Below are 576,716 nucleotides of genomic sequence, written 5' to 3'. Positions count from 1 at the left end.
TACCACCCATTTATTAATTATTGACTTCATAATCAAGCACTAACAAACAAGGCATTAAATAAACTGAGCAGCAGTACCAAGGCATTTGATAAACTAGAAATACCACATCAAAGGTACAGTCTCATGGTAATACAAGTTCTAGTTAAAGGCCTCCCCACGCATATACGCCTTGATCTGTTAAGGTTATTAAACTGGCAAGCACAGCTGTATTTTTAATAAAATAATTAGCTCCTCCAGTCTGTTTTGAGTGATGTTCCTCATTTTAGATTCAATTTAAGCTCCATCCCATCCAAAGCAGCGTATGATTGCAAATTATCTATATCACAAATGAAAGTTACAGTGGTATTTAAAAACTAATTATTAACCCAACATTGTAATGGCTTGAGCCTGTAAGGCTCAGAGTCCTTGAAGCCTATTGTAATTCACAGACATCAAGGTGTCACACAGCCTCCTACAGAAAGCCGTGAGCTACAACCTTGCGCCCTGCTGCAGAAATGTCCCCAGAAAGCCTGTGTCCAAACATATTTGACGTTCCCTATAGACGTCAGGCAGCCTCCACGTAGCACAAGTGGCTCTTGGTGAGCTTCTCTACAGCAGGGTTAGTTTAAGTAATAATAATATTTATATTCTAAAGAGCACTGTTTAAATACACCTCCCACACAATGAAATTTCCTATTTTTAGAAGGAAGATGCCTGCACATCAGAAAAGGCGAGTAGCAAAGATCAGAACAGGGAGTTTGAAGTCACAACTCCATTTGTAAGATTTTACTGGGTCTGTGGGTGTTTGGTTTCTGCTCATTGGGGTTTTGGGTTTTTTTTTAGTAATTCCCCATTTGCTTAGCACCTTTCCCATGTAAGTCAGCAGAAATCACGAAATCCCAAGCAAACTTGGCGAGTTCTGCCATGAGCACTCACTACTGTGGGTGTGGACTAAATACGCAGAACACCGTGTACTGAAAATGATCCCATCTGTACAACACACACAGTGCTCTGCCTGACAGAAAGGGACCAAATTTAAGTTCCTCCGTGCCAGAGAGCACCTGATGAGCATCACTGCTTGCTGCTCCATAAACATCAGTGTGGAGCTGCCCCAGTCCACACAGGGTTAGCAGGGCCTGGGGACTTTACCACTTAGAGGTAGCCTCTGGGCTCCTCCAGCTCCACGATCCCACCTCCAGCACAATCATGCTCCGTTCCCTCACCCTGGTATTGAATCAATCACCTCGCACAGTGGTGGGGGACCACAGTGCTTCAAGTAAGCACGAAGAACTTAGAATCACAGAATCATTAAGGTTAGAATAAACCTCCAAGATCATCTAGATCAGCCAGCTATATTACTTGCTAAACCATGTCTCTAAAAACCTCATCCAACCTATCCTTAAACACTCTGAGGGATGGTGACTCCACCACCTCCCTGGGCCCCGTTCCAATGCCCAACCATGCTTTCTGAGAAGAAATGTCTCCCAAGCTCTAACCTGAACCTCCCCTGGTGCAACTTGCAGCCATTGCCTCTTGTCCTATTGATATGTATCTGCAAGAAGAGGCTGACCCCCAGCTCACCACAACCTCCTTCCACGTAGTTGTAGAGAGCAATAAGGTCTTGCAGCACTGCCCTAGAGAAGCACTGGCTAGAGACACCTTCCCAGCTTGGGTAAGCATGCCACACCAGTCCCCATCCTCCCTGTAACTGGAAATATCGTTTCTCACTCCTAGCACCGCGCCCTGCTTCAGGGCTGCCTCCCCGCCTGCAAAGGCTGGGCTTTGTGCTGGGAGGAAGAGAAAGTGCACTTTGGAAATCCCACTCAACCCACTTTCTGAATCTGGGACAAGTCATTAATTATTTTACGATAATAACGCCTGAGAGTCAACGATGACTGAGCAGGCTGCTGAAATTAGAGGGTTTTATCACAGCAGCAAAATGGAGGGGTATTTAGGGTCTAATTGAAGTTTGATGGTCTTTGCTGCTGTTCCCCCTGATGGAGTTTCTTCCTGGCTTGTAGTGCACTGACCTTTCCTTGCTCCTTGTGGGGATGTGCAGCTCTCATGTCTGTAATAAAACCCTGCACCCAGAGCCTTAAACAAAAATAAACTTTGCCCATTGAGCAGAGCCAGTAATCGGTGCTGTTTGAGTACTTCTCACAATTGGCAATTTTTGCACTTTGGCAATTTTATTCCCTGAGTCCAGAGGTAAGTAATATCTTGCCCTGGATAATATCTTGAGAAAGGTAAGGTGATTATAGAAATTGCTAGAACGGAAAAGGTGGTAGGTAATGGCATCAACATGAAGAAGGCACAAATTCCCTGCAGACAGGGTATAACTGAAGAAAGGAAAATAGAGACTTTGCAATGGATGTAAGCAATGAAGGAGATAAAGGCAGAAGAAAAGCTAATGCTCTCAACACAAAATCAGAGCTGGACTTCCAGAATTTATTGAGATACTGTTTATATATATACATACATCATCTTATTTCACCTCAAAGTGCTCTATACGGTAAGCAGCCTGCCAAGAATTAATAAAGAGAATATACGTATATTTCTCTGTATTTACTCTTTTCTGCCAGTATTTCACGTAAACAGACCAGAGGAAGGGGGGTCGGGGGGGGGGGAAACACACACACACACGCAAATGAAATGGTTGAATGCTGCGCAATCCTTTAAAGTTTTTGGCTCCAAGAATTTTTGTTGCTGCCAAAAAAAAAAAAAGCAAAATGTTTTCACTCAAGCAATCAAACAGCACTCACATCCTATTTAAACTCTAGCGACCGACTGCCAGTGATGCTCCGTGCTAACACCAAAGGAGAGAAGATGCATACAGACCTAAAAAGCCACTGATTAGCGTTTTCTCTTATCTGCTTATTCCTCTCAGGATCCTATGCACCAACAGAGGTTATATTGCTCCTATGTGCTAGCTGTGGTAAACTTTTACAGCTTCCTGCACCCATGAAAACGCGTGCTAGCATTCAGCCACTTCCCTGTCAGTTACCCCGAGCAAGCCTGCACTGGAACGGATTTATTCCAGCCCCTTTTACGCTGTTTCCCTGCAGACAGGCTGCAGGCAGCCGTGCTGAGAGCTCCCATTTTTCTCTCCACAACAGGTCATCAAAACAGCTTCTCAGTTTGTCAGCAGGCACCATGCATGTATCATAACAGATGGACTAGACCTGTCACGTAAGGGAAAATGCTGAAAAGATCAGTTTTCCCACTATAATATAACCCTGTCATATAAAACTGTTCCACTGATTATCCCAGAGGCTTCATACCATGACACATGAGTTCTCCCCTGTATTTTACCACCAGCATCTCCCTGAGGTTATTCTTTCCATATCTCAACAAATGTAAATCCTCAGGAATGGAAAACGCTTAGAGATTCATCCCTCCTGAGTTCATGCATCTTTCAAAAATCAAAAGGCAATCCTGGCGCACAACTTCATCAGAAAAACACACGCTTTCCTTTTGAAGGTTTCTGCAGAGAACATGTTACCAGAAGTACGTTGAGGTGGGCAGGAAACATCGCTTCTGTGATGTGAGACTTCAAAACAGAGAAAAATGTATTCTATTTTCTGAAGTCCTGCTTTTTGGGGTTGTTTGTTTTTTGTTGTTTTTTTTTTTTTCCCCTTCTTTTTTTGGTCTTTTATTTCCCTGCCTGCAAAGCTGCTGCAGTTAGAGCTATCAGCTTTGTTTCATTCATGGGCCCTGGCCCAGCTCCAGAGGACGGGGCTCTCTCAGATAATGCTGGATACTTTTTTTAGGAGAGGTTTAAAAGCTCCACCAGGAACACAGTGGTCTGAAAGTTTGCCAAGAATCTGACTGACTTTATAAGCTCTATTAGTGGTCAGCCTCACTAGCAGAGTTCATAACCATTGCCAAGCTGCTCTGGCTATAGTAAGGCACGCTGTTCTGGCTGCAGATGATTCAGGCTAAGAGTTGTCTCCTCCCCCCCCCCACCAGCTCTCCCCTACCTTGTCACCACCTTCCTGCCAAAATTTACCACCCCCTTATATCTGACAGTGCAGCTTCACACGTAATCTCCCTCTCCGCCAGCTGTGTTCATAGAAGCCGGGTTGAAAAACACTGTGATTAGAAACGCTTCAGCTAACCGAGGTCATACGGCCAGGCGCGGGACAAGGGTGACTGTGAGGCAGGCAGGCCGGGAAGGCCGCAAGCTGCAGCGGGCTGGACTACCAGGCAAGGTTTGAAGGCAGCAAGAAGCTCACTGGTGGGTGCGGTTTCAGGAAGACCTGAGAGGGCTCTGCTCCAGGAGGTTTCCAGCAGCTCCATCCAACGGAGCAAGGCTTTGACCACTGCAGAAGGCCGTTGCTCCTCTGTTTCCAACACAATGCTCGATAATACACAGCCAAAACAATTCACACACAAAGACAAAACGTCTTGTTATCTCCAGGCAACTCTGCACACCAGGAATCTTGCATGTATTTCTATTAATAGCAGTAACAGATTATCTAAAAGGAATGAGAGGCAGCTAATACTAAACTTGGTGTATGGGTTACTCTATAGATAAAGCATGTTGCCTGCTTTGTTGTACTCTAGCATAAACAGGAGATATTTAAAGTTTGTTCTTTAACAGTGCATTTGGGTGGGGCTTTCCTCCCTCTCACCCTACAAACATAAATTGCAGTCCTGCTCTTTCCTAAGATACATATTTCAGTAGGAGGACTGGGGCTGTATACCACTCCATCAGTGTAGCCCCACACAGCGTAACAGCCCCACACATAACAGCCCTGCATTCTGACTACAGAATATGCTACAGCAACCAAAGATGTCCAAAGGTCCCCAGGGACATATATCTACCACTGAGCAATCCCTTCCAAACCCCTTCTCCTGTGCAGATCCACAGAACTAGCTGTCAGCCTTTATGGTAACACACTATTTTAATTAAAACACACAAAGCAGACAGATGATTCATAAGGAAACCTCCTCAACAATAACAAATATCCAACAGACATTGCTTGGACTGGCCGTCTATCTCAACTATTAAATCATAAAAAAAAAATTTTACAAAAGAGAGCTGAGATGCAGGCAGCCTTCAAGAGCACTTTTATAACTCACCTTCTCCCACAGCCTACCATAACACCACTGTGGGCTTGCTGTACTTTTGACTAGTGCTTGGACTACTCTTTCTATATCTAGCATAAGTTTTCACCAGGACACTTCACACTGCCCTCCTCCCCACTGAGAAACTGAAAAAGAATAAAAATCCAGCTATCTCTGTCACCATGGCTAACCATGTAACACTGTGTGACAGACCCATGCTCATGAGAGAAGGCCCTCACACCCCAGAAGGAAGAGCGATGCCTTGTCATCGTTGAAAAAAGCCAAGCATATTATACAGTAAATTAAGGTGACTGCTACATGGAGAAGCTCTTCCGTTACAAGATCCCAATGGAACCTCACACTGCAGTGATGTTCAGCCCCTTTCTATGGGACTTCATCTCACAGTAGAGCAGCAACAGAAGATGCCATTTGGCCAAATGTCCCTCCCCCAAGGGTAGAGCACACTACCAAACAACTCAGTCCCTTTCCCACTTCCAGGATCAGCAGACTTCCTTGACAGCCTTCCCTCCTACAGGACAGCTCAGCATTGAGCTGATCACTTCTCCCCACAGGCAGGTCAGTCAGCCATGAGCCCTCAATCAGAACAAGGACAATACCTTCCTGGTACACAGGAGAAAGGAGAGAGACATGATTTAAGGGTATGAAACCATGCCAGTATTGCGCACTGTGGGTACTGGAATTCCCACAAATTTGTGGTTCTAGTGGTAACGATGGTGCCTAGTGTTGGTATGGTATCAGCAAATCCAGCTGCTGTAGACGCACTCAGAAACCAAACCCCTGTGAACTATGAACCGCTGCCGTCCTCTCAAGATGATTCACTCAGATGCTACAACTTTAAACGTCACTATTGTTAACTCACTGCTTGGCAAAGCATTCAAGAAAGCCTGGGGAAGGATGGGTTAGGAAAGTCTGCACGATTCGTGGGAGTCACAGCTCATTGTGGCAACACCAGTGAATAAGCTGTGCGCCCACCACTTTTTCTTCGCCTCCAAGAAGCTGAACCCCAAAGCAAGCCATATGAGCCCATCTACAAAGGGCTTAGGCTTCAAAGTGAAGCCAAACCAAAGGAACCAAGCAGTGCTCATGGGCGCATTCCAAGCCCACAGAAGGAGAGCTCAAAGGGTCTCAAAACATTTGCACAAGGCAGTTTATCGTAAGAGAAACATATGATTTTCCAGCTGTAGCCCTCTTCACAGAGGCTTGAGGAACTCTCATTCACAAAGCTGACACTACCAAAGGCTGAATTTCTGCTCCTCTCTGAGTCAGATACTTTTAACGTCCCTGCCTTGGATGAGCAGAGCGGGAGCTTTCTCAGTACAGTTACCAAAGTCTTTCTCCAGTCTCTCTTCACCCAGCTTTGCATCTTACACCAGAGATGAAGGCACAAGCTCAATAGCAACAATGCTGTATGGAAGCAGAGTTTGCTGAGTTGACATTGTGCCAAACAGGCATGGTTTTGCTGAGGAGCACACAACACGGCGGCTGTTGCTTCCTATGGCGTGTGGGTGAAAAAGCAGAGTGGAATCTCTACCAAATACAATGGAAGTAGAGATTCTGTGGTAATAAACCAGGAAGTTCTTGCTCCAGGCCAGAGAGTAAAAATTCATACCCACCAATTGATGCAGAGCAGAGAGTATGGACAGAAGAAAATAATTTATGCTAAGTGCAAGATGTGCCATAGAGAAGGGTGCCATAGAGAAAAAGCCCTTCATTCTTTTTCAATTCTAAGGCTACTGTGACAACAATACAACTTTATTTAACACCATAGCTGTATTACCAAAGGGACTGAGGACTTGGAAAACTTGGAAACAGCACAGCACTCCAATTCTTGCATTTTGAAAGAGTCTTGCCCATGGCTATAGGAGGTTGTCAGTAAATAAATTGGATATGGTATCACTAGCCATGTTAAGGATGTAAAAAAATGGGATAGAAGACAAATGCAAAACTACAGTAATACTCTGGTTCTGGATCTAGGTTATCGAGGCTACCAAGCTGAAAAGAGAGGAGCTTTACAACATCCTTACCATCACTCCATTAGGTAAGTGCCACAGCACTGTTGTTGGAAGTGCTGTACTAAAGGCATTGCATTTAAAGATCATATTTTTACAAGTCCAGAGGCAAATCAATCTCACATACCTGATGCTTCATTATAATTTGATCGTTCCGCAATTAAAGGAGCAACAGTTTGGTTGTTAAGATAGAAGTTAGCTGGTCAATACTTCAGTTGAGGTTTCAAAAGGAGGAACTGCCAGGGTGGAGTCAACAGGTCTCTCATGTCAACCTACAGCCTTGTTTTTGTTACTATTGTAGAAAAATCTGGAGATGGCTTCTTTGACCTTTTTTTTATTATTTTTAACCCAAAACAGCACTGCATGCTTTTCCTCAGGACCACATTCCCAGTGATCCCCTGTATTCCTTGCACTTCGCACCCTTCTCTCACACTCAAACATAAGCACACATCCATTCTGATGGGCTGGAGACTCCTGAACTTCTGGTCGCCTACTTAAAAACTAGTATCCTATGGCATGGGCAATCTGTCTGTTTAATCTGGCCTACATTAACTGCTACTTACTGTCCTGGTTTCAGCTGGTAAGAGTTAATTTTCTTCTTAGCTAGCATAGGGGTTTGGTTTTGGATTTGTGTTGAAGACAGCATTGATAACAGAGATGTTTTTGTTACATAAAGATGTTTTTGGTATTACTTATACGGTCAAGGTCTTTACTGCTTCTAACACCACCCCACCAGCAAGTTAGGAGGGGACACAGCTGGTCCCAACTGACCAAAGGGATATTCTGTACCATATGGAGTTGTGTTGTGCATATAAAGCTGGGGAAAAAGGAGGAAATGGGGGACACTCAGAGGAATGCCCTTTGTCTTCCCAAGGCACCGTTTCACATGATGGAGCCCTGCTTTCCTGGATATAGCCGAACACCTGCCTGCCCAGGGAGAGTGGGGAATGGATTCCTTGTCTTGCTTTATTTGTGCGGCTTTTACTTTACCTGTTAAGCTCCCTTCCTCTCAACCCACGAGATTTCCACTTTCACTCTTTTTATTCTCTCCCCATCTCACTGGGGTGAGGGGGGAGCAAGCGAGAAGCTGCGTGGGGCGTAGCTGCCAGCTGGGGTTAAACGATGACACCTCTCTTCAGCAAGCTCTGCTGCCCACCACTCCAGGCAGATTGCGCCTGGCCTGCGCTGCTGGAGCATTTAACATAATGGGCAGATGTATTCTTCTTGAAGGATTTAAACCAAACCCTCTTATACATTATCATGACTCTGATGCTCAACATGGCTTCATTTGGTCTCATTTTTTAAGTACGTAACTCCAAAAAGATACTTCATGTATTTAAATAATAGATAAATCAAAACATCCACTCATAGATTCCTCCAAAGCCTTTCTGTGTCACTGAAGCACCGTGCTCAGCATTACCCTTTGCTTTTTGATAAACTGTGAAGAAAGAAAATGAACCAAGAACATCTTAGACTTGTTTCTGGCACAAAAATCATGCAATCACCGTTGATCTCTATTGCAGATGTGAGAGTGATGTTTGGATACAGGCTCCAGTCAGAACAGCTCTTTTCAGTTTCCCACAGCACCACAGTCATTTACCCTGGCACAGACAATCAGCATTTCCCCAATTCCCAAGCATCAAAGAACCTTTCACAGTGCTGAACAATCCTTCTGACAAGACAGCTTAGGGAGAGGGGATTTCCCAAAATCCAACATGAATTTTGGGGGCTGCCCAGTCTTTCTGTGTACCTGTCATTAATTCCTTTTCCTCTCTAGGACAGCGTGAACCACCATTGTGCCAGAGAGTTGCATTACCACACTCTGCAAAGGTCTGGCTTGTTTTCTGCTATCCTGAGGATCAGTATGAGAGCGCCCTTGAGCAGGTGCAGACCAGTGTCTCTTGTAAAAAAGTTGTCGCACATCCCCCCCAGCATCTCCAAAGTAAACGCAGACAATAAGGAACTGCTATGCATTGGTAGGGGGTGGAGAAAGGCAGGACATTTATTCCATGTTAAGTCCTATAAAGGCGTTGGTTAGGTTTATCAGCAATGGATGGATTTAGGGTTAGAATCATCAGGATCAGGGGATTTAAAGGGTCCCTTATTTCCAGTGTTCTTCCCCTTTTTCTGGTGCCTTTTTTTTTTTAGCACAAGTAAATTAAAATTGTTGCTGCAGTATTGCTGACCCCTTTCACACAGGGCATCAAATCTCCAAAGAGTCCCTTAAAGCCCTGTCCTTTCCCAGTGCTGTATCCTATTAGTGCACTGACCCTTTGTGCATCCAGCAGAGCAGCTAACCAAAAAATGCCTTTGGAATCTGAAAGCTGCGGCACAAAGGCAGCCCTTGGGCTTGAATAGGGCAGAGTGGAGGGTTTATTCCTCCTTGGAGCAAGCTCTTCTCTCTGGCACAGGGGTTACGGCAGAGCAGGCAAGGAGAGAGTTTGGGCCCTTCAGCAGAAATAATTCTCCTATTAAAGAGGAAATAAATTGGAGTCTATACCATAGATTTCCCAAAACAGTGCTCTCATCAGCTGCCTTCGGTTGTGTAGGCAGCCTCAGATGTAGCCAACTTCCCAAGCCTAGTAGTTCATTGTGGGGGAAAAGCTCTGGGAAAAGAACACGGGTTTGAATTTGGATCAGAAAAACAGCAGTCCAGTTGTGTACCACAGAAGGGCATCCCATTCAGAATGAAATAAAGGGAGCACTTAAAAAACAAAGCGTCTTTCAGGTATTAGAGTTACAAAAGCTTTCTTGAAACATTCCTTCAACTGAAAAGATGGGAGCAGAGTGACTAGCAGCTCTTTCAAGCTAACTTTTAAATCAGCCAGTGTGAGTTGGTTCAGAAAGCAGCTTCTTCCTTTGCATCTTCAAAAGTTTTGAGGAGTGGGAGATATCAACATGCAGAGAGTGAATGGGCGTCCTAGATTATCTGGGACAACCTCAAAATACAGTGACTGTTCTGATAAGCATAGCTGCCCTTCAGGAAGAAAAGCCCAAGATGAAACGGCTTCCCAGAATAAGGAATTCTCTCTTCCAGTGCACCACAAGTCAAGCGCCCTGAGCTCACAACTTCCAGTATCACAGTAGAAGACTCTTAAGACAGGTACTGAACTACATGGCGTCTTCCCACAGCCCCAGTGCTTGCTTCCCTTTCCCTTCACCCATCCCACTAATGCTTTTTTTATGCAAGACATTTTCTCAGTAAGAGATTCTGGGGAAAAAGAGGAAGGCTGAACTTTGGAAGGTTACTATCCTATCAGAATTAGATCCTGTAGACACAGCTGTGTTTAGCATTTCACCCAAAAGTTTTCGTATATTCAATTTCATCTGCAATTACGTTTCTCCTACCATCCCCACTGACAAAACTTTGTTCGTAGGTCACTCAAGGCTTTAGTTTCTCTTACCCTTTAATTCACGTGTTTAAGATGGGAAATACAGAGTTAAAGATTGCATGTCTACACCTATTACAATACTTCCCATGATCTGACTTTCACATTGTCATTACCACCTTCCTTCACCAGGTAACTTAGGAAGCTCTGTCAATACTTCAGACAACAGGAGTCTTACAATAATACTTCTTTCACTCTACTACTGGAGATAAAACAGAAGTCTGGTTTTCTTCTTTTTTCCACCTCAACATATATTATATATGTATTTAACTACATACGCAGTTGACTATGTCTTCCTGCAGAAAACAGATTCTGGCATCTGGTCCATTCCCGTGATGAAGCCCAGAGGAATTTGCCCTCATGCAAATCCCTGGATAACCTTGGCTGCAGAGCAAGGATGGGACAAATCCCATGGAGCTAACACTGAGAATGCAGCACTCAAAAGCATTTGTTACAGAGGCTTTGGATTTTCTGTAAGAGATTTTTAAAATACAGCCAAATAAAAAGATCTTTTAATCAACTTTGGTAACAGTACCTCATCTTCAAAATAAAAACTGAACATGAATGTTTTGTGTATATTTGCAGCTATTATTTGCTCTTGTAGCTGCAGAGAAAATAAAAAGATATATACTGTTGCCCCTGTGTGGTCTAAAAAAATATACCTCGTACTGGGAGGTTAACCCCTTTAAGTGGAGTCAGAACATACATGGATAGAATAAGAATATTGAGAGTAATATAGTGAAAACAATTGACTCTTTATCCTCTATTGTGGTAATAGAAGTATTTGGAGGGAACTTAGAAACAGTCTGAGGGAGAGCTAGATATGTTACTACTCTCAAGTTTATTATCTGCACAAAAAAAGTCTTTCCATAGTGATTACTTGTTTGTCCTAGCAGCAGAACTTCTACTGCTACAGGAAGTCCTGCCTTTTTCACAGCTCTGCACTCCCATAAGCCTTCTTATACAAAGATGGGTTCTGCTCCCCCAACTATTCTGTGATACTTCAGATCTCAAAGAGAACAGGTTTGGACAGTAAAAGGAAGCAGCAGATTTTTCTCTCTCCCTTTCTTTTTGTTTTTTTACCACCTACATTAGTCAGCTGTGCCCATACAGCATGTAACATTTGCATCATTAATAAACTAGCCTGCAAACATCCTCAGAGGCAGGAAAATTAACCCGAAGCATTGATTTCAAGCTTCGGTTGGAACAGGCACCCAACAGCAACTGCACAAAATGAAAGTTGAAGGCCAAGGCCTTTGGCAACATCCACACACCAGTGTCTCTAGCAGAGAGCTAGAGTTATGTTGGTTGTCCCAGAACCACAAGATACCACATATCTCTGTCGCACCAGCTTCACGACACTAGTTCAACAAAATCAGTACTGTTTCCATAGCTGACTTGGCTTATGGACCACCAACACAGGTCTACCCCCTTTCCCCTTCCAGCCTTCCCACTGCAATCACAGCTTCAGTTAAGAACTACTGCTAACAAAATCAAGGTGTTTCACCCAGGACTGATATAAGCAGAATATAGTTCTTAGGAGTAATTTTCATTTCCATCTGTCTCCTTACTAGGCACTTAATTGCTGACCCAAATGAGCAAGGTAGAGAGCAAACCCACCTCAAAATACACCCACTCCTGCACTCTCTATCTAGTAAATCTCCTGTTACAGTTAAGTACTTCCTTCATTGCTAGAAAACAGGTGTACAAATTTCTGTTATCTCAGGGTAAATACCACACTAGTGTTACCCTGATCTGAGCACACAAAGCCGAAAGGTAAACCCAGGCCTTCGCCAACATCTACATACCACTGACTCTAGCAGAGGCCTCTCACCCAGCTGCATTTGTTATGCCAGAACCCCAGGACTCGTTTTGCATCGTTTTCCATGCGGTCAGTTTATTGAGGTCAGCAGCAGACAGGCAGCACTGACCTCGGCATAAAACCAGAGAGCTCTGTTGTCTCCATGTCACAGGACAGGTCATAGGCACCAGTTACTTAACTTGGGGTTAAAAAAACCCCACAAACAAACAAGCAAACAACATCCTGTGTGTCTTGGTTAAAAGCAAAGTGCCTCCTGCCTCAGAGCAGTTCCTCCTTCCTAGTGTATGGCAAAATAGAGGAAGGGGCAAAAGCACAGGCCAGCGGACTAGTACGACTGACAGAAGAGCACCTCTGTGATCAATGCAACTGAAAAGGATGAGGCAGTTTTCATCACTTTATCTCAGAGCTGGCTGCTGCAATCAGAAATATGCCGTTCAGGCCTCACTCTGCAAGAGGCCTCATCTTTGACCCTCTTCTTGGTAATTATCCCCTCATCAGCTCACATCAAATGAGACTTATCAGGAGCTCCAGCTGCACTCAGTCACCATCTTGGTGTACACATCTTACAACTCCTTCTGAGGACAAGCAGGCAGAAGCCAAAAATAGCATTCTCGCATTCTCGTCTTATTTACACAACAATCATGAACACTGTAATAAACAAATAAGCTCTGATGAAGCTGCTTTATAAAATTACTTCAGATTTAAATATTTTATCTTCCACCAAGAAGGCTAAGCAGAAGTGCTAGCATTATCTTTAAAAGAACAACCAAAGAGAAAAATCATAGGTGCTTAATTATTTATTTCTAATGTGTGTGTGTGAATATTGAAGATAATCAGAAGTGTGGAAAAAGAATTCTTTTCATGGGGTTTTTTCCCCCTTCACTTCTTACAAAAAAGTCCCCATCAGTTTAATTCTTGCCCTAGTTGGTACAAGACATGCTTAAGTTCCACTGATCTTAATGAAACTTAGGCAAGCACTTAATTTATCTTTTAATAGAAGTGTTTCCACAAATCAGAGTGCATAACCAAAAACAAAATTGAAGTCCAAAAAAGGTAATCTGCAACAGAAGTGTGATCCTTAGAGTGAAGGAGTTGGCTCTTGGGAGGACTTGCTCTCTGCTTTATCCAGGCAGCCAAATCAGTAATTTAAATGACTACAGGGGAGACAGTCTTTATGATCCCATTGTATACTGGGAAGCTTCAATTCAGGTTTTTGTTTCATACAACTTTTATCAAGCTTCCATTTCAATCAGCTGATGGGTTTTAAGACCAAGACTTTTAGAAACAAGGGAGGAAAGCTCACAGCCACTCATCCGTTCTCACAGATACCTTTGCATCCAGGTCAATGAACATACACAGAAAAAGGTGACTGGCATTACCTTATTGGCTAAAACTCTTGCAATGTTGATCTGTTTGGTATCAGGATTGAAGTGAGCAAGCTGCTACAGAAGGTGTTGTCACTCCTGCAGCTGGAGAAACCTCATGCTGCAGACCCAGTGGGGAAAAAAAAAATACCACACCAGCTTGGAAAAAGTATCAACACCTGATTGTTTCACAAAATGTGAGCAATCATTAAAACAATACAACCTCCAAAAGTAGCAGAGGAACTTGTGGGAAGGTCCTAATTTTAATCATTGGTGGCACTGTGAATGTCCTGATAAGCCATGACTGCATTTATGGCAGCCATGAGCTTTATATGCCAGTGAGCAGTCGCTGAGTACTCCTTCTGGTGGAGCTAACAGAGACATCTGCGACAAGGACCAGGCCCTAACAGAGGAATCAGGACCCCAAATCTCAGAGTCATTCATTTCCACTTAAAGTACTTCCTAAAATGTGAAAGGCTCAGAAAACTGAGCATTGCATTTGCACGTTTCTGTGCCAGCACAACATAACATATGCTTGACACATCTAGAAACATTATGGTGCTGCTTCCATTTCCTGCCAACCACTACAACTCTTTCTTTTCCTTCCTGATTTTCAGTTTTGTGAATTGTTTCAGTGCAGAAAGAGGCAGAGTAGAAGAGGACTTCAGTACCTGGGAAAAGAAAGTCTTTAGAAGAAAGAGGCAAAGCATGTGTTCTCAGGATCAGTTGGCAAGGGAGGCAGAAAATACCACAGAGCGTGACACAAACTGAGAAAAGATTTTGTACTTGCTTTTCATTTGTTCCCACAACAGATGTGTGGTGGCCTAGCTCAAATGCTCCATGAGGTAGCAGCCATTGCATATGCTTCCAGATCCATGACAGCCTAGCTGAAGGCAAATGCGCTGCTAGTCAAACATAAGTTGAAGAATCAGTGTAGTGGCTACAAACAGGATGGCTGCACATCCTCAAAGTCCCATCACAGCCTACAGAGAATAAGGGTTCTCTTCACTCCCTTCAAGGCTAAAATTGCTTTGGGTCGCCTCTGCCTCAAGCAGCACTGGATTCAGGGTACATAGCAGTCTTGATAGACTTGGCATCCAATTTTAGGAAGACCACAAATGGAGTATCCACCCTTCAAACAGGTTCAGATTTGGTAGACAGTCAAACATCTGAACGATTTGATCCTTATCTAAATGATTCAAACCATCTGAGCACCCCACAAGTCTGCACAAATGGACTGAACTCTCTAGAGAAAGCCCTTTCTCATGAAACTTTGCGTATTTTCAAGCCTGTCTTGGCAAGAAGTAACATGAGAGCAGACTCCCTCGTGGTATTTTGGTATTTCTGATTCTAAACACAGACAGAACAAGATGATGGATTTCACTACATTATCTGAATTTATTAGACATATACATTTTAACCTTTTTTTGCCCAATTACAAACCAAATATTTTTGCACACAGACCTGTTAAGTTTGATGTGATGGCTCAATTTTACTACATGCTTTAAAGCCTTACATTTAGGCATTGAATTTTTGCTTGTTTCAAAAGTGGTTTTTGCGTCACATTGCAAAGCTGTCTCTTTTCTCTGTCCAAAAAGGTCACCCAGACAATGGCATACCACTGCTCAATAGAAAAATAACGGTAAAACTCTGCTGACATTTCTACGACAAGACATCCTCTGCCTGTTAACACTATTGGCAAAGGAGCTCTAGCAGGGGTTGATGGGAACCCAGGTACTCTCAAAGGTCAAAGAGGGACTGGCACCTATAAACCTTAGGGCCAGTTTAAACAAAGTAATACCAGGCATAGTCAGGCCTACCTGGGAAGCTAAACCAGTGTGATATTTAAAAAGCCCAAACAAACAACAATCTAACAAGAGGTGCAACCAAAACTAAAGATTAATACACTCCTCTTGACTGGCTCTAAGGGGAAAGCCACATTCTAGAAAAGAATGAGAGGTTGTATAGTTATATCCAGCAGCTACAGGAACAAAAAAAACAGTATTTTACCCAGAGTCTGATTCCTGAAGAGGCCCACAGTGGCAAAAATAGGATAATTGTAAAATAATAGCTCATGGTGTTCTCACACTTTTTTTTTCCGTGCTGCTAAAAGCAATCTACTCAATCAGCAGTTGGCTATCACTGAAATTCTCTCCTTCATCTCTGTATTCCTCTTAGGGAGTAGCAAATATAGGGCGCACAGCTCATAACTTTTGTTTTTTTCAAGCAAGAAAATTCTTATAAAAATGAAATAAGCCTCTGGTTTAATGGACATCAACTGAACACAACAGCTATGCTGGGAACAAGAGATCTTGAAAAAATTCCCTCCATGACTATAGGAGTGATTCTCTCATATTAAATGACTGTGGCGTGATTCCAGATGCAGAAAAGCCAACTCCTTCAGGATGGTTTTTTCTTGATTTTAGCTAATCCTCCCAGACTATAGACTATTCTATAATAAACTAATCAGCAAGGGGGCTCCTAGGGTGCAACACCTCGCCCCTCAAAACTTGGATCCGCACCCAGTCACGCAAGCGATTCTCATCCTACACAAAGGCACACGTTTGTGCACCCACTCCTAATTACCAGAAAGCCTTTACCACGGGCCTTCTGGGAAAGCAGTTATCTTCCATCTGCAGTTTCTTTTTTCAGCTGGTCTTCATAATCAGTTGGCTTCTCCGTACCCCTGTTGATCACAGTCAATATTTCTGTAGCACGGTCTATAAGGCTGCTTTAACCCGGCATGAGTCTGGACGTTTTTGACTTTTTCCACAGCCTCTTTGACAAAAGGTCATTCTTCCCTGAATATACCAGGGTGATGCAGCCTCAAAATAATTCAGGACCCAACCTTCTCATTAAAAAAAAAAACCAAAACAAAACAACAAGATTGGTTAAAATTGGAAAGAAAACTAGTTATATCTTGCATTTATTTTGTTTTAAACACATCCAGCAGACATCTCTGCTAAAATGATGTGGTTCAGTTTGGGTTTATACAGCAAAAGAGTTCCTGCAATTGCAAAAACTAGGTCCTGTATAGCAGTCATCATCTGTGCTTCTGTCTTCAGGCACCCTGTCAGAAGGGCAGTTTCTCCTTTCTGGAGCATTATTCTGTCTCATTGAAATAGCTGTAATTCTGCCATACCCTCTCACAGTTTCCATGGACCAGATATTCCTCCGCTCCTCTCAAGCCGCTCTGTGACATTATTATGCACAATCACTGTGTTGTGCTCCATCCTGAAGGCAGCTAAGGTCTTTGAGGATTAAGAAAAGGTGCAAGGTAAATGTTAGATTTGTTATTACTTTAATTAGGTGTCCATCTACTAACAGCCTCTCACTGAAAGCATGAAATTAAAACTGGGTTGGTAAAACCAACTTCCTGCTCCAAACTGCCCATCGCCTGCCAGATGCATCAGGAAATTAACTGGACTCTGGGGACATGAAAGACAAGGGAGGACTCTTTGACTGTATAGCAAAACATTAATGCAGAGAAGAAAGGGCTCCTTTCAGAACCAGCATCCTGGTTTTGTGGATCCCAAGTGTTTCATCCCTCAATCTACCACCTCATTCTTCAGAAGCCCAAACATCTGAAACATGTCTAGAACAAGGGAGGGATGGAGTCAATCCTCCTTCCACCAACAGCTCCAAATACTGCCAGCACAATATGCCAGAGCTGTGAGCATTCTGCCTTCCCTTCCCCAGTCCCTCCATGACAACCCACCAAAATGAGAAGTATTTCTGGGAAGCCACTGTAAAATATAGTGACAATGGAGCAAAAGCCACAACTGGAGCACCGGCCAACAGTCCCACCTGACCAAGCTGACAAGAATTTCTCTTGAGCTAGCTACATTTACCCATAATTTGCAAACATTCTCAATTCATAAACCAGTAACGATTCAGAAGTGATTATTGCCACATTACATCATTTTCTAAGAACAGCATCACAATGCAGCTGCTTGCTACATCTGTGAGTATTTTATGGATACTATCCACAAGTCAAGGAAAAATATTTTCTGCCAGGACCCACCAATTATTAACATGCTGAGAGAGTAAAGGTAAGCTAAACTGGGGACTGATTTACCCTTCGCCTCTTATGAGTTACACTTCTACCTGTTTAAAGCTCCAAGTGAAAGAGCCTGGAACACTATTTGAAACACTTAATTTTAGTTTCCATCCCCAGATCCATCCTTTCCAATTTGGCATGGTGAGAAGATTCTCTGTAGAGGTGCAATACGAGTTGCTGCAAATCAGGGCTCAGGTGCTTGGCAGGTATCTGCATCCAAAGTTCAGACAACACCTGGCTCTATTGTCCTGCCTGTAGCTAACATGATGATTTTCTACCTACCATAAGTTCAAGGGAATCAAAAACGTAGACACCTAGCTAACATGCATACAGGAGATTTACAGAAGCCACTGGGTCTTGAAACCTTGTAGAAAGCACAGAAGCAACCGAGTCTCAGAGTGCGGCGTGGTGATAAGCTAATTTGGCTTGCACTAGCTCCCCTCTCTTGCTCTTAGATAACCTTGTTTTCCTATCAACGATTTTAATAGTTTTGTGCTGAATAAAACATACCAGGTTTTCATGATTTTTCTTTAAACTGTCATGTGATTTCTGTGTCTTTTTTGAGGGTTAGCTAAGTAATCCCCCCCGGCAACTTTTTCTATCAGAAATTCTAATACTTTGGGAGACAGTATCAAAATTATGCATGTATTTCTGATTACGTAGAAAGCTGGCATTATTCAACTGCATTTCTTAGCCAAGAGAAGAATGGAAACTCCCTAAACCAAAGATGATTTAAAAAAAAAAATAATTCCTTTCCATCATACAAGGTGTGGTGCATCTCAGGCTGCCCTTTTTCCACCTGGTCCTTCTGCTTTATGTCCATTCCCTGTGGACTGTCACACATGGGCCACTGCTCAGTCCTTGTACCTCTGCCCATATGTTTAGGCTGCCATTAACATCACGTAAGAGACTAGCTGGAAGAGATGCACTCCAAGGAAAGCAGAGCCAGAACATCCCCCTTCTCTGCAGCCAAGTGCACTGTGCTGCCAGCACATCTGCTCTCCAACAAGCCAACAAGCCTCAAGGTTATTTTGGGACCTGCATCTACACTAAATGGCGGCATGGAGGTCCAGCAGTGTGAAACACAGTAAGGACCATGTAGCTGAAACCTGCAATTCAAAGACCAACCAGCACAAGAGCAACTAACCCCTGCAGAAACAGAAGGCAGACATGTTTTCAAGGACACCAGACCCTGCAAGGTACTACCTCCTGACACACTGAAGTAGAACAAGCAGGTACAAAAGACACCCAAAAGGGGCACTTAGGGGAGACTCTCCAAGGCCCTCCCTGCAATTTTGGCTGGGAAAAGCTTCCACTAAGAAAGCGTGGCATGTAGTGACTTCAGGCTGTTGAACACCAGACATGGAGGGCATCAGAGCTGCTGGCCTTTGTCCCTCTCCCAGTTGGAGAGGCAGCTGTCACCTTGCAGAGCTGCCTTATCCTTCGGGGAACAGATGAGGCCTGCTCCCCAGAGTTCAGCCAACCCACTGTGCAGGGACATTTTGGCCTCTAGCTGCACAGGGAGCCATTTACATCCTCTGGCAAGGAGAAGCTGCCTGTCTGGGTACCTGTGGCCCGTGGGGCAGCAAGTTGCTTCACCCTGGGCTTGAGCGCACCTTCACAGCACTCTGAACTCACCCACCTGAGCACAGAGGGCTTTAGGGGGAGTAGTTTGCCCTGGTGTGTTCAAGTGCCCCAGCCTTGATGTACCCAGCAGATGCATTCAGAGAAGAGTAAAATATGGCTTTGGAGGTGGGGAGACACGTCAGAAAGCCATGGCTGACAATATTTAACCACCTCTTTGAACAGAAAAATGAGAATTGTGATAGCTGAAGGTGCAGGAGGCATCACCCACTCCTCCCAGAGATGGGCTGCAGCATTGCTGTCTATTCAGTGCTTGAGAGAAGTGCCCCTGAGCTCCAGAGCACTCCTGACCATCTACAGAGCTACATGGCTGGCTCCTGCAGGAACACAGCACTCCCTCTTTCCTCATTTATGGTCTTACATCCATCCCAGCAACAACACTATTACTGCTAGAATTGTTTACTCAATTGTGAAATCAGTAAAGACTATTAAAAAAGTGAGCAAGTCTTGCTGATCACCCCTTGGCACTCTAGTCGACAATCAGCTCACGGATGAGAATCAAGGGAACAAAGTAATGAAAATCCTGAAACACGAGTACCTTAAACTCTAGGAAAGTTCAAGTCTCTGGCCCTTCTGCAGACTTTCACCAGCACATCAAGACATAACACCACCAAGAAAATAGAGAAGGTACCTAAGGAATAAAAATGCTCCTTTACTCTCTCATCCCTTGAATTTCCCCAAGGGCTACAACGCCCAGACAAGATCCTCTCTGCTGCGGTATGCTGGATTGCACAGCAGAGGCATTGCTGGCCAGGACCCAGACCCTGGAGAAGATCTTGGATGTGCTGAGCTCCAGCCACAGTTACCCCCGCAGCCCTGCTCCCTCAGCAAAAGCTCTGCTTTGCAGGAAGGTGATATTTTCACAGCCCATTGAAACTGTATGCAGAAGGCAAGTGTTTCACACTGTCACACTGAAAATACAGGCAGTCCACCCCACCAAAAAATAAAATTAAACAATAAAATTGCTGTAGCCATCATGTGAAACAAAAAAAACCCTAGGGCTCTCCACAAAGCCATGAACTGGGATGTAAACAGTATAAAATTTTAGTTTACATAAGTAGATGATGTTATTGGAGCCATGCTGTACATCAAGATCTGACCAGAGTATAGTTACTGTCTGCTGCTAGGTAGCCTACGATTTACACGCTACTTTTCATGGGCACGTAAAAATAAATAGTAAGACTTTACTCAAATAAGCTTTGGCTTCTAGATATTTAAAATTTAGATGCCAAGTTAAATAAAATGTAATTCTATCACAAATTTATACCCAGGCTATTGTCTGAATGACCTTTCTGCTCATCACCTGAACAGAAATATGCCTTCCATTTGTTTTGAGTCATATTCCAAAAACATGCATGTCTCAGTTCTACCGTTGCATCTTGGACCATAACAGTGTAGAAGTCAAAAATAGTTTCCATTTGTTTTCACTGGAGAAAGCATCCTTTCTTCTTTTTTTTTTTTTTGCCAGTCTTTACACTCATATATCAAATGGATTATAAAAGCATTACAGCTGCTGATTGACGAAGAATTATGCGCAACTCTTTTCCTAAAATATCCTGTGTTTTTGACACTTCTCATTTCTACTCAGTTGTCTGTCACACCGACTTACATTTGAGGCAAGGAGCACCTTTTAATATACACATGGAACCACGACAAGCAGAGGCTCTAGGTAGTGGGATTCACTAAGCCCTAGTGCAATACGAACAGCTAACGGCATAAGCCTCTACCAGTTTTTGCTTACAAAAAAATAGATGTGCCACACTCACAGGTATCAATCAGGGTCATCATCCAGGGAAGCATTGTGAGGATTTTCACTTATTTATCAAAACCCCAGCTATTTTATCTAAGAAGTAACCAAAAGAGAAACTTTGGAGGATAGTGTTAAATAATTCTTACAGAACAAGCAGCCTGTAACAGAAAGTCAGTTACACCCTGGAAGGTCTCCTAGCAAGGACTAAGGAGTACAGCAAAACCACCGCACTTGACATGACAGGAAAACAAGCAGACAAAACTACTAAGACGTCTCCTGCATCCAGCTCTGATGAACTGTCACAGGGGAGGTCAGGTCATCCTGTAGCCAACAGTGTGCCAATAATTCCTATTAAATTCTGGTTAAAAAAAATCAACATCCAGGGGGGAAGAAGGGGGAGATCTTCCTTCAGCTATTGTTTCCTCTCCAAAGATCACATTTTCAGCTAAAAGGATGGGGAAGAGGAAAGAAAGAAAGAGACCGGGTGAATAATGCTCCGTGACTAATAGCCGTGGTCTGACCAGTCTGAAACAGCTTCAAGTACCCATGACCTTTTGGAGAGCCACAAGTTAGACACTAACAAAAACACATAACACAAACTCTCACACCCCCTTCCTTTTATCAAATGGGCGTTAGGATGAATAAGCTGACAAAAACAACATGGAAGTAATCTGCTGAGTAATTCCTCTAATATTCCACCGTGGGTTGGCTCTGAGAGTCTGAGGCACACAGCTACGAAGGCGCTGCACTGACTTTACTTCAGATGACAAATTCTCATTAATCACACACAAATACTACACGTTGTTCCACAGCTTACACAAATGTTCTCCTGGAGCAGCACTCAAGTCATTAACAAATCTCTGAGCCCTCCAATATATCTCATTACACAACTTCTCCAAGACTACGTGAAAGCTCTCACCCAACTCCTCCGCACACCCCACTCCCTCTCACCATCCTACGGGACTTCAGTCAGCACACACGTTCCTCACGGCATTTAAAGGCCTTTGGGATAAATCCTGCTTTCAGGAGGCAGCACACCAGTTAACTGTTGCAGGGTTCTTTCTTGTACCTCTCCTGTTGATTAACACAAATCCACCCCAGGCTGTGGCATCGTTAGATCAATGTTGGCAGATAACAGTAACAGTAACATCCAACTCTAACACGGTATTTTAGTCCTTTTCATCAGGAGATCTTAAAGAAAGTCACTAACACTGTAGAGAGGGGTACAATATTTTTCTGTGGATCTTCCCTTCAGACCTTCACCTGCAAATAAAGTGCTTGGCATCTTTCATACTGCTAGACCATGGAGAGACATCTTCCTCTAAGGAAATGCATAGCAGTCCTGCATAAATGGACATGTAGTAATTCCTATGAAAATAATTTTTAAGTCACCAATACACAAAATTCCATCACACAATTATGGTTGAAAAGGGAATAATTTGCAGGACACAGGTTACTTAAGTCTTTTTCATCTCACATAATATATGTCATAGTCATTATTCCCAGATTTAGTTTAGCATTTGAAATTTCATATGCTTTTACTCCAGAAATCATGCATTTTTTTGCTCACACATTGAGCTTGACCCATATCTAGACTACGTGGCTAGAATTGCATTGAATGCTGCTTTATTTCTTGAGTAGACAAGCACACAATTCTGGTTCAAAGACTGAAATTCACTGAAACATTTCTTGAAACAGCAGATGTCAGAAAGCAATATGATCTATTATATAGAGAAGGGAAAAATACTATGCTGGGTACATTTTGAAAACATGCTGCCCAATTCTCACTCAATTGCATGATCACAAAAAAAAAGTGCACCATTAACTAGAACTAGCTAGCAAAGGTAACTTGGTGAAGTTAAGTGCTCAAAACTCCCAACTAGCTGTAGAAATAAAATCACATTTAGATGCCTAAGTATTATTTAAGGAGCACTCAAGTTGAGAACATTATTCTACCTTGGGGGGAAAGCAGCTTAGGCTGAAGCAAGAACTCTGATGTGATTTCTACCCAAACCTTTGGGAAAAGTCTGGCAATGCATCCAGAGCCCACATCAAGCACACACTTATTTAAGGCAAAATCCTAAAATCCGGATGCAACAAATAAAACATAATGACAGCCTGAAATTTGAATTTTCCTTCTCTAGAAAGGAAGCTGGTTTAAAATTGTAAGCAGAACTCAGGATCAGTGAAAACACACTATGTGGACTTCACGGAGCTACAGAACCAACTACTGAAAAAGGAAGTAGAACTCTGAGGTACAGCCCAAGTGGTGAACACCAGAGGCCAAGACCACTCCCGTCCTGGGGAAAGCTTAGGCAACAAGCATAGCTAAAATAACACAGCAGCAGCACAACAGACTGTGGGGACCCTGGCAACCGCGGACTCGTGAACAGGAGCAAGAAGCCACGGATGAGAACAAAAGAGGGATGGGGAAATGGATGTCTTGGAGAGGCTCTGACAATTCTGAAAATGAGAGGTGACAGGAAAGATTTTGAAGAGAGAAGTAAACAGACTGGAAGTCACAAACAGGAGAGCTGTCAGCCAGAAACTGTTTGGATTTTAAATGAGCTCAGTGGACAGAGAAGGGGAAAGATCATTGAACTGTTACCCATGAATGACAAGGATGGAAGTGGAGCACGGTAAGAAAGAAGACATCCAGCATATTTGGCAGCAATAGCTTTAGGAGGGTTTTGAACAGGGAACACTGGCAACTGATCCTGCTTAGTCTTTGACATGTATCAAAGAAGAGGGAGATGGGGATAAGTGGAAAAGCATCCAACCTAGGAGGAGAGATGAAGAAGAAAGAAGCACCAGAAAATTCAGCAAAGACAAGAGAGGAAAAACCCTTGGGCATGTGCAGAATTGCTGATGAAGTGTTTACTGATGAGTGGTGAAAGAATCTCATCATGTCAGCTCAGCGAGCTGGGAAAAGCACCTCAAGACTGCAAAAGGGCAGAAGCAGTCCCTAGAATAAAGGCAGCAAAAAACGGAGAGGGAGCTCGATACAATCTTTAGAGAGCATTGGTAGTACAGTATGGTAAAGCTGAGAGGGAACACTGCAGCAGACACCATTGGGAATACAGAACCAATTCCTTCTCTCCTGATCTGCAAAAGATGCGCTTCTTCTCCTACCCACCCCAAAGAACAAGATCACCTTTCAATTTTCAAATTAAGCCTCTAAATATCTGGTAAGCACATCCGGTATCTAAGGGATAAAAGGACCTAAGAAAACTTGTGTGCTGTGGCTAAAACCCTTTCTAACTCCACTGGAGGGGTCTTAGCAAACATCAGCTAACAAAAGACCAGTGATGGCCAGAAATGTATGCAGTGCTCCTGTTGACCCACCATCCCATTTGCTGAAGTAACACTTAGATCTCTCAAAAGACATTTGCCAACAGGTTTCATACAAACTGTCCTCTCGGAGTAATTTCAAAGTGACCCTCAAAAGATGGATCTCAAATAGAAGGGCTGGGACCACCAGTCACAGTTTACACCACAGGCACTCTAGCACACTTGGCAGAGGAAAAGCCAGGAGAAGCCCTTCAGTTGCCATCAGGCTATTAGCTCCAGCATGACAACTCCAACCCCTTGTTGCTTTTGAAGTGTATAAAGACTCCCCTGCTTTGTAGCTGTGGTGCTGCTGGGCCTGTTCCTATTCGATAGAGGATTCTGCTACTACTGGGATTCAGTAATTCTGAGCCTTGCTTATTTAGGGCAGGGCAGGAAGTTTTAAGCACAGTCAGTCAGGATGAGCAAAGTTCTGGTCTCACACAAGAATGCCTAAGTGTTAGCTGCTACATCTGAAAAATGGGCTCATACTACTCCACTATGGGCAGTAAAGCATTTATAAACTCAACCATACTAAAACAGCCAGGCTGGTGCACCTGAACATGCCACACAAGCTGCACTCAGCTGTCAATTAACGAAAGCATCTTCTCTCCTGATGAGTCAAGCCATCCCTCATGGCATCCAGTGCTCATCATTGGGCAGAAGCCACCTCCATCCTGATCCAGCAGACCCCAACTTCTGAGCAGCCACTGTGACACAAGGTACTCTGTCCTCCTCCCCACCGCTGATGAGCCACACTGCACTAAGCTAGGGAGAGCAGGCACCTTGTCCCTGCATAATGGAGCCTCTCAGCCCTATACCGATTAAGCACCCTGCAAGAGGAGCACTGGAAAATGCAAGGTGGTATTGTATTAGTGTCACTTAATGGTAACTGTCAATGATCGTGATGGAATAAATATGGAAAAGGAAATTACTGTAATTGATTGACAGTCTGGAAGCTTCCACATACAGTCTAATGAGAGAGACCTGTGAGAAGCTGCTGCGGTAGAGGCTATTAATGCAAATCATATGCACCATGCCTGCTCTCTGAATTATGCAATGCCATGTGAATGTCTAATCTGTTTCACCAGGCTTGTCTCTATCCAGAAAGAGCATTCTGCTGACATGCTGATTAGTATATTAGGGCAGTTTTAGAAGTTCAGTGCTAGAGCGGGTGCCATCGCAGCGTTATTAATTTAGTTCAGAACAAAACAAACAGGTCTGTACAGCCATCAAAATCACTACATAAGTCTACAAGATAAGTTTGTCATGGCTGATGGGAATTTGCAGGAATGCCTTGTGATACGTGGTAGGAGTTAACAAATAGATAAGGAGGGTATCACTTTTCTAGGGAACTACTGTTGAGGACTGAGGAATTGAAAACAAGGCAAGAGTCTTGATATCCATGGTATTTGGCATGGATTTTCAGAAAGAACATGGTGATAACAGAAACCGATGGGAAATTTAGAGGAGGTAGCTGGCATATTCATATTGCAGCAGAGCTACAGAAACACAAGGTAGCATACAAACATGTTGTAAGATGGTGTCTGTCACAAGGTTTCTGAGCTAATACCATTCATTGTATTTTGCCTCTAAAACTACACATATATAGATCAAATGCCATTTAGATCAACGACAAATTATTTTGATGGGGTAATCACGGTCCTGGGAAACACTTGCCCTTTGTGCAAAGCCATAACACAATTAGCACCACAGTGTCTGTTAAAGGGAAGCACAGGTCTGGACCACAGGAGACCTCACACAGTTTCAGATTAAGCTGGGGAAGTGAAGAAAGCTTGCATAAAGCCTCCTGTGCCTGCGCCAGCTCTCTCCCTCATTTCCAGCAAAGTTAAGTGACTTGACTTCAACAAGAAATCGAGAGAAGGCGCTACAGCGTATGCAGAATTTCTCACTACTTTCTAAAAATTGCCATGATACAAATCTGAAACCTAAATAATAAAGCTAAAAGTTATCCCTGTATTGTTCACTCTATATAAAATGAATACTTAGAGCAGCTATTTTGCCTCGATACCACTTGCCTCAAAGGATCACTGGCTAGCTATGTCTAAAAAGAGGCAGAGCGCCCACAAACCCAGTGACAAAAGTGAGAAATGGCTGACAAACAGCTGTCTCTCAAGGTAATTGTTGATCTCCTCTTATTATGCTAACAAAGTCCCACAGCTCATCCTTTTATACCTGCCCAGCACCTGTCAGGAGATGGAAAGACTTCTTCATGCAGGGCAACGGCATGGTCACCCAGAACAAAGCTGGGCCTTCCAGGTGAACCAATATTGAAGGCACTTGCCTTGCCTCACATAGGGTAAAGAAAAGCATGTTTCTTGCTCCTCCTGGCCATGAGAAGCCTTGAGGCACCCCCATACCTCTTATGTAGAAAATGGGATAGACAGCATGTGATAGATCATCAGGATCCTCTCCAGCAATCCATACTAGATTTGTTTTCTACCAGCTTGTCTGCAAAGTGCAAGAACAATAAACCTTCATTTTTCTGCAGGTACTAAGATTTCAGAGAGTTATTACTCACACAGCAACAATACAAAGCAGCCTTGTTACAGTCTAGGGTTTATGGCACCTGGATATACCTAGGGACAGGATCTTGAAAAATAAGAACAAGGAATGAGGCAGGGTTCATATTTGGCAAGTCAGCACCAGGGAAGCAGGGATGCACATGGCATTGTAACATTACATACCCTTATAGGGAAAAGGTGCTGGAAGTCCTCCTGGGATTCAGGCACTGTTTCTTTATTGGTGTTATGTGTAGTACCACAGCACAGCCTCCAGCCATAGCAGCCGTGCAAACACAGCATAGGAAAATGGAACACTTGCCCCAAAAGACCAACAGCCCCTCAAGCAGAGGACATTAGCTTTCTGAGCTGGAGTCAGTGATCAGCTCTGAGATTTCATTAGGGCATTACTTCTGCAAGCACACAAAAGGCTACCCTCACCCACACAGGGAGACCACGGGGCAGGAGTCAGCTCCAAGCCGGACTCTGGACAGCCAGGCTCAGCAGGGCCCTGGGCACAGGACCTGCCTTCTCATGATCTGTACCTCAACAGCACAATGGGTGGACCACAAGTTACTTCTTTGCAGGGAAATCTCAAATATCTTTCCTTAGCATAAACACATTTGGAAGGCAGCAGTTTAAAGTCCCTTCACAGTGATTTCAGAGAAGATGTAAATGTATGTTTGTAAGCTCTGAAGAAGTCACAACAACTTCCTTACAGCTACACAACTCCCAAGGAAGTTGTGAGTACCTTGGGACCTTGGGACCTGCAGAACTCCAGCTAAGGACAGAAGTACCTACCCTGGCACAACATGTTTTCCTGCTTTGTTTGGTTTTATTTTTATGCATCTCAGAGGCTGCTTTGGGAAGATAAGGTTTAGGGATGTTTTGATCAGACTGGCCTTGTTAACAGAAACTATAAACTCTGTGACACTTTGATGTTTTGAATTCACACCACAGAAATTTGTTTCCGGGGGGGGGGGGGGGGGGTGGAGGGGGGGGGGTGGGGGGTGGTGGGGGGGTGGGAAGGTTGAATTTACCTGGGATAGATGCAGGGGTGGGGGAGGAAAGGGGCTTTGCAGGAAAGAAAAGGCTTCTCTAGACTTGGAGGAATCATTTGCCATCCACAAGCCAACACTTTCAGATTTCTGCAGAGATTAATGTTTTCAACATATAGAAACACTCTGAGGGAAAGAAGTGTACATGTTGCTGTATTCAGCATCCAAGACTTCTCTCTTTTACTCGCAGAACAGACTGACTCTCTCTGTGCTCACTCAACAGGAAGCTCACTTTTGGGCAGAATAGGCCAGAACAGCAAAGTCTAGGTATAGATTTCAATTGCTCCCAGAAGTACAGGCACACAAGGACTCAGACAGATGTGCAGCTAGTAGCCAGCTGTGAATTAACACTTCTCCGACATTGGGGCAGGCTAAGTTTCCACAGGAAAGCTGATCCTATACCTTAAACCACGTGGCACACTGCTCCACAGAGCCCAGTAATGAAGGAGGACGGTATTAACATTCCAATCAAAACATCCAGAAGGAGGAAAAGTACAACTGGTACTTCCAGTGTCAACTCCAATTAGGAGGAAATAGAAGCCACAGATGAGAAATAGGAAGCATCTGTATGTGAAAGCATATTTAGCTTTGAAGCTGGTGTGGGAATATTGGCTTAGTCCTTACTTTCCCCAAGTGTTATGTCATCTCATGTGTAATGTTGACACTTACAAGGATTACTTATTAAATAATTCCTTTACAAACAACAGGGAATAATTCTGGCCTTTGATATAGACAGATTATGATCTCAGATGCTACTATAAAGATCTTATATTCATCTTAACAGGCTAAGCACATTAAAAACCAGGGAAGAAAATACATGAATGCAAAATACGGGAAGTAAACCAAAGAATGGGAAAATCAGAAAAGCCATGCTGAGCCACAGGTTTTAGTACGTGAGAAAAGGAAATTAAGAGATTAAATCAGTCCACACCATTCTTCAATTAAGTAAAAATTGTGTTCTATGCCAGTCTGGGCAAGAGACCTTTAACTACTTGTTTTTTTTTTTTTTTTAAACAGTTCCCCATTTTGGGACTGCAAAGTAAAAAAAGGCTTTAAGAATAGTCTGCAGATGTCTAATTAACCTGACACTGCCCTCCGGTCAGGCAGAGCGAGCTCCCAATTACCTGCAGGTGCTTTATCCAGGTTATGGATGAAGCCTGGCATCATGCAGACACTCCCAGGCCAGCTCTGTATGGGTGCAGTGCTGCACATACACTGCTCTCCCACTCCTCCTAGTCCTGGAGCAGGTTGGCCTGTTTCAAGGAGCACAGAGCCCAAGTTAATAAGCTTTGCCAGGCCTGAACTGGTTCTCTGAGGAGCTGGCCTGGATACCGCTGCTCTTCTGGAGAGCCAGAAGCATCAGGGGAGCACAGCACACAGGCACCCATCACCAAATGCTGTGAGCAGACTGGGGGTACTGAAGCAGCCGCTTTCCCAGGGCTGTTTGTCTCAGGAGAGCTCATTACTCAGGCACAGGGATAGAGGAGCACAAGCCCACCAAGCTCAGACACTTGCACCCTACCCAGGGTGCTGTTATTATCTGCATGTTGCAGAGCGCCCAGTAACTTCCTCACTATCTGGGGTGTCCAGAACAGAAAAGAAATAGCTACTGTACCCTGACTGGTTTGTGATGCAGTCTTTATTATAGCAGAGGGGCAGAAGTCGGATGTGTGCTGAGAGTCCAAATTCACTGCTCAAATCAGGCCTGAAACAGAGCTGTAGAGCCTGAAGAACCTGGACCCAGCACAGCAGTGAACACAGGCTCAGCTTCCAGGAGAGGCAGCAAGATTCCTGTAACATCTTCCAGCAAACTTTGAGATCTCCCTGCCCAGAGTCTTGAATGGGCAGACGCAAGGGGTCAGATTATCCCAGTTTCAGCATACCTAGGCTTCAGGGAAGTTGTACACAGGGTCACTTTGGCACCAACTTTTTTTTTTCCACCCCCCACGATGACTTTTTCCAGGCTGTCCCCATCTGAGCATCTGCTCTAACATGGATGTGGGGGAATGACTCCTTGAGAAACAAGCTGAACCAAAAAGAAACAGCACTAATTTAATTTGTTTTCTCGAACTGCAAATCCCGTACGAGCTTGAAGCAAATGAGGCATTAAAGCTGAGAAAATGCACTGAGGCCCTTCAGCAGCACTTCCTTCAGAGTAAGGAGAATGGGAAAGGCCCTTTTCATACTGTCCCATTGTCCCAGCTAGGTGTTCGGCCCTGGAGCTCCAACTAGCAGCACAGTATGGGGTTACCCAGGGCAATGAGTGACAAACAATTTAAAACTTTTCCATAAATCTGAAAAACAAAGAGGCTTTTTATCTCTGCACTGAAAAGAGTAAATGAGCAGAGCCTCTATCCCCAGAGCCCACTGCACCAGCGTGATCAGAGCAATCAAGCTGATGGCCTGACAGCAGACCTGCAGCAGGCAGCCCTGCTCTTACAGCAAAGAGAAATCACTCAACAAATCCTTCCCAGTTGCCTGTTACAAAAGGGGAGGCCCTTCCCCCTGAACCCCGGTATCCTTCCTGCTAGCAAAAGCATGCTGCCACTTCTCCTGCTAGTCATGTCATCAAGAGGCATGGCTTCCTCAAACCCTAAGGGCCACAGCAACACGACAAAGGCAGAATTGGGCCCGCTATTAGCCTCTTCCTGAGCTCGAAGGAGAACCTCATGCTCTTTTATTACAGAGAAACAAGCCAGGAACACTTCTTTTTAACGCAGCAAGTGGAAGAGGGAAGCAAGAACAACTTTTCTTCCAACCTAGAGTGGCACAGAAGAGAGAATAAAGACTGAAATGACTGAAAGCCTGCAGAACATTTTATAAAACAGTTATTTTTCCCCCCAACAATGGTACTCTGTCCCTGACATGAATCAAAAATGTCACAAGGCAGTTTGGTGAGGCCGCATGTGAATGCTGGGTATTGAGCTGCAGCAGCTGCAGGCAGACTTTGTGGTTAACCCTGTGAGACTTTCACTGCTACAGCTGGCTTCGATTCTGTCGCTGCGTCCAAGCAGCCGCTCCTTCCCACTGCGCTGCTGCTAAATATAATCACAGCCTTATCAGCATCTCTGTTTCAGTCCCCCACAAACATCACAGGACCAGTTCAATGGTAAAGACATCAAATTAAGAGATATATATTGCATATGAGCCTTCTTTCTTTTAAGGCCCTAAGTTTATGGCTTAATATACTTAACAGCCTAACAGCCCAAAGTGACCTGAACTCAGACCTGTGCTTATTCAGGAAGCATCAGTTCACTTAGCAAAATCTTGAAGAGGAGAATAAATCATCTTTGCCTTCAGAACATCTCTCCCCATGTCGCTCTGAAGCCTTCTCTAGGACACCAGTCCTAGGAGGTGCGTTGCCATTCCTTTACAACACAGAGCTCTAAGACAGGCTACCCACCTGCATTTTTACCTCCACGGAATCCAGCTCTACCAGAGGACACTCGTCCTAAAACTTTTGGCATAAACTATACTCTCCTTTTCTGCACTACCATCAGTAAAGTCCAACAAGGCAGTAAAGTTAGATTAGTGAAAAGCAAACACGTGTCAAGTGTCATGAAAACTTCGGCAGTTCTTCAGGCGGCTGTTAGAAGCCTGTTACTTCCAGCTCGCCTCTTGCACAGTTCTCTTCCTTGCAACATGTCTTCCCCACAGAAAAACATTAAGGAAAAGAGACCTAGGAGGAGCTAAGAAACACAAGCCTGGTTTTGCATGAGATGTTTCAGTTTTTAAAAAAAACACACCACCTTTAAAAGTTACACTTTTTCACAATCTGTATAAGCTTCAAGCGCCGCATCTTTCCTAAGCCAGCATTTTGAACAGAGGTCTGGACTAGCATCTTAAAATAGGTTCAGAATTTCTCTAGTGACTCTGAAGTAAACCCCTCATGGAAAAAAATATGGAATTGGTTTTAAAGGCGAATCAAAACAACTGAGCTTAGCACAGCAAGTTGCATGCACTGCTATGTACCAGCACAAGTCCTTGCATGCTGATGAGTTTCATTACAGAGGCAGTATATTGGACCACAGCACAATCGGACTCAATTCCTGTGAGGGGAAAATTAGAAAACAAACCCAAAAATACTGCATTTCACCAATGGTTTTATATACACACACAGATTTACTTACTAGGTCAAACTCTATGCACTTGCATCAGCATAAGCCTGCCGCCAGGTTAAAATACAAGATCCAATTGCTACTACAGAAGCAAGTTAAAACAAGGGCCTTATCATTCACTACCTGTGATGACTGCAGGAAATTCTGCTGGGCTTCTACTTTCTGATTGTGTAATTATTTCCCCACCCCTCCTTACAGGAGAGCTTTGGCCTTCCATAGAAGGCAGGCTGCAGTCCTAACATTCTGTGGCTTTTTGCCACTGGATGCATCATCATCTCAAAACTCTGTCCCACTGCTGACACCTTCCCACCACCAGACTCCACCAAAGGTCATCCCACTTGCCTGCAAGCCTGCCCTTTGGCCAATATTAACTTTCCAGCACAAATATGCGATGGATTTTTTTATTTAAGAGCAAGGCATTAGGAGATACACTTCACCATAAAACAGAAAGCCATTTGGATGTGTCCTCCCAAAACACCAAGGCACATGAATGCACAGCCACCCCCACTTTGTTCCCTGAGTTTTTAATAGCAGAGGCAAGGAAAAAACCAAAAAGGCAAATTCCAATGCAGTCAAATTACTTGTGAGCATACACTGTGTGTGCAGGGTGACAGGGCAGCTGAGAAAGCTCCTGCTTCTCTCCATCACCCCAGCCCTCTCTCTGACAGCATTTTAGCCTGGAGCGTACCTAAGGGCTGCAGCACAGACTGCCCACGAGGAGCACAGCAACATGAAAAGCTTCGTTGCATCATTAGGCCACAATTTGTGCTAATCCCCCAAATTCTGTGGTGGAGTGTAAGCACCTAGGAAACAACCCGGCTCTGAAGGGAACTCATGGCTGGATTTAGACTGCCTGTCATCCTTTCCCTTTACTTAATCCCTACCCCACCCCTCAGCCCTGTTTTCTTTACACTAGGAAAAAAATTTAAAAGCCCTCCTTCCCTATTTCTAATGCAAGCCTCCTGAGCAGCATTGTTTTAATAAGCCTTGGCAAAGCATGCCCATTTTTAATCAAACCCCTGGAAAAATTAATTAAAAAATAGACCTTGAGAAAGAACAAGAGAAAAGGGGACTCTGGGCTACACACAAGTGATCAAAAGTGGAACATGGTGCTAGTGTAAACTGGGGATCTGCTTGTGCCAAAACCAGCCCATGATGCCCATCACAAAGCTCCAGCCTGGGGTCTGCAAACAAAATCAAGGAGAGGGACAGACAGGAGAAGGAAACTCTTCTTGTAGTGACACAGCAGAGCTCAGGAAGGAGGTCCCCTGCAGGCACTGTCTCCCCCAGACCTTCACCTCTCCATCACCAGGGCACCAGGCTATGCAAAGCTTGGAGGTCAAGCAGTAAGCACTACCAGAGGATCTGTGGTAGATGTAGGTGGTCCCTTCTCTTTCTTTCTCCTCCCCTTCCCGATTTTGGCTTAGTGAACAATGCTTTGACATCCAGGAGCGGGTTTTTGTGCTGTGAGGGCTCCTACCATTCACAGGGCAGGCAGAGCTGATAGCCTGACTTTCTGCAGGCTGGAAACTTCCCGCAGCACCTGCTAGAGAAGAGGAAGGATGTAACCCAGGCAAAATCGCTTTGATTGTACCTGGCAGCCTAAGCACTCTTGCCTCCACCACTGTGGGCAGATCTCTTCTCCATGCCTTTACCAGCAGATGCTACCCACCACCCCACTTAGCCTGGGGGACAGAGGTGGTCAGCATCAGCATCACCTCAGGTGAAAGAAGAGAGGTGCAATTGCCCAGCAGCTTTGGGGCTATCCTTGAAGTTATCAATGCACCAAAGAGTAGATCAAGGTACCTGGAAGGATCCCAGGAATGAAAGACAAACAGGTGACAGCTGAGCAGAACTGTCCCAACCAGGTGTCAGCATCAATCCACACTGCCTCCCAGAAAAGAAAAAGCTTTCCTTAGAAAGCCTAAGAACATGTTCCAATCACACATCTTCAGAAGCCTTCTACACGCCTTGCAAGACCCTCAAGGGCCAGGAGGCTGCTTGGCTCTGTGGGTTTGGAGCTTGACACCAAAAAGCTCTGGCTTTTTTCATAACGCAATGAGGCCGAAAAATGTCTTTTTAGTCATAAAAACGGTTTATATGTCACTTGACTACACGAGCAGTTTTGTGTTACTGATATTCTCTAAGCTTAGCCTACTCTGTGGCAGCGAGCTTCCTCTCTTGGAAGCGTACCATACTTACTTTGCTATTCCATCAGCCTAACTTACACCTGGATTTACAGGCAAGCCCAGCATTAATGTCAACACCCAAAAACCTGTTGAAATAAAATTATCATCATTTCCTCTGATGTCCCATTTCCTCAGACCCCATCTCAAAGACTTCTGCTTGTGTATAATTTTTTAACATTGACTTGCCCTGTGAAGTCCACAGGGCAACTCACACAAGTCAAGGCAAAGCGCCTACAGTTCTGGAAATGTCAGCTGTGCAGCATCAGTGCATGAACTCAAGACAAGCCCCATCACTTGCAGAAGCATGCTTTAGGTTCACACCTTCCACAAGGACAGGAGATACATATTGCACTATATGACCAAACTACCTTAGTACCTACACACACACTTATGGGCTCCATACAAACTTCTACAACTTTGTATATTTTAAAAAGATTATGGAACAGATGTTTCCAAGTTTAAAATGTTTGGATAATTATTTATCAGATTGCATAGATGTGTGTCTGATTTAAAAAAAAAAAGAAATTATCGGTTTTCTGCGGCAACATAACACTTTAAAAGAGCACAAGCCTCATCATACAAGCTTCTCAAAAACTACATTGGTCAACTACCCATAACAAAAGCTACATTTCTCTGTAGTGTTTCCTACAATAGGAGCAGTAAAGAAAGGGTTAGCACATAACAGAGCTGTGTCAAATCTCTGACAATTTCTGCATTCCAGATTTTGCTTTTATAAAGAAAAAAATTTTTCAAACAAGGTTCTAGTTTCCACAATGTTTTAACCCTGTTTGACATGGTAGCTGAGGAACAGTCCAACTTTATTCTAATCTGTTCAGAGGCTTCCCACATTTTGTATGCTCCACACATGAACAAGTTATGGGACTCTGAAACAATCTAGGCAAATCATGTTAGAAAGGTTTCCTGCTACAAGTTTCAGGGAGAATATATTGGCTAATCACATGCAAGGACTATGCCTGAGAAGCAAGAAGTTCATCAATAGTCATAAAAAGGGAAGAATGCAGTCGTAGCTGCAGGCTTTTGGGGAGGATAGTTCATGTCTTTGTCCTGCATGGCAACAGGAAGTTCTGCATGGTAGTTAAGCCTTCTAGACATCACTGCAAGAGATTAAGAGCAATTAAGAAAGGCCAAAATCCCACTGAAATCAAGTTTTGCTATTGAAACAAAGCAACAAAATGCAAAGTCGACAGATACCTGTTTCAGTGGATTTGGGATTTCACAGGAAATATTTCCCTGATGCTTCCTACATTATTTCTCTTTTACTGAAGCCTACCAAATTCTAGGGACAGCACATCCAAGAAAAATACCTACATACAATGAAAGTCAACAAGGAAAAGTTTCCTTGCTTCAGTGAAGCTTAAAAGGCAGTTGAGGACAACTGAACTCTTTGTTTCTTACACCTTGAGATCAGACCGGGCGTACATTCGCTCTGCCAACAGTCACACCTTTTTTGGACCACGTTACCATCATCAAGGGAAACCCCAATCTCTGCTCTGTTTCCTAGAGCATCGCTCACTTCAGTGACTGGGAAGAAAACAAGGAAATAATTTTAAAAAGGCTTATTTCTCTGCAGGGTTCCCACCCCATGCCTCAGGCCTGCACCGTGGTTGGTACCTTACCCACCCAAAAAGGTCTTCCCCACAGCCAGCTTTTTACAGCAGAGCGACCACGCTAGCGAAGATACTCCTAAAGGACCATACCTGCTCCTGCAACTCCAGTTTAGCGACCCACACTTAATAGCAGCAAATTTTGCCGTCATTAGCCTGCAATTTAACAAGCAAGAGAGAGGGAGATCTCAGGTGGGCTGCCACAAGCCTCCGCCCTCCTGGCCACCGCAGTCCGCTGCTCATTAGGACAAGCACATCCCACCAGCCATGCTCCAACCCGCACTGCCCGGCGCAGGGCTGGTTTAACCGGGGAGATGAGCTCTGCCCAGCCTGGAATCCCAGTGCCGCTCAGCTCCAGGCTGCCCGGCCACAGCTTACCAGCCCCTTGCCCGAAGGCCACCGCGTTTATGGCGGTGGCCCCACCGCCCTCCGCACGCTCCCCATTCATTGTCCCGGTTCTCCGCCTGCAGAAGGGCCACGACAGCACTTTTCATCCCTGAAACGCGCCGCGCGAATGGGGAGCACAAGTCAAACAAAAGCTGCAGCCGCTCTGTTTGCTGGGGAGAAAGATCAATGGGCCGCAGTGAAAGGACAGGAAGCTGATGCTCGCACTGTAACTTGTCGCTAAAACGGTGAATGGTGCTATCCAGGCTGACAAAGGCCTCCCCTCCAGCCCCCACCCTCCCCCCCCTTGCCCTTTCTTAATGAAGATTCCAGTGGAGGGGGTTATCGGTGGTTATCGACGTGCCACGAATTGGGGAACATCAGCAAGTTTATTCAACTCTTTTGTTTGCTCTTAGGGAGTTAAAGCAGTGCCCAGGGCAGTGGGGGCAGGGCAGGGCAGGCCTGCGGGGTCCTGGGGGGTGGGGGGGTGGGACGGGACACCAAGAAAAAATAAATAATCATATAAGCAAAAAGACAAAGTGTTAAGATAAATAAAACAAAACCGAGGAGTACGGATCTGAAGAGTTTACAACCATGTTTGTTCAAGCACCTTTCCTGCGTTCCGGGTGCATAGAGCATCCCAAGGGATGGGCAAGGAAGAGTGTGGCCAACCTATGTAAACAGCTAACATCTTTATATCCCTGCAAGGCCACCGCTGTGATGAGCCAGCCCTTAGGGCCCTATTAGAAGGGCCACACATAGCGTTTACACGATTAGACTCTTCTCCAGGTAGATCTGGAGCTTTTCAGGATGCTCTAGCCTAGTCACCATCTACACATCGGTGTTTACTGGGTACCATAAGAAGGGAGCCGTGCTCTGGTGGAAATAGCACTGGACTCAAGTCTACTCATAATCAAAAGTGCATTGTTCTTCTACAGGTATGGTCCCCCTTCTCTTACCAAGGTTACACACACATCACATAGTGAAACACCTCTCATGGAAGTGTTCTCAAACCTCCAGATGTTTTAAAAACATGGTGATACAACTGACATGAGAAAGGATGCTGCTGTGAAGAGAGGAAAACGTGTATAAATATCCTATTCCCCAACACCTTCATACTACATGAATCTGTCATACAGTGTACATGTATGCATTTGGCTCGAGCATCAAAAATAAGGCACCCTAATATTTAGGGATAGTCCACGCATCCACACAGCATGCATCACAGATGTGTGATCTGCAATGGTGGTAAAGAATTTAAACACTATCGTGCAAGTAATGCCTAGTGTTTTGCAAACCTGAGAAGTGAAAATCTTTTTGCTCTCCCAGGACTTCTTCACAATGCCCTATATATAAAGTTTCAGACTCCAAATTCAAAGTGAAGCTTAGCACAGGGGAAATTGTGATTTTCCTTGAAGGCTCAAAGGAAAATTCAGGATTATATGAAAGACATGAGGTTAGTTATTAGTTACTTTATTCTTCAAAGGACTATAGAAACTGAGAGGACTGATGTCATGGGAAAGCCAAGTAATTGGTGAAAATGTTTTTAAAGGTTAACCCTTTCTTGTACTGCTTTTCAAGGACTGTAAAGAGACTTGATAATATTTCCTTCCTGCTCGCTCTGTGCCAGAAGTACAATTCCTTAGGTTTATTGTTTGCAATGAGCCCATTTTCCTACTTGTCAGCCCCATTTTATACCTTGATACAAAGCTGGTACCTGCAGCAGTCTAAACACAGCAACAGGCCAGCAAGAGCAGAGTCATCCTCCCCACTGAGCCCACATTGTTTATTGCAAAGCCACCAAGAGCCTTCCAGTTCACACTAACCTCCGAGGGGTCCCTAACAGCCAGGGTTGCAGACACCCGGGCTGCAGTCCCTCTTGTTCATTCTGCATAAGCGCTGCTTGCCCAAGCCACCATCACAAAGGTGAATTAAACCAGAAGCATGTGGCTATTACAGCGTTTGGCACCAAAATGAGCATGCTTGAAAAGCAAACAAGTCATGCCTTGGCAACTGCCCCCCAACCCAGTTACCCTCTGATGTTGTGTGCAGCCCACTCATCTTGCAGAAGGTGAGCACAGAGGGAGGGATACAAAGGCAGGTTTGAAGTAATTTCGTCCACGTTCAGCTTTGCCCACCTCTGCTTCCTGCATCAGACCTGGAGAGAGCCAAAAGTAAGGTAAAAGCATGCTGTTCCCTGAGGATCTGCAGCATATGTCCATGTGCATGGGCAGCCAGAACTCAGTCCTCTTCCTATTCCTTCTTTTAATGAGAATTGACAGGCCAGGGCCTCTATTAGGGTTGCTTGCACCAGGCATAGAGAATGCATAACAGTGACTCACTCCAAATAAAATGCACAGAGTCCTTTCATTTTACTTCATATATGAAGCGCTGCTTGTGCAAGGCATTAACTTCAAATTCTATAAATTCCTTGGTGCAGTCCCAGCTATACATCACTTCGGGTTTTTCAATAATTACCCAAATCAAAGTTATTATCTTCAAGATATAGTCAAGATGCATTTCATATCTCTATACACACGGTGTCAAAAATAGCTAACCCTTAACATCTCTGAAATGGGTGCTCCTTCCAGAATAAGAGTTTACTCAACAACGTGTTCAGCAACCCTTTATTACACTTCAAGTATATATCCTGCCTCGATCCAACAGAACCTTCAGCTTTCTTTTGGAAGCAAAAGAGTTGAATTGATCTTTTATACAGGGGGACAAATTTAATTTTCCGGCTCTGATTATGAAAAGAATGCCTATTCAAGACAGCACTTAAGCCTCAAGGAAGTCAATGGGACCTAAACACATGTTTACAATTAACCATGTGCTTAAGCGGTGGTCTGAGCTGGGTGAATAAACGTGAAGTCCGTAGGTCTGCTTGCATAAGAAAGAATTACCAGTCTGGGAGAGAATTACAGAATTTGGCTATAAGAGGCTGGAGGATTAGTAACAAATGTGTCATTCCTGTAAGTAATTTACTTAAACCAAAGCCATGGCAGAGCTGTTTAGAGTATGCACTCAGATTAATTTGAAGGACAGACTTAGAACATAATTATCAACCAAGGACAACTGTAAATTTGTAATAATATCTCAGAATCACCAACTGACTTTCAAATGAGATCTACAGAACCAAACATCCTGCTCAGATTTAATGAGTTCCAGCCTGTTTCAGAGCCAGGTTGTGACTTCACGCAGAACACCAAGTAAGTAGCAACGCAGGCCAGAGAAGTAATTGTAGCTCAAAAAAAATGAAACCAAAGAGCATGTGTAGGAGCCTCCAAACCCTTCCAAAATTATTTTTGCGGTAGCAGTTTATGAAACAAAAATATGAGAAGCCATCAACAGAGTTTAAGGGGTTTAAGTTCCCAACTCTCATTGACTGATAAGGGTCCTGTAGACCACCACACATTTCTCAGGATACTCTTAAGATAACAGTGAGGATAAATCCCAGTATTTGTCATATTTAAAGACATGCATTACGATTTCCAGGCAAGCTTATCATGTACATCACCTACCTTCCTTCTTCCCAAGCTTGTTCAGTATTACTGACACATGAAGAGCTGATACATCCACACTTGATGAAGTTTCCTCCTTTGCTGATGTAACATAGGAGTATACAAAGGGAATCATCTGCAGATGCTGCTCCAGCTGTGCAAGATCAATGAGAAGTTTAATAATTAGGATGACTTGGACCAAAAGACCCTTAGATTATTTTTTTCATGTATCCGTACTCCTATTGCAGTTCTAATGCATTACAGTCATACCTGGCTATGGAGGGTGACCCTCCAAGCTGGGCTGACACCACAAGCTAAAATCAACACTAATAGGAACTTGAAGAGCGTACAAGTGACCACACCTCTCCAAGGCAATGCACAGCTTCAGTATCTCCAGCCCAGCTCACCCCAGAGCAGTTGCATCCCACTGTACCCATACCAGATCACTGCCAGTCCTTGCAGGACCCTGGGGCAGCAGTAGGAGCCAGACCCTCCAGATATCTCCCCTGCTCTTCACCTTCTTCCCCAAGAGCAGTAGAAACAACAGGCTGGGCATCTGTTCTGGCTTCCCCTCTTTGCAACAGATAACACTGCTGTCCTTGTACTCAGAGCTGTATGTGACTATTCTAAGGCTTTTACAGGTAATAATCCAGCTCTGGAGGCTGTGACAGCTCTGGAAGTTACTAATTAATTCACCACAGCTGCTCTGCCCTCTCCACAGTAACTAAATCTGGTAAACATGTGGGTTGTCAGGGTAAGGAATGCAGGGCCCTGAGGTATGAGGAGGGATATACTATTTCCTCAAATTTTCCTCTACTGAACTGAAGGTACACCTCTCCAGAGAGTCAACATGCTTTAAAAAAAAGCATTCATTCAGCTGCCAAGGGCCTGTGCACACAAGGCACAGCATGCACACAAGCCGGGACAGCATTACTGCCCCCAAAGTGACCTACACACACCAAAGCCCTGGCAAGGCCACTACCTTAAACCTACCTGTATGGCCTCAGCTTCCCAGAGTAAGCTCCAGTATGACATCCTTCCTGCAACCCTCTCAAACATGCCCAAGGGGGAAGCCCTCTGTCTGCAGGCCCAGCTGCCCTAGGTTCCCAGGACTCCAGTCACTTAAACAGACTTTCCCCAAGAATTTAGGCATTACACACAGAGAACAGGTTACAGCTTGTCTCAGAAACACAGGAAAATTGAAGCAGGTAATACTCCTGACTCCCAGCAAGTCAAGCAATGTACCTTCTAAAAAGCAACAAAACACCAATACCTATTTACCTGCTGCTGTTCCTTCAAGACTGAGACATTTCAGAAGCTGACATCAATCTTCCACAGCACTAGAAAGCTTTTCCTCAGGACACAGCTCTACCCTTCCTGCTAAATTCCCCCAACACAACCCCAACCACCACCTCCTTTCCTGAACTCCTGAGGACCCTCTTTTTAAACATGGCAGCCCATTTCAGCTGACACACCTGATTAGCATCAGCAGATGACCGAACTCCCCGGCATATCCCCTGTTGCTTAATTATCTCCACCTCAGGCTTAAAAAACAGATTAGGAGGCTTTCTCTTTTGCCTAAGCATGCTCTAAGACAAGGTGTGATCATCCAAACTTTGTTGCCATTGCTTTGGGCTCTTAGGTGCAGACATTTCTCCTGCTGTTTGCTATGGGGTTTAGATCAGCACAGAGGCAAAGAGAGAAGGCAAAGAAATCTTATCCTTAACCCACAATTTGTAGTCTGGCATGGATACACCCAGTTCAACATCAAACTCCCCAGAGCAATTCACCAATTTGTCACACTGCATTTGCACAGACCAGAAACCTCCTGATGAAGGTCTAGATACACTCTCCCATTTTAAGGAGTCTTTGCTGTGCCAGGGGTGGACAGAGAGTGGCATAAACCCTTGAGTTTCAAGGCTGATTGCTGCATGGTTGTGAGGGGCCAACAGTTTTCTCACTGGACATGGGATGGGATGTGAGATGTGAAGGGCATACTAAGTCTCTGCCCTGCCCCTGCACTGCCAGCCTGACTCACATGCTGCGATCAGTGCAGGGCAGCCCTCACAGAGGAGCATACATCACAGCTTCTGGCGAGCTTTGGATGCACCAGATGCAGCTGGTCAGCAGGCTGATCAGCAGTATTTGGCACACAGGCTCCCAAAGCCAGAGAGAAACCACAGTGCAGTGCTGGGAATATATGAGTTGTCAGCACCGCAGCGGGAGAGCAAGAGACGGGGATGAATGGAGGCCACTGAGCTGGTTAAATCTGCGCTTGCACACACAACGCCTGCCAGAGGACAGACCTACGTGGGCAGGGGGGCTGGGGCATGAGGGCTCTGGCAGCTTGGCCAAGGACATGTGACGAGTCAGTGGCAGTCGGGTACCTGAAGAAGAGCACAGGATTATCACAGCAGAAGGGACACAAATCCCCTGGTTTCAAGTCCCCTCTCCTTGCCCCTACACAAAACAGCACAGAGAGCCATAGCGTACCTTTCCCCAGCTTGCTTCCTCTCATCCTTATTGTAAGAAAGAGCCCTGGCTTCCAAAATGCAGTATCTCTGCTCAGCGGGCCCTGTGCCCTTGTTCGGCTGCTCTCTCACAGAACCCCTCTGTGCCAGAAGGCCAGGCACGTCGCGTCCCGCTGCTGCAGAAGCTGCTGCCGTCAGCGCTGCCTGTCATTCAGCACAAGTAGCAAGCAGCAGCGGGCTTGCAGCAAGCCTGAAGGGAAGCAAAGCGGGGCTGGAGTGGCAGAGCAAGGCCCCCTGGGAAGCAGACCCCTTCTTTCACTGGGATGCAACATGTGGTGCTGGCTGCAGCATGGGTTGGGAGCAGCAAAAAGCATGCCTACCTCAAAGGGGCACTCATTGGCCCAAAGCATCTTCTTGCAACCATTATTCTCATTATCCTTTCTCTTTTTTTTCTTTATTTTTCTGATTTTTTTCCTTTTTTGAGAAGCAGACTGCATGATACGTTGTACAGAGTGTTTGCCCAACTCAGGTACCTCCCAGCCAGCAAACCTGAGGTGCTCACCCGTTAGCGCTAACAAACTGCCTCCCATCAGCCTACTTGTATTGCACATGGTCCCCACATCATCCACGACTCATCAGACCAAGTACTTGTTCCTCCCTGATCCTGTGCACTCATGCACACACATGCACACCCCCTTTGCAGAATTACATGATATGCTGCATCTGGGCATGATGCAGGAAAAAAAGCTCTTTGCTCTTTCACATGACTCCTAAATCTCACAGAGAGGGGCCGTTTGCGCGGTGCTGCTGGGGGTGGTGGGACTGGCGCGAGCGCCACGTGCCCCCATGGCTCCCTGCAGAAGGTTCCTGGGTGGTGAGAAAAGGACCAGGGCACAGGTGCAGGTGGCAGACAGGGAAACCAAGCCAATGCAGCATTCCGGCTGGGACAGAGACCCAAATAACACTCACCATGCACAGCTGCAAGCTGGAAGGACTGTCCAGGCCCTTGCAAAAGCACACGAGAAGATGTTGGGGCCCTCAGGACAGCCAGGATGGCTGAGGAGTGACTGTGGTCTGCAGCCTGGCAGCAGGAGGCGGCAGGGTACACACCAGCTTCTCTCCGGCACCTGCCATAAGTGCGGGATGTTTGCAGGAAGGAGGTCTGGGCAGAGCAGCCCGGTGGTTGTGCTCACTGGGGACATGTTAGACCCACAGAAGCACAGGGAGGGTACTTTTACTGTGTTTAAAGTGAGCAGCCTGTTCTGTTTCTGGTCTGAATACACTTACCCAGGGTGGACACCCAAAGGAGATGCTGCAGATACCCTCCGAGGGCTATCACTCCAGCAGGCCAGTCAGGAGTCAAGTCACTTTGCAACATGAGCTGACACCTCTCAAAGCTCTCCTAACTGAGAGGTGCCTTCACATCTTCTGAACAGAAATGCATCCTGTGGACTGTTCCACTTTGTGCTTGCACTGTTATGCACAATAGTCTGTTTTTAATTGTGCTACGGAGCTCTTCTGTACCTAAAATCTACCTGCGAGTTCTCCTGCAGGTGCACGATGGTGGGCTGTTGTGTTTGGCATCAGCTGAGGAGGGGGACTCTTGGAAAGGAGACTTCTGGCTCCTCTGTAACATCATTTTTGGTCCTTCTCTGCAGAGGATGCACGTGGCAGTACCGCATGTTGGGCAGTACAGAGCACACAGATCATCCATTAATGTCGATGCAGGCGAGCTCCTTGTCACAGGATGCTGTGGGCGCCAGGGGTTGGCACGGGTTCAGAAGGCAACCAGGGAGATTCATCGCAAAGCCAGGCAAGGAGGGCTAATAGCTACAACGACTTTTATCCTAGGTCAGTGCCTGAGCCACAAATCTCTGGGGACTGGACAAAAGCAGTGCACGAGTGACATGATCTGCTTACGAGGTCCCATCTGTGCCAGCCATGCAGAGACCCAACACAGAGCTAGGTAGACTGCTGCTCTCAGTGAGGAACAAGGGAGTGGGGCCAGCATTTTCCCAGTCTCTCCTTGTTCCAGACAGGTGTCTCATCCCCTGGGGGCTCTGGAAAGCAGGGTAGCTTTTTAGTCTTGCCAGGGATCTGGTCCTGCCAGCAGGAGAAGGGGGAAAGCATGCCCCTGCACATGCATTCCCACTGCACCGCCGTGCTGCTGGCTTCCCTGGGGAAGGCAGGGATGCGGCTCCAGGGACCCCGCTGCCTGCTGGCAGGGGGATAATGTGGATGCGTAACACTAATGACTGGCTGGGGCAATTTACTGAAGCTCTTTTGTGGCAGCTCATGCCCTGTGAAGACAAAAGAGAGACTCGACACATTAGATCACCAAATTTAGGCCCTGACCTGAACTTTGAAATAAAGCTTCATCCAAGAGGGAAAAGCAAGGGAATGACGCAAGCCTGTGTGCGCACACACGCGTGTGTGATCCAGATAACCTTCCTTTGCCGCAAACCACCGTCTCTCAGAAGGCAGCATCTCACAGGCCAGCAGGATTAGGCATGTTCAGAGGCCCCAGGAGTCCCATCAGCCCCTGGGATGTTTTACGAAGCAGAGTAAGCCCAATCCAAGACACGGCCCTGGGCTGCCAGCGCATTTCCCCCCATCCCGCTGACACGGGGGCTGGCAGGCTGACCAGAGAGGCCAGGGATGGAAAGGACCATGGAGAATAGACTCATTCCTCCCTGCCAGATCGCTTTGCCGCAAGTCGCTGCCAAGCGCTTTTAACACCGCGGCATTTGGAAAGAGCCCATGTGGCACATATAGGCTACACCAGGGACGTATAGAGCAGTTTTCTGACCTGGCAGCAGGCACAGTGCCAGTGCTTTTATATACATTTTTTATTTTAATTTTTCTAAGTTTGGCTACTTATTTATTTGCCTGTCCCCCTTCTGAACAGGATCTTCTGACTAGTCGTTTGTAATCACCCTGAAAGGCAGGAAACGGCGTGTTCCCACACTGGAGACTAACCATGACATCACAACAACAACTGATAGGAAACATTCCCCCGCAGCTGCCCCAACAGCTCCACCCCACCAGCACACACAAACCAGCCCACCCAGCATTCGTCAGGACAACAAGGAGCCTCCCTGGTCACACACTTGCCAAACACTGGACCGAAGGGAACTGGCAGCATTTCGCACAGATGTGCATTTCCTATGAAGCAGACAAAAGGCTGGACCGCCCGGGAACATTGGCAGTATGAGCAAAGGCTCCCCCCCTTGCTTCTCCTCCTGCCCCCAAGGGAAGGAGGTACCAAACATCATTTATCTGACAACTTGTGCTGAAAGGTCCCGTGTCCTCACTGTGTGCAGAAGGGCAGGAACAGAAGCAGCACAGGGCGAGTCAGGAAGAAGGTCTACAGGAGAGGGGGCGATGGAAATAGCCTGGACATCTCTCATTGTGTGGTTATTGTTCTTAATCTCGCCCAGTTGATGGACCTTATCAAGCATTGTTACTACACAGCACCTATTTCATGGCCATGAGTTGATCATTAAGCTTTTTAGGTAGCAGCTGTTCACATCATTAAAAATACCACTGGCAAACTCTGGCCGTCTTAGCAGAGACACTGAGGATTTAATTGGAAAGGACACCATAAATATTCCCCTTTTGTCAGTCTAGATGATCTGCCCTGGCCAGGCCCAAGGCGTATTGATGGAAAAGCTGCTGCCACCCTGTTCCTCACCTAGTGACGTTAGTCACCAGAGTAGTGAAAGCAACGCATCAGTGACCGGTCTCAGGGAAATATTTCTTTAAATGATAAAGAATCCCCAGAAAACAATTAGCTAACATCTGCTGAACTGCCTACAGCCTGATTTATATCACTATTTAGAAAACTTTACGTTTAAGAAAATATATCAAATGAGAGCTGGTATGTGGAAATGCGCAAATTGAGGTCTTTGAGCAGCAGGTTCTTGCTACAGAGGACAGCTAGTGTGGGGTTTTTTCATAATCAAACAAGCCAGATTTTCTGCAGCCCCTCCCTGAGAGATATGAGAAGGCTACTCCTCAAAGAAGCTTTGCTCTGGTAACAGAGGGACTTAATAGGTTTTCTCACTAGAGATGCAAGTGAAGCAAGGTTCAGACTCAAATCACCTTATCTTCTGTGATGTCCCCCCGTCCAGATTTCTATCAGATATTTCAGCTCTGGGTGAAACCATCACCTTTTGAAAATAAACTGAAAATAAAGAATGGGGGGGTTGGTTATATAAAGAATTTCCAAGGTTTTCATCTCCCCTTGTCCCTCCACCCACCAAACAGAAATTACATTAACCCTAAAACAGCCAATCACCCCCGAGTCCTGGGAAAGTCCCTGTAGCAAGGAAGTAGCCAGAATATCAGAGAATCAATCTATAGATTAATAAAATCTGCATACTTTATAGTACTCAGTGCTTGTTACTGTTTGAGTTCAGCAGTCAGAATCTGCCCATAAGTATCACATTCATACCAGAAATTTTGCTTTACCAGAAGCTCTTTTTCTTTCCCCAAAGTTTTAGAACAACAGCAGCCCTGCAGTCCTGCCTCACTTAGACTTAGCTACGCATCCATTACTTTTTTCCCCATACAAATATATTGCAATCACATATATATTATAATGAAGGCTATGTTTCTAGTCTATCTATATTAAACCACATACGTATTTACTGTCTATATTCACACACTATACATAAATGTTGGTTTGTTTAGAAATGTAACATATAAATATACCACACTGCTTTGCTGCTTTAGTCGTAGATGAGTATGGTGAACTGCAGCTGTGAAAATAAGAGGAATAAAAGTCCATTTTATGATGTGTCATCACTTATTTTTTCCTGTTTATCCAGTAACTCACAGTGTTACTGGATAAGCTGCAAAGCATCCTTAGCTGTTGGTGTGAATTCACAAAGTACCTGCAAAGTTCCAGGGACTTTCCCAAGGCTTGCTCTTGCCTTGGATGCTCAGGAATTTGGTGGTCAAGGATATGAACAAGAGGGCTGGGATTTTTTCACTCTATAAAAGTAGTCCACAGCACCCAGGATACTGGCTGAGCCCAGAGTATGGCTTAGGAAAAAAAGTGGAAACATTGCAAGATGAGCACATCCTCACCTGAGATGCCCCATCTGTTGGCGTGGCTTCTCCAGCCACCTTGGCCCCACCCCAGTCACCCACCTCCTTCACCATCATCCCTCACCCCATGACCTTCCACTGCTCCCTGCTTGTACCAGGCTGCAGAACACCTCCTGGGGCACCAATGCTACTGAAATCACCCCTCCACATGCCCAAAACTTGAGCAGGGACTAGGCAGCAGCACTCGTATCACACAGCATGGGCTAAGGGCCATTCTGGGTGTCACGTGCAGGCTAGGGCCATGGGGGAAAGCTTCTCCCTCTGGAAAATTTGCACCTGTAGCCTAAGGCACAACCTGCATCCCATATGCTTCATGGCTGTTCTGCATGCCGACGGCGGAAAAGGATGTCTGTGGATATTGTTTCTGACTTAGACGAATCACTCCAGCTACAGAGGCGTTTTAGGGCTGCATTTGCCTACATGTGATGTGCACATGGAAACAAGCTGAGCCTAGCTAAAGGCTCTGAATGTGTTCCTATGCTACAGGGACAAGTCCGAAGTCACGTTTAGAGAGCATCAGTCCCTGATATTGAGTTGAGGCTGGTTATTAACTCTCAGGCTCAATCTTAGTGGTATGTTCTACTGCAGGGCAGTTGGGCACAATGCATCCTAAGGCAAGAAAAAAGCAAATAAAGGTTTTAGTCTTACAGCCCAGCAGCATTCATGTGGAGAATAGATAGGGTTCTGGGCAGCATCAGTCACCAGGGAGGTAAAGGAGCTGCAATGGGGTGGTAGAGCCCCACAGCTCAGAGCAAATCCCCTTAAGAAAGGGCAGAGGCATCACGTCCCAGGTGGAGAGCTCTCCCCAAGGCTTATCGTCCGTAAAACATAAAAAGAATAAAAACAAGGACAGTGATTTGCACATTCAGCTGTTTGTTCTCACCAGCGATACCGCAGGGCAGTGAATGGCAACCCTGGCTGTAAAATATGAGCTGACCCAAAAGGGAACTTTTTTCCTTTCTGCTTTTTTTTCTCAGCTGAGCCACCTACACAGAGCAATTGCTTATCACCCCTGCTCCTGCTGCTCCAGCAAGTGACAGAGCTGGCAGTTCTGGAGGCATTAAGGTCCTGATCTTGCTCCCAGCAAAGTCAAAGGCAAAATTCCCCTTGTATGAAGGATCACAACTAATTTCCTGCAAACTTGATGAAGTTGTTCGAGCCAGCTTCCCAAAGCAAGCCAATGAATTTTTAAAACCACAGCTGGGGGTCTACTGTATTATAACGTGACCCGAGAGGGTAAAAATTGCTGCGGAGGTGAGTCCTCCTAGCTATTGTTTTAGGCTGCTGACTCAGGAAGACAGGGCTGCCTTGTTTCACATGTGAAAGGGCTTTTTTATTTATTTTGGGACCACACAGGCTAGAAGCAGCTTGGAGTTGTTGGTTTGGGCTTGGGGGGGGGATTTGTCCATCAATGCAAACTTTGAGGAAACTCAGGGTTCTCCAGAAGCTGCTTTCCGGTGCCCTGGAACAGTGGGAGGCTGGTGGGCCTCTTGCCAGGGCTCCCCATGCTGTTGCTTGAAACCGCGATGCCAGGACTGCAGGTGCAGCTGGTAGAGCGTCCCTGGGGCAGCCGGGCAATGGGAGTGACCTGGAGAAGACGAGAACCAGATTAGAGGGCACCGTGCAGGAAAATATGGGGGACAGACAAACTCAAAGAGGAAGCCAGAGCTGCAGTAGGCGTTGTGCAGTTCCGGTGAACTACTAATCAATGCCAAAGAGGAAGGGAGTTGAGCCAGGATGCTGATCTGGCTAAAGGTCCCCTGCTCCACCGAGGATGGAGGAGGGCCTCCAATGATGCACCACTGGTCTGCGCAGGTCTAGAAAGCCAGCAGCTGCTGAAAGTCGAAGCCATGGTGTACCGCTGTCATAGCCAGCTCCATGCCCTCTCCAGGTCCTCTCAGCCCACAGACCCCCAGCAATTCCTATCGAAACAGAGACGATCAGTCTACCCTGGGTCTGACTGTGAATGCTGCTGATGGGGGCTGTTGCCCGAGTCTGTCTGATCGGTCCTGACTTAGTCCCCACTTAAACACATGCAGGAATAAAATGAGCCTATCGCTTTCCTATCAGCAATTTATGGAACATTAGAGTCTGGATTGGCAAAAGTCCCACTTTGCTGAGAGCAAGATCAGGCTCTGGCGCAGCACTTCACGTACAATTACTTTTAATTCAGCTCAGTTACCAGTGAACTATAATATCTGCAAGAATTTTTAAATGGATCATTTTGTCAAGGTTTTTTTTTTTTTTTTCCTTACACTTGCTCTGCCTTAGACACTTGTCACCAATTTTATTTAATTAGCACCACAATTGTATTAACACCACATTTTTTTAAATTTAATTATGCTTCTGCAGTACCCCAGCTTGTTTCGTGCAATTAGCGCTCTACTTTCATACAAATGAATCTCCCTGGAGAACCGCATCGAAAATAGAGAAAAAGAGGAGACCTCATTTAATGGAAATAACAACATCAACTGACTCTCTCTATATATACAGCCCTCATATGTTGCCAAACATGCAATTTGAGGTTTGCGCCTCCCATACACGCAGAATGATCAAGCACTTTTCTCAGGAGTGAATTTGGTAATTCTATTTCATCGTGGCCTTTCTATCCTGGACGCAGCGCAAACAGTTAACTCTGTCTTCTGCTCTATCAGGCAATTTAATCTAGAGGACAGGAGGAAGACTGGTTCCTGTATCTGGTAAACATTTGCTTTATCAGGGAGAGTAACAGTGCCTCTAACAGCCCCTGTCTAGCTTCCACTGCCACGAATCTGAGGTGGATTTAGGGTGTTTAAAGCCACTGGCTGCTCAGTTCCTGTGATGCTCTTTCCCTGCCGAGGTTTTCTTTAGTGTTTTGACTGCCCTCTGCATAAGCGGCGATGAACCCGAACCACTAAACTACTCTCCAGCTTGCTTACGGGGCGAACAGCAACGCGCAGCTAATTCCCGCCACGGGAGAAGCTGAGCAGGCGGCTTTACCCATTACCCTCCTTTGTGCCGTGGTGTCAGAAGCACGCCCCAGGAAGAAGTGTTTTGCCCAATTATTTGCTTCAAACCTCTTCATGCCATCTTTTGTATTACTTTACCATCGCCTGCACCGAAGAGGAGTGCATGTGGAAAGCCTGTGTGAGAGCAGAGGGAAGGACCGAAGGGGTGTGGACACCCCAAGACAGTCAAGTGGGTGGGGTGGAGTCCTGTGATTCATCTGGAGCATCAGAGCTGATGGACACTGCGGAGTACGCGGAGGGCAGTCAGCAATGCCAATGTAATGAAAAGATAGCGAGCGTGATGGCATGGTGACCAGCCAGTTAGTACCCATTAGGCACAAGCCACAAGCTACTTCTGAGTATTATGAAAAATTAGATAAATGGGACACAAGGAAGACACTGTAGACCATCACCAAAATCACCAGTAAAATGAGGTCTTGTTGCATTTTTGCGTGTTTCCATTAGGTGGCTTTCACAGGAGCTGATGCCTTTGATACTTCCCTTGGAGACTGTTGAGCACAGCAGCAAAACTCTCCACTCACCCCAAATCTGGCAGGGTGGCACAGTCACATTGCCTTCAGGTGCCTCTCTTAGAGGCACTTGCTCCGGGGACAACTGCAGTTTATTGCGCCAGCAGTTGATCTGAGCAATCTAAGCAGACTTGGCTAAAAGCTGCGTGATGAAAAAGAGGCAGAGGAATTTGTGCCCTTGGTCTGGCCCTAAGACACAGTGTTTTTCTGACAGCCTTCAGAGGGATGTATTTGAGGAATCCAATCTATAGTAACTGCACGAGGCTTCTCCTGCAAAATGTTGTCCATATCACAGAGGAGCTGGAAATAAATGCAGAGGAGAGTTTGGGCAGTGTGGATGTTATCCCAGATCCTTTTTGTCGCTCAGAATGACATGAGAAAATTTGCTCTAATACAATCCACAACATTTACCGTTTGATCAGAAATACTGTAAGCTACAGCTTCTCTTACTGCTACGGCTTCCTCCACTTGCTCAAACTGTGGTGGAGAGCAGACACATGGAGAGGAGAGACGCCAATGGAAAGCCAGTAAAAAAGCAGGGAAGAGTCAATCAGCTACACAGACCTGAAAACAGATCAAAGACCCTATCAATGATTAACAGGAGTACATCGGGGGGTTTAGTTATTCAAAGCTTACTCTGAGCCAGTTGAAAGTGAAATGCGATGTGCTGCAACCTTCTGGTGTGTTTTAGAGCAAAAGAAAGTCCTGTTTGCATACATCAGCAAACTACAGCCCCAGTATTTCTTTTTACAACTGATTTCTTGAAACTTTACCCTTTAGCTGGTCAGTTTTCAGCATCTGACAGCCTTGCCCTAGCCAAGTCAAATTAATGGTCAAAGAAATTATCTCATTGGCATCACAGAGATGTTGCAGGATGGCTCCTGTGACTGGGGTGTTGGAATGGAAGGATACAGCCATTTTAGGAAGGACAGGGAGAGGGGATATCACCTTCTATGTCAATGACCAGGTGGAGTGCATAGAGATCCTGGGGATAAATGAGGCGCCAACCAAGAGCCTATAGGTTATGCTTATAGAGCTTTACAGAATTAAAGGGAGGGCAGTGACAGGGGACACTACAGTGGGGGTCTGCTACAGACCACTCAACCAGGAAGACTGAGCAGATGAGGCCCCCCATAGACAGATAGAAACAGCCTCCTGTTCAGAAGTCCTGGTCCTCGTGGGGTACTTCAGTCACCCCAATATCTATTGGAGAGGCAGGGCCTAAGAAATCCAGGCGGTTCCTGGAATGTGTCAATGATAAATTTCTTCCTCAAGTGATAGAGGAGCCAACAAGGAGAGGTGCCATGCTAGACCTTGTTCTTACCAACAAGGAGGGGCTGGCGAGGAATGTGGAGCTCAAGAGCAGCCTTGGCTGCAGTGACCATGAAATAGTGGAGTTCAAGATCCTTCAGGCAGTGAGGAGGGTGTACAGCAAGCTCAATACCCTGCACTTCAGGAGAGCAGACTTTGGCCTCTTTGGGGATCTGCTTGATAGAGCATCAAGCATATCCTGGGCTGCATCAAAAGAGCCGTGAAGGGAGGAGATTCTCCCCCTCAAATTTGTTCTCATGAGACCCCATCTGGAATGCTGCATCCAGCTCCGAGAAAAATATGGAGCTGTTGAAGCGAGTCCAGAGGAGGACCACCAAGATGATCAGAAGGCTGGAGCACCTCTCCTATGAAGACAGGCTGAGAGAGTTGGGCTTGTTCAGCCTAGAGAAGAGAAGGCTCTGGGGAGACCTTAGAGCAGCCTTCCAGTACCTAAAGGGGGCCTGTAGAAAAGACGGAGAGGGACTGGTTACAAGGGCATGGAGTGATAAGACAAGGGTAATGGCTTTAAACTGAATCAGGGTAGATTTAGATTAAATATTAAGAAGAAATTCTTCCCTGCAAGGGTGGTGAGGCCCTGGCACAGGCTGCCCAGAGAAGCTGTGGCTGCCGCCTCCCTGGCAGTGTCCTAGGCCAGGCTGGATGGGGCTTTGGGCAACCTGGTCTAGTGGAGGGTGTCCCTACCCATGGTAGAGGGGCTGGAGCTAGGTGATTTTTAAGAACCCTTCCAACACAAACCATTCTATGATTCTTTCCTGTGAAATAAAAGCCCAAGACTTGCTGTGATGTTGTCTGTGTTCCAGGGTAGCTGAACATAAAAACAGTGTGAGAGTGACACACTTGGCCTTGTTGTGTTCCACCAGGCTTTATTTTGCTGGTTTGGCACCTTTCCATTTTAGCGTTTAAGACCAGTCCACGGTCACTTCCAGAATCCCTAGGTGATTGGGGTTTCCTGTTTGAGCACAATGTGTGGTCCATGCGACCCACTTGCTCCACGTAGCAGCAGTTGCATGCTGTATACAGGGGACCCTCCCTTTGAACATTCAGCCCACCACCAGCAGTTGGGGTGCCAGGAGGAGCTGGGCTTCAATACCAACGATCTCCAGAGTGGCTCAAACCCCTTCATATGCTGCCAGTATGTCTTTTTCAGGAACATAACGGGCCTCTGTATCCTTGACTCCAAAACCGTAGGGGTTGATCTCGAGTCTCCCCTGGTGCTTTCTGCCAAGAGACTCCAGGTAGGGCCATTCTCCCCGACTGTGATGCAAAGCACGTTTTTTCACATTTTAAAATGCACATTTTAAAACTCGACATCCCCCCAGTTTACTTAGTGACAGAGAAGCTTGGTAAGGTGGAGAGATTCGTGTTGTTGTGGAAAAGCATCCAGGAGTTCAGAAAGAGATGTCTTCCCCACCATCCCTGAATACTTTCAGGAGAACACGGGGGTTGTGAGCAGCTTGGAAAGAACAATGTGCCAGCGGTACCAGTGCAGTCCTTGGTGTGGCCAACCTGCCAGCCCCACCAGCACAGTCCTTTTGTGGGAGTTGCCTTTTGTGGGTGGCGGGGGCAGAGGGGCTGTTTGCTGCCTGCCCTGGGCAGACACTTGCATTTCTGAGATGTTCCAGTGGGCTGCAGAAGCAGGACACACCTTCATGTGGGAAATCAGGAAAGCTTTAAAGCCACTTGTGCCTTTGTGCTTCTTGCAAGCTATGCTACAGTTTGACCTGAAATTGGTCACCAGTCCTTCTTCCCCTGTGATCAGCCAAGTCAGCTAACACAGGCAGCTTATCTCTCTGTCTTCCAGTCCTCTCTCAGCCTGCAGCAGGATTGCCAGCGTGCATTAGAAAGGATTGTGCAGGGGCTTTTCTGCTCTGGGCCAAAGTATAGACAAAGGCCACGTTTTCTGTAGTCAGTGTGAAACGATTCCCTTATTTGTCATCTTTCTAAAGCTTGTTCACTGACATGTTTGAGTGCATGTGAGTGGTCCAGTGAAGGGCAAAATGCCTACATGACATCTCGGGTAGGCTCAAGCCAGCTTCCCTAGGACAACATGTCACCTTCAGATGTCCTCTGGGCAGTGACTTTCCATCTCGCCCTACCTCTGGGCCAGCACTCTCAAGGATGGCTGAGGCCAGCATCACCCTCCCTCGGGGTGCCCAGCGGAGGGGAGGTAACATTTCATCCCTCTTCTCTGCTTGCCAAGCCAAGGAGGAGCACGTTACCCCCGTGCCCGGGGCAGCTGTGCTTCCCAGGCATTCCCACAGGCACCAGGAGAACAAAAGGCTGCGGCTCAGTGTCACGGTTTAGCGGTAATTATTCCCAGGAGACAATCCGTAAGGGCCTCGTCTATCCCAGGCATCCGCTTTGGTGGAAGCCAGCAATGATCTCACCAGCGGCAGAGGTCTTTAAGCGCAGACAGACGACGCAGTCACGCCAAAACACCACTCGCGCCTCCATGATCTGTCCGTCAGGCACCTCCGCGGTCTGTCCGTCAGGCATCTCCATGGTCTGTCCGTCAGGCACAAGCCGTGGGGTGAAAGCTGCGCTGGGCCATCCTGCGCTCAGGGTCCAGTGTGACACGGGTGAAGGCCTCAGCATGGCCAGTGCTGGTGCCTGCATACTGCATCCCCTTCCTCCCACCCTGGCAGGTGTCGGCTCTTCTGACTGCTCAGATGCAAAGCACTGGGGTTGAGGTTTTTTGATCAAAACCCACCGCGACCAGGGGGGCTTCTGCCAGCCCCACAGGACGGGCATTCCAAGGCTCAGCCCCACGTCTGGATGCTACCTCCAGCTAAAGGGTTTCTCGTTAGCACATTAAAGTACTGCCAGCTAAAAAACCCTTGTTAGCACTTGCTGCACCGAGCAGTTGATTGCTTCGACAGCAGACCAGGCTACTTTAGAGATTAATGACACAATCGTTCAGCTTTGTCCTTTCTATTTGTTAACTAGTTCGTTCTGCAAATAATAAATACGGCGGGGGGGGGGGGGGTAACCCACAACCCTGTTCTCCTGTGAGGAGACAGGATTAGAATGACATCAAGTGGCTTTCAGCGTGACTTTGTGCAGTGTCAGGGTAGACATTCATACTGCAACACAATTATTCAGTCAATCCCACTCTCTGTGAAGTCAATGGATACTGTGCCAGGGACTTCAAAGGAAGAAGGATCATGCCCTCCTGTGCATTTTAGGGCTCTGACGGAGGTTGCTAAAAGCGGTTTTTAAACAAAGTAATCCCATTTATTTTTCAGAGAAGCATGCAGAAACACTAGACTTGCTAGCTGCTGAGGGAATTCCATTTTTTTTCCCAGTTAATTGTGTTCCGAAGCAGAACAAGGATGAAAACCAAGATCCTTTTTTAATCTTCTGCAAAATGAAAATTCTGAAACCCACAAAGCTCAGTTTGGATCAATGAAAACCTTGTTTTCCAGTCACATCAAAACATGTTTTTTTGGTTTGGATATCTGCTTCATAAAAGACTATGCTTTGTCATAAAGCATGCAAAGTAAATATTTCAGTGATGTTTTAGTTAAATGAGACACCAGAATGGTCCAGCCTGGCAAAGTCTGTAAGGAATGTCTGGACCACACTGCAAACTTTTCACTCTGGGCTTTTGTTTTTGTAACTGAGATCCAGAATGGCTTGATTTTTCATTCCTTGATAGGGAAACAATGAAGTTTTTTGAGTAGTTCTAGCCATCACCTACTAGCTCACAACTTGAATTAAGGGAACATTTACAAAGAGTTAACAAATGACTAACAGATACTGCAGACTTCCTACAGACATGAATTGTATAACCATACAAGGGTTACAGAAATCGAGGGAAGACCGTTGACCTCCTGTCCTCTATAGTGATCAATTAACTATATACTAAACCATCTACTTATCCTGTATTAATTAACCATGGGTCCAGCTTAGCCTACCCCTCACATAAAGCACAACCATTTCTGCGAGAGCTACTTTGCACCAGCACCTGGGGGTGACATTTCAGAAGTGAAGCCCAGCCTCCAAAAAGGCTTTCCCCCCATCTGGGGCAAAGTGCCCTGAACAAGACACTGAGTGCGATACCAGGAGGTTTGTATACCCCCTGCTCACATTGGGCAGGGCAACGCACTGGAGGAGACGACAAGATGCAAACGGGGTGAGAGCAGGGGGAGAGATTTATGCCCCACCAGGTCACAAGGCTGGTAGTTCTCACATTATCCAACTTAATGTACTGTTTAAAGGCCACAGCAGCAAAAGCAAATAATCTGTCAAGAATTATTTTTTTTTAATAAACTGTAGAGCCCTGAGCAAAACTGTTCCCTGTCGGCGGTCCCCTGAGTTCCCCCGTCCCATGCTGGCCCCTGTTTTCGCAGCACAGGTGCTCTTCATGTGCATCAGGCAATGAAGTGGTGCCAGGGGTGCTGCTCAGCACCATGAGGGGTGGCTGTCAGCAATCCTATCCTCCACTGCAGAGGCCTCTGCTTTACATTCATCTGTGAGATGCAGAGCTCTGGCCACAACCTGGGATGTAGCAATCTATGTACTTCTAATATGAAGAGCCAGCTCCTTGCAATGACCCGTTTGGATGCCCCTCTCACAAAAAATGGGAACAAAAGATGGTCTCAAGCCTCGGGGGGCAGTCAGGGCTCGGCCCTTCAGAACAGCAATTTCCTACTCAGTGATAAAATGAGACCCAGAGAGGGAGAGATGGGGAGATAACCCACCTCACAATTTACTGCCCCAAAACAGCCTCCTCAACTACAGGCACAACCGTAACCATTGGTGAGAAAAAACACTCCCTGCTTACGTGTGAGAGTGATTTACAGTGTGGCTCCCTTCCCAGCACCAGGGCTCTGAGCAGCCAGGAACACCGGGCACATTGGCTCAGAGCTGCAGCTCATGGGACCGCATGTGGGTCAGAGGGGTGTCTCATGGGAAGAAGGGTGCTTTCTCCTCCACTACCCTGTCACTGTGCAGCCGCTACATTTTGAAATGCAACCCGTTGAAACACAAATCGCAATTATGATAATGGCAATGAAGACCAGTGCACTGAAACAGTCTCAGTGCTTGAGATATCCCAGTTAATGTTTCTGGTTTGCAGAAATCGGAAGAGGCTTATTAAATTAGCCCTGTTTCTTTGGTTAAGGAAAATCAGCTTGAAATCACTCTTTTTCGAGAGAGGGAAATGGAAGGTACAGGTGGCATGTATTAGAAGAACTCAGGTTTTACCAAACTCAGTTTAAATCAACGCTGAAATTTTCAGCACAAATATTTGCTAAGTCATTTAAAAGGGGACACACATAATTTTAAATTGCTCTCTCGTGGAGGTTTGCTTCAGCTGTTGTTACACAATAAACTACTTAAATAGACTGCCATCTCTTCTAATGATTGCTAACATTATCGTTACTTCTGAACAGGATGTGCCAGGCTTGGGGTTCAACAGGAGAGGTCTAAAGTCATCTTTCAAATTTAAATACCAAAGGCATAATAGCGGGTATCTTTAGGAGGGTTTACAACACATGCAAAGTTTAAAAAAGGAGTGGAGGAAGAAAGGTCTGAGCTGTGAAGAAACACTCCTACAGTCTTATAAAGGCGGTGGATAAATTCAGCATCAATGCTCCTGTGTGCAAGCCTGTATGTTTCCACAGAGCTGTGATGGCTTATACCATGTCTGAATTCAGAGCTACAAAATGGCACCAATGCCATCACAGTTATTGTATAGTCTCCTCTTCCTATACCCTACCTTCTGGCACCCTAGGAGAAGCTACCTTCTGCCTCACCACGTCCCTGTGTGCCTTTTCTGGGGCCTTATGCTACCTCTGGACCTACATAAGCACACCCCTAAGTGCTGGGTCTGCGGCAGCATAGGTGTCTCCCTGTGCCCCTCCAGCTGCAGGACCAGGTCTCCAGGTGGCAAGTTCCTCGGGCCAGTTTCCATGGGCCAGGTTGTAAAGGTCTGACCCTCCCAAACATAGGGGACAGATCTCCTCACCACACTGTCTGCCAGAACAGCTCCTATTATATCTCAGCCTTAAGTAAAACATTCCAGCCTCTTCCAGGGCACGAGTTTGCCTAGCTCTGAATGACCATTCCTTTGCTGATGAGACCCTTGGAAGCCAAGTGCAACTTGCATACCACTGTGCTAAAATGACTGGCGTGAAACTATGCCCCTCCAACTGCAGGATCAGGTCTCCAGGTAGCAAGTTCCTGGGCAGGTTCCAGCACAAGATAATTCCCAGGAGCTATATCCCCTCACTCAAAGGTCAGGACTGGGTGGATTTGTACAGTCCAAATACATCTACTATCCCTGAAATACTTTGTTTGCTTGCAAGTGTTTGGAAGCAGCACATGCATGGGACAAATAATACCTGTACAGGATTTTAACGATAAAACTAATCAGCTTATATGCTTCCTGTGGTGTAATAGAGCATCACGGTACCACGGGCCGACTGTCAGAGTTCTACATTACACTTGACAGGCAGGTATCACTGCTTTTTGCAAAGTCAGCGTGGCTCAAGTCAGTAAAACTAAAGTCACTACTCATACCAGTGACAGCTTCATTTAACAGCACCGTTAACAGTGAGGAAAAACTCCAACAGAACAAAACAGGAACGGAAGGACAAGGTGGGGCTCCATTTCCCACTTCTCAGTAGTCCATATATCATTCTCTATATATGTTCCCCCACAACAGGCCTGTTATATGCCAGTTAACCCGTACTCTGGCTAATTCTCTAATTCTTTTTTTGCTACAAAATCATTCCCATTTTATTACAGAAGGGGAAACAGAGGTTTGGAAAGACAAAGAAAGGGAAAAAGAGCCTTGCCCAACCTCTAAGATGGCACCGCAAAGAACAGATGGAACATTTCCAGTCCGAGCAGACACAATACTCATAAAAAGTATCTATATGAAGTATTGCAGAACTTTTAATGACTGGCTGCTATTGCAATCATTATTATGGAAACTTTTCTGCTGCCACAGGTAAGTAACCGCAGTGTCCCCAAGTGCGGCATCAAGGGGCAGCAAGACAAATTTGGTAAGAGTGTGCAATGACTAGAGCCACATCTCCAAATCAGACCAGGGATTCTGATCCAGTATTTCACCTTTGTTGTCTTTCTCTGGATATTTCCTGCATAAATACAAACACGTGTCATTCACCCTAGAGGTACTTTTCTTCTATCGATCGATTTATCATTTGTCTTTCTTCAGACAAATATCAGGTGGTTGGGTAATTTGCAGTTACTTTTAGAAACAGGTAATCATCCTGTCAATAGAGCAGAGGTGGCTCGATAAAAGATGCTGCAAAACGAATTAATTGGGTCCTGAATGAGTGAATTAATGGTTTACTAGATCTTAATAAATCATCTGCTACTTCCTCATGTATGTCATGGGAAAAGCTTCAAAGATGCCTAGAGAGCCAGATTTCCCCATCAGTGGCAAAGACCTCAAAGAAAACAACTTACAGTTGAAGATCTGCGAAGTAGGGGAGGAATTGGTAAGGTTGGGCTACTGCCAATGGCCAGCTGTGTTCAAAACTCAGGAGACCACAGGTGAGGGGGGTGCCTGCTGTGTGGGTGCTCCAGGCTGTTGGGAGGAGGTGAAGGTGGCAGGGAAGACACTTGTATGGTGTGATCCAGGCTCCATGAAGATCCTGGTGCCCTCTTGCACTGTTGGGAAACACCACAGGAATCCAGGAGCCAAACAGTGCCAAAACAAGCGAGTGTTGGCTAGAAGTTAATCACAGCCATCAAAGATGAGTGGTTACATGGACATGCCCATTTAAAATCAAGGAGGCGATTGTTAGCTTCTATAGCTCTTTAGAGAAGAGATTGTGGGTGGAAAAGGCCAGAAGCTCCTATAAAAGGCAAAACCAATAAAAACATTGTTTTGTCTTCTAAATGGCATGAGTAAAGCAAGCAAGAATAGATATCAGCCTCAGAACAACAAGAAACTTCACTGAAGTTCTCAATGGACACAAGAAGAAAGTGCTGACCAGAGCCCTCTGACATATAAGTGTGTGTAAGTCAAGACACCCAGATTGTTCCTCTTTTACAGAACATGCAGTATTTCTTAGGACCCTCCAAAGAGGAAAATAGGAAACAAACAACAAAAACAAATACCCAACAGACAAAACCCCTACTGTCATGGGTCCTTAAAATACAGCCCTTGTTTGATGTGAGCTAACTGTGATGTCCATGGTAGCAGTTGGACGTCATCATAACCACACTGATGGTAACTCAGACTTCTTGGTGCTGCTCACGAAAAGAACAGGACCTCTTCTTTGTCCTTGCCAATACATTGAACCCTGCGGTTGGAGAGGCAGCGGGTGACTTGCGCGTGAACCAGCCGCTCTGCTCAATCCCGCCGCATTGCGTGGGAGAACGGTGCTCATGTGTTTGTACAAGTGAAAGCTTCACTGCCTCAGACTGCTGCCGAAAATGAGAAAGGTATTTCCATGCAACCTTTTAGACTAGCTTTCTTTTAATGTTTTTATTCTGTTCAATGACCTAAATCCAGCCTGTGATTTCATGTTCCTGGAAGTACTGTGAAAGTATAGAATAAAAAGTCTGTAAACTCCCTGAGTTTACAGTCTAAAAGAGAGCAGATGAACATGCAAAGTGGGGAGCAGGGCTGAGATTAACCAGGGATAAGATACAGAGGAGGAAGAGGTGGGGATAAAAGACTTAGCCAGATGAAACCCATACAAAAGCTAGAGGGAGATAAGAAGGTCCTCCAAAGGAGGTGTTGAAGGAGATTAAAGAGGCAGGAAATGATAGCACCATAGAAGCCAAAGCAGAAGAAGGTTTCCAGAGAAGCAGCACAGGGGGCTGGTGGGCTGAGAGGAGAACATAGCAAGAAAGATTTGACTATGTCCCTACTGCCCTTTTCAATGTTTTTCGGTGAAAGTTCAGGGGTATCCATTGCTGCAAACCAGCGGGGGGAAAAGGGTTGTTGGTTTTGGGGTTTGGTTTTGTTTTTCTTTAACAGGGATAGGGCTTGAGAGATTCCCTAGAGCGTACTCTCTTTATAATCCTTTTGGGATTAAATAACTCCAGACACATTTCCCCCAGGGCTGGATCCCCTTTCAGTTTGGCAGGCTAGATAGGCAGCTGCAACCTCTCCCTGCAGAGGGGGAGGATGTTAACTATCTCCTTGCCACAGATTGCACACCATGCCTGACATCCTTTTTAGCCCAGGATTGACCCAATTTTTACCCTTCTAGGCAGGCTACAACACACAGAGTGGCAGAGGGGTGCACTGCCATCATTTGAGAAGGACGAAACTCCAGAGGACTTTGGTGTACCCAGACACGTGGCAGGGGAAGCAAATGGGAGACTGAGCCTGGTTTCCAAATGTCAAGCTGAATGCTACAGCCATGGCTGCACAGCAGAGGGTTGAGGAGGGACGAGTGGTGCAGGCTAAAAGAGGAAGCAAAAAGCATTTTGTGTAGGTGAACACTTTTCCTTCTGTAATAAATGCATTCATATATGCAGGACACTACTATACTAAACCACTGGAGAATGAGGCTTACTTTCCTGGTGAGTGGAAGAAAAGAGAGGAATTTCCTCTCCTGCCCCAGTAAAACAAAGCACTCATGAGAAGGTGAAGCCGTATCATCTCATCAGATAATGGAAGCTTAGCCCAAATTGTAAGGGTCGCGTTCAGGAAGCTCAACTGCATGGCATGAGTGCAGTCTGTTTCCATGGACTTCCCAGCGTAACTCATGGTGGGTCAGTCTATAGGGTGTGACTTGAAACCTGAACTTCCCTGGTTCAGAGATCACCAGATTTATTTCCTGACTAAAAAAACCCCTACGACTTGACTCAGTGAGAAGAAAACCAGCCTAACCCAAGTAAAAACCTCCTCCCTGTTATTTTAGTCTTTCTATTAGCGGCTTTGTTTTACCCCTCCTTTCAAGAAGATCCATGTTACAACATGCCCACTTACTTGGTTTCGGTGTTAGGTCTGCAGCTAACAATGAACTTGTCCAATATCTGCTGGGAGAAGGCAAACGTGACAAACCTGCAGTGGCGATACATTTCATTTTGCAGGGATGTGATGGGTAGTGGAGCAAGAAATCGCCTTCCGAGACAAGAAGAGAGAACTGGAAACCGCTCCTTGTTCTCCCTGACAGTGCTACTGCGATGGGAGTAGCTGGTGTAATCATTTACCCAAGTCACTAAACTTCATTAGTGAAAGATCAAGCAAACATTGTTAGAACCTGACCAGCCCCTGCTCTTTGCTGGCTTCATTTGGCGCTAGGAAACAATCCAGCAGCAGGTACATTTTTTTCTCATCTGAACTGGAACGTCCCCACCATGGGGACACACATCCTTCTTCTTGCTTAGGCCGAGCTCCCGTGCAGCACATGTGGGAACACAGCTATCACTGCTTCCCCTTTGCTGCTGAGCCGGGGGGAAGGAGCATCTGCAAATTTATAAAACGATTAAATTAAGGAGTTTAATGTTTCAGAGATACCAGCCATGCTGCGTGCGGTGTCACATATGTGTGGCCCAGCACATCAATCATTTACCTGGTGCTCCCCTCAGCATGGAGAGTCAGCATGACCCCCCGCATATCTGCAGCCACAGGGGCTGTAGCTTCCTGCTGGCCCACCTGTGGTGGCCACAGAGATCCTTCCTGGAGGAAGGTTTTAGCCAGATTTTTCTTGACGTGCATTCAGGGAGTCAGCACGTTGAGCCGAGAGGGTGGACACCTCTGGACAGGAGGAAGGATGGGCAGCGCAGGGCGGTGCAGGTGGGCAGTGTAGCCCCCGCAGCACCAGGAGAGGACAGATGCCCACGGCACCTGCAATCTCATTTTTGTGTTTGAAGAAGCGAGCACTTGATGACAGCAAGGGCTCATGTGCCTCCTTCCTACAACAGGGTCCGCTTCGGCCCTGCTTTGCGCTGCAGATTCTCTGCAAATAGCACGATCTTTATGTAAATGGCAGGTATATGTGTTTATTCTCTGTGGGCACTGAGTAAATCTAATTAAATCAGAAGGCTTCCAAAGTGCCATTAAGGCAAATCTGTGAAACATATTAAATTACACTCCCTCCATTTTCCTGTGGTTTTGGCCTCCCCATCTGAGGGGATGGGAGTTCAGAGCAGATAAACTGATGGAAAGTTCCCCAATCTCCAAGGGAAGATGGGAGAATGAGTGGTCTGTTCGCATTTTCCCATAAGTATCACAGTAGCAGTCTGTGAGGGAAGGGTTTATTTTAGGAAGAGCTATTTTGAAAGCTAAAGTGTCACATCCTGGCTGGCTCTTTTCATGGTGTTACTATAATCATCCGGTTATGACAAGCTTAATGCAGAAAAAGCAACCTTTTTTTTCCCCCTTCCTTTTTTTAGGAAAAGAAACAATGTAACTGGCATATTTTTGGACAAAGGCTGTCATTTTATCTCTTTTTCAGCATTCTTTTTACTTTTCCCCGTCATCTAACCCTATTTATAAAGTGCCAGACATTAGATCTAGGAACTGCCTGTCCTTTTTGATGCACAAGTCCGTGCTGGCAGCTCTGCCTAGCCCCGCACGCTTGGGAGGGTTTTCCGAGTCTAGCACAGCAAGCGCCTTTCTGGCTCTCCCGAGTCACCCTGCTCTCATCCAGCTGTGGCCAGAGGCAGGAAACTATGGGCAGGCCCTGGCTGATGTGAACTCATCACCTCTGCTATCCAAGCTAGCCACTCTCCAAAGCTGGACAATGCATCCAAAGGTCAGATCACCCTGCAGGTACCTGTTGCCAGGTTAGGAGCAAGCCTGCTTTCCCGGGGTGATGCAATTAGGTGGGCAGCTGTCTCACTGCTGGGTCTGAGCTAGAGTCGCAGTTTAGCAGGCATGAGAGCAGGGGTGGGCAACCAGGCGGCTCATCCCACTGGTACCAGGCACAGCAGCAGTCAGGTCCTACACCTCCCTCCTCTGCTCTGCAGGCTGGACTCCAGCTGAAGGCCAAGGTAGCTCAGAGCTGGACTAAAAGACTGGGTGCTTTCATGACATAGAATGATTTTTGTAGCAGGAGTCGAAGCACAATAGCTCATTCTGACTTAAACTGCATTTTTGGTGGACCAGACAGACAAACAAGACAAACACAGACTGCATCTTCCCTTGCGCTTAAGTATCTCCTGCTTTGAATTCAAAGGGCATAAGTAGGAAATTGATATACTTTCTAATTTATTGGAGGGAAGATAACTCTTGGAAAACCAAGGAGACTGCTCTCAATTTATGGGAAGCGGGTGCCTTTAAACAGTGAGTGAGCGAATGTTGAAAGAGTCCTGCCTATAGAGCTACATGCATTTAATATTCAGAGGACTCACAGGAGATGCTAAAGTGCCCTCAGCTCAGAAAATTAATAAAATATTATCTCATGAGTGAACTTCAAAAGCTTTGGCAGTTCCATTCATTCCACTTCAGATAAGCAGCCAAAATATTGCAATATCCTGCTAACCTGATGTGAAACATCCAGCTTTCTTTGGCCAGTAACATTAAGCTGGAAATGTGTGAACAATCTTTATTATTACATATTTAGCCATTTCATCTGCTCTGTTGTGCCTCCCTATGTCTGGATCCAGTAATTCCTGCTTCTCAAGACGGATCTGGGCCCAGATAGCTAGCAGGGCTTTCATGCAACAGCAAGTGTCTGAAGACGCAGGATTTAAAGATGGCTTTCAGGAAACCTTGCTGCTCTGTATTTAAGGGGCAAACTGTGCGGAGATCTCTCTTTCTGGGGTAGAAAGACCCTCAATTTGGCTAGTGAGTGAAATGACCAAGTCTTGCAAGAGGACACCATCTGAGGAGAAGATGTTTTGGAGAGACCTTGGACTTCACTGGCTTTGCGCTCACCTTGTCCCCCAGCAGCCCATCTGCCGCTGGCTGGCTCGGGAGCAGTTCAGGCAGCCTTGGGTCTGAGCTCTCAGTTATTTATCTCTCCCTTCGCAGCTTTTTGTTGCATGGGGTCTTTTTCTTTCATTTTCCTCAGACGACTCTTGCCATAACGAATTACTGGCGATACTGGTATGTAAGCTTCCCATTTGCCCCTTCCCCAGGAACCCCCAGCGAATGGCTACCTCTCTCTTTCTGCTTGAAGAGAAGGCAATCTTAAGCAGTGGTGAATACATTCCCATAAATTCCCCTGTCCGTGACTGGATGCTGCTGGGAGATAGGACAGAGATCTATTTCTTGGCCATCAGTTCAACAAGAGGAAAAACCAGCCAATAGCCAGCATCATCTCAGGCTTGTCTGATTATCCAGATGGCATCAGTTGTCTCTGTTAGCCCAGATATTCCCTTCACCCCAGCCCAAACTGACACTCTCATCAGTGTAGTCTACAGACAGAACAAAAATTAAATCCCTGCGGCATCCGATTCTCCTCTCATCCCGGCTGCCAGTCCCTCCTCATGAGAAAGGGAGCCCAGGGGAAGCTTTATTAGTCTGTCGATGAACATAAAATGATAGTGCTTGCAGGACTGTCAATCCAGCACAAGTAATGAGTTAAATATATATATATATTTATATTTAATTTCCAATTCATCAGTTATTCCCGACAGATGGAATCCTTGCATTTCAGGTCAACTTGACATCGCCAGCGCTCAAAGGTCCAAGTGAGCATTGCCAAATTTAATGAGCTGCAGTAACAATGTCTCCACATTATTGGACTAATTACTAGCTTCTGAAAAGAAAAGAAAAAAAGGAGGGGGGGGAAGAAGAAAAAAGAAAATCCTCTAAACAGATGAAACTTTAATTAACAGCACTTTGAGACGTTACTTATTATGGAACAAATGCCACTTCAAAGTGAAAATAGCCCCTAGGTGGATAATAGATCTGGTGAAAGGTACAGTAGTCAATTTAGCACTAACTTGCTTCACATGTACAGCTCTAAGCCTTCAGACTAACCAGACTTTGTGGCAGCAGCCAGTGCATGCCCCTGCTCGTGGTGCAGAGTTTCCACTTCCACGGAGCGAAGATGGTCCCAGAAGGGTTTGGCACCAGGGCAGCCTGCTGCAGGCAGATCCCATCCATTGAAGCAAACACTGGACGCTTCAGCTGGTGGTGGCCAGTGACAGGGCGGGCCTGGCCACTGGAGTGGCTTCCATTGAATTGCCCATGCAAGGGTTTGGTTGGGTTTTTTTTTTTACATTAAAAAAAAAAATTGTTTTAATTAAAAATAATGGCTACAGGCTTGGACTTCCAGGAGGAAAGTACATGTTTCATTGAGGCCAGTGGAAATGTTGCACAGGAAACTTGTGGAACTAACAACAGAATTCAACCCCAAATGAATGAAGCAAATCCAAGGCTAATTTCTTCAAATTAACCTTCAGCAACTTGTGTTTCTCTCCCTCTCATACACACACACACACACACACACACACACACACACACACACACACACACACACACATTCATTCCCTTATCTAAACAGGAGCAGAGAAAAAATCCCAGCCTTCAAACTAGTCAAAATATTTTTCTTGTGAACTGAGAAGAAAAGAAAAGGAAGAGGTTTGTTGCTATTTCTACTTTCAAATACTGAGCACGGCTCAGATCTGCCAGGATGAGGGGCCTCGTCAGATCGACTAGATCAGGTAACAAGCAGGCTGCAAAAAACCCTGCCCTTACCCTGAGGAGAACCTCCTCGAATCGGTTCATTCCTTGCCCACCTTGCACACCGGTGTAACCACCTTTACAAACCCCACTGACTGAATTGCAGCCTCACCAACCCAGAGCAGGCTGGCACCTCCCTGCAACAAATTGGGATGATCCGGGAAGTGCAAATCATGGGCGGCCTTGGCTGGGAGCACTTGGCTAATACAGCGATGTTTGCCTGCATTTAGGTGCATTCCTCGGACCTGGGGAGCCAAACTCAGCGCTCACTGACATCCCGTGCCACCTTGCAGGATTCACCAGCCAACTGCTGCCCCCCAGGCAGGAGGCAGGGAGGGAGAAAACTTGGCATCATCTGGCTGTGCAGAACGTGCGCTTGCTGTGAATTGAGCTTGCATATTGCTTGGAGGCTGAGGCAGGGGGGGTGGGGGGGTGGGGAGGGAGGGTAGGGAAGAGGGAGACATCAGATTTATTTAGGCATATGGACATATCTCAATTTTCTCCTTGGTTTTGTTCCCACTCCTGCCCCGGTAGGCCCATTATTTCCCACTTCAGAATTAGCACTTTTGCCAGCAGAATATAAAGGCGACAGCTAAGGAAAGCTGCAGCCCCTGCCCTAGGAGCATTTTCTGCCCTGATATGGGACCTTAATTAAAGCCATTTGCCTTGGGAATGAAACAGCAAGTGCTCGGCTGCCAGTATATGGAAACACAGGGGACACCGTGAATCCACATTTCCCAGGATGCTGCCAAGGCACAGCCTGGTGGGGGGAGGGAGGTGGCGGGGTTGAGAGGGAAGGGCTGGGATGGAAGCGATCTCCACATCCCCAGCCCCAGCAGCGACCCTGCAGAGCTCTCCTGTTCACCTTCAGCACTACTTTAGGTAACACTGCTTAGGCTGCCTTAGGTAGCTCTAGCCATGCATCACAGCTTGGGGTTTTGTTCCTCTCCTAGGTCTCTACCCTGCCAATCCAGCACATATTACATCCCAGCAAAAACAGATCAGCAGAATTTTTACGCTTTGGTGGAGACCCAAGACCACACCTACAGCCGGGCCAGTCAGAATCCAGGAATTTAGTAGTTTAATATGGAGAGTTCACTTTAACATCACCTCTCCTATCTCCTCCCTCAAAGTAAAACACTTACAAAAAGAGGCGGCAGCTAAGAGGCTGGTGGCTACGTTTAGCTGGAACAGGATTTGAGATTTTTGAGGGAAAACCCCTGGCTGCAAAGCACCTGGCTGATGCAATTTGAGGAAGAAATAGGCTTCTCCCTATCAGAAGAGCGATCCTGATGTCAGTGGGTATGTGGCTGTTCAGTTAACGAGAAGGAGGGGAATCACAGGACCTTCAAACCAAGGTATACGACAGGAGAATATACTGCAAAGCGTGTCTGTGTCACAGGGGAGTGCTTTGTTGGTGGCTTCCATGCTGCCAAGCTGTGCTCAGCTCATAGCCGTACAGTGGCTCTCATGGCCATCTCCCTGCATGAGCCCCCAAAGTAATTCTTGGACTGGTTCTAGCCCACTTAAGCTACAAATTTCACCATAACAACAAAGAGATGGTGGCCACCACTTAGACACATGCAACTAACTCCTCCTGTGTTCTCACATCCAGCCCAAGCTGCTCATCCAAGTCATTTCAACCCAGGTTTGACATATGAACCCAACGTTTCCTTAGTCATCTGGCCTGTGGCCTTTTGTGAAACTTCATGCCAGTGCTCTTGTGTAGGTGGGCGCTGGTTCCTCTTCCAGCCATTGCAGTTTCTTCCAATGCCCTCAAGTTTACTTTTGCCCATGACTTTTAGACACCCTGACCACTGGAGTGGAAGCCTGCAAGGCAGTCTGTGGGCTCCAAGAAGCTGGCAGGTTTCCAGGCTTGTGGTTGCCAGCTTTTGGTACTGGAAATACCCCAACCAGTTTCTAAAGCACTGCACTAACCTGCCAGTCATCCACCTTATCCCACTTCTGCTGGCTTCTTCAAGGCTTTTGTTTTTAAAAAACCCCCCACCAGTTGCAGACTGCAAATGCTTTTCCTAACACAGTGCTGCTTCCTCTGCTCACAGCTGAATACAGTCTCTGAAGACACTGCACAAGTGGTGGGCTTGGCTGGAGAGCAGGTCGCAGGGCTGGTATCTCCTATGTCTGTTCGACCAGGCCAAGCAGGTGTATCTACACCGGCAATTCCTCTTCCCTGACCAAGGCCTGGGGCTGGCAGGAGGGTGGGGAGAGATATGAGGAGTCCTGGAGGTCCCTCAAATCACCCACTCGGGACCTGTGCTTCTGAGGCACCTTCTCTGCAAAGAGAGGAGGTCAACACTCACCTGGGAGGAGCGCTTAGCCAAACAGGTGGGTGTGTGTCATAGCAGGTATAAGCAGAGGCGCTGCCAAATAACCAAAGTTTAAGCCCTAGGACAAAGAGGACTCCTGTAGTACAGATATCCAAACTTACAACCTTCCTGTACTTTTCTCCACTCAGTACAAACGGACTTCTCGCAGCAGAGACGGATGACGTGTGACCAGCCTCCTCCTCCTCTCACTCTTGATGCTTAAAAACCATTTATAAATTAGTCTCCCCCACCAAAGGACAAGAGAGAGATTCCTGGCACAAAGTGCCTCTCCCAACCCTCTGGTTTCCGTGAGGCACAGCTCCACAACCTGGCTGTGATCTTCAGCAGCTGTTTGCAAAATCTGCCCCTGAAATGCTTGCATTTCGGGCTGGGGGTCTGAGACACACGTTTGATTCTTGCCTACGTAGCTCTTACCCCCTGACTTGCTATGTAGAGAGGTAGAGAGAAGAAATGGATCAAACACATGACATTGACAAAGGAGGTGCCTGCAACTTGATTTACTTCAAGTCCTTGAAAGCCTGTTACTGAATGTAAAAGAGGGATGAAAAACAAAAACAGTAATAAAAACCAACTAATGCATCCAATTTTTATGGCCAAAAATAAAGACACTGGAAGGCAGGCTTTTTAATGGCTATCATTTCTCCTGTGTTATTTGAAGATCCCCTTGTAAACGGGAATCCTGGGTCTGTTTTGCCATCTGTTCCCTCCACTCCTGCCTAGGAATCCTGAAAGGGTATTTATTGTATATGCAGGTTCAGTGAGGCCCACTTACTATAAACAAATACTGCATGAAATATGGTGGGGCCAGCTCTTTCTACAGTGCCTGTATTTATGGGGAAACTGTATAAAAACAAATATGTAATCTGGAAATAAACCTGTTAAATGAATAAAAAGTCCTACGGAGCAAAACATAATGATTAGCAGAGCCATTCAGTGAAAGACCCTGTTAAGGGAACACATCTGCTGTCATCCACTTTGCATCAGTGCTTCCCCCCTGATAAAAATCCATCTAAAAGCAGCCATCAGAAAATCATGGGGGGGAGGAGGGGAGCTGGGAGAAGGAGAAGATGATACAGCCTAAGAGCTATGAGGCCAACCACAGCACTTTTGCAGGTTCTTGAAAAGCAAGCCTCTTGAATCCTGCACCCTGCTGTCCACCAAATATAATCTATGTTATTTACGGCGTGTGCTAGGTACAGATTACAGTCACTCAGCTGAAGGGAGAGAAGGGAAGAAAAATAAAAAAAGGGAGCAAGAATTTAAAAAAAAAAGAAAAAGAAGGAAGATCAGCAAAGCAACCGAGGGCCAGCACGGCACGCTGAACAAGGATTCAAATGAAGAACTTGAGGAGCAACATGTTTGTGCACATATGCATAGCAAATCCTCTTTTGCTTCGGAGCAGTTGCAGAGCCTGAGCAGGGGTTCCAGAGACGAGCAGCACAAGGCGGGTCTGCTATGGAAACACGGCTCAGTGACGATGTCCGACTGCCAGCCTCACTTGTGTGCAACGTGCACACGCAGGAAGTGCTATTCTAGCAACCTGTTCCTATTAACTCTATATTTACGGGCCCCGAGTAAAATCACAACCAGCTCCACACCCACTCCACCCCTCCCACACGGGCAGAGCCAGCTACAGGCGGCAGGGCACCCGCACTTGTCACCCCCTCAGCCCACGATTTACATTTGCTCCAAGGTGTTCTGGGTATTTCCTATCTCGGTGTCTGCTTTCCGCCGTGGGCTGCCTGACTTTCCCCATGGAGCCGGTTATTAATACGCCCGTCTCTACCGATAACGCAAACGAAGTAGGTACGAGCTGATGCAACTCTGGAAAGCGCCGTACCAAACACTGATGCAACCCCCCTGAGAGCCACCATTACTCCCCCGGAACACGTGGGATGAGGATGCCCTGCTTGTTTTCAGCTTGACTCTTGCTTTCACCTTTGCCTGCCAGCACAAAAAAACCTGACAAAACCCACGTCTTCCAAGTCAGGGGCTCGGAAAGGATCTAGCTTTACCCTCCCACTAACTGCTCCCGGGCAGAAGCATTACGCAGACAACGTGCTTCTCCTTCGTCACGCGCGTGACTTCACGGTCAAACTGAAGTGCATCGCCCCAGTTGTGTTTTTACCATGGGGATCGTTCCTGCTCCTTGCCAATCAATCAAAGTAAAGCAATAAAACCTTCACCTCCGTCGCAAGGGACACAACGCCTGAGCGTCGACCGGAGAGTCGAGTAGCAGATGACAGGCCTCTGGCTCCCTTTCCCACCCAGAGCATGGAGTAAGGCATCGCACAGCATAATCTGAGTACTAACTGCCTGAACGTGCACTCTGATGCTGGCGTACTGATTGCAAACTGTTAACCAGCGCAGACTCGCTGCCTTCAGTGTATGAGAGATATACATAAAGGTTTAATGGATTTATATCATTACAGTTACTACTGCTGCTCACTGACACACTTGAGTATTTTTATTGCTTTTTCATAGCTGACATGATTCTGACGGCACGTAATTAAATATTTTACAAAGATAGGGTCTGATCCGACAACCTTCATGCACATGAATAATCCCATTATGTTCAGTGCCTCTACTCACGTACCCAAAGCAGACAAGGCTGGGTTCCTACCGCTACAAAAGTAAATTTTTATTCCCCTTCTCTATTCCCCTTTTGGGATTTTGATGGATTAATACTGGGGGGAGGGGAGGTAAAAGCCCTAAAACTCCTTCGCATTTATTTTGCGCATCGAAACCTTCACCTAGGACTCGAGGAAACTACAAGAGCACCGCTGTGGCAGGTATGTTTGGCTGGGGATGGAAAGAAGTAAGAGTTTGTGTTTTGTCACGGACTGAAAGACGTATTGCTTTTTCTGCCAGCCTGCGTCTCGGTGTGGTTTCCTGAGGCTGATTAAGGACCAGGAGGGGGGATTTTTTTTTTTTTTTCAAGAATTCATGACTCACTTTAAAAAGCAGTGCATTTCAGGCATGAGGGGGATTGCCCGAATGGTTTCTTTTAAATATTGTCTGCAAAATATGTCACAGTCATATGCTTCCTTCAAATTGATGTAAAATGCTGACGCACCAGTGTGCTTCAGGCTGCGACATCCTGTTCCCCACTGCCCCAACACATCTACACGTTCACAGGGATGTTTTGCTGGGCTCCAGAAAGAGGTGAGCCTGACCCAAAGCTGAAGATCTTTGTTACAAAACATGGCTGGGGATGACCTGTCGTACAACCAGCTTTTCAAGTTCTGATTCAGATCTGAGCCCACGGGCAGGCTTGTCCCAGGTGTGTTTTCCATCCTGGTGCTGGCATCCAGTGAAACCCATCTCTGTTCATTCCAGAATATCCCAAAACAACCAAGCAGGAGGGAAAAGGCACAGGTAGACCTTTGAATCTGAAGTTCAGATTTGGATTCATTTGAAAGAAGTATTTCTAAACCATTGCAACCATCCTTTTTCCAGAACTACAGCACAGACAAAGAGAGAGGTCACCTGGGCCACTGTGAACCCTGAAACAAAGCCTTGTGTCACTTTGCAATGCCTCTGCAGCCGAATGGTGGTGTTCTAGAAACCAAATACGGGTTTCTGGAGACAAACAGGCCTTTTAAATGGAAGCCTACTGAGTTATTAGCTTAGTATGAAAATGAAGATACTGCATAGCTGCACCTAATCTGCACCTGGGAAGCATTAAACCTGATGACAGCACTGCCTGAGCAGGAGGATGGCAATGGCCATCGGGCTTTCCAGGAGTTCCGCTGGATTCGTAACTGTGGACAGCACTAACCCATAAGCCATGACACGAGGTGAAGCCCTTTCAGCACACAAAATGCAGAGGAGCTTTGGTGCCAGGGCAGGGATACAAAGCCTTCTCCCGGTCCTGTTTACTCAGCAGGGGTCACACCACAGGCTAATCCCATTACCTCTCAGCTGCTGCACCCTTTGCTGGGAGGTACTGTTGTACCTCAGAGGGGTGCTTTGAAAACAAGCCCAACCCAAATCTGAACTCCGCTCACGACAGCAATCACGAGTCTGTTTGGAGACCCAAACTGAAAGGAAAAGAACAAAAAAGTCACTTATAAATTATCTGACCCTGCAGTCCTGACCTGCTGGAGGTACAGTAAGGGGAGCATTACCCTGTCCCAGCCACTAAGTCCAGAAAGGGGATGCTGCTTATTTTGAGATTCATCAACTGGGCTCTCTTCCCTCCCAACCAAAACCTCCTGTTTTTGCAGAATCTGTTCAGAAAAACCCAAACAAGTCTACCAGCCACCACTTCGTTTGCTCATCTTTATATTTTGGTCAGTGTGGGGAAACAGGCCATCAGACCTGTACCTCCTCTCCTTTCCTCCCCAGTGCAGAGGGAGACTCTCAAATTTGGGCTTCAGACCTGCTTCCCTTGGCCTGCCACGCTGCCACCAATTTGCCATCAGGGACAAAATCACAAGCGCTGAAACGGCAGGAGAAAGCTGATCCCACATGACACGCCAGGGAAAGACAACACACACCCAGGCCTCTGGAAAACAGACTCTCTCCTGACTTCCCAGCCATGTGCAAGTTTATGGGCTTTGAATGAAATACAGCTAAAGCTTCCAGGCAAACGACTGCTTATCCGAAGTGAATTAAATCACCGGACTTTTGTCTGTTCGAGAGCCACCTGACCACGCTCCACGCTGCCTAGATTCAGTCCTGTCAGTATCCAAAGCACCTCAAGCAACATTAACCCTTCTGTTGGTGCTGCAAGGCAGGACGGACTTTGAGAAACTGTGACAGAAACACACAGATCAAGACCCTGCGGTGACCCCGGCACATGGATGTGTTACGGGCCTTTGATGAGCCAAGGGCAGTGCTCAAGGGAAGTGGAAGTGGGTAGTTAAGTGAGACATAAGGTTTACGTGCCCATACGCACCTATGAATATGAACATATGGGTTTCTTTACATCCTGACCCCAGAGAACGGGCATAAAACTTGAAAGTTGCCACCTGGTTTCTGCGGTTACTTTTCCATTTAGGGATTAAACGACATCTAAACCCACGTGCACATGTTTTTCTGTTGCAAACAGGCAGCGCAGACAATTCCAAAGCCAGAAGATGGGTGTGAGAAAAAGGATTTCTAGTGACCCAGGGGGGAAAAAATAAATAATAAAAAAATAAAGGGATGAGTCTGGGCCTGCCAAACAGCTGGTTAAACTTCAGAGCTCAGACTAACGCTGTTCTGAGGCTCATCTGCCGACAGCAGAAAAAGAACCTTTGCCTTTGCCTGCCTTTGTTTTTGCATGGCTCCCCCAACATAGACACAGCAGAGGGGGGTGCTCCTTGCAGCCAGATCAAGGCTTGTCTCAGCACCACACTTTTAAACACTGTTTTCCCAGAGAGGTATGGGGCTTCTGGTCAGAGGAGCGCTCAAATGCGTTTAATGTGTTACCACTCCTTCCTTCAGCTGTTGGTGGCTACTCCCATCCCCCTGGGCCTCGGCAGCCTGTACACGCTGCTAACCTACCCATGCTGCTAACCTACCCATGCTGCTAACCTACCCATGCCACTAACCAACCCATGCTGCTAAGCAATCTACGGCAGGGCAACCTGTGGCAAGGGTGTTGAGCCCACTTCGGCACGGTGCCAAGCCAGCACCGCCTTTGTCTTGGCTGAGGTCCCAAGAAGATGCTGCAAGACCTATTAATCATAAACCCTGTTGATTAAATACATCTAGCTGTTGTGCTCAGCTACAACCAGGGGTGAAGGCTGTCCTGCAAACTGCTCTTGTCCTGCGATCCAGCTGCCAAAGCCAAGGAAAGAGCTCTTCTCCCTTGAGATTGCTGCAGGACCTGGGTTTTCTACCTGCACAAAGCCAAGGTCTGATGTTGCCACGTGTGAGGTTTTTTGGGACTGGGGGACATGCTGAAAGCTTCTGCTGGGCCTTGAAGGAACATGCTAAATCCTTCACTGATCATTTGCAGGGACAAGGAAAGAAAGATGGACCCTGTTCCAGTGCTGGGGGCTCCCTGCTTTGTGCCCTTGGAAAAGGGTATGTGGGGATCTCAAGCTCAGGTCCAGAGCTGTTCAAAAAATGAAAAACAAAAGGTCCTTCGAACATTTCTTTGTTTCTATTCATAAACACAATTTCATTTGCATTGATGTTTCCTGGCCAGTTCTCTCCTCAAAATAATTGATGAGGAAAAGATCAAGAGATGCAATTAAAAGAGAAACAAACAGAAAACAAAGGGAAGAGGGTAAATGGGCATGCGACTTTGGGTCAGAGAAGGAAGAGGAGCAGGTGGTGGAACTGATGAGGGAGATTTAATGAACTGCGATTGACTTCGAATAACAAAGGAGGAGGAACCTAATCCTACCGTTGGATCTGTACACATATGGACTTACCATAACAAATGGTAATCAATCCATCAACCTTAAATTAAAGATAAGGTGGGCAGGAAGGAAAGGACAGAGTTTATTCCCTCCTCTCCCCCTCCTCCCCATCAAGCTAAATCTGTTTGCATGTGCCCGTGTCTGTGTTGTCAGCTTGCGTCTGCCATCTCCCCTGCTCAACCAAAACGCTCGCCTCCCCGCGCCGCACCGTGCCACCGCGGGCAGGTCTCTTTGGAGGCTGCCCCGGAAATTTAGGGTCCCAGTTGGCCTGATTCTGCAGCATGTTTCACTCCACAGTTATCAAGGCTCAGCGGCTTCAGGAGTACGCTCGTAGGGCTGCGTGTAAATGCTCGCCGAGCTTTAATCAGATGCACATCGCAGATACTCCTGCACGACAGAAAGCAGACCCGCCGACCCGCCGGCCTGCCAAGAATCGCCTCATCTGCGGGACAAGCATTTTTCCTCTTCTCTATCATCCTGGCCCTCACTTTCTCGTTCTAGGACGAGCTGCAGAAGCGTTCTGGGGTTTATATAGTATCTCCTTGTTTCAAGCCGAAGGCAAGTTCGCTCACTAAATATAAACCCAGGTTTTATGAATCCTCAAGTTTTCTGGGATAAAGTTTCTGTTTTAAGGACGGGATCCTCTGCAGGGAGCTTACGTGGCTGGACACTCCTTTCCCGTACGCTCGGCCAAGCGTGGCTGCACATGTGGGTTTCTCTGCAGGGTTTACCCTAGTGTTTAGGCATGGCAGGCAATTTCTCCCTGAAAAAAAATGCTTCTAATCCGGTGTCTCCAGGGCTGGTAACAAATATTCATTTCTCCTTCACCAGCAGGGAGCAACTCATGACAATCACTAGTGATATCCATTCAAATGAGTGAAAGCTCGTGAGTTAGAGGGTAGCACCAGGAGCTGGGAGATCTGTTTTCCTCTTTCTGCTCTAACCTTTGCTTGCCATTTCCCATTTCAGTATGTTCCAGTTATTCCAGAAATATCCTGCCAGCCAAGCTGGGCGATGGCAGAAGTGTTCAGACATGTGGGGTGCGAGGTATAAGGAGCTGTGGTTTGGGACAGAGGCTGGGTAACTGGGAGAGGCTGGGTCTGGCAGAGGGGGCACAAGGAGGGCTTCCCATCCAGAGGCATTTCCACCAGAGCTACTATTTGAACAAAGCATTTGCCAGTCAAAATAATTCAACCAGACCTCCTGTCAGGTTGGCTGAAGGGCAGGGCAGACACAGATGGACAAGGACATGATGTTGAGCCCTGCCATATCAAATCATCAAATTGGGAAAGGGGGAAGGGTTGTGAAAACAGAAACTTGTGAAATAGCCACCAAAGGTGAATTCTTCTCTCTATTTATAACTCTGCAAGAGAAGCAGGAGGGGGACAACCCAGGCACCAACTTAAACATGACGGTTCCTTTTTCCCTGCTTGCTCAGGTCCTCTTAACCTGTGCACTGACATCCGGGTGTTCGAGCTTCACAGCAGCTGCGGATCCCCCACCAGAAACACTGCAGGGGTTGCCAGGGCAGAGAAGAACATCCCTCACCCTTGGCACAGGGCACACCAGCCAGTGGATGTTGTCCCACACGCACACACAGTCAGAGGGGCCCTCCCAGTCTGAGCAGGTCTGAGCTATTCCTGCATGGCCATCAGGAGAAGGACTCAGCGTATTGGATGGGAATTGTAGGAATTTGGAACGCTGTAAGCATACACCCAGGAAGTACGGTCAACAACTTAGCAAGTGCTAACCCACGATGCTGTGGCATCAGGCCTCTGACTGATTCTCCTAACTTCGACATCCTAAATGGCATCGTACCTGTAGCGTGAATATGCACCACATGGGCGGTTTTGGTGCTTTTTGGGTACTAGGCAGGCTGACCAAGGGTGGCCTGCCCTCCTGCTAGACTAGCAGGGGCTGAGCCCAGCCCCACAGCCGCAGCCTGCTGCACCCAGATCTCATTACTCCTCCTCCAAAGAGGGCAATTCCCTCCAGCTTGCTGAAACATGACCACATAGCATCACGAGAGGTATCATTTATCAACAGCAGCTTTTGAGAAGACAGGCGTTTTCTAGCGGGAGCATGGCACAGTATCACTCACCTGCTCCTGTAGAAGCAAAAGCCAGGCTTTCTGGAGGAGCAGTCAGACATGCCTCGCCACGTGCGCATTAGTAAGTCGCTGCCTCACAGCCCTCCGCTCCCTCCTGCTAGCAACTTCAATTTTACTCAGGCTTTTTTGCTAAAGGGGTTCTTCCCTTACTCCTTGCTCATCAGGGGCCTGAAGCGAAGGACATCAACACCAAAGGAGGAGGGAGAAGGTCAAAGTGGAGATCAGCAGCACGCAGTATCTCTCTCGGCCTTGCAGTTTTGGGACCTCTCCCCTCTTCTTTTCACCTATGAAAACCTGGCTGCACGCCACATCATAATATAGCAATGGGGGAAAGAGAGGAAGAAGGCTTAACTTTTATTTATTTTAGTGCGATCATTAGGATTATGTCAGGGGGAAAAAGCATTAATACATAATCTTTTCCCTGTGCTATACAACACTGGCTGCTTTTAATTTAGAATTAAATTGAAACACTCACTCAGAGCGGCTTTGAACAGCAGCCAAGGCCTTCTCTTGCATTGTACGAGCAGCTGGGTAGCCTTTCCACTCTCTCTTTTCTTTTTTTTTTTTTTTGTCCACAGTGCCTTTTTTCAGACCTGTACTGAGGGTCAGTCACCAAAGGTACTTGTTAGCCTTCCACAAGTGCTCAGGGTACCTTTGGCTTGGAGCTGGTAAAGGGGGAACCCCCCCACTGAAGCACATCACTGCAGTCCTCAATGAAGCAAACTCCACAGCTATAAGTATTTTGAAAGCTAAGTGAGAGAAGGGACATATTAAAAACCACACCAAAATGTAAATTAAAAAAAAAAAAACCAAACTAGATAGCAGGGATTTATTTTGTTCCTCAATGGTGTACATTATTTTGCATACACTGTCATGCATGATGATGCAGCAAGTTCACACAAGGAGAACACGGTTTGGAGGTATAAACAGGACAGACAAGACTGGGTGGGGTAAAGCCAAATTTAGTGAAGTGAACTGGTCATCTTGTTTTGTTCAGGCAACCAGCCTGCTCCAGACGGTTCTCACCAGGCTGATGAGAAAGGTGCCTCCATCTCTCCCTGTTCATTTTAATCTATATAAATACTCGGTTTTGTCAGGCTAAAGAATCCACTGCAGACTCAAGCCTTTTCCTTAATTATTGGTATTCAGTGAAAGAAAGGGTAAGTTTAAATGGGGAGGGAGGGATTGCCACCCTTTCAGCGCTGCTGTGAAGGGAGCTGTGCTTATCACAACAGGTGCAAAGGCCACTCACAAAAACAGCAGCAGTTCAGCACTGAAAGGCTAAGAAATTACTTATTCTCTTTGTCAGCTGCTCACATAAGAAGGGTAAAGGCTACTTGGAAGGAAGGAGAGAGGGTAAAAAGAAGGGTTAAAGTTTGTTGCGGCAAAAGATAGGAAGAAAAAGAAAGAAAAAATAAAAAGATGAAGCGCACGCAAACCTGCAGGTTCACTGGAGATACTGGGAGATATGTTGGCCTTAAAAAAACAATAAAATAAATAAAATAAAATAAAAACGGGCGGGGGGGGGGGGGAAGGAGAAAAGAAGCAGAAACAAAACTACGTCCCCACATAGTGCAGGAATGAGCAGCACCAGCAGGCTGGGGACTGGGGGAAATTTTAACAGTCTACCACTCCAGTTGAATGGGGAGGGGAACAATGCCCGCTGAAAGCGCAGCATTCCTGCCCCTGCGCCCCCAGAAAGGGGCTGCGCAGGTCTTTCTGACAGTTCCCTTTAATTACGCTTTCTTGTGTATGGCAATTCACAGCCAGCTCTAAGAATGTACTCATTCCCTGTTGGAGGGGTGATTTGTATACCACACCTATGGAGTCAACATACTGGGGGGGAAAAAAGGTATTAAAAATTTAGAAACAAGTAAGCAAGCTCCTCTGATGAGCAGCCCACCGTTTGCAGGGCTTTGTTTTCCCTTGGATCCTTAGCTGGGTTTTCCCGTGGATCCTTAGCTGGGTTTTCTTTCCTCCCCCTTTTAAGATAAGGTGTCAGAAGTAACTGAAACTAGAATTTCATTTCATAACACCCCTCCATTAATCCCTAGATCTTTCTCAAGTGCTGCATAAATTTCACCCTCTCTTCGCAGAGCTGAAGGTTTTTTTACATCTGGTGGATCTTATTTTCTAAGGGTTATGGTTCTGTTTATTTTAAGCAGGCCTGGAATGATGTGCAAACCAGCCATGCCTCTTAGATGCTGATTGTTCCCAGAACCAGATGGTCAAACCTTCCTCTTTCAAGACAGCTGACTCAAAGCCATAAAAGAAAACACCAAAAATGAAAACAATCATCAACAACAACATCAAAAAACACCCTGTGGTGGGAAAAAAAACATTTCAATGTTGGCACTGGGAGAGAGAAAAAAAAAACCTCAGAGAAAAGAGTGTGTTTGGTTTCCAGACCCTGGAGGTCCATCGCGCAAAGGGGGAATTCGCTCATCGGGAAGTTTCCACCAGCGACAAGCTAACTGAAGAAATTCCCCAGCTTTAAATATGACAGATGTTCATACCTCTGCTACCCAGAAGCAGTAAAACCCACCTGTGGTTGTTCTGGCTGCCCTGCTAAATGAATGGCGAGTTAGAGTCCCACTGAACCTCAGGGATGTGAGCCTCCAACAGCCACTGCTGCCTTCACCATTTACAGACAAACTCAAAGGGCTTCAACTTCATTTTTGCACTGTCAATAGTCTCTTGCCATTCTTGTCCTTCCCAGTCCTTTTCTACTCACAACATGTCCTAGCTTAACTGGGCCGCTTTGCCCCAGGCCCATGAAGGGCCACGGTTAGGCACAGCCTAAGGAGAATCACCACACCTTTTACAAGACCAAACGAAGTTTCCTGTGGCAGGCCTAAGGCAACACAAGAGCTGCAGTAGCTTTACCAGCTACTAAGCCTGAGAAATCCTACAGAAGGTTTAATCAGTCCAACATTAGATTGCAAGAGATCCTATGTGTACAGCCAACCGTAAACTGAAAGGCCATGGTTAAGCACTGAAAGGCCACAGTTAGGCACTGAAAAGCCACAGTTGGGCATGGCCTAAGGAGAATCACGCACCTTTTACAAGACCAAACGAAGTTTCCTATGGCAGGTGTAAGGCAACACAAGAGCTGGAGTAGCTTTACCAGCTCAACTAAGCCTGAGAAATCCTACAGCGAAGTTTTAATTGGTCCAACATTAGATTGCAAGCAATCCTGTGTGTACAGCCAACTGGTTGGTTCTGGTTTAGCAGAACCAGTTCCTCCTCCCCACCTTGACCAAAATTAACACACATTTTCACACCACTGTAACTAAAATGAAAAATAAATTAAAAAAAATTAAAATAATAAAAATAATAAATCACAGTCAGCTTATGGACAGAAACAAACAAGATACCACAAAGCAGCTTGCGAATTTTCCATGCAAAGGTGTGAAGTTAGAGCATATCAGCTGCTCTGCGGTGGCGGCTGGCACACAGGTTCCCACCCTGGCAGATGTAAGGTAGTTTTTCCATCTTTCACCTCTGTAGGGGAAAACAGACACACAGGCTGCCCAAAGACTTTGAAAAAGCCTATCACTTTCTCTTTAACCACGATAAGAAATAGGGCATCCAGGCTTCTCTTGTTGGTGTGTGGCTCTTTGTCAACTACTTCTCCTTGACATTTCATAATATTCTGGAAGAAGTACGTGAACCCAGCACAAAAAGACTGAGACCGTTGCAAGAAAGACAGTGAGCTCCTTTCAAACACTACAGGGGAAGGGCTTCAGACACTTTCAGAGTTTCTAATTCAATTTTCTATGGCTCTCAAAAATGGCAAAGTCACAGTTAAAGCATATATGCTCTGTGTCTGGACCACGACAAACTTAAGCTAAATGAAAGACTAGATTTAACAGAAAAGGTCACCTACGAGGCTCAACACTTGTTGAGCTATATTCAGATTCTGAACGAATTTACATTGCAAATATCTGATACACAGTCAAGGCCTCAGTGCTAGTGTTTCATGAGAACCCTCTGGTACTAGGTTGTAGGAGTCTTTGTATTCAGATTAAAGAGTTTTGAAGGCTGTTAGGACATACTTTTGCTCACAGTTAGGGCACAACAGGTAGAAAACTCTACTTGAGCACCTCCTTCTGCACATAAAAGCATTCACCGACAGTATTAGCAGAAAGAATCGCGTACCCTCTAAAAGTATCTCAAAGTGTATTGTCATTTACAAAACACACCCTAATACACATCAAGAAAATAACAACACAAAAAATTAAGTAGAGGATGCTGATGAAGATATCAGTGCCATACAAACAACTGAAGGTACTAAGTAAATGCCTGCTCTGGACTGGGGACGTCATCTATACCAGCAAAGTCCCCTGGACAAGAGGACTCTAAGCTTCTTGCCACCTCTAGACCCTGGCACAATGTAGGTGTTTAATAACGAGCACCACATGTGGGGTGCACACAGCACTTGCTCTTCAATGTCCCCATATGTGAAAAATATTTTCTATGCTAATTGGCAAGGACGGCTGTTAATCCACCATACCATGGCTCCCTCACAAACCTCGGTGAAATCCACTTAACTTTGATTCAGGCATACTTCAGAAAGTATTTGTCCTCTTTGCATTGGGATTGGGAGAGACAGAGAGACAGAGAGACAGAAAGACAGAGAGACAGAGAGAGAGGGAGAAGGGGCAAGACAGAAATTCCTGAAATGTAGTGGGGCTTTAGTAAAACTTTGGAAGTCCCAGGAGAATGGTTAAGAGTCTGTGCTGAGGACAGCAACCGGTAATTAAAGTCTTGATACAGCAACTCATTTCAGTTTATTTAAACACACTTAAAGATAAACACGAAGCATTTTGCTCAAACATTTTGAGAAATATGATCCTTAAGCAAGATTAACAAGTCTTTAATAACACTTGTGTTATGAAACGTCATTATAATCAAGCAGTAAATCAATAGTGCAGTAGCACATGCCGCAGAGTGCAAGGACTGTGCTTTGAGGAACAAAAGAAAGGCTAACGTCTTCGTCTTTTACGACAGTGATACATGTTATATGCCTACACCTACTTATGCCTGCACCTTTCACACAATGACATTTTTGGGACCGTTAGTCACCCCCGAGGCCACCTGTCTACGTGGTAAGGGGTATATGGAAAAGGATAGTGATTTTCCACCACCCCCCCCTCTATTCTTTGCAACATTCAGAGCAGGTTAAAGGCAAGACTCATTGCCTCTGACTGGCTGCCCACCCCAGTGCACCATCTTGGTTTGTTTTACAGCTCCCCGACCTCCTCCCCTTGCAACAGCAGCAGCAGTCAGACCCACGTGAGGCTACTCGGAGCACTCAGGAGACAGATGAGCCCCTGCAAAACCCACTGATGCTCACCCAGTTTAGAGCCAGGAGGGGCTGCCCGTACCACAGCACCACGGGTTGGGGAAGGGGAGGAGCGGGGGGAATGTACAGACACACATGGATGCCCAGCCAAGGCCAGCGGATGGGGATAAGGGCAGAAATACAGCAACAGAGATTGAGCCAGAAGCGAAGCTGTCAGAGCTGTGAGATAATGCATGCATTCCCCTGCCTGGCCTAGGCTGAATTAGCACATCTGGGGCCCACATTTACCATTGCTTCGGAGCACTTTTGCCATTAACACTAAAAACACATCCTGGAGGAAACTGGGACTAGAGATGAAGGAGGCGAGAGGGGAAATAAGACACCTTGTCTCCCCTCTCACCTTGTTCCTCCCTCCTCTCATACAGCTCCGAAACACTTGGCGACTTGAATGCTGTCAGTCTTCTTATGGGAGAAATATATTTATAGAAACCTCATCTCTGTGGCTGAACGCTTTCATGATACCAGATGTCGGAGGACACGAAGTTGATAAAATAAAGCATCGTGCAGGAAAGAGGGTCAAAATTATCTGCTGCCAGCAGGGAGAATTACAGCTTCAATGACTTCCATGGAGCAGCGCCAGCTCACCCTGGTGAGAACTGGGGCCAGCAAGCAGGTACGGACGTGAATCATCAATCCCAGTGTGCCATTTAGACAAGAAGACATTTGTCCTTCACAGAGGAAATTTTGCTAGGAAGGGTTAATGCCTTCTCTTTTGAAAAACAGCATGACAGCTGCAGATGACATCAGATTTTCTGCCATACTGTTTTATATCAACGCACACGAAGCATCCAGAGACGACCAAGCACTGCTTGGTACTAATGAGAGCGATGGTCAGAGGTATCACAATAAATGATATCATTTAGAGATTTCTTGAGCATATTGTTGTGTTTAAGGGCAGGGACATCTTCAAAATACCAGGGTACATGCCAGGTGGAGCAAAAGCAGCAAGTGTTTGGGCACCTTTCTGGTAATCAACCCAGAAGAAATACGTGAATCTCTGGTACACATGAGAAACTCACCTGCTTTCAACTAAAGCCAGCAGCCCAGAAAGATGCCAGGGTACATAACTGAAGGATCCACATCACTGTATTTTAGCATTATGCAGCAAAGCCAAGGAGAAGTAGGTTAATTAAAACTCGTATGTCATTTCCATTCCCTCTGCATGTCTACAAGATTGTTGATTCTCACCATCTGAAAGAGATTCTCACCATCTGAAAGAGAGATTAATTGCTGCTCTTGGTTGGTGAGAATAAACACTACAAGAGATCAAGCTCCCTAGTGAAGCCTTCCCAGTTTTGCTTTTAAAGCCCAGTGGAACAGCTTGAAAGGGCTGCTTTTATCTGCACAGCCTTAAGATGCGAGCCTAGGGTGAAGTCCATTACCACTTGTCCACTGAAATTTTGCTGATGAACATTTGTTGCCCGTTTCCATCAGCCACTGCTCAACACAGTAAGATTTTAGCCATAGATTAGGTTTAGGTGGTTTGCTTCAAGTAATCCCCTTTCATCATCACTTGCGCCAGTGTTGCGGCTGCTGAAGTGATCCTGAAACAGGACCTGGAGAGACACCGTATGGAGATGATCCACATGTTTGCTCGTTGGGATTTCAACATTGATGCGATATCGACACTGAGATGAGGTCTAACAAAGGCTGTGCAGCTGCACTGCTCATGGGGCAGCCTGGAGATTGCCACCAAACTGCATTCTGTATGCAAGGCGGAGAGGAGCAATTTCTTCCCCTGCACTGGGGGTGGCAGACACGTGTGTGGGTAGTTGGCTGGCTATGACTGGCTTGAATTTTACGTCACTTCCATTGAGGTTTGCCTTAGTTCTGGCCAGGCCAAAGGTAACATCCCCAAGCAGCTAGCACAGGTGAGCTGAGCCAGCCTGGGCTGTTTTCCACACCACCTGGCATCACTTCCTCATAAGAGGGGCTGGCTGAGGAAGGGCAGGGGCTTGGTGCCTTCAGGACAGTTTGAGTGTGGCTGGGGTGTTGGGTTGTTGGTCTTGTGTCATGTAATATTCTATAATTGTTGGGTCTGTAAGGCACTCTGCATTATCACCGGGTGTGAGTGTAATTGGCTATTGTTCTACGTTCACAGTGGTTTTGTCAGCAAACTGTCATCCCAACCCATGGAGGCTCTGTCTGTTTCTGCTCCAGGAGTGAGCAAGCAGTGAGTGGTGCTCAGCCACTGCTTGGGGCTGAACCACCACATGGTTGTAGATGTGTTTTTAATTGCTAGGCACTTAGATTTGTAGAACCTAACAGGGACTGTAATGTACACACTTCCCATTTACCAACTTCACTGCTTTCCTGCCCTTCAGTGCAACTACAGCTAAAAACCAGCAATGTGTTCCAGCTGGATTGATAGCAGTGGCTCCTTCATCTCCAGAAACACGAGGCCAACAGAACTGAATGGCATCTGAAGTGAGATGCAATCTGCCTACTGCCAGACCCCAGCCCACCTTACAGTGACACTGCGATATGTGCTGTTCGTTCATCAAGCCCTGGGTGGGAACAGAACAGTTAGGATGCGCATAATGCACCTGCAGATTCCCCTGAGTCCTGGCAGAGGGCTGGTCCACAGCTCTGTGACCCACCCCAGCAAAAAAAAAAGATAATAGGGAAAAATAATGTCTGTGGCAAAGTGAGACACTGCAAAATGAAATGCACCTCTGGAAGGCTTTGACCAACTCAGAGAGGTAATTTGTGCATGATACTGTACTATCCAACAGATGACAGGAGAGAGGCTATTTACAACAGGCCAAAAAAGTCAGGCATCCACTGCCTAGCCTGCTGCCATTTCATGGCTGAAAACAGCTCACAAGGACCTTTTAGGAGGATAAAGTATTTATTGTATGAAATACAATGACCATTGTATTTCACAGAGATTTGAAAACGAACACCCCTATTACTAAACACCTACCAGCAGCTGATGAAAGAGATTGGCCAGCCCTTCAGCAACAGAGGAAAGGTTAGCGAGACAAAAGAAATGGAGCTATGCTGCTTGTGCAGTAGGGTGAGGAAGCTCCAGCCAGCGTGCATCTTCAGCAGGTTTTTCAGCTCCTGGAAGAGCCACGTAATACTAAGAGGTTTGCCAGGGCTGTAGATCAGGCTCATTCTATTTTCAAAAATTAAATGTACAATACAGAAATGTTGGAAGAAGAGTATTAAAAAAAAAAAAAAAACAAACCACAAAAAAAACCCCAACCCCACAACCAAACAAAATCTGTTTTCAAAATTTGGCTGACACTTGTCTATAAATATAAAAAATTCAGAAGTTGGCTGTGCAACATTTGTTAGTCACTTGAGTTACACATGGTGTGGATGAAATGGATTTCCACTATGCACAAAGAAAATTAATTACTGTGGTATACTTTCAGTAAAAAAAAAATCTAGAAAAGGGACAGAGATTACAAGCAATGAATTTCTAAGAAGAGATAGTCTGAGGATACTTCTCAGTTAACACTATTTCTTTTGTCTCTCAACCAGTTGTTTACCAGAACGCTTTAGTTCTCAAGAGATCTGGAGTGATGCAAAAAGCCTACCTCTCTTGCAGCATCTGTTTATGAAAGCTGTACCTGCTGCAGAGCCATCGCAACAAAACATATTTGGCTTCAGTGCCAGCGTGCTCACCCTAAGAGTCACTTGAGGCAAAAGCTAGACCTGGAGTAAGTGGCAATCTCCATAAACATACCCAAGCTTAAATGCCTCAGTAACACCAAGGCTGCTAAACCTATTGCGAAAACATGCAGAAGTTAAAGCAGTATCATCTCCTGGGCATTTCTGGGCAGGTCAAGGTATATGCAGGACTTTCCCTCTTCCAATTCTTTGGGGAATGTAACCCCCATTACATTCATTTTGTGTACAGCCCAAATGCCAGACTGGTACATTAGGGCCCACACCAATCTGTTTGCATATACCACCTTTCTACTACTGCAAAAATAATAGGCTGACTCAGTGGGGCAGGGAACTCAAGTTTTGTGCCCGATTCTGGCCCACAAGAGGTCAACAGGAATTTTGCCTATGACTTAAAGACAGCAAAAACACTACTCCTACTGTAAAGTAAAGGGAGGCTGTTTGTTATCTTTGAGTGCTTGTCGCTCTCTTACACTGCCATCATCATTTGCTGCAATTCTCTTGGGTCCGTTTCTAATGCAAACACATAAGCCAGCTCTGTCAAATTCAAATAATGGCAACTTTTAAAAAAAAATAATAAATCCTTAGGCTTCTGAGTAAAGGAGAGCACATTAGTGACTTGCTAATCAATGCATGGAGCACAGACCCCTTTGCAAAGTGCTACGGTCTCTGTGGGAACACATCACGTACCATGAATTCCCCTCAGAAAGTTTTGGCTGTGAAATGACGCACTGAGAATATGTAATTTATTTATCCCTACATCTTCCCAACAGTGCAACTGCCAGTATTGGCAGGGCAGGAACCAGGTCCTAAATCCTATCCATCACTTTGAAAATGTCATTCTTTAATACCAGCCCGACAGCTCCAACACGCAGCCTCCCTGGAGATACTGTAGCCCTTGTACAAACAGACATGTCAAACATCCACTTCTGAAACGTCTTCTTCACCTCAAGGGTAAACTTGGGCTGGTTTAAGATCTACAGAGTAACACAGGTATAAATTTTAATTTATTTATTTTTTAGGTATAATGCCTTTGTCTCCCAGGGACAAATCACACTCAGAGCTATCCCAGTCCACAGAGAAGGTGGTCCTCACCTGGAGGCCAAAAAAGAAGTGGCATTGTCCAGATTCCCTCCCCATAGAGCTCCCAATTGATGACCACAGTTACTCGCATGACTTTCAAGAAAGACACACTGCAGCAAAACACATCTTTCCCCCTTGACCAGTGAAACATCTGGGATTGTCCCCAGGTGTCTGCAGACAGCAGCACTACACCCATCAGAGCAGTATTGCACACATGGCAAAACTCCAGCAAAGAGCACCAGGAGCAAGGTTAAATATCAGCCAGGGAGGTGCAACGCCAAATAAAAGGTGAGATCCAGGGGGAGGAGAAAGACGACAGCCATGCAGGATCCTGGGGTGCTCCTACTGCAGACACACACCCCCGAGAGCTCCTCTGTGCTTTTGGTTTTAATTAACATTTGTTAACATATGGAGATATTTACCCAGAAGGAAGGTTGGTAGAGAGGTTACCAGAAACAGGCTCTCTCCCTTTCCCCATCCCCTTCCCACTGGGTCACAGGGGCCAGCTCTCCAGCTGGTATAAATCTGCAGCACTCCACTGATTTACACCAGCTGAGCATCTGGCTTCAAGACATTTCCGATCGTATATAAAAAGAGCAGTAAGGTGGTGCACTACTTACAAACCTCTCTCCTGAGCCAAAACTAGGGTCCTCACCTGTGCTGTGCTTGGCCATGTTGCCCCAATGGCATGGCATCAGAGGAAGACATCCAGGCTCGCTCCTGGCCACTGTGACCTGCAGAGGATAGGTGTAGGATCCCATCTCCTCTTACAAAATGGAGGTGGGAGAGAGAAGGAGAAGGGCCTACTTGCTTCTTTCCCCAATGGTGTGGTGAGGGTTAGTGAGCTCTGAAGGGGTCAGGTGTGGGAATGATTGGTGTTGGCTTCCAACATCACATTTAGCAGCTGAACGAGCGTTGCTTTTAATTTCTCCTAATAACAGAGCAAATGGCACCCAAATGGCACCCACCACCCAGTCTTTGGCTTGCAAGGGCAAAGTTGCCATCCCCTACTGTGCAAGACACATTGCCTGGTCCTTGCATGGGTGCTGGGAGGAGTCAATGCAGCGCCGGCTGCCCCCTTGCAGCTTCCAGCAGAGAACACTCACTTCCAGCCCATCCCTGCTGCCCCCCAGCTCATCCCCAGCCCAAGCACCCTGCTTGGTCAGCTTTCCAGCTGCTTATTTTAATGGAGGGGGATGTCTTCTCCCCTGAGTCTGGTAGGGTTGGTGTGTGCAGGGGAAGGAGCAGTCAGGCTTGCTCCTTCAGGTCCTTGCCACCTCCCAGGGCTCAAATCACATACCCACCACAGACATTTTCAGTTCAACTTGTGCCCACAGCTCTTGCCAGCATTTCCAGCAAGCAGAAAGAAGGTGGCCTGTCCCCTTTGTTTTCCTGCAGACCAGATTTGTGCCTTTGCACCAATGTTTTTGTCAATCTTTCCCTTGTTTTTTTTCTGAAGAAAAAGTGATTCCCTTTATAGCAGTAAAGAAACTTCCATACAGCAGCACCTGCTGCCTCTGGAGAGAAGCATGGAAGAAGAGGAAAGGTCTCTGGTGAGAGCAACAGAAGAACAATTTGCTTGGCCATGATGGAAATGGTCAGGCTGGCTGGTGTCACAGCCAACCATGGGGCCAGGAGATGGGCCCAGTTGTGGTGGGTTGCAGATCCTGCCATGGGTAAAGCTGGGAAAGGATGAGAACCTGAATCGGCAGCCAACCCATCTTCTTCAAGGCCACCAGAGCAACTTTGCACAGTTATCCTGTGGCCAAGGAGAAGGTGGGATCACAGTGCTCACTGCATTGCTGTATCCATCTTGTTTCCTCACAGAGGTAACAAGCCATTTGGTTTTAAGGCAGGCAGGGGTGCAGCCTCAGCCCTGTGCTTCCCGAGGTCCCTGGGAGTTTTGCCACTGGCTTTACAGCCGGGCAGTCGGGGTCACTGTGCGGTGCTTAAGCAGCCCCTCTGGAATCACAGCCCTAGACTGCAATTAGTGCTGATTTATTCTGGGTGACCACAGTTCAACACAGACCAGTACTGGTCTGGCTGCCACAATTCATCCTTGAGATTTGCCAGTAAAGGCAGCAATTCTTTTGATCTTCCTAATAGAGAAAATTGGAGAGCGTACAATTAGCCTTTTTTTTTTTTCCCCTGCTGCCATTTGGATATAACTGCAAGTAGCTGGAGAGGGAGCTGTGCTGGGAGCAGGCTGCTCCCTCCCTCCTGTTGGCCACGTTAACATGGAAGGATTCGAACGCTCCCGACTCCCTTCCCAAACATGTCAAACACGTGTAGGGGGAAAGAGCTTGAAATAAGAGCGAGGACACTGCCTGGGGCAGAAAGGATGGAGCGATAGAGGAACACCTCGTACCATTTGACTGGAAAGCAGCTTGCTTTCTGCAGCTCACACAGCTTGGCCTGGCAGGGATCAAGGCATGACCCAGATTACTGGCTATGAACACCAGGTTCACAGCAGGATGAGAGAAGAGCTCGAAAGAGCTGTCCTTCCAGCTCCTTTGACTAGGAGAGATGCTTGTTCACTCCCCCTCGGAGTGGGGCAGCTCGGAGGAGGGCAGCGGTTGAGCTGTACGGTACCAGCTCAGGACACACAGCAGCAAGCGGTCAGCAGGATGTAAAGAAGCAGCAGGGGGTGGGGGGAAAGAACATTTCTTTTGGGTACAGGAAATGAAAGATATCCAGGACATGCATCCTCCCGTACAAAGGATCTGCAGAGACAGTTGTCATTTCTTCACACTCTCTGCATCGCCCTTGTCCTTGGAGGTGCTTTCTGCCTGTCATTCAGCGTTGGGTCGATCTGCAGGCAAGATGTGACTACATGCAGTAAGTGCTCTAATGACAGTTCTCCTGGGCAGAGAGGAGCGAGGAGCGATCACAAGCCCTGTCTGAAGGGGGACAGATGGAAACAGAAGTCACCAGCCCGAGCAGTGGGTTAGGCAGCGAGGCTTGAACAGAAGCTGAGGCATGGGAGCGGGCTGGGGGCTCCTCCAGCAAACTCCCAGCAAATTAGTCCTGTGCTCCCGCCCCCCAATATGGTCGTGATTATTTAAAAGCAGGGGAATACCAACCGTTACATCTGTACAAACACACCACAGGAAACCAAATTGTAAAGACATCAGCAATCAAGACCAGACTCTTGGTTTGTTTGTTCGGATATCAACATCCACTGAAGACAGACCCGATCAGGGCTGTAATTGGCACAGCAGTGAATGTTCCTGGGGCGATGTGGAAGGTGAATAGGGCAAGATGGGCAGAGAGAAAAGCTTGCCTCTCTGGGATCCCCTACTGCTTCAAGAATATCTTGCAAACTGTTGTGGAGCAGGGCAAAACTAAATTAGTCTGGGGAAGAGAAGGGTAACACAGACTCGTCCCGGTCAGTGTCATTTGCTCTGGCATTTCACTTGACATTCATCCTGAAGTTCAAGCCAGGATGCTGCCAGAGAAGCCATTCAGCTGCAAGCTCCTCTCTCCCCTTCTGAAAACATCAAATAAACATTACAGTATTACTTGCAACCAGAACTGTGCTTGCTGCTCCTCGTGAGTCTTGCAACGTGTACGGCATACTTTTCCCACCAACAATGATAAAAGGTTGGTTGGTTTGTTTGTTTGTCTGTTTGCTTTAATGATTAAACATTTATCCTATAGGGGATTTCTTCTTTGGAGGTTAAAATAATGAAAGAGACCAGAATTTTTTGAACAATTCACCTAATTTGGCCCAAATGTTCACATATCATCTCTGTTCTCGAATCTTGGGCACCAGTTAAACACCATACCTACCATAAGACACCCAGTTATAATGCAGGCATTAGCATTTAGCACACATTTACTGAGAAGAAACAAGCCCATGCAAACCATATCTCAACTTCAAAAAAAAAATCCAGGAGACTCTCTTTTAAAAACCTCCAGGAGTAGACTTCCTTTAATGCTCTGAGTGCCTCCAAGTTATTCACAAATTAACAAGCACAGAGTATTAATAAACTGAGTAGCTTAAGATGTGCATGTGGTCTTACTCTTGTGGGGGCAGGGGAAGGTAGAACCATGCCTTTCTGCGTTAGAAGACCATACCAAACCCATAAGGCTGCAGGAAATTCAGCAGCATGCTTTCCTCCAGTGGTCTCCCACTGTCACAGCCACCCTAAAAATAAGGGGGAAATTCTGTTTTATCTTTTGTTATCCACACAGAAGGAAATCCATCTCTCCTGCGTGCTGTATGCCTCTGCCGTGCATCAAGCATTAGCACGCACAGGCATGAAATGCAGTGATAAGATTAATAGTAACAATATGTATTTCTCGCTACGAATGCATTCTTTTGCATCAAGACCTCAAGTAAATATTTAAGAAGGTGCTGAAGCCAACGGGACTTAGGTGCTTTCCCTCACTGAGCCCTCAGTACACAAATATGAGCATCTATTTGATCAGCTCCCAAAATCCAGAAAATAGTAAGTGAATGCAGAACTCAACCGATTTCGCCGGATCCCACAACGCTAGAAACAGGGATGATCCTTCAAACTGGTAACAGTCTAAAATAGATAAGAAAAATTACCTTTTCTTACACAGCAGGTAATGAATTCTGGCAATCTGTCCCTGCCCTGTCTCCCTTCCTGCCCCTCAGGGGGTGGAAGCAATGCTGCTGCATCCCTTCACCTTTCCCAAACCTCAGTTATCATTATTCCCCAAACTAGGGAAACTCGCACAGTAGAGGGGACATCTGTGTGACTAGAGAGAAATAGGAAAAGTTGAATCACTTTAAGAACTAGAAAAGATACCAAAAAATAGATATCATGATATTTCTCTCCTGCTTGGGGGGTGGGGTGGTGGTGGTGGTGAGGAAGGGGGAGAACCTAAAAATAACAACAACAACAAATCCTAAACCAGTTTGCTCTAGTTATGATAATCCGGGCATAACATTTATATGAGAACATAAAATACAGCACACAGCTGTAAGTAAAACAATATGTGTGTTCCCAAATAATGGGAAAATAGCTTGCCAATAAGGATATATTTTGAGCAAATGAAAGATGACCTGGAATTGACTCTGGAGTAACAACTTGATTACTTATAAAAATAGGAGGTAGGGGAAAAGAAAAAGGCAGAGGAAGCAGTGGTTGGGAAGAGCTTGTGTTATGTGGTATTTGATGTATTTACTTTGAAAAGTTTCCTTTTGATGAATAATAAAAACAATGCCGTAACAGCCACCTTCAAGCCAAAAAATAAGATTGGCTAAGGATTTTACAACTAACGTGGCTCTACTCACCCAGATTCTCCATGTCAGAAGGCCACGGTTAAGCTCAGATGGTGAAACCGGAGCAAAAGGGGCTGAATAAAGAATGACTGTCGAGGCAAAAGGAGGGAAGAGCATGTGGCACAGCTCCTTGAGAGAGTGCTTACCAGCTCTCCTGCCTGCAAATTGTTTCCATGCTGGTGTGCAGAGCAACACGCTGTTGTGCCTTGGAAGGGACCCAACGCGCTTACCAGCTAATGCGTTTCTTTCTTTTAATATCCAAGGTGAGCTCAGTGTTCATAAAAGTACAAGACTGCCAGGCTTGCTGGCTGAAGCAATCCACCACCGCTGGTGAGACGTTTCCCCTCCAGGCTCTAGGTCCTCCAGAGGCATAAGGCAGAGTCGCCAGGTATGTGGCACAGGAAAGAGAGGGAACACCACAATCCCACACCGGGTTACTGCTGGGAATTCTTTACACTTGCAAAATACTTGGGAGGAGCACTGTGATACAAGGCCCCGGAAAAAAATCCACGGGTGGATGCTAGCACAGCCCCCTGAATCTGCCCAAACGATAAATGCTCAAACTACACCTACCCTCCTAGAGACCACCCCTAGCCCTCACCCCTCAATACTAATGTAAAGCAAGCAGTGCTATAAAGCAAGAAAAAGAAGGAGAAACAACTCATTTTATACCCGTTTCAAACTTCTCTACAATTAAAAAAAAACTTTAGTGGGTTTCTTTTAACCCGGCTCTGATTTCACCCCTTTGAAATGAATCTCATCCTTGTCCCTCTTCTCCTTTCCCACATGTGTAATGGAACTTTTCCCTTTGGTGGTTCTCTCCACTTCAGGAATTTTGCCCCTCTCTCTTTCTCTCTCTCCTTCTGAGCCATGTCCTTATTTTTAAATATCAGCCTAAAAGCCTTCCTCTCTAATCTCTATAGAATGCAGTACCATGATCGACTGCAATGCTTTTCTGCCTAGCTCAAAAGCTGAGGGGCTTCCTTGAAAATACCTCAGACAATTGTTTTTATAGCAGTGAGGGAGCAAAGTTCAGGCCTTGTCCCGATTTCCAGCTAATCTGAGCTTACATGAAAGCTCCCCATGATACACAAAGAAATATTTACTATATGAATTTAGGCAACGTTTCCTGCTTTGTAAAAACAAAGTGAGTATTTGAGTTAGGTTTTCTGTCCAGTGGGTTTCTGATATATGGTGCTTGTTATGGCATCCTGACAGGTTTCTTCTTCACTTTCTCAGTTGGACCTGTTCACAGGAAAGAGGAGGACCGAGATTTATGAACTTAAAGCAGCATTTTGGTGCTTTACATGACTAATTCAACAAAGGTCAAGCGGCATAAAGCAAGGAATGGAGGAACAAGTACTGAGGCAACACTGAGAAGTGAAGCCGATTAATTTTTCCCTTGGAAATACTAGAGAGGGGTTTGCTTTCCTTGGAGAACATGAGTTTGTAACGGAGATGTCGCCGTCATTACTGGGATGGCTAAAATGTGGAGCACAACTACTTCATCTTTCATGCAGCTCTGTGTCCACAGAGGTTAAAGCCTTTAGAAAGCAATAAGCTAGCAGGACATCACAGTTATTAGACTGGGGTATTTTATCTCTTTCCTCTGGATACATCTATTAGCTGTGCATATGACTCTTCAAACAAAACCCTTTCCTACATCTTCTTTTTACGTCCCCCTCCTTTGTTCTTTTATTGGTTTAAGCTGTAATTTACCAGGTCAAGAAAATCATTCCCATTTTTATTACAACTCTCTATAAGTACTAAGTCATACATATGTTAGGAGTAAGAACTAGGAGTAATTATTTGCCAAGGGCTGTCTTTCCTAGCAAAAATAAAAAAGTAGCCATCATTTGTGCAGGGTTTTTTTATAAAGTGGATATCACCACGTGCACTGAGCAGAGAAAGGCCTCACCAGAAAGAAAATAAATGGGAAGGAACCTTTTGACACCTTGGCTTCAGTGAAACCATATTTCAGAGGCCTTTTCACCTGTCATTACCAGAGTAGGGGGAGAGAGGCTCCAAGTCACACTCATTCTCAAATCACTGATGATCCCTCATCACTCGACATTGGGCTCTGCACTCCCCTTGTTAGGGGGTGGTTGATGAGAAAAATACCCCTTCACTCAGCTACACTGAACTGCAGCATCCACAGCCCTAAAAAAGCAATTCAACTTGTATTAGAACCTGGATTTTCCTTCCCTGCATACACCAGTACCTCTCACAGGGAAGATCCAGGTACCAACAAGTATTCAGATGACGACTGGCCCTGGGGGAAGCACACATCCGTCAGGGCAGGCTCTCCCCAGTGGAGCCTGCTCTCCTCACTGATATCCCCTTTGCTTTATTCCCCCCAGTAACAACGGAAGTTGTTACTCAAGTTGGAGCACAGGAAGTTCCACACCAACATGCAGAAGAACTTTTTCACAGTGAGGGTGACAGAGCCCTGGCACAGGCTGCCCAGGGGGGTTGTGTAGTCTCCTTCTCTGGAGATATTCAAGACTCGTCTGGACGCCTACGTGTGCGATCTGTCCTAGGGAACCTGCTTTGGCAGGGGGGTTGGACTCGATGATCTCTGGAGGTCCCTTCCAGCCCCTACAGTTCTGTGATTCTGTGGAAGAGGAACCACCCAGTTCTATGCACTGCTTCAGTCTTCAAGGTCTCCACCAGCACTCTTCTCTTCCCGAGTCTGCACCTATTCAAAGCAGACGCTTTAATGAGCTTTGCCATTTAGCCTATGAGCCCTTCTCTTTATTCCGCCCATCGGCCGCCGCCAGGGGCGGGGGATGAGGCACAATGGCAACTGCAGATACGTCCAAGTAGATCTTTGTCTTTGCTCCCCAACCCGCTGCTGTGCATCACATTTCCTGCTTCCAAGGACCGCGCAGGTAAGCGGGTTTCTGTGCAGAAACACCCAGCGTGTTGCTTCAGCACCGCTCCGTTGCCTTTTTATTTGGGATTTTTTGTTAAATACACCATTTCATGACACGTGCATTGTTGCTACGTGGTGACAAGCTTTTAACTAGTAAGGAAGAAGCTTTTACAATTGCATTTCTGAAAAGGCTCCAATTTATTCCTCATAAAGATCCTTGGGATAAAAAGCAGATTAGCGTTCAGAAGTAAGTTAAATGAAAAATTGAGGCTGCTCAGAGGGAGATGTTAAAGGCTGACTAGCACAAAAGGGTACTTTCTGGCAAACTTCTTGAAGCACTAAAAGAAAAGGGTCAAGAGTCATCTGCTTAAGTAATGATCTCCAAGGCAAAAATATTGGCTGGCCAATCCCATAACTACAATGGACTATTATATGTATGTTCTATAGGCTGAATGCATCAATTATACTCATCATGTGGCTTCTTGAACATGCTTAACTTGCTATTTCCTTTTATTCAATGTGATAGCACATAAATTAATGCAAAGGCATACATTAGAAGATTTTATACCTTCTCTGTTTTAAATTTTGAGGATCAGTGGTTTCACTATGAATAATTTAGAAGGAAAAACTTTCAAGGCGGGGGGGTGGTGGTAGGGCACGTCTGTGTCTGCAAGAGTTCTGTCCACTAACCACACTTATGCAGGATGGGAAACAGCTTTGCCAATCAATAGAGCATCATAATTCCTCTCCTAACAGGAAATGAGGACTCAGTGCAATACTGCAGTTTTAATTTTAATGCAATTTAAAAGAAAAAAATACCCAACGCCAGATGCTCATCAGAAGACCATTAAATGTTATTGCTATATGGTATTTCCCTTAGGAACTCTCATGGTTAAAAATCAACAATAAGAAGCAGCCTATACCCTTTTATAGTGAATCTCTTCAGCTGCAGTTCAGTTGAGGTCTGACAGGTCACAAGACTCATCACAAGTTTGATTATTTCTCAATAGGCAAGCTGAGATGAGGATAATTGCCATGTTTTTACAGACCTCCTCACCACAGAGCCCCTTATGCTCCTTCCTTCAGCCTGATGAAACGTGGCTCAAAACCAGCTCTGTCTCCTTTCCATTTTCCCACCATCTTTTCCCAGATACACAGATGTGCTGTTTCATTTCTCCTGAAGGACTGAGCACTGGCCCATTCACATGCACGTGAACTACACCTACAGCCAGCGGGTGAGCGGATGGATGGGTGGGTGGGACAGACACACCTCTGAGCAGAGCTTCTGCACCAGCAGCCCTGCTCAACTGCCACCACTCTCCTCCTTCCCCATTCGACCACAGCAGGAGCTCTCCCTTCCAGCACACACCCCTCAGCTCACCTGGCGTGGAGTCAGTGATGGAAAACTGGTGGTGGCAATGCTCCAAGATTCAGTACAGCAACATCCTCTGTGGGTTTTATGCACTGGTAGTCTGATACCTTTCTGGGAGAAGGAACCAAGGAGATCAGTCAGGCTGCAAAGCTGCTGCAAATTGAAATCAAGGGAAAAATCATTGCCGGTTCCTTAGAGGGTTGAGTCAATGGTTTAGCAAAAGGGAGAAACTCCAGAAATGAGGAAGGGTGGTCAGGACACACAGCAGTCAGAGCCTCTGAAGGCTCAGGTGGCTTTTTCTGCTCTACTGCAGCTGCTTAGTGACCATCACTCAACAGCAGCGGTCTTAGGGACTAACAATGTTATGTGAAATCGGGACTATGGTACCTCTCCATGTCACAGGGACGTGAGGATGGATAAACTAAACATTGTCTGGCGTTCCAAACAGTGATCCCATAAAAGCCTTAAATTGACATTAAAATAGTTGGGGGAGGGTGAAGTATTTTAAGCTCCATGTACTCCAAAAAGGGCGAGATGGAGTACCAACACCTCAACTCTGAATTTGAAGAGTCCTTTAATTCAGAAATACGGATCTGCTCAGGCCTCTATAAGGTTTGGGGGACTTTTGCAGAAATCATGCTTTACTGTTCACACTTCTTTCCCTCAGCCTTCAAATAAACATGGAACACACTGACCCAAAGTCAGCTGTACCTTTCCTCCCAGAATCCCTGGGAAATGGAAGTGGAGATGTACTGCAGGAAAAAGGAACGCTGAAACCTTTCCAGATTCAACAAAGAGCCAGGACTCTTAGCACTCCTCCTAAGCAGAAGAGCACAGACAGACAGACACAGACTCTTCTTAGGAACTGGCAACAACGCAGTACATTCAACTCACAACTTGGATAGAAAGAAGTGGCTTGTGTTATCAAAGAAGCATGCAACGCTGCTTTCTGTGAGGAAGCTGGTGTTCAAATAGTACCAGTTTCATTTTCACAGCAGACATCTTTAAGCAGTCAGCTAAGTAACCCCAGTGCTGCAGTGACAGTGCTGGGAATCTGCTAGGAAATTAAGCCAAACAGCTACAGCACCTCATTGCTAAGGAATAATTGAACACTTTGATATGATAACTGATTATCGCGCATTGATTAAAGCTAGCACAAGAGCATACACTCTCCAGATGACTTTCAGATTACAAAGCCACAAACTTCAAAGCTTATTTGGATGCAGACAACAAAATACATTTTGTTATTTACAGTGTAAAAAATGGTATCCTCATAAATGAGGCAAGAATTTTAAAACAGTGAATGGTGAAATGGCACAACATGAAATAAGGAACTAATCAATGCTATCAAAATGGCTTCAATCTGTCCTGAGGACGCTAATCATTTCCAGATGATAACATGGGACTGATTGGATGTCTCTGGCAGCAATTCTTATCAAGGCCTGATTATAACAACTACAATAGGAAGAAGAAAAATTGGTTGTAGAGGGTGGTTAAGAAGACCTGAAGAAATGTGCAAACAGTTGCTCGGTTCAGTGTAAGTCTACCTGATCTGGTGGCTGCAAGTGAAGGCACCTAATTGCTGTTGGCCATTTCCAGCCGTGCTGAGATGCTTTTCATAAATTCAGCCAACACAGGCTGGAGAATAGTTTTACTTCATGGTAAAAGCAAGCCAATTTGCAAACACTTGCAATTTCTACAAACTAGCAAACCATCAGCAAAGCATCTTGACTTGCTTCCTGGTTTTAAAAGCCCTTTCAAGCTCTCCTTAATTGCACATTATTTTAATTGCCATGATTCTACCTCTAGAGCTGTAAGGGAAATGTGCAGTTCTTACTATTTATTTGTATTATTACTCCAGACAGGAATCAAGGCCACATTTTCCTTGCCATCATGAGAAACTTTACAAAGATATGACCCTGCTCAAAGAGCTTTATCTAAATCTGCATGACCAGAGGCACCAGAGGCAACAGGTGGGCTATGGGAGAGCAACAGGCAGCAGAAAGATTTTACAGAGCTCCAAGGAAAGCAGCAGGCTCAGTACAAAGTTAGGTCTTCACCCCTAGCACTGCTGCAGCGCCACATTTCTGGGCTGAAACCCAATACCAGAGCATGCAGCTCACATCATTCAAAATTTGGAGATTACCCAGCTTCTCTGAAGCTTCTTTAAGGTTAACCAGATTTCCTTGGGCAGGCCCTGCATTGCTCAGTTGTTTCACATCCTGCCAGAAGTATTCCCTGCAACATGGCTTCCATGCAGCCAGGTGAAATCAGGTGCCTAGAGCGGGGCTGCCATTCGATTATACTGGGAAATCAAAACAAAGCTGAAGGGAGACCAAGTCATGCAAAGTGAGTACACAAAATTGCACTTTTTAATGAAAACTTACTTTCAGGATGAGCACGGACAAGACCAGTCACAAGCCATGTAATGCTACTCCGTGAAGGTGCAAAATAACCACATAAGAAGTGCTGGGGGCACAGGCGACTGGATCCAACCCAGGAAGCTGTCTAAGGGGGATGCAAGCACTTCTCTCTCCTGCAGGGAGAAAGGGCAGGTATTTTGCAATATGTTTACACCGACTGTAGGAGCTTCAACTTCTTCACCACAAGGTATGCTGCTTCTAAGCTAGAGGGTAGGTTAAGAGTTTGTTTTGGGACAAGAGATGGGACAAGGAGAAGAAGAAAGCATTTCAGAAAAGGAAAGAACATTCCACTCAACCCCCTGGTTACAAGCATTACCTTGTCTTAATAGGAGATTACTGCTGTTGGTCTGTCCTGTCCCCACCTGGTTACTTCTTTGTTTCAGAGGTTTGGTCCAGGGGGTGCCACTCCTCAGACAAGGACATGGGGACCTCCACAATGTCTGATAAGCCAGAGAATTTTGGCCATGAGAAGAAGCTTATTCAAGATTAAAGAGGAGGCTGAAGCTCCTAAACACAGAAAACAATAAAAAATTTTAATGCTTCCTCCCTTTGCCATCTGAAGTTCAACTCACATGTGAGAGAAAAACACCAGAACTTCATTTAAATTCACATTTCTGGCTTGATGGCTACATTCACTGGAACTTTTATAAAAGTACCTTCTGCAGATGTCATTGCAGAGAAAGACAACAGAGTCAGTGTCACCACTGTATCAGCATGGGGCAGTCCTGGTAGCTGAAATAGCATGACATGAAACAACCACAGGATCACGGAAGCTAACAACATCAGGTGGTATTCTCCACCAGGACCCAGTTACACACTGGTTTGTAATAGGAAGGTGAATCCACGCTGCAACAACTCGCCCTTTTCAACCACAAAATGGACATCCCTTGCAATGAGAACCTACTTTTAATTAATCCTTTCTCCCTTCATTCTTGTTTCAGTCACACCTTGTGCAACCCAGACTGAAATATTGTCAGCAAAAGTCTGCATATCAACAAAATACCCGTGACGCAGCCAGTCTGTTCATCAGCCACCCCTCTTGCCTGGTCTCAGGGAAAGCATTGGTCCCTCCTCTGATAGGCACACAAGGCTTTACTTTTCACAGTTATTGGCAGATTTTTAATCAAAAGCTTGAGGCTTACTGCAGTAATTAAATGCATAAGTCATGTATTCACTCATTTGATAGCTTCCTACTTTGTCTTATTGCACACCAAGACCATAAAAGGAGCCTTGCAAGGAGGAAGTCAGATGCCATGGAACAGATTTGTAACCCAGGCCTGTTACAAATACACCCGAATTCCTCCTGTGGCATCACTCAGGCTCAGACCCCTCTCTTCCTTCCCCTCATCTTCCTCATCATCATCTAAAGCAACTGCCAGATTCCCACGGGTGATGCTGCTGCTGTGCATCCTCCTCCCTGGAAGTCCCAGCAGGATGGCACAGGAGGCTGCTTGCCTCTTCCCACCCACTGGGAACTCACCAGTTTTTGCTTTTACAGCCCCATCCCACTGTGGGTGGACCTACAGAGCAGTAAATGCACGGCCTGCCCACCCTCAGTGCCTGGAGAGCTTGTTTCGTAGTTGAGAGGAGAGGCAGAAGTGCTTCTCTCCTGCCCTGTGCCTCCCTATGATGAAAACCCATTATGGTTATGAGGTTGTAAGTGTGTACTGCTATGAAGGCTGAAGAGAAATTAATGCAGCGGGATTTGGAAGGACAAAGAAAACTGGTGTTGTACTATGATCGATGGTCATTGATCTGATGCTAATTAGTTAAAAAAAAAAAACTTTTAAAATACTGGAATTACATATAATAGCTTGATTATTCATTCTACCCTAGTACTTGTTCCTTAATGCATTTGACTCCAACTTTTAGCAAATACTTCTTATTAAACAATATTAAGTATATTTATAACACAATGAAAGGTGAGCAACTGAGCAAAATTGCTACCTCCTTTTCCCCTTTGTTCAGCTGAGCACTGCACTTTGCATGAGGAGATGCTTTGCAGGAGCTTTGGGATTTGGATCCCTAATGTCACTTCATCTAATGTAAACATCTAAAAACCTCTAATCTTTTCTTTAATAAAGCTTCTTACAGACCTCTCAGAGCTGATTGTGTCTTGTGAAAATGAGTCGGCTTCCTGTGTGAAAGGAAAGTTTCTTTAACAGATCACCATGCCCTGTTTTCTATTCTCTGGAAGTTTATGATGATGGTTTCTGCAAGTCCTTAGAATGAGTCTTCAGAACGCCTCCTTAGCCTGTGGCCTGTGGTGCCCTTTCATATGCCTCTGTTGCCTCTTTCCTACCTGCTTCCCTTATAACCAGACACAAACTTTACAATTCTTCATTGAAAGGGACATCATGTGGAAATGCTACACCTCAGGGCAGTGTGCACAGTGGCATTCAGAACCCTCTCATAGGGAGGCCAATGATTAGAGCTTCATGTAGTGCCTGTCTTGGACAAATATGTGAATGATCATGGTGTTCCTGTCACCATCACAAAACCATTTTTTCCTCCAATCTCTCGTAGCCCCACCCCAAAAACCTCAGAACCTAAAAATGCAAGAACATGATAGGGAAAGGGGTGAAACCAGCAATGAGGAGGACCCAATAACTGGACTTGCACCCATTTTCCACACCCAACTCGGCTAAAAGAGGCTCTGCAAGCTCTGCACTATGGGTCTGTTCTCACTAACAAGGGCCTGTGAAAGGTGTTGATCCCATGCAGAAGAGAAGTTTGTATGCTGGGCATCAACTAATTAGTTAGAGAGATGGGAATGGTCAAAGCACCGTAGCTGTAAGAACCTGCAGAAGCAGACAAGGAGAGTAGTGAAAATGAAATCCTCAAAAGTGGCACGTTTTAAACAGACTAAATTTTGCGCAGGGTGTAACACTGCAGAAGGTTGGAAAGGGCAGTTCACCAAAGTTGTAAATTCCAGATGTTAGTGAAAGACAAGAACTAAAACAAAACCCCAAAACCTTTCCTTCGAGCCGGAATTGAACCAGCGACCTAAGGATTACTCTCTAGAGACAGCCTACAGTCCTCCGCTCTACCAGCTGAGCTATCGAAGGAAGATGAGGAAGGAGTGCCAAGAATGAGTCAAGACCATATCAACAATAGCCTTAGGCTCTAATGGGCCTCCATATGTATTGCTTTGCAAAACAGCATCCAAACCCAAAAAGCACAAAACTTAACTTTCCTGCAAAACTGGATTTTGGTTACAAAACTGCCAGCTTTCTGCCAGTTAGTTCACAGCTCCTCGACGGCTGTTGGTGGTGGTAGCAATAAGGTTGAAGTTCCTGTCAATGACCCATATGAAATCTGTCTGCGGCTTGACACAGAGATTTGCCCACTCTTTGGTGACCTTGCCACACTTCCTAAGCTGAGCTAGGAGAAGAGGGAGAACTCCCCTCCGCACAATTCCCCACAACACTGCTCCAGCCAAGTCCAATAACAAAACAGCAAACAAGCCAGTTAACACCCTCCCCGACAGCTTCCATAGCAAATGCAGTGGAACAGATGAGAACGATGGAATGAAACAACCCTTGAGGTTTTAATTCAAATCCCACCAACTCGCACACTGCGTCTAACACCCCTCTCACACAGATGAGGTTGCAAGGTCTGATATTGCAACCACTGGCCTCCACAAGCCCTGGGCCTGGGAGGTTGGACCCTTTGTGAATCATCCACGCAGCTCACAGCTGTGGCAACTGAAAGCAATCTGCATGCTTTTTGAATGACAGTGATTCACGAGCATCTCGGCTGTCTGAGAAACAGGGTGGGGCAAAAAGCTGTGAGCAGACACCTTGTTTGCCAAAACCATGCCTGACTACTTGCAATGGGAGTGTGTGCAGCAGTGTTACCTCAGTGCCCTACAGCATCCTTAGCCCATGCTTACCTCCATGTCCTCCTTGTGACTCAACCCAAATCACTGGGCTGCTTCAGCAAGTGCGTAGCCAGCAGACTGAGGGAGGCAATTATTACTCCATATTTAGTGAGCTTGCATTGGGAGTGCCGTGTCCTGCCTTGGGTCCCTGGTACAAGACCGATGAGGACATGCTGGAGGCAAGCCCAGTGGAGGGCCACCAAGTTGGCCATGGGGCTGGAGCACATGATTTAGGGAAAGCTGAAGGAACTGGGCTTGATCAGCTGTAAGAAGAGATGGGTAAATGGGGATTATACTCCTGTCTGCAACTACCAACCGGGGGAGCATGGGAGAGGCAGGGCCAGGCTCTGCTTGGAAGCATATAGGAAAGGACTGAAGGCAAAAAATTGTTATTAATATAAGGGGAGAATAATATCATGACAGTAAAAATCTTCACAAGTGCAAAGGTTGGCCAGAGGGTGGAATTTCCAGCTGCAGAGATACTCAAAGTTTGACTGAACACAGCCCTGACCTAACTTTGAAGTCTATCCTGCCTTGAATTTCCACTGGTTCCTCAGACACCTAATCTGGAGTCTGTGACATACACACCAATGACTACCAAGTCAGCAGATGCTCTGAAGGAAAACATACAACTATACAACAGAGACAAACAGAACTGCTGTCAGGGCAGTATCAGTGTTCCCTGGAGTCAGAGGGGCTTGGTGCAAGGGGGTCCTTGAGATACCCACATGTGAGAATGTGTAGTTAATCTTGTGCTGGAGAAAGAATGGCATAAGAGATAACACGGGTCCATAGATCAACAAGCTCCTAAATCAGACCCAAGACTCTCATCTTTTCCAGTCTGCAGACCCCTGCAGCATTTTCCAGGGGCGGGGCTCTTCAGGCTCCTTTCAAGCAAATTTAAGCCTCTTGTCATGAATGTTCCTTATCTGAGTTACCTTCACAGACCGCTTAAAACTAATTCACTAGTCCAGCCTATGCATTCAAGGACCTCAGAACTGAAAATCACTGCTCTATCCAGTTTAACTTATTGGTACTGTCATCTAATCCAGTGGTGAGGTACCACAGACTGACTTTAGGGGAAGTATCACCATCTCTTTGCTGTCAAAATATGTTACTGGTGAAGATAACCCTAAACAACTTGTATTTTCCTGTAAGAAATCAGTGGCAGTTAAGTCAAGATAAAAATTCAAATGGAATCAGATAAAAACTGGATGCTGTTACTATCTATGCATGACCAAATGGGATGCAGAAAACAGTGTTGCCTTGACAATAAAAAGCATTGGAGTTCTCATTTTGTGGAACTTGCTAGCAGTGATGTATGGGTGATTTGTGAGAGATATGCTCCTAAACTAGAAATGTACCCCCAGGGCAGCTTTCCAAAGCAGATATTCCTAGGAAACATTAATTAATTTTTTTCTTATTCTTTTTTTTTTTTTTTTTTTTTTTTGAACTTGGTAAGCTTTGAATGCTTAACAGAATTAAATTTTGGCATGGAGTTCATGAAAGATCTCTGATTATTTCGATTCTTTTAACCGATTAAATGAAGATACCAAGCTTTGAGAGCCATGTGACTGGAGCCCTGAGCTATATAAAGGGAACAGCTCACCTGTTTCATGTGGTGTAGAATAAGATGAAAGGAAAGGATGTAGCTTGAAAGCAGGATGGAGAACAGCCAGAGGTAAAGCTGCTAATAGCTGGACTGTATAATTACACTTGGTAATGCTATGTGTTTTGTTAAGCTCAGATTAGCATATGATGGTCTCCAGTGTTTTGTATACTTACAGGCTGACTTTCTAACACGGCTTTAAATGGTTTAAAGGGTCTTTTTTTCCAGTGAAAAGCTTTAAAAAATCTGGTTGATTCTGAGGGACTTGGGGGGGGTTGTTTTCTTTTCTTTTGAGGTGGAAATACGCGCATGCTCTGAATACCAGCCTCAGACTGGACTCGAAATGAATTTATAAAATATTTGTGTTGGCTTTAATTGTACCCGGCCTGTGCCGCACGCCACTGTTTGGCTGCTGTAGTTTCTGCACCACCAGCTAGTGATGAACTTCGGATATCTCAATTGGGCAGCCTTGTGCCACGCCTCTGCAACAGAGGAGTTTTTCCTACAGCAACTTGAATGGAGAGTCTGAAGCATCAGCGAAACAATCATCTCCCTCCGTCTACCTGTTAAAATTCAAGATAGAAATCTCTTTGGGACGGACTATCTCGGTACTTAAAGGCTGAATAGCAGCTGGTACAACAGACCCCCTCAGCCCCGTCTGATGCCCCCAGGCTCTATTGTGATGTAAATAATATGTACGACTCCTTCGGCCACCTTCAGAGACAACTTCAATAAATGTCCGGGTCAATGAATGCCAAGGGGCAGGAAGGTGGGGATGCGGAAGGAGAAGCACTGGGAGCGTACATTCATTCATATAAAGGAACTTTGATTGCATCGCTGCAGTGTGGGCTGCATTTCAGGAAATACGGCGTCTGTAGGCCATTACTTACAGCTATCAGGTTTTGTTGTGCTCAGGGAAGCCGCTTAACACTTCTGATGCTGCACCATTATCAGTAATAGCCATCCAGAGGAAAGTCTGCTTTGGGTATTCAAATCCTAAACTGTATATGCTTATCCATTGGTATACCTAGCCTAATTTTGCTACACAACAACCTTAGAAGTCTGGGGTGGCTTTTAATACAAAAATATTTTCTTTACAACTAAGTTATTCTAATTCCGTTTCCTTCCTGTGTGTGACCAGTTCTGTTAGCAAGACACAGGAGACCCCAAGTCAGTGCTCAGACATCGGATTCAGACTGTGCAGCTCTCTTCAAGCATGCAGTTTAGCACCAGCAGTGAACATACAGGTGCCCGAGAGCTCACATGGAAAGGAACAGCCTCCATGTAATTGTCAGACTGTTTTTCAACTGAGATAAATGTTCAGCCAGGTAAATCAAGCTGCAAAATGCAGCCAGTAGCATTCCTGTCTTCTCTTCCACAAAGGGTTCTGTGTTTTGCCCTTCTTCTGGTGAAAGACAAAATTAGTAATTTCTGAGTTCTGAGATGATGATCAGCCCAGAAGGTTTTGGTAATTGGGTGCCAATTAACCACAGTCAGGACATGAGATTATTTAGATACAGTGGAGTAGCTCCTAGCTGTGGTGAATCATAAGTCACCGGAGGCCTGACCCCTGCCTAGTTTAGCTTAGTTTCCCTCCAACAGGTACCACACTAGACTTTTGTTGTTTAAGCTCAGCTAATCACCCACAGGCTCTCTATGTCCTCATCTCATCTCATCCAGTCAGCAAAGGAGGGTATTTCTGATGGAGAGCTTCCCCTTTCCAGCCCTGCTTCTCTTCCCCCACCCCCTGTAAGTAAATACTGCTTTGCGATCACAGTGGTAAAGGCCGTGGTCTCACTCTTTGCTTTGGTGTCACCAAAACCCTGCATCATCAGGGGAAGGGCAAAAGGACAGAAGTGCAGAGGACAAAAGCAGCACTATTTGGGACACTGGAGAGCCCACCGCCTCCCACAGCCCCTTCACTTCAGGAGGCAGCCCTTCCACCCAGCCACTTCCCTTTCACTTGCTCACCAGGCCTCTCAAACTGTACAAGCCCTAATAAAACGAAACATGTGTGTCATACATAACTAGGAGAGACTCAACTGCTGGAGAGAAAAGTGTGAAGTTACAGTATCAGTGTGAGAGGGAGACACACCAGCCCTCATTCCCCCGGAGGGAATTTGAAAGTGCGTAATTCTTTCTATTCACAAGTGGTGTTTAAGGGGCAGTTTTTGAAAGCTGAGAGGAAGATCCAGAAGAAAAACAATAAAAATGGAACAAGTATTTCTGCCCTAAATATTTAGGACCCTTTTTTGATACACCAGCCTGGTCTGACATAGGGAGATGTACATGTACAGCCCTGATGAACAGGTATGGTTGCTAATGTGTTCTTCAGCCCACAGCTAATGCTTTATCTAGACCTTCGGAAAGCCAAACAGTAAACAGTTTAGGGCTCACCAAAAAACAACAACAACAAAGTAAAATTAAAAAAGGGTCAGGTATGACTTTTTGCCTGGCTTTCCTCTTCATGGGAGAATTTAGCAGTCCTGGGCAAGGAGGAAACTTGCCTGTGTCAGGACTGGATGTGGTATGGGAGTCTCATTCACTCATGAGAATCTAATTTATTTTTAAAGAGCACTTTAAAATAGCATAACAATATTACCACACATCTTGCTCAAGCAAAGAATTTTTCCAATCTATATTCAGTGCCAGATAGAGTGACTATAAAATGAGTTACTGTGCCTTAAATTTCTGCCTTGGCTATAGTGACAGGAAGCTAATTAGACAAACTCTGAACCTGTCTTCTGGACCCAAATCCACATTTCTTGGACGCATAAGAATTACCAGCTGCATGAGAGCTCACGCTTCTGGAGAGAGTTGGATGAAATAACAGGTAAAGGAACAGAGAATGATGGCCACTGTGGGGCCCAAACCAGTAAAGCAGCAGTGTTTAAACTCTTTTCCAGCTAAACTTTTAACACCTCACAGTGTGGCCAAAGTATGTTAGAAGCCTGTCTCAGGCATGAATTCTGGGCTCAGACCACGTGTAAAACTAAGATCTAAACACAGTTTGACTTCTCCAGATTATTCTTAAATTCTAAAGACCAGCATATTGGAGACAACTGCACATGCTAATCCTGATGGAGCAGACCATATATTTTGTAGCCCATGAAGGTACTGACCTTCTTGACTCCTGAAAGCTTTGCTGAACGGTGATAGACCTGGACCTACCACGACTCGGCAGGCCAGGGAACAACAGTTTCAAACCTGACCTTCACTTAGGCCAACAGAAGCAAAAACCTTGCATCAGGAAGGAGTGTTTTGCTCTTCTTGAAGCATCTGTGTTTCTCAGAAATGACTACCGTCTTCTTAGAAGAAAATCATCTGTCCTGTTCCCACTTCCTTATCAGAAGTTGGGCTCCAAACTATGCCCAGATATATATAGTCCTCTTTTCCAGTAATCCCTCCTCTACATAGTCAGATCCAAACATTTCAGATATCACTAAGTACAAAACAAGAAGGGCAGGGTTAATCTAGTGGATATGGTAGTGTTGGGTTGTCAGTTGGACTTGAAGATCAGAGAGGTCTTTTCCAACCTTTCTTTTCCAACCTTTAAGATTTTATGATTCTATGAATGTCAAATTTAGTCACAGGTTGAAATATCCTTTATGAAAGGGACAAACTTCAGAAAGTAGGAACAAATACGCAAAATAATTTCTGCGTTCCTGCAAGCCACACAGTCATTTTTCTTAGGTTAGGTTCTGCTAAAATATAGCAGTACAGCACCCAGAGGGGAGGTGGACCAAAGGGTCTTATTGCTACTATTTTATGTGTATTATTTATATTACTATAGAACTCAGGGCCCTCAAATGGGGATTAGTGTCCCATTGAACTAGGCACTATAAAAACAAACACCACAAAGACAGTTTCATGCTCCTGAGAGCTGATCTTTGCCCATTTCTCTGCAGCATCTGGCTAGAATAGGGCATAAGGAAGTGTATTAGGATGTACGGAATGTCATCTTATTTCTATACCCCTTGTCCTTCCTTAACCTACTGCTCCACTTCTGTTTGTGAACCTAACTCATCACCTCCGTCTAAATTTAGTTTGTGAGCTTCTTGGACAGAAGCCTTTGTGTCTTTTAATTTGTTCTGTTTTGGCTTTTTTCATTTTGCATGGGTTTGAGCCACAAAAAAAGAATATAAATTATTGAAAACATGAAACAAAGGAACTTCCTTCCCTCTCTATGAAAAAATGGATATGATCTATTTGAATGTGTATCTTAAAGTGCTATGATTTTGTACCTCTATAGACCCTAATGTAATCCTGTGGATCAATGAGCATCACAACCAGTATGATGATATAAATAAAAAAGTCTGGTCAACATGTATACATGCACCAAGCACTTCTCCAGATGATAGGCAGACAAAGGAGATTTATCTGCAAATTCGTCCTGGATAAATACAAAAAGAGCTGCTTGTATACTGCATTATGATTGATAAATTGGATTTGCAGGTCCCTGTAAAGATACAGGAATGTGACAAAGTCAGGGCAATACAGTCTCCGCATCTCCAGGACCTGGAAAGAAAGTGGGCAACCTACAGTCATTCCTTCCAGGCCAGCCTCATGTCTGCAGCATCCTCTTTCCCTGCCTGCAGCCACAACAGCTTCAGTTGCATCAAGGGACCATTTCTTGGCAAAGGAGGGTGTTAGAGCACTGTGGGATTCTAACCTTTCCTAGGGAAAAGGGACTACCTGAACAGAAAAGTCTGTAAGTCGATAGAGTAGTGCAGTAGGGTCCAACAGCTCTGCCACCACTCATCCATCCCGAATCTTATGTAACCAATTTGTGCTCTAGAAGCATGGGGGGAGGAAGAAAAGAGGTATTTGTTTAAAAGACTGTACTGAAGAACTATAAACAATACGGGATGTTAGTTTACACAGAGTAGTGAGGGTACAGACAGTGTACTAGTGCAATTCACTTCTGTTCTCTCTCCAGGTCACGAGGATCTGGCCAGCTGTCAGCTTTACATACAGCAACTCTTTCTGCAGGCTTGCAAGCCACAAACTTATTCTGCCTAAGACAATGGCCTGCATGAATAAATCTCCAAAGAAACGAAGGACTCTCTTAAATATCACTCTGCTGCTTTTAAAGAGCAGCAGAGAGAGGTGGGATCAAAGCTTTTAAAGGAATACCTACAAGCAAGTGGAAAGCATGCAGACTTTGTGAGGGTGCTGCCTTCCCTGGCCCAGAGCGCCCCACTCCTGGGGAGAAATGGGGTGAGGGGAGCCCCTTCACAGTTCTGCAGTCAAGGCTGAGAGCTATTTGGATTAGATGAGGAATTTCAAGTGGAAACAATCTGAATGTGTATTGGAGCCTGTGTGAAGTTGAACTGTGTTTAAACAAATGGCTTCTTATAGTGCCTCCACAAGGTTCAATTTTAAAAGGGGGAGTAAGTAAGCCTCATTTTTCCTGCCATTGCAAACTTAAATGGGAACCTGTGGGATTTTTTTCCTGTTCTGAAAGCAAGGAATCAGAAAAAAAACCATGACAGCGACAGTATGATATGCTGTAAATAGCTTTGATGCTAAAGAAAAATAAACAAAAAAATCATATTGCAGCCATTTTAAGATTTCAGCTTCATTCTTCACCTCTGCCACGAAGCAGACTTCTTCAACATGTGAAAAGAAGAATTCGTGCTTGCCAAGCGATTTCTGACCCAAATCCTAGAGGTACCCTCCATCTGCAGCAACAGACACCTCGCTGTGGTCTGTCGTTACCTTCTGCTTGGTTTTCAACACCAGCTACCCTAGTTAATGAAAGAAGATGCAACCACCGAAGAAAATTAACGGATAATGTTTGTAGCATTTCTGGGAAGCTCTGAGGAAGACTTCTCTAATATTGAATAAGTCAGAACACAGACCAGTAATGACTGAGGCATGCATCTACAAGCCCATTGCTTTAGCAAACTAGGTAAGCTCAGCTATCAGGAAAACAGGCTGTATAGGCCCAGTGGAGAGGGTGTAAGGACAAGAGATGAAGGGCAGAGCTAACTGTTCGGTATCTGTCACAGCACCACATCTACCTACTCAGCCTCTATCTGTGTGAAATAAATTTCATGGCCTGAAAGAGCTAGGCAGTCAGAAATATTTTTCCTGTAGGACTAAGACTCAGCTCCACATCTGTAATGTTCTTCTATGTAAATGTTTGCATGCGGCCCTTCACATCTAAGGTTTCCAGCAATTCATGGTATTTAGCCAAATGCCATTCCCCTAAAGGGCAGCATATTTTTGTTCTTATAATCTTGCATGGAAATTGAAATGGACATATTTTAACATGGGAAAAGTAAACACGTTTTCCCTCAGCTAGGCGCTGCTGCATCACTGTGCTGGTGATGACGGCGGCCTGAGATTTTTCTCTCCGCATTCCTGACTGAGATTCAGAAACCACCAAGGAAGAAAATTCCCCACAGAAAATTAAACCCCTCAATTTGACCTAGATGCTAGGCTGGGGGGATTGAATCTACTAAGCCAGACAATATAGGCAGCACTGGTCTTATCAGCAAAGTTCCATCGTTTTCTTCTTCATCAAGGCTCCCTATTTGATGTACTAAACTCCCATGTACCTATCACGTAAACATGCTGTACTTAAAATGCTTTTCTTTCTGAATAAACCATTCTCCCCTTTGAGGATCCACTTGGCCCAACATGAATGAAGCCTAAAAAGCTACTTAAAGTTTTGGGAGAATTCTTTGGATTTCCAGCCTCACATTTCAGTCACTGCAATGTTTGCATTAAGATGCTTGTCTGAGTTCTGCCCTGCAGGATTCAAAAAAAGAAAAATGTTCCTTTTGTACTGAATGCAACCAGTAGGTATTTAGCTCTTTCTTGTGTATTATGACAGTACCATCTGGCATTCATCTGCTGGGTACCTCAAGAGAATGTCCCCTTCCTACTTGCCTGTACGATGCCGGCCAAAATGATAGAGTACACCGAAAGTTAACTTCCTGTAATATGGTCTCTTGGCTTATCTTGAGTAAGACAATAGTTCCTTTATATTCTTGACTTTACATTTCACATGTTCATCCGCCTGCCTGGAAAACAGGGTCATAGGAGATTCTTGTGGGTCAGACATCTCCTAATGCGAAGCCAGGGATAATGCTAGCAAACTTAATATCAACAATCTATAAGGCCAGTTGGCGATGCACATACAGAAGGAAACATGAAAAAGAAATGGAAATTTGCCCAGTTAGATCTGTTCTGTTCCACTGAAATGCTTTGTACAGTGGAAGCGTAAACAAACCACTGCTCTTAGAAGTCATGGTTCACCTGCTGACTCAAAAACTCAAAATGTCTGTCAGCCAGCGTGAGAGAGGCCAAGGGGACTGTCTGTTTGGGTTTCTCTTTTGGTCTCAGCCTAATTTATCTTGTCAGTTCCAAGATCTCCATTCCTTTCTTGAAAGGACGATAAAGGAAGTTTGGCTTAGCCATGCCCTCCAATTCTTTGATTATTTTTAAGCAAACAAACAAGAACTTCACATGGACCGGTTCAGATGGCCTAGTTCAGCTGCTGGGTAAAATCTTAAAGCTACTATCAATCTCAGGCCCCCTCCTCAAACGGCAGTTCCTTCATCCCTTTCAGGATATATACTTTAATACTCCCAACCTGCTTCTTGCAAACAGCCTTTTCAAGAGAAACAAGCCAGTCTTGAGCAATTAAGACCTATAGATCTCCCTTCACTTCCTTCAAAGCCATTGTGGAGGTGCAGCTGAAACCCATTAAATTCAATTGAGCCCAAATGGCCCATAAGTCATATGGAAACTTCCTCTGGGCTTTTAACAAAGAGCCTTGCTTTAAATTCCAAATTACAAACAAATTCAGTCTGTTCAGCTTTCACATAAAACATAAAAATTAAAGAAAACATACAGAGGAAAAGTTGCATCAAATCACAGGAGCATTATAAGAAAGTACAACCAGTTACTCTTGTTCTGAAGTTACATTCTTCAGTTAAAAACGTCACATTAAGTCACGGCAATATTTTCTTTAGTCTGGACTGGAAGCATGCTTTATTCAGGGTACCACAAAGTAAAACTGGTGGCATTGACCACTCCATTATCTTCTCTGACTTTTCCCCACAATGGATAAAAATAACATATATTTACATACATATACATAATATGAAGTGTATATATAATATGTGCATTTGTATAATTATATCACACACAGCTAGCAGAATAATCTCCGGTTCATATGCAAGAAGTACATAATAAACATTCACATACTAGTTAACATTAAGTATTGCTTTACTGTGGGTCAGGTTTTTATCAAGTTGGCAAAATTATTAATGTGGCTTTATATTGGAACTCTCAATCTGTCCCAGATTAGGGATTAATGTATGTTCTGCAAGATCGTAAATCATCTGAACACTGAAAAGATACAGGCAGGTACTGAACTTGAAAATTATATTGTGAAATTGTTCTGTAATACATCTTTATTCAGACTCCCCCATGGGACTGACATGCTGTAGAAGCCAAAAAAAAGCCTCTATTTGGGGTTAATTTCACCCTAAGGACTCTGAGGCCCACATCTCTTGTGACTTTGTATCAATTAATGTTTTATACATTATTTTTAATAAGAACTTGATAAAAAATATCCTGCTCTACCTATTCTATTTGGCACCCGAGTACCAAGTCAATATTTTCTAAAGATAATGGGTCTGAGAGGCAGACACAGGCGCGTTATGGAAGCACCTGAAATTGAAACAAAAAGTAGCCTTCATGGCTAATTGGGACCAGGCCGAGCACCGCTCTGGGCTGCAGGGGCTCCACAGCAGACTTCTGTGCAGATGCAATGGCTTTGCCATGGTGGGGCAACACCCCCCAGATGCAGAGGGAGGAGGGTACCACTGCCTGCTGCCAGACTTTGCACCACTGCTGTAGGTCCATCAGGGCACTGGGACACCCGGCTATCAAACTACCATGACCGAGGCAAGGACTTTACCTCCTTCTCATGCCCCTCTGGCAAGTACAGCAAATCCTTTCAGCTGCCTTTGTACAAACCCACTGGGGAGGACACAGCTTTGGATGTTGCAACGAAACAAGAAGCTGTTTTTCCCGTTGCTGCTCCTTCAACAACCCCCAGCCCCTTCTCCTAAAGATGTGCTCTTACTGCTCCCTCCATACCAGCCCAGAGCTGCTTCAAGTCACCCAACAGGCAAAAGAGCAACTCAGCAAAAGCAAACACTTTGGCAACAAGCATGAAGACGGGCAGCGCAAAGGAAACAGGACTGCAAAGGCAGGCACAGAAAAAGCAGGGCTGATTTATGGCAACAAAGAACAAACCACTCCATGGACCCACATACTGGAAGATATCAAGTTTGTTAAATCAGCAAAAGGGAAGGACAGCTGAAATGTGTTAGCCTGCATCTATGCCAACCCACTCCTTTCTCAACATCTTCAGAGAAACTCATTGGCATTTAAACCTCACTCCCAGGACAGCGATAACAGGAACTACAGAGCTTCTAAGACTGTAACTGAGGTCTGGGAGTATTAAACAGACAACTAATTTCACAACAGTTAATGAAATAATACCAGTTGGGAAAGTTTTTTAGGGGTGGAACCTAGAAGAAAAAAAAGATGCTGAAATACCTGTTTGGAAGAAGTGTGTTCTCTGGTTGGTTTGCTTAATTGTCTGGAATTGCAGCCACCACAGGAACACCACAAATCTGGAGAAGGGCAGGCAGAACACGTTGAATTTCAAGTAAGAGGGAGAAGGAGAGGAGAATCACTCACTCTCCTCTGATTCCCCACTGTGAGGCAAGGGCAAATTAAGACTGCCTGAGAAACCAAGCATGCTGAAATCACCCCTTCTGGTGGATAAAAGTTATCTGAGGACAAATGCATCCCCATAGCTGTAATACGGTTACCCTAAGCTTCACAACCCTGAAAATGGTAAGAATTAAAGTAATGATAAAACCCCTTAAAAACACAGGCTGGTATTCTAGCCCAGTGATAAGGAATACTCCACTATAACTCAGTCAATATCATTTAAGGGGAGAGGTGAGGAATCTCGGGGTGAGCCTGTAGCAGTCAACACACCGATGGCACCAAACACAGGAATGGCTATGGAGCCAGCACATCCCTGCCTGAAGCCAGGCTCTGACTCAATTTGTCTTGGGTGGACCAAAACAGAAAAACACTGGCACAAGTCACTGCCAGGATCCTTTTGTTTACAAGCTAACTCAGTAATACTTTCTGAAGTAGTATTTCTACCTTTTTGTTTGTTTTTTTGTCTTTTCCAGAGAAAAACCCATGACTTCTAATTTGAAAGGGGATTTAAAAGTGATTGTGATTCATGGGGATTTACGGACATTTCCTAGGGAGTTTCTAAAGCCTGGAGTGTCTTCCCACAACTCCCAGGTAATGCAGTTAACAGTCTCTCATAGGTTGTTACTTCAGCATGTTCAGACCGGTGGTGGTGCAGACAGTCATACAGAAGCCTCCATCCCAGCACTTGGGAGGAGCAGGAACCCCTACAGATACTATCCAAAACTGTGCCTGAAATTTGGGAACTTGTGTAAAAACCATTCTGAAATGTAGACGCAACCAGCGTTAACTGGAACAACAGTTACATCCTATTTCCTTTTCTGTAGGTTGCTAATTTATAGACAAACAGCATAGCACTGGAGGCCAATGGAACAAACTGGGGTCGGAGGGGGTGCTCCCTCAAGGAAATGAACATTAGGACATTTTTTAAGCCAAAAGCACACCAAGGACACCATTATCCTTAACCGAAGAATTGTTTTGCATTAATCCCAGTTTAGCCACTGAGATTTTCAGCTCCAACTAGTTACAGCAAGTAACACACTGGAAAGCCCTGAGTGAGGCTTTCTCCCTCAGGTAGGACTCACTTCCAAGAGCTCTTTAAAGGTCAATCCTTGAGCAATGCGTTTAATGCACAAGAGCCGGGTGCCTTGCAGAAGTGAAGGGAAACCTTCCACTTTCTGCTTTCCAGCTGCTTTTACTGTCTATTCACCCTGAACGTTGCCTTCAGTGATAAAGCTAAAAAAACCCCACCCTTGCTCGTTATCCTGATGATATTTAATTCTGACAGCGCACACGGTATACTTCATGAAATATGCAACCCTGTGACTAATGAGGTATTTGCACATAAGGGCAATATACAGTAAATTGCAGGGCAATAAAAGTAAAGGAAAACCATGAACTGATCAGCCAGCTGTTAAAATGATGCAAAGTGTGGTTTTAAATATATTGCGTTATACCCAGATGCTGACTGGAATTCAATCCTGGCTCTTTCAGTAACGATTCACCTTAAAAAACAACCCTGACTATAGGTTTCCCTTTCTGTTACTACACATCAGCTTTTTACTTTTCAAATACTGATGAAAAGTTCACCTCTCTAGTACCTCCCTGCTTCCCACTCATCATGTAAGGAGAGCACTATTTTGATTTTATGCGTGTGATTGCGTCCGCTCCAGTGCTAAGCATCCTATCAGCATATGACCAAATAGCAAAGCTGACATTTTTGCCGTGATTACCCACAAAATGTGTTTCCTACCTCTGATTTACAAGAGCCCTATTCATGAGAAATGATTAATAGCTCACTAGCGCTGCCAAAAAGCACATAAATCTAGACATCCTCTATGCTCCTGACACGCGGCTCATCTCGTAGATATGTTCAGATCTCTCTTTCCCTTTCTCCCCCTTATCGGTGTCTGATCCCCAGTGGGCATACGCTGGTGCTGATTAGGCAACACGGTTGCTGACTGGGACAATCTTATGCTGATATTACTGATGGCACCCAATTAGAGGTTGCAGAAAGCAGTGTCCTTCCCCTGGCTTGTACTAGACAAGCATGATTAAGTGTTAAATGCCTTCTAAATTAACGGGCAACATTACCCACATGTGTCTGTTACAACTTATCAGGCTAAGAAACCAGCTCCATTGCCAAGTTCTCTCTGTTTGCAGTTAGTCTCCCTGGTTGTAGACTAATAGAGCCGAGAAGAGGGCAAGCTGCATTCAAGCACACACCTGACTCAGCTGATGCTTAACTTATTCAACAAGGTTTCATACACTTGGTATTAAACATTCCTTCAAGTGCCCCACTCAGATGTGATAGATTTAAACAAGCACTGTCTGAACTGGGGCCCATGATATCCCTCTCCATGTCCTCAACACCACACTCCCCCCACCCTGGTCTAATAAAAACTGTTTCACAGTTCTCAAGCATCATTCTTCTGAAGATCCTAGAGCGTTTTGCAATTATTAAAGCACAGATCATACCATGCCTACCCATTTTATTCCATAATTTCAATGGGTCTGCTAGCACAGCAAGACACCCACTCAAAAAAAGTAGCTCATTGTGCCGAGTATGTGAAGAGAATATCAAGGTTGCAGTGCTATCCCTACATGTATCCACTATGACACAAGCCTTTAATTGTAAGATCATGTTCTACATTACAAATAATACAGGGTACAACATGCCTTTTCCTTGTTGACTTTGATGCAGACAGGTTATAGCTTGCAGTCGTTTTTCATTCCTGCATTCACGATGCTTCCTGTTGTTACAATACAGAGCATTTTTCATGTAAGATACTACCACCAGACCTCAGAATCACACCCAGCTCCCACTGACTTCTCTGGAAACCCCAGATATTACCACAGCTGTAATAATTTTTTTTTTAAATTTAAAATCAATATTATTAATAATAAAATAATTACAAAAGAGCACTGTTTTCTCTAGGTGTGTTCTGATAGTATTCTTGGCACTCATATTCTGCTTGGGGTTTTTTCCTTTTTAACTTCCTCATGATTAATTACTGGCCAAAGCTTACAAATAGCTACCAAGTGTGCACACACCCTGAATTTTGCCGGCTCACACATTTTCAACAGATCCTGTTTGTAGCTGAATTACTAGGCTTTATTACAGCACACACTACATCTCAGGTAAATACTTATAAAGAATTGCACCAATCTGAAACGATATCACGTCGAGTTGGGCAATCCTTAGAAGTGTAAATAACTGCTTCATTCTCCAGGTACCCCATCTGCAAGCTGTCTGTTACTTTTGCAAAGTAACACGTATTCATTCTTTCTTTAAAGCAGTGCTCAACTGTTTCTTCAAAGAGTGAAGAGTGGCCTATATGATTTTCCTATCTGTGCCAAGGATAAGAAAGTTATTAATGTTGCTTCTCTGGCTGTTGTTATCACAGATTCTTTCAGAAGCAGAGTATTTCATTACTGCTTCTTGCCATGACCTGAAGCCCAGCGATGTATCCTGCACAGCTGCATGTGCAGCACTAGCTATAGGCTACATCCAGGAGAAAGAAGCAACTCCTGACACAAACAGGTGTTCACTGCAGTTTTATTTTGTGCAACAATGTTTGCAAGCTACATAATCACACACACACACACAAAAAAAAAACCCACAACAAAAAAATCCAACAGACCCTTTCCTTGCTCAGCATGCCCCAGCCTCCCTGGCCAGTGACTCACAAGCTCCAAAGAGCCCCAACTCTCCACTTAACTCCTAAACCCGGTTTACTCCTAAACCCCGCTCACAGTTTCTTACCTGACTTATTCCTTCTGCTGCTTAAAGAACCAGTCTCTCAGGCTGCATAGCCTAATTCCGCTCAGCCTTTGCTTTGCTTGATTACTGCCTTCCTACGAGCAGCCAAAACCCTGTTTAAATATTCCTATCATTTAGCCCGGAGGAAAGCTGTTTAGCACATTTAACATCTTTACCCAGATCTGAGACTTTCTGCAGATGTAAGAACTATCTGATGGCAGCCGCTAACACCTTCCTTGTATAAAATATATATTTCTACAAGAGCAGCTACATGCAAAGTAAATAGAGAATCTTTCCATAAAACAACACAACTTGCTGCCCCAAGTGCAAACATGGTAAGATACAGATAATAAGTAGTATTTTTCCCCCCTCATTTTTGTGATGAGTGTGAAGCAGAGCAGTTAGGTGTTAATTTTATCATCTTCCAAATGGCAGAACCAAACCAAATGGAAACTGCGATGACACCCCTATCTACTGGGTATCTACCCACCTATCACCTTTCCAGGTAATACCAAACCTTTGTTTACTTCACGACTGTGCTGAACAACATGGAACTGGATAGATCACACACAAAAAGGCCCACCCCAAAAACCCTTTCCATGTATTTTTACCAGTCTCTATCTTTTCTTGGCCACTTCACAACACACCAGCTTCTCTGATGTAACATCCCTTAGTGGCGCGCGTAGGAAACGTTATCTATCAGGGTTGGCTGCACTATCTAATTAGAGATCTCCCAACAGCACATCTTCACTGTTTCATAATTACTTGACTCCAAGCATCAGCGATCCTCACTCAGCAGTTCCATGGGAGCTTTCTCAGTAGACCTTTATCGTACTTCTTTTACTTTAATTCTTATTGCATCATCAGACCAGTTTTCAGATACCCTTTTTTTCCACAAGAGATGCTGCTTGTTGCTTTGGAGAATCATACTGAAAGAAGCACAGAGAGGAGTAAATGACATTTGGACTATTTTATTACAGCTATGACCTCAAAGGTAAGAGGAAAAGAGAGACATTTAAAATAACATTCATTCCTCTTGTCCACAAAAACATATTGTCAAATTACCTATTTGTGTTCCAGTGGTAGATTTATATTTACAAGAGCTCTTCTGCCTGTCTCTTTTCGTATAACAAAGTCAAGGTTTGGGCTGTCTCAAAGATTGGTCAACACTGGTTTATTCTATGGCTAACAAATGCAAGATTTAACCAAGGAATCCCCAGATCAAGGAGGTGTAGGAATCAACACTCAACTTGACCTTATACTCCTTTGACAGGTGCTGCACTTTCACAGACACGAATACGACAAGAACTCTTGGAGAGGGGGAGGATTGAAATTCTTTTCATGGATCATTTGCTCTAGCTTTACAACCTTTGTTCCTATTTACTTATGAAAATGAGTGCAAACCAATATCTGAATTCAAATTACTGATATAGAAAACCTTGATACACTGAATTTTCATATGGTACTGTGCATATTTTGGTACTGTGCATTTTATTCTTAAATCAAAAGAGCAGTTTGTCTACCTGAACTTCATGATGCCATTTTGGCAGTAAAGAAACTAATGGATACCAGTACCCCATAAGCCTTGAAATGTAAGAAGCGACTTTCTCTATAACTGTTTATTTTACAAGAGCATGTGTTTAAATCTCAAACACTTAATGAGAGCAGTGTATTCTCCCATCTGCTTGGCATATCTAAATGATACCAAATAAATCTTGACATGCTTTGGGATAATTTTATCATTAAATATTTTGCACACATCATCTCGACCCTTATGCAGCTTGATGAAAAAAAAAACCCAAAACAACTCAGAACAAACCTCCCCTCCCAATAAATGAGTAACATAAAAGTTTTTTCCTTAGTGAAAAGCGCCTTAATGACCTAAGCTCGATTTTCTTAAAACAAACAAGCAAACAAACTAAAAACCCAAACCTTGAGCTTTCTGAATAAATGAATCCTAATTAAGTAAGGAAAGTAAAAGTTGGGTGGTTCTGGAATCAGCAGAATCAAAGCACATTCCATTATTTAGCTAATACAACCAATTTTGTTAAACAAACTATACCTTTGTTCTGTAAATTTTGGAAGTTAGGCTTTGGACAGATGTTCCCTGCTGGATGCAGACATGCCAGGGGAAGGTTATAGCCCCAGCTGTTGATCATCACTCCTTTGCAGGGGTTACTGCTCCCTCACATTTGCTGGCAGAGCTTGCTTACAAAAACACTCCCAAAGCCACTTGAAGTTAAAGTGAGTGGCGTTGCTGTTTAGACAGCTCAAGCTACCCAGCTCAGCTGCGGGAGGAGTTCCTGCCTGTCTGCACCTTTAAACTTCCACCGCTCACAAGGCCGCGAGTTTTCACAACTTCTTGTCAGGGCAGAAGCTTTTCTCACCTTTTTCGGTAGCACCAGAGATCAAATCCCAGATGCCACCTCTGAATATTTAGCCTTAAGTGCCTCCTAATTAAACACTGACAACCCTGTTAAACGTGCTAGCGACTACAGTCCTGTTGCAACCCTAGCTTTCTGCTTCGGTTAGCCTTCAAATCCCTTTTCCACCGAGCTCATGGTCCTTGGAACAACAATCAGACTCTGTGTTATTTCACCGTACACAGGCATCCAAGCAGACCTGGATGCTACGGTGGCAACACGCGCAGAATGCGGCCCGGACGCAGCGGTGATGGGCGGCACCACGCTTCGGGCAGACTATATAGTACTTGAGACCTGCTGTGATGCTCTAGACAAGCTCCTCACCTTTCTCTGCTCTTTTCCCACCTCCAAAATAGTGAAAATCTCGCAGAGTTCTTTGAAAACTGAGTGGAAAACACTACGTGCTTGTGAATAATGATTGTCGTGAATACACATCCACTGCTCCTTGGCGACATCACACAAATTATCCTCAACAGATAATTAGTATTGGTATGTCAATGGCTATGACTTTAGAGTAACACAAGGTCTATTTTTGCATTCTTTTATAAGTAATATGATCTATGAGTAAATTCCAATATATCTCAAATTAAGGGATGCATTGAATTTACAACTGTTTTTTGAGGGATTTTTTTTGTTGTTGTTTCTTCTCCTGGCAGGATATTGATTGGGCTGCCTAAAATGTCATTCACAGCAGGCTATTTATGTGATGACGTTTCTATCCAAGCGAAATTGCTATGTCTAACACCTTTTTCCTCTCCAAGGAAAAATATTATTCTGCAGACAAAACAGGAAGTGATCCAAGGGTTTAAGAAAAGAATTTACTGTTTCTTTCCTTCAGTGCAGAGCTACTTTCTTTTCATGCATTCATCTGCCTCCTCTACTGCTTGAGCTACAGATAATACCAAGTAGCATATTATATGCCAAAAATCATATTAAAAGAACATTACAGATACAAAGTCAATCACTCAAAACTTACAACCTTCCAAGATTTCCCAGACAATTGCATTTCAGGCCCCTTGGCGTACACATTGCACACAGGACTATGGATGACATTACTACTTTTTCCTAAAGCCATTTCCTCATTCAGTGGACAGACGAGATGCTAATTATTACACACATGAATGTTCAACGTTTTTTTAATTCTTACTACTCTCCAGGAGGCACTGACCTGTACTCAAGACATGTTATGAAGACAGGATTATGAATGTCTGTTGACTTTCCTGTCGTGTCATCCTTGTACTATTCAAGTGCTTTGCAAGCAAGAAATCACACACGTGGGTTTGTGAATGGGATGAGCTTCCCGTCATTTCCACACAGGAAGAGATCATATAATGATAACCTGGAAAACAGTAGTTATCAAATGGCTTCACTTGAACTTCCACAATTAATTTTACTTTCCGCCACACCTCTTTTATGTTTTAACAGCTCTGGTATATGTGCTTGGACATTTGTAAAACCTGGACTTCTGCAACATTGGGACACACTGCTGCTACTTTCCAGTCACTGAGTTATTTCCCCAAATCATCAGAGGTTTTCAACAAAATGGATAGACACATTTATTTTTCAGACAAGTGGAAAAGCAACACATTTCTCTTAAACTTGTTCTCAGAAAAAAAAACCCAACAAACCCATTTTTTCTGAAGCTTTGGATATTCAGCCAGATGCAGTCCCCCAGTCTGTATATTTTCAGTCCAAATAATATACATTTGACAAATTTATAACCAGCTGCAAACAGGGTCTTGTGATGAAAAATGTCAAGCAAGCTTAACTATAGGTGGCATTTGGAGTCTTGCCTATAATTAATTTCTCCTATGAGGAGTCTGCTGGTAATCCAGGTGAGGGAGGCAGCACAACGACTCTCTGCATACCTACATAAAAGAAAGGGGCTGCATTAAGAGGTCTCATTCATTCCTCTGATGATTTGGAACAAACTGGCATCAAATGATTTATACCATGTAATCAGCGTTCGCAACCTCAGCAGAGTACCTGAATACAGTGCAGAAACAAAATGAGCACCTGAACCTCCTTCTCCACATTCCTACATACGAACCACCAAGTCGATGAATTATTACCGGGCAAGAAAGAAGGAAAAGGAGAACTTAACTTGCAAGCAAACCACTTCTAGCTAGCTAGCTTGGGAGAAATACGTGACTTTGACCCAGCTAGTTTTTGCCCTGGTGAGTCACAGCCAGATCTGCCCTGATACAGCCAACAGTAATAACCAGACTCTGTTTGACTCATGGTTGACTCTGTTCCACAAAGGAAAACACAAGAAAGGAAAAGGCCTTGTCCCTCATAAACTTGGCTCCGTTGTCATTGTAAAGAGCACCTTAAAACATGACTGTCATTCACATTCCCCTTTGTCTTACTCTGCTAATGTTTCTAAAGCCAGCTTTTCTCCAGCTTGGTTCTTAGGTCCGTGTCTACAGACTACATGAGTAAATCATTGCTCTAACACAGCTCGTTTACTCAACATGCTACAATGTATTGTAGTACCATAAAGGGCTAAGAAATCCTTGATGATGTGAACTCCATAATATAGTATCACACTTATCAGAATCACTAAGTAATGGTAGAATACAATCTGTCTTTAACTGAATAATTATTTATTTCCGCCATGGAAGAAGAAGCATATAAACATGGAAATGAGGACCAACACATTCAGCTAGCTAGGGGGTGGTTAAATTAAAAAATTCTTTAAAAAAAACCCCAATTTTTTAGCACTTATTTATGTTTTCAAGACTGTCCTGACATCTGTTCTTAAAAAGCACAATGAAAGGCATACTTTTAACTACAAACATTGATAAAATATGGCAACACTCTGTTTTTCCCTGCTGCAGAACTGCCAAGTAATAAGGATTTGCATGACTAAGCTTCTATTACGCTGACATATACAAAACTGAGGAACAATCATTCTTTCTCTTTTGACAACACTTAGAAGGGAAACACTCCTTTTACTCTCCTCTAGGACACGTTGGGCCTCAGACAAGATGAACAGTATCGTTCAACCAAATCAATTTTTGAATGGATGTTTAAATGCTGAGTTCTCTTAAGCAGAGGCACTTGGATGGTGACTTTATTACATGAGCTAAAGGTCACTAGGGGTTTGACCAACACTTGCAAACATACGGTATTTCATTTGACATCTCTACACAGAAACCACCATGTGATTTGAAATCCGCTTCTTTGAACCTTTGCAAAAACTTCCCTCTGGGAGTCGTGTCCGTGTGTCCAACCGACTTGAAGTGACTGGCAGGTGCTCAGCTACCCAGGAGAGTATGATTTATCGGCCTGATCTTAGGCACTGATTTTAAAAAGTTGCCCTATTTCAGAATTAAATTTCTACTTCTTTACTCGGTATCTTCCATTGTACTTCACAGTATATCGCAACTTAGATTTCAACATAGATCACACCAAAACGTGAAGAAAATGTAATTCTGGGCTAAGGTTCTCAAGGGTAACAAGGCACCATTCCCTTTCTAGACACCTAACCCATATCACAATTTACAGCATACATCTACTTGAATGGCCATAAATTCAAATGTGTGTATCTTGACCTGTCCAGAGCATCTTAGATACCACAATACAAAACAAGACATATCCTTAAAATTTCCAATTAAAAGATATATTTTTAAAGATAAAACCATCAATTGCAAAATATTTGGAAACTGGCTATCAGAGTACAACTGCTATGTCATCTCTTCTTATAACCTTATGTATTCTCCCAGATAGCCTGTGGAAGCCAGTATGAAAGAAGCATTTCCAGAGGAAGCATGCGATGCCCACATTGTAAAGATGTAGGAAAAGTGTTGGTTTTCAACACACATCAATCTCCACCTCTCATCAGGAATTAAATGGACTTCGGATGTCAAACCCAGCTTGGCCAGTGATTACCACTGCTGACAAGAAGATCCGTTCAGAAAGTTCCTGGGATTGTAATTAAAGTGTGGGGGTGAGGTGCCACGCAGCAGCACAGCCCAAATGCATTGCCGGTGCAATCGAACCTTTGATATCTCATTGCAGCATTCTGGATAAACATTCATTAATGGTAATCACTGGCTGCCGTTTTCAGCTTAGTTTTGTACGTAATGAGGCTTAAATGATTGTGCTATCTGCCTCTTTCCATCTGTTTACCTCTTGCCACTGCTCCCTCCCTCTCTCCCCCAACCTCCCTCTCGGAAAACTTTCTGAGCTGTTGGCCAACCCAAATTAGGGGTTGTCTCTGAGGGAAAAAGCAGGCAGAGCTCAGCTGCTGCATTTGGCAGCGACCAGTTGCCCAGCTAGTACCGGGCATGCACAGTGCTGGGCTCGGCAACGTGCTCACTGCTCCTTACACAATGGCATGTTGTAAAAGAACTGGAGAAAGGTCAACGTAGCACACCATGAAGAGGAAGGGACAAAGGACACCAAGCCAATGAAATGAAACCACATTTTATTATCCCCACTGCCCAGGGAATGATTTCTTTCAGTGGTGATTCTCCCCTATACGGTCTGTTTGCATTAGGTTTGTGTCATACCCCTTGACTGTCAGAGCAGCACAGGGGAAAAATGCACTGATGAGATGACAGGTTTGCTTTGCCATCAGTGGGCTATCAGTGGGCACCTGGAACACCCAAAAGATGGAAATTACATGAGAAATAGAAAACATATTAATAATTCCAAAGCAAGGAAGTAAGCCTCTGTGCAAATCTTTCAACTATGCTTCTACATTACAAAAAAAAAAAAAAAATCAGGATACTTTTTTGCTTACTGTTTTCTCAGCAGCTCACCGAGTGTTATCTTAATGCCAAGAATAATAATTTCCCTCAAAACTTATTAATAGAGAGCAAGTGTCCAGAAGAGGAGACACATTTCCTTCCTCTCTCTTCGTTCCCCTACAGGACCACTCTCCTCAAGCAGAGTCTCATTTGTACTGGGATTTAGGCCGAGAAACCCACACTCACAATCACAAGAAAATCAGATAAATAAGGATAGAATTAACCCATGAATTAATTATTTAGTAATACTGTCTTCCAGACTAATGTCTTCTTTGGATTATCTGATGAATGCTGCAGTTAACTAACTTTCTTTTGATCCTCCTACTGGGAAAATAGAAAGGATGAGATGGCGGGGGTGGAAAGATAATTATGCTCAAGAAGATGACAGTATCTTATCCGTACTAGGAAGGTTAAACCCAAGTAGTTCCTTCTCAAGACTCCTACTACCAAGTGGAGATGCCATTGCAAAGCTGTTCAGCCAGTTTCAAATTGGTACTTGTTCTCATGCTCTTGTGACACCTGGCATATGGTGAATACATTGAGACTTGTAAAAAAACAGTGATTCATTGTTAATCATTCAGGAAAGAGCCAGAGATTCATGGTAACCCTGTATTTCTGGAAAAGTATACCTACACCCCAGTTTTCATCTGTTTTATGAGACAGAAACTGCAGGTGAGGTTGAGAACAGCATCTGGATCCTGATCTACTCTACAAAATTTTGGGGAGTGTCACTGAAAGCCACAGTTAAGCTGTATGGTGAGCTGTGGAGATACAAGCAGTGATTCTACAGTTAGGAAGACCTTCTGGCATGAAATGAGCACTTTTCAATGGTGAGCTCAGCCTTACACAAGTAGCTTCATCCATGGGCTGAACTGGATGCCTTTTCTTTTTTGCATTGCTGTGTTCTGACCTCCTGGTTTGATGACACAATTACTTTTCACAGAACAATTACATGTCATGTGCACCTATTCCAGAAAAATATGGATTTGTATTTGCAGAATGAACATTTTAAGTAACTTTTTTATTGAAAACTTGCCACTTCACTCTCCCACCTGTGAATTTTCATCTCAGGGTCTGAATTACATACTTTCATATCCCCGACAGGCTATTTTATCATGAAAAAAAAAAAAGGCATGCTAATTACTTGTCTTGTTTAAAATAACTTCAATGCTGCTCCAAGCTTAGCAGAAGAGATGTTCAGATTTAGCAGTCCGCTGCTTTCTCTCTTCTTGTCTCATCAACTCTGCTTAGCACCAGGAGTGGGGAAATCAAGAAGACAAGCCAGGCAAAGTGAGGCTGAGACTGTGGAAGAAGATGAGCTCATAAAAGACACAGAAGGGACAGCCTCAGCATGTAGAAGACAGAGGGACTGTGGAGAGGGTTGAGTAGGTCTTTGATACATTGGGGGACAGCTGTGAGGGAGCATGTAGCAGGTAGGATGGGGAGAAGACCTAGGAAGTGAAAGCATGCAGAGCTGTGTAAGGGAAGGCCAAAGCAAAAGGATAATCCAAAATGTCAATTCTTAAAGCACTGAAGTGGAGAACCTGCCCTCTGCTAAGCCTTGATTGACGCAGACCAGTCCTCCAGGCCTGCAGCTATTGCAAGAGCACAGCGTTTCTGCACCGAGTTACCAGCACACAGAAGGCTCACAACGGAGCACTGAAGGTTCACAACGGAGCATCATTCAAAGGCATGGAAGCTGCCCTCAGGAGCCAGTGCAAAAGCACCAGGGACTCTCTTTGTCAGGTACTAGCCCTGTGCTGGGAGAAAATTAAGTCCTAAGAGGCTGCACGTCCACATACTGCAGGTACAAAATGTAGAGCTAAGCATTATAAAGTCTTGGATGAAGCTGGGTAAGACCTCGTGAGTTTTGGGCAAGCTATGGATTTGAAACAGTACTTCACTGGGCCCAGGCTCAGTGCTGCTGTAAATCAGCACTCAGGAAACATCACCAACAGGTAAACAACGTTGTAAATTCTGCGTCTTGGCATCTCTCTTCACTCCAGCACTTCGCATGTGGCACCAAAGACACTGAATTAAAATGCACCAAAAATTTAATAAACTTTAAAATTGTTCTACTCCTTCCAGTTCATCAATTATATTAATAACACCATCAGTATGCTAGAAGACAGACCCTTCTCTAAGGAAATGAGATCTAAGCTTGTTTTCAACAAATTAAAACATGCCAATAAATTAAGGTATCGTATACATTACAGGTATAAACTTCATCAGGCCAGCAAAAGTGCAAGTAACTGTGACTAAATTCAGCCTCTGTATGCAGAGCACTGCCTGTATTTTTTAGTATTTTGTTAACAATGCAAAATATTGATGTATTGTTTAAACACGTCTTCCAAAGAATACAGGAACAGTTGGAAAATCAAGAGATAGATGATGTGATAGGGAAGAAGTTTACATTTACATCAGTCACACTGCACCTCCCGGTTCTCTGGAAAATGTAAAAAGCAGGCAAGAGAGTTACATGGGGCAAGACTGCAAGGAGCACATAAGGCTGGTTTGTTCAAAAGTGCTTCTACAAAAGAAACAGCCATAGAGCTATCCAATCCAACCACACATCTGCTTCCAATTTTATAGTCTTCAGTGTCTTTGATGAAAATCCAATTTTTTTTCCCAAAAGGAATTGTAGCAGTTGAATAAAGAAAGGTCTATTGATAAATCTAATGCATCTTTTACAGAATGTGATGCTTCAGGGGTTTGGCGGTGGGGAGAGAAGGGGGTTGTCTCATAATGTTGTGCTGCATCTCTAAAGCTCCCTTCATTTGTCACCACTTTCTAACCTACGAGGTGGTCTATTTAGAGCAAGACTGAACCAGAGGCTCCAATCTAGCTCTTTCCCCCACCCCCCACCCCCAGAGTCCCCAGGCATCTTAGACTCTCCTCCAGCTAACCAGAGTCTGAGGTTTTTTTCCCTTTCTGCGCACACTTTAAAGCAACGTGAGGTAGCAGACACACAAGTCCACTTGACACCAGCCTGTCCTTTTGACACCCTCTCCAAAGACAGCAGCAAACAAGTAACACTTCAACAATAAACAGCGCCGATTTCAGTATGTTTGTTTCATAGACACCCAAGAAAATTCTTTACACTCCAGTAAGCACTGCTCAGAGAGTTCTTACAGTAGTGCTAGCCCTACCTATGGGCTAGCTCTCATTCCAGCTGTATTAAACCCTTGGCCCTTTCAAAGTTAAGGGAAATCAACCGGGAGAAGACACACTGCTCCTGTTTCAAGGCACACAAAAACTTTGGACTCTCGTCTGTCATCAGCTCACTATTTTCTGCTCTGCAGCCTTGTTGCCAGAAACAGTCCCCAGGCTACACAGGACACACAGCTTTTCAGGGGGACTTGAAAGGTACTATAAATTGCCATCCCACACAATTGAGCCAGAAATCTGACTGGTGCAAGGATGCAAAATTCCACTGAAGTCAGGGGGCCTGCGCTCATTAATGTCAAGGCTTCATTACACTCATTAAAAAGTGAACTGTCAGCTAAGCTATGCTCTGTGAACTCTTGTGGGATTTCCTGCCTTCTTAAGTTACGCATTTCCAGTTTACCTACAAGCCCAATCTAAATGTATGAATTTAAAATAAAATGCATTTCCAGAGACAGGAGACTGACTGTCCTCATCCCATGCTGCTCCCACGGTTAAAAACACCCAGAAATATAATTTTTTAGTATAAAAGCACACCTATCCTCCTAACCAACCTGAGTGGAGGAATGGCAGAGCAGCACTCTTTGATGAGATAGGAAGGTCAGGTCAACCCTAGGACAAAGCCCTGGGTGGTGCAGATCTTGCTTTTTTTGTAATGTAAAATCGACAGGGTTGTACGAGTTAACCTGCTGTTTAAGAGGGACGGAAAATAACCCAAACAGCCCAATAACTTTTTTTATCTTTTCTGCAGCCAAGACAAAGGCACGAACGTTGCGGTACAAGTGCTAATTTACTTAACATCATTTCTTATTTGAGCACCTGTCTGTGGGTCTGTGGAAGCGCTGGGACTGGATAATCCGCCGAATGATCTTTAATCAGACAGTAATATTAGGTGCTAATAGCTCTGATAAAGGGGGCTGTTTAACCCAACTGTTAACACAACGGCGTGCCTGCCACAACGACTATTTCAACAATGCATTTGCCAGTCCTATTAATTAAAACTAATTCCTTGCAGGCCACAGAAAGCAGAGAGTAAACCCACACGGAAAATGTCTAGGTTCTACCATGACAAATCACATTAAAGAAAAAAAAATTAAAATTATCCTAAGGCAATGAAATTTGTCTCAGAAAATATACTCTCATGGAAATTCTCAAACTGTAAATTCACAGCAAAGCTAAAAAGGCCCTTAATAGAGTCTTCCGAACGTGGAACTATATATCTGTGTCTCTATCCTGTGACTTCATACAATTCATTAAAAGCTCCCAATAAGTAAAATACAAAGCATTGAGCCTTGCTAAAGGTCCTGAGGTGACAGTTATTTACATGTCATTTAGGTGATTGTCCAAGACCAGAGTGGGTTAAGTGAAGCAGCACAATTAAGTCTCACAGATAGTTTAGCGTTATTTTCTTTTTCACTTTCTATCTCTAGAGATTTTAAATAAGTTGTAAGTATACATTTGTCAGGCCAGAAAGGGTTAAATTCTTAACACACACACACACACACACACACACACACACACACACACACACACACACACACACACACACACAGATTTCAGGCATAAATCTTCTAACTAATTCAGCTGGAAAGTCTTAGTGAAGATGATACTCACAAATGTTGGTTTATTCCTTGGAAGTGATCAGTTTTCAGAAAAGCATTTGGCTCTCCAAAGGTCCTAACACACTACAAGGAATACAGGAGAAAGATACAATCTAAAGCACTTCAGTACGCAAATGAATCCCCAAGGGTATTTTGGCTAAGAGGTAAAATGCACCCAGGTTAACCCACACCCTTCCTTTTCTCTTGGAGTCTGTGTAAGTGTGGTGGGTTGACCCTGGCTGGAGGCCTGACACACATGAAAAGCTGCTCTATCGCTCCACTCCTCAGCTGGAGAAAATACAACAAAAAGCTTGTTGAGTCCAGATAAGGACACAGAGAGATCACTCACCAGTTACCATCACAGGCAAAACAGTCTCAACTCAGGAAATTTAATTTCATTTATTACCAATCAAATTAGAGTAGGGTAATGAGAAATAAAATATAAATCTTAAAACACCTCCCCCCATCCCTCCTTTCTCCCCTGGCTCAATTTCAGTGTGTATTTCACTACCTCCTCCCCTTCAGCTGCACAGGGGGATGAGGAATGGAAGTTGTGGTCAGTTCATCACGTTATTTCTGCCTCCTCAGTGGGAGGACTCCTCACACTCTGCTCTAGTATAAGGTCCCTCCCACGGAAGACAGTCCTCTCTGACATGAATCCCTCACAGAGGCTGCAGCTCTGTATGAACTGCTTCAGCATGGGTCCTTTCCATAGGGTGCAGACCTTCAGGAACAGACTGCTCCAGTGTGGGTCCCCCACAGGTCACAAGTCCCCCCAGCAAACCTGCTCCATCACAGGCTTCTTTCTCCACAGGGCCACAGGTCCCACCAGGAGCCTGCTCCACCCTGGGTTTCCCACAGGGTCACAGCCTCCTTTGAGTCCATCTACCTGTACTGTGTGGGATCCTCCATGGGCTGCAGGTGGATATCTGCTCCACCATCAACCTCCACGGGCTGCAGGAGGACAGCCTGCCTCACTGTGGTCTTCTCCATAGGCTTCAGAGGAAACTCCGTTCAGATGCCTGGAGCTCCCCCTCCTTCACTGACCTTGGTGTCTGCAGATACTCACCCCTCTCTTAGGCTGCAGTTGATCTTGTCCAGTTTTATTTTTCACTTCCTAAATAGGGTATCCTGGAGGCACTGCCACCATGAATGATGGGGCTTGGCCTTGGCCAGCAGCGGGTCCATCTTGGAATCAGCCAGCACTGGCTCTATCGGAGATGGCGAAGCTTCTAGCAGCTTCTCACAGAAGGTACCCCTGCAGCCTCCCCCTACTACAAACCTTGTTATGCAAACCCAAGACAGAACGGAGAGACAGTTAGCAAAATGTGAAGTTATTAACAGTTACTAAATGGGAATATAGACCCCAAAGCTGTACTCAGATGTGACAATGCAGACGCTTCTGCCAAGATGTGTACAGGTAAGAGCATGGGAAGTCAAAAAAGTGTTATGAAAAGGTATTTTCCAGAAATCTCTGCAATGCTCAAACACTCTTCCAGTAAACGGGAGCGGTCAATACAAGCTTCAGAGATTGGTATGTTAAAGTTTTCTTGCCAGAATGTCAGTGCCAGTTATGTGTAACTATCTCCAGGGTAAAAAAGATTAAAAGCCACCTGGGCAGAGTCCTGGGCTACTTACCCTATGTAACCCTAATTGAACAGGTGGTTTAGACAAGTGGACTATTAGAGATCACTTCCAACTCCAATCTTCCAACCCTGAAAAGAAAAAAAAATATCAATGAGGTGATATCCTAACTATTAACACCTACTCACCTGCCTCACCGGGAAGTTAAGACAGGAAATAAGTGTGTAAGAAGATGAGGCAGCAATCTTTCAAGAGCTGCATTCACTTTCACCAAATTAAACCTGACTCCCAAGTAGTTTGGAATATTGGCAAGCTTTCCTTTACAGGATTTTTTCAATCCTTGAAGTATTATCTTAATGCAGTTTTGTTAAGTGAATTATTTATTAACTTCATACTCTCATTGATCAACACAGAGAACTCCCACCAAAGCAGTCAACTGGACTTCTGAGTGCAAATCAACTGCAAGCATTTAAAGAGATAGCCTTCCTTTGAAGCACACAGGAAACTCCCGTTAATTATCTCGCTAAAAATCCTGCAAAATAAAAACACCTTTTTGCTACACGTGTTTTGGTGTGGGTTTCAGTTTTGACCTGATTTACACTACACATTGCTGAAGTTAGCATGAACTCGGGTTATGCTTTTTCACAAGGTATAATCTGTTGTGACTGGCATTACCAAGTTCTTCACCATACAGGCTTCTAGTTTCTTTGATAACGCACTACCTCTGGAATCACTGCTCACTTCGTAAACCAGAGTAACTGTTACAGGACTTCAACAAAATCTTTACTCTCAAGTAAAGCATCTGCATTTAGATGCATTTAGACTCTTCTCTAAAGGAGTTTGTCTCATAATAGCTGTGTCAGTTACTTTCTTTCCCCATTTAGGTACGTTTTAAGCTTAGCTGGGCAGAATTTTAAACTCTCATTAGCAGAAAGCCAGGCTTTATTGTTTTATTAAGGTTTACAAGCCAATCACTTGCTGGTTCTTAGTAAATTTACAGCCCAGCATTCAACAGACTGTAAATTGCTATATAGAATTATGTTAGCCAGGCCCTGGTTCGAGCTATTTTGTTGTTTGGGAGGCAAATTAATTTCATCCTGGAGTTGCTATTTTTTTTCTCCAATGAAAATGCATTTAAGCCACTGGCACTGAGAATTAACAGAATCCTTGTATTTGTCAATAAGGCCACGCAAGTGTTGATGCCTTCTGGAAGTAAACTTCTGTTAGAAATGCTGTTGGCATTCACTAAAAGGAAACCGTATCTTAGAAACATAAAACAAGGATCCAAATTTCGCAGAGTACTTTCATTCAAGAATAGTCAAAGCACCTTGCGCTTTTTCTTGACACCAACGCAATGCTGGCAAATCGTGTGGCCACAAACAATTATTGATCATTCATTTGGACAGAAACATTTCAAATAGCAAAGAACAGACAACCGCCAATCACCGTGGTGGAAGGAACCAGACATAGGGCATTTCATTGATAATTGTGTCAAGTATGGCTTTTCAACTGGTGGCCATTTTCTTGGTCTCTTTATCCTCAGACTTGAACAACATTCCAGATCCTGCCTGCATTCTGTAATGGAGCCCAGCAGTAGCTAGATCAAAGGTATTAAATGAAAATCAGCTTAATGTGACAAGATTTGCTTTATGCTCAGGCTTTGCATTCAGTCATTTATTTACACTCTGCGTATAAAACTCTTTTAGAACAAGAATCTTGTCCACATATATCTCTGGTATCTCCTCACCTTCCAAACTGTTATTGAATGTATTGCCATCCTCACAGAGGCACTGGCATGAGTAAATCTGATCACAGATTAACTTTTTCCAGAAATGCAAGGATGTCCAGGCCAATGAAGATGCAGCTACAAAAAAACCCACCCACCCAACCTACAAAAAAATCCCCCAAAAAACAAAACCACAGAAAACCAAACCAACCAACCAACCAACCAAAAAAAAAACCCAACAAACCCAACTTGGCTTAAGAGCATATTCACATACATTGGAATGACCAATGAACTACCCTCCTCACTTTAGTCTGCCTCAACACACTCTCCATTTTTCCTTCCTCTGTTGTAGCACAGAACAGGCTGCTATCTTGGACCTTGTAGAGAATTTGATTGAACTTTGGCTACTAAAGAAACTTAGTCATGCCCTGACCTTCCTTGTTGCCTTCCTGTAGCACATTATGCTTATGCTATGTACTATTGATCCTAAGGTTTCTAAAACATTCTCAGAAATGTCTTTTGCCTACTACAGAGGACATCTCATGGAGGACATTTTCTCTGCACCCTTCTGGAATCAACAACATATTTATTTATGGCCAATAGCTTGCAGGAACTAAACTGAAGGACTTTGTTTTCAATCTCACCTATGTCAATCTATGTCAATACATTTTCAGGAGATATCAACCATGTCTCTTGTTTCAATGACATGTTTAAGTGTTGTAGTGGATGGAGAATTCCTCTTTGACAACCGTAAGTTATTTAGTTAAGAAAGAATCATATTTGTGTTCGTACTACAAAGAAAAGCCAGTGGCTTATGACAGTGAATCCTCATTTTAACTTAATGGATGTTCTCTTTCAAGGATTATTGACCTGGTAGAAATTTCTAGATGCATAGATAGTAAAGAAGGCAGAGACCATAATGTGGGAAGATGGAAACAACATGCTGGAGAATTCCTGTGTCAGTTTGCACTGGACAGCAAAACGTCTACTAACACTGCTCAGCAAAAAGCAGATGCTTTGTAACATGAGACTCTGCATATTTGTTTCAGATTACAAACATAAGAAGTTATTAAGGAAAAGAAAAAGCTTATTTGTAAATCTGATCAAAAGTTATAGGAATTTCTTTTGCTAATTTCTTACGCTTTCTATATCCTTGTGCATAACATAACATGGAATTACACCCCAGAAACTGATTAGAAGCAGGGAAAGAGGTTACACATCTTTTCAGAAGCAGGTATGTCCATGAAAAGAAGAATGAAAATTTTCTGGAAAGTAGTTGAATGTTATTTTATTTATTAAGAGAAAACTACTTTGTTTAGAATTGCTGGATGACACATCTGCTTGCCATCTAATTCTCAAATTTTACCCATCAAAACCCAACATTCAGAGAGGTCCTGTACATTAATCATCCTTGTCCTGCAAAGACAACTTGACTGGTCAGCTTGCAGTCCTGTTCTGAAGCACCAGTAGATATTTTCTAACAGAATGATTTCCCATCAACAAACTCCAGCCAAAGACTAGGGATGTGAGGCTTCCTGGTTCTTCTGGCTTCATGTCATCTTGCAGGTGGGCAACCGGAGGCTGTATTTCATTTATTAAAACTATATGGCATGCTGGCAACAGGCATGTATTTAGCAGGTACAGTGTTACAGAATATACAATACACAAAGATACTATTGCATAGTGTGTTTTTCCTTGACTGAAAATGAAAGCCCTCCGCAAAATCAAGCTTTTCCTTTTTCTTACTCAGTTATAGTATACACCAATGCATAGCCTTCCTGAAAGAAAAGCTTCATTGACTGCAACAACTGGAATTTACACAAATACTATTTTATATTACAGCCTACACAAAGCTCCCTCTCTCTCTGTAAAATTCTTTGATGGCTACCTGGTATTGAACTTCTTCAGATACACGGAACATATTCCTGAACCTTGTTCCCTCTCCAATCCTGCCAAATTCAATTGGTTTTGTGAGTTCCCGGGATTCCATCCCTCCAGCTAAGGGAGCTCAGCAGGAGACAAATGCAAGGTGATCATGGCTGTGCCGGCTGTCATCGTGTTAACAATTCTCAGGTGACAAATGAATGCCTTCTCTTAAGTCATCCTCTCCTATGCATATATTTTCTTATGTTTTTGGAGGGGGGGTGGCCACTATAGATGGCTTCTCTCCCAGGAGGCCTCAATCAAATTAAATCAACGTATTCCTAGAAATAATCTAGGTCATAACAAAATCTAGGGCGACATAAGGCATTCCTACATCATTCCCACACTTCAGTAGATGCTGCTGCTTCCTGTAGTCAAAACCCAGACTCCTACAGTATAAAAATGATAATGGAGGTGGTGGGCTCATGATCGACGCACACCCATGCCCCTGGGAACTACCGGCGAAGCAGCAAGGAAAGAAAACCACTCAAGATCACAGAGGTAAAAACCCTGTGGTTTACAGTTTACTGCGTGCTTTGGCTATGATTTTAATAGTACTGATTGTGCCTGCCCCCCTTTGATTTCTATTATTTGATTCCATCCACCCCCTTTGACTTCTAGGATGTGATTTTCATAGCTCTGTACACAAATGTGTGTGCAAAATGGTATAACAAATACAGAAATTGCGCTGAAAACTCTCAAAGTGTTTACACTTTTTCACATCCGAGGAAAAAACAACCACCATACATATACATGGGAAAGCACTGAGGAATCTTAGCAAAATTCACTCTGTCATTCTTTCATTACTTGTTTCAATGAAAGATAAATTAAGTGACCCACGAACGTAAAATGATACTGTGTGGTATCACAGTATCACTCAAGCTTTCAATTTTGATTCTGAAGTTCTCAGTTCTTTCCTACCATGGGATATTCCTGCCAAAACCTGTATCTGAGCTGTGGCAGCAGCTCTGAATTTTTAGTGACGCGTTAATGAAAAAAAAAAGTCTTTTTCTGGCCTAACATTGTATCCCTACCAATGACAGTAGAGACATCCTCCAAAATATACCGATAATAATGACAACATTGCTTAAATCATTGGAATAGAAATGCAAAGCAAATGTGCTGATAGTTTACACGTAAGTTATCCCTGAACCAAGGTGATTCTGGAAAGAGTCCAGAGAAGGGCTATGAAGATGATTAAGGGCCTGGAGCATCTCCCTTGTGAGGAAAGGCTGAGTGATCTGTGACTCTTCAGCCTAGAGAAGACTAAGAGGGGACCTTATTAATGTTTATAAATACCTTAAGTATGGGATGCAGGGGGAATTGGCCAGCCCCTTTTCAGTGGTCTGTGGAGACAGGACAAGGGGCAAAGGCCTCAAGCTGGAGCACAGGAAGTTCCGCACCAACATGCGGAAGAACTTTTTCACAGTGAGGGTGACAGAGCCCTGGGACAGGCTGCCCAGGGGGGTTGTGGAGTCTCCATCTCTGGAGACATTCAAGACCCATCTGGACACCTGCCTGTGCGATCTGTCCTAGGGAAACTGCTTTGGCAGGGGGGTTGGACTCAATGATCTCTCGAGGTCCCTTCCAACCCCTAGGATTCTATTATTTTTATTTTAGCATTTTTCTATCTGAGATCCTGGCTTTTTGTAGGACTCTGCAGTATCAGTGGTTTTGCCCTGCCTCTCCCTTTGCTTTTACTGTGCAACTGCCTTATATAAAGTGATATTTGTATGCCAGCAGGTAATATATTTATGAAGTAGTCACCCAGACCTGACAAGTACTGTAGTGTATTTCCTCTGAAAATTGCCCAAGGTGGGGTTATTTTGTCTGCTTTGACAAACTGTATATGCACTATCCACATTATGCTGTCACATCTACCTTAGGTTCATCAGTATCTTATTACAGATGCTGTTGTTTTCAAATCTAAATATAGTATGGAGAAAGCTAGCAAGCACACAAACCAACCTATCTTAGCAATAATTTTAAAACCAAAGCCTGAAACAGTGGCACTGTGCAATAGTCTTGAGTGATTTTTTTTTTAAATATATATAGCTGTGCTCTAATTCTTTAGAGAACAGAGGGAAACTTTGAAAAGGTGCTAATAGACCATGAATTTGTAGCCGTGTAGCTTGCAGCTGAACAGCTCCCACTTCAAGCTCTGGCAGGAAAAAAAAAAATGAGGGCACCACAGAAGTGAATTAAACGCCATGCAAACAGTCCCAGCAACAACCAGGGCAGTAGCAGCTTATAAGATCAGCTTCATTTGGCAGGGTGCCCATCATACCCTGACCTAAGAGAGCCGGGGCAGGAGGATATCTTATGGCTTGCAAAAAGAGGATGGGACTGTCTGCCAGAGGGAGGGATGGAAGCAAAGGAAACATCATTTAAGCCTATGTTGAATTTACCTCTTTTACAAAACAGTCACAGCAAACTTTTAGGTCTTTTAAATTTGTTCAGAGACAGAGTTCTTCTATAATTTATTTTAGATTTTTCACAAATATTCTCTCTGGGTCAGCTGTACTACTGGGAGAGATTACTATTGCTATGCCCCTCCTCCTGCCTGGGGGTATTGTCCCCTCAAATCTCTCAGAGATGCTCATGTGCGTTCTCCAAATGAGACTGTGGTTCCATGACAGTCTAATCCCATCTTAACTGGGGCTGCCACAGTCCCTCTATCCCCAGCTGCTGCCTTTTTCTGTGCCAGCAAGGGTGCTTGACTGGCCCCACGCCGAACTGGCTCAGAAAAGACAGAACTAACTTGAAAAATCCTAACAATTCCCTGCCAGTTCGTCTCCCTGTGGAGTCAAACAAGCACCAGTGCTGGTGCAAGAGATGGGGTGGGGATACACACGATGTGAAGCCAGGCTGCAGCAGCTTGGGTTTGGATCAGCTTAAACCATCTTGGAACCGCACTCCAGGCTGGACTAGCCAACGCCTGCTATTTAAAAGGCTTGTGCTGATCTAGCTCTTTCTGCCTGGCTCATGTTTGGGAGTGGTCCTAAATAGAGCTTCCTCATCAGATCAGAAGGGGTGGTCAGCCTCCCCGCCCTACTGGTAGCCCTTTCCTCAGATACACTTCAAGGCAGGGTTTGGGGAAGTGGCCTCATGTAATCCAGAAACCATACAAGGAGTTTCTGCTTTTTTCAGCAGGGTGGGCATTGCTGAGCTGGGGCAAGCTCTATCTCAGTGCCAAAGCCAAGCACCTAAGCATCCCATAACAGCCAGGGCACCCTGAGAAGCTGTGATGAACTACCAGGATCCAAGTCCAATGTGACACATGATTTGAATGTAGAGAGATGTCAAGGAAAGGAAGAGACACATCAGAGTCTATCTAGACTGGAAATTGAAAGAATTTCTCTCCCTTTCTGAATTTTTCCAGGTTTTCCATCGGATCCTGAGTAGTAAGGCAGTAAGCAAAGTTGTTTGGTACTTGCTGACTTGTTTGTACACACAATCACATCTGATGTGCATGCTGGCAAGGAGAAGGGAAAGAATGCACAATATCAAACAGCAGACATATAATTAAGACAGTTTTACTACCTCAAAAGGTGACCTGCTTCTTTCTAGTAGTAGCTGTGGAATAGTTTAGAGCCAAAACTCTGGAGGGCAAAATCAAGGATACCCAGATTAGACACAGAGAGGGAGAATATCCCACAGGTTATATCTTGAGTCTTTACTTGAAATGTGGGTTTAATTGCCAGCTCTTACAGTCTTCCCTTACCACCTTGGTTTCACAAGTATTTAATTCTGTAGACCTACATATGTCTGTGAAGAGCACAGTATCATGATGGTAGGCACATTAGGAACTGGAGATGCTCAGGCAGCAGTGATGAGAACTATATAAAGCAATCAGGAGAGAAAAAAAAAATCCTCAGTTCAAGGAATGAGAGAGGAAAGACTGGATTCACTGGGAAAAGCACTTGAGCTTCTGAGGAAACAAAGAGAGAAACCAGTTAAGTTAGAAGAAAACCCTGAAGCCACCTTTTAGATGTCAGTCTTGGTACTGGGAGGCAAGTCTATACCTACAAGCTCCCAGCCTGTGATGTTTCACTTACAGCAGCACATCTGAATGGTTGAGTGATGTGGCTTGGGAAAGGAGAGGGAGTAACATTGCTCAGATTTCAAATTGTGTGAGGCAGGAAAATATCTTAATAGCTTGGAACTAATGCAACATTTCTGGCAGGGAGGGGAGAAAATAAAAAACATTTATACTGAGAAGGGAAGGAGGAAGAAAGAAAGGTATAGTCAGAGCTAAGCTTAGTAAAGCAAAAAGTCTAACCTATATGCTTGCAGAACTGCTTACTGGAGTGAAGGCACTAGAACTAAAATTACTTTTAAAAGTTCTTCTTAATAAATAAAACTCTTCTGTGACAGCCAGTCGCTTATTGCCAATTGCTTTATTGTCAAATACCAATTCATACCTTAAATGTCTTTGGGTTGGGACCACTGTCCAGTTCAGAGAGTGACCAGCACAGTCACTCTTCATTCGTAACATAATGGAGATCTGCATAAGGAAAACGCTCCAAACTCTACTAACACTCAAGCCAAAAATGTTATCTATCCCCCTGGGCCCTAACCCCCGAAAACAAAACAACTGAGTTCTGCTTTTTCACTGTAGCTCAGGAAACATATAAAGATCTTCTCTGCCAGTTGCAGATGTGTTCTATTTTTCCCTACATCTGAGCCTCTGAATCACTCTTAATAATAGGCAAAGGCTATTCATACCAAATGGGGAAGTTCTCACACACTATGATGATAAAGCATTTCATCCATTTGAATAAAAAAAAGAAAAAGAAAATGCTACCCACAGAAGTGCAACATCACATCATCCACACTTTGCTGAATGTTCACAGAACAACACTGGAAGTCATTGAAGTGTCAGATAGTGATTTCATCGTGTGTCAGGCCTCCCACTAATAAATGATTCATCTTTCTCAGTTCTGACATCTCAAAGAATTAAGGAGGAGAAGAAAGAAATTCATAAACTTTAAAGTGAGAAGTACTCTTCTGATATTATACTTCCCAAGTAAACAGAAGCTTATGCACACACTAAGAATGGGTGTAGAATTTAACCTTCCATTTATCTGAAGTGTACTTATGAGTTTTAAAAGCGAACCTATTACAGAAAAAAAAAGGTATCATGGAAATCCATATGTGTTTATCACCATAATACATAGAGACAAATCGCTTAATTTACAAATACGAGATTTCACACACCCCACCCCTCCAGCTTTGTGAACTGAAACTGGAATTGGGAAGAAATCTTTTCTGGTTTACACAGCAGTGATTAACAGTATGTTGGTTATGTTGGTGACAAGCTTGCCCCAACCTCTCAGTACTGATTACAGTTGTAAAAGCAAATGTAGCTCCTCTTGCAGGTGATGAGCGAATTACAGTTGACTCTAATGGAAATGAGACTGGAAGGAAATGTGTCATTTTAATAGGAATTCACAATAATGTTCTCTGATGCTTCATAAAGCCATCAGAACATCTTCCATGATAACAGTAGCTCTCTTGGATGAACAGGACTAGCTAGTAATCCAATTTACTTCTCCCAGAAGGTAACAACTTTATGAACTTAAATACAGATCCAAACCAGGTAAGATATTACCATTTTTGGTTTACTAGGACGCTGACGATCTTAGGGGAAAGTTCTTTACAGAGAGAGTGGTGAGGTGCTGGAACAGGCTGCCCAGAGAGGTGGTGGATGCCCCATTCCTGGAGGTGTTCAAGACTAGGTTGGATGGGGCCCTGGGCAACCTTATGTAGATCCAGGCCTGGAGGTTGGTGGCCCTGCCTGTGGCAGGGGGATTGGAACTGTATGATCCTTGGGGTCCCTTCCAACCCATGCCATTCTATGATTCTATGAGTTTCCAGTTCTTTTTTATTTCAACAAAATGCAGTAGAGATACAGAGGTCTCAATTTCCTGCATTCTTTGTAAAAAATAAATAGCTAGGAGAAGAAAGAGATTCTAAAAAAGTGTCCTAACTGAAAAAGCTGTAACATGAATTTAAACCTTATGAAGCATCAAAGAATCTACATGGGAGAGAGACCTAACAAATGACCCCACTGTAGGAAAAAAGAGACAATTATAATTCACTATGAAACATTCAGACACCAACCTATGGAAAACCAGGCTTTGCTGGTTCTGCCACTAATGGCAGCTCCTTTGGCTGTAGGAGGTTTTTTTTCCCCCTCATCAAAACAGCATCTATTCTAAACAAAACACTTCTATCAGTAGACTCAAAGCTGGAGGAGCATATGGATACAGAATTTATCCCACTTGGTTCCTCTCCTAGAGCAAAGAAAAGAATTAGATGAAGATGATAAAGTTCGGATTTGGACTCAGAGACTCATTCTCAGTAGAAATAATTAGCCTGTTAGGAAAACTGCTGGGGACAGAAAAGAGTCACAAGCCCCTGAGGTCTCACATCCTAAACAGGTACTTATTTCTTTGGCTCACCCTGAATATGCATGGCAGAGATACCGACATGATGAACGCAGTGCGTGAAAGCAGTGATATACAAAAGCAAATTATTATTCTTTGCTGTCCCCCACCCCCCCTCTTGTTTTGGTAGAATTAATTTGGGCATCCTGGGTAAAGATGATGTCCAGTTTCTCCATCAGTTCATTTTAGCATGGCCTCTTCACTGTCAGCAGAGGAATGTAGAAGACGGCAATGAACATTTCTATGTAGGAAAATTTACATGGCTGAGGGGCAGGATGCCTGGATGATCAAAAAGAAAAGAAAATATTAAATACTTAAAACACTTTACCATGAAAATGCCTTCTCCCCCTTCCCCCACTCTCTCCCCCATGTTAAATCAGGTAGAAAAGTGTGATAATATTAAGGCTTAATCCAATTTAAATAAATTATTTCCTTGTAAATGTTAAAACAATCATTACATGCATCATTTCCCCCCTCCTCTGCCCATAGTCTTAAATTATGCTCCATTATATCCAGATGGAAAAAATATGCAGAAATGTTTCTTAAACATCAGAATTTTTGTTTTTGATTATATTCAGAGGTAAAAGTCATTAAGGAGTCCTAGCAAAAAAATTAAAAATCTTAGAAAGCATTGTGGGATTTTCTGTAGCATACTTAATTAAGAAATTTCTTTGCTAGGTTACCAACAATATTCTATTACAAGCTTAAGGTATAAGATCATTATGGCTCTCTGTCGTGCTTGGCAGCAAAGAAAGAACACATGCAAAGAACAATCTTGCTCTTACAACTAATTACAAATGTACAAATGAGTGATGTATCAGACCCTGTCTACACTGCATAGTCATGCATTTATAACCATTTCACCAAACACAGTTATTAAGAAGCATGCTTTGCATCTACAGTAGCTTGATACCACATCACAGCCACAGGTAGTGATGTTTATTCATGCGGAGCGACCACCAGCCGGAACTCTATGTATGTGTCAGGGCATTTTAGCAAAATCTGCATCAAATAACCAGTAGTGCAGGTCTCTTCAGCTAGTTTTGGGGTTATTTTTTGGGGGTGTTTTTTTATAGAGCACATAGACTGGAAGTATGCTGGGAGAAGGCAAGCCAGAAATGCATGGGTGGCAAGTCTTTAGCCTCCCGCCATTCTGGGTCAACTGGTGTGGTGACAATCACCCAACACGGAACTGAATTGCATAGCAACCCATCCTGTTTATCCTGCACAGCCTCACTGTTCCAAAACACCTGTGCCACAGGTGGTGTCAGGAATTCTCTTCCCACTGGTGACGTAAGTAGCAGAGGGAGAAACACCTGAACCCTGGGCACTGCAAATTCCCTGGCTGCTGGTGGGCCCCACAGTTGGTGGGAGAACCCTACTTGCAGATTGCCAGTGGAAGAGCCCTGCAAGAACATGCCTAAAGCATAGCAACCTGCAGCACAAGGGGCAATGAGCAACGTTGACACTGATGAATTCTCCCGTGTAGAGAAGTCCACCCTAAATCCTCAGAAATCTGAGTTCATCCAGCTGGGCTACTGGAACACAACAAGGTGCCAAGTCTAGCTCTCCAGGGTGGAATACAGATAGCTACGGAAGACAGAACAGTTCAGAGGGTGTCCACTTCAAGACTGAAACAAGCACAAAGCAACCAAACATACCTGCTATGGCTACAAGGACACTGGCACCTGCAAACGCTTATCCCTATAGCCATGGGATGTGCCACTCATTGCTCAGTTCATCTTCCCTGATTTGTAGGATGAGCCATCTCATGGTGTAGATAGGAAAGATGATGTATTACAGTTTATGTTATGATTACATAAGTTATCAGGCACATGCTTAGTAGAAAGGGCGACTAGGGCTGTTGCCCACACTTTTCATGACAGCTGCAGGCGTCACGTCCTCTTGTCAACTGATGGGAGAATGGCATAGGAACTCAATATGACAAGCATATTTTTAATTTACAGGCAACACTGAAAGCTTGTTAGTTAATGAGCACAACTGACTGGGTACATGTATGCTGCAAAGCTAGCTAAACTGCCTTGGGTACTAGAGGCAGGCTTGGCTTTCTGCGCTAATTTACCAATGCAGAGAAGTTATCTGGGGGCAAACAATCATACTTTTCAGTGGGATAAATGAACACCCTCAGACCCCTCTAGTTCACCAGCTAGACTGCCAGAGGTATTCAAATTGGCTTGTTCAAACCTAGCTTTGGTGCCCCTGCAATCTGTAATATAGACCTAACCTTTGTTTTTTGGAAATGACACAGGCAGAATGACTGCTGCCTCATCATCCGGCCTGGAGAGCCACAGGGAACCAGGGCTACAGCAGATCCGGCAGGACTCAGCTGGAAGAGGGAAGAGAGGAGACACTGGGACGCTGCCCACAGGGCTTGTAGAGCTGCATGTGAACTTCTGATCCTGGGGATGCGATAACCTTATCAGTGCTCTACCCCACCCTCTTGGCAACACACAGGCTTCACAAAACATGTTTCTATTGTGACTAGATATTCGCTTTAATAAACAAACTTTAATAAAACAAACAATTAAAAAAAGAGGCAGATCATCTCACAGCACAGTTACAGAGAACCACTCTGGTGGGCCAATGAACAATCCCTTTCCAGGCCTGTGGAGCCTGCCACAGCTGCTGGGAAGGAAGGGCTGGGCCCACTGGGGCTCTGAAGTAAAACAGCTTGTTTTGCACACAGCTATTTCTTTGTAGACTGGTCAGCGGGAGGCATCGTGGAAGCTAGCCTGCGACCTGAGCAAGCCCACGGCCTTCTTGGGTGTGTTGTGTCTCCGTCAGTGAAGAAGGCAAATCTTAAACCGTACCCAAATCCCTTAAAAATTACAATGACATTATGGACAATTGGTTGGGCCATTCTTTCTCTGTTGGTGTTATTCCTGATATTTTAAACCTAATTCAGCTTTTGCCACGACTCGCTCATGCCCAATATCCCTAATCTACAAACACTCAAGGATGACAATTCAGCTTTATTATCCATATTCCCTGAGCTCACATTTCATAAACACTCAAAAAAGAATGACTCCTAAAAATAGCCAGGCATACATACTTCCACCCTCTCTTCTGGAAAGCAGTTCAAAACCATAGGTCCTGCAGGTCCTTGTAATGCTTAGACTTGCTAACCTTGATAGCAGCGGGCGGTATCTTCAGGAACAGCTGGGGTTTTATCTTAGCCTCTCATACCAAGCAACTATATACCATCAACCGTGTTTACATAGGCACTGCAGAGGACATAACATGAACCAAAGAGAGCACAAATTCCAGCTCACATTGGCAGAAGACTTTGAAACTGCACATCCAAAGCCAGCACATATTACAAATTCAATAAAAACAGAGACCACCGCTGGAGTTATTGTAACCCACTATCACCATCAAGAAATAAACATACCTAGGTTTGGGGCAGCAAAAGCTGTTACTAAGAACAAGCAAGTTGTTCTTGTACTTTATTTCTTACACTCTGCTCTCTGCTAAATGATTTTAGGGTCTCAACTGTGTGCTGGAGTACCTCAAGAACCAATCAAAAGGAACTGAGAACATCCAGCACCCTTCAGGATCAGGCCCATTTCTATGCTGTTTCTAGACACTGAATTGTCTTATAACCCTCATTACGACTACAGTAGTAATTTGCTAGTTTTGTCCTTTGAGTAGAAGCCCATCTATGCCTGAGTGACTCGATTATTTATAAACATGGCCTTTTATTAAAAACACAGCCTCTACTGTGTTCAAAATGAATTCTACTTGGCTGTAATACAGATGACGTTTCAAATGTGTGAAATTCATGGTTGGTTACAAGGCAAAGCGATGGCTAAACTCTGGCTAGGAAACTGAATGCCAATAGCACTGACCCTGCTAGTGCCGGAGCCAAGCTCAAGGCCTGATTCACCTCTTCTCCACGCTACTCATCAGCTGGAACCAGCTCTGGGAAACTGAGCTGTGGGGATTTTTTTTCCCAACAAGAAAACCAAGTGTGTCCTATGCTTGAGAGGAACATCATTACTGCCTATAAAGATGGGCTCCAACATGCTACATCTCATCTCAGAGCTGTATGTACTCTCTCTTTGCAAATTAAGCCACCTCAAATAAGACAACCTAGAAAGGTCTCCATGTTGCCTGCTGCTAAGGCAAACGGCCCTGAAAGAGCGGCTCTGCCCAGGCAGCTGATGTACAGACAAGAAAGGCAGACATGCAAATCGCAGGTTTGTGGGGTGACACTGGCTCAGCAAGGAGTCTCCAGAGCCTCCAGTCTACCCTGGAGCACAAAAACCTGTGCTGCCTCTTCCCTTCCTCCCCCAAAATCACCCCACTCAAATTCTACAATAAAGCTAGGTCCTGCCTCTTCCCAGCCACCTACTCCCTGACCATTTCCTCAGTCCTTTGCCCTTCTCACAACCTACCTGGCTCTCTGCACGCTTTCCAGTCCCACCCTCCACCTTCCTCTCTCAATTGTCCTCCATTTCCCATGCCACTTGCCAACACTGAAAAACTGGTAAGGCAATAATCTTTTCCTTCCCTGCTCCAGCACTGCCCCATGGCTCTTTTGACCATGTTGGGCTTCCCTGGCTGCTACTTACTGGCCGATTACACACGCACTGAACCGTTCCTAGCCAGCGTGGGTGGGCCTACCCTTGCCATAAAGGAAAAGGCCAAATCGGCCACGAAAATCTCCTCCCTTGCCCATACTAGCCTCTGATCACAACCTAGACTGTGCTGGTCCCACAAGCCTGATCTTCCCTGTGACTCAAAGCAAGTGTTACCCTCTTCTTAAGACTGAGGGAAGGATGGAAGAAACACAGAGATGGTAGAAGAGGATGCAGAAAGAGAGGATCAAGTATTTCTTTCAACTCCCTCTCCCACCCACTGAGACACTCCTGTTCCCCTCTTCCACATAGAGCTCTTACTTCAGTGTAAAAGCACCTTATTTCAACCTCATAAACTGGTTAAAATTACTATCTCAACTAAGATATGCAAAATAACAGTTTGTACAGCAACCTGAACTGCAACATAAAACAGCAGTTCATACCATTTTGATCTTTTTTGTTCAAACTCGTGTGCTTTTGAGGATTTCATTCAAGCTTGTGTACCTCAAGGGTTACTGTCCCACAGCCCGATTTCTCAACAGATGCAGGGCAACTTAGTAAACGGCAGTAAAGGCTGAACTATGTGGCAAGGACAAGCAACCTTACATTGCCAGCTGTAAAAACCAGTGAGTGAAATAAAATGTGAAGAGAAGAAAGCCTGGCATAGTACTAAATTCAGCAGAGAAAAGGCAGGCAAAGATCCAAATGAAGAGATACTGCTTTTCCTGCAGTGCTCACACCAAGAACTTCATGACTGTCCACAAGTGCTGTGTTTTCATCAGTTCTGTGAGCTCAAGGAATATTAACCCAGTTTTACAGATCGTAAACTGATGCAGTCAGAAATTAAGATCTGAAGAGTCTCAAAGTACCTAAAACCCAATTCCTGCTAGTACTAAGCACTGCATCATCTTTCAGTGTTCAAAGGAAACAGCTTCCAGCAGGCTCTGGTGCAGATACACATGTGCAGTCCTATGAGAACCCGTAAAATGAGGAACTCAATGCAAGAGCTACAACAGGAACACTTAAGCAACCACAGACATTCTTATTTCCCCATCTCCTCTTCTACATTTTCAAGTGGGGGCACAAAGTATCCTGCAAACTAGGAGACTTGGATCAAAGAACTATGATAGTCACAAGTCACAACTCATCACCCACCTGACAACTGTAGCTATTTACGTACAAATTAGTAGTGCTGACCTGGCCACTATTAAAAGATTGATGTAAATGGCTTATGCAGCATCACACTCCTTGGCAGAGAATCAACCTCTCCAAAGCAACATTCAGCTGCCTTAACAATGAGATTATGTCTTGCCTTCTTGCATTCATAGGAACACAGGAGGGTAAGAGTTCAACACACACCACTCTCCTCCAGCATGCACTCTAATTCATCCCCAGAGCAGACCCGTTTAATACACTGAGTAAAAACCAATCATCCCATGGCAGGGGAGGGGGAGAAGGTATGCAATCTATTTTAAGATTATTACAAAGCAATATGTAGATGCATGGATGGAATTAAGATTGCATAAGCATTTCCTAATTCTGGCATTTTGTAACTTTTGAGTGCTTAACTTAGCCACTTTAATATCCTTTCACTCCGACCATCTGTGATGTGTCTGTCTGCACGTGTACGTAAGGCTGCCTCCAGGATCCCGGAGATGCTCGGCACCACGTCTCAACGGCGCAGAGGACTTTAAATCACAGGCATAAATCTGTGGCGCACGAATCCAGCCTCTTTGTGCACGTGGTACAGAATCTGCTGCACCTGTAGATCTTAACAGTGTGATGGCAGCTGCCTGTTGGGAAACCCTTAAGGCCAGACGCAGAGGCACCACCTTGCATGTACACCAGCTTCCCAGGTTGCATGGTCTTTATGTTTGCATATATGTATATATTTAACTAACATGCGTACATTTACCTATGTATTTACCAAGTAAAAAAGGCTGTGGGGAAGCAGACAAACTGACTGCTAGCAACTGATTACTCATGTAAAAAGAAGTTCTGCTTCCCTCTTCTGCAAGGGGTTCATTCACAGCAGCAGCTGGTTTTCACTTAGATATGTACTGTAACTCTAACTTTAATATTCTACTCTGATATTACAGTAATGTGCTATGGGACTTTTAAGAGCAATGCAAAACAATATGGTAGAATATGAATACAGGAAAGATAGGATGTAAAACATGACAGAAAGAGGAGGGGAAGTCAAATTAGGGGGATGTGTAAACCATAATGTCTGGTCTAGAGGTCAACTCAAGTCAGTTGCACGGTATCTACAGGCTGAGGCCCTTCTCTGATGCTCTCCACACCGTTCTTACCTGCTACAAGAGTCTATGATAAAGTTCTGTCTAAAACTTGAAACAAAACATACTATATCTAAATGGTGTTGACATTTGTGGCACAAAAATCTTCTCTGCAGGAATGTGTCTGGATTTTACTTGGAGGGTCTACTTATACAGTCTCTTTTCCTCCTATATCAAGCTTCCAGGAAGCCATTCAGGAAATGTGTTCCCCATGCATTACCACATCTCCACACATTCTAGAGCTTGAAGCAAGTTCTGTATCATACAGCAAGCTGCAGGTCCTCTCCAACCTCATCTGTCTTGGTTTACAGAGCATTTTGCCTTTATCCACACAACAGATTAGAAGTCAGAATTCAAAGCTGCATCTTTTTCAGACGCAGCGAGCCCACTAAACGCTAGACAACTTAATCTTGTCTTTTCTGAGGCAGGAATAATTCAGGTAAATACCTTTTCCTCAACTGTAGTGTATCCAGAAGTTATTTTTATGAACTGGTAAGCAGCCATCTGTCCACAAACAATCACAGCCTGCCCCCAAGACAAGGCTCCTTTATGGCTGAACTTGTCTGGCATCATGCCCTTTGTTTGCTGACTGGTGAATTATGGCTCACCAATTCACCCCATGTTCTTTCTGCCTTCCCAGTACTGCTTGTGCCTATTGTTTTATCTGTTTGACATAAAAGAAGAAACAAACAAAAAAAATTAATAAAATGGTTGTGCTTTGGTTTATAGTAGATCCCAATTTTCCTTATGAAGTAAGGAAAATTGGTGTTTTTATTTATTTGCCAGGTCCTTCCCCATGAGATTACTGAAAATCTTGCTCTCAGACCAACCAACCAAACAAACCCTCAACACCAAAGCTCTTTGAACGGTAGTATCATCTGTCAGACCACTGAGCCTGTTCTGGCCTTTTTGAGAAGTTTGACCCTGGATAGCGATAAAAACTAATTGTAGAAAGAAATCTAGTTTTGGAGCTTCTTTATACATACTTGTAAAAGGATTACATACAGTGAAGAAATGCATGAGGAAACAAGGGAACTCTACTGTGCTCACGTTAGCCACTCCTCAGACATTTTCATGGCACAGTATAGTTGGAAGTGGCCAGGATGAAACGCTTAGAGAAAAATCAAATGTAATAGCAAACACTGACATCAGTAGCAGTTATTGCAGCACTAACTGCTATTGTATCGGCATTTAATTAATTTTGTAAACCAGTTTAGCTTCAGTATTTAAAAGGTCAGTCTCCAAAACGCATGCAAGCTAAAACGGAAAGAAAAGATCACCGCAGATACACGATACTCAACATCTACATAATACGATGCTCTGTATAACAGGACACAAATGTAAATAGAGCCACGGATCTATGGAAAAGGTTTCTGCCACCCAGCCTTGAGCAGAAAATTCATTAGTTTGCACTGACAGTAAGCTCTTGTTCAACACATGGCACAAAAGCCAGTAGCAAACACAGCAACACCAAGACTTAAGCACACTCGGGAAGTAATCTCCGAAGTGAGGGGGGAGGGGGAAGCAGTTAGTCTTGCTACCTTGTGTTATTTGAGAAAAGCCAGGTAGGTTTGCTACAAGAACCTTTTGTTCAATTGTTAACTTGGAGATACATTAATGACTATCTTTGTTGCTTCTGACTTTTCAAAACTTCTCTTGGAGAGTGAGCACCACAGGCTGATCATTATTAATTGAAGAAAACCTGAGACAAAAGTGGTTTTTTCCAAGTATGTCCTAGACCGTCGCACTACACAAATACCTTAATAAAAATTAAGTGAGGGTAGAAAGCTAAACAGTCCTAAACCAAATGTGCATTATTCCAACTTAAAGGAACAATCTCGTCACACTTGCACTTAGAAATAATGCGTTTTCCTACAGGAGGCCTAAACAAAAGGCTTCAAACGATTAATTTGATGACAAGCAGTTTGATGTTCGATGAGGCCAAGCACAGGCAGTTTTTATCAGTTTAACTCGTCACTAAATAAGTCGGGGGGAGGGGGGAAGCTCTAAAACAGTAGTAAGAATGAAGAAGTGGAAGGAAAATTAAAAAGTGATTATGTAACTTGTCTTTTTTTCAATTTAGTGTCTTAAACACGATTTGTGTCCTATTTCTAGGGCAAAGAGAGAACACCAGGCTGACTTATGGATGTGAGGAAGGATGGCCTCATGGTTAAGACTGAAGACTTAGAACCAGTCGCAGGGGTTCTGGGGAAGCCCTGGGTCTCCTGACTTGAAGTACAGCCACTGAACTGCTTTACCCACGTTTCTGCCCCTAAGGAGCAGATAAAACTCTCCGGAAAGGATGTCGCCATAAACTGCATCTAGAAGGGAGGGTAAAGTCCCTCAAGGGTCACGTAAATGTTGTAACTGTCACAGAGGCACGTCACCTCATAGCTCGCAGGGAGCTGCCCAGAACCGCACAGGCATCCACCTCGCCAGGGAAACCATCAGTTACCCTGCTTCCTCCCTACCCCGGGAAAAGACGGGAATCCACCATTACAGAACTGCTGCTACTTTCCCTGGAGGAGCATCTTCCGCTCGGCACCCAGTCCCGAGCACCTACACTTCAGGGTTTTGCCCCGACATGGGATCTCCACGTCCCAGGAGCGCCCAGCTAAGTTCAGCCGGCCCGGCGGCGGCGCGGCCGGGCGGCGCTGCCCCGGCTCCGGCACCCCGCGGCGCTTCAGCCACTCGGGGAGAACGCCCGCTCCTCCCGGGAAACTGCTGGGCTCTCGGCGGCGCGCCTCAGCTCCGGCACGACCGGGGGTTAACGCACGAACAGGTCATTCTCCGGCGCGCCGGCCGGACCACCGGCCCGGCCCCGCCGCCGCCGCTCGGGTCCCAGGGGGCAGCCCTGCGCGGCGGCTGAGGCGTCTCGGAGGGAGGCAGGCGCGACCTCAGGATACCTTTGAGACACACCGAGCGAGCCTCGCTCAGCGCAGCCCGGCAGCCTGTCCTGAGCTGACACCGCCCGCTCGGCGGGCGGGCGGTCCCAACGTCCGAGCCGGCCGCCTCCCCGGCGGCGCAGCCCGCAGACACGGAGTTTCGTGCCGCCGCTTCCCAGCCCAACCCAGACATATTAATCCCCGCGCTCTTCCCGGCTGCCTCCCGCGGCGCCGGCCTGCCTCCCCGCTCCCTGACAGCGATTCCCAATAAACTTCCTCTTCTCTCCTCCTCCTCCTCCTCCTCCCCCGCCGCCCCGGACTGTCGTGTCGTGCCGTGCCGTCCCCCTCCACCTCCGCACCGGCACCCCGCAAGGTCCCTTCACGCACTCCCCCCCCCCCCCCCCCCCCCGCGGGCGACGGGTGGTAGGGGCGGGGAGACGACATAGCAGGGGAGGGGGAAACCAATGGAGAGAAGTGGCGGGGGGGAGGGGGGGCGGGGGGGAGGGAGGAGGAGGAAAGAACGGACGAGCGTCGCGAAGGGGGTTCCTCGCGTAGCAGCCAATCGGCGGCGGGCACGAGCGGGCGCGCTGGGAGCTGTAGTCCCCCGCCGTCGCCATTTTGTGGTGAGGGAACTACAACTTTCCCGCGAGCGAGGACAATTCTCGGGCCGGCCAGGCCAGGTGCTGCCAGCGCGGCGGGCCCCGGTGCATGCCCCAGCCGGGGGAAGCGCGGCGGGCGCAGGGAGAGAGCAGAAGGAGAACCCTTGGCAGACGGGAGGAGAGAGGCTGCTACGGGGCGGGGAACGGGGGAGGGTGGGGGGGCGGCGCAGGGCAGGGCGACTGAGTGCGCCGCGCGGTGAGGGACCGTCGCCAAACTCCCCGCTCGGGTTGTGGCGCAGGGACAGCAGCGACCTTGGCTGCCGGGTGGCCGCGCTTAAATACCACTCCCCCCCCCCCATACACACACACCAGAAAAAGAAAATTAAAAAAAATGAAAAAAACACGAGGAGGAGAGGTGGGGTGCAGAAAGGACGCGTGCGACGCGCACCCCACACGACGGGTGCAGCGAGGCCTGTTGCATGCGTTGAGCGCAGCGGGGGGGGGGGCTGGGCGTTGCGGCTCGCGTCCCGGTTGGGAGTTAAAAGGCAGGCCCTAAGCCGTGTATGTATGTATGTGTGTGTGCGTGTGCCCGTGTCCCTCTATATGTGTGTGTGTCTGTGTGTATATATATATATACACACGCGCACGCGCGCGGGCACACGCCGACATATATTAAAAAAAAAAAAGAGGGAAGGAGGAAAGGAGAAGAGAGAGAGAGAGAGAAAAAAAAAGAACCAGGTCCATTTAAAGTTGCTGCCGGAGAGCTGTTCTCATTGGTTAGGGGGGAGCTGGAGGAGCGGAGACACACACACGGTTCGTGCAGCCCTCGCTGCCGCCGCCGCCGCTGCCGCCGCCGCTGCTGCTGCCGGAGCCGCCGCCGCTGCTGGAGTTGTCTTCTTCTGCCGCTTCCCCTGCTGCAGCGGCACAAACGTGACTTCCAGCCTTCCGATTATTTATCTTCTCCTCTCGGCCCCTTTCCTCCTCCAAGATGTAACTACAGCTCTGACACTAAAAGGACCTGCAGATCGCTTAGGTGGCTTGAGAAAGAGAAAAAGGGGATATCAAGGGCGTCGGTTTTTTGTATTTTATTTTTTTTTTTGTGTGTGTTTAGGGGGAAATTTGCCATTACAATGTTTCACTAAAGTGATTTTTATTTTTTTGTTGTTGCTTCCTTCGCATTCGTCTGTTTTGGTGGTTTTTTTTTTTTTTCTTCCCCCTTTTATTTTTTCGTCCCCCATTTCTCGGATTTATTGCTAGGAGAATCACATTGTGAGGAAAGAAAAGTCGGATTACAAGATACCACTACAAACAACCCCCTCCCCCCCACCCCGAGGATTTTTTTCGGGTTTTTTTTTTTTTTTTTAAATAATTGTCGCGGCTTTAATTCATGAAGCAATTGTCCCCTTTTGCAATCAGAATTTGGATACCAGAATGAGCAAAGAAAGACCCAAGAGGAATATAATTCAAAAGAAATACGTAAGTGGTCATAACGTGTATATCATTTGACTCCCAGCTTTAGGAAATGGCAGTGAATGTCAAGTTTATAGCTAATCCTGCAGCTATAAGGCTTTCGAAACAAACGCGATGCCGAATTTCATTTTTGTGCGGTGTGGTGGGGGAGTTCCAGAGGGCCCCTTTTTAACGGGGAAGCCGTCCATCCAGTTCGGTTATAAAACCAGATTTGTGTAGCGATTCCTCCAGTGAATAAATGTATTGACCTCAAATGACACAATCATAATCTAGTTTTAGATGAAAGGCGGGGAGGCTGGGGGGGGGGGGCTGCCGCGGTAATGCCACGAAACTGCATTTCCGAGCGTTTTTATTAATGCTGTGCTTTTGCATGCGAAAGGAGGCGGCTTCCGTTTATTCTCTTTCGTTTATTATTGTTATTCTTGGTATCGTTGTTATTATTTTTTTTTAAAATGCGATCCGCGTGTGCGTGTGCCCGTGTGGTGAAGCGGCGGCGGCGGCTGTGGAAAGCCCTTTAAGTTGAAGCCGAGTGTCTGGTTATGGCGAGCTCGTTGCCTCTCTCGCTACCACATCCCATCTCTCCTGGACGCGATCGTTCGCTTCTCTGCCTTGCGATAGACACCGAAACCAAGCCGGGGATCGCCTGACGGCGAACGCGTTCCTCGGGGTTGACTTTAATAATGAGGGGGGGGGGGTAAGAAGGGGGGAAGTGTGTGTGTGTGTGTGTGGGGGGGGGGGGTGTTGGATATGGCTCGGTACAGTTTAAAAATAATTCATTAGGATGCCTCGAAAATTTGGGCTAATCCAGAGCAGCCCGGGCTGTATGCCTGCTTCGCTTTTATTCGACCGCTTAACCAATCCCTTGTAATTGTCTAATCCTTTAAACATATAAATGCGGACGGATAGTTGGATTTTTGTTCGTGCTCCAGTTACGTTTTGATTGGCGTGGGGGGAGTTTTTCTTTTACGTTCGGGGGGAAAAAAAAAAAAACACCCACCCTACAACTGAGGGGATTCGCCAAATATGCAGTAGAGCGGATAGTGATTTTTATCTGCGCGTTTAAAGAAATAATTCTTCATTTCGGGGTGGGGGGGTGTATGTGTGTGTGAACACAAACCCAAATGGCTTTTTGGGTGTGTTGGATGCGAAGCTTTAAAAGTTGTAGTTCATGTCGCGCCTGTCGACTGTGCCGATATGCTTTTTCCCTTCCGGCGGGGGGGGTGGGGGTGTTGTTGGTGGTGTGTGTTTCTTGTCAGGGAGGGTGACCTTCGGGACACTTTCCCTCGCTATTATATAGATTTGGTAAAAACTGCCAGTTGACTCCAGCTGACTGCCGCTATGGATTGCCCGCCCCGCTGAAACGCAGCCGCGGGGGGGGGGTGGTGGTGGTGGTGATGGGGGGGGGGGGGGGGAGCGAGGTGGGGGGGGTGTTGGAGCTGGAGCTGAGTGCTATTTCGGAGCTGGGCCCCCTCCTTCTCTCTCTCCCCCCCCTCCCCAACCCCCCCGAAATTTCCGAATTAAAATACATCCGCATTGCAGAGGAGCGGGGAGCCCGGGGCCGGCGAGTTTAAAGTGTTGCATCGAAACGGGAACGGCGGGTGGAAAGTCTGGCGAAACACGCGAGGCGTCCACGTTTCCCAGGCAGGCAGACAAAAGCGGGGCGGGGGGTGTGTGTGTGGGGGGGGGGGAGGAGGAGGAGGAGGAAACCGCGGTGTTAATAATTAAGGGGGTGGGGGGGGTTGTGTGGGAAGAGGGGGCGTGTGTGGGGAGATCGCCCCAAACCACCGTCTCCGCGGGTTGGCGGGGGCGAACAATGCAGCGCCGCTCCCGCACCGCCGGGCAGGGGCTGAGCACGGCTCCCGCCGGCCCCGCGCCCCGGGGGAAGGTAGGAGGGACGGGGGGCCGAGCGCGGCGGGGCGGGCAGCGTGCCGCGCGCTCCCCCGTCGCAACTTCGCGGCGCCGCTTCTCTTATTTATTTTTCTAATAACCTTCCCCCTTTCCTTTCCCTCCCCCCCCCCCCCCCCCCCCCCGTGCCTTTTCCCACCCCGTGTTCATTTTTAGCAGGGGGCGGGGGCGCAGGCGGTGGTGCCGGCGGGGCGCGCTGGCGGCAGCAGCAACAGGTTGCGCCGGGGCTGTGACGGGAGCCCGCGGGCCGCCGGCCACGCCGCCGCCCGGCCAGGTTCGCCCTGCTCCCGTGACGTCACAAAGGGAAGGGCCTGCGCGCCGTGGAATCTTCGTCGCCTCGGCGCTCCGGCCCCCCCCCCCCCCTTCCCGTTTCGCGGCCCCCCCCTCCGCCCCTGGCGTGACGTCAGAGCCGAGGCGGGCCGGCGGGGGCGGGGGGAGGCCCCGGGGCAGCGCTCGGCGGCGCTGCGGGGGAGGGGGCGGCCCGGCCCGGCCCCCGGCCAGGTGAGCAGGTGCGGGGCCGCCCGGCCCTGCCCTGCCGGTTTCGGGGTGGGAGGTTGGCAACCGCCGCATCGCGTAGTGGGGAAGCGCCGGTCACGTCTCTCCGCGGGGGCGACGGCGTGGAGACGCGGCGTGGCGACACGGGTGACACGTTTCCTCCTGCCCGTGACCTTTGGGCGCTGTGGCAGCCCGGCGGAGCACGCCGGGTCGCGGCGGCCGCCTCCTCCTCCTCCTCCTGCTGCTGCTGCTGCTGCTCGCCGGTGCCAGCCGGGCCTTTTGTTGTCCGTCTGCGCGAGTGCAGGTGTGACCGCCCGTCCCAGTCCCCGCGGAGACCGGTCGTCCCGCGTCGGGGGCTGTGAAAACACCGCCCCAGCACCCTCTTTTCCTCGGCGTCCGGCCACGCTCGGCCCCACCGGTGACGCCCTGCGCCCTTGGGCCGGGCGGGCCCCCGGCCGGGCGCTCGGGCACCGCCGCAGGTGACCCTGGAGAAGCGTCGCGGGAAGCTGGCAGCGGCCGAGGCAGGCCTCACCTCGCCGCCGCACAGGCTGGGCCGGCCTCGCTGCCGGGCCGGCGCCGAACAATAGTCCGCCGAGCGTCGGGCGCGGGGGGCCCCTGGTGCTCCCAGCCCTGAGGTGAGGGGCTGCGCCGGGGGTGATGACGCCCCGCCGTGAGGAGCCTGGGGTCCAGGCGAGTTGCCACCCCGGCCCCCTCACACTCCCCAGCCCGCTGCACAAGCACCGAGCGCCGCTTCGGTGGCCCCGCTCCCCGCGTCGCTGCGGGTTGTCATCGGGAGCCGAGCCTGTTCAGGCTGCTGCTTTTCGGCATTTGCGAAATGGGTTCTGAAAACAAAAAGGTGGTGAGAACAATGGAGTAAAGGCTGCGCGTTGCGGGCTGCCGTCGCGGGGCTTGGCTCCCCGCTTCCTCAGTGGCTGCAATTAAAAGTTCTCTTAAACTTCCAGAACGTTATCTTTTGCGGCCGATAACCCGGGAATGAGGAAATCCGTCTGTGTGTCTCTCCTTCTGTGCTTTAAAAATGCTATCGCTTAATTTTTTGAAGAACTATGGCTGACTCATGCAAATCTTTCTTTTCGCTTTACCCTCCTCCTTCTCAAACATCTTTACATATCAAATCTTGCCTTTTGGCTCAGGCCTCAGAAAACTGACAGCTTTGTAAAGCATCAGCCGAGAAGCCAGACTGCGTTCACTATGCGCTTGGAATTAATAGTTCTTAAGTGAAAAGCTTTGAAGTCTTAAGGGTAATTTCACAGGTGCATTTTTCTGCCTGATTTTGTGATGCCGAATAGTAAATCTTCTGTTCTTCCCGGCTTAGGTCTCGGAGCATCAGACCTGGATTACTGTCTTAAATACCTGCACAGTTCTGCCACGGTAGCAGATGGCAAAATATAATTAAGGAGTAATGTCAGTGCCATCGCCTCGTGTGATTTGTTTCCTCGTCCTTGCAGAGGTAAAAGTGCTGTAGTCTGCCATGAGGTGACACGCTTCACCTACGGACAGTCTCCTAAGCCCTTCAGACAGAGCTGGCAAGGCCTGCCCAGGATTAGCATGTCAGGCATCCAAGGAGAGCTCCTGTGAGTGCTGCAGCCTTTGAAACAATACTCCGGCATGCTTCAAGGGGCTCGGGCAGCTTTTTGGTTTTGGGAGTGGGTGATGACTGCAGAGCACCACCTCCTTCTGAGTAAGGGGTGTTCATGTGTAGAGGTCCAGTCTTGGGCACCCCAGGGTTTCATCCTGACACTGCTTTTTTCTTTTTTTTCCCGTGCCGGAGTTTCCTCATTTCCTTCCCCCAGCCCCACAACTGACAGCATGCATTAAGTTTGACCACTTCCTACAAGGAATAATGTAAATACACTGGTGGCAGCAGAGGTAGTATTTAGTGTACATTGCATCTTATTTCAAATAGCCTTCTGGAGCTTTACTGTGCTGGGTCTTTTTCAGGCTTGCAGTAATGATTCCAGCAGCATAGCATGCTCAACTCAGGATTTTTTCCTTCAGCTAATTGTATAAGGATGCTAGCTGTACTTGAGATAGGAATTAGGGTTTGTCTTTACCTCTTCTTGGTCACCTGAGACTATAACATTACATTGTAAGTGGCTATAGGATAGACTGTAACTAGAAGCTAGGAAGGTTTTGTTGTGGTTTTGTTTTTTTTTTTCAAGGAATACTTACTTTTTGCTATCAACAAATTCTTTGCCCTGAGATACTTACTAATGGACTTGCATTCACTCTGATGGACTGTGAGCCAGGAGTCTGTGAGAGATGCTGTCCAGAGTGAATTATAATGAACCAGGGCCCCTGTGAAGAGTTTCTAGTGTTCATTAAGCACTTTCACCTTCCCTTATGGGGCCTACAAAGCCTGTTTTAAAAATATATTACCTCCTCCTTTTCAGTAGATGTGAAATAACACTCACGTTATGCATATGCTAAAGTGTGGTATAAACGTCAGCTGAATCTGTAAGGCAGCAGCATTCCCTCCATTTTATTGTTTGATGAAACAGAAAGAAGTCTAAATTACTTGCCTGAAGCTACGTACTGTAACGGTGGCAGAGATGGAACTAATCTGTGTTTCTGCAGCCTCCTCCAATATTCTGCCCTGTAGCTTATGGGCTCTTGCTACGAGGCGCTGCATCTGCTACACAGGGACTAGTTTATGCTGCTCAAACTTTCTTGAAGGGTTTTTTCCCCTCTCCCCAGGTATGGTCTGGTCTGTGAGATTCACAGTACGTTTTTAACATGGTAATGGAAGATTCCTTTAACAGGAATACTCGTTTGTTTTTTTTTTTTTTTATTTTGGAGTGATGATCATACCCTGCAGCTGATAGAGACCAGTTGATACTGTGATGACTCAGCTGTGGGAGTATTACGTAAAGTAGGTCAATTTTTAAATCTCGTAGTCTGAAGCTGAAGAGACTCCAGGCTTAAAACTTACGTTTTGTTTATGCACGTTACTGGATTTCCAGGCTTGAACATAAACTGAAAGTTCTTGAGGAGGAGGGAAATGCTTTTTTGGGGGGGATTGATTCGGGGTGGTTTATTGGCCATTTAGATTGTAGTGACTGAACTCAATCAACTTGAACTTGAAGAGGGAGGGGAAACACCAGCTGCTTTCATTTCTTCAGTTTCCAGTTTGCAACAGTCCAGTGAAAGGGAGGCTTAAAGGTAATTTTAAAGCAGGGAAAGGAAAAGCAGAGACACGTTTGTTAATTTTTTTTTTTTTATTAAAAGCACCCAGCTTTTGTGTGATCTAGCAGATGTGGAATTTGCAGAGGAATACATGCATTGCTGCAAGATCTAAATTTGCATTTTAAACATTCTCGTTCCACGCCCCCCCCCCCCCTCAGTCTTTTGCATGGCTTTCTTCCCAACTCCAAATGTAAACCAAGTGTAAATGGTGCATTGTTTGCCTTAGGGGCCAGACAGTTTGAAAACAATAGTGCTGATGGATTTGACTGCCTCTGTGTAAGATTAAGGGGACATTAACTTTCAAGTCTAATAATGCAAATTTCAGTGTTGCCAAACCCGAACTTCCCTTAAATGTTTCCTGATGGCCCTAAATGTCCCTATGCCAGAATTTCAGCTGACAGCTTTTAGCTCTTCACCTTCAATACAAATCCCCTTAACCTGCTGTTAGGGCTTTAGAGAAAAGGGACGATATACTTGGAGTTTCATGTCATGGATGTTGGGTACAGTAGTTTTTATACTTAACTACCATTAAAAAAACAATTAAGTGGTAGGAAGCCACCAGGAAACTTAAAAGCTGCAAATCGCTTGTAAAATTCAGGTCTAGTATGTAAGGAGTACTTGGCGCTGAAATTCAGATACAGGAAATAATAAGCTTGCCAAAATGTATTTGGTGTTCTCTTAGATCTTTGATGGGTTGGTTGTTTTGCTGGCTCATTACTGCTGGGAATATTGGATGTGATCCTTCTTGGGTTTTCAACCGGCAGGTTTTATTTGGGAGCTCTTGGTTTTCATTTGTAGGGGTGGGTTTATTTCAGTCGGTCACAAAAGGAAGAAAGAGAGGAGAGAGAAAAAAAAAGATTTCTCAATGAACCACTAGGTAGAAGGTTTAAAACCATTTGCTGTTTCACTTGCTCGGGTTTCACACTTTCCCCCGTGTAATGACATCCTGTTCTGATGTTGTTCCTTCTGTAATCCGGCAGAGGCCTGGTATTTCCAGTGGTGGGCTGTGGGAAAGGAATAAACCCTTCAATTATAGCAGTGAGGGCTCGTTTGAAAATACGCTAGCTCTCTTCCCCTCCATGTGTGCTTTCTTTTTGTCTGTTGCTTCCTTATGCAGATGAAGGGTCCGGAGCTGTAAAAATGCCCCTCTTTGCCTCGCTGGCCGGGCAGGCATGGCCTGGATGGGTGGCAAAGCTGAGGGGTGGCTGAGAGCATTGCCATGCTTAACGCTGTGTCTCGAGGCTCTCGGATAGAGATGACAGCTCCCTGGGCTGCGAGCAGACGGATGGTTTGAGGGTACCCCATCTGCTCCTGTGCAAAGTTTGTTGGCTTAATTGATGCCGCTGCAGAAAGCGGTTCAGAGCGACCAGCTTGGCTGAGCACAGAAACAAGGAAAAAAAACATTCAGGGGGAAACCATCCTTCCACTTGTTCACATGGGAGGAGAGAGTGTCACCTGAGTCTGCCTCAGCATTTCTGCAGCAAACGGCTCATCCCGGCCTGAAGTGTCAAAACCACCATATCCCTCCTTTTATCAGGCATGGGATCGCGTGATTAAAAACACACGTGGAAAACAAAATGAGAAACCCGTTCTAAGGTCTCCCTACGCTTTCTGCATCTAGGTCAGGCCTGTGGAGCAAGCGTAGTTTCTGGTGAGTTTAGTGCCTGTAGGATTGCTGGAGGTGCAGTCAGACATTTTGCCACTGATAAAGTCAGGTTAGCAAAAATACAGCGATGCCACCAGAAGAGTTTATAATTGCATCCATTCCTAAATGTATCTGTGCTGTAATGTGTAATCTGCTTGGTCTGTCCAACTTGAGCTCTTGTGGTCTTTCCTGCCAAGTCCTTCCCTTGATTTGCTCGGCAAAAAGGCAGCTTTGGATCTGTGGCTTTTAACTTCCTAAGGGCCAGAAGAAACACTAACAAGAATCAAGTTGAGAACTCTGGCCTCCTGACGTGTTCCAGGAGGGCTTGTGGTATTCGTGTCCCTATGCTCTGCTTTCAGCTTGCCTTGCTGGTCTGACATCTTTCGGATGACGTGATGGTTGCAGGAGATTAGCGTGTTTTGGCACGCGCACGCCGTGATGACTGGCTAACGATATTTATAAAGTTCAAAAATAAACCATGGGAGCTCATCCTGACATAATCTACTAATCTTAGTTTTGCACTTTGATACTGTGTTGTCTGAGCCAAGTTAGGAGAACTATATATTATGAGCAATTCATTTTTAGCTTTGCTTGCAGATTAGTTTTGAAGCAATGCATGCTTTTAAATTAGGAATGATGGGAGGGAATTTGGAGAAATTATTGGCTCTTTCAGCTACATGCATATGGAAACCAGCTCTCTGCCTATTTTTAGAACAGATTTACGTGCGTGGGAGTAGAGATACGTGCTCCCCAATATTTCTGGACAATGTCGTGTATTTTGAATTGATGTTTTTTTCCTTCACTGCCCCACAAGAGCAAGACTGGCTACTACTCTGCCCTTTCCCACATTTATATATTAGGGAAAGGACTTTCTCCTTGAGGGTTTTGCTGTATTTTCTTCTGGATTAAAAAATCTGCTACTGATCAGGGTGAACTTTAGTCCTGTGCTAAGCATCCTGCTAGTCACATTGTGTTTTGGGGAGTCCAACCAAGACAGTAAGCCTTTGGGGCTCCTCGGTGACAGGAATTCAGTTTTCCCTGAGTCTTCACAAATCCATTTAAACAGCTAACAACAATTTTCCAGCTACATTTGGGAGTGGCCTGTGTTTTTAAGAAACACAATGATGAACACGTAAAGCACGCGAGTCAAGCGAATTGCAACAGATGAAGGTTTTTTGATCTTGCAATTAATAATGTGGACAGGAACCATGACAAGAGTCTGTCCAGTGTCTGTCTCTGAGATGCTTATCAGTAGTTTTATCAGTTGTTATATTTAGCATATCACTTATTTTGCTGTTCTAAAGTTGGGAATCTTTATGCCCAAAAAGTACATAGTCTAGAAATTGCATTTAGAGTTTTAAGTTGCTTCAGGCTACTACCATATGTTTATAGGGTTTTTTTTTTCTTCTTTTTACAAGGTGCCTGGTAGGCAGACTGAGGGTGATTTGGAGAAGGGATATGTTTCCTACTTTCTCGCCTTTTTTTATTTCATGGATATTACTTTCAGCCAGTTTGTCCCACAGAATTCTTTTTGGTACATCAAAGTTGTAAGCCAAATCTCTCAGCCGCAGCGTGCATGCTAAAAACCTTGCAATACAAATTTCCAACCCTGCACGTATGCCAGATCAATTTCTAGCTGGGGAAAAAAAAAAAAAAAAAAGAAAAAAAAAAGAAGAAAAAGAACCACTTCTGTTTCAGTTTCAGCCCACAAAACTTGGTCCAGACTTTGCTTGGCTCTGAGTTCTGTAAACTCAAAAAAGATTTTCTTGTTTGTAAAGTTGACTGATAATGGAGTTGGTGTTATACACAGTTCCTTTTTGGGTGATGTTCCAAATGACTGACCTTAATATGAGTGTTTTTCATAGAAGGCTGAGAGATGGGTTTTTCTCATTGATAGTACACCCCCTACAACTCCCACCTCCACCCTGACACACCTTGAAACATAGTGATAATGACAAAAATTCTCATGGCCTGTTCCCATTGTGCAGCCTGGGTTTCTGAACCCAGAGACCGTCTCTTTCTGTTTTGGATGTAAAAGCAGAAGTTGATGTGTTGCAATAGTATTTCCTCTCATAATTTATTGAAAGCTGTACTACACCCAAGGTTGTAAGAATACGATAGCCTTTCTGCTACTGAAGCCTTTCTAAGTTTGAAAAAAAAAAATACCACTTAATTTTTTTTTTTGTTTGTTTGTTTGTTTGTTTTGTTTTACTTGCTCAGTGTCTAACGGGACACACAGTAGTATCACTTGGTAAGACAAGAGGCTTGGTGTTAATTCAAAGCTGGAGTTACAGCGTGTTGCAGTTAACTGTAACTTGTGAATCATTGATAACCTGGAAGAAATAATGGTTATCCTGATGGCAAATAAGTTTGAATCTGGCTTTTTAATTTTTCAATTCTGTGATGCCTTGAACTAATAAAAACTACAAAACCGAGAAGAAGCTATTGAGAGAAGTTGCCCTGTCCTTTCCTACTGTGTCCTTCCTGTTTGTGGTGGATGTGTCCTGTGTGTAGCTTTTGCTTTCTGCTTTCGGTAACAATATTGTGAGTATGGAGCCCAGCAAGCTGCCTAACACAGTGGTTTTTATGATCGCTTTAAGCCTGTGCTGCACTGAAAGAAGCTGTTTGCCCTTCCCCTGGGTCGCCTCTTTTCTTCTGCAGGCCATGGCTCCTGCTGCAGATCAGGGACTTTCTGGGTTAAAGCTGAACAGACAAAATAGGTTTGGGTCTTTTTGTGTTTTTTTTTTTTTTTTTTTTTTAATGTGGATTCACTTAATATTGCAGTTTGTGAGGTAGCTGTAAAAATACTCTGTCTGGGGAAGGTGGTGCAGGCACGAAAATGAAGTGGCAAGGGAGGGGTTTGATTGCTTCTGTTAGCAATAGTGTGAGCTTAAATGGGCTGTGAAATTATGACTAAATAGGAGTCAAGATATATGTTTTATTTCCTGGCAAACAAAATTAGCTGTCCTTGTCAGTTCTAAGGATTGTTTGGGCATGGATTTTGCTGCACTGTCCTGCTGCTGGAAGCAGGGTGAACGTTAAATAAGGTTGAAGCGAAGTGAGGCCACATGGGTGAAAATGCAGCTGAAGATGTGCCTGTGGTCATGGTAGTGCCATAATTAATTTCCAAAGTCCTAAAGTGCGTTCAAAGAGGGTTAAAAATGTGCTACTGGTTTTATGTTTGCTTAGATACCATTTGAAATATTTTAAACTTAAGGAAGATGAGAAAAAAGGGGAAGAACATAGCTGTGCTACTGGACGCCGGGTTCCACTGCTGACTGCAGCAGAAGTAGTACTCTCTTTAATTGAGCAGTACAAGCTCCACCATGGAAGTTAAGCCACTGCACTGTTCTACTTTCTGCAGCAAGGATGTGCTTACAGAAGGGAGTTCCTCCAGAAATTTCCCGTGGCTTTATGTGGTTTATCTTGCACCATTGAGGAATAAATTTAGATGGCTTTTCCTCTTGAAACCATTCAGTGTCTGTTGAATGTGCAAGCGAACCGAAGTGCTGATACGTTTTTGCCCCAGGTTCCCAAGTAGCATGAGAAGGCCAAACAAATGTCAGCTCAAGAAGTTTTAAAAAACCCCTGAGGTTTTCTTTAATTATAGGGACATCAAGATACGGCATCGCATGCCTTTTTCTCACCACCGAAGCCAGGACTGGTGACACTGCTGATGCTTCCTTCATGGTGTAGTTTGCAGTGTGCTTTGGCCATGTCAGTGCAGCTGTAGAGCTGCTTACGAAATAAGGTCCGGGAAGTTATCTGGCTTAACAAGTAGTTAATGCCAGTGCTCTCCTATCTTTCAACAGTCTGGTTTCAGTGCAAGCCTGCAAAGATATTTTAGTGGCATGGCTGAGGGAACAGTGGGGCACAGGGACCTCTTTAGCTTTGCTGTGGATTAAAAAGAGATGTGGAACTGTGCCCTCAGTTTGGATCCAGCAAAGCGCAGTAGCACGTGCCTGTCTCTAATGTATGAATACTCTTACTGACGTCAATCCAAGTACTTGGAGCTGCTGAGTTAAGCACATGCCGAAGTGCTTTTCAGGGCTCGAGATTCTGCCATTCCTGTGTAAGAGTGTGTGCAAGTATTTGCAGGCAGGAATGTGAGTTCTCTGAGAGGGTGATAGCCCTTTAATGCTTTGAATGGCTCTGCTAGGTGCAGTCCTGCCCGTTTTCTTTTCTGGTTTTTTTTTCTTTTTGCCTTTCCAGCATCTTAATACTTTATTAAAATGTAGTAAGTGTTCTTTTTCTTTACTTAATCTTCATTATAGTGTGCATAGTATAGGCATTTCACCTCTCCCACCCCCCTTGTCTTCTATTCCAGTGCTTTTTCTCTTGTTTCTGTGTATTTCTCTGACAGGGCTCCTCTATCCATGTTGCCTCTGAGGGAAATTTAGCTTTTATGAAGTTGCTGGCATCTCTTTGCAAGAAAGCAAGAGAGATTATTGTTGCTTTTTTTATTATTATTATTATTTTATTTTCCTGGAGGCCAAGGAGGGAGATGAGGAAAGGTTCCTGCAGTTCGTTTTGGGGGCAGGTCCATAGGAAATACTTGGGAAGGGGAGGGATTGCACTGTTGCTACTTGCCTCTCAAACCTGTGTGCAGGTTTTGAGTGTTGGTTATAGAAAACACTGGCGGTTATAGAAAACACTGGCTGTGTACTTCCATTATGCAAGGCTCAGCAAACTGTTAATGCGCAAATACCACCGGCGAAAAGTAGAATGTGGCCTTGCTCAATCGTTTTTACAGTCCTTTTATGAACTTTTGGGAAATAGAATCCTGCTGATGTGAGCAGTCAGGAAAAGCTAATTTCATAATTCACATACATTACAGGCTTTTATTTATAAAACATTAATATTCATGCGTTTTCAGTCAAGAGCAGCATTATGTGACACGACTGACCAGTCGTAAAGAACAGTGCGCAGCTTCCATTACTGAAAGGATCTGTGCAGTCTCCGCTTGAGGAATGACCTTCCAAAGTAACTAAAGGTGGTCAGATTTCTTCCAGGTGAGGTGGGGGACCAGGTGTAGTGATTTCTGTCGCTTTGGAGACTGAGAATAAAACTTTCAGTGTAATATAATTTCTTTAAATCATTCTAGTATTTAATTATAATACTACTTCACCTGGCTCTAATGAAAGCTGATGGTGTATTATGCAGAAGAAGGAAATGTGTTTGTGATGTAGGTAATCATGTTTTTTACCCCCTCACAAGCATCTTTTCATATATTCTTGTTGATTCTTCTTCCTTTTGTGGTGGTGTTTTATGCCCGTTAGTGTTGCAGTCAAGGATGCAGTGAAACTAATTCCCTGCCGGCATTCTGGAAATTGCGGGTTCACTAATTTGGATGGAGGAGAGTAAAGGAATAAGCTGTTTGGGTTTTGTTTGTGTTTTTTATCCCCACCAACTTTCCTCAGATCCTGCCAGGGATGAGTCTGTTGTTTTCTCCCCTTACAGACATCTCATCTGTTCGTGCATTACAAACCCTGGTCTACTCATGCCTACTCGGGCCACTCCTGCTCGGCTCTGCTTCCTGGCCCAGATGGGACCAGTGGCATCATTCCTGCATGCACGCCTGCTGGGTCCTGCTTTCCCTTCTGGAATAGTATTGAGTTGACCACAGGGATTTCATGGCAAAGTGGTTAGAAGCTTTTTAGAAGATCTTGCCCACCTCCTTGGATTTGCCTTTTTTCTTTCTTTCTTTCTTTTCTTCCTATCCTCTTTTTGATTTGTCCTTTTCATGTTCACCTTGCATAACCATGAGAGAGCAGGTATGTGCTCCTGACTGAGGGACTGCCTGGTTACCAGGTCTGCAGAATCCTTTACGTGAGCTTTTTTTTTCCAGAGGTGCTTCAGAGCATTGTCGTTTTATTGCCTGCATGATACAAAGCATAACTGCAGCTGTATCTGGGACTTTGTCAGGGAAGCAGGGGTGTGCTCAGCTCTGGAAAGCTAACCTGCCCTCTGGCACGGTTTGTGAAACCAAGGTTAGCATAATGTGAGAAGAATAGCCAGGATATGTATCTCTGTTTGGAGTTCTGCTTGTGTGGAGGAGGGCTTGCCTTGGTTTCCTGATCAGGTCCTACCACTGTCCCTGTCTTTAGCTGTATTGGCAGTATATTTTCTGCTTTTACTTGAATGTTCTCTCTAAGCATAGTGTTGTGGTCATGCCTTCGAAGACCAGCTACGGCTTGGCTGACACGCATTATAGTTCTGGAGGAAAGTGCCTCTTCATCTTTTACAATGGAAGAATATACATCAGCACACCGTGCGTTGTCTTTGGAAGAAGACTTTGAAGATGTCTGTTCAGGCATGCTTTTGAAGGTGTTCTGAAATTTGCTGTCAGCTGTCCTCTATATAGATGATTTATGACCATCCATGTTCCCATGGAGTAGTAAATCACATCTGGGCTGAAAGGTTATCCTTTTTCCTTAAAAGGCTTCATACTTTCGCACCAGTTATTCTTTTATTCCATGGTCTCCAAATGTCCAGGTATTTTTTTCCCCACCAGACAAGACCCAGTATCTTAATCTGGAACCCATGTGTGACAAAGCTGAAGTGAAATAGTGCATAGCACCAACTTTAAAAACTCATTACCTGGTAGAAGAATGCCATTGAGATAGTTGCAGCTGGTTTCCAAATTCCCAGTCCACTATTCTCAGTGTTTAGATCACTACTTTTCTATAAAAGCAAGATCTGCAGTTGTTCTGAGGGACGTAATGCATTGTATAGTTTCAACACATGAGTCATGTTAAGCACATACGTAAACCAGTGTAGTAAGAAAAGAGCAAAATAATAGGTGATCTCTTAAGACAGCCTTTTAAAACAAGAAGTAATACCTTACGAAATTTTAAGTACATAAAAAAGAAGATTGACTAGGTGGCATTATTTGAGACAAAAGGCTGTAAGAAAATTCTGAGATTGACTGACCTACTGATCAGCTTAGAAACTAGGACATCTAGTAAGGGAAATCTCAGGGTTATCAGAGCTCCTAATCCTGTCATAGATAAGAGAATATAAAACTGTCAGAAAACAGGGTGTTAAATCTTAATCTGCTAGGTTACTGTCATTTGTATTGCCTTTTTTTTTTTAATTAAATAATCGGTTTGGTTGGCTCTTCAGGAGAGAATTGAAGAATATTTCCACAATGACACAACCTTTAGGTTCTTGAAGGTGCAAGTTTCCTGTAATAAAAATTCAGTTGCATTCATGTGTTTCATACTTGGTTCATGCTGTAGCACGAGAAAGCTCTCTGGAGCAAAGTGTAATGCTGTTCAGCCTCACCTAGGGATGTTTTCCAGTGCCTGGCTTGTCTAACACCACTCTGAGTAAGCTCTCTCAGCTGTTCTGTGTTGGCGAGGTCAGTAATCTCACTGCTCTTTCTGTAGATCCACGTGCCTGGCTCTTCCTCGAATAGGTTGGAGAGCCACTTTATTGTCACTTCTGATCAGTACCTCTGCCCACGTTTTCTTGGCACCGCGAGTCTCCCTGTTACTGTCAGCTGTAACTTTGTGGTGTGGAGCACCAACGCAGCTATTACTAGGCCTTGTAAGCAGCCTACCTTTGGATGACTATCACTGTTGTGGTAAAAATGATGCAATCTTGGTTGCTCATTGATTTATGCTTTTTGGCCGTCTTCCAGGATGAAACGTAACTTCATTACACAAGAGTTTCAGGACAGTACAGAGTTGGCCATTTATTTCCTTTGTTACTGAGCTGACAGCTCGCCTTGGAGCGTCATATGTTCAAAAGTTGCCCATTGGGTCTTAGTTCATTTTAGCCAAGTGTGCCACAGAGTCTGAAGCTTGTTTTCTTAATACCTCCCACTTCTTCTTTGTCCCCCCTTTTTTGCCCTCTGCTCTCTCTCCCTTCTGCCTTCCCTTCTCCTCAGTTCCTCCTGCTGAAAGTAAAATGGGCCTGGGAACAGAGGTAATGCCTCAACTAAAAAGAACTAGCTTTTTGTTGTTGTTCCTGGCTGTAATTTTGGTTTCTGCTAACAAGACTTCAGTTTCTCTGGCTAGACGAGTTCTGCACTGTGGAGAAATGCACAGGTTTCAAAAGTGGTAAATGGAAGATATTTTTCATCTCTCTATTTCTGCTAACCGTATCCTCCTACCTCGTAAGTTAGCTGCTTGTTTCCACATTGCTTCTTGTGACTTTGTTTTCCTCCTCCTGCTTCATCAATGCTCTCCACTGCTCTTTTGGTACCTTTACTTTGGAAATCACCATTTGGAAGTGCTCTGTGAAATTGTCATCAGGAAGTCTATGTACTTAGCTGAGTAATCCTGTAGAAAGAGAAATATGATGGGTGAGGGGGGTGGGAAGACAAACCACACACAGTATTTGCTGATGTCTATCAGAAATCAGAAAGTATATTTCTGCTGTGGTACCCAGAGAAATGGTTTCCTCACTTTGAGAAGTTGTGATTGTTTTTCTTTTGCGTCAGTGGAATAGCACCTTGCAGTTGTCTTCTAGGTGTTTTACACAACTTAGTTGCTGTTCTTGCATGTCTCTGTGCGGTCCTGGAAAAATACGTGGTTTTGTGGTTCAGCCTTAAAGAAGCATTCTTAATAACTAATCAAGATGAGCTGAATAGGCTGTTTCAGAAGTTAGACAGCTTTATTTGGACTTCTCCAGCCTCCCTTGAAAACAGTGTTAAATGCAATGGAATAATGGAGATTCTGTTCTAAACAAATGTATTCTATAAGCACTCTTTTCCAATTATTTACTTTAAAATAACTTTTTCCAAGTATTTCTCAACTCTTTTTTTAATACATATTTATGGACTTGAAAAGTGGAAAAATAATATCATTGATACCAGACTAAATATTGCTATTTTATGTGTTAAGCTGCTTGATTTAGTCCCAGAAGAGACTTGTAACAGTGGTATTAGATGAAAGCATACGTGCTTCCATTTCCTCGAAGAGTCTTATCTCCAATTTCTTCTGATCGCAAGATCAATGATTTTGAAAGGTATTTTAAATTTTAGCTGTTTGTGCTTTTATTTTATGGAAGTTTGTCATGTGTTCTACAACTTTAATATGGCTGATTCCTTAATTTTGCCTTGTTTCCTACTTAAACGATGTTCTGTAATTACCTGATTCACTGTGGTTGTGTGTAAATGAAACTATGAAATCTGTTGTCAATTAGCAATCAATGTGGTATCCATATTTTTAAATGTTATAAATTGCCTATTAGAGCTAATTTTCCAGGGCATCTCTATCTCCGTTCGTAATGTAATGCAGAATATTTTACAATAATGCCTAGGTTAACAATGATAGTCTTGCTGTATTGTGCAAAAAAGGCTTCTGTGCAGACCCAGCTGGGTTTCAGGCTTAATTCATTGCTCTATGGTGGGATCACCACAGCTGCTGTGGGGCCTTTACAAATGCAAAAAAGCTGTCAGTGTTTGTTTCATCAGATGCATAAGTGATGAGGCCAAGTTGAGGAATCCATTCCAGCGCGCGGTGTGCATGCTGGAGGCATTATTGTTTACAGAATTAGTGTCTTAATGCTTTAAAATACATGGTGCGTGTTTTGCCTTAGAGCAAAATATTTTAGGAGTAAGATGGTTCAAGGATCCTCTTCAATTCAGTCCCCTCTTCGAACAGCTTTTGCCCTGCCTCATGTAAGTGCGTGTGTCTGAGTTACTGCGGTGTACCTGCCTTGATCACCAGTAATTCGGTTCTCCTCCTGTTTTGTGCATCTTCCTTGCTGGTGCTTTGATTACTGCAAGCAGTCACGATTAAATAATTGTACAGCTTTAATGAAGATTTCCACCCTCACCCCTCCCCCCCCCCCCCCCGCCCCCCAAACTGTCAACTGGAGGAGTTGCTGCTAACAGTCTCCTATGGTCACCAGAAGTCAGAGTACTTCTTTTGGCTGTCAAGGCTTGAACAAGGCTCCTTCCAGCCAATTAGACAGTAACGATGATTGGTTTCAGAGGGTGCTGCTTAAGAATGCAAAGCATGCCTCCATGGTGGGGCCGAGCACACTGTTCCTCTACTAATTCTCCTTCCCTTTGCTTGAGGCTCCAGGAATGTAACACGGAGCAGGGCTTTTGCTTGCATGATGCCAGACTGGCTTTTGGAGGGGAGTTAGAAGCTGGGGGGGGGGGGGGGGGGGAGGGGAACGTGGTGGTGTACTTTCATGTCTCCAATTGTTTTTAATCTGGGAACGTTCATGTGATCTTCCAGTCTTTGTTGCAGTCTGTTGGCTGCGTGTGTGAGGTTTCATTAGGGCACGCCACCCTTCCCCGTATCATGTAGCTCCACTGATAATAGGCATTGCAGGAATTTTAACTAATGTGCTGTTTAAGCTGTCGTCGCTATGATTTTATTAAATGTGCTTGCAGCGTGGAATTTTGCTAATGCTGTCGGGTGATCTGTTATGCAAATTGGATGTAGCAATGGGCTGGTGGGGATTCGTTGTCTGTATACTGGAGACCTGTCTTTTGCGTTTGGAAAAGAAATGAGCGAAACGGTGTCAGCACAGGCTGCTGCTGGGATGCTCAGGCAGCCTTCGCTGTCCTGCTTGGGGGTGCAGGATTGGCACCGGAGGGTTCTGTTTGTAGGGAGGCATGCTTGTGGGCAGGCACTGCAGCAGGCACAGGGCGAGTTGGACAACGTGAGGGCAGGGTAGCTTAGGCACAGTCGTATACAAATTAGATTATGAGATTTATTCTGGCTCATCTTCATGGCTGGGTAAAGCTGTGTTCTTGCTTAAGCTGTTCTGCCATAATGCAGGCAGATTCCTGTGCTGGAGCAAACGATGTTTAGCTTGGTGCACGGCTGGTGGTATCCACGTTTGTTGGCTAAAGCGTTGGCCTGTGGCTAAAGCAGCGCTTCTCCAGGCGTGATGTACGACGAGGATGGTCTTGAGTCCTGCTGGGTGAAGAGGAAAGGCAGGGAGTTTGGCTTCGTCTCCAGATTTGCTGCTTCGCTGCAGCACGTGAGCTGCTGTAACCCAGCAGACATGAGAGAAGGAGTAGCCTCCTCTGTTATCTCCAGGCTCAAAACACGACCAGGCTCCTTTTCTCGTGCTGTGCCAGGGAGTAAGTAGCTCGCAGTGCTCCCCATGCCAGCTAGAACAGCAGCGGCAGCCAAAAGAAATCCCCACCTGGCAGCCGGTGCCCTCTGTCCCTCCTGTTCCCACACCTCATTTACAGTCACTGTCAGTGCTACCATTTCATTCTCTTGGAGTCTCTGTTGCTGTTTTATTATTTGGTGTTTGCCCTGGGGCTGGAGATGGTGTGGGAAGGCTGCTTTCGGGGGTGCTGGGCAGGGGCATGGCAGCAGCAAGTGCTCAGCCATGACCTGGAGTTACTGGATCTGTCCCTGTAAATTAGAGGAAGAAAGATAGGGACAAAATGCATGGAATGATTGAAAAGGATGAAGCTGCAGCGTGGTGCTTTCTCTTTACAGAGATGGAAATGGGTTGAATGTTTTTGAGGGAGGTGGTTTTAAGAAAAAAACAAAACCGCTCCTTGGTGAAAGGTCTGTCTGTTTTATAACATAATGGCCCTGCACAGCCTTATGGTGTGTCAGTTTGCCTTTGCACAGAGGGAAATAAAGTGTCTGAGCATGTCGTAGGGCATTTGTATTTTGGGGGCATGGTGCTGGCAAGTGCAGCCTTTTGGCACAGCCAAGGCAGAGCTGGGAGGCTGCTGTTCTTGGTGTCCGCACGGTGTGGTGACTGGGCCACCACATCAATCTCCCAGCAGTGGAAATGTGCTTCTGTGAGGCACGGGTGTCCTTTCAGGCACCAGACCACTGCCAGAGCTCCAGGAGGGGAGATTTGAGCGCATGATGTGGCTGTGCAGCCTCCGCAGGCTCCTCCTGTGCCCTGTTGCCATGCAGAGCAGTCTGAAGTCGGACAGGGACGGGGCTTCTGTGCTACGGGAGACCCTAAGGAGAGGCCAAATTCTGTCCGGAACGCTGGAGTGCTCCTTGAGGGAATGGGGAGCAGGCAAGCCTGCTTCCCGAGGTCTCCATTTTTCCTCTGGCGCTCTGCTTTTCTGTAGGTTGTGTGGCAGAAACAAAGAAGCTGTGATGAAATCCAAAAGGTAGAAGGCGCGGAAAGGGAACGTGCCTTTTTCCCTTTCTCTCCCAGGGCAGCGGGAGCAGGCTGCTTAGTGGGATCAGGCTGCTTAAGCTGCCTGTGCCGCCTGTCCTGGGGGTGGAGGCGGCTGCTGCTGCATTCCTGCCCACTGCAGCATCCTCGCTTCTGCGGCACGTCCCCACTGATCCTTGAGTTTGAGCTCAGAGTTACTGCTGCTTTGTGGGACCCTTTAAAAAATGAAACCAAATTAGGTTCCGTATATAATTTTTAAAAGGCATTGTTGTATAACCAGGGTTAGAAAAACTCAAATTTTGAGCCAAATCAACTTTGTGGTTTCCTGTTGCCCTTTGGGTTGCTGGTGCCATGCCAAATCGTGTTGGTAAAGAAAACACTTCAGTAATTACGTATAGCCCTGGATACATTTAGCTGTCCCAAAAAATGCAGTAGTAATGTTTGAGGCATAATGAGCATTTTTATTATTCTTATTTATTAAGATTTCTCCCCCCACTCTGATATGTTAAGCCACTAATGAGGAGGCAATGGAAATTGGGATTCCAGCTTTGTGTTTAGACTTGTAAATGCACTGGCTTTGGAAATACTCCTGTCAGTGTTAACGCTGATGTTTGCTGTGCCAGTGTCAGGAACGTATTTCATCCTAGGAGGCTGTGTTAAGCAATTGTCCCCTCGCTGGTGAATTGGCTCTTGATGGAGATTCAGAACAGCTTATTTTAATTAGCCTTTGTTTGAAAACATTGCTCAATCTATTAATTGAGGTAGGTGCTACTTCCCCGTGGACTTCTCACAGTGCTAATGCAAAACTGCTGGATGTTTGCTTTTTAATCATACTTATGTCCTATTTGTATGAGGGACAGGCAGTTGTGTGGCAAGGACTTACTATTTAAAGAAGCACACGGTTAAAAATAGTCTACCAAAACACTCTGTGGAAATTTGGATTTTGGGTGAGGAACATGGAGGTAATGCGGTGTCACTAATGAAGCTCTGAGGCTTTGGAGGATACAGATTGTCCTCGGGGAAAATGGTAGGGAACACCAAAACCACCGATGCATGCTGTCTGAGGTGACACAGGACTTCTTGCTCGATACCCACCGTTGCTGGTGTGCTCACCTCTTCCTGTGGCAGTTTTAGCGCAGGACAGCGCTGCTTTCCGTGCTTCGCTTGACAGAAGACACGTTAATATGTGGTTGCCCAGTCTGCTTCTCTTTTCAGTAGCTTAGCTGACGTTCAAGGCCGAGGGAAGTACGAAACAAACTCTGCAAAATCTTTCAGATGTTTTAATTAAAAGTGATGGAAGTGGAGAATTAGAGCTGCTCCTGTGACTAGGACCGCTTATTCAAACATGCAGCTTAACCGGTTAGACTGCAAGGTGGGAAATGCTGGAGATTGTGTTATCTGAATTAAGCAATTTTAATTTGGTCTTTCATCTGTATCATTACTGAGGGATATCCTGCAGGCTGGTTTAATGAACTCAATCTAGAGGTGTGTAGAGGCACATTTCTTTGCTTGACAGCAGCAAGATGGCATGCTATGACTGGCAGACATATCTTCAGCTTGTGTAATTGTCTGCTCTTGTCATATGATGACAAATGGAGCGATGATCATATTAAACAACAAAAAAGTTCAAAGTAACACGAAGGCTCTGAATAAACTCTTGGAATCAAAGAGCTTCTCACATGACAGCATGTCAGCATGGGTATTTTTAGCCTGAATTAATGCAGCTATAGGAAACTCCCCTCCCCCAGAGAAGTATTACCCTGTTAAGTTAAATGTCAGTCAGAATTTTTAGCTGAAATTCTCCATTTCCTACAGGTGTGGGAGCTTGTCTCATCCACCCTTAGTCTACATTGCACATGCAGGCAAGGTAAAACCTGTCCCAGGTCAGTAGGGTTTTTGTTTTTTGTTTTTTAAAAAGGTAGTAAGTAAAGCATTGCCTGTTGACTGAGTGGCAAATCTGATTTTTTTTTTTTTTGAATGAGCCTCTTCCAAAACCAGCTGCAATAAGGATGACATCATGCAGAAAAAACTCATCAGGAACCAAGCATAGTTTGGAGTTTTGGCAAGTATGTTTGGGGGGAATAGAAACTTCCTCCTTTTCCCTTTTATCTATCCAGTTTTCTCTCTTGTCATGGATACGAGCTGATGCACTTCTCTACATTACCGTATGAGCTTTAAGGTTTTGCAGAAGAAACAATCCTTCTGACCAGACTGAAGTCAAGCGTTTCATTTAGAGAAATATTCTTCATTTTGGGAATGAGAAGGTTCTGCAGAAAGGAAGCGCCCTTCTGAAAATCTAGGGAAGATGTTTCTAAACAAAAATGCAATTTTAGGGCATTGGGGTACAGGAGCTGCAAAGAGCTAAGGAGGCAGAAGCGGTTTTTGTTCCTCCCCCCCCCCCCCCACTTTCTTTCCATAGGAACTAGGACTGAGTATCATTAACCACAGTTAACTGTAGGGGAAAATGAACAGATTACCAGTGTTGTTAATTTCTTGATGCTTACAGTTCCACTTTGGTCAGGTTGGTATCTTTGCCATAGTTTTAATTAAAATTTCCTGCTTTATTTGTGCATTTCATAGAAAATGGCTTTATGTCCATGTTGCTGTCCTTGTGTGATAGCCCAGCCCCAGCAGTACTTTTTAGATGCTTTTCTGAGAAAAGACAGCTGCCCTGGAGCTGGGCTTTGTTGCCACGATGGATGCAGGGGAATGCAGAGTGCCCAGCCCAGAATTCAGCAACATGCATCTCAAAATGGATCTTAACTAACCCATCCTTTCCCCCTTGTTTGTTGTTTAGTAAGTGGCAGGAAAATGCTTCCTCTTTGTGATTTCTGAAGTATCTGCAGTTTGCTTCTGGATTTGGAAATTTCTGCCATGGTCCTGCAGTGGTGTAATTGTAAAGAGAGTAGAGCTTTGCACATGCACACACCTCAATAGCTGGTACAGCAGGGACTCTCAATTTCACAAAAAAAGTGGTCTTAGTCAAAAGAGTGCCTATGTAAAAAGAGCACGGCACTACTCAACAGTTAAACCTGTGTGAAATATGTCACTTCACTAAATCTGTGTCTATCAAGTCTCTTAATGCATAGACAAAGTTAATTTTTATTGGCCCATTTATTCTTAACACTGTCAACTGCCACCTTCTGCAGAAATTACACGTAGCTATGGCTTTGGTACAGGTATGACTAAGGCTGTGTCTATATCAAGCTTTCTGGCGTCCCATATTTTTCTTAAGTATAATTCTGTGCCTACTTTTGGATACAGTTCCCAGTCCATTTTTTAAAAATACAGATGTGAGGCAGTGGAGCAGGGTTTATTTTAGTCTCTCAGCCATTTAAATGTTGGATAAACCTATAAGGCTGAATCTTGGAGTTATTGCTGCAGGAAAAACAGTTTGATTTGCCATCTCAGAGGTAGAGAAAACTCATTTTACTCCTTTTGTACCAGCGTGTTTGGGTCTGAAGGGCCACGGGGAGCTGGTAAACCCGGACTCTGCATTGCTGCCAGTGAGTATAAGTGTACCTTAAGAAGATCTGCTGCCTTAACTTTCTTCTTCAGAGAGATGGAAACTTAGGAGTAGAGTTCATGTAGTTTAAAAAAAGAAAGGAATAAAACTAATTTGCTTGTTTTATGGTTTGAAAAATGGGCGGTAGATGAATCAGAGGTGCGATTCAACAGCCAGGCAGTTTGTGCAAGGATGACAGGGAAGATGGAGACAGGCTGTGGAGGGCTTTGATGTGTGGAACAGCAGAGAAAGGGGAATCGGTGAAGAGACACAAAGATGGAAGTGACTGAGCCAACACAGTAGTTACAAAGATGATTTCAGTGAAATATTCTGATGGGATTCATCAATGTGAAGCAAATGAGTATTGCAGTAATGGGGAAAGAAAAGAGTGAGAGTCTCTTGCAGGGCATTTTAGCGCTGAGGAAGATTTGTGTCCCTGTGGCGTTTTGCAGGACGTATTGGCAGGATTTGTCCCTGGTGTGAATACTGGTGTCTGCAGAGGGGTTTGACAGCCACATTGTGTTTTCAGTGTCGGGTAGTCAGGCTACAGGGTGTTACAAAGCTCCCCTGGCAGTTGTGTGCAGAAAGGTGGGGGCTGGTTCTGTTATGACTCTCCCAACAGTAAGGGGAAGAGATTGTCTACTCTTAATCACCTGTCTGCATTTTGACTACCAAAGAAAAAATAAAATAGCAGGTTTACTGAGGGAAACAGACAGTTGACTTAATCCACATCTCAGTGATTGTTTCCATGTTGTTTTTAATCTGTGATTCATTTATATGCGAGCTGGTGGATTACCTGTGGTGGGCACTATCATTGACTGGTTTGCCAGCATGTAGGCAAGTGCTCTGGCTGGCTCCACTCATCAGCCACTCCAGTAATTGCCATGTGTTGGTCAAGGATGATTGTGTTGTTGGGCAGCGTAAGTTTGGAGTTAGGTGTCCTGGAAAGGAGGCATCTTCCCTGGTCAGCCTCTCCTTTTCCCTAGTTCTGTTACTAATACTGTATACACAGGGGTGTATGTGTGTATGTATATACATATATGTGGTGTCTGTGTGTTTGTATATGTGACCCAGCTGAGGTGGTGTCAGCCTTCTAGCAGTTTGAGAGTCCAATGGGAAAGCTCCTGCAGGTTGTCGCAGCTGGATTAGATAGCTGGCCTTACACTAGTCACCTCATACCTGGGACAAGAAGAGGTTGTAACCAGTATTGCATGCCGTCTTGTAAATCTTGGTTCAGGACTCTATAAACGAACACATAAAACATTTGATTCTTCAAAATAATAAGCTGCATCTTTTCTTCTGCCCCTCTGATCATTCTCTTACCTTCCAGCTTCTGCCCTCACCTTTCCTCAGAAATTCTTTTTCACGGTTTCAGTGTAGAAATGAGTCTCTGCACTTTCAGAGAAGACCTGGGAAATTCTTAGTCCCCTAGTTGATGCATTTTGGTGCATTACCACTATTTATTTTACGTTGGCTGACAGGACTCCCAAAGCTCTCCTGGATCACCCATCGATTCCGAGCTGGTTGCTACGGCCAACGTACTGATTGAGTATGAAAATGTGCTCATTTTGCAGCATAATTCATGAACTCTTGCTGATCCCAAAGCGATCTGTGTGCATCAGATTTCTATAAATATTTTTTTGGGGTGGAATCGTTTCCATTCTGTAGACAGTGCTGTTTAATCAAAATGTCATAGCTGGTATCAAGTGGCAGGATTAGTCCTTGTCATAGCCTACAGCAGAGGAGAGGTTGAGTGCCTGGGGGATGTAAGCTGTACAGCCAAAACTCCTCTGCTGCCTACTTCAGTGTCATTTATAGAATTTTGAACTGTGTGCTAAGGAAGAATAAAGCAAACGTAAATGTATTATTGCTCCTATTATAACACTTCACTAGGATAAAAAGAGAGAGAAAAACTTCAATAGCTCTGATGATAGCCTGCCAGAGTAAATGTTGGCTCAGGAGCAACTGTGGTAATGTAGCTTTTTCTCTAAATCTGTTTGAGTTAAACGAGAGCTGGGCCAAGCTGAGAAATGAATTTCTGTGCAGTGCTGTCTCTGCCGCTTCCAGGGCGCTCCAGGTTCTGCAGTTTCCCCTGTCCTCTGCCTCCTTCCTTGGGTCTGGGCAGCGCTGAGCGGGTCAGGCCAAAGGCTCCATCAAACTTACCGGCAGCACTGGAGTTTATATTTCGCCTGACACCAGAGGGGAGAAAGTGGTATCTGAGAAGGTGAAATTTTGTACTTAAACATGGAGCTTAATAATAGCATGGTAAAATAATAATTTTAATTAAAAAAAAAAAAACCCAACGTGGTGTGCAGAATGTGGGCTGGCATGGGTGTCTGATTCTTTGGTATCTGGCATCACTTCTGAGTCTGTGGGCACGAGTTCAGCTTTCATCTGGTCTTACAGCTAAGACACTCTCTTGCTTTTAGGACTATATAAATAGAAGAGCTTTTTATAGGCAGCTTCTGAAATACGTGGGGAAACGACCATTTTTAGAATTTTAATTTGAAACACATGTAGATGTGAGTTAAAATCTTATTTATTTAGTCTTTTTTTGGGAACAGAGGGAGAAAAATGCCTGCAGTGAAGACAAAGGGTTCCAGAGCCTGGGGAAAGATGTTCTCACTGTCAATGCCTGGGGGTGATGGTGATTGCTTTACCCTGACCGGGTGGGAGGTTTGCTGCTGCTTTTCAGTTCCTTTAAATGAGTGGCTGAAGGAGAGACACACTGTAGTCTGCAGAATTTTTAGCACTGTTTTTTCTAGGTCGTAGATATCAAGGAGAGGAGAGATGCCTATCAGACACATGGTACATGGGAGAGAGCCTGACTTTGGGTTAAGTATTGTGATTGTTATAGCAAATGCTCTCTTTGCCTCTATTAATTTGTAACCAGAAACCAAGACACCAGGAAATCAGCCAGTTACAAACCTGAGCCTTTGATTATAAACAAACAAAAATTATAGTTAACCTGGTAAAGATAGACCCACAGGCATTGCATGGGCTTGACCTGGTCTTGGATAGAAACAAAATGCAACACAAATTCCAAAGATGCCCTTGATCTGGGATTTTTGTGTCTATGTTTGAAAACGATGGCTGTGGTTTCCTGGCATTTAAGAAAGCAGCAGGAACTACAGGCATTGCGGTATTCCCACTCTAGTGTAGTTTTGGGGTGCCCTTATATCTTTAATTCTGCTCAAATTGCAGTTAATTGTGAGACAGTATCTTCATCTGGTGGAAACTGGCAATTGAATTTAATGGATCTCCTCGGAGTAAATTCCTCCTCGTGGGATTCTTTACTTCCAGTGCCTTGTACCAGGCAGAGTATACCCAACGCTGTGACGTAATTTGGTGGCAGCAAGGGGAGAAAAGGAAGGAGGAGAGTGGAAGGGGCAGCTGAGACACAATGTATCCATACCAAAACAAAACAAAGATTAAAAAAATAAAATTGGAATCTTTTAAGGTGAAGGAAGCTAAACGGATATACAGACGGGTAATTTACCGTAGCATTGTGAAGTGTTGCTATTCAGAAATCAGTTGTAGCAGGGAGGGTTTGTTGGGGCTGTGCTGTTGCAGTATCGTTTTAATTTATACACGCTCCTTCCTAATAAAGCGTGTCAGTACCAGTGTATGTTGGTGTGGTTTCCTGCCTCTCTTTCTCTTACAGCGTTCTAGCTGGAGACAGGATTGCAGCCTGGGGAACCTGTGTTTTGCACATGTCCGTGCGCTGCTCACGAAGCAGCAATCGCTGTAACTCATGAATATGTGCACTCGTCCTCCAAAGACATGTAAACCATATTTGAGCTATAAGGCTATACAAACACGAAGCAGTGCTGATGATGACAGGCAAACCACGAGGGGGGAAGCTTGACTGGATCCATCCTTTTGGAACCTGGAAATTGTTTGCATAGCCTTGGTGCTTGCCTGTGTTTTTATCTTGATAGGTAGGTTGGTATGAAAAAATTGAGTGAAATGCATTTCACCTGTATAATGTGTTTAATCCTGGCCTGTTGTCCAGCTTTTAGCTTCAAGACAAGGCTGGTTTTCCTCCACCTTGCTTCTTACAGCTGAAAAAAACCCAAACCCCAAATGGTTGTGACCTGAGGACCAGCACATGGCAACTGGTTCCCAGTCTGCAGTGCTGCTCCTGTCGGACAGTGTGCAGGAAGAGCTGTGTAGCCTAAAAGAGATGCTTGTGTTTTATGTGGTGCAAGTCACATGCAGCTTCATAATCAACGCGTTCCTGCGCCAGAAGTGGTTTAAGGGAATGTTGGGATGGTGTGTGGAGTGAAAGCTGGACATGATTATGGCCAGAAAACATAGTGCTGTGTTGTGTGAGGAAGACACTGAATAAGTTTGGGGGTTTTAAAAAATATTTTTCAAATGGATTTTTTTTCCATGCTACTTCTTTTCTCACATTTGCTTTCTCAGGGCAGTGGAGGAGAAAATTTACTCTAATACCTTTAATAATCTTACTTTCTCTGTGTTTGCATGTTAAAACAATTCTGCAGTACTCCCAACTGTGAGCAGCGTTTTGGGTTTTTTTTTTTTTTTTCTTTTTATGTGATTGCAGTAAAAACTTGTAGTGGTGCTTCTCCTGTCCTGTCTTCTGATAGTTACAGGAAAATTGTTTTGCCAAAGGCACGACTTCATGCAGGTCCAATTCATCAGGGAATGTTCCTTCAAAATTTTGTAAATTTGAGTGTGGCTCTTGAGGCTGGAGGATGTAGTGGGGCTGAGGGTGGGTCCTGCTGACTCTTGGGACAAAACGTTGGGTTGCTGAGGCAGAATCAAATCAGCGTTGTTCCTATAACCAGTGAGAAGTGACACGTAGTTGTTAGTATGTTATCAATTAATGTATTATTAAATAGAGGATTTGAGAGCACATGTTGTATTATCTGTGATTTCCTGTGTTGGGGATGCTGAATGTTGCTTACAGCAGCCAGATGGAGTTAAGGTTGGTCCTGACTGCATCGAAGGTACAAGCCTCCATCTCGGGAAAAATAACAACCACGAATATTTCCAAACATTTGGAGCTGGAGAGACCATTGCCTGGCTCTGCAGTGGGGAGATTCAGGGCTTTAAAAAGGATGCCACCACGTGCCGTGTGCTGAGACATGCCAAGTGTCACGGGTTGACAAAACTGGTTTACTTGGTTTTGCGTCATTTAAGGGCAGGAGGATTTTTTTTTTTTTTTTTTAACTCAGAATTTGGAACAGCGTTTGATCTGCTTGTCCTTTCAGAGTCTCACAGGAAAGCATGACTGCATCTTTAATTTCCCCTGGGCACAACTGCCAGGAATAACTTGAGCAGCGCTCCAGCCCCAGAGCTGCCCCTCTAACCCACTTCTCTGCTCTTGCCAGGCTGTCGCAAGTGGTGCCTCTGCCTCAGCCTTCCAAAGGAGATGCAGCAGCAGTGATAGCTGAAGCATGCTAACTTTACCCTTCTTCTGAGTGGCTAGAAGACTCTTTAGTCAATGGACAGGACTGAGCTGGAGTGTCAGCTGTGGCAGTTTTTCTTTTAATGAAGTTTTACAAAGTATTTGTCATGTTGTTCTGTCCCTCCTTGTCTTTATGAAAGGAGGTTGACCGCTTGCGTGCTTCACTTGACAGACCCGCTCAACGTGTTAAAATTGGTTGTGGGTTCCCCTGGATGAGGTTTTGCTTTTGAACCACGTACATCGTGAGCTGGTAGAGAGCAAAGATGGCTCATTCATTAATTTTTGCTGAATATGTTATTCATGACTTTTTATTTGTGGAAGTGCTGAGAGGGAGAGCGGGGACAAAAAAGAGAGGGTAAGAAGTGGCCGAAACTAGTCAGCTGGAGTGGTGGTGAAGGCTGTATTGACATTTGGAGTGTGTGCTAGTGTTTGGGCTGACTTGCTACCAGTGAAAGCGATAGCTAGTTGGGACTTTCCTTTCTGAGAGACCCATGTCTTCAGAAAACTCCTCTTACCACCTTGCGCTGCTGAGCATTTGCCACTGTACTGACAGGACATTGGGGACAGTCCCTTCAGGGGGGTGTCTCAGAGCCTGGCAGCGCAGCTCCCACATGTCGCATTTGTAAAATCAGATTTGAGTAAGAAGAAGTGTTACAACAGCTTTGCTAACACCCCTACTTTGATTTAAAAGAAAGCATTTAAAAAGGAAAATGTGCTTCATTGTAGCAGCTGGCTTTAAAAAAAAAACAACCCCACAACTGTTTAAGGTTCTTTTGCTGTTTGTTTCTCTCTCTACAATGAAATGTAGACAAATTCCGAGGGCAAGCCTGCCTTGCAGGAATTTTTGTTTGGTGTCATACCCTGTAAATTTAGTCTTAGAGAGAGTTCCTTAAGCAAATAATGGAGAGGTTTAAGGGACTAAAACCCAACAGACTTTTGAATGGAGGCCTTTTCGTCTTAGAATACAAAGAATTAATTCCTCCCGGTCTCTAGAAAGAAGAGTAACGTTTGCTCTTCCTTCCAACTTGGCAGCTAAATGAAGATGGTGTAGTCAAAAGGAAGTGGCTACAAAAAGATGAAGCATATTGGTTGTGAATCTGCCAAAGGTGGCCAGCTGTATTGCTATTTTCAGCTAATTCTATGCACTTAGTCAGAGTTTTCACTTAAATTAAAGACTAAAGGTATATTTAGTGATCATTAAGCTCTGCTCTATAAAAGGGTTTGTTCCATGGTTAAGTAACGGGGGTGGCTGAGAAACAGAAGATAGGCAGCTAACCATTACTGTGCCTTTTTTCCTATGCTGTGAAATGCATTGGGTCCTTGTGATCTTCGGGGGTTTTAATTTGTACTTTGAAATAAATGCCTCTCGTGGTAGACCCACATCATTCCGAGTCTTGAGTTTTTCTGTTTGGTGGGATTATTCCGGAAAGAGTGAGCTATTGGGAGCACTGCACGAATACTTGTGTGAAAACTCTTGATACTAAAGCCTCGAGCTAAATACCCTGAGAGCAGACCTTCCCATCTGGGTATCCCAGCTCTGTCTGCAGTGAAGGGTACGTGGGGTCAAAAGGCTGTTCATCATGCTCCTACTTCCTCAAGCTTTTGGAAATACACTTTGCAGACCTGTTTCTAAGGGAAAAGGAAAATGGAAATAAATGAGGTTCTTACTGAAATACACAAAATGCGAAACCTTGTCAAAGAGTTAAGGGAATTTAAAAAAAAAAAAATAGGCAGGCAAGAAGTGATGACTTGGGATTTATAAGGGCAACTAGGAAAGTGTATGTACAGCTTTTACACTTAAAAAATCTGCCAAGTCATTAAAAAATGTCTTTGTCAGTAGGCACTCCTCCAGTCATTCCTGGAGGTTTTTTTCTCCTCATTTCATGCCTTTGTCTTTGTCTTAAATTCTGTGAAGTGATACTTTCCCACTATCCTTAGTTGGTAAAAGCACCTCATAAGTTTCGATCCTTACAGAATTTCAGGCATTCTCAACCACAGTGGGGTGCCTGAAAATGCTCTGAAAAAGATCAGGTTTTTGTCAGGAGCCAGCAAATTCCTTTTACAGTGTGGGCAAGGCAGGAGCCGCAGCCTGTTGGCATGGGTGGGGATGAGTCACGGTACCCTAATCCTGCAGAATTAAGTAATGCATTCTCAGCCGTGCCCTTGCATCATTCCTGCTGCTCTCCATCAGATGGACTGTCCTCAGCTTAGCATCGGGGTGTGCTTTTGACTTTGCTCCCACAAGGGCATGTAAAAAAGGAAACCGCCTCCCCCGTGCAGCAGCACAATAAATATCCTGGCAGGTCTCAGTCCATAAACTCTGTTATAATCTCACAATTTATGGCTGTGTTGTTACTTGTCAAGAAAACCGCGAGCAAATCCTTTGTAAAGGAATGTGGAATGCTAAGCAGGGAAATGCAAAAACATCATTGGGATTTTTTTATTTTTAGGAGGCTCGTATTGATCTCCTTGCACCAGAAGTTGAAATGGGTGATCTGTGGTGTGTTTGAGGCGTGACTGAGAGCGTTTGCGCTCTGCTGATTTATTCTGCAGAGGCGCAGGTTTGGTTAGCACTGCCGTAGCGCTGCTGCAGGCTGTGGTGGCGTGCTGCCTTCCTTAAGTAGTCTGTGGTCCTCAAGGTTGCTCCTGCGCTCGGTGGGGCTGGCGAGATGCCCCATGTCTTGTGGAGCAGCACTATGGGAATCGGTTGACCTGCGAGTGTTCATGCACCAGTGTGGCTGGTTGCTGCTGAATGAGTCCATCTTCCCCCTGCGTGGCCCCCTCCACCCTACCCCACCCCACCCCGTTTTTGATCATGGATACATCCCTTGAAGATGCAGGGCATGTTTTTGACAGCCCTGCCAGGATAGTATTGGGTAAACCTTTGCAGAATATATGTGCTGAACTAGTTAAAACCAGTGAGCAAAAGTGCATGTATATTCATTTAAAGTTAGCATTTAATTGTATTATACTAGAACTGAGTGTTAGACAGTTTGGCATTCTCTAATAGTTGGTTAGCAAAGACTTTTCCTCCCATCAAAAATATCTTTCCAGTTGGATCGCCTTCTGTTTATTTGTTTGCTTGTGTTTTGATCTTGAAAGACAAAATAGCTGTTCGTGCACAACAAAATAGCTGGATGTAGTTTCTCGAAACGCGTGCTTAGAGGGTAGGAAGTCTTGTCTTCCTCAAGTCTTTCTTGGGTTTAAAGCATACTAATAGCGAAACTACTCTCGATGGGGGCAAGGCAGACTCTGTGGGGAAACTTGCATGAACCCGAGGTGGCTCGGCGGAGAGCGCGCGGCAACGGTTGAAGCAAATGGCTGAACACGAGGAGATGGGTTTGCTTCCTTCGCTGCAGCAACTGGAACCCAAATTAATTTTAAACAGCTCGCTTGCTTTTCAAATCTGGGACGTGTCTCCCTTTACTTCGGAGATCTGAGAAAGCAAGCTTTAGAAAACAAAAAGCATTGTTCCTGGTAAGGAACCGTCAATCGGTCCGTCATGGTTTTCAGTTGTTTCCGTGATTATGCTTGTGAAAGAGATTAAAATACTTCCCTTTTATTATCAGCAAAGTGAATTCCCCTGCTGCCCCTTCTCACAAAGCTTGGCTCAGCAATGGCTTCTCCTTCACTTTCTATTCCAGCTGGTCTGTATGTGGCAAAATTTGTTTGAAATTCACCGTCTTGGCGGTGGGGTTAAGTTTGCAGATTTCTCACTTCTGCCAGACTGGCCATCATTGTCTGGAGAGCTTAAGTATAATTGCTGCTTCTGGTTTTATGAATAATTTTCGGAGCATTCTTCACGTTAGTAAAACCACAGAGCATATCAGCAAAGCCGTACGCTGAAATGCAGTTTGTGGGGTTTTCTCTCTGGTCTTTTTATTGTTGTTCTTAACGTGTTTCTCCTATCCGCTCTCCAAAAGCAGCTCTGTGGTCAGGAATGCTTATCGTGTTGTATTTGGTTTGTCTTTTCATGGTTTAAACAAGCTATTTTATTTAAATGTTGTTGGACAGTAAGTGAGGATGTTTTCTCATTGCCTCACTACATGTGGAGTTCCCATCTACTGTGCCTTTTGTGCACTTGCAAGGCAGTTTGAAGCCAAAATACGGAGTTGATGTTGCTATTTATATTACTTTAGCAGACTCTTTGCCTATGGCGTTTTTTCCCCCAACGCACTGAACAGAGAGGGTGTGTGAAGAGTTTAGCATACTGAAACTGAAGACCCACGTACACCTTGAGTAATTTTCGATTAATTAGCAATTGATCCGGGAATCCTGTGTTTGAACAGCCCAGTTTGAAGAGGCGCTGTCTGTTCCTGCCCTGCCTGGAGCCGTAAACTCTCCCAATGGCTGAGCTCCAACGCAAGGTTCTCCTTAGCCTGTGTGCAGGCAGGAGAGGAGCGACAGCATTGAGAGCCAGTAACTCGGTTCCAACCCCATCCCGTTTCAAGTTACGAATTAAATCTGCTATCCAGTCGTGGGACAAGAGGGGCCTGCCTGTCACTGTGGGGGTGCTGGTGGCAGTGGCACTGGAGGTGCAAAGTTTTCTAAGCAGCACCTTGGCCAAGGTGCTGCTCCAGCATCACGTCCCCACCCAGGAGTCTGGCAGCACCTGCTGTGATTAAGAGCGCGATGTCCGCATTCTCAGCTTGGGACAATTTTGAGGAAAGGTTAATGCTGCCCAGGCCCATAAACGTGCTGCTAATGAACTGTTTGCAGTAATACAGCAACCAGCCTAAACACCCAGGTTCAGCACGCTGAGTGGGGTCCAAGGCTTAAATAATTAGCATTAATGTTTGGTATGGCCTGCCCTGGTATCAGCTGACTTATCTCATTATGACCGATTGGTGTTTCATGAATCCAATAAAACGTGAGGTTTTGAGACAGGGTAGTGAGGGTGAGAGGAAGGCGTGAAATTAGATTAAAGTCTACAAACTCTGGCTTCCCTGCCCCCTTCCAAAGCAGTGTCCAGGCATCCCTTTCACAGAAAGTACGGGCTTTGTTTTTTGAGGGGTCCGAGCTGGAATAGTACCGTTCTGGGAAAGTCCTTCTATCGTGCCCTTGAAGAGGTGTATTTTTTTCAGCTTCCTTTACTGAAATCTGGAGCTTCTGACTCAACCGTAGTGAGCGATTTAACCAAGCAATTACGCAGTGTTTTGAAGTACTGAGAATCCTGCGTCGGTCCGTTCTCCTTTTGCTCCTGGAACACATTTCCATGATGTGCACCAGCGACTGTCTGACTGCAGCGTGGAGCTGAGCTACGTGACGTCACTCGCGCTGGCAGCGAAAGGGGTGACTGTACTGCCCGCTGTGACAGCAGCCGGGCAGGGATGAGTTGCTTGAGAAAGCACTTATTGCTAATCTCCTGACTCGGTCGTAATTTAAAATCCTTCTCCAAACCACCTTTTTTCTTGTTCTAATTGGTAATTTTTTACTCGTAAAGGAAATAAAACCTCAGGCAGATTAAGGGATGCTGCGCACGCTCCTGGAAGAAACGGAGTAACTGCTGAAAGCCAGGGCACGAAATACAGTCGGTGCTAAGACACCAGCGTTGGTGAGCAGGAGGAAGGGCTTGTGCTAATCCCTGCGCCTGTCAGAGCTTTTAAGCAAGGCAAGAATGAACACGCCGTAGAGTTATAGGATGTCTGAGGTTATACCTGCCGCGAAAGAGCAGATTAGCATGCTGTGGTATTTCGTTTGAGGTTTCAAAAAGTTATCTTATCCGGATAGCAAACCCTTGTATAGAAGCCTGCTGCTGTTTGTTCATGATGTCGTTTCCTTCATACTGAGGCCTTTATGAGAAAACCTAGTATCCTCCCTGACATGGGGCTTACTGAGAACTGTCTTCATTCATAAAGGGAAGAAATTCATGGTATCTATTTTTTCTTTGTTTTTTTTTAAAGCATCCTCAGAGTCTCTAAATCTGTGATGTTTTCACAACAGGAGGATTGACAGATGACTAACTGGATTTCCCCTTTACTTTTTGCATCATGTCATAAATTATGAATAATTTCCATAGGATGAATTGTTTTCATGCTGCCGAGTAGTTCAAGTGGAAGAATGGCTGGTAATAGCAACTGTGCCTGGTACATACAGGGCCTTGTAGTCTCTTCAGTTACATTCAATATAAAATACTGTAGGACAGTCGTCCTCTTGTGAGTCCTCGCTGTCCTTTGGGTAGTTCCTTATGCCCTATAAATACCTACAAGCACTCTCCTAATTCCTGCAATCTCATGTCTCTTGGGCACAGACCTGAAGGCACAAAGCACCCCGTTTATCCTGACTTTACTCCAGGGTGCTCTGAGAAGGAGCTGTCTCCTTTAAACCCAGGGTGTCAGTGTCCTTGCTCTGGAGCTGAGGTGATGGGTTTATCTCCATAGCTCCTTACTATCAGACAGTCTCCTCTTCCTTATTTAAAAAAAATTTGAATAGAAGTCTATATGAAATTCAGATTATTTTCCAGAAAACCTTTGTTGTCATGTTCCTCAACCAAACGATTCATTGTTTTGCTCATTCATGATACTTTGCCTATGTAGAAGCCTTCTGACTGCATTTCCTAAGCCAACTGAATTGGGTTCACAATGGGAGAGAGTTAGGCTTTCATCATTAGCATGTAGGTCCCAGTAACAGGCACTTAGTGAGTATTTGTGGTCTTTCACTGGCTGGGGCATTTGGTGTTGCTGTTTCAGCAGCAGTGGTGCAGTGGCCTAGTAGTGCTCCTCTGTGTTACATGTGGAGGGCGTGCAGGGAAGCTTTCGTTTTCTTCTCTGCCAGTGCTTGGCTGGGGGGGGGGAATAACAGGCAGAATTTGCTTGCCACGTTTTGCTGGTAGCTGCTACGTAACTTTTGTGGTCAGCGTTGTTCTCCCGTGGGGCTGTGTGGTCTTAGGGGGGTGTTGTCAGTCAAAAGCAGCTCCTCAGGAAGGACATCTATAGTAACTGAAGGTGGAAAACAAACACAAGACACTGTCTTAGCTATTAGGGCTCCATCATCTCCTCAGCATGGGGTTGTTTTTTCGTCTGCTAAGGTAAGAATTGTCTGTGCCTATCTATTTGTTCGCTTTGCAGTGCCTACTTGGGTTTTCTCAATGTGTTGTAATTCTGAGAAGGTGAAGTATCTTGAGTTTTTAGTTTTGTGCCTGTTACATTATAATTCAGAAAGTTGATGTTACTGAGTGAAAGTTAAATAAGTTCGTGTGGTTTGGAATATTTGTTAAGCATCATATGTGCTATAGAGCCTCCAGGCATTTTAGGAATAAGCTACTTTCCAGGACCTCTGATGACATCCAGATAATACATGATATTGGCCAGAGGTAAAGCTGCCTCTTTTTAACAAACTGTTGCAAATTTCCACTACTTGCCTTGGAGGAAACCTGTCCTTTGGGAAATGGAAATTTATTTGGGACTCATTCCAAGATAGAGTTATGTTCAAACCTTTGCTTCAGTCTGGAAAGAAACACAGACAAGAAGAATATAATTTTAATGAGTACAAGATGCCGGCAAAGTGCTGCTCCGAGTTCATCAGTAAACGAACTGTCCCAACCCTGACAGCAGTATTTGGCCGATTTGGCCCCATTGAAGGGCCTGGCGTGGCGCCAACAGGACCCAAACCCCACCGGCAGTGGGATGGTTTTCTGATGGATGAGTGTGCTGAAGCAGCTGAAGGCAGGAGCCGGGACGGGGGGTGCACGGGAGGTGAGAGGGAGGGTTTGGCTGCAGTTGGGAAAGATGTGACGATTTGGCAGTTTTGCTGCGGTTGAAATGGGTGTTGTGGGTCAGATTCATCAGTTGCTATGGCCTGTGGAGACATCTTATGAGACCAGAGCCAGTGGAGAAGGGGTAGTGGGGATGTGCAGGGTGATTTTGGGACTGGGAGGAAGGGGAAAGTGAGGGGTGGAGAAGGAAAAAGGGGAACAGAAGAGGTCCATTCATTTGAGGGTGCTCCCTGGACCTGATGGCTAGCCCATTGCTGTGTTCCTACAGGCCAGCTCTTCCTGAAATCACTGCTACGTCCTGCACTCCCAGGAGCAGGAAGGGGAAGGATGCCATGGGAGGACTAGCCATTTCCAGTTGTCAGCAAGAAAGGATAAGCAGATTGAGGACAGGCGGGAAAGTAGAGCAAATTTTTTGTTGTCGCCTGCTCACATTAATGAGAGGAGTTGTGAGGCGCCTGTGTACGAGTTTTGATTTTGCTAAGCCAACTGATCTGTAAAAGCAGAGAGTAAATCCATTTTCCCCCCACTACTTTAGTAATTGGCAGAAGGCAGAAAGTCATTGTTGACTGAGAATAAACAGATTTCAGGCATTCCTAGACTGAGAAACCTGCTTAGCTTTCTAAAATCGGTCTCCCTGGTGCTCTGCTAAAAGCTTAATTGGCTGACATTTTGTATGTGAGAGATTTACTCTTCTGGCCTAAATTGAGTTATTTTGTGTAAATGTTTTTGTGGGGTTTATAAAATATTCTCCTCAGAACATACATGTGTGTGTAAACTCTGTGGACTGTTTCTTTTGAAAGAGTAATAACGAGTACTAGATGTTGTGGCTTTGGCACACAGAGGATAATTTCACATGGAATTCAGTTTATACTTTTAGTTAACCTTGTAAGGGATTTTGTTGGTTAAAAACTAAATATCTGCTCTTTTTTTTTCTTCTTTTTTTCCCTGAAAAAGCAGCCGCTAAGATACAGTCTTCCTGTAATTATGAAAAAGGATGGCTGTGCTGGTCATGCCAAATATTGGGGATGCATAGCCCACTCTTAAGGACGTCATTCTAAACTGTGTAATCGTGGGGGCATCACCATTACAGGTACGGTGCAAGACTTTGGGAGCACTTGGATCCTTTATGAGTTGCCAGGTCTCATCAGGAAGGAGTTAATGTCATCACAAGCCGTTCTTGTTACCTGCTTTGACAGTGGCCGGACTGTCTCCTCCTCTCTTCCTTGCAGTGCTCGAAAGTCATCTCGCACACTTCCTCGCTCTGTTTTTAGTACGTTGTAATTAGTATTTTCATTCAAGCTTTAAAATTCCTTGGAGATTTGCCTAGGAGAGGGCTGTGCACTTTTAACCCAACTGCAGGAAAGGGATCTGCATCGTATTAACCGTGAAATTTGCAGGTCAGCTTTGGAATTTCAATATTTGGTGTTTATAACTTGCTGCCTGGTTTGGGCTCTTTTGTTTCGCATTAATTTCCACCTCTTGTGCTCCCAAACGTGACTGCGCGTCTCTTCCCGCCCCCCTCCTTGGATCCAAGTGCTTACTCCATCCAAATAGATGAACTTTCTTGGCAGGACTAAGCAGAGCTGCAGAGTTGCTACTTGGGGCTCTGCTGGTGATCTGGAATGAGTTTTAAACATTAAAGCTTGTTTACATTCAGATTTGACAAGGGCTCCCTTTGGACCTTTTTTTTGCATGCCGTTAGTACAGTTGATGTCTAGTACAGTAGAGCTGCCCCTGTGCCTCGCCCCCTGCCCCCAACTCTAGGTGCCCAGCAGTCTGGGTTGATGCTGCTGCACTGAGGATGGAGAAGCCTAATTTCTTGGGGAAATGGGGCACGTATGGTGGCTTTGACAGTGTCATTCTGCTCCAAATAGCTTGTGAACTTGTCCGGTTCCTAACCAGAAGAGAATTAAAGTCCTTCAGATAATTCACCGCTTTGTTTTTTTCTGATGGAAGTGAGCTGGAGAGATCCCAAAGCTGGTGGCCCCATGAGCAGAAAGGCAAGCAAAGCTCAGCAGCTGTCTCCGTGCTTGACTGCGTCTGTCCCTCCTGCCCAGTAGCTTCAGGCAGGCTCTGGCTCGGCCAGGAGAGCTGGCAGGGATGGAGGCAGGTCGTGTCATTGCTGCAGCCACAGGAGCCAGAGGAACTTTGGGAGCAAAGGCCATGGAGTCAGGGGAGAGCCCCGCTGCCTTGCCCACCAGCCCCAGCTGTAGTTGCTGGGACTGAAAACATACAGCAGGGTTGCAGTGATGATCGTTTTATGGAAGATTGGGACTGGTTTAGGAAAACAGTAATGCCTCGGAAATTGTCAAAGGTGCCAGCTGTGTAAAAGGCCTGGTTGAGTCAGAGCGGCTGGGCTGCGGCGCGGCCCCAGGGGAAGGAGGGTGGCGGCAGGAAGGGCCCTGCTCTTTTTCCTGACTGGCTTTTTCACTTCCCTGGTGAGGGGAAAGGAAGAGCCTCGGCGGAAGGTTGTGGTCGTGTGTGTTATTAAGAAGGTGGCTACAACAGGCCCATTTTATAAATATTTAATGGCGGCAGTTCATGCTCTCCGTGTGTCGGTCTGTGCCCTAGCAGGGTGTGCTGATCTTGCATGCCCTCAGCTGCCTCTTGGCCTCGGAATAACGCAACCCATCCCGTCGGCCTGGTTGTGCCAGGAAATGCTTCGGCGTTGCCGCCTGCAGGGAAAATAATAATCCCAAGCGTAGTCCTTCCCTGTCTGCCAGGGGAGCACCGGGAGGTTTTTGTGGGGCACTGCTTTCCCGGCTTTGCTGTGAACGGGTCCTGCGGTGCCTGTGCTGTGCAGCAGCCGCTTCTGGAGTAGGAGCTCCCAAACACTGTGAACCCAGGGCTGCCACCCTGTAGCTTGGATCAGGAAATAAAATATGTGCCTGAAGGCGTTCAGTCTTCTGGGGTAAATACTGCGTTATTAACTCCAAAAGGTTAGTAATTGGAACTGCAGATGGAAATGAGATAAACAAAGTCCGTATATTAAGATGTTAACTAGAATCTGGAATGTGCTTTTTGAAGTTAAATGGTATGGTCTGAGCCAGACTGGTGGCTCGCTTCAGCCTAAAGGGGTGAGTCCTGCTCCCTCCTCCTTCCTCATCTGCTTTGAGTTGCTGCTGTCTGCTCTGCCCGTCGTATCAGCTCTGTCTGCGCAGTGAACGTGATCAATTTGTCGATTTGTTAGAAACCCAATCCGAAATAGAACAAAGAGGGAGGAGTGGGGATGCAGAGGAGGAGGCAGGCAGGCCGGTGAGCGCAGCAGGCTTGCTCGATTACTCTGTCTCACCACACCCTTGGACAAACACAGGCTCCCTGACTGACATAAATCATCCCCTGGCCTTTCATTTGGTCAGCTTCAGAGCCCTCCTGAGAAGCAGCGGGCACGCCGGCTGACTCACGCCGTGGGATGCCAAAGCCTTCCTGGGGTGCCGATGCATGGCTGTGCACACAGATGTGATCTGACCTGGTTTTGCCTTCCAGCCTCTTTCCACAAGCCATGGCTGTGTTGCAGCTTCAGGGACTGGGTGTCGTACCCAGCATCCTGGATGAGCCGCAGGAGTGAAGGTGAAATCTGGGGCTTCTGTCCTTATTGGTAGTTGCTCTGTAGATGTTCCAAAGATGAGCAGTATGCAGTAGAGAATACAATTTATTATAGAATTGTTAAAGTAGTTAATACATTATTTCCCATAGAAATGGAGTTGATTATATTACAGAAAGAACACCTGGCCAAAATTTGATGGATCATTTAGGCTCGGTAGAAAGTACCAATGTTTCCTGTTGTTTCCCAGACGATTTTTTGACAAGGGTTATGTTCTGTGACAGCAAATAGTAGCACACAGGGTAGTCCATTAAGCTGATGTGTCGTGAGCCTGCGAAAGTGCTTGTTGAGTCTGACAGACTCTTGATGTCAATAACAGGTTGACCTAGGTGCAGTGCAGGGAAGAGGCCTCGAGAATGCTGCGAGACTGACCTAACAAGTCGCAAATGTGGTGCTACTGTGGGTGTTGTAAGGGCTTCTGTTGTATCCAGAAATTACAGCTTGTGTCATTACGTTTTGGTAACATGCTGCTTAAGTAAATGGGGGAAGTGGGAGCTTACCACTGTGAGCATGTTCATTTTGTTGATAAGCTCCTGGAAGCAGTAGTGGGCATGAACTTGCTCCTGTAGTTGTGTCATGTGCGGCACACAAAGCTCCTGTGGTCTGCATGCCACTGAAGTCTGGTGCATCCAACACGCCCATGTATGCGGGTTTAGTGGGGTGGGTAGGCTTTCCCCCATGTGACCTCCCCCATCACCAGAAGATCTCATAGCCTGGTAGAGGTAAGGATTTAACTGGTCTGATATTTTCAGTTGGGAGCTTTGGACTGAATGGGTTTTGCCCACTCTCCCTTTGCAGTGTCTCCCATGAAAAGGTCTTCAAGGAGTGTGCAGCTATTACTGCTTCCTCCTGTGAATCGTGTCAGGCAGGCAGGGAGTATGACCATCCTTCTGTAAATAAGGAGTGCAGCGCACAGAGTGACTTCCTGGGTGTCACACGCAAGCTTTTCCCAGACCTCCTCCTTGCTGTTGGGTTTTTACCTCTTGTCTCTCCATCCCGCTGACACCAGCAGAGTCCTTTTCTGTGGAGCTGGCGTCGGGCAGAGCCGGCTGTCTGTGCAAAGCTGGGGGATGCTGTGTTTGAGGTGCAAGGTGTTTTCCTTCCTCGCGTGGTTGGCAAGCCATGTCACAAGTAGCAAATCTGTTGTGGCAGCCTCGCTATCCCCACCCTCCTCAGTGTACACAAAAAGGGCTTGGGATGGAGGAAATAAATTCTGCTCTCTCAACAACTTGTATTAATCATAAGCAGTGATGTCACAAATTAGATGCTTCCTCCTTCTACTTCCTCCATAGTTCCTGGAATAGACTCTGAATGGTGTCTTGTCTCAAACCGCGGTAAATCAGCCCTGAACAAAGGCGTTATGAACAGGACTACCCACAGATGTCATGGGAAGGAACGAAAAATTGCAAGGCTTTACTTTCATGCTATTGTTGCAGAACTTCTTTTTCTCTTTCCTTCGTAAACGATTCAAAGCTCTAAGGAGGGTAACATCCTCTTTTTAAAACCTGCCGTCAAAACAGAAAGGAAGTGTACAATGCAAACAAAACCCCAAATTCTGTTTAGGTAACAATGACCTGTCTTTTAAGTTGTCCACAGTGTGTGGTCCACAGAGATAAAGTAGCTTCTGTTTAATTTATAATATGCACATGCTCTGCAGAGTACATCAGGGAAAAAAAAAGGAAAGGCGGGGAGAGAAGAAGAAAAAAAACCCAAACCCAAAAAAACCTTGTGGAAGAGGGGGGATTTGAAGCAAACTGACAGACTGTTTATTACGCAGCGTATAACTTACCAAATGGCTTCATTTTTCTTAGTGGTCCAGACTTGTCACTTCCATTTGGCAAACTCCAACGCTGCGAAGTCTGAAAGCAGCTATTATTGGCTTCTGCCTGAACTGTGCTCAGCTCGTATAAATTTGGTGTCTGATCTTTTATAATGAGATTAATAAATATTTATTTAAGCAGACCAAATATCGCCATGCCTTTCCTACAAAACGTGAATTCGAACGCAGGGCAAGGTTTTCAGGTGGGCATGTGATTGCTTAAATGTGTATAATTTAGCTTCACACATTTATACCTGCTTTTTTTTTTACCTCCTCAGTACCTCTCTGTTCTGCAGTGCTGTATGTAAAATATGTAGCCAAACATACAGGCAGGGACTGTTATTAGATAATCGTGTTAAGAATGTGCAAAACTGGGTGGTTTTAATGTGGAAGAGAACAAACAAGGTACCTCTTGTTCAGCACAGCGTGTGCCTTTTCATTTTACTTGTGCCCATCACTCCAGTGTATTAGGTATATTAAGGGTTTAAATTGTCTGTGTACAGTGTGGACAGTCCTGCTGAATCCGTTGAAAGATGCTTCTCAAATCCATCCTTCCCCCCTGATCCTGTCCTGTAAAAAGACCAGCTGTCCCATGGCGTGGTGTCATCGGTTTAGCGATAGCCTGCGTGGAAAAGACTTTCAGGGTGATGTTGGAAGGGGTGTTGTGCTTAATGAGAGCAAGTGAAGTGCGGTTTCTGGGTTGCCCTGATGCTCCATCACTGCCAGTTCTCAGATTTGGGCTCGGCCCCCATGATTTGCTGTTCTCAGGCACGACTGCGGGGCTGCTTGGCAGCCGGCCCTGCAGCCAAGCGTGGGGGCTTTTCAAGGGTGTGCAGCATGCCAGGCTGGCGACATGCCCTGTGAGGGACTGGGGAGCCTGCTTGCCTTCCCAGCTGGACAGCCCCGGCTTCTGCAGCACCCCAGTGTCTCTCCTGACCCTCTCCTTGCCAGAGGCGTCACCCTGGCCTGGTTTAGAATGAGGGAGGGGGTGCCTGAAAGAAGTTGGCAGGGAGATAGGGAAGAATACTCACTCTGGATCCTCAGAAGTTACTGGGTATTGAGCTACGTTTTTTCTTCCTGTTTCCTTCTACCTTCCAGGAGGTTGTAACTCACCCTCTGCTCTTTCCCATTAACTCCCTGAAGGCTGTTCTCCCTCATCCCTGAGCATGTCTCTGCAGTGCCTGTTTCATGAATGTTAGGCAAACGCAGTGTTGGAGATGCTGTTCCTGAAGGACTCCACGTGTTCAGTCCTCTCTGCAAACCACCTCAGATTGGAGCTTGGGAGTGGAAGGTGGGAAGGGAAGCACATACATGGTCCCACCTTCCCCAGGCTCCCATCCAGGAGATACCAAACTTCGTCTCAGAGGAGATTTCAACATTGGATGAATCACATTGTTACTTAATACCTTAGGAGCTGAAATTTTCTGCTGTCAGTTCTCTGGTATCCTTCAGCCTGAATGATTGATTCCTCCTTCCTGCAGGAAGGCTGGAGACATGTATATGATTCCTCCTCGTCTTGCTATCAGAGGTAGCTGGGAGATTCAGACTGTACCACGTGTTAGTAATTTGCCATTCTTTTTTCCTTGCTTTTATGACACCTGTCCTGTTGCCTGATAAGGGAATTTATCTGTAACACCAGTTCTTCCCGTGTTTGTAGTTCTTCTCTGTGGTTGTCCCCTGTTGCTCGTGAATTTTCAAAGATTTCCCTTTGAAGTCCAGGAAAGCTTTTATTTTAAGAATGCTCTGAGGAGCTCAGAAAGGCTGGAGTAGAGCTTGTGGTCCACATGCATGGGGTTTAAATCTGTGTGGTAGTTTTAGGATGTTAAAACTTCTCATTTATGCCCTGGCAAGTAGGAAGACTATGTTTTGATCTTCTGTGTGCCATTCTCCCTAATGTCTGATGTCAGGGTAGTCACATTTGGATTTTTCCTTTAGTTTTTCCTAGGAGAGGAAAAAAAATAGAGCATACAAACAACACAAAATAACCCCCAAAAGATGAAGTCAAACAGATTTCTCAGCAGTTGTCCTTCAGGAGATTCTGGGAGAGACTTGATATGTATTGAAACCTCTCAAATCTCTTGTGATAGGGGGAGTGATGCAGGTCGAAGGCATTCTCGTACTCCTGCGTCTTCACCAGTCACCAGTGGAGAGGGGAAAAGCAGCACACAGCTGTGCAGTGTGAATAAACTCTCTCATAGGTCCTCCAGCTCTCATCTCTCCGGATAGTTTGCAGTTTTGCACTTCTAGGGTCTCCGGGAGCCTTCCAGGGAGAATGAGAACTCGCAATTTGTGCGTACTTAAACACAAAGCAAAGCCCTACCAATCCACCCTCTGAATTTTCTTGACAAGGTTTCTTTGTGTATTGTAAAGAAACAAAGGACGTAATTCAATTTTTCTACCTACACTGCCAATTTTCTTTATACATGCTACCTCTAAGGCAGATTCACAGGGAAGGCATTTTTGGCATCAGTCAGTGTGAGTCAGCAAAACTTTCCATCGACGTACACAAGTCCTGACAAAACCTGCATTTCAGACAGTGCTTTTGATGCACACCAGGGCTCTGGTGAAGTGGATTTCTTTCTGCCTGGCCAGCTCTGCCATTAGAAGAACGTGACAGGAGGAAGAGTTTTGTTTTCTGGTGTTTTGGGGCAAAATGCAGAATTGGTTTCTTTAATTTACCCCAGCAGATAATGTGGTGGTTCATCCTGACCCAGAACATTTCTTCCATTTTTACTTCTTGGGTTCTGGGTGAGCATTGTGTCTTTGCAGAGCAGGATTTACATAAGCTGGATGTTAGGACGGATGTCAATTTTTTTGAATGTAACTTCAAAGAGTAAGAAAAACAGAATGTTCTTTCCTCTATTTCAGAGCTAAAAATATTTATCACATCTTGGGGTTTCTGGTCTTTTTTTAAAAAAATGAAATCAGAATATTTAATCTTTTGGTAGAGCACTGCCCCTGGCATTCATTACTGGAGGCCATTTGATCAAATGCATGTTCGGGCTAGGTCAGAAAGGAGTTTTGTACAGTGTTACCTGCCATTCGTTCGCCGAGTACTGGACATTGGTGGCCTTGATGGGCCAGGACAGCGCTTGGTTGCTAGGTGCTTTAAGCTACTTCCTGTAGAATATGATTTAAAATATGCATAACTAATAAAAGAGCTCTTGGAACAGGGTATATATTTAAAACCCTGTAATAATTTACATTTCTGGTTGGTACACAAGGCACCCGGCCTGTTTATCATGGCTCCTCGTTAGCGGCTGCTCCCGTTAGATGGGACCCTGTAGCAGTGGGTAGGGTATGTGAGAGCAGAGGGAACAACTGTGGGAGTGGTGGAAAAGGTCTTTAATTCTGTCCCCCAAGTCCGGATCTCTGATGCTAATGCTCTTTGCAAAGGGAGGCTGCTCCTGTAGTGCAGAGTGACTGCAGAGGACTTGGTTGTGTACAGATATTTTTACCGGTTTCTCTATGGTTGTGAATGTTAACTCGTGCCACTAATACAGTAACCACCTTGTGCTCTTAGGAGGAGCTGTATGGACCATTTAGGAATTACCTGGTTTTCCTCTGGTACAAATAATGGGTTTAAGATACGCAGCCCCTCCCCTTTCATTTCTGTTTGTGCTAACCCAAACTGGATATGTTTTGCTCTAAAAATCCCTTTGCAGTAGAGACACTTGTGTGTTGCAACAATTCAGAGACAAATACTGCTGCTCGTAATGCTTCTGTGACCCAGGAATAAGTCTTAGAGAGCAGTACTCAACATTTCCCCAGGGGCAGCAGTGGTATTGCTAAGCTTGGTTAGAGAGCTCTGGAGCTCTGGAGGAGATACATTTGCCTTCCTTTTTTAAAAGGGTCTTCCTTTTTTCTTTTTTAAAAAAATAGGGGTTATGTTTCCCCTTTTCCTGTCTGTGGGAGCTTCACCAGACTTCCACGACTTCTTAAAGGTGATGGAGAGTGACTTAGCCACTTCATCTGCCAGTTCCCTCGGGATCTGCAGATGCATCTCCTTAGGTCTCATGGACTTGTGCACCTTCAGATTTCTTAGATATTCTTGAACCTCATCATCTACAGTGAGCAGTTCTTCATTCTGCCAGTCCCTGCCTTTGCCTTCCATGACCTGGGCGGTGTGGCTAGAGCCCTTGCTGCTGAAGACCAAGGCAAAACATTCTTTGAGTACCTCAGCCTTCTCCATACCCTGGGTGATCAGGTCTCCTATTCCATTCCAGAGGGGGCCCACACTTTCCCTAGTCTGCCTTTTATCAGTGACATACCTACAGAAGCTTTCCTTGTTGCCCTTGACGTCTCTGGCCAAATTTAATTCCACCAGAGCTTTAGCTTTAGGTTGTCTGATCAGCCAGCCCAATCTCACTCCTATGACCCAAACTGGAAAATATTTATCTTTTGGGAGAGCTACATTTGTGGCCATCATAAAATCTTATCTGTTATGACGTTTGGGCAGGTCCGGTGCCTGGGATGGCAGTAAGTGCCAGGGAAAAGGCTGCTGGGCAGTACCCATGTTAATTAGAAGCAGTAGGTAATAGGCACAGGGTGGATGCAGGGCGGCACGGTGTGGCCGTGGAAGTGGCAGTGGGCAAAACTAGGAGTGCTGTTGTGCCGTATTGTCGCAGGGAGCTCTGTGAGCAGCCACGGACTTCCCACACTGGTGTCTTCCCACTGCCCTGTGAATGAAAAAGAAAGTAAAAGAAAAAAGTCATTGTCAGTGTTGTCCCAGTGCGTTGTTGTGGCCTTCCCAAGGCAGAGCTGTGTGATCTTTGTTTGCTTTTAGGAAGCACGGGCTTGCGCTGGCGAGGGTAGAGTTGGAAGGAGGATGTGGGCTTGAGGGCTGGAACTGGCTGACAGGCTTGGACTTAAAGCTTTTTATTCCAAGTAGGGAATGCTGATCCTAAATAGTTAGACACTTCTAGGCTCGTTGTTCTTGAGCAAATAATAAAGTAAAGAATAAATTGTTAAAGCCAGCCGAAAAGGCGTCCGGGGCCGTGCGTGTTAGCCAGCCATGGCACTTCTTTCCCTGCTGGCTGCGGCAGCGGTGCTTTCCTCTCCCGTGGCAGAGCTGGGTTAGCAGTCACTGGCACCACGCTTCTGCTGTGTGCCTCTGGATTCCTGAGCCAGTTGTTTTCACCACGAGTTTCTTTCTGGGGCAGCCTGCATGGCAGGGTGGAAGGGGTTTTGTGTGTGTGTGTGTGTGTGTGTGTGTAAAGGCATGAGCCGTCATTCCTTTCTACGCCCTGTGAGGTATGGAAATATAATTATTGGTGTTTACATAGGAGGAAGTGGAAGCACAGAGCTGGTTCTGTGTGAGGCCGGCTGGGAAAGCCGGGGCAGGCTGGGATGAGAAACACCAGCACTCGGTGTCCCTCTCCGGCCCTTGGGAACGGTGTGGTGTGCAGGGCTGGCTGGCTCGGCGGGCACACGAGGGGAGATGCAAAGGTGGCTGGGCCAGAGAGTACTTGGCCAAAAATGTTTATTGTTCAGAATCAGTGGCATCATTTATTTAATGCATTATTTTGGCTGGGTTTGCTCCCTGTTTTCTTCTTGCGAAGGCACTATGCGTGAAGTTTAAAGATTTGTGAGATACTCCCTCTTTGCTGCTTTACACTGAATTTACCCAAACACAAAGGCATCTCCTCCGTTTTAAAAATGAGTGTACGTAGGGTACACTCACATTCAAACAGTTGCAAACTTTAATGCTGAAAAACCTCAGCCTGAAAGGAAACCTTTTTATAGTCTCCACGTGAGGGAATATAAATAGATCTGTAGATTGAAGGGCTCTTTCATCCCCTGTCTGGAGCAGCCGGGACAGCGGCTGCTTGTGCTGTGGAGCTGGTGGGTTTGCAGATTCCTTGGGAGCTGGGGAAGCCAATTAAGGGAAAAGTAGTTACTCCTTTAAAGTACAATGCAGTATATATACCTTTTCAGATGCTATTCCCTTCCTCCCCACACCTTTTCTTTTTGGTGGAGGGTATTTAATGAACAAGTCCCACACCACTTTGAACAAAACCATCACCATTCTTCTTCCTTCCCCCCCCCTTTTTTTTTGTTTTGCTTTTTTATGGAAACTCTGACTCATAAAATATTTTAATCCCTGTTATTGAGCATCATTAAAATGAAGATTGTTCCCTGGCAGCATGTTTTTGATTTAAGAACTCTTCATACTGTGAGTGCTCTCTCCATTGAAGAATGACATATAATAAATTGATGAAATTAGAAGTTTTATAAGACCCTGTAATCATAACTTTTTCTTACGTAAGTTAAAATATTTTGTGATTTTTAATTTTCTTTGCTTTTACACACAGAGACACATTGTATTTGAAGATACACGAAGCGCATTACACTATTGGTTTAGAAAGGGAGATGAGGAAAAAAAATAGCATTGCCTTTAGAAAGTGTTGAATGCTCACAGCAGATGTGACTTCAGATGAGGAAAGTGTGTTTCTGAAGGACCATGGGGAAGTTGCTTGACGCATTCTGGTTAAAAGGAGACAGATGAGTATCGGCCTCTTAACTATGCCCAAAACCCATGGTGTTAGGCGGGCACAGGCCTGGAGGAAAAGTGGTGGCTTTGGCCCTTGGTGACCATGTCCCAGTCCTTGGCCAGGAGCTTTGTGCCTTCAGACTCAGGAGCTCCTGAATTTGCTGGGAGAGGAGGGTGGTGCGTGCAGCTTGTTAACAACCGCACACCATGTCTTCTTTTGAGGTTTCTTCTTGGGGGCTCTTTAGGGTGTTGCATGTCCTCCTTCATTCCCACACATGTGGGTCCTGTCACTTGCTGATGGGTATGGCCGTGGCCCTAAATTTGTACATATAGCTTGTGTAAAAAGAAAACAAAACCCCACAAAAGCGAGGGGGGAAGACAGTGCAAAGAGAGCAGATGCTTGCAGCACCCTGTGCGTGTAGCTTTCACTTACAGCTTTTTTTCTTGCCCTTAAAATGCTGAGCTGCCTTAGAGCGGGAGCAACTGCCTGAGGAGCTGCACGGTCCCAAGTACCATACGCATTGCTGGGGAATGAAGGCAGACCACAAAACACACACGAGCATAAATCCTTCAAGTTCGTAATTAAAAATACCAAGCATTTTTTTCTCTCCTTGTCAAGCACCACCGTTTTGCATCCAACAAGCTTAGGACGGAGCATTTTTTTATTTCTTTTAAAATTGTCTGCGCCATGGCTGTAAACTCATAAAGGGTAGAGGTTTCATTAGAAACCATCCAATTTAAAAGGGAACTGGGCGGGAGGTAGGAAACAATGCCGAGTGGGATGCCTAAATTGCTCAGGATGTTGTAAATAAGGCTGCCGCCTTTTGATCTTGTGAAGGGTCGTGGAGATGCCGTTGCTTTGACCAAAGGATGTTGGAGACAAGTGGCAAGAAATCACCCACCTTCCATCCTGTTTTCCACTGCCATTACTTGGCTTAGGGCTGGTGTTATTAAGGAGGTGTAAGGAAGCAGCTCAGACAAGGCTTCCCTTTAGGGTCTTGTTGTCGCTAGAGAATTAGAAAGCCTGTTTGTTTCTGGTCTGTTCAGATGTTTTATGGCAGCCCCGTCGTTGTGCACTGCCTGCTTCGGCCGGCTACTGGCTCTCATTAGGCGTAATGTCAGGCTGTTGCTTAGGCAGGAAAGGAGATGAAAGCTCGTGCATAACTGCAGAGCCTGGATGAAAAGTTCGTGCCTCGCGCGGGGAGGAAAATCCCTCGCGTAAAGACCTCGCGCAGCTGAGGAAGCAGGGAGCTCTGTGTGTCTACATGTCCACATTCATTTGTATATCTGTGCATTCAAGTACATGTTTATACAGACAAGACAACAAAATGTAATGCATGCATTACACTGCATCTTTATAAATGCTTTCAAATTTATTTTTATTTTTTTGGACAAAGATTTTGGTGGAAGCCGTTACTTCAAGGATCTAAATTAGGCTGAAGCCTGAAAGAAACTCATCTCTGGCTTTTGGTGAAGACATTTAGAGGGGAACAAAGAGCACCCTGTCTCAGCATACCTCTGCCTGCCATGCGTCGGGGAGGCAGAAGTGGCTTTTTAATGCCACCCACATCCGTGGCCATATCCTGCGTAGAAACTGCAACTTTCCCCGCTCTTGTGGGCAAGTTACTTGCTTCTCCAGCTTCCCGCCCCACCGGGGAGGAGAGCTTTTGGTGTACACCATGGAGAAACATGAGGCTTTCTCTGCCTGCTGGTTACCTTGCCTTTGCACTGCAGCGGTTTGAAAAGGCAGCTGATGGGCTGAGGCTCGTCTGTGGCACGAGGGCTGGTCTGCTTGAACCAGCCTCAGCTCGGGGCAAGCGCCCTCTGACATCGCAGCACCAGGATCGCTTGAAGACACCTTGTAACGCTGAAGCGTTGCTGTACTTTGCCTTACAGGGCATGATGTGAGCATGGGCTGTTGCTGCAGGATTAGTTCTGTGTTGGTCTTTGGATGTTTTGGGTAATATACAAGAGATTTTCTGTGTTATTTAGACAACTGGATAGGGGGTATTAGTTTATGAAAAATAATCACTTCCTGTTGAGATAATATCATATCTTTGTAGCAAATATAGTAAACTGGTTTCGTAAACCTCACTGGTTATTTACAGAAGCAATCTTTTCAAATATTGGTGAGGTCGTAAACTAGAAAACCTGATGTTAATCTGTGCTAAATCCCAGTGAAGCTGAGGACATAAAATACTTCCAAGCATTTAGTAGAAAGGTACATACTGGATGTGAATAATCACGTTCTGATAATCATGGTTTTTTGTGAGCTACTGTATTTTAACTCGTCTGGGGTCCATTATGGTGCGGTTCATAAACAAGATGAAACTATGTGGCTAATAACATGAAATGTTTCCTACTTTGATCTAATCAGAAGCCTGTCTTGAGCTGCTGGTTTAGATCTTCATCAGAGGAGAGGAGGATGTCGGAAACAAGTCCTTTAAGTGTTTCTCTCTTGGCAATTAGCCACAGGAGCTCCATTATTACTTTTTGCCTGGATCAAATGAGGTCAATGGCACAAGCTTCCTGCATGAGGTCTTTCTCAGAAGCGGCAGCAGACAGTAATTGCCAGCATCTCCATCCTGCAGGTCTCCGTCCCGACGGTGGCCACAGGACGCAGTCTAGAAGCTTGGGGGGGTGAGGGTTAGGAAAAGGGGACAAAGGACTTTAGGGCCACTGAGGGAAGCGGCAGTTGTGACCATATTGCTTTGCATTAAGATAAATATTAATAGCTTTCAGAAGGTTGTGATGGTGGCGGTACAAGAACAAGACTCGCAGAAGGGGGAGGCCCGTCCACTTTAAAGTGATGAAAATACCACCCACCTGAAATTCAGCTCAATTTTCACCTCATCAACTGTAAGAAAAGGAAAATTGCCGCAATGTTGATTTTAAAATGAACGCAATAAAAGCAGTGCCTGCGCATATACCTGTGCAAATACACAAGCCTAAGGCTCTTTTCCCCCTATCTTACAATGAATTTCCACTGCATTAAGTCTGTGAATCAAAAGAAGGTTATTTAGGGCTGTAATCATGAATTTACGTGTCAACTATTCCCTTGAAGCATCCTTGAGAGTTCCCTTAGCACCAGCCCGTGTCCTGATGAGGGATCCTGGGCAGATGCATGTGCCAGCATTATCTTTGGCAAACGTTTGCATTTGGTTTTAATACTGGTGTCATCCATTGACTTTCAGCTCTCTGGAATAAACAGTAGAAATGAGAAAATTGTAGATTTGATAATGATCTATTGATGTGGCAGCTTTACCCCTCTGACCTATCGTGCAGTTTCTGCTATGCAGTATAATTAAGTTGCTTCATCAAATGAGGGAATAGTCCTATCAATATAAAGCTTTTTTAAAAAATAATATTCAAATATGTAAATACTTCATGTAGCAGTAAACCATGAATTTAATTAGTATTGCTATGAAGAATTTGGTTTGTGGAGGATTATTATTTTGTTTGTAGAAAATTCTGATTGAACTCGAGTCCATCTGTTGTGATTGGTGAAGTTTTTCTTGTTTTAAAAGTCAGAGGGTTTGTTTTCAGCCAGGCAATGTCTTCTGGAGCTGGGATGTATTAAACGGAGCCCAGTGCTTGCCTGAGCTCCTGGCCCTGGGGGTGCTCTTTTCTAAAAGCATCTGGTGACAGGCATTTGCATTTGGACTCTGGCATATCCTTTAAGTTGGTACATTCTCCTTGGAGGTCCAGCTAGATGGTTGTAGTTGCTTTTACAGTCCTTCCCTTCCAAAAGAGAGACATGCCCCCAGCCGCAGTGGCTTGGGAGAAGAACCTGGAGATTTTTTTCCTCGTGCAAGAGACGAGTGCTGGGATGCAGATGCCCACCCGCGCACCTTGGCACGCCCTAACGAGTTGTTTCTAGGCAGAGTTGAGGAAAAGGAGCAGTATCAGTTTGTGGAAATCCAGTGTGAACTGTTTGCACGGTCTTTGTAGGGGTTTTTAGAAGTCTTTTGGATCCCGATGCTATTCACCTCTGTGAGAAAATCAGATTTCATTTTGAAACCGGTGTTTCCAGCTCCCGTGGAAATAGAGGGAAGTTTGAAAAATGTCAAACCGTGTGGCTGAACCGAAAGGTTATAAAAACCAACAAAAGAAAACCCCCATAGGAACAGAGCCCAGAGTCTTTTCAGTCTTTATGAAATCTGAAAGTACAGTATTAGTTTGGGAACCTTGTGTGTAATTAAGGAATCCTTTGAACTGATGGGCTGGTGTAATAAAATAACATGGAGAAAAGAGAGGCAGAGAAATCCTCCAGAAAAAGAGAAAGGTACAATAAAATCTCAGGGAGGCAATAAAATGGCTTCAGTCTTTCGGTACGCTGATGCTGGTGGCTAAAGATAATCTAACACTTGTTGCTGAGGAGTGTGGTTTTCTGATGAGCTGATTTTAAGAAATGAGGATATGAAATACTTAGAGGATATTGTCTTCTGTCTCTGAAAGGGAAGATACCATCTCTCTCATATAGGCTGGTTGAAATTTTAATTAAACTCGAGCCAAAAAGCACTGCTGACTAGACGGAAGCAAATTCATTTAGAGACTGAAGAGACCGAGGGCGAGGGATTTCTATGCGAGGGAGATAAGGGAACATTATTTAATATGTTTATGCCACGTCCGTCGTCGAGATACTTAGGAGGAGATGTCGGCATACAAAAAGCTGTGTTTCAGTTGGGGTGTACTTGTCAGAGATACCGGCTGCGGAGGGGTCAGCAGGCAGGGAAGCGACAGGCGCGGTACGGGAAGGAAAATCCTGGCGGAGGGAAAATCCTGGCGGAGGGAGAACAATCGCTGCCTCCTCTCCTGCCACGCCGCCTTTCCCTCCTGCCTCCTTCGTTTGACGGGGCTGGCAGCCGTGTGCGAGCAAACAACGCTCCGTAATTTCTGTTTTGGTAGTTCCTCCTCCCCACCCTCGGCTTTCTGTCATATGTGGCTCCAACCTCTGATTTATAGGGCATGGCTGCTCGCAATTACTGCTGCAGGGGGGCCGGGGCAGGCTCCGGGGAGGCACGTCGCCTGGCACTGGCCGGGCACAACGCAGCGAAGGATGGAGCGTGGGAGCTGTCGGAGCCTCCGTGCCGCCGCCGCCCGGCGTTGCAGGGGTAACTGACAGGGTGCCTGCTCCAGCGCGGAGAACAATGTTTAAGCATGATTGCGATGATGTGTTGAAATAAACTGTGTTATGATTATGCTGCTACATTCTTGGCAGGCTTACCCTAAACCGCAGTGTGTTTTTTGATGTGTACGTGGCTTTTTTTTTTTCTCGTTCTTTTCCCCCCTCCCTCTCCCCCCCCCCCCCTTCTCCTACGGGTAAGCAGATTAGTTAATGCCTGCCTTTCACGAGCAGAGGCTTTCATCCTTAATGCTGGGGTTAAACTCCATTCAAGCTGTCTATAGCCTGTGAAGGTCACGCTACCATTTTGATTTCCTCTCCCGGCCTTAGGAGTTCCTGCAGGAGCAGGTCCAGGAGGGCGATGCAGAGCCTGAGACTGACCCCACTCCCTCCCCCCCACTCTATGTGAGGGCTGCTCTTGTTCCCCTAAGTGGCCTTTCAGAAGGAGGATTTCTGGGGTTTCAGGGTGGTGGGGTTTTCTTTTTTCCTCAGAGCCACCCCTCAGCCCCTTCATGGTGCTTGTGAGCACATTATTGAACACTCGGCTCTAAGGCAGCAAAAGTAGGATGTGTGTTTCTCTCCCCACTCAAGACCTTATTGCTTGACTTTAACAGGCAGCTGACTCCTGCCTGGCACACCCGAGCAAAGAAAGTTGCCCTGAAATAGCTGCCTCTTCCTCCGAGGTCTTGTGCTGCAGAGGACACTGCTAACTTGAACCTCTCAGGTATTTAAATACACAGTGGCTGGACCAGGCTACCTTTCCCCTTCCCTTCCCATCACAGCATTGCCGCTGTCTCGCCCACTGGCTGCCTGAGCATCCGCCATCTGGTCCCAAAAACCAAATTAGAGCAGTGCGTTGTTTTAATTATTTTCTGCTTGTGTGGTCAGGAGGTTATTTGGTCTGGTGAGCTCTACTTCAGGGCCTTTCTCTCATTAATACCACCTTGCGCACATCCTGCGTGAGTACAGGAGTGGTTCAGTTATCCACTTGTGTGGCCGGCTCTTGATACGACACAGTGGCCAGTATTTACAATTACAAGAGGAAGCTGTTAGACGTGGATTATCCTGTATTTTTCTCCGGTGATGGTAATTACCTACATAAATTTCAACTTAATCCTAGGACTGAAGTCTTGCTAAAAATACACACATAAAAATTCCATTATCCAGAAATATATTTGGGTCACTTAAGTTTATAAATTGTATTTATTGAAGAGCCTCTTTTCTGGTGCAGAGGAATCCTGCAGGAGTCTTTGGCCGCAAAGCCCCCCGGGCTTAAGAAAAGGCGCAGGGCTTGACAGGAGAAGGGAGCAAAAGCTGCAAATAAGAAAAATAGTTTTGTCAGCTTGTGGGACCAGGGATCATTTTTCACTTGAACAGACAAAGCAAACGCTTGTAACTGAAACATTAAAGCTGGAAATGCCTTTGCAAGGCACTGTGCACAGCTTTCAGGATTTTGTGCATCCTTCTTGGAGACTGGCGATGAAGGCAAGGAGATCACAGGCAGGGAAACTCATCCGGCTCCTCCAAATCTCAACAGATAGGCGGCAGCTTCAGAAACGCCATTGGTATGTGCTGTACTGCAGCAGCTCTGTATGATGCAGAAAGATGGACAGGGCAGGGGTTTGTTTCAGACTGGATTCCATTGGCCTTCTCTGTTTCAGGGAAACAAACCCTACGGGGATGATACCGTGGAGGGTAACGGAGTGGTAATTAGGGGCACTGCGCTCTGAATTTGGCTGAGATTTTTGAAGACATTCGTGCCTCCAGCTACTGCCATAGCGGTGCCAGCTCCTTTGGAGCTGCAGCGAAAGTGAAGTCCTACCAGGGACATCCTCAAGTGTCTGTGAGGGCATTCGTGCTGGGGATCAAGAAGGGACTTGTTGCACTTCTGAGAGTGAGAACAGCCACTCGCGCTGGTGCAGGATTAAGCTGACATGCCTCCAAGTCACCGCGGGGCTTCTGAGTGTCAGTTCTTGTGCAGTACGTTCAGCGACAGCCCTTTCAGAAGGAGTCAGTCCTCTGAGTACATCTGCAAGAGTTCCGTGTCGTCAAATTGCAGTTCGAAACGGTGGAAATTTCTTACATCTCTCAGGAAGCTAAATAGCACAAATTCCTAGGGCTTCTGTAATGAGGAGGCCTGACATTTCTATAGTGATTTCTGTTTTGTGTTTAATAGCAGAGTTCCTCTGAGGTATGCTGTTCCTATGCCCAAATCACTCAGAAACGTGGAAGGGAGGGTGGGGGGGGGGGGCGCGAAGTTAAATGGATGCAAAATCTTTGCGTGAACAGGCGAGCGAACTCCATGTCATCGGCGTGTTGCTGAGGCCTGGGACGTTTTGCAGGTGGTGGTGGGACCCGAAGGGAGTTCAGACTCTGCATTTGAGCAAGGCAGCCCAGGCTGCGCAGCGGGACGATGCAGAGCCCCTTCCGCCAAGAGCCGCGGGAGCGGTGGGACACACCAGGCTGAGTTATGAGGAAGCGTGTTCCCACGTTCCCGGGAAGTTAATGGGGAGGTTTGCTGCAGGCTTCAGTGTGCATTTTGAAAAAGAAAACAACCCAACAAAAAGTGTTTGTGATTTCTGAATTCCCTCACTGCTGCCTCTTCAGATCCGCGGGATGCGAACCGGGGTTCAGGGAATTAATCTTCTGTAATTTCTGGAGTTGGTATTGGTCATATGCTCCTGTTAAGAAACCTGATTTTGGTTTTGTTTGTTTGTTTGGGGGTTTTAGGGGCTATTTTGTTTTTAATACTGCATCTTAAATGAGTGCTTCTAGTCTTGAAATTGTACACTGAATTCAGCAGAAGCTACTTCTAGCCGTTTCCCTTCAAAGCTGTGTTACAACCAACTGTTCTTTATCCATTTTTCTCCTGACAGCTTAGTTTTGAGGCTACAAAATATTTTAAGTTATCTGGAAGAATAACTAGAAGTACTTGGACATCTTAGTTTGGTACAACACTTTTCAAAGGACTATTGCAACTTCTTAATGTCTTTGTGTGTAGGCTCTGGTTCTCTGACCATGGTAGCTGGTATAAGTGCATGCTGGCTGAAAGGACAAATTACTTGGAAATAGTTCATTTGGATATTTCAGAAATGTCCTTATGTATGGTGCTAGATAAAATATTAAATGCTTATTGTCCTCATTAAGCACCTCTTCAAAAATGTATACATTTGATATATCAATGGAAATCTTCTATGTAAGTTTGTCTGAACCCGGCAGATGTTTTCACTTTTAAGGTATTTTAAAAGAACATCATGAAAACAGCAAGAATTATCTCATAGTATTATACCGGAAGACATTTATTATTCCTTGTAACGTTGCTGGTTCCTTCTTACATATCTTTCCAGATGGACCAAGAAGTATTTTTTGTCTATTCAGCAGTTCACTACTGGCTCAGAAATGTGGTATCACAACAGTTGGTCTGCAAGAATAACCTCCAATGAAAATCCTTATGTTTGAAAAGTAAAAAACCTTTTCTTTTCTTAAACCTGCATTTTGAGGTCAAATTTGCCATGAGCCAGCTCTTAAAAAGCCTTTAAGAACCGCAGTTTAAGTTAATTTGTGAAAATACGGGCATTTAGACAAAGTAATTAAGTATTACTTTTTTAAAACTGGAAAAAAATTACTCTTTCTTTTTTCTTCGATACTCAGGGGTCGAGTATACCATTGCTAGATGCCCTGTGGTCTGAAATCTTGAATGACGTGCTCACTGTGGAACAGAGCCCTGAAAATACAAGTTTTATAAGGGGAATGTTGGCGCAACACGAACTTTATTAATACTTGCGGTCAATCTGCTGTAATGTTTAAAATCCCTAGTTTCCATGTTACTTTGTAAATACAGCTTTGCCTCGTTTGCTTGAAGATTGACCCTTTGTGACTTTTTGGATTTGTGCACACTTCTGCTTTTACTTGGGCTCTTTTCTTTTAAGGAAAACATTTTTTGGGGGAGGAGGGAACATTGACTGAGGTTTGAGATAAGAAATACTGGTTTTGCCTGCATCGTTTTGATTTGTGTGAAGATAATTCAGATATTTAGTAAGACAGCCCTAAAATAGCTGGTGGGTTTGTTGGGGCTTTTTTTCTTTTCTTTTTTTTTTTTGTTTTTTGGAGCCTCTTCAATAAGTAGAGCATTTGCAAATCAGTCTTGGCAGGAGAGTAGACACTGAAACACCTGACACTTCAGTTCATCTCTGTTGAGAAAACATTATATTTTGAAAGGTAAAACGTTTCATTAAGATGCTGTGTTCTAGTTGTAAATACTGTCTGGGAGGCAGGCTGGGAGGTGGTTTGACTGCTTCGGGCTGCATGGAAAGCCTGTGGCAGCTCCTGCTTCGTGAGGTGCGGGAGGCATCGGTTGGCATCTGCTTGAGAGGGAGAGTTTAAGGAGGGCTCTTTCCCAGGGCAGCCGATGCAGTGATGTCTGTGGGTCTTTATTGGACACCATCAAATTAAAGCATCTGTATCTCTGTGGTATAAGGCTGCAGAAAAATTGAATTTTTGGTGATGCTCATCACAGTCGATGGCAAAATGTAGGGGATCCTGTTGCCTTTCTCTCTCTTGAATATGGTGCTTTCTGTTCTGCTGGAGGATGCCTTCTATGTTAGGTCAAGCCGACATCTTATCTTTAAGTCCTCCTTCCCTTCAGGGTATCATCAAGCATTCAACTTACAAATCCTCTAAATCTTTCTGAGGTGTTTTCCTATGAGTGTTTTAAAAAGTTTACGTAATCTCTGTGAGAGAGGCTTCCGCTAAGCTGGCACACCTTGTGTCTGATTAAACCCTGGCTTCATGCTTGAAGGACAGCTTGGCTAGCTTCACAAATCCACTGGGATCCCCTGTTGGAGATACAACAGTCAACTTGAGTGATGTATTTTTTTTTCTTCTCCTATTTTATAATGTGGGGGGAAAGGGAATTGTATGTACCAGAGGGTGAAGTCTGGCAACTGGTTGGGGGGGAAAAATAAAATTGGCAGATATCCGTCATTAGACACATCATTAGTGTTTCTGTATTTTTGTATTTCTTTATTTTGCTTTCTTCCTTGCCCAAGCAATTTGTGCCTCGTAATCCCTGCTGTAGAGGCTCACACGGCTTTGGATAGGGCTTTTACACCCATGAAGCAATCCCTGCATCGGTTCCCATGCTGGTGAATTAATTTCCTTGTAAGTATATTCCCTCTGACTATGAAAGAACTTGGCTTCTTTCTTCTGTCCCTCTCTCCTCTCTACCACTGCACGAGTTGCATCTGCCAGCCTGGTTTTTCTTCTAGCTGTATTGTGACCTGGATGTTTGGCACTTTGTCTCCAGTTGCATCAATGTGTCTTCTTCAGGATACTTGCTTTTTTTTTTCCTTGGCTCCTGGGCTTTTATGGGCTAGTAATTGGTTGTGTTCACTGCTCTGAGCAGAGGTAGCGAAGGCTGGGGAGCGGGAGGCAGCAGGAGCTGATGCTTTCCTCACCGACTGGGTTAAACCCCTGAGGCTGAAACTCTGGAGCTTCATTCCTGCCACTGTAGGATGATGCCGAAGAGCCGCGGCCTTGGGGTTAGTGGCCACTTCATACAGCTCAGTCCAACTCAGGCGTGTTTTACTTTAGATGGACTACAGTGCCCCTCCATTTTGTTGTCCTTCCCCAAGTGACATGGAGTTACAAGGAATTGTGACATGGAGTTTGTGTTGCAGGACAGGCAGAGAAAGAGGGAGTGTGTGTGTGTCTGTCTCCCGGCCCAATTTTTACGGGAAGACAGCAGGGTATTGCCTTCTCGTGCCCCGCTAGTAGTGCTGGTCACCATCCTCTTGGCTTGCACCTCACACAAGTGTGTGCACCCTGCATCTGCCTGGTTCTGTGCAGAGACCCTCATCATTCTTGGGAGAGTCTTAAGATTACAGCTATCTCCTCCAAGATGCCCGAGGGCCTTTCTTCAGTTGTTCATCTTACACTGTTTGCTGCCATCATTGCAGTATTACATCATAGGGACTTACTGTGCTATAATTATAATTGTATATAGGTCTCATATATATATGTATATGAATACTTTTATCAAACCAAGCTGTGGAAAATGCTTATATAGCTAGTCTTATTATGTGATGTGTTTGCACTAAAGCTTCTTTCTTCCCATTTGGTGGTGGTTATTGTTGTAGGTGCACTCCCTCTGGTTTTACTCTGTCCTGTCCTACCACGTCTCTTATTGTGCAGCAGTCTAGTGTGATGGGGTTCGAGTCATTGTTTGCATCTTGGGGACAGTTTTAAGGCAACGGGTAATGTTGGTAGAGACAAGGGATGTGACAGTAAAATTTATTTCTTGCTTTCTGTTCTGTTGACTTAACCAGCAGCACGTTACCTGGTCAAGCCCAGCTGTGATGAAAGTACAGCTACCTCCTCAGCAGATATGTAGTTAAAGAGTTCCTCCATCTCATTTTTTAGCGTGGCAAAATGTGGTGGTTTAGCCCTGGCTGGAGGCCAGACACCCACCAAAATCAGTCTATTACTCCCCTTCTTAGTTGGACAGGGGAGAAAATATATATTAAGAGGCTCAGGAGTCAATATAAGGACAGGGAGAGATCATTCGGTCATCAATGGCATGGGCAAAACGGACTCAACATCTCGCTTCTCCGGTGTCAAAATGCTGCTATGTCAAGATTGTTTTCTCCTGCATGTGATTCTCAGAAGTACTATGACTATCTCTCGGGCCGCGACTTTGGCCTTGAATTGCTCGTTGTTTATAGTTTAGGCTGGCAGAAAACTGTAACTGCTGCTTAAAGAAACCGTCTCAGCAGCACAGCCTCGCAGAACTGCAACACAAAAGTAAAGCGAGTCAGGTGGAGGAGTGCTGGCCCAGAGGGAATGAGAGGCATGGCAGTGTGCAGAGGTTTTTTAATGTTATGTGTTTTAATACAGAGGGAGATGACAGAAATATTTTAAACCCAAACCTTCCTGCTTCTGTGCATTGAGTCCATAATTAATTTTGCAGTGACACCCTTTGAAATTCCCATTAGAAGTGGCTTTTGGCCTCATCCAAAATTACCTTTTGGAGACTGAAGTTTGATACACAGTTAGAAGGAATTTATTCACTACTCAGTAATATTTAAATGGTGAGCTTTAAATTTTGATTAATACAGCAAAGAACACTCTGTTTGATTTTGGTTGGGTTTTCTTCTGTTTGGTTGGTTGGTTTTGGTGTGTCCAGAGTAAGAGAAATTTGGGATTAAAATCTGGGTCACTGGTAGATAGTTGATGCTGTAATTCCTGCTCTGCTGTTGGTGAAAATGTTGATAGCAGACAGGCTGTGGTTGTTACTTTTTCCCATCATGTGAAAACATGCCCGTTGAGCAGATAACTGTAAGTATGCACAGGCATCCGGAGAGAGATGTTTTAACACACACACACACACATGCTACTTCTTTTTTGGTCTTCTCTCAACGGTATTGTGGTTGTGCGGCCTGTGCCCAGCCTCCCAAGCTTCTTCCTTCCAACCCCGTGTCCCTGTGGGATGGGTCAGATGGAGGAAGGCTGCTCGCCCTGCGTTCTCTGGCTCTGGGTTTTCCCGTGTGCTCCTTTCCCTGTGCAAGTACAGGTTACGAAAGCCGAGGCCTTGAGAAGATCACTGACGCCTTCCCGGTGGCTTGGTACCGGGGATTTGACCGAGCAAACATCTGGCTGTTGCTGGAGATAGAATGAGTAGAAGGCAGAGTTGAGGTGCTGCCTGAGTTGTTTGGAGTTTTGTGCTGGTCGTTGCCAGGGTGCAGGGACCAGAGGGACGGACTATAAATGATGTGAAGTGGTGCAAAGATTGCGGCGTAGGATTTGGGATGCGATTTCCCGGTTGATGTGAGTCAGCCTGAGAGCTGCTTCTCCCCTCCTTGCTGGCAGCTTCTCCTCCCTTCCTCTTTTACAGTTGGTGTTTCACTACAAATAAATGTGGGAATAATTCAGTGGAGAGCAAGGAGCCTCCCTGTCAGGAACAGCCCACTTTTACATCAGCTTAAGCCAAGCAGTAAACATCCCCATAAGTTTTATCATCACTGGAATCTTTTCCTTCCAAAGGTATTTATGTAAATGAACGAATTAATGGGGGAAAAAGCCCAACTGCAAGTAACAATTGAAAACAATTGGAATTTAAACGTGTTTTTCCTGCAAGAGGGTTTTTTTGTTGTTGTTGTTTGGTGGTGGTGAGGAGGAGCTGGTAAAAGCTAAGGAGACTTGATTTCAGCCATGCCATGGGAGAGCCATCTCTGAAACTCAAATCCCCAAGGGGAGAAAAACCATCAAAACAACAGCAAAAAAACTCCCTGAGGTGGTTTTAGTGTGATCCTGGACTGCGTGCTGCTTGTACAGACCCTTTTGTTAGCATCTTGTTTCACTCCAGTAAAATAGTTATCTCGTTTAAGTGGCATAAAAAAGAATTTAAATGTTTCTATCTTTTGAAAGACTTGGGGAACTGGTAGTAGTTTTATTTTGAGGCAGTATATAAAAGAATAAAAATATCACAGTGCTGTAAAAATTATGTTAATGTACATTACTGGAATGAGCTGGAAAGCGTTGATACTCTGCCCATTACTCCTGTTAAGAGCGAACATACTTTTGTATATGTAGGCAGATCGTGTTGAGATTTGTATCTCTCAGCCCAGCCGTTCAGTTTGGAAAAGGTTTGGGAGGCAGAAGCCTTCCTCCGGAAGGGCCTTGGTCGTGTGGCAGAGGTGAAGCTGCTGTGTGGAGGATGCTCGGCACCGTGCTCCCAAGTGCAGAGGTGGGGATGTTCTCTGGATGGAGCCTGATAGGCGAGTTAAGCCAGGAGGTGGGAAATCTCCCTCTGCTGTTCAGGGCTCGAAGGGTGAAGCCTCAGCGTTTGGCCAGCGCTGACATCTGAACGGAGAGATAATGCAGAGGCCAGTGTAGCACAAGGAGCAAGCACGTGGTCCTCATGCTCCCGAAGCAGATGACTGCTAAATTAGCAGGCAATCCCACTTTACTCTAGGTGAGGTTTCTGAGCTAAATTTTTCCCTTCAGTCTTCATTACATGAGCCCTTGTAAAACAGAGAGGCAAACAATACATAAATACGCTGCGCCCTGATGCCTCTTAAATTTATCCAGGGGAATCGGTAGGTGCTCAATGAAGAGACCTAATTGGGCTAATGTTAACGCGGCCCAGAGAACAAAAAGAGCTGGTGTGTTGGGAAGTGCCTTAGAGATGGCTTATTGGTATTCAGATTGCAGCCAAGTGAGTGTTTTCTGCTGATACACTTCAATATCGCAGGGTTCATGTTATCTAGTGGTCCAGACCGTAGGGAGCGCGAGAGCTATAGGGGTTTTTTATGTCTGACCCACAAGGTGGTTACAGATCTCTCATTTCTGTATCTTGTTGGTAGCGTTTCTGGCAGACAAAGTAAGTTTTTACTTCTTTTATTTCTTGTACTGGTCTGGCAAGTGATGTTCTGTCTGTCCCCTTAAATGACGGGGTTTTGGAGTTAAACTTTGTGCTGTGTGGCTCGCTCGGCTTGCCTGTCCCTCCAATATTGAGCAGATGTTTCTAAGAGTTAATGTCGCTTCTCAGTTATCTTTGACAGAAGCAGAGTCTGTTCAACATCAGAGGGTTTAGACTAATGCACATTGATCTTGGCAGGGAGAGCGCAGGCTCCTTGAGCTCACAGTACAGGCCTGCGAATTGTTGTATTAACAAGCCAATTAATTAATAAGCAGGAAATTGATGTACCCCCTCAGGCAGTATGCACTGATACTATATTCTTAGGTTTTTAAAAATAGATGTTGCTTTAATATGTAACATGAAGCACCCTCCATGCCGTTAAGGTCGAACCGAGGAAAAGCTTTTCACCTTTCTTTTCAGAGACCAAGCTCTTTCTGACCATTGTACCTGCCAAGAATTGGTCTCCCAGCACTTTCCTCCTCTGCCAGCTTTGCATATTTTCCCAAGGAAGCAGCAGCAGAAGAGATAAGACCATTTACCTGCTACATGGAGTAGCGTAATGGGCTATTTCTCTGCATCTTAACTACCTGCTGCTGTTTAATAAGCTTTTCAAAGTTTAATTTTGGTGCTTTACAGATGCAGCAGCAGGCAGTTGCCCAGAGGTGTCCAGGTGTGCTGGGAGCAGTGCAGGGGCTTAGGTTGGTTGCCCTTTGGGAAGCCAAGTCCCTCCTATGCCAGGGCTGGGATGGGTAGAGGGCTTTTTCTTCTGGCTTGAGACATAAAGATACCGGGGCAGGAGAAAGTGAAAAGATCAGATTTGGGATTGTGTTCGCTTTTGTTTCTTGTCAGTGTTTTTATACCCCCCAGGAATGTCCGTGATCAGTCTAATCTGGTTTTTGTTTAGCAGCCAAAGCTCCTCTATGGAACTCAGGTTTTTTATGGGTACCGTGCATCTGCAAGAAGTAAAATTCAAGTCGTGATACACCAAAGAATATTTCTCCGTAAATGGCTCGTATCCCTCAAGAAAATTTGACCCTCAGTGGTAAGCAAGCCAATATAAATCTCATGCACTTGAGAAATAAATCACCTGAGTTTATAAACTAGATTCCTTTCTGTGGTCGTGGTAACTTGGTTTGAAAGAGTTAGTTAAAATTGTGAAGTGAGCCTGTAAACCGTAGGGGGTTTTACGTACCTGTCCAAAGGAAATTAACTTTTGTTTGCAGTTGGCTGACTTTCTCAGTATTATGATTGGCTATCCCAGAATTCTGTACTCCAAATTTAGTAAATTCCTAAGGAATAACTCGGGTACAGTTTTTTGCAAGAAGGAGCGTGAGGGTCAGATGGTTGCTTTCATGGTCTTCCTCATTTAAACCAAATCAAAACGACAGGGCAGGAGGAGTGAGAGCACTGTGACTTTGCCATCGCCTCACCATCCACCGGTGTCTGCAAGATGGGTTATGTTTGGGCTTTGGCTTTTTTTTTTTCCTCCTTTTCTGCTGGGAGGTTTAATGTGGAAGCCCACACTCTTGGCACATACAGCTCTCCAGGCTGACTCTGCCTTCAAAGTGCTGCAGAAATGCCACGTTCCAGAAGATCTTTTTTTTTTCCTGTCAGGAGGATATTGCTGCTACGCTTCCTCCCTTTCTCCAGCGCGGTGTGGGAAATGGCAAACTAAAAATCAAAGGCAGGTTTTCATGCAAGGGGCTTTGGTGTCACCCGGAGACTGGGTGGGACAGCATCCAGCCATCCTCCCTTCCAGCTGACTGTATCCATCCAGCCCAGTCTGCTGCTTCCGCCTTGCACCAGCTCTGTCGCTCCTTGGGCCGCTCTGTGAAATGCAGCGTTGCCTGCATTGAAAATAAGCACGCAGAGAAAAAGCCCTTCTGAGCAAGAAGCAGTTGTGATGGAGGCCCTTGGGGTGTGAGGAGGAGGAGAAGGAAACACCACCCCACCACCCCCCAACCCACAGGTGTGTGCAGAGCTTAGCTGCAGTGCTGTCACTGTCTGAAGGTGGGCTGGGGCTTTCCCCATCTCCCTTCCCAGGTCATGCCTGGAGCAGAGGCACAGGGTGGAGTTGTCCTAAATAACTGGGATTTGAGACTGAAAGTCAGCAGTAGGCATTGAACCACAGCAGAAACACCTTAAATACGAGGCAGCTTTAAGAATTAATTTTGGAGCTGTCCTGGGTGAAAAAAAGAGCAGAATTTCTTATTCTGCTGAAATGATGGGGGACCCACCTTCCAGTTAACACCAGTGATAAATGTTGGACTGGTTTGTATTAAAAATGCTTTAATCTGATTTGGCCCCATTAATTTTTAAACTAGCAGAGGAGGTCATTAAATCACAAGTCCCTTTTTTGTTATAAATGCTTGCACCTCCGTGTTCCCTCTGCTTCCCCAGATTCTGCTTCTAATTAGAGCGGCGATGTGGTTCATGGCTTGTCAAGCAGATTAATGTGCTTTTGAAATCTGGGTTCTGGGTTTCTTTTTTCTTTCTTTCTTTCTTTTTTTCTTTCCCTTTCTTCCTTCTTCCCCTGTAGCTGCCTGGTTGTCTTCCTGGGTTGGTTTGGTTTTCTTTTTTTGTTGGGGGGAAGGATGTGGAGCGTTGTTGTTACAGCACCTGTATACAGAGCCTGTGAAAAGGTTTTGGCTCCTACTGTGCAGGCTTGGAGAGCCAGAGGGAGGGGAGGAGAAGAGCTTGAAAGAAATCTGCTCTTTACAAAATGACACATTCATCTGCGTTTCCCCTCGCATTTTGAGTGGCGTGCGTGCTTTTTCTGATGGTGTGGATGTGTTCGGAGATTTCAAAACCTGCAAACCTTCCTCCTCCTCCTCCCTCCCCCGGTTCCGTTCTCTCATGGATGGGACCAACCGTGCTTTCTCCATCCGTCCGTGCTTTCTCCGTCCCTGCTTTCTCCTGTCTGAACTCATATGTGACAGGTCTCACATTGGTGGGGAGCAACTTTTTTTGGTACCAGGGGCCTGAACTGGCACCTTGTCAGAAGCCTGAGGGTTGTGCTTAATTTGCATCTAAATTTACATTGGAGTTTAATTGGAGGTAAATGTTTTTTATTTATAGAGCTCTGCAAGCATACACAGAGATTTACTTAAAAAAACAACCAAAGCAACAGACACCAAAACCCCAAACCCACCTGCTTCACAGTTGTGTGTGGGATTATGGTTATAAATGGGGCTCGGACCCCATCAAATCAACAGGCCCACAGAGCCTGCGGCCCCCTTTGTCCCAGGTCTCTGTGTCTGTGGTTCCCTTCCAGCCTGCAGCAGCACCATCCCTGCAGTCCCTGCCTTCCTCCATCCATCCCCGCTTGCTCCCAAAAGGAGTAGAGGGATCCTCTGCCATGAAGCAGGGTTGTTTGGGAGCCGCTTTAGAGCTCGCCCTGCTCTTCTTATCTGCCGGCAGCCTGTGCTGTTGCTGTAGTCCTTGGTCATGGAGTTACAAGCTGTAGCCCGGAGACCAAATGAGTGTCTTCCTCTCTTAGGTGATATACAGCCCCGGTAGGCTCCGTGGGCAGCTTGCTGGAAGATAAAATTAATTTTTTGAGTAATGCACATTGGAAGGAATAATCTGAACGAGACATGCACGTTACTGGGTTATAAATTAACTGTAACTACTGTGGAAAAAAGATACGGGCATCACCCAGCCCGGCTCTCGCCAACCCTTTTCATGTTCTGCTGCAGCGTGCATCGCCAGTCAGACAGAAATAAAATAAACTGGTGCAGAACAGAGTAAAATATAATTACGAAACTTCTCTGTTGTTCTTACAGAGTTCGCTGGTCTGACGTCAGCTCTAAACCTGTTCAGTTTTTGCTCGTTTCAGAATACTGATGGAATAAAAAGCTGGCCAGAAATGAATCACACAGTGAATACAGGGCTGGGATTTAATTTTAATTTTAATTTTAATTTTTTAAATGTAGTTGGGGGGTGGAATTGAAGAGATCAAGATGAAAAGGTAAAACGCTTGCGAGGTGTAGGCAGGTGGGTTTAATGAAGGAATGCGTAAGCCGCTTACGTAGGGGTAGAAATTAAATGGCAGAAGCGTGCAACATAATAAGCCGTACAGAAGGAGTAAATGGAGCGCTGCTGTATTTAACCTTGCTGTACAATAGGTCGTCCTGCTTCTCTTGCGGCTCCAGCAAGACTTCTGACACGATCCTTTAACAAGGGCAGGGGCGAGCACGGTGCAAGCAGGCATTTAAGTCAAAATAAAAGGCAATGTTCAAAATGGTTAAAGGGAATTTTATTTTCACGGTGAATAATTAAACCGGGAACTGACTGCCTTCTGTGCAGGAACATCCATGGCTCTTTATAGATCTGCCCTCATCCCCTGCAACGTGCTGTTCATTAAAATAGACAAACAAAAGCTCAGAGCGCACGCTAACCATTTTTCCTTAATCAGGTTCCTTGGGTTATTTTTAAGCTCTGGCTTTGGATTTGGGGCCACCTAGTAAAATGGCTGTGGTAGCTCCACAGTCTTGAATTCCGAGCTGTTCCTGGGTAGCAGAAGCTCTCACCAAGAAATGTAGTGTGGCCGAGAGCGTGCGGGGGAAAGGAGGAAGATAAAAGCATTGTGAGCCTGAAAACATGCGTCTACTCAAACACACAGACTAGAATCTAAAGAATGTGAAGGGTTTGAGAGCGAAACGTGCTTTTAAATATTTCTTTTTAATTTTATGTTTATGCATTTTTCAAGTAAATTACCTTGCTCTTCATCAGATCGCACTGAAAAAATCTTCCCTCTCAGACAATCCACATCTGTGTCTGTAATAAGTACATGCAAATCAGTAATAATATCGACTCTTAGGTTAAACAGAATTTAATTTGCCGGATCAGAGGTAAAAAGAGAGAACAAAGCTGCATCACAAGAAATGATTTTGTTGATCTGGTGGCTTTGCTCAGGTTTCTGATGCAGGGCCGGTGCGTCTGGGTGGGTCACAGCAACCTATAACATCGAATAGCCCAATGTATAGTAGAAACTGCAGGAAACTAATGAGCAAAACCTGAACGTTTCTAGGAAGTAATTTCCCCACCCTCCTGTTTTTCTGTGGGGCAGGAAAAAAAGCCACCTTAAAGCCACTTTGCTGTGTACCTTGGATGGGAAGCTTAACTGCTGAGGTGCTGGGGAAGTAGACAAGAGTGCTTCCGGTGAGGAGGACCAGTATGTTGGTGGTCAGCGAGCTGGTCTTGCTTTTCCTGAATCTGACAGAGAGACTGTGCTGCCCACTTCTTACTGGGGAGAGTCTGCAGTGTGAAGGGGTGGCAGGACCCTTGGGAAGGCGGATGAGTTACCTGCAGCCTGTCGCTTTGTGCTTAAGGGACTCCTGGTGTCCCCCTCCGTTGGGAGAAGGAAAGCCTAACAAATTCCTGCTGGCAAGTCATCTCTCTTTTCTGTGCCTCAACAGTTGTATCCCATAGGCGCTCTGCTATGCATGGGATGGCTGCTTGCCATCGGTTAATCTGAATTACAGTAGAAGTGGGTTTTTTTGGGGTTTCTTTTGTTTTTAAAGAAAAGATCCCAAATCATCTGAACGTATCACCCGAGATGCTTTATGGTTTTGCTTTTCAAAGGTGCTTCTGCTTCGGCTCGCACGGTGCTGTGGTTTGCTGGCACTGCGAGGTGCCCCCGCGCTGTCAGGACTGGTTTTGTTCTGCTCCATGAAATATTGACGTTCCTGGTGCTGGCTTTTGCTGGTGTTAGCACGCATGGGATTTGGGGGGGGGGGGGGGGGGGGGTTGGCGGTGCGAGGGGAAGCCTGATTAAAGGTTTGCCACATGTTGCTCATCTGCGTGAGTTTTCTTTGTTCTGGGACTTGGGGCAATCCTGCGTATCTGGCAGTAGTTCTGGGCTGTGAGAACAGGGTCTGTCTGTCTTCCTTGATTCTCTTGGAAATGCGTGTGGTTTCTTTAATGTAGCAATTTTATTGAACAATTTTAAATGCAGTTCATACGTGTATATTATATGTGTATACTTGTTAAAAAGGAAAAAAAAAAAAGCAGTAGTAATTCTTTCCAGAAGGGGAAAGAAAAAGGAAGAAACACATTCAAACTGAAATACTATTTTCCCAAGGGATTTTCATAGCTGTGGAAGTAATTCTTTCTTTGTGTTTTCCTTCTGTGTAACGTGCACGCCTTCTCTCTTTTTAACTCCAAGATGTAAATTACTGCCATTACCTTCTGTATTCCTTAGGATTTTTGAAACATTTGTCACAAGTAAATTGCTAAGTGCCCCCAGTAGCCTCTGAAGCCTACTAGAAATTGTGACTGGTTTACCAGCTTCTCCTGGCATTTCTTTCAGCAGCAGGCAGTTTTTGCCCTTATTTATGAAAAGTACATTTTAGCAACATTAGGCCTGTAGTGAATTATGCCTGGCAGAAAGTTACTGAGAATGGATAAAATTGTTTAAAAAAAAAAAAAAAAGTAATAAAAAGATCTGTAGCTCACCAGGTTTTGGTGACTCTGGAAATTGCCTGATAAAGTTCTCTAGTCTTAGAACCTCTTCAGGAAGAGATTTTGGTCTTGAAAAGTTACAAAATACAAATAGCTATTCAGTAATCCGTGTTTCATCTAGAACTAGTGTCTTGGAAAAAAGATGTAAAAGATCAGTGCAGCCTGGTATTTTTATGTCTACGGGGAAAAAAAACCCACCCCACAGCCAGCAAACTCCTGTGTTAAAAAAATAAGTATTTCTAAGCTCTGCAAGACCTGAGCATCATATCATGTTGCAGCTCTGAGGAAAGTACAGCTGGAGTGATAAGAGAAGCAGCTGTGGGGAAAGAATTGAATGGAAAGGTTTAGCTTCATTATTTGGGGTGGAAAGTGCTTTTTGGACTTAAAGGCACAGACTGTCACTTTCAGGTTGAGTGAAAGAGGTAGTCATCTACAGAGTTTATCTCTCCAGGAATGGAAAAACAATCTCAGGTGCGTATGTCATTGATAAATGCAGTGACGTGAATGTTTGAACCAAGTTTTTCTAGAAAACAAAAAGATTTGAAAGTATTTGTGATCTTAATGTTTTTGTAGTAAGAGGCCAAATGTATTTGTCCTCCTCATTTCATGGGCTTCCAAATAAAGCTAACCCTGCCAAAGAGGGTATGTACTCTGGTGCCCAATATGAGTAACCTCTCTGGTTGGCCGGATCTGGCTGGGACCTATAAGCTGTGATTCATTAGATTGAAATTAACATCTATTTCTCACTTTTTCTCTTCTCCAACAGGCAGTGGCATTTAGGAGGATTATTTTGTTCTTTCTAGTGTCAAAAATGCAGTGTGTCAGCTGCAAACGTTGTAGGGTATTTTAAATGCTCCCACCACCCAAAGCTAGATTTCTTTAAAAAAAAAAAAACAAACTTTTTTCTGTGTTTTCTATTTTGTGGATCAGTTATGAAACTGTTTGCAAAAATCAAGACAAACCAATCTTTCCAGAGGAAATACGGTATTTAACAGGATTTCCCCCATTACATGTTGTGGTCTGGCTTGGGGGACAGTTACACATCAGCTTACGAGTTTTGGCCTCCTCGCTCTAACATGTAGCGGTGCCACTACCACCTCCTAAACCTACTAGTTGGGAATCTCTGATGTCCACATCCTACACAGTTACTGGCCTCCACGACTTGCCACCAGAAATGTTTCGAGTGGGACTTCCTGGGGACCTCCCCGTGGCACTGAGCCATTGCAGAAAACGCTAGGTGGAAGGTAAAGAAATGTAAGGATGGATTTGTGCTGTTGTTAATGAAGCAGCACCTGGAGGTACTGAAGCCTGGGGGGGTTGAGGGGGGAACTCGGAATACTTCTAGAAGAACCATACTGATTCCAGATGTCTTTCCTTTTAATCCAGCCCTCTAGCTGACCGTGCTTTTTTGGTTAATTCCTCAGAATAAGTTACCTAATTTGGTGGATTAGTGAAGAAGGGCCTTGAGATGAAATGCATCTTCTTTGAGAAGTTCTGTTCCATGCCTAGCAAGTGGCTCGGTGTAAAGGCTAGGTTGAAAATAAGAAAAGTAAAAAGAGCAAAGTGGTCACAGAAATAAAGCTGGATTCTGGCACTGGTTGGCTTTAGAAGTGAAGTTTTGGACAAAGTTTATAGGTCTTGGCTTGCCAGAGGTGAGAGTCGCTGCTGCGGAACAGCTGAGTGAAAGGACGGATACCATAAAGGGAAATTAAACCCACGAAGAAAATGCCAACACTTCTTTTTTCATTCCTCCTGCGGACTGCAGCTCTCTATCAGCTAAACAAAGAAGACAATGCGAGGGACTCAAAAAGCGATTTCCAATTTCCAGCTCTGGTTTTAATCTTGTGCATCCTTCCGGGTTTCCTTGCCAGCACCTAAAGGCCCTGCAAGTGCTGAAACCCGTGGCACTAATCGTACGGCACGAAGTTCTCTTGATAAAGTTGTTTGTGCCAAGGCAAAATAAAAGCGTGAACAGCTTTGCCAGAGCTGGAATCCCCGCTGCCCTCTCGCTTCCCAGGCAGGCCTGAAGGAAATGCCGTGCTCGGGTCTGACGTGTCCCCCAATATGATGACCATCCTCGGGGGTCATTAAGGTGGGAGAGGTCTTCCTCGATGCTCATGCGTTGATGCAGGCGTGCAGGTCCCCTGGTGCTGCCTGAGGACCTGAGGAGAGGGCTGGCTGGGCTGGCTGCCTGCCTGAGAGCCGCCTTCTGAACTTGATTCAGAAACAGCTTGGTTACTGGGGCAGGAAAGAGTCAGGTAAAATGTATTTGGTATCCTTACAATTAATTGTGGCTTTTTGGTTGTTTTTTTCTTTTCTTTTTCAAGCTTGGCTCCGTTACTGCTCAGTAGCCACATGTATATTCAGAGTAGCACAATTTTTTAACTTTCCCTGCTTCTCCTCAGCCTGACTTTCTGCTGAAATACTTAAATATACCCCACTGTATCCACTTCCCCGACATCGTGGGAGTATTATATATGTTTCTCAGTGAAGTCCTTGGCTGATGAAAATCTCTCTGACTTCTGCCTTTGACTTCCAGAGTGTACTGCGTGTCTTTTCAGATGTATATGCCTTCCAGTTTTAAAAGGCTGAAAAGGTCCCTGTCCCCTCAGCTGTTAAGGTTAATGTATGTGTGGGAGTTGGTGTGCCTGTGGGGTTATTATTTTTATGTCACTTGTAAGGATTTTCAGGTGAATTAAAATGTAACGACACCAAGTTTGTTGCATCCTACTTACGGACTTCTGTTTTTATCAGTCTGTTATTCAAGCAGTGCTGGTGATCGTCTGGCAGTAAGGGACTGGGGAGCTCTCAAAACTGCACTGCAGAATCCTGAAATTGGTTCTCACCACCCCAGGCTCCTCCTTTGTTTCACGCCATGTTGTTTCCACAGCAAGAAATCTCTTTGCATTGCTATTAATGGGGACAGGGATGTTAATCACATTTGCAGACCTGTGCCTACCCTCCATCACTTTTCTCACCACTCCCAGAGCTCCAGTTCCTCTTCTGCGTACCTTGGCCCATCCTGAGCAGCTCCGTAGCCCATCTGGTTTTCATCCACCTGCGAAAGGCGACCTCTGTGCTCCAGCCTTGGTGCTGGAACTGGAGGGTCCCAGGGTCTGCGTGGAACCACGGGGCCAGGCAAAGCTTAGATGGGATCTTTAAACATGTGTTTTCCTAAATGCAAGGTGGATTGCAGGGGCTGGCTTACAGTCCTCTTTGCACCCGAGGTGGGGCTGTTGGACCTGCATCTCCTCACTTGATTGAGTTTGTAAATGATGTGTGCAAAGTAGTAGTAACAGTAGTACTAGTAGTAGTAAGAAGGTGTGATTTTAGCGGGGGTGAGCATTGCCCGCTCTGCCTTTAACCTAGCAGCAGAGGTGTGAAAACATGAAAGGAGGTGAAAGGTGTGAGGATGCAGCGGTGTGGGTTGCAGGCCAGGCGAACAACTGGAATACAAGCCCTCTGTGGACTTCCCAAAATAGGTGGCAGTTTGCTAGCTGAGGCTGAAGCCTGAGCCATCACATCCTTATTGCTGCTCTTACTTGAAACGAGTTTGAAAACCCTCACAAAACTAGATGTACGTGAAGCTGTCTCATAGGTTGCTGGCCTGTTGCAGTAAGAGAAGACGTTTTCCATACAGCTGGGTCTGGAGGGAGCTCAGTCTGTGTGTAAAGATGAAATGGGCTCAGCTCTTGCCCCCCTGGGTGCCTTGGCATCAGCGTGGCGGCAGGGCTCGCTCCTCGTGTTAGACCACATCGATGTTCTGCATTTTTGTACGAGTCAAGGAACGTTTCTGACATGGAAGGAAACAAAGGTTTGCTGTGACCTTCTCCGAACTCCAGCAGGAGCAGCAACATGAAATCAGCTTCAGGACTTTCTTCTTTTTTTTCTACACAGTTGCTTTTTGGGAACAGCTAGAGCGAAGGGTTGGGAATTGGGCACAGAAGAAAAGGTGTGACAGCTTGAAATAGGTGGTAATAGTAATGTCATCTTCTCTCTGGCCTTCACAGATGCCCTTATTTCCCCAGAGCTTTGACTTCTCTCTCCAGTCACACTACCCAGTTGATTCCTGATCTTGCTAGCTGGCTATTAACGTGGCTCCCTTATTCTAAGACTGTTAATGCCTAAGCAATGCTGTATATCTATAATGCTGAATTGCACGCCCCCCCCCCCCCCTCCCCACCTTTCCCTCCCCCAGCAACAACCTTTTAAAGTTTTTTAAAGGGTTTTTTGTGTTAAAATGATTGGGGAAAAAAGCTTTTCTGATTTTTTCAGATATAAACCCTTCCATTTCAGCGGATGCCACTAGACATGGTGGTTCTTGATTTAAATTCTCATGCAGTAATTTTTGAAATCTGTTTTATATACTTAAGGTGTACACTCGAAAACAGCAAAGCTTGTATGGAATGGCAAATACATATTTTGTAGGTAGCTACGTGCTCGTTGCTTGAGTTTATAGTAAATGATTCCTGGTGAATTGGCCGCGCTTGTTGCTGAAGGTCACATTACGAGAGTGACTCCCTGAGATATTCCTCCCTTATGTTTCCAGCGTTGCTGAAATGACATCTGCTCGGGCCTGTTCTAACTGAAAGGCGCATCCTGGTTTTGTTACAAGGGCTGTCAGCGTTTCCGTCGTGCAGGGAAACGTCCCATAAATGCAGTTGACTCGTACTAAGCGCTAGGCAGCAAGTAATGAGCTCCACACACCAAGTCTGATGTCACTTGTCGCTCTTCTGATCAGTGCACTGAGAGGAGGGACCTCGTGCAGCCTCCTTTAAGGAGAGCACAATTTGGTGGAAACTGTTTCTTTTATACTTTCTTCTAGGAGGGCCTTTCTGTATGCTCCACATGCTCATTGCTCCATTTTCTGTTTGTGGTTGATTTCCTTAGATAATCCTGTCCAGAAACTGTCTTGTCACAACAGCTCAAAAACCCTTAAGCAAGAGTATATGAGAAGGAGATTGACTGGGACAGCCGTCAGAAGACAGAATGGGCCCCAGTCACCCTACATATAGTATTTATGAACTCCACCTTGCAGATGTTCTGGTGTTTTGATTTCATTTCCAGTTCTATCCAGATTCTAGAATAAACTGCAAAGCCCTTTGCTCTAAATGACCTCAGAAGGGAGACACATTTTAAAGTGGGTATTATTGTTGTGAAGTACTTCTTGTTTGTTCAGTTTATTAAGGAAAAAAACAGAAATAATTTCTTCTGTTAGATGGAGAAGAATCAGGCCAGCATTAGTCTATCTGTATGTCTTCATTCATAGTTACTGTGTCATGTTAGAAACTGAGTCATGCACTCTTGATTGATAGGAGATCTCAGAATTTGCTGACGTGAAGAAAAAAAGATTAATTGAAATTCTCTGGCTGAAGTCACATTCTTCCCTGGTTCCTAATTCATGAAGAAATACATGTAAAAGATTTACTAACCCTGACCTAAGTCTGTGCTCTCTTAGTTGAACTGAGATGCCCCCTAACCCTTGCTCTCTTTGTCCATAAAGGCGAGGGCTGTGAAGTTGTAACATGGAGGAGAAGTTTGAAAGGGAGCATGTGTTTTGGAATACTTGATGTGTAAGCTTTGGCCAGCTTGCTAAGAAACCCGGTGTAAGATTTTAGAAGTTGTATTTGTAGATGCTCCGACACCCTCTCACCATTTTTTGTAGGATTTCTAGCAGTTACGTGCCTTGCCCCCGTCTCCCTCCATTTCCTCCTCTTTCCTGAGAGCTCAGTGCTGGTAGGTACCTGCCAAGCTGTTGCAAGAAAATCTGGGAAAATTATGGCAAAGCCTAAGTTGCTTTACAGCCATCTTGAGAGCTGCTCTCTGTGGAGACTGGGAGTATGTGAGCAGAAATCTGGCGTGGTCTGTTAGAGAGGAGAAGAGAAACGCTGGTGGCCAGCAAAAGGCTTTGGGTCATGCTTGCGCTACCCAAGGTGCGAGGAGGAGCAAGGCAAGGATGCTGTGAAGGGACCTGGGCATGGGGAGGAGACTGGTGCGTTCCCATCATCCTTCTGCCCTTTGCTGTCAGCTTCATGATCCACCATCAGATCTCAAGGAAATTGGAAAGAGAGGTGGGATTCTCAGAGGTAACTCCTGCAAGTGCCATGGCTGAGCTGAGGAGCAGGGGAGAAGCTGGTGGCCCTTCCCGGAGGAACACTGGCCATCAGGTGCCATGTGCCGCTGGTGGGGAGCATGGTGCCAGGAGAGCCAAGCACATGGGTTCACATGGAGTCAGGTCTCATTAATTCAGCTGCTCACAGAGCAGCTTGCTTTAATTAAGTCAAATTTATGTCTATGAACACGGTGTGCAAGATAAATCTTTTACTTTTGTCTCGCTTGGTGCAGCAGCCGGGGAAGCTGCTCTGAGAGCATCACCCTGCCTGTTCCCCACCAGCGGATGGGAGAGTGCCCATGTTTCCAAAACAGCACCCGAGCCTGAGTCTGATAAACGAGTAATTAAACAGCCCTCCTTTTACTGCTCAGATGCAGCAGCTGGGCGCTGTAAGACGCTTGGCTACAATGGAGAGATGCTCGTTCCATTTACTAATTGATTTTGCTTTTGAACTTCTGTAATGGTTTTATTTTCAGCTACGTGTAGCAATAGAGATAAGAGGGAGAGGGAAGGAAACAGAGCAAAAGGCAAGTGAAGCCATTTTGTTTCCTCCTTTCCAGGCTGGTTCCCCTTATGCCGTCTTGGACATCGCCATGGGCAGGCTCGTGTGCACGTCCCTCCCCAATAGCAGGGGGCTCTAGGGGGACGGGTGCTCTGCCTCCTGCCTCTTCCACACCCCTGTGTGACCAGCCTCGGGAGCAGAGCAGCGTTTGGGTCGGGTAGTGGGATGGGTGGGTTTCTGGTGCTTGGGTGTGATTGCCTTTTGGACACAGTGGTGCTTGTGGTTTGCTGGGGAATTTCTGTAAAGGCACAAGGGGATGAGCAAGGCTTTGTTCCTGAGAAGTGAAACCTCGCTGAACTGCACCTAGTGTGGTGTGGGGAACTCGAGTTTGAGCTCAAGCAGAAATACACTTTGTCTTTTCCTCTCTTTCAAGAAATTAGAGAAACGGTGAAGCATAAAGTTGAGGGAATTAACCTATTCAAAGTGTGATGCGCCACGGGGGGAAATGGTGGGAACGTTTTCAGCAGCCCCATGGGTCTCCTTCCTGGTATCCCTCTGTGCTTGATGTCTCCCCATCCCTGTCCATGACCACTTCTCTGGCTGCAGTCCATTTGGGAGCACCCTTTTCTGGATACCCATGAACCAGATACAGTGTCTGTCCTGCCCTCCTTCCCCGGCTGTGGCAGCTCAACAAGGTGGGCCTGAGGATACACACCAGCTACCTGTGGCCATGCCAGTCACTGTCAGAAACTCTTCCCACTACCCATGCAAGTGCTGGTCTGCTGGTCCTGAGCTTTGGCCCATTTGTGGTTGGCCCATGCTGTGCACAGGATCCTCTCGTTCAGATGCGAACGTGTGTTCGCAGCAGCAGCAGACAGGTCCCTCTCTCTGAGCATCACCTAGTCTCAGTTAATTAATGTGTCCAGGATCTTAAAACTGTTTTCTAAATTAAAGTAAGATTTATTACGGGACCTGATGGTGGTGCCATCTGCATCGTGGAAGGTGCTGTGTCCTTGACTGCTGCTGCTGGCCAAGCTGTGTTTCTGGTTGTGTATGTCTGCAGAGCAATGCAAAGGGGTGATCTCAGCAAGCACGCCTCAGCTTCTGGAAAGTCCATGTAAAAATGATTAATTTGTGGGTGAAATTGGACGTGGAGTTCAGCAGCAGCTTCCTGAATGCAGCATCGTGATGTTAAATCCTTTGACATCTGTGACTGTTAGACTCAGTTCTGCACACCCAGACGTACCCCTTGGGTGTCTCAGCGCCGGGCCGGCCTTTCAGCCAGCCTTGCTCTCCCGCGCTTCCCCGCTCAGCAGGTCTCTGCTTAACAGCGCACCCACACCCCAAAGCCTGGGTGGGTATCATCCAGAGGTGAAAACCGTTCCCCGTGTTGGTGTTTTGCCTGAACCAAAGGCTTCAGTCAGCCTACTCTCACCTTCAAAATTTGTGGTCCTATTTCTCTGACCCTTTTTTTGTTTTCCCCATTAGTATTTCATGCTTCTGACCTGCCCGAAGCAAAACACGTTCTTTTTGCACCAGTAACCTTGTTTGTTGGTTTGTTTTCCTTTTACTGCCCTTCCCTTCTCAGTCCTTCTGGAGCTGAATTTTGAGCTTTTCCCCTCTCCCATTTTCCAAGTGCTAGGAGTTTGCAGGTCAGACCTTTCTGCCTCCAGGATTAGGGGTTTTATTGTTACAGGAAGCAGAGTTTTTTGTGGGGATCTTCCCCAAGTGCCAGCCCTGGTAAGAGTTACTGGGCAGAAACAGAGAAAAAAGGAGCAAAGGGAGTGACTGGTTTCAAACATTGTGGTTTATGGCTTTTTGTCCTCCTTTTCATTGCCGGGATTTTCTGTGTGTATTTTTGGTCACGGGGACGAGTTTCTCCCCACTGAGATGTGCTGTAAAATGCACTAGATTGTTTAACAATTAAGTAACTTCACAGCATTTTGATTTTCCTTCTTTTTCATACATTTAATTTTTTTTCCAATCTGTAAATCACTTTCTGCCCCTTCATACTTTTGGCACCGTACCTTTTTGGCAGGGTAGCTGGAGCAAAAGGATCTCCTAACTTAGGAGGTAAATATTTTCCTCTTCCCTTCGAGCATTTGAACATCCCAGCTTTATTCTTGCGCATTTTTTTTCCCCCTGCTATCGGATTGGCCGCAGAAGCTAAACACTGGGGGAGCTAAATGAGATTACAGCATCTCTTTGGTAACCTTTCTTAGTGAATGGGCAGTTGATCTGCCCATAATGCAAAGCACTTAATGTATTGAAGCATCTAAGAAAGCAAGCTACTAGTTCACCACTCAGAGTTCAATTCCCGGATAATAACATTTATTTATAGGGAATAAAGAGTTAGTTCTGCGATGGCAAAGTAGATATTGTCACTCAAAGCATGGTCTTTTTATTAACCTCAGATTTATATGGTTAAGTAATCGTTGTATTAGTAGCATTTCTTGAGTGGTAAGGGGGGCGTGGGGGGAGCCTGTGAACAACGTGCTGCCTGTTTATTTCTCTGTAGTAGGCTGGGGACCGTAAATTGGCCCGCTGTCACGGGGCTGTCACGGGGCTGCGAGCCATCGTGAGCTTGAGGTCAGCAGCCTGGAGCTTGAGGTGCTGCAACTCCTGGGCAATCCATGCCATCTCATTTCTTTGTGTGGACGTCCATCTGTCCTTCCCTATGCACAGCAAAAGGTGGGGGAAAGACTGTATGAAAGTGCTGTGGACCAAATCTTGGTTCTCTCAAATAAGCTGGCTGACAGAAATGGTTGCTTTTTGCTGTTTGTTTATGGGTGTCTTTGACTTTCTATGGAAGCCAGGCATACTTCTCCAGGACAGAATTCATGGCTTTTGGTAGTGACACATACAGAATGCTTGGACATACTTTTTTTTTTTTTTTTCTTAGTATGATACCGTTCCCGTTCAGGTTTTGAAACGAAGGAAAATTCTGCTAATATTTCCATTTCTACTTTGTTCTTCCAATTTCCATAACATTTAAAATTAGAAATGTCATAAACTTGGTATGAGGCTAAGAGCTTGTTACAAAATAAGACAGGAGGGATATTTGTAAAAGGAAAAATATTTAATCTGTCTTCTTCATGGCCATTTTCTTAAACCCGAAGTAAACATGGTGAAATTGAATGAATATCTATTAAGCAGGCTCCTCTGCTTTCGCATCACGTACAGAACAGACAATTGATGGCATATTTCCAGCTGGCAGAGCTGTCGAAAGGTAGCATGCGACTTCAACTCCATCTCCCCCCCCTCCCTCCCCCAACATATGATTGTGCAAGTCTAACTAAATTCACCGGAGAGTAAATATTCATTCAGTATGTAAAATAAAGAATAAATCTGCGGGTTGGATGCAGTGAGTAAACAGATTATCGCACTACAGGGTTTTCTTCAATACAGCGGGTGCTCTAGACACGCAGATTTTTCAAAGCTGATGTGATGATCAACTTGGTATCAACTGTTGGAGTGGATACGAAGTCCCATAAGTCTCATTTTCACTTTTTAGGGTTTTTTTTCTGGGGTGGAGGGAATAGCCAGGACAAAAGGGTTTTGCACAGTATTTTGTATGTCAAAAACCCAGCCCATTTAAATCTGTTCTCTTTTTCAGAGATAGTGAAAAAAATGACTGTGTTTTGGTGGCTGGTTTTTTTCCCCACATGAGGTACTTTGTTTGGGACCAATAATGGTGTTTGCGTTTCTGCTGGTTGCCTCTTGATCATGTTTTCCCAGGTATTAGCTGCTTGTCTGAGCATTAGCAGCTTCTCATGGCCTTCCTCTTGTAAAATAGTGGGAGGTGATAATCTGACCCAAATAAACAAGTAACCAACTCTGGAAGGGGTGTATGTGTGTGTGTGAAATCCTGCTTTTCCCCTCTGGAAATAGCTCTGGTAACCCTGGGGCTATTGCACTGCCTTGGGGACATCACAGCATCCTAGGAGTGCTTCAGACCTCTGCAGTGCCATGGGTGTGCAGTCTGTAAGCAACACCAGCTTCCCAAATTTTGAGTGGAGACTTACTGTAAGACGCTGTGCTGGGAGTGTATAGCTCTCAGTGCAGACCCTGCTGGTCGTAGGGTATTTCAAGACCAAGGTGCTTTTCTGCCTTGCTTTCCCCTGTGAACATTGGCGCCTAGTGAAAAGAGCTCCCGTCAACGCACAGCAAGCCTTGTGACTGCTTTGTGGTTTAGTTTAGTCACATACCAGAGACGAAAAATCATTGAATTGCTCTTTCCTGACATGTACTCCTTGAATGGAGTTGGTGTAAATTTAGTCAGTTCACTTTGTTGAGTATCGAGAGCAGTGTGATATGTAAATAAAGCTTTATCAGACGAGATAGATTTAAAATTCCACAGTTGGCGAGGAAGCGTTAGCAGTATAATATAATACAAATATTTACACAGTAACTTCTAAGTCTTCAATAAGTGCTTAGTATTTGAAATATGTGTTGTGAAAACATTGACTGATTAAGCTGTACCATTGCTGCTACATCTGTATGCAGCAACTTGTGGTGGTTGGGACGCGGGAGTCACAGGGAGGAGGAGCAGGTCACCTAGCAATGCAAAGGCATTTAAGCAGATAGCTTTTTTTTGGTTGGGTTTTTTTTTTTTAATTTCATTAGGATTCAGCATGACCTGCTCTCCGAGGCATATGTAGCTCCATCCCTGTGTCCTGCTGGAGCCGCTGCTCCCACAGGCTGTTGTGTTCATGTAACATGACTGGATGTGATCACGTGCCCAGTGCATCTATGACCGCTCCTGCAGCAAAATCCAGCTACTGACTTTGTTCCTGCCCACAACGGGGGAGTGTAGTCATTACTAGTCTGTCCCTCACCCTTCTATCTGTCAGGGAAATTTGATAAGGAGTTGCTGCAGACTTGTAAGGATGGATGGTTAATCTTTTGCCTGCACACAGCTTCACAGGAGCAGTGCTGGGCTCTAGTTGGCCCGCTTGTTTTGCTGGGAGCAGAGGAGATGCTCTCTTTGGGTGGGTGTATCTGCCTTGCCTAGTCCATCATCGCATTTAGCCTCCAGTTCCAGTATTACTCATGAGTGAGCTCACAAAACAGTAAAATCAATAGACTGCAAATGAAAATAAACAGTAATACAGCTTCCTAAACTTGCCTGGGTGATTCTCTGCTGCCACCTCATTTGCCGAGAGACTGGGAGAGCTGCTCCACACCTAAAAATGTACTGCTCTCTTTAATCCAGTCTTTGGGTTTGTCTCTTCTTTTTTCCCCTTTCCCTCTTTTCTGGTTACCTTGTTTCACCTTCTGCAAGTGCACAGCAAAGCCAGAAACCGGAGTGCTGTGATGTGTGCTTGAAGTGTAAGGATCAGGTTGAGTTTATTGTCGGTGGGGTGGGCATGGTCTGCCCTACAAGTCGCAGTCTTGATTGCCGTCTGCCTTCAAAGCCGTAACTTCACTGTGGCCTTGCTTGGCGTTAGGCTAGTTGTGATTTAGGCATTTGCTGGAATGCTTTGGTGTAAAGGTGGTGTTGTTGAGCTCTGCTCTGCCTGGACTCCCTGTAACAATTTCACTCAAACCATTCACTTCCACAGAGAAGCTAGCAGACAGCTTTCACCCAGACCACAGCCTTTTCCCTAGAGAGGGAGGGGTGAAACGATGTGGCTGGTGGTGCGGGAAACCCAGCCCAAGTAACAAAATTCTGCCTCTTTCCCTGCTGCAGCCTAATGCCAGCACTCTGATGGTGGTGATGAGTGAGGAGGTGTCTGTCAGCCTCTGCTACTGCCTGTGTTCTGGGCAGCTGCCTGGGCCAAGCTCTAGCAAGGCTGTGTGGGATGGAGGGGACCACAGAGGAGCCCTGAAACCTGCACTTGGTGTTTGTTCCTGGTGCAGCTGGGGGCTTTTCTGTCCCTGTCAGTTGTGCTGGTAACACATGAAGGTTTTGCGGGAGGGAGGTGAAACAGCAGATGATTTTGTCAGAAGTGGATGCTGCTCAGTATGGTGTAGTAGGTGTGTGACGGGCTCTGAAGCTCCCCTGCAAAGTCTGTCTTCAAGGTAAGGCTACAATGCCTGCCCATCCCATCGACACAGACAGGATGATTGCAGTGACCTTAACGTGATGCAAACGAAGAGGGATGGGGTTTGCAGGGAGATGATGCAATTCTCTTACGGCTCATGATGTTTTTGCAAGGCTAAGAGCAAATAATCTTGAAATGAGCTGGCAGTTTTATGATTGGGTTTTATGAGCTTTTATGATGTTTATAATCTGACATTGAACTTGCAGTTTAAGAGGTGAAAGGTTTAAAGGAACACAGTAGCAAAGGCGTACCACTAAATTTCTTCTGGATGTAATTTTAACGCACATCTTAGATGCTTCCCTGCCATGTGGTGGGTTTGCTAAAGTGCAGGCCATGCAGTTCCCAATGCGTGTCACTGAGTAAAACTGAGTCTGTCCTTATCCCATGTTCAACGTGGGGAAGAGTTGAAGAGAAAATGGAATTTTGCCTTCTCGAAGGAAAGGCACGGACTGGATGTAGGTAACAGCCTCGTGCAGCGTAACTGCCTGGGTCCCAAAAGGCAGCCTTGGCGTTTCCATTTAAACCCCAACCACAGAAATCCTGTTCCCTGTCTGCGCCTACTTGTTTTCTTGGGTGTTTGTCCGATACCAGTAAAAAAATCTCAAGTCCCCTGCAATCCACAAACTGGCATTCTTAAACCATGACCTTTCCCGCATGGGACTTTTGGAGAAAATGAACAATTTTGCTCCTTCTCTTGTGATTCCTCGTCTGCTTCTTTGGCTGGACGTGTGCTTCAGGGGTCCTGCCCACGGGTGTTTGTATAGGTACAGCGCAGAACTGTTCCTACTTGAGCCATCCGTTTCTGTCCCCTGCTCTGCAGGGCTTGGTGAGCCGCAGGTTAGCTGCTGGCCGGCTTTCTGAGGTTTCTGTTACCCACCCTGCTGTAGTCATCTCCCCGTTCTTCAATTTGTAATGTTTTGCCTTTGATTGCTGCAGAAGGCATAAACAAGCCTGTCAAAAGCCTTGTTTAGCATGCAGATTCTGTGGGGGTGGCTGGCAGCCTCAGACCCTAAAATAGATCTAGCGATGAACTGAGCGGCTTAAAACCCTGAGAATTTAATTTGATCTTTCTTGTTGCCTTAAATATTGGGAGTGAATGAGGATTTCTCTAGCAGAACAGAAGGTGAACATGTTGGTATATGACAGTAATAGAAGAAGGGTCCAGACCTGCTGTCACTGAGATGCTCTTCTGCGATCAGAGACTGGGCTTGGCCGCTGGGTCGGGGCTCATCTGCTGTATGTCGCTATACCTGGGGAGGGGAGTGCTGTACCTGCTGGTTTTACAGAATCCGTGGGGGGTTGCTCTGAAATGCCTCCCTGGATCCTGTCATGGGACAGTCACTCCAGAGCAGTTGCTCACGGTTTTAGCGTCTGTTTTATGCCAACTTCATGAAGGGAGAAAAGAAGGAGCTGCTAAATCATCTGTGGGTTCTTTTTTCTTCCTTTCCTTCCCTTCCCTTTCTCTCTTTTTTTTTTTGCCTTCCTTTTTCATGTAGCACCATGCAGTTTGTAATATCATAGCTGGGGTTTTCAGTTGTGGTGGTGTGAAGGTAACAATGATTTGGCTTCGACGTGCCATAACAGCTGCAGAATTCATTGGAGCTTAGAAGCCTGTGAGTTATAGCTGTGATGCCATTTACAGCTTTTATGGAAGAGCTCTTAAATTTGTGAAACGTGTTACTTTTTGAAGTGCATTATATTTGTAATTTGAATTCTCTAAAATCCCGTCGAGGGGGTGGGGGGGGGAGAAGCTTTGAAAATCCCCCTCTGCCTGCTAAAAACACAGGGAACTCTTTACCGGGCGGGGAATCAAGTCCCTTAAATTGAGTGATAGAACACATAGATGGATTTGTAAGTGCTAAAATGTCAATTAGTGCACTTAAAAGCTTAATGGTTGTCTTTGATGTGCTTCTAATATCTTCAGTAAAGTTTGAATGTTGCCATTGATCAGGGAGTTGGGGAGGGATGAGGGAATTGAAGGCTAACCCAAACAGTTCTCAGCAGAGGGACTTGTTCTGTGCTGGCGTGGGCACCTGGCACCCCACCTGAGCATCTCCCCTGCCCTGATGCTGTGCCACTCAGCACCAACTGAGAAACCCAAAGGAAAAATGATTGTGCCACTATTTTGAAAGTTTTCGTGGAGACTTGCTATGCAAAAAAAAAAGGAAAAGAAAGGAAAAGAAAAAAAGAAGGGGGGAGGAGAAGGAATAGATCATGGAAGGGTAGAAAGGCAATTGTGCTTATCCTATATCAGTTTAACACAGATCCAGTTGTTGCAAAACACCTGTGTGCAGGTAGGAAAGCCTCTATCTCCATGAGAAAGAACTTCCTTTTCCTCCACAAAACCCCCCAGCTGCCCCTTATCTTCTCAATTTAACTGGTGTGGCTTCAGAAATCAGTCCAGGTCTTAAAGTTTCCAGCAGCCACTAGTTCTTCCTCCTCCTCCCTTATGTTTTAAATTGCAGCAAGAGGTGGAGGTTGTGTGTGGTGGGGCAGTGTTTTGGCTGAGCTCTGTCTGAAATTCTCGACTTTGGTACCCTGAGCAATCTGCTGCAACTTCAATTCCAGGTAATGGTCTTTACCCTCCTTTGGCACTGGTTATTTGGAAAAATGTTCTGCAGGCCTTCTGGGAAGTCACTGGGATGCTTTTATCTGATTTGTTACTGAGCAATTGCCTCATGGAGCAAATGCCGGTTTTATTATTTGCTTCCCTGTGCTACTAAAATACCATCATTTGTTTGCTGGGTGGTATTTTGTAAGTCAAATACATTTAATACTGAAAGGCGAGCTTGGTAAAGCTTTAGTGCATAGGTTTTCTCTGATTATATATCTTATCTTTGTGCAGAAAATTTGCTGATGTAACTAAACTGACCTGAAAATACATTTAGAGTAGTTTTAGAGTATCCCCATATGTCTTCTTTAATTGGCTTATGAGAGAAGAGAGCACAGGTTTAGTCTACCCAGCTTCAGCGGATATTTCCCCCCTCCCTCCTCTGCCTCCTGCTTTAAAGGATATTCTGCCAGTTGGGAAGGTAAGTAAGATCAAAAAGGGTCTGATAAAATCTCATGTTTTGGGCAGTACATAAAGCAAAATCAACATGTCATGCTCTTAGCACAGTATCAGCAGGTCCATCCCAGGAGCCTGCCTCGATGTAACTGATGTAGTTCCCTGTCCAGCCCAATAAAATGCACTTGGGCTCCCATATCCTGAGATTCCCCAGCAATAGGTTCAGCATGTTTGGCTCTGTAACTACCCCTCCTGGGCTTAAAGTCTGATAAGATGGGTTGGGTGTTGTTTGTGGGGTTTTGGTTTTATTTTTGTTGGTTTGTTTTGGTTTGTTTTAAAAAAACCCCTAAATCTTCTTTTAAGTCTAGTGATTGCCTGCATGAGGGGCATCCCGTAGGCTGATGTGAAAGAGGAGGAAACCAAGTTAAACATTTCCAAGCTAAGGCAAGGGACTTCTTGCATCACATATACCTGCTCTGGGTCAAATTTATGCAAACTTGCAGGTCTGATGCTGTGTAAGTTACACTGTGGGTAGAGTTTGCCGTGCCCTGTCTTTGGCAATGCCATCCGCTCTGCTGCTAGCCATGGCCCTCTTGCCAGGGCTTTGGTGGCTCTGGCATGGAGCTCCTCATGCAAGCATGTTCTACTGCACTGTTGTCAAACGGAGTAAGGTGAGCCAAAACCTCCTGTTTCATCTCTTTAAACCAGCCCAAAACACTGGAAAGGTTTAAATGGGAACAAGTGATGGCTTGGCACAGCATCATCCAGCAGGGATTGGGTGACCTTCCTAAGTCTGCAAGGGATTCTCCATCCCCAGCCTCAAGCTTGTGAAGGCATCATGTTCCTGATGGGCACAGCTACATTAAATAGCATTGCTAAGCTAGATAGGCTTTGTACCAGTGTATTTATTTCACCAAGGGAACAATGTAATATTGGCAGATGCAGTTTTTTGCTGGTATGTACAGCCGTGTTCCTAAGAAAGCAAGTAGATGAGCAGGTAAGGCTTCATCATCTAGGTACCAAAATCCTACCAAAGAAAGGACATGAGTGCTGATTTCCTGTGATGCTTGTGAGGATAGGTGCTAAACATATCAATGGTACTCCAGCTTCTCTAAAATACTGATACCGCTGACCTTTCAGATGCTATGAGATGCCAAAAAATTTGATCTCTTTAAATCCCCTAGAAATAGTGAAAGCAAACTCGCCAGTTGGGTCTTTCTCTCTTCCCTGCTACCTTGACACTATTTTGGCATGAAGAAGTGGTTACTGTTTTTCAAGTAAAGGATCAGGCTTTTCAGTTTGAGGGTGGAAAAAAGCCTTAAGATAATTAGTAATATGCAGCAGGACTGGATTAGCCATATTAAACTTCACATCTGTAGGTCTTATTAGCAGACATTTAAACAGCAGAAAATACTTTTTTATTGGACTGAATTCATATGGCTGCATACTGGAGCTTGAACACCTTATAAAAATATGAACTGAATCAAAATGAAATTAATTAGAAAGAATATATTTGAATTTAATTATCTAGAGCTGCCGAATACTCTCTGTGTATACTGGGTTTTATGTGTCTATCTGAAGTGTACTTGGTGGAGAGTTTTAATTAGAACTGGAGACAGAGTAAGAATATTGGGAATGAGAAATTTCTAAATGGCAGTGATTTTCAGCTAGGAGCGCAGAGGTTTTTTGGAGCTCGTTACCATTTCTTGCTTCTCTTTTTCCCCTCTTCTTAATAAGCTACTTTTATGTTCAAATTAATGCCAGATCCTGGAAAAAAAAAAAAAAAAAAAAGAAAAAAATCCTGCTGTGGCTCTTGGTCTTCTGCAGCGTGATCAGAGTTGTCAGATCCACAGCTGCAGGAGATTTTTACCTTTGTGTGTTTAATGGCTCGTACTGCTCTGTTCTTTGACGGTACCATTTAACCATAGACGTGCAGGGCCGTGGATGGCACAGGACATGTGGCTGCCTTGACTACTGCCTCAGATGTCAGACATGCCAAGACTCAAAGAGCTGATTTGGCAGCTGCCCAGCAGATTTTTATAAAGGCTCAGTTGGTGGCCAGAAACCCAGGCTGTCAGAGTTGTGTTATGCAATAAATTGTTTTTCAGCAGAAGTTTCTAATCCAATTTCAGCTGTAGTTTTTTCGTAGTCTGTAATCAAAGATAAGTATACATTATTTCGTGGTATTTCAGGGAAGGGAAGACATGCAGAGCTCGAGTGTCCCCCATGAGGTCGGTCTGGTTTTCTATTAAGAAGGATTTAGACCTGTTCACCTACATGGGAAATGATGCTTAAATTATTTTGGTTTCTGCCTGGAAGGCATGTATGTCTCTGTATACAGAGTACCCTTTCAAAGATAATGCAGTGTGCATTTTGTGAGACATTTATTTTTTTAAATTTATTTTAAGAGAACACCTAAAAAGGAATTCATTTATCAACTCAGAGCCTTTGCTTGGGCATAAATTGGCTACAAGTGGTGGTCAGACAGAAGTTTGTACTTTGTCAGGCTGTGGCCTACCTGAAATGTTGCAGGCCCTGTCCCTCTTTAACAGATAACACTGTGTGTGTATCCCCTTTGCTCCTCAAATGGGTATGGCTCATCTGAATGCAATGAGATACTTGGGTTTTATCATAGTTATGTTAAAGCAAAGGGATTTTAATTTCCTGGATACCATCTCCAATGCCCTCCTTTCCATACAGTGACTGTCATGGTTTGATGTCATTATGGGCTTGTATCCCTCCAAACGCAGGTTGCTGCTAAAAGGGCCAGTCCTGCCTTTATCTCTGCCCCAGCGGTAGCTCCCATGTGGCCACATGGACAGTAGTAAGGGAGCTGATCTGGCTGAAATTGATCATTTTTCTTGTCTTGATGTGAGACTTCGACTCCTTTCTCCAGTAAACCTGGTCTAATGGCTGCCTAAGGGCTAGTGCTGGCATCAGGGTTGGGGCAGGCACGTCCTATGTGATGGCAGGTGAAAGAAATCACTGAAGCTGGTTACCAAAACCGCTCCCCCACTCTGAATAGGTATCTTGTACCTTCACATCTCTTTCTTCCAGCACTCTACCACCTTCAGTTTTTTGTAGCTTGCTTCTGCATGCTGCTGGCTTGTCAGAGCCCAGAACTCTGGGGCTGTGTTTGCAAAACGTTTGATTAGGTCTGGCCTAAGGAAGTTACAGCTGTGGAGACACTGCTTTCGGTGAGAGGTGGCTTGAGTTGAAGCCTTAAATAGGGAAACTTCAGACCTGGCTTTACTGTGAAGTTACTCTGAAGGCTCTCTGTTTGGAATTAGCCTTTTTAAAAGTGTTTATCCTGTGTTGCGATTTAACCCCAGCTGGTAGCTAAGCTGCTCCCTTACAGCAGCACCCCCCGCCCCCTCCCCCCAACCCCCAGCAGGATGCGAAGAGAATCAGAAAGTGAGAAAACTCATGGGCTGAGATAAAGGCAGTTTAATGGGTAAAACAAAAGCTGTGCACACAAGCAAAGAAAGATAAGGAATTCCTTCCCAACTTCCCATGGGCAGGCAGGTGTTTAGTCATCTCCAGGAAAGAGGGGCTCCGTCATGTGTAACGGTGACTTGCAAAGACAAACTCCATCACTCCCAGTGTTCCCTCCTCTCTTCTTCTCCCCCCAGCTTTATATGCTAAGCACACAACCATATGGTGTGGAATATTCCTTTGGTCAGTTGGGGTCAGCTGTCCTGTCTGTGTCCCCTCCCAACTCCTTGTGCACCCCTAGCCTGCTCACTGGTGGGGTGGGGTGAGAAGCAGTAAAGGCCTTGGCTCTCTGTCTAAGCACTGCTCAACAGTGCAGAAAATGTCTCTCTGTATTATCAACACTTGAAGCACAAATCCAAACCATAGCTCCGTAGCAGCTACTATGGAGAAAATTAACTCCATCCCAGCCAAAACCAGCTCATTGTGGCAGCCCCAGATGGGAAAGTTAATGTCTTGTAAGCTTTCACTAGTTTCGTATTGAGTGGTAGTTTTCTATAGGTGCAGAAACATCACTGAGGCCTCTGAGTTTATGCAAAACAAAGAAGTCATAAAGGTGCTATTTTTAAAGATTTCATTATTAGGCCTAAGACAAAATGATGAACTATTTTTAATGCCTCAATTCTGGGAGCCTGTATGTGTGGAAATTTTGATTATGACTCTTTTACCCTAATATATTCTTGCAAGAGCAGGTTGAAGCTCACTGGGCTCAAAAGTGCCTGAGGCCTTTAGTGACCCAAAATCCAGAGTCTTTCTCTCTGGTGCTTCACTTGCATGAATTTGGCCTGAAAGGAGGAGGTGAACCTCCACTGTGTATCAGGAGCTGGTGAACGAGCATGGACCAAGGGCGAGACTGCAGGGGATGAAAGCTGCCATAGAAGTGCTTAAAGCAGGCAGAGACATTTTTTCTTTCCCTGCTTCGTTTCTTTGCCATGTTAACATCGGTTCTGCCAGTCAGGAACTATATGGTAATGCAAGTTATTTGGGGAAGTTTTCTGGAATTATGAGGGAAAAAGTCACTATGATTACCAGATACATTTAAATGCTATAACAGAACCATTAATAAAGAAATTTTCCCCTTTCTTCATGTTAGTTAGCATGTTTTTAAAACATGACCTATTTTCCTAAACTAGACAGAACGGATTACGTTTTCCAGAAGGCGTGAGTCACTGTACTATAAAGTCTCCAAGCCATATCAATCTTCATCAGTTTAAGCCATTCACGAGTCTTTATTTTTTTCCCTCACTGGATATAAGCAGTTTGTTTTAAATGAGTAACTGCTATATGCTCTCTGGATAGTTAAATGCGATTAAAAGGTTAAATCTTAAGTAAGTGTGAACTTCCTTCTCAGAGGAGAAGAGAATGGAGGGACCTTGATTGAAAACAAAAGCATACTACTGTGGATATGTATGGGTATATATCCAGTTTGCACGATGCTGTGCTTGGCTATTGGAAGTCCAAGCAGCATGATAGTTGTCAGAAGCAGCAGAAGGTCTTTATTTATATAGCTTCAGTTAAATACATTGGAGTCTGGTTTCAAATCGTTACCCTGGAAGTTCAAACCTTTGCTAGGAGTTTCTGCGCTTAGAATGGTTTCTACCATCTGGGCATGGCGCGGCCTGTTGCTGCTGTGAGTTCTGGAGAGATGGAGTTTGCATTGATGGGCTGACGGCGGGGCTTTCCTCTGTGAGTAGGATGCATGTTCAGGGTGATGAGAAGGTTGACGGGACTTTGCGATACAGTGGAGACCTCTTGCTAATGCAACAGGGGAAGTACACGTGTTGGTACAGTAGTAAGACTTTGCACTTTCTCACGAGGTTCACGCCGTGCCGTACGCGTAGTGAGGAAGTGGGCTTTTTAAATGAATAAACCTGCTGATCGTACTTAGTGGTGGTAACTCACCCAAAGCTGCGCAGAAGATCTCTTTCAGCCTTGGGTGGCGTATCTTTAAGTTTTCCGCCACTTTCTTTTAGGTCTGGCTTTTAGAGAAAACCAGGTATAACTGTTTTGTATTGATAATACACTGCTAAAAGGCAAAAATCTGTTGCAGGTCTTGAATCTAGTAAACAAACATTTCTGTTCTGGTCCTTCAGCAAAAAAGTAATTTATATGATCTCTGACAATGTGTTGCCTGTTTTTCATGCAAAAGACAGATTTTTGTTTTGTTGCTAACTAAACACAGAAAAAACCCACCCTTTGAAATAGTTCTCCTTCAAAAATATCCTTGAGGAAAGGGTAGAAATTTGTGGTTTATTTTTCCCGTTGCTTCAAAATGACCTTCTCACGTCTGCAGGAAAGACTCTCTGGGGGCTGTTGAACCATGAAAGCATATTCATTTCGGGCATTGGGTGCTACAGTGATTTTAACCGAGTGTTGGCTGCAGCGCTGGAAGAAGAAAAAAGAGGGGGTTTGTGTTTTGTTGTTTTGCTTTCTGCAACCTGGCATGAAGAATGGGGTCAGGAGATGCGTGCTTGGGAAAGACCCAAAGAGAGAGCTGGAAATGTGCCAGCCACACTGAGTCATAACACATGCTCCTAAGTATCTTTGTACCTTACAAAGTCATGACTTTTCAAATAAAACCATCGGTGCTGTTACAGTATTTACATAAAACAAATACAATGGAGTGCTGCATGCATTCTCCCTTGTCCCAGCTCTGGTTTACCCTGTGAACTGTGTGACTCCTGTTTGCTTAAGGCAAGGCTGGGCCGGGCTGAAGCATGCAGTATCTGACGATGAATGAACGGAGAAGCTTGAGTCATGCATACGCGTATGCTTCTGCTGCTTCTTGTGTAGCAGAGCAGCATGTAGCAGCACCTGCTACTTCAGGGTGACATTTCACCCACCCAGGAGTCAGTGTGAAGCCCACATCTCATTTCTAACTACTTTGCTGGGGTTTTTTTTTTTGTTTGGTTTGGTTTGGTTATTGGGCATAGCTTCAGAAATTGGAGGACTGTGTGCAGGCCACACATGACAGGTAGGCAGCTGAAATGCAGTAAACAAATCCTCAGCTGTAGGTGAATGGTGAAAGATATGTGTAATAGACATTTTTATTTCCTTGCAAATATATGTATTTTATATGTTGATGTGCATTATTTATAGATAACCATGTATTTGGGTATGCAGTATAATTTAGTTTGCATACACATATACTAGTATATGTATTGTGTGTACTCCAGCAAGGTAGTGTGGAAGAGGGCTGCTCTTTTTTTATCCATGAGGTAGCATCCTGTGCTGGTATGTACCATGTAGGTAAACGTAGGTTGCGCTCTTCTTCTCCATCCCCTCAGACTGAATTTGCTGAACTGTTGCTTTGCTGCCCTGGTAGCTGAGATTCGAATATGTATGTGTGACGTGTGGTTCTCCAGAATAGCATAACAGGGAAGGCAGCGTGATTAATTTTAAGAGCTTAAGGCAAATGTTGCAGTTCTGTTTCTTAATTCTGCCCCAGGGCTTCTCTGGTTGTTTGTGTCTGTTACTTTTTTACTGAGTGTACAAGCTAATTTTCTGTTAGATTGGGAAGCGGAAATCATCTTGGCTGACCTGCACAGTGAAGGCTACTGGCTTGTGGTGATGAACCTACAGTTTAAGATGATACACAGTTCTTTCTTGGGTCTAAGTCAATAATGGACAATCCATTAGTTCCCCATAAGTTGTTTCAATGGCTAATTACTTGCACAGTTGCAGAAATTGTTCTTTAATTCTGTCCTACATTTTTCTGTATTCGAGTTCCAGCTGTTGGATGATATTATATCCCTCTCTGCCAGCCTCGAGAGTCATCTATTATCAAATTTCTACTCCCTGTGGAAATATTTAAAGGCAGTAATTGAGTCAGTCCTTTTGAGTTTTTGTTTGTTTTTAAGAAGTTACATAGATTAAATTCCTCAAGGCTTTCTCTTCCAAATGGTTCTGGGTGCATGCGTACGTTGTTTTGCTGAAGTGAGATAACTCTTCCAGTTGTTGGCAGCGTGAGTGCAGAGCGGGACGCATGGCGGCTCTCCCTCCGCTGGCATGACAAGGCAGAGACGATCTGACCCATGTAATTATGGTTAAACGTGTCGGGAGCTGGAGCTGCATTGCCAGCAGAGCTTCAGCTCAGCTGGGCTCACAGTCAGCTGCTCTCTGGCTTGTGACTGCTTTTGTGCTGCGTGCTCGGGGTGGGGGGAAGATGCCATCTGTGAAATATTTTCTGTGCCCCTGTATATGGATCTGAGAGAATGCAGGTATTTGCAGCAGCATAGCTACTTAATTTCCTGAGTTTGGATAGTGTGGGAACATGGGGTTGGGGAACTTGAGGTCCTTTCCACTCCTTTCCTCCCAAGCTGAGTGACAAGTGTGGACAAAGCGTACAACAGAGCAGCATAGGCAGGACAGTGGCTGCAGCCTCAGCATGACGGGGCTGGCAAGAGCTGTGGTGTAGAGAGACTCTCCTGTGTGCATTTCTGTTGCGACTGCTGCTGTTCTGGAGAGGGGTGGGTGAAGCCAATTCGGAGTTTTACAGCTCCACAAATGGAATGTGGTGTGAAATGTTGCCAATGGAAGTCTTTGCTCCTGGCGCCTGTCTGGTGGCACTATGGCCTATACAGCCCCGTGGCCTGTGGGAAGGCGGGAGCGTCCAAGCTGGCACCAGGAAGGTACCTTGGCAACTTCATCCCTCAGAAAACAGGGTGCTGGGTTACAAACCATACTTTTGCGTGTCCAGTACCTTGGGCTGGGGAGATGGAGGTGACTTCAGGCTCCTCGCAGAAATACTTTGCGAGGGTGGCCTAGACCTACAGCCCTCTGGTGTGTGGTGATCACCTTCCCTCCTACAAGAGGGACTGTAGCTGGCATGTCCCAGGGCATGGCTTGTACCTGCCAGAGGTCACTTATGCGCTGCTGTAGGCTGCTTGGTCAGCATACGCCAATTGAAAGATCAATCCTGTCAGTGGGTTTCACCCTGTCACTGCTCTAACAGCAAATGCTGCCATGTGCTTCTTACAGTAAGCTGTCATGACAAAGTGGGTCAAAGTGGGATTCATGTCTTTGTTCTTTGAATTTTTTCGATGCATCTTTAGCAGGGATAAAAAGGCCGGCGGGATCAGGAACTGATGGGTGTTTTCATGTGACTTCTAGCTCCTCAAGTGTTGCAGGGTCTGCTGGATGAAGTGGTTCATGGCTTCAGGATGGGCCTGGTGTTTGACAGGAGAGAGGCTTGGGGCTGACAGGGGCTAAAGAAAGTGGCATGTCTCTGACTACGGCTTATATTCTCTGGGCTTCATCCTTACATGTATCTTGGGTGTGCCTGGCTTGAAGTATGTGAAAATACAGGTAGATGCTTTTGTTTCCTCTTGTAAAGGTTTCTGTATAGCTTGTCTAAGCTTCAGAGTCAGAAGCAGTGTGCCTGGCCAGAGGGCTCTTTGTCCTCTTCCTTATGTTTGCTGTGCATTATGTTAGGAATATGTATAAAAGCAGGCCTGTATTTGTAGCACAGATGGGTGCCTGAGGTGTTCATGACTGTTTCCTAAGTAAGCACAAGTCCCTTCAGGATTTAATCAGTAGTTGCTGTGACGACAGAAATGTGTGACATCTTGCCAGGCCCTTTGTTGGTGGGGTTCCTGTCTTGGTTTCCTCTCTGTACCTACCAGGCAGGGGGAACCAAAATGGGGCATCTTAGGACAAGCTTTGTTAAAAGTTGAGCAGGCTGCAGCCTTCCTGTGTTTAGTGTCACTTCTGGTGAGGGCTGAAGTTGTGTTGGCAGCAAAATGGTAAGCTGGTGATGTTTGTGTAAACTTTTGTTGACAAAATAGCTGGATACTAGTGCTTTTAAAATGCTTGCCTGCCTGGAGATTTTTTTCTTTTCTCTTTTTTTTTTCTTTTTTTTTTTCCTTTTGGTTGCTGTGGGTGTTGGGTTTCAAAGTTTGCTTTCTTGGCCCTGAGCTGCCTGCACTCTAAAGCTCTCCGGGCATAGCTGAGCCTTGTTCAAAGTATAGTAGCTTGTCCCTTGAGCGAAACATGTATCTGGCTGCCAAAATGCCGGCTGCTTTCACAGCACTAATTGTGTTGCCTCTCTTCCCTGCACCCCTTCCCAATTTGTCATATTTTTGATCGTAATTTAGCAGCTGAAAGCCAGTATCTCACTATAGGAGCAAAGGAAACACTATCAGTGGTCCCCTTAAACTGCCCTGTTTTATTTATTTACTTGTTTAAAAGTTGGTGGTATTGGTCACTCCTTTGACAGCAGAGATAGTATGAACTCTCCTGCCTTCCTTCTGTCGTAGATTGTTGGTGGGGCTTTTTAGGGTTGTCACTGTGCTGTGGTATAGTTTCCCAAATAAGGTCTGCCTAGAAGTGTTACTGTTTTTGCTTGGCAGTCAGGTAGCCCATGAGGAATTCAAGGGCAAGAAGGCACAAATAGTGATTTTTAAAGACCCCAAGACAATTATAGGGCTTATGAAAATATGATGATTTACCTGATCTCACTTATGTTTTTATATCAATTTGCTGACTTAATTTATTTGAATGCTGAAGGCTTTAGGGAAATGCTTTTCCAGGAAATTAATCTTTTAACTAAAGCAAGTACTAAATATGACATACGCTAGTATTCCTTTTGACAATATAGCACTTGTCTCCTAAAAATAAAGTAGGAAACATATGCCCTCTGGGCCAAATTCCACTTTGCTTTATGCTGAAATAAATTCAGAATAACTGCATTGTTATCAGTGTACAACTTCATTGTAACACTGCAATAAATGCACTAAACCAGAGAAAAGAAGCCCTGAGCCAAGAGACAAACCAAAGCAAAAATGGCAACAAGAGGAGTTGGTTCACAAAACTTATGTCTTAAATTTCTGCAAAATTCGATTTAGTGGGGTCCCCCCCCTTAATTATCTGGGAGAGCACTTCCTGACTGTGATAAATTTCTCCATAAGGGATTCATTATGAGGATTTTAGAGAGTTAAGTTTCACCTCCTGCCTAACACCTGGTATGCGGCTACTGCTGTTTGCAGGATAAAGGATAAGAGGGGCTAATGCGCTGATTTGATGATAATAGTTATGTTTATGTTCTCTGTTAGAGCTGGTTGAGTTGAGGTTGCGTTTTGTTACACAACATTTTTATTCAGTTTCTCTTTGTTTTGGTTTTTTTTTTCCTTTTTTAAATTGCAAATGATCTGTGTAGCCCTAGGCTCTTGGGGTTTGTTTGTTTTGGTTTCAGATTCACGCCAACTAATGTCTCCTTTCCATTTCCATCTCCTTTAGGATGACAGCGATGGGATTCCCTGGTCAGAGGAGAGGGTGGTGCGGAAGGTCCTTTATTTATCTCTGAAGGAGTTCAAGAACTCCCAGAAGCGGCAACACGGCGATGGCATTAGCGGGAGCCTGAAGGCGGTAAACGGTGAGCTGCCTCTGCAGTACGGCTGGAAGGACTCAGCCCTGTTCAGTGCGGTGGTTCTGCTGCAGGGAGGAAGGAGACCGGTGCACCATCTGGCATGCACTGTGCCCTTTTGATCTGCGCTGAACAACTTGTTTCTGAAGTGCTTATAATGCCGGGTTTGAACAATCCATATGTTTCAGTTTCTGGCGAACCGATTGAGGTGTGGAGGGTAGGCGTCGGGCAGGGGGCCAGGGACAAGCTGCTGTGCCACAGAGAAGGAGACTTCTCTGTTTGGTCTGCTCCCTGATGTGCTGAGTAGGTCGACAGAGAAGGTATCCATTTAAAGGTGGTTGGCTTCAGTTACTTTGGTGAAGGACAGTTGGACAGAATTTATCTACTCTGTATCATTTAGATGCTTAACAAGCATCCGTATCTCTGGAGTGACCCCAGTTCACGCTGCCTGTTGTCCAGGGTGAAGTGTCATAGGACTTGCATAAAAAAAATTGAAGGACTTAGAGGACACAAACATTGTTTAAAAATTTTAAAAGGAGACTCAGGCAATCCTAGATGACAGGGGCTTCAAAGGAGTTTAATTTTATTTTTTGTAATTCCTTGGCCAGTCGTTATCTGTTGCTCTCCCTTCCCTTACAGCTTGCTTAAAAAAGCCACGGTGTCCTGAGAGGTGAATATAAAGTGGGTCCCTTTCAGATTCGCTCCCTGACACAGGACCCTTTCTTGAAAAGGCTTTGTCATGCTGGCTTGAGCCTTTAAAGTGATGACTAGCAGGATTCAGATTTCTGGGCAGGCTTACGGTTTTCTCTTCACTCACAAGAGCTTATTTGTTTCTCTATGGAGGTTTATGGCAGCTCCTTTTAGGCATGTGCATAACTATACATGTGCTAATGCATTACTGCGGCAGCTGGGTGCTTATTTGGTAGGTTATTCATATTTATATGTAGCTTGTGTTTTTGACATGGTGAGTCAAATTTCACTTCGTTTTCACCGAGTGTTATTGCCGACAAGGCAAAACCTAGGGGAATGGCTGGATAAGGATAGGCAGCAGGATAAAGTTACTGTATTGCATAAGCAATTGCAAACTCCTTAATGTGATTAAAGAAGACCCCAGACTTCTGAGTTCAGCAATAATACCAAATACTGATCTGATGGGAAGGGGCATCTAGCTTTAGCAGCAAGCCATTAATAAGCTTGGAGGTGTACACAAAACAGCGCTGGCTTTTTTCCCTCCAACACCTCTGCATCATTGATCTTCTGTCAAACACAATTTCTCTTGGAAAGTTTCTTATTCCATTGTGGGGGTTTTGTTTAGTCAAAAGAAAAAAGTCTAAAGGCGTGAAGCACAGTAATTGTGTGTAAGGAGGCTTTGATGGTGTGCCAGGTTACAGGATGACTGAGGTTTTTATGGTGTCTAGTTTCTCCAAAGGCAGCTGAGATGAAAAGTGAGTTGGCTGGGAATGCTGTGTTGATGCAGGTACCAGACGCAGAGCATGCCACCGGCTTCCTCTGGCAGTGGCAGGGCTTGCGGCTTTAGAGCTTGCCTCTCGCATTGAGAACTGAGTGTTCGGTGCTTCTCCTCCCTCACAGAAGTCCGTGATTAGTGTTTTGCAGGTTTGGGGTTCTTTTTGAGCCAGAATGAATCCTCTGTGTTACTCTTTGCCAAGTGAGTCTTTAAATGCTCTCTCTCAGCGCTGCTGTATATCATCATCACTGTCCAAAAGCTTTTTTAATACACCGGTACTTGGAAGAATGTTTCATTATACAGAGGGGAGAAAGTTGCAAAAGGGAGGAGGATTGGTACTGTGTGGTGACATTAAGAAAGTCTTTTTAAACATATAACTTGTTCATTAAGTCTTAACACACACACACACACACACACACACACACACACACACACACCCAATACATAGCCATGTACTTTCAAATCCCACAGGCCTCTGTGGACTGAGGAAAAAGAAGGTCATTCTAAGAAATTACCAAGCTATTCTGAATTTAGGGAAACAGAGTATTTTAAGGGTGAGGCTTAGGTCTGTGACTTCATACTGTTGAAGTAAAAATGTCCTTTGTTACCAACATGCAGGCCACAAGCATCGTTTCTTGCATGTTATTCCAAAAGGTAGTGTGCAGCTAAATACAGTTTTATATGGGTGATTTCTTTATTTATATTCAGCACCCACAGGTCTTGGGGAGGGGACAGGGGGAATCTAGCTGAAATAGTTTGAAGTTAAATGCATTCAGTGCCTCTGCAAAGCTTGGGTTAGGGCACTTTACCTTGCAAACATAAAGGGAAGTGTAGAGCTTGCTTTGCAAAACCTTGTGGCCGTCCCTAATGAACTTTAAAGGGTGTTGCTCTTCAGCTGTGGAAAATTAGTCACCTTCCAGTATGTGGCAGGGGTAACAATTTCCAGGGGTGGGAAGGAGGGCTCTAAGGGGGCTTCAAGCTCTCTGAGCTCCCTTCCCAATGTATTGGTCTAGTGTACCTCTGACAGCTCACGGGACCGTGTTACTAGGTAGCAGGATTTGATCTTAGTGCCACCATCTGTAGTGCAGAGAGAGTTTCTTTGTTCTGGTCGTAACTGTCATCTCTTAAATTTATTTATTTATAAGCTTGCAGCCCCTAATTCCTTTCAATAGAAAGTAGTGCCTTTTGGCAGTAGAGGATGGTAAAATACGTACCAGCCCCTTAAAACTGGGGTCTTTTAAGATGTTTTTGTGGATTTGAAATGGCTGAAGTTGCTACAAAAGTTGCTTTGCCAGCATTTGCCAAACTGCAACTAAACTACTATGAAAATTGTCTGTGGCATTTCAGTTGGTGAGTGGAATCATAGAATGGTTTCGGTTGGAAATGACCTTCAAGATCCAGACCTACTAGTCCAGGCCCCACACTAGACCATGTCACCAAGTTCAACGTCTGCTCTTTCGAACGCCTCCAGGGATGGTGACTCAACCACCTCCCTGGGCAGCCTGTTCCAGTATCTGATGGTACTATGTTTGTGATTTGGTAACTGGAATAGTGGTGCCTCTTTGATTGACAGTGCACAAAGCAAGTTCATTTTAAATGTGAGAAATGAACCCATTAACAGGAATCTCTTCTGTACTAAAGTTTCTGCAAGATCTAAGATGGGCTGCTGGTGGCCCAGACACAATCAACTTCCACGCCACTCCTGAATAAAAATAAAGTAAAATAAATAAAAATTCAGGTTACTTTTGGAGATTATATATATTATAATACTGTGGCCATCTCCTCCTCACTATTAAAGATATTTGTTATCCTGAAAATGATCCTGCCACTTTGAGTTTGTGGTTGTGAAACCCTGTTCCTTAAAGTGGTTCTGATTAAAGCAGACAGGTTTTGTTTGGGGGTGGTGTTAATGTTTGCAAATCTCTCTATTCTTCTAGTTTTTTTGTATCTCCTTTTCACCTGATCATTTTTGCTTGCATGTTTGTGCTGCTAGTTGTTTTTCATCCTGAAAGTTTTTCTACTTTCTTTACTCTTACTTCCTCACACCCACCCACCCCCAAGTTGAAGGTTTTCAGAGAAAGGCAAGCGGGTGCATTATGGCTGTTGTATGCGTGGATATAATGCATGTGTGTTTGTGTTGACTCAAGACACTTGCAGAGTGCAGAATGACACACTACAATATGCCTTTGTTTGCTGTGTGTTCCTCTTCAGTGTGTGGGAATGTAAAATCTGAAGGAGGTGCTTCAACAGGTTGTCAAGAAACCCTCTTGCCGCCCTAAATGGCATACTGGAAGTCTGATTATGGAAACAAGGTCGTGCTCTGGAAAACCCAGAGGGACCTCTTTAGTGATTTTGATTACTGCTGCCTGTCACTGGTGTTAGGATTTTCAGAATAGGGATTGGTGTTTGGAATTGTTATACCAGTTTTACAGAGATCCTCGCCTAAAAGGAAAACTGGTTCCCTTGGGAAATTGTTCTCCTCTGGTGTAGCTTAGAATGGGAGATAAGGCTGTAAAAAAGGCAATGAAAGATGTAATTATTGCTTGTGTTCTGTTTATGAGAATAGATGTAGTACCCTCAAATGAGTATGTCATAAAACCAGATTTTTATGACATAAGTTTTTAAATGCTATTTTTCAAAGCCTGTGATAAGAAATCAGGTACACAGAAACACTAGAGTTTTTCATGAATGGAGAAAGTGCCAAAGTTTGAAATTTTTTTTTTAATGGTAAAATAATCTACAGAGATGATAAACCAGACTTTAGAATTACCCACAGAGATAGCGTGTTTTCACCAGCTATACTTTGTACTAGAAAGGTGTCATGGCAGTTTCTGCACGTGCCAGCTAGGTTAAGCTTGTGGCAAGCATGATCTAGTAGGGAAACCAAAAAGTACACAGGGGAATGCTTTGGTTTGAGGCGGAAGTTGGAAGTTTTACTCATTGAGTAAATAGAGATAAGTAAAAGTGTGTGACTTTTCTGTTCTGAGAGATTTCACCTTATGTTTAGGGTTGTTAAAGCTGTTTACTTATTTTATATGTGTTCTTTAAACAGAGAAGGAACAATGTCAGCACTTTGATGGGAGTGGTGGTTGGTACACAGTTGGCTGTAGTGCCCCTTTCTCCCCTGTGCTGGTTTGCTCCTGCCCTCGGCTGTTCCCAAGCCGATGTGGCTTTTGTTGGTGACTTGCATTTTCCAAAAATGAAATGTCTCTTCATGGAGAGGCGCAGGAGCCTCTGAGGCAGCCTGCAGAAGGACCATCGTGCCAGACCCAGCGGCAGCAGCCTGCTTTGACGCCCAGGCCTGCCCATGGGTTGGCTGCTGTGCTGGCTGGCCAGGCCGGCTGGGGCAGGCAGCAGTGCCATCTGGAAATTGCTATTTTTCTCATGCTGTGTGGATTTTCAAGTGTTCCCTCCTTGCTGTGGAGGGATTTTTTTTGTTGATGTTCCCCAGCGAGCCATCTTGAAATAAAGGTGCCCGGTGGTAGGGTGGTGTGGGGCTGGGTTCATCCGCTTCCACCTTGTTGATGAATCCTCTTTTCCCTGGCTGTGTAGATGATACCCCTGGCATGGTGTAAAAATTGTGACAGACATAGGAATGCCGAAGCACAGCTGAGCTGGGTGCTTCAGCTCAGTGCCGTGTGTTATTTGCCAAAAGCCAACTATGTGGGGGAGGCAGCAGCTGCCAGCAGGGCAACAGCGTCTTCTCTGGGCCCAGGCCGCGCCTCTTCTCCTCTGGGTTGCGCGGATGGAAACGCAGCAACCCTCAGGGAAGTGCTGCCGCCTCAGCTGCGCCACTGCGTGCCCAGAGCAGTGCGCACCTCCTTCCTCCCTGGTGCAGGCACGTAGGCCGGACCACTGCCCCACCTTTAATTTTGAAGAAGAAAGTTGCCCTCTTCATTCACTGTGGTGGTTGAAATAGAGTGGTGACTTCATCTCTCTTATTTCCGATGGCTGCAATTAAATACTGGAAGAAGGGTTTAGGCTAACGTTTGTCAAGGGAGCTTTTCACTCTATCAGTGATGTGAAATTGCATTTGTTGACAGTGGGTAATGTCTGTCTGTCTCCTCAGCTTTAGTAGAAGATTGTAAGTGTGCCAAGGACTTGTGTCTGTGTAAGTGGATTTTAAAAATGCATTTACAGAAACAGAAATACCTCTTTCAACTTTGCAATATTTCCCCTTTACGTTCAGAGTAAACAGCCTTTTTGGCTAGTTTTAAACTGTGATTAAATATAGATGTTTTCAACTAAAAGGCTCAGAAAATAAGCATTTGAGCAGATTTGTCATGGCACTCAACATCACTTTCACTTTGGTGCTTGCTGTCAAGTGAATTTAAAGATTAACAAATAAATAACAGGATGCTGGGGTTGGGCTCCATTGAAAAATTCCAAATCTCTTTTCCTTTCTTTGTTTTTTTTGAACAGAATTAATTTTCAAGCCTGCCAGGGACTTGCTTGTTCACTGGCTGACATGGGCTCTTTTTGCCCTTCTGTCATCGCTGCTTATAAAAAATCTGCTGGCCAAATAGTGCCCTCAGTGGTCTCTACCCAATTCGACTATGTCCGAATTGTGCTCCTGTCTTAATGTGATTTCAGTGTTTGGCAAGAGTTCCAGAAAATTTTCTCCTGCAGGACAACCATCATCCTCTTTTTTTCTTTCCTTTTTTGCCTTCAAAGAGAAGAGGTGGATGTTACTTTAATCAGAGAAACAGTGGAATTGTGTAATTAATTTTCTTAAAGCTTCATTTCATGGCCATCTGAAAAGAGTTGCTGTTGCCCCTGAGTGCATTTCTAGTCAAAGTAATTCTAAAAATAATTTTGCCTCCCTGCATATTGCTAATTGTAGGTAATAGAAAATGAAAACGGCAGTGAATAATCTGCAGAGGCGTGCGCATAATCTGTAGGAGACCAAGTTATTGTAGGTCTAAAATAAATATAGTGAGGAAAGGTGGAAAGAGTTCAGCAGTGGCTGATGGGTCTAATCCCCCTTCTCTTCACCTCCTGTCTGGTGCTGGCTCGGCCATTTGTCTGCCCGCGCGGTACAGCTGGTTCAGCAGACTAAAGTGGCAGAACGCTAGCCCAGAAAAATGATTTTTAAAAAACCAAAAGCATTTCAGTTTAATTAACTATACAGGTTCATCAAGAGGCCAGATCAGCACCAAGTGCTCATTTGGGGACAGAAAACCTTGACTAAAAGCTGGAGGAGGAGGAGACCGAACTCATCCCTTTTGATAGTATCAAGCTTGTTGGTTGGCACGGTCACTTTGTCTAACCACAGTGGTAGGATTGGTGCAATTGTCTTGTCTAACCACAGCCTGAGATGCTAGAAGGGACAACAGCTGCCAGAAGCAGGAGCAAAAAAAGATACAGCTTAAGAACTGGTTGAAAAGTACTTACCAAGCATAGGAGTTGGGTACATGTCTGTCTTTAAAAAAACAAAAAAACCCACCCCAAAATAAAAATCGAGCACACCACTGATACAGTGGTGAAACTCAGTGCATTGACTGTCTGAGAAACAAAACTTTGCCTTAACCCCAACATGGGAGAGCAGCTTTGTTCCCCTTTACTCAGGGCCACTCTGCATAGCTGCTGCCTTAGATTTATTGTTTGCCTCAGCGGTCCAGAGAGCACCCATGAGTGCAGATGAGCAAACTGCTTCATTCTGTCTTTAGCAGCCATAGAATTCCTAGCCAGCTTAAATTTGCACCCTGGCATCTTTTTGTCTGGCAGGTGCAGCCAAAAGGGTGGTGGTGGTGGTTTTTACCTTGCAGGATTGCCAGCTCTGTCATAAATTGTACCTTTTGTCACTTGGAGTTTGCTTATTTCAGAAATGAGAGTAAGATAATTTATGCAAAGCTGCTTTTTGGACTGTAATATTGAGAATCTAAAGTGGTACACCTAACTCAACCATTTCTTTGGTTAGCAAGTGAGGGTGTTTAATTTTTTAGTGTTTTTTTATGACTAGAAATTTACTGGGATGTTAAGAATCACGGGGATCTGCTTAGAGCCTTGTCCTTCAAACTGACTGGCTGGGGTGGGTGAAGTTAGTGCCAGTGATCTGCTGAGATGAGAACTTGTTGGTGATGATCGTTTGCTCCTGCTGCTGAGCTGTGTTAAGGAAATCAAAACAAAAGTTACACAGCTGTTAAAGGTGGTATAAATGACAGAGTTCTACAGCCTGATTTGTCTGGTGGATCATGCCATCAAAAAGGATGGAAAACTTGCACAAAGTGCGGACACAGAGCGGAGATGGGGGCAGCAGTCCAGCAGGAAAAGTGAGCAGAATGCGCCTCTGCTTAAGAGCAGTAGTTCTTAGAAGGCATGGGGGCAGGGAGAAAGGTACTTTACCTCTTTCTGTCTGACTGATGCCCAATGCTTATCATGGTTGATATTTTATTGTTTATTAACATGTTCTAGTGGGCTGGACCAGAGGTCTGTAGGTTGAAATACATAGCTGCTGTTGTAAAGAGGGTTTAAATTTCAGTATTCCTGTTTGCTCCCCCGTTGCCCATGATTGGCAGAAGGAAACTGTGCATTAAATAATGAGTGTTTTTAATTTGAAAGACAGACAATAAGGGATAAATCCAGAAAAGCAGCAGGGAAAGAAAACGTCAGTCATTGAAATAGCACGCTCTATTAAGAAAATAGGAATGCAACAGGAAATAAAATCAATGTCACACATGAGAGAGGAGTTTCATACACACAGACTGTATAATACCAGTTGCTGTAGTAAGTCCTAGAAAAATGCATTTTTTTGAAACTGTCTGTTCTTGGCTTTGAATTGGGCTTTCACTACTTATTTCTATGCTATAGCTTTGAGCTCTTAGTGCAAAGCTACGTTCAGTGGAGTGCTTTCAGAGCAGTAGAATGCATTTACATTCTTCAGGGGCCTGTCTTGTGTCGTAGAACCTTCCACTGCAGTTTTTTCCTTGACATGGCGGCCACTTTAGAAATGGCTTTTGCTCTTTGAAAGAGTGGAAAGAGTTTGAGAAGTATTTGGTCCAGCAGGATGTTCTTACGGCCATTAGGCTGTGTTTAAATCAGAGCAGATGTCATGTGTGCTGTAAACCGTATCACCTCAACCCTGGCAGTGAGGTGGTCTTAAAAGAGAAAATAGAGACTAGTGACAGATGTTTGTAGCGGGTGATGGGCACAGTAGCCTCTCCTCTGAGTTGCCTGACACAGCTGCCAACACACCATCCTTCTCACCTCAAATACCCTCCATTACCTGTGTTCCCAGGCTTCGGCTGGCAAAGCATGCATCTTGCTCACCAACAGGGACTTGCGGGTCCTTGTAGTGACGTGGGGTAAAGGGAAAATGGCAGCAAGATGGGCATCGCAGTATTTTTGGGTGTTGTCAATGTGTGTTTGAATGTAAAAACTTCTGCTGTGAAAAAGCAAGGAAATCAGTCGCCTTTCTGAGCAGCAAAACTCTTCAGGAATTAGTCGCGTTCATTTCACAGCTGGTACCAGCCTGTGAGAGAGGCCTGTGCCCTGAGCTCCTGCCTCCAGGCCTTGGTGTGCTTTCGGTGGGATCGTTTTGGTTTGAAGTCTCCCAGAAACTATTCCGAAATAAGTGCTGCTGATGAGAGGTTCATCACCTAGCAGATACTTACCCGCTCCTGTGGGTGAATGTTTTCTGGAGAATAAATATAGCTCAGCACGGGTACTGTTAAGACGTAGCAGATTGCTCCGCTTCGTAATGAATGCGCATGCATTTTAAAATCTTCTTGTGTGTGTCTGACTAGCATGGATTTATTACAGGCAGTTAATGGGATGTTGGATCCAGAATTAGATGAATACACCTGTTCAGTTACCTGCCTTTGATGTCCTTTATTTCCCAATTTAAAGGAATTTAATGCTGTGAAGGGGGTGTCCAGTCAGAGGTGTAGCTGTAGAAGTGCTGCGCTTAGGGCGACGGGCGATGACAGTGACAAGCCTGACTCACAAGTGCTGTTTCTGGTACATCTGAAGGAGTTTACAGCTATGAGAGCTAAATGTGCTCTGAATTTCCACCTTTATCCATCCTGTTTTCTCCCCTCACAAGACTTGGTGAGCGTTGCAGTTGCAGTCGGGACCATGTGATGTTTCCTATCTGTCCACTAAGAGGCTAACTCGTTCCAGATAAGCCTCGAACAGACAACATTCATTTTTTACTTTGCTCAGAATTTCCTGTGCTTTGTTCTGCATGTGTTTGTGAAAGACTGCGTTATCTCTGAAAGCCTTCATCTTGTTTTCTTTACTCAAGCTATATGCTAAAATGGAAAAAGGGAAGAGATGGAAGGAGCCCAGCTAGAGTAATCTGCCAAGGATCCCACAGAGGGACTGAGCTGGCAAACTCCTGAAAACTCTTCAGCTGACCTTTGGTGCAATTTGGGAAGCCAGGAGATAAGCCACTTTTCCTGCAAAAGATTCTGGCTCAGCCAGCTGTTCTGAGTAATGCCCCAAAACTGCATCAGTATTTAATTGCATTTTTCTTCTCCTTTGCTCATCCCTCATCTAGCTTCGGTAGTGGAAAACCTGGGAAAATAGTTCATCCTCTTCCTAGATTTTGTGTGTGTAAACAGACATGTTAAAGATAAATCACACCTTGACACACTGCTTCAGCCAGGTTGCCTCAAAAGCAGGTTCTTCCTAGGAAACGTGTAAAAGGTGAAAGCATTTCACGGCCAACTCTTTTTAAAGATCCTCTCTTAACTCTGGCTGCAAGGCACCTCCCAGTGTTATGTCATGCCTGCTGCGTGTGTGGAGAGAGTGGAAGAAGCTTAAGAGTGATGAAAATGGCACAGGGGGGAGTACAGTCCCCCCCATTTCTTCTCAACGTGGGAATTCTTTCTACTGCTGGGCAGAAAGGCGATCGCTGTGTTAGTGCCAGAGTGCTAGAGCAATGGTAGAAGTGTGTCTGCTCATGCAGGACACTGAGAAAAGGCCTCTGGGCTGCACTGATGCATTTAGATGCAGGTGTATTGGAAGGGAGAGGGTTGAAGAGGAATTTCATTCCTTTCTGTCTTTTCCTGACCCTTGCTCCTTTGCTGTAAGATCTCACTTAAGAGCCTCAAGACGTCTCTCACTCTCTGGCCCTGTGTGCCGGAAGGAAGCAGGAGGATTGTGCAGAGCCTCAAAACTGAGGCGTGACATGCGGGTGGGCTGGGGAGAGGCATATTCCTGTTCCGCAGTCTGCACGGAGGACTCAATTCCCCTTCCTTCCTGTTGCTTCCTGTGGTGCATCTGTCCAGGAACAAGCTCGTTCTTTTCTAAGAGGAAGAGTCCCAGCTCTTCTCTTTTAATGTGATGGTCAAGGTGATAGGACAGTAAGCAAATAACTTCACTATTTTGCTAAGGTAATAACATCTTGCTGCTTTCTACAGTAATTGTTCTTCCTCTTTGCATCTTGTGAGGTCAGCAGCGATTGCCTCCAGGTGGGAGTCATGAATAAGTTATCAGAATGTGCCTTGAATTCCAAATCTTCTTGAAACAAAGTTGTTGCTATTCTTCTCCCCCCTCCTCAAAATCAATTGAAGATGGCCTTTTGTGCAGCAACTATGCCTGTGCTTAGGGACTACTTGTCAAGTTTTATTTAGATGGAAACCTGTCCCAGAAGCTTTACCTCATCTCATTGTCCTGCAGGGATGAACTTCAAATGCCAGTTTACATTTGCCTGCAAATGACCTTCTCTAATTGAAATGGACAAGGCTGTTTTAGCTAAGTAGATAAACACAGCCCATTTGCAATTGTAGATTTAAATGCACTCTTTTATAGATTACCTTTGCACAGTATGGTGGTGTCCCTGAATATTTAAAGTCTCATTAACAACGGAGCAGAATTGAGGAGTAGAAGTTCTTTGTGAAAGTGAGGTTTTTGAGCCATCAGCTGCTGTTGATATCACCTAGGCTGGAAAAAGACTGACTGGTACAAAGTTCCCTTTATGCCAGTGTGGAGGGGGCTTCAATAAAAGTGGTGTGTAAAGTCTTGAAGGTTGATTAACATCCAAAGCATAACACAGCGTTATATACAAATACTCTGCTCATAAAGTAGAGTAAACATACTGTTGGGTAAGGCATTGCTTAGTGCAGAAAACTACCTGTCTTCCTGTTCTGGATCTGCCATTAACAGCCTGGAAAACAGTTCAGTGTGGTTTGGGTTGGGTTTTTTTTGAGAATAATTTACTGATTGGAAAGTGGAGTCTAAGATACTGTCTGTGAACTTGAGTATTGGGGTTTATGAGGAAGGTGGTTTTGTAGCTTGATGTTGAGATGACAGTGGATTATCACCTGACTGGATCAAAATTATCGCTGCTAAGAAAATGTCTATTTAAAGCTTCTCAAATAATCTTGGACTAGGTGGGGATAGTCTCATGAAAACTAAATTTGCAGGAAAACTTGTAACAGACACTGCTGAGAAAGGAAAGCACAAACTGAAGTAATCTGTCTCCTTCCAGGATAAATTCTGCCGGGTGAAGGACTCAGAAACTTTAGCAGGGTTTTAAGAAAACAGCTTTCAGCTTTTGTCCTGTGACTGCTTTCCCTCATGACCTCAGTTGACCAGGTGGTTCTTCAAGCAACAGGGACCAGAGAGTAGACTGAAGAAGATGGTATTTTCCATGTTGGCTCTGTTTCTCTTTTATTTGGGCTGAAATCAATGGAAAAGTACAGTTTTGGAGTTGTCACGGGAAGACTCCAGTTCCCTAAAGCACTAAGTGTGGTAGGAAAAGGAGCTCATTATTTTCTCAAAAAAATAGTGCTGTCTTGCACCTTGAAGGAAGAAGTTAAGGAAAGAGGAGTACTCTTCATCCCCAGGGTTCGGGAGCAGGCAGTAGTGCCGAGTTCTCGAGAAGGATTTGGGAAAATCTGCCAGTATGAAGATGGGGGAAGTACTCTCTACAGGGGACAGGTTTTGTCCCAGTGTGGCTCATTGGGAGCAGAAGAGTGTTTTTGGAAGGCAGCACCTACATTCATAGGGAACGTTTTGCTTTAACCCAGGTGGGGATGTATCAAATGAAAATAGTACTTCAGAGGAATTAGCTGCTAATATGTAACAACTAAAAATTATATAAAAAAGGGTGCCCCTTCTTCCCCCGCCTCCCTTGCCCCCAGCTTACAGCTCAGCTGAACATCGGTAGTCTTTTGAGGACGAAACTAGGTATGGCCCTTCCTTCTGACTGAGACCTTAACACAGAGCTCAAGCCTTGGATTCCATTTCCAATGGAGCTCACACATCCATTGGAAAACTTAGAGATATGATGATTTAGTCAGAAACTACAGTGAAAAGCAAAGGGAAAGCTGCTGGAACCTCACAGGGTGCAGAGCTTCTCATGATGCACATTCCACCCCCACACCCCTCGAAAAATTCACTGAAGCACAACCTACATTTTAAAACTATATGAGCTACAGTTTTACTTTATGTACTAACCAGTGATGTGCAGCAGATGTTGCTGGACACATTTTGAGACATCTCTAGAAACAGAGCATCTCAAACCTCTGGTACCTCCCCAACACACACTGATGTGTGGCTTCCTTCCGAATTGCAGAGAAACTCCTCCTAGTCCAAATCTAGCTGCATCGTCTGCTGCTGGTGCCTGTTGTGAGGGATATTCCTATGTGTACCACTTACTCTCTGTGAAATTGTGGGTCAGGATTTTTTAGCTTTATGAGCGCTCATGGGGCAAATAATTCTCAGACACTTCCATGTTAATGCCAGAGAATTAGGACTCCCTCCCTTTCTGTTTGCCTGTACTCTTCATTGCCTGTCATCATCCTTTTTCCTCTCTTAATTTGGAAGGAGGAAAGTGTGGCTTCCTGTTTCTCCCTGTACTTTTCCTTTCCAGCTACTCGTGTTTTTCATTCTGTCTTTGTCCTCTTAATTTTCTGTGCTCCCTTTGAAGCGGGAGGGTCTGTTCCTGTGCTATGCTGTGAGGACAACTCCAGGCGGCTTGCTGTGTGCTCAGTGTTACAGCTGTGGAGATAATAAATTTCTTTTTTTCTTTATTTTTCTCCCTCTACTCTCCACCCGCTTCACCCCCCACCCTCACCCCTCAACTCCTGGGCCAGAGCAGATTGGCCTTTAGTATTGGGAGAAAAGATCTATAATAAGCACTGGGAACATGCTGGTAAAAAGCATCAGCACGGTATACCAGCTCAGTTGGGGTACTGAGTGTACATTAATTCTCTAACTTATAATTAGCTATATTAAATTCCAATTTTCTGAAAGGAGCCATTATCAAATAACATTCTGTTTGAAATCTCAAAGAAACATAAGGAATGAAAGCTTAGTCCTCTTACGCTTTCATCTTTCAGAAGCAATCCCTATCTCAACATCTTGACCTACATTTTCTTTTTACCCTCTCCAAGAAACATTGTGTGGATTTAATGTCTCAGAAGGGAGGTAAGGATTTTATGCATGTGTATGTGTTGACATATAAAGTTTGGGGAAAACAATGAAGCCTTCATGTCCCCAGTGACTTTTTTTTTTAAACTTGAAAGTGTTTTCCATAATATCTCTGAGGTAGATTTTAAGCTCAGAAAGAAATTAAATGTAGAAAGTCCATCCCATTCCTTTACAAATAGTCTGCTTTCATCTGTCTAGCTTCTGCTGTAGCCTTTCCTGATTTTTATATAGGAGTAGAAAAAAAAAATTGACTCTGCATTCTTTTCAGATCTTGCTCACCACTTGGGATCCAAGCACACAATTTCTTTTTATCATTAAATATGATTGGGGTGCTTTTTTTTTCTTTCTTTCTTCCTTTTTTTTGAGGAGGAAGGAGACAGGGGAGAGGTGTTTAAAGTAATGGTTTTGTTAACAGTAATTCTCACCCTTACTGTGTGGCTGTTTGGTGTTACTGGTAAACAGTTTCACATGGGAGTTAAACCTTGACCTGGGTGGCCCGGGCATGTGAAGAAGCCAGGGCTGTCAGTGCATCAAGCATCTGGGGCAGGCTATGGGCTGATCAAGATCCCAGCTTTGATGTTGATGACAGTGATAATTCACGCTCCGTGTACTGTCCCTCTTCCAAAACGCAGCATGACCTACCTGCCGTGCTGCTTTCCCATCAGATTGGTCCATGCTCCCTGTCCGGAGGGTGGCTCCAGTGCCTATGGCATGGTTGACAACATCCTTCCTGCCTCATCCCACCTCACTGGGCTGTAGTTTTGTAAAGCAAGACCCCCTCTTCTACTGCTACAGCTTTGCCCTGTATGGGGCCAAGCAAAGGAGTTCTCCCTTTTGTTCAGTATAAGGTTTTTGGAAGTGGGTTGGGGTTTTGTGGATTATTTTGGGTTTTTTTTCCCCACTTAAAACAGGTGCAGTGCAAAGCATGTGTTAAACATTAATAATATTTAATAGTCTTTGTAGCTTGCATTCGGCTTAGTAGAGATGCCTTGCAACACAGTGCAGGGAATTCTCTAACTGCAGGAAGATTTCTGTTGCCTGAACTGTTTCAGTTTAATATCTCTCTAGCTTTTCATAGGGTACTGGGAATATATTGAAGGATCCTAGTCTTCATTTTTGTCTCTTCCTTCCCCCTCCCCCCACTTCCCCTTCAGTATTGTCACATCATCTTGAAATAGAGCTACACAGGGGTGTTTTTTTTAAATATTAGTATTGTAGTTTTGGCCCTAAATCAGGTTGTTTTTTTTTTCCTGATTGTAGTAATACAGCAGTGAACTTCAGCATACACACAGCCTCTTGGGTATATTTTGAAAGCTCGCTTACTGTTTTCATCCTGCGTTTCTATTCTGTTCCGCTGCACGCGCCTCCCACCCCTCACCCCTATTTCTCTGATGCTGTACTTAAAACAAGCAACATGCTACAGGGGATCAGCCTTCGGTTACATTAATGGATGTAAGGAAAATTCTGGGCAATTAATGCTAGGTTTTTTGGGTAAAAAACCCTGTATTTAAAAATTACAAGATAGTGCTTTATCTCTTTTGCTTACATGGGAAGATAAAATCCTGAAATGCACATCACTGTATAGTCTTGATTGTATAAGTGTGTGTTGATGGTCATTCCAAGGTTTCTGTTAAAGACAGGAAGCAGCTGATTTTATTTCACTTCCACTTCTGATGCCCTAAAACATGAGCAAAACCCCCAGCAGAATATTTAATGGTGATGGAATTTCTTTAACTCCTCTGGGGGGTGGTGTGGCGGGAAGTCGCCTTAACATTTCAGAAGCCCTTTTTCCAGCATCAGGTTTTCAAGTGCCTGGCCCCCTACCCCAGCTCTCATCTCTTCCCCCCGTGGTTTGCCTGTAGAGCTCACAAAAGGGAGGTGAAAGTAAGGTTAAGCTGCTGGTCTCAAGAGCTAGAAATAGAGATGGAAATTGCTTGGCATAGGAGGAGCGTTTCCTTAAAGGCTGTTACAGCGCTGATGTTTCATATGCCAAGGCTTTGGAGAGCGGCATTAATGCCGGTGAGAATCGTTTGTCCCTCCGATTAAAACGAGAACAGTCTCTGCGTGTTCTCTGGCAGGTGGCTGGAGTTTACGTTGTCTGGTGCCATTAAGCTTGTGTCACTCTGGCTTTGCCCCGTGCGTCATTCCTGTGGTGAGATACTCAGGGCTCAGTTGACGGCTGGCCCGTGCTCCTTCTGCTCCGTCCCCTCTCCAGGCCTGCTCTGCAGTCACCGCAGCACTGGAGCCGGCCTGGGAGGGCAAGGGGTTTCTCCTAGGCCGCTTCCACCTCCAGATTTCTTCGCTGGCCTGTTCCCTTTCCTGGCGCGTGCCCGGCGGGCAGACTGCTGCTTTCCATCCGAGAGACGCCCGCCAGCCCCTGCCGCGGCTGTCGGCCTGGCGTAGGAGACAGGCTGGGATCCTTACCTTAGGCAAGGGCTTAGTGCTGGGAGGGAGGTGAAACGTCATCGCTCCCGTGCACGCGTGTGGCAGAGCAGCTTGCGCGTTCGCATCGGGCTTCGGCGTGGCGCTCGTGACTTCGGTCTGCGGCGGTTGGTCTCAACGTCTTACTGTCACTGTCACGAGCCTCCTCTCCCCTGACAGTAACGCTGCAAGCAGGTTACAGGGGGCTGAGTCAAAAACGGCGGCGGAGCTCTTCATCCCACGCGTGAAGTGTGTACTCCTCTGACCTTTACTTTAAGAAAGTGAGGAAATGAGGCTCGCTCACCTGCTTGCCCCCACAAAAAACCAAAACAAAACCCCTTCCCAGGAGGGAGGAGTGAATACAGTTCTGCAAGCACAGATTCCACAGGAAGATAGGTGAACTTAGGTGGGATTTTTTTTTTTTTGGCCTCCTGTTTTTGAAAATATGTTTGCTTCTGTATAGAAAAAAATAGTTTGATGGCCACAGTTGCTGATAAAATCTTGCTGAATATTTTAAAAGAAAAAAGTATATTTTTATAATCAACCCAGCAAACTAGATACAAAACCAGTGACAAGGAGGAAGGCATCCTAAAAGTTCAAAGGCTGAATTTTGGGGGCTTTCCAGGTGTTTGAGTTTCTGTGTTGTTTTACAGTGCCTTGTAGCTGCTTTCTGTGAAGGAGAGGAAATAAATGGTACAGTGGGTGGATGGTATCAAGAAGAAGGGTTCACTCCCAGGAAAAGCAGCTGCTGGCTTTGCCCTGAAGAGAATCACCTTTGCCTATTCTCAGAGAGACACTAAGCATCATGGATGAAATTTGGGGTTACAGAGAAAAGCCTGGGAAACCAATAGCTTAAAAATAAAGTGTTTCAGAATCAGTCAAGCAGCTTTCTTCCCTCCCCTCCTCCTGCAGTGTCATAGAGCCTTATGCTGGCGTGGTTGTCAAGCCTACGTTAAGGCTCTCAACAGATATTTGAGCGCTCAGGCTGGCAGCGAATTGGAAATTTGGCTGCAGGCGGTGCCGGCGCATCCCCAGCGCTGCGGGAGGCAGCTTGTCTCCCTGCCGTGTGGAGCTGCCAGCGGTCCAGCCGGACTGCCCTGGTCTCCTGAGGCTGGGGAGGGCTGCCTGTGCCTTGCTGAAGAGTCCAGGGTGTTAAGTTAGAAGTCCCTGTGGCCTGGTCTGGGTTTTTTATTTGTTTGTTTTGTTTTGTTTGTGGTTTGTTGTTGGTTTTTTTTTTTTTTTTTAGTCATTGGATATTTAATTGCTCTAAACTCTGAGATCATAATTCGGATGCTTAGTAGAAAGAGGTGGCTTGCCAGGAGGAAAAAAAAATCCTCGTCAGCGAAAGAGGTTGACAGCTTGGCTCCTGGAGCCAGCTGATGGATGATCTCAGAGTTAGGGAGGGCATGTTCACTAAAAAGTTATTGAAAATGTGGAGTGGAAGTAATTAAAATGGTTTAATTCAAGTATCTGTCATATGTAACTTGAGTTCTTGTAGAACATCTAGCATTTAGCTCAATTATTTTTTCCCAGGACAGGAGGAGGGCTTTTCCCCTCCTTTTCTTTGATTGAAAGCTCAGAGCATCTCTAGTGAAGAGAGGGCTGGATCCCTACCCAGGGCTGCTGGCTGTGTGGGAGGGTCACTGCTGCTGCATTGCCAGGCAGTGTGTTCTTGCAGCAGACGAGATCTTCATAGCTCGTGTCACATCAGGGGAAGAAAGTATTTCTTCTGTCTGTCTGGAGGGCTGCCCGTGCTCCTGGCAAAAGTCATGAAAGGCAAATCCTCAATGACATGCATTAAAATATCAAATGGGACGATGCAATTAGAAGTATGTCATTCAGCGTTTGCCTTTCATGGCTTTTGTCACACAGGGGCAGAATTAGAGACAATTAAGCAGAAGATAACCCCCCCCAAAAGGGCTTCTTGGCACTGCTCTTGTCCTTTTTCCATCCTTTCTCTTATGCCATGCTGCTGTGTGAGAACCTTCCTCACGTTTGAGAGTCTGGTGCTTTGCTCGCTTTTGAGGTGCATGTGGAAATCAACCCCCACGTTTATTCCTCTGATTTGTGTAATTTAATGCAGTTTATTCGAGAAAGAAGTCACTCAGCTCAGGCTGCCTGTGCTTCCCACTTGCAAATGGAGGAGTGTGGAGGTTACTGATGGTGCTGTGCCACAGGTTTTAGTTCCTGCTGCCGGCTTTCCGTGCTTCTCGGAACGGCTGGGCTCCCACCAAAGGGCGCAGCGGAGGGATGGCTCGGTCCCTGCCCACTGCTGGCAGTGGCTGTCTTGGTGGGAGGGAGATACTGGCTGTGACACCGGTTTCAGAAATGGGCCTTTTGCCACCTGCATCTACCAAGATTTGTGCCCAGCCAGTTTGCGTGACCCCTCACCGCAGATCAGAAGCAACTGTGCTTTGTTAGAGGAAAACCATGTAGCAAACATTCGTCAAGATGCTGGTTTGCTGTTGTAGATACACTATTTTCAACTTACACAGCCTGTAAGGGTTCCCTAGAAATCACAGCAAATCTATCCAAGCTCTGCTAAGTGCCTGGGTTTTTAGCTGCACATCTCTCCTTTTCCAGGCTCCTAAGTATTCATCGCTGGCAGCGAGGCATTGCATGCCTTTTATATTACCCTTGTTCTTTTATTTGCACATTCACATGTTGTATTTTCTTCCAATTAGCAGGCTCTTACTTGCTTCACTCTGTTTGACTTTACTTCCTTTCCTCCTCCTTCATTTATACTCTGTGGAGACACAATTGCTAATTTTTACTTTCTAGTGTAGAATAGCTGTTGTCTGGAGACATGCTCTTGGCATAGCTTTTCTTCTCATGTTGCTTAAAATACCAGAATGCCTTTTTTAATCAATAGTCTCCCTTCCCCTTGCCCCCATTTTTACTAATCTGTGTGGTCCCTCAGTGCCAAGGTTGGGTCCTTTGTCCATCCATTCCTAGTAGAAGGTTAACTGTGAAATGGGGTAAGGTGTGTTCCTGACTCTAAAAGCAGATCCTAGTGATTCTGAGATGTGGGGGAAATAATTGTCTAAAAGTGGGGCTGCTGTAGTGGTGCATTTCAGTTAAAATCAATCCATACAAGTGATTCAGAACAGGGAGGAGTGGCCCTCATTTGGTGCTCACATAGAGGTGGCAAAGAGGCGACGTGCTCACTAGCTTGCTTTACTTATTTCTTATTTACCCAAATGATCCATGAAGGAATGGGCAAAAGTACTTCAGAAATTGAGTCAGTAACTTTTATCCAAATAACTGTTAAATTGATTTAAAGTGAATAAAAGTGGAAGAAACAAAACATTTTAAAACTCAATGCTTTCTTTCACAAGCATGTCAAAGGCTGTCTTGACTTTCTCCTCTTGTGGGACGTTCCCCTGTTGGTTCTCCATTCAGACATAAAATTCCCCAGAAGAGACAGGATAAACAAGACGTGATGGTTTTGGCATAAAAACCAAAGAATAATTTATTGGTATGTCACTGATAATTTTGTTAAATACTTGAGAATTTAGACTTTCCTGTTTCTCAGTGGTTATGCCCATTTTTCTATCCCTGTTATCCTTGAACTAAATAGAGATAAATTACACTTGTGGATCTGTTTGTGCCTCTAACTTCAAGAAAGATGCACATTTAACTCTGTTTCCAGATTGCATGTGTTACTACCAAATGAGAGAAGATGTCCTGTAGGACAGATGTTCCTGGCATGGCTGCAAAGGGCACTTGTTGTCCTCCTCAGGGAGAAATAAAGCCACTCTGTCCTGCGCCAAAATCAGCACAAGGCACACACCACTGAAGGTTTTCAGTAATAACCCCAGGTCTTGTGTCATGCTTACTGTCTGTACCCCTCCCTTGGGTTTCATTCACTGAGGCTGTTGATCTCACTACCTCTATTCTACAGGTGGGTGAGACTGGGCAGGGGAGGTGACCTCTCCTCTGGTGCATCTGGGCAGAGTCCAGGTCCCCACATCCTAACCAAGCCTTCTTCCTGGAGCTGGTGTTCCTGGCTTCTGGCAGAGGGCTTTATGCCTTCCTTCCCCATGTCTCTGAACAGCAGAGGTTTATAGGATCTTGCACATGGAGTCCCCTTGTTATCCAAAGCTTTCTGACTGCAGACAAAAGGGTCTGGGGGACAGAGGTGGATTCAACCTGCAGATCAAATACTGTGATGATTCCTTGGCAACATGCAGGAAGAGTACAAGGTCCTCGTTTCCACAGTGCTAACAGAGGCTGCTTACAGCACTATAAAATTGGCTTCCTGTTTGTCAAAACTTAATGGCTTTTACTCAGCCTGGTACCTACTTAATGGAAGAGCTGCTGCTCTTGCCTTATCATACACCTCTGTGGGCAACTGGCAGTTCAACAGCACAAAGGTGCTGATACAACAGAGAGGGAAGGGAGCAGCTGGTATGGTGGTGGCCGCCAGCATTCTTTCCTCCTCTCTGTTCTGCTTCATTCAGGACAGCTCTAACTTTTAGGTCTTGGGGCAGCCGTTCCTTGGGTTGTGTGTGTGTCCATCTTGCCCCCATGATGTCATTCCATCCCTCCCCCCCCATCTCTCCCCCCCCCCCCCCCCCAAAATAATCAGATTTTTTGAGGTAGCTGTTTGTGGTTTTAAGCTCTGACTTAGCTCTCTGCATTTGGAGGAAAGGGATTTAAGAGAAAGTTATTTGTTCCCTGAGCTTTTTTGGAGTATTACTGCTGCTATCTCAGCACTTAGATAAGAACATCTACCCTGCTACTCAGCCTGACTGGTACTCCTGTTCCCTCCCTCATGCAGGCCAGACCACTGTGGAGCCCAGGCTGATGGCCACCCTTCTGCTTCATAAAGAAGGTGCCAGAAGGGGTTGTGTGTCTTGTCTGGGGGAACCAGGGGGTCGCAGTTTTCATTGTGTCCTAAAAGTCAAAAAATCTCTTTTAATCAGAGACGTGTCCCTTTGAATATATATTTTTTTTCCCTCTTCGTGCAAACCTAAAATAGCATAAGTACAGACTTCAGGTGTTTTTTCTCAGTAAATGATTTTTTTTTTATTAAAATGTCTTCCAGAGGCATATTTCATAAATAAAATTGAAGCTTGAAGTATGTCTTGTGGCCTGGGGTAGTTTCCTGGCAGAATTAAATTAGGTTCATTTTTGACTGTTATATTCTTGTTTCTACCAGTTTTAATTCCACCACCCTTCAAATGAAAACAAACCAAAAGACCCTTAAAAGTGTTGTGTCGAAACACCAGAACAATGTAATTTCAATTAATGCTGCAGATGGGTACCTGATAATGGGCTCATACGCAGGAAGCAGTCACATAAACGTCTTCGGTTGCTTAATAGCAATTTTGGATGGAGATGTAATGGGAGTAAGGAGCTGCTTTCAACCTGTATTATTTAATCAGTTCTCTTTGGTGATCTTGTCTTTTGACAGGCTGACAAACACATCTTGTGCTGTAATGTCATTCATGCTTGGCTTCCATAGTAATGATGTATATCTACATATAAAAGCACTCTTCTAGTCATTTATGAAGACTGTACAAGCTATTTGCTAACAGGCTTTGGCATAACAGTACTGCTTTATGCATATGCTCCCTTATGTACCACAATCAACCTAATGTCCAGTGGCTTGTCATCTGAAAAGCCCACGTACCATTAATTACCATCATGGTGCAAACACAGAGCATCGTGTGGTGTAAACAACGACTGTTTCATGCTGTGGGTTGGGGTTTTTTTTAATTTATTTAGAGGCAGAAAACTGTCATGGTTTTCACATTACCAAATAAGATTAAAACAGTATTTTCTCTGACAGCTATCCTTACAAAAAAAAAAAAAAAATGGACAGGGAATTGGTATCTCCTATCCCAGAGAAAAATGTTTTGGTTTGTTTTGGTTTTAAATTATGTTACTATCGTGAAAACCCAGTTCTTTCGTCTCTAAGACAACCATGGCATGAAAATAGGCCTTATTTTCAAGGCGTGTTGTCTGTTTAATATGTAATGTGATACCTTGTCATGCTGTGACAATGTGACAGATGGCATTTGCACTATAAAAGTAAATTATCTTTTGTGCATAGCTATACAACAGCTAAATACAGTAACTCTGTACAGTATGCTGATTAATGCAGGCTGCAGATGTTTTAGATACCGATATGTTTTAACTTGGCATCAGATGATTAATGGTTTTATTTAACGTGCTTACCAGGATTTTTGGGAGTGTTTCAGCACGTAGGCCAGGATCTGAGGGTGTTTTTGGTAGAAGATAAATTAAGGCTGAACAGGCAACGGGATGTGAATTTGTATTGCAGCTCTGTTACTTCTGGAAAATGGGTGAGGACTAATCATTAATGATACTTTGCAAGTAAATGTGTATAACGTTACAGCTCATAATAAACTGTAGTTCTTAGGCTGAAGGAAAACAAGAGGTGTAGCTGAGACAGCAGCTTATTATGTGTGGATTTTCATACTGAACGTTACCTGCATGAAACTCGATGGCCAGGGTAAATATTTAGAGGGCTGAAAGTAGTAACTTTTTCTCCCTCTGTGTTTTAGGCATAGAACTCGTCAGTGGGCTTTCACCATCTGGTTACACCCCAGAGTCTGTCTGTGTTCAGGTGATGCAAACCTTTCAGACCATGGTTCACCCCCTACCTTTCTAACACAGCAGTTAAACCCCTCACTTTATAACATTTGTGGCAGCTCCCCTAAATGGGAAACTGCAAAAAGGAGAAAACTCTTAAATCCAGATATGGCCAAAGTTTGGACAGGGATGCTACTCGGTCAGAGAAAAAAGCTTTAGCTCTGTGCCTATGTAACTACAATCCGTGCTGCTGCATGCTCTCATAAGTAATGGGCTGGCCCAGCACGGTGAAAATGCTGCCTCAAGTAAATGTACTACTTCAACTTCTTGTAACTTGTGTGTGTTTGTTTGTTTTGCCAATTGCCCTGGAAACTGGGCCTTTGTACCAGCCCGGAGCAATTCAGCTTACAGGGATCAGGGAGGAATGCAAGGGGGGGGGGGGGCGGTGCACGGGGGGAGGCAAGCCCAGCATCGCTTGGCAGTGGGAATTTGGTGTCCCTGTGTGGTCAAGAAGCACCTGGGAGCAGCTGTGTACATCACACATAGCTGAGACCTGCAGTATGTCTCCCCAGCCCAGCACTATCCAGACCTGTTGACATTAGGTGTTCATCCCATAGAAAGCTGTGAATACGGTCATGCTGAATTCCCCCTTATTTAAGTCAGTTACTGCTTTTGATATCATTGGCTTGTGTTTGTGTGGTGTTGACTGCTGATTTTTCTAACATGATGGCTTTGTGGGCTGCCTCTGACTGTGAGAACTGGCTGGAAATAAAACTGGATGTATTTCTTTTCCTAAGCTGCCTTAGGACTGGGAAACAGTGAAGTAAAATAGGTATTGCTGTCTTGTGAGAACATGGAAATGTTCATGCTCAGATGCCTTGTTGGCATTAGAGTAAGTGGTGTAGAAACAGTGTTTTGGAAACATTGAGAAAGTGGTTGCGTGAAGGGACTGTGTTCAACTAACCATGTGGTACTGAGATTTGTTCAGATGCTCCCCTTTGGTTTTCTGATTATTCAGTAACTTTAATAGCGAAGATCATGCCAGTAATTGTTGTCTCACTTATTCTTAAACGCCAGCTAACCCCAAATCCTCCCTTGGGTTTCCTTCCATTTTCCCTTAATGTTGCTGCTTTCTGCTTCTCTCCTCCTCCTTTGTTTTCATCCTATGTGTCTCTGCTTAGGGGGTGCTTTAGTCTGTGGTGCATTCCCAGGTACTGTGATTTTTGCATCACATGTTCAGGTGCTCTAAAGACCAGCCCTGCACATGCCTGTCAGCCATCTCTCCGGATGACCAGAGATGGGCTACACCATGGCTTGAGAACAGAGGCGCAGATGGCTGCTAAAAGTGTGTGTGTATTGCCAAAACCAGTAAGGCTAGCAAATCAGTACCAAAAGAAATTAAGCCTTGCCTGTGCTGGAATAGACTATTAGGAGAAGTGGTCCACTTGAGTCAGTGCAAGCCCACTGAAGTAAGCCACACAGACACACAAGAGACACAGACACACAGAGACACACACACACAGACACACACACAGACAGACACACACACACACACAGAGGGACATGGGTGTTGCTTGATGAAGGCTCAGCAAGACCCCTGCTCAGCCAACAGCTACAGTCCAGAAGCAAAGGGGACAATGAGATGCAGTGGGAACAGGAGGCCATCACACCCTGCAAAGGCTGTAAAGCTGTGATAGGCACATTCTGCCTGGATCGTCCTGGGGGGTATGGTTCAGCTCACTGCAGATCCCCTCCTTCATGTGGAAAAACAAAGTAATTTATAGCCACAGACAAGTTTGAAAATATTCAGGGTGTGGAAGTCAAATAAAAGGGAGATGATAGAAGTGTCTTTAATAATGACTGGGGTGCCAAAGACAGGAAGGGCTTTTCTGCTTTCTTCAGTCTGTAGCAGAATGGATGTAATACTCAAACTTGCTGCTTATTCTCGGTGCAGTTAGAAACTGATAAGTGGATTTTTAGATTGGATTTATTTTTGTCTTTTTAAGCAGCATGTAACTGAAATTGCTGTTTGCTGTTGCAGTGTATGCAGAAGTTTAAAAAAGCAGTCAGTGAAACTGTGAAGTTGGCATTTATGTGGCTAGGATACATTTTAGAAAGGATGTTAAGATCTCCATGGTTCAGTTTTAAGCTACCCTTTTTAATTACTAGGAATTAGTAATTAGCCTTTCTCTAAAAGTATCTAGTCTTGATCAGTTAGAGTCAGTACAGTGTATTTAAGGGAACACAGATGTCATTTGATATGCAAGTTCCCGTATTTCTGACTTAAATAATTCATTATTACTGACTTAGTTAAAGCAGTGTTTATTCAGTGTTGCAGTTCCTTTTAAACTTTGCCAGCAAATACGCGCTGCTTCATTCGGTATATAAATTATTATTTCACCTAAGTAATTTCAGTATTATGAAATCCTAGACTGATTTATAATCCATGTTGCTGTACTTTGAAATTAAATTTTAATGACGTGTAGGATGGGTTTTAAAAAAAATATTTAAAAATCTAATTTTACTTTTAAAACAGACACTTCACATTACGAGAATAAAGTAAATTTTTATTAACCCTGATATATTCTGCCTAGTTATTCAGGCCTTGGCTTGGCCCCAAGTCCAGCTGCTAGGGAAGAAGGCAGTGAGAGCTGCAGCTGAAATGAGCCCAGTGGGCAAGGGGCAGGCAGCCACTGCCAGCTCTCCAGTAGCTGAGAACATAACTGGTCACGGGCTTTGCCATGAGCCAGTGCTCGCTGGCATCATGACTTTAGAGGCTGAAGGGCACAGCTGTGGAAAAGGAGTAAAGGAACTATTTGTCCCTTTGATTTTATTTGGCTCCTGATGTCGGAGGAACCAGCAAGCCTTTTGCTGGGTGCTCTGAAGTAGCCAGGATTGCATAGTGGTTCTGCTCTTGCTTGGCTGCTTTTACCTCTTTATATGCACACACAATTGCAGCACTTAGCTTTTAAGAAAAATGAATGCTTGCTGCTTCCTGTAGCTTGGTTGACTTTGGAGAGTCAAACCCACATGGACGGACATTTGCCAGACTGTGTTCCAGCAATGCACCAGGCAGACCTGTATGTCCTGTTGGTTGCACTGGTGCCAACTCATTCATGGCGATGGGGATGCTCGAGTGTCATAGATTCACAGAATAGTAGAGGTTGGAAGGGACCTCTGGAGATCATCTAATCCAATCCCCCTGCTTAAGCAGGATCATCTTGGGCATGTTGCACAGGATCACATCCAGGTGGGAGACTCCACAACCTCTCTGCCTGTTGCAGTGCTCTGCCACCCTCACCGTAAAGAAGTTTTTTCTCATGTTCAGATGGAACTTCCTCTGTTTCAGTTTGTGCCTGTTGCTGCTTGTTGCTGAGCATCACCAAGAAGAGTCTGGCCCCATCCTCTAGACATCCACCCTTTAGATAATTACAAGTATAGATCCCCTCTCACTCTTCTCCAGGCTGAACAGACTCAGCTCTTTCAGCCTTTTCTCATACGAGAGAGGTTCCAGTCCCCTCATCATCTCTCTAGTTCTCCGCTGGACTCTCTCCAATAGTTCCCTGTCCTTTTTGAACTGGGAAGCCTGACACAGTATTCTAGATGTGGAATCACCAGGGCAGAGTAGAAGGGGAGAATAACCTTGCTTAGCCTGCTGGCCATATTATTCTTAATGCATCCTGGGACACCATTGACCTTCTCAGCCATGAGAGCACACTGCTCCCACCCAGGTCTTTCTCCACAGAGCTGCTTCCCAGCAGGTAAATCCTTAACTTGTACTGGTGCTTGGGCTTATTCCTCCCTAGGTGCAGGACCCTATACTTGGTCACTTGGTACAGCTGCGCAGTCCCCACCCTGTCCTGGGGCCTCCAGACCTTTTATAGCTCCTGACGGATGCGCAGCAGCAAAGGTCGTGGTTTATCGTGGTTAGAGATGGAGGGAGTGGCGTTTGAAGGAAAAGGTATCTGGGGGCAAGCTTGAATGCATTTGATATAAAAATGATTGAGTGGCAATAAACTTTATAACAGCCTGCTTCAGCATGTGCTTTCTCTCCAGTGCTTGGAAGGAGTCTGCAGACTGTGGCTGACTGTGCCATTCGTCACTTTGGAGCGGATTTTGCAGTTATGCTGGCCCTGAAAACCTGTGGAACATGACACCCGTTCCCATTATTTATCAGTATCTCTCGTGAATAGTTTCATGCCTCTATTTTAGGACACTGGCTTTAATTGGTTTCAGCTGACAATCATTAACTTTAGTTATCAGTGATATTAATTCCATTTTGGGATGGCGCTGCTGCGGCTGAAGACTAGCAGGCAAAGGGATATTTTTCCTTTAAGGGACACAAATCATGCTTGTCTCCCGAGCGCGCTGATGGTTTGGCAGGGGGAAAGGATGAATAGAAATTGCCTTCCAAGTGCGTGCAAGGTGATAGCTCAAAAGGTGATTTTTCTTGACTTGTATACTTCAGGTGGCTGGTTTTTACATAGGGCAAGTCTCCAGAACAAATACTGCTTTTAGAAAACCTAATCAAATTCTACCCCAAGAGTTAAGTTGCTGAGTATCGGCCCTCAAATGATACGCTTGATTTAGACTTCTGTGGAGTTCAAAAGTTGTAAATTTTATCAGCAGTGGTTTAATGGAAAAGCATAAAGCAAAAGTTTAAACTTTCTTAAGAATAAGCTTGGGCACTAGGGCTTCCAGTGATGAGGAACTGAGCAGAAGAATATAATCGACTGAATGTTTTTTAAAAGGTTGCCTTCATTTCCTGGGGAATGCCTTGAAGGCATGCTGTCACCCCGTGTCGTATCATTGTGCTACATTACAAACCCTGTTGTAGCATCGTGTGCTGATACTGAAATTTGTATTATTTGTTGGGTCACAGTTTGAGATCTCTTTAATGGAAAGAATCGACAGAAATTTAACAAAAGGGGAATGAAAATGTAAATCGGGTCATTTAACTTCTCCCTGCCAGTCTCAGGCTGGTAAGAAGAGACATTTTAATGCAAAAATTAGTGCTTAGTTTCAGCTTTTGCTATGTGGATTCCATATTAGGAAGAAAAAACTGACTTACCAGCTCACTGCATCTTCCCCACAAAGAAGTTCCAGGCTTCTGCTTGGTAGTTTAAAAGGGAGTACAAAAGCTGCGGCGTGTGGCCACCATGTAGCCACTCCTGACTCCCAGCCAAGAGAAATTTGGTGGGGTTCAGAATGAGTAAGAGCAAACTTTCTTTGGAAAACAAGAATGATACGATGAACTGCTATGATGCAGGCTTTGGATTAGGCCGTTTAAAAACGGGGCAAAGTGATTAGATTGGAATGTAGATTGGAATTAGATTGCTGAAAGAGTTGAGCGCCCGCTGGCAGAGGATGTATTGCGCTCACTCTAGTGCCCAAGCGAGCAGTGAATAAATGGCCTTGCAGGGAGGGAGCGCTTGGCTGTGGCTGTAGCCCAGGCACCAGTGCTTGGAGCGGACAGCTTGCCAGAGTTGGTGCCTTGCTGTGGTTGTGCTTCGGGGTCCCTTTGAAGCTGAGCTCGGGTCGAATGCTCAGTTACGTGAGGAGTAAGTGCCCTGATGGTGCTGTACAGTGATTTTCCCAAAAACAGAGTTCTGAAATGGTGCAGTGCTGGTGCAGCACTGGTGGAAAGTTTGGAACTGCTGTTATTAGTAAGCATTATTGGTTTAGTACTCTTAAACCTTGCTGCCCAGCTTATCCTGGAGTAAGTCAGCCCCCTCCCAGTTTTCTTTTCTAAGGTGTGATTATAGAAAGGGAGACTGAAATGGCCAAGGGAGAGGACTCCTGTGAGTGTTTCTCTGGCAAAATAAAGCTGTGAAACAAAACTTTGTTATTCCGTTTGCAGAAGCATTTTGGTGAAGAGATGTGAAAGCATTCTCCTGGATAAAATTGCAGCTCCTCTGGTAATAAGCTCTTAAAACAGTGAATAAATATTGAGCTGATAAAATTCTTGGTAATTTTCCTCCCTCTCATCCAAAAGCCTACTGAAAATGATGTTACTATTTTAATTCTTCCTTAAGTCTGAGTGGCTTCACTGTCTGACTGCTGTTGTTTCTAAGAGTCAAATTATATTACTCATTTGAGTAGAAGATGCAGAATATATTAAACGTTATGCTTGTATAGGACCCAGTTCTTTCTTCCATCTATATGGTTCTGCTTGCTGTAGTATTCCTCCAGGAGAGGAATGGCATGAAAGGGAAGGCAGCTGTGGCAGACATTTCTCCTGCCTTCTGTACCTTTGTTGGCAGTTTGGAGTTTCTGTAGTTGAGTGACATTTGGCTAGAAGAGCCAAAGCTCAGTAACAGATGTTTGATGTTCACCCCTTTGGGATTAGGATTTTTTTTTTTTTTTTTTTTAAAAGATCATAAATTGCAGTAGTTGGAGCCAGCAGAATGAAGAGCAAGGCCATGGGAAAGTGACCAAACGGCAGCTTAATTTTATATTGATCTACAGAGAAACACAAAAAGCTTTCATCTATGACAGTCAACAGGAGTTAGGTAAATCAGGGGTCAGTTTATGAATCTTAAGCTGTGTCTCTCTCTTTGAGTAAGGGATGTGACATGATTATGATATGATTGCTAACACTGAGGATCAGGGGTTTACTGTTAACCAGACTGGGTTCTTATTGGATACCTCCATGCAGAATCGATGTTACTGGTGTCTCTCATAGCAAGGTGGCTGCTTTGGGCGTTAACTCTCTGCTATGTGTGTCACGTGGGAATTCTTATAAAATCCAATTGGCACCAGTAATACAGCTTTTGAATATTGTGTACCACTTTGTCATGTTTGCAGGACTTCTCACTAATGGCCAATCTAAAGGATTAGGACCGGGATCAGAACAGCTGGAGAATGAGAAGGATGATGCGTCGCAAGTGTCCTCAACGAGCAACGATGTTAGTTCTTCAGATTTTGAAGAAGGGCCCTCGAGGAAAAGGTCAGTAGTGCGTTGTGGTTGAAGTACAGCCTTTCTGCTCTGTCCTTTTTGTGTTAGGGCATGGTTGTGCATCATGCCCTACCATAAGCAGACTGTCTAATGTGAGGTCCTTCTAGTAAAAGGGAGGATATAGTGAATTTTGCTTCATCCATTTGTATAGATGGCTCTTGTTTTGGAAAGCATGGAAAAGCAGTTGGCTTTCAGTAGGTGATTGCTAAATTAAATGCCTTAATACTCTCTCCCCTTTTTCACTCCCTCCCTTCTCCTGTCCCAGCTTCGGTCTCTTGTGGGCATATCAATGTGTACGTCTGTATAATTTCACGGAATGCATCACTAAATTAATTCGAGTTATTGTTGATGTTTTTAACTTTCTGTGAATGAAACCTGGTGAAGTTAAAACAAAACCCAAATAAATACTTCTGAGGAGTGAAGCTGGACAGTAAAAGCAGTGTGGTGGCTATCAGTTGCAGAGGACTACCTTGAGATACTGCTGTGGCAAGCTGCCTCATCTTTTCTAGAAGTCAGTTATGAGGTCCTTGTTGGATTTTTATGAGTTCTTATCCCGAATGTGCAAAATGTGGGTTAAAATCATAGGACTCAAGCCAATCTGTTGTAGAAAATATGCTGAGAATGTAGAAGGGTGGGAGTTGTCCTCCATATGAAGTAAGAACCAAAACAGGCTGTCTGAAAAATGCCATTAGAGAGAGGGAGAAATAGAAAATGCTTTCTCAGTCTTTTTCCTTTGCACTCCTTGCATCCTAGTTCCAAGCAAAAAATGAATCATGAAATACACTTGTCTTTCAAACAGAAGAAGTATTCCTGTTTTCTGCGTGACCTTACAGTTCCTCTGAGAAGCCCAATAGGGTGAGGAGGGTGGTGCTTTCCTGGACACCTTCCTGCTCCTGTGTTCCCCATCCCTGGTTTCCACAACCTTTTCTAACCCTGAGCTACAAACTCAAAGTCTAGTTAATATACCTACTTAGCTCCACCAGTGTATCAGAATAAAGTTTGTGTTATCTTCCATACCGGTAAAATTTGTATAAGGCTTATTGCATCCTACTGCTGGTCATATTTGTATGTTTATTTTTGGCTTTATGAGATATAATGGAGGCTGGAAAATTATTTTTGCTTAGAAATGTAGGTTATATTGACTGTAGGTGTGATCCTGGGAGTCAGTGCTCATCATTTCATGGTGTTGCCACTGTTGCTTGTGTGTTATCTTAAGGAATTTTTGCTGCTTTCAGCACTTGCTTTGTGCCCTCGTTCCTCAACCTTGCTGACACAACCACTTGCAGGGTCACACCATGAGTAGGTTGAAGGAGATGCTTAGAAGAAAAAATAATAGGAAGAGGAATATGGACTGAGGCTTTTTGCCAGGGTTCTTTATTTTTAACCTGTGTGAGTTTTCATCTCTTCTTCACAGCACGGCTGCAGGACCAGCTGCCAGTGCATCCAAGGGAGCACCTCCTTTCTCTCTGGCAAGGGGCAGGAGGGCTTGTCCCTTACACTGTCCTTGCTTCTGGTGGTCTGCACAGCCCAGCTTCACAAATGAGTGGGATTGCTAGGTCACTGGTCCCAAGAAACTGCATTTGAGTATTGTGGGTGAATTATTTTATAATTTAAAAATATTTTAAATATTTTTTATTATTTTAATTTTTTTTTTAAATTGCTTTTGGCTGTGGGAATTCAGATGCTTGAGAAGCAGCTGGGTGGTTCAGGCCCAATAATAAGGAACCCAGTGACTTTGGTGCTTTTCTGGATAAAAACAAAGCAAACCTTAAAAAACAGAAGCTGAGCTGAAACATGGCATTCTGGCTTTTGTGGAAGGCTCAGCATCCTTTCAGTTCTTCATGCATCGTCAACTGTTGAAATTATCACGTCTGTTGCTGCAGTTGTCGTGAAGGTGAATGTTCCTGTTTTGTTTCCATTTACACCCAACACAGACTTTTATCTACTTTTCTCCCTCCCCCAGCTTCCTCTTTGCAGACAAATGTCTTTTGGACTCCTCCTCTTATGTCTGTATTGCAGCATGCTCAGTGTTTCCTTTCAGGTGTTTTGTTTTCTTCAGCTGAATATGTAATGTGTCCTCGATTCAGGTCATCTTGGAATCCCACAAAAAGTTGTGCTGTGGACAAAGCATAAGGCAGGAGGATGAGAAGGAGGGATGGGACTGAAATATGGTGTCTTAAAAGTCCACCGCCTCAGCTCATCAGGCTTTGAGAAGTTGTGGCCTTCTTGTCTTTGCCCCATGCTTTCTGAAAAGCAGGCTTTTCCATTCCCTGTTCAGCTGCATGTGCAATGGCACCGTTGTTCAAATGTGTGTTTTAATACGTGGCAGCTTTAGCGTATACTTCACACAGTTTTTTCCCCTCCCCAAAATGTGTCTTTGTCTTCACGAAATGCTGTGATTCACAGCTGGTGGTGTATGCAGTGAAATGATTTTAGGGATTGGTGCAGTTGTTTGGAACTTGCTCTGTGTAATATGGTGAGTTTTGAGGACCAGGTTTCCTGTGATGTTTGAACTGTGCGTGTATATAAGGTACCATTTAATTTTTTATGGGTTGTGGGGTTTTGCTGTGGTGGTTGGGTTTTGTGAGGGTTTGGTAAGGCAGGAATGTTTCTTTGTAAACTTGAACTTGTCGTCTTCTAAAAGAGTAGGTCATCTGTACGTCATACCAGTGATGGAAACAAAACCAGTGCGAAGCAAGTAAGCATAGTAAGTAAGGGAGGCTGTTGTAAGGGGCTCCAGTCGGTCTGACCTTGCAGTTCTTCAGTGTAATGCCAGGCTGGTGCTGTGCAGGCAAATAGGCTCTTGCTAGCTGTTGTGCTGCTGCAATCTTCTGCCTCCAGGTTGGTCAATTTAGAAGATTGGTCTGGCAGGGTTTTCCCTCCTGCCTAGAGCAGGTCACATTGTATAAATGGAATAGAAGCGGGCCATGAAGATGATCAGAGGGCTGGAGCACCTGTCCTATGAAGACAGGTGAGAGAGTTGGATTTGTTCAGCCTGGAGAAGAGAAAGCTCTGGGGAGATCTTATAGTGACCTTCCAGTACCTAAAGTGGCCTACACAAAAGATGGAGAGGGACTGGTTATCAGAGTGTAGTTATAGCACAAGGGGTAATGACTTGAAACTGGAAGAAGGTAAATTTAGATTAAGTAACTGGAAGAAATTCTTCCCCATGAGAGCGGTGAGGCCCTGGCACAGGCTGCCCAGAGAGGCTGTGGCTGCCCCCTCTCCTTGGCAGTGTCCAAGGCCAGGCTGGATGGGGCTTTGGGCAGCCTGGTCTAGTGGAGGGTGTCCCTGCCCATGGTAGGGGGGTGGAGCTAGATGGTCTCTGAGGTCCCTTCCAACGCAAACCAGTCTCTGATTCTATACATTCTTGCATGTGTGCAGCATGTGTATGTTTAATTTGCATTTATAGATGATCCAAAATCTTTCAGCCTCAGAGATCATTTTCAGAAGGGCCTGGATGAACAGCAAGTGCCAATTCTCACAGCAAACTGAGTGAAGGGTGAGTTTGCTAGCAGTTAGCATTGCCTTGTAGCCTCGCTGTGCCAGGCACCGCTGGTGTGAATTTTTCTTGGGTCAAAACTAGGCAGTGGATGCTCCACAGTGCGGTCAGGCAGCTTGGTTGCAGATAGGTGCTGACAAATACCTGTGGGAGAGGTGACTCCTTACCTGCCTGCCTGTGAAGAGACTGCTGCCGAATGCTCCTTATCTCACACGCACCTGCCGAGCTGGGTAACACAACAGTAGAGCCCCCAGCCATGCGCTGCTTCGGGTTTCAGTTTCAACCCCTTTCCTAGTAACGTGGCTTGATTGAAGAGAGCTGCATGTGCCTTAAAGAGAGCATCACGGTAGGAGAAAGGAGATTGCTGTTCAGGTGAAAGTATGCTGATTTAGTATAATGCTGCAGATTTTGTTCAGAAACTCACTTAAATACTTTGATGGACCAGGCTTTTGAATGCTTTGGCCTGGTGCTGTTAGGCTTCAAATGGCTCCAACTAGTCTTTGTGGGTACTTTGTCAGTAATTAACACCTTTGCTCTCTGGGGACTGTTGGAAGCTTCCTACACAGCCAGGTTTGCAGCCAATGAGGAAAGTCTGGTCTCCATTTCTTTTTAAGTGTAGTGTTTTAGATTGGAGCAGAAATCAGGGAGCAGTACTAGAATTATGCAGCCTGCCTTTTGTGAAGCCACAGGCTTCAGCTGTGGTAGCTTGGTGGTAAGGAGGAAAAGAAGTACATGTGGAGCTTTGCCTGTGCTGTCTCCAGATTGGTCCAAAAACTGTAAATCCTGTTTACAGAATAAATGGGATTGGGGGGGGCTGGGGATTGACAGTGGCTGTAGCAGTAATCTCAGGACTTCAAAATATTGAGTGTAAACTCAAAGAATGGAAAATACTTCCTTGGATGTCAGCTGTGTGTATTACTAGTCACCAGGTCTGAGGGGAAAGCAGACGGATACTACTTTCGGGTAGTAAAGAGGTGTCCGTGTTATTGTGACCTTTGGCAAAAGCTAAGCATTCAAATGTTATGCCAGAGATCTGCTGTGTGATGTCTAGTTGCAGTCCAAGTGAGAGCAGTTGCTAGTTTGCTCAGTGCTGTTGGGAGTGATGCACAAAAGCGTTGGTATCCAGGCTTGATTAGCTGTCAGGTTGGGTGGTCTTCACCGGGTAAAGATTGTGCGTTTTCAAAACCCATAAAAAGGTAACTGCTGAAAGAGAAGTGTAACGTTAGTGTAGTTCTGTGTTCTTGTTATGAATCTCCAGTTTCCAGCTGTGGTTCTCAGTTGAGGAGGTCAATAGGCAACAGGGCAAAGGTGTTTGGTTACTGTGCTGGATGCTCATACATTTTTATGGACAGCTCTTAAGACTACAACCACTGGCAATTAATAACAGTGTGCAGAGACAGCTATATGTTTTCTAGCAACAGTTGCTCACCTTACTCAAGAGGAGACATGTGCAGCACAGACTTGATGTGACAGTATGTTAATCTTTGGTGATGGTAGGCTATTGCTTGTTTCCTGTTACTAATCAGATGGCTACTCATTCGCATGGCCCCCTTCCCAGAAATGCACGCAGGGAATTGCCAAATGCACAAATGCTTTTATCTTTTATTGTAACGGTCTGTTAATAGAAGGCTGGGACAAGTGAGAGAAGGCTGACTGATTTTAGTAGTTGTTAATCTTAAAATGTTAGAATATTTTCTCTCTTAAAGGGGACAGAGGGGTTGGTTTAGTTCAGAAGAGAAACAGAGTTGAAGAAACTTTCCCTCCCTTTGCAGGAGTTGCAGAGTGTGGGTGCCTCATCCCCCATCTCCCCCATGAGCGAGGGTGTGCTCAGCTCTTGGGAGCCGGTGCTTTGTCCAGCTCTGCTACCAGGCAGGTTAATGGCAGCAGGAGAGAGGCACAACCCGCTGGGGAGCAGTAGTGTTTTAAGCCACCACAGCTAGATTGGCCAGAAATTGCTTATTAGGAATCTTCTGAGGCCTTTAATTAACACGGCAGCTTTCTGCTAACGGGCTCAAGCGTGTGGCAATCAGAAGTGTGGTTGTGTGCTACAGCAGAGCTGATCTGTGGGATGAGCTCCTACCCCTCGCCTCGCACTGGCTCCCTGCTGCCTGCTCCGTTTTTGTGTTGGTCTCTCTTGAATGCCAGTTTGACTCCCTGAACTGGCTCGCTGTGGGGCAAGATGAGCGTCAAAGTTTGTCAAGTGTAAAGATGGGAGCCTGTGCCCAGGGAGGGGGAGGCAGGTATGCTGGTCTCCTTTGGCTTGGCTGGTGGCTGCACAGCTGCTAGGCTGGCAGAGCTTTGTTGTACTCTTAGCAGCAAAAAAAATAAGCCAGTTCAGGAGAGGCAAGCTTCTGTATGTTAGGCAAGCTGCTAATTTAAATGGTTGTTTCTAGCGATACATCCTGTTCAACTTGAGCTGCTAAAGACCTTCTTGCAGCAGAGCTGTCAAAAGATTGAGGGGGCTCAGTTTGGCTGGTTTGGTTTTTGGTTTCTTTTTGTTTGGGTTTTTTTTTTTCTTTCCCAAATTGTTTTTACAGCTAATAATGAACGGTCTCTTTAGCAACAGACTTAGCACCTTGCATGGAAGACGTAAAACAAGGTCAATCCCATTCCCACATTTGTAAGCTCGTGAGGAGTTTCTAGTCGGTATTGTAGGTGATGGAGAGAGCAGTGTATTATGATTCAGGTGTGAAAGTGGGAGACTGCTCGTAATATCAAAGTGCTTTTCCAGGACCTTTTCAGTGAATAGTCTTTTTGCTAATTGAAACACTATATAATGTATTTGTGTTCAGCTCCTGCTTGCTATGACATAATGTAATCCCATTTATCAACCAGGTGCTCCTATTATTTTTTGCTAATTTCAGGAGGCTATGCAAATCTCTGCTGGTTGTTTACTTAAGAACTACGTTAATCCCCAATAAAACCAAAATGGCAGTAAGATTTATGTATCATAATTTTAATTTTATTTTTTTTACCCCCCTCTGGAAATTCTGATATGAGTGGAATATATTTTTAGTGCAGCACATTTATATTTAAATAATAAGCCTTCTAAAGAAAGCAATAACAGTCCATTGGAGTGGATTTGCACAGGAATTGGAAAAAGACAGATTACCTGCTTTATAATGCAAGTCAAGGGGATCATTCTGTGTAGTTTGAAGAGGGGAAAAAAAAAACCTCAGGTGATTAATGTTCTTCCAATATTTTCATAAGGAACATACCAAAGTTGTTGACGTGCATTCTTCTGTCTGATGGGCAAGGCTATAACAAGGTACAGGAATCAGGGAATGCTTTAACTTTGTGGGTTGACAGCTATGTAAACAACTTGTCTGAGTAGTGATTTAATGATTATGAAAGTATGATTTATAGCAGCTGAGAAGTGGCACGTAGTGTCCACCTTGAACTCACTTGTCCTCACCTGCCACCTTCTCTGCTGAAGTCAGTGTTGCAGGAGGAGGTCTTCATGACCTTGAGCTCGGACTCATCACCTGAGGGACCAGGGTAGTTTCCAAAGCTCTACTGGATGGGTGCAGTTGTTTCTGTGGTTCTGTGTATGGCAAACCCTCTCTCAGCTGCTTGATAACCCATCCCTACTGTCATTTACTTTAACCTGCTGTGTATGACAGGCCAGATCTTGACTGCTCAAATACCAGGGAGTGGTTGCTCTGAACCCATGTGGGAAATAACTGATTTTGCACCAAAAAATGCTGCTTTTTTTTTCCCCATCAAGTTTGTGTGTCAATGTGAAAGAAGATTTTTTCACACATAAATGATCATGCAAGTGTCTAGCCTGACATTTGGGGTAACGTAACTCTTGGTCACATCTGGGGCTTTTTTCTGTCATTTTCCACGTGCATCTGTGCTGTTGCTTGGCCTTCTCTTAACCTTGATGTTCCAGTCCAGCTACTGAATGATGGCTCAGTCCAATGCCCAGACTGCTGCACTGAGACCTGAGAGAGAGAAGCCACCTCTCTGATTTGATCCTTTTTAGAACCTTCTTGACTTTGTTCCCCTCTGAAAATTATCTATCACTTTTCTGTCTAGAAAGTAAGGCGTTTATGGACAATCTACTTAGGTGGCATTTCAAAAAGACAGGTTGGTATTAAGGTCATTTTCCCTCAAGGACTCTATCTAGGCTGCTAGTGAGGTTGTTTTTTTCCTTCCCAAAGCCCCATGCTCCTTTAGAAGAAATGTCACGTGTGGTAGATGATCCCAGGGATTTTGTCATGTCAGCAGAGATGGACTCGTTGCTGTGCCTATAGATGTTTCTGGCTGGTGCTGCTATTCCAAAACCAGGCCACCTCATCCTAGATGGTAGAGACACAGATAACTTGAAATATGTATGGGTTTTATTTGGGTTGTGTTACCCTCATAGATAAAATGTTGAATGCTTACCAAACATACACTGAGGTTTCTGAGATCTCCTTCAGCTTTGTCTGCACACTCCATGAATCAATTTCCATGATCCTGTGATTTTGGGGGGGAGGAATGACTCAACCCAAACATTTGCATGTATCACAAATAGGTGTCTTTCTTCTTATTCCTTCATTCATCAAATGGGCAATTGCATCATACTGAATTTAAAATCAAAGACAGAAGCAAAAACCAAAACAAAGACATAATTGTATTTTGAAGATCATGGCAATGCCATTATTTTTTCCTGTTATTTAAAAAAAATGAGATTCCATTTTAAAATTTTGATTCCTATAAATTAGCTATCCTAGCATTTGCAGTGGCTTTATTCATTTGGAAAAAGAAGAGATTACTTAATGAGGAAACATTCAGCACCATCAAGCATTGGTAAGATTTCAGAATAAATGAAATAGATTTAGTTCTTTGCATAAAATTAAAATCTGAGCTTAAAAAGATGTCAACAGATAAAAATAATTCTAGCAGGAATAAAAAGCCAAGAATGGAAAAACAGAAACCTGTTCCTGAAATAAAGATATAAAATGCTGTAATATTTGGCAGTAAGTAGTTTAAAATTGAACTTAGTTACAATTTCATGAAGAAAGACTACTTTAGTCATCTTTTGGAGGCTTAGAAAACAAAGGATATTGGAAGAGAAGTACAGTCTGAAGATTCTTGGTATTTCCCACTTTATAGTAGTAGTGGGCTCCTAATCTAGTCTCATTCATGGAATGAAGGGATGATTTGTCAGAAGAAATTTTTCATTTAGTTGTGGAAGTCTGGATGTGGTTTAGTAAGGTGCATTACTGTAGCTTCTCCAGTCTCTAAATTGGATCTCAGAAGATCTTTCTGCTAAGCTCTGTAAGACCTAGTTTGTTTTTTAACTAATACTTAAGCATACACTGTGATGGTAGCAGAGCACTGGCACAGGCTGCCCAGAGAGGTTGTGGAATCTCCTCCCCTGGAGACATTCAAAACCCACCTGAACATGTTCCTGTGTGACCTAATCTAGGTGATCCTGCTCTGGCTGGATCTGGGTTGGACTAAATGATCTCCAGAGGGCCCTTCCAAACCCAAACATTCTGTGATTCTGTGATAGTGGTGGTGGAAGCACCTAATTTCTTATATATGGACATTTGGAGGAGTTTTACTGTGGGGTGTTTGCATATAACATAATTTCTGCTATAACTCTGTGTTTTGTTTGTGTGCTGAGTTAAAAGCCAGCCTGGGTAGGAATACTATTGTCCTGTGTGCTCTGCAAAGGTGATGATACTGGAAAAACAAACAGAGCACTATTCCAATAATTTAAAGTGGAAGTGTATCCTAACACTGAGTTTTATTTATACTTGGGGGGATTTTTGGAGGGATTTTTTTCAAAGTATTTGAAGATTGTATCGATACTGCCTGCTGGTTTGGCAGGCACTAAACTATAGGAAATCTTACTCTGTATTTATTCCTGAAGCTGATCTGGACAGTGTGTTAATGGTGGGAATGTGTTACTGACCTGATCCTTGCAGATGGCAGCGTGAGCTACTGCTGATTCACCAAAACTGACCCCAGCCAGTGTGGTAGTGCTGTTATGGGTCAGACCAAAGCAAATGTTATCCCAGGTAGGGAGTGGGTCTCAAAACTCCCAGATGGATGAGAGAGGTGTGGGGTGGTGTGAGTACTGGAAGCTTGGGACTGTAAGAGTTTTCTAGCTCTGAACTGAATTTGAAAAGCACAGGTCTTTTTTTACTGTACATATCTTTTCAGGTCTCATGTGTTGATAGAGGAATCACAGACATTATAATACAGCCTAACTTATGCTGGTATAGTGCTTCCCTTTATTTTCTTAGTTTGCATCCAGTGCCATAGAATTTCCTGAGGGAAGCTTTTTTTTCCCCTCTTCTTAACCTGAACATCTTTTCTTTTACTATTTTAATGGTATGCCTATTGTTAAATAATTTGTACAGTAACGGCCATGTCATCATCATGGTTTGATTTTATGCTTCTTTGCTTTTCTCTCTTGGTATTTGTTCTTGGATCTGATTAAATAAACTGAAGCTTAAAGGATCATTGACCATGTGGCAAAGTATTTGCAAGGGTTTTTTTGCACACCCACCCATCCTCTCGACCCCTCCCTTACAGTCTATTTCCACTGGTAGCATCCCTCTTTCAGCTTTCACACAAGTTCTCCCCTGAGTTTCATAGTGGTAGTTACTATGGAGATGACTGTCCACTCTTCCTTCTCTCCCTTGCCCTCCTCCTTTCCTGGAGTTCCTGCAGCTGTTATTTATTTTTCCAATAAAGTCAGGAGAATGTGTCCAGACCCCCTTTCCGATACCTCTCCTATTGCAACACGCCGTTTGCCTGTGAGGCTTTCGTGTTCATGAAATCCTGCAGATGCTTGTTAATACGAATGAAGAATTTGGACTTATGACTAGAGTGAGGAGATCCCTAGTTAAAAGGGTCACTTCTGGAGCTAGTATCTGATTTGATCTTTCTTTGCAATTAAAGAGCTGTTTGCTGGAGTCATAATTCTGCAAAATGAATTAACTGGTAGTGTGTGTGTATGTGCACTGAGTGTCTCAGATTGCTTTTAGGATTTATTTATTTTAAATGGCAGCTTTTGGAATTCAGTATAAACACACTCTGGTGCAAGTTAAAATTTCTCTGATGAAAAAATGAAAACTTGAGGCAACACATCATTAGCCTTTTAAGCCTGAGAGACGACTTTTCTTTGCACCTCATGATAATTTTGATAGCCCTTTGTACAGCTTGATATACTCCAGCTTTAACACAGAAACATGGATGTTTGGGTAGTTGGCTATTCTGCAGGATATTTTCCTTTGCATGTGTGCTATTGCATTTCTGAACCCCTCATCTTGGGGAAGCATTGTTTCACTTGGTGTCAGTGGTTTGTTGAATGGCTTAAGAGATTTGGAATGTACTCTCTAACCAAGAAGTTCTACTGTAACCACCTGAGGGGACATCCCACCCAGATACCTGGTGTAGCTGCATCACTGTTTTGATGAACACTTGTTTCTTATGTTAGCTACATCTTCAGAGGTTTTCCCTCTTTCTTGAGTGAGATCTTGCCCAAGATGATTATGAATTGTGATGATGTGTTTTCCTTTGGCCTGCTGAGCACTGTCTGTGGCTTCCCACAATCAGGATCCTACAGAGAAGTCCCTCAGTTTTACCACTGCATAAACACCGAACCTTGGGCTGTTGGTCAGATAATGCAAATCACTTGGCCTCCTGTGGGGAGAGCACTGGGTTGAAATTACAGCCAATGGCTTGCTGTGCAGCCAGGGGATAAGGAGCTTCCCTGACCCGTTTTGAGCAGTCTCTGGCACAGTCTGCCACACAACCAAAGCAAAGGCAGATGTTTTTCTGCTAGGTTAGTGGGACTGGTCTCAGGGACAGCTCCTGTGGGCACCTCAGAGGTAGCTGTGGGAGAAAGTTGGGAGGAGAAGTATCAGCCCCTCAGGGTGGTGGCAGGGTACCCTGATCAGCTCAGTGCTCTGGGGTTGCTCTTATATTTACTCCAGGCAAGCAAACACCATGTCTCTTTTGGTTATTCCTCTTCCCTGGTGAGGTGAGGGAGGGACTCTGAAACCCTTTGTATTTTGTCTTCTGTGCTCTACTAATATGCCTTAGATTATTCCTGGCCCTGTGACAATTTGTTCTGCAAGTTGTCAAGCAAAATGTGTATTTAAAAATAAATTACTCTAAAATTTTAATCAACTCTTTTTTTAGAAGGGACTCTCATGTTTTTCTTTTGCATACGTCTAGTTTGCTGTGAAAGTGAGCAGCTGGGACTTTCTTGATTACTTCTATTTTTAGTGTTGTCGTCTTTACACCTGCATATTGAAAATCATGAAGTTTTCTTAAATGGGATTGAGAAATCTGTCAGCCCCCTTGACTCTTAGGTCAGAAGCCTTGAAACCAAGCTGGCCTGCTAATTGTGGTACCTTGGCGTGCTTGGATTTTGTGTGTTTGTCTTACACTAGAGAAATTGACTGCTATTGATTTTTCTTGAAATCTAGTTCATCCCAGCGGGTTGATTTGTAAGAGAACAAGACAAACAAGGTGTGGCAGAGTTTCCAAGAAACCCTGCTTTTATGTCTCTAGGCCTATGAAATCCTCTCGTTAGCTGAAAATTAGATGGTAAGTATTGAGTCATACCTAGGCAAACGTTACTGTGCAATCAAGGTTTGGTCTTTATCAGTTTTAGTTCATTCCTGTTACGTAGAGATCTCGTCGTCAGATTTACTCGATATGTGGTGCTACATGCTGTACCCATTTAAAAGTATTTAATTGCTTCCAGTTTCCAGATGGACTGCAAAATAAGCTTTAAAGGTGAATCAGATGAGAAATGGAAAACCAGGGGAGATAGCATTTGAGTAAAGGCCATGACATTCTTATCAGGGGAACTAACTGGAGTAATTCAGAAAAAGACCACATGGAAAAAAAATACTGTTTCTTCCTTGAAGCTTCCAGTTGTAGGACCCTTACCAGAACACACATTTGTTCCTTTTTGTGTAATAAAACCACAGTACCTTCTAGTAACCTAGTACTGTAGGTACAAAGTAGGGAACATCCAAGTTACAGTTCTTGCCATACTGTGTGGCCTTGCACATCATCTAATTACTGTAGCTTTCTTTTGTCTTCAAAATTATTTGGCAGAGATTTGAGGGATTTAAGATCCAGGGTTATGTTTGTTTATTGCTTTGAAGAGGAAAAGTAAATGATATTATTTATATGTTTTATCTATATCTGTGTGTCTATTTTTGGATGTATGTCTTTATCTCAACTTCCTTGTTCTGATATTAAATTAACATAGATATTCATAAAAAACCAAAAAATAGAAATTATCTCCCTGAAGGAGGATTTTGAGAGTGCTTTATCAGCGCAACTGCATTGAAGTCCATTTTTAAATAACAGTAGTTAACTCCTGGATCCACTGAAAGACAGTATTTATTTATTTCTGATTCCAGTGGGTTACACATTTTCCCAAGATATCTGCAGGTTGAAGAATGCTATAAATTAAGGGCCCCTAGTTTTGACTGCACTTGGAGTAGTCCTGCTTAACATCCTTCTGTTTCTCCAAATTCTTCAGAGAGTCCTGGTTTTTTTTTTTCCTTTTCAATTATGTCATGCTATGTATGTTGGAGTTTTACATCACAGAATGAGCCATCAGAAAGTGATGCCACTTGCTGTATGCCGTATATTTCCCCTGGCTCTTCCCTGGCTTCTGTCAGCTAGATGCCCCTGTTGAGGTTGGTCAGCGTGAACCCTGAGAAATGAAGTCGCTATTGAACGGATGGATGCTGATCTGGGTTTCATACTTGTTGGGTACTTGGTTATTTTAGCAGCAGAGAAGGACATCCTCTTCACCTGCAGCGTTGCTCGTCCAAAACCTTTTGCACCAAGTATGGTGTTGAAGGTCCTACTTGCATCATTTCCTCTGAGGCTACAGCTTATGTGCAAGGTTACTAATTCAGTGGGAGTACAAAGAGTGTGTGCCATTCATAGTAAAAATGGAATGATCTCTCCTTTACATTATTATTATTATTCAGCATTACAGGGTAATTCAATGAAAATAGCCCCAATTACAAGAGTACCCCCTGTGTTTCTAAGCCATATCGTGTTCCTCTTTTTTTCAGTGATAGAAACTTCCCAATATGGAGCTTTATTCCAAATTACAGTCACCATTTTTAGCTTCTGAGTTGCATCTTCTTGAACACTGGTTCCCCACCCCTTACTCTGAAACTGTCTAGTTGCAGGAAATTTAACTGCTTTACTTGTTTGTTGTGTGTCAATCTTTGACGTTATAGGGTGTCTTCAGATGAAGGCTTCAGATTGATTTGCTTCTCTATCAGGTTTTTACGTGCAGTTCAAAGCCCTTTGCCAGCCAGGGGATGCAGCTGTATGCTAATTCCCCAGTTTCTAACAAAACACTGACAGGTCACTGCCGAAATACTCAGTCTGCTTACCGTGGAGGAAGGAAGTTTCTGGGCTGAGATGGGTGAGAAAGGCAAGGTCTGGCTGTTTCTTGTTCTTGTTTCTTCTCAACTCTTAGAGAGGAGGATCCATGCCCTGAGACAGAGCTCTGGTGGTGTTAGAAATGCAGCTCTGTCACATCATTATTTCTAATTTTTAACATGAAAAAGGCAAGTTAAAAGGGAATCTGTTAGAAGTTCTTGTTACTCTGTCTTCTAAAAGGAAGTGTCAATTTAATCTTCATATACCGTATCTTTATATAACAAGTTTTAAAGGCTCTTTGAGCTCAAGTAGGGTTTGACAGGAGGACAGACAACAGTATTTCAGTATCTGGGCAGATTTCCAGACCCTGATACTATCCGCTTGTTATGATCTCTCCTGTCCTCGGGAGCTTTTTTTCCAAGACTCTTCTCACCACTCAGGGACACAATTTTTAGAACTTGTCATCCGCAACTTAAAAAGCAAACTGACAATAACTTCTTTAAGTGGAGGCTGAAGGACACGCACACCTTTAAGGTTTTGTGGGTTTTTTTTCTATTATAAGATGGAAATATCTGAGTCAGGCACCTTTTTTGGGGGTAGGAAATGATGGGAAGCTTCTAGCAACGTGATTACAGAAGAAAAAATATTTTTTTCTACTAGGAAGTAGTAATGCAAGGGAAAAGGTAGTGTCTGTGCAGAGATTTGCTTCCCTGTTTGCCCCTTCAATATTCTAGTGCGTACTGTAGAAATCAAGGAGGCAGGACATCAAAGGGCATTTGTTGAGGATGTATGGCAGTGGTTCCAAATATAATGAAGAAAGAAGGAAATCTTCTCTTGCCCTCCTGGATTCTCTTCCTCAACCTTTCTTTCCCACCCCCACCCCCCAATAAATAATAAGGGTAGCAGAGTTTCTTTTGCTTTTTCCACTCAGGTTCTTGTTTTTAACATAGTATGAAGAGTGTTTTGCTCTTCTGAGGTAACCCCTTCTGAGGGTTTGCTGTAACTTTTATATAAAAAGCACCAAACCCTTTAGTCCTCAAAAGAAAAATCCATTTTCTCTTTGTATTCCTTTCTGTCCTCCTTTAGTGATAATTGACTGGTACAGGATGCGTGAATCAGTTGATGACTTTTCTGCTTTGTTTTCTTTCTTTGTTCCTCTCTTTGTGCCATCCCAACCTTTTCTCCTGAGGTGGTGTTCTGCTAGGTTTTATTCAACAGATTCTCTGCGGTTTCCCAATACAAGCCTTAATGAAAACAAATGTTTACGGCATTTCCCGAACATTAGGTGAACTGCTGGTATCTTTAATTACGAAGGGCTTGGAGATGGAGGAGGAAACCCACTGGTCTCATTTGCCTTATTGGCAACAAAGGGTCCCAGGACTGTTTGTGCTTGGCTCGTTCGGCTGGCTCTGCTTTGCAGACAAGTGAGACTTTCTGAGCATTTGAATACAGTTTATTCTATCAATTAAAAAAGGACAAAACAAAACCTGTCTCTTACATTGCTTAAATACCTATTAAGCCCATGAACAGAATACTAATTTAGGTGGCTCTGTGTAATGAGCTCTAAATTTCTGAGTCATGTCGGCCGTGGAACCTTTTAACGAGGATGTGGAAAACCCCACAAAAAAAACTAATGTCAGTCTCAGTTCCTTAATTATTTTAATGAGTGCAGAAATGAAAAGCTCCAAAGCATTCTGTCGCAGTGGTTATTTTCCAGATTGAATATCAGAGGGAGGATTTATGAAGGTCTTCAGCTACATTGCTGAGGTGGATGAAGAAGGTCTGAGCACTGGCAATACTCCACGACAGCAGCACACCTCATCAGCTGACAAGCCCTTGGGAGTTCTTCAGTGGGATGAGATGAGATGGCTTTTTGTGTTTCTTCTCTTCTCCCCACCCCCCTTTTGCCCCCTCCCTCTATATGTGTGCCAGTACATATAAATCAGTTTAGCTGGTGTAGAAAGGGGGTGTCACAGTGCAGAGCTGCACTCTACCAGCTCAATAGATAGGCAGAGGTAATAGCTGAGGTGCGTACTTTTACGTCATTTACCCCCTGGATGGGTGTCACTTCAAGTTCATGTGGACTTTAATTAGGTGATGCAGCGATGCTAGGAGCAACCTGCATTTCAAACCGCGGATGTTACTTGAATGTCATTTACTCTTCCTTAATACACCCACGAGTTACTTGGTTCTGCTGCACAGTCCCTGTAGAAGATGCTGCTGTGAGCACAATGACAGCTTGTACTCTCTCTGCGCATCCCAGGAAGCGCTCTGCTCATTCCTCTGGAAAATGTTATTATCTAATGCAGCGCGGCGCTGCCCCGCGTGGGCCGGGGGATCGCCCCTCTGTTGGGAGGGCTGCGTTAGCCAGCTGGGTGGTTTAAGGTTAGAATTTGGCATCACTTAATGATACGTGAAACGGAACTTAATGCATCTTATCGTCACTTCAAATTTTCCAGCCTCTCACAATGAACGTCCCACAGTGTGAGCTTCATTTTCTCCGTAGCCTATATTGTGTTTATTTGTAAATGTGCTCATTTGTACTGGGGAGAGAAAAATAAACGCAAGGATCCTTGAGAAATGCCAGCTAATAAAAGATAAGGCAGTTTGTTTTCTGGTAAACAATGAACGTAGCAAAACTGGTGATGCTATACAGGCATCTTGTGTTATTAATGAAAACAAACTGCTTGCTGACATCTGCAGCAACCAGCCCCTGACTAGTGGCATCCTAGAGCCCTCCTGTGCCATGTGATAGGCGGAATTGCTGGAGTTCCCATTGTGGAAGTTGGCATTTTTAAAGGGTTTTGTGTTCTGGTGGGTTTTTTTTTCCATCCCCTTTCCTTAAAGTGTGTTATGTTTTCTTACAGATTTATCTTCCTTGTAGGAAATAAGGGAATAGGTGTTCTTTTCTCAGAGATGGTATTAGAAGTCATAGTTGTTTCTTTTGGATAGCTGATTACTTTATCTATCTAAAGCCCACTTTGATAAGGCTTGCAGTCTGCCTGTGCTGCTCTGGAATAGCATTTCACATTCTGTAGAGCTTCACTGCGCCTCCTAAAGAGCCCCCCGCTCTCTCCCGCGTCCCACCGCCTGACACAGAAGCGACTTTCGCTTCCCCAGGCCATGAACGTCCTCTGCTTCACGAGCAGATTTGCTTTGGTATCGCTGCTTCTGCAGTGGGTTGCTCTAAAGGCTGGGAAACTTGGGTTTCCTGTAGCCACATTTTTCCTGTAGCTGCTGTTACCCTACTGTGTTGCAAAGCTGATTAATTCAGTTTTCCTATTTATGCTGCTACGTGCACAGTATTTGTAGTCCCGTATTTTTCTCCCTGGGTTTTTTTTTTCGTCATTCTGTAAATTAAGGTGCTGGAGTTTTTGTTTGTATTTCTTGTCTAGAAGCGTGACAAGTTGAGGAAGGGGAGTATAGCACTTTGTTTTATAGTAGCATTCAAATTACATATTTAAGTAAGGACGAACCCCAGCTTTTGATAGCTGCAATGGAAATTGAGATGTGTCTAGATTGGGGAGATTGGTGTTCTGGGTCAGCTAGATCCAAAGGCTGTGCCCTGTACGTGATTGTCCTTCACAAAATGGAATGAGGAGTGTGGAAATAACGTGGAGAAATACTTGTAGAAAGTTCCCTGCTATCTGCTGAGACCGGGGTGTAGTGTAAGGGCTGTTCTGACTTGTGGCTGCTCTCCTTGCAACCCAGGAAACCTCATGGCTGCTGCAGTGGGCATTGACACTGCACATCTCCTCTACTACTCTTGGCTTGTGGAAGAAAACACAGCTCACTATATTATTCTCCCCGGTTTTTTATTCCCTCCTGCTTTTTGCCTTGTAACCTCATTTCTCAGGGAAATGATTGTCTGTAATAATTGTCTGCTAAATCCTTCTCGAGGAAGTGCTCAGCATTAACTGAGTCATCTTTGACACTCCTAATGCTGGGTGAAGACCTGAGTGGCAACAGCTGCTTTGCTTTGTGCCTGCACTTACAGGGTGATGGCACTCCATTAGTTTCATTTGGATTCAGAAAACCGTCTTTAAAAGGCTAGGGCTGGAAAAGGGGTTAAACTCTAGGGCATGTTTTGCAGGTATTAAGGTGTCTGGCTCACTGATTTTGGTAGGATGGGTTCCTTACTAAGTCTGGAGGAGTGCTGAGTTTTGTTTTTTGATTATTTGTAAAGCTTTTCTTTTCCCTTAGGGAAGGGAAGAGGTATGTAAAATGCAGTTAATTATGATGGTTTATTATCTCATTAAATTATGAAATACCTTCTGCAAAGCTTATTAGAGTAATCTAAAAATCAGCTATTCCTATTTCTGATCTTTGTCTCCAGTCCTCTGCTTTTTATTGCAAATAACACACGTGTGTATGTGTGTGCATGTGTATACACATGCATAAAACGCTGAATAAAGTAAAACTTAACTATACAGCATAATTTTATTAAGCTTAAAGCTTTGAGCACCAGACCAGTCATGTCAAGCTGGCTAAGGTCACACAGTGGTTATGAAGGGGGATATTGTTAGTGACCCAGTTAATTTCTAGTGTAGCTTCTGATCATGCAGATTTATAGAACAGTGATGCATGGAAGAGATGGAAAACTTTTAAAGCAGCCTGGCTATGAGGGGTCCCTCGGGGGTAGGGGTGAGTCTTGGTGAATGCACAAAAATAAAGATTAGCACGTTCAGCAAGACTCATATGTAGATTTTGAAGCCCATATGAGACCAGGGATGTCTCCACATTGTCCATACAGATTCAAAATGTGAAGTTGGGAGTCAGGACCTTTTCTTGAAGTACAGGATTTTAATGTTTAGAGATGGAATTGTAGCTTTAAATTACTTCCTAAGACTAAATCTGACTCCATCTACAGTAGAAAACCATCACAGAAAGCAGGTCGTGGAGTAGGTGGGCTGGAATCTGGGATAGCTTTAGAAGTGATTTTGGATTTACTGGTCCAAAATGATTCAGGTCTTAGTGGTGGTGCTTTGCTGAGATTTCTAGATGGCTTATGTTAATTTAACTTAAGATGCAGCTTTTAAATTAATGAAGTTAAACTGGCACAAGAGGCTGTGTGGACAGGCTGTCTTTTTGATTTATCTGTCAACAAGGCATTGGTTTAACCTACTCTTAACCCATAACAGTCCACGTGGATTTGAACTGATTTAACAAAACTTATTTAATTAAATTGGGGCAATCTTGTGTTGCCAGCAAGGCCTCAGGAGAAGCATCTCTAGTTCTGCCTTTTGGCATTTTCTTCCCTTGGTAATGGTGTGATAAAAGATGCATTTATTTTATTTGTTGACTTTGTTGACTTAATTTTCACCTTCGAGCTAGTAAGATTTCCTTCAGTGCTGAGGGCAGTCGCTGCCACAGCCCATTGTGGTTGCATTTGTTTGGTATTTTGAACAGGAGCCCTAGCTGCTGAACCCATAATTAATATAACTTAAAATAGAGAAAATATTTGGGGGGGGGGGTGTGTTCATGAAATCCTCCACGTATCTGTTTACCTGTGGCTCTGCAGTTGGCTGGGTATGAAAAGGATTGTGTGTGTTGTCAGATACCTGCAGTTCTCCCGTCGGGCGCGTAGCCCACTGCGTTGCCGTCCCCTCCTCCGTCGCCTGGGCCCTTGCGGGGTTTCCGTCTCGTTTTCAGGTAACTTCCACTTCCCTGAGCACACCGACGGCTCCGTGCGCTCCGTCGCGATGTTTTACTTCCTTTATTGCTCCGGGCCTTACTGCCTGCTTTCTCTTACTGCTCAAGTGCTCCTTCCAATTTCACTTCTCGCCCCCTTCAGCGGGGCTGTGCGCGGCGGCGTTCTCGCCGCTTGCCGTTCAGATGCGCGGCTTCCGAGAGGTAAATGAACTGGTGCCGGGAGTTCATCAAACGTTCCTTCGCTGGCAGTCCCAGCTGAAGTAATTGCCAATTTCTTGCCGCTCCGGCGCGGGAGCACTCTGCCACGGCCTACTGCACGGCCCTGTGGCAAACCAGCCTCAGGTCCTCACCTGATTTAAACAGGCAGGGGTGCACCTACACGCCGTTTTCCTCAGGATTTTAATCCTTCCGTCTGCCCCCCTTTCGGCCGAATTTCAGCCTGGGAAAGGGACAGAAAAATAAAGAGATTTGCCTGAGGACAATCACGGTAAATCAGTGACCAAACATTGGCCCAGTGCTGTTGAGAAGAGACATTGGGAAGCACCAGAGGGTTGTGGGCTTTTTTGGGCAGATCTACAAGACACTGTTTAGTGAGGTGGGGTTTCCTTGCTGAGGAAAGCTGGAGCCACAGCTGACAGGGCTGCTGCTGACAGGCTGTGGCAGAGGCAATTTTGACTCCTGTGGAGTTTGAGGGATGACAGCTATAGCGATGGGCGGGAACCTCTCTTGTAAGAAGACTGGAAAATGCAGATCTGGGAAGAAGTTTAAGCTTAGATATGCAATCTGTTACAGAGGATCAGGTTGCAAACAGAATAGAAATGCCAGGATGCAGCAAGGAGCAAGGTGTGGACTTGGGGCTGTCACATTTAAGTCTTGGTGTTGTAGTTCATATTTGAGACTGTGGAAGAGGTGTAGTGCAGGCTGACGCGTGTGCACACGTACATCAGGAAGTGCTTAAGTGCCAGGTTGAGTTTGTAACACAACATGGTAAGAGGAAGGTATCTCACTGCCTGTCATAGAGCAGGTTACTGGCAGGTTAAAATGGCTGAAGATGTTTTCCTCTCCAAGTATGAAATTAATTATCAGAGTGTGTTTAGACTAATGGAGACATCTACTGAACGTGACCATGAGGTGGTTGTAAGCCTGTCTTCCTGGAAATTACAACTTGCCTGCTCTCTGGGCGTTCCTTTGCTCTTTCTATCAGACAGCCCCTTGGGCTGGGTGCTGGCATGGGGTGCTGGTCGGACACAGCTGATCAGTGACAGGGCAGGGCAGCCACTCCTCAGGGACACTTCCAGAGGAGCTCAGTGTGAGCCAGTGTGCTGGGCTGGCCACTGCCAAGCAGGATGCTTCACCTGTGGGGGTCTTAGATCAGCAAATGTTCAACTTTCATGCAGCATCACTGTCAGTGTAGACAGCATCTGGAATGCCATCCTTTCTTTCCTATTTTAAACCTTTCTAAGCTCGGGCTTTGCTTACAATGCTACAGAAATGCAGGAAACCAGACTTAATTGCTTCAAAAAAAAACCCTGACAGGGCAGAGGCGGGGGAGATCCCAAGGTTATCTAGTAAAAAAAATTTAAAAACCCAAAATCAAACCATGCATGCAAAACAAAACCAAAATTAAAAGCAAACAAAAAGGTCCCACGCACCCAAATTTATTTTCCTGGCTGCAAACTCTTCATGGGAACTAGGCTTCTTGTTCAGAGCAGTTGACAGCAAAGGGGACTACACTGGCATTGCTGCCAGGCACGGTTTCTGTTAAAGTTTTACAGTTCAGTAACTAATGTGTTTCTCAGTCAGCTTAGGGTGATCTTAATTTGAGCTGCTACTGGAAAAGGCAGTCCTGTTCTTCCCTCCCGTGAGTTCTTGGCACCTCTTTTGTGCCAACACCAGCACTTCTGTGCTTACGAAACCCAACCTGACAAAGAAAAAAAATCAACCTGTAAGTTAATTTTCAGCTAGATTGACTTCCTCAGTCAGCTGATTATGTGGTCTCAGGAGTTCTAGTGCTGGCATAAGCAGGAATGTGTGACTGGAGGTGAAGGGAAGAACATATACCATACCTTTTCTCTGCAGCAGCCCCCACTGAGATCAGTTTAAACCAAACCAAGCTCCCTCATTCAGGGTGGAAAGATTCAGGTGAGACAATGCAGTGGTTTGCTGCTCCAGAGAGGTATGGTTGTACTCCCTTCACCCTGCTCCCACCTGGGCAGTGCTGTCCCATTCCTTCTTGGTCCGAGTCCACAAACGGGACTAGAAGGAACGTGACTTTCTCCTTCCCCTGTCAGCAAGCTCTTAGATTGTCTGGGTTGTACCAGCAAATGGTGGGGATCCTGCCATTCACATACCACCCTATCCTAAGAAAGTAAGAAAGGTGATGGGGAAGGTGAAGCATTTGTATGTCTCCCTCCTCTGTGAACAAAGTCTTCTCAGAGGGACTGCATTTTTGTCACTTGCTGGAGAAATCTGTGGTGTGTACACACAGTATGGGTGTGTGGGTTTTTTTTAACTATGATTACCTGGTACTAAAGGAAGTTTGGTACACACCCTATCTCTTTGCTTCTTGGAGCCTCCCAGGGCAGGGGGTGGGAGGTGGGGGGCACCACGCATACGGCAAGCAACAAGGGAGTATTGAATACTTCCTGCTGCAGGTGAAGAAAGCAAGCCTGCAGGGAAGTCTACAGATTGTGGTGGCACAGGAATTGTTACCATAGTTTCCATCCATATCATTAGTTCCCAACTACTTTATCTGGCATTCAGGAGGAAGAGAAAGACAGTGTGCTCTGGCAGTCCAGCCAGCCCCCTCTCAGGGGATTTAGCCTCCCTCAAAGATGAGGTGCGGGGGTGAATGGCCCCTTTCCTTTTCAGGCCAGTTTGACTGGTAGCAGGATGTGGCATGGCTTGAAAGAAGGCATGAACAGAGTTACTGGGACAATTGACTGCATCTGCCTGATTGACTTGCAAGAATGGGCTGTGTGACTCCTGGGGAGGAAGCCTGGAGAGGGTCACGGTTTGCGTCCAAGAGAAACTTAATGCAACAGATTAAAATGATGTAGGAAAAGAGAAGAGACCTAAAAGTGGAGATAGCGTCTCCACTAAAAGGTGTACCATCTTTTATCTTCAGAATTATATAAGGATAGATTAAACATCATGGAATACACAGATTTAAAAAAAAAATAATTTTTTTTCTCCCCTGGATAGCTTGTTTGTGTGTTTATATTTAGGAGCCCTTCTTGGCAAGAGAGTGATCGTGATTGATGGGTGTTTTATGCAAAAGTGATCACTTTGCTGCTTATCAGAAGAAAGTCTGTGCAGCAGATATAGGTTGTCTTGTGTCTGTCTTTCTTTTCTCAGTACGTGGCTGAACTTGGTAGTTCTGCAAGAGAGATGTTCAATCCCTGGGAGAGGAGCTTTGAAGGGCCAGCCCCAGATTTCAGGTGTGGTTAAATTGTGACCCACACCCTCTGCACAAGGTCAAAATGCCCACAGCAGGACCGGGGTGACTTGATCACTTCCTGCCAGCGGGTGGGAATGCGCACTCAAAGGGTAAGGATTAATGGAGGACTTAATTGAACAGGAAGTTGTTCAGCCATTCAGATGGTGCCTAAAACAGCCCCTACGTTGTTACTGTGACACCTCTGCCAGAAGTAATCATCTCTGGCTTTATGGCTAGTGCAGGTTGCTCTAGGGCAAAGGTGAAAGGTTGCAAGACTTGAAGTACACGTGTTTTTCTGAGATTGGAAAACAGGAGTGCAATTATTTGTAAAATAACTTAAAAAAGCCAACCAACAACAACAACAACAGAAAAAAAAAACCCACCAAAAAACCAAACACCAAAACCAAGCTGCTCAAATAAAACAGAGAATCTTCTTCCAGTCGTACAGCTTTGATCTTACATTCTCTTGAGTTTTAGTGTCTGGTCAAATTACTTAGGGGAGAGAGCTGCTGATCTCTCTGGTGTTATTTGGCATATCATTCACCATTCAGTCTGAATCTGCAGATGTTTTAAAGAGGAATATGGAACAAAGGCCATCACTGAATTTATCAGGAACTGGTGTTTCGGTAACTGCCGGAGGGCGTCAACATGAGTAAGGAAGTGGGAAGCTCGGTCATCTGAACCGCGCTGGTTTTGTTTCATGTCTCGTGGTAGGGAATTAAAGCAAATGGGTTTTGCAGATGTACCTCCCATGTCTGAGAAAGCTGAACATGAGACTGTTGGGGTTGCAAGGTGTGTTATGTTAAAACTAGCTTTTGACTTCCGTGTAATTAAACGGGGAGGAAAACATTCAAGTTCTATGAAAACGGGCAGGTTTTAACATTGTGTAGGAAGAGCCAAAAAGGCTTCTGAAAAAAATACCTGTGGTGGATAACCGGGTGTCTGTTATGTGTAATCCAGCACGGACAGAAGGATGGTGTTGCAGACCGGGTGCAGTGAAAGGGGAGACCATTTTGCACCCCAGGGCTTTCCCGACGCTGGTTTTACTATCAGAAGAGCAGGAGCATCGCTTCCCTCTTCCACACGCACCGCGTCCGGGCATCCCGACGGTGCCGGTTCCTTGCCGGTAGGTGGAGGCAGCGCAAGGGAGCTGAGCTGGAAATCCCACCCACCTTCCTGCATGGAAGGTGAAGACAGAGTTCCCCGTGCCTCCTTCCAGTGCACGGGGCAGGGTTTAAGGTTTCTGGCTTTGTGGTCTGCTCCTTGAAGAAGAGTTTATCATGACATAATACGCGCTCAGACATCTGGTAATGATTATTAAAAAGCAAGCAAATGTGAACAAGCTTGTTTGGGTTTCGTGTCGTGTGTGTGTGTGTGTGTGTGTGTGTGTGTGTGTGTGTGTGTGCCCCCCCCCACCCCGCTGCTGTGGCTTTGCATTTTAATTCTCTGGCATGTGGTGATGCCCTCCTCTTGTGCAGCAGCTTGGCATATAACTGCAAGCCTGCCTTAGAGTCACTCCTTGGTGATGTGCTTCCTGTAAACTTGTCAGTATGGGGTGGTGGGTTTGCCACTTCTCACTTTACGTAAATCTTAGGTCACACTACCAGAAAAGAGGGGAAGCCCCCATTTCTGGATATAGGGACCAATAACCCAAAGCTCCATTTGCTGAGTGCTTCTGTAGGTGTCTGTGCTTCCCAAGAACAGCTGAGCAGATTGTGGGCGCTCCAGTGAAGAGAACCAAGTTGCAGATGGAGGTGAGAATGGCTCCAGAACATGGCTCAGGAACAGAAGTAAACTGCACAGGAGGCAGCATGAGGAGGAGTCAGCAGCTGTTGAAGCTGAAATAAGTGCTCATCAAAGGGCACTCAGTACTGCTCTGCACTAATGTGGTGACTCCTACCATTGCTTAGTCCCATAGAGTCAACTTGCCTGCCTGTTCTAGTATCACAAGCTGTCTCCAGTGAGCAATCTCTGCAGCATGCATAGCAAGGAGAGAGATGAATCCAGGATGCAGCCCTCCCTCGCCCTTTCCCCAGTGGACTGCTGCCATACATTCCTGACTCTTGTCCCTTCGTGGTGGGGATACTTTTGCATTACTATGCATATTTGTAGCTTGTGTTTGTATATCTGAGCTTGCCCAATTGAATGAGGTTGGCTGTGGTGACAAAGGTGTCAGCAATAACTAGGACCTTGGGAGGAACATCGTAGGACATCTGTAGTGTCGTTCTTAAATTTCCTTGTGAATTGATGAATTTGAGGGATTAGCCTGGGTGGCTTTATGCAGCCTGCAGTGTGGCTGCAGTGTCAACACAGCTGAACTACAACCCATCACAGTCAAAGGTTAAAGTACTTGTGCTTGTGTTCTTACACTAGAAATGAAACTACTCCAAAATGGGAATTTTTAAGAACCTTTGCAGGACAAAGGAAGGGTGGCACCACCTGTCTCCAGTATTTAGAAGGATCTCTTCTGCCATCTATTGCCATATACAGCTCACCACATGCCCATACAGAGGAGAAAAATTCCTGTCCAATCTCAGGTGGTCAACCCTGGAGAAAGTGGGATTAACAGAGCTATTGTCTAGCTGAAATAGATTGTCCAGATCCTACAATTAGAGAGGAATAAGCTTTTGGACCTGGATTTATGGATAATCTGTAGGGCGGTTGCTATAGTGTGGCAAGGCAGATAACTGTAGGAAAACAACTTATTGGGAGCTTTATTCAGCTGCCATATCCTCATTTGGTCACATTCCCACTGCTTCTCCCTGGACAGCAGCTGATAAACCTTCCCGTGCTTGCCATGGCCATCAGCATGTGGGATGGGTGGAAGTGTGTGGATATTTGATGGTAATAAATGTACTTAAATCTAAATCAACTTTTCTCCAGCTTCTGAAAGCTGGGGTAAAAGTATCTCATCATTGATATGCTTGAATATGTATGTGGTTTCATAATGGTATTTTGCTGCAGTTGCACCTTGGTAACTCAGGGTACTGTTTTGGTCTGAGCGTGATGAGAGCTTGCAAACCTGTGTACAGCGCTGCAGTGGTGCAAGTTGAGTGCAATGAGAGTAGACTCTTCTGGCATCAGGTCCAACCAAAGCCAGTTGCAGCAGGAGGATGAGAGAAGCCACGTGTTCCTGGAAAAGAGCTGCAAGCTTGACTAATTACACTTGGTTTTTTGGGTTGTTTCTTCTTGTTCTTTGCTTTCGTGTATGTTGAGGTCTATGGAGGGGACTCAAGTTCACACTGAGAAATCCTACTCCTACATCAGGGTAGTGTTAGTGTTCCCTGGCCACCATGGATGCTTCAGGACAAAAACCCAGGGCATTCAGCACTCAGTGTGATTTCTCCCTCTCAAGGTTATCTAGACCACTGAAACCTCTGCAGCCATAGCTGAAATCTGAATGCAGTGTTAGTTGTCGACACGTTCTTCTGTATCTAGTATGGTTCTCAGTCCAGCAGGGAAGGTCTGTGTCCCTGTGTCACCGTGGCTGCTCATGTGTGTGAGGCAGAGTTTACGTGAGCCTTGTACATGGTGGCTGGACTTGTCCTGTTCCTCAACAGTTCATGTGGTTGGTGGGTGATCAACAGTGTCCAGCAGCTTTTCAGACCTCCCACCTTGCCCAAGGCTGTCCCATACCTTGTTTCAACAGCCAGCAGTTTCACTTAGCGCGTGGAAGTTTCTCTGTTAAACCGCATGAAGCGGGGCAGCTTTGGGAACTGCAGATACCTTCTTGTGGTCGGTGAGCGTGGTCAAGAAAAAGAAGTGATTCCACAATTGATGATAATTTCAGCGGTTTTTGTGAAGAAGTTTAAGTTGCTGTTGTACTTTGAACTAGTCATTAAGTATATGGGTTAGCTCAATTATCATTCATTAAATGTCATTCCTAAGCACCTTTCCAGGAGAGGAGGGTCTCAGAAACCAACTCTTTCTCATTTCAAAGAAACACAACCAAACAAAAACCCAAAGGAGAATGTGCATCCATTCAGTGTGGCTAAAGTTTTAGAGCAGGAAGTGTTATTTATGGAAAACTGCCCTGTTATGCTTGAACCATCAAGGACTGAATGGATGGGCTTGTGCTAAGGTTTGCACTAGCGTGTGCTTCAGTGAGAGACTGCAAGATCTTGTGTTCTGAGGCAGTCTGCCCAGCCTTCCCACCCCACGCCCCCATATTTTTGCTTATCCAAGTAATGCTTACCCACATATTTTTGGGGGGGAGGGGGGAAAGTTTAAGTTTTGGCAGTGTTGATGACTTTTTGGTCTGGGTTTTGGAGCCCTGTTGTGATCCTGTCAAAGGTTACTATTTAGAGAGAATGCCTTGGGCTTATTCTTGGGAGTGAAAGAGATCTTCGCTGTGCTCCCTGCTGGCGCATGCGATGGTGGTGAGGATTTCCCAGTAGTCCTCTGAAGGATGATACCTCCAGCACCAAGTTTTGCATGCTCACCTTGGGCTTGCCAAGAAATGCCTGTCATACGGTTGATTTTGTTCGAGCTGGAAACTATACACTTGATAATAATCAGATCTTCAGTAGATGACTGACTATTAAAGCCTAAATTCCTTGCAGAACGTATTTTCAGCCTATCACTGTCAGGTACATTTGCCTTAATAAATGAAGCTACATAAACAAATGTCTTTGCATACAGGCTCGTGGTGTGCTAGACCAAGTGTCACGTACAGTGCAATTAAACTGAACATGTATGTTGTCTGTCATCTTTAAGGAGAACAAAAGATGGTGCCCTTCAAACCTGATCTAGGGTTGGGTAGGGACAAATAAAACTCAAGAGATAACTATTTTGCCAAGCCAGTGAGGGGTCGTAGTAAAGAAGCAACTTTGGTACCTTGCAGAACAGAGTGGTCAGCATAAAAGCAAAAATCAGTGATGAAGGGTGCCTGTCTGTGCCAGAGTCCTCGCTGTGATGGGTGTTAGTGGCTGGTAGCAGAGTTGCAGTGCTTGGCTGTGACTGTGTGTAGCTGTATGGGACAGTCAGATTGAGACAGCAGTATGGGAGAGGTCCCACAGAACTTGGCTCAGTTGTGTCTGTGTGAGGACAAACCCCTGAATGGAAAAAAACAACCCATATATGGTGCACTGAATTTCTGCTGCCCAGAGTGAGAGGGGTAAGACTGAAAGAGATCCAGGAATGGTGAAACCTAACTGAGCAGTAGGAAGAAACCCAAAGATTCCCTGTTTAAAGATACATTTTGATAGAGGATGGTTCCTCAACAGCTAGCTTTAGATCAAGTAGTAAGCAAGTCTGTATTTCTAAGTATCTGCTCAGTGCTTCATGAAAACTATCACCAATTCATCTCTGGTAGGTACTAGCAACTTTACTGGGATAAAAGTAAATATCTACAAATACTTATGTGGCAGTTTCTCAGGAGAAGTAACAAAAGCAAAATAACAAAACACTGAGGCTGATTTTGGAAAGACAGAGGTATAGATTCCTTCACTTTAGCTTGCAGACTATTTAATCACAAAAACAGTGGCACTCAAGCAACTATGTAAGCTACGGTTCCTATAGAGTTTGGAAATCTAACTCCAGTTGTGCTGTTATAAAGAAGGACAAACATCAGGGAACAGAAAAGCAGGACATGGTGAAGGCAGAAATGCATTTCAAGGAGTAAGTGAAAAGTGGTGAGACCAAACCGCAAGTGAATATTGTAGTATCCAACTAGCAGGAAGTTTTATGAAAGCCTACAGATTGGCTGGGTATCAGAAAATGTTTTGTAAATCTCTTCTCAGTTAAAATGCTTCAATATGAGAACAGCCTCTGGAATTTATTACAAATAGATTAGTATGAATTCATATGTATATATGAAAACCCAATCGCACATGTTGGCCTTTGTGTATGTTTTATAGTACTTACGCTTTGTTTTCACATGGAGTAGTAAACTGAAAATAGTTAGATCTTTGTACCGATTTAAAACTAAATCTTGCATACCAATAATTTAATACTTTGTTTGCAGCTAACACAGCATGCACTGCTAGGTAGAGTATTAACATTTACTAAATTTACCCCAGACTGGTATTACTAGCCTGAGCTTTGCTTGGCAAAGAAAAGACTGCCTTTGTGTAGTAGGTGTTTTCTAACACCTAAACATGTCCTTTTTTACAAGCTAAAGGAATGGTGCTAGGATATTCTATTTTAGAAGACCTTTCTGAAGTATATTTAGCTAACGCAAACCTCTGGTGTTTTGATTCTAAAGAATGCATTTTTGCTTATAATACTCAAATAAAAATAAATTCCAGTCTAGAAAGGCTTCAGAAAGAATATTTTGTGTTGGAGAGAAATGTTTTCCAGCCTAGTCTGAGTTTGTACAATCGGGATATGTTTACTGTGGAGTTCTAGTCTCCAGGTGTCATTAGCGGTCTCAGACCTAACCAGTCAGTTCAGCAGAGAGAAGTGTGTTAAAGGAGGTGATTTTCCTTAGGCTGCCGCTGTCTCGATGTGTCATAGGTAGGTGTTTAAAGCCTCGCAAAAGCAGTAGAAGGAAAATAACATTCTTTTGAGAGAAGGGGAATTAACGTTTGTTTTTAAATAGTCTTGATATTTCTGACTGCATGTTGGGTATTTACATGGTATTCAGATGTGGTAATGTTGTGAGTTCTTCCCTCATCCTCTGCCTTCTTGCAAAGGTTTTTCTGTTTGCATACTTGCAAGTCTTACAAAGTGTGTACCCTTTTGATGAGGACAGAACAGGCAATTTATTTTGAGGATGTAGAGAGGACTTTTGTTACTCATTTTGCCGCTTGTGCCGGTCCATCCCCTCTTGCCAAATCCACGCTAAATAGGTCATTCCAGCAGAAATGCGTGCGTTAAGAAGCAAGGTGAAAAGCTGTGCTGGTGGTTCTATGTGTTTATCACACAAAACCTCTTTCTGAGCACTTTTATCGCTTTCTTACCCATTCTGCCTTGCTCAGAAGTGGGTATGACAGGCTGCTGCGCTTGATCTGATGTTAACTGGGGGGGGAGGAAGGGGGTGGGGGAAGTGCCTCCTTTTTTTGGCAACAGCTTCACACTTCTATTGGATTAATCATAATGTGAAAACATACCCAAAATAATTTGGTTTATGCTTCTAGAGCCTTTCATGAGGACATATGAGGTTATGAAGATGCATACACTCCTTCACAAGGAAACAGTTTTGAGAATATGGGCAACAACTTAAATGTATATGCCTTGCCTTTTCTGGCTCACCTTTTAAACAGGTCATCTTTTCCCAGACCTGGAGGAAAGGCTGCTTGCAAGCTTGGCTTTTGTTTTCTAATGCCTCATCCCAAGTAGTTACAGAATAGCTTGTTTCAGACTGTTCCATACGCCCTTGGGCATTGAAGTAGAAGCCCATAGAGCACATACCTGTCCATGCAAAGAGCAGTAGCTGCTGCAGAAGCCTACAGGGTGCTGCAGTCACAAGAGGGTGCTTTCATTTACTAGCGTTCATAAATCGAGTTGGTGATGTTTATGCCCTGTAACTGTTCAGGGGTTTAATAAAAAAAAAAAAGGGTATTTCATAAGCAGCAGCCTAGTTTTGGGGCGCTGATGAGTTCGAACCAAGGAGGAGGAAGTACAGAAAACATCAGTAGAGGTGTGAGAAGCATTTTGGACACGTCTGACCATATAGCAGCAAGTCTGCACAGCCTGCCCAGGAAGCAGCGAAAGTTCACAGTTGTAGCCTGATGCTGGGTAGAGGGAAGGCTTGGCATTGTCACTGTCCTCAGGGAAAGAAAGGGCCCCTGGGGGAGCACGGTGGGCGGTGGAGAGCCAGTGGTGCCGATGGGCCAGGCTGCAGAAGCGAGGAAGCAGAATGGCAGGCAATTGTTTGTACTGGGTACTGGGGAAGGACAGCCAGTGTATTTTCGAAGACAGACTGAAACAGAAGTACTTTGAATTCGCTAATTCTATGTCTATGCTGAACCTACAAGTCATTCTCTAATCCTCTTTCAGTACCTAGGGACTGATAGTAAGAACACTGCAAACAGCTGTGGCTGATCCTTGCTGCAAAGAGTTAATTTTGAGCTATGAAACAGGCTTAACCTTTTTTTTTTTGGGGTGGTAGTCATTGTGGAGTCCTCTCTGCTGCTTATCTTTGATCAAATGAGATATGAGCAGGTAGTTTTAGAGATGCAGTGAATGGATAGTATATGTGTTTAACACCCAAGCTAAGGAAAACACATGGTTTGGGGGGGGTGTGGGGTGTGGTGGAAATCACTGTGGAGATGAGCAGCAGGCAGGGTTGCTTGCTAACCTTTATGGTCTGTTTTTGGCAAGAGAATGTTCTTTTTGTGCAGAACAGAAGCCAACACAAAGCATTTTTCTCTGGCCACATGTGTGTTTTTTGGTGATAGGAATGTAGTTGGTTGAAATTAAAATCCCATTCATCCTGCATGAGAGCCCTTCCTCAGCTCGAAGGAACAGGGCTTTGCAAAGCAATCTGAGTAATTTTGGGGATATACAGTCAGATCTAGAGAAGACCGTCATTCCAGAAAGAAGATTGCTCATAGATAGGAGGAAATATATGTGTTCAATAGTCTTTTAGTTCCAGTTCACAAATTATAAGCACCATGATTAAAAAAAAGTTATAACCACCACATTATATTTGCCATTGAGAGGAAAATAAGCAGTAAGAATTGCTGGTGGGTTTTGTTGTTTGTGGAGCTGGGCGGGGTGGGTGGTGAGGACATGGGCAGTTTTATACGCAGTTGAGGGAGAAAAATGCTGAATGCTACTTTTGTTCTCTGCTGTCATTAGGGAGTGTGTGTGTGTATGTGTACAAACACTGCTGGGATTTTCTTTTTTTCCCCTTTTCTGTTTTAGCCACAAAATTGCAGAAGAATAAAATACAGTAACTAACCTCTTCTTACCCGGTTATTTAAGTTTAATGTCCATGAAAAAGAAGAGGCTTGACAATTAAGTGTTTCATCCACACCAAATGATAACTGTGCTTTCCTTAAGTCATAACAGTCAAGGCTGCTGAGGAGAGACAAGACCTGGCTTCTCCCTTAGTGTTATTTGATATGTGTTTCAGTTTGACATTATGTAAATACTCTGCTATTAGAGAAGAAAATGACATAAAATTGCATCCTTTCTCAATGAGGTTTTAAGTTCTTTCAGTAGCTTCTCTCCGTTTTGAAGCTGTAATAAAGATCATAATTAGAATCCCAGTTGCTTAAGTGAGAAATTAGCATGTTCTTAAATGCTGAGCCGAGCCAGGTTCCCAGCGAGACCCCCTCCGGGTATCTCTCCTGCCCCAAAGCGTTTTCCCTAATACCAATTTGCGTTCTAGACGTATTAAAGAAAATCATATTCATTGCCACCTAGCAGTTAATCAGAGCCTTCAGACAGGCTTGAAATAATTTGCAGCCTGACTGCCAAAACCACCTGCACCCGTTCGTTTCCTCCAGCCGTACCCAGGCGTGCTCTAAAACTTACAAGAAAGCATCAGTCCGTTAGCCAGGGCCAGGGCTGAGACCAATTCTCTCTGTGCGTGTCCTTATTCTTACAGATTTGTCACAAATATGACTTACCCTCACCCAGAACCCCTTTGCTTACTATCTTACAGGCTACAGCCAAGGGAACAATAATCTAATGGCTTTTATCTGGTATTTTCCCTCTCAAAAATATCTTTCTCCTGAAGATTTTGATTTAGTTTTGTAGCACTGGGCACTAACATAGATACTTTATCTATTAATATATATTTTAGTATGTAAATAAGATTCTAGCAGATTGGAATAAATTGAAACCTTAATGGGACTAAAATAAACCTAATTTGTAAATTAATTAAAAACAAGAAGCAAAGAACACTAACACTTAAAAAAAAAGAAGACATTTTTGTGGTGCAAAACACAGATTTAATTTCCAAATAAGTGAGTGGTAAACTGTAATTGTATGATGTGCAAGAAAATACTCAGAACATATGAAATAGCAGTCACAGATTTTATAGGCAAGATGTTCCCTTTCTGGTTTTCCAAATAATTGTTGAAGGATACCAAAGGGTAAAGCAAATAGAACACTGTCTTCACAATTGACCCACGTAGGAATATGACTTTGGTGTAAGATGGATTCAGATATCTCTCTCTATCTTTCTCTCTCTCTCTCTTTTTTTAATTGTGGATTTTGACGTTCAGATGCCTGTCCTACAAGTCCTGCCTAACGTGCTTCTGATGTGCTCTTGTTTCCACAGGCCAAGGCTGCAAGCACAAAGGAAGTTTGCTCAGTCCCAGCCAAACAGCCCCAGCACAACTCCAATAAAGATAGTGGAGCCGTTGTTACCCCCTCCCGCCACTCAGATTTCTGACCTCTCCAAAAGGAAGCCCAAGACAGAAGATTTTCTCACGTTCCTCTGTCTTCGAGGTAGGAATTTGGAAGTAGCCTGGGGCCAACAGCGAGGCACACAGTATGATTCAAAGAACAGAGCCATAGCACCGCACGCTGAGTAGCCACTAGACAAATGTACTGGTGCTGCACTTGAATATATTGTGTGCATTTCAACTCTCAGCAATTTGACTGTATCTGCAGCAGGAGCATTCGGGTTCATGGTTGTAAAGACCATAAAATGAGGCTGGTAATAGTGAAAAAGGAAATTTCTTTTATGCTTAGCACTCTGTTATCCTGAATGGGGTTTTGTCTAGCTCTCTCAAGTCCTCCCTATCCTCCTTTGTTTTGTCTGGCTATAAACTGAAGAAGTGCTTAACTTCCCTGAGTACTTGTTCTTACCAGAGGAGAAATATGGGTTGGAAATTCCTCTTCTCTACCTACTCACTGTCCTTTATTGTTCAACCTGAGTGAGGCTTTTCATCTGGCAGTGGGTGGCAGGGTCGCCCTTGTTCTTAGCTGCCCTGGGAGCCAGATTGTTCCCATGGTGATAGTTAAACCAGGTGAGCTCTTCCACTCAGCAACCCAAGTGCAGAGGAGGCATGTGAAGTGGTGCAGTGAGATACCCGAATTGCCTCACGGAAACAGGTGCCTCAGCCTGGCTGGAGCTCTGTGGTGTGTGTCTGGGATCACTGATGTGTGTCTGTGAGCCTGCATGTCAGACTTGGGGACCATCGCCTGAGGTACCACTGACTGTCCACATTAGGCTAATGAAGGAGACGTTACCCAAGTGGTCATTTTTCATGGGACTTTCATGGCGCTGTGTCCCAGGTCATGTACTGAAGACAGCATCGTTCAGTTTCATCTCCCAGTGATCATGTTAGCTCTTGTGGTGTCTTTCTCTTTTTGTGGGAGCCCACCCTCTCCCTTTAACTAGTTCCTGCTCCATCCTTCATGTGCTGGCATGTCTCTTGATGGTTTTTGTCCCGTTACCCGCTGAAAGGGCCTGTGTTTGTTACAGCTAAAGTTTGTCTGCAAAAGTCTTGCCTAGTGGATTGAATCCTTTAAAACTTGTGTTTGAGTTCCCCTTTCTAGTTCTGAGGTATCTGCTGCATCTGTGAGCAGCACTGGTCAACAGCACTTGTAGCTTCCTGCTGAGGCTTTCTCACCTTAATGCAGCATGGTTTGATTCGCATCCACGCCCCCCCCCCCCCCCCCCCCCCCCTTCTGTGAGATTTTAGGCTAGCAGTAGCTTTAGAGTGGTTGCTAATTTGTCTTTTTTTGACACTGGTCCAATATGAAGCCTCCATCCTGTTGGGACTTCTGGTAAAGTGGGTGGGTGAAGGGGATGGAGGGAGGTGTTTTGTTAGCTTTTGTGTTTGTGTAAAGGATTGTGAGGAGCGGAAGCTAATGGAGTTTAAAGTGGCATCACAGTCCTCTGAAATTTAATCTGTGGAAATGTATTTCTAATTTAGTCTGCTGTGAGGTTGATCAGTCTGTTGGCAGCATGTCACTGCTGTGATCTGGGCCAACTGCCACAGTTGTTGGTGGGAAAATTCAGATGGGGGGGGTTGGTGTGTGTATGTGTGTGTGTGTGAGCACACATGGCTGCATTCACACACTTGTTTCCACTGCTTGCTAACCAAGCATGTGTTATTTATAGCTTTGAAGGCACTTGTGCTTAAAGAAAGGCAACCTGTGTGGGGATGTGACTTACCTCCATTTTTATTCCCTACTGTCTCTTTGCATTCTGCTGTGACAATGCAAATGGGAAACAGGGTACTTTTGTCCTATCCCACTGCTTCATTCAGGTTTGCTGGGGTTTTTTGTGCGTGGATTCTTTTTCCCCCATTTTATTTTATTTTAATCAGTGGCTGTTTAGCTCTTGCACCTGTAATTTTCTTCTTGGTTATTCATCTTTAGAATAATTGATGTTTGGTACTGTCAATTAAGAACTTGCAGTTCATTCCTAATTTCTTCAGCATGCAGGAGTACTCACGTACTGCAGACAACACATGCGCTCAGACAGCAAGATCCCAATTACAATCATATTGAAAACCACGAGGGAAAATCTGGTCCGAGTGCCACACATGGCATGTCCTTGGTCTGCTTAAGCAGGCTGAAGAAAAGCAGAAAGGGGAAACTGTCAGCTCTCTGTTCCATCACCTTCACAAGCTTACTGTTCCATTACCCCTGTATAAAACCTGGAAAGAGCCAGTAAAAATGGGAGGGGGTGACAAGGCACCCACACGCACAGACACATATATGACATCTTGGACATCAGTTACCTGGATGCATTTCTGGAGGAGGAGAGTGGGTGTGGCTTGGAGGGACAAGAAGTGGGGTTGTTGAGATTGGTATTAGCACTGTTCTGGCTTCAGTGTCTGACCTGATATATCCCTCAGGAGGTTCTGGCTGCCTGAGATTGTGCCATTTTGTCCTTCAGGAGGTTTAGCTCTGGTGATTCTCTTTTTTGATGTGCACAGTGCAAAAGAAGGAGTTGTAAGCAGGTTCTTAATATGCTTGCAGGGTGTTTGTGTACTAGCCCATTGCAGTGTCCAGTTCCAGAAAGGTTCTACAAGTCACCTTCCAGGGCACTGTCAGGCTTAGTTTGGTTCTGCTCTTCTGGAGGTACCCAGTGGGCTTGGAAAGGGAAGAGCTGGCAGCTTACTTATGCCCTGCACAGGGAAGGCTGTGAGGGTTTTTGGGGTTTTTTTTGAAAGGTTTAAGTTTCATTTTGAACCTCTGTGCTGTTATTTACTGAAGTGTTGAGGGATTCAAAATGACTTGGATGGTTCAAAATGACTTGCATGGTGGGACGTGTGGTTGTTCTGACTTCTGTCCAGATTTGTCTGTTCAGCCCTGGCTGTTTGCACTTTCACAAGGAAATGAGGCTTACAGTTGCATGGAAATAAGAGCACAATCACAGCAGGGTGGAAGTTCAGCTTTTTGAAAATTGTTTAGTAGTAAGGGGTAGTAGTGAGAAGATCCAGGACAGTAAATCCCCATGTTTGCGTAAATCTTTTTTTTCAAAGGTCAGGCTCTTTTAGGTCCTACTCTTTCAAAATAATTTGATAATATAGTCCCTGCATTCCTGATGAAAGCGTTTCTTCAGCAGGGAAGTCTTCTGCAGGACTGGTGGGCAAAACGGCTCCATGGTCGTGCCTCTGTCTTTGTCCCACCACACCCCGCAGCAGTGACAGAAGCGCAGTGTGCATTTGTCGTGCCATGTCAGTGTGTAAATTCATTCTTTTATTTTTAAACAGAGAAATTTAAAAATCCCATCACCACCACAAGTTTGCTCTTCAGTACTCTGGGGGGCTTATTTTAAGTGGCAACAACAGCTGAATTGACTGAGCGGTGGAGCAGTAGTATGATGTGGCAATAGGGAAGAAAGGTCCTTGACATGTCTAAGGTGCTATACTTAAGAAAAGAAGTCCCATTTACTTAGGACATGTGTCAGAAAATCTAATAATTCAAATCACTTATATTCAGGTTTTTTTAAAAGCATCTTCTAATTTCAAATGGAGGTAATTTAACCAAGACGACCTGCTTGGTTTCATTATCCAGAATGTCAGGGGCTTTAGATGTATTTTTAATTAGTTTGTTTTTTGAACCCTCGATTTGATAATACAATGTACTAATTACTTCTTAAAAGGTAAGCAGAGCAGAATGAAAAAGCTGTAACAGCTGATGAATATCTGAGCACCCTGGAATACATCTTACTGACCAGACTTGGCAAGGCTCCCTGCTTTCTATTATTTTAAAAACCTTTTTTTTTTTTTTCCTCTTCTTTTTCCTCCCCCCCTCCAAAATTTGACCTAGAATTTCCAACACAAGAAGGAAGGGAATAGCACAGATATCTCTGAAGTGTTTGTCTGCAGCATTCTTATCTTTAAATAGCTTCTTTGAAGAAGCCAATATGCCCTTTGCCAGAGGCGTAATTAGTATCTTTCAGCAGTGTAGCTACGAGCGTGTCATCTCCACGTGGTTGTACAACAGCTTTCGCTTTTACTATATTTTCTGCCTCTGATCAAATTTTTCTTACTAGCTTTTGTTACAGTGCATTTAAGTTACCTTTACCCTCCATAATTATTTACAGGTTAAAAATATTGTGAGTGAAATAGCACAGGGCTGAAGAGGGAAGAAAAAACAATTCCCCGTGAGCAGCAGATCTTTGGCAAAAGGTGATAACAAGAAGGCTGTGATTAGGAGCCTACATTTTAAGAAGTTTTCCCATGATCAATTTTCTAATTAAGCCATGCCTCTGGGAGTTACATGCTAGAGAATTTCAGGGATTCCTAAATAAAGATGGTTTAATTGAGATCTCACGAATCGAGGGTTTTCAGGCTCTTCTAAAAACTGTTCTGCAAGATGTGTGACTGCTCATTCTCTCTGAGAACTGCAGAGACGTAACGATATGATGAGTCCGTACGAATGGGCACATACAAAATGCAAAATCTCAGTATAGCATGTCTGTCCAAACTGCAGTAACTTCTAAATCTCAGTGCCACAGTCCTCTTGCAGTTTGCTCTTAAACAGGCTTCTTCTTTAAAACACCTTGTTTAGTTGGTAAGTTCAGGGGCCTTTGATCCCAGTTTTCTCTCTTGTGTCTTGCTAGGCGGTATTGTAGTGTCTGCACCAGTGGGTACCTACAGAGGTTTTTCACTACAACTGGAGAGGTCCCAAACCCAGAAGCTTGACAGGTCTTAATTTTGGGCATGGTAGAAAATGACCATTAATTTCTGTAGCTTTTAATAAGGTAGAAGGTACGCTTGCCTGATAAACCAGTGTCAGTAGGTACCGGCCTTCATGAGAGGCGGTGGCAGCATCAGTCACATTCTTGGAGTGCCAGCCTTCCAAGGGAGCGTGTTGCCACCGTGGAGACATGCTCACCAGACCAGAGTCAGCGCGTTAAATACGGCAGCTAGATTAGGCAAAGCAATGAAACTCTTGATGCTGTCCAAAAACATGAGATGCTTTGCAGTCTAGGTTAGTTTTCATAGTTCCAAAATAATACTAAGACATGAAGATTTATGATAATTTGTTTAAAATACCAGAGAAACACTTTTTATCCATTTTGTTAAATTGTCTGATGTTTGAGGCTGAAATTTTAGAATGGATTGAGAACACAAGAATAAATTTGGGAGTGTAGAAAATCAGTCACACAAACCATTTAATAAACTTAGGTTTGTGTTTCGCAGCTATGATCTTACAGTTCTGAAGTTATTTTTTTAAAGCTAGGGGTGACACTGAGGTGTAAAAGAACAGGTATATCTCATACATGCAACCACATTGTCTAGCTGTGGAGTATGCTAATCCGGGTTTGTAACTCACTCCCACAGTGGTTTAGGATTAGAGTAATTTAATCAGTGCTGACAGGGAGAAGTGGCTATGCGAGCTCATGGTGAAAAGCATGTGTATGAAGTACGCAGAGAGAGCCTGGCAACAGATACCCTGTTATTCCTTCCCAGGGGATGAGGGTGCTGCTGGAGGGCCATCCCTCCAGGCGTGCAGCGGTTTGTGCCTACTAGGAGATGTAAGAAACTGCAAGCGCGGCTGAGTGCAGGAGGAGAGCAGTGTGTGGGTGTGTAGTACTGAAGCTGAATCAAAGTTTTACCATGATCTTACCGTTTTGGCGCCCCTTTTAATGTTCGCAGTATCTACCCCTGCAAAAAGACATGGGATGAAATTAGCTCGTTGAAACTGGAGACTAATCTTGCAGTTCAGCCTTTGTATTTGCCACTGAGTCTCTCCGCGTCCCTTAGCTTTTCTCTAAAGTGAAAAGTATTTAGCTCTGTATATCGGTATTGACATAATTGGGCGTTGATTGTGGATGAGCTGCCAGCATAAAATGTGAGGGCTTTGAGGGCAGCAGCAGTGCTTCAAAGCCTCAGTGCCTGCAGTGTTCGGTACCCATGTGTGCAGCAAAGTATTCTGGCACAGGCAGTTCCTGCCCTTCCTCCCAGCCAGGAACCTGTGAGGCTGCATCTGTAATTTGTGAACCTACCATAGGTTCAGTGCTCCCCCAAAAGGCTTATTTTGTGCTAGGAATGGGACGCGGATCTCTTGGGTATGAAATGCAGCCGGGTAGCCTTCTGGAAATTGCAGCATGGTGGCTTGGGATGTGCAGACTTGACTTGTTCATGGTGGAGAGGAGCATAAAAGCTGGGGGTTGAAGTGTATATGGGAGGGGTTGTTTTTGAGGTTTGCCTCTGAATCTAGCCAGATTAGTGGAGGCAAATTGCTTTGAGATTGTCAGATATGAACTGTAAATGTGAGAAGTACTATACTTGCTTTTTTAATATTCAGTAGTCTCTCACTGTCTGTTTTGTTGACCTTGGAAGGTGAACCTCATATTTTTTTTTTCCTGAAGGTTCACAAATTTCCCACTCTTACTCCATTTTCCTAAAAAGAAACTATTTTCTTGGGCTTTTTGGTTTTAGTTCTATGGCTTTTTGAAGACTGGACTGAGAAGAAAATGAGGCTTGCATCATTGGACTGGCTGCTAAGTTATCCATAACACTAAGCCTCCTGTGATTTGTATGATGGCAGAGGAAAGGGAGAGTTTGAGCATCAGCGCGTTAGCCATCTGCTTTGTTTCTGTGCTCGGGATGGCCTTTTTTCATGCTCTTGCTCAGGCACCAGGGAGCTCCCTCTGGGCCTGTTGCTGCAGGTGGAGTCAGGCAAGTGAGATACAATTGCTCTTTCGTATAGAGTTTGTGCAGTTCGTTCCCTTTTAGCCTCGCTCCGTAAAACGACCGTAAAGTGCAGGCATAAATTACATTTATTTGCACTTCAGGGACTTGGCGCTGTCCTGCCAAAAGGTAATAAGTAGGACATGTAATAAATGAGAAGCAGGCCCTAAATTTTAAGCGTTGAGATGCCAGTATGTCGAGAGCGTTTGGGAGGCGAGGTTTTTCCACCTGCAGACAGCCCCCAAAATGGGGCCGTGTGTCAGAGGAGAAGCCAAAGCTTGGGATGCGCCTTGTTACAGGGCTTGGCATGCAGGCGTTCATCAGTGCCGGCTGAAGCCCCGCATACCTTGACCTGCCTTGTGCTTAAATCATTCCAACATCTTGAATGGTCTTAAGATTTTTCCAAAGCACATCTGGGTTATGTTTAATTGTTAGAAGGGAAAGAAAAAAAAAAAGAAAAGGAAAGAGAGGAGCTAGAGGGGGAGTTAGCGTAAATAATTCATGCAGAAGAATCCTCCAATTTTGCAGAAACCACAGCCCAAATTACGGAGAAGGCTCTTGGATTGAGATGATTTTTGTTGTGGTTGTAGCATACCAGGGTTTGAATCCTGTCCAGATGAAAACATTTGGTTTGTACTTCAGTAAATATTGCAGAAGCACTGCCAGCTAATTCTGAAGAGTAATGAAATAGTGCTTTTGGCAAAGCGCGTGCACTTTCCATACTTCTGATTCCTCTCTTCAGATCCAAATTCAGAATTTTTTAAATATGTTTAGCTGGTCCAAGACAAAAGTTAATGTAATTTAATGAGAAACAAAACATACCGTAATTTAGGAGGGAAAATTACGCATTTGTCAAATAAAGAAATTTAATAACCTCATTAGTCCAATAAAACGGCTGAAAAAGAGTATCGTTTATTCTGTTAATCAGGCACTTGTTGCTGAGGTCAGTGCATCTGTAAGTACAGGTTGTGTAAGCATCAATTCTGTCTACTCTTAGTAGCAAGCCTGAATTTTGCACGTGCAAGGAGTAACATCTTTCTGGGAAAACTGCTAAAAGCAGCACCATGACTTAAAAAAACATATTTTACTTTGTACTTATTGTTGTATAAGCATCAAATTATTATAGCAGAGGACATAAAATACATTTGTCATCCTTTCATATGCATTAGGCAACACTTTGTGTATAGTTGTGGTAATTGTTTTTCCTATATAGTTAGGTTTTCTTTTGTGTTGCTCTCACAATAGGAGGGAAGACAAAAATACTCAAGAGAGAATTTCAATAATGAAACTGCAGATACTGATGGAAACAGTTGCCAAACATACTTAACCCTCATTTTTTAAAGAGCTGAACATCCTCCCTTTTTGTAATAATTCACAGCTCATTGTAACCATGATGAGTGAATTTAAAAAAGAAAAATCCCCATTAATGATTTTCTCAAAATTTGTCATGCACAGCAGTATCTGGTCACAGGAGCAGGAGCTCCTCTGGTAGTGGTGAGGAGAGGGTACCTGGGCATTTTGTTACCTGTCCAAGCTTTCAGCAGGGCTTGCAATCTCTTAGTTGACCACAGCAATTAGTTAGCCTTTCAAAATTGCCTGTTGAGGGCCAGCTTTGGTGATTTGGCCTTCCCACCATGATGTGGAGGAGGCAGAGAGGGCTAGAATGTTTCCTCCAGGGTGCTGCCTGGCCTGGGCCATAGCTTTTCTGGTCTCTACTGTGATTTAACAGCAACTTGTTAAGCAGGAAAAGGTGAATGACACATGTCCAGATCAGGGCAGCAAGCCGACAGCGCTATCAGACAGGTGCTCTTGTTACATCTGTTCAGTAGAAGCTGTCCTTCCCCATTTACTGTATTTGATACGATTTGAATCAGTAATTTTTCAGCATCTTCTATTCCCGTTGCTCCTGCAGCCTGTGTCTGTCTGCTAACCTACCTGTCACCGCTTGCCCCCTTCTCCAGCCCCAGCACATCTGAGCCCAGCTTTTCTTCTACACTGCTGCTCCTGCATTCCCTTTCTTTCAGCTTACTACTACTGCCATGGCTGCTCCTTCCTTTCCAACTTGTTGTGATGGCCTCATCCAGTTACCTGGTGATGGCATGTGCTTTTATGTAGATACTGATGCAAACCAACTCAGCTGTCGGGGTGGAGGGAAAGGAAGGCATTTAGGAAGTGTGTACCTAGGCATCATCAGGACAGAATGTGACATGTGCAGCTCCTACAAGAGATTTGGAACATACTGTGTTTTACGTTTGGTTTAATAACATAAAGCAATATATTGGGCTGCACATGCAATAAGAAAAAGTGTGCACAGAAATTTTCCAAATCTTTACTTGAGAGCTTGTAACATTGCATTACAGTTACAGCATTTATTAATGGACTTTAATTTCCTTAGCCTAGGATTTTAATCTGAATCAGTTCCCTGCTCCGATTCACCACATGGCCTCACAAAAAAATTATACTACCACAGTTGAGGTGGTGGCACAGGCGTAAGAACAAGAGGCCAGATTGGGGTAGATTGGGCTCTCTAGACCATTTTTGATGCGAAGAAAAATGTCCACGTGGCCACAGGTAGCCTAGGTAGGTCCTTTTATGAAATATCTTCGAAAGAAGCGGTGAGAAGCCAAACTGTATTTGCTAGATTACTGTCAGATTTGCTGAATGGGCAGGTTTTTCTGACACCTGCTGGTTGGGTGCATGGTGGGGTGGGTTTCTTGACGTGGATGGCTTCTCACACGCTTTCCCTGGGCGCTAGAGGGTTGCTCCCTTCCTTATGCCCCTTCCTCTGCTGCAGCGCCCGTGGTAGCAGCTGCCTGCACAACTCGGGGGCTCCCGGCACAGGAGGAGACTTGTAAAACTCAATACAGCCACAGGCTCTCATAACTCTTGTGCAGATTATTTTCTGCTGTTTTCTTGGGGATGGAAAGCAAGGAGGGGAGTTTGGGGGGAAAGTTTTATACTAGAGTGTGAGACCTGGCACACACCAGCTCCTGGACACAGATGTTGACTGCTTACCAGAGCATTGCAGCTCTTCTCTTTTGCTGTCAGTTATTAATTAAATTCTAGTGTTGCTTTTTAGTTTACCCTGGGTAGGCTGCAAGAATCATGCCTTGTTGCTGGGAAGGGCAAGAGGAAGAGGAGGGATGATGGCTCATCGTTACTCTTGCTGTCTGGCTGGTAAAATGTGGGCAAGGATGGACTGGCACAGATGCCTTGTGGGTTCCTGTTGTCAAGTGTGTCCAGGCAAAGACAAAAATGTGCAGAACAGCGTGTTGTAAATTCAAACACCAAGCAAGGGCCTACAACTGTATGTTCTGTGACTGTGAGTGTGTCTGCATGCATCTGGCCAACCTGCGGTTCTCCTCGTTCTCGTGCCGTTTTGGAGGGGTTTTTATCATACACCATTTTCATGGTAAATATCTGTGGTACATGGAGAAAACCGAGATCAACAATTCTCAGTGAGGTCTGCGTGTAAGGAAACACACCATGTTTTTAACTTGAGATGAAGACAGGCCAGATTTATGAGGAAGGGCAATATATTTTGTTAGACCAACTGATCCAGCTGGAAAAAATTCTCAACATCTCCAACAATCCTAGACATTTGTGGCTACAATAACACTATTTAATATTGTTTATATAATTAGCAGCTTTGGGTAACAAATGTAGAGGTAAGCTGTGGGATCATAGACACATCCCTGTCTGGTTTTAGCGATGATGGGGGATATTTAGGACAGGAATCTTTATTATAATAAAGAAGGTGAGTTACTGCCTAGCTTCCACTCTAAACAGTGCAGCTTCACTCGTGTGAGCTTCTTTAGTTCTTCAGTCATGAGAAATCTCACATTTCTTTCCATCAGAGTAGTTTGGGGGGGTTCTCTTAGCTCTTCGCTTGGTGTAAACCACCAGTGCACATCAGCCACTCCACATTAGGTGTTGCCTAATCAACATAATTGTCATTCTTTTAGCTTGAATGACATCAGTGTGAACTTACAAGCTTGTCTTTCCTTCAGTCTGCTCATAAAGGGACTTCAGAGTATCTGGATCTTGAGTGGCCTGTTTCAGTATTTTAAACTAGTTTTTTCTTAGCCTTTTGGATATGTTTAGCTACACAGACTTAAAGTGAAAATGGTTTTAACCAGCTCAACCCATAGGTGTGAACAAATTCTCAGTATTTGAAGCTATTCCAGAACTGAAATAAAAGGCGATAAAAATCATTCTGGTATAAAAAGCAAAGAAGAAAACTCAAAAGCTTTTAGATTTTTTTCAGCGTCTTCCATCCATAACAAAGCTCAAATAGAACAAAAATGCATGAGTCCAGCTTTTTCCCCCTGTTCTTTCTGTTCTGCAAGTCAACTTTAATGAATACTTAGGAAAGGCTACAGGGGGGAGGAGGTGACCCAGACTGATCGCCAGCTTTTCTCTGAGGTCTCATATTGCAGAGCACTTAGTAAAGTGAGGGTTAGCAGGACTCTCCTGTGTTATTGGACATTGCTAGTCTAATTTCTCTGGAAATGTACTTCCCAAGCAGCCCCAGCTGTCCCAGGAATGCAGTTTAACCATTGTTGTTCATAGTTCTCAATTGGAAAGAATTAAAAAATGTCATTCTGACCAAAGATTTATGCACTGAGAAATTAAATACCAGGAGTTAGGTGAAGTTTTTATCTGCTCTTGCACTTGGGTTAGACCCTCCCTTCTCCCTAAGTAGAATGCCACAGTACTATATTTTATTCCGTGCTTTAAAATGAAAAAAGATTGCTGTTATAATGAAGACATTTGCATGGCAGATGATAATTTTTCTTCTAGTTGCTGTTGAAAGCTGACAAAAAAGCTCAAGGATGTAGAACTCGAGGAAAGACGAGTCTCAGAGAATAGACAGTGTATCTGGTATCCTATTTTGGTGTTTCATAAGGATAAAATTTCTGACTATTTCTCCAATTACAATAGATTTCAGTCTGTGTTTGAATCTAATTTTGAGGGTTCCTAACAGTAAGTTTCTTTTACTGCCATCACTTGTCAATACATTAATGCACTGGTGGTACCAGGCTTTGGATCCTGATTAGAACTGATGCACAGTGCAGACTTGCAGAGCTAATAACTTCTGAATTACAGACTTGGGTACCTAGATAGAAGGAAAAAGACAATTTATTTTTCAGACAGCACTGGTTTAGAGTAAATGTTTTGGAGTCTTCTAGTTAGTTGCTGTTGAGACTTAAAGCTCCCATCCCAGCAGAAGAATTAATGTACCTCTCAGCACCTCTTACCTACTGTGGTTGATTGCTTAGAGTGTGCCAAAAAGTTCTGGGCATAAAAAATGAGAAAGTTCTTGTTTCTGTAAGTTGCTAGAGCTCCTATGCTTTGAAATGTGTCAACAATCTCAATTTGATCATTAGTCTGTATAAATATGAAAGTGTGGCATGCAGAAGGCTTTCCCCAAGCATAACCATATGTGTCCATACATTTTATGTCTGGGTTGGATGGATTAATATGTATGCTGTTTCAGGGTGGGAGGGTGGGAAGAATCTTCATGCTGTATGTGCTGCTGCAGTGTTTCCCCAGCTGCCCAAGGGCTACCACTGATGCACAGAATGGGGTGCTCGTGGGGAGTTTCTCTCTGCTTCTCCCCAAGGCAGCTGCAGGCCCAAAGTGGCCCTTCTAGAGACCAAGAGCAAAGGTCTTTACAGGTGGGGACTAAGCCCCATGCAGCTGCTCACTCTCTTCCCTGCAGTTGGATGGGGGAGAGAATTGGGAGGGTAAAAGTGAGAAAACTCATGGGTTGAGATAAGGACAGTTCAGTAGGTAAAGCAAAAGCTGTGCACACAAGCTAAGTAAGACAAGGAATCCATTCCCCACTTTCCCTGGGCAGGCAGGCATTTATCCATCTCCAAGAAAGCAGGGCTCCATCACATGTAATGGCAATTTGGGAAGACAAATGTCATTGGTCTGAAAGCCCCTGTTCCTCCTCCTTCCCACAGCTTTTACTGCTTAGCATACCACCATATGGTATGGAATGTCCTTTGGATTGGTTGGGGTCAGCTGTCCTGGCTGTGCCCTGTCCCAGTTCTTGTGCACCCCCAGCCTGCTCATGCCATGCTTTGATGCCATGTAAGCACTAACTCAGCAGTACCTAAAACATCCCTGTGTTGTCAACAATATTTTGGTCATGAATCCAAAACATAGACCTCTACAAGCTACTGTAAGAAAACTAACTCCATCCCAACTAAAACCAGTTCCCTTAGTTGAGTACAGAACCAGCCTATCCCCGGTTTTGTGCCATATTTAGGTATTCATTCATTAAAATGTAATTTTTGTAGTTAAGAATATTTTGTACGAGCCTGCTGGGAGCAGAGAATATGCAACCCAAAAATAAGCTTTAGTTATTTGTTGGCAACAGCAACGCCAACAGCTCAAAACCAAACAAAACATGAAATTGCTGTTCTGAAGAGCTTGAAGCCAGAAGTATTTCCTAAAGGAAGCACCAGCCAAATCACCATTACCTCGTGTTGTTGGTCTGGAGCCCAGCTCTCTTTGTCCTTTGTCTTACTTAGCTACAGGAAAATAATTGAAGCAGTGAGTCCCCATTCTCCACTTCTCCTGATTCTCTATTTCTTTCCCCATTCTTCACAAAAATGTATCTTTTTGTTAGTATGTAGAAGGCTCCCAGGACACCTGCTCCTCCAGGGAACAGGTAGGAGACCAGGAGACTTATTTCAAAGTGGAAACTCTTATCTGGCATGGGGAAAAGTGTCTGTTAGCTGTCAGCGGTATCCAAACGTTTCACAGTAGTCGTTAGTTTGCTACAGCCCCTTTATGGGTCCTGATGCAGCGCAGGGAAACCTACACACTGTTGCATGACACACGTTAAAGGCATATTATGCAATAGTTATGTTCAAATTATAACCCTGTGTTGTTGTTAAGCCTTTGAATCCTCCCCTCTCTTTCACTGAACTGCGTGTTGTGCCCTACCCTTGCGCAAACAAGGCGCGTGACGGGGAGCAGCGTAGGGAGTACGCGAGGTGTGAGAAGCAACACCCGCAGGAGGAGCACCTGGGGAATCAGGGGACCCTCTGCTCTTTTCTCTCCTTTGCTGGGGACCTGCAGGGCAAAATTAAGCATCTCAATGCTTCAGTTTTTCTCTGTATTTAAAACCGAGCCAGAATGCTGCAAAGCATTGTGTACAATGCTGTGGAGGTCTGCAAAGCACCGTGAAGTTTAAATACTAGTATTTTATTGTAATAATAACCTAAAAATATTACCAGGGTGCAGATTGGTTTGTAAGTGCTCTTTTTTTCTTGTTTGGAAAAGCTGTAAGCTTCTAGTTTGTGCGTTAAGACTTCAGTAAAGCACTTAAGCACGCATTTGAATTTAAGCATGTGCATTAGTCCTTTTCTGAATACATAAAGCTATTAATTAGGGCTTGTACAAGTCTGTTTGCTTGTCTAAAGTATGAATAGAATGTGCTTAGAGGGGGGAAACTCCGCTTTTCAAGCACATACATCTCCTGTTGGTAAAAATTAATAAATAAAACCCCTCCAGTTAGTCATGCACTAATGTGACCTTTCATCTCCGAGTCTCCCTCTTCCCTTTCTATGTGTAACACCAAAGTGGGTTGTGATCAATATGGTTAGCATAGTGAGTGAATGTAATGATGCTAATAAGCTGTTTCTTTATAATGATCAGGTTCTCCAGCCCTGCCCAGCAACATGGTATATTTTGGAAGCTCTCAGGATGATGAGGAAGAGGAGGAGGAGGAAGAGGAGACAGAGGACACAAAAACAGCCACAAACAATGCTTCATCATCATGCCAGTCAACTCCCAGGAAAGGAAAAACGCATAAACATGTACCAAATGGGCAAGGTAGGTCTGAAATAGTGCTGTTCTGCAACTGCCTTGGAATGAAATTTATGAGCTTGTGTGCTTAATCCTTGTCTGTTCTTCTGGATCTGAGTGAAAAAGGATACAGGCCATAATGGGAAAGGGGAATGAGATGTAGTGGCAGCACCTTCTGCTTTAACCTGTTTCTCCTGACAATCTGAAACCCATCTGTGGCAGAACAGTAGCTGCAGGGGTGGAATTACATATATTTTTATATACACGCACGCATATGCATATACTGTATATACACATATACCGCCACTCTCTCTGTGGCTTTTTTGAGACTGAAGTTTAATGATTTTATTTTATCAAAGTTAAATATAAGCACTCATAAGTGTTATCAAAACATGTGACAGGGTCAACACTTAATTTTTCACATGCGATTTTGATTCCACAATTCCAGTGGGTTAAGATACTACATTCATACTGTTTATGGAAAGATTTTGTAGAAGAAGCTCTTTCAAGCTTTGCAAATCACCAAAAGCTGTGTTCGTTACACAGTCTTTCTGTCACGATGTCTCTGTGCCATATCTTTATAAATGGATCTGTGTATGTTGCAACATTGCCTAGTGTAAAATGGAAGATCTAAAAGCCACACTGAAAACTTTCTGCTCCTGCTGTAATGCTCCCCTGCCACAGTCTCGTGTGATGTGGTTCCCTCTCCAGCAAGAACTCGTGTACCCTAACAACAGTGTCCTCTCTGCCTCACATAATGTCAAAATGGAGCCAGCGCTCCCCATTCCTTTCCTCAGTATTAGGTCACTGTGAAAGTCCTTCCTTCTGGTGACTGTCCGTTCAGCTCTTACTAGGAAAATGGAAAGGAATGTCTCTCTACAGACCTGAGCCTGCTGGTTTTTGTGCTGCTCTGCATGAAGAAAAGAATACTAGATCCCAGTTACTTCATTGTGCTGGTCCTCATCTCTGCTTTTCAAAAGAGAGGCTTCTACAAAGGGTGCCATTGTTACCTATAACAAAACCATTTTTCCTGACTATGTCTGAATCTGTTTTTCATTGCACACCTGTTGCTGTGTAACCCCAGCCGGCAACTAAGCACCGCACAGCAGCTCACTCGCTCCCGCTGCGCTGGGATGGGAGACAATTGGAATAGTAGAAGTGAGAAAACTCGTGGGTTGAGATAAAGACAGTTTGATAGGTAAAGCCACGCAAGCAAAGCAAAACAAGGAATTAGTTTGTCATTTCCCATGGGCAGGCAGGTGTTCAGCTGACTCCAGGAAAGCAGGGCTCCATCACATGGAAGAGTTACTTGGGAAGACAAAAGCCATCTTTCCAAACATCCTCCCCCTTCCTCCTCCTTCACACAGATTTATATGCTGAGAATGACACTATATAGTATGGAATATCCCTTTGGTCAGTTGGGGTCAGCTGTCCTGGCTGTGTCCTGTCCCAAGTCTTGTGCACCCCCAGCCTACTCACTGGTGGGGTGAGGTGAGAAGCAGTAAAGGCTCTCTGTCTAAGCACTGCTCAGGCAGTAATGAAAACATCCCTGTGTTAACAGCGCTGTTTTCAGCACAAATCCAAACCACAGCCCCATACCAGCTACTACGGAGAAAATTAACTCTGTTTCAGCCAGATCCAGCATGTTCTCCAACATGGGATCAAGCTCAAATTCTCTCTTTTTGTGGAGCTATATGTGGAGAAGTGCAAAGGGACATTATGCCTAATAGCATTTCAACTGTCAGCTGCGAGCAGGAGCTTTAATGCTGTAAAAGCCATGGATCAAAACTTGGCACTTTGGATTGATTTCTAAGTAAACCCCTCAAAATAACAGGCACAAAAGTCTACATATGGAAAATGAGATTGCACGTAACAGAACTGCTGCCTTAGAGTTTTAAATGTGATATATCATTACAAAAGGAGCCGATTCCTTGAGAGTGTCCCAGATGGCAGCCACTTTGAAATTAGCTCAAAACCAGAGACACCTGAAATCTTAATTGGGGGTAAGTAAAGGCAAACTTAATGAGCCATCTAATGGCTTCATAATCTTTATCAATATAGATCAGAGCGAGCATAAATGAAGCTGCTGCTTTAATAGATCTGCAAAAGACCTTTATAAAATACATAGGAGACAATGTGAGATGTTTTGACAAAGGTGATGAAACAGGAATTCCCAGAGAAGGCAGCTGCTGCTTCTTCATTGTAATTTCTTTTTTTCTTCCTTTTTTTTTAATTAAAATTTTCTTACCCAGGGGTATTCCCATTTTTCAGTGTCTGTTATTTTGGTTGACAGCCAATAGTATTTTTGTTTCCCGTGAATAAAGTAGATTCAGGTTCGTGTGTGTCTGTTTTAAACGAGACCACACACAAAGGCAGGCCAGGGACGGGTACAGCAAATGAACTTAATCTAGCGTGAGAGTCTATTTTTAATGAATTAAAGTCTTTTGTTTTTAATATACAATGTGTAGTCAAGTACTTTGGACCTGAAAATGCTAAGCATTTGCTATGACATACAAAACAAAGGTTCAGAGCTTGATTAATGTCATTAGACGGTGTCAAATGATTGCTTCCTACTAAAATGGGGCCAGAACAACTTTCCTGGGCAAAGTCATTTGTCAGTATCCTCTTCTGATGCCAATATGGGGCATTATTAGGGTTGTACACCAAACTGTTTGTTGTAACTTAGCCTGTTGAGCCACCTTTTGGACAGTTAACTCAATTGAAAATGCATAAGTATGAGTAAGAAGCCCGTATAAGACGTGGCATAGCTTGCTGCACAAACAGAAGCAATTAACTCAACTGGTCTGTCGCTTTACAAGCTTACTGCTTACATAGATCTATTTAAAGCATCAACATTTTACCTGTGTCTTTTCATCCTCCCTTCTTAGTACCTCTGATGTGCCATGCATGTATCCATTTCTTAAAGAGCCAAGTAACATGTTTGGCAGGAGACATGTTTGTCCCCCACATTCACGGGAGTGTGGAGAAGGGATACGTAGCAATGTGCAGCTCTTTCCTTCCTGCAGTATCTTAGTGCTGGCAGCGATAGTCTTGTGGTTAAACCATTTTTTGAGATACCACTGTGGTTGCCACAAGGAAAAATGGTAGAGCCATGCTATTAAAAATTGGTTTCATATTGTTGACAGACTTCAACTGATTAGGCCGGGTCTGACAGATGTTAAGATAAATCAGCAGCAGATAAAAGCTTGGATGTCATTGGTGGTGCTTTGTGCCCTAGTTAGAAACCAGTGCTCGCTCTGGGTAACTTTCTGTCATGTCGTATAGGATGTTCTGCATGTAACTCTCACTGTCTTTCTCAGCGTGCTTAAACTGACAGCGAGCAGTTCTCACTGAGAGAAGATAAGTGTCTGAAGACTTTCAGCTTTTGTTTGCAAGAGAACTGTTCTCTTATAATGTAGACTAAAACATGTGAGTGGTTCTTAGTTGCTATGGTTTTTTTTGCAGTACATGTCATAGATTAATTCAGGTCAGAGAAGACCCCAGGAGGCCATCTAGTCTGACCTCTTCTGCAAAATACTATTGATAACTTTTCTGACAAATTCAGCAATAAAATTAGCAGAGGTTTGTGCTTTTAATTATGAGGGGAGATTTTTAGAAGCTTTCTAAACTTGATGTGGAATTTTGGTCCTAATCAGAATGAATTTAATTGAGTTAGAATTTATAGTGATGTTTAAGCCAAATCGCTTGGTCCCCATATAGATGCTGACTTTAAAAGTGTATTTTCCCAGCTAAAAAACAATGAATATTTAGTTGGAATAGAGAAACCCCTCATTCTGGATCTTACCTTTTTAAAGCACATAGTTCCCTTTATTAACTTCAGACCTTTTGAGTAAGCCTGTAGTGAATTTCAAAATTGACATATGGAGAATTAGGGATGATAAGGGTGCTGCATATTGCAGCAGATCGAGATGGGGTTCAGATAATGTGTTGTAGTTGCAGACTGGTTACTGACCCTTTGGGGAGTGTGGGTGTAGGAACCCCCATAATTCCCAGTGTTTAGATCCAGTGCACTCAGCTATGGGATGGCTGCGTGCTGCTCAGATGAACATGCTTATTTTCCATCATGCATTTTGTATGCATCTCAAATGTCCATCAGTGTCTGAGGCTATTACATGGCTTTAAGCACAAGGAATTTGGTGGAAGAAGCCAGGTAGGAGCATTGGCTTAAACAATATGTTTTTTCTTCAGTGTAGCTGCCAGGTGTGGGGAGAGACTTCTCAAACACAACCTGGATGACAGGGAATCTTGCCACCATGGAGGAGGAGGTGGAGAGACATTGACCTATTAGAAAATGGACCTTGTTCAAAGGGAGGAGGGTGTCAGTCATCAGTTGCCGTGGGGTGATGTGCAGAGAAAGCAAGTTCTCCACAAGTGAGCTGTACTCTGTCTCCCTGGAGGACAGGGAGGTCTAAATTACATCTCCCTGTCACTCGGAGGAAATTCTAAGCTGTAGGTAAGAGAGAAGGGTTAGGTCTCTGTTCCTTTAAAACTTAATTCTTTGAATTCCTCATGACTAAGTAAATCCTACTTTGGTTTCATTCTGTGACACAGTGTAAGGTTTTTTTCTACAGGCTCCTGAAGGAAAATATTTGCAGGTGCCGAGTGTTTTGTTAGGCAGGCTGGGGTAAGGAGCTGGAAGATGCAATTAGGGAGTTATCAGTCCCATCACAAGAGCAAAAGAGGATAGGCCTTACTCAACTTGAAAGGGCTTGTGGACTGGAAAAGGGCCTCGGGAGGAGCAGCGTACACAGATACAGTTGCGTAGACAACTCTGAAAACCGGTGCAGCAGGCAACAGTTCCTCTGATAACAGTTGGCTAACTTCCCTGAGAAGGGTGGTTGCAGGACTCTAGGGACTTCTCACACCAGCGCATCAGTTCAAAGGTGGAGAGACGTGGACATCTGGCCCAGCATACATGGGAATGTCATGCTTGTCTTTGGACACCTGAGTGTAATAATTAATACTTAATTTACTTGTAGGAAAATGGAGTTCACCATCATTATTTGTAACCACTCTTCTTCACGAAGAAGAGACTTGTTTCCTTAACTGGAGCAAACCACCCTCAGTGTGTCAGAAAACCTGCTGGGTCAGAAACGATTGCCGGTCTGCGCTGTGTTTTGTTATTGTGGTCAGATAAAAACTGCTCTGCATGCCTTCTGCCTGAAATGAGCAGGGGAGAAAATAGCGTGGGCGCCTCTTTCCTGGAGGCTCACATTTCAAAACAGATCTGGCAGGAGCACGTAGTAAGCAGGCATGGCTGGAAATACTACACTCTGCTTCAGCGCTGGCTCCCTCGCTTACCAGAAATACAGGAGAATGTTGTGCTTCTCAATTTGCAATGGATAATTTAGCAGAGTAATTTCCTTACATGTGTAGTAACAAAGATGATGCAGGAAAAGATTGTAGATGGCTGGGGTGGGTTTTTTTTCCTTATTTCAGGATATAGTTCAATGCAGTGCTTGTACATCTCGGGCTTAAATGGCATATCTTTTACATACATTACCATTCGGGAGCGTGCTGAGACATTCTAATTTGTGATTGCAATTCCTTATTTAGTTTGGGGTTTTAACTAAATTCAGTATTTGTGGGTGGGTACGTAAGATGGAGTCTTAGGCTCATGCATCTTTTTCAGTGAAATTAATCCTGAAGAAGTAAACATTTAGAAGAAAAGTATTTTCTGCATCCAGCTAAAATGCAGAATGAGAAAATTTCAGGCAGAGTGCTACAATAGTTAATGGCTAGGCAATTATTTTGATGATTTACAGCCTTTTGTTGAAATACCATGGAACCAGTAATTGTTGCAATAAACATTTTTGCACATTTAATTTTTCTGCAAAAATATGTAACATGAAAATTACCCGTTTTGCAGTAATTTACATATTTAAATATGCAAATCAGGCACAACACATTTGGGGATTTGTGGATATTCAGTAGCTAGATGTATGACCTGTGGAGAAGAACAGGGGAGCTGGAAGTTGCTCAAAAAAATGGAATTGTTATCCTGGTGAGAGACTTGTGATAACAGACAGACACTTCTTGCACGGACTTGCTGCTCAGCGAGTGACCCGTGCGATGTTGTTTGTGTCGTAGTGGTTAGGTGAGAGTACTGAGTTTGTGCTGAGGAGAGACGTTTGGTATTGAATCTTTGCAAACGGTGGCGTGGTGCCTCATACCAATAACTCTCCTCTCAATGGCCCAGTATATTCCAGTGCACGTAGGGTTTTGAGCAGTGTCATTGACAGTGTCGAAAAGAAATCGGTGTTACCTGCCATGGTTCCACTGTTTGGCTTCTGTTAGCATGCAGAGTTGTCCACTGACAAGCTGTATGGCATTGCATTAGGGCTGGAGAAGTGTGGGAACAGCAGTGCCACACACATTCCTATGATGTTGTGGTGCCCTTTTCTCTTGAAGTATGCCTTTGCTCCTGACCCCGGGTAAGTAGATTGTGTTGCGGGGCTCCAGAAGACACTTTCTATCTCTGGCAGTGGCTTGTAGAAGTCTGAACATACCCAATGCTTCAGGAAACCAGTTGATGGTGTTAAAATACTGTGGTTTATGGAAGTGGTTCGTTGTTTTAGTTCCTCCGGGAGAGGAAAAGAATTATTGCCTGGGTCCTTTAAGGCAGTTTGAGAGCCACATAGATGTTTTCACAGTGACTTAAAACTGAATTAAAGCCAGAGGAAGAATGTTTTTGTACAGTAACGGATACTTAATGCCAGAAAGTTGATTAATATTACATCTCTTCCCAAACATGATCTATGTAACAACATGAGGTTTGCATTGGAATAGCTGGCTCAGGTTCACAACATTGGCAAGGCTCCCTATTCTCCTTCTGAAAACAAAACTTCTCCCTTTTACTCTTATCTCCCTCCTCTGTTTTGGATACTTTTATGAGCGCGCAATCACTTGCTGTACGTGGCATGAACTCCGCAACATGCGGCGTGTGTGTACATGTATGGCCTGTGCAAATTTTAGCTTCTAGACACTGCCATAAAGCAAAAGGGTTCACACATCAGTACTCTGCTGTCCCTGCAATGGACTGCACCGTTATCTCAAGTATCTGGTGCAGGAATAATCTCCAGGAGTGCTTGGGAAAGAAAGCTTTGCCTGTGGAGTCAGCTGTTGGCTGAGCCCAGTCCGGTAATTCTGCTGCTTACACAGTGGAAGCCTGATGATTGTACATATTATAAATTGGCTTCTAAATGGTTGGCTGGATGTATCCTATAAAATATTTGCGTGAAAATTAATTTGCAGGAATACTTCAGGAAAATTGCTGAAAACACAATAAATGTTTATAGCTCAGTACAGTGTCAATTCCTGTAGTAAATGCTTGGTTAATCTGTAGTAATTGAGCACATCTGTGGCTTTACTTGATCAAAAAAAAAAAAAAAAATTAGCCCTTTTTGTAACTGCACCCAGCACACACACACACTTTGCTCTGCTTTACATAGGGATTCTGTATCACAGTTTCAAATGAGATACCCCAAAGTCTCTGCATGGGATACTTGGTGAATATTGGTGCCCTGGGGTCCAGTTCCCCTGACGCAGAGAGCGCTGTGATGCATCCATGGGGATCATGCCTACCATAAGGTTTTGCTCTGCTGCCATAAATTATATCAGTGGTTTAAAGCTCCCCAGTGCTCGCGAGTTTTGAATGTAGTGGTTCGGTTTCCTTCCATTTGATCACTGCTAGCTGAAAGACCCACAAGTATTTCACTCTGGGACTCTTATTGTTTCAGTTTAATAATAATAGTAATTGCTTTGGAGGACGTGGCATTTTGAGAACGAACATTCGGATACCTGTGGATAAAAGGATAACCATTTATTCTGTTTGAAGTGTCTGGACACTAATAATTTACTTGCACTTTTAATTATTTGTTGGTGGTGCTCCTCTTACCTTTAAGTAAAAGCTGTTCTGGAAATGCAGAGCTAGTTAAGGTAGCATAAAATAATCATAATTCAAGCTTACAAAAGATTTCTGCCTTAATGATGGGAGTTTCACCACTCATGGGTTGGGCTTGCTTTCTGGTTTTTAATGAAATTATTTCTTCAATAGTGAAACCTTTATCAACTATACTCCTTCACGAGGTAAAAAAATAACTCCGGCACACACAATAGCCAGCATTCTGCTGCCCGTTATCTCTGGAAAGGGAGATTGTAGCTGGGCTTAGTTAAAGCATAAGGTACACCTCTGCTTTTCTGAATGCCTCAGAAATATTGAAGAGCTGGCAGAAGTGAAGTGGAATGCAATTTGCTGCATAAGAAGACACAAAAGAATTAGTAATTTTATTATTAAATCATATTTGATCTCAGTAATTTTAATGCAGAGTTTTTGGTTTTGGGGGAGTGTGTGTTCTTGTTTGCTTTCCTTTGAGAAGTGGGTGTTTCTGCCTTACTACCAATTATTCTACAACAGTGAGATTTCTTGGGGTGGCTTTTTGGTCTTTCCTGCTGATTTCGTATTTTCACTGAACTGTGTTACTGTTAGGGCCAGAGTTTAATCCTTCATTGCACTCTCAAGGCCTAAATAAATTCTACATTTTCACTCAGATGGGAGCAAAACTGTAGTCCAGGAGACTTCCCATCTCCTTGAATGCTTGGCTTATGATAGTGTTTTGTAGTTAATCAAGGTAACCTTTTGATACTTGTTGACATAATACGTCCGAGAATTTTGCAGAACTTCTTATTGCAGAAAGGTTTATATACCTATCTGGCTGGATATAACATATTCTAGGTGTTGGAAGAACAAACACTGATTTTTATAGAAACTGATACCATCTACTGTTTAACTAGAGACAGCTTGGCCAGGACTGGTTTGCGTCTACATCTCTCCTTTTTTTGTGTGTTTTCAGGCTTTAAGCTTTTTAAGCTTTTCCTGTGAGACTGAACATTTTTTTCTCTCCCGTTTCACTTCCCCCTTTCAAGAATCTTACAAATTAAGACAAAAGATAATTACTCAGAGGGTAAAACTGGCAGGGTTCCCACGACACTTAAAATTAATGAGCTGTTGCATATAAAATATACCTTGTCTCATGTTCACTGGGTTGGGGTTTTTGGAGGGTTTTTTGTGAACCATAAAAGTGCACAATTTGGCTTTTTGGCTGTGTTTTCTGTTTTAGTAATTTTCAGTATATAAAGTGGCAAGTGAATACAGAAAACTAATCTCTCTGACTTAATCTTTCCGTATGAGCAGATCAGTATATAACAATTTGTTCCTTCCAAAGGCAAAATCTCCCTCGCAGTGATGAAATACATAGTAATGAACCAGCCATCAGTTGTTTGGGCTATGTCTTATTAAAAATAAATAGCCGTGTTTCATGCATCTGTAGCACCTTCCATCTGACGTGAGAACTCCTTACAAAGGAGGATAAATGTATTGTCGTGAACTCCCCGAGAAGGGTTGGCAATTATTATCAGTTCCATCACTGGAAACGAGACATGGAGGTTACGTGACTTTCGCGGAAATCGGTGAGAAATCCTTGACTGGCTGGGGCAGCGCCGGTTGCTCCTGAGCTCAGGAGTGACGGAGCCACTGGGGAATTCGTGGTGACTTTGCTACTGATGGCTTTTCTCTCATTCTTACTCACTTTACGCAAGACCAGGAGGAAAAGAGGAGGAAGAGCAATTGCCTTTTATTATTATTATTTTTTTTTTCTAAATAGAGTCTGCTTCAACACTATGACTGACTGGATATGATAAGTGGCCTGAATAACAAATTAGTCAAACTTGCTGGAGGCAAGCTTTGGAGGGGTTGGTGGTGTGGTGTTTTGACCCTGGCTGGAGGCCAGTTGCCCACCAAAGTCATTCTATCACTCCCCATTTCAGCTGGACAAGGCAGAAAATATATATTGAGAGGCTTAGGAATCGAGATAAGGACAGGGAGAGATCATTCTGCAATCAGCATCACAGGCAAAACAGACTCAACACTGAATAAAAAAACCTCTCTAATTTATTACACTGCACTGCACACACACAGTGAAACCAGGCAGATAATAATAAGTGTGACCAGATCTTAAAACATTTCCCCTCACGCTTCTCTTCTTAGCAGACTTCACTTTAGTCATAGCTTCTCTCCCTTCTCCCCCACCCAGGGTGGCACAGAGGGGAAGAGGGAGGAAATGGGGATTTCAGTCAGTTCCTCATGAGTTGTTTTCCTTCTTATCTGGGGGAGGGGGCATTTCTCACACCCTTCCCCTGCTCCAGCATGGGGTCCAACCCACGGGAGTCAGTCTTCCATAAACTTCTCCAATGTGAGTCCTTTCCCATGGGGCTTCAGCTCCTCACCAGCTGCCCCAGCGTGGGTCGTCACTTCTATGAAGTGCAGTCATAGAATCATAGAATGTCTCTCAAGCCCAGACTACTCCAGACTGGTGCTCCACACCCCCAGGAAACCTGCTGCAGCATGAGCCTCCCTCCCTCTCTCTCCCCACAGGCTGTAGGTTTTGCCAGGATCTTGCTCAAATGTGGGTCACAGTGTCTTCCATATGCCTTCACCTGCTCCAGCGTGGGCCCTGTCCACTGGCTGCAGGTGGGGTCTCTGCTCCCCATCCTCTTCCATGGGCTGCAACGGGACACCTGCTCCACCATGGCCTTCTCCATGGGCTGCAGGGGAATCTTCCTCTCTGGTGCCTGCAGCGCCTGCTCCCACCCCCTTCACTGGCCTTGGTGCCTGCACAGTTCCTTACATCTTCTCACTCCCTTCTCTGGTGGCAAAAAAAGGCTGCTTTTGATTTTTTTCTTTTTTTTTTTCTCCTAAATGTGACTGCCAGAGGTGCTGTGACCATCCCTGATGGGCTTGGCCTTGGTCAGTGGCGGGCCCGGCCTTGAGAAGGCTGGTGTTGCTCTGTCAGGCCTGCAGAGAGCTTCTGGCTGCTTCTTGCAGAAGGCACCCTTGCAGCCCCCCTCATCCTCCATAACCCAGCCAGGCAAAACCTCAGCAGTTGGGAAGCTAGATATCTGGTTGGGGAGGTTTGGATGTAGACGTCTACTTGAAAGCAGCATAGATGCCCCTCTTCTGCCCAACAGGATTGTTGGTTGGTTATTATTCTATTGCTGCTGCTACTCCTGTACTACTACAGGCCATCTGTAGAGACAGCTAAGCTTCACAACTTAGGTAGAAAGGTACATACTGTAAGTATATTATGTTTAGGGAAAAACTGAGGGTTTCATTTCACAGGAAAGCAATAACTTAATTTAGTTAATATTCCTAAACAGTGTGTGTTATGTGTAATGAATATGATTTTTTAGATACTGTCATGACGATAAGTATTTATGAATTTTCTTATTTGCATCCTTTCCTAAACCATGGCAAATAAAGGCAGGGGTGTAAAAGCCAAGACTAGGTGAGTGGAGAAGGCAGGAGGGCACTTGCTACTGTGGGTATTAGATCACCAGCCTCACGGACCTCTGTCAGGTGCTTCACTGAAGAGAGGGCAACACTGACATAAATTTACCACATTTTTGATAAACAGAGAAATGTGACATGTTTTGGTTTTTTTAACCTCAGCTTTTTATGTGCTCTGACAACAAAAGAGCAGGGAATGTTCTTTAATAAATTCCATGGAGGGACAGGAATGAAACTTGCTGAGGTAGACTTGTACATGTTTGCATAATACTTATTGCACAAAAGAAGTGGTTTCTGTTCTGTGCTTTTTCATCCCTTCACTTCAACGGAGGGTACTCAGCATAGATCCCAGCAATACTTTATACAATGTGCTCCAAAATGGTTTTAGTATTTTCCTTCCTTTACAGAAGTACCTTTCTCTATTTGCAGCTCATCTGCTATAGGCAAAGTGCTGTCAGTTTGATTCAGCAGTTTGGATACTGATGAAAACAAAACATGCTTTTTCATGGAATGCTTCCTTTCTTTTACATTAATGTAAAAATAGATCCTTTTTCTGTTTAGGTTATGTTTAGAATTCCTTCACTGCAACAGAGAAAAGTTAATTAAAACTGTCATAAATAAAAATCAAACTGATAAGTCTAAATTTAGGTCAATCAAAACAGTAATATACCTTGTATGTTTTAATTTGGATATTGGAGATAATGTGTGTTAACAAGCAAAGGAAATACATCAGTAAATCTGTTCGTATACAGAAATATGCAAAGTAGGGCTTCTATTTCTGTATTGGTTTCACTTTAGATATAAGGAGACACTAAATATCCAACACTGACAGCAGACAAATTTAGGTTGTTTTGAATGAAGAATCTGGTCTTGTTTTGGGTTTTTTTTCCTTCATGGTTTTTTTTTTTTTTCCTTTGTTGGTTTTTTTTTTTTTTACTTAATAGTCTGATTTTTCTCTCTTCTCAGTTTTCAATGGGTCCAGCAAATCATCGAAGGAGAAAGAACCTGCTCAGAAACACAAAAGCAAAGAGGCCACACCAGGGAAGGAGAAGAACAGCGAACATAAGGCTGAGAGCCGAAAAGACCAGGCTGCTGCTAATCACCACCCTACTACAAACACTGGCTCCTCCACGAAAGGGCTTACTGCTAACAACCACCACACACTTCATAGATCGGCTCAGGACTTAAGGAAACAGGTAATAAATTGCACTCTACTGTGGACACGTGGGAAACACAGACTTTTAAGGTGCTAGCTTCATTTTCCACTGCCTGACATAGAGTGAACATGGCAATCCTTAAGAGCATGCTCTGGAGACAGCAGGGAGTTAATTTTCAGTGAAAGAGAGAGAAAGAGAGAAAGAAGGAAAAAAGAAAAGTGATACATACACAGGAAGTCAGTGTGATGCAGCATGCTTTACAACCCTGTCTTTATAATACCCGGTGTGTACATAGGAAAGGGTAAAGTTCACATTGCTATTTATGAAACCTTTCTGACTGGCACTCTTGTTGGCACCTCTGCTGACAGTGCCAAGGCTGGCAGCACGTGGAAGAATGAACTCCTTTTGTGTATGGCTAGTCAGCTCGGGTTATCTTAGAGGCTCACTGGCATTGCAGAGAAGCTGACGTTACGCTCAGGTCTCTTGTAGCATATGGGCCTCACAAACCTTGGAGGCTAGAAAAACCGTTTTGCTGATGCATGAAGGAGCTGCTGTAGGACATTCTCCTTCACAGTGGGCGTACCAGTGAGGAGAAATTCAGACTTTCATGTTACTTGGTTAAAAACTAGCAACAAAAATTCAGCAAGGGGCTTGTCTCAGTCTGACTTGGTATTTGGGTGTGGAAGTTTAGCAGGCTAATCTTTTGGTGCTTATGACTGGTGTTTGGGCAAGATGTGTCTCCATCTATTTTTGATGATTGGATCAAAGGACACGTAAAATAGCAACTGTCAAATAAATTTTTTCTCAAAGACTTTCAAAATCCCTGGTCAGTGTTCTGGTACAGTACGGGGCTGCGTTAGCAGGGTACCTGCGGTAGGGCAGTGCAGTAGAGAAAGCTTGCTACACTTGCAGCTTTTGCAGCAGTTAATTCTCAACAGGGCAATTAGAGACAGTCTTTATTTGCTGACATCTAAAGGTTTTTCTTTTGAGTAGGCTTCCTTCATTTGAGCTAGAATTGCCGTCTTGTGGGGCTGTCAAGGCCTTGAATGGCACCTCTCAGTTATAGGCTTGGAAATGAAGAATGGCAAAAAGTGAAACAGTAGTGTCTTGTTGAGGAAATCTTCCATGACCTGTGTTTCAGTGGAGTTTAGCTTCTCCTGAAATGCCTCCACTGGATTTGTATTAAATAAAATATGAGATCCTGAAGGCTATCTACAGTATATTTCTTCGTACCTGTGTAAGACTTCCCTTCTTTATTCTCCCATGGCAATTTTTTCTTGAATGTCTGTCGTCTTTTTCATCCTTTTGGCTTGCTTTTTTGTGACACTATGAGCGTCCTGTGGTCCTTGCTGTGACACACTCTGCCGTGCACTCTTCATGTTGAACAAGTTTCCCAAAGCGTAAGGATGCGCTTGATACTTCATTATTTTAAGTCAACTGGAATACTTTTGTGAAATGCTTTGTCACTGAAGTATGAATGGCTAAAACTTGTGGAAGTCAACTGCCATCACTTGTGAAGGTAGTTCTGAGAAGGGAGAAGACAGGTGTAGACGAATTTTATCCTGATCCAAGTGGGTTTTGCTTCATAGAGTGTTAGATGTTTTCAGTCGTTCTGTGCAAAATGGAGAGAACACTAACAGAAGTACTTAACTTACCTGTTTAATGAAAATGTAGCTGTAACTAAAGGTGGACTATGCATTTTGCCTGACAGGACTTAGCTTTGTGCAAATCCTTAGACTTACCATTTACGTGACTTTGCTAAATTTCCTGCCCTTGTCCTGAGTCTTTGTTGTCATTTTTAGTATTTTCCAAAAGGAGAGTTGTTTTCCCAGGGTGCCAGCCACATGTTCTTCCTACTTCCAGTGTGTTCTTGCTCCTTGTTCATGTGCATTTACGTGGTTTATTTATGTGTGTGTTTTTGGTTTGTTCAGTCTTACAGAAAATAAAGGCAGAAGACTAGAAATTAACAGAGATTTTCTTTTTTCCTCTCCTTCTTTCTTTCCTTTCCTGGTGTGCACTTGCACATGTCACGTGTTCCCTCTCTCTCTTTCTTCCTCCCTTGCTATCTTCCCAAATCCCCTACTTCAAAGGGGTTGTGGGCAAAGGAAATGTAGTTCAATGGGGCCCTCTCTTGGCCTAATATGGTAATTTAGCTCTGCAAAATTCAGATCAACACTCGAGTATTTTTTATGAATGAATTCGAGATCAGTTGCATAACTTGAATTTGTTTGGGACCAAAACTGTTGTTGGTATTGCTAATGTTGCTGTTACCACTGTGGTTGTTATCTAACAAGTTGTTTGTTGGCTTTATTTTGTGTGTATGCGTGTATGTGTCTGGAGGATGGATCCCAGGTGCTATGGTGTAGGTGTGTATGTAGACCAGTTCAAATCCAACAAACAAATTGCTGCAAGGCTATGTGCTGGTCCCATTTGCTTTTTAAAAGACAACAGAATTTAAAATCTGTCTTTTACTGCAAGGCAGGTGTTCAGTAAAGTGGAGAAAAGAAAGGTCTGAAGACAAATATATGTCAGCAGAACTGAGAAGATAGCTGAAAAGCAAAGATAAAATTATTCATATCCCTAGTTTCACCTTTAGCTCAAGACTATGAGTCATGTAAGGCTAATGTCAATCACTTTGTTACTATTTGAATTAAATTGACTTCTTTCTTATGCGCTCAGTGTAAGCACTGCCTCGGGATGGAGCTGTGGCATAGACCCCCATTTGGTGAACCTGCGCACCTGTCAGTGTGGCCAATTTTTTAGGCTGACTCTGTGTGTGTATGTTTGGTTTGGGGGGAGACATATCAACAGTAGAAAGGTAAGAAAATGCCTACCACAATTTCTTGTTTCTTTTGGTTCCAATCGTCTGATGGGTCCTCAGAGACAAGTACAGACCAGGAACATGTAGGTGTTGACTGACCAGCCAGAATTTCACATTTGTCAATGTGAAATCCTGAATCCACCTGTTGCTTTGATGGTGGGCTATGACCACGTTGTTTGTTCCACTTGTTTCCAGCTGGAAGATGTTTGTTTGCAGCCTATTCCTGTTTGAAGCGTGGTCTGTTCTGGTCTATATGATAATACTGCTGTACCTTAAACATTATTCTATCCTTTCTGATAACCCTTAACATTCCTGGGGGCATCTGGGGAGGGAAGAGGGAGAAGCACTTGAAAACCATCGTGTTGTGTCTACCCTAGAAAGATGGACGGTCCTGCAGTAGTTTTCAGCAGTCTCTGTTTCTTGTGGGGTCTCCTTCATTAGCAGTCAGAAATAAATCCTCAAAGCCAAGTGTTCTCTACTTCAGGACCTGTTTGTCATTGGAATAAAGTCACTAAGTCTGAATAAAAAGCTCAAAATAGTGCTCTTACAACCTAGGATTGGAGGTTAGATAGCCAAAGCTTATGTACCTGTTCTGTTCAAGATTTGGCCTGGAGAGATCTAAGCTTTCATTGTGCGGAGGTATTCTGACAACTCTAAACGGTTGTGATCAGTTGCTGTTTTCTTAATTAATTCAGTTTTTTCCAGAGGTTTGTGTCTTGGCAGTTTTAATTCTGGCCTAAAGTTGATGGTGCCAATAGAATGTTTCTCTTTGAAGAGGAGGAGCTGTGAGGATCTTGCCTTTCTCCAGGAACACTTTCTCCATGACTGTGTTTGTGTTCTCAGGCCCTGTGACACCACCCCTTCCTGAAGGAGTGCCCTAGATGACCCTTCAGACTTCTGGTCACAACTTCTTTTATTAATTTTTCTTTTAGATGATAGGAAAGCTGGAGTGACAAGGTGCCTCTGTACAGCCGGACTGCTCCCTCTGGGGTGTTGTCTTGACTGTACCTGACAGTATGGTAATATAGCTATGGCCTTCTTGAACCTTCTAGAAAACCTCCCATAGAGGAGGCTTCACAACTCCCTTTGACAGCTTCTTCCATCCTTTTCTACTAATTAGAAAGTTCTCATAGTTGTACCTCAGATCATCTTTGTAGACAACTAAAGGTTCCCCCTGCCCTTTCCCAGTGAACACAGAAAGAACATTTACTCTCTCTTTTCAGAGGAGCTCCTTATGCGTTGGAGGATCATTACAGAGTTGTCCCACAGTCATCTCTTTCAGACTAAACAAGACCAGCTCCCTTGGCTTTTCAGTAAAAGTCCTATTTCCATATACCTGAGCATTTAGTGTTCTTTTAGACTTGCTCCACTGCCTTACATTTTTTCTCCTACTGTGAGCCTGATGCTGGGTGCTGTGCTCCTGTCCCTTGCTTTTGGCATTCTTAGTAATAGGTCCCAGAAAGAGATTTGTGTGCTTTGTACCACCATCGTGTTTTGCAGCTCGCTGTGGTCCCCAAATGTTATTCCTCCCCTGCATGCATTTGATTTGTCCTTCCTAAAAATAGCACTTCCTTTTATTGTTAGAGTGTTCTGAAACAAGTTCTTCGAGATTGCCTTTGACTTTCACCTTGTCACCAGAGTCCCTTCCAGGAGTGCATCGCTGGCAAATTTTGTGATAATCCAAGTAGCAGCGGGAAGTACTTGGTAGAAGTGAGGCCAAGACAAGTCCCTGCAGAAAGTCACCTGAAACACCTTCCCAGGATGGCAGTGGACTATGACAATGGATAGCTTCTCTTGAGGATGACTTTCTTTAATCCCTTGTGAAGCTACTTTACAGTAATTATGTCTAGGATGTGTCTCAGGAGTTTGTTTGATGCAATGTCACATGGGGCAGTGACTGGAGCCCTACCGACACAGAGTTGTGTGTTTGCTCAGCCAGGTGTCCATCAGAAAATGATGAACTTAACTTGATGTGATATTTTGGCAAAACTATGGGTGGGGTGGTTTTTTTGTTTGGTTTGCTTGTTTGTTTGTTTTTAGTATTATTTATAATTTGTGTGTTTACAAATTAACTTTTTGATGATTTGTTCCAGAATGGGTTTAGAGTTTGAAGTTAGGTAGATTTTGCCTGCCCTCCACTTCTCTGGAAGAGCCATGCTTTAAGTCATCTAGGTATACTTTAGCTTGCCGGAGTTCTCTAGCTGAACTAGCTGGAGTTCAGAACTAGTTAGAGTTGAAAACTAACTAGAGCAGAAGTGCTTCTAGCTCTTTCCCCAAAATTGGTTATGCTATGTACCTGGTAAGTACTCAGTCAGTGGTGCTTTTGGTGATGGCTAAGACAAAAGAAGTACAAACGCTTCTGCCAAAGTGTTGCATTTGAGTTTTGACCTTGCAAGGTGGTTGATTTCTGCTGGTCTTTGTCGTCTTTGTACTTTTAAGGTGTTTATAAGGGTTTTGTGTGTTACTCTTTATGTTCCTTGCTAAGTGAAGTTTCTTTAGCTCCTTTGCCTTTCTGATTTTCCCCATGCATGCTTTAGTTGCCCTCAGTCATGTAATTGTGTTTCAACTTCTTGCTGTGATTCTTAGAGTTCTAATTTTTCAATCATTAGAGAACTTCATGAACTGTTGTAATGGCCTGTGCTTTGTGTCCCTCCTCTGAGTGGGAACTGCTTGGTTTGGGTTTTTTGCAGGTGTGTTTTCTTTTTGTTTGTTGGGTTGTGTGGTTTGTCTTTGTCTGCTGTCCTTTCTCTACTATTGTCACATCTTAGAATTGAAAACGCATTTAATGATCACTGTCACCCAGATTACCTTCCCTTCCCAGTTCCCAATCAATTCTTCTCTATTAGTCTAGATGAAATCTGTAATCGATGTTCCTGGCTACTTACAAAGCCAGAGATGTTCAACGCTTGTTGTGGCTGCTGCAGGCAGGAGACAATGTCTCAGCAGCTCTCTCACTACTCAGCATCTGCTCTGTGGTGTGAAAAAAGCTCTGTAAAAACCAAACCCAGGCATCCGTTTCAGATGCAGAGCACTGCCTAAATTTCAAGGGAAATGGATAAATGCATTTCTGTTAGCAAGTGGTTGCTTTCCAGATAATATCTCCTACATCTTTGGGAAGCTCAAGGTAAAAACTCGTGTCATCAGTTAACTGGATTTTCTTTAAGTGCTCCTCCCTTGGAAGCACAGGAAGAACAAGAATATGGATGGGCTTTAAAAAGCTGTTCCCCCTGCTCCTGCTTCTGGAGCACAGAGGAGGAAACACACACAGTAAATGCATGTACACGCATGTGTGTGTATGCACAGTCCCCAGGTTCCAGGTCCTGTTCTCCAAGTCACTTAATGCAAGACCGTAGCATTATTTTTTGGGTCTCTATTTGATCCTTATTTTAAAACATTTTACCCCTACTTTGTAAGTGACTCCCAATTCTTGCATTCATTTGAGAGAGGCTGTCATCCTTACTAATTTGGCAACTATTTTGAAATCTCACAGGAGTGGTGCTATCCACCTGAGCACTGATGTGGGGTAATGTACTGTGTGTTTTCACTTGAGGCACTTTTATCAGTGTTCCTCATTTTTGGATAGGTGTTTCTGCACTAACGGTAGTTTAGGGATGTGAGACAGCAATGTTTAAATGCTGACATTTGTTTGAGGTTTAAACTTTATTTTCTTAGTAGTGGAGCTTAGCTTTGGCAGCATGGAGCTGTCACAATTCCCTTTGATGCCGAGGGTTGCTTTCGTGCTTAACCTCTCTTATATTTAAAATTCTAGTTTCATTGTTGGGTTTAGGTGTCTAAGAGAAAGCAGAGGAGTCCAGCAATTCCAAGTTGCAATGACAATATGATGCAATAAAACATGTGTCAGCAAAACTGCCCAGATATCAAGCTTTTAAAAAAATGCATATACTGTACATATTTTTCTTTCCAATTAATGAATTCAGCAACAGGATGCCTCCCAAGATTTAATACGTGTTACAGACTGGATCCTTCTTGGCCATCCTGATCTGTTGGGTGCATAATGTGTTCAATATATCATTTTTGTATGTATGTACCTATAGATAGGAGGTTGGTTTGAATCTCAGTATGTGGGTGGGGTTCTTTGTTGCCTCTTTTTTTTCCTTTTCTTTTCTTTTTGCAGTTACAGTAGATGGTATATGCTGGCTAGCTTGTCTGCTAAACACTAGTAAAATGTATTCACAGTCTTTAAGGGAAGTTGGGTGGGACAGAGAGAATGCCTGAGGGCCAGAGAAGGTGATAATGAATTAGTTTCCAAGTCAGACTACCTGTGTTTTGTGATACCGTAACAGGCTTTCTGATAGACAAGGAGGGGGGTAGTGGACTCAAGGGGCCTGACCCTTCTTAATGTCAGAGGCTTCATACCCTCTGAAAGCAAGATTGGCTTTCTGGGGACTTTTTTGGTTCTTTTTCCTTTTAAAAGTTAAGTTCTGTTCTGTTTGTTTGTTATAAATGCCCAGTACCTCCTCTTGCCTGGGTGAAAACCAGTGTATGAAGATTGTACAAAGGGGCTGGGAGTCAGGACTGCAGAGTGTGGTTGTCCAGCAACTGGGACGTTGTGGCTGAGCGGTAACGTTATTAATTTACTTCTCTGTTTTCTGTTTCCTTCCTTCTGCTCCCTCTGCAACACTCCTGGCATTGCAGGTTTCTAAAGTCAACGGGATCACTCGAATGTCATCTCCGAGTGCAAATGCAGCCAGTGCCAAAAAGATGAGAGAAGTCAGACCTTCACCGTCCAAAACTGTGAAGTACACTGCAACAGTGACAAAGGGAACTGTCACATACACCAAAGCCAAGAAAGAACTGGTCAAGGAAACCAAACTAAATCACCACAAACCCAGTTCACCTGTCAACCACACAATCTCAGGGAAAATAGAAAGTAGCAATGCAAAAACCCGCAAACAGGTGCTATCCCTTGGAGCATCCAAGTCTAACAATACCGCTGTCAATGGTGTAAAAGTCAATGGCAAGTTGAACCAAAAGACATGCACTAAGGAGGTGGGGAGACAGTTAAGGGAGGGGCTGCGCAATTCGAAAAGGAGGCTGGAAGAGATGAATCACATCGACAAAATACAGTCGCCCACCAAGAGAATGAAAGGGGCCGTCAACTTGGCAGAAGCTGCCAGCAAAAAGGCAGCTATAGAAAAGCCTTTGCTGAATGGACACCTTAAAAAGGAAGTGCCAGAGAAGAGTTTGGAAAGAAATAGGCCGAAAAGAGCCACTGCTGGAAAGAGTACGCCAGGGAAACAAGCACATGGCAAAACTGAAAATGCCTCCTGTGAAAATCGTTCTACCTCTCAAGCGGAGTCCTTGCACAAGCCACAAGACTCAATGGGAAAGCACGAAAAGGGCAGTAGTAAGTCTGGGTGGGGGATGCTGGGGGAGATTCCCATCCTTAGGCCCTCCACCAAGGAATTTCATGACCCACTGATATACATTGAGTCAGTCCGAGCTCAGGTAGAGAAGTATGGGATGTGCAGGGTGATTCCTCCTCCAGACTGGAGACCTGAGTGCAAGCTAAATGATGAAATGCGGTTTGTGACACAGATTCAGCACATACACAAGCTAGGCAGGCGCTGGGGACCCAACGTGCAGCGGCTGGCCTGTATCAAGAAGCACCTCAAATCTCAGGGCATTACCATGGACGAACTCCCACTCATAGGTAAGGGCTGTGGTTTCATTGGCCTTTTGCCGCTGCTTGTTAGCGTCCGTGTACGACTTTATGCTCAGTTTGCCTTTATGCTTACCCAAACTCCTGTTCACTCGACAGTGCAGAGCATGGGGTCTCTCTCTTTCTCCATCTGCCAGTTGGATTGTCGGGGAGCTTTCCTTGGGGGACTTTATGTTGCCACCTTCCTCCTGCCAGTTCTTTATTTCACTCGGGGGGTGGGGGGGAAAGCTATGTGGGATCTTGGTTTCTGGATTTCAGGATCTTCTCCTTTCCTGGCTGTTTATTTTTGTGGGTAGTACCACTATGGATGTTGATTGCCTCAGTTTAAGTGTTGCCTTGGAATATTTTTCGGACCTTTCCAACGATGTTTTGCAAACAGGGTTGCAGTGCTGCCAAGCTTGAATGCAAATATTCTCTCCCTCCCCCCCTTTAAAAGCATTTAACCAAGGAGGAAAGAAAATATCTCGGAACTGACTTCTATTTGGGTACTCAGACACTTAAAATCACAAATTTGCAGTGACCTGCTGACATTTAACAACCATTAAGTGTCAAGAATAGGCAGTAAAATGTGGTTGATTGCAAAATGGAGGTTTCATTATTTCTCCCAGCAGGTGTCTGCCAGGGCTAATGCCTGAGTGAGAATCACTTATTTAACAGAATTCTTGGTTTGTGGTCTGCTGTCAGATATGACACGTGACAAAAATGTGACAATAGTTTGTAAAAACATGACAACAGCAGCATACAAATGAACCAGGCGGTGAGCCCCCTCCATCTCTACTGCCTGTGCAGCCATGACAGAGTAAGAAACTTGTGGTGCTAATGTTTGTTAGCCCTCCCCTTTGGTTTTGAAGTGTTTTGAGGACCTGCGTGCTGTGGCTTGAGGCTAGAGTTTTGCCTTTGAGGCATGATCCGATCAGAGGCAGCCACCAACACCAGTGGGATTTAAAGGATGTGCTTTTCTGTTCAAACTGATCACCGTGCTTTTTCCTCTCCTTCAGTTTTCCAGCTTACATTATGTCCCACCTATGGGAAGTGAGGGAAATGCGTAAAAACGCAGGCAGAGATGGCAGAGTTTATGGTGAAGAGGTGCAGGGCACAACAGGGAAATGACAGGATTTAAGGAGGAGGGACGAGGGTTACCTCTCTTCTGCAGTAGCCGTGCAGAAACGTTCAAGGAAATCTGAAAATTAAAACCACTCAAGCAGCAATAACTGAACATTTTGTATGCCTAATGTATGCAATGGTTGTGTGCTAATAGAGAAGAATAATGAATTAAATTTACATTGGTGAGAGAGAGGAGAAAATGTGCAAGGCAGCTCAATTAATGCTCCTAGGACAATGTTAACTTTTTAATGAAATACCTTAAATCGGCGTTAAGGTGGCATTACTGTTAATTATTTGTATTATTTAAGCACCTAAGAGCCTAATTAATAAGGAAGGGTTTTATTTTGCTGGGTGCTATACAGCTGGCACAGTCTCTTGTAAAATTTGCATCCTACGTATCCTTCCTGCAGTTAATTTCCTACCTCTCTCATGTTTAAAATTGAAAACAAAATGGAGAAAAGAAGCTGGAGATCATCAGTGTACAAAGATGAGAAATCCCTTGGTTCCAGCAGGAAGGATACAAAAGAATCTGTGGTGATAAATGCACGCTTATTTAAGTAGATATACATACATATCCCTCATTCCAGGCCCAAATCACGCTTCCAGTGAAGTAAACGGGAGTTTTGCCAACGACCTGTGTAACTCCAGAGTATTCAGCATGTACCTGAAGATTTAAGATCTCTTTTCTTTCCAAAATGACATTGCTCACCAGGCAATTAAATTTTTTTCCAAACTTTGTGAAATTAAGCCAATTAAAAAAGCCAGATGCTATTTCTGTATAACAGGTGCCAGGTCTCCTATTTAAGCCATTTTGCTGTGGAGGCTTACAAATGGGGTAACAGCTCTCTTTTTTTTCCCCCCTCCGTTTCCCTCCGCTTCCCCTTCAGCCTTTCAAGGAAAGTTTAAGTAACATGCTTAGGTTGTTCCAAGAAAACATCAGCCTGAGATAGAAATGCTTCCAAAAGGTTGTGACTGTGTGAAATGGAATTCTAATTGAGACCATTTTGTAACCCCTAGCTGTAGCTGGCCCTGTGGAGGATCTGCCAGATACCCAAGGCTCCGCTTGAATCATGTGCTGCTCGACCTCTAATATTGCGGAGTGATTATGAGTGATCATTCCATGATGCAGGAGAAAATCATATTTCTTAAATAGCTCATAAACAGTGTTGAAACTAGGGCCTTCAGCTGGATCTGCGCTATTTGTCCCACTGGAGAGCACATATAACATTAAACTTGGACCACACTTCTTTGGAAGTTAAGGAATACGGTCCTCAGCTTTATGTAGGTCGCTGAACCCATTGGGACGGAAAGCAATCTTGAATTATGCCTTCAGCTTATTTGTGAACTGTGTATATAAACCACTAGACCAAAAAAGTAACAGCCTATAATAGAGGCCAGCTTGAAAGTTGTTTCATGGGGAAGATTAAAGGGGATAGAAAGGAAACCTTTGAAATTTAGGTCATGTTTTCCAATGATGTTGGCCTTTTCTCAGCTTCAAGACTTCACCATTTTGACTCCCCATAAAATAAATTACTAAACTGAATAAATCTGTTGCTCCATGGCCCTGACTCCACCTTGCCTTACTCCTCAAAGACTTCCCCATGGTTTTGGCTGCAGCCAAAAACCATTGCCCTTTCTTCACGCCTTTGCCCAGTGCTGTGCAGGCAGCATTAGTGAGCAGCCTGAGGCACTGGTCTGCTTCCCTCACAGCTATTACCCAAAACATTTCACACTGGTTTACACTGCTGAGCCTCCCTCTGCACTGGGTTGGCACTAGTGGTGGAAGAGGGGAAAGCAGAAGGAGGAAGGAAAAATTGGGATCAGCTATGAAGTGCCCGAGATGCAGCACAAGGTAGTTTGAAGAAAGTAATGCTGCTTGCACTAGGTGATTGCACTTAAGATGCTGTAGCTGTGCATCCGACAGTAAGTATTTACCATAATGTTGCTCCTTCCAGTTCTCTGTTGTGTAATAGCATTTCTGAGTGCTCTGAAATGGCTGTGGCATAATGAGTTTTTACTTTTCTTGAAGAAAAAAGGGAAGGAGAGACAATGTAGTGTCAGGGATGTTGACACAAGTTTTGTATTAATTCTCTCTTTTTTTCCCAGCAGCACCCTGTTGAATTGTAGGTGGTCTTTGGTCTTTGGTCCATTTCTTCACTCTTTCTGCTGATGATTTATTTCTGTGCTTTGAGAGTATTGATGATGTTTCTTTCATTGTTCCTCGCCCATTTGGCTGCTTTTTATGCTGCAGTTTGTATAATCCTCTATTTTTATTTTTTGACTGGAGTGTGAAATGTGCTAGTCATCTTATAAGATAAAAAACCATAATGGAGTATGAAATATGGATGGCCTCAGACTGGGAGAATAATGTGTCTGGATTTTTTTAATGCATTTGTAGGCACCAACCCCAAACAACCCCATCTTCCTTGTTTTTGGGGTGTTTGTGGGGGTTTTTTAGAGAATTTTTCTACCTGCAGGGAAATTACTTATGTTACTGTTCTCCTTTTAAATACTGTTTGCAAAGTATTGGACAGACGTTTGATACTTGATGTGTCACTTCCGGAAAGGATAGGTACTTGTGGTTTTGATTGCCAGTACCCATCTTGACACTTGTTTTGGTTCTTCCTAAACCCAACTTGGGAGTGCTGGCAGGTGAGGGGAAGGGTGAGAGCATGTGGGCTTTTAAAGACTTGGGCAACTCCTCCCCAACCACTGGGTTGGGTAATGGGCAGGAGAAAAACACGTGTCAAGACATAGCTGAAGGTGCTCTGAAAAGGGAATGAAACATGTGGAGAGCAAATGTAACCATTGGGAAGGCTACTGCAAAAAGCAAAATATGATCTGCTGAATGAGTTAAGCCAGCAAAATAGCAGAATGTGCCTGTCTTTAGCAGGAGGCGTATGAGATGGGGTCAATCCTGCTCTGGTACCCAAGTGACTGGAGCTGTATGGGTGGCACATCCTGTATGTGCCCAGCCCGGTAGTGCGCTTGACACAAACCACCTGCAGCTTTCCTAACCTGCTCCTGTGTTTCCCTTTCCCCTCCTCTGCTGCCTGGCACACGTGGACTCCAGGAGGCTGCGAGCTTGACCTGGCCTGCTTCGTCCAGCTGATCAACGAGATGGGGGGGATGCAGCAAGTGACTGACCTCAAGAAATGGAACAAGCTGGCAGACATGCTGCGCATCCCCAAAACTGCACAGGACAGGCTGGCCAAGCTGCAAGAAGCCTACTGCCAGTACTTGCTCTCCTATGACTCCCTCTCCCCTGAGGAGCACAAGAAACTGGAGAAGGAGGTCTTGCTCGAAAAGGAAATCTTGGAGAAGAGGAAAGGACCTTTGGAGGGACATTCGGAGAATGCCTACAAGTTCCATTCCTTGCCCCGGTTTGAGCCCAAAAATGGACTTATCAATGGTGTGGTTCACAAAAATGGCTTCCGCAACAAATTAAAAGAGGTCGACGTCCCACTGAAGACAGGCAGGCGGCGGCTCTTCGCTCAGGAAAAGGAGACCACAAAAGAGGACGAGGAGGAAGAGGAGGGAGTTCTTAGCGACTTACACAAGTGTATATACAAGGTAACGAGGCAGGCTCTGCCGATTTTGTTTTGCAGAACTGATGGTGATCTCATCTGGGTGGCATCTGGGTGCAAACCCAGCCAGTTGCAGGGGGCTGATGGGCTGCAGTGTCACCCGAGGCATCAGTGCAGCCAGCGGGGCTGCGGGGGGACCTCACTGCAGTCTTCCAGTACCTGAAGGGAGCATATATACAGGAGGGGATCCAACTTTTTAAAAGGGTAGACAATGGCAGGACAAGGGGGAATGGACTAAAGCTAAAGGAAGAAAGGTTTAAATGAGATATTAGGGGGAAGTTTTTTACAGAGAGAGTGGTGAGGTACTGGAACAGGCTGCCCAGAGAGGAGGTGGATATCCCATCCCTGGAGGTGTTCAAGGCCAGGTTGGATGGGGCAACCTTGTGTAGATCCAGGCCTGGAGGTTGGTGACCCTGCCTGTGGCAGGGGGGTTGGAACTCTTATGATCCTTGGCATCCCTTCCAACCCATGCCATTCTGTGATTCTAAGGGGAGAGTGTGTGTATGTGTGTCTGGTGGCTTTATCCTGATCTGCCTGGCTCCTGTGGGATGTCTGGAAAGGCTTGAAGGTGTTATTGTCGTAACAAGATGCACTGGGCTCTGCTCCCCTTGTGAGAGGTCCCTGTATGGCTCTGCCCAGTTATCTTTGCTGACACAGTTTTTATTTTCATTTCCTAGTGACACTCAAAGTAATGTTCTGCCTTCTCATTCCTGCTTCTTGCAAGTCTCCTGTTGAGTGAAGTAGCGCTCCACATCAGAACTAGCATCATTAGAAATACTACTACACTGAGAAAGGGCAAATTGAAATGCAAACAATATTTTCATCTGCGATGCCAGATTTTGCTCAGCACGGTCACGTGGGGAGCTCAGTCCTCCACAGATCAAGTACATCCATTTATGAAGGAATGCTGACTCTTTCACTGTGTTTTATTTGGCTGTCTCCTACTCTGGAGCAAGACCTTGGCACTGCAACTTGTAGTGCAGTTCTGAGTTGTGTTGAATTGTGTAGCTGTGCTCTGAGAGAAATACAGCGTTGAGTGTCTGTGCCCATAAAGGAATAGGCTGTTCTTCCCCTTCCAGTCTCACTTCCATCACCAGGAAATGAAGCCAGATAGCCCAAAGTGGCTTATTGTTAAGCTATTTAGGGACCGCATGAGCTCATGACTCGAGCTTTAAAAGCTTGCTTCAGGTTTCTGTTGCAGCCTGTTATGATTTGTCAGCCCAAAAATTCTTTTACTCCAGGACTCTGACCTCAATCCCACCTTTGAAAAGCAATCTCTTTGCCATGCTGCTGTTGGAGAGCCGCTTATCTAATGACAGCAGCATTTGTGAATAGTGAAGTGGCATTTCTGTGCTTAATATCCTGTGCTTAATGATGTTAAATGAAAAATTTGATACAATTTACCCTGACTGCTGTATGAACAGCCTCCCAGTTCAGGGGGGAAAATGCCTCTGTCTTTTCCAGTTCAAGTTCCAAGTTACAATTTAGAAGATACAAAGTAACTCAGAAAAGCAAGATTGGGATTTGTGATAAGTACCTTAATCAGACTTGGAAAATAAAAAGAAAGGCAAACAAGCAAAGCGCAGCTAGTATAACCAGCCCGAGTCTGCTGAGCCCCAGGCCTTGATCCCAGAAGGCTGAGAGCTCCAGATTGCTGTTGCTGCCCAAAAATCACTGACAAGCAGCATCAGACCCTGCATGAGTGTAGGAATACTCGGTAGGAATACTTTCTTTCTGAGCATAGGAGCTGTTAGAGATGAGCATCGCTGAGCCTGCAGGCCAGTGCTCTCCCCACACACCAAAGCAGCTGCAGCACGTAGAGCTGCTCAGGCAATGTCTTGGGTTGTCTGCCATGGGGCCGGCAGCTTCCCAGACACTGGAGCATGCCAGTTTGAATCCCATCCTGCTCTCTGTGGCGTGGAGTCTGGGAACTGCTGTCACAGGTGATGGGCCAGGGAGAAAATGGGGAAATAGATCTGCAGTGTGTTTCTGAGAGATCCCTGGTGCGGTGTGCCCAGCGGGATGCCCAGTCAGTCTGAGTGCACGGAGAGGCGCATAGCTTCCTTTCCACAGCACTTGGGAGAAAGCCCTGTAGAAGGACTGATGCAGGAGAAACAGTTATTTCACCTAGAGCAAGCCTCAAGGCATAGAAATTAAGAGATTATGCAATGATCTTGATGCACCAGAGCAACCCAGAAGACTAGTAAAATGACTGTAGTTTCTCACTGGGGTTTTTAATAAGACTGAGATGAGGTGGTGCTGGCTCAGAGCTTTAAGCAGAGAGTACTTCATGGCTTTTCATGGAACAAACCTTTTAATCTGTCATTCTCTGTTTTTCTTGAACGATGGCATCCTTCTGTGTCTGTGGAGTGGAAGCGTTTCTTTACCTATTAACATGTTTCTAGGAAAACTTTAAATTTGTTTAACAGAACATGTCCTCTTGTTAGGTTTCCACAGATGATGGTATTGTAATGGTTCCTTTCTAAAGCACATTGATAACGCCAGTTAAAAATTTAAGCCCCCCCCCCCAAACCAAGCAAAAAACCCCCCATGCCTACCTCTTTGATAAATGCCCAGGTCAGTAGATTGAGGACAGGAGAAGAACATCTCAATCATATGGCAGTAGTCCAGTTTAGGCCATAAAGTCTATGCTTCAGACCACGAAGAGGCCATACCTTTCGGGTTTCGCACAGTAATTTCTGCAGTCAGCACATGCCTGAGCTGAAACATGTTTTTAGAAAGAGACATCCCCTCTTCCAGGAGCAGTTACCGCTGTATCGCATGTCAAGGTTGGAGTAAATCTCTTTTGTGTTTGGCTGACTTTCTGCCAGCGCTCCCAAATTATTTTCAGTGTTGCTCCTTTGCAGGCTGTAAAACCTGCTGTGCTTTTAAGTGTCTGCTGCAGGCCGCTGGGCTCGCTTTCTTTACTCCTAAATGTATGGCTTTCTACCCGACTAATAAAGCGCCGTCGTTTGTAAGTACGGGAAGTAAACTGCTGCCGTCAAAGAAGGATCTGCTGCAAGATTTTCACTACTCTTTTTCCCAGTTTTAGCTCTGAAAATATTTTAAAAATCTGTACTGGAGCTGACTTAAAACAGCATTTGTTTCCATACGGAACAGACTGAAGCCTAATTAGCAAACTGTTTAGAGGGACACGCAGAAAACATCACCAACACAAGTTTTTGTCTGCCCTCAACTGTCCCAGACATCCTGTGCTGAGCAATCTTCAGCTGGGCACCCAGCTTTTTTGGACTGTGCTTAACAGGGGTCCCTCCTCCCCGCCTGTGACTGTTGTGAAATCTCTGTCATCTATCATATATTTACGGTTGCTTTAGCGTCTTTAGCATTTGTAGTGTTGTGCTGTCCTTCTCTTGTGCCTTGCCTCCAGGCTTGGTGCTGGTGGTGATGCTGTGGATTGGCTCTCACAGCTGATGCAGAGGCCGCGGAGAAGAATCAGGAGAGGAACTAGGAATTTTTGTTCTTTAAACCTTCCTGTGTCGTATTGTCACAGCAACAGAGACTCTCCTCAGCAGCTTGAAGCTCCCAGGACAGTTGTTGAACTGTTGAAATATTCTTTGAGGGCGTTGAAAGGGGTATTTTTTCTCTTCAGCAATTGATTTTTGTATTCTGCTTAAAATGCTCTGTTACAGCATTTTAAATTATTTTCTGAGTTGGCATTAGAAAATTTTATGAGATCCCTGAGATTAAAAAACCCCCTGAGGCCAACCAAACAGCATAAACAGGCAACAAAACCCCCCCTTCTCAGGAGGGGAGACCTAAAAGATACCTGATTCTTGCCAGAGAGGAAGAAATGGCTATATACAGCTGTAAAGGGCTAAATGATCCTGGTTTTCCACTTCTCCACTTCCTTTTTTTCTGCTTGTTGTGCATCTATGAAGAGACCTGGTTAATTGTGGAAGATAAGCCCTTATTTTTCAGGGTAAGACGAGAGGAAGAGGCGGGTAACTGGCAGGAGGAAGCCGCTGCAGAGAGCGTGTGTTGGTTTGTGAGCAGCGAGGCCTACGCTGAGGCGTAACGACCCTTGGTGCGGGCCCTGCCTTTTACGAGAGGCTTTGTTGTAAAAGGCTCCCTCAATAAATGATTCACGAGGGCATTAAAAGATGAAGGAAATTGCTTATTGCATTGCAGAGCATCCAGCTCTGAAGTTTATGGGAATCGGAGGGCCCCAGGCCCTGGGCATTTCACAAACTTTTTTGTTACAGCTAATTATGCTGCCTTCAATTAAAAAAGTGACAGCCTTACAACCACAGGAGCATGGCAAAGTGATAGACTGGGCCTCTGGGGGGAAAGCTGCTTGTGTAGTTGTTTCTAGTTTACTCTCGGGCATAGTTCTTAAATCAAACACAAGAAAAGACTGAGGTGGTTGGCATATCTGTTTCATAATTGAAAAACAAGAGAGGTAACAGTCCGAGGAATAAAACGTTAATTCACCTGGAGTTTTAAAGTCTGTGGTTGCTCAGATGGGCAACCAGTGGATAGGATGTCTGAGGAAGGAGCGATAGATCTGGTGGGGGGGGGCAAAGATATTTTTGACTTCATGTTTGCAGTGGTGCCCACAACCCGGTATGGCCACTGCAGCTAGTGTGGTGCCTGCCACCTCTTGTGGCTCACAGCTTCTCAGGGTGCTTCCGCCCTGGAACGGAGTACAAGGTAGGAATGTTCCTGTCTGGTCATCCCACTTGCTCCTTTCCGGGCTAAAAGGAGCAAGCAGGATCTCATGCTCATGCCTTCAAGGCCTTCAGAGGATGCTTCCCAGAACATCTGGTATGTCTGAAAGAAGATATACAGAAACTTAGGTATAACTCAAGCAGAAAACCACATCAGGTCCTCTTCTTGTACACCTCCTGCAGCAGTTCCAAGAAAGAGCACACTCATTTGGCAATTCTACTGTGTTTTTCTCTTCTCAGCTGTGTAATAACAGGTCCTGGTTCCTTGCTCTTGGACTGCTTTTACTGAATTGAGCATAACTAGTTTTTGTAAGCAGGTGTGATTATGGTAATCTTGGTAAACCTTAATTTTTGTGACCCTCTTCCATCGAATACAATACTAGTTTGATGCTGAATGTTTCTGTGAATTTCCTAAGGTGTTTTTCACTTGTTTCACCTGTTTTCAAAGTGACTGTAAAATGCAGGTAGGGTTTCCTGCCTGTCATAGGAAGCTGGGCCCTGTAAGTCTTCCGTGTTCATCAGACACAGAGCATTGTGCTGGACAAAGTGTACATGGCCTTCTGGAAACATTCACTTGGCCTTCTAGATGTTTGAGTTGGTGATTCAATGTGGTGAAATTTCTTTTTCTTTTGAGGCATATTCCCTCAGATAAGAAATTTGCTTTATACCCACATGTATTCTGGAGATATTGCTGTCTTTTTCCCCTACTGTGATCTGGGCTTGATCATGTAAGGAAAAGAATGAGGCCTGGGGGAACAGAGGCACATTTTTTTATTTTCACTTTGAATCTTATTTTCTTTTTCCACAGGGTAGGTCTGTTTCTTTAACAACCTTCTACCGAACAGCAAGAAACATCATGAACATGTGCTTCACCAAGGAGCCTACAGTAACTGAAGTGGAGGTGAGGCCAACACAAGGGGTGATAAAAGCTTGTATTTCAGGGGATTGAGTGTGAGGGCTCAGTATAGTTGGCCTTCAGGTATTGCCATAAGCAATTTAAGGCTGGTTGGCGTGGGAGAAAAGTAAATGGTTGGATAGACATGGTACTGATTCTGCCCTTTAAAATTTTCTGATGCTTTTAGTAAAGGTGTTGATGAAATGAAGGAGAGAAAGAAGTCTTAATCTGTCATGTGCTAAAGGACAGGAGCCAAGAAGATCTGTCTTCTCAAATCATTGTTGCTTTTAAGTATTTATATTCTTATTTTCAAGCAGTGTTTTATGTTAAATTATGTTGAGGTCATGAAAGCCCTCTAAATTTCTGGGATTTGTATTTCAATGAGAGAGGTGCCTTGTTCAGTGAATTAAAAATGCATTACTGCTTTCTCTTCCTACAGCAAGAATACTGGCGGGTAGTGGAACAGAAAGATTGCCACGTAGCAGTGCATTGTGGAAAAGTGGATACCAACACCCACGGGAGCGGCTTTCCCGTGGGAAAATCTGAACCTTTTTCAAGGTAAGATCACCAGATCCAGCCCGCTCTGTCGCCTGGTGCCAGCTGCCCCATTGTGCTGAGGGGAGGTGGGAGTGTGAGGCTGGCAGGGCAGCTTGGCACTGGGGATGTTGGTGCCAGGAATGTACACTGACGTGTGTCTGCCCCTTTGTCACCCCTCGAACAGGCATGGGTGGAACCTCACAGTCCTTCCTAATAATACAGGATCCATCCTGCGACATCTTGGTGCTGTGCCTGGTAAGCAAGTCTCGTTTCTACGTTTCCAGCAGGTGTAAGTGTCCTCTGTGCATGGTGGTGTAATTAACAAAGTCTTCTCCCTCTTTTGGGCCCTTCTGTTCACCAGCTGACCAAGTAGACACGCAGTTGTATGTAGCAGGTGGCATTTAAAGGAATGAAGGCGGGTGTGCAGATAAAGAACTAATGATTAGTTGAGCCCATGTACCTGGGAGGAACCAGCTGTGCTTGCAGGGTCCCTTTCTGGTATTGCCAGCACAGCAGCGTTCCTGCTTTGTGTTAGGGAGATGGACAGAGCTGTGCAACTTCCTAGTCTGGAGTGCTGGACAGAGCAGCACATGAGTTTTCTAAATGATTTTTCACAGATAGAGGACAGGTATGGTTGGACTTGACCTTGTGATTCTGTGAGTGCTCCACCTGCATATGTGCCATCGCAATTTACTGCTGGAAACGTGAGCTGAACGCATAATTCAGTGTCCCGTGCAGGTGTTGAGCCTGAACAAACCAGTCAGGAAACAGGATGCCTGTTTACAAGTTGCATGTACAGAGTGAAGTAACCTCCTCTGATCAGTGGCTCACTGAGCTTGAGTTAGGGGCATTTGTAAATTCTAAAAACAAAAAAAATTTGCAGCTGTTAGAAAACAAGCATCTTCAAGGGCACTGTAATGGGCTGGTAGATATTTTGTTAGTGGAAAATGCTGAATTTGTTAAATTACTCTCTGTGAATTACTCTGGTAGGAAGGGTCAGCTTGTGGGTAGAACAAGATCCCCAACTGCAATGTCCTCTGGAACTGTCTTTTAATTAGAATTGCAGTTACTTCAAACTCATTTTCAATCTCTTTGTTTTTAGGAGTGACAATTCCTTGGCTAAATATTGGCATGGTCTTTTCTACCTCATGCTGGTCTCGAGACCAAAATCACCTTCCATACATTGACTACTTACACACTGGTGCTGATTGCATTTGGTGGGTATTCCCGCGTTTTGTTTGGTTCACCTTCTCCTCCGTGGCTGCCTGTAGTCTGGTGCTGACAGCAGCTGGTGTGTAGCACCTTCTGCATGAATGAGCCTCTCCTAGAAGGCTCAGTGTGTGTGATTACAGACTTAAGGGGAAAACGTAGTATAAACTCCAGTGATGAAACACCCTTCCCTGGATGAAGTCTTCCACTTCATCTTCTGTGTTGTATTCCGAGATATTTAGCAATGAACTGTTCCTGCTTGGCATAGGGTTTAATCTGTGGGAAGCTTTCATGACATGGAAGCTAAATGACAGCTCGTCAAGGTAGGCTTTCCTTAGGCTGGCAGACACACACGTGTCAGGCTAGCTCGGTATTGTCACTTGTAAAACGATTGACTCCGTGCTCTGACTAAATAGGCACTGCTTTCTTACTTTACACAAAATATCTGGAACTCTCTATGTGCCAGGTCCCTGGTATTTTCTCTCAAAATAATTTTTTCTCATTAGTTGTATGCTAATCATATTTAGTATGATTACACACATCATTCTAGTGTCTCTGGGTGGCCATCACCGGCGAGCTGTTAGCTACATTCTGTATTTTGGAGACACTTCATGCAAATGTACTTAAACACTCAGCTTACTAATGGTTTGGAACATGGTGAATCCTTCCTGAATCCAGTGAACACGTAGCACTACAGACGATGAGTTACACTGCAGTGGAAGTAAGAAGTACAGCAGCTGAAGGAGGGATTAGAGGAAGCAGGTGCTGCTGGCGTTGGTCTTCCTGCCTAGGAGGATCATTGGTGGGAGCAACGAATGATAAGCAATATAACTGTTTCTTGATCAGAGAAAATGCAATAAATAGACATGAAAAGTTGCTTAAATGGTGCCTACCCCTGCCTCCCCAGGTGAGAAGCTGGTTCACTTTCAGCACTTCCCCTTTTGACCATGAGCTAAGGAAGCATTTTGCTCCTTGTGTGAAGTGATAGGAGGCAGCCTGCAGGACTCCCCAATGCATCCAGGAATCCCCGTGGTGGCAGTGGCAGTGTGTACTTCAGTCCTTACCTTTACCTCCTGCATTTCTCAGCTGGTGCTGATGTCAGCAGGGCTGACCCAGCTGTCACTTGAAATGCTCGTGGCCTGGAAAAAAGGGTTTGAAATCCTGGAGGAAACCATTAGAGCAGGAGCTTCTCTCTCTAAATATTACAAGCTTGTGAAATGTGAGTGATCGTACCAAGGGGTAAAGTTAAACGCTGAGTTGCGCTGCAGACCTAGGAGCTTTCTGTCACGTTGTGTCATGGGCAGTTCATGCCTCTTCCCCCTCTTCTGTGAATCTAATCGTTCATAATAATATACTATCAGAACAAATTGCCAAGCAAGGTACATTGTCTTCAATCTTAGGTGAGTCTTTCTCTCTGTGACATTCATCTAGTCTTAAATGACAGTAAATTCCAAACAGAAGACATTCAGGAATGCCATAATTAAGTTGTGAGGCCACTCTTCTTACTATGCATGTCAAAACATAGGCCTTTTGGGACTGAACAGGCTTGAATGCAGCCAGCCAGAGTTTTAGGAAAGGCTTCTCTTTTTTTTGTTTTTTCCAAGCCAAGAAGAATAAGACCAAAGAAGGCATTTACTTTTTCTTGATGGGCTTATTATACGTCTAAGTACATAGCTTCAGATACGCTCATGATGGTTGCCTTGAAGAAACACAGCTAGTAAGCAGGAATAACTCCTAGGAAGGAAGAAGTGAAACTCCTTTGTCTGTAAAAGCTGTTCTTCGGCGAAGCTGCCAGGCTGGTTTCGGGCTATGATGCATTATTAGCTCATTACAATTTTTTAATATTGCAATAAAGTACTGAACTTTATTGAGGAAAAGATGAATTTAATAACTCTAGGTCTGGTGTAATATCTGGAGTAGCCCCGACAGCATCAAGTACAGTGGCTGTTTCAGCGATAACGAAGCAGCTGACTGGGCGCCAAAGCTCTGCTCTGGCTTGCCAAGTCCACCCAGCATCCAGAATTCTTCTCTTCCAAGGGCAGATCCCTGCGATGCTAAAACCAGTGGTGCTTCATTTACCTGCAGGTTGCTAGGTCACTGTCTAATCTCTCAGATTTACCTCCTGAAGAGGGAGCACAGGAGAACTCAATTTTCATGCAGGGCAGAGGTCGGTGACCTAAACTTTTTATTCAGGAAGAATCCTCAGTGCCCATTAAAAGCAGAAAATCTTGTGCTGCCCAAGACACTCCGAAGTCCGTGCTGGCTGCTCACTTCCCATCTTTATAGGTACATGAAAAATTGTGAGTGAAATTGCAGCATGTGCCTCAGTCCTGCCAGGAGTCATCTCTGCTGCCTCTCCTCTTCACACATCCTTCCTGCCCGTACTTTTTCCTGAGCCCATCCTGTCAGGGACGGGCTGCTTGAATCTTGCAGCTGTTTCTGCTGCGTTTCCTGGTTTGAAAAGGAAAGAGCTGGCTCTGCTGAGTTCTGAATTTGAATTTAAAACATTTTCATCACCACCATTTGAAGTCCATTGTTACAGTGTGACTCGAGCAATACTCTACACGTGTGCAGCCGTGCTGCAGCTGTTACTGTCAGCAGTGCAGGTACTGCAAAGTGTTTGGTACACGGCATGCATTTAAGATTTAAAATTGCTGCTGGGACTTGATCCTTCTCATGATGCTGTTCTTCCACTTCAACCCCTCTATAACCATGGGATTTCTTAGCAAAGTCCTATTCGTCGTCAGTGTGTATGTAAGGAGCCCGGCTACGTACACACCTGGGCAGCCAGCTCATTAGAGCCCTTCTTGTGGCTACTGTTAGCCGTGTGAGCCAGTGTCATCTCTTCTGCTGCTTGGCTCAAAGATCAAAAAAGGCAAATCAAAGGCATCATCAGTGCAGTGAGCGGTAACGAGATGTTCAGATCCTAGGAAGTGCAGCCTCCCACAGACTAATCAAGAGGGATAGCTCGGCGTGACACATACTAAGTTAATATTGGTGCATATTAGAAGCAAATACACCCTGACAAGGTCTGTAAGGCCAGGAGAATGCTTTATGAAATCGGTGGAGAGACCGGATGGATGACAAGGAAGCTGCACCCTTTCCTGAAAATCTTTCCAGATTCTTTCTCCTCTCTTCTTGCCAAGTTTGGAAAAACGTGTGTGTGTGTGTGTGTCTGGTGTGGGGACAGACGGGCTCCAGGTTGAAGTCTCATTGCTTAAAGTGAACGGAATAAGTCATGGTAAATCTGGAGTTGTTTTTTGTTTGCCTGTGCGTAGCAAATCAAAATAAAGCAGACAAAGCCCAGCATGGCAGCAGCTCAGGCAGGTTTGTGAATCCCAGGATTTGCGCTGTGTTTCCCACCGAGCTGCGGCTGCTTGGTTTGCAGTCGTCGGGCAGCAACCACCAGATGCTGGGAACAGGTATCTCCTGGGTGGACATAAAGCATTCTGGCAGGGTGCAAGCAAGAGTAGCGACTAATTGCCACGGTATCACCTCCCTGCATCCAGCAAAATAGCAGTTCTGGGAACGTGTGAAGCTGAGACGTGAGACTCCTGCGTCACTTCTTGTCACTTCTGCATAGGGAGCACTGCTGGCAGTGAACACTAGGGAGACAGCTGCTTCCTTGGCTTCTAAAGGAGAGGAGGATGTGCCGTCCAGCAGAGTTTTAAGTCTCTCTTGCTACTTTGGCTGCTCTTAATCAGGTCATTCTTAGACTGCAAGGGGGAGGAGGGATTTGGAATTTCTTTAGTAAGGAAGGCAGAAGGTCTTAGGTTATTTTGTGTACTTAAGAGTAAAGTTGATTTGTGGTTTCTTGATTGTTACGAACCGGAAACTTTTACATGAAAATATTTCTTTGGTTGAGGCACAGGTAGTAAATGCAGCCACTTATGGTAAAGGTACAAGAACATACATTGGTTCTTATGAGATGCAACCCTCTGGCCCTAACTGTCTGGTTTGGTGCTGCCAAATGATCATTCTGTTGCCGATTTCTGTCCTCTGCTTTGACAGAGCTCTGGAGTTTTCACATTTCTCTTCTGGGGAGTTTGTGTCCTTTGGCATCCAGCGAGCGCCGCCAGACTGAGTCTAAATAAACAGCTTCCTGTGACTCCTCAGTGTTTTACTGAAAAGAATGGCGTAGAAAGCCCGTGTTTGATTTCTTTCTTTTAATCCATGTCCTGCTCTGAATTGCCTGTTACTGTGTAGCTGTGGACCATTATTTACTCCACAGTAAATCTTTCTTTTTCCCTCTGACAAAACACCAGGTATTGCATTCCTGCTGCGGAGGAGAACAAACTTGATGATGTGGTACATACCCTGCTGCAAGCCAATGGCACTCCAGGGCTGGAAATGCTTGAAAGTAACGTAATGGTAGGTTAGCACCGGGAGAGGTGTTCCCATTTGAGAACCCAAGGCTCATCAGAGGGCTGGGCAGTTGGGTATTTATTTTGGTTTTGCCTTAACACTGCAGTGATGCAGAGGCCGCTGCTAAAATCTGGCTGCTTTCTGCTTGTGGAATTTACCCATATGGCATTTTTCTAAAAAGGCTCAAGTGATAACATGCTGAAATAAACCCAGTGCAATAAATGCACATTCCTAATGCTGTCTGTAATGCTTTTCACCTCACAAAGGGAGTGTTTCATAATGAATTAATCTGCCGTGACTGACGTTTTATGATGCCAGCATGGATATGAGAAGCCTAGTACAGCGAAGGATTTCAAAGTCTTTTTGGCTCCCTCATTGATTCGCTGGATAACAATTTCCATTTAGTGCATTGAAGTGTAAACCTGGGAGCCCCCAGCTAAAACATCTCCCTCAGCTACCCACGCTGTACATCTCTAATGGAAGTGTGGGTAGGAAGGTGGATTCAATGTCAGGCCTGCCTGGAAAAGATCTAGGTGCAAACCCAAAGGGCCGGCGTTCCTTTCTGTGGTGGCAGGGAGCATTGCTCTGAGGGTTTGTGTCTGAGGTCGTTTGGCAAGTGAAAGTTTAAACTGCTGGGTTCAAAATAGCCACTTGTGAAATTCGCCCTCCAAGCCCTGAGCAGAAGCAGGGAGAGAGAGAACGCCAGCAGAGATGAGCTGTAGCGGGGCGAGTAGCAGCGTCGTGGCAACGAAGGACATCTGATGGCAAAGTTCTGATTGATTTGTTTTTCTGTTTGTTTTGCTTTCCTGTCTTTCTAGATCTCCCCAGAAATCTTGTGTAAGGAGGGGATCAGGGTGCACCGTACTGTACAGCAGAGCGGGCAGTTTGTTGTCTGTTTTCCTGGATCCTTTGTGTCTAAAGTGTGTTGTGGCTACAGTGTTTCTGAAACAGTGCACTTTGCTACCACCCAGTGGACAAGCATGGGCTTTAAAACAGCCAAGGTAAGTTGAGAAAAGGGAGGTAAAATGGATTCGCAGCCCTGCCGTCTATAACACCACAGCAAACCAGACATTCCGGGACTGGTAGTACTGGGAGACCAGTGCAACTGCGTCCGTCTTTGTGGACTGTTTAATGAAAGAAAGGAAACGGTTCTGCAAGGCGTAGGCCGGTCTGGTGTTCTCAGAAAAGCAGCTGAGGTAATAATTGATGGCTAAAAAACTTCTGTGTATTAAAAACATTCAGAAGATTGTTACTATGCCTGCAGACCACTTTGCAAGGAAGCTTTTCAAAAATCCCTTCAGAGCCGGTGACACTATATTGTATTATGCTTACTAATTTCTTTTTTTAAAGTGATGTTTTCTAGAACCATTAGAATCTCAGGTGCAAATATCTGAATAACTGTGCTTGTTAGCTCCTACCACAGGCAGAGCCGGTTAATGCTCCCAGCTGCACTGCTTGTCTTGCTCTGCCCCTTCATTCAGGAAAAGCTGTTGATCAGGGCAATTTCAATTTTAAATGACTTGAAATTCCTTCGGTTCACTGACCAGCCCCTCTGGTACTAAGCTGTAAATAAACTTCCTTCCCCTTCCCTTTTCACACAATGGAGGCAGGTTGTCTGCAGAAACAGATGGGTTAATTGCCCAATCCTCACTATTTTGGCTAGTTTTCTGTTCTGGGACAAAGAATATATGTTGCCAATTGTGTTCCCAACCTGCTGAAATGGACTGTCAGTTACAGATGCTATTTTGGTAGTGTTTTATAGCTAAGCCACTAGTGAATTATCATTTACAGCTTCAACCAAGTGGTTAGTAATCAAATGTAACATGTCCACAGTTAGGTTTTGGTTCTTTAGGGTTAACGGAATTCTTCCAGCCTGGTTATACTAACTGTATATTAACTTAGTTTGAAATAAAAGGTTATTTTATTACAGATTTATTTGGGGGGAAGGTGGGGATTGTACATGTGTGTAGGTGAGGAATGAGAATCCTGAGCTAACCTGTTCTGTCTGAAGGTACACAGTGACATTAACTCCGTACGCTGTATTTATTGCTCTGCTGAACACTTGTTTGATATTGTGAAAACGCCACTCCTGTAAGAGACAGAAATCACTATGCAGCAATTAAAAAAGCTCTTCTTGGTGCCTCAAATTCTGAAGAACAGTTTCTTTTGGTTAATTTTCAAGAGCTTTGCACTGGGTAAATATAAGCTGACTGAAAAGCCAGCAGATTCCAGTCAGAGATTGGAACTGAAGTCACAGCTCTCTCAAACTTTACAGGAACCACAGATACGTGTTAATATCAAATTACCTGTGGAAACACCTATGGCATTGTTCTTTGGGTTTGGTTTGGGTTTTATTTCCACCCTCTCCTGTCCTCAAACTATCCTGTGTTCTTAACTCTCTTACATTTTGGAAATTCTCCCTTGCTCCCTTCGCTTTGACAAGGCATGTTGCCGTTTTCCAAGGCCGGCCCCGGGACGGTGCTTTTCAGAGGTCGTGAGAGGTTGTGTGTAACGAGTGAGATTCCCCTCTCCGACTGTTAACGGGCTCTCTGACAAACAGCTGTCCTCCTGTCTGTCTGCTCTCCACAGCACGACTGAGGGTTTTCAGCTGTTTGATGCATTAACTTTGTTTCCCTTCTGTGATACTGTGACCTGATTATTTTTTTTTTATATAGTGACTCTCTTTATATTACTAAATGATGTTGTTTCTGTATTGAATGGCTGCTCAATCTCCTTTAATATATGGAAAAATGAAATTCTGCATCTGAACTGGCGTTGATTTCAGTTTATAAGGAGTTGGGATCCCTGTTGGAATACAAGAGTTTGTGTAAAGGGACAGGCAGGCTTCACCTCAACTGTGCGTGGAAGTAGGTTGCTGGCTTTTACTTGTTACAGCCCTTGAAATTTCCAACAAAGGATGAGGAGAAGGTTTACAAGCCTGGTGGAAGAATTAGTGTTTGGAATGGCAAAGGATGACTCTAGACCCTCGAATAAGGCATCGGGCAAACTCAGTGAAAACTCACCTAGAAAGCAGAAAACCAGAGGTTGGGCTGGCTGAACATGCTATGGTCTAGAGGTTGGGAAATAAGGAATGTCTAGGTTTAATGCAGGGCCTGCCACAGACTTGGTGGACAGAAGAGACTTGGCTGGTACTGTAATATAAGAGGAAGTAGTACACAGGGAAGCTGGAGCTAGTCATCCAGCTGGAGCAGCACTGCTGCAAGCACAAGAGAGCTTACAGCCACATAAGTCACATTCAACTCTGTCACCAGTGACAGCATCCCTATGTCGGCATCTTCCCACCCTAAATAGGAAAAGCATGGGATTGACACTGTGCTCCAGACTGTCCAGCCAGGGTGCTGGCAGGGTCTTTATATGTATCCCCCAAGCTTTAGCTGGGTGGGGAATGTGCCTTTAAAACATCACGCCGTTCCTATGGCAGAGCTGACCACATTGCTTTCGGCTGAAACCAGATGGGAAGAGGTGCTCCAGAAGTGCATCTGGTGTGCTTCAGATGTGGGTGGTGACCTGGCCACAGGACCAGGCTAGTGTGCTCCCAAGTAAGGCCACTGGCGTTACACATGGTGTCCTGTGGATGTTTGGGTCATCGGCTGTGTCGCGCTTCCCGCTGTGCCCTCCTGGGAGGTGTGTAGGCATAGCCTGTGTCCTACCACAGGAGACAGAGAAGTGGTGAGGACAGGACATACGATGGTAACGGGAAATGCTGGTGTCCTCCCCCTTGCCTAGGAATAGTGACTGTGTTGGAGTGCAGTGCCAGAGCTGAAATGGCTTCAGGGAGCAGCTAATGGGGAAATCCACAGGAGAAGAAACCGTCGTCTCAGCCAGGGTGTTGCCCAGTTCAGAACATGGCTATCAAATAGCCGCGCTGCGATGGTGAGCAGAGATTAAGAGCCTTGAAAGAGCAGTAAAACGCAAAATGCCCACTACTGTGGTGTTTCATTTCAAAAGGCAGCCTCACCAAGGAAGCTTGTTAAATTGAGAATGCAGAAGAAAGGGTTCTGTGCTTGCATGTGGCATGGGAAGCGTTTAAAGATGCCGTGTCAGAGGCTCACAACACATGCACATTGCCTAGCAAAAGAATTTCAGAGGGCAAAGCTCCCCCTTAGACTTGGCCTGGCTGAACACTGGGAGAAGGGAGTCTGTTTGAAATGAGCCCAAAAAAATCCCATTTGTGTCCAGAAGCTGAAAATGCCAATAAACCCACGGGTCTAGCAAGAGGCAGGGGAATACATACGCAGACCAGAAAGAAGTTTCTGAAGAACATCTTGCTAAAGGCCGAAATTAAAAAGGAATGTAGGAAAGAGTAAGACTTGGGCAATCAACATGGCTTTTGCAGTGAGGTCATGGCCCTGGGCCTCAAAACTTTTGGAAGGTCGTATGGCCAGTGTTCCTGTTGACACAGTCTGTGAGCGTTTCTGGAAGACTTTTCATGAGGTTCCTCAGCCAAAGGCTCTTAAAGAAATTAATCTGCTGAGGGATGAGGGGGAGTGATGGGGCACCAAAACCATAACTGATTGAAGGAGAAGCAGAGCGTGGGAACAAACGGTCAGTTTTTATCACGGAGGGAGGTCTCTTTCTGCGTTTCTCAGGAACTTGTACCAAGACCAGTACAGTTCAACATATCTGTAAATAGCCTACAAGGGGAACGAATAGCAAAACTAATCCTTTATGCTGAGGAAAGTAATGGTTATAAGAGCAAAAATTAAAGCTACGAGGTGTTACAGAAAGATTTCATTGTCAGAGAGATGAGGGGTTAATACATTTTAGATGACTCGGCAGTAAAAATACAGTCCTCATTTGACAGACACAAGGATGGGCTCTGAACGAGCCCTTGCTGCTGGGAAAACTGGCCGTTGGATTTGTGTGGAGCTGCCAGCCAAGAGCTCTGGAGAGGCTTAAAATAATCATGAATGTTGGGGCTTGGAAGTGGAGAACAGAGAACAAAGCAGAAAACTTTCCGTGGTGCTGGGTAGGCTCTTGGTATGGCTGTAGCTTGAGTTCCCTGTGGAATACCGATTCCCTGACTGCAAAAGCAATATGGAGGAAAGCACAGCAGAGGTTGGCATGAATTAGCCTCTGTGTTAAATGTAAGAGGGGTGCTCAGCCTGGAAGACCAATGACCGAGACACGCGTACGACAGAAGGATTGTGTCACAAGTGGCAGGGTGACGGTAATTATAATGTGGATGCTTGTGTCTCTCAGAACACTGAAGAGCCTGTCATTACAAGAAGCGATTAGGCAGCAGGTCAAAGGCAAACAAAGGTCAGTTTTAAAACACTTATCCGTGTATTTCAGCGCTGTTGGGAAGAGAAAAGCAAACATGGGCTCAGAGACCAGGATAAACACCCGGATCCGGAGAGTTGTGCTGAAAGCCGCACAGACCCGTCCTGGGCTCAGGAGGTCCCTGAGCTGCCAGCCCCCCAGGAGCGCACCCCCCTTCTTTCTGTAGTCACCCACCTTGGCCATTGATCTCGTCCGTGCCCGATGTCTCTGTGGGCTTTAGATCAGGCTTGGAGTGGCTCGGACAATGTGCAAAGCAAACCCAACGTCCCACAGCACTTCCTGTTCCGCTCCTAAAATGTCCAGGCAGGCTCCAGCAGAACCTGCCAGAGAACACCTTTCTTGCCTCTGACCCTCTTGAAAGTTGTTTGGTCAGCAAAGGTTACTAACCCATTTGATGATTGATAGATAGAGAGAGGTAGATAGATGACAGATAGATAATTAGTTATCACATCAATGGGTGCCATTAAAAATCAGGAATTTTCTAAGATATAGTGGTTGTGACAACAGAAATGCCAACAACATGTAATTAGGGTGATGAAATAGGGCAGGAAGAAATTAAAGACAAATTTTTGGTTTTGTTTGTGCTGAGTAGGTATTTGGTGGGTTTAACTCTTAACCAAAATCCACCTTCACATTATGCCCCAGTGCTGGTGTCATTTGAAAGCTCTGACTCTGTATAAACCAAAACATACCTCTTTGATACTTGGGAAGCTCTAGAGGTTCCCAGCTGCACAGTGCATTGGGAAATTTGCCTATGTAGGAGTTTTTGAAAGGGTTTAAGCCACCAAAGCCAGTCGGTTGGTAGTGATGGGAATGACAGGTGTTGCTTCCAAAGGGAAGAACCGGTAACAGGCAGAACTGAGCCCCCCTCCTTTGCCTATCTCTGTCCCCAGACATCTGCCTGTTCTGCTAGTTGTTGTCTTTTTGATGTTTTAAAAGATGGAAAATCCCGTCAGCCCTGGGCTTCAGGCAGGTCAGAAGATGAGGTCTTACCGGGTGGCTGGGAGTGCCAGTGTTGTATTGCTGAGCTGAAGTGGTTGGGTTACCCTGCTTGGCCTCCACAGTTTTAGGAAGGGAATTGTGAAGTGTTTGCTGGCTGCTTCTCTTCAGTGAAGTGCACACTAATCCATGCCCAGGCAGCCTTCACTTCAGTTTTCCTATTTTCTTGACACCTCAACATCTTTTCATTGACATCGTTCTCTTGGCAGTGTCTTTTCCACCGACGAAGTTTTAATTTTCTTATTTGTAAAAGGTATACCTCAAATGTGGTGACACTGGAGTTACCTGCATTGCACTTCACTCTCTCTATATTAAGCTGTGGTTGGACTTGATGATCCAAAGGGTCTCTTCCAACCCAGGTGATTCTATGATTCTATATGCAGGCTTCCCCTATCTAGGCTGAGAGAGTTGGGGTTGTTCAGCCTGGAGAAGGCTCCCAGAGGACCTTATAGTAGCCTGTCAGTACATGAAAGGGGCCTGTAGGAAAGCTGAGGAAGAACTGTTCATGAGGACATGTAGCAATAGGATGAGGGTAATGGTTTTAAACTAGAAAAGGGGAGATTTGGGTTGGATATTAGGAACAAGTTCTTCAATATGAAGGTGGTGGATCACTGGAACAGGCTGCCCAGAGAGGTAGTAGAGGCCCCATCTCTGGAGATACTCAAGGTCAGGTTTGGTGGGGCTGAGTGATCTGATGATCTGCTTACTGCAGGGGGTTGGAGTAGGTGGCCTTTAAAGGTCCCTTCTGACCTAACGCGTTCTGTGACTCTGTGAATGTCACAGTGAAGCGGTGAAGAAAAGGTGGCCTCGCGGTTCGGGTTCTCAGCGCACGCGCCGTCCTGCGTTGCTGCTGTTTGCTCTCTATTGGTGACTCTGAAGGAGAACAAGAGGTGAGATGCAGCGGGCAGCAGGGAAAGCAGGTGGCTGTCACTGAGTGCTTGGTTCATCAGTTCACCTACAGCTCGTGTGGAAAATCTTCTTCCACAGCCCTTTCAGCGGGAGGACCCAGTTCAGCGCCACGCTGGGACACCCGGCTTCCCGCTGAAAGGACCCAGCCCTTACAGTCGGCGATTATTTCCATGGGAAGCCACGTGCTGGGTCTAAGTTAGGGACAGAAATGCTTTCTTCAGTTTGGGCTATCGAAAGCTTCTCCTTTCAGTTGTGTTAAAAGGCTGCTTTTGGCTATGTGGAATTCCTTCTAGGTAACTGTTTTTAAACTTGCTTAAGAGCTAATTTGGCAATTTCTGTCCCAGGAAATGAAGAGGCGACGTATAGCCAAACCATTTTCAATGGAGAAGTTGCTTTATCAGATTGCAACAGCAGAAGCAAAGAAGGAAAACGGACCGACTCTGAGTACGATATCATCACTTCTTGGAGAGCTCAGGTAACGAACTGGGGGGGCTGCTGTACCTGTTTTGTTTTCGTTGACAGACTGCAGAGGTGGATGACGTAAGTAACCATCTCAGACACGTCTTGCACCTACTTAACCCGGCAAAAGCCCAGCAAACGTACTTGAAGACAGCCACACGTGGAAGAAGCAGTTTCCTTGGCTGTGTCTATATGTGAGCGTGCCCGTGGTTAGGATGTCTTACTCTGAGAATTCCCTACTTCGGGCACCTCCACAGAATTAAGACTACAGTTTGCCCTGGGGTTTGGTTTTGCTGATTCTTGGTGCTGAGTGTCAAGACTTCCCGATGCGTCAGGTGAGCGCCGCGGTGCCAGGCGGTTAAACACCTTTCTTCAGTTTTTCAGCCTCTTGGCATCGGCAGCTGCTGTCAGTCCGTGGCTGCCACGGGCTGAGCACCAGGAACCCTTGTCGTCAGCACCAGGATCCTTATGCTACAGCTGTAGAAGGTACTCTGTATACAGAGAGCTGTCTTGATTGAAACCAGAGTGAGCGAGCAGCTCAGGCGTGGGTGCTAACGCATCCTGCTTCAGAGTTTGAATGTTTTACAGAAAAAAAACAACCCTCACACTCCTTTTTCTCTCCAGTATTAATGAAAAATGTTTAAGGTTTCTCGTAAGATAGGTAAAAAAAGAAAATATAATGTTGCCTGGCTTCCTGTGTAATGATCTTCTCTTTTGTTCCCTACCATGTAGTTGCTACCTATCTTTCAAGTTTGTGACAACTGGTACTCGAGATGTCAAGAAAGTTTTGATGAATGGAATCTACAAACTGTATTTAACTAACTAGCATGTTCATTTGGAAAATTCCCAGTGACATATTGAAGGGGAAAACAGCCCATGTGTTGTTTTAGTGTTGAGAAAGAAATACAAAGAGGTGCACTGACTGCTTTACCTGCAGCTGGCTCCCCTGTGAGAATAAATCACTTCCAAGGGCTTTTTTTTTTTTTTGCCTTTTTTCTTTTTTCTTCTTTTTTTTTTTTTCCCTTGAAGAGGAAAAGTCCACAAGTGCAAAAGGTGAAACAGGAATGTTGGTGCTTGCTGTTAGACCTCCACATCGACCTCTATCAGAGTGGTTCTCAAACTTGTTCTTACGCTTAGGTTGGAATTCTCTGGAGGATATCGGTCCTTCCTGTGCCTGCTTATGTAAAACAAAATCCCAAACGACACAACCTGAAAAACACCCCAAACCACCAAAGTGGAGCACTGTACCTTTTTTTTTCCCTCTTTTGTTTTGTTTTGCTTGTTTGTTCTGTGTCTTTTGCTGCCTCCTCTCCTTACCTGCCTTGGTTGCTCAGTTTGCCCATGCCATTTGCTTAGCTTGGCTCTCCACCCATCTTCAGCTGTGCCTGGTTGGAGCTTTTTTATCCTCCCATTCCATCCGCTCAGCTCGCTCCACACTTGCTGCCTTCCACTCGGCTTCAACCTGACCTGCTCTCCTGATGCTGTGTAGTTCAGCATAGGGAGTATTGTCCCCCTTGCAGATGCTGTGGGTGAAGGGCGGCTGGAGGGCTCAGTCTTTACTCTTAATTGACATCTCCTCCTTTTTCCCTGGGTGTGCAGCGCGATCTTCGTCCTTTGGCACAGTCACTTGCCCTGCTCCCCCTTCCCGGCCCGAAGCACCTCGTGGCAGCGGGTCCTTGGTTCGGCTCTGCCTCCTGGTGAAGGTGGCTCTGTTACTCCTGACAGCACCCGCTCCTCCTCCTCAAGGTGGCTTTTGGCAACTTCAGGAATGACAGTCCTGTTAGCCACATCTCCCGACTCCACACAGCCCCGAGCACCCATCGACCTCCAGGAAGCACTCGGCAGTCCCCAGTTCTCTGTGGAGCAGTTTGAGAACCACTGGCTTGATACAGTGGTCGCTGTTAAAATCCAGAGCTAGCTTCTGCAGTCAGGCAGCGTTTCGGTGGTGCTGGCTGTCTCACCATGCGTAGGGAACGGCACCAACCTCCAACAACTCCACTCAGGGCTTTGCTGTGTGCAGCTGAGGTTTCGGTGACGATCGTGGCAAGCGGGTGATGTGTACGTGGCTTTGTGGCGCTGTGAGGCGATGCTGGGGTCTAACTGCTTAAAACGTTCGCAGGGACACGGAGCTGAGGCAGCGGCGGCAGCTGTACGAGGCTGGGCTCCACTCTTCGGCGCGCTACGGCAGCCACGACAGCAGCAGCACGGGGATGGATGGAAAGAAAAAGCCTCGAAAGTGGTTGCAGTTAGAAACGTCGGAGAGGAGGTGTCAGATCTGCCAGCACCTGTGCTATCTCTCCATGGTGAGTAGCACCCCCGGCTCTGCTGGGGCACTGCCCTCCCTGGCCCACTTGAACCGACTAGAAGCATTTGCGAGACAGCCCCGGAGGGCAGCATCCCCTCACGCGCACAGGGGCAGGGCTGGTGGTGTGGGAACACTCGCTGCCTTAGGCAGCGGTGACAGAAGACAACCGCTGGTGTCAGCTCGCTTCCCTCCCCCTGTGCAGAGAGGATGAACTGGCTGCAGGGCTGCTCCCAGGTGCCCACCAGGGTGGCTGCGCTGCTCTAGGAGGGGTAACACAGATACCTGCAGGTTGCCAGCAGTAGTAACTCATGGCAGAACAGCTCTTGGGTGAGCTAGCAACTCAGATGTACGCCCGAAGTCTAGGGCACACAGCTACGGTCCTGTCTGCTCCCCAAGTTTCGCTGCAGGCCCAGTCGCGGGGTAGATACACCCTGCCAGTCAAGCCAAGGTGCTGCTTGCCAACTCCTACTGCACAAACAGAAGCCCTGCCCGTAAGCTTTCTCCCTTCTTAGAGGCAATCGCCTACTGGCTCTTTTTACCTGTACGCAGAACGCCTGGACACAGGGCAGTTTGATTAGGAATACCCAAAGCCCCTCCCACAGCCTCCCGTACCGCTGAATCCCAAGCTCAGACACTTGAGTCAGTGTCACATGGAGCATGTGTGCCTGCGGTCAGTCCTGCTGCTTTTGGCTGTTGGAGCTTACAAACCTTAATGTTTCTGATGGGGCTGCGCTGCAGCGGTGGGTAAATGGTGAGCTGTGGCCATTTCCCTCCGTGGGACAGAACACGCAGGGTTCATGCGTGTCCTTAGACCACTGTGCAGCTGCAACGTGGTTAAGAAGGACTAGTTTGAAGTAACATTAAATTGAGGTTGTATTAAAGAAAAAAGCCCCAGTGGACCAACCTGAATCTCTTAATTCTGGTCCCTTGGCTCTGGAGGAAGGGTCACCGAGGGAAGGACTTTCTTTTCTGTCTTTGTCACTTCTTAGCAGTTCTAAGGGACAAGAAGTCAACTTGGCTGTTAGGTTTGGAGCTGAATGTGCTTGGCAGGCAGCCAGCTGAGCACATGTGGGCTCTGCTGAAGGAGGCGGTAGCTGGGGAGTCCTGTGGCCAAGCCACTGATGTCATCCTGACTCAAATCAGCATTTCAAGTAATGTCAAACAGCCGCTTTCAGGACCTCTTTAGGCGACGTGTTAGGCATCGCTAAAGCTTTGAGCGCACGTCGCTGTTTGGGTTTGGCCTTCGTTACTAGCGGTGGGTTTTCTAAAAATTACACTGTGCCTGTTTGCCAGCATTAGTGCTGAAAGAGAGGGATGGATAGGTGGTGCTTCTGCAGTCTGAATGGTTTCACAGTGCGGAACGCTGGTTGTTTAATGCTGCCTCCCACTAACTTCTAGCAAAATACAGGTTTTACTGATTCACGGGCTAAGGTAACGCAGCCACAGTTGGGAGCTCACTGCACTTCCTTCTCCTCCCCCTCCCTGCATTTCCATACAGGTTGTACAGGAGAATGAGAATGTCGTCTTCTGCTTGGAGTGTGCCCTGCGGCACGTGGAGAAACAGAAGTCGTGTCGGGGACTGAAGATGATGTACCGTTACGATGAGGTCTGTATGGGCGGGGGGATTTAGCTCTGCTGTTTTACCATGAGCTCAGGAAGTTGTGCTTTGCTGCGTGGGGTGCTTTTTTGGGGGGTGGGGGTGGGGATTGGGGAAGAAGGTGCTTTATTATTAGCTAAGTAAAAGAAATAGCAGGGAGGAGGATTACAAAGCTGAACCTGATGCACAAACTGCCTGAGTGTGGGTTACGGGGCAGAGACGGGGGGGGTCAGTGCCATGGGGCGCAGCAGAACACGAGGCTCTGCTGTGACTGGCTCAGTGTGACAGGTCTGTGCTTTAGGAAAGCCGCTCCCTGTTGGGAACTGAACATTCTGCAGTCCAGCCTCTGAGCCACTTTTAGGGCACACTTGTACGCAAGAGGTTGGTCCAGCAATGGCTTTGAGCCAGTCAACCATCACAGGAGCCACGGTGGTGACTTCTTAGGCCCGTGCCTGGGCTTTGGTGTGTATGGTCACCTGCTGAGGCAGCTCCATGGCTGCACAGCGTGTGCCGGGGTGGGAGGGGATCAAGATGTTTGCCAGCTGGGGAGAGTGAAGCGGTGGGAGGAAGTACAAAACGAGCTGCTTGTGCTCAGTGCTGGCACAAGTAGGTTTTCGAGCCAGGCTTCTCTGCAGGTCCTGATGCAAGTGCAGAGAGGTGCTGGGACTGGGGGGGAACCAAAAGGTTAATGTGAGTCCGGGGAGGCCTTGTGCCTTCATTCTTTTTTAACTGTGGGCTCTGTCCTGGGGTCAAGTACTGTGGATGGACCCCAGCAGACCCTGAGAAGCACAGACAGCAGTGAAGCTGCCCTCTCAAGGCCTTAAACAGCAAAGAGCTTCAGGCCCTTACTGGGCAAAGTGAATAGATTCCTCCTTGTGATTGTTCGGCCCCGTGTCGGCACAGGTCTGTTGTTAAAGCTATGGCAGCATTCCATTTCTGACCCCAAGGAAGTAACCTCACTGGGACCCCCACCTGCTTTGTCCTTGCTTCCCCCCGCCTGTTAGGTGCTGTCTGGAGAAGGAGCCGATGCTAAATCCCGTTCTGTTTTGCTCCGCTTCCCCAACAGGAACAAATAATCAGTCTGGTCAATCAGATCTGTGGGAAAGTATCTGGTAAAAACGGCAGCATTGAGAACTGTATCAGCAAGCCTACACCAAAAAGAGGACCTCGTAAGAGAGCGACAGTCGACGTGCCATCATCTAGGCTTTCATCCTCCAGTTCATCCAAAAGTGCTTCAAGTTAATCCTGAAGATGCCAACACTCTCATTTTGTCAATTTATATATATTTTTTGTAATTATTATACCATAGTTTGGAGTACTTGCTGTAGAATACAAGCTGTCTTTGCACTAGCTCTAAAGAAGATTTTCTTCTGGTTTTAGAGAACTAATTTTGTTTTAGCATTAAACTGTTGGAACTTTTTTTGTTTTGTTTTTTTTTTTTATTCTTAGACTAGATAGATACAGCAGTCTGGGTTTTTTTAAACTGCCGTACGGTCACTGTTTTAAAAAACGGCGAGGGGGCTGATAAAGTATTAATTTGTACTGTCCCTGGGGCTGAAGAAATACAAAACAAAAGCCTTTTTTGGTAACTGTGAAGAAAAAGAAAAAAAAAAAGGCTTTTAACCCATTTTTGGAATAGGTTATAAAGTTTGATGTGTTTTATAATTTGTTCTCCAGTCATGTGAGCAGATTTTTTCTAGAGGGAAGGGATAGGAGACAAAAACTTGAAAGAAATTGCTTTACTTTGGCTGTCTTTTATTCTGTCACGGCGAGAGGAGTTTTGTAATTTTTTAAATTGGAGAATACACACTTTCTTTGGGAGGTTAACGGCAGCTGAAGATGGACTTTGTTTCCTAACTGTAGGCAAAAGGAGGAGATTTGGAGTATGTTCTCTTTTACCAGCACATCACTATGCATCTGTTTTGAGGGGGAAAAAAAATAAAATTTAAAAATTAAAAAAAAAAAAAATGGAGGGGGAAAAAAAAAAAAGAGACTGCCTGCCTTGAGGAGTCACGTGAGGGAAAACTGTGCCTGATTTCATTAGGAAATCCATTCTGTTATTTTTTGGTGCTGTTGGCTACTTTATCAAAAAAACCCTTCAATAGCATCCTTTAAAAGAAAAAAACAAAAAAGAAGAAAAAAAAAAGAAGAAAAAAAAAAAAAGAAGAAAAAAGTGATTGAAGCCATAAGTGCTTCTTTTGTCATAGACGTGCAATTTTTCTAACATTCCATTTCCATTCCACTGCTCTTTTTCACACCTTCACACACAGTCAAGCATTAATTTGTTTGTTCCGAGTCCGTTTCGTTGTCCGGATCACCTTTAGAGCCACTAGCAGGTCTGCATCTTTCTTTTGAATGTGAAAATGCGTTTGCTTTCCATCTTGTCTAGTTTTATTTTTTTTTTCTCTCCTCTTCATGTTGTAACAAAACACAAAAAAAGAAAAAAAAAAAAAATCACACCTTTTGTACATATGCCTGTAAATTTTTTTAAATACTTGAGCCTTTTCTTGGGGTGGGGGGAGGGGCGGCGAGGAGACAAGATGAAGAAAAGCCTTACGTTTCACTTTCTTCATCGGTTGGATTGGATGCTTACAGGGTTTTTCTTGTAACATTTATAAGTGCTGCTTACATCACTGAACAACAACGAAAAATAATAATGGAGTAGCTGTTGCCCTTTTCTGGTTGTGTGTACAGTATGTGTGGAATAAAAAAGGGAAAATGTTTTCACAAACTGTTTTGTTTCGTAATTGAATTCAGCGATACCGTAGCTACCCATATTGCACTGAGCTTGCCAGTGGTGACTGTCAGGAAAGTCCTATAATACAATTTGTTGGTTGTTGTTGCAGAAGACTGAACTGTTTTGGAATATTTAACAATAACATAAACAGAGTCAAGTGTTTTCAAATGTGGTTGTCTGGTTTTTATGGCCTTGCTGTGTACTTTTCCCTCTTGACAGTAAACTTCTGACTATGGCTTACAGTTTGACATTTAATTTATTAGCGCTGCTCTGCTCTCTTTCCTTGTAAGGAAAGACTTCATGTTGTTTATTGCCAGTTTTTTGTTTACTTTCCAGGTTTGTACTACGAGGTTTAATAAAAAAACAAAACTTTTTTGGACATTTTGTCTGTCTTCTGGAAAGTGAGTGAGTAAAGCTAAAGCTCTCCTCCAAGACCAGTTTCTTTCAACAGCTTTCCTTCCCCAGAGAGGGGCCAGGAAACACTCTGCAAGACAAGGGGAGCCGGAGCGAGTCCTGAAGGAGAGCGGCCGCTCCCCCGCTGGAGAGCGGCAGCAGGAGGCGCCTCCTTCCTCCCTCAGCCTGAGCCTTCCGGGGACAGGGCTGGGGAAGGGATCCGCACCCCAGCTCGTCCTTCTACTTACGCCGTCTCTGATTACATTCCTTCCCTCCGCGCAGGAAGAGCGGGAGCCGGGAGCCTTCTCAAAGCAGAGCAGGTCCCTGCAAACAGAGCGTGAGACTCGACAACAAACAGGTGTTAGACAGGTTCGGACCTGGAGCGCGGAGACAAAACCGGCTGCAGGGAAAGAGCATCACTAGAGGTCCTAAGGGCTACAAAATGTACTCAATGGGTTTATAATTCACTGGGGTTTAGTTCCCCGAGCTTGCAGCGGTGCAGTCAAACAGCTGTTACCATGGAAGAGTGAATTGCACTGGTGCTCTGCATAAACAACCTTTTTTCTTCCCCCCCCCCAACTGCTGAATTAGTCTCCTCTGTTCGCTGTCACAGATGAAATATTTGGGTAATCAAGTAAAAGACAGGGTTGGGATAGAAATACTTTATTTTATCTTGAAAGAGGAGTAAGTTTTTACAGTGCTAAGATACCTGCTCCATAAGGAGCATTGACACTTCTTTAACGCATCTCTCCTCCTCTTCAGTTTGGGGTGGGGTTTTTTTGTTGTTTTGGGGTTTTTATTCTTTTCTTTAACACCTACAATAACTAAGTTGGTCCTGAACAAGAAGTGTGAGAGAGTAGACGCTGCTGCATTGGTAGACAAAGGCAGTAGGCAGACAGTAGGTAGTAAAGAGTAGAAAATAACTTTTCGGTTTGGTTTGGATCCTAAATCTTCGGTTGCAGCAGCTGAGAACATGCAAGGAACAATCTGGGTTCGGTTTTACATGTCCAAGCTAAGTGTTTCCATCGACCATGTAAAGGTTAGTGGTCAACAGAACTTAGATCTCTCCCCTTTACTTCTCTTATACATAGTATATACAACAGCTCCACCGCTCCCTGAGCCCAGGACTACTGTTAAAGTGTGTGTGCTTTAGGCATTTCTTTGTTTTTCCCCCCCGTGTGTTTTAAAAACCAACCTCCCTCCCCATGACGGGCGATGTTGTAAAAAGGCGATATTATTCCTAAGTAAAAAGGTCTGGCTGTTCTGCTCGGTTAGCAAATGGTTACACAGGCAAGCTCTTCATTCACGGGTTCACTCATTCAGAAGTCATTCTTAAAGGATATGGGTTTACGATTCAAATAGTTTGAGAGTCACTTTCATCGCTAAGATCCGAAGCGGCCTTTCTTTCAGTGCCGGCGGCGAGAGCGGTGTCCACCTGAACTTCCTCCTCATCGGACTGAACGACGGGCGACTCGCCCTCGCTGGCCTCTTGGCTGGCGGAGTCGGTGCAGGTGGACGACAGCGACGACAGTTTCTGGCGCAGCTCGGACTGGCTGGGAACCTGCAGGCTTATCTCGTTCACGTAGGTGCTGGAGTCGGGCCCTTGGAGGTGGGAGAAGAACAAGAACAACAATCAAGCTGTGGCTCAGGAAGCGACGCGAGGAGTCCGCGCAGTAGCGCAGCCCGAGGCTGGGTCACGAGCTGCACTCAGGCCCTTTCGCGAAACACCATCGGAAACCCCTCCCAGCCACAACGCACTGCCTGGCTTCTCTGAAGCTGATCCCAAATACTCCAGCCCCCTCAAGCTGGTTCTGAGCCCTTTCTGACCACATGCAAGCCCCTGGCTCCTATTGCTAAGGCTGGGGATGACGTACGGGAAGGTCGCAGCACTGCTAAGGGCTGACTCTGTTAAGAGACACGGCTGATGTCATCTGCCTGTTGGCCAAGACCCCTCAGTCCTCTGAACTTTGCATCAAACTCCATTCAGGCTTCAGCACATGCTGAGAATCATCACCAAGGGGAAAACCCTCCTGACAAGCTCCATCCAACACCACGACACAAACATGGGTAAATTAAAAAAAAAGGTAACTGGGAGATAAGCAATACCAGTCATCTCCAGTTGGGACTAGAAGTTCAGATGCAAAAGCAGAACAGATTCTTGCCCACAGCGTGAGAGAATTCCTGTCACAGTGAAGTTTTATCATAGCTCAAGTGCACAGGGATGGGATTTCAAGGCTATGCTTCCTCCATATCCCACGCAAAAAGACATTCAGCAAGGGCACTGTCGTGTTGGCTTACAGGTTGAGAGCAGATTTCAAAACTATCTTAGAGCCTCTGCTCTGGTCATTTCCTGGCAGTAGGTAAGTAAGGAAGACAAAAAAATAGGGAAACATCTAAACACTTTTCATGTGATTTGCCCTCCCCACTGTACCTAACAAGAGTTTCTGCAGCACTGAGTAACCGTACTGAAAATGCTCTTAAAAATCCTATGGGATTTACTTGTAAAAAAGGTTTCAAGAGGGTCAGAGGGAAATGAGCTGATCACTACTCCCCATCACCTCTGCCACAGCTGTTCGCGGGTTCATGCTGCATCCCTCTGTGATCTCTTACCAAGTATCTGAGTTTAAGTGCAACAAGAAAGCCATCAGGGCAGCAGCTGGAGGAATCAGAAAGCTGCTTGTACTGACACTGCTTCTGCTGACTCTGCTGACTCCAGCAGCAATCTTAAATTCTGGACCTAAACTTGCACAGCAAGTAGTCACAGAATCACAGATGGGTTTGGGTTGGAAGGGACCTGAGAGTCCATCCAGCTCCACCCCCTGCCGTGGGCAGGGACACCCTCCACTAGACCAGGCTGCCCAAAGCCCCATCCAGCCTGGCCTTGGACACTGCCAGGGAGGGGTCAGCCACGGCCTCTCTGGGCAGCCTGTGCCAGGGACTCACCACCCTCATGTAGTCCCGTATGTGACACCATCTTAGCTTCTGTGGGACCCAGGAACTCCAGGGGGAACCGTGCCCTCAGCAGGTCTCCAGTTTCAGCACAAACTGGCAAACATCTGGCATGACATTCACAACCTTCCAAGTGCATCAGTTCAGGACATCTAGCAGGCCTACTGCGTTGCTTCCACCAGTAGCACATGAATTCATGCTTAACACGAGTGTCACCAGGAAGATGTTTTTAAGGAACGACACCTGTCTATGTTGTGCACACCAGCACGCATTAGATCACATCACACAAGACACACAGAGGAGGTTTCTGGAGTGGCAGAGGAGAGTGAGTTTCTCAGTTCAACTTACTGTCATGCAGTGTTTGAAAACCAGTGACCATAAGCTGGCAATGTTTCCAGCAAGACAAAGTTGAAAACACTTCAATGTCTCGAGCTCATTTTCATTTGTACCTGTTACTACAACAACTTACCTGTACTCTGTGGTGTTCAGTAAAATCATGAGACAAATCTTGCCCTGACCAACCCAGTTCCCCACTGATGTCAAAAGGCAGAGTTACCTAAAAGTCATCTCGTTTTTCTGAGAAGAGGCTACCCTGTGCTCAGCTTGGTATTAGGGAGTGGGGTCCTTAAAGCAAGCACAGCAACCCCTTCTGATCCAGAGGGAAATGAATCCCCTGGAACCACAACACCGCTACAGTGTTGTGACTGCAGAGGAATAAATCCTGCTGCAAGCTGACCCAACCTCAGCACTGGGGTTACAGTGCAGGGACACCACAGCACCGGTAGGCGGTACGGGTGAAATACACACCTACACTACCTATACCTACACACTGCAACGCTTACACTGCAGCACACAGTAACTGACACTTCTTTTCCAAGTTTACTCTGGGAAAAGCCAACCCCAGCCACCAGTGGCTGCGCTCCCTGAGATAATCCAGTTACCCTGTTTGTGGGTAAGACGCAAAGCGGCTTGGCCAACACCTGCCAGAGACCCGTCAGGGGAAAGCTGTCCTACACGCTGCAGTTACTCACATGCTCAAAACCGACCAGCTCCCGTAACGCAGGAGGGGGGTGCCTACCCAAATCCAGCCACCTGAATCTAGTTTTTGCAGTCAAAGCCAAAACCCTTTAGTAGTTGAGGGTGCCTTGACTACTTACCCTGAGCTTTTCAAATTCCCTGCAGGTAATTATCACCTTTACACATGGGGAGGAAGAAAACCACCCCAGTATATTATTAACATTTTTCTTTATATAGCCCAAAATATAGGACAGGATTTAAAGTATACTGTTTCTTCACTGTAAGTACTCCTATTAAACATATTTCAACCTGCATTCTCAAAAGAAATAAAAAGTATATTTAAAGGAGTTTTATCATCTCCCCCAAGAAAACTAATTTTGGCTCTTTTGGGAAAAGGCATTTTAGTGGGAAAGTTTTAAATTAAGAAAGCATGCTTCCCTGGGGAACAAAGTGTTTGGTATTGCCAACTCCCTGTGTTAAGCAGATCCCTCACCACGCTGCAACTTGCCAGAACGTAAATCTGGTTTTGTTCATAGGAACGTGTGTACAGATTTGGATTAAGATTAAATTAATCCAATCTAACTAATATTAGTAGCAGTAAGAAGGCTACACAAAAGTGCTGCAGTATCAGAATCAGTATGCAGAAGCTTCCAGAACATTGTTAGCTTACTCTGAGTATCTCTTCCTAATGATTTTACATTACACAACTGGTAAAAATTTACTTCAAAATGTCAAAAGTTTTAAGAAAGCAGTCTTAATAAAAACTAATTACCACAAGCTTTCTGTTGGTGTTTGTTGAGATGCCCTCTATTAACTTTATCTTGAGAAAACCACGCCGTAAAAGCAGAAAGATCTCACCTATCCATACTGCAACAAACACAACACGAAGCTGTGGCAACCAGATGAAAAAAGAGACAGTCCAGGCAGCTTTGCAGCAAGCTTCCTTGTTCTGCCACTTAAATGTTTGGAAAACCACTGATGAGAAACAGTCAATCTACATGAAGCGTGACGTGTTCTGAGATACCACCTCTCTAAGCACGCTGCCATTACTGATACCATACCCAGCATGGGAGAAAGCATATTATTGTCTTCGCCTCCTGAGTTTAAAAAGACGTCAAGTGCTTCTTGGTCAGACATGTCCATTAGGTCCATCTGCTCCAGCATGTCCACGTTCACCTCCATGGAAGACATACTCCCAATCGGTTCTGTAGTAAAAACAGTGCAGTGAGCAAACAGAGTCAGCCACATCACCCCGTTGCCTATAAGGGCTTCAACAGCCGCTGCAACTGTGCGCATCAGTCATCCTTAAACTAGACACGGCAGGAGCGCGCCGCTGTTAGCTAACTGCTCAGCAGCAACCTCAGCCCAAACCCAAGAGTACTCTGTGCAATCCTTGCTGTGAAACTCATGTCCATTAGGGCTTTGCAAGGCAAAACATTTCTGGCAGCCACATTCACAGCAGGAGCACTGTCAGAAATAGGCCGGCATGGGTGGGGCAAGGCAGAACCTTTCCATTCTGTAACACTCCTTTCCGACCCTCTCTAGCAGAAATCTTTTAAGAGAAACCCAAGTGCATTCAAACATACAATCCCTAAGAGCTGAAACACAAAGGGATGTGAAAATGCAGAAATCAGGATTAATGTTAACAGAAAGCAGCCATTCTTCCTCATCCAATCAATCAGTCTAATAAATGTCAGTAGTACCTAACACCCAGTATGGCCAGTATCTTTTCTCAGCATGGGGATTTCACATTATTAATGTGAAAATGACAACAATTCCCAAGGGAATTAAATACTTGGATAAGCATCTTCTTCCTTGAACAATAAACCACAGAAACAGAAGTTACAAGTTTGGGGTACTCAGATTTAAATCCAGCTGCTGCATATGTTACGCTAAACAATGCACAGTTTAATGGTTTATCTACATTTAATAGTTACACTATTAAAAGCCTTCATGTGCAAACTGAGATGAAATCCTATCATTTGGTGGTTGTTTTTTCCCACAAATATACTACAGATGCAGGATCAAATCTTTCTTAGAAACCGTTTCCTTTGATATACATGGGTTCTATGTTATAAAGTTCAGAAAGTCAGGTATCCTAACCTGCTACCCCACTTGCAGTGCTAACCAGCAAGGGACAATGCCCACTTGAGCATCCTCTCTCTCTCTCTCTCTCTCTCTCTCTCCAAAGTAGGAGACCCAAATTCAATTCCTTCCTAGACCAAAGGAATTTAAAACTTCCACTTTGCAGAAGGCTGTCCTAGCAGCCCATCTAGAGCATCTTGCAGACGAGCATTTATAGCACTCGTGCAGAGAAACGGAAACTTTGGATTACATTCCCTGCTCCAACATCACAAACGACAGCAGAACTGGTCTTGGAGCAGGGACAGAATCTCCACATTCTTTCCTGCCACGTGTGATGCAATCCCACACTTGCTTCCTTTCTGGTCCTGTGGTCCCTGCATTTTGGCCCAACAGATGGATACCTCCCACGCAGAGTGCCTGTGGTCTATGGCACAGCTAGTCAGGAGATGCCAGACTCGAGTCGTCTCGTAACAAGGAGAGAGTTTAATCTGATCTCCTGTGCCCCCATCACATGCTCTGTACGTCACATGGACAATGGAGGCAGCTACCACCTGGGGACCATTTTGAAATACAACACTGAGCTTTCCTCTGCACTTCTGGAAGTTTTTTTCTGAGGCCAGGTGACAAGCCCAGGCTGTGGAACTCCAGGGACAGAAACAGCCACATTCATCCCTGTCTTTATAGCTACGATGTGCCCTGCAGCTGCAGAGAGAAGGGCTGTTCCAGACGCACCCCAATGCGTTCCTCAGACAACGACCAGAGCATCTGACTGATTTTCTAAGTTGTCTATTTCTCCTGGAACCCAAAGTTAGTTTAAAGAACTTATCTGAAGTTTCAGTTCCACCAAGGAAGAATTTAGACACTGCAACGCGTCAGCTGTAAGCAGCAAAACCATTGCTGGCTCTGACCTGCCTCCCTCCAGGTTGTGAGCTTGTGGCTTACACAGAAGGTATTTTAAAACTTGCCTCGCCTCTCTGCTATCTGCAGGTATCCTGTAGAAAGGTACTGCTCCATGTCCTGCTGGAAGGCTTCCTCGAAGAACTTCTGACGTTCCTTCAGCTTCATCTGCTGGGTGTGCTCCATATCCAGGACCTTCTGTGCATGTTCAGCATCTAGCTCAGCTGAGTGTAAAACAAACACACACATAAAACACTGCACGTATATCCCCCCCACTCTCAGTATTTAACAGCTACTGAACCAGTTCAATGCCCACAGGCTGTTACTGTGGGCTGAGAACACGGGCTGTTGTAAAGGCTTCTGTGCTTTGCAACTCTATTTTCAAAGCCAGAGGATAAGGATACTACACCAGGCAGCACGACCTTCACACTCAAGTGGTTTCGTAACTATTCATCCAGAGGCAAGGGGCAGATTCCTTGAGCTGTATCAATGGCAGCACCTGGAAGCGCTGTCCATCCGCAACAGGGAGTTCAGAAATCTGCCCAAAAAGAAGCTATCAGGGAATGATGCTTCTGCTGTTGCACAGATCACAGGGGAAATACTTCCAGTTTGAACAGGGCAGCACATCTCCACCACAGTGCAAGTGGAAAGGTATACATGTATACATATAAACACACACACATACATGTGTGTGCACACACATGCATGTGAGATGCTGTTACTGTCAGCCTCCAGATGGCCTGGAACGCCCCTGTGAGGCATTACCCTATGTGTAAGTGCAGGTACGCATCCACAGACGTTGTGAACGCAGCCTGAGCAGACAGGAGGTGGGCAAACCATGCAGTCTTCAAAGACAGCACCACATGGACACTGATGTCAATATACAGGGTCTTCTCTGCACACAGCAGCAAAGAATGTGCCAGAAGACGATGATGCAACTGACACCAAAAAAAGCAGAGCCAGTGGCCATGAGTTACGAATATGGCACCGAGCAGAAACGGCCAGTTTGCACAGCTTGTACAGACACACAGAGACAACTACACGTGCTTAGGCACGTCTAGGCTGGGTCATTGGAACTTCCCTCCTCCCGCAGTGGAAGAAGTTCAGGCTGAATATCATTAGAAGAGCTCCTTCTCCCCCTGTTTTACTCTGTGGGAGTCACCAGCTGGCCAGAGGATGAAAAAAGAATCGAATCGCGCCATTTAGTGAAGAATAACATCTTCTGGAATAACGAGATGAGGTAGCTATTGAAGTACTAACTCCAGGCAGACCACTATTACAATACAGTTTAGAAAAAAATGCTTTTTTAGGAGGAATATATAAGCCAGAACCCTTCCTCTTTGAGTTCTCTGTTCATTTTTCTAAAGAAAATAATAATAATGAGTGTTCTGCATACAATTAAAAAGAAAAAAAAGAATTTGCTAGCTGGGCTGTTGATGGAAAGGACGGGGGCAGTGAGAAGGGCTACTGCTCCGGGCTCTTCTGCCCATTAGGGGAAGCTCCAACAGATTTTGCTGGGTAAAAAAAGGTCCAAGTTTCCACACAGCAGCCAGACAAAGCTGGAGTATGGCACCCACATGGATGAATGCTGAAAGAGCGTAAGGGTTTGTAGGAGAAGCGTCATATCGGTCTTCCAGGGAAAACATTCTGTTAGTGATATTTTGCAATAAGGAATTCATTAAAGGCGTTTACCATTATGGATATGATTATCCAAATGCCAGAACGTGTTTTATTAAACCCACCAAAAACATCAGAGGGCGGTAATTCACTCTGTCGCCTGCGTCAAGGTCACAGATCATATACAGAAGCAGCTGAGCTGTGTGATAGTTGCCGAAAGGAGCCGTAAAACCGGACTGACACGCCGGATACCCATTAAAACACCAGTAAATAAGCTAAAATCTTTTTTCTCAAAGCAGTTTTTAGAAGCACCACGTCAGCACGTAACAAGGAACATGTTTTCCTTTAACTCAACACACCCTTGTTATCAATTACACAGTGGTGCACGGGGACTCGACGCTCCTTGGAGCAGCGCCTCTACTGCGATCCTGAACGGTGAGCAATTACTAAGGACATTGTGCATGATGCAGAAACGCCATCCAATTGTACTAATAAAAGCCAGCGGCTCTGGCTGACAAGAGGCATTTCCTGTCTTTCTCATAACATATTCTGACAGTTCTGCACTCCACGTTGGTACTTCCAGGTTATTTTTAACCCCAGAACAGAGATGGCATCCAAACCTGATAGACTGACACGGCCTCCTCCCTAGCATGGCACCCTCTGGTTTCTTGTTTTGCCTAAAACGTCCCGTTAACCACAGACATCGTCTGGCCAAAGCGAGCTGCCGACAGCTGCCCGCTGTGCTGATGTGTTCTAGGGAAGCTCAAAAGACACCAGCTGAAGAGCTGCCATAGGCTTGCTCTCCAAAGTCACTCACAGAGAGTTAGCATCAAGAACCTCTGCTGCACGACTTCACGCTCCGCCAGGTGTAATAGAAGTTGCTTGGCTAAGCAAACCCACGCTGCTGCAGGCGGGCTTTCCGCTTCTTGTCGGAAGCGCTAAGGACGGCTGGATGCAGCTAACGGTCTAACCCCAAACAACAGAAAACGGGTGCATTGCTTCTTTTACAAACTGTGTTTTCCATCGTCCAAGTGCAGTTTTACATGTGTATAAAACACTGAATAGAGCCAGCACCAAAGGATTTCTAGGACGGAGAAAAGTATCAGCCATCTACCCTCATATGCTGTTCATACCCACATACAAATACTTAAATCACTGAGACCTGACACACTTAAAATACTACCTCCGTTTTCCTCTCACCATCAAATTGCACCTTTGAATGTGTTACCACACTACTTCTTGACTACACTGCTGTACACAAACAAAAACCCCCCAACAAAACAGACTACCTAGAAAATGATAATGCACAGTGAGACGCAGACTTACAGGAGGTGCCATGTTAACCCAAACACAAGGCAACTTTAGTTCTACGCCAGCTATGACTCTCAAGAGAACTGAACTAAAAGCAGGGAAGATATTTCTTAAAAATTGGAAACTCAAGTGCTGTCGTACAGCCTTCTGCACAGACCCCTGGCCAACCCAGAGCTCACCTCCCTCACAGCCACAGCACAACTTAGAGCCTGCCTCCCCCAGAGCCCAAGCAAAGCAACAGCACTTCCCCATGAAACCTCCGCTTGCTAAACGCCCCCTCATTTTCTCTGACATCGCTGAAGGAAAAGCTTGCACTCCTCCTCACCAGCCACCCACGTTTTGACCCGTTACGGCTGCTACGCGGGCGCTGAAGCACAGCAGTCAGTCCTACCCTGGCAGCAGTCACCCCAGCCTGAAGTGGCCTCTGGGTACATGCACCCCTAACTGAGATGCTCCGCTGCCCTTGCCTCCTCTAGCCAGATGAGGATTTGTCAGGGAAGTTTCAGGGGCCGACTGCTTCTCCAAATACCTTAGCTGGAGAAAAAACACTTGTCACCATTCATTTCTGTCCCCGTGGATCCTGCCTGTATCATCTATACCAAGCTAATTACAGTCATTAAAAAGGCTGCCAGTAAAAGTCAGTGGAGGAAAAAACCCACTTTAATGATAATAAAAACAAATCAGTGCCTGGAATGTAGTCCTTAATGCACTGATTTTCCCTATAGATGTTCCCCTCATCAACCTTTTTTCAGGGGAAGGAGGGGAGGAATCATCATACAGCTGTGCAAATAGGCCCAAAACCTAGAAACCAAGACAAGGACTAGGAGTACAATCTCACGTGATATAATGCCTGTGCTTTCACGTCTTAATTTACCTTTCTGATATCTTTGCACAGCCAGACTCTGTGCTAACCAGACACTGTATTCCTATTACAAGATCAATTTATTAAAGCCAGGACCTCAAGACAGATTACAAATATATTATAAAGTCATTAAGAAACGTTTACAACTATTTTTGGGAAACACCCGCTGCCACCCTGTATCCTAAGTGTTTGAACAAGGCACTAGAAGAATCTCAACTCCAAATCAACAAATTACAGTGGCTTAGAAACTTGTGCCTCAAGTATAAAGGACACCGTTTTCTGTTAACATTTACATGCCTGCTGTAGTAGCTAAGTTTTCAACCCAACCAACAAGCTAAATGACCATTTTATACCTGAATCTCAAACATTTTCCATTTACACACAACAAATAAAACAAATTAGAAGAATGACCACCAAAAATATTAAAAAGAAAAATCAGCAGTTGAAAATACTGGTCATTTATATTGCTAGCACATCCCTTAGACCTAACATGAAAGATGGATTTTTGGTGCTTTCATGCTGTTACACAATCAGTTTACTTTCCTTCAGTTAATTTATGAATCCATAAATGTATCTGATCTAGAGAAAAAGAGACAGAGCAGAACAAAGACTGGAGCTTAGACTAAATGTCCTTCTCCACTCCCACCCCTGCCCTTAGTTCATCTTTTTTTTTGTAGTCTCATTCAACCAGACCATAAAACGGATTCAAGTATTCTTTTCAGGGACTTTTGCTTTTACTAAAGATAATAAAGTCTCAAGGAGCCCTTCACTGAACTCACTCCAGGTTTCTGAGGTTCCTCCTCTACTGGGGGTCTGGGGAGGAGGAGGAGCAAAACTGGATGTAGCACGTAGACGTGCTGAGTAGGGGAGGATAATCCCTTCCCTTGATCTCCTGGCCATGTTCCTGCTCACACAGGCCAGGACGTGGAGGTCTCCCATGTCATCCAGCTGTGCTGCCGGCTCCTGCCCAGGTCGCTGCCCACCGCAGCCCCAGAGCCTGTGCTCCCAGGCCACTTGGCTGCAGGGGCTCCTCCTGCCCAGGTGCTGAGCTTTGCACAGATACAAATACCCACTGAACTTTTTAAGGTTCCTGTCAGCCCGCTGCTCCACCCCTTCAGACAGCAGCCCTGCCTTCACGGTATCAACCAATGATCCCCCCACCCCGATTTGGCGTCCTCTGCAAATTCAGGGAGAGTGCCCTCCATCACCTCCTCTGGCAGAGACCAGCCTGCTGCTTGCTGCCAGCCTGCGGCTAGACCCTGACCCTTTAACCACCACCCGCCGAGCCAACCCGTTATTTCTCCATCCTGGTGCCCATCCAGCCAGGCTGCAGCAGCATGATTTGGCTACAAGAACATTGTGTGAGACTGTCAGAAGCCAGCAGTAAGCTGGCTACTCGCTCAATACCCGAAAGCCGGCGAGACACAAACCCAGGGATCGGCAGGTAGCCAGCCAAGTTGCTTTCCAAGGAGCTTAGTAACTTACAGTTGCAACTGCCTCATTATGCCCTTTTAAGTACAAATATCAAAGCGAGACAAGACACCGGGGAGCGCTTCAAAGAACGTAGTTTTTCTCAAAAATGTTTAAATTATTCTTGACAGACACTTTGATAATAGGAGGGAGGAAGTTCAGAGCACTCTTGCACTATATTTTGCTGGGAAGTGGGGAGACACTGTTGGCAAAACTTGAAAAAAGATAAATTAATTATGTGCACAGAGTCTTTCCTCCAAATAGGAGTGAAAACAAAACAAGTGGAAGCTACAATATTTAATTGTTTTTAAACACTGATTTAACAGCCTCTTTACAAAGTTTAAAGTAAAATTAAAAAATAATATATATTTCCAAGAGCATATTCAAATAATTACAAATCAAAAAAAATAAGCCCTGATACACTAGAATGTGAAGTCAGGATTTCACTGGACTTTGGTGAAAGAAAGACCATCTAGACTGGAAAAAACCAGACATAATTCCAAGTGAACTTTACTCTGAAGAGAAATGACTGCATTTTCATGAAGAGATATTTTACAGAGGTTATGAAATTTATTTTTATAATTATTAATTAAAATGTTTCTTCACTAAAATAAGTCACTAAAAATGACTGCAGGCATTCCTTGATAACTTCTAACTAGATTGCATAAGAATATGAAATCTCTAATTAAGTCAGAGATAATCTAGCCAAGAGAAACAGCAGAGGTTTTACCAGTGCAGAGAAATTAGTTGTTAAACTGCCCAATAAGCAATTTCAACAAGCTAGCTTACCTTAGAAATTCCCTCTAAACAAAGAAATTGCTTACTTGAGGTCCTTGAAAAACAGAGAATAAGCCTAAATAAACAGCAGAATAAACCACCGAAAATAACCGCCCGTGTTTGCCAACATCCCAGGCACTAAAGCAGCACCTGGAGGAAGCAGCAGCTTCCCACCAACGCGGCAGGAAACGCAGCCTGGGGAAAGGCTTCCATGTAACTCCAAACTTTATCTGGCTACCAGGAAATCATCATCATTAGGAGATGCTAAAAATACGCCCCACCAAGCTGTAAATGAATTGGGTTCTCAAAAGGTAAATACACCTAGGATTAAGAGAAAACAATCACACAGGCTTTATAATCATATGCCTCACTGTGTGCAGAAAGAGTATTGGAGCTCCACAGAATTAGGATCTTTTAGGTCAGTTAAACAAAAGGTTACTGCAGTTACATTTACTTTACTTTCATGTTTTCCTTCAGCTCTCTCCTCCTTTTTAACGCCTTGTAAAGCACGATGAGGCCTAAGGCAGACCAGAGGCTTGCTGCCGCAGATGAGAATACGCCCGCGCTACGGGCAGATTGCATCCAGCTTGGGGTTGTGAACAGTCAATGCAGCACACACTGTAGCTAACGTGAGGGTTCAGACAAGCCTAGAACAGCCCAAGATAAAGATGCCTTCCTCCTATATACGAAAGCTCAAATCCTGCCTTCTCCAACATCTCTGCAAGAGAAAGAAAACCCACCCAGAACATCCTACACAGCAACCACGCCGCAAGTTATATTCATGGGCTCACTTGCAGGGTGGCCCACAGTGGCATAATGGACCACTGGTTTGGAACGAGACTTCCTGTGGTTCAGAAAGGGATAGAACACTTTGGGCCATTTTATTTCTCATTTAAAAACCATGCAGCAACCTGAGTGTCTTTGCCTACTTCTTGAGGTTTTTTTTTAAATGAAGAGCAGACAAGTTTTCATGCCTGCTAACGTGGTAATCATGAACAACTTTTAAATTCTTTCAATTGGTTTTAACTATAGGTAAAACCATCATGGATATGCTGTTCCAGAGCACATTATGTTTTTTCCATGCTTGTTTCAGTATTTTCCTACCTTCAGATACGCAAATGTGTGTCTTCCAAAGTATGGCAGAGTTACAGCAAAAGCTTCAGTGGAGGAATTCTCTCCTCCAGGCCCACACTTAGCAATTTCTGGGTTAACGAATCTACAATCCACCATCTTCCACTCCCTGGTTTGATTTCATTTATGTTCTCAAGAAAACCTTAAGTGACGATATCTGTCTTTCTAGCGGACAGGATTTCACAATGTGGCTTCAGTAGGATGGGAGTACCACAAACCCTCCTCAACTTGCACCAAGGACAGGCTCTGTTAGCAAGGGGGTCTTCTAACTCCCCTCTTCCTCCTTTAGTCAGGTTTCTATCCAACTGAAAGAGAAGAAAATGTACCAAGGGATGGATAACATTAAGCTGAAACTCCATAGTGTAGAAGCTATAAACTAACTGCCAAGCATCTGAGCTCATGTTTGTTTACTGCCTTGCTACAAATCCACCATTTCATGTATTGTAAGAACAATAATTCTGTTTGTCAGGTTTATTTATAGTGAAAATAAACACTTTGCAGCTTACTATGTCACATGTATCTCCAGTATATATAGGTTTATTAGTGAAGACAATCTGGCTTTAAAACCTAGCCACACACTACAGGAAAAAAACCACATTATTGTAGAAATTATACTTGCAAACAGTCCAAATGACTGAACACTAGTCTGCTGTCATAGACGTTGTATTTAAAGCACGCACTCTCCAATTACGTTGTGTTCGGTCTCACCTCAAAATGCTCATTTTCAAATGGAAAAAACTAATCGATAGCAAATCTAAACCCGAAGCACTTAAAATAGAAACCACAGCACTGCAGTTTTCTAATTCAGGCTTGCAAAAGCTCATGAAACCGTCCCAAGTAAGATGAATAACATCCCATCGTGCGAGTACAAGTTGATCTATCGAACACTGCAATGACTGTTTGCCATTCTGGAGAGGTAGCCACTTCTGCTTTGGAACGGCAAAGCTCTCAAAGACAAGCAAATGGTTTCTGCTACTACAGTACTGCCAGTCTTCACATTTGCACAACTCAGAGAGTTGCCTCCCAGACCAAATTATGTGCATGCACAGATAGATAAATAAGTGATGAGATGCTGGTTTGCTGTCATCACACATTGTGCACACGTTGAGAACACGGGTTCCGCAACATGGCAAATCAGTCAGCAGGCATCAACTTTTACTTGTCCCTGGGAATAACATCAAGCGCCAAACGCTTGCTTTAGTAAAGCTGTTCTTCACCCAAACTGTGACCACCGTCAGACACACAGGCTGGCGAAACAATGCCATTCAGGGCTGAACTCAATCCGGCTGCAAAAACCTGAAGGTGAATCCATTTTTGCATTCTTTCCTATTAATTGAAGCAATGCTAAATGAGGACATTACTTCATATTTAGTTTCCAGACTAAGCAGTCTGCTGATCTGAACGTGCAATTTATGCCTCGCTCTCCAGAGGGAGCGGTATGGCCTGCCAAAAGGTCCTACCTACAAGCTCCAGAGCCCAAAAGCATGAGCTGTGGATTCACAGTGTGGTTCCGTCTGATCTGACCTTAATTTGGGTAATATTATCTTATTTCTTGAAGGGCTTTTCTGGACAGAAACGCTGAAGGGGGGAAAAAAAGGGTATAAATTGCAAAGACTCCAACACTTAATGAAAAGTCAAAATACGTGTTTTATTTTTCTATTTTCCCTATACACAGTTTGTTGAACTAATTGCTCTGCTTAGGCTGCCTGATGGAGGGGAACACCCCTCAAAATCCTTAGATTCTTTGATAAAGTTCCCAGGACAAACAATCAAGTTTTAATACTGTGGCAATTCCTAGGTGGGAGAAAGGAATGCAGGAATGGAAACCTATCAGCAGCTTTATTATTTCCACTTTTAGGAAACTAACACAGACATTTCACCGATCTTAACTTTGGAAATTCAAACCCCCATTTTCAATACCCATCACCAGCTATGTCTTCACACGAGTCTGGAAATGGAGCAAAATCCTACTATTTCTCAGATAACACAGACCTCTCAATTTGGTTGACAGTGACATATGTCATACTTGAAGAGGGGCTGCTTTTATTTTTTATTTAAACACACACTTAGGTGAACATAAGCAGTGATTGCTCAATCAGAACCAGAAAAAATCCCTACCTTTTCACAAAAAAATTATGCAAGCAGTTGAAAGAGAATTTGATTTTTTTCACATCTCTTCCACCTGGGTAAGAAAGACATTCAGTATACATTATATAAATTGCATTTGATGACAGAGCTGCTTTACAAATGCATGGCAAATAACTGTACAAGGATGAAACTTCTATGTTCATCAGAACTCTTAAACATTTTTATTCAACAGTGAAGGACACCATTTTGCAAGTTCAAATTACACTTAAGGTATATTTGATGCTGGAAACCATTCCAAATCATCAGCCCTCTCTCATCTGTATCAGTCATCAAAAGAAGTTCTGAAAGCACAAAGCCCATGAGAGTTCCTGCAATCAACTGCAAGATCTATTTCTCAGTTACCAGCAGTGGTTTTCTGTTAGTAAGAATGTGAGGGCCTCATTAGTAAAATTTAAATGGGGCTTTTAACACAGCCTAAATTTCACACCTTAAACAAGCAACAAATATATCCCTTATTTCAACAAAAACAGATTCTGTGTCCAAAGATGCTAAAACACGTATGTCTACCTGTTTGCACTGGGCTCAATCAATTCAAAAGGACCAGGGATTAACTACAAAAAGAATTAATAGGGGAAAGCATTGGTTTGGGTTTGTTGGGGGAAGGGCTTTTGCGGGTGTTCCCCTCCCCAATTTCTTTCTATTTTAAGCTAACAGGGGAAAAATTCTGTAAATTAAACCTAATAAATTCAAGTAGTCAGAACTGCAGGACCGCCAATGAAATCACCCCCTTCCTCATGTAGAAGCCTAGTTTGTTTACAGTGTCAAAACTTCATATACAGTCATACATTAAAAAGATCATAAGCCACTCATTACATCAGTAGCACACACAGAATATTTGAAGTATTTATTTTCTCTTGACAACTTAGTCTATTTTCTCTTCCATTTCTGTCAAAACAACTTCTACAATACAAGTGAAAAATTGCTATTAATTCATCCTATTACTGCTGGCTTTACTTCTCCATTCTTAGAAGTCGGCAAGAAGAAAAATGACCAACAGTTTACAAATCCAGTCCAGCTCATGTCCCACAATGAATCACCCTGGAGACCTTTAGAAATCGTAGTGGTGACTAAACACTTTTGTTTGATGTAATTAGCAAAACAAGATCTGAAGTACCATTCAGTCTAACAAAACAGCATCCAGGACTATCCAAACAGCCTCCACAAACAAAAAAATAAAAGAAGGTACTAATTTACCAGCAGACAGCTATCAGGGATGCTTTGCCAGCTGAGGGAGTTTAAAATACACCCGATCCTGCATATTCACTACACGCAGACTATCAGTTATGTCAGTGCAACTTACTTTAAAAAGCCCTATTTATTCTCAAATGCAAGACAAAGTTTTTACACTGAACATGCTGTTTGCTAGTAAAACTAATATGCAACATAAGCAATGGTGTGTATTTCCCAGGCTTTTTATTATATAGTGAGAAAGATCTCTTCAAATTACATCATGATATTCCCTTACAACAGTGTTGTTCAATTAAAGGGTTGCTTTTAAATCCAGCCAAATGGACAGTAACAACTATACAGGCACAATAAAAGGGAGATGATAATAAAACCAGCCAAATCATACTTCATTTCAAAGACAAAAATGTGGCTGAATATAAAAATTATTTTCAGAATATACGACTTTTCAGTTAAACGTCCTCATTTTCCATTAAGGAAAGACATTATGGAATGGGACATATTCTGATAAGTGCAGAAATAAACATCTGTGTGGCTTTTCCACTGAACATTTTTATTTTTAAAACCAAAATAGCTTATGTGAAAAACAATTTAGTTAGGGCATGGATTGTGATTCAGAGGTAAGGTAATTTTCAGTATGTCAGCTCTAAAGCAAGGATATCGGAGTTTTAAATTTTTAATTAAATATTTTAACCTTTCTTCCATGCATCTAGTTTCATACACTCAAAACCATTTGACTCACTGCTGCTCTTTTTTTTTTTTTTACAAAATAATAAATGGTCTGTTGTTTCTGAGCCATAGATCTTTGAAAAAAAAAGCAGCTGAGAAGTTCCAACTTGCCATATACTACTTGTCTTTAAATTGCTCAGTTGTACAAATAAAATGGAATCATTTAAAGATAAAACTTTTAGGAGAAAAAAAGAGCACTGATCTGCTTCCACTGGCTTGTTGACTTCTTTGTGTGCCACCTTCCAGTAGAATTGTTCTAAGTTGTTATAACTTGCAACTTGAAATATTGAAGGTGGACTAAAGGGTGTCTTTATACACAGTGTCAAAGCACTTCCATAATTTTGCTGCTAATTCATAACAGTTTCTGCGACTTTGCTATGCTTATTTTTAAAAAAGCATTTAAGGACAAGCCTTGAAGAGCAACCCATATGGCACAGGGAGATGGGAGGAAAACAAAAGCCCTACCTTCCTTACAGTCAGTAAACTACAACAAAAGAGCCTGCTTACTCTTTTTGTTTTGTTCAGCTCTGAGGAATGTCTCATGCTTTAAGTCCTCCAGGATTTCTGTGTTCCATATGGCAGCCAGTATTTGCTACTACTAGGAAGCAAAGCTATCAGGTCACAACACATCAGTAGTTTTCACATCTTTACTCTGACATTCAAATTTTTACCATGCTTATTCTTTAAAGACAACCAGAGTAAACTAGTGCATCAATGTTGGCAAAGTCAAAGGGGCCATCATGCCCTCACAAAAAGAATAAACCTGATTTTACAGTACCAGATGAAATTGGCACTGCCATACTGAGGAAACACTGGTGCCTGGGTGCAAAATCAACTCTTCTAGACCAAACAATTCCAAAGAAGAAACCCTTCTGCTGGTTTATGCTTCTTTGTTTTTTAAAGAGGATTGGGTGTCACCCATCCTCTTCAAGTTGGCACAGAACTGGTGTCAGGTGTAAAGCCAGCAGCCACCCCGCTGTTAGCTCCAGCTAAGGCTCTAACTGTGTTCCCTCAAAACTCTGCAGTTCAGCCCCTCAGCCAAAGCATCAGAGGCAGCAGCAGCCATGCAGTGACAGTATCACTTCAACCCCTGCTCATAGGGGTTTAGCCTGCAGTCACAAATAAACTGACTTCAAAAGTTAGCTACTGCAAATCAAACTGATTTAAATGACTGCAACATTTTTTGTGTACTGGTTTAAAAATATTGTGCAAAAAACCCAGCAGGTCTCTTTTCATGTGTGCAAGTTCTCAGTACGTTCCGACTAATAGATTAATTCAATTAGTTGAGACTAACAGATTAATTTATTTGGATTAAATACAGCTAGACAAGTTTCACTGGTCAACATAACTAACTAGGTCATCTGTATCCTCATAAAAATAGGGTAATTAACAGCAAAGACTTGTTCCTTATTTGATGTTCACAGTTTTACACCTGGCTTCTTATTAGGAGAAATGAGCACTACAGCAGTATAAGACTTACTAGATCTAAGACTTGCCTAGCCCAACACCTCAACACATATATAACAAAGAGACATCCAGGCAGCAAACTAGGGAGAGGGTGGAGCAGATGTGTGATGTTACTAATGCATCAGTGGAGCACTAAACAAGAGAGAAATACATAAGCAAAGGAAATACACAGAAAGAGAAATGAAGATGGGGCAGAGGAGAAGGGCAACTGACAAGTCAGATTGCCAAACAGAGACACTAAATGAGATATGACCCTTTATTCAGGATTTCTCCAGTCTGGTAGAAGTTAAACAAGGTGTGAGCAGAAAAACAGTGCTAATGAAGAGAAAGAAATTTAAAACGGAGGCACAGAAAGCTTTGTCATATTGAAACCAAACAAAAATCAATAATACCATCCGTTACCAAAGGAATACACACTACCACAGCTACTCCTCCAAACAAAAACCCAAGAGACCATAGGAAGAAGCACAAGTGAGAAAGCACATACTGCGTGAACATCAATGACTAAACCCAGTGCCTATAGTAAAAACGAACTGACAGATGACACCCTGGATACAGTATCTTATTCAAACAAAGAAAGAAAACCCACCTAAAGGATGCATCAACATCAAAGTGACCGTGAGGAGTGAATAAAAGCAGAAAGTCAGGAAGCTGATAAAAGCACTTACAAGGGGGAAAGGAAAAAGGAAGGAGGCTGACTGAAGATGGAAGTCAATATAATTAGGACTGTGAAACCTGTAAAATACATTTCCTATGAGATCATTCCTGTCAATGTATGCAGCTATATGAAATTTCTCTTGCACCCTCTCCCCCTACCTTCTTTTCTTCCAGCACATGGATGCCACGCAAGTCTTAACTGCTCCTGACACATCTTGGGACAGCAAGCACTTACTTGTGGCTGTGCTCCAATACAGTATAAGATGAGGAATTAATTCCCCTGACATCTGTATCAATCAACTTCTGCCATATATAAGCACTTAAAAAACGTTTACCTCTAGGCTAAGTAGAAAAACAGAATACCTAATTTATCATCTTTTCCTTATCTCTGGAATAAGGCTCTATAATTAAACTTTTAGATTTTATTTTATAGAATATTTTAGCAGTAATTAGTAATGAGTATTTTAAACCTCACAAAATGCATGCACATTTCCTATGTAGTGTAAACATGTAGTTGTTTTCAGAAAAGTTAACTTTCTTAACTACTACTTTTATTTCTCTGAACAGTGCCTCTGCATTAGGCACCATTTTCTATGGTGCTGAAAATCACATGATAAACCTTTACGACAGGTATAGCCAATCATGCCTGCTACAAATCCAAGAGCCCCTACAGAACTACACAGTGATTCTGAAAAAGAAAACAGAACTGATTTTTAAAGCATTAAGATAAACTGTAAGCATAAGGCGTACTGATCCTACTCATTGGCCAATTTTCCCTCACTTTAACAGCTAAGCTTGCATAAAGCGCCTCTCAAAAGCTACACTTCTACTAATTTTAAAGGAGAATATCATTAGAACACAATATGGCCTTTATTAAATATGAATTATTTGTTCACAACACAAGCGGCATGACAGTGGGGAAACATTGCCTTCAGGCCACCATTATATCTGCCCTGTTTCCTTCTCTTTTTTCCCCTGTCATCATACATCTGCTTTGTCAGCCCCAACAGCATCCAATTTCCATGGGCAAAGAGATTTGTTTTCTCTCTTTAGAACAAACAACAGTATTTTTATTTGATACTAACACAGAAATAAAATTATGAAGTTTAAGATTTAATTTTTCAACAGACTGAGGCAGAATGTTTCTTATCTCTTAGCTGCTGCTGTAGACTTCAACGGATGACACCACATTTGATTTCATTGGCTTCAGACAGGGCAAAATTAGTTCATAGTCACAAAGACCAAAATTTATTTTTTAAATAAAAGATTAAATTCGATGGAAACAGCTTACAAAGAATATTATGGGATCTAAACATGTGCTGCTCAGACTTTAGGATGTCTTTAAAAAAACCAAATGAGACTGGCAAGATAAGAGAGTGAAGGGCAGTTAAAGAACTCCTCACAAGGCTTTAACACAGCAAGGAGATGATCTGTCCCAGGGCTTGGCTAAAAGGGCCTTTGGAAGATAAAGAGCATCCATCACAGCTCTGAGTTCTTCCACGAGAAACACCCGAGGGACCACATCTGGTACACACACTGCCCTCAATATCAGTTCCTGAATATGCAAAACATTATAAAGTCTTGAGATGGGGGTGGGAAGCAACCAAGAAATATTGTGGGGTATTCCTATTCTATTGGTAAAGGTGTTTTCTCTCCAGGACTGAAAGAATGGTACACCAAGAAGGTGCTCGGCAAACACTGAACTTCAGCCTACTGTGATTCTCTTACAAACTATGAAATGTGTTTATAATAGTGACTATCCAGGGCTAATGAGAACTGAAGCATACATAAGGAATCAAAGCAACACCACTATTATAATTTCATGCTCTATAAAACTGTAGATGTTTAATAAAAAGCCTCCTGTTTGGAAACACACTTACTGATACTCTACTTCTTAAACTAGTTTTCATGAATGTCCTTTATTAAATAATTTTCCTTGACAACCTGTGTTTATATATGCAGTAAATACAGTAGTGCCATCAGTCTAACCATAAAATGCAGAAATTTTGGTCCATGAGGAAAAAAAGCACCAAGACTTCATAATACAACACAACTACGTTTTCAAAATCAAGTTGGTAAAATGGGTGCACTATTCAAGAAAGCAAAAGTTATTCACAATCAACCATAAAAACCGGACAAAATTATAGACTTTCATAAAGCATTAATCCTTGCTTTCTTCTTTTCTTTCAGTCAAAAATCCAAATTATAAGATACCCTGATAATTTGTCTAGATGTGTTCAGAATAAGGGATTTTTTCACAACATTAAACTGTTTTAAATAAAATGTATGTGTATTTTTCATTAGTTTATTTTTACCAATTTTATTAATACCTATAGAGTCCTAATGTCAATATTAATAAAGATAGATGTGTAAGTGCACACGTAAGAACAAATACATGGTACTCGATGTATTAAAAATGATTTCACCTTAAGTATTAAAGAGCTAGAATGAATTGCATTTTGCTGAATAAGTTTGCAGGGTAGCAGTTTCCACTCACCATCTGAAATAGGTCAGAAATTATATACTTATATATCGCTATTATAATCCATTTTTTAAAGTGAAAACTGTAATCATATCAGCAGCTATTAAAGACAGATGGCCTGCTTTTTCCTAAAACTAGTTTAATGCTCTCTAAAGAGTAAATTGAATGATAACACTCTGCCTAGAGGAAAAAAGTTATCAGAAAAAGGCATGAAAGAGATTGCTTTTTATAAGCATGTATCTGTAGTAATGTATATAGAAATTAAAACAAGAAATGCTATTCTTAAACCCACAGGTAAAATGAGGAACATATTTATGGTGAACCAGCCTATAATAACATGGGTCACAGCTGATGATTCTGTATTTGGAAATACCACTTGTGATCAGATGAGGAGGTAGCGAGTTCTGTTCACATTTAAAGCAAGACTTCTTTTTTCAGCATTTCACACGTGATTTTGTCTTAAATATTCTACATATACCCTAGGTAATTGAAAAGATTTTGTCCTTCAACTTTATTCAGCTATAAGAACAGGTTTGAAAGGCAACAGTCAGATAGCCAAATTACGGGAAGTATAATATACATCCACTGAGTCATCAAGGTTATATAAACTGATACAGCAAATTAATACCCCTCTCCCCACCCCCAGTCTACCAAAATACAAGCTACTCAACTACTCAGTCATTACAAATTATATCTTTGTTTCAATGCCAGGAAGAAAAAAAAAAAACACCACAAAACAAAACAAAATCCAAACTGCTGTCAGAACCCAGAAACTGAGCTACCCTCTCATTCAAGGTATCTGGAGGTCAGAGCTGAGGCTTATCAAGCAAGGCAGCACCCAGATGTGCCATTTGCACTTGCACAGCCCCTGCTGCACTCACCCTGAAGATGAATACAAAACCTGTATTTTTTCAGATCACCCCAAGATTTTGTAAAGATACGAAATAGGAAGCCCTGCAGCAAATTACTTCTCAGGTCTTACACAGACTGAACTGTAGCTAAGAGGTAACGGTGCAAAAGAACAACATGAAATAGCTGAATTATAAAATATAAGGGAGCTACGTTCAGAAGTAGTCCTGAAAAATACTTCTCTAGGTATATGCACTTTTTGACTTGCAGATTTAACAATGTCAGTATGAACTTGGAGCCTCCTGAAGTGTAAGACTCCTAAGAGAAACAAAATACTTGTCCAATATAGTCTTAAAAAAGTCACAGCACAAAGAATTCTTAAAATAGAAGCTTGCAAAGCGCATTATATTGTCAGAGCAAATCTGTCTCCATCCCGCTAGAGATGCTAGCTCGGTGATCCGCATATAACTCCACCTATCTTTTAAAGCAAAAACTGTCCTAGTACCACTGCTTGTGGGCTTTAATGCAAAGTTCTGGCGACTGTCCAAGGCTCTGGAAGGGAGAGCACACAGCTTTTTAATTTTTCTTTTTAGGTCATGACATAAGAGATCACACTGATGTCCACTAACGCTCCATTTACAAACACCGAGGGAAGACAACAACTTGTGCTCCCAGAAAAAAAAAAAAAGAAGGCACTTTAAAATCAATGATACAATGTACAGAAACTTCATGTTTAGGCAAGTTATCTAACACTTTCCACAGAGCTTAGCAAGACATAAAACTGACAAAGTATCATGTACTGAATAGAATCGAAACCCAAGGATAAATCAAGCATATTTTGTCCTAGCAAACAGAGATGGTTTAAAATGAAAATTCTGATTTTTTAAAAATGGAAATCAACAAATCAAAACCATATTATTTTTATAAAATTTTATCCTTTCCCCTATGCTCAGAACACAGAAAGGTATGTTCATTATAAAAATGACCAGGCTGAGCTAGCAGCCAGAGCATTTTAAAGTTAGTACGTGATATTTGGAGCTTTTGCCATCTGTGAAGGAATGCAAATTGGGTTGGGGACTTGGGATGCAGTTGGGTCTTCTGGCAACGACAAAAATCAAAAAGCTTTCCCCAGATTTTTCTCAGGCTTGTCCTTTTGAACAAAGTGCATTGCGTGGCTTCATAGTGAACTCTTGACAGCAGCCTTTGCCAGCAGCCAGATGCCATATTGCATTCCATATCAAAATAGCAACTAAGAACGATGGGTAAGGACATCACTGGAACACGGATCCAATTAACAGAATATGGCAAAATTGACATTTATATAACAAAGTTTCAGGTTAGTCATCAAAGACTAAATTTATACCACAGAGCTATTAATTCTCACCCTCTGTAGATAGAAGAACAGCAGTTTCCAAGAAACTCACAAAACCAACAGCTTGCAAAAGAAACTTTTCTGCCCAACAGATCTGAATAGAAGTTGCTCAAATACTGGTATGTTCCTCCTTCCCAGTGATTTGATGACTAGAGTAAGTGAGAAAACAACTGATGCTAGACAAAATAAGACTGAAGAGTATCACAACATAGGCAGACAGTATTTTCAGTGCTTATAGGATTTAAGAAAGCCTCTTTGCCAAATTAATACTAGAACAGTTTAACACAATTAACAATTAGCTGGAGGCATATGAATTACTACAAAATGAAACCAGCCTCTTTTCTATGGTCTGTGGGGACAGGACAAGGGACAATGGCCTCAAGCTGGAGCACAGGAAGTTCCGCACCAACATGTGGAAGAACTTTTTCACAGTGAGGGTGACAGAGCCCTGGGACAGGATGCCCAGGGAGGTGGTGGAGTCTCCTTCTCTGGAGATATTCAAGACCCATTTGGATGGCAACCTGTGCGACCTGGCCTAGGGAACCTGCTTTGGCAGGGGGGTTGGACCCGATGATCTTTTGAGGTCCCTTCCAACCCTTATGATTCTGTGATTCTGTGTGAAACCCTCAAACCACCCCACCCCAACACACACTGGCCTTTCAGGAATTTTTCTCTTTTTTGTTATGCCAACTCCTTCAATATGTTTACAAGCAGAAGTTTCCTTGCCTCCCCACCCCACTGCCTCTCTCCTTCATCAAGCAAGCCAGACTCTCCTGGCATGTTATGAAACAAGCTCTCATAACTCAATCGGTTCTCTAACGCCTCTCCTCATTTGCAGCTGTCCACTGGAAATCTCATGATTGATCCATCCCTGGATGTTATCTACGCCGTTCACTTTGGAATTAATGTCAATAGTTCATTTCTTAAGTGTGACTTTGGGACAGAGATTGCTTTCCTGCTAAATCATTTTCGCTCGATAACCTGTCACTTGCAGAACTTTTTTGGAGGAAAAAAATCAATACAATTATTATTTTCTGCATGTTTTATTGCTGTTAAGAGTCACTTGTTCTTAACACTTCACCTTCATACTTGTGCTGCTGCCTGAACAAAATACAGAATGTCCAAGTTAAAACTGAACTAGGACTAGTATGTATTTCTCAAAGGCTTATATTTCTCAGAGGCATATATATAATGCGTGTCTTCCTTAAGTGTGAGAATCATACTTAAAGAATGCTTTGCTTAAAGATGCTGGACTATTTCTTCCATTCAGAAAGCAGCAGTATACATGTTAAACTGCCATGGTACTCACAATGTCGACTCAAAAAGCATCTATTTTTAAAGTATCGTGAATGAAAATATCATCTTACGATTATCTTCCCATTTGAAATCTTGAGGTTTCAAGACCTGCAAAGAGGACTATACAGTAAGAATACTGTCTTGTCTGAAACAACTCCATAACGTTTTTAATAATGTGTTAAAAATACCTTTAGACATTGTCTTGAATTTTAGAATTTTCCTTGTAAAATAACTGACTTTCTTTTGTCTCAGAAATTCTCAGTTTCCAAATTTTTATGACATATGACAAAATATATTCTTCCTTTGTTCTGTGCTTGGTAAACCCTTTTGTTCTCTCTTTCGTTGTAGTCGATCCACAGTTCTTCCAAATACCAAATTCATTTTCATGTCATGAGTTTTAAGACAATTAGTCTGAATAATCACTAATAGGGACAAGAGGTCTTCAGTGGTACACTGAAGACCGACTACTATGCAAGAACAGAGCAAGAGAGGGAGAGACAAGTACATCTGCCAGATTTCTTCCCATCCTCCAGTTTTCATACCAGTTACGGTTCCCCAGACGTGCTGAAAATCAAAGACTCGGTTTTCTCTTCTGTCAGCCTTCCTACAGCTTTGCATCCAAAACATGTTCGGGTGTGATGAGAACCAGATAGTAAGTGACTGGCAGCACAACCCTCTAAATATGTACCAAGAAGCAAACAGAGAAGATACATATGTCACCCAAACTTCCTCCAGTCACACAGGTTTGTGGAGACAGAATCTGAAGCTGCAGGTCCCTTCTTGAGAACCCTTTTCTCCAGCATCACAAGCTACCGTGCACATGAGACTGACTGCACAGACAGCTAACTAGTGCTCTTTAAACCAAAGGTAAAAAGCCACCCTTCTAGTTCCACTGTATGGTTAGTTATGGCCTTCAGAAATATTACACCACACCTAGGATCAAGGCTTAGGACAGTTGAGCCTCAAAAACTCAATCCCCACATCACTGGGAGCCACAAAAGCTGAATTTATCAAGTGCCACCAGGTCCATCTCCTACTCATGCGAATGCACAAGACACTGAAAACCACACAAGGTATTTTTAGTTGTCTTCTCTGTTGAGCATGGGATTTCCAGTTTAATGTTCGATAACCAGAACAGAGATAATAAATCTATGAGGATTTAAGATTATGATCCAAGTTAAAACCCTCTGAGCCAATGGAGACGTCAGTGTGCAAGGACTGGAGTGATTACATAATCATCTAATTAAGCCCGAAACTTACCCCTATAAATGGCATCGTTTCTGTTTGATTTAAAATGAAACACAGCCAACTACATTGTGATCAAGTCTCATTTATGTAATGTCAAAATAGCATTAGCTGGCTTCTATATAAAAGCAAAAAAGGGATGAGTGACATCCCCTCAAGATTTTTATTTTATCTTAATTCACGGAGTAACCCAAGTGATTAAAAATGAAACAATGCATTCAGTTAGTCAAAACTGCCTCCTAACCTCTTTCGGCCTTAACTCATACACTCCACTAGAAATAACACAATTTAGAAATATTACATACAAATGTTTGACTGATTTTTAAAAAATAAATCATTTTTTTAGGCATTTCATTTTTTCTTATTCAATGCTATTTTCCAAAAGAATATTATTTCACCTGTTCAGTAAAAACAAATCCCGAGGAGGATGCCCCACTGACTACAACACTGCAGAAGTATGTTTGCAGAGTTTTGTCTCTAACGCCTTGCTACAATTTAACATGGCACACAGAACACTTGCAAATAAAACGGGTGGAATTGTTTAGCAGAATATCCACATTTTTGTTCCATTTACTGACCAGGAGTAAAGAAACATTCAGAATTCTTACACTCCCACACGCACACCTCAGCCACCCGCCCTTCCATCTGCATCATTAACATCTGAGAGAACAAGTATTTTAATACCACACTGCTGTGAAAGGCGGGACCGAGATTTATGTAAGGACATGTTATAAAGAAGGAATAAATTATTTCTACTGCAGCTTTTAAAACAATTCTACTATTTCTCAATACTGTAAGGACCAAAATAGTATCATATTTATAGTACCACTATGGAAAGAAATAGTGCCATGTGGAGAAATACAAAAAGCATATAATCTATTACTATACATTTATTTAACTACCAATCAAACTGATGGAATGTCTGCACTTACATTTATGTTTCTAACATATAATAAAATAGAAGCAGCAGGCCAAAGGAAAGAATACTGTCATTATAAACCTGTTCAAAATTTCATTCACACCAAGATGCAGTCACAGGCCACAGGAGTCTACAGCACTTGGTCTTTCCAGCACCCCAATATGTATTACAACTGGTCTTGAGAGAGAAGCAATCTTTTTAAAAGCTGGTAGATGAGTATTTCTTAATTTCTTATTAACTTCAGCCTACACAGACAGTGAGCAAACAGATTATCATAAAAGTAAAATAAGCCACCTTCAGGTTTTTTCTGTCAACAAGCCACTGAAGAAAATGCGATTAAAAACCCCATCAGAATAATCCTGGTTAGCACAGAGGTGCTAACCTTTCCAATATTAATACTGATACCAAAGCTTCTAGTTACTGCTGCCTCTTACAGCAGTAGTTGGAGGACTGATTGCTAAAGCTCACATTTCAGAAATATTCTCCAGTTCCATATTCTAATCCTTATAGAAGTATAACTGTGTAATTTCAAGGTTGGCCCCAGCCCCATAAACAAAATACTTATTCTAATGTCCAGGCTATGATTGCAAATAAGGAAAAAAAAGTATTTTTAATCAATACAAATGTAAAGAGTTTTGCTTTTTTAAAGCAAAATTTTCAAGTTTATTATTTAATGTGAGCATCAAATTTAGTGGTCAGAATTACAACTTGCAGGTAGAGCCTTAATAAAGGCATGCTCCAACAGGTTATTACAATAATACAATATTTTGATTATATTTACTCTTAAAAGCTAGTAAAAAAAACCCTATTTACTCTTATTTTTTGGTCCTGGACATCAACTGAAAAAGATCCACGTGAACAGTAACAGAAAGAAAATCGCTTCTAGTGGTTATATAAAAGAACATAAAAAGCAGAGTAGAAATGCACATCTTATTTCTAGTTCAACTAATGCACAGTTCTAAACATCATTATTTACAAATTAACAGCATAAAAATGTTATTAATTGCACTATTAAGAACACTTTCATATGACATAGGGTGCTTGCATTGATGCAAACCACATTAATTGCTTGAGCTGAAAATACACGTTTTCATCATTTATTTGTCATTTTATTTACCTAAGGGAAACTAAGAATTAGCATGCCTGTATCTATACTAATGAATTCACTGCTCCAATTTTTTATCTTCAGATAATAATTATCTGTCTCCCCTCATCCTCTGGTATCACCCCACCCTTACACAAGTCTGCTTGAATTTCAGCTAACAAGGTATCTGTGTATTTGTATTCTTCCTACTAACTCCAATTAATTTTACCTTGACAATAATGGGAAGCGACACACAAAAGCAAAGCCATAAACAAAAGCTCTGACAAAATAGACCCTAAGTCACTATTTCCTTCAAATTGGCTAAATCAAGTTGATAATTAACCTCTCATTTATAGCACACCCTTTGCAAATCCGGCAGCGGTGATAACTGAGGAAATTAATTAAGCTAACTTTAATTTCATTTCACATTTTACATCAGCTCGGCAAATTAAGCTGACAAATAATAAAGACGATAATAAAGTTCCACCTACGCGAATTCTTCTGAGTATTCTCAGGGGCTCCCGGAGATGACATGGCAGTAAGAAAGAAGCAAGTGAAAAGAAACAGGGTACTGGTCAAGTGCGAGCTCCAGTTACCAAGCAGCTCCGCTGATGTGCATCTTCACTGATGTAGAACAAAGACCGATGCTAGAAGGCTGCTTTTTCAAAGCCAGCGATCGCGCGGCTGCCAGTTTTCAGTGGGTCACTCACGCACAGATGCATACACATGGAGACTTCAACTCAGCGCCTTTCCAGAACCTGAACACAAGCTACCAAGCAGCTGGGCTACACCAGAAATGCACGCATGTATTTGGGAAGGTACCACATGCTGCTAAATAAAGGGGTGCCTGAGAGAGAGAAATCTTCCCGGCAGGCTATAATTTGATGACATGCAGCTACAGCGTGTGTTTATTTGGCAGAGAGCTGGAAGCATTTGGAAATTAGGGAGAAGCAAGGGAAAAGGTACGGAACGGTTCCGAATTCTTTTTCTATTAAGTGATGTTCACAAGGCTCTCCCCTCAAAGTATTTTTCCTTAGCATGGCTTAGCTCAGATACCCCACAAACCAGATTACATACTATTCTTACTTCACACGTACAACATTAAAAATCTTGGATGCGATTTTTAAACAAATTAGGAGCAGTCTTCTCTACTGAAAATGGATTTTCTTTTTTTATTACATATCCGGGCTACATTTTCATAAAAAACTAAAACCATGGTTATGCAGTTAAAAAACCCTACAGAAATAGCATATGACCGGGAATCTTTGGTTATGGTGATGCTGCAGTTACACAACGGTTCATTTATGTTTCAGAAATTTGGAACGCCAGCACATGTTACCCCTTCATCTTAGGGGAACGCGCAGTGCTGCTGGAAACCGTGATAGCCATAATGATTCCTTTCTCCTACTTGGAAAGGTCACATTTTAAAAAGCTCCTCGATGACAATTTTCAAAGTAAAACGTGCAGACAAAAGGGAGTTATGTAACAAATGCTTCTCCAACCATCATCATTAGAGGAAAAATTACCACGAATGTGTGGGACTATGAAACCCAGGTTTGTTTGTTTGTTGAAAACAACACCAAAAATACCTGTGGGAAAGATTACAAGAAGAATAGTAAAAATGGCGAGATAATCCTGCCGTCAGTCTGGCCATTGGTAATTAAATGATGAATTCAAGTTTGAGCTGGGGTCTATTTTTTTCCACATCAATGATTTAAGCATTACAGACAACTAAAATATTACACCTTTAGATGTTTTCCTTTCTACATAAACTGAGTATGACAGGACTTAACATTCCCACGATTTTCCCCCCTATTATCTACAGAGTTAGCTATTCACAGAAAATCTCTATTGTTACACTGGCCGCCTCCGCTCCTTACAAAACCAGGGGGCTGCAAGGCTGACTCCAGCATAGGGCCAACTTCTGCCGCCGCCAACAAGACCTGTACCTGCACATCCAAAAGCCATAGTATTTTAAGCTGTGGTATTGTTAAAGTTGTTGTGTTCCATCTGATCTCCAAAAGGGTTTTTGACCAAGTGGAAAACTAAAATACAGAAAGAGTAGGACTCAAGGAAAAAAAAAAAGGGTACTGAAATGCATCAATATTAAAATTTGTTGGAAGAATAAACTAGCTCCCTCAAAATACAAAGCAACATAAAACAGGATGAAAGAGCATAAGGGCGCTGCATGAAAAACCTCACAAGCTTCTCTAAAAATACATGCAGATTAAGCAGAATTTTAAACCAAGAAAAAGACATTCCTAGTTTCCACTCTCCCCCAGTCAGAATTAACATGAAAAAAAACCCCTGATAAAACACAGTTTCGCAATGTGACAGCCATAACGTCAAATAAGGAAATCTACTTGAGGGAAGAGATTACAAACACCACTGTCCATTTTGTAACACAATTCTACACTAGAGCCAAAGCACACAACAAGCAAAAAGCAAACAACATTGAAAAGCATTAAACCGGAAGTGGTTTAGGGTAGAAGAAGTGAGAAAGCCCAACTCTATCTTTAATCAGATGAGTTTCAAAGGCACACAGTATTTGTTCCAAGGGAACCTAATAAACTAATTTTTCCATAAATAATCTGGTAACTCTATAGTATCCCTTTCTAAAGTTTAGATCTCCTTCAGAAACACCACTTCCTATTTACAGCTTTGAAAACTGACCCATTTCCAATACATATAGCCACCTTAGAAATGGATGCCACTTTACAACTTAGACCCACCCAAGCCTGTATTGCAACTAGCAAAGCGGCTCTGGTTTTCCTACACCAGTTGAAAAGTAATCCAAAATGGGCAGAGAGGAAAGAATTTCCCATTGTACCAGATTACTAATTCCGTTGACAGTGTAGCCCCCCTTTTGCCAAAGCATAATAAAATTGTAGTTAATTTTGTTTCTACAGTTTAAATACGCTAAAAAAAGATTCCCTTTTTCTTTCCTTCCATTGAAATGTAAATTCTATTTTTTGCACAGAAAATGCTGTCTGCCCTAAACACTTGACACTTGTGGATGTTCTCAAGGCAGGCAAAAACAACAACAAAAAAACCCCAACCAAAACAAAACCACCAAACCTCCAAACCAACCAACCAACCAAAATAAAACAAAGAAAGAGGTCAGAAATTACAAGTAGCTAGATTCAGAACCAAAATCTTTTAAAACATGTTAAGAAGAGTGAAACAGATGTGAGAGCCTGCAAACTTGAAAACACAAAACGCAAAATCAAAAGCCAGGTAGCTATACAAGGAGACTTTATAATTCATTGTTGTTCTCCAACTCTCTCATACTATTACACTACAATAGGAAACTTAAGTAAGTATTTAAACTTGTTTGCCTCAAAGGTTGAGGAGAAGTGCTCAAGTCTGTACTCTTTCCATTTGTAAAAGAATGGTTATTATATATGGGAGCCTTGGTCAATTTTTGCCACAGACAATACAGAACATCTAAATTTGCAAGGTTCTCTTCCCATAGCGAGGATGGGAAAGAAGTTGGTAATACACATTATTAATTAGAAATCTACCAGAATATTTTCAGCTCATAGCAAAATAGTGAAAAAAACCCTGAAAACTGAATACCCATAAAACTTTAACTCCATCTTAGCTTTATTCCAATAGAATTAAGCAATTGTTTCCCAGCTGTTTTCTGGTATGTTGTTGTGGTTTTGTGTGGAGGGGTTCTGGCGGAGAACAGGGGGCTGCAGGGGTGGCTTCTGCAAGAAGCAGCTAGAAGCTTCCCCTAGGCCTGACAGAGCAAACACCAGCTGGGCTCAAGGCTGAAACCCTCACTGTGAGGGAAGCCCCCCCACCTCCCACCCTCCCAAACTAAGAAGGAAAACAACTCCATAACCCCCATTCCCTGCCCCTCCCCTGCCCGTGCCACAGTGGTGGGAGAAGAAGGTAGAGAACTCATGAATAAAGTGAAGTCTGTAAAGAAGGGTGGGTGGGGGGAGATATTTTAATATCTGGCCGCACTTCTCATTACCCGACTCTGGTGTCACTGGGTGTGCAGTGCAGTGTCATAAATTAAGAGTTTTCTTTCCTTTATTCTGTGCTGAGTCTGTTTTGCCTGTGCCGCTGATAGTGGAATGACCTCTCCCTGTCCTTATCTCAACTCCTAACCCTCTTAATATGTATTTTCTCTCCTGTCCAGCTGAAAAGGGGAGTGATAGAGCCGCCGTGTGCTGCTCAGCTCCTGGCTGGGGGTAAAACCACAACATATGCCAAAATAAGAGTCTTTTATATCTGGGTTACAAGGTTTAAATATTGAAGTTTTTGACCGTGGTCACCTAAGCCAATTTGAAAATAACCAGGAAGCACTCATATCAGAACACACTGTCTGTGTCTCACAGCGTGTTCTGAAAGAGGCATCCAAACAACCAAACCTCCTTCTCCTATTCAAGTGAGTCACTGAAAATGCAAACCAACAAAACGCTACGTTATATTAGAATTCTCATTATTAACCAACTTGATTATGGAGACAATTTGCCAAGAAAAATTCTTCACAGTAATGAAACACCTTGAATGTCCCTAATCTGACAGGCTCCAGTGTAGGCTATTTGGAAATGTTAAAGTAAATTAACTCTATGCGACTGGTCTGATTTTCTATCACAATGCCATCTACTTCTGCTCAGGAGAAGCATACAGGATTGTGTGCTCAAAATTACAGCACAACTTCTAGAACAGCTACGTCATTGAATGTACAAGCTTTGTCAACCACAAGCTGTGAAGATCACCACTGCATATTACTCATGCATTCAGAAGACAATATGAAGATTTGGAAGAAGTTGTTTATTTCTGACAGCTATCAGAATACACATGGTTAAGAGGATCCCTAGACTGGAATAAGGAAAAAAAAGAAATAAAAAAATCAGTTCTACACACCAGTTGTTGCACTGAGTAGATCTTAAAAAAAAAAAAAAAAGAGAACAAAGGGATGGAGTCAACAGACTGCTCTGAAGATCCTCTGCTCTTCAAAAAGGGAACAGCAAAAGCTGGGAAATTAACTTTGGATACAAACATATTTAAGATACTGACAAAAGGACTGGAAAACTGCAACTGCAACATAAATTATCTTAGGTACATGAAGGGGGATGACAACAGATCAGCATAGCAAACATGACCCAATGACTTAACCTAGGAGAGAAAAACAAGAAAAACCACCTCTCTCTACTTCACCATCCTCCTTCTCAGAAAGAGTATTTTGGTAAAGTTTTACAACTTACCAGGACTTTGTTGGGACAGTTCTCTGATGCAAAGGACTGAAACCATATTTTGTTGTATTGTAAACAGAAATGCTGAAAATGGTCATATGACCAGTTTCCCTGAGCCTGAATGAAACTAATCCTATTAAAGCTTAGAAATATGCATGACTCAGTAGCCAAAGCCATGTGCGTATCTGCCCTTACAAAGTGTCTGCCACCTTTCATTGTCCAAAAATACCATGCTGCTGATTTCTAAATGGCTTCTACTGCTTTAGTCTTCTTTCCAGAAACAAACTCAAAACATTTCATCCTGAAATTTTCTTTTTTTAAAAAAATGAGACCTTTAGAAGTAATTTAAAAGTCTATTATGCATACAGTTCCCATTTGGACAAAATCCGAAATAAACTCAGCAACATATGCTATTACCATTTTGCAATTCTACTTCTTTTATAACTTTGATTTTTTTTTCATTATGTACCTCACTGCTCTGCTTCACTCTTCCATCTTCTAAAGAGATTAACCATATTCTGTAAATATTTACTACACAGTTCTGGCTGTGTTGAAACAGAAGAAATATTAACTTAAAAAAAATTGTACCATGTGCCTAGAAGAATGGTGGAACGATTTCAAATCTCAGTGCAGTCATGAATGCACCAGGTTTCAAGTATCAAGAGAAAATAACCACATCTTTGCTATCTAACAGTTTCTCAGCTGTAAAAATCCAAGTGATACACGCTCTTTCCAAACCATGGAAGAGAACAAGCTATCAAATACTAAAACCAAATATTTCCTAAAATCAACATTACTATTGCAAGAATTTGCTAATATTGACAGCAGGACAATTTTTTCAGCTGCTTTGTAAACCTCAGCCAGGGCAGCACAGAACATCATCCAGCTCCTGCAAGCAGTTCTCCAGCGGAGTTGAGGCGCACACCAGGGCTACTTCAGGTTACTTCGCGTGGCATACCCAATGTTTTCATTCATCATTCCACCATCTTTTACAGAAAAACACTCAAAAAGACAAATTACTTTAAAAAAAAAAAAAAGTAGACAACTTTTGAGATCTTTTGTCCTGGTGCATATTCACACTACAGATATACAAATGCCAGTGCTGTAACAGTACCAAGAGGGACACCACACACTCCCCTTCCTCTTCACAGAGAGATGACTAATCTAAAGAAGCAGGAAAGCTTCTGACCTTCAACTTCTCTGCATTAAACAGTATGTTATGCTTAGATTGGAACAGAAAAACCTTGGGGTTGGAGGAGAAGAGACTGGAGTGGTTTGTCACAGAATCACAGGGATTGGAAGGGGCCTCTGGAGATCATCTAGTCCAAGTCCCCTGCCAGAGCAGGATCACCAAGAGCAGGCTGCAGTGGACAGCTAGGTTCTGAATTATTCTAGAGATGGAGACAACTTCTTTGGGCAGCCTCTTCCAGTGCTCTGCCACCCTCACAGTAAAGACATTCCTCCTCATGTTTAGGTGATTGAACATGCTGCCTTTTGTCCTGTCACTGGGCACCACTGAAAAAAGACTGACTCCCACCCCTCAAGTATTTATAAGTATTGCTAAGACACTCACACTCTTCTCTAGGCTAAAAAGTCCCAAGTACTTATTTCATGCTACCTAAAGATAGCAACATCAGTAAGTGAGAATGTTAATGGTTTCTCAGTACTTTTCAGTGCTGCAAACAGGTACAGATACGGAGGTCTGTTTGAGCCCCTCTTCCTGATGACACCTGGTGAATGAATTACCACTTTGCACCTTAGCACACACAGTAAGAAGATCTAATGAAAACAGAAAGAATTCTATTTCTTGGTTGTCTAAAGGTTGTTTTTCTTTTTCAATATTAAATTAATTCTTTAGTAAATGTGAAGTATGCAAGGGCATTTAAAATTTTTGTATGGAAGATTAGACAAATTTACAGTGGTCCCATCCAAACTCCACCTGTATATCTATCTATATGTACTTGCACTCTTACACACACAAAACTCCAGGAAGGTGAAGTTTTAAAACAGATCCGAGAGACCTGCAAAGCTGCCCACTTGCCTTGTGAGCAGACCTGCATTCTCATGGACAGTGCCCATACACAATGAGTATTGAGAGCAGCACTGAGGAGAAGGACTTGGGGGTGCAGGTCAATTACAAGCTCAACACGAGCTGGCAGTGTGCAATAGCAGCTCAGGTGGCCAACCACGTCCTGGGTTGCATCAAGAACAGTGTGGCCAGCAGGTCAAGGGAGGGGATTCTGTCCCTCTACTCTGCTCTACTCTTCCAGACCCCACCTGGAGTGCTATGCTCAGCTCTGGTGTCCCTAGTACAACAAAGACATAGATGTTGGAATGAGTCCAGAGGAGGGCCACAAAGATGATCAAGGGGCTGGAGCATCTCTCCTATGAAGACAGGCTGTGAGACTTGAGCCTGCAGAAGAGAAGGCTCCAGGGAGACCTAATTACGGCATGCCAATAATTAAAGGCATCGTACAGGAGAGAGAGGGACTGTTCACCAGGGAGTGCAGTGATAGGACAAGGGGCAACAGCTTTAAGCTGAAGGAGGGTAGGTTTAGATTAGATGTAAGGAAGAAATTCCTTACTTTGAGGGTTATGAGAACACTGGAACATGTTGCCCAGAGAAGTTGTGGAAGCCCCATCCCTGGAGTGCTCAAGGCCAGGCTGAATGGGGCTTTGGGCAATGTGGTCTAGTGAGTGGTGTCCCTGCCATAGGCAGGGGGGGTTGGAAGTAGATGATCTTACTTTCTATCCTGAGCAAGGCATGACAACTCAGCTCTGGTGGATGTCAGAATTACATTTGAACATTGAAAAACTTGCATACAACCCTTGTTTTACCCTCTCTAGCAAACATGTTTAAAGAATATTTTGGTGGTACTTCAATTTCTTCAGATTCAGATAGGATGAACTTATATGTTTTGAAATATATTTTTATGCAATATATTTCCCATTCTTAATGAATACTTTTTAGCATATGGATATTCAAATTCACAACTAAAAACTTACTATTATGAAGACTGTAATTTCTAGTGTTTTCCATTAAAACAGAATTTAAGGTACAATGGTTTCAACTGCACATGCATTGAATGATACAAGCATATAAGAAGGCACTTTGAACAGCTCTTTCCTGGCACTTATGCTGGGTATTTTATAAGCTATTTATGAACACATTTCACACTAGACAGTTATGCAAGGATGAATTAGTCGAGGTTGCAGTCTATGCTTGAAATACAAAAATGGAAGAATCATCTATACAACTACTTAACATATTTCTGTTGGAACCAACCTTTCCTAAATATAGCAAACCAGAGTTTTAAGCAAGATAAGATCTTATCATAAAGGCTTGACATAACAGTACTAATACTTCCTTACCTCATCCTTCAAATGCGTTAGGCAACCTATCACTCATTTGCTATGAGTGTGTTACATTAGTAACTTAGACATGCTTCTGCTCTTGCACTGCCTTTTCCTTATACTGTGTCAGGATTTCTATGGCCATCTAATGAATAATTTCAGCATGCTTCATTGACTGAAGCTAAACCAAACCAAGTGATGTATTTTCTGCATAAATCTAGTGAGACTTAGAAGTAGCTTAAAACAGGAAAAATGCAAGGAGGAGACACCACTTAGATTGAGCAAAGCTGCTGTAGAACTGAAACATCTGTCACTATGTACTCATGACCAGGAAGCTCTTACTCTCTCCCTCTGTTACTAATCAGCTGGTGAAATGTATACTAGAGACTCAGAAATTTCCTGAAGGTCCAAAAGGCCAGGACGATACTAACTGAAGCCAATTGAATGAACACTTCTATTTCAAAATCTAGGTTAGGAACAAAAATTCCAAGTAGCATCAGATCTGAGAAAGAACAACTTTGTAAGCAAGAAACCATTTTCTACAAGTATGTATTTCCAACCACCCAGGCACCTGCTTTTTAATAGCTTAATCTCAATTTCCTGGGAAAATGTCAAGCAAGACATTAAAAGTTGTTGCCAAAGTCAAAATATGTCTTCTATTGTTTATTGTAAAGCATATTGTTACCATCTTATAGAAAGAATTCAGACTTGCTTGGAAGTCTGTTAGCTATTAACCAGCTGTTCTGTCAGGTACAAACTTGTCCATCAGTTCACTGTACAAAAAAATACAGAAATTAGGCTGACCTATGTTTAATACACATTTTTAAACATCTGTCACACTGTGCTTTTCCAGCCTTCCATAGCTTCTTCCAATTCTTTTGAGTATTGTAGAATAAATTGATAAGTGGGTTAAAAATGTCCAACAGACTAGACCTGGAGTGTCTTCTAACCCAGTCCTTTCTTGTTATAACAGAAGATCCTACTCTGTTCCTATTGATATTGGCTGCATTAGCCACAAACTGCAGTCGAACTTTTCAGTAAAGAAACATGCAAAGGTTTTGGCTTTTTTTTTTTCTTGGCACCTGTTTGCAATTTTCCCTCTTTGTAGTAAATTAAAAACTGTCTTGGCTACCAAGACAAGCCTTGTCTACCCCAGACAAGCCTTTCATAACTATGATTAGAAATCTGTTTGCCTCTGGACCCATTACAGAAACAGTTTCTAAGTTTGGTATGAATTTCAAGGTCAATACAGATAACACCTTCTATTAAAATCATTGGCTTTATAAATACCTACTGTCAAATAAAATTACAATTTCTAAACAAGGAGCCAAGAGAGTAATAATTTTGGAAACCACCTTCCTGGCTTCCAGAAAGCCACTTAACTCCCCTAATCAATGCCAACAAAAAAACGAGGATTCACTATTCTCACAAACATCAGGTACTACAAAGTAGCTGCCTTGCTCTGGAACAGCATGAGCTTAGCGGTATCTCTGGATTTGTATTGAGCTAGTCTGTGTTGAAAACTGTCAAATCAATCAAAGAAAGGGTTGTTATGGCAAGCTACAGATAAAGTGACTTTTTACATAATCTGTGTTGCTTGTCGCTTATTGTTGGCCTTATTATTTTCCCTTTTTAGCATTACGGAGCGAAAAGACAAAGAGGAATGCAGTGCATAAAAATTCCCATCCCTTCTTTCAACTTCAAGAGACAATTAATTGACAGAAGTCAATGTACTTGACTTCATTTTCATAAATAAAGACTAGTCACAAAGCCACAGCCACACCTTATGAAAAGCAAGAGATAATAGCAACTGTCAGGTTGAGCAAACACTAACATCAGTAGGTAGAGTAAGCCTGAATTTAAGATTTACTGAAATGGTATTGTGTGCCATCTACGCACTGCAGACAAAGCAATAATAGACGACAGTTGCTGGCCATTGCATATTATTGAGGGCAGATACTCGTATATATCGTGTGTATCTAAAATTCAGCTCCAGAAATTGCATTCGTCTGATGTAACACAACACTGTGAAGGTTTGCAGAAATAGCTAGACAAAAGTCTAACAAGTAACAGCCTGTGACACATGTCAAAAATACATTCATGCTAGAAAAGACATTGACTAGTTGAAGACAAAACCCTTAACTTCCAAAACTGAATTAGATACAGAATCTCTGAAACCTAGCTATGACAACAGAGCCATCTGTGTTGTTCTTGCACTTACGACTCTTCCAAAGAAACCAGTGGCAAGAACAGGTAAACTGGGGAAAAAAAAAAAAAAAAAAAGCCTGCTGGGTCAACATAAAAGTAACATTAGAACTGGAACAGTTCCTTACTAATTTCACTGAATATGCTTTGCAACTCCTGCAAAAAGTGAAGTAAAAAATTAAAATCAGAATTTACCTTTGAAGGTCTCCAGTTCCTTCCTGTTAGAGAAAAGCAAAGTTAAAAAAAAATATTAGAAATACAACATCTAGAACTACAGGCGTTATTTTACACAGTTGAAGGCTCATTAAAAGAAATAAAAGATAATTTGAGTATCATTGTTTAAAAGGGTAATGTTACTAACTGTGTTTATAAATAGGTGGCAACCTATTTATCAATACATACAATTATTCAAATATTGCACTCCCACATAATTTCTAGATCCACTATTGCAAAATAGCCAACACTTCTTAAGGTTTTAGGTACTAAAAACACACATGACTTCGCAGAGCTTTTGCCAATTTATAGCAAAGTGAATAACAATTACTGTGTTCCATTTTCATCAATGCTATTCAAAATCCTTTTGGCAACAGTGAAGGAGAAAAATGTGACATCACCACTCAGTTAAAAAACACTTTAAAGGCAACAGACGCATATAGTGACAGTCCTCAGAGGAGAGGATTGTAAAGTACAGAGTATGACAGATAACCCACAATACTCACATACCAGAAAGCTAAAAAACGAAGTCAACAGCGTTGTTATATTTTTTCCTTCACACCAGACCACCTTCCACTTTTAGCAGTGATAAAATTGTGAATACAAATGTTATAAAACTAGAAGAAATCTTTTCTCTGCTTTCAAGAAATCACAAAACACTCCACATGCCACCAATACAAAGATTTATAATCAGGTATTACAGAAAAATCAAAGCAAGCTGGCCTTTTCCTTACAAAATGTCCATTTATACCAAATATCATTTCAGCCTGTGTCTTACAAACTGCCTAGTTAAATTCTGAATTTTGAAAGCAAAAGTGATAACAAAGTTAAATTTTTCTTTTAATTTTTCTAACAGTTGTCCACATAAATTATTCTATTTGCTATCCATGAACTAAAGCATGCTCCATCAGCTACCATACACACTGTTTCACCATATGTATGCCATACCATAACAACTCCTTCTCCCCTCTAACAGAGGATGCAGTTCAGCATTTATTCTTGCATTAGGAACAGACAAAACTGTTTTGAGCCTGAAACAATTACTTTCCTAAGCAGACAAAACCGTTGTGAGCCTGAAACTTTTCTAAGCAGGACACAGTATTCGATAAGAAGTGAGAGAATACATTTACCTCCACACTCTCAGTGAACATCCCACTTTTGTCACCTCTGAATGTCAAATATAGGTTTCTGAAAGGATGAATGCTTCACCAGGAAATAGGCTATACTGTGATTTACAGTAGAGAAGCCTATTAGTTGTAACTTCCTGCAAGTATCTATTTCCCTTACTGCTTCTCTTCCATATCCCTTTCCCATGCTAGGTTGTTTTTTTTTTTTTTTTAAACCAGAGAATAAAGCTATTTAACAACGTCTATGATTTGCAGGTTCATACACTAATAAATTTTTCCTACTCTGTGTACTCTAAATGTAATTGTGAAATTCTTAGTCTCAGAATTTGCACTCCTTATGTTTGGATAATGGCATACTAGTTGAGAAAACAACAATCACAGGAAATGCTTGTTTTCAGCAGACTGAAATAAAACCATACTGCGGAAACATCTTGTGAAAGTAAGAGGCAAAGAAAATAATCCATGCTACTAGCGCTTGGAATCAGGAGTTCCAATGCCACTTGTCTCCAAAAGGGAGGACGTAGCAGTGACGGCCATTTTCTTCAAACAGATTAGCAAACCAGGGGGCAAAATGTAACTAAGTGACGATGATCTTCATCGCTTTTGTCCAAAACCCCAAAACCTTCCCTTTCCATATCCATCACTATTTTTTAGGGTTGATGCATTAGGATGCTGTCACTGTTTCCATATATATAATTTCTATTCATTAAGACAGTTGGAAATTAATGTTTGACAAAACCTTTTTTTAGAACACATACCTCTGAAAAAGTTTAAATATCTACAATTAGCATCATTAAAAATAGATTTGCAACCTAAAGATCTGTATTTCCTAGCATCCTCGTGCTAATTCAGATCCAGACTGATGATTCTTTATATGTTAGACAATATGTATGAATCAATGGTACCTGGGTTTCTCACAACACACTTAAAACAAAATATAGAAATATATATTTAAAAACATGTATTAAATATATATATAAATAATATACATATAAAACATATTAAAAATATGTTTTGCATCAGTAACAAGGAGGATTTAAAAAAACCCCAACAACCCAAATTTTCCAAATATAACTTGACTTTTAAGAATTTTAATCCTAAATATTGTTCATCAGCAGCTTTGGTAAAAACCAGACACTAAACTTAAAGTGGAAAGGAGACTGAGTTGGAAGGACACTAGGAAAACAGATGGTTTGAGATTAAATATATACATTTTCTAAACGTGCAATTACAAAGTTCTAGACAGATGTACAGAATTTCTTACAAAGTATTACATTTCTTCTCCCCTTTGCGTGTAAATAAATAATTTTGTATTTATTGATAAACTGTCAGAAAAAAGATACCTCCTACATCTTCTCTATGAATCTAGAGAGAAAAAAATCATCTGCAGAAGTAAATACACTGAACTTAGATTAAGAAGGAAAACTTGTATTTGGAACACAGACATTCTTTGAAAGAAAAAAACAGCTTGAGTAATTACAAGGAAGACACTAAACTGAAATAGTTCTAGAAAAGAGTGATCTTCAAAACAAGGTTAAAAGCAAGCAGGAAGAAAAACTTGTGCTTGAATTGGCTTGAATGAGTAGCCAGGACTGATGCCTCTCATTATTTTAAAATCCTGCCATATTTAATTACCAACTTCAGTGCTGTATATTAAATTTTTATCTTTGTTTTTATTTTACTTTAGAATTTTCATTCTTTAAGGTAATTTTTCACATTAGGTTTATACAAAAGCTACAGCAAAACTCAGCCTTTGATGGATGGCTTACTAACAACATCATAGTGGAAGACAAAACTGCAGTACAATGAATCACCTCAGCAGAAGAATTCTGTCAACTGCTTCAGGCTCAAAAGTACATTATTCTATGTTTTCCACAGGAAAAGGCAAGCCTTACCTTCTACCCCATTTGTCAAAGACGTTTAAGCAATTGAAAGCTCTCTATAGAGAAATGCTCCTGGATTTTAGACTTTTCATCCAAAAAAATCATGCTTTTCAAAGATGGATGAGATAATCCTTTCTATTATTAACAGAAAGAAAACATACATATGCCTTGCCCCTAGCCTCACTACATATAGAGGATCTTGAAGGCCAGTGTGGGCTGCTCAGCATCTAGACAGAATTAAAGGTACCCCCATACTGGGTCTGACCACTAATCAAACCCACAACTATATCTGACTAACTACTCCTTTATTTTAGCTACTAAATTTTAGGTTAGTGCCAACAAATCTGGCACACAAATAAGAATATTCATTACTTTTTTACAGTTAACAGGAAGCTTTCAAAAGAAAGGACTTATTTACTAGTTGTGTTTTAATATAATATGAATATCTCCTCTCAGTGAAAAAGTTTAGTACCCCTGTGTTAGAAAAGTCTAAAATAAGTGGCTAAAAGCAAAAATAATCAGACTGTAAAGGTACAGGAGTGTTTTAAAAATAATCTTGTTCTGTTTGTGGCATGACTTTTCTGAGAGGCAAAAGTCTGTACAGGCTCCATCTACACAGGAGTTATGCCCATGGAAACAGTTTGGCCACACATGCAGTCAATGATTTTCATCTCTTCCTTTCTGGTTGCTTGTTTTCATAAAATACATGGGAGGTTAATTACTCTGTGAAATTCTATACCTCTCAAATTCAGCTGAAAGCGACCAACAGGATAACAGCAAGTAAAGGGCAACAGTTGCATAAGCCTGGTTGCCTACCTCATAATACGTAAGTCAGGACGAAGATGATATTTGGGTATGTTTTAATGCCAGCATAACAGTCACCCTAAAATTCTCAGCCTCTTCTGAGCATGATGGAGATAAGTAAACCTGACAACAATCCCCTCTATGCGACATGCCCAAAAAGACACAGCTGATAACATCTCATGGTTCACAATAACCTAAAGAAATTCAATCAAAGCATTGTTAAGGAAAGAGATTCTGTTGAAAACTTCTCTGAAACATCTCATCAAAAAAAGACCTGAGTCACAGGTACAGAGGAGAAGGATAAACAGAGACATTGAAAAAATACAGTATCCTGGCTTCACCTGAAGCATACTGCTTATATAGATCTTTGTTCACAAGAAGTACAACTGATTCTGAAGCGAACTATGTCTGTAGTTCCTTGAAGCTCTGCTAGGACCAGAAGTGGCATTTGAATTATTATTTAAGTTACCTGGAATGTTCTGATGATCATGTTTGTCAGTGGTCTCAACTTCCTCATTTACGAGAAAGATGAGCTTCAGGGTTTGTGGTGAGAATATATAGTTTTGGCTATCACAGGTGAAGCCACCTGTCTACAATCTATACCTAGTCCCGCAGGGTAACTGACACACCCAGAACTTGCATGAACAGTTAGACAGCAAATTACAAATTCACAATTACCTTCCCGTTACTCTCAGGCTTTTCATTGCACTGTTTTAGTCGCTGGGCAGAAGAGGTAGACAACAAGAACCGTTCTCTTGGTTATCACCACTAAACAACAGCAAATTCAGAAAGAGGAATATGGAAGGAGGAAAAACAAGAGGGAGAAGGCAAGTAAAGACCAAACCCAAATACATGCTGACGTTTCCAACTTCACTAACTAGAACTGGGCATAAGGATACAATGCTTACAATCCTGTAAATTCAATTTATATAGAAACCATATAATTCCTCCAAAATTTGATCCTCCAACCTTCTAGAATCCAGACACATTTACAGATCACGAAATATACCCTTGTGCAGTGCTCTGCAATACACAGGAGCCATCTAGAGTGTCTGGCTTCTGAACCAGAACAACTAGATGACAGGATGTGGCAACTTCCAGGTCAGCCACAAGAGGTTCTGAAAACAATATAGGGTGGAGACAGAGAAGGACAGAGAGGCTCTAGTACAAGGCTTCCACTTCCTCTACAGCAATTGGACAAATTTATCAACACTAATCCGTAGCTGCTTCTAGAAAGAGGATAACATTAGGTAATTTGTAACAGTGTCCAGCAGAGACCCAGGTTATAATAAAGGAGTAATAGCAGATGAAAAAAGTAGTCCCACCCTTTCTATGCTTTTCAGGTAAACAATAAACCACATAGATAGCTTCAACAAAACCTACTGCAAGAAAACCACATCTTGCGTTGAAAGCAGTCCTATTACCTGAAGCCAAAACCAAACAATAATTGAATGAGGCTGAGTATGTATTTCTGTTTTTCTATATTACAATATTTTTTTCATCAAGAAAATACAGCTGCCAGTGGATGACCACTGGGTCTGTAATTACTTAAGCTTGATGCGTCTGCTAAAGCATATGGCATGGAAATACATGCACTGTCTTCTTGTCACTTTTAGACTTCAGGTATTAAAGTAACTGATGAAAAGAGGTCAATTCCTAATCCCATTTAAAATATGGGCTGCCTGCAAACTCAGAGATATTTCTATTATGTCACAATTCAATTCCTTCTTTACAATCGCACAGATCAGCATTTTTTTTTTACTAAACAAAACCCAAGCCTTCCCAAACACTTGGAACGCAGAACACGATTATGTAGTAACTCCTTGATTCAGCTTGGCCAGAATTTAATGTAAGGCCTGTGGTAGCAGGTTCGCTGCTGCTTTTTTAAAATAAAACTTAAACAGAATGGAAAGATAACAACATCTGCTTAAGAGCTTATTGATCGCCTCCTAGTGACCATCGTCATGTTTTCACTACCCAGCTGGGGAACAGACAGTAAAGACAGACTGGAAAACCACATGTCTGGGTGTACAATTTGCTCAGCAGTTACATGCTGTTCTAAGCAGGTGTTTAGAAGAGAAATTGTATAAGGGAAATGCTTAAAGATTTAAGTAGTGTATTAAATGCAGGCAGCTTAAAGCATGGCAAACACTTCTGAAAGCTGATCATCTACCTATCACTGACTCCTTGGCTGCTCAGTTCATGAAAAATTCTTATTTATTTAAACAACGGTTTTCAAAGGAGTCAAACTATTCTTTGATCACCTCAAGATAATAGATGTCAGTAATTTCAAAAGATTACCCATATCATCTGAAACCACAGAATCCTTGATAAATACCTAGCCAAAGAGGAGGGTAGATTTTTTTCTTTAGTGTAGTCAAAACCATCCTGCTTTAAGGGAATGAATCAATGGGAATTTAATTTCTTCAACAAAAGTTAAGTTCTACTGTGTCTTGCAAACTACTGTAACACCATGATCAATTTTCCAAAACACTAGGGAATTTGGTTAAATAGTGAGAGACCACAGAAACACCAAGTTCTTTACAACGGCACCAGCAGGCAAAATTGACAGTTCCATATTTTATCTTCAGGGAAAGAGTAGGCAGATAAGAAAGTAACGAAGTAATAAATGAATGTCAGGAATGATTTTCTAACACCAGCCCTGAAAGTAACAGCTAATAAATTCAAGATACTAGACTCAAACACAAACAAAAGACAATCTCAAGCTGGCATATGGATGGTAAAAATGACATATTGAATTTTAAAGATTTTAGAATTAAATGTGTTGAGTTGTAAATACTATTTACAACAAAAATTAACATTCAAATAAGGTACAGCTGCTTATCTGAAATTTCTCTTAAAGATATTTCTGGTACTTCAAAAGATCCACAACTTGAGAAACCTGAGAGATACTGCATTTCACTTGTTATTTCTGATACATTTAAGTTTTCAAAATAATACTTAAAAAAAATGACTTCTATAGCCTGATTCAAGGTTTAGTCAGCTAAAAAGTCATGAGAGGGACTTCTTGCTGGATTTCATCAAAGGGAAAAGCATAAACCTAGACACTCACAACTTATGTCAATTGCATGGTACACATGAATAATTTAAGTACTTTTTTGTGTACTTAGGATTCGCATTTATGGCAGTGACATGAAAATGTTTTCTCTTCCTCAGATTGCTTGAGCATCTTTCTCACATCGCTTAGGTCAGCCAACTACTTTGAAACAGAATCACAGAATATTTTTGGTTGGAAAAGATCTTTAAAAGATCATCAAGTCCATCCACTAACCTAAAACTGCCAAGTCCACCACTAGACCATGCCCCTAAGTGCCACATCTATCGTGTCTTTCAAAATACCTCCAGGGATGGTGACTCACCGCTTTACTGGGCAGCCTGCTCCAATGCCTGACAACCCTTTCAGGGAAGAATTTTTTCCTAATATCCAATCTAAAACTTCCCTGGTGCAACCTGAGGCCATTTCCACTTGTCCTATCTCTTGTTACCAGGGTGAAGAGAACAACATCCACCTGGCTACAGCTTCTTTCCATGTAGGTGTAGAGATCAATAAGGTCTCCTCCCAGCATCCTTTGCTCCAAGCTAAAATGCTTTGGGCCTCTAGGCTTTGAGCCTGAAGCAATGAAAAGCCTTGAGGTAATTAAAAATCAATAAGAAAATAAAAATCACTATTAAAATACTATTGAAAATAAGCAGTAGGCAAGGTTCTCTATTAATCTGGAGAAATACTAAGATGGGTCAGGATTCTTTGCGATAAAATAGGGAATTTTATCCAGTCAAAGAGCAAAGAACTAAGGCATTTAAATGATGTTGCAGTAGAGATTTCTTTTACTTACACACAGTTATGGAGCTACAAAAGCAGCTGAAGTATTTCTGTATTTTCCAGAAAGTCTTCTACATCAACTTAATTCCACAATATGGAAAGGATCCGAGCAAAATTTCATAACAGAAATTGCAAACACCGTTGGGTAATCAAGCTAATAAATACAACCACAACTACTCTCATATACTCAGCAATGTCAGGGTACAGTGAAAGCATTTCTCTTTGGATGTTTCAAAAAAAAAGGAAATATATCATCTTGATGAAGAAAACTGGGGGCCACCTTTCAGGTGCTATCATTCAAAAGGACAGTACAAACTAGGGAAACGGTATGAAACCCAGAAGAAATGGGTGAAATCAGGCATGCTGTCCTCTGCTAATAGACTGGTACAGGTCATTTAACATTAGACTCATTCCAAACTGGAATCTGAAATGTGGAACAAATTCTCAGTTTCCTCTAAAAGCTTATACCTTCAGACATGAGGTTTTGCACAGGATCTAGTTTTTATGGTTTTGCTTTCATCCTGTTGCTATCCCAAAAAAAAGGGACAGCTTAAAAATTTTTTTCTTAACTTTCATCTTAGCACACACCACCATTAGGTATTGGCAGTTTTGTTTATTTTTACAATGTACCCAAAGTTTGGGAATAAAATGTAAAGCTGAAATTTAAGAGAAGAAATTTAAGTGAAGCTACAAAAAACTACCAACTATAAAGAAATTTAAGAGAAGATGAAGTTAAAGAGAAGTTACAAACAAGTCCACCATCAAAGGCCACCTCTACCATAAACTTACATAAAATTACAGTTTTCAAAAACTGGCCAAATTTAATTCATTACATGACATGTTGCAAGTCCAACAACAAAAAAAAAAACCCCAAGAAAAAGCCTGTAACCTCACATGCCTCACATGCTCTTTATCATGCTGTGGCTTCACACATGGAATTGTGGTACTTAGACATTACAACTTGTATCACTTCGGGCATCCTCAACATATTCCTTTGACAAAGGAACCATAAATCTCTCTGACAGAGGTGCTGTCAGTAAATTCATTTAACACATTTTTTGGAACATTTTTAAAACAGATTGGTTTTAGAAGTAAGTGAAAAGCAATTATTAAAGAAGTTGGGAAATTAATTCACACTGAAGCAGAGAATGGATTTTAGTGTGGTAATGACAAATACCTAAGCCCTGTTCTCCTGCTACTAGCCACAGTGAATTAATTACTTCGATAAATAATGCAGTTTTGAGGTGAGGGAGACTACAAGACAATGATTAAGGCAGTCCTAAATCATCTGTTTCTATTATTGCTACAGTAAGTCTGGACAAAGAAAGCCTGGCGCTAACAGATTGACAGGATTTACAGATTATGCCCAGTAACCAGCACTACATAAAGGCAGAGAAAAGTATACAGGATTGGCATAACGTTTAACATTTTCTAGAACACATGAGGAGAAAGTGCTGTAAGATGTAGAGGATCCAACACAAACATTCAGTCTCTATAATCACAGGTCACAAAAGCCAAAGAAAAAAGATCTTTTCCATACCTATTGAAAAGAAGATGAAACTGTAAGGAGAAGGTACACAACAAATCTCTTTGTAACGATGTCATTGTCTCTCTGCATCAAGCAAAGACCACCACAAAAGGGCAAAATTAAATCAACTGAAAAGTGACAGAAATTACACTGCATATTCACACTTTGCAAATAATAAAAAAAAACCCTGCCAAAACCCCTACAATTTTTGATCTGCTATGTACTCAGCCTTCCCCAATGTTTTCAAATACATGGAGCACTGAAGGGAGCAAAATTCACTCATAAAAAGGCAGCCTGCTCCTTTGGGTTTGATGCATGCAACACACTGTATTGCAAGCTTTCTGGCAAACAAAAGGAAGTTCAGAGCCCTAGAACTACACAAAAGGATGCCCAATTATCAAGGGAACTTTTCCAAAGCTTCTGCAAGCCTAGTTTTTTAAGATCAATAGGAATTCTCATTCCGTGTATCTGTCCAAAGAAGTGCAATAACTGATGGCCATAAAATTAATTCCAGCCAGTTATCACCATGAAAACACTTGCTGCTGATTATGCTGTATGCAAAATCATGAACAGCAGGATGGAAAAGATTTCTGCAATGTGAACTCCGCTTTAAGCACAGAAACTCACAGTCATACAATTAATGCCTAATGAAAACTGAAAGCCAGCCATCCGCTGCCCATCTACCACGAAGCTGAAGATAGTAAGTTCTGCATCCACCCTTGCAAAATCATTCTTTATGTGACCAGGTACACAGAGTTAAGACCAGTCACAAAGAACGTGGCATGAAACTTGGTTGAGAAGCTTGATGAGAACTATGAAATATGGTAACTAGGTCTTAGAAATAATTCACGGTGCATTTAATGAAAGGAAAATAGGTACTTGTTGGAAACATTTGCCACAGTGATAGGGTTTTTTTAAATGTATAAAAAGTTCATTTGACAAATTACATGTAAAGTTCAAAAAGGGTTATGAAGATACAATTTAAATTTATCACTGCCAGATGGGAGGGAGATATCACTGAAGACGATGTACTATACAGGGTACTGTTCCAGCTTATCACTTGGGAAACATTATGGGTTCTAAGCAGGATCTACAGACATAGAAATCTTTCAGGCAACATGATTTTGTATGGCAGTGTATCCATCTTCTTTCTTCTAATCTTGGTTAAAAAAAATAAAAATTCATTTAGGTTAAACAAGATGACAAAAAAAAAAGACAGCTTTTTACAGTGTCACTGCAGGAGGTAAAGAAAACTTCTGAAAGCAAAATATAGCATAATAATAATAGTACAAAATGTTTTTGTATGCTAGTGAGTAAACAATCATTAATTAGCCCAAGATAGAAGGAACTATTTCAAAAATGTGACTAGCCTAAATTGTCTAAAGACAGTTTTCCTGTTTACATTTTGAGTGTTTGTATCAGTCAAGCCTAACATAAGCCGCTGTAACTGCAACAATTCTTATTGTTGCTTGTTCCCAAAGCAATTAGAAAGGACCAACAGAAGACCAGACAGAAAAAATAAACTTCAAAGTGATAACTGATTAAGATATTTTCTCGTGTACACACCTCTAATCTACACAATACAGTTGCCATAAATTAAATACCATTCTAAATGAAAAAATGAATCTAACATTCTTCTCCTCCTGAAGCATAAAAACACCATCCATGGCATAGCAATGCATCTAACAGAATTTATGACCATCTGGCCAACTCCTCATCTATTGCATTAACTACCAAAGCATGGGGTTATGTATTATTTAACAACAAATAAACTTTTACAACAGAAAAATTAGGAATAAATACACATTTTAAGAACACATTTTCTCTTCAGGTAAAGTGTTTCTTTAGATATCACCAGAAAGTAAAAAATACAATAAAAATAAAAAAATAAAATAGTCCCACTAAGGTTTGGAACATCACTAAGCATTCAGCTGCTGAAGCAGGGCATGTTTCAGACTCAGGATTTTAGATTTCTTCTTTAATTTTCCTTCTGTGTCTGTTCTTAAAGCAGAAAAGTACTGAAAACCAGAAGGGATTCTTAAATAAGACATCCTAAAAAATTTAAAATTCAGAGAGCTATGTTTAAAAGTCAAATGACACACAGTAAAATGCATTCACTCATTTCCAGGACTCCTTCCTATCTCAAAGCATGCATTTCTCCAAAATGCTGCAGTTAGGTATCTCCTTTTAATTAGTAAAATAACCATGACTTCCTTTTTTTTCAAAAAATACTGATCTTTCTGAAATGGCACAGAGAGCTTCCCAGGAAGTGGAGTTTCAGGACAGAAACATCTTACTCTATGCCATTAGCCTACAGTTTGCTGCACGTAAAAATCCACAGAAGGGAGCTGCTGCCAGCGCTTCCTAAAGAACACAGCACACTGCCTGGGAATGCAAAAACTGCCATAGGAGACTGGAAGGATACAAGGAGTTTTCTGCTGTCAGAAACAGTACTTCCTCGTTAGGAGGGTGAAGGGAAGGGAAGAAAAGCTGTGCTTGGTTGAGAAAAGGAGAGAAAAAGAAAATAGCATGGTTTAATGCTATCACACGTGCAATCAATTGCAGTAAGACTAACTAGAGAAAACAAGGGTGATACCTAGATTTCATACAATACTTCCACCCAGATCAATGGATTTAAAAACAAGAAAGAGAATATTAAAAATCCAGAAATAACCACAAAGAAAAAGAAATCACTTCCCCCTTCTTCCCCCCTCCCCAGCTTTAAAATATATTGTAGAAAACAACTTGGATTGATGAATCTACTTTGAAACTAGTACTCGACACAATGACAAAAGAGAAAAAATTGATCCGTTTGAACTGGAATAAAGTTGCTCCGTATAACAGGGAGACCTATTTCTGAAAATCAGTTCCCATAGTTACCATAAGCTGCATTTCAAAGATTTAATGTTGACCTAAAGCACTTTCTTCTAAGTCTTTCATATAAGTAAGATTTTTCAAAAGACTTGAAACACACGATCTTCTAGCCTAAGCTTTACAGTGACTGTATAATAAAATTACTTTTTGTTACATGCTTAAAATAAACAGTTTCTACAGTTTGTGTTCATTTCGGTTTTCACCCCCATATTGTCAAAACACATAGCTATATATAGGTATATATATTTACACAAAACCACTCACTCCCTGAAAATAACGTTTGTGTTAAGGAGAAAGCCTAGATGCCTGAACCCCCACTTGATTCTTTCAGTAGCTGGTACCACAGCAAAAACCCCAAACACCAAAGGAGAGGAAGACAGGATACAAGTTCCAAACATACATAACAAATCACACTCACATTAAGTTAACTGGCGGTTCCTTCTTCAGGTATCTATGCTGGCAACTGTCCTTCTAGTAATGAGCTAGCAGTTAATTCTTACCTAAATAAATACAGTGGTAATGATCAACTAGAAATTACCTGCATTTTCCCTGTTTTGTCTAGGTCTGACCGTATGTAATTAGCTTATAATTACTTTAAGTAGTTTGCTTAGCATTCTATTTATAAAACTGATTAGGTGCTGCTAAGCAGAGCAGGCAACAGTTTAACACTTTGTTTTGATGTTGGAAGCAAAGGCTCAGGGAAGGGGAGAGGCAGTGAGGATGGCAGAGAAAAAAATTTCAAAAAGATTACTACATTGTAGGGGGTACAAATCTGTTGCTTTGTGCCTGTTTTAAATTTGTGTGTTATTTGGTTAAACAGCATCATTAGAATTTTGAAATGATAATTATTAAACATTTAATTACTTAAATAGGTCTGAAGAATATTCAGCCGTACTGACTACTGTTGACTCCTCCTGGAGAGAGAAAATGATGTTGTCCTGTCTTGGGAAAGAGGGAAATCCAGGTTCCAGGAAAATGAGAAAACCACTGTTGAGGTCACAGACTGAGGCTAAGCTAACTGAACATGATGTGAAAAACTAAAGGACAGGAATTAAGAAATTGCTAGATGTGTCAGAAAACATAGTAAAATGATGAAAAAACCCACACAGAAACATGGCTGGATTACACAAATGGTTAAAGGGAATCACAGAATGACAGGGCTTGGAAGGGACCTCAAAAGATCATTTAGTCCAACCCCCCTGCCAGAGCAGGATCACCTAGATTAGGTCACACAGGAACGCACCCAGGTGGGGTTTGAATGTCTCCTGAGAAGGAGACTCCACATCCTCTCTGGGCAGCCTGTGCCAGTGCTCTGTCACCCTCACAGTGTAAAAGCTTTTTCTTATGTTCACATGGAACCTCCAGTGTTCCAGCTTGCACCCATTGCCTGTGTCCTGTCATTGAACATCACTGAGAAGAGCCTGGCTGCGTCCTCCTGACACTCACCCTTTCCATATTTATATATATTGACAAGGTCACACCTCAATCTCCTCCAGGCTCAAGAAAGACAGATCCCTCAGCCTGTCCTGATAAGGAAGGTGTTCCACTTCCTTTTTCATCTTTGTGGCCCTGTGCTGGCCTCTTTTGAACAGTTCCTTGTCCTTCTTGAACTGAGGGGCCCAAAACTGAATACAATATTCCAAATGTGGTCTCACCAGGGCAGAGAGAACCTCTGTCAACCCACTAACTTGACCCTTCTAATGCACCCCAGGATGCCATTGGCCTCCTTGGCCATAAGAGCACATTGCTGGCTCACAGTCATCCTTCTTGTCCATGAGGACCCCAGGTCCCTTTCCCCTATGGCTGCTCTCCAACAGGTCCATCCCCAACCTATAGTGGTACCCGGGGTTGTTCTTCCCCAGATGCAAGCCTCTACAACTTTCCCTTACTGTATTTCATTACATTTCTCCATGCCCAGCTCTCCAGCCTGTCTAGGTCACACTTGACTGAAAATTGAAGAGGGGACCTTTAAAGTATCAGGGACCTTCCGGAAGGTGTAACTTGTAACACTCGCAATGGTTCAGTAAATGTATCTGTTACACAGCAGGAGACCAAGATTCTGCAGATAACGGTATGATAAATACCAAATTTGAGCACAGATGTAGAAAATCCAGGACTGTAAGGGAAAAAGGTAGTTCGGGACAGACGGTTTATTTGAGAGGAAACTGGGATTAGGAAAAAAAAAAAAAGAAAAAAAAAGAAGAAAAAAAGAAGAAAAAAAAAGAAAAAATTAAAGGAAAAAAAAAGATAAAAAAAAGAAGAAAAAAAAAAGAAGAAAAAATCGAAGGAAAAAAGAAAAAAGAAGATAAAAAAGAAGAAAAAATAAAGGAAAAAAGAAGAAAAATAAGAAGAAAGATCGAAGGAAAAAAAGAAAAAAAAAGAAAAATGAAGATTAAAAAAAGAAGAAAAAATTCAAAGAAAAAAAAAAAAGAGGCACAAGGATGGTAAGAGTCAACAAAGAAGAAAATTGATAAGCTATGCAAAATGTGACCAGCACTGCCTGACACACCCTTGCCCATGTTCACCACATCCTAATTAGGACCATAAACCAAACCAGTTGTTCTGAACATACCACAAGTCAAATTTGCCTTTTCAATCAAGAGAAGAGGGAAGGGTGCCAGGGTGCTTCTGCTGGCTAATAGGTGGACACCTACTTAGATCAAGTAACTTATTCCCAAGCCAGTGCTGGCTCCTGGTCTTTCAGCATCTGCTTCTACCCACCATACCCCAACACAGATCTGGCAGAGACCACCTTCAACAAACCGCTTCAATTTAACTCCTCATTTCCTCATTTATATAATGGACTTAATACTGCTTTTCTTATCTGTTTTGGTAAGATTATTTTTGGCACTCTCAGTAATACAAACAAGAAAGTAAACAGTTTAAGTTACTTAAGCTCTTGACATTTATCTCTTGCTATTTTATCCTTTAGGTAAACATAAAACTCAAGAGTTGGAGGTTCTGACTTTTCATACATACTGCTATACGTTGAACTTTGATTTCATGTAGCAATGTTAGAGAATGGCAGGTTAATGTTTACCATACAGAGCAAAGGGTACTCCTGCTACAGAACTGAAAGGAAGACACAATTCCTCACTTTACAGCTACCATACCGTCAAACAATACTCAGCCCCAGGCAGCAGCAGAGCCCCAGGTATTACTCATTCTCTCCTCAATCCCTCAGGAGGACAGGGTGGAGAAATGGCCAAAAGCCCCCACGGGGTGGGTTAGGGGCAGTTTGCTGGGGCAGAGGAACAGCAGCAGCACTCGGACAGAATGCACCCACAGTGATAACACAAAGCACTTGCCGACCAAACCACCTCAGCCCTTCCCAGAGCTGCACAGACCCACTCCTCCCTGACCAACACTTTTTATGGGGGGAGTATGATGTCATGTGGTGGAGAAGCACCCTTGGCCAGCTCAGTTCATGCCTGGCACCTCAAGAAAGTAAACTCTGTCCTGGCTGAAACCAGGAAAAATACATGAAAGAAAGAAATTTTAAAAAAGCAGGGCAAGGGATTAAAAGAAACAGTCATTTATCAGTGCTTATTAACAGCCCTTATTCCAAGTGATTGTAGAGAATAATATGCAGGGCTTCATCTTAACAACAATGAAGTAAATTTCCCAAACATGCACACTCTTCGTTCATCACCAAGAGTCAGACCAATGTTCAATGCATCTATCACAAATGTGCAACTCCCTGTCAAAGATTACCATTTCTTTAAAAGATCAAAGTAAAGGGGATATTACATGCAGGGAAAGAAATAATAGCAGAATGCTTATAGTTTATGCTAATTTATATTTATAGTAATTGCTCTATTTACCTTTTTGTTTTCTTGTAGTTTTCCAGCTGTAACGTCTGCATACATTTGTATCTTTCCAATTCACACTGCTCACACAGGTCCTCAAGACACAACAGATGATTCTCCATTTCCTCAAATTTTGCCTCTAGCTGGGCTATAAAAAAACACTTGTATGAATATCAAATTGTATCAACAGACTGACAACTCACCTGAACAGAAACAGGTACATAATTAACATGGTCATAATTACACATATATAAATGGCTCAGAAAGACAAACAAATACCAGTCCATATTACACAGTAGAGTGTGACAGCAGAACCATATTAAGAAAAATTATCTGAAGTTCCCTTTGTGGTAAGAACTACTGCATTTGCTCCAGCATCATGGCCTCACAAGATTGTGCTCTCTAAAGAAAAGAAGCATCCAGAACCCAGAATTTAATTTTGCCATTTGCACACACTGTCAGTTTACCTCTTTCTGCCTTCTACCTATCTGGGGAACAAAACTGTGCTGACCAAGATCAGTACTAATCTTAAATTATTTACATGAAACAAAAGTAAAGCTTACTGGGAAAATTTTAACTCTTACATGACCTTGTGATAATATAAAAGAACACAGACTTTGAAAGTTTTCTCTAAAGACAGACTCTTTACTGATAGGCAAATCTCTAAATTTAGCTAGTTTACATATCCATGCACTTAAAAACATGCAAGCCCCTTAATCTCCTTTTTAACCTTAATTGTTCAGAGTTTCAACTTAAAAGAAATTATGCCTATTATTTAAATTATTTATCTGTACAGATGACTTGAAGAGGTGGGAAAGGAAAGAAGACAAAGAAAAAAAAAGCAAGTATTGGGTTTGCAAACTGGAGAACTGTCTTCTGTGAGGGATTCCATGCTGGAGCAGAAGAGTGACAGGAATCCTCCCCGTTAGGAGGAAGGAGCAGCACAAATAACATGTGATGAACTGATCACAACCCCTATTCCTCATCCCCCTGTGCTGCTGGTGGGGTAGAGAAATCCAGAGTGACATTGGTCCCATGAAAAAGGGAGTGGTGGAAGGGAAAGTGCTCTAAAGATTTTGGGTTCATTTCTCATTAACCTACTCTGATTTGATTGGTAATAAATTAATTTGATCTTCCCTAAGTGGAGTCTGTTCTGCTTGGGATGGTAACTGGTGAGTGGTCTCTCCCTGCCCTTATCTTGACATATGAGCCTTTCATTGTATTTTCTCTCCCTGTCCAGCTGACAAGGGGAGCAATAGAGTAGCTTTGGTGGGCATCTGGCCTCCAGCCAGGGTCAGCCCATCACAAGGCAGATGACAAAACGGGAACAAGTTTGAAGGGGGAGGGGTGGGGAAAGAAGAAATGTTTTCAGTTCCACAGAAGTGCAACATGCATTGTTTGGCAAACACTCAACTTCCTCACACAAAATCCAGATGCATTCAAAGGGCAAGATCATGACTACAATTATGACTGGTGGTCCCTTTTTTGCTTAAGAAACGGACTTTTCTGACTGCATTAGAATACAAATGCCTGCAATATGCTAATTTGCTTTTCAGAATGATTGCTCACTTAATTTGCAAAATTCACAAACACAGCAGGGCTCAAGATAATTTAGTAGGGTACCTATCAACCACCATTTTTTTCCACTTAAAAAACTCACCACCTGCTTTGCTGTACTTGCTATTGAAATAATATTAAAAGACAACAACAGATAATAGGGAAAAAAACCGAGGATGAAGAAAAGTGAATTTTAGAGGGCAACCGATTCGTAGCACTAGCATTTGAGCAGCCTCTAGTGGGAATTGCAGAAAACACTGTGCAAAACACTAAGATCTCTGCAGAAGACAATAATCCTACTTTGCTGCAACACCGGTTTCAGGACTTTTCTTTCTGAAGTGAAAGAAAACTTGGTTTTCACAAAAAAAAAAGTTGAAGACGAGTTCTACTGCAATAGCACCAGCTATGGTTGCCTCACCTACCCAAATGAGAACACACGAACCATGCTTTACCACCAAAAGAAAGTTCCAAAGCCACGTATTTAATCAATTTGAAACTTAAGTTGCAATGCTTTGATCAACTTGTATCTATATCCAGATGAATAAGCTCATACTTTTAAAAAAGAGTCTTTAGCAAAAACAGGAAATCTAGAAATTCTTCATTTCCAGTTTAGAATTCACAATGGCACGTAGAAAGAGTCTGCCCCAGAAAGCCATGCTCTAAAGAATACCTGTAAGACTACTACTTCTATTCAGCTCCTCAAGAAATCCCACAAGCAAATGGCCAGGCAACAATCATCATCTCACTCTGAAACAGCATCGCTATGGAAGTAGAAAAACATCTCCTCTTTTTAATCTTTTTGAGCAGGCTGGGAAAAAAAAATCCACTTAAAAAGTTAAGAATTTGCCTGTATAGTAATATGCCATGCCTGGTAGAAAAAAAAAACCAAACAACCTTGTTCTTTAGGCCACATCATTCCCATTACGCTAGTCTGGCCTGTAATTCTTATACTCTCTCAGGTATAACACCACTATTATAAGTTTTACTACTTAGGTGTTCTGTGGTTTTTTAAAAGTATTTAAAAGTTGGGTTTTTAGAAAAGTATTAATCTAGGACTCAATAACTTCCCACACACAGAGCTAATTTAAATTTACTGCACAAATTTTACCACATTACTGAAACTTATGTAGTTTTCTGCAGAAGTACAAAAATTGTTAGAAAAGTTAAGTCACAGCCATATATCAGAAAATACTGCAGTTTCCAATGTTTCCTACAATAACTTTAAATGCAGTTTTCTTGCACTGTCCCAGCCACCAAAACAACAGAAGACACCAAGGAATGTTAAAGACGTTTTTACAGAGATCATTCATTTTCTGACAAAACCGTAAAAGGGCAGAAAACAAAAGGATGGAAATAATTACAGCAAAGAAATTCTCTCTACCTCTAGATCAGTCGGGGCCACCAATTACTGAATCTTAAAATGAACAGTGAAAGATGTGTATATACAGGAAGGGCTCCATTTAACTGCAACAGTTGGAAAAAAAGTCTTTCTGCTGCTAAAGCAGGTTCTTTGTGGAGATTACAAAGCAAGTACACTAGGATATTTTTCCTCCTGTATTGAAGCCACAGACATTTCCAAGTTTACACCACCAAACTATATGCCTTTAATACATATACGTCTCCACCTTATACAACAACCCTCTCCACTGAAGCATTCTGCCTGGAGCCTATGAAAGAGAAAAACTCTCTGTTGAACATTACCCTGTATTATTCAAATTTTCTGGTTTTCCTTCCATCCATCCATCCATCCATCCATCCATCCATCCATCCATCCCGCCTCAATATTTTCCCTGATTTTCTCAGTAAAAGATAATTATTGTTTCATCTCAGACAATGAAACTCACAAAAGCAAGAAAAGTAACAGTAGTTTTTAAACAACCAGTTAACCACATAGGAAAACCTGTTTTAATTAATAATAAAAGATTTTCTTTAAACATTTTCCCAACCACAAGCCATTAGTAATTTACAGTAAAAATTTTTACAGTTCTAACTTTAAAAATAATTTTAAATTAAAAAACCTCACTAAATCCTACAGTCTTCTGACAAAATGTATATTCTAAATTTCTGCATCAAAAAACATTTCTCCACTTTTTCATGAGTTATCAATTGCTAGTGGTTAAAACCAACAAAATAAAAAAACCAAACAGAATTCAGAAGTCCAAGTTAAAAAGTCAGCTCTGTGAGAAACCTTGATTGATAACTACCTGATCTTAAATTCACTTTTACTTGACCAATGCCAGCTTTAAACCACAATTAACAAATAGGTAATAGTAAACTAATTATTTATCTTCCCCAAAGACACTCATGTCTTCCTCAAAGAGGCAAATACATGGGCTACTACTTACAACACTTTTTCCTGCCCCAAAAGTCCTGCTTCACAGACTCTCTACAAAGTGATGAAATGAACAAAAATTAATTCTATAATTTCAGAATACAAGATGTTGCTGGAAGTACACTGCATTATTCAAACTGGAAAAATCTTTGGCATTTTTATTTAAAAAAAAAAAGTATATTTCATTAAAACAGACATTTCTGCTGCAAAATAAGTAGCCAAAATATGACGTTCTAAAAGTAGTTCAAATGTAACAGAAATAAAAATCTTGTATTTAATGAAGAACATATTTTAATCACTGTGACCATCTATTTCACAGGTTTTACTATATTTCCTTAGTGTGTGAAGAGGCCTTTAATACCAATTCTGAAACAAATGGAAAAGGGCCTTTTTTTTTTAATGCAACAAATTGAACCCTGAAAAGCTAGAAAACAGCATCTTTCGTATTTCATCTGAAAAAAACCCACAACCTACTGCTCAAGGTTTAAACAAGGATACACTCCCTAAGCAGTGCAAAAAGTTTGTTTCTCTCATGGATTTTCAGATGCATCTAACCCATAACATGGAAAAAATATTTATTAAATAGGAAGCAATGGCTTTTAGCTCTGTGAATATATACCCAGATGTATTTTCTTATCAGTCTCACCAGACTAAATATTTTCACCCTACATTGGATGTCACCTACATTCATAACCAGCCTTTCTAAAACCACTACCTTGTTGATGTTTAACATTTGAATTTTTTTTTTAAACAGGTGAAAATTGGATTTTTATCAAGGTTTGTGTGCATTGATTTGTTGAAATTGAAACACATATTTGAGCAAAATGGCCCTGCTCAAACATAAAGCTTCTTTCATATTACAAGTATGTCAGATGTGGAAAATACCTGCTTGTCAATATCTCAAAAATTGGCTTAAGTGATGATTCAGATTCTGGACTTTGAAAGGGCAAAAACTGTCTGTGTCACTTTTATATCAGAGTAAATTTCTCTTCAAAATTTTCAACAGCAGCTACAAGATGTTGCATAATACCATAAATTTATCAAATGAAGACACAGACTTTATTCTTGAAGTGAGATGACTGATAATGCGAGTACCTAAGTTAAAGGACTATTTACAAAAGTGCTAATGAAAATGTGTCTTGTAATATACAGCAAAAGCTGTTGACTCATACCAATTTTACTAGGTCACTAAAAAGGCTCGTTTCCATTATCTGAAATTTCTTTTATCAAAAGCAGCTAGGGCTCTCTATCTACTTTCAAAATGAAAGCATTAATAGACTTATTAGAAGCATATCACGTCACAACACAGAACTATTAATTTTCTGAAATGATGAAGATTAGCCAAATTACATCTTGGACAACACAGGACACAGCAGTTTATAATTCTGTATTCACTTTTTTTTACAGAATGTTTCACTCATGTTTAAAAATCACAGGAACAGTATTAGTCATCTCTCAGATATGTGAATATAGTTTACATTTATAAAACCCAAATAGTTCAGATTTATAAAAACAAAAAACAGCAAGCAGAGTATCACAGCAAATTTCTGGCAAATCACTTCCATAAGTATGGATGTTTAATTTAGTATAAATTATGCCGTCTCTATAAATAGACTCTACAAAACTTATTAGAAAACAACAATTCCAAAAAAACTCACTGTGGCTAGGAGGAACTAATAAAAACCTCTTGGCAAATTACTTGTAATCTGACACATGAAATGAGGCTAGAAGGTTTGGTTCAAGTCTCACAACCTTAGCAGTAGACTTCAAAATTGATTCATTTCCACACACAGACTGGCTAATGCTTCCTTAAACCCTGCTTGCGCGGTATTGAAAATATTTGAGAGACACAGCATTGCCTTCTCCAAGTAATTCCACAGTCAGGGTGAGATTAATTCTGGTTCATAAAACTATAACATTAGGAATGGGAAGGTAACCCAAATTCATCAGGATTTATAGCATTTGCAGTTATGAACTATAAAGACAATTCCATTAGGTTTTTATGATATTGTTTATCTTTGGTTTACCAGTGGACTGCATCACTTCGTGCATGATGATATTAAAATCAGTATTTAAATAAATCATTATTTGAATTGGTATTTCCTTAGAAAATAATTGAGCTTTTCAAAAAGCCAACATTAAATGGTCACCACACATGATAAAGCCTTACTAAATGAGGTGGTATTAAAAATGGTAATAAAAAATTAAATATATTCCTTGGTGCAGAAAGAAACAGCAAAGTTATTACCAGCCTACCTAGGAACAAAAGCCGATTTGTGCATATCCACTGACCATAGAAGAATGAGAAATTAGCCTTTGAACACAGAAAAGAACTTTCCTTTTCTTCACATCAGATGCCAGCACACAAATCCAGCCCACCCCACAAAAAAACAAAGAGCTGCAATCACACGAAGACTTTCTGCATACTTCCCAGCTGGTGTAAGAATAGTGCAGGCAGAGTCCCCAGGGAACTTCCCTACTAAAATCCATGCACTGACAGCAGTTTTTCAAAACTTTAATTTGATGCAACTCTAACAGATTGTCACGGATGTAGCAAGAGGCCTACTGTCGACAGAAAGGCTCGCTACTTGTCAAACGCTGTGTCCCCATTTCAAGGCTTAGTAACACTAGAGCTTTTCAGAGACTAAGAGGCCAAAACATTTTTTCCTAATTTCATTTTGAACAGTGGATCAACTGTTTCATATGAGAGGTTTCCAGAAGTACTACACTAAAGCATTTATCTTTTCACCCTTTAATTCAAATAATTGCAAAGTTCACAAGAGCTGAACTTCAGTCTAATCCTCTGTACCAACTTAAACTCTTTTTATACCTATAAAACCTTACCTAGACTGGCTGTGAGGCATTCCAGATCTGCTAAAAAGGCAGGTATTTGTTGGAGCTGATCCTGTAGTTCCATCAGACTGTTTCTTTTCTTCTCCCAGTGCGCAGAAAGCATCACAACTTCACTATCCACCAACTGCAACAAACAGGATAATTACTTGTAAATTTACGTATCTATTTTGACTAATTTTTAAAATTCATACATCTGCAAGCATAAGGTCAAGATGACAAATTTATAGCCCTGCCACCTGTTCTGGAGTAAATATAGAACATGCTCAGGAAAGCCCTGGTAGTATGAAATATTTCTATCAAAATGCACTGATAAAAACAAAGTTAAAAAATTTATTTCTCAATATACTAATCAAAGCAGGAAATATTTTATGGATTTTATCAACCGTAAATAACACACATCTGGAATTTTGACAGCAGCATTGCACTGGTACACAAAATCAACATTGCAGGGCTGTAATGTAAGGCTTATTTAGAACAACTTAGTTTAAAATGTAGTTAGTCATATCAATTTATTTAATCAATAAAACCAAGTTGGCTTGCCACCATTTTCCCACTGCAGCTAAAAATCATGTTTGATTAGAAGAAACACCAGATCCAGAACTAGTTTCATTATCAGAAATTACAAGTCATCACAAACTTTTTTGCAAGATCGAAATCAAATGAGAATACCAATATAGCTTTCTATCTTAACAACAAAACAGAAAATGCTGCACATTCAAAACACTCTAGAAAAATGAGTCTTTTGAAAAAATTTGCCCTTATAGCAGTCCTGCTCTTCTGATAAACTTAATCGCAGCAGTTGCGAGTCTTTATGAACACACTTCTACATTAGTTCAATTTTTGTTGTTCTTTGATTCTTCCTTTTATTATACAACAGTATAAGAAGAGGATGCACGGTTTAAAAACTTTATTGATATAGGTCAAATTGTGTGATTCTGTGAAGACAGGAGATCTTAACAAACGTTTCCCTTATATGATGCTCGAATGATTCAATTATAGTTTCCCTGCTCTTAGCTCCATTACCCATTCTTCCTGTTCCATACAACTGCAGCCTGTGGCTGTAGCTGCAGACAGCTACATTTTCTGGTAGAAATTAGTTGCAGAAACAAACAAACAAATAAAAAAGTCTGGGCAAAGGAAACTCTCAAAGATTTACAGTTCTACTCACTGAGAGTAGAAGTGAGTCTCAAGAGAGACTCTTTTAGAATAACTTATTTACAAATCCTTCCAACTACCCACCCTATTTTACTAGACAAGGCGTGACATTTTATTCAAAAACCCAGTGAGTAATGAAACATTTAAAAAGACTAACACCTTTATTTAAATAAAGCCAAATCTATTTTTGAGAATGTGTGATTTATCTCAGTTAAACAGTACAGCAAACAAACAAAAAAAAAATCCTAAGATGGGGGAAAGCATCACAAATTTCAGAAAATTAAATGCAACTAAAATTAGAAGCATCTACAAACAGTATTTCAGGACAATTTTGTAGATGGAATTTGTAGTTAGCATCTGTAATTTACCATGGTAAGACTGTAGACAGCTATTAAAACTTGACACTTTCATGTTTCTTTATTCAACAGTTATAAACTACTCATCGTGTCTTATCCATCTGCTAGTAGCCAATACCAGATACTGGACACTGCTTACATGATTCTTATTTTACTGAACCCTGTATTTGCTACTTTTATAAAAACAAATGAAAAAAAAAATCCCCCACAAGCAAAACATGTTTTGGATTCTCCTAAAAGTAAACATCCAAATTTCATGGAAAATTTCAGCCTTTTTGAAACTGCTCACTTGAGTTTTCCTAAGCAGCTATAACATGTGAGATTAAGGTTACATTGGCTTTACACATATGAAACCTCATATCGTTTGCAGAACTACAATTTTTAAAGCAAACCATTGAAGGCATTAAAAAACTGGAAGCAAGTTATTTAAAAGGTCTTCCAAAAAACAAAAATCATCATGAACAGTAAAGCACACAAAGCTGGCAGAGAGAACTTCATCTCTAATAATGGAATGAGTGGAAAAGATGGGCTGTACTATTAGACAGGAGATAGAACAATGTTTCTCTTACCCTAAATACACTTCTTCAAAATATATTAAGTTGTGTGTTTTTTATCCATTGGAACAAGATATAGAGAAGACTCCTAAGAAAAGAGTCAGGGAGGATAGAGCAAGCCAGAGTGAAGGTTTCAACCAGGACAGTGAATCTCACAACTCAGTTCTGCTCTGCTTTGTGGCCACCACTTCACACTGTCTGCCCTGGGGTTTGAAATGGAAAGCCTGGTGTGGATCTCCAGGAAAGCTGAGCAATGCTCTGGTAGCACTTACTGGAAACTTTCTTTCCTTTCATTCCAGACATAAACCACACAACTCGCCACTTCCAGGACAGGAAAACTGAACAAAATTAAGGAGAATGGACAGACACTTCTTAAATCTTTTTAGCCAAAGAGGCAAATATTGCAGTTACCTCTCCATTAGGAGAGGGCAAATGGTATCAATGCAACAGCTCTACACTAAACACCAAAAAGCCTCAACTCCAAATACAGTCTATACTTTCCCAGCTCCCCACAGTGCTTTTAAACAGCTAAAGCAGTAACACAATGTCATTTTTGCACCCATTTACAGTGCATCACATTATTTAGTTTGTATTACACTATTTATGTTAAATTGTTTACATTGTTAATGCATACATTGTCATTTATTTGCAATGTTAAGATGCCTTAAGCAGTCTCAAAATAATGTTTCCAGCTAACTTAAAATCTTTCAAATCATGGCAGAAGAGTGCAAAAATCAACCACCTGAACTGCTGGATATTTTTATCATCACCTTCTTACCACCCTCTGACAAAATCATACTTCTCAATATCCTTTTGTAACCTCTCATCCCACAGAAAAACAGTAAGCAGATATAATTAATATTTTTTGCTTAAGTGCCACTATCTGAACACAGGGCAGAAGACAAGAAATTCTGGGTATCAACGTATCAGTTGAAAAGTAATCTAAAAGCACTAGGAAATTATGACACTCAATGTTTGTTATAGTAATTGAAGCATGAGAAAGTAAACAGGAGAATGAACTTAAGATAACTCTTGTTAGATGATATGTTGGGAGAAATACAGTCACAGAGAAATTATATTTTTGCAATACATACACTTAATACGTTAGGAACACATAGGCTGAGTACCAGCAAAATAGTGGAAAAGGAGTGTTGGGGGTGTTGGTTGACACTTGCCTGAACATGAGCCAGCAGTGTGCCCAGGTGGCCAAGAAGGCCAACAGCATCCTGGCTTGTATCAGGAATAGTGTAGACAACAGGTCCAGGGATGTGATTGTGCCCCTGTACTCAGCATAGGTGAGGCCACCCCTTGAGTGCTGTGTTCAGTTTTGGGCCTCTCACTACAAGAAGGACATTGAGGTCCTGGAATGTGTCCAGAGAATGGCAGCCAGGCTGGTGAAGAGTCTGAAGCACAAGTCTTATGAGGAGTGGCTGAGGGAACTGGGTCTGTTTAGTGTGGAAAAGAGGAGGTTCAGGGGAGACCTTTGCTCTCTACAACTACCTGAAAGGAGGTTGTGTTGAGCTGGGGGTCAGCCTCTTCTCGCAGATAACTAGCGATAGGACATGAGGGAATGGCTGCAAGTTGCATCAGGGGAGGTTCAGGTTAGAAATTAGGAGAAATTTCTTCTCAGGAGGAGTGGCTGGGCATTGGAACAGGTTGCCCAGGGAGGTGGTGGAGTCACCATCTCTCGGGGTGTTTAAGGAAAGGTTGGATAAGGTTCTTTAAACATGGTTTAGTTAGTAATATAAGTGGTAAGGGAATGGTTGGACTAGATGATCTTGGAGGTCTTTTCCAACCTTTATGATTCTATGATATCTTGAAGAATTGCAATAAACAAGAGGAACTGGACATTCTGATCCATTCCATCAGCTGCCTGTCAAACAACCTTAAAAGCACAGTAAAAACAATGCAACTTGATGTTTTTCACAAGCAGAAATACACAGCATCACTTTTGCACAATACTGGTTGTTCTCAGTCCAGGTGGGATGGAGTTAACTTTCTTCATAGCAGTTCACATGGTGCTGTGCCTGGATTTCCAATAAAAACAGTGGCAATAATACATTAATGTTTTGGATACTGCTGAAAACTTGCACAGTCTCAAGGCTTTCTGTTTTCCCCAGCCAGACACAGGCTGGACACAGCCAGAACAGTTGACGATTGGCCAAAGAGATACCATACTGTGTAATATCATGCTAAGCAATAAAATCTGGGGGATTGGTCTTTGAAAGTGGCGGTTGTTCTGAGACTTGCTAGGCATTGGTCTACTCATAGGAGGTTACGAGTAATGGCTTTTGCATCACTTATTTTTCTTCTGCCTTCTAATTATTAAAATGACTTTATCTTGAACCATGAGTTTTCTCAATTTTGTTCTCCCTATTTTCTACTCTGTCCCACTGATACAGCAATGAACAAAGTTGTGTGGGTGCTTACCCAGTGGTCAGGGTCAACCCAGCATATTAGTCCGAAAAATTTGTGTTCAAAATTATTTATGTGTTTTAAAATATTTGAGTGGCATTGTTATTTTTTCTTACCTCTCCTGCTTTAGCACAATCTTTGGCTCCTTTGTGAAGGGCAGCCCAAGCATCTTCATATCTGAAGAGAAGAAAGTTTAATGACTTAAATATTTTAATTGTATTTCCCCTTAGAAAGGAAGAAGGTTTCATGGATGCCAGTGTGCATATATGTACAGGGATTACCAGAAATAACAGTTAAAAAAGCTGTACATTTGTCTTGGTAAAACAGTAAATACCAGAAAGAAATACACAGCAAGATAAAATTTACTTCAATGAAAAAGTGATTAATGTTTTTTAAACTGCTAGCTTATGTTAAGATCCAGAAATATGCACAAGACTACATATAAAAGCCATAAGCACTACTTAGAACCCAATATCAAGAAGAAAATTAAAAAACCCATAAACAACACCCAACCGACAAAGAAAAGAGAGTATTTGTTATTGTTGTTTTAAAAGATAAAAACATAAAGGAAATTTATCATCTAGAGAGCTTCTATTGCTCAGAAAAAATGTGATTAAATAAACATGGGATACACTTTCTTTTCATGGTAACAACAGCCATACTGTCTCTATTTGTAGTGGGTTTGCGTGGCAAGGTTTTGGCAGGGGGGCAGGGGCGCTGGGCTGCAGGGGTGGCTTCTGCGAGAAACAGCTACAAGCTTCCCCTAGGTCCAACTGAGCAAACACCATCTGGGCTCAAGGCCAGACCCATTGCTGACCAAGGCCAAGCCCATCAGCGACAGTCACGGAGCCTCTGGGAATCATATTTAGGAGAAAAAAACCCCGCAAGCAGCCGATTTTTTCCACCAGAGAAGGGAGTGAGAAGATGTAAGGAACTGTGCAGGCACCAAGGCCAGTGAAGGAGGAGCAGGGAATGAGGCGCTCCAGGCACCGGAGGAGAGATTCCCCTGCAGTCCATGGAGAAGACCATGGAGAAGCAGGCTGTCCCCCTGCAGCCCATGGAAAATGATGGGGAGCAGAGATCCCACCTGCAGCCTGTGGAGGATCCCACAGCAAAACAGGTGGAGGCACCTGAAGGACATTGTGACCAGTGGGAAGCCCACAATGGAGCAAGCTCCTGGCAGGACCCCCAGCCTGTGGAGAGAGGTGCCCATGCCAGAGCAGGTTTCTTGGCAGCACTTTTAACTCTGTGGAGGACTGTGCTGGAGCAGTCAGTTTCTGAAGGCCTGTACCCTATGGAAGCCATATTGGGGCAGGTGGTAAAAAACTGAATCCCCCTATGGAAAGTCTCATGTTAGAGAAGTTCATGGGTGACTGTCTCCCATGAGAGGGAACCCATGCTGGAGCAGGAGAAGACTGTGAGGATGTCTGCCCCTGAGGAGGAAGGAGCAGCAGAGATAACGGATGCTGAACTGACCACAACCCCCATTCCCCTGTGCTTGGGGAAAGGAGGGAGAGAATTTGGGAATAAAGTTGAGCCCGGGAAGAAGGGAGAGGAGGGGGGAGGTGTTTTAAGATTTGGTTTTATTTCTCATTATCCTACTCTGTTTAAATGCATTTTATTCCATGTTGAGCCTGTTTTGCCCATGACGCTGATTGTGGAATGATCTCTCCCTGTCCTTATCTCAACTCCTGAGCCTCTCAATAGATATTTCCTCCCCTGTCCAGCTAAAAAGGGGAGGGATAGAGTGGCTTTGGTGGGCATCTGGCCTCCAGCCAGGCTCAACCCACCACACTGTTATAACAGCATGAAATCATAAAATATGTAGAAGTTGTAAAACATTAAAGCGACCGGTTAGGCCTCAGTGCTGGTCTCTTTCCCCTTTGTGCATTAGACCCTGAACTCAAGACACCTTTCAAATCTTGCTTTCCCTCCTGAATTTCTGTTTCATTAACACGACAGGAATTAAGGACTGAGGAAGCTTTAAAACATATTTATCACTTGGCAACCACCCCCACTCTAGTCACTGCAGAACATCCAAAAACCTATAGTAATACCTTCATCATCTTCCCATTTTCTTAACCTAATGAAGTTTTTTCTGAAATGATAGGGAACAGACACTAATAAAGAAATGGAATGTCATACCTGCTCAGTAATTCCAGTCCAGCAGAAAACTCTGGCAAACACTGACCAGTTCTATAAAACAAATTGTAAATACACAACTGTTGTTAATGAATAGAAAGCTATTATAAAATATGTGCACACACATCTGCATTTACAGATGTGCTGAGCACAGAATTTTTCCCTACTGTTCACTTTTACAAACATTTTGCCAATTCTGATTTAAATAAAAAATAAGACTCCTACACACTACATGAGTTCTTTATGTCCCTCAATAAAGACATTACACTTAATGTATTCTGCATTACAAATAAATACTAAAGAACCTTTGCCAGTTTAGTACTCTAATGAACTCCTATTGGATGCATATATTTTCATTTACAGCAGCTCGAAATATAAAGGCTAGTTATCATAAATTAAAGAAAATTAACAGTGCTGCACTCTCAAGGATGTATTATGTGAAGATCTTGATGTCATCCAAGATTCAGAATAGGCTGTTTTGCACTATCATCCAATTTGAACAAAGAAGAACAAAACCCACCACAAACCACAACAACATAAATGAAACCTTTTTTTTTTTTCTTTTAAACCAAGGGAAAAGTGATAGCATCAGTGAGGTGGGAAGGGACTTCAGGCAGTCTCTAATGCAATTTTCTGTTCAAAGCAGGACCAACTATGGGGTCAGACCAGCTTGTCCAGTTGGCAGCTTGAAAACCTTGGAAAACAGAAACTTCACAGGCTCTGTGAGAAACCTGTTCTACTGCCTGTTTGTACTGAGGAAAACACTTTTCCTGTCTGAATTGTGTTTCAACTTACACCTATCACATTTTGTGTTCCTACCACAAACAAATATCAATAGCCTGGCTCCACCTCTTTATAGGAAATCATAGAACATACTGAGTTGGGAGGCACCCATAAGGATCATCAACTCCAACTCCTGGAGTGACAACAGCATCTCTATTTGGGAAGCTATAGAGCTCACACAAAGTTTTTCTGAGTGCAGTCAGAAGAGATTGCTGTTAGGTCTCCCTAAATCCATCTAATTTTTCAGGCTGAATAAGCCCTAGTCTCACATAAAGAGTTTCAATCCCAACCATCTCGGTTGCCTTCCACTAAACTTGCTCTAGGTCATCAACATCTTCCTTGCTTTGGGGGCTCAAATCAGTAACTAGAAGAGGTCTAAGGAATGTGGAGAATAATCAGAATAATCACCTCCCTCAACCCCACTGCCTGTTGTCCTCTTCATACAGCCTGGGAAGCTGTTGGCTTTTCTTGCTGTAAGGCATGTTGCTGGCTCACATTCACCTTAATGTCTGCCAAGACACCCAGGATCTTTTCAGCAAAGCTGCTTCCTGGCCAGTCCATCAGCCCCAGTCTGTATTGTTGCAGGGGATACTTTCTTCCCAGGGAAAGACTGTGGATTTCTACCTCTTGAATTTCATTAAATACCTCTTGGCCTATATATGGTTCTATGGGCTTTCACATGCTGAGTTCCCAAAATTGTTCTTCATCCACTATTGGTCAGTTTTTTCCTTTCATTAAGCAATAGAGACTGGGGAGACCTTATGTGTGACAAGCAACAAAGGAATCAAGTACCTCATCACCTATATTGGCTGTCACTAAATGATCCACCCCATTTATCAACAATCCCACATTTTTGTTCAACCTTTTATTACCCAGGCAGGGCTGGAAGCTCTTCTTATCCTTGACATCTCTTGTATTAATTCTAAGAGAGCTCTGGCTTTCCTAATGTTATACTTGCATGTCAAAGAGGTTAAGAAAAGGGCATCAAGAAGTTATCCCTAACATCCTCCAGAACTTTTCTTGACTGTATCCTGCTGCGTTGACTTCTCAGCAGCACCAAGGAAGTTAAAGACCTCCACAGGAATGGAGGGTTAGCAATACAGAGAATTCCTCAAGTTGCTTCGAGAAGACAACATTCACTCCCTGATCAGATGGTCAGTAAGCAACTCCCATTGTAACGTTACCTTTATTAGCCTCCCCTCTGATCCTGACCCACAAACCATCCTTACAATCAAACTAAGCTACAGTTGTCCCAGAACTTCACCAACAAAGCCAAAGTCACCCCGGCATTTCCCTATTTGTGATGATTCAAGGGGTTCATTCAGTGCTTTTCTCAAAAAGTGATGGATATTTACAGCACACAAGATAAACCAAAATATTATGGACTGGAAACATACAAAGAAGGCAGTTGCCTAAATCAGTTTTATTCAAACCTTCCCTCATCCTTAGTTTACCTTCCAAGTCTTGTCAATAGAACCAATTTTCACTTTTAAATCCAAAACATCAAGCTTCAGAACTGCATATAGTTTATTTCAGATGGCTTATTTTTTGTTCAGAGCCTGTTTTAAAACTAATTCATGACTACACACTGTGTTTTAGTAGGAACATGCTTTACACTAAAGCACATCTGAGCTTATCCAAAGAAGCATTAAGCATTATTCACAGATGTTAAGTACTCTTTCCCTACAGATTACACAAGTTGAAAGAATGAACAATATACTAAAACGCACAGGATAAAAAAAAAAAAAATCACCACAATTCTCACATTTTCTTGCAACAGAGATGAAAACAGATAATGCAAGAACTACATTGTACAAATAATTTTCCACAATAAAAAGGCTCATATTTTTGTTCTTACACTAAAAAACCTTGAATCACAACTTTAGTAAATGAGATTAACAGATACTGTAAACAATTAATTATACTTGTGTACTGAAACCTGAATCTTGTATAAGGTACTACATTAAAGTTGAATATTTACATTATTTCATTAGTCATTTATAAATTGATTAATGGCCTTCACTAATTATTTATGCCTATCAGTCAAGGTTCTATTAAGTGAAGCATTTCCTCAATATTAGGCCTAAGCTTTTCTATTATCAAAATAATATTCTATAACATTTTATGAAAATGTTTTTGTAAATGTCTCATATTTTTCTTTAGCAAGAACATCCTAGATCAATGCTATATGTTAATATCTTCAGAAGTACCTCTGCCTGCTTTTTTTTGCTTCTCTTGATTTGTCACCCAAAGTCTTCAACCTAAAAGCAAAACACAAAAACATCAGATATTTCCAACACCAAAAAACCAGAGAACAACTTGTCTGAACACAACACGTGTTAATTCCAGTCTATTATAGTTAATTTTGTTTCAGCTTATTTCAGAAATAAATCAAACTTCAGTTAGTTTTGTGGAGACTGTCATATGAAATTGTTTCCACCTACTCTCCTTTTAAATGATGAGATTTTTCCACAATGCATCAAGCAATTGGGTAGCAAAAGTTTAATGGGAGCTATATATCCAAGTCATCCAGCTCTTGATACTGTTTCCTTAGCAGACAGGTATTAAATATCTGCACAGAAATAATCAACCCTATCCTGAAGAATACCCTTTACAAGAAGGTGTATATGCCAAGGGAAAGCATGACAGTCACATAGAGACATTTGTACCCACTTGACACAAGTCTGCCAAAACAGAACTAGCACAAGCACAACTTTTCTTCTCCCAGCTATTAGAATGTGCAGCAGCATCACCACAACACACTGCTACTGAGCAGATCTGATGCTTGTTGCACCCACAGCTGAGTTGACACTGACTGGTATCTTCTTCCTAAAGTAAAACCCTCAAAACCAAATCACCCATCCCCCCAAAACACTCTAACCGAACAACAAATTATCCCTCCCCCCCAGAAATTTTCTGTTCTTTTTTCTTTTTCAGTCAATCTGTATATACTAGCCAAGTCGGTGCTCATATATACCATGTATTGCTCATATCTCGCTGTGGCAGAGCAAGAACCAAAACTTTCTGCTATTCTCTGACCACTAAGATGATGCATATCCTCAGCTTCTATGCCTTTTGGAGTCCCAGCTGTCCAGGACACACAAACATGAACAAGATGGAAATGAGCTATGAGCTCCCCAGATATCCTACAGACCAAGTGACCAAGAACCACCCCTAATACACAGATATTCAGGGTGCTTCTAGGACAGGCCCAATCACTTCCTCAGTCATAACCACCACCAGTTTTCAGGAACTAAAAAAAAAAGAAACCTCACAGCTCAACATCAGAATAGGTGGCTATCAATCTGAGAAAAGACATGCTAAGCCAGGTCTCCACTTCTGGTTAGAAAGCTGTTTGTAACAGTCAAGCCAAGCAACAACAGCCACAGCACACTGAGAAGTAACGCCGCAGCAGAAAGCCCAGCAACTGGCCCTCTGCCACACCCCCCAGTATACACCTCAGCCTGCAAGAGCAGCACCGTTTTGCATACTGGGCATGAAGGAAATGCTGGGTCACAACTACCAGTTCTCTTATTGTGAGTATCTGCCAAGCAGTCAGGAGTGAAGGTTGAAGAGCTCACCACTGGACCACACAGTATCAGTTTCCTTTCAGCAGTGTTCTCTGCACAAACCAGCCACAGTGCGAGCCACATGACTCAGGCTGGCAGAAGCACACAAATTACTGCCTGGTCACAAACACAGCTCACTGTTCTGGTTCTGTTATTTATTTGGTTTGTTGGGGTTTTTTGTTTGGTTTTTTTTTTCCTCTCCTGCAAAAGATTGGTTGAAGGTAAATGGGTCAAATTCTAGATACCTCTCTCACAAGATGCACATAAGTGTAGACAGCAGACAGCTGAGCAGGGGAAAGGGGAATTCATTTATCTGTGCACAGAAATGGCCAAGAAGCCTAAATGGCTCTTTCTTTAGCTCACACAACCCCAGATTTAATCTTTTTCAGCTGCATACAAATGTTCCCTTATTCCTTTGGAAGTGATATTCTTTTCTTAAAAGCCTCAGAAAAAACTTCTCCCAATGTTTCAAGAAATCCAACTGTCCCACTTTGTAAGCATCCATGTGTAATTAACAAGCTGGCCACAATGGCCCAGCATTCTTGACATCAGAATTACTTTATTTGGGTTTTGACCATTTTGAGATAAAGTCTTAATAGCATAAAATGATCTCTATTACCACTTTGGTGGTGTAGAGAATAGGGTAATCCAGAACATGATGGCACCGTGGTTGCATTGTCTAGGAAAGGAAAGGGGGCAAAACAGGACAAGCACGTTCTGGCCTGAATCCATGTGCACACTAGAGGGAAAAGCCCTATGCCCTCCACAGTCTCTGCTAGTATGGCTCTGAGATACATGGTCCCAAAGGCAACAAAGAATACACTCTAGATACACACACACATCAAAAAAAACCCAAACCCAAACCCAAAACTTAAATGGACACTTCAAGAAGGGCAAATTAACGGAGCTGCTAAAACACAAAGATGGACACAATGAAGTCAGAGGCTGTTTCTGAAGCAGAACAAAACACTGCAGCACAAGGAAGATGGTAAATTAGAGACGACAAGAAAACATATTTACTCCGCTGCAGCAATACATGGAGATACAGAGTTAAACAACCCTAAGATCCAGCACATTATGACCTTCCTGCTGTCCTCTTTCAACATGCAAAACCCACCTTTTTCAAAAGATCCTTACACTGTACACAGGCATCAAACCCTGTGAGAAGTTCTAAAAATAACAGCCAAACACACAGACAACAAGAAAGCCATGCTTTCAGTGTGTATTCTTAAGAGATTTTAATATTCAATTACCATTTGTTAAGACAAAACAGAAAACATATAAGCAGTTTATCTAGTTGATTGGTAGCTTATTCTATCAATTGCTCCGGACCACCATATACTGGTGCAAATAACTTATTACAAACTATTAATTTTAAGTTTCTGGAGCACACAGACACCCATTACTATATATAAATGTCTACCATAGGGCTATTATAAGGCAGACTCAATGTTGCCAGAGACCATTCCGTTTTTAAAAGCAATTGATTAGAACACGATACTCTCCTGCGGCTCATTACCAGCCAACAGTTTTGCAGCACAGGCATGACCTTTGTCTCCAGCCATCCGCTGACTTCCAGGAACATCCATTTGGACCACCTCGTTATACTAAAAATAGCACTGATAGAGGGCTTGTCTAAAAGCCTCCACTACTTTATGAGGAAACGTAGGAACAGCATCTTTCTGCTTTTTAATGTAAACAGAACGTATTCTCCTTATCCTGTGCTTCTCCTCCCCGAGCGAGAGCAACTCCTCTCCCAAGGAAACAAATGCTTTCCGTACGCCAGATAGTACGGAGATGCTCTGTAAGAAGTTATAGTAGCCTATAAAACCTGGAGGGTCAGTTACTTCGTAAAAAAAAAAGTCAAGCGCGTTGCTTGACTGCGTTCACATCTTCCTCACTGCCTCAAAAGAGCAGCCTCCGATTCCCCCGGCCGCAGCTGCGTCCCAAGCACCCTCAACTCCCGCCCGCAGCTGCCAGGGCTCACTAACCCGCCATGAGCCGCTTAACAGCAGCGGGGAGAGCTGTGAGGGGCAGGCTAGATGAGGGGCTGCGTTCCCAACCCGTCTCGGCACTTAGGGACCGAGAACCTCCGCCGGGAATCCAAGGTGAGAGGGGAAAGGCCGCGGGCCGGGGTCCCGCCTCCAGTCTCCTCCCCTTCCCCCCCTTCCCGGCCCCCGGTCACCTGCTTTCCCTCCCCGCCCGGCCGCGGAACCCGAGTCCTTCTCCCACTCCCCTCGCCCCCGCCGGGCCGGGCGCGCTACCCACCCGGCAGTGAGGTCCTGCTGGACGCTCAGTAACCGGTCCCGCAACGTCTCCAGCATCGTCCCGGCCTTCTCCGGCTACGGAGGCCAGCGCCGGGCCGGAGGGGCGGTACGGGGACGGGCGGCACAGGGCGGAGCGGGGCTCAGTCCCCGCCTCTCCCTCAGCTGGCGGGCGGCGCCGGGTGCGGCGCTGTCAGTGGCTGCTAACCGCGGCCCCGGCGCCCGGCGGAAGGACTCTCCTTTCGCTTCCGCCACGGGCCTCCGCGGAGGGAGGGACCAGGACTGGGTCTCCTCACAAGCTTATGGCGCGGCGCGGTGGGGCTCCTGAGGAGGGTCTCGTCTCCTCGCTTTGCGTTCCCGGTGTGGGCGCAAAGCTGGGTGGAAGCGCGCCGGGCGGTTTCAGGCATGGATCTTTGAGAAGCCTTTGGATCCCTAAAGCTGCCGCTAGAGGCTTTTCAAGTAGTGCGGCGAGCTCCGCGGTTGGGTTGGGACCCTCGCCTTCGCGGTTTGGACATCAGTGGGGTGGTCGTGTAGGAGCGACCCCGGGGAGCCGCGCTTTGCAGCAGAGCATGAGAAGCCAGGCCGCTGGGTCTCCCCGGGGCTGCCGGGTTCTTGGCGTCAGGGATAGGTTGTAACAGCTAAAAGCCCTTGCGGGGGCAGCAGCAGTGAAGTTTGTCGCTGTGGCCCACCCCTGTTTCCTTTGGAGACTACCAGGCTTCTGTAGGAACTTAGGATTCTCAAAAAGAAAGGGTGGGGGTGGGGGTGTGTGTGCATAAAAAAGGTCGTTAGCTATTACGAATAGTAGATAATGCAATGAAAAGCTCTAATTAAGCTTCTGGGTAATATCTGTTTAAATAGTAACATTTGTAGGTCCTTCAGCTAGTCTTGAGACAGTTTGAGTGCAATCAGACCTTTTTATAACAATTGGCTGGTCTTTCTGGATGCCTCTGTTGTCACAGCAGGAGAAAGATGGTCAACCACCCCTTGTGTGTTCAGTTAATGTTTGAGCAACGTGGGCCCAGGATTTAGATGAACCTGGGAAATCTTACATTTCCATTTAATTGAAGCTTAAACCTTTAAATAAAGCAGCTGAGATTGCAAAGTCAAAATATTTTATTGTTTTGGTTATAAGTTCCAACAAATTCAAATGGAGAGCACTGAAGCAATTTGCTACAAGGAATATGCACGCAGAGGAGGACTCCGTGGCGTGTCATTCAATACTGCAGAAGTACACTCGGGGTGGTTTGAGGTACATTCTGAAAAATACACACCATAACCCCATTCACTAACTGCTTGTGTGCTTTTAGAAGAGTATGGGACCTGTAGGTACTTTCTGATGTGGCATATTGAAAACTGGTATTGCTCCGTGGCCCTAAAACAAGTTAAAAGTTGAATGCCTCCTAAAAAAAACCCCAACAATTGGGTTGTTTTCAATTTCAGTTTTCCAAGTGTTGAAATCGATGTAGCTCAACCTGTCTTCAAAGACTGTTTTCATGGCAGACTTCATATTAACTTCTGTAAAAGAGCACGTGTCAGTTAGACAGTATTTTTTCTCTTACTTGGCCTACAGCAATATCTGAAAGTAAAGACTTTCCCCATCCCTGCATAGTTAGCTCTCCAGACTAAGAGGGGAAGGACTTGAATCAAGATGGTTTTTTCTGATGTATTTACAGACATGCATTAAAAATGCTGACAAACGCTGTGCAATATGGGCTTAGGTAGTATAAAAGTTAGGGGAATTAGATTTTTCAGAAATCAAGACGAGGATTTTAACCTTCAATTTTCACATTTCTTTTGAGAAGACATGAATTACATTTTGTTCCAATTTTGTTGTGAATTTTTTTTCAGGACTGGCTCTAATAATGCACACTGAATAAACACTTTAAGATTCCATTGCTTTTTTTGCGGTTAAAAAGAAACTTTCCAAATACTGCTATTTTGTACATTTTCATTGCCATCTCTGTGTAGAAAAGACATGCTGAGGTAGTGTTAATGCTCACAGTAATGCTAGAAATAGAGGAGTAGAAGAGACTTATAAAAGCACATGCTATGCTCAAGAGATGTGGTAAATTCCAAATATACTGTACATAGTTTTGTTTAACAGGTTCTTTGGAACTTCAAATGAAGGAGTTTCTGCAAGCTCCTGAAGTTACCAATTCACATGTTTGTATTGATGCTAACTTTTTTTTTTTTCCTTAGACTGAGTAAGCCCAGAACTTTATTTTTCCTTATAGTCACTTTCGAGTTGTCTTATTCTTGATCTGATCTGGACATTTTCCAGTTTGTCCAGCAAGTGCAGAGCTATAACATTTTTATCAACAGCTGAATTACATGGCTTCATTCTGAGCCCTACACAAGTTACATACCTATACTAATTCATATTTGTGTACAATAGCAACTATTTTAACAAACAGTGTTTATGTGGCATGCCAACTGTTCATCTTACTACTTTTGTCAAACAGCAAGGCAAGCTTCTGAGACAGGAACAGATTCTTCAGATGTTAATTCACTACAGTGCTACCTGAAGTTGTCAGGGGTTTTGGATCAAGTTTTCTAGAGATAAAATTAAAGCTGAGTAACTTTAATATCAATTACTTCTTCTGCTCATTAGTAATTGAGTAGTTCACAGTTGGTTTTCTGATATTCTGACCTGAACTTGAGCCAGGACATCCTAGTTTGTTCTTCCGCTTCTCTGATACTAGCACAGGTAAGATCTTGCTCACATATTCTGGAAGTGGCGTACGCTTTCTGTGCTTTGCCTGTCTGTAAAGAACAGTGATGTAAGTCAGTGGCAATAAACATCTAAAGCAAAAAACATAGAAATACATCTGACTGGATGACCCTGGCAAAAGAAGATTTCTTTTCTAAATCAGGGACCATTAGAGGCATAATTTAGGCTACATTTCTGTAACAGCTGAAGCAGGCCAAAGTCATCCCTAGTCTTGCCTCTGCATGATTACACCTTACTGACTAGGAGTAGTAAACAAAATTCTCAGCTCTTCAAAATTTCCAGGTTTCTGGAAGTAATTTTGTCCTCTTCTCTGCACAGTCTTGCTGGTGGAAACTGGCCTTTGTATAATTTTTGAGTGTTTGAAGTAGAGGTACTATATCAGGCCTCCTTTACCTGAAAGATATACTGCAGTCCACCAGAACTGAATTATGCTCTCATTAAATGTTATTACTTTCGTTATCCAGTTTTCAATTTCTTTCAAAATAGCACAAGTTGTACAAAATAACACAGAACATCTGTTCAGTTAAAGCAGGGAGTGAAGCTTGGGTTTTCTGTGTCAGAACCAAGTAAAGGCTCTTTTGCCTCTTTTTAAGAAATACACATATCCTGAATGTGAATCCAAGTTCCTCTTAGCACATCGAAAACTTTTAACAGTGTTTTTTTGCATGCAGTTATAAATGGTTTAAGGTGCCAGTGAGCGCATGTCTGGAGAATAGCACCCCTATGGCAAAGCTCAAGCAGAGACTGAAGGCCCAGGTCTGAGCTTAGAGGGGATCTCCTGGGCCCATAGAAACAGCTTGTGTCAAATGAGACAGTACTTACTGTAATCTTGTCACATGTCATTGTACCACATGCAGCAGGATAAGTGGGAAGAATTAAAAATATGTGAGGGAGTCCCAGAAGCATGGTTAGAAACATAGAATCATAAAATGGTTTGGGTTGGAAGGGACCTCAAAGACCATCTAGTTCCAACTCCCTGCCATGGGCAGGGACACCTTCCACTAGACCAGGTTGCCCCATCCAACCTGGCCTTAAACGCCTCCACAGTTGTGGGGTTTCCACAACTTCTCTGGGCAACATGTTCCAGTGTTCTCACAACCCTCATAGTAAAGAATTTCTAACAACTAATCTAAACCTACCCACCTTCAGCTTAAAGCCGTTGCCCGTTGTCGTATCTACAGTCCCCCTCCCACTTTCCTGTATGACCCCTTTAAGTATTGGCACACCGCAATTAGGTCACCCCAGAGCCTTCTCTTCTCCAGACTAAACAAGCCCAACTCTCTCAGCCTGTCTTCATAGGAGAGGTCCTCCAGCCCCCTGATCATCTTTGTGACCCTCCTCTGGACTCATTTCACCAGCTCTATGGTTTAACAATTTATCATTATTTTTAGGGATTTGGGTGTAAAGTTCATAATTTTTCATTTTTCAAGTTCTGTAGCATATTATTAAAAGTTGGCTGGTGGACTTTATACCCCTGTATTTTTCTAGCTAGTTCTGTACTAGAGTTACCCAAGATAAACTTCAACTCTAAATCTCTACTAGTGCTGCTTTAGCCGAGCAAGGCTAAAATAAAAGTGTGTATTAAGGTCTGATTCAGCATTTCGTGCAGGAATTCCACTGAAAAGAAAAGTTGGTATCTGTTGAAGAGTTTTCTGTGCCCAAGGCTGCAGCAGGGTCACATGATGTAAGTGAGAACTAAATTTGAGCATTACATCATAAGAACTATCTGTCATTGTCTCACTTCTCCTGAGGCCTCATTACCATTTCTAGCAGCTTCCAAGACCTCCCTTTTCCAAATTAACCTTTATAGCTTCCTAATAAGTGTTAATTTCTGCTCTTACCTGCGCTGCCTCTTGGGGCTTTAGCGACATAATAAAGTCTCTGTAGCTGACACAAAGCTTTTATGTTACATGAATAGAGAATGACTTTTTATCTCAATAAAGCAAGTTGTTTTGGGGTCTTTTTTTTGCGTTTCCTGGAAACTAGCATGAGAAGATACGCACAGTAATCACTTCCAATCCTCAGGAGAACAGGAAGAATTATTCCTAGCCCACCAGTAAAGATGTTCCTAATTCAGTTCATAGAAGAACAGGCATGAGACTTAATATCCAGGTTAATCATCATCTCCAGGTTGAGAGACATGGTTTAGATATTAATGTTTTAATGGATTGCCTTTCCAATATCCTGAAATATAGTTCTATATTTAATATTTTTACATGGAAAATTTGAAGATTGGCTTAGTCCAGACTGAAACTCAACTAAGATAATGATTAAAAAACCAAAATGGAGTTGTAATTGATAAGCCCTTATTTTATTTTACTTTTATAATAAATGAGACTTAACTGGAGTACAAAATAATCAAAGCATATGCTACTTTCATTTCCCTGTTTCTATGAAGGAGACTTTGGAGCGGGGCGCATCATAGTGATGGAGAGAAAATTCCGTTCTACCCATCTTCCACATTGGATCTGGTGATTGAACACGTGACAAATTGCTGTCTTTGTAAGGGAAAATTGGGGGTGGAGGGAATTGGTGTCTTAGCTAAACAGATTTCTTCTGCAAGACCTTAATTGCTGAATCTGATGCAGGGGAAGGGACTAAAGCACCGGCCTGGGGACAGACATTTCCAGGAGCAGCCTAACTGGATGTAGTGGGGAAAACACATCCTCAAAGGAGCACCTATCTCAACATGGGTGCTGCTGTTCTTTCCTGAAGTTTACTCAGATTCAGTGGCATGACTTTGTATTTTCTTATGTCATGGCCATGTTCTGTTGTGGAGATGGGAACAATAATTTCACTGTTAGCACTGAGGCTGGCAGAGCTTGAAAACTATTGAGAATGCAGGACATGGGCTCCTGATATCTTTTCTTTCCTCACATCCTCTTTTCTGCCTTTGCTTTATTCCTAGTCTTTTTTCTTTTTTGTTCCTTTTTTCCTTTTATTCTTTTTTTTTTTTTTTTAAATCACCAGTGAGGACCATCCCCTCCTCAATGCTGCAGCTGTCAGTCAGACAATCACAGAAAATACGTTAAACCTGATGCTGCTTGAAGCCTGCCAGGTGTCATACTGCATAGCAAGATCATGCACTCTTGCTGTTTCTCCACCAGTGGAGATCTGGCAAAGCTTGCAAATGAAAACTGGGACTGAAAGGGTTTTCTACTCTTGATGAAGTTTTCTGTATTTTTTATGTGCTTCTGCTAAGAAAGTATCACGCACATAGAATCACACAGAACATTAGGAGTTAGAAGAGACCTCAAAAGATCATCTAGTCCAACCCCTCTGCCAGAGTAGGATCACCTAGACTAAGTTGCACAGGAACGCATCCAGACAGGGTTTGAATGTCTCCAGAGAAAGAGACTCCACAGCCTCTCTGGGCAGCCTGTGCCAGTGCTCCATCACCCTCACAGTGAAAAAGTTTCTCCTTATATTCACATGGAACTTCCTGTGCTTCAGCTCGCACCCATTGTTCCTATCACTGGCCATAACCAAGAAGAGCCTGGCTCCATCCTGCTAACTCTCACCCTTTACATATTTATAAACACTGATAAGGTCACCCCTCAGTCTCCTCCAAGCTAAAGAGGCCCTGCTCTTTCAGCCTGTCTTCATAAGGAAGGTGTTCCGCTTTGTCGTGCTTTCATTTTAACACTCAAACGCAGCATTCCATCCGCTGCTACAAAAGAAGTTAACTCCATCCTGACTGAAACCAGGACACACTTGCTTAATCATCTTGGTGGGCCTGTGATGGACTCTTTCAAGGAGTTCTGTGTCCTTCTTGAACTGAGTGGCCCAGAACTGGACATAAAATCTGGAATATTGTGAGGTCTCACCAGGGCAGAGTAGAGAGGTAGAAGGACCAATCTCGACCTACTAACCACACCCCTTCTAATACACCCCAGGATGCTATCAGCCTTCTTAGCCACCAGGGCACATTGCTAATTCATGGTCAACCTGCTGTTCCCCAGGACTTCACCTACTCTGCTCTCCAGCAGGCCAGTCCCCAACCTATACTGGTACCTGGGGTGGTTCTTCCTTAGGTACAAGACCCTACACTTGCCTTTGTTAAATCTCATTAAACTTCTCCCCTCCCAATTCTCCAGCCTGCCTGAGTCTTGCTGAATGACAGCACAGTCAACCCTCTGGTGTGTCAGCCACCCCTCCCAGTTTTGTGTCCTCAGCACACTTGCTCACCGTGCACTCTAGTCCCTCACCCAAGTCATCAATGAATATATTGAATAGTACAGGTCGCAGTTCTGATCTCCCTGATGATCTCCACTAGATACAGGCCTGCAGCTGGACTCTGTCCCATTGATCAAAACTTGATGGCTTCTTCCCTTCAACCAGCTCTCGATCCACCTCACTACTCAACCTTCCAGACCACACTTCCTCACTGGAAAAGATCAATGACAGTTCCAGACTACTTCAAGTCGTTTTGACTCTTCCAAAATGAGTTCAATTGACCTTATCTCTGACCTTATCTAAAAAACCACAAAGCAGGATTTTCTTCTATCAAAATAGCTGCTGATAGGAAGGATACATCAAAAATGAGGATTTTATGTAAAATTGGAATATAATATTAAATATAATTTGAATTCTCTCCGTGTCTTTAAACCTCTTTATAGTTAAATTATTGGAAGTTAATGCAACAGCTTCCCAAGAGAAAGTGAGGATCTTCTGTTCAGAGAGAGTGCAGGTTTTGGGCAAATGACTAAATTTGTGAATTAGCCAGTTCCACTAGAGGGCACAGCTGCGTATGGAAAAACGCAGTAGAGATACGCAGGCATTCCTTTCTCTGTAAGTGCGTGCTTCCTGAACGAGCAAAATGTTACCGATAGGGTATTAAGGACAACTGATGGCTTATTTAATTTCAAGAAGGCACCTTAAAAACTGCTAGTGGTTAGAATGGCGTCAGGCTCAGTGTGTGGTGACCACCTGGTCTGTGACATGGTCACAGTGCTGCTTTCATAAAGCTCCTTTCTCCTTGTTAAGCAGGGTGGGGATATCTGGGGAAAATACGTGTTTCAGTTTTATGGACAGTGCAGGTGATCTTCGGGAGGAAAGCAGCGTCAAGAGCCTCCTGACCTTGCCTCCTAGCAGAATTCCAGGTTATGCTGTTTCCAATGCCTCTTACATTGTCACTACTGCTGAAGTGGTCTGAGGAGATGCACTTCGTAACAAATAATTTCAAAAGAAGCCATTCTGCTGTGTCTTTGGGAGGAGGATCCCACGGTCTTACCGGCAGCAGCTGCCTCCATCAGGCAGGTTTAGCCTGTTAATTAGCAGGCAGACTGCATAGCTTGTATAACTAATGGTAACCCCATCGTCAAGGAAATTAAAAAGATGTATTAGGCATGAAGGAATGCTGTGCAATAATACTTGAAATAGTTTTAAGTAGTTACGTTGTGTCTGCGTCTGCTGTTTTTTACTGTGTGTAATTTTACTGGGGTGGGCAGCGTATCCTGTGGTTAAATGTTCCCCTGGGCTATGGAGTGTAACTGATTTCTTCAAGGAAAACCTGTGTTTTCCTTGTCACTGCAGCATCGAAAAATGCTGGGGTGACTGTAGCTACGCTTACGGGGCAGGGGCCACAGAGGGGTAAGGGGGTGTGTGTGAGCAAACTTTAGGAAAACCTTTGTCTTTTGGAGGTGTTCCGGGGGGGACTCCCCGTCTATTGCTGTATGGCGTGTCAGCACTAGGAGGCTCTACCGCCACCCCCGTGCTGGTGTAAGGCAAGGCGCGGAAATGCCCTTCGCAGGGCAGGGATGGCAACAGTGCCAGGAAAGCGCTGTGCGTGCGCGGGATGTAACGTGAAGCGCAAGGTGGGGCATGGGAGGGTGTTAGTCGAATAAAATACACGTTTCCCCAGTGCTTACTGCTCTGCTGAAGTTCTTCTGCATTACTTTCAATTTTCTAGTAGGGTGACCGCTTTCTGCTCCCCTTGGTTTCAGGGAAGCAGGAGGAGGCCCAGGGTGAGATCCTTGAAGGGTAAGCATACTGTGTGTGTCAGTTTTATTGATCAGAGGCAATTGCTTCAGCCAAACCCTCTACTCTGCCCTGGTCAGGCCCCACCTGGAGTATTGTGTACAGTTCTGGGCTCCCTGGTGTAAAAAAGACAGGGATCTCCTGGAGAGAGTCCAGAGAAGGGCTGCGAAGATGATTAAAGGCCTGGAGCATCTCCCCTATGAGGAAAGGCTGAAAGAACCGGGACTGTTCAGCCTTGAGAAAAGAAGACTGAGAGGGGATCTTATTAATGTTTATAAATATCTCAAGTGTGGGAGACAGAGGAAAATGGCCAGCCTCTTTTCTATGGTCTGTGGAGACAGGACAAGGGACAATGGCCTCAAGCTGGAGCACAGGAAGTTCTGCACCAACATGCGGAAGAACTTTTTCATGGTGAGGGTGACAGAGCCCTGGGACAGGCTGCCCAGGGGGGTTGTGGAGTCTCCTTCTCTGGAGATATTCAAGACCTGTCTGGACACCTACCTGTGCCACCTGTCCTAGGGAACCTGCTTTGGCAGGGGGGTTGGATGATCTCTCGTGGTCCCTTCCAACCCCTACAATTCTGTGATTTTGTGAAACCCAATCAGGACACAGTTTTAGTTTTATACACACAGACACTAATTGCTCATTACCCAAGTGAACTCTAAATTCCACTCACTATCAGAAGATAATGGCTGTCCCTTTGCTATTAATGGAGGAGTTTTCTAGATTTGTATTTGGTACTAATTTGCTAATTTCACTGACTTCCTCTTACATTAAATCAGCTATTTTTTTTTTTTATTGTTTTTGGTTTTTTTTTTTTTTTGTATTAACAAGATTTTAATCATCTGGCATTCTGGCCTTTCTGGTGACAAATAGCATCCCAAGAGTGATTTTATTTTATTTTTTTAAACCATTAACTCCTCCCCTTGTTTGCTGCCCTTGCTTGAGGCAATTTTTATTGAAGCCTTCTGGCTGACTGCCTAGCATTTGGCTAATAACTCTGTGCAATTGTCAACTTCATACTGTTTCAGTGTTTAAAATGGGATTCTCTTTTCCTCAGTGTATATGGGTCTGCTGTTTACTAGTCCATTATGCATAGAATCTAATCCACTTACACTGTAAGTAGCTTGGAGACTGAGCTTTTTTTAATCATCATGTTATGTTTTATTTATTGAGCATAATTCAGTTTGAATCAAACGAAATAGTCATAATGGTTCTTGTACTGCTGCAGAACTTTCTTAACACACTGCATTTTGTCAGTTTGATTTATTTTATCTGTCTATTTACAGTTGTTGTGACAACGCAGAGTTGCTTTACTAGCTATAGCAAAAGTACCTCATCCTCCTGGAAAGTACTTCATATTTCAAATTACATAGCTTCAGGGTGGACTGCAGAATTGCATGGATGAGTTTTGATTTAAAGTGCTGTCTACTCTTTTTTTTTTTCTTTAGGTATACTTTTAATTTTGGAAGTAGCTGTGATTGATGGATATCAAAGTGCAAATATGGTTCATATGAAATACACTGAGACAGAGACAGGGCAAATATTTATATTTAGGTGCCTGCAATTGCAGAACTGGCTTTTGAGGTCTTTGAAAGTGGGATAGGCCCATTCTGCCACATCAGAAAATAAGACCACTTCAGTGGGTACTGTTTTCTCATTCTGGCCTGTATATCCCAGTACACAAAATGAAAAAAAATGAATTGGACCCATTTGTTGATGATATACTGCTGTATGATATAGTATTGGGTTCTGTAGGAAATCTTTGTGATCTGGACCTTCCAGGAATGAGAAGGACTGAGGTTAGTTTTTCTGACCAAACCTCTGACATGGAATGTATGGAAGACCTAAAGAGCCTTCAGTAAAATGTCTGTATTAAACCAGGAAAGAGACAATGCTTAAGAGATTGTGGTGGTTCAGCCCCAAGCAGTGGCTGAGCACCACATGCCACTAGCTCACTCCTGGAGGAGAAACAGACAGAGCCTCCATGGGTTGGGATAAGGACACTTTGCTGACAAAAGCACCATGAAAGGAGAACAATAACAGCCCATGGCAAATTACACTCACACCTGGTGATAATACAGAGTACCCTCTTGACCCAACAATAACACAGAGCACTGCACCTACATGAGGACCAACCCAATGCCCTGGCTGCACTCAGACTACCCAGGAGCACCCCTCCCCACCCAGCCCCTTTTATGGGGGAGTGATGTCACGTGGTGTGGAAACAGCCCCGGCTAACTCAGCTTACCTGTGCTGGCTGCCTGGGGAGGTTACCTCTGGCCTGGACAGAACCAGGACGTTATCCACCCCTTTTTCTACACCATCTACATCATGCCCAGATCTTACATTTTCAGAGCATTTGGGACGTTCATAATATTATTTATCTATTATTTATACCATCTGCCATGGACTGATTTTGTTATACACCAACAATTTAGCGGCTATCCTTACCTAAAATTACATCCCATTGCGGTACACAATTCCCCATTCTTTCACATCACCCCCCAAGTGTGCTCAGGTCCCTGAGCAAAAGCAATCCCACGAATGGGTTTGCCTTTGCCTGGAGCAGGAACAGCCCAGACACTCTTCCCCAACAGGTTTTTCATGCACACTACAGGGACTTTATTCCCACCTACAGTGTGGGACTTTTTATTGGGCAGGACCAGCTTAATTGGTAGATTCCCTGGAATAACTAGACATATGGCTTTGGCTAAAATGCATATCCAAGTTTTTTAGTGTTCCACTACCCATTGCTTTTAGTGTAGTTTTTAACAGTCCATTGTATCTCTCAATGTTCACAGAGGCTGGTGCATGGTAGGGTATATGATATACCCATTCAATGCTGTGTTCTTTAGCCAATGTTTCTATGAGATTATTCTGGAAATTAGTTCCGTTGTGCGACTCGATTCTTTCTGGAGTGCCATGTTGCTAGAGGACTTGCTTCTCAAGACCCAGAATGGTGTTCCGGGCGGTGGCATGGGGCACAGGGTAAGTTTCTATCCAGCTTGTTATTGCTTCTGCCATTACGAGCACACACTGCTTGCCTTGGCATGTCTGTGGGAGAGTAATTGATCTGCCAGGCCTCTCCACATTTGTATTTCAGCCATTGTCCTCCATACCACAGAGGCTTTAACCACTTGGTTTGCTTGATCAAGGGACATGTTTCACATTCATGGATGACCTGTGAGATAGTGTCCATGGTCAAATTCACCCCTTGATCACACACCCATCTGTATGTGGCATCTCTTCCTTAATGGCCTGAGGTGGTGTGGACCTAGTGAGCTATACATAATTCACCCTTACGTTGCCAATTGAGGTCTATTTGACCCATTTCAATCTTAGCAGCCAGATTGACATGCTGATTGTTTTGATGTTCTTCAGTGGGTATGTGGGCATCTACATGATGTACTTTTTGGATTTATTTTTCTTGTCTAGATATTTGCTCATACTATCCCATGCTCTATGCCAGCTCTGACCCTTCAGCCCCAGGGAAGATCTCTTGGCAATATTCTTAAAACAATTTTTTGGGAACACTTAAGACTTGAAAAACATTCAGAAGAATAAGCAACAGATACATACTGGTCTGAATATCCCAGGGGTAGTCAAAGTTATCAGAGGCTGTTGTAACAAGCCTGAAGGAAAAAGGGGAGGAGGAAGCATCCCCTTGTCTTCCCCATAAATTGGTTGTGATTATTAAGTAATGCTAAGATATGTTGCCCAATAGTTGGAAATGACAAAAATGCCACATATAAATACCCTCTGAGGGTATCAAACACAGATGATATCTTGTCGTAAATCAGTATCACACAGTATAACAGAATTAGAAACCTGACTCTGAGGTGATAGAGGTGGGCAGGGATTACATAAAGTGGGTGTAAGCCAGGTGAGCAAGTAAAACATCATTGTTACCATTACCTCTTCAAATAACATGACAAACCTTTATCTTAGCTTTTTAACTTAACTGGGTCAGATCTTTTAGTGTAGTTTTATCCCAACTCTTTGTGCCTCATTTTGGGCACCAGAAAGGACCACCCCAACAGTGGCTGAGCACCACACACACTGCTCACTCACTCACTCCTGAAGGCAAATGACACTCATAGTCAGTGATAATACAGAGTACCTTATGGACCCAATGATAACACATAGTTCTACACCAACATGAAGAACACATCCCAGCTGCACTCAAACTACCCTAGAAACACCCAGGAGCACCCTTCCCCAACCAGCTCCTCTTATGAGAGAGTGATGTCAGGTGGTGTGGGAAACAGCCTGGGCTAATTCAGCTCACCTGTGCTAGCTGCCTTGGGAGGTTAACTCTGGTCTAGCCAGAACCAGGATAAGATGTTGCTGAAAACTTGCCTTTTCCTGGTAGCAGAGATCAGCAATGTTTGTGGCAGAGTAAGGGAATAAGGTAAGGCTTGAAAATATTATTTTTGCTCTCAGAAAAGTTGTATGTGTTTTTCATAACCAGAAAACATTCGTAGTAAGTGTGTTTTTCTAAGATGGTCCAAAACTTTTCAGATTTATTTGGTCTATATATAGCCTGCAACCAGCATCTTTAACTAGGAAATTATTTTTACTGAATAAACAGTAAACAGACTTAAACATTGCTGTTTGTATTAGTACTGTCTGTACATGGTAGTAATGTTTAAGATTTTCCTCACTATTGCCTTGATGTTGCAAAGTTGCCTTCTGTATTTAAACAGCAGTAAATGAAGACTCAAATACATACAAACATACAAGTTTTTTAAATGTTTAGCAATTGCTAGAACAGTATTTATGTCAGTACAAAGATTTATTTTAGCATGAGGTTCCATGCTTTTTTTTTTTTAATGAAGAGCCTAAATAGGACTAAGAAAAAAAGAATGATGTAAGATATACCTTATATTTTGTGTATGTAGATATACATGTATGTACATGTGTAAATTAAGGTAATGACTGTTGTACTTTAATTTTACATAGGATGGTTTGGGAGGTACCTGCCGTGGGCAGGGGCACCCTCCACTAGACCAGATTGATCAAAACCCCATCCAACCTGGTTATAAATACTTCCAGGGATGAAACATCCAAAACTTTTCTGGGCAACCTGCTCTAGCATCTCAGCACCCTCATTGAGAATTTTTTCCTAATATCTAATGTGAATCTGTCATCCTTTAGCTTAAGCCATTACACCTTGTCCTGTCTCTCTGTGCCCTTGGAAGCAGTCCCTCTCCAGCTTTCCTGCAGGCCCCCTTTAGGTACTGGAAGGCTTTAAGGTCTCCCCAGAGCCTTCTCTGGACTGAACAAGCCCAACTCTCTCAGCCTGTTTTCATAGGAGAGGTGCTCCAGCTCTCTGATTATTTTGGTGGCCCTCCTCTGGGCTTGCTCCAATAGTTCAGTGTTTCTCTTGTATTAGAGACTCCAGACCTGGACACAGCACTCCGGGTAGGGTCTCACAAGAGCAGAATCACCTCCCTCGACATGCTGATCATGCTGGTTTAGATGCAACCCAAGATACAGTTGGCTGTCTGGGCTGCAAGCACATGTTGCTGGATCATGTTGAGCTGCTTGTCTGCCATCACCCCCAAGTTGTTCTCCTTAGGCCCTCTCTCAATCCATTCTCCACCCAGCCTGTAGCTGTGCTTGGATTTTCCCCAACCCATGTGCAGGATCTTACACATGGCCTTGTTGAACTTCATGAGGTTCAGAAGAGCCAACCTCTCAAGCCTGTCAAGATCCCTCTAGGCAGTGTCCCTTCTTCCCTCCAGCATGTTGACTGCATCACACAGCTTGGTGTTGTTGGGATACTTGCTGAGGATTCACTCAATCCTGCTGTCTGCCTCACAGGCAAACAGTGCCAGTCCCAATACTGACCCCCGAGGAATATCATTCATCAGTGGTCTCCACTGACCACAACTCTTTGTGACCATCCAGACAATTCCTTATCCACCAAGTGGTCCATCTGTTAAATCCATGTCTCTCCAATTTAGAGACAAGGATGTCATGCAGGACAGTGTCAAGTCCAGGTAGATGACATCACTTGCTCTTCCCTTATCCACCAACTCTGTAAACCTGTGGTAGAAGGCCACCACATTTGTCAGGCACAATTTCCCCTTAGTGAAGCCATGTTAGCTATCACCAATCAACTCTTTATTTTCCATGTACCTTTCTGTAGTTTCCAGAAGGATCAGTTCTGTGATATTGCTGGGCACAGAGGTGAGGCTGACTGGCTTGTAGGCCCCCAGGTCTTCCATTTTTCCCTTCTTAAAAATGGGGGTTATTTTTCTCCTTTTCCAGTCATTGGGAACTTCACTGGACTTCCACAGCTTCTCAAATACAGTGAATAGTGGCTTTGAGCCACTTCATCCAAAAGTTCCCTTGGGATCTGCAGATGCGTGTCATCAGGTCCCATGGACTTGTGTACTTTCTGTTTCCTTAGGCAGTAGAACTGCAGTGGGCAGTTCATTCTCCCAGTCCCTGCCTTTCCCTTCTGTGATTTGGGCAGTGTGGCTAGCACTCTTGCTGATGAAGACTGAGTCTTTGAGTACCTTCTCCATATCCCAAGTAACTAGGCCTCCCCAGGGCTCACATTTCCCATAGCCTTTCTTCATCATTGAAACCTTTCTTGTCGCCCTTGTTGCTACTTATTGCAGAAGCAGAGTAAAATCCTAACTGTCTAATTTATAGCTGGCAATATTATTTTCCCCCAAAGCTATCTTATTTTAAATAAAGCATTTAGTGTCTTTGAACTATCAGGCTGAAGAACAGATGTTGGGAGATTAAAAACTATCCAGCTTTATTTAGTAAAATTTAGTGATTCTGTTGAGTTCATATGGATTGAGTTTACATACACATATTGACGACGCCACTAGTCCATTCTGTCATCACCAGCATGAAATCACATCACCTACTTCCATTCATTCTCCTGTTTGAAAACCTTTTTCTACAGTTCTCACTTTACGTTTCCTTGGTAGTATAAAGCAGAACAACCTGCTTTTCATTCCATTCACAAGTGTAACATAGGCACTTTATTTCTCCAGTAAAATGCATCTTATAATAAATAAACCATCTCTTAAAAGAATACTGACAAAAGGCAGGAATCACTTGTGTTAAAGTACATATACATCTTCTGCATAAGAGTCAGACATTCCTTTATGCGAGGTAAAATCTACAGTTTTAAGATGGCAAAGTAAGTTGCTCAAGTACTTCTTCCAGCTCCTTCCCATGTCTTTTGCCAGTTTGGCTGAGAATGTGGCAGCATATGCTGTTGCTGAAATAATCGTGTGCTGATTGCCTGTTCATTATATCTATGGTGACTGGCCAACTGGCTGAACTGCAACTGACTTAGTGGTAGCACTAAGTTTCAAACATCTCTAGCAATTGGGTTTTACAAAATGAATAGCAGTTTACTGTCTTTGAGAACTGTGTATCTATCTGAAGTCTGAAACGTTCAGTGGACTCACAGGTTTAGGAAGGGGCATCCTCACAGTACGGTTGCATGAGTCTCACTTCTTTGTGAAATCAGGTTCAAAATTACTGCTGTATTGTACTCACATCTCCAAAAAGGAATCTGAAAGTCCATCAAAGTTAATAAAATTATCAGAACGGTTATTTCCAGCTAAAATTCCTCATGGAAAATACTACTTTTAATTTTGTAGTGTTGTTAGAAGGAGAACCATTTGCAAAGTTTTGATGCCTATTGAATTTAGTGAGCTTACAAAAGTATAATTTAATGAAATATTGTTTTAAAATACTATTATGCTCTCTTTTCCATAGCAAATGAAAGATAAATCCTGATGCAGCAAAGCGTAGGACTCAAATTACTAAATAACAGCTGCATGTCTCTTAAAGATTGTGGTTGTAATGGCAGACTTGGCAGCGCCAGGTTAAGGGTTGGACTTGATGTTCTTACAGGTTTTGTTTGCCAACCAAAGCAATTCAATGACTCTATGATTCTATAAGTAACATAAGGTTAAAAACATAGGTGGTGTACAGTCAGATCCACTGATCTACAGGCACAAGGCAGGTTCTCCTATTTTTCTTAAAACTCTGCTCATGAAGGAACTCATTTAGACCTGAAATGTCAAAGCAGCACGCATTTTTGTCTAAGGCCAACTGGTGTCAGGAATGTCTTTGCATACATAAGGCATCACTATTACTTTTCCAGCTCAGTATCTGTGATAAGTGATTTCAAGGTGCTACATTCTAGCCATTGCAGAAGGAATTCTTGCTGCCTGAGTGACCTGTAAGTCTAAAGCTTGTAGGCCTCAGACATAGAAGTCATCCTTATCTTCCCCAGAGCATGGGAGGCATCTAGGAGGAGTTCATCAGCCTGCAAAGTCTGACAGGTGAACAAGGTTCTTGCTGAGCAATTTCAGTGAATAAATGCATTCTTCCATCAATTATATTCTGTCAAATTGGCATTCATAATTTGAAACCTGTTTTCCAAGAATTTTTCAAGCTGGCCCTTGTAAGCAAGAAAAAGAGTGGAGCTGAATATTAATATTCCCCAATTTGCTTATTTCTTGTGGTGCCTTCTTTTAAGAAATGAATGTTTCATTTTCTTCTTTTCATACAGCACAGAGCTTGGTTGAGTTCATTCCATTTATCAACCATTCAAGTTATTTGATGTAAGAAGCAGGATTCATAAGCATGTGAACAAGACTGTTTTACCATCTATGAACTGTAGCAGCTCTCTGGTGTACTGAAGCAGGATTCCTTGTTGATAGTGGGAAAATTATGCTTTGTCGTTAGGTACAATGACTATTATGAAAGCTTTTTGGAGACAGAAGCAAATATTATTTGAGCTGAAGGTACCTGCTGATTCCTGGGATTAAAGAGGTTTAATCATGTGTTTCTGTGGAGGGTAAACTGTATAGAAGGACCAAACTCCTACCCTGCCACTCGCTCGCTCCTCCCTCCTCAACAGGACTGGAGGAGGAAATAGGAAGAATTACAGGCACAAGAAAGCTCATGGGTCAAGATAAAGGCAAGGGTTTGCTTACCAGTTAGTGTGGCTGGCCAAACAGACCCAACTTGTTGAAAATTAATTTGGTTTTTTGCCAGTTAAAATAGATTGAGTAGTGAGAAACAAAGGCAAACAAATGTTATAACACCTTTCCTCCCCCTTTTCCCACGCTCTACTTTGCTTCTTTACACACAACTCCTCTGCCCCATCCTGGAGGTGGTGCAGGGGAGGATAGGGATGGGGGGCATGGGGACGTGTTACTGTTAGCGTGCCATGGTTTTCTCTTTACTGTTCCTTTCTTCTCCCCCTTTCCTTTGATCTGGCATGAATCCTCCACAGGCTGCTGTTCCTATCAGTAAAATCTTGTCCGACATGGACTTTTCCACAGGCTGCTGGGAATATCTGCTCCAGCACCATGGAGCACCTCTTCTTCCTCTGACCGTGGCATCCCCTCTGTTGTTTCTCACTGTGTTCCTTCTTCCCATGCCTCTCCAGCATTTTTTTGTGCTTTCTTAAATATGTTTTCACAGAGGCACCAGAAACAGCTTTGCTGATGGGTGCAGCTTTGACCTGTTGTGAATCTGCTGCTGAGCCAGCTGGAAAAGGCTGCATCCAGCACAGGGCAGGCGCTCAGCATTTCCCACAGAGACCATCCCTCAGCTCCCTCTGCTACCAAAGCCTTGCATGGGCACCAAATACAGCTTATTCTTTTCCTTCCTTTAATACTAAAATACCAGTACTCTTAACTGTATCTAAGTATAATAACTGTATATCAGAATAATGGTCAGGACATTGTCTGACATGGCAGGGTCAGGACTCTGTAACAATACAGGTAGCCACTCAGAACTGACAGTGAGACTTCCAAGTGCTCTGTGCTCCTTTCTCTCATCCCTTGTGGATGAAGACTTTGTATGCCACCCCTTTTCAAAAGTGGGACCTGACCACAAGATTTTGTCAGTTCCCAGCTCTACCAGTTCATTTTCTTAGCAGGGTTTAAAACAACTAGTTTGTCATTATGTAAATGATCCCTTTCAATCCCACAGACTCAAGTGTGGACTTCTTTGAGGAGTCCAGGGAGATTATGAGGTCACAGACACAGTCATAGTTGTCACTATCTTCAAGGAGAACTATGATAGCAAAAAACTAGCAGAACAAGCCCTGATTCTTGTAGAATTGAACTGTTGGCTCTTACCCGAGCCTGCCTTGCTGTTTGTCACCAGTCTTTGTATGTGCACTGGGAGCTTATGTACTTCTAAACTTCCCAGTTTACTGCAGATTGAAGGCTAATGCTGTGGCCTTTCTGGGCACACATGGGCTGTTCAGTGTGACATTGCAGTGGTGGCACCTGACTGGCCACGTGCTCTAGCCACCCAGGCATCCCCCTGTCATAATTAACATCCTGCTTGTCCTGCTTAACAGAAGCAGAACAGTTGAAAAGGAATTTGTGTCTAGGTAGGTGCTAGTGAACAAAATATTAATGAATATTTCCTTGTGTTTCTTTTAAGGCACATTAAAAAAAAAAAAAAAAGCCAGAATTGGATCTGCCAGCAAGGCACAAACTACAAACACTACATGGAAATAATTTTGAGAAGTGATGACACTCAGACTATTGTAATTACGCACTCACTTTAGCTTTCAATATAAATTACAGTTGTTTAAATTATATGAACTACCAGGTAATGAATACTGGAAGATGTAGCCTGCTATTACTAGCCATTTTCAGAAGGGAAAACATAATGGAAAAGGCTCCAATTTATCCAGACATTGGATATTAGGTAGTATGAACTTTACAGCTCTACTGAAGTCAGCACTATCTGTAAAAGACTGAGATTTGACTGCTTATTTCTTGCTAGCTGGAGTCTTTCTACTTTGAAAATTCTTTAAAATGGTCTGCACTAATGACATTCTCATTAAAATAGGTAATTTAATGATATTAACAGGTAACTTAGGTGCTGGCAATTGGAGTAAAAGAAGAAACATTCTCATCAGCACCCAAACCAAAATTATTCCCTCTTCTTTTGAAACTGTGCAATTTGTAATGCCTATTTTTTTATCAAATTAATCTCTGTTAATAAGATCTCTAATTATGAATCAGGAAGGCATAGTGAGATTGGCTTATAATGCAGGGAGCATAGATAAATTCTTCTGATTCTCCAGAGCATGAAGCACTCTGGTGATGGGGCTAGCATGCTTAGGGCTGCTAAACTGCTATTTCTAAACATCTGTATTTTGAAGGAATTGTATTTATGGGAGATTAACTTATTAGTTTGGAATGCTCAGCAGCTTTTAGTGTAGTTGCTGTTTGCTTTCTTTTTGGTATTAATTTCTGCCTCTAGCAGAAGTATCACAGCCTAGTAACAGAGACTCTCTGTGGAGTATGTGTGGAACAACTGCTTCTGTGGCTGTAATTTGTGGACCCAATCTTGAAGGTATTTAAATGCAAATTTTTAGATTTGTTTCAACATAGTGGTTTATTTGGGTATGAAAGGTGCATTCCTACATCTCCTGATCTGGTGGGTGACCTGCAGCAATTTTTTGAGTTCTATCTTAATTCCTCTATGTGTAAAACTGAGAAAATGTTACAGATCTTCAGTCTCTCTTACTTAGGATTCCCAGAATGTATCCCAGACGCTTGGAGTTGAGGATTGGGATAAACAGCAACATCTTGTATTTTGGATGTTGTCCTCAGTTCTGAACCAAAGTCTAGCTGATGAAAAGCTGGACACCTGCTTCTCTTACTCTGCTCTTTAAGGTAGATACCTCTTCCAAGTTCTCTCTTGCCCATCTCCTCAGCAATGTGCTAACATTCAAATGAAAATGTAATATCTGTCTTTCCTATTCTAAGCACTGCCTAATTTATCTTCTCCCCATCTTTATTGCTATGTGGCCGTCTTTGCATTTCAGTGTTAAAAAAGTTGTCTGTGATGCTTTGAAGGGATGACTGGTATGATGACGAACTAAACCAGATGGCTGTACTCGCTTAGTGGAAGATGCCAAGTACGCAGCATGTGAAACTTCACAGTCAGTGGACTTCTGAATGAGCAGAATTTCAAAAGAATGCTAGTGCCAGGTCAGGGAGAGGTTAGGGGTATCAAACCACACTAGATAAGGTTGTGTCTCTGGATAACAGATCAAAGAGAACAGGAATATAATTTACTTTACATGTTTTACCTGTCACTACCCCACTAAAGTTACAGGTGATTGCTCAGGTAACTTCAAGAAAGCAGCCTCAAAGCAAGCAAACTCTGTAATTGGTGGTAAAGGAAGGAGAATGCTGGGGACATTGCCTCTCTTCATTCTAAAGGCACAGGGTAAAGTGCTTTTATCTCTCAAATGTGTTTTCAGTAGGATTGATTATAGCAGGCTTAGCAGGTAGATATGTAAGGATCAGTTAGTGTGGGACTTGTGGGACAGTTCAGAGCAGGGCCACACCGTGCCAGACATTCTGCTAAGGTGGTATAGCAGCCTCTTTAGCTGATGATCTCATGCTCTAAACAGAAAACAAACAGATCGAAAAAAAGATGAGAAGGACATAGTACAATTTTCTGTAAGCCAAGAAATGCCTGCAGATGACATGATATTTGTACAATACACAGGGGATTTTTAATTTAGTCTTTCAGGCTAAATTATCCTAGAATGGTTGTAAGAAATAAGATGAGGAAGTGAAGAGAGAGAACAGGATTAGGACTTGGAGGGGAAAGATAAAGTGTGTCGATTAAGGATATCACAAAGATATGATTTTGTTAAAATCATTCAGCAATATACAGGAATAACAATATCCAGAGCATAAACTAGTGAAGAACATGGCTTTCAGCATTCCCTACTGCAACGTCTCCAGCGGGTGTTTCCTATTTGTATCTGCCAACTGAGCAGGAATTAGTACAGCTAAGTTTGGGAGAAGATAGGACCAGGAAAGAGAACATGACTATGATCTAGAGGTATAAATACATCCATAAAAGAAAACAACATGAAAGGCTCAGTCCCTGTTGTGGTTTTGTGTAGCCATGCTGCTGAGATGGCTTTTGCAAGCTGCAGCTAGAGCTTTCTGCAAGCCCCAGATGGTAAACACCAGCCAATTCAAGGCCAAAATTGCTTCTGACCAGGGCTGAGCCAATTGGTGATGGTCACAGCACCTCTGTGAATCACATATAGGAGAAAAAAAACTGCAGGCAGGTGCATTTTGTCACCGGAGAAGGGAGTGAGAAGATGAAACAAGCTGTGTGGATACCAAGGCCAGGCACGAAGGAGAGGGGGGATGGGAAGAATGAGGTCGGAAAGAGAGATGCCCCTGGAGAAGACCATGGTGGAATGGGTGTCTCATTGCAGCCCATGGATAAGGATGGGGAGCAGAGGCATCTATAGCCTGTGAAGAGATTGATCCACACCTCAGCAGGTTTGCTGGGGGATTTGTGACTTTGTGGGGGGACCAGGCTGGGGGAGTCTGGGCCTGAACGTCAGCACCCATGGAAGAGAGTCCTGCTGAGAGGCCTGTGGTGAGGAGATGACTCCCTGATTGAGAGGACTCATGCTGCAGAAGTTTGTGGATATAACTCTTGCATGGGTGGGACCCCATAGCACCGCAGGGAAGTGTGTGTGTGTGGAATGCCCCATCCCCCCCCAAGCTAAGATGGAAGACAACTCAGGAGGAACAGACTGAAAACCCCGATTCCCCATTCCCTGCCGCTCCCCGCGCTGTGATGTGGGGGAAGAAGGGAGTGAATTTATGATTAAACTCAAGTGTGTGAAGAGGCGAGGGGTGGGGGGAAGTAGAAGTGTTAAGATCTGGGAAAGGAAAAACAGCTTATGAGGAACTGCCAGAACCCCACTCCCCATTCCCTGCTCCTCCCCGCGCCATGTTGGGGTGGGGGGAGAAGGGAGTAAAATCATAAAGGAAGTTTCAGTCTGCTAAGAAGGGAGGGGTGGGGGGGAGGTGCTTTAGGACCTGGCCACACTTCTCATTAGCCGACACTGGGTGTGTATTTGTAGTAGTAATAAATCACTTTTCTTTCTTTTATTCTGTGCTGAGTCTGTTTTGCCCATTGCACTAATTGGAAAGTGATCCCTCTGTTCTTATCTCAAATCCTAAGCCTCCCGATACATATTTTCTCCCCTTTTCAGTTGAAAAGGGGAGTGAGTGAGTGGCTTTGGTGGGCATTTGGCCTCTAGCAGTACGAGGTATAAAAAGGAAAATAATTAAAAAGGTACTTCCTGTTTTGGATAAGATTAACAGAGGCATAAGGTGTTAACAAGGTTATTATAGTGGTTTCCTATTAATCCCATGCAGAGGCAAAGGCTCTGATTGCATCTCTGATTACACACTTGAAAATCCACAGAGGTAAAATCTAGATACAGACAAAATAAACACTGTTAAACTAGGAGATCTGAAAAAAAAAAACCCAGCCCAACACTTTATGTAGGGATTGGAGGAGCATCTGAAGAGATGCTTTCTTTTTCTTTGTATGAAATAAGCCTTTCTGAACCTATGAATAAGCATGATTTAAAGGCAGGTATGGCAGCATTTCAAAATCCTGTCAATATATTGAGAGTAACCTTCATAGGGAGTTTGCCAACTTGGAATTTAGGCATCACAAGAACATATGCAGGTTTGACTACTACTCTTTTCTTCAAATCTCACTGTAAATAATGACCTTTAGACTCATATGTTCCATACCATGTGTTTTTCTCTCCCTGCATTGTTGGAGTCACAAGAACAGAGTAAAGTGACTACCGAGAGGAAGCAAAAAACCACAACCTTGCCATTAGCACTCCACACTTCATAAAATAAAATGTCCTAGGAGCTCTGAACACTTTCAAGGGTGAATAACTTTACCCATGTGAATATTCTCTTTTAGAAAGTTCAGAGTGCCCGTTTTTGCAAAAAGCAGCAGGGGAATTATGCTTTTTGGGTTTTTTCCTTTCCTTTTTCTCCTTAACTAGCCATTTACTCCAGAGTTCATTCTAACTCATTTTTTAAAGTTTATTTCCTCGTTAACCTGAGGGATTTCAAGTGTTTGTGGAGACATGGATACCATCCACTTGATTAATCTAGGCTACTAATATTTTGCTCTACCCTAGAGAAGTTGTAAAGCACAAAAAACATTTTAAAAACATAAAACCTTTAAAAACCTTCAAAAGTTTTAGAGTTCCAGCTGGATGTGTTTTAACCTGCCAGGTTGGTTTTCAGGTCACTTTCTCTTGCAAGATTTTATCATCTTGCAGATTTATTTTGAAAAACGAACAGGGAGTCAAGTTCCTGGAAATACTCAGTGCTTACGGCACCTCACTGGATGTGTGAGCTGCAGTGCTGAATTCTGAGCTGCGTAGGTTTGCATGGCAATGAGAGAACCGAGCTGAGCCGAAAATAATGCCTTGGATCTTTCAGCCCTGTGAAGCTGAAGCACTAGAAATACGACGTCCTGCTGAACTGCTACAGAGAGATCAGAAGTACGATGTCGTGCCGAACTCTGCTACAAAGAGGCTGTGATGGTAACAGCCAGGAGGAAGAGGTTTAAACGAAACACTGACGCACCTGTCCTGAGCAGCGCAGCATGAGGCAGAAGGGCCTGACCCGGCGCTGAGCAGCTGCTGTGTTCCCTTGAAGCGCAGGCAGAGAACAGCCGTTCCCAGTGTGCGCTGGCCCAAGAGGAGCTGAGAGTTTAGAAGGCTGTACTGTGGCTACTTCCACCTCTTAAGTTGGTTTATCTCTCTGTGCCATAACATTACATTATGTGTACAGAAATCCTCGAGGACACCTGTTTTTCTATACTGCAATTTCTTTTAGGGGAAGGAGTAAGAATGTGTGCAACCAGGTGGATTTTACTTCCAGTGTTTGCTAAGTCAGTGTCTGTGTTTCAGTTTAACTGCTAAGGTGGGTTAAGCCAAAATAGTGAGGACAAATCTTATTTTAGGGGAAAGTTGTCACGTTCTCCTTCTAGTAAAAACACGGACACTGAAGTTTCTGCAAGTCACGGATACAAAGTTCAGAAGTTTCAGGATTGCTTTGTATTTTTAACAGTATTTTGAGTCAGGTCAGGCTTTTGTTTTTCTGAGGGTTTTGCACCAAAGAAATTAACTTAACATGGCTTCACAATGATGGGCTATTTGTGCCACAAAGCAGAATGACAGCTATCCATGGATGCCTCAAAGGAGATGGATTTGCTATAACCAGAATGGTAGGAATTCTTTCTTTTTATTTTAACTACCTCTTCCTCCCTGCCCTCAGTCTATAATCTATTTTTTATCTTCAATTACTGTGACCCGGTTTAAACTCATTTCCTTCTTGGCTGTGCATTCATTTATCCAGGGTTCATCACTAGAGGCTGTTGTTAAACAGGATATCGAAGCCTTTAACATAAAAGGTTCTGTGAGGCTTCAAAACTGCAAGATGTTTGACATAAAAGGATGAGAGAAATCACAGCACAACTTTTAGAGAGGAGTAGATATGAGGAAGTCTGGCCATGGTAAAACCAGCTTGGGCAGTGACGTTGAACTGTTTTGGCACTTCTGAATTTCCCATTTAACCTCTGTTTCACCAGCTATTCTATCAAATGTAAGAGCTGGGGAAAGCATGTGAAAGGTTTTTGAAAGAAAACACAGCACCGCAGGAAAAACGTTTCAGGTCTCTTAAGAGGATTCTTTAGACAAGAGAATTCTTTTTGTGGAAGCTGGTGAATGCACACAACCATCTCTATGGAATATGCTGTTGAATAGCAGCCACGTTAATTGAGCTAAATCATGTTTTGTTAATATCCGTATTACTAGGGATAGAGTGCTACATCCAAAGACTGAAAGTGTTTACTGAGGACTGATTATTCTCCTTTTTATAAGAAAAGTGCATTTCTTTTATAATAAGTTACAAATCCTGATTTCAATGGTTTTATTTAATCTTTTATTATGTTTTACAAAATCAGTCAGATTTCTTATAGATTAAGATTCCATGCATCATTTTCTGTATAATCTGATTCTACTCAGCTGGCTTTGACTCTGTATCAAAATTTACTGACAAAATATTAGATGTCAAAGAGCTTTCATAAGTCAGGAGACTAAGATGTTTTGTGATCTCTTCACGTATGGAAAGCATATTTGATGGAATCAAATAGAGCTACTTTTTGAAACATAAATTCTTTTTAGCCCAAGTAAAAGTTTCACCATCTGTTACAGCTTCATAAAATTCTCATAAAATATCCATGATGACAAATGACTTCATATACATAATGGGCTTGTGATTTCTCTCTCTGAACTTGACTTTTTGCCGTTCCTAAATGAATTACTAAGCATGCTGCAGAATAGTAGTGCAATGTCAATTCAAAAAAAACCCAGTTAGGTGCACCTTTTAAAAATGTCATTAGTCTTTAAAATGCAATACAACTAGCACTACAATTTTTTAAATTACTTCCCCTCTGTAGGGGCTTATTAACTAATTATATATTAGTATTAGCAGGATGATCAAGTTTTATGTAGCTTTCTAGCTTCCTGAAGATATATTTGATTGACATAATTGGGCTTTTAGTTATAAAACAGCATCTGATTCCCATCTCAATTATGTCAGTGTAAATCCAGAGAAATGCATGTTTTTCAGTTTAGATTCTGGCCTATGAAAATGGTCCATAATCTAGAGGCCCTGTAATATTTGATTTTGATCCAGAATATGTAAGAGCTTTTACTATTATTATTATGTGAAAGGCACCTATAATTGTTATGAATTGAAAAGTCAAGCAAGAAGAGGAATGGAGAAAAATGTAATTTTAAACCTTTTTAGAGGTTTAAAATATTGTATAAGGTATTCACCAGTAGTAGTACGGCTAGGAAGATACAGGGAAAAGCACAACTATACATTTCTTTTTCAAATTTGTTTTATCAGTATAAACACTCAATGTCTTAATGTAAATCTACCTTCCTTTTTCCCTCATCAAAACCCATAATTTTTAGAATAACACATTGGTCTGGCAATAATGCATATTTAACATAAAGCAAAAATGAAGATAGAATAAAATGCAATATCACAATCAGGAAGTTAGTTCTGGTGGCTTACTTTAACATCAGTCCTTAGAGAATACCTTTACAAAAGTTATTGCTTTGTCCGGATGCTGTTGCATTTTAATTCAGCTTAATATACCAATTCAAATGCCCTTTAACAACACTTGAACAAGTACTGTATTTATAATAGAGTTTGCTCCCTTTGAGGTTTTCCCTACATGTGCTAATTTAGTACATTGGCTGAAAGCTGCATTTATTTCAGAAACTAAAAAATGGCTGCAATCCTCAATTTATTTTTGGAAAAGTACTTGTTTGATGATTTCAGAAAAGGCATTTCTCCTGTCTTCTTGCCAGAGGCAGGCAAAGTTTATGCAAATGACAATTTGAATGCTGGCTCTGAGTTAATAATGGGGGGGTGGTCTCAACTTTGAGCAAAATAGCTGGAAGGCATTAGTAATATAACAATCTACAAAAAAGAAAATGCCAGTTATTACTGTATTCTTGCCTGAAGAACTTAAGTGCCATTAATATTTTATAGATGGAATTATTCTTTATTCTGCCCTCATGATTGGAAAACAAACAGATCTCATGGACCCAACAATTATAAATTTAAATCAATAAGCTGGTTGTTGCTCTGGGTTCTAGAAAATGTTTCCACCTTGTGTGTGATCATCTTCAGACACTATATGTGTCTGACATCTTATGCAGTCCATCTGAATTGCCAAAAAAAATAATGAACCAAAAGCAAAGGTCACATACAGGCCTTTACCAAAGCACCTGCTTGTGTGCTGGAGTGGAAGACATGTATGTGCCTTCCCACAATTGTGGAATTTTATTAGTGACCCAATTCTGAAGTTCTCATTAGATGACAAGGACTAAAGCAGAGTTTTGCCTGAAGACTGAATGAGATATTTGTTACTTTGTCAAACATCAAATGTTAGATGTTAAAATACAGTTAGCTGAACTGCCAGAATAACCAGGAATCTTACCTATGCTGGAGAACTTCTTTTAAAGTCTTCTTAATGTTTTTGTTCTCTTTCCTTAAAATCAGCACAAAGTAAAGTTTCTGCATATACCCACTCTCTTCAACAACATAACCAAGACAAGAATTAACTAGGATAATCAGGCCAATACAAGGCATAGTAGAGGGGCACATGTTCACCAATTAGAAAATGAACTTTAAGTCAGATCCGGGGTATCTGCTTGCTGACAGGAATGGAGAGATAAATGCATAACTAATAATCTTTGTAGAATCACAAAGGATCCCCATGTTGCTCTGATCAAACATCACGTGGCTGCATGTTTTCTTGAAGGATATTAAATATATGTTTTTCTTAACTAAGTCATGAGACAATATCAGTTCTCACACCAGAGAGGATCAATGGTATTCAAGTTGAATGCTTTATTGAAATGTTATTCTGCCATAGTTCTTTATATTTGTTACTTGAAGAAAAAAGTTTGGAAAAAACCTAGGAACAAAGGTATATCAAACAGCAAAGAACTGCTTCATTATTTCTTAGTGCAGGATTGCACACTCTATTTTGTCTGCTCGTTTTTTGGCCTTATCAAGAATGGAGAACTACAAAACATTTTTGCATTAGCTGGGATTAATTGAAATGAAGCCCAAATTCTGTCTCTGCTTTCTAGGTCAAATTTGAGTTTGTACATAAAGGTTGCAAGTTATTTGTAGGTGAACAAGGAACTATTCTGCAGATGTGTAGGTTATGTGGTAGTCGAGCAACACAGGCTTCTCTTTCAATTTTATGTACCATCCAGTGTACCATCCAGCGGATAAGAAACTGGTTGACAGAACGCAGACAAAGGGTGGTGGTCAATGGGTCTATGTCCAGGTGGACGTTGGTGACAAGCGGGGTCCCCCAGGGGTCTGTCTTGGGACCGGTGCTCTTTAACATCTTTATCAATGACATTGATGATGGAATGGAGTGCACCCTCAGCAAGTTTGTGGATGACACCAAGCTGAGTGGTGTGGTTGACATAACAGAAGGAAAGGAGCCATCCAGAGGGATCTTGACAGGCTGGAAAGGTGGGCCAGGGTGCACCTAATGAGGTTCAACACTGCAAAGTGTCAGGTGTTGCACTTGGGCCGGAAGAATCCCAGACATAGATACAGACTGGGAGAAGAGCTCCTGGAGAGTAGCCCTGCTGAGAAGGACCTGGGTGTCATAGTGGATGAGAAGCTTGACATGAGCCAGCATTGTGCTCTTGCAGCTCGCAAGGCCAATGGTACCCTGGGCTCCATCAGAAGAGGGGTGGCCAGCAGGGACAGAGGTGTGATTGTCTCCCCCTCGTGAGGCCCCATCTGGAGTACTGTGTCCAGGTAGAACTGTTGGAGAGGGTTCAGAGGAGGGCCACAAAGATGATTAGAAGGCTGGAGCAACTCCTCTATGAAGAGAGGCTAGGGCAGCTGGGCTTATTCAGCCTGGAGAAGAGAAGGCTGCGGGGGGACCTCATTGCAGTCTTCCAGTACCTGAAGGGAGCGTATAAACAGGAGGAGATTCAACTTTTTCAAAGGGTAGACAATAGCAGGACAAGGGGAAATGGATTAAAACTAAAGGAAGGAAGGTTTAGATTAGATATTGGGGGAAGTTTTTTTACAGAGAGTGGTGAGGTGCTGGAACAGGCTGTCCAGAGAGGTGGTGGATGCCCCAACCCTGGAAGTGTTCAAGGCCAGGTTGGATGGGGCCCTGGGCAACATTGTGTAGATCCAGGCCTGCAGGTTGGTGGCCCTGCCTGTGTCAGGGGGGTTGGAACTCTATGATCCTTGGGGTCCCTTCTAACCCATGCCATTCTATGATTCTATGATTATGTGCTGGTGTCCCAAGTTCTCAGAATGCCTACAGTTCTTAGAGGTGTTGAACAATGTAGATCCTGCTAAGTGAATGCTCTCGTAGTCATGGGATTATTTATTTATTAGGTTTTTAATGGAATGGAGCTGCATGGAACTAAGTTGAACAACCTCAGCTTTTTTCTGAAGAGCCTATGTAATCAGGCAAATAAACCATTGTGTTTGAATTACCGAAGACTATGCCCAGACCCAAACAAGTATTTTCATCATGGTTACATGAAAGCATAAAATGGATCGATTTCTGAGTCACGCTTCCTTGAAGTTTCCAAATTAACATTGAAATGTAGTTATCCAATGTTAAAACCAGCTCCAATGTATTACTTTACAAAATAATAATGCAGGAAAATAATTCCCCACAATGACAGTAAAGTCAAATCGAACTGGAGACAGCTTTGCATTGGAGCCTAAGTTTTCTGAGTCCCCAGCTTTACTTAATCCTACCTTTCCACTCCCCTGCTCTCTCTCCCATTCAAAAAGGTAAACAGCTTTTGGGATTTGTGAAAGAAGAAGCTGTTATCATCCCAGGACTCTAAGGCAGATATTTCCCTTAGAGTTTGTGCAAGAATAGATCAGAGAATGAAAGCCACTTTCATATTTACTTCTTGTATATCCAAGCATGGGTGTTAATAGGTGGTACCTGAGCTGGTTAATTCAGAAATAGCTTGAGTATCCATGGCAGCAAATTGCACTTCATAAAGATACCCTAACTGTTAGGAAAAATAGTCTCTTTATGGGAAGTTCAAGAATTCAGTTATGCGTGAGTAGTCCAGAAGTAAATGGTGAGTAAGCAAGCCCAAGGATGCACTCTAGAAATGCACCTAGTGCTTTCCAGCCACAAATGAGCATTGGTCCTTGGAAACAGGTTACAGATAAATCACGGTAGTAGCCTCTAGACACATACTGCAGGGTATCAGATCTCAGCACCCAGCATTTGGCTGTTTAGATCTGCCCCTATTGCACCTTGCTATTTGCTCATGTACTAGCTAACGTGTAGGGTACTAGCCACTTTATACCAGCTTCAGACAGAAAACCTGCAGTTATGCGTAGTGTTGTAAGGTGGGTATTGTAATAATGGCTCCCCAGTGTTGCATTGCCAGTGGAAATGATTCAAAGAAACATCAACTGACTGAAGTGAATGCAAAAACTGGACTGCATTTTATTGTTTTTTCCATTTAGTCTTAGCTGCTCATTTTATGAATTGTGACATGGATTATTTTGTCCAGATGCACAATGTCCTATTATTTCCCTGTGATCAAACAGCTCATTGAACCCTTTTGTTACGGAAACATATTTTTTTTTGTGAAGTTTTTTCAGGGAAATATCACTATAATCTTACCATATGAGCTCCCTCTAACGCTCTGCTTGCTTGTATCCTAAATATCCACACATAATAGCATATTACTGCTGGCCATTATAATAACAAAGTCCTTTATTATGAGATATTGCACTCACTTTTTTTTGTTTCCCAGCATCAGCTTTGCTCCCTTCCTCTTCCACACACCCAGCATAAAACACTGCAGTTTTATTTTTTTAAGTATGTGTCAGTAGAATTCTCTCTTTTTTACCCCAGAAGACTAAGCTCTGCAGCAATAAAATTCCCAGGATCTTGTGGGCCATATCTTCAGTGTAATTTGTTTGCCATGTAACCTAAATAATGTTCCTGATGTGCTCTTAGAAATCTGAGCATGCATTTTTATGTTCGCTTTAGGGGAGCCAAGAGCATAGCTCCAAGGTTCCAAGAAAATTTCGATTCAGGTTTTATGTGACTGATTTTTTTCAGCTGAGGTACTCCTAATTTCACAGAGCTTGAAGCTAGGGACTGATTCTAAATGCGATGGCTTTATGTTGCATGAGACATAAAAGATGTATAATAAATACTGCACCAAAGTGCTGAAGATTCGGGATAGATCTGCAATGCAGAATAATTCTTTCTGTGCATTTTTTATTTTACCTCTACTTTTAGTTTGTGATAAAACAATTGCTGTTTTTGCAGTTAATACAATCTAAAAAAAAAATCTTTCTTAACCAAAATATGTATTGCTCATCTTAAGTCCATAAGCAATACCTGTGAGCCTGTCACCTCGGTGTAAGCAGATCACAGTGTCATTGCCTTCACTTCCATTTACTCAGGCGACAACCTACACCACTCTGACAATGAGAAGGGTCTTAGTATAAGTTAAGCGAATATATAAATATTATTCAAATTCTGTTCTGTGCAGCTGTAGTGACTGTTATACACATAAATTAGCTGCACTAATGTACTTAGTTGATATCATTACTATGGCCTATTAAAATAAAGCCTTACATGCCTTCCGCTAAAGAATTTGGCTTGTTTTGTTATTGAAAGAAAAGAACATGAGAGAAATATTTGCACCTGAATTTCACTGGTCTTCTATCTAACTACTGCTTTGATTCTTTTATATCACTGTTTTCTTGACTTTTTTTTTTGTCTAGCACATGAACCTTCTAGTGCTGATAAGAACACTCTGGGACTGCACTAGCCATTTCCCAGGCAAGCCATTATTTCTCACTGTCAAGATGTCTGGGAGAAACAGCATCTTGTACTGAAGGGACTACCTAGTCTGAATGACTTGATTTAGCTGTTACAGCACAGAAACATGTTTTTCAGAAATTTTGACATTTCTCAATAACACAGGATGGTCTTTAAAAATCAAGGGCTTGCACTTTGTGAGCGTACCCATTTCCATTTGAAGGTTGCCAGTGGTTACTTGTGGCAGCTTTTGGCCGCTCTGTGAAGCTATGTTCTCTTGTACCTCCCTTTCCCAGAGTTCTGTATCTGTCCTGTGAACAGAGTCTAACCCAGTCATCCTTCCCACCCACCCTTGCTCAGAGCAAGCATCACCTAGCTTCCCCAGCACCACTACCCCTTGGTCATTCTCAGTGCTTTCCCTTGTGCATCACCCTTTCTAAGCCAGTTTTCCCACCTTTCTTCTCTGACCCTTCTAGCCGTGAAGCAAAATATCTAGTAAGCTTTTGCACGCCCCTGTTTAAGTTTGAATTTAAGTTTATTCTTGTGTAATGAGTTAACTCAGGCATTTTCATACTCTGCACAGTGTGTGTATGTATATGTTGGAGCAGAAACACGTTCCTTCAGTAGCTTCCAGGTATGAGATGTCACACATAACCTTATTCAGCACTCAGCCCCTATGTATGTATCCTGTATGTCAAAAGAATTAAAGGGCAATTAGCAGCAGCCTGTCACTGTCAGTGATAAGCTGCTGTTAAACCAGGCTGCTTCTAAACAACAAAAAGCTTATTATGGTGAAAGCATCCTCCAGGAATTTGTATATATGGTGACTGGTACTTAGTCAAAACAGTCACATCTGTTATTGTTCATTGGGATGCTAGGTATCTCCCCAAAGAAATGTAATTCCTGATGAAATATGGTAACCTAATGAAACTCCAGCAGTATTTGTTTTTCAACAAATTCTTTCACATTAGGATTAGAAGTAATGTGTTTAAGTATGTAAGGTCGTAAAAGCACATTGCCAATTTGCTGATAAAGCAAATGATTCAAATGTGTTCTTCTGTACTGACAGTTAACATGGAAACTGAAACAATGTAGAAGTAGGAAGTCGTGTATATGGCACTGTCATAATGAAGGGAAGTGTCTTCTGCTGTGAGTGGAAGTCACCTATGGAGACAAAGATAGTAGTAACCTTTTGTGGCAAGTGATAAATACAGATGGTTGAGGTTGGCAGGGACATCTGGAGGTCATCTGGTCCATCCCCCTGCTTAAGCAGGGCCATGTAGAGCTGGCTTCTCTGGACTACATCCAAGCAGTTTTTTAATACCTCCAAGGAGGGAGACTTCACAACCTCCCTGGCAACCTCTGTTTGCCCTCAGTCACCCTTAGAGTGAAAATGTGTTTTGTGATGTCACAGGGAACCTTTTGTGTTCCAGTTTGTGCCTGTTGCTCTGTCTTCTTCACACCCTTCCTTTGGGTATTTATTTGATAAGACCTCCCATGAACCTTCTCTTTTCTAGGTGAGACAGTCCCAGCTCCCTCGGCCCTTCCTCAAAGGAGAGATGCTTCAGTACCTTAATCATCTCTGTGACCCTTCCCTGGAGTGTCTCCACTAAGTCTCCATCTCCCTTGCACTGATGAGCCCAGAACTGAACCCAGCATTCCAGGTGTGGCCTTACCAGTGCTGAGCAGAAGGGAAGAATCACCTCCTTCAACCTTCTGGTAATAGTTTGTGTAATGCTGCCCAGGATACCATCAGCCTTCTTTGCCACAGGGGCACATTTCTGACTCATGATCAACTTGGTGTCCATCAGGACCCTCCACGTCCTTTTCTACCAAGCTGCTTTCCAGCAGATTGGTCCCCAGCATATACTGGTGCATGGGGTTATTCCTTCCCCAGTGCAGGATTTGATACTTCCCCTTATTCAACTTCATAAGGTTTCCATCAGCTCATTTCTCCAGCTTGTTGAGGTCCCTCTGTAAGGCATGAGCCATGACCCTCTGGTGTATGAGCCACCCCTCTAGTGGGATTTCATTAGCCAACTTGCTGAGAGTACACTCTGCCTCATCATCCAGATCGCTAATGAAGATGTTATACAGGACTGGTCCCACTATTGACTGCTGGGGCACAGCACTAGTTACTGACCTCCTATTGGACTTCATGCCACTGACCAGTAGCCTCTGGGATCAGGATCTCTATTGCTCTAAAGTTGTCCCAGTAAGGGCAGGGATATTGTGGAAAAGGAGACTTGAACAGCTGCACTGTTTCATAATATTCACTTCAAACCAAAGAACTGACTTGTAGATGAATCTTTTTTCCTAAACAATTTGCTCCCCATTTTTAGTTGAAAGTATCCCAACCGCTTTCTGCATGACTGCCGCGGCACTTAACATATATTTGGGACAGTCTCAGACAGACTGGAGAGCCTCGTATGCTGATGCAGGTTATCAGTATTGCCAATTTCTAACACATGGTGGAGACTGTCACAACACTGGGTAGCATTCACAAAATATCTTTTAAAACTTTACCAAAAAACCCCAACTCTGTGGAACAGGTCCAATTTCTCACTTGAAAGACAGGAGAAAAATTATCTTTTAAAGTCATGAGTTTTGAGACTTGTAACTTTTGGCAATGTGGCGATGGCACCTGTTAAACCTCTGTCCTACCAGATGAGCCGTATTGCTGCAAACCCCCCTGCTTGTCACTGCTGGGCAAGGATAGCCTTTGTGTGCTAGCAGCGATGTGTTTCCAAATTTTCCCCATCTACAAATGTACAAATACCCTCTGTGCCTTTTGTTTTTTGTATAGCCTCTCAAGGAATAGCCTTTGGGCAAACCTGTTACACTGAACAAGTTACCTTGTAGTAACACAAATGAACAAAAAATTGGCAACTATTCCATTAAGAGGAAAATAATTGTTTAATAAGGGAAAAAAAAAGTTTGTGTATAATACGAATAATATTCAGTAAATCAGTCTGTAGTGTTTGTGGTTTCATCTAGTGCATCAAAGCCTCCCTTTCTTTCCCCCTCAGGGGGAAAACACAGGCCAAGTGTACATCCCTATAGTCAGTCTAGTTTCCTAAGGGTAAGACCTGTTTCATCCTAATGGCTTCAGCAAGTGTATTTCTGCTAAAAAACTGGAAAATGTCCTTTCCTCTTGACTAGCGGAACGAAATAACTCTTTCTGATGTCTGTAATTCCAGCAGCTCTCATCACCAATCCATTTAGAAAAGGAATCCTGCATCTGCGACGGTGGATTAAATTCTTTTTGTCTGTGCTGTGACTTTGAGGAGGACTTGTGCTTCCAAATCATCTATAAGTACTGTTACAAATGCCACACTACTCACACAGCCCTGCTGGAGAGGACCTGTGTTCCTGAACAGCCTTATTTGCCATTCTGGGTTTGTGAGTGAGAAAAACAGCGATTCACAGCAGCTGCTATAGAGTGAATATGGGTTATTGGCAGAATCATTGCTGTATCAGATATTCAAAATGCTTTTGGTTTTCCCCTCCCTTCTTTTTTTTTTACAGAGAAAGCAAAGAACTTGGGGAATTATTATATTTTTTTAACTGCAGAGTATGTTTCAGCAGTGACAAAATTCATCACACATACCTGTATACACGGGCTTCTGGCCCCCGCCTCCTTGTGAAATAACTCATACCATCTTATTTCTGCGTCTTGATTTTCTGCTCTTTGGGGATCATTTATATAATACTGTGGTGTTTGACATGTATAGCAGTTTTCCTTCTCCTGTTAAATTGAGGTTAACAGTACTACCATTTACGCTGTAAATTATAGTCCCTTCTGTAGCATTTTTGCGTGTCTGGAACAGATGGGAGTTTGCGTTCAAACCTCTTACAAATTGTTTGTTTACATTCTATTGCAATCCCTTTATCTCTGTAATAGTAGTATTTCCAGAATAGGATTTTTGTGCTGCAGACTGTTTCTGCTCCTTCTCTCTCTGTTTCTGAGAAACTGTCACGTTGAGATGGATCGTCAGAAGGTCTGTAGTAAGAATTTAGGAAAGCAATACTGAACAGTTTTGAGAGAGTATTCAAGATTCACTGTCCATAATGTTCTCCAGTGACTAGAGATTTGTGTTTGTGTAACACACATTATATATATCAGGCAGTCAGTATGACCCATTGCTATAGAACTAGGATTGGGTTATTCTTATCCCTCCTTCACTGTTGTTTCATTGTTTTCTTCGCCCATTCTGTTAGGAGAGTGGTTTAACACATCCATCTTGAGCACAAAGGCATTCTCTACCTGCTCTGCATTCACTCGTTTGTTCACATGACACAAGTACAAATGGCTAGAAATAGTGAAGTAGAAAATTCTCAGCCAATAAAAGATCTGAGGAAATGCAATGACATTTCAAAAGAACTTTCTGGTCTAAATATTATGAGATTGTTTGCATTCTCTGGTTTTGAATATGGGTATCAATAGGTGGTTATCTGGGGATGTCATAGAATCATAAAATTGTAGAATCATAGAATGCTTTGGATTGGAAGGGACCTCAAAGATCATCTATTTCCAACTCCCTGTCATGGACAGGGACACCCTTCACTAGACAAGGTTGCCCAAAGATCCATCGAACCTGGCCTTGAACACTGCCAGGGAGGGGGTAGCCATAACCTCTCAGGGCAGCCTGTGCCTGTGCCTCACCACACTCAGAGTAAAGAATTTCTTCCTAATGTCTGATCTAAACCTACCCTCCTTCAGCTTAAAACCATTGCCCCTTGTCCTATTATTGCACTCTCCGGTGAACAGTCCCTCTCCATCTTTACTGTATGACCCCTTTAAGACTTGATAAGTAACTAGGTCTCCCTGGAGCCTTCTGAGCAAGCCCAATTCTTCCAGCTTGTCTTTATAGGATAGGTGTCCCACTCCCTGATCATCTTCATGGCCCTCCTCTGGACTTGGTCCAACATCTCTGTGTCTTTCCTGTACTGAGGACTCCAGAGCTGGACATAGCACTCTAGGTGGGGTCTTACGAGAGCAAAGGGACAGAATCCCCTCCCTTGACTTGCTGGCCACGCTGTTCTTGGTGCACCCCAGGACACAGTTGGCCTTCTGAGCTGCTAGTACACACTGCTGGCTCATGTTGAGCTTGTCATTGATCAGCACCCCCAAGTTGTTCTCTTCAGGCCTTCTCTCAATCTGTTCTCCGACCAGCTTGTAGTTTTGTTTGCTATTGCACCTACCCACATGCAGGACCTTTCTTTAGTTCTTGCCTAAAAAGTTCCAGCTGTCTTCATAAATATGTATTTCACCCAAAGAAACCAAACTAACCTGAAATGCCTGCTGGCATACAATGTGTTAATTGTGTTATGACATGATAAAACTGCAAACAGAGGGAAAAACACATGATGGTCTTCGGTAGAGATGATCCTGCATAGCGATATTTCTGTCTCTCTGTTGAGATCTTCCAGGTGCCAAGCAGTCCATGTTTGTCAGCATCCATAAAGCCATGTCAATCAATGATCTGTGAGCCACCCCTCCCTATCAGGGATGCTGAATCATGCTTCCTGGGGGTGGGTGGGTGTGTTGGGAGTGGAGGTGCAGGTGGGGGCATAGAACTGAAATGACAAGCAACAATGATTATTTTGAACACATGAATGAAAAATTCTGTCACTGGAAATGGTAATTGATGCCACTGAATTAATTCAGCTTCCAATTAGAACCAAACACAAGCTCTAGAAACACAGTCTGAGCATTTTGCAAGTGCTGATATGAAGTCCTCATCCAGAAGACTTGTTCTGAATCTAATTATTTATGCAAACATGCACAGATCCTTTTCAAACTCTGATAATTCTAATGGCCCTTATCAGTGTCTTAGTCATTCTTCCATAAAAGAAAATACTTCAGGGTAAAGAGACTCCCAGAGAATACACTCAATTCCTACAAAATTAAAAAATGAAAGTGAAATCACAGGAGTTAGGTTCTTAGTATATTTCTGATAGGGGCTTTGTGGCAGAGCTGCATGACTTTGCCTCAGAGTTTCTGTGGCAGTGCAGGAAACCTTGATCTACAAATGTGAATTCCCCTTGCTATTTTGAATCTGTATTAAAGCACAGGCTCTGCTTTGTATTCTGAGCATTAAGTGGATATATCAGAGCTTCACCTTCACTGAAGTAGGCAGGGAATGTCATGAGAAATTTTTGTGCCTTGCGGAAAGCCATCAGTGAAAGTTTGTTAGGCCTTGAAGATTAGTTTTTCAAGAGTGGACAAAATACGGAGTATTGCTACAGGCAAATGATTTTTTTAAGGCTGTATTTTGGGTAGGTTGATGGATGAGAATCACCATGGAAGCTGTGAGGAGGGGCAAGGGAGGCTACCTGATTTAAGGATAGGACTTCAGTAAATTAAAAGGCCTTTTAAAGATGGGATTGGAGCCTGAGGAATGGCTGCTCAGGGAGACAGTGGAGAGACAGAGGTTTTCACTTTTTGTAGAACAGGGTCTCCCACATTTATTTATTTATCTACTACTGCCCAGTCATTCATGCCCATACATGTTTTCCAATTTCTAATGAGAAGAGTGGTCTTTGGAAAACAACTGTGCACTAATTCAGCAAGAAGGGCAGGGCTGTGGATCCTAACTTGGCAGGAGAGTTGCCTTGTGAGGCACTGGCTGGAACAGCTCCTGTTCTTTGAGAGCCATTGAGCTTGCCTTGCCCTCCTGTAGTGAGCTCCCCGAGGCAGGGACCTGCCTTCTCATGTTGTGCAAGCTGGATTCCTCTGCCCCCTTCCTGCAAGTCTTGTTCACTTGCAGATTGTAGAAACATCATGCTTTTGTGTTTCTATGACAATAAACATTGTCTTTAAAATCAAATTAGCAGAAAAATGTAAGACAAGCTCCTCTCAGTTGCCAGATAGGATTTTCTCAGAGTCAGAGGCATGCTTTCCATCACCCCAACAGCTATAAGTGGTTTTGCTGTAAGCAGCCTTGTGTATGCTGAGAGTTACCTAGTACAAAACAACGATAAATGCTTAGATATTTTCTACCTGAAAACAACATGTGACAGAAATTTTATGCTGGTAATAAGTGGTATACATTTGACAGAAACTCAGATGTTTCTTTGTTACCAAAGAGAAGTTTGAATGGAGAGATTGATGTATAATTACTTCTTTAGATTGGGTGTGTTACTTCTGTGAAGAAGACCCCTGCCCGTGGCCCCGGAGTCGCACATCAGCCCAGCTCTGTCAGTCCCTGCCCCAGCGACAAAGTCAGTGTGGGTATGTCAATAAATTGCACAGGCTGCAAAAGCACTGGCCCAGAAAATGTCTCTCTGCCTCTGTTTCAGTTCTCAGTCATACATTTACAGAGCTCTGCAAATCCACCTTTGCCCTTTTCACTAGTTACATCTATTCCCCAGCACAGGAGGGCACACCATTCCCATGGTACTGTTAAACTGCTTTAAACTTAACAGTGCAGAAAATTTGAGACCAGACCACTTTTTTACTTCTTTTTAAAATCTTTGCATTATAAGAAAGACATCATTGTCTTCCAAAAGACAGTAAGGAGGTGCATAAGAATGTATTCATAAAGTAGAGCCTCTCATATTTTCAGGTTATCAACCACATGTTAATAGAGAAGATGTTTGTGGTCAGACCCATGTCATCTGTGTGTCAACTACAACAATGGGTGATGTGGTAAACGAAGACTATAAGATAAATAAATACATTTATCTCTTTTATCTAAAGCATTTCTTAAAAGCTTATCTAAAGGCATTATCTAAAGCATATTATGTCATTTGTTTAAAGCAAGAGGAGAAGGTTGTTTTTTTTTTCCATTGGAGAAACATTAACAGCAGTCTTGCTGACTGAGTTTTCTTCTCCTGCATATCCTTTCTCCACATCACACATACATTAATATGTCCTTCTTCCCTTCCATTTTTTTGCCCAGCCATCTGACCTTCTAGTCTCTGATAAAGTATGCTGTGGCCTGGTTTCTTTTTCTCCTGAAATGATTTCCTTATCTTCTGTCTCCTGCTTCCCTCCCTGAGAATGTATTCTTGAAAGATTACTGCCAGGGAGCATGACCTAGAATAGTACTTAGTTTATCAGTTACTCTGCTACAGGCACAATTAAATCCAGTGAAGTATAAATGTAGTCGTCCAAAATTTTTGTAAGCTTTCTATGGAAAAAATGAATTGGATTAATTAATGCAGAAACTGGCAAGCAAATTTGTACCCCTGGGTCAATTTGAGCATGGGCTAGAGCAGTGTGAACATCTTTGTGTCCTCAGTCTGCAGACAATACTTTTTCTGGGACAATACTTTTACAGTCTGTGAAACTTACTGACACAGTGACATTGACCATGAGATTGTCACTGTGCGACATGGACCAGTGCCTCCCTGAGGGACACGGTCAGATATGTCTGATGCCTTCTACCGTTAGATTTGGATTGTCATTTGCTTTTTGTCCTTTGATTTTGTCTGCAGAGAGATCACTTTTGAGGTTGTCAGTAGGAACTGGAGTTGCACCTGCAGTAAAATTAAAATGCTGGAGCAGATGTATACAGCTGCCAATGCACATCCATATTTCATAAAGATAAGCAGAGATTCTTGGTCATAACTTGAAAGCTGGAGAGGGACTGCTTACAAGGGCATGGAGTGACAGGACAAAGGGTAATGTCTTTAAACTAAATGAGGGTAGATACAGATTAGATTTAAGGAAAAAATTCTTCCCTGCAAGAGTGATGAGGCCCTGGCACAGGTTGCCCAGAGAAGTTGTAGATGCCCCCTGCCTGGCAGTGTCCAAGGCCAGGCTGGATGGGGCTTTGGGCAAAGTTTTGGAACTAGATGTCCCTGGTGGACAGCAGGATGATCATGAGCCATCAATGTGCCCTCAGGGCCAAAAAGGCGAATGGCATCCTGGTGTATTAGAATGAGTGCAGTTAGTAGGTCAAGAGAGGTCCTTCTCCCCCTCTACTCTGCCCATATTGTGTTCAATTCTGGATCCCTCTGTTCAAGAAGGATAGGGAACTGCTCAAAAGACTCCAGCACAGGGCCACCAAGATGATTAAGGAAGTGGAACACCTTCCTTATGAGGACAGGCTGAAGGAACTGGATCTCTTTAGCCTGGAGAAGAGGAGACTGAGGGGTGACTTCATCAATGTCTATAAATATGTAAAGGGTGAGTGTCAGGAGGACGGAGCCAGGCTCTTCTCAGTGTTGTCCAATGATAGGACAAGGGGCAATGGATGCAAGCTGGAACATAGGAGGTTCCATGTGAACATAAGGAGAAACTTCTTCACTGTGAGGGTGGCAGAACACTGGAACAGACTGCCCAGAGGGGATGTGGAGTCTCCTTCTCTGGAGACATCCAAAACCCACCTGGGCATGTTTCTGTGTGATCCTGCTCTGGCAGTGGGGTGGACTAGATGATTTTTGAGGTCCCTTCCAAATTCTAATATTCTGTGTGATTCTGTGATTCCAACCCAAGCAATTCTGTGATTGTATGACTGACCAAGTTTTACTCATTTAACTGTGTCAAAATACCTTGCTTTTAGCTGAAATGAGTTCTACCCTTCAGATGATCCAAATATTATTTGAAAATTTTAAAAGACAAGCATTTAATTCATTACACACAGGAATACAACTGTGCTCTGTTTTACAGCAGATGTCATAAATAATATACTCTGAAATGCCCCTCACAGATACAGCAGACTATAAATTGCAGAAAGTTGCGGCGTAAAGACATTCTACAGTGAGTTAATTAAGGCAGCCAGGCATAAAGCCGATAACACAAAGAAAAAAATTAAAAGATATAGAGCAGGGGAAAAAAAAATCTATGCTTTTGATTGAGATTTGAAAAGAGAGAATGAATTGATGAGGCAGAGAAAAAGAGGCAATCTGTTTCAGATGGCAGGTTATAGATGAGAAGGTGTTTACTGCAAGAGTAGTAAGTGTGAAGGAACAGAAAAAAATCTGTCTCTAGACTGCAAAAGGAGGAGAAGAGGGAAGAGAAATGTGTTAAGCTAGAGAAAATCCATGGGTTTGGAAAGTACGAACAAGAGGTGGCTTCCAGCTGGATCATGCAGTGCATGGAAAGCTGCACTGAGCAAGACTTTAAGAATCAAAGTAGTGGTGAAGAAGAGAAGATGGAGGTATCCTGTAAAAGGGCTATTGCAAAAGAGATGCCATTTAAAGATATATTTGTGGGGTAATGATACACAGGTCTGCACAGCGGAGATTGAGTCCTGTCTCATGCTGTGCTATTTCACATCAGCAGCAAAAAAGGCTGCACAGCTTCCCCTCTCAAATATCTTTTCAATCATGTAGGAAAGAGAATAGAGTGTTTCCTTATTGCTCAGAAAACATCCTGGGCTGGGGAGATCGGCCAGCATAGAAATCATTCATTGCAAATCTAAGGTGAAATTGTATTGTGAGTAATAACCAGGCTGCAGCTAGTTTGCAGCTGTGCTGTAGGCAGAGGCCTGATCTCCCATTGTTTCTGTAGCCTGCAGTGGGACACTGCTCCTCCACCGGTGCAGTGAAGTGACTGAATGAGCATCAGGATGGGCGAGAGGATGTCTTTTTGCTCTCTTGGAACATCACCCAGGAAAGGACTGGAGTTAAGAGATGGGTACCTGGAAAAGTGAGGTGGTAGATTGCAAGAGTCAGGCTTATTCATCTGCGCTCCAAGGGAGTGAAAGCCCTCTCCAAAAGGCTAGCATAGTAGTTGCACACCCCACCAAGCCATGTCCTTCAGCAAGGCAGAGACTCAGTATATTTCTAGGTAATTAATAGATTTGCAAAGACTGATTCCTGCAGGGCAGTAGAGGATTTAATGTCAGAAAATATTCTATTTGTACCTAGCTTTGCTAGGTGCAAAACTTTAGCACAGAAAGCTAGGATTCCTTTTGTGAAAAATGACTTGATCTGTGTTAACCAAATGCAAACTGAAAACTTCTGCTGGCACGGCCGCATGGAGTGTGTTAAAGAAGTGCATTATTTCTGTGTGTCAGTCCTGCATCTTTGAATAAGATGTCGAAATACAGTATGGGTGTGCTACTTATGCACATTTCTAGAAGGATACAGCTGGTGAAAAAAAAAAAAAAGAGCTGAAATAATAAGTAGTTAAATTTTAATGGAAAAATGGTCAAGCAGAAACTGTTTGTCACTTACAAATAAATAGAAGTAGACATATAACAAGAGGTCATTCATGCCATGTTCTCTCTGGAAGTCAAAAGCTTCCATAATTCATTATGGAATGTGGCTCCATGTGAGTACAACTCTTAATCTGCTCCCAGTTGTTTTTGTTTTCTGAAAAACTTTGTAGCTCTTTTTCAACATTTTTTGTCAACATTTTTTCCAACAATTCTTTAAATTTTACATTCAGAAAATTTTTATTACTGAATTTCTGAGTATGTTTTCTTAAACTACAGTGAACATATAAAAACAAGAGGCTTGTTGTAACACAGATTAATGAGAAAATTTTTCCGTGATGGTCCTGCTGATTCCAATAAAAGAAGACTCACCTGTAGTAGTCAGAAGAATCAAAATGTATGATTGGCACCTGTAGTTTCTGAGAACTGTTCCTAGATTAGGTACTTATGACTTCCAAGGAGGTAGAAAAACAACTTTTATATGTGAACTTCTCACAGCACTGAGGCAAAAATAAGCAAAGCAAATCTGTTTGATAGTCCCTGTTACAACCAGCAGTCTGTCTGCCTATAAACTAGTACAAAGAGCAAAAATAGTTCTTCCAAGTACTATCACATTACTGGATGGTAAAAGCACTCCATTGTTCACGTTCCCGTAGTAAATATTCATGCTTTTATGGGTTCCTGTACTGCAAGGCCTGGTTAGGTATGCAATCAGCCTCTTTCATTTATTTCCTTCTCTTAGGAGAAATGGGTTGGAGATTGGCAGATGAGTAGTTGTGTCCTCTATCAGCCTGGCACCTGACAAATAGATCTATAGAGGTATCATCCCGTGCATTTTGAGCCTCTTGCTAAAATTGGCTAGCATGATGGCTCACTGATTATCATATTCATAGGAAGATGTTCAGATAATATTGACCATTTCAAAAGGCTCAATTTATTTTTAAATATTGACATTGTCTTAGAGGGAAAAAAGTTTTATTTCATGCTCCCAAAGAGCTTTGCTATACTTTAAAGATGTTTTCTGATGTAGGGCAAGTACTTTTAAAAGAATGAGTCTTTAATATTTTTAAAATGCTTTTTAAATATCTAGCATTCCTTTTTTGAACTCAAAGATAATTGCTTTACTAAAAAAGAAACTTAAGGAGTTTTTCTTCAGGTGAGTCTTTTTTTGTTCATCAATATTCTGATCCATGAAGACAGTAGAAGCCTTTGCATTGAAATTGTGCATGAGTTCTGGGTTAGACGGTAGCCAGTTAGCATTCACATGTGTAGACTGCTTGAAAGAGTTATGTGTGATGGAACACAGAATGTGGATGTGGAAAACAAATAATATCAAAGTTTGGGTAAGGGCTAGAAACTGGATGTTGCGTAGCAGTGAACATGCTGTGGGATTTCAACACATAAGAACTCTCTCACAGACACAGGATTTAACTGCTCTCTGGCTGTATGTGGCACTTAAAACAGCCGTTAAAACAAATATCAGAATGGAAGAAACCTGCTCTGTAAATAGGCACGAGTGACTGTCTCACTGAGACTGCTTCTGTGCAGCAGAAGAAAAGCTAAGCTTGCATTTTAATAACTATTTGAAGATTTGCTTTAAATGGATAAAGTTCCCTGCTAAGCAGCTCTTGTTATTTTTCTTTTCATCTTTGTTTGCCTGACAGATAAATTTGGAGTCAAACAAAACCTGAAGGTACAAGAAAGCAACCCAAAATCTTGCAATTCCATCTGGCAGGGGCAATTTCAAAGGCTTGATTTGAAGAGCTGAGAAAGGATCTGTATCTGAGAAGGTGACAATGATGAGGAGCCCATCATGTTTGTGCATATAGATTGCTTCCCTCTGCGAGACCAGTCATGTGAGTCTCTGCACAGATACACTAGGACTTGCAGGAAGCCTCTCCAACTTGTGCTCTCACATGGAAACCACACATATTCAGGCAAGGTACCGCATTAATAGTGCCAGTGGCATCAGCTGCCTTGTGGGAGGCTGAGTGCTGCAGGAGATAAAAGGGCCTGTGCCTCTGAAAGCACAGTCCAGCCCAGACTGTTCATGCATATGAATTTATCATATATGCCTCTGGGATGAGAAAGGCAGAGCCATGGGAGCTGTGCTGTCCTTGGGGAACCTGGAAATTCAGTTGAATCAGCAAGAATTAAGTAGGAGGCAAAACCAGCTGCAGTACTTCTTCATCTAACCTTCAAATGAGGTGTGCCCTGTGTATGCAGTCCTGTGGTATCTGTTTGCAGAAGCAATGTTGTTTGCTGACTATCCTTTACCTTCCTCTCTTGAACAGGCTAAATGCTTCCACAGTGCTAGCCTGTGGCAGTGACTGCTGTGTCTTCTCCATGCTCTTCTGCGAGGAGGAAAACTTGTGTGTGTGCTGTCTGTATGCATGACTGGGTGGCTGGCTGCAATGGAGAAGGACCCCAAATATTTGCGTTCTTAAACCAAATGATTCTTCACTTCCTTTTGTTCAATGTCTTCCTTCTTTGCTTGGGGGGGGGGTGGTACCCCATCCTGATTTCTACTGGTCATTCAGGTTGCACAGGTTATCTCTATGTTATGCTGGGCTGTCTTGTCAATATGCAAATCTTCTACTCCGGGCTTCTTCTGTTACATGCAGTATGACCTTATTTCAGAGCAGATTCATATTAATTAGGGAACATCTCTCTGAAGAAGGGGGGACATGTCAAAGATACAGCAGTTCCCACAATAGGTAAAGCGCAGCACTGAATGCTCATTAATAAGACACAGCTTGCAAAGTCATAATGATAATAGAAACAGCGGTGACAATGTCCTGGGTCAGTGCTTTGTGTGCATACATGTTTCAAATGCATGCAAGGGATCCTATTAGAGCTTTAAGATAATTTTAAAGGCTTTGCATCAGCAAGTTTTCATGCTCATTTAACCCCCCGGTTTATCGTTATGAAGTGTATTAACTTTCCCATGTTTAATGTTTATTTCTGTCCTGAGAGAAATAAACAAATAATGCTTTGCAAATGGGTTTCTTGGGAAAGGAGGGTAAGTGGCAGGAGGGTATTGTCTGCACTTATAGCTGATTGCTTTAAAAAGCTGCTCTGGAGTTCAAAAGGTGAAAAAACAGACTTGGTGAACATGTGTGTCTTCCTTCTATTTTCCTTTTTGCTCAGAATGGATTTACAGAGCAGCCTTTTGACAGGCATGAGGCAGTGCCAGTTATCCACGTCCTGTGTGAAAGAAGAGAAAGCAGTAAGTCATATTTGCACATTATTTCTGTGAGACTGCTAGCCTCCAGTGTGGGCTCGTCCCTGCTGCTGCTACTATATATATACCTCACGAAACGCTGGTTTACAGTGTAATGAAACCACACTGGGAAAAGATGCTTTCCTTTTCCACAAGCATTTAGAAACAAAGAAGCATCTTTATGAATCAATAGTGTCTCCCATGCCGAATTCGACATGGGCATGCTGCTGCCCTCAGCAGATGTTCACGTAAGGCTGTTTAGACACGTGTGTTACGGGAGCAAAGGAAGTTCAGAGAGTGTTGTTTGAATGGAAAGGTATGTGAAAGTAACGGACCAAAAAAGAGGAGAGAGTGGGTGGAAGAAGCAGAGAACAGCCCTTGGGAGTGTGGTCTTGAACAAGCACTTTCTGCTGTGGGGACTTGGAGTGGTGAGCAGAGGCGCCATCCCTTGCTGTGCGCTGGCATATTCAGGAAACAGAACTTTGTGAATAAGCAGGAACACACCAGGGATGTTTTGTGCCATTTCTGAAGTATTTTTCTGAAAAAAGTAATGTCTAATATGGGAATTTTTTTTTTTTAAGAAACAGTCAGATTCAGCAGTTATTTCATGCTTTCCTCCCATACATTTACTGTCACTGGTTGAAGTTAGTATTCAGGCTTTGTTTCTCCTAATCACCTGCTGCCAATGCAATCCCTTTTGGAAAAGCAAATATTGATTTTAGAGAAGTGAGTTGAGGGATGAAGACCATCACATTTTGTGTGATCTAATCCGCTTTTCAAGTGGAAAAGACTAGTATATTAGTTTGACAGTGTTTTAATACGGAAATTAGCTGAATATGCAAATGTTTGAGAATAAGGGATCTGTCACACCAGTTCTTAATATCTTGGTGCCTATTTCTTGGGATTTAAATAAAAGTAGATTGGCTTTTCAAATAGCTCAATACTTGCGTTGTCCCTTGGCTTAACAAGCACATCTTCTGTGACATTATCGCAGTACAACTCATTTATAAATCCATCCTTAATGCTACCACGGAATTTGCTTGTTACAGAAATATGTTGTGGCAGCGGGTGAAGGAAAGGTTATAAAAACGGAAAAAAAAAAATGTAGCAAGGGATCTGATTCACTGTAGGGCTTTATACTAAAATTGCCTCACAGGGGGTAAGGCAATTCTGCACAAAGGCTGTGCAATTTATAAATGGAAACTTTTACTCTACAGCACTTTCTCCATGCATGATTAGGCTTCTTTAAAGAAAAAAAAAGGCAGCCATGGTGCAATGCTAACACTTATGAGTGATGCATGATTGATGATCCCCTAAAGGCAATGAGAGAGAAAATTACCTCCTTCCCTCATTTAAGGACATTATTAGAAGACTCAATGAGTTCAAAGCTCAGGAAATTATGCTAAGAGGACTGAATCAGGCTTTAAAAAAAATCAGGATAAATTATTTTCTCAGCATTCCGAGGGTAAGATTTCTTTTAATGCTCTGTAAAAGAAGAGTACTTTGACACCCTGTTAACATGGTACTTTTTAAAAATACCTATCGCATCATTTGTGAGTTACTCATGTGGGTACTATTCTCTTCATGTACTAAATGGACTGCAATCTGCAACCAATGCAAATTAATATGACATTTTAATTGCTATGTATGTCCTAGTACCTCAGTGTGAAAAGTAAAGGGTTCCTTCTCTCAGTTGTGAAGGTAATGTGATACTCTGGGAAAGAACAGGATGAGTTAAGGCTGTGTGAAGTCCAAAAGGAGCCTGTGTCAGTGAGCAATGTGTGCTTCTGCTGCTAGGGAGAGGGAGACTGGGAACGGTATTGAACAGACCTAAGAACGCTGCCTTTCTTTCATGTTTTGCCTTGCATCCTCTGTAAATAACTACTGTGTGGCATTGTCACATTGTGGCATCGGTTAGGAATCAGTGAGAGCTGCATTGCAGCTGATCAGAGAGATGTGGAGCTGAGTCTGTCCTGTCACAATCCTGCTGGGGCACGCACGGCAGCTCCTTTTTACTCGCTTTAGAAGGAAACAAGACTTAGCACAGCGTCCCTCTCTGTATCTGTCTGATCTGTACCCGATGACTTCTGTGGAAGATGTCTGAATGATTCCAAATTTGGAAGAGGTAGCTGCCTCACAGGTGTTAACGTTCTACACCTTTTCCAGGGGACAGAGTAGAGGCAGCTTCAGCAGCCTCGTAGAGGGAGTGCCTACTGTAGCATGAGCTTTACCCTTATGAAGCACAGGGGATTCTGTATAGGAGAGTCTGTATGTTCCAGGCACTCCAAATGGGAAGAGCATCAGCTGGAACTGCCTCTGCATGATGTGCCAGTGAATCCAGCCGCAAGAGACATCTTTAGGACATCACATTTCATAGCTCTTGTTACTTTACAATTTTGTAAAATACAGCTATCCTCACCTGAGACGAACACAATACAAGTTCCTGATTCCAAAAGTGTCCTGTTTTATCGCAGCCTGTAAAATAAGGGGACATTTAACTACCTACAAAATACACTTTGACTCGGCTTCTAACCAAAATCCCCTATGGGAATGGTCTCCAAGTGCAACACGAAATAGCTTTAACTTATGTCAGCATTCATGGATGTTATGCTTAGAAAAACATCTATGTTGAGAGGAAAATATCTTTTTAGTCAGAGTGGATCACAGTGGACGTGTAACATGTCTCAGTGTGATTTTTTAGATGTCTGTTGTGGGGTGTGGGAAGAATTTTGAGATTTTGTATTCAAGTAGGAGAGAAAAAACTATTTCTCACCTGCCTCCAGACAGGAAGATAGATTTGTGATTTTCTTATTGCAAAATCTTTATTTAATGTAAAAAAGACACCCCCCCCCCCCCCCCAAAAATCCAACATTACCGCCTGCCACTTAACAAAAATAAGCACAAAAATTTTATTAAAGATAGATGATCTAATTGATTTGTTTCTGTGCCTGTTCTGAGGGGCTGTAACCAGCACTTGAGTGGTGATGAGAAGTAAGAGAACAAGATTATCTTTTTGTTAGCTTTTGAGCAACTTAACACTTGTCTCCCTGAGTGGCTTAACATTTCCCCTTCAAGAATTTGAGATTGCTTCACCAACTCAGCCAAATTATCTGCATTTTAATAGTCACTTAAGCACTAAGAATGACATGTGAATCGATCCTCTGTAGTCTTGGTCAAGACTAATGCTTTCCTAATACCACATCTTCACCGCATCATAAATTAATATGAATTTCAATGAGTTTCTTGAAGCTACCAGGCAGACTTGAACATTCCCACTTTCCCTTCACTATATGGAAATAGAATTTTTTTTCTATATGTAAAAAGTATCCTTTCTTTTTTCATACTGACAATAACTAGATCTGGAGAGGCAATAAATCAAGAAAGAATAACAGTAATGTATCCATCTTAAAGTCATTCTTTTAAGATGTTGTATCAATTTCTCTCATACAGTAGTGTCTGCCTTATAGCTACTGTTACAGGAGGACAGAAAATCCCCTTCATTGGAAGTGCAGCAGACAGGAAAATGGCCTTGACTATGTCTAAATGAACTGAGCCAGAGGCACTTCTCAGCTCTACTTACAAAGCTGCTAGACATTTTGCGATGTGTCCAGGAGAGAGCCAGATGCATGCCATTTCCTCTCCACCTTCAGATTTGTGGTTTCATTGGGGAAGAAACAGGTGTGTTTCACAAGTCACACTTGCTCTCTGAATTAACTCTGCAGTTGGCACAAATGGGAATGTGTGTTTAATGCATGAGTTTACATTTAGCCAGTATCTACATGTCTTCACATAGCTGAATATACTGATGAAAGCATCCTGTTTCCACATGAACAGGCTCGCTGAAGATTTGGCTTTAAAAGCTCAACACAAACCATTAAAGTGCTGGCTTCATCATCATTAAAAACTAATCAGGCCCATCACTGCTGAAGCATCAGCTTCTCTTGTTTGTATACAGAGTACATCATTAATTTATTTAAATGTCAGCAACAAACTTCATCAAGGTTTCCTACACTTCATCCTCCATCCCTGTGCAGGATGGGAAAATAAGTTATCGCTGACAGCCAGCTCAGCTGGTTCAGCACAAAATACTTCAGACATGGCCTTGGACACATCCTTTAAAATCTTTGAGGCTTGAGTGTCAGCGACTATTCTCTATACTGGTGGTTTAGCCCTTTAATGCCAGGAGTGCTTGTTCAGGACACTTACAGCTTCTTTTTTTTAATCTCCCAACTGTGACATAAAAGCATCCTGGTAAGGCCAGAATTAGTGCCAGATGTGTGTGCATGTACTGGGAGAGAAAGAGGATACATAGTGCATACACTTCTAAAGTGAAAAAGAAAGCATTTTTCTTCCAAGAGTGAACATACTCAATTCAGTGGGTAACTCTCACTTGCTTAGCTTTGCTGCCCACTGGGACTGAGAATAGCATCCTCTTCTATTCTGCCACAGCTTACTTTCCTTGCTTCCTTGATGATCTGTGATTACATGAAAGTCTGATCGTTGTTTTGTTCAAAGGAATTTTTTTGCACAAGCTACATGTTAAATTAGGTAAAAGATGCAGACAGTACAATTAGCTTGAGAAGAAAAAAAGTCCCTGAAAGCGTCAGATCCTTAAAAATGTAGGAAATGGAGTGTATTAACTTCTGCATAATGAGATGTGCTTGATGCAACAAGTTAATGCATTAGCCTTTCACCCTAGAAACCTGCATCAAAACCAGAATCACACAGAAATTAATTTGGTAGCTTCATACAATGCTCTTTTGAACATTAATCCACCTTATACAAGTCACAACACAGTCTGATTTGCGTAGATGCTAAAGAGCAGACAACTGAGACAGCGTGGAACGCAGGCAGCTCTCCTCTGAGAACCCCCAGGACAGTCAGGTCCTGTTAGTCCATTGCTTTCCTGGGACTAAAGTTCCTGCTGTAGATTTTTCCCTTGTTCAGCTGATACCTGTGCTGCCAGTATATACTAGTTGAAAATTTACCCCTAAGGTTTTGTAATATAAAAGTAATACTCTGTTACTTAGATTTCATTTAATTATGACACAAAGTTCCTAGCTGATTATTTTGAGATTACATGCTCTGAAAGAGAGAGGGATAGGGAGGCAGGTGCTTCAGCAGCTAAAAATAAACAAGCCACAAAAAGAGGACTCTTATTAGGCTTGCTGGTTTTCATCATGGTGCTCCATTACATTATAGCAAAACCAAATTGCATAAGGCTAGCAGGGTACCAGCTGACATGCACATTCAATCAGGGCTTTCCAAAGCATGTTCCCATTTTATTGCAGGCATTGTGGGCAGTACTTAAATATTAACAGAGTACAAATTCCACTTAGAAGCATTTTAAAAATAACCCCTGGTGCATTCTTTTTCAGGCTTTTGACATCAGAATGAGCCCAAGGCTTTGGGTGAGGAGAGGAAACAGCTACCCAGAGTGTTCAATTTCTCACAGTGACCCAAACTGCTCAATTTTTCAACTGTGCTGAACAAGTAAGAACTAGCAGGAATTCAGTGCAAGTACTTAGTGCCATGGTCCTTAGAACAAATACAGCTTGGGAGAGTTTAATGTGGGCAGTTAATTCAGGATCAGACCTTCAGACACAGGTAGGACTTTAAAAGCACAAACACAGATACTTTGATCTGCATAGTAGCAGTACACAGGTATGTGTTTGTAAGCTAAGGATGAACAAGTTCCTCTCATGTATAACCTCTCTGAAAAGATGTCTGTATGATTGTGCAATTGTACAAGCTATAAGAGGTTTTTTTTCCCTATTCTTGGCTTTGATATTTGCCATCCTGGCTGTGAGAGCAGCACACATCTTGGATCTACTTGAAAGAGTCCAGTGCAGGGCCACAAAGATGATTCAGGGAGTGGAACATCTTCCTTACGAGGACAGGCTGAGGGTCTCTTTAGCTTGGAGGAGACAGCGGAGTGACTTCATTAATATCTATAAATATGTAAAGGGTGAGTGTCAGGAGGATGGAGCCAGGCTCTTCTCAGCGATGTCCAATGATAGGACAAGGAGCAATGGGTGCAAGCTGGAGCACAGGCAGTTCCATATGAACATAAGGAGAAACCTCTTCACTGTGAGGGTGACAGAGCACTGGCACAGGCTGCCCACAGAGGATGTGGAGTCTCCTTCTCTGGAGACATCCAAAACCCACCTGGACATGTTCCTGTGTGATCCTGCTCTGGCAGGGGGGTTGGACTAGATGATCTTTTGAGGTCCCTTCCAAATTCTAACATTCTGTGATTTTGTTGTAAATGTCAGCCACAGCACTATAAACTTGTTTTTCTTTCACTTCTGAATTTATTGTGTTTTGTTGTGCTTTTAGCTGCTGAGATGTACTGTGTTCCCCCACACAAGGCTGAAGCCCTGTGGGAAAGAACTCACGTTGAAGAAGTTCATGGAGGACTGTCTCCTGTGGGTGGGACCCCACAGTGCAGCTAGGGAAGGGTGTGAGGAATGCCCTGCCCCGGCTAAGAAGGAAAATAACTCATGAGGAACTGACTGAAACCCCCATTCCTTGACCCTCCTTGTGCCCCAGTGCGGTGGGAAGGGAACGAAATCATGACTAAAGTGAAGTCTGGGAAGAAGGGAGGGGAGGGGGGAGGTGCTTTAAGATCTGGTCTCATTATCTGACTCTGGTGTCACTGTGTGTGCAGTGCAGTGTAATAAATTAGAGAGTTTTCTGTCCTTTATTCTGTGCTGAGTCTGTTTTGCCCGTGATGCTGATTGCAGAATTATCTCTCTCTGTCCTTATCTCGACTCCTAATCCTCTAATATATATTTTCTCCCCTGTCCAGCTGAAAAGGGGAGCGATACAGCAAAATTGGTGGGCGTCTGGTCAAACCACCACAGAAGTGAAAGGTGCTGACCAACTCTTATACAATGCAGGCATTTACAGTCGAGTTGGAAGAAACAAATTTGAGATCCTGGTGCTGAAGGAGGGCTACACACCTGAGCCCTCATTTCCTGAGCAAGTTCAAGGACTAGCAAGCAATTGCATAGACAGTGTCTCCCACTATCACCCTGAGACAAGTGAGTTCTGTGAAATGCTTAATCTAAGAAGGATGAGGTACTTAAACATGGACCTCTAAGACAGACACCTGACCTGGAGAGAATGAGAGTGCACATAGAACTCAAGAAGTGCATCCTTCTGATGCCTACCTTTTTTTCTCCTCAGCATGCTGCAGTCATGTTCCCAATTTTAGTAGTACCAGTGGTATCTTTCTGTGTCTCACCTTCAGCTTCAAATCATCCCTCCCATATAAAAAAACTCCAAACCTTTGTCTCATCTACATGTAGCTCAAGCAGTCTCCATAAACTATTATCCACCTCTTGCAACAGAGTGATGCAAGGATAGAGCTGTGACCCATGAGTTTATATATAATGGCCTTTTCAGCAAATCCATTATTCTTGTCACACCTGTGGGGAGAAGCTGGGGTGCAGCAGCATGGCATGTCATGCAGGTATGATATGTTCCCTATAATGTCTTCCAAACCACCTTTTTTTCTTACTCAAACTGCTAAAAAGGGGTATTGGATCTGCCTCTTGAGCTGAGATTGCTATGGGCAGAAAGCAACAGTTCATGTCAGTCTAGTGCTGGATAATGATAGAAGGAAAAATCCAGTCTTGTTCTAGTATCAGTGTATCCTGAAGCACCTGAACATCTGTAATAGAGAAACACTCTCCTGTGAAACATTTTCCTATGAATCCTGGCATTTCACTACTTTACACTTCAATTATTCTTGACTAAGAAATGCAACAGGAGGATTCCAGAGGCTACCCTGTGGAATAAACAACAGCCTTTATAAATGCAAAGACTATAAATAAGCAGACTGATAAGAGCTGGGTATCTGTCAATTTAAATGGCATTCAGCATGTGAACTTTTAATTGAGATGAAGCATTGTGGCACAATGTATTCCATTTATTACTTGCCATTAACTTTCATGTGACCTATTTCTCTGCCTCTTGACAGGTTCATCTTTCTGAGAACTTTACAGACAAAATGATATTTTCCTTTTCTGTCTGCTCAACTGTGATCTCAGTTTGAGGCATCACTTAGCATTCACCACTAAAAGAAATAATGCCAAAGGCACTAAACATTTTTTTTTACACTCTTCCTTTTCTTCTTTAGTTCTCCTTCTGTTTCTTAATACCACTTTATGTTTTTATATTTCATTACAAACAATGGTGGTAGGTTGAGGAAAAGGTTTTATTTATGTATTGAATCTGAATAGACCCCCACATCAAATACTGAAGGTCTTTATGAACAGTGTAATTTTAAAAGCTGACTCCATATTTTTAGGATGTTTTTGCTAGTTTACATCAGTTACAGGGTGACTTACAGTCTCGTGTGACAGTATTTCTTGTATGAAATAAGTATCTGTTAAGAAAAACTATTACCATAGTATTCTAAAAAAAAACCAGACAAAAATTTGATATGTGCAAAATGGAAATGGCTATAGGAATATAGTAGGTATTTACTGCTGGGGCTGATATCTGGAACATATAAATGCAGATTTGGCTAAGCAAAAATATATTCTAGTGTATGATTGATGAGGAAAGTTATCTGATTATGCTGAATTTATTGAAATAATTTTATAGTTTGCTAAAAACATTTGTTTAGTTTAATTCAGTAAAACTTATTTAAATCTGCTCCAGTGACCCTTCCAGCAAATAGCACACATATTTTGAGCAGCATGACTACCATATGGCCCTAAGGTTACTGTAAATTGTTATCCAGATCCTCATTAGGAGACAAGCTGGCTATTTACCTTTGGTCAGATAGTTCCCAAGAGCTAACATGAGGATTAAAACTGCTGTGTCAAATACTGGGGAGTGAGCTCCAAGCCTCCAACATGTTCTGCATGAAAGATTATCTGTATCCTCTGTAACCTTTTCATCTGCAGCCCAGGAAGTCATCGACTTAAATCTCCATATTGAAATAATAAAAAACCGCAAACAAACGTACATACACTTGCTATTTTATTTCTTTTTGCTTAGCTATTGTTTCCTGAACTTCTCTTCTTTCCCCAGTCACATAGTCTAGCAGCTCTTGAGATCAAAGCGTCATATGCAATTTTGTTACTTCAACATCTTTGCTCAGTTTTACTGCTCCTTACCTGATTCTGAGTTGTAAAAGGAATAGAGCTGGATGTTGCCATTTTTGATTTACTGAGAAGAGGGTTAGACTCTTTGGGTTAGTTTCTGCCTCCACAGTAGAGCATGTGGTGTAGGTAAGATATTCCCATAGCAACAAACACAGAAACTTCATTTCTCATAGGTGGTTCGAAGTGCTGTGGGAGTAGAGCACCCATTACATGCCCAAAGGATGTTTTTCCAAGAAGTACATATTTCTTGCCCTGACCTGATACGTGCTGTGGAACCAGGAGCAAATGGGAACGTGATTTGCTGTATGGTCAAAGCTGAGAGACTGGTATTAAGAATCCTGTGTGAAGAAGCAGTAGTCCATTAAAATACCAAAATATTCATTTTTCAGGAAAAAGATGGATTCAAGTTTCATGATTTATCAGGGATATTTTTGCTTCTCTGAGCATGTAACCCCTTCCCTGAGAAGGCAAGATCCACAGCATCCTATTCTGTCATGCGTAGGTCTGAGTGTTATTTGGAAAATGAGAGAGGAATCATGGACTGTGATACGTGTTTCAGAGCTGCTTGCTTGTCAGACAGTATACATGAGGGAGATAAGTCAGACGGTAGCTAATTGAGATGGTGGTGGAAGCCCTGCTGAAGGAGACTACATTATACCAGCAATTTTTTTAGGACAATTTGCTGTCTGGAGACCTTACTGAATGCTGCCAATCTCAGACATCAAAGCAGCAGCTACTGCTTTATCAAGGTTAATGCTTAATCCTTTATAAATGGCAAAAAGATCTCAGCCTTTTCTTCCAACATAAACATCTGAGCAGACATTTATGCACTTCTTATTACTGAGCTTGTTATTTAATGTTAACTTGTTACCAGCAAGGCAAACAAAACTCAAGTGGAATAGTAGAGACATGGTGAATTGGGGAACCCCAAATGCTACTTGAGATTATCTATCTATCTATCTATCTATCTATCTATCTATCTATCTATCTGTCTATCTTACATCTATGCATGCATTGATAGGCGCTACACATAAACATTTTCCTTGTCTCGTGTTCTATGCAGCTTAGAATATAATTTCTCAGACACTTTAAGTTCCTTATTAAATGTGCTCAGTATTTCAATTTATTTACCTAAACTTCAGTAAACATCTGCCTAAATTTTGAAGTATGAAGGAAGTAAAAGTTTGCTGCTAATGCCTTTTTGAGACAAGAGAACTACCTAACAGTCTTAAATTAAACCCTTTTAGTAGAGCAATGACACTAAAAAATAACTAGTGAGCTCTCATTTGCTACCATTAATGTACTTGTAATTAACAAACTAAATTTCATCCCCCAGCTTCTCCAATTGACTTACAGGCTTATATACTCTTGACTTGAAAGCATCTTTGAAAATCAGGTCTTCTTCAGAAGAGTCCTACAAATCCTTGTATTTTGTCACTACCTGTCATGCATTTCCCACTTCAGTTACCATCTGTAGTTATCACACCGTGTCAACAATGTGCTCCTTCTCACCAGGTGCAAAGAGCATTACTATTCATGTCCTTTATTTTCTTAATTACATCTTGCACTTCTAGTTACTCTGCCTCAGGTACCTTAAGTATTAATCACTTTGTAGTCACTTGTGCTAACTTGAACATGGCTAGCCACTTACCTCCCTATCAACAAACCAAAATGCGCTGATTACATATTTGAGAGCAGACTGATGTGCTGTTTTTTCTCCCTGGCACAAGCTTTTTTCAAATGTGTACAGACCAGTCTCAATCTTCTGTGCATTGTCTCTCCTCAGATATCTTTCACTGTGTTAACTTGTCCAGTAGGAATGCAATAAACAATGTCTTTATAAAATTACTTACAATCTCTCTTGAATGGCTTTTATTAACCCTCTGCAGGCTCATTTTATCTCATTAAACTTGCTTCACATTTCCTTCTCTGGGAAATAACAAGGATTCCCTCTGTTATTAACTGAAATATTGCTAGGAAGCCTTCAGCTTGTACTCTTGTTCCGTAACGCATGGATTCTAAGTGGGTTAAGTTTAGGAAACAGCAGAAAGAGACTTTTTCCTGAACTACTTAAGCTGGTGCAATTTTCTAACAGCATTAGGAGTAGGAAGAGGTGACAGGATGATTCATTTCATTACTCTGGGTACTAAACTGACGAAGCACTGGAGAGATGAGATCTATCCATTAAACTGAATTGGCTGGAGTCTGCTTTTGGGATGGGAGAGTTGGTTTCTTATCTCCACTGCCCCCAGGAGGTTTGAAATTGTTCATACCAGACAGGATGTTTACCTGCCAGTTCTCACGCAAGCATGCACTTCTTATGATGTTAACATTAGTAAAGAGTGCTGCAGGCATTGCTATGGACTATCATTCCTCTAACCTTTTATTTGCTGCTCAGCTTTTTAACAGGATGTATTTTATCAGCTTCCTGGAAACCTTCTACATTTAATAGTATGCTGCAGACCTGCTAGGTCAAGAAAATAGCATTGCATGCTTTAGCTTTCTGTTGGGGGGATAGCCATGAGAATGGGCGGAAGTCTACAACACGTGATCTTCGAAGAAAGACTGAGTGGATTGGTATTACTCAGAGCAAAACACAGAAGGCAGACCAGGCTTGAATTAGCAGTCATGAAAGACTGTTTCAAAAAGGAAAAAAAATGATCTGATCTGATCTCTCTGGCCACAGTGAATAAAGAAATATTGAGCTAAAGCTGCATCAAGAAGATTTGCTCAAAGTCCTAAAGTAACATTGGCATACAGTTGTTGTTGTTACCTGTTCTGTGCTGGTTCAGCCATTCTAGCCAGGGTCTTTAAATTTTCAGGCTCGGTCTGTGAAATACATTAGTAGAGCAGGGTTGGTTTTTTTTTTTTTTGTTATTTCAATTTTAAAAGCTCTTTGACCTTGTAATTAATTTGTGGTCTTGTTTTATTAGCTTTCCTCTGAACACAAAAACAATCCCTGCCCTGAAGTGGCAACTCAGGGAGTATTAAAAACCATTGTCATTGATTTTTTTGCTTTGTGGCAGCACTTAAAAATGCCAGGCATGGCTTCAACTCCTCTGTGTAAGGTGGAGTATGCATATCTGACCATACCACCTGTCAAGGGCATTATAGCTAAAAGGCCTTCTGCTCTGTAATGGTATAGAACAAGATCTCTTCAGGTTCTCAAGCAACCATTGCTCATGATATAGAGCAAGGAAGTTGCAACAATTGGTGATCCTATTTACGGCATTTTCTTCCATAAAGCTTTTAATTAGTTCATTTGTAATTTTTCCTTTGGACAGCCCTGTAAAAAATAGATTGGTTACAACATACCTGTGCAACAAGAATAAGTCTCCACTCTGTTGCCACTCAAAATGGGAAAAATGCAAATTTTAAAACTGCACAAAGCCACTCATAATTTAAGTAGCTTCTTAAGTTCCTTCTTACCATTTCTTGACATCTGTTTGGTTGTATTTCAGCTAAGTATTAAAGACCCACAGCAAAATTGCTCATCTTTGTTTAAATGAAGGCAGTTTAATCAGGGTCTTTTATTTTTTTAAATAAGGAATTTTACTATATAGATGATTGAATGAGGCTATCAAGTGCTTTGCTAAGACATTGATTCAAAAGTAGTAATAAGTCATCATTGTCAAGATATTAAAAAAATTGTCATCATCATGCTTTCCACTTATGCAGCATCTCTCATTTAAGTCTTGAAGTGGTGTAAGAAATATCTGAGAAGTCTTGCATGACAGATGAGTATTAAGAATTTCCAAGTAATATGGAGACTCCAAATATACTCTTAGCCTTAAAGAGAACTTGTAAAGACACACAGAAATTCTTATTCATGTTCTGATCACTGAGGAACACAAGATCCAGTAAGAGCATTTTCAATTATATTCTTGAACTCCCATTGTTCTGATTTTTCTTTCAGAAAGATGGTTGCTATTCCACTGGTATGCGAAACTATCTGAAACATGTAACACTCTTTGTATGCAACCTGGTGTATAGGATTTGTGAGCAATCAAATTGTAGTGATGATATACAATGGCTGAACTTCAGAAATGTTTAATCTTTCAGGGAAATAACTGGTTCTGCTGTAATTTAGTATCTAAGTGTAGGGAAATAGATGAAATTTTTTACAAAGTTGAAGAGATTTATTAGCTAACAGCATAAAACTGTATTTACCATGAGGTGAAGAGCTAGTTCCATAAAGTTTGATATTGGAGAAGATAAAAAAGTCTTTGGACTGTGGAATAAAATTTCTTCCCCAAACATTACTCCCCACTGCAGGTTGTTATTATGTAATACATTCCCAAATGATTCCTGCTCCAGAATAATCAATATCTTGAGAGTAAGATTTAAGAGTTCTTTTGCAAGATATGGATGCATTTAAATTCTGCAGACCTTGAAATACATGGGCTGTACTTACAGTATATATACTATATGCAAAAGATTGAGTGAGGAAATAACAGGCTTCCTGCTTCATTTATTCTGAGAAGGCAACCCATTTCATTTGTAAATCTGTTCTTGTACATCTGATGTTTAAATTGACTAGTGCTAAAACAGAAATACATGTCATCTACTCCTGATATTAACTCCATTTGATTTGTAGAATGAGATGAATGCTTGACTTTTTAGATTGTTAACTGTATCAAACAAGCACTGAGTGAGACAAAGAATGAAACAGTGCCTGTTTCTAGATTTTAATTTTGTGCCTGTTTGACTGCAGTTTCTAGGAAAATGCTGACCCAGCTCGAGTTTTTTGTTTCATCCAAGCATTTCTAAAGTGTCTATACTGGGATAGAGTATTTTGTCATGGGCCTACACAACAGGATAGAAACTACATTTATTACATCTGCAGATAATAGAACACTAAGAGGGACTAAGGAGAAATTGGAGAAAAGAAGAGGGAAAAAAGAAAGTTCTTGACAAGCTGTAGAATGACTTGAAAAATTGGAATGGAGCTGAGAAAGGATGAGGAAAGGTTCTACTCTTACAAAAGAAGGATCAGCTACAAAAGCACAGGGTAAATGTGGCTGTTAATAACAGCTTTGCAGAAAAGGACCTGGCATATCTAGAAGATAACATGTGGAACATAAGGCAAGATTTGCAGAAAAGGAAGATGCTCTAGTACAGCGCAAGACAGGAGCCTGCCTTGGAAGGTGCATCAGCCTCTCATTCTGCTCCACCCAACCTTCATTAGATCCAAGCTGGAGTGCTGTGTCAAATTTGAGCATGACTCTTTGTGAAAGATGGACAAACTGAAGTCAGTCCAGTAACAACAGGAAGGATAACAAAGAGTTTGAAAACATAGCCTTAGAGAAATGTTGGGAGAATTAGAAGGGGAAGGAAGAGGGAGTGGGGAGAGGAGGAGAGGCTGCTATAGAGAGCAAGAATATCATCTGCTTTCCTTATCATTTGTGAATATAGCTGATAGGCTTGAATTACAGTCAGAGAGATGTGAACTGGACATTGGGTAAAACTTTCCAGCACTGAAGTTACGAAGCACTGAAACTGGATTGCCTAACATAGCTATGGAATTGCTTGTTTTGGAAGTTTTAACGAATTGGTTAGACTACATCCATGAGGAATGTTCTCAGAGTTTGGGAGATGGAATTAGCACCTCTGTTGAGGCTGGGTTTGGTTCTTTACTATGATTCAGCATGGCAATGAACCAAAATAGTCCTATGGGCACTTGGTTACAGTGATAGATGTATATTATGGCCAACATTTTCAAATGTAAATATTCAATCTCAGCCGTGTATGTAACAATTCTCAATCACTCACATGCATGATTTAATTCTCTAAAGTTCTGAAGGTGCACAGTTCATTTTTAAGTTTTACACATACTATAGATATGTGAGAACATAAATACCACTGTAGCCTCATACTTCAGTTTCCTGTCTGTCTGCACACAATGTTCTAATGCAGATTCATGAAACTCTACATTAGGCAGTGACAGGCTAATCTGCAATAGATCTTCTAATTCCTAGTAGTAAAGATTGCTTTAAAATCTAGTGTTTCTTCCAGGTTGTGTATTAGTAGAAATAATTTAAATTCCAGATGGCATTGTTGTCCTTTTAAACGTTGAGTCACTTTTTACATCACTGTGTTTTGAACTGTAGCCACGATATCCACACCTAAATTGCATGTGTTGCAAAAAGTAATTCTGTAACATCTTTTGGAGGTGTCCAGAAGACTGGTTGACATTTTTGCTGCTGCTAGTAATGCTGACATATCTTAACAAAACATTCCAGCCGTCATAAAAATCTCTCAGGTGCAGAACGAATTTTCTGGAAACAAGCAGCCCCACCCCAGAACAACCAGCAAAACAGAGGCTACCATCATTGTCTAAATTAACACTGAATGAAAACCTGGGTCTCTCACATCCCAAGTGAGTTCCATAATTGCTTGCAGTCCATTTAAAAACCAACAGCAGATGTTCCACAGTGCATTGCATATTCATTATGCTAGAGATGGCTTCTGTACCTTGGCATTTGAGGAGCTCAGTTGGAGGATGTGAAATGAAGGCTTGTGTCTCTGCTGCAACCCAGGAAACACACCCTAAAAAAAAGTTTTCTTTCCTCGGTGAGCACCTGAGCATTCAAGATCTTAAACTTTTAGCATTTCTAGATGGATGACTCTGTCAAATGCTGCCCCCTTCTTCCTGTGAGAAGAATTATGAAACACAAAAAACATGTAAGGAAAATAAAAGTGTGGGTGGGGTTTTTTTTCGGGTTTTTTTGCCTTTGTAACAAAGATTTATTTTTGAAATTAGGAAATGCAATTGTTTTGTCTGTCAGTGAATGGAAATGGTACTGCCCAACGCAATCCAGATAATGCCTCACACTCTATTTTATGTTATGTTTCTATAGTGTTGCCATTCTCTATTCCCATTTCTTTTGCCTCTTTTTTTCTCTTCTTTAGCCTTTCCTTGTATGAAGATGGAAAACCACCATCTCCCATGCAAACTGTCAGCAAGCCATGTTCTCAAAAGCTTGAGCTGACCAATGTCATACGGGTAAGCAGTTCAGTTTCCCTCTCCCTCCCAGATGCATTTAGCAGAGCTGAAGCTCATTTACCACTTTGCCTTCTACCAGAAGGTCCAGGGATGAAGTATTTGTCCTTTTGTTTCCATCCTGTGTGGATACAAGGACACTATTACCAGCATACAAAGCAGGTATTGAAGAGACATTGCGGATCTCGGTGCCAACCCCACCCCCAACTCCCTTCTCACAGCAAGCACATAAGCAGATATTAAGATATAAATGCCATTCATTTGTTCTCTTGAGAGGCTGCTAAAAGCACACATGTGACCTGTTGAGCAGCTGAGATAGAAAGGTGTGGTACAGCTGGAGGGAAGGGGTATGAGTGTTCACATCATCACCTGGCCTGCATTTAACAATTCTCTAACACACTGAGCTCTGCTGACAAGCTGCCTCCCTTTCAAATGAAAAAATATGAGCCCACTCATGAGCACTGGTCTCTGAAATTCCAGCCTCAGAGAGATGAAATCCCTTTTGTTCTCTTCTAGGTCTTTTCTCAAATGGATATAAAACCTCTGCACTCAAACAGTTTAGGAAAGCTTAGTTCTGCTTTCAGAATGCCTGACATTTTCTCTTATGCCTGACTACTTTCATTACGGTGTCAGACAGGTTGGGAAAAGCCACTTGTGCAATCAGAATAGGGGTAAGACTCAACAAAATGGTTTGGTCTGGCCCATGCTTACGACAGATGCTGTAGTGACACTCATAAATCTGATGTTATTGGCTGTCTTTTGCTAGAGTTATGTGGTTCATACCATCATCCCTTGTCGCTGGAGAGCTCAGAAGCATGCTTTATCATTTTGTAAAACATTAACATAAGCCTATTAAAATGCAAAAGCATCACATTAATATGGGGTAAATCACCTAGTCTGGAGCCTTTAAGGCAGGCTGTGAATTATTCAATACCATGATAGATTTAGCCAGCACAACACAGCAAGCCTCTGATTAGCCCCAGGATAAATTTTGAGAGGTCATTAAGATCAACATATTCCTTTAAATGTACCCTCTGTGTGTGAGTCTATGTGAAAGTGGGGAAAAAAAAGAAAAAGAAACTGTAAATCTTAGGAAGGACAATCAAAGAGACCCCAGTCTTACAGGTTGTAATAAAACATGGCTGATACCAGACCCAGCTGAAATAGCCTGAAGGCAAAACCACCTCTTGTGTTGTCCTGCTTCCAGCAACAATTAGGAGAATGAAGTTTCCAATAAGAGATGTGAGCGTGAATCCCTGATAACTGAGAGTCAGAGACTATTTGTCAAACACCATGTAAATAAACAAATGTGGATCCAGTGGAGCTGCTTTAAATGAAATGGAAAGCAAACATGGTTTCAGCAGCATCCAATCATCATTAACTCACACACTCAAAGCTGTCCAGTATTTGCCAAGGTAAAAGAACAAACAAACAAACTATACCTAGGGTATTTGTATGCTTATTTAATTGTGGGTTTGTTTTCTTTTTTCTCCTTTAATTGCAGATGATACCGAATAGTGTCTTTCAGTCTCTAATTAGAAATAGTACCAACCATTTAGTCCTGTTAATCTGTCCAGGAGATGCACTGCAATGAATTTTGGCTGTATATTTGTATATTGCCTGTCCTGTTTGCTTCTAGCACAGAAAGGAGTGCTGTACCGACAGATTCATTTAATCAGGTATGGGACCTTCTTGCTGCTGCATGTGTAATCAACTTCTGCTATTAAGGCTCCTCTGGGAGCTGGTAAATGAGTAGCATATGTAATTTCTTCATTAGCATACTTGTTTACTCACAACGGTGCTTTGAAGTAGATTTGGGCAAGCCTCCTGTCCTGCAAACTCTGTTTGTAGACTGAATCCATCACAGTAGTAAGTACCAACCTTATGAAACTTAGGTAACCTTTAGTTGTTTATGTAAGTTCTGGCCCCTGTCCATAGTCAAAGTGGAATATCCTTAGAGAATACTTTTTCTCTTCTTCCCCTCCCCATCCCCCATACCGTAGTCTCATAAAAATGATGCTTTCTGATCATCAAATATAGGGAGAACTCGAGGGGATGTTACTAGGGGTTGTGTTTTGGATGTCAGCACATGTAGGTGTACTGCAGGGTGCTTAAGCTCCCCCTAGGATGGTCACCTGTGCACTACTAAGAGTGAATCACTGCAACTTTCCTGCCCTCCCATGGGCAACACTGTACTTGGAGTATACTGGTAAATCAGTCATATATCAACTTTTATATTGCCAGTGGACTGAATGCATGTAAAAGCTTTACACGGATTTCCTGAGGCAACTGTCATGTAAAAAAAAAGAAAGGTCAGGGTTGAAGAAAGCCTATTATTTGGGTCTGACCCACAACTCTGGTGCTTCTTTCCAAAAGAATTAGGGAAGACTGAACAATTTTTTTAAATAGTTTTCCAATGAACACCCATTTCCTTATGTTTTCTGCTTCTTTAACTTTCAGAGCTTTGTAACAAAGCAGGTTTTACAACAGAGCTCTTCCAATGCACTTCTGCTCCTTTGAGTTTGGTTCTTCGTTCTTTCTTTGTTGTTGTGTTCTGGGGTTTTTCTTTACGTTATTGCTCTAAGTTTCCTAGTAGCCACAAAGCTCTCTGTGATGCCTTCTCCTGCAAAGGCTTTGGCATGACAGACATTGTTTGCATCTGTTACAGTCTCATGAAACCTTTGAGAAGGTAGCCCCACAAGGGTTGCAGGTAGTTTCTAACCGTGCTCCTGAGGCATTGGAAAAACATGACTGGCTTTTCATGGCATAAATTACAGAAGTGGCATGAAAACAGATGAGTTTATTAAAACAGAGTGAATCACTGATGACATTTAAGTCTAATTAAGTCAGGCTACTCAGCTTAATGATTTTGTTCCAGTGGAGCTAGCTATTCTGGAATTCATAATGTTTAACACAGATCTTCTGGATAGGATATTGTACCTAGGGGTGCCATTATCAGGGTCTGTAATAGCAAATGCTTTCATTTAAAAGGCTGGGCCAAGGTAATTCACAGTGAGATTTATCCCAACCATTTGATACTGCCATCCCAAAATATTGTCATGATTGAGTAAACAGGTGGGGGTGGGAGGAGGGCAAAGGATGTTCACAACAACAAGGTGAGTTTATTTGTAGCCTGGAATAAGATGGGTAAAGCCAAAAAGGTAGTTGTCATCCTCGCCTATGGGGATGCACTGTAATTTCATGTTCAAAAAATACAGAGGCGAAACACTTATTTTAGTCTCAGCAGCAAAAGTAGCCAAATTAAGAGGGAAACTGCTAGGTGCTGTCCCTCCCAGTGTGTACTTCATGCATTTCAGAATGTAAACCCCCCATTAAATCTTCACCGGTGCCCTGGTTGGTATTTCTTGCTTCTCTACTGGGCTGCAGCATTTCTGTCTCTGTTCAGGCAAGAGACACTTGTAATTAATTTTGATTAGCAGTCTTTGCCTGCAGCTTAATAGTTCAAGGATCTTTTGTTGTGTAAACTAGATATTGCTCCTCTGACATAGCTGCTGTTATACAGACAACCTTCCTGGAAATTAAACCTTAGATGCCTTGCTTCAGCACTAATATGACTAGCTGCTTGCTGCTCAGGTACTTGAATAGAAAATGCTGTTTATTTCTTCAGTAGAGTATGTTTAACAAACCCTGTTATCACTGATGGCAGGCAATGCTCAAAGGAGCCAGTACATGCCCGTACACCATATCTGAACTTCCTGAGACTTCCAGAAGTCATATCTTCATCTGTGTATTAGATAGATATACATATAGAGGGTTTTTTTATCCTCTGCTACCCTGCAGTAGGGCAAAGCTGCTACTTGGCAACAAGAAAGTTCTTGGCCCAGATCCTCTGGGGGAATTTGCTTAGTTTGGGGTTTTGTTCTCTAATTTTTGGGGGTGGGTTTTGCTGACAGCACTGAATTATCAGAAAGCAGAACAATAGATCTTGGCACTTGAATCTGGTTTTGATGACTGGACAGAGCAAGAATTATAGCTGTAATGTGCCTGGCACCCTCTGCAAGTCTTTCACTTGCTAAAGTGCTTCCTTCACTCCTCTTGGCAAAGAGGAGTGGCAGGGTGGCATAAGAGCTCTGAAACGCTCTCTCACAAGGCTCTTTTCTAACTATGGGTTCCTCTGTGGGTTGATTGGGCATGTTCAGGTTCCTCAGCTCAAGTATTTAAAATCTATCATAATGAATGCTGAGAGTTACAGTTACATGGACAAAACACACAGACAGTTTTGAGTGTCTTTTTATCCCCAAGGTTATCATCATTCCTGTTTTGATTTGAACAGTACCCGTCTCTCAAATTGCTTCTTGTTACTACCCCTGCGTTAGAGGAAGCATTTGGCACAATACTCAAAGCATGAAGCTAACTTAGTTACAAATATTAGGTTCTTACTTAGGCAGTAGTGACCTATGTACAAAACCAGAAAAAGGTAAAGCCACCAAGCCAAAATCTGCAAAGTGGACAAAACAATCCCACGTGCAGATAAATAATTACTAAGCCCCAGATCTATTTCACTACACCCGCATTACGTGAATACAGCTATCCCCTTTCTGCTCTGTTGTGTCCTTGCTTCACTGTAAAACTGCAGCGAATCTGCCAAATCATACATGCAATATTAAACACCACAGGCAATGGATTCATGCACAGCAAATGTTATGTAAACTCTTGAGATAATTCTAAATCCTAATTTATGTCACTGAACAAATCTCCTGTGTTTGTTCCTCCAGCTAACTTTACCACTCACACAGCTCATTTATTGTTTCAGTCAGGAAGCTGTGACACACAATCCTTCTCTAAAGTCAACAGGGCATTCCTAAATGAACCTCTCACAAAAGAATGGACATTTATTTAATTGCAGTGCATATCATTTACATATGCTATTGTCTGTAGATGCAGCTCCATTGCTGTACTTCACCCCAAACAAAGAAGCCTGCAGTGAAGAGTTATCTTCTACTTGATACTCCAGGAGAGGCATAACCATGATCTCTTAATATAGAAAGAGCCAAAGCTGTTTACACAGAGGGCTAGATTGGCCACCTTCCAGGAATCTGAATGCTACACTTGATTTATATAGTAGATACTTGCATAGTCCTGTAATCTAGAATAAATTTTGCTGATATGAGCAATTTTATTGGAAGTGAAAATAAAAGTATTAATTGCCACTGCAAGAAAAGGTTGCAGATTGTTTGTTTCCCTTCCTTGTAGATAGAGCAGCTGTTTGTTGTTTCGTTGGGAATGCTTCATATTTTCCTTCACATCTAGCAAGGCTGGAACACTAGTTAGCTGCATGGCTCGAAAGAGCACAGAATAGCATCAGATACTAAGATCTGGCTTCTTCCTTTCATTTTCATGCAAGTCCTATTAAAGTGTTCTCATTATCTAAAAAGACAGTGGAAAGAAAGAGTCACAGCAGTCTTTGGGATTCATGGTGCTACAGAGGCTAGAGTGGCTGTATGTTCAGACAATGATACAGCAGGTCTCTAGTCCAAACTTCTCAAAGCAGGGCCAGCTATGGGACCAGATCAGGTCCCTTAACCACTTCAGTATTGGAAATCTTCAAAGTTGGAGACTGCACAGCCTTTGTGAGCAATGTGTTCCCCTGCTTGACTGTCCTTATGAAAGAAAATGCTTTTCAGTTGTTTCAGTTTGTGCCTATTGCCTCTTGTCCTCCCACAATGCACCACTGTAAATAGTCTCACTTCATCTTCTTGATTACACCCTTGTAGGTACTGTTAGGCTGCTCTTATGTTCTCCCTGAACTCACACCTTCTCCAACCTGAATAAGGGCAAGAATTCCAGCTCCCAACCATCTTGGGGACTCTCCACTGAGCTTTCTCTGGATTATCAATGTCTTTCCTTTATTGAGGAGTCTAAAACTGGACACTATCTAAATGTGACAGTACCAAGTAGTGGGCACATCAATCTGTGGAGCATGAAATCTACTAGACATGCTCCTTTTTTGATAGCCCAGGATGCTGTTAGCCTTTTTTGCTTCCAAGCACACAGCTGGGTCATGTTCAGCTCATTGTTCATCACAATCCCTGCTTTCTTCTTAGTAGAACTGCCATAACATCCAGACCATAACATCCTAACTTGGATACAGGATTACTGTAGGTGACAGTGTTAAAAGCCTTGCTGAGGTTGGGGTAAATGTCAGCCACTGCTCTCCTATTTCTCCACAGATCCTGTCATTGCAGCACAAAAGGCAATCAGATCGGTCAGACATGGTTTACTCTTGTTCAGTCCAGACTGTTCCACTTTCTTCTTCCTGATGTACCCAGAAATGTGTTTCAGGAGGATTTGTTGCATGATTTTCCCAGGGAGCAAAATGAGATTGGCTCGTTCTTCTCTGGATTCTTCTTTGGCCTCTTCTGAAGAGAGATGCATCTTTTTCACCAGGTGTCTGGAATCTACCTTTATTTCTGTGACATTTCAAAGATGACAGAAATGACAGGCAGATGAGAGTGGCCTGCTAGGATTTTAGCCAGTTTCTGGACCACCCATGGATGTAGCCTGCCAGTTTATGGTCTTTTATGAGTCAGCTCACTCAAATAATCTTCATCTTCTGCTGGAAGTTCTTATTCTTGAACCCTTTCTTCTCAACAAAGCATCCTGGGAAATCTTGTTTGTGAGGACTAAGGCAAAGAATATATTGAGTAATTCAGCTGTATCTGTCCCTGCTGTCACGCATCCCATGTACCAATGTTCCCACAGCTTCCCTGTTTGTCCTTTTAGGACTAAGGGATCTTGTTGCTCTTGATACTCCTTACAGGTGGTAATTTTAGGTAAGCTTTATTTTTCCTAATGTTGCCCCTGCATGCTCAGAAAATATTTCTATTATTATTCTTTAAAGTTTGACCCTGCTTCCACCTCCTATATACTGTCTTTCCACACTAAAGCTTAATTTCAGGTTCCCTGCTTAGCCAGGAATGTCTCATGAAGCATCTACTTGTTCTTCTGAATATCAGAGTGGATCATTCTTGCACTTGAAGGGTGCTGTCCTTGAAGACCTGGCAGCTTCCCAGAGATATTAGGCCCATGTGAATCTGTTTACAGTCCCCTGAAAAAACTGAAGTCTGTTCACCTTGAAGTCCACTTTAGAACGCTGCTGTCCTTGCTGGTACAACTTTGATGTAGTTGAGTAGATATTTAGCAGTCAGATCAGTACAACTATGTCCTAAGAAATCCTGTCAAACTTACACTAGATCTGTAATCAGTTGTGCACAGCAGTCTCCTCTATTTGAATGCCTTACTGACCACCTTAATCCCAGGACACATCCATGCTGCCACCAATCATCCCTATTTTAGAGTATACGGGTTAGATTCCAAGTGCAGAAATTTAAAGCTTGGAGGAAGTATATAAGGGTTTTTTAGTTTGAAAATGGCAGTATGATTGTCATCCAGGCAGAACATTCTCAGCATCTGACTGAGGAGCATCCTTTTTCAGAGATGCTTTTCTTTGCTATTACTTGCAGTACCCTCTGTGGAGAAGCAAAAGCCCTGAGTAATCCCTGAACATAAGGACAGTAGAGAGCCCATTTACAAAGTTTTGGTTATTACTTGTAGAAGACAGTGGAACTCTTAAATATATATAAAGACTTTTAGAACTTTCTACAGTTGTGAATTGACTTCCCTGATTTTCCAATAGCCCACGTGACTTTGCCTACCAGAAGTTAAATGTGACATTTTAATTCTCTCTGGATGGTAAAAGCAGAAATAAATTCCAACAGAAAGTCATAGGATGCTAGTTTGTACTGCATGACAAAGATATGATAGATGTATTATCTCTTACAAAAACAAATGAAGGATTTTTTTTATTTACTTCTAAGTGAGTAGATGATTAAAAAAAGGTGATACTGTTTAAAGTTATACTTGGAGCAACTCATATGAACCACATTGAATATGACCCCCTTCTTCCCTTTAGTGTCAATCCATCTACTTGATCTTGACTCCTACATACTTCCTTTAAATGTTCCTCAAGGTCAAAGTGTCGATTCAGCAAGCCCTCCATTATGAGAAGATATATAATTGTTTTGTGCAAGCCAGTGTTTATTAGGCATTTGGGGAAATTCCTCTTGTTTGTGAGGGGAGTATAGTAAATAGCATGTTCTTCAGCAAAGGTTATACATCTGTATTTGTTGTCCCCTATTATTGTGTCTTTTGAAAAGAAAGAGCAATAAGTTTATGCTCAAAGGCTGACATAAGTTTGGAGTATAAAGTGAGAATGCTATCTGTGGAAATAAAAAGGAAAATTGCATGGCATAATAAAAAGACCCAACTCTTAATCTTGAAATATGTAATAATTTTTTAAAGCAACTTACCACTATTTATTTTTCCTTCTCTTACTGCCCTGAGGAAAAGTAGTATATATCTTTTCTGATAATCAGAGAAACAAGGAAACAGTAGTTCTGCCCACAAATAAAAAGGGTTCATTTCTCCTGTGTTTTGGGGGCAGGTACAAGCTCACTAGAAGTGAGCTCAAACTGCAAGGCCCCTAGACCTTGTTTGGCTTTAATAGTGTCAGCTCAGGATATGTCCTGCCAAAAACCTAATAGCTTCTATTTAGCTTGGAGCAAGAAGGGTAAGCTCCTGCTTGCTTGCAGAATACCATGTAGAAATTAACAGTCAAATCAAAACTCCAGGTAACATCATGGTTCTCATATGACTAATATACTTTTCTTTTTCCTTTGTAGAAGTTTTGTTTTGCAGGTTGGTTGCCCACACTGTCATTGAACAAGAGTGAAAAGCCAAGCAAGGGAGGAATTCATCATGTATAGGTGAACTTCCATTGCACTGTTGGATTAGGCAATGAACATACACTGTGGTATATACATAAATGGTAAGATCTACTGAAGTGGTATGTCCAGTCCTGCATCTGCAAGGATGTTCGCATATCAGCCCATGTTAAAAACCAGCCCTCTGAGGCAAACCATCAACTCAGGTCTCTGAAGGGTACAAATTTAGGACTGCAGCAAATAATGAATATTTGGTACCTTTGACAGAGTGTTACCATAGGGAACAGGAAACTAACAGGGAAGGTTACGGTAAGTGGAGAAAAGTAATTTGCAGAGTTTCTCTGAAATGTATCCTTTGATGTGAAACGATATTTCTGCAAACCTTGTCCCTCTACCCTTCTTATCAAGCAAAATAATAGTTTGAAAATAAAGAAAATACTAGAACACTGATCAGTATGGTTACAGTGACTTTCCTTTTTTTCTGAAAGAAAATCCCACTGTTCTGTGTGGCACTTTATTCTGTGTCAAAACCAACCTCGGAGTTACTGAAGTGAGTAAATTCTATAAAGGACTAGGGTAAATACTGTAGCATTTATGGAAAGAAAATGGAGTAATTACCCATTAGTTTGGGCAGTAAGGTGTAAGTCTTTTCTTTATGCTCTGTTTCTTTATGCTCTAGTCTCATTAAAAATTGTGTCACTTGACTGTGTAAGTCAAGCTAGACATATGGTCTAGCTGTAGAATGGAAAGACCTCAGATATACAGCTCATTCTTATGATCTTATATACAGACTAATCTATCTTTGAACAGGCACTTTCTAAAACATGGAATGTCCAAGGGGAAGCAGTAAAATGTTCATAGAACTCAAGAAAAGGAGAAGCTACTGCATGCTTAATTACCTTTCTGTAGTATCTCCCTAGGTCAACAAGAAGATCTTGGGAGAGAAGGAACTGAAAACTACTATGCAGTTAAAAATTCCTTTTTAATTTACAAATTCCTTAAAATTTCTCACTGGAGATTACAAATCCTGTACAGCAGATCTGAACCTACAAATTCTAGACTTCCTTTGGTAGACTCCTTAGAAATAATCCCTGTCCCTTTATGGTCCAGAAACCACAGGGTGAAGTAGCTGAGATACTGTAATTAGTGGATCCCACATTTGCTGATTTCAGGCAAGGTGGCATTTGCTATGTACTGCCCTGTATATTACTCGCATGATTAAATAAGGCATGAATCTAAACTAATACATGAACTTGTCTTTTGATTGCATCTAATACTGATACTTCAAGCAAGTGCTGAGTCTTGTCTAAGTAGGCAAAATGGAAAGGAATAGATTAACCATGCAGCCTCTCAGCTATGAAACTGGAATACGCTATACTCATCCTTATCTCTGGATATAGTTTTGTAGAATATGTTTACTGTCTTTTCTTTTTTTTTAAAAAAAAAAAGTTGCATCAACGTGACATCTTCTTCCTTAGCAGAATGAACCCAAAGCATGTTTGAACATGTGAGATGTCCTCCTTCCTGAGGAACTGAACTGAATATAGGTGCCTAATTGTGCCTTCCCCAACTGGTCAATGTAAAAAATTTCACTGATCACCAGCCTTTGCTCTTTTACTTGTCCTTATGTCCTTCTTTTTTCTTTATTGACGATCTTGATGAGGGTATAGCATCCACCCTCAGCAAGTACGCCGATGATACAAAGCTGGGAGGATTGGCTGACACGCAGGAACACAGCGCTGCCATCCAGCGAGACCTTGACAGGCTGGAGAGCTGGGCTGGGAGAAACCAGATGAGGTTCAACAAGAGCAAGTGTAAAGTCTTGCACCTGGGGAGGAACAACCGACTGTATCAGTACAGGCTGGGGGATGACCTGCTGGAAAGGAGCTCTGTGGAGAAGGACCTGGGGGTCCTGGTTGATGACAGGTTGGCTATGAGCCAGCAGTGCGCACTGGTGGCGAAGAGAGCCAATGGGATCCTGGGATGCATCAGGAAGAGTATGTCCAGCAGGTCGAAGGAAGTGATCCTCCCCCTCTACTCTGCGTTGGTCAGGCCCCACCTGGAGTACTGTGTCCAGTTCTGGGCTCCATGGTATAAAAAAGACAGGGATGTCCTGGAGAGAGTCCAGAGAAGGGCCACGAAGATGATTAGGGGCCTGGAACATCTCCCTTGTGAGGAAAGGCTGAGTAAGCTGGGTCTGTTCAGCCTTGAGAAAAGAAGGCTTAGGGGAGACCTAATTAGTGTTTATAAATATCTTAGACTTGGGACGCAGGGGGATTTGGCCAGCCCCTTTTCAGTGGTCTGTGGGGACAGGACTAGGGGCAATGGCTGTAAGCTGGAGCATAGGAAGTTCCGCACCAACATGTGGAAGAACTTTTTCACAGTGAGGGTGACGGAGCAGTGGAATAGGCTGCCCAGGGAGGTGGTTGAGTCTCCTTCTCTGGAGATATTCAAGTCTCGTCTGGATGCCTATCTGTGTAATATGAGATAGGGAGCCTGCTTTGGCAGGGGGGTTGGACCCGATGATCTCTTGAGGTCCCTTCCAACCCCTAAGATTCTGTGATTTATCTATTCTGCTGTGCCCTCTAAATTATTGCATGTCTATAGAGGCCCTGGAGCTCCAGATCTCCTTACTGCCTTTTTCTTTCATGTGTGCTGAAGATAATTCTTTAGGTCCTACTTTGTCATTTTCTCTTTCATACTTGAGTGATGTGCACCCAACCACAGGTCACATCTTGCTTCTGCTTCTTCTATGACTGAATTCCCTGGAAGGGCATGTCAGGAGCTAGAGAGACTGTACTGAATTATTTCCAAGAGTCTTTTCAAATCTTTCTTAAGCAGAAGTCCCACTGCTCCCATCAAGTCCCTCTTTGAGACTTCTGTTTTCTTCCCTAAGCCTCTTGTTGCCATTCTTTCTCCAAATGTTGCAAGTGTTGCTGACTGCAGGAAGATGGAAAGGCTCTGTCACAGGCTTTTTTTCCATCAACTTACCGTCTTTACTCCTAAAAGCTTTTGTTCCTGGTCTTTTTACTGACCTGTTTCCTTCCCCAGCAGTGTATGCCAGCACGACTGAACCCTCCTTTATTTGTCTGGTGGTTCCTTCTGTTTATGTCCTAAATGCATTTTAATGTTCCAATGTCCTTAAATATATGAGTAATACCGTAATAATTCTACTCTTTCATCTTGGGTATTGTTAGATGGTAACCTCTAACCTTCCACCGCCTTCTACATATCCTCATGGTTCCCTACTCGTGTGTCAGGAATGCAGCTCCTACAACCACCTTCTCCTGCCTGACAATGAAGTGATCAAACACTTCATCCAAGCACTTCACCAAGCCAAATCTCTGTCTCCTTTTGTATACTCATCACTGAAAACAACAGTGCTCCTTTAACTTACTCTCCCTCATGTTTGCTTGCCGCTACATTATCTCCCAGCCTGTGGGTATCTCCGTTTCCTCATTCTAATTCTTCCTCAAAGCAAGCACATTCCATCAGAGCCATTGTCACTATCCTGCCCTCGCCATCCTATTTTTATTTACAGGCCCTTTAATGATAGGAAAAAAGTAGAAAGCAAAAAGGAAATGGATGGGAACACTGTAAGTTGTCACTATCTCTGCATCTTCAAAAGAGCCTTTTGACATTCATTGTTCTTCAGGATAAAGTAGGACAGTGTTTGCCTTGTAGAGCACCACAAATACTACTGGTGCCTAACAAATATTGGTAATAACTGTAACTGATCCTTTCTTGTAAGCAGTCACTAGGAATTGTCTATGTATAGCGGTTGTATAATCAGGCTGCTGTCTCAGGGGCCTGCTGTCAGTCTCTCCATCTCCCTTGTGAGCAGCAGAGAATGACTATGTATTAATAATGAGCTATGAGATGCTTGAGATTTTCATCTCCTCACTAACGAGAAAAAGCCAAAGGAAATGTATGTAAGAGATCCTTGTCTGAAGTGAAGACAAGATGCCGTTTTCATGCAGCTATAAAACACTCTTTAGACTTCTTTCCTTATTGTATAAGAAGCTGGCATGACATACGCAGTCAATGTGGACAAGAGAAAAAGGGGTCACTTATGTGGGATGTGAATACTATTTCCTGAGGTATTCATACTGCCACTGGGAACAAGTTAGTCGCTTGCTGACTGAAGGAGTGGGATTCTACTACTGACTTCAGCAGAAGGGGATTTTGGTCTGCACTTCCCATTTCAGAAGTTGGTCAAGAAAGATATTAAGCCCTTTGGAAAATGGGGCCCCTGTGCTGAACAGAACATATCACAGAGTGGCTAAAGAATTAAGTCACTTTCATGTGTTTCCAGCTGTAAGAGAGACCAGATCATTGAGTGGTTTTTCTCTTTCAGCGTAAACTGGGGATTTGGTGAATGGCTTATTTGAAGACAAGGTCATAGCCTTGCATCTCATTTCCATGGCAGGAAAATATGTGCCCACACTTCAACTCAATGTGGACTAACAACTTACAAATAGCTTGCTCCACCAGACTGTAGTATATATAACAGCAGCAGCTCCCTGGTGCAGTTCAGAATAGTACACAACCTGTTACAGTGGAATATGGGCACAATAGGATTAAACAAACTTGCAGCAAGTAGGGAACTATTAGAAAGAGTCTCAGAAAGTCCATTTGTTCTATGCTAAAATTCTTGTTCTTTAGTAAGAAAACTATTAAATGACAAAACTCTCTTTTTCTCAGATAAAGGGTTCTCTCTTTCTTGGGTTGTTTTATTGGGCGGCGGGGGGAGGGAGCGGGGGGAACTGGTTATTTTTTTTCCCCTGAGGGCTGCTACCAGCTATTCACACATTTTAGCTAATAAAGAAAGCCTGTTTCTCCCCAGTCAGTCTGAATTCTCTTTTCTCAAAGATTTAAAACAGAACAGTGCCAGAAACATTAGAAGGCTTCTTTCTGTGCAACAGCACCCTTTTTAACAAAACATACTTCTGAACAGGTTGGGAGTACATTTACTGGGGACATAAAAGCACAGAATACCTAGTCTGAAAGTGTCTTCACCATATTGCTGTTGTGGTCACTTGCACCAATGGAAAATAGTTTTAGCAGCACTTCCTTACCCATTCAATATAGATCTAAATAGGTGTGTGGAAGCTCATAGGATTCAGCTTATTGATGCTGTCTGCAGGTCATGTTGGCAGTGTTCTCAGCAGAGGTTTATATATGAAGGTTATCACTGCCAGCTTTGATCATATATACTGTATCTTATTCCAAAGTGAGGGTGAAAATCAAATTTGCATGTAACTTAATGGTAACAATTACCGTCAAAAGGAGAAAATAATTGTTTTGCAATGATTTTTTACTCCATAAACCAACTGATGCACTATTACCTATATGTCTGCAGGTGAGTTTTCTCCTCTGTTGTACACGAAACCTCTTGAGACATTGAACATGTGCTTTTTCCAGTAGATATTAACATGCTTTGCTTTCCACTCTTAGGGAACTATTTCCATTAGCTCCTAATACTTCAGGCAAGAGAGGGAAAGAGAGATACTGAGGGAGAATGAATTCCTCTTGAATAACACAGCTTGTTTACAAACCTTCCGCAGCCTGAGCTAAGCCAACGGGAGGTCTCTAAATTAGCTATTGGAAAAGCATTTTGGGACAGTTTGTGTGGTGGAATGGAATTGATAATAAAAGTTGCTTGTCTGTACCCTGTGAGCTGATTAGCTCAGGAAGAGTACACACAGTGTTACAATTAGCATTCAAAGCCTATTCATCTGTACACTGGCACAGAGAACAGTCTCTGTGGGAGGCTTAACTGGGAGAATTATTCCTTCTTCTATGCCATTTATAGTTAGTTGAGCTTTAAAGGATCCAAGGCCTTTAAAAGAGACTTGGTCTTCAGGAAATCATTGAAGATGCTAGAAGCTGAAGTGCTCGGCAATTGGCAGGACTGAGAGCATCTATTGTATTACTCTCTGTCAAGCCTGGCATTTTGGACTGCAAGGAAATTGTTTATCAGGAACACATCTGAAATAATGTTGCTAGTCAGGATTCAGTATCCAAGACAATAAAGTGTGTTAAATGTGACAATTCTTCCTGAATATTGCGATTGATAATATAGGTGTAAAAAAACCCACCCAATAAATGGAACAAATTAGTGGTCCTATAGTAATATTTGCATTATAGTGCATAGTAGTGCCCATTTTTGCATTTATAATAATAGGCATTTTTAGCCCTGCATCTAGCCAAGTTAAAATTCAAATTAATGACACTGAAATACTATAAAGCACCACAACTATGTGGTTTCCTAATGTGGACTGCTGCATTAACAATGCTCTTGCACACAGTCTTAGCCATACAAGGCCAAATCTTGAACTTACTCCTGACCATACTGTAACTGTCAGTACCTGGGAAGGTTTACAGAAACCCACAGGATACTTACACTCTTCCCCCAACCAAGTGCTACACTGCGACCCCCAGAGTCCCTCTGTTCCTTAGTAATGTGCACAAAATAAGCCACCTTCAGGCATAACCAGCAGTCAGACTTGGGGGACTGCCAGCCCTATGTGCAATGTTGCATCTTGATTTGTGCATCTTAGGAGCCAAGGTTTTCAAGGATGGGATCTCCATGTGAAAATAGCTACAGGCCACACCGGTGTTTGACAAGCTTCACCTCAAGAAAAGGAAAGACAAAAACCTTAATGCTCTGGGGTGAACTTGACCTAAAAACTCCCATAAACTCCCCATGTTAATTTGTATTTTGTTTGTCTTTTAATTTCAAAAATGTCTTGTTTCATACCTATTTTGTTACTGCTGTGGTTCTTTGCCATCCAGCTACTACGTTACTGTCACACTGCAGAAGCCTGAGTGTTGTAAACACCAAGTCCCAAGGGTTGAGAATCCATTCAGGCCATGCCTGACACCAGCCAGATGTGGGAACCAGAAAGGTTCCTGGGACAGCCAGCTTGCCTTTTTCCTCTTTGCAAGACTGCACTCTGCCTGCATTTCTTCCCATTAACGGATCACTGAATTTCAGTATTACCAGGATGATACCCTCCTTGATAGTCCCTTTCAGACTTCAGCTGGTTTAGCATTCAGAAGTACACTCTGAGCTCAGTCTCAACTCTTTCTTTGTTAGCTTGCTTCTGTGTCTCAGCATCTGCTGAGATCGAGTAATTCCCTTCCTTCATTTATATTTATGTTTTTGAAGGTATTTATAGATTGAAGCTACGGCCCCTGGAGTTTCCCTTTCTCTAGGTTATATTTATAGACCTCTAATAATCATCCCTCATATTTTGTGGTTATCTTCCAATACTTAAATGCTGTTTGTTAGCCACTGCATTGCTGTCTTTTCCCTTCATGGTTTTGCTCTGCATTATCCCAAAAGTGGTGATACTAGGACTCTTTTTACTGCAACCTTGTTAATTGAAGATGATGCAGCCCCAGTAGGTATAATACATAATTTATCAACACTCCAGCCCTGAAAAGGATTTTTAAACAGTGGCTATTTTCTTACCTTTCAGAAGTTTGCTGCTGTTTCTCCTTCTGCTTGGGACAGGGACTGTGTCTAGCTGTTTGTACAGTGCTCTGCACAGGGGATTTCCAGTCACCTCTGGATTCCTTTGGTGCTTCTGTAATGTGAGGTAAGCAGAAATAAAGGCACCAATGACTGAAAAGTGAAGAACCAAGTGTAAAGCCAGAATCTCACCAGCTCTGCTTTTGTAAGGAACTTAATTTTCACACAGTTACAGCAGTTTGGGAATGTTCAGTAACAGAGTTAGAATTGAAGGTGATAATGATATGGACTGGTGCAGATTCCCCTGAACCATATGTGAGATCAGCAATCATAAATTCAGTTCAGTAGCTGTGAAAGTGCCTTGAATTTTTTTAGTTTACTTGTCCAGTGAGAACTCAGAATTATTAAACTTTTGCCAGCTACTGCATGTACTGGGTTTTTTTCCCAACAAATTTTTCCTTGTGTGCAGTTGGGATATTTTTAAATGCACATGCTCATCTCAGACATCTTTTTGCCCTCTGACTCATTTTGAGTTCTTGTTTTTATCATTTTTTTCTCCTGTTTCCACCAAATAACTCCACTTCAACATTGTCTCAAAGTTTCAGGCAAAGCCTTAATGGTATCTTAATGCTTATACTGACCTTAAAATACCTTGTTTTCAGAATTTGTCAATGTGGTAATGCAAGCTTGATTCAAGAAAAAAGACTATCGTCTCCCTCTTACTTAATTGATTTAGTTTTTTAACTTAACAAAAACCTAACTTGTTCTGAAATGTCTGGGGTATTGTTTATCTCTGCCTGGGTTTCCCTCTGGTGCGAAGGCATTTTCTTAAAAAAGTCATATCAAAAGGGAGACACTGCTGTAATTTCAAATACTGGTGAAGATCCAGCTCTTGTTGTTCTTGTCACCACTTATGAGAAGCAGTCACAATTCACAAGACAGCTTCCTCTTGTGTGCTGAGATTCTTCGGTTTGTCTGCAGTGCACCATGGATGGAGCACAGACTGCTTTCCATGTGTTCCTTGGGGGAGGAATCTTGAGGAATTCAGATTACCTGCTTCTCCTGATCAAGAACATCCTTGTCACTTTTACCACAAACTTTTCAAATGGCTCTAATAAGCCCAGGATTTTTTTCTGCAGATAACAAGAACTTTGGAGTGTAGGCTTGCTGTTGTTAGGTATGTCCATCTCTATCACCTACTAGCTTATGATACTTGTAGAAAGAGCTTAACAGAAACTAGGAGAGAGTGGCATATTAGAATTATACTTTCTTAAACACATTTTTCAAAGGGTAACCTAGCCCACAAGCAGCGAAAGTAATAGGTGCTTGCTAAACATTTATTTGTTTTTCTCTTTTAACTCAAATATAAACTTCAAGATGAGTCAAAAAATATATTATCAACAAATTTCATGGACCCATTTGGAACACTGCAGAGAACAGATTGAAAACACTTGCCTCAGTAGAGGGGATGACAGCACAGTGACGGTGTCAGTGTGCTCCTGAGCCTGCGTATCCCATCCTGTTTTAACTTTTTGTGCTGCCTTGTACCTCTGAGTGAGGGCTTAGATTAGAAAGCCACAAAAGTCCTCTGAATGAGGGCTTAGTTAGAAAGCCATAAAAGTCCAATGGGGTGGGAAAATGGAAAGATTGGAAGCTCACCACCAGTGATGTCAGTGACTAGTACGCCTGTAAGATTAACTTATGCTTCACAGGGGAACATTTCTCCAAGAGGCTCTTTACACTATCAGATAGACTATTTCATGCTAAGGTAAGTAGTTTTCAAGTACCGTCATCTAAAGGCTACATTTCAAAAGCATAGCCTCTGATGTGTACAAAAACACAGTGGCCAAGAGCACAGTTTGTGAATACATCATTGCTGGCAAACCTGGGGGATGTTTGCCGAATGTTGATGCTGTTAATAGAAGCAATAAGCTAATGACATAAAATAAGACCATTGCTAGATGAGAAAACAAGGGATTATTTGCTTAGTAGGCCATTCGTATCAGGAAATGCTTATTCAAGGTTGAAAATACATTTCAAAACTTCAGAAAAAAATCTTAGAGTAAAAGCCTCCAATCTGCCATCACCGTGTTTAGCACCAGAAATCTAGGATGCTGCTTTAAGAATAAGGTGGGGAGATGCTGTGTGGGCTGCTCTGCAGTACCATAATATCTCTGCTTACTTCTGTAGCTAAAAAAGCAAAGCCCCTTTGCCCCCTTATTGGTTGTTGAGAAGTGGTAACCTAAATGTAGAACAAATGAAGTGTACTATCACTAAGGGATTTCCAAAAGGGCATTATACTGGTGACTGTAAAAGCTGCAGGTGGCAGACTGAAAAAACACACACAGATCACCTTGTTTTATGCTGTTACAGCTTTGACAGGCCCTCTCTTGGGGTGGTTGCTCCTAAGATGCATTAATTCTGGCACTTAAGCTCCCATGTTCAGTGAAATGGAGGCATGAACTGACCTTTCTAGAAGGAAAAGGTTAATGTTGAAAAACACTGATTTCAGCAATCCATCTTCTCAAGGTAACCCTAGAGTTTATGGTTTGCTTAACTATAGAGTGTTGCTGTTCCCTTGAAAAATAAGTTTCTTTCTAAAGTGATCTGTGTAGCTGAACCAGTATTCCCACTTGTAAACTGTTTGAATTTTAATTGCCTGTTATCTATCTCATTAGTCTTTGTTACCTGATAGCATGGATCAGATGTTGAGATGCATCTCCATCTTAGATGCTGCTGAGGTGGCAGCCAGAGAGATGTTCTCATAAAATCTTTCTGGTAGTGCTTGCCCATGGTCATTCTGGGAGGGGTGATGCATCAGGAGGTGACTGTCATTGATGGGATGCCATGATGTCCTTTTACACTTTGCATCGGTTGTTTCAGTTACTCCAACTATATAACAGTGAATAAATCAGACAACTGTGTCATGTATAGAACTTTAATCGGGGTTGAGCCAGTAAATCTGAGCAAAGGACAACTTGGGATTAGTATTCATAACAATTCTTTACAGTGAATGTATTGAGTAGGAAAGTTTCACCAGAAACCACATGACTTCACTTACCTGAAGTGTTGTGGAAAATTATTTTCCCTTGGTGATTCAGAAGCATTATCTTATCTAACAGCTGGTGTCTCTGTTTAGTATCATCTGAATCCGTCTTTTCCAGCAAGCTTGACGTCTGAGGACAGTGGACTTTGTGACACCTAAAAGAGGCCCCTAGGCCTTGGAGCTACTAAGTTGCCCCAAAATACTTCACATCTGCCAAAAGCCTTAGAAGTGCCCCTCATGGTTGCTCTGTGGTTCTGCGTGAAGCAAGACCTGTGTTTGCAGATCCTCCTGCTCTGGCCCCAGGTAACCCAGCCTCCTACTTACCAAAAGAGCATATAATGGATATATGTGATATGGCTGAAGTATAGATCTCTACACTGGTTCCAAAAGTTCAACCAAAATACCAATACAAGGGTATTTCATCAGCTGCTTAGTGTGGTGCTTGGTGGACACAAAGGTCATTGCTCCATTGTCTTGCTTTAAATGAGTGGGGCTAATCATGCTTCCAACCACTTCCATCAGGAGATTTTTTAGCTTAATGAAGTGCCAGGACATTTGTCCTGATACCATCTGACATATATTTTTTCTTTCTTCAGCTTCATCCTATTGATTTTACCTTTAAAAAAAAAGAAATTTTACAGCTTTGTGTTTTTACATGCTCTGAATATGTTTAGGCTGTTCTTGTGGTCCCCAAGTAGCCATTACTGGAAAATATTTTCTTCTTTTTTCTTCCAGCCTACATGCTGTGTTTAATTGTAAGCTTGCGGTTACAATAAAGATAATAAAAAGACATTTAAATTAGAACTTATTGGAAAATATAGCCAAGGGACAAGAAACCCAGGAACAATAGGAATGATAGGCCAAATCCAGTGAAGCTTTTTGCCTGTTTTCAACAAGATACTGCTGGCACTAGTGTGAAGCTGTGACTCTACAAAGGAGCTAAAAGCCAACATTAGGAGATGGGATCCCAAGTGCTTTGTTGTACACAAGCCTTTCTATTTCCATATATTGAAAGTCTCTTTATTTTCTGGAGGTACATCAGAGCAAGAAGTCCTGGCTGTGGCATACATAGCGATGGCCATTTGCTGCCTTCAGCCAGGGCTGTGCTGGGATCACAGGCCATCACACAGTGTGGGATGGTGCTGTACATATTTCATCTTCTGTATGTCAATGACCACATAGGTTTCAAAAAGCTCTCTGATGACTGACTGGGGAGGCAAGAGGCAGAAGGGAAGCCTGATTTGCCCACGCCCACAGCAGCTCAGGAAAGGAAGGTGGGCACAAAAGATGGCTTTCCACAAAAAGAAACACTGATTAGCCCAATGTTATATTTCTTACATGTGTGTAGTAGCATCCTGTTAGTAGACATGTCTATACCACTGCTTCTGCTAAAAGACTTTATTATATACCTATGGATTTGAGTAGTTTTGGGTGTATAAATCTCCCTTTTGAAACTGATAAAAGGCAAATTGCCACTTTGAATAGAAACCAAGTGGCAACCTGGCTTGTAATCCAGGAGATCTACAGTTTATACATGGTGCCAAGCAAGCGTTTCAAAAGGATCAAAGTGACTGTGGCAGAAGTGGCCAACAGGCTTGATGGGTATGCAATTTTCCAAACACTATGACAGTGTAAAGTACATCTTAACACTGATAGACATATTTTCCAAGCCAGCCTCAGTCATTGATCCAAAAAGGCAAAAGGGGTTCTGAAATAACCAGAGCCTTCAAAGCAGTTTTTAGGAGGGGGTGCATGCCTCAGAAATTACAGACTGATCAGGGGAAAACATTTTAAACCAGCCTTTAAACAAGCTGGAAAAGGACTATCATGTTCATCACTGTGTTACTTGTAATGTTAATTCTCTTACCCAACTGGCCAGTGCTCCTACCTGACCACTGCAATGCAGGCAGGATCCATCACCCCTTGTACTATGTGCAAAACTTCTATCTTAACAACATGGGCTGCTCTCTGTGACCATTTCTGCATCTGTCAGAACAGCTTCAACTGACGTCCTCTGCGTGCGCAGGTGGGTCAGTTCTGAAGCGGAAACAACCTGAACGAGTTTCTGAATGGCCAGATCCTCAACCCCTGGAGCCAGTCAATACAGCAACATGCACAGACTGTGCCTGTGGATTGATCTAGATTTTTAAAGAAATCCATACTTGGTTTGTTCCTCGTGCCAAATATGTTTTTATCCTCTTTTCAGAGTTTCTGGTGTGTCTGACTCAAATTGTCTTTTACTACAAAGCTGGTAAATGCTTTTCTGAACAAGGCCTTGCATTTTTCCTGGATATCTCTGGATCAACCCAACTTTGTACCACTTTGACTGTGGGGGACCTGAGGGCACCAACCTGAGACCCTATCACAGCTGCCCGCCGGTGTCAGTCCCTGCCCCAGCAATGCTGTAACAGGGACAATCTCCAGCTCCCCACATCCCAGCCTAGCCTTGTCCTGTCTCTGTTGCCTGATGCTGGCAATCCTTTGGTCTGCCCTGCTCCTTGGCTGGGATGGTGCGATGGGCCTTGCTGAACCCTATGGAGAACCACCACTGCTCCCAGAGCTGCTGGCCCTTGCTGTGCCTTGATAATTATCTTGTTTTCATTTTATTAATCTGCCAAAGGTGTGTAATAAGATGCAAAATTAAAAGGAAGAGCTGTTGAGGGCCAGTGGGTTGTGTGCTGGCACTGTCCTGCCTCTCTTGTGTATCCCCATTGAAGTGATTCATGTCTTCTTTCTTCTCATGGTCTACTTTATGCTAAAATCCAGTTCCACTGGGTACTGGAAGGGGTGCATTCCTGCTGCTTGCATTTCTTCCTGTCTGACTTTCCATGCCCTCAAGCGCAGTGCTTTCTGGTCACTGCAGCAATGCCTCCAATTCCAACTCTGATTTAAAGTGCTTTGGTTTCTGTCTCGGCACTATTCCTAGAAATGCAAACATACTGGAAGCATGGTGGCAAAGGAACCGGTGCCTGATTTTGCTGCAATGTGTCTCTTTCAAATGAGAGAAAATTCAGATAGGGAAATTCAGGACATGCAACAAATACAGCTCAACATTTATTTTAGGAGTCTCCAACCTTTGCCAGCCCAGTCACTGATACCCAGGAAATAGCATGGTGCTGCACTGGATGTTGTGCTTCACTCCTCTCTGCTGTCTCTCCTTTAACATTTTAATTTCCTACTGCTATTATCAAAATTACATCAAGAGTTCTTCACCCAAGGCAGCATTTCTCACCACGTGAGCTGTACAGAAAGGATTACTGTGCCAAGTGCTGGCAGTGCTCCAAGGTTTTTTTGCTGTGTCAGGACATCAGCCCTCTCCTTCTTCAAAAGACCTAAAAATAAATGCATTTTCTCATTACCAGCTTCGTTCTGTAGGAGCTGGCAGCACAGACCTGTATTAGACCTTTCAAGTCCTTCAATATTTTGTGACCTTTTTCTTTCATTGGCTGTTGCAAGGTGCATTTTGCTTTGCTCTGACTCACGTGCTTAAAACCTGCTTCCATAAACTCTTAAGTGTATATGAAACATCTTTCCTCCTTTCATTTTCCTTGGCCTTATCCTCTTTCCACTTGAAAAAAAAACCAAAGGAGAAAGTTCTGGTTTATTGTAGCAGTATCAACTGAGAGATTATAGAATCATGAATCGTAGAATGTGTTGGGTTGGGAGGGACCTTTAAAGGCCATCTAGTCCAACCACCCTGTATTAAACTGGGACACCTTTAACTAGGACAGGTTGCTTAGAGCCCCACCAAGCCTGACCTTGAATATCTCCAGGGATGGGGCTTCCACTACTTCTCTGGGCAATCCCTTCCAGTGATCCACCACCCTCATATTGAAGAACTTGTTCCTAATATCCAACCTAAATCTCCCCTTTTCTAGTTTAAAACCATTACCCCTTATCCTATAGCTACATGCCCTTGTGAACGCTTCTTCCTCAGCTTTCCTACAGGCACATTTCATGTACTGTAAAGCCACTATAAGGTCTCCCTGGAGCCTTCTCCAGGCTGAACAACCCCAAATCTCTCAGCTTATCTTCATAGGAGAGGTGCTCCACCCCTTTGATCATTTTTCTGGCCTTCTTCTGGGCACACTCCAATAGGTCCATGCCCTTCTTGTGTCTTCATCTATTCCTAAGCCAGAAAATGTGAAATAATATCTCACTCACAGTAACACAGCATGGAAATCCTGCAGATGACACACATTACTTGGAACTGTCTCTTTGCGGGGTGCTTACATATTTTTTTAGCAAGCAGTTTTTATGGAAAACATGTTTTTGTTTTACTTATGTAAGTATCTTCCCAGCAGATAATTTCTTGATTCAGTGGTAACAACAACTTCTTTCTCTTCTGGTCTCCAGAACTCTCAAAGGTATTATTTTCCCACAAGCCCATGGAGCGAAACTACCTGACATGTCACATTTAAAAAGTACTCCCTTCCCGAAGAGCACACATAAAGTCCTTCTCTTAAAAGTAGAAGTCCTTTAGAGCTACTTGAAGTTGCATCACTACTTTTGGAAAAATTGTGGGAATTTAACACAACAAAATTCTTTAATTTAAGAATTGTGTGTCATATTAGAAAAATAAGACAGCAACATCAACATCATCAACAGCAACAACAACAACAATAATAATAATAATAATAATAATAACAGAAGAGTAGAATATAAAAAACAAGTGTTGCACAGCACAACTGCTCAACAACTGAAGCTAATACTCGGCTAGTTCTCAAGCTGAACTGCCTCCTGGCCTATCTCCTGGTTATACATGGAGCATAATGGCATAAAGTATGGAATATCCCTCTGGCTAGTTTGGGTCAGCTGTCCTGGCTGTGTCCCCTCCTAGCTTCTTGAGTGCCCCCTGCCTTGTCGTTGGCAGGGCAGTATGGGAAGTTGAAAAGTCATAGAATCATAGAATCACAGGGTGGTTTGAGTTGGAAGGGACCTTAGAGATCACCTTTTTCCAACACCCTGCTATGGGCAAGGACACCTCCCACTAGATCGTGTTACTCAATGGCCCATCCAGCCTGTCCTTGGACACTGCTAAGGAGAGGGCAATCACAACTTCTCTTGGACAACCTTTTCCAGTATCTCACCACTTCACAGTGAAAAATTTCTTCCTTATATCTTGTCTAGACCTACCTTCCTCCAGTTTATAGCCATTACGTCTTATCCTATCATGATGTGCCCTTGTTAAAAGTCCCTCCCCAGCTTTCTTGTAGGCCCCCTTCAGGTATGAGAAGGCCACTGTAAGGTCCCCCTGAAATCGTCTCTTCTCCAGACTGAACCCCAACTCTCTCAGCGTCTCCTCGTAGGGGAGGTGCTCCAGCCCTCTGAGTGTCTTCACGGCCCTCCTCTGGAACTGCTCCAACAGCTCCACATCCTTCTTATGTTGGGGGCCCCAGAACTGTATGTACCCTAGGTGGGGTCTCATGAGAGCAGCGTAGAGGGGGAGAATCACCTCCCTTGATCTGTTGACCACACTACTCTGGGTGCAGTCCAGGGTCGAGTCAGCCTTTTGGGATGCAAGCACACAATTCCACCTCATATTGAGTTTCTCATCAACAGACACCCCCAACTCCTTCTAAGGGCTGCTCTCAAGCCATTCTCCACCCTGTATTTGTGCTTGATCAATCCTTGACTACTTGGCAGCAACTAAAAACAGTGATGTGCTATCAACATTATTTTCATCCTAAATCCAAACCACAGAACTATCCTGCTACTGGAAAGAAAATTAGCTCTATCCTTGCTGAAACCAGGATACTCCAGGACTGACCAATACTATATTGAAGACCATATGCAACCAGCCTTTTTATTAAAGCTTAAAATGTGAGCATCAGGAGCTCAGAAGCTGAAAAGTTATATTTCTCTCAGCTTTTCTAATTAATTACATAATGGACAGATTGAATGAGTAAACTGTCTGAAATGGCTGTTACGTGTTTTTCTGAGATTTCTTTTAGGAACTGCAGGAGAGAAGTTATGTAACTACAAAAAAAAAAAAAAAAGTGGGAAAACCACTTAAAGCACTGAAATTCTGATTTATAAATTGTTTCACCAGAAGCATTAGTGACTCATACTTTCATTTCTTTCACAGGAGATAAATCTGAGGTTGTTTGGCTCAGGCACAACTCTTCCCGGGGAAAAAAAGGCCAAAAGCCAATTCACAGAAAGACAAGTAGAATACTAAAACTCAAGATGACAATCTGACAGCCACTTGGCATCTGCTCTCAGATGGCAGCCAGCTGGCTTCTCACAACAGTATATGCACCAGAAACATTGTTAGGGAGAGCTTGCTGAGAAAGTCAATGCAATACATGCATAGATGCAACACCTCCTGTAAAGCTCCTCTTGCGCAAAGCCCAGTGGGTTGGTGCATCTCAGCAGCACTGCTCTAGCACTTCTCTCTTTCCTCACAACACACGCACCCCCTATATCTATAAAGAATTAACAGATTTGTAATGAATGCTAATCAGTAGTAATAACCACCTGTTTGTCTGGGCTCCATCCTGCTGATGTACAACAGTATGCAGCTTTATGTAAGGCAGGGCCAAGCATTTGACTTCAAGGGTACTGAGACAGTTGGATGAAGGCTTCAGGCTGTTAGCTTTTTGGAAGTGGCATAGCTTTTGTTTGCACTGTGCCTTGCACAAGAAGAACTCGCCTATCATTGTGGCTCATTGTGCCAGTACAGTTATGGTTAGACCTTCTGTTGGGAGAAGGCAAAAGTTTCCGTCCCTGTTCTGGTCTAGAGACAGGCTGAATAACAGTTGGCATAGAAAACAGTCATACTCTGCTCTGTCATGTGGACACCTCACAGTCCCAGTGACTACAGCACTGAAAATGTGCTAGTGACAGTGGTGTGTGCTTCCCTTTTATGTGTAAGCCATTATTCCCACTAGGTGTAAAAATGAGAGCAGGGAGAAGTCTACAGACATCTTACTGAATTGCAATGGGTATGAGAACTTTAAACAGGATCTTCTGTCACCAGCTGCTGAATGTGTATCAGCTCCAGGTCTTTTTCTGCATCCTGTCTGCACCAGCTTTTTCAAGTGCTCTTGGTTTTGGCTTTGAGAATCCCGGTTCCATCTCATTTACTGGTAGCTGTCACAGCCACACAATCCATCATCTTAAGTATTTGTGTGATCATAAATTCAATGCAGAACTCTGGGAGCTTGCACTTTTGGCAATTAACTTGGGATAAATAAAAGTGGTAAGAGGAGACATTAAGTTATGCACCTGCAGAAGACCGGCTCAGCGCTGAGTGCTCTCAACAGATGAGTGCATCTGAGGAAGTGCTAACTGTTATGTATTCCTTATAGTCTTTTTGTTGATGCACAAAAGATTGAGGAAAATAGAAGAAAAGGAAAATGCCTCTGTCTTTTGAGTCGCAATAGAAAATACACAGGAATTGGGCTCTAGGAGAACACCGGTTATTCTCAGGATCTGCAGAAAAAGAATACGCAAACAACAGGGGAACAAGCAGAGGATGATGCCACAAATAGAAATCTCCATCTGTGGTCTGGCCATGGCCCAGGCTGTATGACATAGCTTACATGGTACGGTGCCCATTTGGATTGTTTATGTAACACCATAGGTGCTGTGAGTATTGTAGGAAGATGAGCTGTGTGACCAGAGCCTTGTGTTGAGAGTGAGACACACGCAATCCAGTGATTAGTTGTGAGGTGCAAACACAGCAGCACTGAATCAGATGAGAAACAAAGCTCAGGTAAAGAAAGAAACGTTGATCAGCGCCATAAAAATGGCATGAGTAAAGGCAGAGGATTGCTAGGTGGAGACAAAGTGCTGCAAAGTAAGAGATGCAAGGGTGAGGACAGAGTAGGATGGAAAGAACAGTGAGATCAGGCAGAGCTATGTGTCTCTGGGAAGTGAAGTCACAAAGATGTGAAATCGGAAGAAAACAGGAAACTGGGTATTAGGTGTGGTGGGCTGGAGTATGTGTGTATAGTATGCAGCTGGTTATGCAGAAAAACTGACCTAGGATACAATGTTTTCAAAAGGCATGGGAAAAAAAAGAGAGGTAATATAAGGACAAAAGTGTTTGGAGTAGATTGGGTAAGTGCAGTAAGTGTCTGGCATGATGAGAGCTGCGTGAGCTGGTGGGCGCTGCTCACTTGGGGTGGATTGGCTTGGGATGAGCAGAGTTCATGGCAAGGGAGGAAATGGCAATGTGCTAGCACCCCCATGGCCATAGCAAAAGGGAGTAGGGAGAAATCTGCCCCTCACTCTGCATCCTGCACCCTCTGCCCCTCAAAAGATCATTGAGTCCACCTCAAGTCCACTAGGCTATCAAGACCTCTCAGAACACCACTTCCTCAGAACTGGATCCAACCTTAGCTGTAACAGAGCTGGATTTAATCCACTAAACCCAATGGTTTCCTGAGGGACAGTATCACAGTTTTGCAGTTTCCCAACTGCACACATCCAGTTAAATGCCTCATCCTTAGAGAGAAAAAGCAAGCTTTCTGATACATATATAGGGCACAGCAGGGAGGCTAGATGCTGTGATGGGCTGGAAGCAATCGCTGTAGTCCTGCATTATCTCTTCTCCATGCTATATTGGAGCAACTCTTTTCTCTCCATAGAGAAAACCATAAAAAGACTTCTGAAGAATTCCAGAAGTTTTTGACAAAGGTAGACAAGATTCTTTGGCTATTCAAATGCTGCCCCTTTGGGAGGCAGAAGGAAGAAGTACAGCCAGGCTTGTATGTGGCAGCTCTGGAATGTCTGAGGGAGCAGTACGAACGTTCATGATGACTGCTGAACTGCAGCACAGACTTTGCCCTGTGCGGATCAGGGGTGATGACTATACCACAGACCTGGCGTCCGCTGAAGGGCACGGTATGTTCGAAAGCCTCGTTTAACGCACCATTCAGGTCAGAAGAAGCCAGGAAGGAAATTGCTACGTGAGCATTTCTTCACTGTATTGTTTACAGGATACACGGGGAAAATTTTGGCTTCATTTTTAGTAGTTCAAAAGGCAGAACCAGCATAGCTGAGGAAAAGAATTGGCAGCACTGAATTTGGCCATAGCGCAGGCAGATTTCTGTGCTGACTGCCACAGAGATGATGTCTTTGTTCATCCCTTGTGGCCAGCAGAGCTATTCTGCAGGCTTTCTCTCTTGCATAAGTGGGGAAAAAAATGAGACGCAACCTTGACCAGTGTAACTGAGCTGGGAGCAGCCTCCAGTTCAGAAACAGTTTTCTGGGAAGAACCGTGCAGTTACCTGGATGACCTGGTTTGTTTTGTGAGGCTTCTAACGCCCTGAGTTTACACTGTGGTTGTGCTGCAGGCTGCCTACCCAGACTTGCCCATGGCTCTTCAGTCTGGAAACAGAGGCCATTTTATCCTGACTAAAGTTTCCTGGAGAGGGAACAGCCTAAAATATTGTTTCTCTCGTGTGTATTTATATGGTGGCAACAGAAAGAGTTACAGAGTGTTGGTCTGATTAAATGTTCTGTTACAAGGAGCAGAGATATTGCATTAACCTGTATCACTCTCCTGTTCTTATACAATGTACTTTGACGGAAAGTTCAGACCATCTTTTGGACTAGGATTAATGAAAGAAGGACCAGCATCATTCAAACAATATTGGATTTAGATTTTCAGAAATCAGGATAAACTATTCCTCCAGCAGCCTAATCCCATTTGCTTCATTAAAGGCCTACTGCATTGCAGGAAAATGTGTTTCAGAGGACAAAATTCTTCAAACAGAAGGAAGTGGCTTTAGCCTTTTGTGCGTGAGAAAAAGGCAAAGAAAAAGATTATAGAAAGCAAATTATGACACATTTGTTTTGAATCCTTTAAACAGCTCTGGGCATAGGCTCTATTTTTCAGCATTTAATTTTTTTTTAATGTGCTACAAGAGAACTGGAAAGCAGCTGATACTATTGATGCTTTCATTTCTGTACAAGGATGGTTTACTAATCACTGTTAGTGCTCTGCATTACTGGCTTACCCTTCCAAAAAAGGGAGTAGGGATTTTTAGAGTCCCAGAAAAATCATCTTGGCTTGATCCTTCCAGTTTTAAGCCCAAGTTGAATATCTAATACCAAGAATTGTGTTTAAAAAAAAAAAAGTCATTGTATTAACAGCAAAAAACCCCAAACAGTTGTGTGCCTCAATTCCTTTAGCCAAATATAAGCTAAATTTTAAAAGCAAAATAATCACAAGGATGTTTCATTACTTCAGTGACATACTAACTCCATTAAGTGCAGAGCTAGGGTCATTGAGCTACAATGTTTTGGTGAGTAGACCACTGTCAGCTACCTCTTCTTGCTGAGACTTCATTGTTACATTTTGCCACTTCTTCTGGGTGCATCTCTGGGAAATAACTACATTTTAATGATACATACCAGGGTAGACCTGATCCTGCTTCCTGAAGCTCACTTTATTTCTGGTCATTTTTTAATGAGCTATCTTACTGTGCTGGTTTTGGCTGGGATGGAGTTAATTTTCTCTGTAATAGCTGGTATGGGACTGTGGTTTGGATTTGTGTTGAAACCAGTATTGGTAACAGAGGGATGTGTTTGTTATTTGCTGACCAGTGCTTACACAAAGCCAAGGACTTTTCTACTTCTCACCCCACTGGAAAGTAGGCTGGAGGTGCACAAGAATCTGGGAGGGGACACAGTCAGAACAGCTGGCCCCAGCTGATACAAGGGATATTCTGTACCGTACGGGGAATGGGAAGTGGGGAATGAATCCCTTGTCTTGCTTTGCTTGTGTGCACAGCTTTAGCTTTACCCATTAAACTGCCTTTATCTCAGCCCGTGAGTCTTCTCACTTTGACTCTTTTGTTTCTCTCCCCCGTCCTGCCAGGGAAGTGAGCGAGTGGCTGTGTGGGGCTGAGCTGCCAGCTGGGCCAAAACCACAACATTTGCATTTGCTATAAGGTGTTTTAAGGTATGTCTTGAAGGAGATGGTATTTGTCCTTAACATTGCATATGTGATTGCCTAGTTGCTTGGGACTAAATTCAATAATCCTAGTAGGTTTCTTCTTCCATTTTTTAACCCAAATTCATAGAACATTAAATTAACAAACTGAACGCAGATCTGGAGAACTCTAGGTTATTCTCCTGACCACAACTCCATCCTTTCTTTCCTACCTAACCAGATTTGTAGAAGCAGACAATAGAGGAAAGCTGTAAGGCCAGCTGAAAAGAACTGTGAATGGTCTCTCTTTGTGTGAATGGCCATTTGTTAAATTCTCTGCTGCATAGGCACTGATTTGTGTTGCTGAACACCTTCTCCACAGACCTTGTGAAATGAGACTACTCTGTCCTTGAGATGCATCCAAATCAAGATATGTTAATTTAAATAAGAACTTTAGGATCTCCAGGATATGCAGTTGGAAATTTTCCTATATCAGTCCTGTGAAACTAACTCCTAGGCTTTGGTTAACTTTGATCAACTCCTTTCATCCACAGCTGAGGATATGGAGCTGATCATGAGGAAAACATGCCGATCAAAATTCTACTTATCCTAATATACCCAATGTTATATCAAGTTCCTTTGACACCTATCAGCAGAAGACCAGAACACATTCAAGAGTTGGACCTTGACTGTAAATCCTTCATAGTTATTTGCTATAACTATTTGTTTGTAGTTACTTGTCAGATGTGGCCAGAGTTTAAGCCAAACAGTATCCTTTCCAATCATGAAATATTTCAACTTATTCACTGCCTCTGTGAATTTCAACCATAGCCTGCCATCCTTGGGCTCTGAGACCCAAGCAGTTGCAGTGGCTACACATGCACTTGAACCTGCTAAGGAAAGTGGGAGAAGCAATTAAGCCTCAACCCAGACTTGTTCTTAAAATGAAATCCATTTAACAGTGAGAAATGACCTCATATCCTTTTTCTTGACCCATTCTTTTCCTCAGAGATCAATAAATAAAACAAACACTGTGCAAGAACTTTTGTCTTTTCCAGTTTGACTTCTATTTTATGTTATTCAGGGAGGCAGATGCATATAGTCTGACAGGAGGCATTAAGCTCAGTGAACATTTTTCAGTTCAAAAGCTTCACCCCACTTTAAGCAAAATACTTCAAAAAGAGAGAAAAAACGATTGCCTTCTGCAGCAAACTTAGCAAACATTTTTGATACTCAGGGCACTTTCTTTCTTGCACATCAAAGGAAAATATCACTCTTCATTAAAGATATGAATTAACTTATCACAGGATCTAATTGATATTTCGATTTCAGCAAATAACACACTTACTTTTTTGTTCTACGGCTGCATAATATCTGACAGCTCACTGAGCAGTCACTGTTGTGGAGAAATCACAATCAGTTTTGTAAAGCCTGTCAATCATTCAAAAATTCAAGTTCTCTTTAGACAGAAAAAGACTGTCACTGAACTATATTGCACACAGTGAGTTTTAGTCTCAGGCAAAGCCAGAAATATGTGAGGAAAAATAAACACCTGAACAAACAATTTCTAACTACATATTTTTAGCACAAAAGAAGGTCATTCAATTGATTGATTCATTCTCCAAAGCAGTTATCTCATTTTTAGCAGGAGCTTCAGGATTTTGATGTGAGCAGAAGCCAGGGGCTGTTCCTGTGCATGAGCTTAAAGTGGGAGTTGAGCCTTGAGCATTCAAGGCTAAAGGAGGCAGTTTGTTTTTTAAAGGGTGGGAGAGGAAGAAAGTGGAACAGATTAGGTCTTCTTCCAGAAATTCAAGCATACTTATTAATTGTCATATGACAAAAAGGACGGTGGCTGCTGTGGAAAATTATCTGAGACGTGCTTGAGTCCCTCGGAATTTGTCTTGTTGTTGTGCAAGTCTGGTGCTGGTGTGTCTGTAGAAGTAAAGCAAGGAATCGAACCTAGATGAAAGGTAATTTTATGACAAAGTATTTGATTAGATTTCAGAGACCTGGTTTCATTTCAAGGGTCTGCTGTAGCCTGCGTGGACTTGTACACATCCCTCTCAAACTCACATTCTTAACTTTGCAATGGGGAGATAACATAATGGTACGATATGTGATACAGTGTATGTTTGTGTGGTGACGGGGCTTTAAAAATACAGAACAGCAAAAACAGCACCACCTCCAGAATCTAAAATTAACCTAACCATGTCATAGAAAGGCTGCGTAAATAGCAGGGATTTTTTTTCTCGGTTTACATCCTTTCTGTTAAAAAAAGAAGACTGAAATGTGTTCTGTTCATTTACATTTGAGTTATCCCAGCTTGAACTGCACTGAGGAATGTCTCTTTGCCACAGGTCAAATTAATGTTTCCCTGGGAAAATGCCTGAGTTGCTAACAAAAGGCAGAGCACTGATTCTAGAGTGAGAGTCAGTGCTCTTGAGAAGAGCTGGATTCTGAAGATGAGGCAGTGAAATATGCTTGCATTTGAACTTCAGACAAGGATTTGCATTTTGCAAGAGGAATTTTCCAGAACATGATATTTATTCCGGTCTGTGAAAATGTTTAGAGGAAAATGTAGCTCATCACCCTAGGTGAGTTCAGGTCTTGATTCTCATTAAGGTCTGTAAAGATTAACTTTAAAGATTTCATTTTAGTCTAAAGTCTTTCAAACCAACTTTTAAGTTTATGAAATTACAACCACTGACTTGCTATTTCCTTTCCATTTTGACAAAAATATGTGCTTCTCAGATTCATCTCTTTAGTATATGTACAATTAATGTCAAATAATCACTGGCTTTAAAGATTAACTTCTCCTCTCCAAGGTCCTAGTAAACTTTAACCATGGCTCCCAATTGAAAAGAGTATCCTCCATTTGTTCTTCTGCCTTTGTTCTGTTTCTGTCCTTTTTTACCTTCCCAGAAAGCTCCAGACTTGGTTCAATTCTCATTTGCAGAACTGCTAGAATTGCTGAAATATGATAACAAAAATAATGGGTTGCTAGTGCAGAGGAGTTCTTTATGTTCGACATCAAGAGACAGGGGAAAGCCCTGACCCATGTACGCCTTTGTATTCCATGTCCTAAACCGCTTCTCCTTTAATGTGCTACATTATTCTGCTCTAGTACTTTCCACCAAATTTGGGTGTCTTATCCTGCTGGTTTTATATTGCCCCTACCAGTGTTGTCTTCTCTCCCTCTTCACTACCTCAGGCAATGGCCTGCTGCTGCTGCCTGGGCCCTTCTGGCTGAAGGCTGGTGTACCAGAGCCTGGCAATGTTCCCATGCCTTAGTGCTTTAAAACTCTGCATCAATGGGAGGCAGTTGCCATGGGTTTTGGGGGTCTTTGGGTTGCCATGGGTTTTTGGGGCTCTTTGGGTTGTCCAGGTCTTTGGACAACCAGAGCCCAAGATGAAAATACCATCTATAGTTAACAGGTGGGATAGTAGCAAGAGCTGGTGAGCAAGGTGAACTGCATTCAGCCTGTGAAATGTGGCTGACAGAAGCTTGTGGAGGTAGGCTGGGATCCCCAGTTGTAATGGGGTCTTGGGGAGTAGCAAACATGCCGATGGCCTTGGGGACCAGGATTTGGGAGTAGCCTGAAGCCTCCCCATGGGGTGAAGATTCAATATCTGCAAAGGACCTTGTGCCAGGGATGTTGGAAGACCTAAGTAGCCCTTCAGAGCTGTCTTTGTCATCTGAACATTCAGCTTGGGACCTGCTTAATGAGGCTAAGCCAAGAATTGTTTTGACTGAGTGTCTGGACTGGGATTCTTTGAATAATATTGTTCCTTTTCTCTGCAGCCTCTTACAAGCTTGATTGTTCCCCCAGAGACATTTTGAGACCAATCCCGTGAACATATTTTGAGCTTATTAAAAGCCTGTCTTAAAACTGGCACATACAAGCAACAATCAATGAAAACCTGGCACTGGTACACTGAACCGCATTGTACTGGCCATAATATTGATGTTTGCTGAATATTTACAGCATTAAAGCAACAGTTCATTTAAAAGAAGCAAGTTGGAAAGAAGCTTACACTGAAAGCAGTAAGTAAATTATATCAAATACCATATGAGCTTTGATGCAGCATAAGTTAAAGCATTAAAGCCAGCTAGGGCTGTTTTGATAAAAGATCTGTTTGAGAATTCTGCATAGAAGTTAGTGAATTCACAGATTCTGGTAACTAAACTTTTTATTTTGCCTTAAATTGGTGCTTTTCAGAAGGCAAAGTGATTCAGAATTGTGTTGAGCAAGCATGCACAAGAGTGTGAGTGCTTCATATCACCTTGTGGATGGATCCAGCTCTGGGTCTAGAATGTCATTGACTGCTGTGTGTCAGAAAACAGGACACAAGGGGTTTTGGCAGTAAGAATATGGAAGAATAAAATTGTACTCAAGAAAGCAGCGCTTTTCCTGGTTGAAAAAGACTCAATGTATTCTCAGAAATGGAGTGCAAAGAAAACCTTTTCCCCAACCCTGGTACCAATGACAAAATGTAGGGTAGTTGATAAATACAAATGATTTTTTTTTTTTTTTTTTGGTCAAATAATGTGCTCAAATCTTTTCCACAAAGTTTTTATTACTTTACACATATCATTTCCAGCTAGGCAAGGAAAATAACCATTAGAAAATATTCATTGGGAGCCTTGTCTTTATTTTAGTGTTGAGAGGAAACTCACCTCAAAAGTGACCTCGTATCAACAGACGAGGAGAAGGCTAAGGTACTCAACAACTTTTTTGCCTGACTTTTCACTAGCATCAGCTCTGCTCACTCTTCCTGAGTCAGTGGACAACAAGATGAGGCACAAGGGGGTAAAGACCCTCCTGCTGTAGGGGAAGATCAGGTTTGTGACAACCTGAGGAACCTGAATATATATAAGTCTATGGATCCAAGGAGCTGCATCCCAGAGTCCTCAGGGAATTGGCTGATGAGGTTGCCACACCACTCTCCATCATATACGAAAAGTCATGGCAGTCAGGGGAGGTCCCTGGTGGCTGGAAGAAGAGCAACATTGTGCCCATTTTTAAAAAGGTGAGAAGGATGACCCAGCAAACTACCAACCCGTCAGCTTCACCTCTGTGCCTGGGAAAATCATGGAACAGATCCTCCTAGAAGCTATACTAAGGCACATGGAAGACACGGAGGTGATTCAGGACAGTCAGCATGGCTCCACCAAGGGCAAATTCTGCCTGACCAGCCTAGTGGCTTTCTATGATGGGGTGACCACATCAGCGAACATGGGAAAAGCAATAGATATAATCTATCTGGACTTCTGTAAAGCCTTTGACATAGTCCCCCACAACATCCTTTTCTCTGAACTGGAGAGATATGGATTTGATGAGTAGACAGTTCAGTGGATAAGGAATTGGTTGGATAGTTGCATCCAGAGAGTAGTCATCAATGCCTTGATGATCAGTTGGAGATCTGTGACAAGTGTTCTTCAGGGGTCTGTACTGAAACCGCTACTATTTAACATTTTCACTAATGACATTGACGGTGAGGTCGAGTGCAACCTCTCGCAAGTTTGCAGATAACACCAAGCTGAGCTGTGCAGCTGACATGCCAGAAGGACAAGATGTCATCCAGAGGGACCTGGACAAGCTGGAGAAGTGAGCCCATGTGAGCCTCATGGCCAGGTGCCAGGTCCTGCACATGGGTCAGGGCAATCCTTGTCATCAGGCTGGAAGATGATGTGATAGAGAGCAGCCCTACAGAGAAGGACCTAGGGGTGCTGGTGCATGAGAAGCTTGACATAAGCCAACAATGCAGCCCAAAAGCCCAACCATATCCTGGGCTGCATCAAAAGGAGTGTGGCCAGCAGATCAAGGGAGGTGATTCTCCCCCTCTACTCTGTTCTTAGGAGACCCCCATCTGGTATACTGTGTACATTTCTGGAGTCCTCAACATAAGAAAGACATGGAACTGTTGGAACAGGTCCAGAGGAAGGCCGTGAAGATAATCAGAGGGCTAGAGCATATGTCCTATGAAGACAGGATGAGAGAGTTGGGGTTTTTCAGCCTAGAGAAGAGAAGGCTCCAGGGAGATCTTCCAGTACCTTCCAGTACCTGAAGGGGGCCTACAAGGGAGCTGGGGAGGGACATTTACAAGGACCTGTAACAACAGGACGAGAGGGAATGGTTTTAAATTGAAAGGGAGTAGATTTAGATTGGGTATTAGGAAGAATTTTTTCACTATGAGAGTGATGAGGCACTGGAACAAGTTCCCCAGAGAAGCTGTAGCTGCCCCCTCCCTGGCAGTGTCCAAGGCCAGGCTGGATGGGGACTTGAGCCATGGCAGGGGGCATGGAACTTGATGATCTTTAAGGTCCCTTCCAGCCCAAACCATTCTATGATTCTAAAACCACTGAAAATTATAAAGTCAACACTTAAAACTTCCACTCTCAAAATGCTTTTTGTATGCATATGTCAAAGTGCACTATAAACACCAAGCAACTGAGCTCCATATATGTACTTAGGATAATGCATCAGCTTTCCCAGATGGGGAAATGAAAGGCATAGTGCAAATGAACAACTTTCTCAGGATTGTACAGTCAGTCAGTGGCAGAGTCAGGAATAAAAACCGGGTTTCATAATTTTCAAGGCCTTCTTTTAACCATTGTGCAGAGATCCAGTCAAAACCTCGTTTTTCAGAACTCATTTTTCTTATGGTTATCGGTGCCTACATACTATGTATGATGCACAAAAAATACAGTCAGAGGGTAATGTACAATGAACTCCAAGTTCTAGACACAGGATTTGAAAGTTCCCACCCTGGCAGTACCTTCATGTGCGACCTTGTGCAAATGATTCATTAAAACTGACCCCTGCTCCAGCCTCTGAAAACATCAGCCCGAGTTAATCCTTTCACTCAGTCTCAGAGGCTCCATGACATTTGAACTGATTGTTTATGGAGATACTTAGAGTATTTATGTACTCTGTAGGACATAATATTTTCACATTGCTGCGTCCGGACTCCATCTTTAGTGACCTGGAGAGATGGGAGGAAAATCCCTGCCTGGGGAGCAGTGAGGTTCAGTTCACCGGGTCCTGAGGGAAGTGCTTCCCTGCTTTTGCCTTGGCACATGGAAAGGACCTGGCTGTGGGATACTGGCCTGGCCATGGGGAGCTGAGGGAGAAGAAGCTGTGCTTACATCACTTGCTAATCAAAAATAATCACCGGAGTGCTAAATTACGACATTAGTCACCACGATGAGAGTGTACCCGAACACACATTGTGGAATGGTTAAATAAAATATTTAAGGGAATGCACCTGGCATTAGCATTTGTTCCCAAAAGAATGGGCAAGTGAGAAATACAGAGAGAAACAGATTCTTTCGGCCTTTTTTCCAGGACTCTGAGTAATAATAGCAATAGCAGGCAGTGGTTTGTTTTTTTCCTGCAGGAGGTGTCCGTTTGGCTCTTGCAGGTAGTGGCAATTCTTAGATGATTTTTGCAGTAATATTTTTTCTAATCCTATCTGAGTACCTGGGGTTTTTTTCTGAGATTAATGGCTTGCAATCTCTGAGACACTTATTTAAGATGCAGGAAGAAGGATGTATCTGCCAGACACATCTGCGCTCTGCAGTCTAAAATTGCCTCCTGTTGTGAGAGAGAAAGACAGAAAGAAGTGGCTAGAGCACACTTGAGCTGCTAACGAGCTGCTTTGTAACCTTGCCCCTGGCATTCACTAGTTGCCATTTAAAAGGCAACTTTTACCGAGCTGTTGTTGGGCTGCAGTGTGATATTTCCTATTCTAAGTGGTGCTGTCAGGAACTATATGGTTCAAGAAGCCTTGTTTTGTCTTAAAGGATGCTTTAGCTGCACTAAACCAGTTCTGCTATCCATTGAGGTCTGTTACAACTGCACTGGAAACCTTTCTAATAGCGAACTCTTTTTCAGGGAATCTAATTCATATTTGAGTTTATTTCCTCTGGAAGCGAGACACTGACAGCACTGACTAAAAATAGGCATTTTGTTAGACAGGGACTGTGATGGGCTTGCTCCCTTTCAGTCACGCATTGTAAGTCTCTATGGAAGGCACAGAGAATTGGAGGCAGATTTTGCCTAGTGATGCATAGTGATTTGTTGGATGGCTGTTATCTGCATTTTGAAGAACTGGTTCCGATGGCCTGCAGGGTCTCCTGGAATCCCATGCTCCTAAAACACTCTGTTATGTAAAAGCTGCACCAGACAGACGTATAGGGAAGCCCAGCTGCACAATGCCTAATTCCTGCTAAAATCTATAATGGATGAGGATCTAGATGTTCCTACAGAGCTGGGCCAAACTGACAGAGCATGAAGAGGAAACAGCTGGGGGGTGCCTACTGTAGCAGTGCTTGTTCTTCAGCTCCCAATTTAACTTTATCAGACTGCAAGCCACAAAAAAATCTTTCTAATACCTATTTCATAATATTCTGCATCTGCAAATGATTGTGAAACAGAAGGGTCAGAAGATTCTTTGTTTTTCCCAGCTATTTTCAGACTGAAAACTGAAGTCGCTGCTGTGACTGCAGTGCAAGGTAGGCTTCCCTTGGCTGGCTCAGACAGCAGCAGCTGTCCAGCCTTGGCTGTCCAGAGAAGGGAAATGAAGCTGTTAAAGGGTCTGGAACACAGATATTACAAGGACCAGCTGAGGGAACTAGGACTGTTTAGCCTGGAGAAGAGGAGGCTCAGGGGAGACCTTATTGAACTCCTACAACTACCTGAAAGGAGGTTGTGGTGAGCAGGGGGTCAGCCTCTTCTTGCAGATAAGTAGTGATAGGACAAGAGGGAATGGCTGCAAGTTGCACCAGGGGAGGTTCAGGTTAGAAATTAGGAGACATTTCTTCTCAGAAAGAGTGGTTGGGCATTGGAACGGGTTGCCCAGGGTCGTGGTGGAGTCACCGTCCCTCAGAGTGTTTAAGGAATGGCTGAAGTACTTAGGAACATGGTTTAGTTAGTAATATATGTGGTAGGGGGATAGTGTGAGTCTGTGATTCTATATGGCACCAGAGCTGCAGTGGGAAGCATAGGCAAGTTTAGATGTGGTTCTCTTGATGAATGCTCATCTTGATCACCTACTGGAGCCACTGGCAGTAGATCATCAGGATCTCAGTCCCATCTGCAGTAATGAACAGGATTCGCAGACAGCTTTCCCAGCTACCGTACTGACTGATGGGCTGCTTCTGATGAGTTTGTCCACCTGTTTCTTTTCAGTGAACAGGCACAGACTGTTAAGGCTGAACTGAACACAAAGTTTTCAGAAGGAAAAAAACCCAAATGTCAGATCTGTGCTACTAAGCCACCACTTAGAAGCTCTGAATAATTAAGAATCAAACAACATATAAACAACCTGGAATACATTTTTTCTCTTCTCATGGTCAGACCTTCAAAACCCTCTGTAAAAAGTAAGTTGGTTTACTCAGGTAAGTACAAATATGATGGATGTTTGACATTTCATGGTATTCTATACATGCAATACATCATCCTAAAAAATGCACTGTTACTGCCCTCTGAGCGTGCTTTCTAGGTGTCACAACAGGACTGCCAAAGTATTGCTGGAGCATATTGATCAAAGTTCAGTAGTTTTGCATTCTGGGCCTTAATATATGACTGTATTTGAAACAGTATAGTAAAATAGGCTCAGATGCTTTCTATTTTAATGATGCCTGATTAATTTGATCTGGTCACAGGCATATGCAGTCAGCACACAGAACCAAAACAGGATCCAAGTTACTGAAGACTCCAGATTACTGAAGAGGAAAGGAAACCTGTTAACAAGGAGGGAGAAGGTAAAAATATTCCTAAGCAGAAAGATACAGCTTTACAATGAATTCTACTAGCAGATGACCTGACCCACAAAGTGCTAGAAACCAGTGTAACAGAGCTGATGGTTGCAGTGGTTAATTAAACACCAACCCAGCAGCAGGGCAGGTAGCTGTGTTGTTGGTCAGGCAGAGTATCCCAGCCTGGCACCAGCTCCCTCATCAGCAGAACCTCAGCAGTTCATTACCCACTGCAGTATTTTCAGCATCTGTACTATGATGAACTGTTCAGATCACACAACCCCCTGGTCACCTGGGGATGTTGCTGCAGGCAGAAGAGAGAAACTCACCAATATCCAATATTGAAGAAAAATGTCTGGACTAGGTAACATGGTTCTTCCCCTCTTCCCACCCTTAATCTTTTTTAGTTGGAAGTTCCAAGTAACACTTTTCCCAAAATGAGACTAAATTTTGTAATAGTCGATTTACTTGGCAAATGTTTTGCCATTTCCAAGCAGAGTTGTTTTGTTGTTTTTTTAATGACATTTTTTGTTGATTGCAAAAATACCAGCACGGAGTTGTAGACATGTCAGTTTACAGAGTGGATGAATAAAGCTTGACAAGCTCCACTGTATTGATCATGTATGATGAAGAAGGGTGCAAGGGGTAATCTGCAAGGAACAAACCTTGCAAGCTTTCTGAGCACAAAAGCCCTGTTGTAGTCTGCAGGGCCAGGGAAGGTTCCAAGTTAAGTGGAAGGGGAAGAGTGGGAAACTTTCCTTTTTGGGATACATACAATTTCCTCTTTTACATTCGTAATACAATTGGGGTAATTGAATTGGATGGGTGCTCTATTTTCCTCCATAATGATCCCATTCCTACACTGAGATAAACTACAGGCTTTAGGCCTCATGGTTAGTCCCCTTGGAAACCAGATTATTTCCTTTTAAAACAGAGCACACCAATTATCCTCTAAATACTTTTGATTATTGTGCTTACCCACATAGCAACAAAAGATGTATTATCCACCCTATCATGTACAGTCAAGCTTCACCCTTACAGGATATCGTCAGATCTCTATGAAGGACTCTTGCAATAGCCTCCATCAGCCATACAACTAAATAGACTGGAAGCAGGGATGATATATATTTGGTATATTAGCGTTGCACAGAGTGGCTTCGTTTTAAGTCACCTTTCAAAGGTCCCGCGTTCTCAGCAGTCATCGTGTTCGCAATTGGTAGTCGGCCTTCTGCATAAAGGACCTCGGTGTTAAGGAGGTTAGAAAGAATTCACCTGAAATTAACACTCAGCTCTACGAAGTCACTCAGGTTCCTAACACCCACTAACAGCAGAGTGACTTGGACATTTCAGTGCCTGCAGGAAAACATGTGTAAGAGAGATTTTCAGAGGGCTTTTTGCAATGCGAACACAGACAAACAAGTACTGTTCAGTACTCAGGCAGAATTGCTCTGTCTTAGGAGAATGGCTTTGATTTTCTGTGCTCACAACTCTACCAGGTGTATGCAGACTACAACAATCAAAGCTGTGTGAGATTTTAGTTGATTTTTGATCTTTAAAAATTTTTCTTTTAATGTATCCACTCCTGGAGTTACTGGTGGAGAAACAAAAAATTTCACCTGATAGTGACATTGTAGATATTAAAAAATGGTTTATTCGGTGCTTGTTCATATATTGTGAGGCACCTCAGTAAACAGGAGTGTTTCAGTAGTTAAGACTTCTTTAGCTTGACAAGGTATTCATCACGCTAGGCACTACAAACACACAGGGAAAACACAGCCCTTCCCCGGAGACTGACAGTCGACTGTCGAAACATTTCTATCTTTTGTGGTTTCGGAACAATAACATAAATGTTAGGATTGAACACGTACAATTTCATCTTTCATGGGAAACCTTTCAGTCTTTCAGGGGAAAGGCACTTTAGTTAGAGGTGTTTTGCCTTCCTTTGGAAGACTGCTTGGGGTTCAAGCCACATGCTGTCAGCTGTGTTTACAAGAGCATAACTATCCGCATTTCCTTCTCTCCTTAGCTGGTTAAAGGTGTTCAGTCTACATGGCAATAGCTAAGACAACACCATGTTACTAAGAAAAAAAATCACTGGGTCTTTGTTAAGCTGCAACCAGTTACGCCTGGACCAACAGGCAGTGAAGTCTGAGCTCTGGTTCTGCAGTCCTGTCTCTTCCCACTCTGTCTAAGCCATAATCATGAAACACTTGCAGTGACTTTGATGATGCTGTTGCTGAGCTCATCTGTTGCCACTGAAGTTGTGGTGTGAATAAGTGAGCCCGGGGGAGGGAAAAAGAGGTTCCTCACTTGCTAAAAAAGGAGTCCTGAAAGCTTCCTTCAGAGCCTGCTGGGCGTGTTAAGGGTAAAAAAGACATTGAGTGTCCACCTCCATATCCATATGTAACAAGTTTCTTTCTCTTTGGGGTATTTATTTCTGGTGAGACATCAATATTAGGTTCTGACTGCTGTCTGCAATGCAGCATGTGCCTTTGCCCCCCTAAAATCCTTTTACAGTTCACTTTATATGGTGAGCAAGCTGCACGGAGCTCAGTTGGCTACTCCCGCGAAAGGTCTTCATTTGCACAGAATTTCCTTCCCTCCTCTGTCATTTTCATATTCAGAGGATGATTAATTTGTCTGGCTGCCTCTCTCACCCCACTGACCCTCATCTCTTCCAGGTGAACTGTCATGGCTGCCATGTTAAAGCAGCTCGCTAATCCCCATCAAAAGAGCTCAATTAGAGAAACGCGGTTAAAATGGCAAATGCAGGAGTGAGAGAGAACATGTTTGTGTGCGAATATGACATTATACATCAGAGGCCTACAAAAGACTGAGGTGATAATTGCCTGTCTAAAAAGCTGGCAAATATTTTAATACAGCCTGTGCCCTTACGTGGCACTGTCTGCCTCACTCGGTGACAACTATTGCTCATGGATTTGTTTCAGACAAACTCCCTTGGCTCATTTTTTACAGTCATTTGAAAACTAACTAAAATGAGCAGGAAGGGACAGTTTATTACAGTAAGTGTGACTTACCTGCAAGGAATACCTGGGTGTTTTGTTAACCAAGCCTGGTGTGCTCCTTCTATCCTTGCACAGTTCCTAAAAGCAGTTTGAGTTGTTTTTAAAAGGCCAATGACTTTATTCTCTTTGACCTGTGTTGGTTTTTCTTATGTTCCTCTCTACTAAAATGTCCCTGGGGTAATTGTGATATGACCAGAGGTGCTTGCTATTGAGCTCTTCCCTTTAATTACCCCTGAAAATCCCTCCCTACACTTCTGAAACTTGTCTTCCTCTATACACTCGTGTCAACTTATATATTTGCCCTACAGTCAGCTTCAGACAGGTATCAAGGCTCTTAGGAGCACATTAAAGGGTACTCAGACCAAATATGTGTCTTGAGACATAAAAAGCTGCCTTGATTAGATTAAAGTGTCCTTTAAGCATGGGGAAGACAAAACAGTTTTAAGAAGGGGGATGAAATGACAATGACTTCTAGGAATAATACCTTTTTTCTAATTAATTAAGCATTCTGCCTTCTAGAACTTCACAATGGAAAACACTGTTTGGGACAGGATTTAATAGTATATGACTGATTTCACCCCAGAAAGGATATTTTGGGCTTTTGGTTATAGCATTTTCAGTGGTTCCTGGTTCAAAAGCACTGCTCTAAGGCACCAATCTTCACCTTTCCTGAATCCAATAGTTGTTTATTTTCCTCTAGGTAGAATGTGTACTGGCATCTTGAACACATGGGCCTTATTATCCAAATTTGCTCCTCTATCTACCAGTCATACGGCCTCCCATGGTCTTGAATTATTTAGATTAGATTTTTTTATTATTATCCCCGTCTCAGAAAAAGAATAGATGAACTGGATTTTTTTTTAGGTAAGGTAGGATAGAGAAGACATCCTTGGTAGTGCAGAGGGAGATTATTTTGGTTTATGTCTGCTTAGGATGGAAATCTTTTAAGTGGATACATGTCTTACAGGCTGCAGTCACTCACAGCATTCCCTGAGCAAGCCACAGTGTGAAAGGAACAAGGCAGGGATGTGTCATTTTCTCATGCTCACCAGTCAGAAATCTGTTAGCAGGACCACATGATGATCAAATCCCATTTTGATATTACAACTGCATTATGATGAGGGTAAGCAGATGCACATGGGTATATAAAGGGTTTTTTTAGTTAAATCCACTGAAAATGCACAAATCAAATAATTTTAAACTAAAATGCTAACTACCAAAAAATTAGATTGATCAAAAGTATGCACAGAGTGCCACCCAACTCAAATTGTTTTAGCAAGACCCTTCCCTCATTAAAATTAAATTTTTCAAAACATGGTTCCCCCGCCCCAAAAAGAAGAGATTGTTTCACTTAGACATGTAAAATGATGAGGAAAAAACCCAAATCAATAGAAAACATAAAATTAAAGTAAAATATAAGAGTTTTAAACACAAAACAGTTTTCTGGAGAATAGAAAAAGATCTTTCAGATCAACCTAAAATAAAGTTATTTTCCACTTCTTCTGTTCAACCACAGTACAACTTCCTGCAGCAAGATAGCGGAACTGAGAAGTCTGTGCTAGTGCAGTGCAAAAATGTTTGAGATAGCTTAAAACAGTATATGGTAAGCACTGAAAGCAGCCTGATCATGCCAGAATGGAAGCCTATTCCAGCTGATTAACACTGCTTGTTTTTACTTGATTCAAGTTTCTTACTACACTGCAGGCTGTTGAAAAAATACTCCTCAACTGGTGAGGTGCAGATTGCTCTGGACCAGATGATTTCAAAATAAAAAAAGTTTGCTCTTCCTCTTTCTTAGGTAACGAAACAGCCTCTAAGTTTGTCCTGCAAGAATTTGATTTGTTTCCAGCAGTTCCCCTCTTCCTACTAAGACTAAATCTAATTAATTCTCCTTTTCGTCTTAGCCTGTCCGTTCAGTAGTCTGAGCACAGAGCGAGCTCTTTACAAAGTGACTAACACATTTGGTTTCTTAAGTCTTTCTTTAACAACTACAAAAAGAAAAGCTTTTCATCTCCAATGTTTTGGTTTACCTCCAGGTGAGCTATTTCATGGACTCTCACATTTACCTAATAGGCACTGCTTTAGGTACTCTTTCACTCAACTTGCCCTCCTTGCCTAATATCTGTTTCACATAAACAATTAAACAATACAGGAAGGGCTTTTTTATACTTCAAGATAGAATAATGTGGGAACAGAACAGGACAATGGATTGATGAATGAGGTAATACAAGCTGTTCCCAAAATCTCAAATGCAGCTGATTCCAGGGAAAACAGGACAACTTTGTACGTGTTGTGCATTATTTTCAGTGTTGTTTCTAAGATTTACCTGAGCATCTCAAACGTGTGGGGTGAGAAAAGTTCCTTTCTGTAAGAGCCATTTATATGGTGAGATATTAGTATTCATTCTGTGTGTTTATTTTGGTCTGCAATTCCACTTTGACTTCTGTCACCCTCAATTTGGAAATGTATTTTAATTTTAAAAGTTTTTACCCTCAGACAAGTTGTGCCACACACTGTCGTGTTCTGTGGCTAAGAAAGTAGTGGACAAACTGGGCGAAAACCTCTCTGATATTATTCACTGTCACAAGGAGAAAAAAAGCACACTGCAAGGTTTGGAGTGCTACCTCTGTGGGACAAGCAAAGCTTGTGCTTGGGCAGCCTGCTCTGCCAGGGTAAATGTCATCCATCCTGTATCCTTCTTGAAGTTCCTCTGAAATCTTGGAACTGGCCTGGTCTATGGTTGAGTTTCCCTGACCTCGAGCAAAAGGCTCATCTGGCCTCCGCACAAGATAATGTCACCTGTATTAAGTCACCAGGACTTAAAAACCATCATCAGAGAAGATTCCAAGAGATTCCAAGTGAAGTTACTCCAGTGCTTCAGTGTGTTGCTGCTAGAAAAGTATCCTGCAGCTGAATGTGGAGTGTTGAGGAGCTCCAGTCAGAGGTTGCAGTTCTGTTTCTCTCTGGAAACCATCTATACTTCCAGACTTTGCTAAAGCATTTATTTCTTCCCGTAGGCATCTTGTCTCAGGAAAGTGGGGCTCGCATATTCAAAAGGAGAGCTCCTGCATTGTTGGCTGGGACAGCGTCCTTCAGGTTGTTGCTAGCTCTAACAAGACGGTCTCTCTCTCCTCCTCATCACAGAAATTTCAGGAAAATGTCAAAGATTTGGATTTTACACTCCTAGAAGTACACTACTATGTAGAATGTCTTTTGGAATACAGGGAATAAATTTCATTTTTGAAAGTTTAAGGTGTAAGTGGTTGACCCCTGGGAAATAAGCGTACTGCTTCACTTGCTGCTTTAATGAAGGTTGTCTGCCAGAGAACCTGAAGTTCTTTATGGACTCTGCTTTCTAGTATTGACTTACTTACCTAGGCTTGCAAGGAGCTCATATCTCTCCCACAAAAGCCATGTTAACTGCTTCACTGCTGCCCAGCGTGAGGGTGATGCAGTTTGCAGCAGTAAGACAGGTTGGGGTTTGTTCAGGTAACTGGCTCTGCTTGCTGCCAGCCAGGAAAACTCGAAGACCTGGTACTCTCCTGCCTGCCCGATCCCACCTTCCTGAACTGCACAACTTGACCTTAGTTACAGATTCTGGCCGTCAGATCAATTCCTATAAATGTGTCTTACCCAGTGATGCATTGCTATTGCAAATGAAAAATATACAGACCGGTCTGAGCATCTATTACACACACACATATGTGCTGCTCAATACTTTGCAACAAGATGGATGACTCCCTAAGCTCCTGTTGCTGCTCCTATAGACGTCAATATATTCAGTGCCGATACGAACAGGAGCGGTTCCCTCTTCCAATGAATTGCAGCCCCTCCACCCCAAATGTGCACCCCTGTATTCCTTGCTCCCCAGCAGGGCCGTGATGCCCGCAGGGGCTGTCACAGACCCTGAAGTAAGAACGTACTTAATGCCCCCTGCAAGGGAGGAAGGCACGTGACTGCAAAACAGTAAGCAGTAGGATGTTGCCGATGCGCTCAGGACGACTGGAACAAACGTCGCGCTTTGCTGTGCCTGCCTGTGCACGCGCTCAGCTCACCTAACTTATCTGTTAATTGCTTTGACCTTTTTGTTTACTTCCTGCTTGGGAGCCTCAGAATTTGCTGCACTAAAAATGACTTCTGGATGGCAGCATTGAGCAAACATTGACTTAACCTTTTCCGTTACTCTGTGTCAATATTTCCAGCCTATTCATATGCATGTGCTATTGCACTGGGTAAACCAGGACTGTGTTCAAAACTAATGCCCATTGTTTATCAGGTGTCGTATTGTGCAGGCACACAAAGCACCCACATGAACCCAGATGAACATCTTCAATAAAAAGCTTAATCCTTATCAAGCGAGGAGCATGTACCCATGGAGCACAGGATCGTAACAGCTCCAATTTAGAAAGCTTTTCCACTCCTTGTCAGTGCTCTCCTCTTCTCTGTGTGCTCTCACTCCATGACCTGTTACAACCAGAGCACCACGTACAGGCAGCAGACACTGTTCCCTGGCTGCAGCAAGCCAGCAAAAGGGAAGAGCAAGGTGTTTTAAGTGAGCTATGCCTGAGACACAACCTTCACCCTTGGGTAGTACAACTAGATGATAGCTCAAAGGGCGTCCTAAACTTGACCATTAAGCATTCCAGGAATGCTAACACACTGCAGTGAGTGGTGCCATCAAAACTATTAAGATCAATAGAGTGTTCAGGCCCTTACGGCAGCATTTTGTATGTGGTACGTGATCGGTGAGCAGATTGGAAAATGAAAGCCATGTAGAAATATTTCATTTTGCATTTGAGATGACAAAGCCAATTACTTCGTTGCTCATACACAGCATCTCTCTTTATTCTGGTAAATTCTGCATTTCTAACTTATTACCTGGTAGAGATTATATTTCTCAAAGGGCCATTTTATAAAGTACTTTTGGGACCCTCGCATCTAAAGGAGACTTTGTAAAAACAAACTTTGATCAGACTTGTTTGATCTAAAAGCCAGCCGAGCTAGGTAAAAGATGAAGAGCTGTTTATGCATTGGCTGCTTTTTTGAACAATACTTTCCTCAAAGTAGTCAAAGGTTCAACACAGTTCAAACTAATCGTGGTATTTCTTTATTGAGGATGATAATTAGATTTTTTTCCTATTTGCAAGTTACATGGTTGTCTCCTGTGCAGCATTTGTCAAATTAGCCTTTAACTCAGCCTTTAAACTGTGCCATTTTGTAACTATGCTTGTCTTTATTTTTCCTTTTTTTTTTTTTAAATGAGCTGTTTTTCCTGTTTTTTGTTTTTTTTTAAACTTCTAGAGCCCAGCAGGCATACCCGCCTTGCCAAAGCCAGGGGTGGGCATATAAATGCATGCCTAAGAGATGGAAAGAGAAAAAGCTTTAAACAAAGAAACCCGCTTTCAGGCTCCCAAGTACACAGAGAGGAAGCCACTGGAAGTGCTTGGGGAATGGCTTAACACAGAGCAAGTTCTGTTTTACCAAATGTACCTGTTGGAAAGAGGTCCAAATCTGGATTTGAAGAAAATCCCAGCTTTACTCTCTGTTCCCCCACCAAAAAACTGAACTCCTGGTTGCATAGGCAGAAGCTGACTTTCCTTCTGTGATCAGACAGCATATATCTAGACAGATGACAGCAAGCAGTACTTGTGACATGATTCATGTCCACCCACCTGCAAATTAAATATGCCTAGAACCTTAAATCAGTGAAAATAGTTTATTTTGTCAGCTCCCAGAAAAGGAATGCAACTGATCTCTTTAGATTTTTTTAAAAATCTTTCCAACATGTAGTCAAAAGTATTTTATTCTGTGCACTACTTTTGAGTATCAAAACAAAATGGGTTTAGATATGCAGGGTATGAGTTAGGTCTTAGTACCTGCCTTCACTGGAGAATTGATTTCAGTTTATGAGTTCATGGATGCAGGGTGGACAAATTAACAGTATCTTAGTCTCTTTGACTGAACAAGAAGCATCTTTCACTGGTCCAAACCCAATTCTTGTATAGTCTTACTCAGCTAAAGAAGCATTTGGGACCCTAAAGCAGGAGAGTTTTTTGGTAAGACTGATGGAAGTTGAAATTTGATGGAAGCTGAAACCAGACACAGAAAGTATGTCTTTGCTCAGACATCCAATTGAGGAATTTAAAATGCAGCTTCCCTTTGTTTAAAAAGTAAGACACATGAATCGACCCTTTTACTTAAATCTTCCAGCTTTCTCTGAGAAACCATATCCCTTTCAATGAGCCTCAGGCATTCCCACTTGACTCAGGTTAATGCATTTGGTCTCTATAGAAACAGCAGCAGATCCCACATGTAACTTGGAAAGGTCACCTCACTTTTGTACAAAAGCTCACATTGTCTCTTCCTTCTGTTCCGTAGAACAGCAGTAAAAGGAAGCAAAAGGCAATGCACTGCACTCATCCAAAGCCTCCGAGCTCTTCTGCTCTTGCAGACGCTGATGAAAGACCAGACCCTTCAGTGCCTGCGCTTGCTGACCATCATGGGTCAAAAGGAAACACGAGCTTTTAAATGGAAACTAAATAATACCATTGAATTGGCAGGAAATTCAAACTGCTCCGAACTGTCTGGGAGCCAGCAAAGCTAATGAGCTGTACCATTTCCAAACGGGATCTTGGTAACACCATCTGAGAGCTTGTGTACATACAGAGTTGTGCAGGTTTGCCTTAAAGCATAATTCAAAGTGGGTTTAATTAAACAAGATAAAAAATAATATGGAAACTTAAATAGATATCAAGCAAGCTTATGTCAATTTGATTAAGGGAGCAGTTTAAATTAAACCACAATAATCCTCTCCTAAACAGAGCAGAGCTGTTTCTTATCCAGGGTTTTCTACTGCTTTAGCTGCTCTTGGTTTAAAAAGCAATTGAAGTTAAAAGATGTCTGTAAGTCAGTTCCCAACCTCACCATCACATCTGTTAATACACATGGTGAAAGTTTTGGGCCTTGGTGAGAGGACGTCTGAAGGTGGCAAGAAACCTACCTGTAAAGAAAGAGAGCCTTTTCTTAGGAAAATGGAGTGCCAGCAAGAAAAATAACCCTGGATTTCCCATATAATTTGAGAGCCCTATTTCATGTCTTCAGACGTTCAGTTACACAACCTTTGGTGCAAGGAGCATTGTTCTTTGGGAAAGAAGTGTAGGCGAGAGAGCTCTGCGTGACGTGCAGAGGCATTTCACAAACCAGTCCCATGCAAGCGAAGTGGTGATTAGTCAGGAAGGAATCTCCAGGCTTCAGCCACAACCAGACAGTCCTAGGGCAGCCCTGCCCACCTACCCCTCCCATTCAGAGTTCCTTTCTGAGGTTTCTGGATTATGGGGTTCATGCAGGTGCCATCCACAGTCTTTCACTCTGCCCACCTCGCGCAGCTGCTTGCTGCACTGTGGTATGCTGGGCGAAAGAGGAGCGTTACTGTTTGTATGTGCCTCTATTGAACACATCAGGGATGGGGTTGGTTGTGAATACTCTCCCCTTAAAATAGTCATATAAACCAGGACTGGTGATTTATGCAGAAAAGATTAATGGCAAGATCAGGGCTGTATCTGAGAACAAATCAGACCTTTCGTGTACAATATTCTGGTAAGTACATACTAACTTCAAGTCACTGGGTCATATGCACTGCCCAGAAGAACGAGCAGTTGTGTGAAGGTACCACCACTCCTGGGACCAGGGCACACAGCAAGTGTCTCTGGCTGATGCACATCTTCAGGTCCCATTAAATTATCTACCATCTTTGTAGGTTGTGCTACACCAGTCTTATTTTGTGTTTCTACCCAAGCTACTCATAAAAGCGTGCTGCTGGAGTCTGGCCAGACAAATCCTTTCAAAAGGGATTTGCTTAGTAGAAGTCTATAGTTATGTAAATTCATATGCAATTTAGCTCAACCCTGTTTACAGCTCAATGAAGTTTGAAGACTATCACAGCACACCTTTAAACTTTCTGGCTTCCTCCTTCCTGCCTAGAGAGGGCAACGAATCAGACTGACTCCACAGAGACACTCTCCCTTTGGATGCCTGAATGGTACCCAGCTCAAAGGGCTCCCAAGAGCAGGTGGGATCTTCAGGTGCCACTGCAGCACATACTTCTGTAAACCAAGTGACACAGAAAGGCTTCAGAAGCAGAGCTCATAAAGGGCTGTGCTCTAAAGCCAGGTTCCGTGCACTGTTTCCATTCACTGATTTTCACAAGAGCTGAGGGTACACACCTCTGAGCACTGAATTTGGGACTTAATGAAGTGCCCCATCTTTTTCAATGGCAGAAACTACAGTGCAAGAGATTTGGTAGCATCTTGATAAAGTTGTATTGATAGGAGAATCTAACATTTAAATCTAGTATTTCAGAAGACAGAGCTGAGGTGTGTCATATGTCCCTAAGAAACATTTGTTGAATCCTGAAATAGAGTCAATCCAATCTTTTTCAATAAGAGCTCTACAAAAAGAAGCATGAGAAATACAACAGAAGAGGTATTCCTCATTTATCTTCACCATCCCAATAAAATTCCTGTCTTTATATTGATTTGTTCCTTATATTCATATAAATTAAACTGCTTCCTAGCTGAACCATCTCCACCTTTTTTCCTAATTAAAAAGACATGCATTTCTGCTCTGCCTGTGCCCAGACAAATAAATGCCTCACATGCTTCCGCTGATATCTCCACGTTGTCAGTTCTTTTTCTGCTCACCTAATGCTGATGCTCTCGAAGACACCATTTCTTTGCCCCAGATATCACTAGGGATGGAAATAATCAGTCCTTGTGTAACAGAAATCTGACTCTGCTCCAAGCAGTATGTTCCAAGTTAGAAGATTTTATTTCTCTTTGAGCAGCCCTGCTTGCACAATGGAAAGCAAATAGCTACTCTCATCTGCTGAAGATTTAGCAGGAGAGGGGAAAGGATCAATGCCAGCTCTGTCTGCAAGACATTAGCGTATTCAGAGAGCCTGCAATAAATTTTTAACCTTTTCCAGGTTCCCTGGGGACAGGCAGGTATTCAGAAATATCAGCACCTTCATCCCAAAGCTTTGCTACGCAAACCAAAATGAATGAGATGTTTAGCAAACCGCTGATAGATGAATCTTAACATTCCTTTTTATTAGACAAATAGTAGTGAGAATACCTCTCTGTCTCTGAGGCAGAGTTTGATGCAAAGGAAGAGTATGATTTTCTGAAGAGCCAAAATTTCCAATTAATTGTGGATTTATTTAAAATTAATGCCTACAGAAGGATGTGATGACCAAGGATGAAGGATGTGATGATCCATTGAACATCAAGTAGCTTGTGAGCATACCAGTGATTCTGCCACAGAGTTTCCTGTCTGTATTCCCAGATCATGAAAAGGGTTGTGGTGCTGCATGCATGTCAGGACACGATGCTTTGGTGAGTGCCTCCTTCAGGTCTGAAGTGAATTGGTTCAGGTCTTGGACATGTTGTCACATGGTTGTCTATCATGAGGAGGCTTGCAGGCAGACAAATACTGCCATGGAATAAATGGGCACAAACAGATCATGTTATATAGCAACTTGTAAGATGCTGTAAAGGTTTTAACATTTTACAACAAACTTAAGCTTTAAAAGTGCAAAAGGTGTTATTTTATTTTACCCCATCAGACAGAAGTGATGTAAGAGGGACTGCCTGGACAATGCAGGAGCCTGTGATGCTCCATGTGTCACTGAAGAGGCGAGGCAGGAGTTCTTCTCGTATGGCATTTTGGCAGCATGTTTTCTCATGAAATCTAAAGGGGCAAGACAAGATTTTGCTAATAGAAGAAAGTTGGTGAAATGCAGAAAATGCAGGACGAGAGAGGTCACTGCTGGAGGCTGCCAGCAGCACCTAAGAAGAAACATTAAGAATGTAGATCAGCTCAAACTAAGACTAAGAGGAGAGGACAGAGAAGGTTAGAAATCCAGGTAATTATAACCTGGGCATGGTACAGTCTCAAACCCTTAGCAGGATCTGAGCTCTGGAAATAGACACAAAAGACCTGATGTGGCCATCTCTGAGTAAGTGCCTGACCAGCAAGAAACCTTCAACAGCTGTGATCTGGATCCTGACTTTACTGTTTATGGTAACTTGCATCAGCGTCTTTTTACTTGTGGGGTTTAGATAATTTGTAAATAACAAGTGTTTTTTAAAGCTTTTAGGTCGAATGTTGCTGTACTAGAACTTTCCAAAGCTAAATTGGGTATACATTGGAACTTAAATTGGAAATTATATATATTAGACATTTCAAAATCTAAACTGCTGGCTAAGTTATTGTTATTTTATTAACATATAGCAGAAGAAAACCTCAAAGAGCTCCAACAATCTTCTTAAGGCCCTAGTCCAACAAAGAAGATCCTAAACTTCAACAATGCCTTTGGATAAACCCATGTATCCGAGCAAGTACCTGGCTGAGCCTGGGCCTGGCATACTACACCAACTGTTGTGAAACGGGCAGGGCAACAGCCTGCAAGAAACTGTCCCTTCCAAATCCAACATTGCCTCCAGCTTGCCTGCAGTTCATCTCCAGCAAGGGAAAAACAGTCTCCCAGTTCCCTAAACTAAAAAAACCCTCTACATCTCTGCATGGCAGTGTTTGTAACCTAGAAGGAGTGAACAGGGAGCGATGAGCTGCCAGGTACACCTGGCCCAAACCGATCTGCAGAGATCTGGGTCACAGGACACCACAAGCAGGGAGCTGCAGTTTTCGTAGGTGCAAAATTTACACTGGTGTCACTGGAGTATATTTATAATAAATTATTCTGAAGCACATGCTTTATAAAATCAAGTATATATGTAACTCCACCCCTAATTTCTCCCTTAGCAATTTTTTGAGCTTTGTCTCACTGTCAAAGAAGCCCAGCTGGACTTGCAAATTGGTGTTAATTTTGCAATACAGCTGTCATATGCAATGGGGCAGAGTAATGAAAGGTTTTTTAATAAAAATTGAAATGAATGAAGTCGCAGTCACACAAGTAATTTTTCTACAAGAGGAACAAAATACTAATACCTCCTTTGTATTCCTTTGAGAATTCAGCATTCCAGTATCATGCCAGTCACCTTATTTGCATTTTGTCAAATTTTGTGAATTATTCAGCACTCAGTCATGGATCCTTTAGAGCCAGTGCAGTGTAAAGTCTGAATGCGTATTACTAATGGCTTCACAATTAGTATTCTGCATTCATAACATGGAAGGAATTAACTGCTTTTATGTGCTTATGACATTCAAAGTAAAATATCTGAATGGTATTAGTGTAGATAACATCTCTGTAGGCACATATAATAGCATGCATTCAAATAATAAAATTACAGTGGAAAATACACGCTGCTAGAGTCAGTGTGCGTCTCGATCAGTAACAACCTAACCAAAGTTTAATAACATTTGTGGGGGTTTTAATAGAGTCTCATTAAGGAATATTTTTTCTACAACCTCTTGTGTGTCATTCCCTAGGCAGCGATCCTGCCAACGCTTTGGTATGTGCTTGACTTTCAGTATCCAAGTAATCCCAGAGGATTCACCCTGACTATTCATAGCCTTACACACAAGGACATGCTTAAGCGTCTGCAGGATAGAGGATTTAGACTGTCCCCCTGCAAAGAGCTCATCATAACCCTCTGAAATGACCCAAACCCATGGAGTGTAACAGAAATATGGCCTTGGGGGTGGAAAAGCTATACAACCAAATTTGGGTTTAGTATCTGCAAGCCCTTTGGAAATGAATGGCAACGTTGATGTTCACCAAGGAAGAGAAGGTTTCCATCCCTGGCTCCTGTGTAAGCCCTCGGGGTCACATACATTTTTGTCAGTCATCTTTGTGCATGCAAGTCCAGAACACAAACCTGATTATCTACTTCAGATTAATATCAGATCTAATCTGCCGGTTTTCCACATCACAGTGTTCCCTGGATGCTTCTTGGTTTTGTCCCTCTGTAATCAGATTATTATTTGAAGTTTCATCCATCACATTTGATTTGCTTTGTAATGCATTAAATTGGTGTGATGTGTAATCTTGTAATGTCTTCTGATGCGTCTTTCCCCAGTGCTGCTTCAATAGTTAAAGAGTCTCTTGATGTGAAGATGTTAGACAAAGTACCATGTAGAGTAGTTGCTAGTTGTAGGCAAATCATGAGGAGAGAATCCTAACATATGAATTGACAAATAGGCTTTATGCAGTGCCAGAAGCATCTCTGCAGTCTGCCAAACTTCTCAATTTTTTGCATCTCTTGGTTTCCTTGACCTTGCCTCCAGAAACCTGTTATCAGTTCAGACATGACTTCTAGCATCATGGGGGTCTTAGCATTCACTCTCAGCCACTGATTGATTTTTTGGTATTGGCATTCTACTGGAAAATATACAAAACACAAAAAATCCCCCTGCATCATGTGAATCATGTCAACGGGAAACCAAGTGCTGGACGTGAAATTTCCCGTTTGACTAATAATCCTGTGTCATGCCCTGACCGTCATCAGATTGGCTGGAATAGCAGCATAATGAGTCATAAAAAACCATCAAGCAATAAAGGTAGGAAAACCTTCCCTCAACTGCATTTTGAGTTTTATGAGTTTCATTCCAGCTGGAGTGGAACAGAGTAGTGAACTTGAGCAGAAGTACCTATTAATTTTTACAGCTGGTTTGACTATCATACTATAAACCATATTTGCTTGTGCCTAATACTGGTAAAATAAGTAGTAGCACCTTTCATACCTGTTGAGTCAGTATAAAAGCAGAAGTGAGCTACATTATTGAGTTAACTAAGGGTTTGGGTTGGCTTTTAATGAAACTCATAATATTGATCCAGAAAAGCAGGACTGCGTTCAAGGCCTGTGGGATTAAATGCCATTTTCATTTTAAGGCCTGTATTAAATGAAGTAGAAGGGTCGATATAACACCCAGATTTTGCATTTCAAGTAGCCAAGAAGAGAAGCTTGCATGGTAACAGGTGTAAATGAAATGAGTCATAGGAAATGTCATGTTCTTCTGCAGAAACAGACTTAAGATCAAGAATTTGGTAGGATTAAGAACTGGACAAAGGCATGGCTTACCCAAACATCCACTGAACCATGACAAAGAACAGACATTTAATCTTCCAGCCTCAGCACGTGAAGTGGTATTTTAAGGTTCAAATGGAAGAAGTGCAAGTATTTCATGATCTTCTGCAACATCTAGGCCTGGCAGGACTGAAAGGCAGTGACAGCGTGAGCTGGACCTGCCATGAAAAATGACTCCCAAACATTTTTCATGTTTTATAAATCACATCATTTTACTGACCCACTGTCCCAAATATGGTTTAAAAAGAGGTTTAATTTAGAACATTATGAACTGAGTATCATGAGATCTCAGGTACCAGAGGCAGCCAACAGCTACAGCATTTTGAGCAGCAGTGTCTGGGTTTGGATTTGGGAGTTTCTTGACCATCTGGTGACCAGAAGGTCAAGAACCAGGGAGTGTTTGGGAATCCTTTAAGAAACTTGAAGGTACCTGCTGCTACCAGGTAAGGGGAGCTGCTCTAGTAGCTTCTAATTAGTGATAAGGTGCCCAGACTCTTTGCTACAGCTGCCCCCTTTTAGCTGGTGCTCAGGTGAGGACTATATTAGAGTGCAGCTCCCAGAACAGAGCTAATGGGTAGGGTGATTTATGTAAAAGGATATGAAGATGGGGGTTCTGGGATATTTTTTTTCTGTGGTAACAGGACCAGTCATGGTGGTAGCGTGTCACACAGCAGTTACCCCTGGCATCTGCCCATCATGAGGTAGAGACCAGCACAGAGTGAATTTCAGGTGCCAGAGCCCTGTGAGTGTCCCAGGCTGCAGGCAGTGCCTGGGGCTTGTCTCTCAGGCCAGGAGAGATGACTGCCTACTCTGCAGGAGCTATGCTGTCTTGAAGAATGACAGCATCAGAGAAGAGGAAATAGAGACAGCCAAGATCTTTTCTGAAATGTAGCTGCTTGAAGAGTCCTGAACCCCATCTGCACTAGAGAGGTGGTCAGAGTATTCCCCCAGTATTAAGGTAAGTGCAATCTCTGCTGAAGAATGGAAGCTGGTGACATCTGGCACCAAGAGGGATGCTCCTGCCTCACCTAAGGGCTTGTAGCTGCAAAGTGAGTTTACTACTTTCAGATTTGAAGAGGTATATGGGTAGTGTGTGTGTGTGTGATAACAGCACCTAGAAGCACTAACCTTTCAGAAGAGGCAAGTGGCTCTCGCTTGCCAGAGCTGTGTGCTAAAACAGGAGGATGGAGCAGATGAACCTCTCACAGCACCTTGCTTTTGTTCTCTTATGTCATGGGCTAGAATGGAAAAAAGCTATAAAACATTGAAATCTCAGGTCTTGCTCAGTTGCTCTGGATGGACTTATTCCAAGCTCTGCTGCCAGTTGTCATTAGAATAAGTTATTATATCTTTCAAAATCAGCATTGCTAAAAAGTCTGCCTAGAACTATGAAGCAGTCTCACTTAAATGAGAAATATTTAGGCATATAGCAGTAGTCTTTCTTTTGTATAGCAGGCCAAAAGTGCTAGGTACCTGCTTAGTGTCCCTGAGGTGAAGTTTCTCCTGACTGTTTGCTTTAGAGGCAATAAGGATGAAACTGCAACATGGTGAGATCTTACAAATGATGGATATGATTTTATTCTTGTTTTACATGCCTCCAGTTTTCTTCCCATACTCACAGCAGCAGTCAGTTCAAATGACTGTATTCCCCTTGAAAAAGAGTCAAGTCCACTGTTTAGAAAAAACATTTACTCATCTGAGTAGCTTGAAGGTTTTATTGGCAATCAGTTTAATAACTAAATCTACTTCTTCCCCCCTGATAAAAAATAGATTATGTGGCTACATATCTTACAATATCTTTTTAATGTTCAGTGCCAATCTGAAGTATGAAAAATGATGTGTGTTTGTTTTCTTTCTTGACATATAGCTATACTTCCTTAGGCAGTATTGACTAATATTAGGATGGCCTGTCATCAGTGGTTAGTCTCAACCAGCATAACTAACCTATGTGCTTACATTACCTCTTTCAATCTTTGAGATGTTGAAATGTAACTTGAAATCTAATGGCTTAATCATGCTCAGAAAACATGATGCAAACAAATTCTCCGAAGAGCACAATACATCAAAGGAAGGTTTTATTAGGGTGTCCTTTAGGAAGGATACAGGCAGAAGTTGCTTAGACAAAAGCAAAAAACATGGAATGCTAAAGGAAAACCAAAATATACAGGAAGTGATACATGTTGGGCAGTTGCTTTTGGCTTGGTTATTGCACAGATAAGTTCCCTTTATATCTTCATGTTGCTGGGAAATGATGTACCTCTGTTCTTGTGACTTTTCTTTTTTTGCTAACAACCTATGTCACTTCCACTGATTTTATTTTCAAGATTACAAGCATGTACACTGGGCTCTATCTAATAAAACACTTCCTCACCTGCCACACAATGTCAAGGATTACATGGCCTCATAGAGGTCACACACATATTGTATTGTTTGGGAATCCAGTGTGCAATGAGTTGCAGGACTGGACTGCTTGCTTATCCATCTTTAAAACACATTTAATAGTACTATGAAGTTTGTTTAATAATATTTAATTAATACTATTTATTGGTAAGGGTAGCTGCCAAAGCAATTTCACTG

General features: G+C 43.3%; 2 protein-coding genes across 2 annotated transcripts; one reads left to right on the top strand and one right to left on the bottom strand.

Annotated features, from left to right (window-relative positions):
- Positions 1-153,832: 153,832 nt before the first annotated feature.
- Positions 153,833-379,673, top strand: JARID2 (jumonji and AT-rich interaction domain containing 2). Its single transcript, XM_084279710.1, has 18 exons — positions 153,833-154,184; positions 249,479-249,614; positions 279,244-279,385; positions 312,545-312,714; positions 327,051-327,227; positions 339,532-339,761; positions 347,200-348,217; positions 352,404-352,903; positions 358,414-358,506; positions 358,940-359,058; positions 359,222-359,292; positions 360,140-360,254; positions 364,512-364,617; positions 365,430-365,612; positions 372,168-372,298; positions 374,402-374,585; positions 376,086-376,193; positions 377,251-379,673. Exons 1-18 carry the CDS (start codon positions 154,140-154,142, stop codon positions 377,425-377,427), a joined length of 3,705 nt encoding a protein of 1,234 aa, XP_084135836.1. The 5' UTR covers positions 153,833-154,139; the 3' UTR covers positions 377,428-379,673.
- Positions 379,674-380,047: 374 nt separating this feature from the next.
- Positions 380,048-455,826, bottom strand: DTNBP1 (dystrobrevin binding protein 1). The gene is made up of 10 exons (XM_084280069.1): positions 455,699-455,826; positions 452,072-452,122; positions 449,082-449,132; positions 447,053-447,113; positions 442,448-442,580; positions 435,730-435,862; positions 419,831-419,853; positions 386,331-386,486; positions 384,342-384,485; positions 380,048-380,916 (listed from the first exon to the last, which is right to left on the bottom strand). Exons 1-10 carry the CDS (start codon positions 455,752-455,754, stop codon positions 380,669-380,671), a joined length of 1,056 nt encoding a protein of 351 aa, XP_084136195.1. The 5' UTR covers positions 455,755-455,826; the 3' UTR covers positions 380,048-380,668.
- Between the last annotated feature and the right edge of the window lie 120,890 nt (positions 455,827-576,716).

This window comes from Gallinula chloropus (assembly GCF_964237585.1).
Source record: "Gallinula chloropus genome assembly, chromosome: 2".
Classification (NCBI taxonomy): Eukaryota; Metazoa; Chordata; class Aves; order Gruiformes; family Rallidae; genus Gallinula; species Gallinula chloropus.
Note: the sequence above shows the minus strand (reverse complement) of the source record. Positions and strands in the feature narration are given on the sequence as shown.

What these genes read in the sequence shown, in the direction of transcription:
- JARID2 (XM_084279710.1), top strand. Translation starts at nt 154,140, where the DNA reads ATGAGCAAAGAAAGACCCAAGAGGAATATAATTCAAAAGAAATAC. An exon ending in CTACAGTAACTGAAGTGGAG is followed by an intron (nt 358,507 to 358,939) that starts GTGAGGCCAACA and finishes CTCTTCCTACAG; the next exon opens with CAAGAATACTGGCGGGTAGT. An exon ending in ACCTGTGCTATCTCTCCATG is followed by an intron (nt 374,586 to 376,085) that starts GTGAGTAGCACC and finishes ATTTCCATACAG; the next exon opens with GTTGTACAGGAGAATGAGAA.
- DTNBP1 (XM_084280069.1), bottom strand. Translation starts at nt 455,754, where the DNA reads ATGCTGGAGACGTTGCGGGACCGGTTACTGAGCGTCCAGCAGGACCTC. An exon ending in CAGCAGGACCTCACTGCCGG is followed by an intron (nt 452,123 to 455,698) that starts GTGGGTAGCGCG and finishes TTTTGCTTTTAG; the next exon opens with GTTGAAGACTTTGGGTGACA. An exon ending in GCAGATAGCAGAGAGGCGAG is followed by an intron (nt 384,486 to 386,330) that starts GCAAGTTTTAAA and finishes TTTTTACTACAG; the next exon opens with AACCGATTGGGAGTATGTCT.